At 39.3% G+C, this 410978-nt stretch overlaps 2 protein-coding genes, 2 long non-coding RNA genes and 1 pseudogene across 10 annotated transcripts; 2 read left to right on the top strand and 3 right to left on the bottom strand.

The window, feature by feature from the left end:
- Positions 1 to 14608: 14608 nt before the first annotated feature.
- On the bottom strand, positions 14609 to 311035 carry LOC135236071 (opioid-binding protein/cell adhesion molecule-like). 4 transcript variants are annotated; one of them, XM_064302241.1, is made up of 8 exons: positions 310745 to 311035; positions 152234 to 152318; positions 77418 to 77653; positions 52962 to 53087; positions 24735 to 24869; positions 24214 to 24334; positions 23118 to 23269; positions 14609 to 19030 (listed from the first exon to the last, which is right to left on the bottom strand). In XM_064302241.1, exons 1-8 carry the CDS (start codon positions 310803 to 310805, stop codon positions 18933 to 18935), a joined length of 1014 nt encoding a protein of 337 aa, XP_064158311.1. In that variant the 5' UTR covers positions 310806 to 311035; the 3' UTR covers positions 14609 to 18932. The 4 variants fall into 4 exon arrangements, 3 of the variants coding, with proteins under 3 accessions (XP_064158311.1, XP_064158310.1, XP_064158312.1); XR_010324505.1 differs by lacking the exon at positions 310745 to 311035 and adding an exon at positions 19792 to 19891 and having other exon boundaries at positions 18845 to 19030; positions 152234 to 152998; XM_064302240.1 differs by lacking the exon at positions 310745 to 311035 and having other exon boundaries at positions 152234 to 152999.
- On the bottom strand, positions 184087 to 184800 carry LOC135236954 (uncharacterized). The gene is made up of 2 exons (XR_010324718.1): positions 184569 to 184800; positions 184087 to 184479 (listed from the first exon to the last, which is right to left on the bottom strand). It is a non-coding gene; the product is annotated as an uncharacterized LOC135236954 (long non-coding RNA).
- Positions 296964 to 298649, top strand: LOC135236669 (uncharacterized; annotated as a pseudogene).
- A 41754-nt stretch (positions 311036 to 352789) lies between the features above and the next one.
- On the bottom strand, positions 352790 to 410700 carry LOC135236090 (homeobox protein PKNOX2-like). 4 transcript variants are annotated; one of them, XM_064302273.1, is made up of 12 exons: positions 410634 to 410700; positions 391944 to 392048; positions 370013 to 370120; positions 368887 to 369023; positions 365386 to 365557; positions 364095 to 364280; positions 359785 to 359920; positions 358757 to 358854; positions 355957 to 356076; positions 355439 to 355515; positions 354215 to 354393; positions 352790 to 353205 (listed from the first exon to the last, which is right to left on the bottom strand). In XM_064302273.1, the coding sequence occupies exons 3-12, from the start codon at positions 370097 to 370099 to the stop codon at positions 353006 to 353008; spliced, it is 1392 nt and encodes a 463-aa protein (XP_064158343.1). In that variant the 5' UTR covers positions 370100 to 370120; positions 391944 to 392048; positions 410634 to 410700; the 3' UTR covers positions 352790 to 353005. The 4 variants fall into 4 exon arrangements, with proteins under 4 accessions (XP_064158343.1, XP_064158344.1, XP_064158346.1 ...); XM_064302274.1 differs by lacking the exon at positions 410634 to 410700 and adding an exon at positions 396773 to 396940; XM_064302276.1 differs by lacking the exons at positions 391944 to 392048; positions 410634 to 410700 and adding an exon at positions 371181 to 371269.
- On the top strand, positions 398684 to 399878 carry LOC135236613 (uncharacterized). The gene is made up of 2 exons (XR_010324629.1): positions 398684 to 399447; positions 399720 to 399878. It is a non-coding gene; the product is annotated as an uncharacterized LOC135236613 (long non-coding RNA).
- Positions 410701 to 410978: the final 278 nt, after the last annotated feature.

Genomic DNA, 410978 nt, shown 5'->3' with positions numbered 1-410978 from the left:
AGCTAGAGATCATGTTCAGCTGCTAATTAGTGAATCAGGTGTGCCAAATTAGGATTGAAATGAAAACCTACAGGATGGTATGTCTTCATGAAAGAGAGTTGCTCTCCAGTCTTTGATGGTCAGAATTTGTTATACCTAGGCTTTCCAGTTAGTGGCTGAAGATTGGGTTAAGTTTTCTATTGGTCCATTGCAGAATGGCTGGCCATGTAGCATAGCAGTGTGCTTTATTTTGCATAACCACGTGGCAGCCATGAATGAATGAAAGTGGGTTTGCAGATATTTACGATGAAAAATCTATTTACTGTCAGAGAAGCGGATTGGTCTCGGCTGCGCCGGCTGGTGGAGAGAGCACACGCACCTGGGTTGCATTAGCTAATCAGCCCAGGTGCTTAAAGGTGTGCTGCACTCCACAGTTTGAGGCTGAGACTGGGAGCTGACACAGAGAGCGGGTTTATGATTTTCGTTTTGTTTTACTTCTGTTTCTTTTATCGTGGCAGGGAAAAGTGAACCGCCACTGAAAAGTAGGAGGAGCTGATCTTCTGGAAAGCAGGCCAGCTACAGAGTGGGGAACTGAAATAGTTGTTACTCGGTTTTGCTTTCTTTTGTCTTTGTTATTTTAATTTATTGTTTTAGTTTATTGTTTTCACCCGGAACCCTGTGAGGGGGAAGGGTGAAGATGGTAGTTCATTTTATTTTGTGTTTGTGTGGGTGCGCTTTCTCTCTCCACGCGGCAACCAACGATGTTCCCCAGCACTGCCGCACACACTAGATGAGAAAAGTAATCCACCACTGAGAAATGGGAGGTGAAAATCTGGCTATCTACACGTGGGGAACTGAATAGTTTGCCATCTACACGTGGGGAACTGAATAGTTTGCCATCTACACGTGGGGAACTGAATAGTTTGCCATCTACACGTGGGGAACTGAATAGTTTGCCATCTACACGTGGGGAACTAAAAAGTTTCCGCTCTGTTTTACTTTCTTTTGTCTTTGTTATTTTAGCTTATTGTTTTAGTTTATTGTTTTTGCCTTGAACCTGTGAGGGGAAGGGTGAAGGTGTCTGTTTATTTGACTTCACGTTTTTGTGTGGGTGCGCTCTCTCTCCATGCAGCAACCAGCGGTGTTCCCCGGCACTGCTGCATCTCCCTCCCAGGGGTGTCACGCTGGCATAGCCATGTGACATGGACACACAGAAAAACACATGACAGTACAGTCTTGCATCCGAAAAGTTAAGAAATGCAAAGACCAGAATTGTGTGTTTGTTCATTCGGGATTGGAAATAATATTTATTCAAACTATTGTGAAATGAATAAATACAAAAGTGTTTCAAGTCAGTCATGCTAAAAATCTATTTTGCTGGAAAATCAGAAATACTAAAGACTATATTGTCTCATCTCCAAAATGTTATTTATTTTTAAATGTTACATTTATTACACTCGGATCCAAAAGGTGAAAAAATAAATAAAATTATTTTATTAGAAATCATATCCAGTGTGTTTAGTATGAGGAAAAATCTTTCTTAAATCCTAAATGAGTCTTTTTTTTTTCCATTCACATGCCTGAGAAATAATGTTTAGTAAACAAAAGGTAAAATGAATGTGAAGACCTATGAAAAATGCAGTGGCTGGAGATCAGCAAAATACATGACAAAAACCTTTTCATTTCAGTCAAATGTCCAAAAAGTGAAATAGAAAATGTTTAAAATATCGTTTTTCAATGGCGATAGATGAGAAATCATATTTATTCAACAACCATGGTGAAGTAAATGAATGACAATGTGTTTCAAGCCATTTATGAGACATACATCTGGGGGAAAAAAAAAGTAAGATTGCATTTTTACATGCAGCGTGGAAAAATTCAGAAATTATGACTTCAGACTGTCTGTTTATTTATAAACTGTCTGTTTGTTTATCTACATCAGATGTGAATCAAGGATTTCCTGCAATAATGTGGCACCTGCTCATTACCATTAACAGACCATAACATTTCCGGGCAGAATATAATCAAGTTGATTGATAGCCTCATTCATATTACCAGAATAGCACATTAGTCCTGTTGCACATTGAAGTTAACCCATTGCTAATATTCCGGGAAATTCTGCTTTCTTACCAAGTAGTAGTCTTACCTTCTTCTTAGGAGGATGCTATTGATTGGATAATGTGTGTAACTAACAGAATTATCGACCAATAGAAACACGCTTTCCACACACCCCTTTCTTTTGACACGCCAGTCTGCAGATACTTCCGACTCCTTAATTGCACAACCCCCAGCGGCAGCATTGCCAGATTCAAAGAAAAACTGCTTCATTTCTTAATTTGAATGAAAAGATGAAATGAGATGCCACACTCTAGCTAGTTTGTTTAACATGAGTAGTCTAAATTAAAACAGAAATTACTTCCATGCTTTTTTAATCATTTTGATCAGAACGTCAAAACATTATTTTTTAGCTCATTCCATCATGCTAATCTCAATATTTCATACCCTTTCTGTTGTAAGTGTCATAATCGAATTATGAATGACATACTTTTATAAGTGTAGTGTATGTGGATACCCCTTCTAATTACTGGTTTTGACTATTTTAGTGACACCCATTGCTAACGGGTTCATAAAATCAAGCATACAGCCATGCGATCTCCATTGACAAACATTGGCAGTCGAATGGGTCGTACTGAAAACCACGGTAACTTTCAACATAACACTGTCATAGGATTCCTCAGATTTATGCCTTGCTAGAGCTGCCCCAATGAAATGTAAGCACTGTTATTGTATAGTGGAGACAACAGCACAGCCACAAAGCGGTAGGCCACGAGAGCTTCACAGAACAGGACCACCAAGTGCTAAAGCATGTAACACGTAAAACTCATCTGTCCTCGGTTGCAACACTCACTTCAGAGTTCCAAACTTCGGGAAACAACATCAGCACAAGAACTGTTCGCCAAGAGCTTCATGAGATGGGTTCCCATGGCCGAGTAGCCGTACACAAGTCTAAAATCACCATGCACAAGGCCGTGTCGACTGGAGTGGTGTAAACTCACCGCCATTGGACTCTGCGGCAGTGAAAACACATTCTCTGGAGTGATGAATCACGCTTCACTGTCTGGCAGTCTGATGCATGAATCTGGGTTAGGCAGAATGCATAGTGCCAACTGTACTGGCCTGAATAGTGCCAATTGTAAAGTTTGTTGGAGGAAGAATAATGGTCTGGGGCTGTTTTTCATGATTTGGGCTAGGCTCCTTAGTTCCAGTGAAGGGAAATCTTAATGCTACAGCATACAATGACATACTAGAGAATTGTGCATTTCCAACTTTATGGCAACAGTTTGGGGAAGGCTCTTTCCTGTTTCAGCATGACGATGCCCCATGCACAAAGCAAGGTCCATAAAGAAATGGTTTGATGAGTTTGGTGGGAAAGAACTTGCCTAGCCTGTACAGAGCCCTGACCTCTACCCATCAAACACCTTTGGGATGAATTGGAATGCCTACTGCAAGCCAGGCCTAATCGCCCAATCAGTGATCAACCTCACTAATGCTCTTGTGGCTGAATGGAAGCAAATCCCCACAGTTGTGTTCCAAAATCAACTGGAAAGCCTTCCCAAAAGAGAGGGAGGCTGTTACAGCACCAAAGAATGATCCAAATCCATATTAATACCCATGGTTTTGGAATGAGATGTTCCAACAACTACACATGAGTGTGAGTCCGAGTGTCCACATACTTCTGGTATAAATTGGTTTAACTGGAACATTTGTAAATATGTGTAAAAATGAAAGAAAATGCAATGATCCTAAACTTGTGGTTTTTTACTCTGGAGGGAGAATTAATCTTTTTTGAACTACTATGTTGGGTGAAAAATGAATGAACCTTGTTAATTTAAGCCATGTATGGTACAGTACTAGCTTTAAGAGCAGTGCCTAGTGCAGTCAAACATTTCCCTGCTTTTTACAGCAATGACCGTTTTTACACATCTTGTGAAGGGGGGAGGGGGGAGGTGGGAGGGGGGTGGGTGGGGCGTGGCTAAATGTTATCTTTATTTTCTGACCGTTTATGTTTAAGCTTCACTTCAAACAGCATTCTCTCTCAACTGGGTTTCAAATAAAATAACACAAAAGACTGCAAATGGGTAATGTCTTGATGATGAAAAGTATGATTTTCACCATGTGGTGTTAATTCATTTGCTTGCTAATATTGGCTGTCCTGGCACTCTAGTAACAGACAGGAACACTGTGCAGACTGAAAAGCATGAATTAAAAAATCCAGTGTTTTAATGTATTGTGTTAAGTATTATTCACACCAGCCACCATCTTTAACAGCTCTTTACATTCCTATGGCTGGGTTGTGGAGACATTGCATTGCTTGTCTCTCTGTGTGGAAATATCCTGCTAATATCTCTTCATTTTGTGACAGAAAATTATTATTATTATTTTGGAAATCTGATCAAAGGCAATACAGCTGAAAAGGTAGGAGAGCTGGGATTTTGTGTGAAGCTCATATAATAACTGATCATACACTACAAATGTCAAAAGATCTCAAAGTACATAAATGCATTCTGAAATCCGGCTATAATCATTGGAGTAGTACAATGGCTCACTGACAGCACTGGACTGATGCCAGAAGAGTATGGTATCTGTATGAATCATGCCTATTAATGCCCTTTTACTGTTTCTCTCTTCCATTATTAAAATGCGTTTTGAGAGAAATATTAAAGCATTACAGGAAGGATTAAGACAAAGGAAAAATACCCCATCTGTGATGATAATAATGGGTGATTACAAGCCAGATTGTATTAAAACGATAATTAATCACCATCCCACTCTGTGCTGAGCTGCTGAAGAGATGTCCTTTTCCCAATCTGTTCTTGTCCTGCAGATAATCTGTGAATTTCTCCGAAAGGTTTCATAGTACAAAAAATATCTTGAAGTATCTCTTCTTGAAGAGTACTGTGAGTATTGTGAAATATGTTGTGAGTTCATACCATCTTTGATCCTTGGAACTCGGTACACTATAACTGTGTGCATTTATATAGACAGGGCATATACATTGAGTAGATTAAGTTCTGATTATTTTGCGGGAAATGATAAAATATTGCATACAATACTGAAAAAATATCATTCTAATCGACACAATCAATACAACTTTGGCAGCTTGATTAGTGGTTACACTGGGGGAAGGCAGCTTCCAAAGTTTATCTTTCTGAAACTGCCACCAAATTTTCATGACGTAAGTATCTTTGTGTAATCTCAAGATGTGCCCTGGAGGCTTAGTGGAGTAAATGCATGACCATAAAGGTCTAGGAAATGGTAGGTATTGTCGGATTGCCAAGGGACAATGTGCAAGGGACTAGCCCAAAGCACATTGTGTCCCACAGTATTATATTGAATCCTGCCTGGATTAGTTCTGATTGTAGCCAGTAGCTCATAATTTGGCTGTGATGTCACCCAGGGAAATGTTGTTTTATTTGGCAAGATATTCCTCACCTATTCTGTTGGATCAGGCACCTGCAGCCTGCCTGATTTGCAGTCCCCAGGCACTCTTTAGTTATGCATGTATGCATCAGATGTCTGATACAGTGCACATAAACACATAAACTATGCTTTAAACATAAAATGTTTGTCTGTCTGACATTCGCAGACAGTAAGCAACTTCCCGTTTTTCTGTTGGTTAGCCACGGTGTACCTGCTTTCCTCTTTTCACGAGTCCATTATCCCCACTCCAGCGGGCACAGCGATGTATCGACTGGAACGCGGCGGTTTTTTTTTTTTTTCTTTCTCCGAGCGCTCGCCGAAATTGTCGAGCCTGTGATCTTTTAACGCGCGTCGGAGGGGGACACAAATCCGCTCGTCGTGCTCGTTACCTCCTGACGGGGCCTCTGCTCGCGGGCTCTCCGCGGCGCCTTGTCTGTCGCGGCGGCCCGTCCGGCGGGCCATCGATCGGCGCGGCCCGTGAAGCTGACCTCCGCCGCTCGGCGGCCGTCTGTTCTTTTCCGTGCGCGGGGGCAGGGTGCTCCGCGGCGCCACAGCGCCTTGCCACTTTCCTTTTCACCGCTTCCAGCCCGCCGCTTTTGACTTCTCTCCTTTTTTTTTTTCTCACTAAGGAAGGCCTGTAATTCTTCTCAGATAAATGTATTTTTGCTTTATTATTTCATATTTCAGAAGAGATTTATAAATGACGCTTTGCATAACTCTGTACCTGTCATCGCCTCTTTGTGCAATTCCGAAACGATGCCCTCGCACCCGCTGCCAAGCAACAGCTTACCACCCGCTGAGCACGGGAGCCAGCCTTTAAAGTCTTAGTGTGTCCTTGTGTGCATGGAGTGGGAGGTCAGCATCCACACAAGGGCAATTTGTGTGAATGTACACACAACGCAGTCTGTAACACAAATTTGTGATACAATTTTTTTCTTGCTTTGACTGTGTGCTCCAGCAGACTGTCAACTTTAATTTGAGGGTATTTACATCCATAGCATGTGATCAGTATAGAAATTGCTGCTCTCTTTAAACATCGTTCATATTGCATGCATACTGCATGCATGTTTTATACAGCCTGTATACATATATATACTGAAGCAACATGCAACCTTTATATTACTATTCCCTAAAAACTATACTACACTGCTGCCTTCAGATACATGTACGCACTCGCATGCACCAACATGTGTGCACGCACACACACACACACACACAACACCTTTATCAAGGGTGAGATACAGAGACCATACTTACAATACCCATTTATGTAGTTGGATTTTTAAATATTGTGTTCAGCTCTACAGTAGTGGTTAAAACCTGTACAAGTGTATAATTGTAGTTTCTGCCTCATGTTATTTTGAATTAACAGTGGTTTCTATATTGGTGGTATCTGATCAGTTTTCCAGAGTGAGATTGCTGATTGGAGCTGAAGCCCTGTGTTGTTAAATTATGATTTGTCATCAGTAGGCCTTGCCTTGCAATTCTGTGGGTCAGTAGCAATGTTATTTGCAGCCCAAATATTAATGAATATTCAAAATATTCCGAGAGGGATCAGCAGCTGCCTGCATGCAGTTCCTTAACATACCGACCCATACATTCCATATTACTCACTATATTACTTACATCTGCTTCCTGCCATGCTGTGCCAAAAAAGGAGAGCAAAAAAAAAAGGAAATCTAGTGGTAAGCAGAAAATACTTGAGGTAAATATTCACATTCTAGAAATTGTGAATCATCTGCCATGAGTGAAAACTAGAATGCTGGATGTTAAAAGTGTGGTTATATAACAGTAGGCTCCAAACAGTCACAGAATGCACTCAAGTAACTTTTCTTCTCAAGTGAAGTTTCTTCTTTTTGTAGGGCATGAAATGTATTTTGCACTATGTTCCCACTGCGCATCTTTGTCAGTTGATAAAGACGTGCGTGATGGAAATGTTATCCTCGGCTGCACAATAAAACATCAAATTACAGTAGTGTGAGGTTTTCTTTCACGTTGTCTACTTTTACTCTGTTTTCATCAAACCTGTAATTATCTTGAATGTGCATCCAGGCTGCTTTGTTCTTTGCATAAAATAGGCAACCAATTACTTCTGTTATTCGTCGCAATAACGATTAAACCATTAGCTTGCAGGATTGCAGTTCCAAAATATATCTGGTGTCAACACTGCGAGGGGGGGACTGGTCTGTTTACTTATGACCTACTTCTCTAACGAAAACTTGCAGTTTGAGCTTTTTTTCACCTCAGGACTTCCTGGCTACAGAATAAATGAGGATTAATAAGCGATGATGAAAATTAATGACAACTCAGAAACAATTCCTGATGCACTTGAATAATTTAAATGCAAAATATAAATCATTAATAGCATGTTATTATTTGAGTTGGTATAGATTTCACACAATTTCTTACTCATACCATTGTTCAAAACTCTGAATTATTTCAGCCGAAGAAATTGTAAACATCATTGATTTAATAAACTACACCAATTATAAGTGGCTTATTTGCCACCTTGAATATGGGATATCGGTACAATCCTTGCATTAGCTAATGTGAGAACTGAACTCCCAAGCTAATGCCAGCACACTATAGTATGGTACAGTTTGCTAGCATGATTGGTTGCCTAATTAATGCCTAAGTTGAGCAGGGCAAACTCATTGACTTATAGACAAAGATCAGTAGCATAAACTCTGAGGTGGGCTCACAGAAGCTAAGGGAAGTGGAATTAGGGAATCATATCCGAGGAAATTAAATATTGTGATCAAACATGTTTCAAAATCGATGCATGGAAGAGCGACAGATTTATGGGGCAATGGATCTCCTTTTGGGTCCTGTAGAAACAGGACTGATTACATTTAAGAAAGTACTGTATATGCTTAGGAGGAGCACTACAGTAAACCACTTTCTGTTGGAAGCAAATTACCAGTAAATGTCACAAAAGCACTTTCTCACAAATAGGTGCGGATGTTTGAACTAAAATGGAAGGATTGGACTCAGAGACTTGGGAATTATTCAATACTAGACATGATATATGCAATTTAAAGTGGGCCCCACAGGCATCAGTGAGTGACTTAACTGTATCTATGAATACTATATCATGATCAACCTATATTCAAATAAAATTTGCCTGGTGGCAACCTATATATTAGCTATACATTGAATGTTAAATCACTGCACATCTCCCTGAAGCACACTTGTTTCTACAAATCATTTAAATTATTTCTTGAATATTCAGCTATACAATTAATAATTAATAATTAGCTTGAATAATAGGTATACCCATAAATTGTATACATTTTTTTTCCAAACAGATATGTCATCAATACAGTGCAGTCTGTAAGTATTTGGACAGTGACACAGTTTTTGTTTTGTCTCTGTGTCCCACCACATTGGGTTTTAAATTAAACAATATGACATTGTGAGGTTAGAGTGCAGTGTGTGAGCTTTAATTTGAGGGTGGGTGGAAGGTCAGTGTAGGAATTAGGGCCATTTTTATACATAAAAAAAGTAATTGGACAAATTAAGATAATATGAAATAGAGTTGTCATACATATGAGAGTGAAAGTGCTTTGCATTCGATAACTGTCTCTGATGTCATCATGAGACAGTGGGTATCTTCCCTGGTGATAATCTGCCAGGTCTGTACTGCAGCCATCCTCACTTCCTGTTTGTTTCTGGGGCGTGTTCAGTTGGATGCGGGGCAAGTATATTCCACTTTTTGGCCCTGAAAAACTCCTTGGTTGCTTTAGCAGTTTGTTTGGGGTCATTCTCCGGCTGCAAGGTGAAGTGCTGTCAAATGAATTCTGGAGCATTTTCTTGGATCTGAGCAGATAAGAATTTTCTGTACACTGTCCTGCTGCAGTAGCATCCCTCATCATGAAGACATGACCCGTTACAGTGATCAGCATACAGTATACGGCAATCTACTCCACATGTTAAGCAATTAGTGTAACCTGTTTACATGTGACAAGCCTGATACAGTACTATACTCCGGGTTTGCATCAGTACACCTCCACCATATGCCTACAATTTTTAAAATGTACTTTTTAGCAAACCTGGTCATTCTTATCTTGAGGTTTGCATCATTGCAGTCAGGTTATGCTGCTGTAGTCTCTTTACTTCAGTCTCTGACACATCGATGCCTATTTCCTGGAGAGTGTCCTTGATGAGTTCCACAGTTGAAAAGGGGTTTTTTTTCTTCTTCACAATGTAATGTTATTTTTCAGTCATTCACGACAGTAGTGTTCTGTGGGCGACAAGGTTGTGTGCTATTGTGTGCTGAGCTCACCAGTGCATTGTTGCTTCTTAACAGTGCATCATGCAGTTGACATTGACGCACCCAATGTTCTGGCTATGTCTCTGATCGATACGTTTTTTTCTACAGTACCTCATAATGGGCTGCTTTACTGGGCACTTCTTTGGTTTTTGTGCTGAGAGACAACAGCAACAGACTCCAAATGCAAATTCCACCCCTAGAATCAGCTCTAAAAATTGTTAGCATTCTTGTGCATGAACTAATAATGCAATTGTCTAGTTACTTGGTCCCACACAATGGAGGGAGGGGGGGGGGGGTCAGGGATTTAGAGATGCTGTTCCTTTCTTTCTCCACACTTTACTCTTTCCATTACTTTGATACCAATCAATACTCATCTCATCTGTCCGTCTCATCTTTTTTAAAATTTTGTTTACTGATCTCCAGTTTTTTAAATTTATTTTTTTATAAACTCTATTATTAAAGCTTACCAGTGGTTTGCATTTTGCTGTGAACCCTCTGCTTATGGCAGTCTTTGACATGTCTATGCCTACAATTTTTAAAATGTACTTTTTAGCAAACCTGGTCATTCTTATCTTGAGGTTTGCATCATTGCAGTCAACCCTCCGAGGTTATGCTGCTGTAGTCTCTTTACTTCAGTCTCTGACACATCGATGCCTATTTCCTGGAGAGTGTCCTTGATGAGTTCCACAGTTGAAAAGGGTTTTTTTTTCTTCTTCACAATGTAATGTTATTTTTCAGTCATTCACAACAGTAGTGTTCTGTGGGCGACAAGGTTGTGTGCTATTGTGTGCTGAGCTCACCAGTGCATTGTTGCTTCTTAACAGGGCAGCATGCAGTTGACATTGACGCACCCAATGTTCTGGCTATGTCTCTGATCGATACGTTTTTTTTCTACAGTACCTCATAATGGGCTGCTTTACTGGGCACTTCTTTGGTTTTTGTGCTGAGAGTCAACAGCAACAGACTCCAAATGCAAATTCCACCCCGAGAATCAGCTCTAAAAATTGTTAGCATTCTTGTGCATGAACTAATAATGCAATTGTCTAGTTACTTGGTCCCACACAATGGAGGGGAGAGTGGAGGGGGGGGACTATGTATAAAAAGGACTGGAATTCCTTCATTGTTCACCTGATATAGATGCAAACACTGTCAAATTAAAGGTGACTAAACTTTAACCTCATATTAATTGTTTCATTTAAAATCCAATATACTGGAGTACAGAGCCAAAACAACACACAATGTATGCACTGCTCTGCACAGCGCAGTGTGTGTGTGTGTGTGTGCACGTGCGTTGTTGGTTTCTGTCAAAGGATGCTAAGGAAATAATCCAGCTGTCAGATTTTAATCTTGCAAATTTAATAATGAATAATACATTGCTACATTTACCAGGCTGTAATTTTTCTTTTTTTACCATGTCAAACCGCTAGGTAATGAACTGACAAATTATTTTCTATGAAGTGGAAAGATCCAGTTTCCAGCACATATTTTGTACAGTACATCCATTGCAGCTATAAGAGGCCACATTTTTCCTTGAGGAGCAAAATGAAGACTTGATGAATTACTGTGAAGATTTCTGGCCTGAAAGCCAAAGCTGCGTGTGAATTTTACAATGCTCAACATGTTCACATCAGCAAGCAGGGACACAATGTCAGGGTTGTGGCATTTTGGTAGGAGATTCTTTTTTAGAGGACACACAGTTACATGATTAATGAGGCGACCATCCGCTTTCTGCTTGCACCTCTTGCAAGTCTTTGTTTAAGGCCAAGGAAATGCCTTTTTGCACCTAAAGCCCTGGGATTGAATCACACTGCTTTAGATACAGCATGTTCAGCATAACAAGGAAAGTGACATCATACCAAAATGAAAGCTAATTACTTTTAACACATTTACCCTGGAAGAACATTTTTTTCCAATGCCAAAACTCGCAGTTATTTATTTAAATTCAAGGGGAAAAAATATATTTATTATTATTATTATTATTATTATTATTATTATTATTATTATTGCTGTTGTTGTAGTTGATGTTGTTTCTAGCAGACTGATCTGCTAGAGAGTGAGAGTGGCTGGAATAGCTTGCATTTCATATTGAACCCTGTTGCACAGACAGATAAATAAACATTGGTTTAATGAAACAAATCCAGTCAAGTGCCTTGCTCAAGCGTTCCCCGCACAGGGCCCCCCTTGGGTTTCAAGCCAGCAACCTCAGAGCCTCCCACTGGGTTCATCAAGCTAAAATAACACACTGGCTGGATTGATTACTCCTCATGGTCCTGAATCAAACCTTGATGGTGGCAATGCCAACAGTAGCCCCGGGTCCCAAAGGTAACGCATGGTTGACTGTTTATTTGGCAGGCTTTGGTTGGCACAAGTCTTCCCGATTCATTGGGCAGTTGTGACCCTGCTGGTCATTCAGGTGCCTGATGTCTGTCAGCACCAGCTGAATCAGAAGTGCAGTCATCCGAGGTTCAGCCGATGGACTGCAGAGTGAAGAGCAGCACCAGCTGGCTGCAGGCACTTCAGAGGACACAGACACTAGTTTATGATTGGGTACGTAGGATTGGGCAGGTGGTGTGAAGTTTGATTACATTAGCTGTTTTTTTTTTTTCTTTTCTCAAGGCTGTCTCATCTATTCACTGGTTAACCAATGGGGCCAACTGTTTGAGAGAGGGTTCAAGTTGACTGCTTGCAGAGTACTAAAGTCAACGGTTGTAAGGACATTGTTGTCTCAGGGTTATGTTCAGGATTACAAAGTGGAGAAGGGTGTGGCTGTATTACAGATTTTAATTTAATATTTGTCAAAATAGTTATTTTTTTATTTTAAGGAAGTCTCAGTTACTTCCGCAGTTAAGCTGCAGTGCATTCTCCTCAAGCAAATGCATTAATCCATCCATTATCTAACCTACTTATCCTGGTCAAAATCAGGCAGAATTCTCTGTCTGTTTGCTAAAAGTAGTGAGGGAAATGTACTTGAGAATACAGTGCATCCTCGTTTTTTTCCTGTTACATTTTTTTTTAACAAGTGTGAAACGATGAGACAGAAACATGAAATGCTGAAGGACAAAACATCCCAACAGCTGGGGTATTTGAGATATTTGCATGCTCTGATCCCCTACTGTCATTTTCCACCTGACAATCAACTCTTGCAACTGATCGGATACAAGGTGGGAACAGTGCACTGGACCCAGCACCAGCAATGCAATTTAGACAATGGCTGTGATTAGTGAGCCATTTTATTGTAGGGTAGAAACATTACACAGCTGAAAAATTAAGCTTTACTTTTAGGTATTCTGGTCTTGTGGTCACTGAGGTGGCATTTATTTTTGATAAAATGTAACATTTTTGTACCTTAAAGTATCTCATAAATTTGAATACAGCCTAGGACCATAATGACCACAAAATAACCAGGTGCACCAGTAACAAGATTGAAGCCTGCAGCAGCAGTTGACCAGCAGCTTAGAGGTTTAGAGGTTGAGGTCTTGCTAGCCTGCTATCACAGGGTATTTAACTGTTGCCAGAAGTAACCAATAGCCCGTATATATAAAACATTAAAGAAAGTGATTTTCGACTTTTATACAGATATAAGTCATTATTATTCATTCATTGACATTCATAGATTCCTAAATGGAAATGAACGTGTGTCATTGACAAGGTTGAAAAATAAAGGCTAGCCACTCAAGGAACATTGGACTTACGCACTCATCATCATTTTTAGTCCAGGTAACCATTCACTTGATTTCGGGGTCTTGCCCTCCAGAACAGAAATTGGCCACCTGTGATCTAACATCTACCAATTACGTGCTCATCTAAGGTAGTTTGGTGCTTTTTGTCTCCATAATTGGTCTGAAGTAAAGGTTATTCTCTCACTTGCTTTAGTTTTGCATTTCACGATCCACTTTACTTTCCCCTTATAAAACTTAAAGAAACACAAAATAAATAAATAAATAAATAAGTTTCACCTGAATGTGAGATGGCCACCAAAATAGATGGCCCAAGACCATTTGTCATAGTTTCACATTGCTCACAGAAGAAATGGTCAATGGCAATGATTTTGTAGGAACGTTTATTTGTGATGTGGGGGATGAAATATATGTCCTAAATTGCATTCCGGAAATGAAAGTAAACATGTTTATTTGCTGAAAATTCAGCTCTGTTTATAAACAATGTGATTTAATGATCAACAGAGGTTCAAGGAACGGTTTATACTCACAAAGTAATTTTCAATTTACCATAATATGAATTTGAACCAGTTATTTTGCACTTCCCCATATGGTTAACATAGAACAAAAATGAGTAACCTTAATTTAGCATAATGCCCATTTCCATGTGGCATTTTGCCAGAAACTCAGATTAGATATTCTAAAGCTGAATAAATTCATGCTAATTCCCAGCTGTATGACATTAACACCCATCCAGTACTAATGGAAATTTGTATGTAGTTATTTATCTTTTAACAGTTGCAAGTAGAAGTTTAAATTAATTTAAATGAATTTGTTTATTGTAAGTGTTGCACCGCCCCCCAAATCCGCCCTCTCCCCACGGACAAAAAACACACACACAAACAAAAAAACATTTAGTTAGAAACATATGTTCTTAGTGCATTATTTGTGAGAACGTAATGTAATTTTTGCCTATAGTTTTTGAAGCTTACCTCTTCAAACTGTAGACAACATGTATCTGAAACATCAATTACACGTTACCAAATATTTTTATGACATATATATTTGCAAAAACAATATGTCATACTATGGACAAAAAATGTATTACTCAACTGCCTGAATAAAACAAAAATATGTTTTGTATTTTTTTATTAATTCCTTTTTCTTTTTTTTTAAGAAAACAGAAACTTTTTTGGAATAGAATTTACACATCCACAAATACAAAACAAACTATAATTTTTATTTACATGAATGTTTTGTTTTCCATGTTTAAACTTTGTGTATCAGTGTTGGTACTTAGCTTGGTATGCAGTAGGTCACCATTTGCAGACTAGCTTTTAATGCAGACATGGTACACTCCTTAGCATGACACAGACATTTACATATAAACACTCTTGTAAGACCTAACTGCATTTTCCCTTGTTATAACAGAAATAAACAATTTTAAGCACTAATGTTTTGCAGTTTTACAATTAATATAAAGGTGGCAGATCAAATGTTACATTCACATAGTAATGTTACATAAACTGTACAGTATGAGGTTTTGCATCACACAATATAGACCTGTCAGTTTATGCAATTCAAGAAAATTAAAAAATATACGATGCTTCCTCCTGAAATGTAAGCAAAGTTCAGTTAAATGGGTGTGATTGTTGTAAAATACAAAATTATTGGGACAGTGACACAATAACTCCACATTACAGCACATTGGATTTTAAATAAAACAATGAGTATTAGGCTAAAGTGCAAACTGTCATCTTTAATTTGAGTGTATTTCCATCCATATCAGGTAATCCATGTAGGAATTACAGGTCCTTTCATACATAGCACCCCCCATCCCACCCTCCATTTTAGGGGAGCACATGTAATTGGACAAATGGTCATAATATGAACAATTAAAGTCATCATATTTAGTTGCAAATACTTTCAATTTGGTTACTGCCTGAAGTCCCCATTTCTTCCTTGTTCATGATCTGCCAAGCCTGTACTGCAGCAATATTCAGTTCCTGTTTCTGTGGTGTTTTTCCTTCAGTCTAGTCTTCAGTGAAGTGAAACGCATGGTAAGTTGGACTCAGGATAGGTGACTTGGCCCGGTCAAGAATATTCCATGTTTTGGCCCTGAAAAAAACTCTTTGGTTGCTTTAATAGTAAGTAGTAAATGTGGGGTCATTGTCCTGCTGAAAGGTGAGGCACCATCCACAGAGTTTTGATGAATATGGTTTGAGCAGATGTTTCCATGCACTTCAGAATCCATCCTGCTGCTGCTGTCAGCAGTCACATTATCATGCCCAAGCCATTACACTACCTCCAGCACATTTCAGAGATGAGCAGTCTGTGAAAAATGAGAAGAATCATGAGCAGTTCCTTTCTTTCTTCACACTTTCCTCTTTCCATCACTTTGGTACAGGGTAATTCTCATCTCCCCTGTCCATAACACTTTGTTCCAGAATTCTCCAATTTTTATTAATGTGTGTTTTTTTTTTTTGTTTTTTTTTTTTTTAGTAGACTTGAACCTGGCCATTCTGTTATTGAGGCTTATCAGTGGTTTGCATCTTGTGGTGAATCCTCTGCTTAAGGTTGTTCTTGACACATGTATGCCTACATCCTGGAGGGTGGTCTTGATGTATTTGACAGTTGAAAAGGGTTTTCCACTACAGTGCCCTTGGCTATTCCTGAACTCACCAGCGTGTGCTTGTTTCCGAAAAAAAAATGTATGAAACCGTTGATTTTGACACAGCCAAAGTTTAGGCTATGTTTAGCTTCATGTTGGTCTACTTTACTGGCATTGACTCTTACTTGGTCCACATGTTGTCCTACTTGAACAACAGACCTAGAATCAACTCTAGACTCTGTTAATTTTGTTGTGCATGAATTAATAATGCACACAGCTGGCCAAGAAACAGCTGAGCAGCCAATTGTCCAATTAATTTTGCTCCCCTAAAATGGGGTGCAATGTATAAAAAGGGCTATAATTTCTATACGGCTCACTCAATATGGATGCAAATACCCTCAAAATACAGCTGACCATCTGCACTTTAAACTTATATTCATTGTTTTATTTCAAATAGAATGTGTTGTACTACAGAGCCAAAACAACAAAATTGTGTCACCGTTCCAATAATTTTGCATTTAACTGTATCAAAAGGACATAGGTTTATTTAATACATACATGTGATTCAAAAATGAAACCTGTATGCACAACTGCAACCATCTTATAGTTAATACTTTTGGTCTCCATTTAGACAATACAGAGTAAACCAGGGAATGGTGATTTTGTACATGTTGTTCCCAAAGATTCTTCCCCTCTTAACATTTTTTTTAATAAAATAAAAAAAATAATGTTTTCTGTCCATTATTGTAGGAACATAAATTAATAAACAAAGATAATGACACATTTTTTTAAATCATTCTGAATCCAAGACAGCAGAACAGCCAGATTTTGCACCTCAAAGTGTTCCTTGCAAAATATACCATGGTCTTGTAATACTGGTGGAATAAAGAATGCCCATTTGTAGTACTCTTGAGATTTTGAAGAAAAGCAGTCCTTTATATACACAGGTGTTTACTGTACAATAAACGGATAACCAGTGTATATTTTTATTTATCAAAAACATATATTCAGCTACAGAGGGGAACCTACTACTAAGTTATATTGATCTCAACCATGCTATATTTATTTTTGCTGTATTATAATATGTTAAATGCAACACTGTCAGGTGATAGGGGGTGCTTTCCTGGCTGGAACCATGTGTATTGTCTAGTGTCATTTTTTACTTAGAGATCACTTCCAGTCAGACTACAATAAATGTGTAACACTGCATTTATCTTAAGATTCATAAGATTGAGACTCTGGGTCTTGTATGAGACAACTCAATAATTAAAATGAATAAACAATTAAAACACACATATGAATGTATTTTTATCAATGAAGGGTATTTTTCCAAACCATGTATCAATCTATTGAATGTTCTCTCATCATTGACACCTTCAAGAAGGGACACTAAAAAAAATCACAGCACTTTTTTTATTTACCACCGATTTTTTGCCTATTACATAAAATGAACATATAGAAAGTATGATTTTTATCATTCTAAATGCACATTTAATTTATATGTATGGATGTAACAACAGAATGCCTGGTATCTAATCTGGAACCATCCATCTGTGTGAGGAAATAGTATACCTCATTTCTGTTAGATAGCCATTCTGCAGATACAGTGCATATAGTAGTAAATGCAACCAATATGTGGCCCGAATTTACCTTCCGTGTCCCTTAAAATGCCTTGTCGCTCTTGTTTAAGTAAATTTGCGTACCCCTGTATAATGTCTGACGCTTCCTGGGACCAAATGTAAAATCGAGGTGGTGACTTGCTCCTCGGGGTCTGTGAGCATCATTGAAAGTCCCCCCAATTCAATATCGAAGAGATGAAGGATTCACGTTCGTGTTTTCAGTGGCAATTTAATGTCTTCCCATGGGTGGTAAACCTCATTATTTCCTGCCTGTTATAATACTGTGAGATAGAAATCAGTACCCAGGGAAGTGGATGTTTAGGGCTGTCTAGAAAGGCATGGATACTTCAGTCAAATACAAGCACTAGACCTTTAGCTCACTTTTCCATACATCATGTATACAAAATATTAAGACACCATAAGCTACCATTAGATCGACATTACATTCCAGACACATTTCAATTCCTTCCATTGCGTTCCTTACAATAGCATTTCGACAATTATGCATTCAAATAAAATATAAATAAATGTTGACAAATTATGATGTTTGTACAATCTGAATTAGTTAGCTATCAATTGTGCTCAGAATTATTAGCTACCCTGTGTAGCGAGGAAATCCACGTATGACTCCCTGCTCCTCTTCAGTTAAAATCTTCATTGTGTTTTATAACATTATTTTTTCATTTGCTTTTTTCTTTTTTATGATGCATGTGAAGTACTAATCTCTTGCAGTCAATATTCAGTATTTTTAAACACATCATTATTGGATCACATTAAAATAACAGAACAGACTAGTTGAGTCAACTATATGTCAGTTTCTTGTGATGTTTACTACTCAGCTATACTGTACCTCAGGCAGACCAAAATGTCTGATGATTAAATCTAAATTTTTTTATTTTTTATTTGGGTGTTGATTTTTTTAAGGACTCGTTTTATCATAGACAGTTGTTTTTGTTTTTACAGTATTTCTTAAATATGACATTACAGAGCTAAACCCGGTAGGAATAAAACAGTGACCTCAGTTTATACATCCACACTGTAGATTAGACCAAAAGTAAAAGGCATCAGCCAAAATCTATTTTACACATCCCTCAAGTTTTTACACACAAAAAGAAAACAGGATAAACACTAGATGCATTACACCACTCGTCCCTGGTCCCTCCCACCTTCCAGCTTCCGCTCACATACACCTCCATTTAAAAAATAAAAATGCAAACGCTCCGTATTGTTTTGTTGGATTTCCTGTTCTTGGACAAAACGAAAAGTCTGTTGTGCTGTGATGCCGTGGGAAATCGGATGTGGGTACAGCTGCATCAAAACTTGCAAAGGTAGAGCAAAGTCACAGTCCAGAGCAGGTGCAGTGAGCGCCGGGACTGGGACGCCCTGTTGACATCGTGCACCGCTCCTGGTCCTGCGGGTTTCCAAAGAGAGAGCCATTAATCCTCGCGGACGCACGCCAGGCAGCAGATTCCCCGTAAATAAGCATTATTGCTTCATGACGTGCTTTGGCTTGAGAGAAGCGGGACTTGGAACAAACAGTGCTACAAGCGGCCCACTTAGGCCCATCATGAGTCTAACTAGAGTGCACTGATATTGCCTTTGACGACGAATAATTTATCTGAGGATTTTTTTTTTTTCATACACCAAACAAAGACACTCAGGGATTAAAGAAACTTTAAATCGAATGCATGATTATATATGTGTATAAATACATTGAGCTCCATAATGTTTGGGACAAAGATTTTTTTTAGTTTTTCTTGATTTGGTTCTGTACTCCACAATTTTAAATGTGTAATCAAACAACTGACGTGGTTAAAGTGTACATTCTCAGCTTTTATTAAAGGGTATTTTATACATTTTGGTTTCACCATGTATAAATTACAGCACTTTTTGTACATGGTTCCCCAATTTCAGGGCACTATAATGTTTGGGAAAAATGGCTTCACAGGTGTTTCTGAGTAGTGTTCAATTGCTTCCTTACTGCAGGTATATGACAGCTTTCCGTATATAGTCTTTATTTCAGTATATAGGCTTTTGATTGTCTTCGATATATGTTATTGCCGTTTGTCAACATGAGCACTAGGGTTGTGCCATTGAAAGCCAAGGAAGCCATTATGAGGTTGAGAAAAAAGAAAAAAACAGTCAGTGACATAGGCCAAACCTTAGACTTACCAAAATCAACTGTTTGGAACATCATTAAGAAGAATGAAAGCACTGGTGAGCTCAATAATTGCCTGGTATGCCAAGGAAGACCTCTACAGTTGATGTCCAGCTGCAAAAACAGGACGGCCAGGTTACAGTTTGCTAAGAAGTAACTAAAATAGCCTGCAGAGTTCTGGAAAAAAGGTCTTATGGACAGATGAGACCAAGATTCACTTGTATCACAGTGATGGCAAGAGAAAAGTGTGGTGGCCCCCCACCCCCTGATCTGTGAAACATGGTGGTGGGGATGTTATGGTTGTGCATGTATGGGTGCCACAGGTACTGGCTCACTCGTCTGCATTGATGATGTAACTGCTGATAGCAGCAGCAGAATTAATTCTGAAGTGTACAGAAGCATCTTATCAGCTCAAGTTCAACCAAATGCCCCTAGACTCATTGGATGGCGCATCATCCTAAATGAAGACAATAATCCCAAACATATTGCTGTAGTAAGAAACATGTTTTTCAAAGTCAAAAACTGGAAAACCCTTGACTGGCCAAGTCATTTGCGCAATCGGAATTCAATTGAATTTGTGTTTCATACGTTAAAGAGAAAACTTAAGCCAACTAGTCCCGAAACAAGCAGGAGCTGAAGATGGCTACAGTACAGGCCTGGCAGACCATATCGAGAGAAGATACTCAGCACTTGGTGATGTCAATAGGTCACAGAATTAGAGCAGCTATTACATGCACAGGATATACAACAAAGTACTGCACATGACAACATAACATTAATATGTCCCAAACATTGCGGTTCTCTGAAATGGGGGGTCTATGTATTAAAAAGTGCTGTCATGTCTACATGGTGAAACCAAATATATAAATATACCCTTAATAAAAACTGAGAATGTGTACTTTAACCATTAACATTTTTGATTGCAAATCTAAAATTGTGGAGTCAAATAATAAAAAATAAAAAAAAGTCTTTGTCACAAACATTATGGAGCTCACTGTACACACACATATATAGATATCCCCAATAAAGCATGCAAAAAAAGTTAACTTTATCTGTCTCTGTAACAATAATGTTTACTGGACTGTAATCTAATTTTGATTGGCTTAGAATCACAAGCAATTACATTTGTCAAGGGTTCATTTAACAACATTTGACATGCATTCTATTAGAGCCACATCGCAATTCAGTGTTATCACTTCCATTAGATGGAGCCGGCCCCTAATTACAGTACGTACATTTGTTGCTAAGTTACTTGTCGCAAAGGCACAATGGCAATCACACAGAGATTTCCCTGCGTTTCCATTCTGCCTAAATTGCAGCACAGCAGTCGGGTATTTTGTATGATTTTTCTCCCTCAACTCCCATTGCTGCATTGTGGGCATATAGGTAGTGAGGGCTAGATTATAAATTTTCACATCAGTTGGTCAGAATTATAAGAGAACCGCAAATGATGTGGTTGAGTATCCCACTGCCATACGTAGGTTGCAAAGTTGAGCATTCAAAACCCCTCGCTCTCCCGTCCCCTAGGGCTCCCTCTCCCCTCGGTCTGCAAAGGTGAGAAGTACATTTCTCCTGGCCATTGGGTTTCATTAGGAATAATCAGGACTAATCCCCAATACTAATTTGAATAGTGCAGTTCCATTAATTTCCATAAATACATTGCACTTTGCTTTGATATCTGTCCAGAGTGAGTGGGAAGACTGGGCTTCCGGGGTCACCAACTTGCTGTGGGGCCGAGGAGATGAGCAGCTAAAGAACCTCGAGCACATGGAACCCCTTAGGTCTGCAGTTTGTGGCAGCCTTCCACTGCAAAGCCATGTAAGAAGCCACTGGTGCCTTAGTTGAAAAAGGTCTGTCTCCGGAAAGCTGCAGTCAGTCGGTTGCACCCCGTACTTCGACATTGATGTTGCACCTGAAGATTTGGACAACCAGATGGTTAAAAGGCGGCTGGAAGAAGTGGGGGCCATGGGAACTCGGCTCTGGTCCCTGCCATTTTCCGAACTGCTGGAAAGTCCCTCAACAGGGAGGGACGGTGCTCTGCATAACCCGCCGTTGTTGGGGTAGCAGGAGAGCCAGAAGGTTCCAAGTGACCTTCCAGAAGCATCTTCCGGAAGCATCTCCTGGTCGCTACCATGGAGTGAGAGTCCTTCACCGTCATCCACAGACTTATCAGCGAGGGTCAGGAGTGCCCCTTCCAAAGAGACCGTGCCAGCCAAAGCTCTGTTTTTGCGGGGGTTAGGCCTGTCCTCTTGAGAGTGCGTGGCATAAGGCTCCAGGAAGTCTGCCCAGCTGGCATCTTCACAGTGCACTCCTGCCTGGTCCAGCAACTCTTGTGCACCCAGAACACTGCAGTGCTGGTAACCTTAGTTAAACCCGGAGAGCATGATCCTCTCCAAGGCACATAACTCAAGCAGTGTGAGGATCCGTATCCTCCAGTGCTGCGTCGCACCCTTGGCACTGCTTCATTGGAAAAACTGAAAAAATAAGTGCCATCTTCTCGAGAGGGCCTTGTGTTGGAAAAAAGGTCCTCTCATTGTGGCACATTCTACACACAGATGATCACTGCGGCGTGGTGGACACAAGCAGTCTCCAGCTAGGCAGCTAACCCTATGCCGAATATTTGAGAAGATTGTGGGCTGGGATATCGCTTTTATAGCCATTGTATGCTAATTTGGCCACAAAGGGCATCTTCGCTTTGATTAGCCATCAATATAGCCTTGTGTAGATCTTTTTCAGTCTCGAGATTGTTTGAAATCCCATTCCCATATGTACAACACAAATCACGATAAAGTCAATGCTTGTCATGGCAAGAATCCAGCGAAAAAAATCCATAGTCATGTGTGGCAAGGTGAGTGCCACCGCTCGTGTATAAAGAGAGACAGAGAGACGAGTTTGTATGATGAACTTCTTTTTATTTATAGCCGAACACACGGATTTTCGCTTTTCCCGTTTACATGGGTTTTTAAAGTACAACTCCGTAGTGCCGCACGTCCTCCGTCAGCAGCCACCCCGTCTATCTCGGAGAACGCCTTTTTAAGCACCCAGGCTCACTGTCAAAGTAATCAGCACATCGTTAAACAATTGCACATTTAAAGAGCGGTGCTGATTAGCAATCTCTAACAGCTGTGGGGCAGAGTCCGAGAGCTGCCCCGCCCACTCTCTCTCTGCAGCCAACGCACAAACCACGCCCCCCCTACCACATCATGTTTCTGTTAAGGAATAAAATCTGCCTATGTGCATTAACTCACCATGTGGATATAATTTAGCTCTTTATTCAGTAGTATCATTACACTAGAAGTATTATAGTCATGAAGTGCATTCTATTAGAAAGTATTCTTACCATACAATATTATGCTTGCATTTGTGTGCCCCATAGTGTTAAGGGCAACACAGGTGTAGTTTCCATAATCCTCTTCAGACACGTTGAAGAAGACGAGCTTGGATTGTTTGCCTTTGGTTTCAATTTTTACTCCATTAAGTCCGTTGAAAAGCCTGTGGTGAAGAGTCAGTTGCTTAGACACATGTGCAAATACTCATTGCGAAGTTGCCATGGATACCCACCCAGACAAATATTTGGCAACTTGCTAACACAGATTCTGCCACCCCTAAATTCTGTATAAAAATGTTTAACTGATTGCAGTCATTACTTCAATATCCAGGAGTGCAATATTCTTGCCAAATAAAGAAAGCAGAAGACAAGCATTCAATACCAAGCAAAATGATGTGTCTTCATGAAGTGCAAGAAAAATAATTATTTATTTAAATTTGTGTTTAACTGCCTGACATCTGCTTTGGGAATGTAGTGTGTCATTCACTCGAGGGAACCATTCTTTTAGCTTCAATCCATATCCTTTAAATCAGAGTATTTTATATCCACAGGGCAGGCAGTAATCCAGCAAAACCCAGTCGTTCATTGACAGATTTATCTTTGATTGTGCCTGGGAGAATCCAGTCAATTGATAATTTCGTCTAAATCCAGATAAACTTTTAGAATGCCAATGGTTAAGACATTGTCTTCACAATGTTGCTTTGAATATTAAACTCAGTGCTACACTAAGAACATAACAATACCTTCATTCTCTTCATTTAAAAAAAGCAAGCACAGCGCTCTCTTTAATATGTGTAACTGCACTGCCTGGTGGGGCAAGGTTTCAGTAAACATTTTTAAACAGTTAACAGTTAACATTTTTATTTAGTGATCTTAGTTGTTAGGGTAATGACTTATGTACAGAATGCTGAACTGTGGTAGCGCACACTGATACCAACATCAACATCAACAAATAATGCAATTCTCAATTATAGGAAACCGATGAGGCCTTTGTAGCACATAGTTCAACAAAACTTTTAACTGTGTATAGATCTAACTGTAAATAAATACAGAACATGCCACCATCACTCTGAAACTGAAGCTCTCCCCTAAATGGATATCTACCTACCTGCGGTCTTCTTTGTACCACTCAAAATCTGCGATGGGCACAGCCGATGCCTCGCACTGCAGAATGCCCTTGTGACCAACGGGGGCACCAGTGCTCCTGGCGTTCAAAATGTAGGGAGGATCTACAAGAGACAGTTCAGAGTGAAACAGTTCAGAGATTAAATATGTGTGTGTGTTTGCGTGAGAGAGAAAGTGCGTGCATGTGTGTGCATGTTTGTGTTTATGTATAAATATCTGTTTTTTACTCAATTGTTTGAAAAAGAGGTCAACTGCATATTGGACTGGGATGGAGATTACTAGATCTGGTACGGTTATTGAGAACAGGTTCCCCAATGGCCCAAAGATATCATGAAAGTGAAGCAACAAACCCCTTTATGGGTTGGGCTACCAAAGTTCTGTCAATCACTTAATGATCAGTTCAAAGTAAAGGAAAGCTTGTGTCCAGGACTGTGTCCAGTACTTTGGAGATGAGCTTGAATGAATCTGGATGGGCAGTGGCAGTGCGGCTTGAGCCTTGCTCACAGTTGACGGTGACGTTCACTGTCCTCACGTCAGGGGCTGAGACATCGTTGTTCGCGATACACTCGTACGCGCCTGACTGGTCTTTGGTGATCGCTGTGATCTCAATGTATTCGCCTTCGGTCATCACTTTATGGCCTGGAAATGGGAGAACAGAATTTAATTAGACAGTATAAACATATATTTAAAAGAAATACTACAGTTGTATTATGGTCGAATGAAAACAAAACATTCTCACAGTTTACGTTTACAGCAAAGAAAAGTTAGTTGGTGTCTGGTTATTAGGAGTGTTGCCAAGCTTGCTACCTCCTTCCTATATTCCTGTGAAAAAGCCAAAAACAAATTCCAGTCACTGGGCAAGTCCAGGCTGAATTATTCTTAATGAAACCAAATCTATGGTGCTTAAACATCATAAAGTCACAAAATGGACCAAGCCACTGACACCATACTCCACCCATCAACAGCTAATGCGTTATCTTTTAGGCCTGTTTACACAATCACTGAAGAATATATTGCCCGTTTTAGTCAATTTATAGCGTGAAATCAAGAACAAAGGTTTTTGACAAAGAGACCGTTATACTGTATCACTTAATCATGTAGAAAATGAGAAAGGTATAGGGCATTATGCCCTGAAATTAAGATGTCTATTCCTTTGATCTGAGCATTCAAGTCATTGTGAATGACAACTGACAGCCCTCTCCCTCAAAACAGACTGAGAGCAAAGATGAATTCAATGTGTAAGCCTCATGCAGTCCTGTAAAGGTTCTACCAGGTGGTGAATTCCATTGGCAGTAGCTACATTGCTATGAAGGTGCATTATTTATTTAATAAGTCAAAGGGTAGGCTTTGCCTCCCATGAGAATCAATGTGAGGCATACGTATGCTCACCCAATGTTTGAGCAATTCCTATTCATTATAACAGAATAAATGCACAAAACAAAAAAAACAAAAAACATTTTGGAAACAAATTTAAATTAAATCACAAAACATATGCAGCTGTTCAGCGCCAAACACGTTTTAATTCATATATTAAACAAAAAAATGTACTTCTCCGGTGAAATCTTTTTGTTTAATTTCTTTATTTTTTACTCTTTTTACAAACCAAGGATATAAATTATTCTGTGGCCACTGTGTGTTTCATATGTATAACATACAGGATTGACTGATGCAGCAGTACTTTAGGTCTCTTGGCAGTGTGCAGGTGAAAGCCAGGGCTGTTTTTGCTGTTGAATGATCAGAGGTCTTGCTATGTTTCTTTGAAGCCTGCAGCCGTCCCACTTGGAAGGCGTTCGAGTCAGGAAAGATGCGTTCTGTTTTAATGGCCACTCAGAGAGAATCACCATTTTTTTAAACTCTCACTCATAAAGAAGAGAGATGGAGCTTAGCTTAACACTCCAGTGCTGAATCTGAATAACTGGCCAGACATGTTCATCAAAGTTTGCTCACTCAGACTGGATATCTAGCCATTTTTTTTTTCTGGAACAGGGAAATGTAAAATGTACAGAAATATATAAAAGCATATGTGAGTAGAGCAATCAAATTTCAGTTAATCCATTTTTAATAAAGTTTTTATCAACTCTCTGAATTATCCAACTCTCCCTCAAAGTCGTCCACTGGAGGGAGAGGAATTGGACAACATGGTGTATAATAAAACTCACTTCATGATGTGTTATAATAAAAAGGAAAAATCCATGGTAAAGGAAAAAATATTGAATCCATGGCTATATATTTCTTTCAGAATGTAGAGACTATGTGTGTTTGCATGCATTTATATGTATGCATGCATGCCTGCCATAGACTACATTTATAAAGGAATTAGTATTATCACTTCCTCATGATGAAAAACATGTTTTCAATGTACAAAAATGCTGGGGCAGCTCTGGTAGTTCAGAAATTTGACGAACTGACTCGTTGGAAAGGTGGCATCCTATGACAGTGCCACATTTGAAGTCATTGAGCTCTTCAGCACGACCCATTCTACAGCCAATGTTTATCAATAGAGATTGCAAGGCTGCCCTGCACCTCCTCCCTCCTGCTGGAATGCCACTCCAGTGATCCTGCAGCCCTCTCAACAGGAGCATGCCTCCCTGACAGCGTTCCCTCATTAAAAAGTTCTCTGCCTTGTTTTGAGTTATCAGTTTTTCCCTTTAGGTCATACGCCTAATTGATTCACCTGTTTGCAATGGGTGTAGCTGAAATAGGCAAAACGACTAATTGGAAGGGGTGTCCACATACTTTTGGAAATGTAGTGTATCTCATTCCAAGCTTGGTCATCATGTGCCTTCTCTTAAATGTGAAGTTGTAATTTTAGTGCTGGTTGGGAAGTGCAAAAAAAAAAAATCTCAAATGTGACATATATAGCATTAATTTAAATGTAACCTATTTCTGTATTTCTTCATGCAATAGTGTTAATTAGTCAAAAAACTATCACATTTCCATTTTTTTTTTGGTGCCCTAACAAATTACCAGTCACCAAAGGCCAAATTGAGCTTGCCCTAAAGAAATACATAATTCCAAGCTTGGCCTTCATTCAGGAATGTTTTCTCTCTTACGGTATAATTAATTTTACCAGCGTTTCTTTTGAAATATGCATAAATGTTTAAGATAATGAGAACTGCATACATCGACTGAGGTTTTTGAAATCTAAGCAGCAACTGCAGAGTTCTTTTAAGGAACTGTTTGCTCATCAATTAGTTATCACACCATATGTGTTCTCTATAATTCCCTTTAATTTCATTTGCAGTACTAGGAATAGAAGGGAGAATAAAAGATTAAACAAGGATTTAATTTGCGGGGGGAAAAACAGTTTGACAACCCTCTGGAAAGCCAAGACAGCATTGTTATTGAGTATTCTGAGAGCTGTCTGTAGTAGGGTCACATGTTTTGATTAAATTCCAGCAACGCTATAAAAAAAGGATTGATTGGCTAAAAGACAAAGGGTTGGAGGTTGTCCCGACTGTGGTTACGATCTTAAAAAAGGGGAGAAAATCAATCTTTGAGTGTGGAGATTAGGCAAGCCTGGTGATGAATGAGCGAGCTGTGCATCTTGGCAGAGTCGTGTAGTTCCGGGCGGAGGGGCCTGGCATTTGTGATATGGCCCTTTCCAGTCTCACTGCCCCGTCAGCGGTCCCAGTGGGAAATTCTAACTTGACGCCAAGTTTTCAGTACTTACTGTTCCGTCAAGGCCAATGGACCAGAACACAGTCAGAACACTGCCACAGCAAAGGCTTATTACACACACGCATTAACTACAGAATAATACCAATAACAGGAACTGGATAAAATGAGAGGTTTCTGTGTGAGAGGCTTTTTAGCAGCAGTGCAAAATACCAAAATACCTACTGCATGTAATACTGCAGCCATGATGACCGATTCTTTACATCTGTTGCCCCGCATACTCCTCACTTCCTGAGATTTCAGCATTCATCTACAAATTTGACTTACAAATAAATATATTAAATATTTAAAAAAACACAGGCATATGACAGTAGTGGTTTATGAATACTCACATGGAAAGACAACTTTATGGGTCTAAAGCTGTGATATATGAGGCACAGTAAGTAGGTACACTTATAGACAACATATTCTGCCTACCTATCTTTGTCACCCCTTGTCTGCAGCATAATTTGGAACGAATGCCACTCTGTACCATGCCAGACCTTAAGAAGCAAAACTACTTCCATACGACAGAATTTGGTTGGCCCTTTTTGGCAACAATTTGCCTTTTTATTGCACAAACCACAAAATCTTGAGTCACAAAAATACACAAACATGCACTAGCAGCATATATTAAAATGGAGAGTCAATGGGTGACATGACAGTGACTTTGTCCATATTTTTCTACAGTCCCTGCTTTGTCAGGTAGATGTCATTCAACAAAATTTTCCTTCTGTTTTGTTTTGGGAAAAAAAAAAAAAAACACGTAGAAACTATGGTCCCCTCTTGGCAGATATAGAGTAACATTAGTAAGTAACATCGACGTGTGTGTGTGTGTGTGTGCGTTGTCTTTTTCCACAGAACTGCCTATGACTGACTCAGGACTGGCAATTTTGTATAATCTTTTCCTGAGGATGTTTGGAACGTTAAGCCAAACTACAGTAGACATTGTAATAAATGGCCAAAAATCGATGTCTAAAACAAAATCTGTCAAGTATGACCCAGATTTGCCTCAATGTAATGCATCTCTCTTAGAAGTAATCAAAGGATGCCTAAACAACAAGACATTCGTACATTGCTAATCCGGTCGATTTCCAAGCAATAACCACCAAGACCATGCACATAATTATTAAAGGTCAACACATTATGAGCAGCATTGATAGCTATCACAAAACATGTTGAAATCTCACTTCTTCTGACTAAAGTGTGAAACTGCAAGAATTGGGAGTATGGGTATGGCTCAAATCAAAGTAATATAGACAATGACTCAACAAAATTGCAATAAAATGTTATCAAGACACAGCAACCCAACTTCAGAAAACACATATTCATGCCATTTCACGCAACATATTGTTTTAACAGGCTTATTTTTGCCACCCAAGCATTATATCACAGTAAGAGGCTATTCTGGGTTGTTAAAGATATACTTTAACGTGTTATGTGTTTCTCTGTTGTTAAAACATAATGTATTATTGTGACCTCTGTTTGATACCATTATTTAATTTCTCTGAATCAACAGGCAGGATATTTATAACACAGTACAATAATCTTGCCCAACAAAATGTCTGTCAAACATGAATGAAGCACCAACTATATTGAAATGCAAATCAATGACTAGAGCAGCCTTTGTGCAGAAAATGCACACATTCATTGTCTACATGAGTAGTTATTTCTATTCTGGCACAATAGTGTATCAAATCTGCCCCTGATTTCATTCAACGGTAGCCACACAGTTTAATGCGAAGATTTTCAGGCCTTCCTAATTGCACATTAAAGAATGACCAGGAGAGTGAAAGAGTGAACAGGACACACCATTGCATCGTATCACTTGCCACACAAAAAAAAAAAACACAAAATAAACAGCATGAACGGCTAATGTTCCTGCTGTCTAGATTACCTTCGAGCACGATGAATGCCACACAGCGCTGATTTTGTGTATGAAGATTGGAAATGGAAAAAAAATAAATAAACAACATTTGGACCCGAAGCAATTACATCCAATGGACCCCATAACAAGCCAATAATCTGGTTGTTATTACGAGGCCGTCTATCCATGCGCAGATCTGCGAGAGAGATGATTAGAATGGAGGCAGTGCGACTGGGGAAATTTGTCAGAAGAAATACATAAATAATAGAGCCATTTCCTACACTGGAAGCCCAGGAGATAAGCCACAGCTGTTACATTTTCAGAGATAAGGATGTGTGTGTGTGTCGGCAAACAGCAGTTGTCCGTGTAACACCTTGGCAAGGGACAGGTGTGCATCCATCCTGTTTGTACAAAGGTGACAAAGACACAGGTGGAGAGACACCTGATGTTATTTGTTCAGGTGCGTGTCAAAGGGACAGACAATCAAACTCGATTCTAAGGCCCCTTTGTTTTAAAGTAAATCTACAGTTACATCTATTATCAAAGACAATTCTTTTTGTCAGCATTTGTGCTGACATGCATGGTTTTATTTTCTAGTGTGTGTGTGTGTGTGTGTGTGTGTGTAAATCCAGAGCTGCGGGTCTGATCTACTAAAGAAATAGTTGCAGCATGAAATGTTTCTATGACTGGTCCTAATTACTGAATCAAAGAAATGAAATGCTCTGATTTGCAATTTTGCAGTGGGAGGCACACACCCATAAGAGTATCCAAAAAAATATGCCACACTGACATGTCCAGTTTACAAAACATCAAAGAATGGATACAAAGCAACCAGGAATAAACAGCAAGGCAACACAAGACATAGAATTTTTTTTTTTTTTACAGATCAGGAAATAAAGGTACTGTAAGAGTCAAGGAGGTACTGCATCACAATATCATTTCACAGCAGAGGAATATGCAACATCAACAGATATAATCATAAAACAATCAGGAATAAAAAACTGTCTTTGATTTAAAGAAGGGATGGCATGATGTTAGTTGGTGTACAGAAAAACAGTCCTACAATGTAGCATGGGCAAAAGACACAGGTGGTGGTCCAGCTTAGGAAAGAACATCAAACACCTATAGAACAACAGATGGTACCATCTCTGCTAAATGGGTCCTGTGGGTGGAAGATGACTGAACTTGTGAAGGAAGAAGGCCGAAGAGTGCCTGAAGGTAAATCTCTACTCACAATTCAGTCAATACTTGTACAAGAGAAACTGAGTTTTAATACTAACCGCTAGCTGATGACATGTCCTCCAGTAGTGTGATTATTGTGTGGCTGTGTGAACAGTTGATACAGGTACCACAATGTGCAACTACACCGTATTTATTTGCTTCTTGAACTTTCACATCCATCACTATGCACGTAGCTTGTGTTTGGTATATTATACATCTGAGCTGTCAAACCAATTTGGGTTAAGTACGAGGGTACAAAAGCGGGTTCCTACTCTGTATTTAACTGAAAGAGTGTAGCTAATTCTTGGATGAAATACCCTCCCTCTCCTGTCTTATTCTGTGTTGCCTTTGTGTCTTCTCTTGGCTCTGATGACTGTTGCCATGTTTGGAAGAGAGAACTCCTTATTAACATACCTTTTATAGAACACGGTCTAAGCTTTATTGGTGCTCACCAAATTACTGCCTGCTTTCAAGACTCCTTAAAATTCACAGGCAAAACAGTAAGACACAATTAAAGCATGCTTTTGTAAATTAGATGGATGACTTAATTTACCTAATTTACAGAATGTACACCCTGTTCTATCACACACCACAGGTATGCATATGCATGACCCTATTTAACAACTTATCAAGAGGAAAGTCACAGAATGATGAAATCCCCACAAATTAATAATCCTAATAGTGATTTTGAGCCAACAAAGATAATGCAATCTTTTCATGACTGTTACTTGCATTCAAAAGGCAGTTGCAATGTTTTCATTAATCAGGATCAGGGTGGGTATTTCAAGAAGCAGGATTACTGAGTTAGCTGGATAACTGCACTGAGTAAACCCCAGATTCAGTTCCATATTTGGGAGGGTCCGGGTTTCCTCTGTGCATCTAAGTCAGTAATACTGCTTTGTGAAACTGGGCCAAGGACTCAATTAATACCTCAACATTTAATTCAAAATGAATTAAAATGTTATTTTTCTCTTTCACAAGAGTTTTGGGACTCACTCAGCTTGCAAAACATTTTAATGAAAAAAATTAACTACATAGACAACAGTCAGAACCTTCTTCACAATTCAGGTGCTCAAGAGGTGCACAAATACAAATGTAACAACCTTGGATGCATGTAGTCTGTATGAACATGCCATGGATATGCTTAAAGAACTGCTTTCATATGATGCAGAGATTTATCAATATATAAAACATAATATATTTATATTTTCAAGAGCAATACTACGCCTTACTACACTATGCTATACTGTAGCCTATGCATTGTTGCTATGTTGCCTTAGTACTTGCTGGCTAATAAAGTCACTGTGTTTGAGTCTGAGTCTCCACAAACCTCTGTACCGCATCCCACAGTGTAATCATCCTCCCAGAGTCAGATGAGTGAGCTCAGCCTGGGGAAACATGCTGTTCACCCATTTCTGCTCACTTCCTTTATATTCCATTTTTCTGACACTCTGTTTTAGGCAGAACAGAAATGGTATTTGCTCATTTGTCACGTCTGTGTCTTGCGCAGTCACCACCAACTGTGATTGGAGAAACCTGGCAGCCTGCATTGCCATTCTTTACAGTCTGATGATCTGTCATTTAAAACCAGAGGACGTCAGTTCATTCACGGTGACATTTAAGCTACTTAAGTACCTATTTTAAAGACAGAAAACTGCATTTGTATCCAGAAAAAAAAAAAATTCATTTCAAATGTCTGCATAACAAATTATTGTATAATGCACAACAACTATTAATTAGCTACTATATTCAACCAAACACATGCTGGTCAGTGTTAAATCTGATACATTGCATTCAAACAGAGTGCATTTCATCATTCTTTGACTCATATAAACTCTGTTGGAGTTAATGCAACTCTGAAGATTTTACGGTGTATATACTGTAAGGGTGTAAGCCATCAAACAAAACCTTTCTTTCTTTCTTTCTTTCTTTTCCAATTCAGTCAAACAAACCATGAGGATTTGCCTGATGCAATATATGCCTCAGTGTGTTGCCGAAATACTTCATATTGTAATGTCGGACATGCGTGTGTAACTGCCAATCAGGATGAAAGAGATCAGATCCCATGAGAGTTTAGAGGCTGTCTGGCTCTTTTCTTTTTAAACTTTTCATTCAAACTGATTACATCATCAGCTGCTGAACCAATGGACGCGACTTAAAACAGAATTTCCCAAAATAATCAGGCAATCGGGCAGACACACACTTAGCTGGTTATCATTTGGGGAGGGGTCCTGCAATGTCTAATTTGTTAGATTGTGTCACATATACATACTTAGCAAAATGTACAAATGAGCAGCTGTTGACTCCAGAGCTTTTGGGCACTTTCTAGGCCATCATTGTAAATTAGATCCCAATGTTGATTGACATGACTGGTAAAATAAAGGTTAAATTAAAATAAAGAAATACACTTTCCATCCATTCCATCCATCCATTATCTATGCCCTCTTATTCCTGGTCAGGGTCACAGGAAAAAAAATAACAATAAATTGTACATCATGTAAATGTAATTTGGAAGACATGTTAGGATGGCGTTGCACTAGACATGTTTTGATATTCTCTAATGTCACTGAAATAATTTCAGAGGTTTTTCTATACTTAAATCCTTCTGATCATTTGTGGTTCTGTTCAAAAGACATATTACACTCCACACAGGAAGTAGCCCCCCCCCCCCCCCCAAGGCTAATTGAACCATTAAGATGTGTCTGTAATGTCCTAACCACTGTCTCCTCCAATCATAGCCATGTCCTGCCTGGAGAGGCTGTAAAAAAAAACATGGTTGCCATGGAAATAGACCCAGGTGAGGCTAATGGAAGAAAAGATGAAGTGAAATTCCTCTACCTGCTTTGTCCGTGCCTCTCCATGGACAGTACGTACCTGCTGCTTATTTTTCAGCAGAGAGCATTTAACCAACAACCAACAGGACAATGCATGCTAGATGGCTGCTGAAATCAGTTGTTCCAATTGAATAAAATATTTATGCTGCATTGCACACAAAAGTATAATATATTTTTGTTTTTAAAAGTATTGTATGGAAGTTGATTTGTACTAAGCGTGAAAAATGGCATATATGCAAATATGAAACTGTGATTCCAAATGGCATTCCTTTTACAGTATGCGCTCATTTATATTTCTCTGCAAATGGGTCTGGTTGAGATGAGTAATAACCGCATATGTATAATTGTACACTGTAAATGATTTCTGTCGTTTTCACAGCAATATTACCAAGGGGAAAATCATTAGATGGTTTATTACTCCCTTAGTACTTTTCCTTACTTTAAATCCTTACTACCTGTATAAAGCACGTAGCTGTAGATCTGCAAAGAATTCTATCAAAATTATTTAAAAAAATAAATAAATAAATTACATCAACTTGCGTAGTGTGTAGATACAGTGAAATGTAAAGAAATGCAGGTTAGGCTAATTGGACACTAAATTGTCCGTAGGTGTGAGTGAATGGTGTATGTGTCCTGTGATGGTTTGGCGACCTGTCCAGGGTGTATTCCTGCCTCCCACAAAATGCATCCTGGGATAGGCTCCAATAGTGAATAGTGATTATTTGTCCAGAAATCTGGGAATAATTTATTTGGAGGTAAATACAAAGAAATAAAGGAAAAAATCAATAAATCATATTTCAAAATACAATCCAAAAGAGAGAACACACTCTAAAGCTCCTCTAGCAACATTCCACATTTTGCAGTTAGATAGTTTGGAAAGCAACCTGCCCGCTAATTGCCATGGCTGGAAGCTCACCCCTTGTTCCGTGGGACTGATACAAAAAGAACGCCCTCGCGCTGAAACGACGAATACGTTCCAGTGCAGTCTGTGCAATTTGCTGTGCAGCGGTGAGTGACAGCTTCTGTTCCGCTAGCGCAATCGATCCCTCCGACAACAAAAGAGCAGAGAGGGCTTTGCCTCCTAACGCGAGGGAAATCTGCTGGTGGAACCGGGAATCCAGGCAGTGTGGACCTACCCCTGAGGGGTATATTCACCTTAATAATTTCCATGTTTGTCCAGGCTGCTTACACGTCAAGACTCAAACAATAACCATAACTAGTGCAATCTGTAAATATCCATGACTGTATAATTCTATACTATCTATAGCTTTTAGTTTTTTATAGTTATTATTTTTAATGCTCTGTGCTCAGGGCTCGGGATCTCTATGATCTCAGTTAGACTCCCATAAATAAATAAAGAATGATTACATTTCATTAATCAAATAATACATAAAAGCATGTAACTTTTTTAAGTGCTTTCCTTAACTTGGATCTTTGATTTTATTTTTCCCCCTCGTCCACGCCTGACAAACGATTTTCTTTTATTTTTGTGTTTTTGAGTCTTTCGTCAAAGTGGCAGTCAAATCTGTCATTATGTAGGGTGTAAGGTTTGATTGACCCTGTCATTATCCCTGTGCGACCCGGTTTCTTGTCAGGCAAGCTAGAGATGCCATTTTTATCAAATGTAAGTTTAGAACAACATTTCCCAGTTCCTTAGGCCTATACTACATTTTAGCAACATATTTGGAGTGAAATATTTTTAACTGTTACACAAAATATGTCTAGAGTGCACACAACAATTATAAGAATAAAAGTTCAATGTGTGTTTGTTATGTTACCAGCACAACCAAACTATATATTTCAGTATTTCATAATAACCTTTTCTGCAACCACTTGCGAAAATGTTGCATTTTTCCAATGTTCAGAAATTTACACAAAAACATAAAAATGTCTATTTTACAATATAGAGAGTCTCTCTCCTGAGAGTCTATTTTTAAACATATTTAAACGTAACAGTATAATTCTACTGCTTTTGTGCCGATGAAAACGTCATAATTACAATTAAGTGTGTGTTTCTTATTTATTACTCAAGTGGATGCTAAATTTGGAGTGCCAAAGAGACACCTGGAGGATTACAACTGAAACCTAGTTGGACGACGTGCTGGAGACAAACTCTTAATGCCCCACTTATCAGTGCACTAATGTAAAAAATATATAAGACATGGGATGACAACCACTGTTACTGAGTTTTGTGTGCAGCAATAATTTTCGTCACTGGATCAGTGTAAATATATAAATATCAGATTCCATGTTATAATGTGAACCACAGCTCAACACTCAAAGGAAATATATGTGCTTCACCTCACAGGTTGCTCTTAACCACCCTCCCATCCCAGAAGCACTCGGGAATATCTCTATTGACCTCGCGTTTATTTGCCCTTTCACCAGAGCGGCTGCCACGGCGACGGCTGCCGTGTGAAGAGCAACGGGTCCCCCCCCACCCCCCAAACATGATGAATGAACTCCCATTAAGGGAAAGAGAGGGATAGCAACGTTTACATAACACGATCACTGTCTTTATTTTACCGTGTCGTTCCCGGGACTGTCAGAGACGGGAGAGGAGGCCAGAGGTGTGTTGTTTTACACGACGGCATCGCCTTACCGCACGCAGCCATGGCCCGATTCTCAAGATGGCCGTTCCCAGCAGTCACTGTGCTCGTACCAAACCGCCTCCGCCGTTCGCCTCAGAGATTCGAGGGTTCGCGCTCCACATTATTTGGATGTCTAACATATTACAGGCTCAGGCCTTGGGGGTGAACTTCAACTCTCACAACAGTTCTATTTTTTTCAGCTGGAAAATGGGAACAAAGGGAAAACACTGTGTGTGGGAAGAATAGAGACGCCACACCGATTTGCAGGAATGAATAAAGAGAATATGGTCGGTTAGGTGTGATACAACATACTTTAGAGGAGCCAAACACATTTTCAGCATTGTAAGCAGCAGCTGAACATGATTTGCAGACTCTGAATGGCAGACAGTACTTTAAGAGGGAAGGCTGTTGCAGTCTGACAAAAGAATCCCATTCACCGTGTCTTAATGGAGTGTGTGAAGTCCGCAGAACATACAAATCTGTCATCACAATAATGGCAGCAGTGCCTTTTTGATTTCCCAGAGCACATTTAACATTACTAGAATGTATACATATTTTGTCAATTGCACAGCAGTCGGGCAATTCAGACAGCATAAATATTAGTACAAGTAGTATGTACTGGAATATATAACATGGCATACAGCATACCTACTACGAGCTTCAGCTTACCATGTTTAATGCACTTTCTGTAAGTCACTTTGACTAAAAAATTGAAAATTGCAACCTGCTTGTGAAAAGCTAATGACAATAAAACCAGAAAGTGTGTCTCACTTTTGAGTGATAGTTCACTTGCGTTTAACAAGGCGGATCGGCTAGATTTTCCGATCAAGGTTCTTTGAAAAATCTCGTTTGGCTCACAAAAGCCTGCAAATGGCAAGGGGCTAGTGTGAAAACTCAGAACAACTATGAAAATCGTTGTTTCCATGGCTGCGACCAAATTTCCGCTAAAACAATTGTTTTCATGTAATTAAGCTTACTTTATAGCTTTCATATTTCAAGCAGGCCATTGTTCATTCACTCAATTGGTAGTTGTTGTTATGAAACATTACGTTCATTACGTTCAAAGCACATTTCCTGACCTTTTGACAAATCCCACTGAATTTGTGTGTCATTACCCAAACTATCGGACAGTATGCCGTAACTATCAATTTCCTGTCAGAAGCTAACACGTTGAGAACACCCATGAAGCACTGGCAGACTACATCCGCTAGCTCTCCACTATTGAATTAAGTTAGAAAAAACTGAATAGGTTCAGCTTATGTAATAAGTATGTGTGAAGAGAGAACAGGTCTTGAAAAAAATTGTACAGCTAATCTTTCATGAAAATTCTATGAAAGAAACCTGCATATATTGGTGGAACCAGACTATTACTGAAATTCTATGGAATGAACTCTCTAAAATTATTATAATGCCCATATTTGCCATGAACAAATGACATTTTAAAAAGTTATACATTTATGCATAACTATCACTTCATAGAGCTGCTCAAATCCTCAGGAGAGCTCGGATGAAGAACAGGTCACCACAGTTATCCCATTCGATGACATCTATCAGCAGAGGAAGTCCCTGGGTCCCTTCTCTATTTGTGCTCCAATCTGTAAAACCCTGATGAAAATGAAAACAAATCACTTAACGTCTATCTTCATTCAAGCCCAAGTCAACATTGAGGCATTTCCAGTGTAATTATGGAGTCGCTTTGATTGTTTGCTGCCAATCAATTATTCTAATTAAATTTCTTACCCGAGCAGTTTTGAGAGTGATTACCGATTTATTGGCTGTCTGCCTGAGGCCATTGTTTTGGGTTTTGGCAGACGTGCACAAAGGTTGCACCCACAGAGTCATGGGGGGCCCCCAAACATGAGTGCAGTCCCATCACGTCGTTCCACAAGTGTTTGCACAAAGCCTAGATTACTACTGGGAGATTATGATGTCATTAAATACATACATATTTGGGCAAAAGGCATTCCAGATCACCTTAGACTCAATTGTTTCAAAGATGACATTTATTTACAAATAAGAAAAGCTAGCCAGAGGTTATGCACTGTAAGTCTGATTATCTGCACAGATTATATATATTAGGTCAACCAGGTTACAGTTCGCTAAGAAGTAATTAAAAGAGACTGCAAAGTTCTTGTAAAAAAAAAAGTCTAGAGGACAGATGAGACCAAGTTTCACTTGTATGAGAGTGATGACAGCCAAAAGGAAATGCCCAAAATCCAAAGCACCCCCCTCATCGGTGAAACATGGTGATGGGGGTGGTATGGTTTGAATGGTTGCCACAGGTTAGCTTGTCTTAATTTATGTTCTCACTACTGATATCAGAAACAGAATGAATTCTGAAGTGTACAAAGGCATCTTATCTGCTCAAGTTCAACTAAATGTCTCCAAACACACTGCTGGAATTACAGGCCTGGCAGGGCATAACCAGAGAATTATCTAACTGGAGCTCAGGCAATCAAGCTATTGTCAGCTAGGCTATGTCTGTACATAACCAAATCTGGTACACTAAAAAAGGTGAACAGCAATATCATAGACATATGCTTCTAGGTTGGCCCTGGCAGAATGTTGCCACCAGAGTCTGCTGGCAACAGAAGGTAGGTAAACTTCTGCTACATTTATATTCTCATGTATGCAGACCTGTGTCGAAAGTTATGGTCCGAAAGTTATCCACCTGTAAATATTGTACCCAATCAGAATTGGGCATTCAACAAAGCTGTGTAATATTGGAAAATAATGCAATTCTGGGGTGGTTATCCGACTTTCGTGTCAATGCTGACAAGGCTGAGACAAGGCACTTTTTAATGAAGGGGTAGTGGAACTCTTGCTCAGGGAACTGAATGCTTAAACAGCTGAGATATGCAGTGAGCCAGTTGACCTTCATCCAAGTAGAGAGAGTCTTTAGCCACTGAGCAAAATGGAGTGATATCAGGTTCAGCCTTCAAGGTTTGTTTGTTTATTTATTTATTTAGTCAATGCAACACACATTTTAACTGTGTACCCCTGTAACCTCTTGAGGACAAACGCATAAACCACACTAAGTCAACACATGCAGAAAATATTCACAGCGATTTCGTTAGCTCAAAATTGCTTGAACTCAACAGTTGATTCCTTCCACAATCTTTCTTTATTTTTTACTGTGGAGCTTGAACTGTGGTTGAGAGACCCCATTTTTAATGGGATGGAAATGTTTGTATTTTTTTTAGGTTACATTCTTCATATCATTGCACAAAGCCAGGGGTACAATATTGTTCTGACTATTTTGAGTGTGTGGTTTTCTGAATAATACCAATGCAGTTTGCTTAGTGCACAAAGAGATAAATGACTTTTTAAAATGTATACTAATCAAAATGGATACATTGTGTAAGTAATTTGAAACTGATAGGCCTATTTCACAAGATGGCGACCAAAACCGGATGTAGGGATACTTTGTTTCCAGTTACCGTTGCTACGGACGCAAGTCCATTTCTGTGTGTTCTCACAGTCCTAATACACAATATACACAAGCTAAATACAAATTATACAGAAACAATGAAAGAGACGCGAACATATCTCACAAATATGCTGCAAGAGTACATTAAGACATGCAGCTATTAAATGCATTTGGCATTAAAATAATTGCATGATTCACACGTGATGGTAATTAAGATATTCTGTCAGAAGTGAAACGTACTTCTATGATTAGTTGAGGTCTAGCGCTGGTCCTTCCCTGATAGCGTGCTAACTCAACAAGATTATAAACACGTCAAGAGTGATCAACACAAGCAAGAGCATACGTCTGGTTTGTTGACAGCACTAAAAGAAACACTTTCCCTGACGTGTTCCTTTCTGACATCTTCAAAGTGACAGAATATAACACCAGCAGCACTGAGGTAAAGATTATTTTTGCTTTTAATTGGAGGGAAATGCCAATTATCCCAGATGTAATTGACATTTTTTTCCCCGTTCTCCATTTGCATGCTGCAGTTTAAATTAATCAGCCAAGCAATTAAAAATAAATCTTTTTAACTTTTTTCCCTTCATGATTGTGGGAGGTTTTGGCCTCCAGTTGTTTGAATACAAGTATTTTAATAATAATCAGAAAATCATTCAATGTTTCCTTTTCTTGGCACGTCATTAGCCAGCTCACTCCTGCTGCTGACTGACAGCTGACTCATCTGTTTGAAAGAGGAACAATGATGCCTGTCAGTGCCCTATAACTAACAGGGATATTGAGGAATTACAATGCCAGGCCAAGTTTATGACAAATGCTACAGTACAGCCCATCCAAATGCTCATGAGTCTACACCAAGGTCCAGTCAAACTTGCAATCGAACGTTTAAAAAAAATGAAATACGGATCAATACATTCAAAGTTTACTCATTGCCTTCTCTCACTGACCTCAGAGCACTACACAAGCAACCACTGGAGTCGCTTTGTAGGGTACTTCCCCGATCCACAGGGTCATGTGGGGTGTGTTGTTATCTAATCAGGTGATATGATTTGCCATCTTTCTGTCCACTCATCCATTCATCATCAACTCCTGTTCTGAATCCAAGAGCAGTTCCTGAGCTGTGAAATACTGTGTGTGCGTGCGTGTGTGTGTGTGTGTGTGTGTGTGTGTGTGAGAGAGAGAGAGAGAGAGAGAGCTAATCTTAAATCTCCTAATCAATTGCACAACTGGAAGTGCATGTTTTAACAGCTAATTTTACTCCCACGCTATCATTATACATAGACACAAAAATGCATTAGCATGTACACACAGACCCAGGCGCACATGCGTGCACACACAGCAGAACTCACCAGATACATTACACGTGATGCAATTATACGTTCTGAAATGAAAAACATCTGAAGCGCCCGAGCACTAAACATAGCAAGTTTTTTCACAAACATCCTCCGACTTGTCACGTGAGGCCATGATACAAAGAAAAGTTGTGCTAATTGCCCTGCATGGTTCAACAGGAGAATACATTTCGCAAACCTCTGAGACACAGCAGAGGTGTTGATTGGATTCATTCGAGTCAATATTTGTGTTTAAATAGTTCCAACTCAATCAATTAATACATGAATACCAATGAGAAAACAAAACAAAGATAATCTTTTGCAAATATGCATTTATTTCAAATAAGAAACAAACTTATGCAAAAAAGTAAAATGCAAATAAAAGTATTGTTGAACGTTATCACAAATGAATAAAAAAATTTAAATGGGAAAATATGGAATTTATTAATCTCTGTATAGCTCAAGCATTTTCTATTCTTTAATTTGAATTAATATCTAATAATTTTGTCTTTAAAAGCATAATATGCAGGATTCTTACATGTTAAAACATTATAAAATAACTATGCTAAGGCATATCTATGATGCACTGTCAATCTCAGTCTTTACACACTTTAGCTGTATTTGTGCACCTTTTTATCAGTATTTGTTACTCTAAAATGTGTCTGGGACGTTTCTGGGCATAGCTGTGTGGGGAGGGGTGGGCGTGGCTACAGAGCCTGTGGTTTGGGATCAGATTCCAATTAAGTGTTAGTTGCTAGTCAGCTGATGCAATGGCAGATGCTAAGAAGCCTAGATACAGTGAAGCAAAAAGACAAACCGACTGGGTGCATTCAAAAATTCAAAAAAGAGTCAACCTTGGAATTACTTTTCTTCGGTGTCAACTGCAATTTATCAAGAGGATGAAAAGCGATGCGAAGCTGGCCTTATTTTCAGTTGGACCTGTAAGGAACGTTACATTTTGCAGGTTTCCTTATGCAGCTAGATGCCCGAGCTTGGGTACCTTTAAAAAAAAAAATCAAATTCTGTTCTTCTATCAAGATGTCTTCCTCCCCTATGGGAACTGCTGTTACTGTTTATCGTTGCAATTTAGCTAGTTTGGTAATTCACCTGCATTTATTTCAATCTGGGGAAATGAATTTGATACAGCTAATGTTATGTATTGCCAACTTCACTAACAAAGTTGCTAATAACTTCGAAAAGACTACGGGTAACTTCATGAAAACGTAATTTACTTTACAAGTATAGTAGCTGGCTATGATCTGCTAATGTTACTTATTTCACACACCATTCAATGTTTAAATCCCAATTCTAACTAAATGTCCAGGGGGGGGGGGGGGGGTTTGTACTTCAGGAAGCCTAGAATAGCTAAATACCAATTGAGCTAATACAAATTGCATTGCAAAGCTGCACCGTATGACGTTCCCATACCCTAAGGGGTACACTCAGGGATCATTATAACACTGACCAATTACTGTTACCATCTATATGGAATCATTCATGTTGCTAAAAATGATATTTTCAATATCCCAGTCCACCTCACCAATTCGCTTGACATTTTGCGTGTAGCGCTCGAGGGTGTGTCCTCAACGGAGGTGTGGGTGGCGTTGAGGACGAAGGAGGTGTGAGTGGGGTTTACAAACACAGAGTCTACAAGGGCTGCATAATCCTACAAATTATACCTTTCAGGAAGATTTAATTCAAGCAGGCAGTAGTAGATTAGCATAGACCTTATTTAGAATCCAAATACTAAAACAGGAATACAGTCGGGAGTTTCCATTGTGAAACAGTACCCCCAACACTAACTTCATGAATCTACATATACAGGAGGTGAAAGTGGTGCTTCAGACCTCAAATGCAAAGCACACATCGTTTTGCTGTAGGCTTGATTTGTTTTGTTTTGATAGAAAAAGCATCATATAGATTACCCGATTATCTATTTGCCAGTGTGGTCTTTAAGCACATTATTTTAAATGGTGTTCAGCCTAAAAAGCAGGTACTGCTGACATTAATTAACCTGGTCCCATTCTTCAGAGTACTGTAACAGTACTGAAATTGGCCATTGAAGTTGATTGTTTGTACAGTGGCTGAAGCATAACTTATGAATAAATATAGTGGAATGCGTGCCAGCTATGTGCTGTATTTCCAAGATGAACTCTTAATAGGTTTAATAATAAGACAATAGGAGCTGGCGAGGCAATGGGACAGTGCCAATCCTTTTTCCAATTAAAATTGTTTATGAAAACAGAACAGCTTTATGGAAAAAACCCCAAAAAACTTTATATTATTTTTTCACAAAAAGATTGATTTTATGTTTTCAAAATCCTTTTGGCAAGATTTTAAAACAGATGAGCCGGTTCTGAGGTAGAGGTGGTGGGGTCTTGCAGAATTTTAAGGCTGTATAGAACACTGGTTTCAAACTTCTTTATTATCATTGAATGTCATTGAATTGCAAAGGCCGTAGAAGTATGACGTAACACAGAGAAAAACCTTTGCCCTTATGTGGATTTTTGGATCAAAGGAGAATTTCTCTGTGGACAAAATGAATGTGTTTTACATAATCATTCCTCTCACAGTCTGTGATTTAAACTGGCATTTGAAACTTGGATGTTTTATCCTCGAACATTTATCTCTTAAATGGCATCCCATAAATTTCGATGCTGCTTTTCAACTGAAATAATTATTTCGTTAACACTGCTGTGCATGTTATTGGCTATACATCACAGTTAGTGGCGACATGACAAGCCTTTTCAAGCTAGTAACAGCTAACGCTAGCCAGAAAAGAAATTTAAAGAAACTATACTCGGCTTACCATAGGAAATTACCTAACAAGAACAGCAACAATATCAAAAACAGCAATAACAAAGATCTTTACAATGAGTTTAAAATGTATAATTTATTGCACTATAATGGGTAACAGCAAACAGTTTGCTATCGTGAATAGCAAATATAATTGTGGGACGGCTCATCATGGGTGGGCTAACCACTTGAAATCGCACCACTTCTATTTAGAGCTTAAAAATGACACGGATTTTGGGAGGGGGCAACTTCTTATTCAAGGCAAAGTGTGACAGTTTGCAGACCTGCATTGCTTAGTGCATTTTTAAACTCCAGATCATGTTCATGGAAACAGCTTGAGATGATGCATACTTTCTGACAAGGCATATTATCCAGTTGGATGTATCTACAAGGGTAGATCGTGGCAGTAAAGGGATGCACATGGTCAGCACTGTTGACACAAGGCACGGTGAAAGTGACTTTGGACGTGCAGGCTATTTACGTTAAGGAGTGCCATGTAATGACCTGGTGGAAAACCAAATAAGAGTGCCACATTACAAAAAGTGTTAGACCGGGCTTGCTTCAGTGAAGTTCAAAGCACTCTCATTGGAGGAAGAGAAGTTAAAAAGCTTTCATTCAATTACCATATTGATGAGAAACTTTAAACCAGTCTAATGCCAAAGCATTTTGGCCACATCAGCCTTCATCAGGGCATGACTAGCAGTTCACATGGGGTGGTCTTTATAAGTCTGACAATGAGGTAATAAATTAACCACTAGGCAGAAGCCCCCTAGTGGTCTGCATGCCAGCATGCTCAGATTGCTCAACTCAGACAGTGAGTCATCACCCCTTCAACCAAACTGTGAGTGGAAACAACACACCTTGTGTTTTAGCTTTATTAGTAGACGATACACTACAACGATGCAAGATACAAAGTTTCTATGTGCCACCATTGTCACACAGGTCGTCCATTTAACAAGCACCCCCTCCCTGCAGTTTCAACTGCAACTATACCGCCCCAAACACACTGGGCAATGGCATCCATCTGGTAGTTCGCAAAAATATTATTTCACCGGCAAAAATTTGTATTCCGTCATAGCAATGAAATAAAGCCAACAATACCTGAAGATATGCCAATACAGCGGTATAAAATGCAGCTCACTGAGCAGCGGAATACACAACAGGAATTTCTGTGGCATTACGCCATGTCATATCTACTATCAACATCTGCAACTAAAAATGGAAACGTTTTCAATCTTACCATTGCTTTTACATGTAAAGATGTCCCTTTCAAGATTCAGTGGTCATTTGTTGTCTTGAACAATCCGTTTGAGAAATAAACATGCAAATAGAAATTGGAGGTAGGTATTTACAAAGGCCATGCGCAAAACCCCTTTACATTTTACACTGCTGTAACACCTATCAGCCAGTTCTGATTTGATTGATTTTATTACAAAGAGTGAGAAGTCTGCATATTTGTGGGAGTGTGTTTTTTTTTTCAGCATAGCATTGTGCATTCTACCATAACATTAATATACAAGCACTCGTTGTGGCATAATTGTTTGTTTTTTTAAGTTGGTTTTTGGACGATTTTACTAATTTTGCCAACTCATCAGCATGGTTATAGAAAATTCTTTGGGAAGTGGGTCAGAAAACAGGAATCATGAAGTCTAGCTAGGATATATATAAAAATATACTGTATGTATTACTGTTTGTTACTGTGGCATTCAGTCCACCGGAGAGGCGGATTGGTCTCAGCTGAGCCGGCTGGTGGAGAGAGCACACGCACCTGGGCTGCGTTAGCTAATCGCCCCAGGTGCTTAAAAGTGTGCTGCTCTCCACAGTTTGGGGCCGAGACCGGGAGCTCACACCGAGAATGTGTTTCTTTATTTGAGTTGCGTTTAATTTCAGTTCTGTTTATTGAAAAGTAGGAGGAGCAGGCCAGCTACTGAGCGGGGAACTTAAAGTGTTGTCGCTCTGTTTTACTTTCTTTTGTCTTTGTTATTTTAGCTTGTTGTTTTAGTTTATTGTTTTTTCCTGGAATCCGTGAGGGGGAAGGGTGAAGGTGTCAGTTTCTTTGATTTCATGTTTTGTGTGGGTGCGCTCTCTCTCCATGCGGCAACCAATGGTGTTCCCCGGCACTGCCGCATCTCCCTCCCAGGGGTGTCACGCTCACGTGTGATACCGTAGAAGCGCACATGTTGATTACAGTGTATTATTACAATAAAAGTTTGTAATTGAGTATAAGAAAATAACGGTACATAAAAAGCAAAGACCACTACTACTGCTATTCAATGGGACATGCTCAACAAAAACTGAGAACATTTTAGTACCTTACCTTGATACAATTCTCAACATCAGCCAGTACACAGAATTTTCATTGTATCCTCTTAAATAAAAAGTGCATTTAAAATGTATTTTAAAAATACTTAAACTTGAACTTTATCTTCATAGTTCTTTTCATATTTCTTATCATGATTGACATAGTATGAATAGTATAATTGACACATAACATCTGAAATGTTAATAAAATCATGTTCATGTGGACTGCCACTCTGAAAACAAAACACAAATACAATCTAATTAACATTTAATCCAGTATTGACTGCCAAAGGCAACAAACCACAGTGCTTGTGTTCTCCGAATGGAAGTACTTCCTATCAGCTTTGTATTTCCTACCACCACATACCAGTTGGCATGGTTAGTGAAACCTGCGCTCCCAAAGACAAGAAACGGGGATTGCTTTGATGGTTCATGTGGAATTAAATATTCATGTGGTTGACTTTATACACAACATTTAGCCTAAATTAGCCATAACATGCATATGTTAGTATAAAGCACACGCTTTATACTAACATATGTATCATACTGTAGCTGTACTAGAATGTTTAGCGCTTCTGCAAACATTAAGATAATGTAAAAACAGCATATCATACTACAGATCATTTCTCCACCAGAGTTCACTTTTACTTTGGTTATTATGGCTATTTCCATTTTTTTTTTTAATCAATAGAGATGGTGTTTCACATTGCATATACATTCACATTCATTTGCTCTGAGCCTTGCATGGATTCTCTCTGCGTACGTCGATCTTGTTGTTCTGCTAACCCCCTCCGCAAGACCCATGTCATAATGTCATGATTTCATCTGAACTTTGCCAATGGCCTCCCTGCCTCATTAATTAAGACGTGTGACCTTTGTAAAAACAATGACTAATCAATAGCGGCTCAGTCTCACCAGAACTCTAATTACACGCAGCAGCAATTATAATGACGGAAGCAAGCCAACTTAACTCAGAATTCGCCAATACATTACTGAGAAGTTCTCCACAAACTAAGACATTTAAAACACATTGTAAACTGAGACACTTCTTTTTTTTTCCCTTGCAAGCTGCAGCAAGAGCAGGAACACATTCTATTTAAAAGCAGGCATGTACTTCATGATATGATTTCAATAAGCAGAGATCCTGTTCTGCACTTGATGACAAAAATGAATAAATAAAATACTGCAGTACACACAGTATACAGTAGCTAAAGTAATATAATAGTTGGATCCATTTAGGATCAAAAGATAGAGGCATTCAAGGACATATCTGGCATCCCAGTGGCCCTCCGAGGACAGCTAAATACTTAATGAAGACAGGAAAAAAACAGTTGTTCCTGCAATTGGATACAGTTCCTGCCGTGTGGAAGTCTTTCCTCTTTCCCCTTGATGTGCTAAGCCTGGAGCGTCTGGACTGTATCTCATCCTTATCTGCCTGCTCTGCTCATGACCTAGCATCATACGCCAGCACGAATACCTCCTCCTCAAAACCACCCCCACTTAGTTCCCTCATAAGCTGCTTCCATATCGAGAAGCCCCATTATCCTTCCGGAGAAAGTTCTCCATGGTGCAGATTTTGTTCTGTAAGTTCCTTCAGTAAAAATAGAATGCAGACAGAGAGGGGTATACTCAAACACACACACACACACACACACACACACACACACACACACACACACATTAATAACCAAAATGAACATATAAAAAATTGTTCTGAATATTAATTTAAAAATGATTCATGTGTATTTATTTATTCAGCTGCTTAGGATGAAGTAGCATTTTTGGAAATGAAAGTTATGAAGCATCACAAGGATACTTGAAATGCTTCATATGGAGGAAAATATGAAGGTGGACTTAAGAGTACATTTTCCAAGATTGTAATGGCATGTATGAAAAATTAATTAATAGTCTGATTAAGACTTAAATATTTTCAGTTAATCTGGGACCCGTTGGAGTGCACAGGGTCGGACGCTATGGCGATGCCTAGAAAGGGTCAGCCTGCGCACTTCCTCCTTTGGCACCCTGTCTGAAATCATTTACAGGCAAATTAACAGACATTAAAGGAGAAAGGCGGAATCATAATTCAGTCTCACAATATGCTACCACTTCCCCCCCCCCCCCCCCCCAGATGTCTAACGATGGATTACGGTATCGACATGTAACTGGATAACATTAAGCCCTAATGCACTCACACCCTGTGCTTAGGCTCCCGTCATCCCATACACCCCAGGGGATGCTGGGAAGTTGCTGACATTGTTTGCAGGAGGATGACTTCACTGGTGCACCACTGTGCCTGGCTGCTAATCAACCCCCTTCCACCACACAGGACTTATTTCAACGTCTTTTCAATTATGGGCTAAGGCCGCTAAGCAATTGATAGCCTCTAATTGCTTATTGTAAATGCTGTGTATGTATAAAAAATGAGATGAGAGTCTGGGTTCAGATGGGGTCAGAACACTGCATGTGCCATGTCTTCCTTCATTAAGCATTGCGTGAATGTTTTGTAAAGATATTAAATCATGAATAATTAAGGCGTGCCTAGCTTTGTTTAGGCTAAGTGTGACCCATATAACAAAATTAAATAAATGCAGTTAAAATATAGCACCTGCAGCAAGGTGGCAGCTGTAGTTTGAGGGACACGTAAAGATAAATTAGGAACATTTAAAATGTAGTCAAGCCTCATCCTGAATAACTTTAAATGAAACACTAATGAGCTGCAGCAAAGTGGCTTTTTGTGCGTCAACACACACACTATATGGCTTTCTTACTCCAGCATCTGACCAGGCAAACCCCCAAGTGAGCTAATCACATCGAGTGGAATCATACTCCACCATAACAAACACCCCCCAACCCCAGCACCCGCCCCCTTCACAACACTGCACACACGCACACACACACACACACACACACGTTCACAGTTTACAGACCTACATGCCAGGGAAAACTTACGCAGATCACAATTTCCCCCCCTTTACATTATTAATGATCAAAGTATAATTAGCCAAGTTGTCGATGATTTATCACGACAACCACTCGCCGTACATTCCCTTTTGCCAACTGTGGCTAGAAAAATGGGTGCTTTGACTTTGCTGGAAGGAACAGTGACACCTCATGTAAGCTAAGCTTTCTGCTTCACCCCCTGTTCCACTCAGTGCAATTTGGTAAACAGGAAGTCAGACTGAGTAAACAATAAATGGAACAAGCTCCATCATATTCGGTCTCACACACACACACACACACACACACACACAAACACACGCACACTTGCAAATGGTTACTCTATGAATTGTTGTGCAGTTCACTGGATTAGACATACAGTCCCTAAACAACGTCCAAAAATATTGGTTGGGTTCAAGAAGGCCAAAGTAAAATATATCACTAAATTAACACTATGGGAAATTACATAATGATCTGTGTTTAGACATGCATAATCAAGCCTTTCACTTTTTTTTTTTTTTTGGGCAAGAGAAAGAGTTGTTTCATATTATAGAAATGATGGACACATACTCCAGGTGAACACACTCATTTGAAAGTCAAGTAATTATTTGATATTTACAAGGACAAAAATCTGAAATATCAATATCACTAAAGGAACAGCAAAACAGATACACGAAACAGATACAGGACTTACAATTGAAGAAGGGTCACATTTTTTAGATTGAGTGAGAGCTTGGGGTTCAATACTGTTGAAAATGACTTAACAGTCTCGTGGGTCCACAAAAATATTTGCTTCTGACAGCTCATATGTGACTATATGAGAAACCAAAAAATATATATATTTAAAAAAATCTTAGAAATTGGTTGCCAGCACATTCTCAGGCATTAGCAATCCGTTCAATCATATTCTATTGTTCTCTCAAATCAACGATAACATCCACCCCGCTGGTTAACCAGCTAATGCTCGCTTAATAGTTAGACTTTAATAGGCATATATTCATTGACAAAGAAGAGAAGTGGAGACTGCAGAAGGAATTTTTTATCGGAATCCAAACATTTAATGTCCATTATAAAATCTATCTGCCTAGCCAAGGTGCATATTAATGTTTTTTTTGTTTTTTTCCCCCTCAACTACATAGCCATCCATCATGAGTTTTACAATCATGGTTAATTGTGAGGGAGACAAGCGTATTCATTTCTGGCTGCTCCTCGCACAGTTTTCTGGCTGGAGCAGAGGGGGCCTGACAGATTTCTTTAAAATCCTAAACAGCATAAGAGCTAAAAAAAAAAAAGTTTGCGTTTCAACTGCATTTAAACCACAGACACGATGAATTCCACCAACCCTGTTTGTTTTGTCTGGCAATATGCCACTGTATTATAAACAGTTAGATTTCTCATTTTGTTCATATTGGTCTGTCCACAGGCAAAGACCATAATGGTTTGTTGTAAACATACACCTTTTATGCATGTACGTTTCATTTATTCATTTATTTATTTGCTGAGATATAAGGGAATCGTGAAATTATTTAGTGGTTTATGCTTTATCATTGATATGATTTAAGAAGTGAAAGGGGAAATGAATGGATTACCAGTAAGTGCTTACAGACAGCATATGTGCAGTGAATCTGTGAAGTCCACCACTCCCAATGACTGGAGCCTCTGTGTCACCCTGAGGACAACCTGTCCTTCACACCCCCTCAGTAAACTGGGCCTGAACATTCTACCTCAGAAAGAAAAAGGAATCAGACTACTCCTCGCAATCAGCTTGTCAGCTCCTGCATCCTGCTCTCAGTCCTCGTACTGTTAGGTCTGAATCACTGCAACTCCCTGCTGGCTGCTCTCCTTACCTCAACCACAAGAGTAGTTTAGCTCATTTAGAAAAGTGTAGCCCCAGCTTGTAAAACCGCTGCCTGTAACGTTTCAGTGAATTTCACCTGCTGAGTCCATTTTATGGTTTAGATTGTATTGCATAAGGTCATATTGCACAGCTAGGGTTCCTGGATTTGGGTCCCATTCTGGAATAAAGGAATCAAAGCACACGCAGGCAGGCAGGCACGCACACATGCACAAATAATGCAAAAACATGAATATACTGTATATGCATGGTTGCCATTATTTCCAATAATCCTTTTGTTTCACTGGAGGTCTGAACCGTGTGTAATCCCCACCCACCCCCAAAACACACACACACATGTCTACACCCGCACACACACACACACCTTTATTCCACCGTGACCAAGTGCCATCACACAGCCGTGTTCTCAAAAAATATCAGACAGAAATATCGCAGAAAGCGGGATTCTGCTCCTGTCCAGGGAGGGATAATAGCCTGATTGCCACTCATCAACAGCTTTGCCAAGCCAGCTTCAGTCTCCTCAGCCTTTGGTACAGCAGGGCTGTCAATCACACCATCACAATACAAAATTACAGCGTGCACAGATCCCCAACTGCCTCACTGAGAAAAACATCCACAGCTGACAACCTGTGCAAAAAAGAAAGCTGGTCCGTTGCATGAGGAATATAGAAGAATATGAAGAATAGAACTGCATGCTTTAGGACTTTCACTGAGCTACTTTATAAATAGTAGTATTTATTGGTTTTGATCAACTGACAGGTGTGGTAATGACAGTAGGCTGATGCAAAATGGAAATGGTCAAATAGACATGTTAATAGACGCATCAAAAAATCAAAATGATCTACTGCAGCAGCTACGTTCAAAACTCAAACACTAACGAATGCTCATGTCAGTAACAAATGCAATAAAAATCAGTTTTGGTTCACTAGTACCCTGTCCAAAGCAATTTTCAGATAACCTTCTTTACTTGCAATGTCCTTCATTAATGCTCTCATAAAAATGTCAGTTGAGATAATGCACTATACCCGTACTGCCAGAAGCATTAGCAGACAAATCATAGCTTCTGCCTGCTGTCCACCTGTCGCAAGAGTGATTTCATCACGTACTATTGGCAAAACTATTGGCCCATATCAATCTAGAATTTCAGCGATAACAGTTAAATGAAAATGCACTCTCTGGGTCCTCGACAACCGTTGAAATGGAAAGCCACACGTTTCCACACGTCCAAGTTTACTCCTTTCCAATGAAAACTTTCCTTCAGGCCGACCTAATTTAATTAGATCGACGTGTGATTTTAACCAGACATGGGATCTATTTTTCCCATTGCTGCGTGTTTCAGCTAGGCATTTCACATTCAAAACACTCCCCGTTTCGAATCAGGAGGCGCTCCTGGGGACAGCCGAGGCTGCATTTGAAGACCCCGATAACATTAATAATCCTCTCCGCAGATCTAGAATGCCCGTGGCACACGACTCCACGCAGCAGTCTGAGCACATCCACCGACTAACAAACCACACGGCGGCACCCAATGCTCTGAGCGCAAACTCTACAAATCCCATTTTTATTCCAAAAGCCAACAACATGAAGGAAAACGCACACAGAAAATACACCCCCCCCCCCTCAAAACTACTAACAATCCACATGCTGGGCACTTGCTATAAGACTCTTCAAAAATCAAATTTAAATTCTCAAATCCCCACCAGCTTTGTACTCTTCAGCTTTGCAACAATGATTCGTTCAATGGTACGTTCTTTGCAACCGTCCCATTGTTTTCTATTGACTTGGCTTTTCAGCAGTGCTTTTGGTTCTTGTGTTCAGCCTCATCTTAGAAAGAGCACAGTTTGTGCTCAAAATGACGGTATGAATTCAAAGAAAGACGAAGGCTCCTCTCCGGAACAGGCAATGTCTTACCCCTGTGTGAATGGTGTTTCCATATGACGGTGGGCTCCGGCCTCCCGATGGCCAGGCACATGAGGGTGACGTTGCTGCCCTCGTTCACGGTGATGTCAGCAGACACGTTAGAAATCTTGGCTGGAACTGCGGAGGGAAAAAAAGACGCACAAATGTGAATGTGCATGTTGTGCTTTGGGTGATGAAACAGATCTAAAAATGTTTAAATGTTATTTTTACATGTGGTGCAAACTTGTAATGTGAATGTAGTGCAGTAGACCTATTTATTTATTTATTTATCTATCTTATTTTGGTCTGGACTCAAAATTCAGCAAAACATAAAAAGGTAACTCTAGTTTCCTTTTGCTCTTCAAAATTTAGAATGAAACAAACCACAGATAGATTACAACTGTTCTCTTAAATATATGGTAACAAGTCAATAAAATGTCATTCTAATTACTTATTTTAGTTTTGGGATTCATTTGTTTCTTTCAGTGTTTGTCTAAATAAGAAAGGGCAGTACTCAATTCCACAATAGTTACACTTCTTTACGAAACTGGGTTAGGAACAGTATGGGGAATATCTGCGGTGCTGTGATTGGTTCATCACTAAGAAGCTACTGAATGTAGAGCTTTGGGAATTCCCTCAACTAGATCTGAGCTACCTAAGGGGAAATCATAAATATGGGATATGGGCAGGGACTCAACCTCTGTTAGTGCAACAAAAAACAAAAACACAGCGCAAACAAATGCCCAGAGGAAATCTTACTTTTATGTATATAGTCCGCTAAGTACTGAGACGTGAAAAGATTTTGACACATATCTTCTCATGCTTAATTGAAGAAAGAACATAAAGCATTCAGTAATTCCAATTCTTACATTATGAAACACAATAATTCCTTTAAATAATAATAATAAAAATAATAACAATAATCATACACTTCTGGAGATCCTGTAGAACATCTAAAAGGCACAGGGGTAGTGACTAAGCTTCTTGCTGAAAGAACTAATCACCCACCTCACTGTGAGAACATAGTGTGAAAACATGTTTTACATGATTAAAATGTCACTCTAAAAGTGATATTATATTTGTTTTCATTTGATTAAAACACTATGTAGTGCCTCATTCAGATCAGACGATGACATCGATACTTGCCAGTCCACATGATACTGTAATACTATAGGACAAGCACATGACGGTGTGCTTTTCCGTGTGAATGTTTGCCAAGGACAAGGTATATCAACACAACACGCCCACCCACAGAATTACAGCTGCATCTGTTTATCCAGGACGGAACGCTTCCCTCAAAGGAGACGAAGGGAAGGCCTCATTCCCGTTTTTGAGATATGGCCCAGAAATTCAAAGCTCCTCCTTTGAGTGAGAACATCACAGATTTATAATTTCAGTAAAGTCTGGAAATGTAAGAGATGTGAGGCCTTTCAACTGAACACAGTGAAGGACTTGGCTGGTAATTGATTCTGGAGGATTTCTGAGGCCTGCGTTAGAGGAGAGCCTCTTCTGTGCTCTGTGGGTTTCATTGATTTATCATGAATCATTTGGCCCCCAGTAACCTCTGATTGGGACCAGACTCAAACCTGTGAAAGGAATGTGTGATTAACTCAAGCTTCTTTGTAAATATGTAAAGCCATTGAATTGTTGTACAGGATTTTGGTTGCCGTATGTGCATACTTGTGGAACATATTCTGCCTCTGAAGACACTCTTGCACTTTTCAACTTGAAACACATTCATATTTCATTGATCTATATTTTGCGTCATGTGGAACCCATATTCATTTCTCTCTTCTGTTTATTTTTTATTTATTTATTTTAAATTTTTTTTAATTTGGCCCCTGTTGCCAGCTAGGGAGAGTGAAGACAATCCAATCTCCTCTGAAACGTGTCTGCCAGTCAGATGCCTCTTTTCACACTGTAGCTGCAAGCCACGCAAACCCAGACCATAGGTGGAGGAGACCCATTCATACCACAAAGAGAGCTAGCCACAGGCGCCTGGACGAGCAGCGGTAGTCACTTGAGTAATGTGCTAACAATGCGACATATCCCTTCCAACTGTATCCCTCCCAAATCTCTGAGCAATGCAAAGCCAATTATGTGCCAGTCCCATGGAGCTGCTGGCCACGGTCGGCACTGGCACGAACCAGATTCGATTCGAGAGCATGGCGCTCACTCATGTGCCGCAAGTGGCGCTTTTATGGAGTAGGGTACCTGGCACCCCCATATTCATTTTTAATTGGATCGAAACTGAACTGAATGGCAACAATTTTAAACTCGTTGCATCCTGCTATTTAGTGAATAGAACAATACAAATATCAATTTCTTAAAGCATTGGATCTAAAATAGTGCGGGCCACTTTGAGGTGAGTTAGATGGAGGCACTTAATGTCCCAATCAACCAGTGAGGGTCACTAGTGTTCAATGATCTGCTGTCATTCCAGCCAACCAAAGCCCTTCCATCTGTGGGCAGTGCTGGAACCAATCGTATGTTTTTCTACAGGGCTTCCAGTCCATCCACACTCTAGAATACGGATGAGCCAGTAAGCAGTGCCTATACCCCTGACTTCCTGAAGTTTGTTGGGTTTTTATAAATGCAGCAGGATTTACAGTTAACGGGTGGGTAAATTCATCTGCCTCACTGCCATTTCTGACATATTGCCATTTTACCTTTTTACATCTGATATTTATTTAGCAGATGCTTTTATCCAGGGCGACTTATGAAGCTTACACTGTTTACACCAATCCATTTAATCCATTCATGCAGCTCGATATTTTCTGAAGCTATTTAGGTTACCTTGCTCAAGGGTACAGCAACACCTGTTCCACCTGGGAATTTATACAACAGCCCCAGTTCCTATTATGATACACGGACACCCCTGTCTAGTAAGTGTTGGAGCACGCCAGCAATATTTATAATTTTGGTAAGCACTGTGCATAAAGTTTTTACACAACTGCCTTAGTGGGTAAGCAATTATAGTAACAGTCGGAGAGCAGAAAACATTTTAAATGAAGAAAAGCAAATAAAAACTTGCACAGTACAAGCACTCTAGTTAAAGGTAGCAAGCCTTTGACTTGACCTCGTAAGGTTAACACATTTTCTTCCTTTTGACTTTTATTAATTTTTTGCAAGAGATATTAACAATTGGGTAATTGTGTTGGAATTCACAAACTCAGCATCAAGGTTTTATTATTCTATATATTGTATATGTTCACTTTTTATTTCACACGCATTCTGATTTCATAATGTTTCAGTAGGTCATTAATAATATAGCCTACCGTGCATTGCCAAGCTGACAAATGAAAACTCCATTAATTGTGTGCATTGATTCAGAAAAAACCAGGACAAAATAGACCAAAGAACATGACAATAAATCCAAGACTCATTAAAGACCTTGTTTAAAAAGAAAACACTAGCCAGCAGTAATGTGATATATCCATGCTGCTATAAAATCTCCTTCTCATTAAGACTTATGCATAAAAGGGAATTAAACCCACGCAGACTGAGTGTATGAGTCAGTTTTCTGTATGAAGCAATGCCAACCCATATTATTTCATGGGATAATAATAGAATATAGTAGCTTACAAAACCACTACCCGTAAGTTAATATTTAACACCCACCAAATAGAATATTGAACATACATCAAAGCTATCTGCATATATGCAAAAAGAAATTGCAGAAATGTGCTCTTGCACAGTTTCTCAACCTGAATAACAACATTCTGTAATGAATTTATGAAAAGAACAGGTACATTATGCAGGAGAGCCTAGCCAGGAATCACAAAGGTACAGAGTTCATTTATTTATTTATTTATTTATTCCCTTGCACTGCCTGTAACATTGGGTAGTCAGTGATTCTTGGTAAATCACTATTGACTACCATGCCGGACTCTATACAGTGAGGGACGGCGCAGGAGCCTGACGCTGCCTGAGATGCCAGGTCAGGGAAAAGTCCATTATTAATTCAGCTGTATTTCTGCATTCCTGACAAATTCCTTATAATTTTTATCCTCATTATCAGTCTAATTTCTCACCATCAATCTACAGTATTCTGAATAAAAACATTGACATGACAACTGAATGGCAATGACATTTAGATAAGGAACATGTTCTTATTTTAAATGTGTTTTCCATATTTTGCATATTTTTTTTCCCCTTTCAAAATTATGAATCAGGTGTTTGTAAAATAAAAATAGCAGGAAAAAGCACAGAGAAAATCATATTGTAGTTAAATATAATCTGGTCGTTTGGAAAAGAAAATAAGCTGTCCTTTCCCTGGAACTCTGATGAAGGTAAACATGAAGAAAAACATATGGCGCCACTGGAGGAAAGTGATGACACTATCAAGTAACAGACCATGCAGAAAAGGGTGACCCGCAACAGTGGGGGCCTGAGGTGATTATGTTCCTATAAAAGATTCCAATTACACATTTTATAAGGACAGTAATAGCTACACACAACATAAAATGAGTACGTTTAAAAGTATGTTTATAACATCTGATCTCAGTTAATAAAACCTGACAAAAAAGGTCTTAAGATTTATGTTCCACTTTCTTTTAAGGCTTGTTAGGGTATTGTAGATAATGAAAAAGAAATGAATAATTAAATAGAGAATACATGGAGATAGAAAAACTAAGTTACAGTGAATTGAGTTAAATGTATTGATGAGCATCCAGTCAGGATGCATCACAGCATGTTAAGGAGGAGGTCCACTCCAGGACTTTCACAATGAACATAACAAATCATTAGCTGCAAGCATTGTGTATTCAGATCAATTGTGACTGATGTCATCAAGTATGACCAAATAAATTATGATTATGCGTTTGTCAATGAGAGTTGCCAGGATTTGCTGGAATTGTCTACCACCAATGCCCCCATCCACATTTGATTCCCAAAATATTTTGATGATTACTGAAGAGATTTCAGATTTGTTTTGATTCAGATTATAATGAACATGAAATCATTTTGAAAATATAACAGCAAAGCAAGTGAATATAGACCCATGTGTTAAGAAGCACTAAAGAAGAACTCATCCTTATTGTGGTGGACCACACAATGCACTACTATTAATGTTAACAAAAGAGTGTACACGGGACATGGTAATCAATGCAATTAATATCAAATCAATTCCTATCCAACGTTGATTAGGAAATGTGCATTTCAGCACAGAGTATTGACTCTTAGGTGGTTAACCCATGTGTCAGTACCTCTGTGAAATGTAGCTTTCTTCTTCTTCCCCAGAGGGTCTGAAAACTGCGAGTAGAGTCTCAGGATGAAACACAATCACTGCAGACTAAATGTAGCCTTCACAGTCATTAGCGAAACAGAAAGGAGAAAAAGGTACAAATTCAGTTGGAATGCTTACTTCTTGAATCGATCATTTCAGGAAATAGTGAATTTGGCTATAGATTTGTCTACTTCATGCATTTGTTTATCGATCTCAGTTAGCACAGCTAGTTCAATTACATTGCTGCTCACATGTTATCGTTATGTTATATATAATATGATCAATATTGCAAACTTAATGGCTGCCTAGGGCTGTTCTCTCAGTAGAACTTCGTTTAAGGATCTCTGTTGTGATTTCAAGGTAGCTTTGACTGTGCTTTGTTTTTTTAAAGAAAATGCCCCTATTTAAAAAAATTAAACCTAAAGTGACTTTAGCATTGTACCCAGAGCACCATATCAAGATTGTTATGTACGAGCGAAATGTAAGACACCATTGTATGAAGAGCGAACAGAACGTAAAGAGCATAGAGAAACTGTGAGCCAAAAAGCGTATTTTAATATTTTAGACCAAACATTAGACCAAATAGAACAGGCTGCACTTGAGAAGACTCGTGAATGTCGCAGAATGTCACGCGGTCCCTCAGAGACCCAGCCGGAGCCCCCCAGCTGAGAACTGACTCGCCTCTGACAATGATATATCATTATATCTCAGTCCACCTGCATATAGATTTATTGGCTGAATTTAATATAATTGCATGGCTGTTACTGTACCTTCCGGGGAGGCTCGGGTAAATAGTACACTTAAGGGAAACATGCTCACGTGGTTGTGCTGTTTTAAGAAAATAAAAAAAGGACTGATTTCGTCTGTCTCACTTACACAGTATACTACATTCAAAGAAAATGGAAATAAGAAGGAAATAGGAACATACCTTCATTATGGGGCAGAATTAACCAGCTTCCTCTCATTACCAGCAGCAAGCTAGGCAGTCACCAAGATATTTGTTTGAATAATTGTGTTTACTTTAAGTATTCTATGTGTTTTTTATTTTATTTCATTCCCCAATAAGTTGATGCTTACGTTGTGACTTTTGTGCCAGAGGAAGAAAAGCTATTTCTGAAGCTGTTTTCTTGTTATCCAGCTTTCATTTTATCCAGCTGCTGGCATTACTGCAAAACCTTCATGCAATGAAATCATGGATGCTGAAATATAAGTTTAAAAGTCCTTACATAAACCAGTGTTGTCTTGTTTTATGCGATCATATTTAAGCGTATCAGTTTATGCCTGTGACATTTCTCTCTACCGGCCTGATGATACGTTTCATAAAGTTACGCAGAGTGAAATCTCCAGCATCCTCACAGTGTCATTAAGCACAGTGGGGTGCATGCGTTCCCAAGGCAACAGAGAATAAGGGGAGGTAAGAGTTGCATTGTGAGGTTTGATGTGTGCATTGTCTGTCTTCATGTCTGTAATCCCTTTCACCTTTCACCACTTTTCAGAAAATGTGGAAAAGTTGCAATGTTGTGATGAAAATAATGAAGAAGAGGGAGAGGTAAAGAAACATGTTCTGCAATGGAAAGCGCTTGGGGGGAATTTTACTCCTGTGCAGATATATGTCAAAATAGCCCACACACTGTATGTCAAAATAGCTCATTTAATTTGACTGACATTTTTAATTTGGTCTTGTCATAGTTTGAATAGACACATGCACACACACACGCACACAGACACAGACGCAGACACACACACACACACACACACACTGTTCTTATTTCTTGCTGTTCTTATTTCAATGGAATTACAGCATAAAACCTACTGAAGTAAAAACTCCTATATTCCTGGCAAAATGCATCTCATTAGTGCGATGATGCAGGAAATGATGAGAAAATACAGGAACTTTTATTTGAGGCTTATTAAGTTCCATAATTAACTTATTTTTATAAACGAATAAATCAATTATTAAACATAACCAGAGGGCCCATCTTCCTTACAGCCAGTGCATGTGTGGGCCTTTCATAATGTGGGATACAAGCGTTGGTCACAAATGAAATGAAGAACAAATAATGCCTCAGTGGCATAGCACAATCTCCATAGGGGCTGAAAGTCGTATAAAAATCAAAAGAGAATCTTTGTTAAAACACTGGCTTTCACACCTAATTCTCAATGCAATGATGATATGATCTGATATCAAATACTGACTGCTAGTGTTGAAGGTGGCCGGCAGCCTTGCAGGGTAACACACTTATGGCCAAGTCAATGGTGCTGTCCCTGTCCATTCAAGACAGAGTGGCTCCTCCGACTGAGCAGGAATTGTGTCTGTGCCAACCTGTGGCCCCCTGCGCATTAAGCAATCTCTGATGCAATGGCAGAGCGGCCCAGCTGGTGGACTGCAGAGAGAAAAGGAAGTAGCATCTGGCGAAATGTGCTTTGGAGTAGAGTGTGTACTTGGCTACGCTGTCTCAAATAATTACTTTGCAGTGATTGGACAGGCTTGTGAATATAGCAGGGCATTGCAAACTGGGAGTACTGTTAGGGGGGAAAAAAGCTAAAAAGAAGTTGGTAGATAATAAATAAATAAATGAGCAAATAAGTATCTAAATAAATGAATAAATAAATTATTTTTAAGTCCTCCACGCATGATTACCGGCAGTATTTTGTACTCATACAGACAATACAGACAGTGAAGGCTTTAATATAATATGCGCTCTGTGTAAAGAGTGATCCAAGTGTTAATACTGCAACATCAGCAATATTACAGCATTGCCAACAGAGGCAGAAGCTCAGTAATGAAGCAGATCCTAATTCGTTAAACAAGCTAATCTTCCCTGGGCCTGTTCTCCCATTTCTACACTGTTAGTGCCTCTGAATATTTCAAACGGCTCATTACTTGCGTTTGGAATGTGGTGGGTAGCTGCTCCTCAATCCCATAATGAGCCCCTCAGCTTAATGCTGTTTTTTTTTTCTTTCTTTCTTTCTTTTGCCTCTAATCTGAAAAACACAGTCGCACATGATTACACTTGAGGAAACAGAATATGACTAATCCAGAATTCCATTTATAGCCGTTTGTAATGAAATTGAAAAACCCGTAGTACTCCCCTGCCTCCAAACGCCAATAAGGAAAAAATGATAATGAATATAGAAAGACGGGCACACACGTGTAACCTGTCCAAACGAGAATGCCTAAAGAAGCTACATAATATTTTTATGAATATACCCCACACAAACCTGTAGAGGACACGGAAAATCCATTCCACAGTCACACTGCTCAAAGCATAAACAACAGAAACAGACCATGGCTCCACCTCTACTTTCAAATAAAGTACTTCTTGGAATGGTCAACATATTTGCCTTTATATGTATAAATGTTTTGCCTTTTTTTTAAGATTCCACTATTATGGACAGTTTCAATTCTGTGCCAGACATATTGGCATGTATATTGAGTGTAGCATGGAAAATATTGAAGACTATTGTGCTTGCCTTTGAAAGGACATGGTGTATGCAGTACATTACATCACATATAGATGTGATTAACGAGGAGTGGGAAGGAGAACCGAACGTAAGTGATGTAAATGACATGAAACAGGATAGGTAATTACAAGAGAATGATCTCAATGTTCCCAAAACGAAACGACGACAAGCCGCAGGAAGGATAATTGAAAGGAGACGATACCCCGATGTTCAACACATAAAACACGAGGAATGAAAAAATAATAATAATCCAAAGGGAATAATACTGTAATGTTCCGTAGCGAAACGACTAGGAGTGGAATAGGAAATGATGGTGTAGCATTGCCAAAGATAAACAGTGATATGTGCAAAGGGGAAACAAATGGGAATTATACTGCATCATCCCCAGAGTAAACAGCACAGGAGCAGGGAGGGAATTGATGGAGAAATACTGCTGTATCATTCCTGGAGGTAAACGGCAAGGACGAGGGAGGATCATGGAAGGGGAACGAGCCGGTATCATTCTCAAAGCCAAACAGGGGGGAGCAGGGGGGCAAATCAAAGGTGAATAATACTGTGTCATTCACAGAGATAAAAGCAAAAAGCAGCAAATAAAATTTGAAGGGCAAATTATAATCAAAATAATTGAGCAACATTCCCATTTGCAAACATCAAGGAGAGGGATAGGGAATCAAAAGGACAGTGAATTTATTTTCGGACTCGAAGTAGAAAACCCACGAAATCACCTTGATCTAACACTTTTGTTTTGTGCAACACCTGATTTACCGTTAAGAAGGATGCCTAACACATTTTGAGCCCATAAAGCTAGGTCTTGATAGACATCCAGTAATAGACTTTTTAGTAGCTGCATCTGCTAATGTGTTTTCTACACTACTTAAAACTGTTGAGATTAAATGACCCAACACTTTAAGATGGCTCTGTTATTGCACAGTCTGTGATGTATTGAACACAATACCGGCAATGACGGTTGAATAGGATTCAATAATGAGATTGCTTTTATGTCAGAAAAAATGTACTGAAGAATTTTAGTACTCTAGAAAAGCTTCCAAAGACTTTCCCCTTAGACTACAAAACAACAGCAAAAGATAACAGACAAAGATAAATCAAGTTCCATCTAATACAGTAAATGGAAGCTAGTCATATCCGGTGTGAAATTTAACCATTAACTGAACACAGACCATGTGATTTGAACTAACTGAGCCCTGACCAATCTGGGCTTTCAATGTTCCAAAAGATTTCATTTAGGTGATGTCATTCTACTGTGTCCAGGTATGCAACAGCCAGCCTTTTTAATTTACAGTAATTTGAACCCCGGGAATAATCAACGAAACAAATAAGTAAAACATGTAGTGAAATGTTACTTATACATTGTAAAGCCAAATACACTCTACTCAAAAGCAATAAAATCGATCCTATTAACTGGACAAATTGCTATTATGTCAAAGCAAGTAATCATGTTTAACTGCCTAATCAAAATGTGATTTCTACTCACAACACATTTTATTTGGTTCTTTTCACATTTTTTAAAGATGTAGCTACTTGTTAAAACAATCAAAAAAATTCTGTGAACACATTGCACTAAAGTATTTAATACAGTTCACTTGAAAAAGTTGCAGTGTCAACCATTTTTTTCCTTCATAATAGCCACTGACATTATTCTTATTCTCAACACTACATTTCCAAAAGTATGTGGACACTTAATTAATGGTTTCAGTTATTTTAGCCACACGCATTGCTAACAGGTGCATAAAATCAAGCATACAGCCATGCAATCTCCATTAACAAACATCGGTTGTTGAATGGGTAGTACTGAAGAGCTCAGTGACTTTCAACATGGCACCATTATAGTGTGCCCCTTTCCAACAAGGCAGTTTGTAAAATTCCCACCCTGCTAGAGCTGCCCCAGTCAACTGTAAGTGCTGTTATTGTTGAGTGGAAATGTATATGAGCATATAACAGCTCAGCCAGAAAGCGGTAGGCCACACAAGCTCACAGAACGGGACCGCCGAGTGCTGAAGCGTGGACCGTGTAAAGATCATCTGTCCTGGGTTGCAACACTCACTGCAGAGTTCCAAACTACCTCTGGATACAACGTGACCACAAGAACTATTAGTCAAGTGCTTCATGAAATGGGTTTCCATGGCCGAGCAGCCGCTCACAAGCCTAAGATCACCATGCGCAACGTGCAAGTGTTGGCTGGAGTGGTGTAAAGCACCGCCATTGGACTTTGAAGCAGTGGAAACGTGTTCTCTGGAGTGATGAATCACGCTTCGCTATCTGGCAGTCTGACTCATGAATGTGGGTTTGGCGGGATGCATAGTGCCAACTGTACTGGCCCAAATAGTGAGTTAATCTTAATGCTACAGCATACAATGACATTCTTCTGTGGAAACAGTTTGGAGAAGGCCCTTTCCTGTTTCAGCATGACAATGCCCTCATGCACAAAAAAAAAGTCCATAAAGAAATGGTTTTCTGAGTGTGCTGGGGAAGAAGGACTTCCCTGCACAGAGCCCTGGCCTCTACCCCATCAAACACCTTTACTGTAGGATGAATTGGAATGCCGACTGCGATCCAGGCCTTACATCCAACCTCAGTGGCCAACCTCACTAATGCTTGTGGGTGAATGGAAGCAAATCCCTGCAGCCATATTCCAAAATCTACTGGAAAGCCTTCCCAGAAGAGTAGAGGCTGTTAGAGTAGCAAAGGGGAGTCCAACTCCATATTAATGCCCATGGTTTTGGAATGAGATGTTTAACGAGTACATATGGGTATGCTGTTGAGGTGCCCAGAAACTTTTGTAAATGTAGTGCATTACATATCATATGCCATTATAACAAAATATACTATGTACAAACATTCGTAGATTAGCTATTCAGAACAATGGCTAAAACTTAACTTTCCCTTGTTAATCTAATTTACTTCTACTAAGTGTTCAGATAGATTTTAAGCAAGACAAAACATGTTATATATAGTAAGTTCCCGATGTAATTTATTTAAGTGAAAACATCTACACATTACAGATACAAACTCTATAATATTATTTTTAAGTAAATTAAAAGACTAAATTTAAGTGAACTCTAAGTAAATGATTTTTAAAATGCTCTATTTACTTAAATTACACTCAACCTCATTAAAAAAGAAGGCAAATGTATTCAAATTTACTGGTTACAGACAATGTTGCTGGTCTGGCACTTCAGTGAAGAGAAATGGTGTTTGAGCAATACACTACAGAGTGATGCAAAAACTGAATTCAAAAATTTCAGCCACTCTCGGAAAGCGATGGAAGTTAAAATGTATTTATTATAAAATGTGTTAAAATATCAACGCTTTTCGGCTGGGAGCCTTCTTCAGGGTGATATTGCAAGAGACAAAAACAGTGATTTACATACACACCTGCGGGAGCACTCAATTACAAAGTTGATCAATAGGCTAGCAAGTGACAAGTAGTAGTCAATGTGTGGAATAGCCTGCCAGGTCACGTAGTAGAGGCAGAAACTCTGGGGATTTTCAAGACCAGGCTTGTGTAAGATACTGTCTGGTCTGTAGGTAATCAGAGAACTAGGTACAATTTAGTCAGGAAAATTGCAAGTATTGTTTGGCTGAATGGCCTGTTCTTGTCATTATGTTATGTTACGTGACACTACATGGCCAAAAGTACGTGGACACCTGACATCCAACATCTCATCCAAAATTATGTGCATTATATGGATTTGGTTCACCCTTTGCTGCTGTAACCACCTCCATTCTTCTGGGAATGATTTATACTAGATTCTGCAGGGATTTGTTTCCATTCAGCCAGAAGAGCATTAGTGAGGTCAATCACTGATTGGACAATTAGGCCTGGCTCGCATTTGGCTTTCCAGTTTATCCCAGAGGTGTTGGATGGGGTTGAGGTCAGGGCTCTGTGCAGGCCAGTCAAGTTCTTCCACACCGTTCTTGATATAACCCTTTCTATATAGACCTCGCTGTTTGCTCAGAGGCATTGTCATGCTGAAACAAGAAATGGCCTTCCCCAAACGTCTAGGATATGACTGCAAGCTGTAGCATTAAGATTTGTCTTCACTGGAACTAAACAGCCTAGCCCAAAGCATGAAAAGCAGCCCCAGACGAAGGGGTGTCCAGATACTTTTGGATATATAACATATGCGATGTTGAGTAACAACAGCAACCATTTATCAGCTGTAAAGTAGCTGAGTGCAATTGAAGTAATTAGGTAACAACTGAAATAGACTATGACTTAATCTCATTAGGAAAACAAAAGGTTCATTAAAATAAGGTGACAAACAGAATCATATAAAATAAATCTTTAAGACTAAGCTCTTCATTCATACCTTGTGGGTGGAGACAGATGACAATGTCTTCCCCTCTAGTACCTAGCGTAACTAAGTCAATTCCTATGAAAGAACATAGAGATGGGATCTTTGGCCTCTTTAAAATGTCTGGCTAAATGCTTCTGTGTTCTGTAATGTGTTATTTTGAAGGATGCTCAGTCTCCTCAATGTGCACTTTATCACAAGGATATCTGTCCATCCATCCATCCGTCATCTTTACCTGCTTATCTTGGTCAGGGTCACAAGGGATGCCCAGCATGCATCGGGTGATAGGCAGGAACACACCCTGGACAGGTCACCAATCAGGACCACAGGGAGAACTGATCACGTATAAAACATTTTTAGTTTTACACGTGAAAAAACGATTAATTGTCATTCTTTTTCCATTAGCTGCACATTTAAACCATTCAGTGGTACTCTTAAATGGACAACTAATGCAATTACCACATTTAAAATTACCTACAGCAGTGTAACCAGTGAGAGTTACAGAGATAATTTGCTCACTGTTGGTGGACAGGCGTTTACCACTCTCTTGCCTTTTTAAAATTTGCAAGTGGTTTGTCTTTAAAAAATTCTCTAACAATTGATCACTCTGCAATACATGCCCATGTTTAAAAACAATATTTTAAATGCTTTTTGTCTTAGTTGTATAAGTCATTTGTTCCAATTTCATTTCTACTGCATGTAGCCATTCTGTTTTATATTGCTAGCTATCTAGCTATGAATTTGGCCAGTGGGTAGCACTTTTGCACGTTTGCCTCACATTAAGAAGGTCCTGGGTTTGAATGTCTGTGTGGAGTTGGCATTTTTTTTCTCTGTTTCCTCAGTCTGAAAACATGCAGGTTAGGTTTTAATTGCAGAGTCTAACTGGGAAGTGGAGTGACAGGTCCTGGAATGTGAAAGAGTACTGGAATCTGTTCGTTTATTGGAAGAAAGGAGAGTGCCTTCCTTGCTAACCTTAATGTTTGAAATGAACGGTTTCAGTGCTGTAGTTCATAATGAACTTCAACCCTTCACTATTATTAAGTGTATACAAAAATAATGAGTCGATAAGGACAATGAAAAACTTTCAGGTCAAAACAGTACAAATGTTTTATGTTCAACATAACATGACATCTCGTGTTGTAATGATGTGCTTGTATAATGTTAAATGAGCATACGATACAGAATGTATGTTTTAGAACTATAAGTGGGCAAATAGTCATTTGAACATGAAAAATGAGTATATGCATTCTGCTATTATATCTGAGTACAAACACCCAAATATGTGTTAGGTGTGTGATGTAGATTTTATTAATTGAATTTAACTAAATTATGTTACATTAACATTAAGAGTTTAACTGGTATGAATTCAAAAATTGAAACTTGTTGACTTAACATTTTTTTTTTTAACTGTTAACCCGGCAACGGATGATTATTTGTGTCAATTGACCATAGTTTTTTATGTTAATTTGGCAGTCTGGAACATTTGTATAGAGTATACATTAAAGGGTTCTGTCATGGGTGGATAAGCATTTACAGTGTAATTGAGATCTACATCAGCATTGTTCTGTTGCAGTAATGGCTCAAATATTATTTCATTACCCTGTTAGACCAGAGTAATTTCAGTAATATATACTGTTAAAGCCATTTCAGTGTGCTCTGTTTTGGTCTGAAATAAAAATAGAGCACTAATTCCATGATTACAGAACAAGAAAGCTTGACTTAAATGTATGAAGTGCCATCAGTATAAGCCCTTAAAAGTCCTTTCCAACATTAAAGTAAACAAATCCATTTTTATCTTTTTAGAATGTGGTCAACAGACAGCCATTAAGGAGACAGCCACACAATTCTTAAAAAGTGAAACTGCTCAGTAATTACAGGCCACTACAAGCAGCACTCAGCACACAGATCCTGGGAGGTACTCTGATGGCCTAGCTTTTGTAATCTTGGATTGTATTTTTTTTTGTTTTTTTACACTGAGTGCACCATTGATTTTTCGTTACTGAATCTCTGAAAGATATACTGCATATACACTATTTGTCTCAATGCTGTGAGAATGATTTGCACTATACATCACTCCAATCCAGATTAATAACTGTTGACGATATGGCTGTTACAAAGCATAAAATCGCCAAGTAAATTGCACTCCACAGGCGGCACTTGAAGAGTCTGTCCACCTTTGCAGACAGAATTTGTGAAGAAAAAAACGTGAAACAAAATTCATGTCAAATGTTGACTGAATTCTACTTATCGACCTTTCACTGTAAACAATCATTAAAGGCAAACTCTTCAGGTTTTTTACCTTGAAAATATTATAAAATAACCATGCTAATGCATATCCAGCAGGGAACCCAGCACCAGGCTATTGGCCTTTAGCCCCCCCTGAACCCATCCCTCCCTGAAAGTGGCTTGATTATGTTATGCTCTTCCCCCCTATAATACCGCATATTTGGCACATTTGGCAAATAAAAACAGCCTATAAAACGACAGTGGCACATTAGCGCTTTGTTTCTGGAAGTTGGATGTGTGGCCACAGAGCCTATGGCTTAGGATCAGATTTCAGTGGAGTGCATTGTTACTACCTAGCTGCTGCTGCAATGGTACAGGCGAAGCCCATGTACCTTAAAATAAAAAGACAAGGGCTCAAAAACGATATTCACCTTAGAATTTATTTTCTTTGGTGGCATCAGCTGAAGTTTGCAGAGGATGAAAAGTGATACTTGTTTTTTATTGGACCTGTAAGTATTGCAATGTTACCCCTAGCTATCCTGTTAGCTACACCTCGTGCTAGGTAGCACACGGTCCAAAATTGGGTGCTCAGGGTGAGTGGGTGGCAATAGAAGATGGAGGAGGAGTGGAGGAAAATCCTGCATAGTATGCCTTTACAATATTTAAGAAAATATTTTATGTGCTCATACATTTTAATACACCTTTTAACTGGGATCAAAAAACAAAAAAAAAAAAACGAATTAGTGTTTCCCCCCCCCTCTGGCTCATGCTTATTACCTGCTTCTTAACATTCTGGGGGTGTCTGCAGCCAACCATATCCTTTTTATTAGCTTTAGTACCCAGATGTCCATTTTCAGCATTTACCATGTGTGAGTCATTGCTCCTATCAGTAATGAGTCAAACACCACTTTGTATGTAATGCGTTTTCACAGAATGCACACTCAAGCAAGATCGTTGCTGGCGATGTAAGAATTGAAACCAGATCACGAGGCCCATCCATGCACTACACATGCCTTAACGAGATGAGCAACCTCACCTAATATTCTTTTATAAAACATCGCCTAATATTCTTTTCCTTCTGAACCTAGACATAAATCTAAAATCCTTTCATTGCATCTCTGACAGATAAAGTTAAATGAGTGAAGATAAAAAGGAAACCTTTGTTCCCCTTTGTACCCAAAATATCAAAGTATAACTTTGCAAATGCATTTAATATGGAAAATAATATATCAAAAGACCCCGACTCTGTGAAATCAAAATCATAATGTTAGTACTATGGTATAAATATTTTATTATTCTGTTTTTATTCTATTTAATTAGTTTACAATTAACACGAATATTTACATAAGATTTTAATTTTACCAATAAGCAGAAATAGAATATCCAGCTCATTATACCAAATATTGTCACCATATCAGTATTGCATAGGGTGTAAAAGCAAAATATAGCTGTGCATGGAAGAAAACAGCCACTTTTGATGGTGCTAACATCAACTTCAACTCCAAATTAATTTCCCTATTAATACATTAGGAGAGGTAAGTATACTTTTTTTTATCATGGCCTAATTAATATAGTCAGTACTAAAAATAAAAATAAAATGTGATTTCATATTGGTAACACTTGCATAAATTCATGTGCGATCAGTATTACCAATTAAACAATGCTTTGTATATAAATGCTTCAATGGGTAATTACAATGCACAAATTATACCTTTCATATCATGATATACGTATATAACAGACATTATTTCTTTATTAATTGTATATCATATATGCACATTACAATTCTAGGTCTTATACTAAGATGTGTGTTCACCCTGACTTCCTGTCTTCCCCCCCCCCCCCCCCCCCCCCAATGAGACCAGCCCTTGCTTGCCAGCCTGACACACTGACAAGGTTACAGCTCTAGCACCCTGGGCACTGACCACTAAACTCCTTGTCCACCACACAGCATCCCGCCCCCCCTGGAAACACAATAATGTTGTTTTAATATCTGGATATTCGTGAGTGTTTTTCAGAATGCAGCATTGTCTTGTGGAATATATGTGACACTACGGCCACAGTTAAAAATGTAAGCATGTACATCGGTTAACTCATACAGTACAGAAAATTTGTTAGATACATTTTTTTTCATGTCATAGTTTAGTTTTTTTCCCTCTTTCCCCTCACCCTGTCAGTTAAGACACTCAATACAACATGCCTATCCCATACCTAGCATCCAGTTTCAGATTACCACTGAGTGAAATATGATGTAATGTTGACTTATGTCGTCATTATATTATTCATTCTGGTATAGCATCCTGCAGTACTCTTATGATACATAATCCCTCCCCTTTCTTTTGCTTCGGTTCCAAATATTCTTCAGCAACCTTGAATTACACAGCGTGTTTACAGCATGCTAGTTATTCGATCACTGTGCGGAATACCTTTGACCATGATTCGCACATCACCTTGTGATTGCCCACTTAACCTCATTAGCAAGATTACTAATTATGCATATGGATATTTGAAAATATGCTGCACAGTGCTGTCACTGTTAGGTCAAAAGACATTTCTCAAGGTAATAAAAGTAATGAATAGCATTGTTTTTGGGGGTCCATTTTATGTGGGGGAAAGGTACCTTTCTATAATTGAGATATTTATCCCATGTGTCTTGCCATGACAGAAGTCACAATGGTTAAGAACATCTGAAAATAAATATCACCATAAAATTAATTGGTTTGAAATGTATACTACCAAATATAATTAGTAGATTCTATTATACCAATGCCTCGGTAATGCTATGCAAATCAAATTATATTTGTTTGACGTCAAATTTTCTGCTTTTATTAAATTTAATTGACATTATTCATAACTGTTTCTACAGTAAATGCACAGTATCTTTCTTTGGAAAGGCATTGTGTGGGAGGCATTCTCACAGTCACAGACCAAAATTTGTTTGACTAAACACTGCAGTGCTGAAATGACCTTTATTTGTCTGCTTGCGTTGGCCTGGATAACATAATGCCTTGTTTGCTGAACCGAAGATTACTGGGCTGGTGGAAAACTGCAGGTTTCAAATTTCTGTCAAGGGCCCTGATGCTTTTCTATTGGTTATATGAGCCCTTTCAAATGCCTCTTGATCAATAGGAAAGAATGATGTATTTGAGTATAATGTTTGATAGGTGGTGTGGATGGGGGCATTGTGATGGTTTTGCCGTTTCAGTTGACATAATCCTGATCCAAAATTCATCGATTGCTAATACTACACATTTCAGCCATGACATTTCCTCAAAGACAGGGGTAAAAGAGGTTCACCAGCTGAGCACAGCGATGGATTTCCAGCTTCTAGACAAACAATATGCTTGCCATTTAAAAACACAACAGGACCGCGACATGGTACAAACAGACCTCCATGATGAACTCAATATTCCTATTTCACTATGCTGAACCAGGTCACGGAAAATGACTACGCCACTGACATGTGGCAGTCATTATCAGTGTCACTGCAAAACAGACTTGATAGTTAGCAAACTAATAAAGGCTAGAGGACACTGCATTTGAATGGTGCACTTAATAAAATAGGTATTTGAAGTCTCATCAGTGAATTAACTGTCAAATAACAATTGCGTGCTTACACGGGCAGTCAAGGCATGCAATTTTTAGACAAAGAAGAGCATGTTGCCAAATGAATTTTGAATATCATTTTTAATGAATGCTAAATATCTTTTCAAAACACGCCAAGTTATCTTAAGCATTGATTTGCACAGAAAAAATAAACCACCACACCACATTGGAAAGGTAACAATTGGGAACTCATCCTTGCCAAAAAATAAAATAATAAACTGACAAAATTCTTAGCTCTCCATACTGTATAACTTCATTTATTACACTGTAATGTATGATACATTACATTATCTGCTTTCCATTAAGAGAAAATTGTTAACTTCTTTTTTGAGGCTTTCCATGTCTTCAAAGACCAGAGTATTACACTGTAAAAACACCTCTACAAATTGTAGAATAGTGAGGACAGATAATTAAATAATGTACATTTTTAACAATCTTCACAAGTAGGCACCAAGAAATGCAGGAGATATAAATAGGAGGTATTGGTGCACAAGGGACAGTATGTACTTACAAGTATGTACTGTAGCTAACACGTTTTGTTGGAGTTATAAACCACTGGTCGTAGCTATAACCCAAGAGAGACAGTGCGTCTCAGCACACGTATCTTTACAGGCAGGCCTTTGCTCTCTTTAGGCCTGTGCCCTGAGAGACAGTGCCTTGCACACGTCTCTCCGGTGGAGCAGCAAAGAAAGAATAAGTGAAACAGAGATGCGAGGGCTCATTTCATAGGACAGAAAGTGATGTATTGCACCCAGTCACCATGACCAGTTTCTCCAACCATGATCATGTGATCGTGACGTCAGTCTGACCTGTTGATGCAAAATGGTGCCCAGCCCTTACAGTGCACTCTTGTAAGAAAGGGTTCCAAAAGGTTCCTCTGCTTCTCCATCGAGGAACCCTATCTAGTACAAGGTTTCTTTGTTTCTCACTTTTCACATCTACCATAGAGGGTTTCATAAAGATCTAAAAACGGTTCCCCTATGAAAACAAGCAAAAACCCTTTTAGAACCCCTTTTTTAAAGAGTGTAGCTACATGACTCTGGATTTCCAACATTCAAAACGGTGGCTTAACTGTTGAAGAAGGAAACATTCCCATTCCAATTTCATTAATCATGTAAGGAGTAATAATGAGGAGGCATGACCATGAACAGCACTGTGACAGTACTTGTACTACCCTTTTATATGTCGCCAAGATTCATATATAGCACCAGAAACATCCCAGTGCTAACCAGAACCGCCTGTACTTAGGAAGCTAAGAAGACAAAACGAGATGGCCACCAGGTTCATCTATAGAATATATTCTACCAAGCCTTTGTGAAAGTCACTCTGACCACGGTTACATAAGTCAGCCATAAAGTTAATGGCGAAATTTCACGCAGGGACTTCACTTCTGTGAAAGCAACAAGAAAAGTGATATCCGTCTACAGCTGACCATAAACTAGGCCAAATATATCTCCATGATGTTTCAACCTGATATTAACCAAGCCTTTTTGACTGCTTTCTGCCTCTGGCCTTATTATATATCTTCTTGACCTTTTCTGATACAAACAACAGAGTTATTGGCTATAATAATTCAGCCAAATGTCAATGGTTTAAAACACATACCCTATTTGAGCAAAGCATTGGGAATGCATATAGTCACCTTTAAGATTATTGGCACCATGATCAAAGATGTGCAAAAAAACGCAGTATAAAATAAACAACACAGCTATTGAGCTATATTTTATAGCTTTTATACAGTGACATAATGGGAAGGGTAACAAAAAACAGATTTTCTAAATTATTATTCCATTTATTTAATGCTAAAAGTTATCAAACATATCACCATGTGAAAAAGTAATTCCCCCCTTGGTTATTCAATCAACAATTGATCATTAGATTCAGCCTACTGAACACAGCCAGGCTTGCCTGTTGAATCTAAAGCTCACTCATATTGTACCTCGCTATCAGAGTGAAGTAGTCATTACAAAGTTTTTATGAGGACACTATGCCACAGTCAAAATAAATTCCAGGAGAGGTGAGAAAAAAGAGGTTGAAATATATTAAACAGGAAAGGTTTCCAAAGCCATTTCTATGGCACTGGGACTTCACTGAACAACAATGAGAGCCATTGTTTGCAAATGGAGAACACTTGGAATAGTGGCAACATATCCAGGAAGTCACGAAATATCCCAGATCATCCAAAGAACTGTAGACCTCTCTAGCCTCAGCTAAGGTCTGTGTTCATGGGCAATAATTGGATTAATGGGAGAGTAGCAAGTTTGAAACTACTGCTAACCAAGAGAAACATCAATGCACGTCTCACACTTGCAAAAAAAAGCATCTGGATGCTCCCCAAGCCTTGTAATAATAATGTTCTATGGATATATGAGTCAAAAGTGGAACTTTTTTTGGATTACACATGTCCCATTAAGACTAGAATAAAGTAGATACAGCATTAATATAATACGAGTGTGATGGTGTGGGGATTCTTTGTTGCCTCAGGAACAGGACGACTTGCCATGACTGAAAGAACCATGAATTCTGCTCTGTACAGAAGGAGAACGAGAATGTCCGGTTATCTGTCTCTGAGCTGAAGCGTAATTGGCTTATTCAGCAAGAAATGATCCCAAACACAAAAGCAAGTCCACATCTGAATGGCTGAAAAGAAACATAATTCAAGTTTTGAAGTGGCCTAGTCCTTGAACCTAACTGTGATGCTGTGGTAGGGCCTGAAATGCAGTTAAAGCAATCCTGCAAAGAAGAGTAGGCCAAAATTCCACCACAGTGATGTGAAAGACAGATATCAAATTATAGTATGTGTTTGGGTGCAGTTATTTCTGCTGACGGTTTAAGGGGGTAATTACTTTTTCACATGTGTGACATGGGTGTTGATAACTTTCATCATTAAAGAAATAGAATGGTAATTAAAAAATGTGTTTTGTGTTTACTCAGGTTCCCTTTGTCTAATATTACATAGTGTTAAAAGATCTGAAACCATTCAGTCTGACAAATGTGCCATAATAGAGGAAATCAGGAAGGGGGCAAACATTATTCCAAGGCACTACCAAATCCTTCGGCATATACAGTATACTGCCTGTTCTTACAAAAAAGCTTAAAGTTAGCAATTTTCTCTCTTTTGTTTATTTCCTTTTCTCAGTAGCAAATTTTTTGACAGCTACACTTTCTTTGAGACTCATAGCATTGAGTTGTATTCTCACAGTGGAATGATTGACAGAAACTGTGGATTTCTTCAGATCTGAAGCAGGAGTGGAGCTTGAATTTTGTCCTATTTCTCAAAGATAAAATATTTAAGCACTGTCATTGTGATGGGGTAGTTTTGGCGGTCTACCAGTTCTCGCACAGTTGTTAGGAGTCATATTTTCTCTATCTTTTAATAATCTTTTGAACTCCAGTTGTGGAAACTACTTTATATCCTTTATCCATGTACATGACAAAGAAATCTGCAATACAGCTAAGGTGTGTTTGGATAGTTGTTTGTTAGTATGTTAGGGTTTCATCTTTGACCCTTTTGGTAACAACCTTTGTTGGGAGGACACAGCTGTAACTTGTTTGTTGATTGAAAGGATGGAAAACATAAAGTGACACAAATACTGATAGATTTAGGTAGTAGTGGAGACTGTTCTGTAATTTTCTGTTCAATATGTTTTTTTTTCATTATTGTCTGACATTTTTTAAAAATTAATTTATTTTCCACAGAATGGCTTATTTGACTGGAAATTGAATAAACAAATGGGTGGTCTCTGACTTTTTCTCAATACTGTATATTTTTGGCAAACAAAATAATTATATGTTTAAAATATGTATTAACTTCATGAGAATGAAATAATATAATTTTCATATATTTTTAATATAAAACTATTTTTTACCTGGTCTGTTTATTTTATATTGTCAAGGGTGCCAATGATTTTGGAGGTGACTATATAACTGATAGACGTGCTACCCTCTAGTATTGGTAAATATTTAATTTCCCTTTGCATATGAATTCTGGAGATGTTTCTGCAACAAATAAGATTAATTCAACAGAAGGCTGATGAATTATCAAAATCATCTATATTTAATTTCATCATTAATGTAAATCACATTAATTCTGAGCTGCACACTTTATTCTACACTGTATGAATTTGGATATAAAATTGTTATCCTGATTAATCTACATGCTCAATATATTCCATTAGTGTCTCTAAATTCCCATTAGTTTATTTTTCCTCAATTCTATTTCCTTTTTAGGTGTATAATTCCCATTCATGAACTGACACCTCATTCAAGGAAATTAATCCCATCTCACATTTACCTTCTTAATTAGATTTAGTGAATGAACACTGTGACAAGGTTTTGAGTGCCTGATATAAAAAAAGACTTTTCCAATTGCACCCAGCCAATAAAGAAATAATCATCTGAACTTTTTTTTCAAGTAGCTTACTTTTTTGATGATGTGCCATTTGTAGGGTAAAACATAAGAGTACCGAGAAAATGTTTTCACTCCTTGCATTCCTTGTAAAATATGACACTGTATGTACTTGCAGTTACATTTTCACCATAATTTCCATTCAAAATATGAACAAAGAAGTGATAAACGAAGAATATAAATCAAGGAGACTCAACAGCTGTGACACCTTAATTTCATCGTTACCACAAATGTCATTTTTATTTCATTTTATTGTTTTCGTCTTACTACAAGTTTTCCCTGGTTGTCATGTCTACTAATGATCATTCTCTGTGGTTTAATTTTTACTACTTACGAAACTCTTACTATTTATTTTTGGTGTTGTTGCTCTCATAAAGGGCACAAATGTGAATGTAGTCCTTTTGTAGTCTGCCCCAGAGTATTGGAAATTGATTCCACTGTGAATTATATTCTGTTGCCATTTGAAGTCCCAGTACTGATGACTGATTTGGCATTCTGCTGAAGGAACTGATGGGCCATCATGACTCCAAATCAATATCTATAAAGGGTCCAAATGAAAGCAACATTCAATTCCAATGTCAGTATTTAGTCTTGTGTCTACAGAGGTTTGTACCTAAATTGCTAAAAATGAGAAATGCATTTTGAGAATAAGAAAAAACTAACAAAAAACTATAATAAAATGATTGAAAATAATAAAAACAAACATTTACTCAATATATAGTTTATTACTATTATTGTCAGAACGCCCTTGAAGCGCACGTTCTCAGCTTTTATTAAAGGGTAATTCTACCCATGTTGGTTTCATTCTTGTAGGCATTACAGCTACTTTCCTCAACTCTTTGGGCAGTGCTTCATTCTATGGCAAGACAATCATCCCAAACATACTACTAGAGCAAAAAAAGGAGTTTTTGAATGCCAAAAACTTGAAAATTCTTGTCTGGCTAAGTTATGCCCCTGATCGAAACTTGCACTTCATATGCTGAAGAGAAAAACGTAAGGCAACTCGCCCCTGCAACAAGTAGGAGCTGAAAATGGCTGCAATACAGGCCTGACAGAGCATAGCCATAGTAAATACGATTTATAGGACAGCTAATATGTAATCGTATTGCAGAGCCCTTTGAAAATGAGGCCATGGTCTCAATGGGGTTTCCCTGGTTAAATATGAGTAAGAAGACGTGAGTCCGCTCGATGAGCAAGTACATTAAGGCAGGAGAAGGTACCTTGCACAATGAGATGGACTCTGGAGGATTTGGGCTTCCTGTTGGTCAGGATGGAGCACACGTACGGCCCCTCGTCCTGCACGTCCACGTTCTGGATCTTTATGCTGTACTCCGTGACGGCTGTGTTGTCGAGCAGGACCACGCGCGGGTCCAAGGTCCATTTGTCGCTTCCGGCGAACAGTATGGTGGTGCGGTTCAGCCAGGCCACGCGGGAGACTTTGCTGTCTGTGATGCACCTGCAAGTACACGGAATAGCTTGTCACACACGTGTGGGCGTCAGCGTAATTCAGAGAGGCCACTACTACCAACACTGTGCCTGCATAGTACCAGCCAGTCCTGTTTATATTGATTCTAGATGGTGCTGCTTCAGACAGTACTGTGTAGAGGTTCAAGGAGCCTTGGTGTCCAAGTGCTGTGTACGGACATTTCCTGACAGTCATTTTGAATGCTCACTGTGATGTGTTGCCCACTATCTCATGAAGGATGAAACACAACATATAGTTAATCTCCCCTCTATTGTAAATAATGCATGTCAACATAACTCATATTTTAAGATAAGCTATCCAATGTTAATATTAGATAAAAATTCAAAACATCATTCATTCTTTAAGCTGATGGCTACTTTAGGTTGCAAGCTGTTGGCATTCTTGTGCAGTTTTGGGTTTCTCATTGGGTTTCAAATTTTCTGAGTTTCAGAAAATTCCATGCAGATGCTGTGTTACTATCTTCATTTGTAGTTTTCAATCGAATGGACTTGCAATAAGAACTATTCTTATTCTCTAATATTCTCCAATACCATTATGATTTTATGTGAATAGAAATCAGACACAAATGAACAACTGAGCACAAAAACAGAAAGAATACAATAAAAATGTGAAGCGCAACACAAATCATATTAAACAGGCACAACATACTGAATACATGCATATTATGTTGAAACAAATATGCATTCTGTCTATGGTGTCATCCACACAGATGTGAATTTAACATATCCTTACAGACCATATTTCTGTATGAGCTGCAATTTTTTGTAACTTTTGAAAAGTGCATTAATTCCACAACCAGAACAATGTGTAAGTCCTATGTTAGCTTTGAGAAAAATGTGACAGCCCATGGTTCGCTAAATATGTTTTTAGTTGGACTAACTGATGAAAAGCATATCTGTGTAAACATAAAAAATGCACATTGCAGAGAGAGAGAGAGAGAGAGAGAGAGAGAGAGATTAAAGACTAAAAACCTGTTCATTGTAGGTTGTATCAAAACTTTAATAACGTAGAGGGAGACGTGCTACGTGGGTCTCACAGCACAGCTACTCCGCTTTCCCTCCTGAGGCCTAGTTCGCCAACAGACACATACTTTTCCATTTCAGGTTCCCATGAGAAAGGCTGGTCAAATTAGATATTTCAGCGCTCATAGTTTCAGCCAGCTTTGTATCTCGTACTTTAACAGTCTTGTTGGGCCGTTGTTGCTCCTCCATATAAAAATAATATTGATCCTCGGTGAGGCTTATTGGAGGTTACTTCAATGCGTCACACTGAGAACTCCGCGATTCTACTTAATGAAGAAATGGCGAGGCAAAACATTCACAGAGATTGTAAAACTTTTAAATCAGCTCATAGGAGCCAATGCATTATTTTCTCCAAAAAATGATCATTATTTTTTTTTTTTTTGCAAATTCATATTAATAATTGATGCAGACTGCTTGTGAGGGTCACACATGATTATGGCAGAAAAGCTTCCGCAAAACCAATTTAAAAAAAATAAAATAAAATATGCTAAGGTGATGAATTATTCATACAACACATTTATTCAGGTGCAAGCTGCAGAAGGCAGACATAGTGCTGAGACTTTATTATATTGTACCATTAAGCTTGTCAGATACCAGGAAATGAAATTAGGCTAAACAGCATAAATCTGTGGTTCCCCATTTTTTCCAAGAAGTAAAATACTGTTTACATTTACACACAGTTCACATATATGTGTGTATAATTATACGTTTGCTGCAACAGTTGACATTACTGCTGAAAGCATTGAAATGAATGCTGACTGATGTAAATGATTACGCTATTGTACATTCACGTGCTCTGATCTGTTAATTTTACACACGGGAATGCAAGTAGTTCTGAATCCTTTGACAGTATGTTGCAAAAATAAATAAGAAATAACTGAACTAATCAATATGTAAATCTAATGAATTAATGCAATTTCTATAATTACCTACATATAATTTACACTAAGTATACAATATAGTGCACACATTGTTGGAAGCAGTACATTAATGTCAGTTTTTGTGGAATATATGTTTAATTATAGCTGGAATTATCCGGAATTTATAGTTTTAATTATCCTGAATGTTTATAACACTCTTTATAACAGTGGTATATCAAGGTCATAGGTTCAATAAACATTTCTCCACATCGTTTGACTTAAATTAAGCGTTTAAATATATACATTTTAGGATTCAGGTTTAGAAATAACCAAAATGAACTTAAAATTAACTCAAAGTGCTAAGTAAAACATGATCCATGTTGATTTAATCCATAAGCATTATAATAATGCCAAGATGTTGCCAGGACAAGGTACAGTTTAAAAATTACAGGATCTTTGAGAGGCACTTACAGGACCAAAAAAGATCAGTTTCATCTTTAGTTTCTGAGAATGTGCTATCCAAATAGCCACAAATATTCTTCCAGAAAAATATTTTCATACTTTACAGAAAATCTCAGGGTAATCTGACACAACAGGGTCACGTTGCGTCCAAATTCACATATCACATAAATTCATGGGTGGGATATCCTCTGTCTTATGAAAACATTCATTTTTTGTTTCGAGTCTCTCAAAATGACAGAGAGTCCAGAATTACCCACCATAAACTAAACTCCTTTGAGTTAGAGATTTACAGTCTCACATTCCAAAGGTTGATAATAAGCCTGGGAGTGGACAGGAGGTGGCATCAGTGTTTTTGCCTTGCTAAATCAGAGAAATGGGTGATTGACACTTGTCTACAGAGCACAAGGGACAAATTAAGTCACAAGGTCTGTTAGTGTGTGCACAACTCATCACACTGTGCTTGCTGATTTATATTTAATTGTAAGCCAAAGAACAAATGTTGACTGCATCTAGGCCTATATTTTCATAATGAATACAGAATTGATTTTGTACCACTGCTGTTCGTAGCACAGTGCTTTGACTTTCACCTACATGGTGAGCCATGTTGGCAACCAATTCACTTGATAACTAATTTGGTAAACCCTGGAAGTAATATGGCTTGCCTTCCATCAAGTGTGAAACTACCTGGTCACCGGCACTTTTACCCCCATCTACTACATCAAACTAGAATATACATTTAATACATTTTCAGCATAAAAAGCATTTCAAAAATTGAAATGAGAACATAATCACCTGCTTGTTCTGTTATAAATGTATAGGGGAAATGCATTTTAAATCTGTCGAGCTGATTTAAATGATGCGAGCTGAATGGAACATGAACATTTTTTAACATCTGAAATTTAACTCATGCCCTGCAATGGTAGCCATTGTGTATGTTTAGTGTTGTCCCTCATTGAACAGAGGAAAGTATAATATAAAAAATCTATAAAAACTTAAGCCGATTGGAAGGCCTCAGCCTGAGGGGATTAAACATTGTGGAGGAAGGCGTAGCGTGCTTCCTCTGGCACAGATCTGTCACCATTGATTTTTAAGTCTGTCTCTCGGTCTTCCCTCAGTACACAAGCTGCACTAATACACATAACTAATTTAAGAACAACTCCAAAATCAGAAATGTGGATAGAGGTCACTGCACTCAATGACAATGTGTGTGTTTGCCCTGTTTGCCCACTATAGTGGACCAAAACTCTCTCTTGTTGACTTCAACCAATGCTGCCAGTGGGGTTACTGACTGGCCAGACCAGTGTCTGTGAAACTGAACAGGCACCCATATTTTTCCTATGATTCTCATCTCTGCACCGTGGATACTCATCTCATTGAGGTGCGCTCCATATGATGAGCAGTCTCTCTCTACCATCAAGCCAACTTCACCTGACTGCTCTGCCCCACTGAATAAAGCATTCCCTGCATTCTGCTGAATATCATACTTATTTAAGTAATCTTTCATGGCCACAGTAGATAGATGGACACACACACACACATATAGATTCATACATGCTGAACACCAGCAGTAGCTGAAACCACAATCGGAATCGCAAACCCCCCTCCCCCTTCCATGTTTCCATCACATACGTTTGGTAATAATTAAACATTTTTATACTAGTCAGTATAATCTATCTTATACTGGTCAATTGTACTGCTCTTAATTGTGGGGAAAAGTAATGTTTTTTCTACATTTTCCCCAACACTCTGTTAAAGCCGATTCTGTTTATCTTTGCAGGGGAATTTATCAGTGCAATGCTTACATCCATCCATTCACTGCTGCTGTAAAATATCTGTTACAATAAAATATGCTATCAGTAATGATTGATCCAACTTTTAGTGTCAGAATGGCAAATCGGTGTCTGTGAAACTCTCCGCTTGGAGACTACCCACCCGTGTACTGTAGGCTCTCTCTCCAGACACCCTACACTCAAGCCCAATGCAGTGAATCTTATCACTAAGCATCCCCATATTATTTTGTTAAGGTATTGATTTCTGAGACCGCTCTAGCAGTACCACCATTTTTAACCTATCTCATCACATTTCTTATCAGGAAATACAATGAGCTAATTGTCAAAGATATTTCACCTACAGTATGTCATCTGGACTCAGAAGAGTTGGCAGGAAATCAAGATATCCACCAGCTGCCTCACTCGTTATAATATAATCATCATTTACAAGGTTCATTACTAAATAATTCAGTAACCTAACTGAATAAAATTCCTATCTGGACCTACATCAAATAGCATGCTATCCATATCCATCTGCAGTATTTATCTGTTGCCACCATTTCTGGGGGGAAGGTGCTTAAACAGGTTGTATCACAGAAAAACAAAGCTAGACTTGAACTGGAAGTGGTGATGGCCTAGATTACACAAGTCAGCTTTTTCTTGTCTAAACTAATTGCAACGTTCACAAATACATTTGCCGTATCTATTTAATAACATATTAACTGCACATACGCAGTTAATTGAAGTGGACAGATAATACCATCTGTCCACTTTCTGAAAACACACACATTGTAATACATAAGATTAATGACAATTACACATTTTCCCTTGAATAAAAATAGAATAGCACTGAAATATCCTCTGATTTTCAGATAAATTTACTCAGTGCAAGTATGTTTTGCAGTAGGTCACTGACCAAAGAATACAGCCTACTGAGAATATAACTGTACGGCTGTACACTTGGGAGACGCCTGGTAGTTGACATGAATCACCGTATTACTGAACTTATGGAGAGCAAGGTTGCAACACAACTAGCTGCTGAAGATATGAGTGCCTGCTAAAGCAAAGGCAGGACCACAGAAAATGATCTGCGCGTAGAGGAAATAAACACGGCTTTGGCTTGCAATGCAACAACAAAGGACATGGAGAATCAGCAGCATTGCCTTGTTTAACTGTGATGGGAAAGGGATAAATGGTTAAATTACAAAGGCATATTCAGATGGGTGTTCTGAGGGCGGACATATTCTAGCAACAATAATGAGTAAAACAGGATAATAATAATAATAATAATAATAATAATAATAATAATAATAATAAATGATGTTGATATAGGATACATTTTCTTGAGTTCGCTTCATCGTAAAAAGCGGACTGCTATACAGTAGCTATGCCTAATATAAAGGTCAAACAGGAGCTGAACGAGCACTTTTACCACGGCTGTGTCCTGCCACTTCAAATTCCTTACTGTAGTCAACTATTGACATAGGCCAGACTCAGACTAGTGAGGCCTGGTTTATACCATTAGACGCTGCTGAGTGCCGACTGAGCTCCTCAAAGCCACACAACAATGAGATGCTTTCCCCATTTAGTGAAATATAAATGATTTATGATGAAAAATTGTGAAAATGATATCTTACCGCATGCTAAACATTGTACAAGTATGACACCAATGTCACTTTTTTTTATTTAACTTAATACATACCTCCCTTTACAAACAGACACAATGTAAGTGGCTGCTGGTTACAGTAGTGTTTCTACTTAAATGATTTTCACTGTTTTAAATAATAATTTATCATCAGCCATTTACAATGGAATCCGTTCAACACTATTCTGCACAGCCGATTCTTCACGCCAGTGTTCAAACCTCTAAGTGGCAGTCAGGACCAATACATCTTTCATTTCTGCTTTTATACTTTAGAAATTAACTTATAATCTACTTAAGAAATTACAGAATTACAGCCTGATCATTTTTCAGATTTGTGGAGACATTGCAACAGAACAGAAGAAATAATCAACCATTTCTGTAACTGTGTCCAAAGTGACACAATTGCAGAAATGGTCGATTACATAATGTGTATACTTTCACTGAGAATAAATGAAATCCAAATTCAATTTCATGCCTTCCCTAATAGCATGTAACTGCATTTACTCTTAATTTAAGCCTTATTCCATTCCAAGGTGTTGACAGTTTGGGAATGGAATGTTCTCAGTTCTCTATTAAAACTTAATTTAATTACCATCACTCTGGACTAATTAGTCAATTATATGTAAGAAAGATACCTTACTGTGCATACTGTGTTGCAAAACTGAACAAGAAAACACTTGTTTTAACAAGCACAATTGCCAGTAAAGTTAGAATCTCGGCTTTGGGGCTTTTCTGTGTGGAGTTTGCATGTTCTCCCTGTGTTCGTGTGGGTTTCCTCCAAGTACTGTGGTTTTCTCCCACCGTCCAAAGACATGCATGTAAGGCTAATTGGAGACTCAAAATTTCCCATAGGTATGAGTGTGTGAGTGAATGGTGTGTGTGCCCTTTGATAGATTGGCGGCCTGTCCAGGGTGTATTCCTGCCTCTCGTCCAATGCGCTCGGGGATAGGCTCCAGCACCCCCGCGACCCTGCTCAGGATAAGCGGGTATAGGTAATATATGGATGGATGGAATTGGCAGTACACTAGCAAAGTGAACAGTGTGAAAGCCAAAACCCTTTCAAAGGGTATAATTGATCTGGGTGTACAATACATTTTTATTTTTAAAGGAGAACCAATAGTCCTCCTTTTACTTTATTCAAAGAGTAACAGATAGAGATGGGGTCGCAAGATCATGGCCGTGGCAGGGGATCAAACCCCCAATGGGGTACCGGGATTGGTATATGACCTGAGAGTCTGCCAGCCTACTGACTGCACCACACGGGGGGGGGGGGGGGCGGACAAATTGTTCTGTTCCGAGTTAAAGGGACTTGGACACGCAATGTATCTCTTTTAAACTTGAATAAATGTTCTTGAATAAACGCTGAAAATGAATGTGTGCAAGACAATATTCCACAAGACTCTTTAATCAGACGATCAATGACCATAGCTCCAGTGTGAATGGCCTGAAAGAGTTTAATAACTGAGCAGTATGCTGAAAGAGAACTGTAGGGGACAGGACAGAAGGCAGCAGCAATCAGACTGCCTGCAATCAGAGCATGAGGCTATAGCATATTAAGAGGACAGCTCTGGCTGCTTTAGATGAAGATGAGTGTTTGCCCTTGACATCTCTGAGGAGCACAGCTAGCACACACACACACCACACATGCACACACAGTCCTACACACACACACACACACATGTAAGCACACAAGCACATGCATGCACACACACGCACACACTGGCACACACACAGGAACACACAAACGCGCACACACACACTCACACATGCACACACAGATGCACACACACACAGACACTCATGCGCAGACACATGCACACAGAGACATGCACACATACACACACACAAATGCACACACACAGACACTCATGCGCACACACACGCACACATGCACACATACATGCACACATGCACACACACAGACACTCATGCACACACACACGCACACATACATGCACACACACACACACGCACACATGCACACACATGCGCCATTGAGCTCCGGTTCAGGGCAGCAGTCGCAGATCACCGTGAGTTGACGTGATCCGTGGGCGATAAAGGTACAGTGAGGTCCGATCGTAGGCGGATTGATCACCAAGGCTCTGAGTGCACAACTTGGCGTTCAGCCTCCAACCTGACATCCAGATATATATATAGCGTAGCATAAAGATTTGAGAGGACAGTTTCCTGCATTGTTTGTGAACTGTGAGAGTCAAATCAGCATGACAACTGATGGAACGCTTTTCTGTACAGTTTGTGAGCTGTGAGAATTAAATCAGCAATGCCTTAGTAGTTTCCAATATATACATATCCATTGGGGGGATATTCTGTAGCAGTTAGTGGGGGAAATACAGTAGGTAGAAATTCAATGGTATCCTATGGGAGGATGTTCCTACGTGGTGTAAAAAAATTGTGGTGTAAGACGAGAGTGGCGGTAAAACTGGGGGTGGTATAGCACATGGGTAGTGCTGTATGTAATTATGACTTTTACATTTTAGCAGTTAGAGTAAAGATCCTTTCTAGGTGCTACTGTGCCATGATTTTCTTTTTTCTTTAGCTGTTAAGCACTGTGTCAAACACAAGTGTTAACAGGAATGTGAATTCTTCTTGCTTCTCCTCAGCGACGATTGGAAATATAATAGGGAGCCTGTTTTATCAAAGCAACATCCCCTGCCAGTGTGGGAGAGAACAGACAACTGCACATTGTCATCTGAAGTGCTCGCTGACAGCCTTCACACCATCCAGTCATTTTTCAGAGCTTATAATGTATTTATTTTTTTGGTCTCTCTGCACAGTCACTCTGATCTGTGGCTCCTTCCCCTGTAAACGTAATAATGTTTACACGATATGTGCGCTACCAAACAAATGCTACCAATTACGTTTACAAACGTAAAAAGTAATGTTTACACGATATGCCTGTTACCAAACGAATGCTACCAATGCTATCAATACTGCAGCTTCCCAGTTCTGTCACTGCCATCCACTCAGTCATTAGACTTGTTGCTATAGCAGCTGGTATAGACGAAGAGCATGTGCAGCAGACTTCAAGAGGACATGTAATGTAAGGAGAACAATTTAACATTGTGAAACCCCCCTCCCTCTCTCAGCAAAGCCACATCCAATTATGTACTGGATTCTGGGGTTAGTGCATTGTCAAAATTTGATATAAGAGCACGTAGTGACTTCACACACTGTGGCCCAGCAGCTTTATAATGACTGCTGGGTATGACTGTAGGACATATGTAATTTGCACATCTTTTAGTGAAATCCATCCATCCATTATCTACACCCGCTTATCCTGAGCAGGGTCGCGGGGGGAGCTGGAGTCTATCCCAGCGTGCATTGGGCGAGAGGCTATACACCCTGGACAGGCTGCCAATCTATCACCTGCTTGAAGAGTCTTTGGTTTTTATTTGAGCTTTGATGTGGATGACAAGACACAAACATATGAGTTAATTCTGCATGCGAGCTGTGCAAGTAACTTTTTTCAATCATTAAAAGAGTCAATGGAGAAGTTTACAAACCAAACTCACAAACCTCATATTGGTTTATTTAATAAACAAAACAGTAACATGTTTTAAGTAATTTGATTTTGAATTTCAAATGAAGAAAGTCTCAAAAATCATCTCTTTGCAGCTTTCCTGCCAAATAAGCTTTAACGGCAAATAAATCTTGTGGCGTTATGTTAATTTGCATCATCCATAATTTAATCTCTTGCGTCAATATAACATATGAGCATCTCAATATTTTTATGAGAGGCGATCAGTCTTTGTCAGACGGTTTCCCTATTGTAACGCTGAAAGTATGGTAAATGTTTCCCTTTGCAGTGACTGTCCGTTTGTCCTCCTCCTCTTTAAATTGGTCCGGATCCCTTTCTCAGTGTGTGCTGAAAATATCCCGTAGAAACGAATTATAGCCAAAAAACACTTGAGTCCAAACTGAATTGTTTTGATTTATGCAACCAAACATAATCCATTTCTAATTAAAATGTATATTACTGTTTTGATGTTCTGCCATGAGGTAAGTATTTGTAAACAGACTGGGGAATACACCTGTGGTGATGGCTTGGTTATATCACCGATGACAGATGTACAGTATGCTGAAATATTTCTATATTTCACCTCACCAGGAAAATGTTGATTGTGGGTCTTTTAGAGCAGTTTTTTAAAGTACAAATGTTTCCTTTTTTATCTATACATGTAAATGCACACTCTCTCTCACACACACACACACACAGACGCGCACGCACACACACACGCACGCAAAACTGTAAGTAGGCTTAATATAAAAAACTAAAAATGCATACAACACATCAACACATTGTGGGAATCAGCAAAATATTGTATGGTAATTTTGCAAAAAATAGTAAAAGTTTCATATAGTTTCAAATGTGTTCATTTGCACTTATCCAGTGCGGCGAACTTAATCTCATGAAATTTCAGAAGCGACTGCAAATGGCGTTATGATGTGATGAGTCCATTTGCACCACTTTACAACCTGGCTAACATTTTTCAACAACAGTAACAACAAAACAGACTGCAAAACTAAAAAAATTAATCTTTTGATATTGTTTTGTGGTAAAGTTATTTTGTTCTGCCTTTTAGTGTAATGTATCACGTATCCGCATTGCCTCTGGTTGTGCTATTTTTTTTATGACTTCACATTCTGATATATTTAAATAGCTGTTTTTAAAATCAAATCAGTGCAAAGTGTGTGCGCCAGCTACCAGTCACTCATATGGAGTAGTCATAAAAGCAGTAACCGCTCTCCAAAGATTGGCTCATAAATGTTGGTTCTGTATTGAGCAAATGCCGCTTTCATCTTCCCACCACTTCCTTGCAGATAGTTTAAAGATGAAGGAGTGCCTCACAGTGAAATACCCCATACTGGGTGCTGGGATCCGCAGCATCTTGCCAACGCAACATTCTAATGAAGATTTTGTCAAAAGGACTGCCACTGCTGGGTAACTCATACCTTGCAACTATGAAAACAGAGAGATAGCTGACTATGTCCTTGTCCTTTTGTTTCAAATGAAGGTGGAATTATTTATTTATTTATATATTTATTTATGTATTTATTTATTTATTTATCTATCTATTTATTTTTTGGAACAAAGAGAGACTGGATTCCTGGACTCTTAAATTTATGAAGAAGAAGAAGACAAAAAAGAATCTTGCAAGCCAAAATTATTAACACTATTTTGGTTGAATTTGGCCCAGGTTAATTGCATGTATTAACTGTTAGAAGAGTGGTGGTAGTGGAGGGGAGGGGGTGCTACCATAGGTCCTCTCATATGCCATGCCATCGGTACAAGCAGAACAATGATGATGACAAGTCTAGCAGTTGGAATGACCTTAACATGTGAAGGACCCTTGATTAGCAGAGAGAACAGGCTCCATAAAACGGCCTAATAATATGAAGAAGTGTTAAACGAAACTTAATGAGATGGAAAATAAAGGGAATCCTTTTTGAGATTTCAGAGGAGCCCACGCAGTGTTTCCTTCATTTTACATGATTATTCTGAGGGAATATACAGTATTTGACTTCAAGAAGAATTTGTGTAAATTGTGTATGTTAACTGTTGGCCACATATGTGGAAATCCTGCATTTCAGGTAATGAATCTGAACAGAAGCAGTTTGGGGTGGGGGTGGGGATGGGGTGGGTTAAATTGGGCGGGAGCGGGGAAGGGGGGGGGATCAGCAAGCAACTGGACTGGATCAGCAAGCAACTGGACACGTGACAGTATGGAAATATGAATCAATCAGTCACAGGGAGGAGTACTATAATAGTATATTAATGCTGCTACTTTACCATCATTTTAAAATTGCCAAATGGGATTAAGAATTGTAGATTGGTGGGACAGGAATTTTCCTACATGACATTTTTCAGTGTGCTCTGGAATTAAAATGTTCTGGTACAATTAATAGCATAATGATAATAATTTCTGAGAATAATAAATAATCTAACTTGAATATTATAAAAATGATTTGTTTTAGATGGGATCAAACTATCACTCACAAAATGTGCTGCAGCTGGCTGTGATATGAGCTTTCTTGACCTGGTGATGTTCAGTTAAAATAAGTCTACAATAAAATTGGTTGAGCTGTTATATATCACTCCTATGCTATAACCCAATAAATAACAATTTAAAAAATAAATCATAAAGGCAACCTTCATGAATCATAAAGGAGGGCAGCACACAAATTCAAACAACGCAAAAGGCAGCGAAAAAACCTCCGTTGCTGTAGAGGAATCAAATCGAAATCAAAATGTGACACTTTTTCAGGGCCGCGTCAAAAGCTCTCGAAATAGAGACGGTGAGGGGCGAAGAAAAGTTGCAGCGAACCCTAAAGCAGGCACCTGACAGGTGCTTCGCTCAACAAAACCCCTTCCAGAACTTCTTTTAAACGTGCTCCAGAAAGCAGAGAGCACAAAGAAGACGTGCGAGAGCGACGGGATTGAGACGGCGGCTTCGACAGCGTTTTGCGCTCGCGGCGAGCTGAGCGTCCCAGATATTTTGATCCTGTCTGTCGGCTCGTCTAATGATTTTCATAGACTGCTGAACTTGTACTCTTGCCAGGAATCATTATTTTGATATTCAAAGCATTTGCGACATTAACAGTTTTTTTCCCCCCCGCCTTTCCAGTGTTCCCTTACGCGTTCAGAATGCACGATGATGAATGAGGAAGTGCAATGCAGTTTATAGTACAAAAGACTGCATCTCCCTAAAAAATAATACAATAAAGAAATTTGTTCTAAAGGACTTTCATCCCAAAATGGAAAATATGTAATTCATGTTTGCCAATACACAAACTGTTATTTAATTATAAATTCCACTTCACTTTAAAATGTACCACTGTTTGTTGTTAAAATGTTGTGCATGTCTGCATTACTGAGAAACAGCTAGTGCATTTTATACATAACTAACACCTAGAAGAGGAAATGCAGTTAAATTCCTTCAATGACTTGAACTACATAGACCTCTGCACTACAATGCAATTGAACGTATTGTTTGTGAACAATAAAATAAATAAATAAAAATACTTTATTGCTACATTCTTGTTCTCACTTGGCTCTGCTTAAAGATGTGTTTATATACAGAACCCATTATCTTTATATGTTCTTGTAGCATTCGGTCCGCCAGAGAAGCGGATTGATCTTGGCTGCGCCGGCTGGTGGAGAGAGCACACGCACCTGGGCTGAGTTAGCTAATCAGCCCAGGTGCTTAAAGGTGTGCTGCTCTCCACAGTTTGGGGCCGAGACCGGGAGCCCACACCGAGAGCGTGTTTCTTTATTTGAGGTGCATTTAATTTCAGTTTTCTTTCTTTTAACGTGACGGGAACAAGTGAACCGGCACTACAGAGTGGGGAACTGAAACAGTTGTCGCTCTGTTTTACTTTCTTTTGTCTTTGTTATTTTAGCTTGTTGTTTTAGTTTATTGTTTTTGCCTGGAACCCGTGAGGGGGAAGGGTGAAGATGGCATTTATTTTATTTTGTGTTTGTGTGGGTGCGCTTTCTCTCTCATCGGGGCTCCCCGGAACTGCCGCATCTCCCTCCCAGGGGTGTCACGCTGGCGTGTGACAGTTCTCTTGTAAAAAAAGTTACCAGGTGGATAGGGTATGAGAGCACATGGTTGGAACCAGGGATGTTCTCAAATAAATCAACAATACTCTACTGCACAGACAATCACTTATAAAACAATCCCTGTCTTTGACCATCCCATCTAGCATAAGAAAACTTTCCTCACTAGCCATTTGCTAGAGGGAGTACATCAATTCATAAAAAACAGGCGAAACTTTCATCAAACCCTTGCTCTCAGATGATGAACATGAGTTAATACTTAAGACTTAAGACACTTTACTGAAAAATAGCTGAATTTGTCATGCCGTACGCCCATTACATATATAATCGCAGCATTACCCCTCAAGGATACGTTACTTCGAAACTGTGGTTCAAGATACGTCTTCGGTTTAGCCGTGGTTTCGTTTTTTTCCCCCCTCCAACTGAAGCCTAACCCTGCATGTCATTTGCATTGATGGGGCCTGACCGAGTGTGGCTGACGGTCGAGCTCGCGGGCGGCCCGGTTGACAGCCATGGCTCCGCGGCCCGTGTGAAGGCTCCTGCCGGGAGAGCAAACCTCTTCTTTCAGAGACGCTGCCAGGTTTTCTGCCCCTCTGCCAATCTCCCTCCCCGTTTCAGAGGCACCACCCTGGTGCCCCTCCACTCTGCTGAATTCCGTTCGCTTCTCAAATCATTTCCACTGCTAACTTTTAGCCTCCCTCCCCACTTTTCTCCTTCCGTATGAATTTTGAAACTAAATGCAGACTCCAAGCCCAGCGCAGTGGGAGCATGATAATAACAGCACTGAATGTGGTCAAAGTTTCATTTGTTACATGCTTTTTTTCCATCAGGAATTGTGTGGATGCAACTTTACTGGAACAACATCAAATAAAAAACCTTATTAGTTTATTTTAAATCTATAAGCGTGGCAAAATATTGATTTCACGTTTATTAAATCAGCTACTAAAGAAAATGTTCACGCCTGTGTCTTACAATATCAAAACAGCTCCATATGTAAACTGCAAGACAAAGGTGGAGACCCTCACGTAGTGACAAAAAGTGGATTAAGAATCTTAAACAGAGGCTTGTGAGTCTGTCAATACAGCTTTGATTGCATTTGGTTGGATAAATGTAATTTTCTAAAGATATAGGAATTCATCATTTCAAATCAACTGAGAGAAGAGACTTTCACACATTTTTGAAGTTGACAAGGCCTTTTTATCATCCTTCAGATTACAAAGTTGTTGCTGTTAATTCATTTTAATGTATGGTCAGTGCAAATAAATAAATACATTTATTTTTTTATTGCTTTTCCAATGTCGATATGATGGAGAATATCATAAAATTTTTGAGTCAGAGTTTTACCAATCTTGTCACCCTGGTCCATTTATTGATAATCGGCAGTATTTTTAATAATGGAAATGGTAATGATAATGTGTTGACTCAAACTGTGAAGAGCAAAAAATATACTTTGTTTGCATAGAGTCAGCAAAGAAACAAGCAGGACTGACACTAACTTCTGTATTGTCCCTCAAAAGAAGTGAATTTATATTCATGGAGCATTCAAATGAGTGACGTTACTGGCTTGCAACAGTCACCCACCTTCATTCATAACGGTTCTCTTGGCATGATGCAACATGAGGTCAAGACGTCATTTTATTTTCAGGAACCTTTCATTCGTGGGTATTGTTTCATTTCGTGAAAATATGGCCTCGCATACAAGGAGTGAGCTTTCATTGCCACGTGCATATCCAGTGAGTGCCATAATGTTCAAAGACATTATGGCACTCACTGTATATTTGTCGATTTGGCTGTGTACTACACAATTTTTTATTTGTTATCAAGCAATTTAAATGCGGTTAAAGTGCAGATTCTCAGCTGTTTTATTTTTTATACATTTTTGTTTCAAATAGGACATGGAGAAATTCCAGCAGTTTTTATAAATAGTCCCCCCTCTCAGTGCAACGTTTTGGACAAATGTTTTCTCAGGTGTTTCTGATTAGTCTGGTGTGCTCAACTGCTTCCTTAGTGCAGGTATAAGAGACCTTTCAGTATCTAGCCTTGATTCTAGGCTTTTTATTGACTTTGGAGTATGCTCTTGGCATTTGTCAACATGAGGACCAGAGCTGTGCCAAAGGAAGACAAGGAAGCCATTATGAGGCTGGGAAAAAAGTAGGCCAAAACTTAGGCTAACCAAAATGAACTATTTGGAACAACAATAAGAAGAAATCTTAACCGAAAAGATGCAACTTTTTTTTGCTGTTCACAATGTTCTAGAAGCATTCAAAGTGCATGCATACATATGTAGTTTCCTTCTGGGCAGATGGTATATGTTTTCTTTATAGGATTCATTATAGTTCGCCGTACAAGTGATGACTAATTGCCATTTTCAACATAAGCACATTATGATACGCACCAACGAACAACTCACGACAGTGTATGTTAATGTTTAACGCCGCTTCCATTCTGACGGTTTCACACAGTCGCACGTCTGTAATCCTTATCTCATCATAACTGCTTCATAAATGTGTTTTTATCATTTGCATTTCTCACAAATAAGCAAAGGCTTTTAAGCCGATTTTCCTCCGCTCAAACAATGCAGGGAAGGCTCTCTTTGCCTTTTTCCTGGACAGCTTGTCTGTGAATGGCTAACACCCACAAAACAGAGCATTGACAAGTCTAGCAGCGCAGGATTTTAATGTTTCAACAGTTTTTTTTTTTCTCTTCTTCTTCATCATCTATTGCAATGGAAATGAGTCTGAGAGACCTAATTTCTTGCTCCAGTACTTCAGGGGTTCATTAATCATTTAGGCAGTGCTGGAGTTGTGTCTGGAGTGTAATTACCCTTCGCACAGAAGGTGTGTATGATGTGGAACTCAAAAGACAACAACGGCGACGCTCTTCAGCGGAAATTTAAGTGCTCCTCCCGCGCACTTGAATAATTGCTCAAAGTTTTCGGCCAAATCTTTTCAATTCTTCTGCACCGCGTGTCGCTTTGTGTACCCAGTGAGAAAAATGATTTGGAATCAGAATGCGAACATGCACTTGTTAACACTTAAATGGCCAAGAATTAGATACAATTACAATAGTATCAGTTAAGCTGTATTTTCAAACAGGACACACACGCACACACCTACAATAACACATATATTAGTTTTACTTAATATTCATGTTAGACATGACTTTCTGTACATTGCACTACAAACTATCTGTAATTTTGCTACATAGAATAAATGAACTGAATAAAGTCCCTTATGACTAAATCTGTTTTTACATTTTGGTCAAACTTTATTGCATGAAACTGCCTGTACAGATGGCAAGCAGCACACTGTGTTGTGATTTCACGTCAGTTACGATATCTGTACTTTTCCTTGTTTAAACCTACTATCCAACACATGCATACTTCCCCACACAAATTAATGTTTCAAGAGAAACTTCTCCTTCATGCAAGCGAGGAATCAAACAGGATGAACACATATTTCTGACAAATCATTTTAAAGTATGATCTTTAGATGTAAAGGGCCAGAGTTTGAATGGTTCCAGATAACTCTCATCTTAGACCCTGTAGCTGCATTCTAATCCCAAAGAAAGACAATAGTCGACACCTGGTGTATAAAAAAATAAAAAATAAAATAAACAAGTGAGGTACTGAGGTGGCAGTATGTAAACTGCTGAGCTGGACAATTTGCAATTTGGGTGACATTCTACTCACGCCAAATTGCTTTTCACTGCATGACTTCCTCCAATATGAAACTGAATTTTTCAGACACTTCAAGGCTGAGTTTCTGAAGTTGACTAATTATAGTCGCATTTCCCAAAAGGGAGGTTGCGTAAAAGTAAATAAAAATAGTGCAAAGTCCCATTCTTTATATGTTATATGTTGCGGAAATGTTCACAGTTGTTTGCATACAGTATTTTGATCAGCAACAATATCACATACAGTCCAATGATATCCTCATATTCAGTTATAAAGCTGTAGTGATTCTATTAATGAATGCGCCAAATCATGTGCTGTAAATCACAGCCTCAGTTTAGTGGATTAAGCCATTCTTATTAATGACTGCACACAGTGTCTGTTCAGGTTACAGCGTGTCACCAAAGCGCAAGCTGTGCGTGTCCTCCATATTTGTAGGAAATTCCCGGCCCTTGAGGACAGGCCCAGAATGCTGCTAAAAGCACAGAGACAGCTTTGTGAAATGAGAGAGGAGAGAGACACCAGGCAGTGACCGCTGTCACTGCTTCTGCAAAGCGATGGACTCCATTTATATAGCGCTTTTATCCAAAGCGCTTTACAATTGATGCCTTTCATTCGCCAGAGCAGTTAGGGGTTAGGGGTTAGGTGTCTTGCTCAAGGACACTTCGACATGCCCAGGGCGGGGTTTGAACCGGCAACCCTCTGACTGCCAGACAATCAGTCTTACCTCCTGAGCTATGTCGCCCCACGATCACTGGGTCAGTCTGGCCACAGCGCTGAAAGACACCATCTCCCTGGCCATGGAAGTCGGGGGATTTCCCCCAATCAGCTTTGCTCTTTCGGCGTGGCCGTGTTGTGGAATGCTGATTGCTTGTTACCGTGATGTTGTAGCAAATGGACGCCATGCTGTCAAATCAATTACTAGCAACCTGTAATTTATCAAATTATTGCCATTGCCTCGAGCTGCATATACATAACCCACACATTTCCGGAACATCTGGCAATCCCCCCTCTCAGCTATAGTTACAAAACAGACGGTTTGCTTCAGTGGATGTCAGCAACATGCTGCAGTATATTTGGCCTCTTCTCCAAACCAATAAAATGCGGCAAATCCTCATTCGAATACGAAGGAACATGTGTAATTATATTAATAATTAATTAACTGTAAAGTGTAATTAACAATAAATATGTGCACTGCCCACAATACATTGTGCCAGTGTGTTGATATAGCACAAGAGCTCGCATAATTCTTTGGAGGATAAGCCGTCCTGCTGTTGGTTGGCCCACTGCAGTTTGAAAAACACTGACGCTGCGACAGAAATGAAACTTTCAGCTATGAAAATAAAATTGAACTCATTTGATTTTGCTTTAATTTGCAGACAAAATGAAGATCCTTCTGGCAGCAGAGGTACTTGAGGCTATTGGCAGGATGTTGGGAAGGAATAACAAGCCTTTCCTTTTTTTTAAGACTCTTGGCACCCAGTGTGGGGCTGAGTATCTTCAATTCCCTCCCCAGTTTGAAATGGCCAATTGTCTGCAACCGTAGCCGTAGAGGAAGAACTTTCATATTAAGGTTTAGCATGTGGTCCACAGGCACCCGTTCATTACATTACAAGCATTTAGCAGACACTCTTATCCAGAGCGACATACACAACTTTTTTTTTTTTTTTTTACATAGCATTTACATCCATTTATACAGCTGGATATATAATGAAGCAATGCACGTTAAGTACCTTGCTCAAGGGTACAACAACAGTGTCCTACTGTACCTGGAAATTGAACCTGTGACCTGTAGCTTACAAGACCAGTCCTTTACCCATTATACTATTATTATACTACACTGATGTTCGACCAGAGGGGGTTCGCTTCATAGCGATGAAAGCGGATCCCTAACTGAATAAATGTTCCTATACCCTGGGTGATGTGACAGCCAATTTAGTGTCACTCTATGGAGCCTCGCAGTCAGTACTGGCACAGTCCAGATTCTACCTGTGGCCACTGCAGCTTTACCCTTTTTGAACCATTTTAGAATAAGACTGCTTCAGCTGCATGAACCCCGACCAAATAGTACCGTGCATGTTAAAGGAAGTAATTAGGCAAATCAGGAAAAGTGACAGCATTAACATTTACGTACAATATTTGATTCACCAATGTACACAAATTATCCTTAACTTTTAATGTATTTCATGCATTCCATCCGTGGCTAATTCTACATAATATAAAAAGGATGCTTCATTTAAAAAAAACTGATGTTGCAGTATGGTTGTGAAATGTGGCAGTAATATGTTATTCCTTCCTAGTAATGTTCTCACTGACTGTCAATAATGATCGCATCAAACCAAAAAAACTGGCCAAAATAGATACACTGGCATCATGAACAGCAAAATCTTGTAGCACTCCATACGGTGCGATGAGAAAAAAAAAAAAAAACACATACACAACTTAATATCCAAGGTGATGAATGCACAAGGACTACATGATTCAGCTGTGAAGCAGTAATCGTGGCCGAAGTGTGGCAACTATAACAAATGTTAAATAAAGCAAGAAGTTGCCCTTTCCTTTTTCTAATGCGTGTGATCTTGGAATCTTTAATGGAAACTGTGACAGCCTTCACGTATAAATTTCAGAGACCAGATTCCAAGTGCAAGAGTCAGTCAGGAGTTTATTTCTTGACTGCCAAACGGTAGAAAGCCAAACACAGCCATTGTGATGAGGATTGATGCCTAGCACAAGCGAATGTTGGTCTAGTGGGCCAATGGGACTCATTTCTGCATCAGAGCAGTTGATTTTCTTTAGAAGACCTTTTGCTATAAACTTATAAACAGTTGGAGACTGTTAGAGGGAAAACGTTAATAGTTACCCCACAGGTAGTGAGGCGAAAGGTCAGAAGGAGGCTTATTTTCCAGTTGAACCCCAAATGACAGAAGGCTCAAAATAAGGTAAAACACATTTCTGTGTCCAAAACCTGCAGCGAGAAATCTAAATGAACAGGACTTTTGGCAGAATTTCTCACACATTTGTCCTTGACTTACAGGTATTATTTTTTAAGGACAAATTATGATTCAATCCTGGTCTGAGATCCAATGCACCTAAGACTATGGATTGTGTGGTGTAAGGATTTCTGATTATATAAATCAACCCTGATGGATGATACTGTAAGTACAGCTTGGTCTTCATGCCACAAGTTAGTTTATTATTTGTTCGTTAATTACTTTACCTTAATAGAAGGAAATAGAACACCACCAAAATTGTGTTTTAAACCTGAGATACATGCTGCATTCTCAACCAAACAGGCAATCCAAAATCAATGTTGATTTAGTATCGCTGTCAACCAAATAAGATATTGAAAGATGCATTAAACAAACTTATGTAGCTCCAATGGAGCTCCAAAACAATGAAGACACAAATGAAATATCAATGTTAATCCAATGGCATGTTTTCAACCACATGCAACACTCCCCAGCCAAACAAAATATCAATGTTGATCCGATGTTATCTTTTCAACCACAAATTTCATCGACAAACCCAACCTGAAATTAATGTTACAGCCATACTCAATGCTTACAAATCAAGTAAAAAATTAGCACTGGATTGACCAGTCGCTGACGACAATGCTGAACAAGGGCACATACCTGGTACAGCCTGATGTTGGACAAAGGGTCACTAATGCATTACAGTGCTCATTTAGTAGATGCTCTTATCCATAGCAACTTACAATAAAAATAAATAAACAAATAAATAAAAAGGTTTTTGCTAACATATAAATATAATACGTACTAAAAACCATTCACATTGTTCTGCCATGGACTCCCTGAGATAGACTTCCTTGCCTCAGTCTGATAGAGTCTTCACCCAGACTCGATCAGACAAAGACAATACACATGCACACGCACAGGCACACACACCCCCCTTGTGATCTCTGCAATCTAATACACCGTAACTGCACATCAAGTCTCCATGTGACTCATTCCAATTATTCCTCGTTACACAACTGAAAAGGTAATCAACTGCCAACAGGGTTTGTGAGAATTTATGCAGTTAGACTGGGGAAAACGCACATACTAAAACAGTGAATAATACCTCCAGCACACAACACAAATCGGACAAATGCGGTTTCAGGCTTCTTACAGCATGCAGCAGTTTCACATGAACTTCACAGCGGCTCATCTGTTACTTTATCGAACATAACAATAGACTGCATTGACCTTCCATTTTACTGGGCCTTCAGACAAACATTGCCTTTGTGCATTTCTTTTTCTTATAATTTGAGGTATATGCTTTGAGAGAAAAAAAACAGCAACATCTTCACAAGTTTGCACTTCACTGGATGAAATTCATTTTTTCAAAATCACTGCGGCTTTTGTTGACAAAGTTTACTTTGATCTAAATGTGCTTTCGTTTTCAGGTTTTTCTGCTGAGTTTTGAGTTACCTGAATAGGTGACCACTTTTCTTTTGATAAGGATATATCAAAAGAAACGTATACAGTATCTGTTTGTGTTACCAAATGAAAAAGCTCATTCATCATTGCTGTCAATTCTGCAGCCTGTCACTTCTTTTCACTCTGCTGTCCCCAGTCTGAGCTGGACAGCCATTGTGCAGTTGACGCAGTCAGATTGCATGGACCTATTTATCACAGGAGCGACTCAAAAGGAAAACTGTAGTGGCTGGAACCCTCCTTCCGTCTCCACGACAGCCAACTCATATTCATAGTCAGATTTGATCCTGACTGAACCAAAGTCTCGTACTTTAGCTGGACATGCATGCACTACTAAATAATCAACGGCACGTATTTCCCAACAATGACCTCTCTCCTCACCCCACCCTCCCCTCCCCCGCTTCACCATCCACAGTTGATTTCATATTCTTCTTTGACCAATGGCATCAGTTACTCCTTCTCCTCACCCCCTCCTGTACCTGTCTCCCCACCTGCTAACTCTCCCACATCCTATTCTCCTCCTGAAACCTCTCTAAATCTGAAACTCTCCAACTCCTAACATCCCACTACTCTACTTCCCATTCACTTGACCCCATTCCATTCCTGGTCATTCTATCCATTTCTGACGGCTTCATTCCTTTCATCTGCTCTGTTATCAACTGCTCTCTTTCAACCAGCACTACACTTAAGAGGGCCTCTGTCACTCCCCTCCTTAGAAAACCCTCTCTGAACCTAACAGATGAACGCAATTACCAACCTGTCTCTCTCCTCTCATTTTTATCTAAAAGGCTCAAGCATTCAGACTGCTGCCAACTGTCTCTCCATCGCCAACGGAATAACCTCCCTGACCTCAAACAAACGGGTTTCTAGTCTGGCCACTCCGATGTGACTGCTGCTCTCCTTGCAGTCACAGAGGTTCTTTGTTCAACAAGTGTTCAATCACTTAACTCCATCCTCACACTCCTAGACTGGATACCTACCATCGCCAGATCCTTCTTGCACCCTTGCAGAGATTGGCATCGCTGGCTCCGCCCCCCCACATGGTTTGATTCATATCTCACTGACCAATCCTACCCCGCAACCTGGAGGGGATCTGTCACACCACCCCCTCTCCTTGTTTTGTCCTCTCCTTTTCTCTCTGTATACAAAGTCACCGGCTCTACTTATCTCATCTCATAGCATGTCAGATCAATGTGATGAAGCTCAACTCTGGACTGTGAGCTTCTCTGAGCATATTGCGGTAACCACCCAGTTCTGTAGATTCTGCCCTGTACATCAGGAAAATCAGCCCCTTCCTTACCAAAGAGGCTGCACAGCTACTTGTTCAAGCCCTTTAATCTCCTGTCTCAACGAATGTAAGTCCTTGCTGGCTAGCTTAGCGGCCTGTGCCATCTACAAGTGGTCCAGAATGCTGCTGCCCGCCTGGTCCTGTATCTGCCAGAACTTGCACACGCCGTGCCACTTTCTGACACAAAATTTGGCGTCTGGTTCCGGCTCGTACTCAATTCAAATCTCAAAACTTTCGCACAGCTGCACACGGTACTGGCCTTTCCAGTCTTCATACCAATGACAACACCAGACACTCCAACCAGGCCTCTCCGTCCAGCACCCTCCTGCCAGCTGGCTCAACCATTCCTTTGAGCGCCCAGCAGCTGCTGCTCGAGGCCCCATATTTTCTCTGCCCTCATCCCCCGATGGTGAAACGGCCTTCCCAAATCGGTCAGGAAGGCAGATTCATTGGCTGTTTTCCCACAATATTTCAAAACTAACCTCTTCAAATTCAATCTCCGTGTTTCTATTTAACTCAATAAAATAAAAAACATAAGTTTCCATGAAACCTTAAAAAGTACGAATAATAAATAAAAATAAAAATAAACCTAACTATACCTAACTACCTTCATCTTTAGGCCCGTGCCTTGATGATGGTACCTCTAGTGTTCTCTTACCATGTAAGATGCATTTTTATCTTTTTTTTAAGTCGCTGTGACTAAAAAGCGTATGCTAAATGACTGAATTGTAAATTATCAGTTATGCCAGTCACTTTTGTTATGACCCATAATTTCGATGTAATTTATAATTTATAGCATATCTGTCATCCAATAAAAAGTTATGGACCATTACTTTCTTCAAGCCTAATAAATATGGCTTTTAAGGCAACGGTCCCTTTTTAAACCCACTTAAAATGCAAGGAAATGCTGTTCCTGAAAGTAAGTAAAAGTAAAGGTGCACTATTTGCTTTTGCAAATAAATTAATTAATGAAATCAACTTCCTGAATTCAGCCTCCATTGCGGTCAAGGTAACTTGACATTTTTGTGGCTCTTTCCTCTGTGAGATCCTGGAACTCCATACAAACACAGCGCCAAGCTGTTTACGGGTAGAAACAGTGCCATGTGAACATTGCTGCATGAAGTAACAACCACCAGAGCCTTACGACTTTTGATTTCAGTCTCCTCTGCCTTTTTGCAAGAGCTATCAGTTCCACTGCACAAAATCTGTCTGTCTTCTTCAAAAGACTCATTTAAAATTGTGGGTCAGAGTGCTCATTCAGGCAGATTCATGAAAGATACATTTTCACCATAAATTGCTTCTGACTCGCAGTCAAACTGGTAAAACGAATTTACTAAACGGCAAAATTACTCAAATATAGATTTCAGCTGTAAATAGCATAAGACTTACAAGATGATATCAACACTATTTATGCAGGAAGGAAAACAAAATGTATGCCTGTATTTGATGCAGGCATGACAACCAGGTTAGTAGCCGGTAAATGATACTTATACCTCCTTACCAAAAATCGTCAAGATGTGGAGCAGTAACAAATGTGGCACAATTCCGTGACCCACTCCTAGGTCTTATTTCTTTCCAAAACTGACGGATTGAATTAGTTACAAGGCTCCATGCTGTGACATTCTGAGATATTTAATTGCTCCAGGAAATCCGCACAGTGTATATGGCTTAATCACTAAACAGTGACACAAAATATATCTGAATTACACATCTATCCAGACTGAGAAACTACGCTTGATGGGGCCACACTTGTCTTGAATGCGCAGATGAACAGATTGCTGTTGTGAACAGCATCGTATTCTTTCAAAGTACAGGACAGCAAAAGGAGGAAAGCTTTTCCAAATTGAACATTGCAGTAGATATTCCAGGAGAAGAAAGGGATGCACCCTATTCACAAAAGGAGATCCCGAAGAAGCACCCAGAGCAAATGCCCAGCATCCCTAAAGTAGCTATAATAAATAAAGGAGCTATAATATGGAAATACACTGCTGAACCTTCCAATGATGTCCAGAATTACTTTAAAGCACTACAGCAGAAGAAAGAAGAAGGAAGAAAGAAAAAAGAGTTCTGCCCACTGATCATACATGTTGTCTGCACTGACTGAAGCTGTAAATCTAGTGGAATTACTAAATTAAAATATGCTGTTTGTATTTATTATACAGCTTATATAAATGCAAGCTATATAATAAATACAAGGACATGTTTATTTTTATATGTATCCATTTATGATAACTAAAACCATATAAATAATTTAATGTTCAGGTGTTTATGTTACTGTCTGCACATTTATCTAAAAAAAATATAAGTCTACATATTATATTACTCAATTTGCTCAAAATAGTCCATGGCATCTTTGAGCATCCTACTGTACCTCATATTACAGCTACAGACATCATTGACTGTCCGTGCGTACTTGCACTTATACCACTTTCTGGCTAAAGCGTTCCTCCCCTATTCCCCACCTCTCAAAAACCAGCACCCTCCACACGACCACAACACTGGTGAGCTCTACTGGGAACCGTACTTCCATGATTAACATCAGCGCTTGACAACCGGTTCTACAAAGCAACCGCCCGACAGATGAGATGTACTGAATTATAAATTAGAATGTGCCCGAGAGTGCACTGGTGTTGCGCCACCGACTCTGCCCTTGGCAGTCCTTATATCAAATCCTGCCCCGCTTGCAGCCCCCGAAGTAATGAAATGGAGTTTGAGTCGTGCGCTCGTTCACTCGACGGCAAACACCAGACTGAAACCGGTAAGAATATTGCTGCCGTTTGTTCTGTTTCGCAGCCGCACGTTCGTCTTTTCTACATTTTTCTGCGGCCGGTACGAGGAGCCGGTGTCGTCTGTGAAACAAAGAAACGTATTGATGTCAGCCGCAAGGTTACCTGTGACATAGATGGAGCAAGAAAAAAAAAACACCATGCCATACACTCTGCTCACGAAACCATCAATTATATTGAAAGATGTCAAAAAATAGACTTGCTCTGAAGGTCATGTTATCTTTGACAGAAAACGCCACACGTATGCTTATCGTATGAGAAAGGCAATCTGCATTACTTGTTTGCTGGGGCAAAGGTTATGTCTAAATTTTGATTCATTTACGTGTGTATCAGCATAAATTAAATATAAATACACTCCATTTACTGTATACAGTGAGATCACACATTCAATAATGTAACTAGTTTGACTATTTACATCACTGGGATGCATGTTTTACTTCACACAGAGGATAGGTTACTTTGAACAACTATCAGAACAAGCATTGTCCAATTATAGGCTAACTACTTTGAACGCCCATTATTCTCAGTTGTAGTAAAAGCTTAAAAGAGTCATTAATTTCGGGGGAAGAAATCGAATTATCAGTTTGAAAGATTTAAAAAGTTGCAATGTTATGTATTTGATATCTAAATACACTATTTATATTGTGTTATTTTCATGTTTGATGCTCATTGCTGGAGAGTTCTGTGCCCTGTTCTTTGAAGATGAATTAACCCTCCTTTATTTTGTTTGTGATACTGAACTGGGAATGCAAGCAATGTAATTTAAGAATAAAAGAAGACAAGCATCTGATGTAACTTTACACTTGCGCAGCATGAATATCATAGTTATGCAAATACAATGCAAAAGAAAGAACTTATTCAGAACTGGGTGTAGGTGTCTGCATGCTGAACGGCAGAACAACTCAAACAGGCTGTAATGAGCACTGATATACGCACTTTCAAACGACGACTGAAGACTCACCTCTTCAGGCTGCACCTCTCCCCATCCCTCCCTTCCCCCCTGTAAATGACTAAACTTAGGGTTGTAACTAGGCAGCTGTTTCGTAGGTGACTTAGTTAATGCACCTGTCTTAACGACTACTTGTATTTTTTTTTTTTTTTCCATAGATTGCGTTGTTGCCGTTCTCGTTGTTAGTGTTAATCAGTTTAACCATCAGGGTCCAAGTTGAACTATGCGGTTGTTCCCTGCACTTGGACCGGTACTTCTCTCTAGGGGTTTCGTCATACTTGTTCCTGGTTATGGTTATACACTTTGTTGTACGTCGCTCTGGATAAGAGCGTCTGCCAAATGCCTGTAATGTAATGTAATGTAATGTAATGTAATGTAATATACACACAGATACCTACAGTTGTCTGGTGGTTGTTGAGAGGCTTGCATTCAAGGTTTTATCCCTCAGAGATCCCAAAAAAATGTATCATTTCCCTTTTATTCCCCAATTGGTAATTTTCAGTGTAGGGCCTTACAGTGTCCCCAAACAATTTGGGAGAGTACCACCCAGAACACTCATTCTCTAAAGTGTCTGCTGCCAGTGGCTTCTTGCCTTTGCTAGCGGTGATGCCAGTACAAACTGTACACCTGGTGCAGGTAGATCACAGGCTCCAGACTGAACAAACGACTCGCTACGGAATCACGATGCAGCATAATCCCTGCTGAAGCAAACCTTTCCTCTTTGGTTGAACCTTTGGTCAGATACCCCATCCAGTCAGTTCAGCGCACTAAACATGTATCCTGCACTAAGTGCCTTGATTTAGCTACATAAGCCATACCTACTGCATGCCTATATTTTTATATTATGCATACTTTCCATTCTGATATAATGTCTGACAGGTTTTGACATAGGAAGTGCAGTTGGTGTGAAATAGAATCAGGTGTCATTGTGGTACTGACAAATTTGCTATGGGTATTTCCCATGCAGAAGGCTGATTCCCGGGGGGGAAAAAAAACGGGGGGGGGGGGGGGTGTAAACAGGGGGGACTTGTGTGCGCACTTCCTAAGGGCAATGACACAATCAACCATCCCAAACTAAGCCAGGGTCTTAAAATTGATTTGGTGTTATATTCCCTAAGCAGGTAGGACTGCAATCCTCTTCTTCCATTACCAGGGCTTAGCAGACTGGACAAGGAATTATGCGGCAATCTCAGGAACACGGCAGCATATAAATTAAGAGTGCTGTCTCCAGGTCCCTCACAAGCAGATTTACATACTGAGTATAACTCTATTTAAAGTGAACCATTGGTGTTTGTGAGAAAAGGCCTTTTGGATGGGTTCTTTTATATATTATGTGTAGTGCAACTTTATCAGCATTGAAATAAAACCTTTTCTTTGCTTCCATTAGCAAATCAACAACTTTTCTTTTAAAAGTGCAAGTTCAAATGTTTTAAATTCAGCAAATTGATTATATTGAAATGGATTATAATTAAGGTAAATGGATCAAATAAAGAAAAAGGTACAATAAAGGTAAATGCACTAAAAAGTAAATGTACAAACTGAAATTCTTATCACGTTCACTTGATAATGAGAAAGTGAATGTCTGCAAACTCTCGTTGCAATGTGTTGAAACGATAATAAATTGATTGGGCTTTCATAAAAGCAATTTTACATTCTGTCAATGTTCCCATTGCAGCTTGACATTGCAGAAAGGTTGTCTTGAGTTCTGTACCATTGTCACAATGTGATCAACAGTTATATAATAAGACCTTCACACAACAGTAGTGTTGAAGTATGGCTATGTATTTGAGGTTATCAAACAATTGCAATAATATGGTGGTATAATACAATGAAAGCTCTAGAAAGTATTAACATGCTACTAGATTTTACATTCTGTTTTTCTGTGGAATCTCAATGCAAGGAGATGTGTGAACCTTGTGTGTTCTTTCATCCTTCACACTTATTGCAAGTCGAGCGACATGCACTGCAATTGAATCAGGTGAGTGCTGATGTACTGGAGAATAAGGGACACGGCAAGGGAAGGTGGCCTATGCAGTTTTTAATCTGGTTGGTTTCAATGTCAAACTACCCCAGTGTAATACATTATTAATAAAATAAATAAGGAGAAAAGCATTGTAGCTGTCATTATTGCTGAAATAAGTGCCGCAAGCTTTGGATGCTATCCAGAATTATTAAGAGAAAGCCTAAAATACTGCAATGACACCGACAGTGACAGAGGATGGCGGTGAGTATGGGGGGTGGGGGGGTGGGTGGCAGTATGTTTTATGGAAAAGTAATTTGACTACATATTTGAGAGCAAAAATAACAAATTTCACTCTTCCATTACAATACTTTCGGAGGGCACTGTATATAAACGGGGCCTCAATGTTTCTCAACCTGGCTCCAGTTTCTGCCTACTGAATCAGTACCCTCTCCTCAGATTAGCAATATTAAGAAATGTATTTTCCCATGTCGCAGCCTAGCTGTCACACCATGGAGACATTCACTGTCCAGTGACTTTTGCTCCCCTAAAATGAGGGGTTTACCATTACCATTGTTTCAGATTACATCAAGGTGCTTCCCAGCTAAAGAGTATGCTTGGAACAACCTCTGTCTCAGTGAAGGTTGTGCAATAAAAGGGAGGTCAATTTGGCGTTTTTTTTGTGTGTGCCGAGTGTGGAAGTGGGAAATCACCACTGACAGACAGTGTTATTTTTGGTTCGCAGTAGATAAACAGGAACACTCTGCCCACTGGCAAAGGATAATAAGTCAATCCAGCCTGGGGGCACTTCCTGTCATGTGACATGATGGGGTCTGACATCGCTTCAGGATCGGTGTAGCAGTGGGGATGAAAGGAGGCAAAGGGAAATGCATTTGAGCATCAGCTACAGAGAACACAACAGGCCGTCTCGAGGACAGCGATGGGAGGTGCTCAAGATCAACTGCAATCCATTGTGCTGTTATGTGCATTCTGTTGTTCTAAATGTTACCATACACACAATTGCAGTGTATTATGATGAGTACTTCTGTACTGTAAAGAATACACACCAGATTTAGGGAGAGTAATATATAAAAGGTACTGTACGACTGTGTGCCTTGTACAACCTGTCGTGTGTATGTCCAGTAACAAGTACTTTAGAGATAACCAAGTGTTATTCGTAATTGTCATCATTGAAGAACATTTTACTACATGATTAAAGAACATAATGATGTTTCATGTGAGTGTAAACAAAAGAAAAGAATTTCCAAACCCACTGATAAATTGGCAACTCTTATTGAATACGGGCAATTTTTTAATTCTCTAATGTGGGTGAGTGGATGCTCATTAATGTTTCAATGCCTGGACAGGTTTTTCAAGGTTCAAATACAAGAAAAATCCAAAAAATTCCATAGGCTTGCAGAATCTGATAGCTGTGACATTTGAGAAATGGCATGTGATGTCCTTTTCATATTTCAAAGTAAAAGAAAGAAAAATTTTTTATATATATTCCAATAAAAGAACATTAACACAATAACACAAGAGGTCCACAAATGTCCTTCAGAACATCTTTGACTGGTAAAAGATGATAAATCTTAACCTTTTTTAAGCAACTAAGTGCTTTAGACTCACTTTGAACGAGCACAGCCTTTATATGACAAATGGCAGCTTCTTAATCTTGGTGGGTATACATCAATCACGCATTTCACTGCAACAGTATCACTGTCCATGCCTGTCAAATTCCAGAGTAAATGAAGTATAGCCATACAAAAAGGTAGCATAGACACAACTGACACTAAGTTCTGTTTTACTCCAGAAACTGTAGCTCTTTGTCTTCTCTTTCAGGTGTTTATTTTTTTTAATGTGATTTGTTTGGACCTGTTGCAAACTTTATTTTAGTCTAGATTCTTCCAAAAGTTATGATATTACTTCGTGCCAATAAGACAGCAGAGGGACACTATTTTTTTACTTGATTTTTATGGCTGTTCATCCTCTGAACAGATTTTGACTTCTCAATGTGATATATATAATTGTAATGTAATCCATTAGGCACATTGTTCTGTCAACAAACCAGCACAGTCTTAAAATCTTTTTGTTACTTCTAATCTATCCAAATTAGATGCTGGTAAAGCATAATTGCTCTTCATTTTCCAGCCACTTCATATTCCTAATTTTACCACATACTCTGCGAAGCACTCAGACAATTCCTTTGTCAACGAAACAACAGTATTTCAAATTAGAGTGGTTGACTGACTGACTATAAGTATTTGGCACTGTTCTCCTGAAAATAGCAAGACATGCTTGATAAGATTCACACTTTCAAGTTTATAAATGCTGACATTACGGGATGTTATCATCACACACATGAACACAAACAGCACAATATACCCTCCCCGCTATTCAAAACATAATTTTCATATAGGCTCAGAATTACAATCTTACATTCCTCAATGTAAGAACAACCTAGATTAAATCAAAAGTGAGGGTGTGTGTCTTTCAAAGCCAAGGGTTTGAGAGTCATTTCGGTTGCCTCTACCGTCTAGCATTTGCATCATACACATTTGATACTGGCACCATACGTTTTTATTTATTTATTTATTTGTTTGTTTGTTTGTTTCAATCTGCCACTGAAAAACATCTCCCTAATCAGGGCAAGCGGCATTTTCTGTGGCGAGTGGCGAAGGATGTGGATCAGCTGTCAGAACTGTGCTAATGCCCTCGGCGGCAGCGCGTTAAGAGCTCTTCAACTGAAAGCTCCTCACGGACCGTTCCTTCATCACCCACAATCCACCTTTCAAAACGGCTAAATATATTTTAAGCAATCCCCTGTCGCAGTTCTGCACTTAGTAAACGACCTTTACGTCAAACAACATTGGCTGTTTATCTGATCTCTGTGAGCAGACAGAATTAAGGGTCGGGCTATATTCAAATCACATTTTCACTACAGTTACTTCTATATTCTGGTCACTTGCTTACATATCAATGTCTGCATTCTTCTATTTTATGCAAAATTTGGGTATTTTTAGTTGTACCAACATTTGTCCTAAGCTCTGCCTTCTAAATAAATACAAGAGAGACTTTTACTCTTCACAAAACACACAGACACTGATGTTTACTTGTGAATAAACAGTAAGGACCAATGCACACATGCAATTATCATACTTACAAGTTTTACCATGTGTAGATATATGGTCATACATACTACATTTGTGAGTACTTCACTGTCAATGCAAGCTATGACAAAAAGACCTTGTCAGTTTAAAGTGCAAATACCACATGCCAATCAACATCTGAAACAAACTATTGTAGAATGCATTTAGATTTTTTGACCTGTCACAGTTCCGTAAAATGTTGACGTTAGATTTGACTTGAATGACAACCAGGTATGTGAATAACAGTTGTACCCTAAATTTTGATCGTTTATTAGGGCATATACATTATAAATACAAGAATATTTGAAAGGGCATGATTTATAAACCAGTTTTGACTCAGTTTCTTCCCCCCTCATGAAAAATTTTGTATCAATACTGATATAAAACACCAATTAAAAATTCAAATGTCTGTAATAACAGCCAAGCTCTCGAGATTGTATTCTTTCCAAGAAGTTTGGCAAATAATCAGAATAAACAAGTGTCACTCATATTGAGGCCATTTTACCTAACAAAGATCACTTTATTTAAGATGAGGATCCAAGGGGTGGACAACTTCATTAAATTGCCCTGAACTATACCATAGTATTTGGTTGAAAAGGCCTACTGCTCTTCAGTCTCAAAGGCTGCATTTCCCTCTGTCTCATGTCTCACAAGTTACAATGTTGTCCTTTTTGGGATTATAAACACACGCACACACACACGCACAAAGTAAATTGCCTGAATTAAAATGGAAATGTTTAGTTTGCTAATAACTATGGCATGGATTCACTGGGCTTCTCTTTTTCCGACCTTTTCCAAGCCATTTCCTTCAATATTGAAGCTGTTGAGCATGGATTAAGTACCTCTTGACGATTTAATTAAAATTTCCTTCGTTTCCCTCCCTAATCATAAAAGGAAATTACCTGCACTTTGGCTGGTGTATTTTGATTCGGGTCTTACATTAATCTTAAAAACTACCCACCTGCATTATAAATATCCTTAATGACACACTCCCCTTCACAGGAAAAAAAAAAAAAACAGTAATCTGGCCACGCAGATTGTTTTACAACAACATAAAGAGACTGGGGTGGTTCCAAACCGGAGAGAAAAAATGGGCAATCTGGCAACTCATCACAACACACCCGACCCAGCTCCTGGCCCAGGGTCCCTTGTGCTATCATATCTGGACTACCGCAATTCCCAGCTGTCGACCATCCTTCAAACGGCACTAGGCCACTTCAGCTAATTATCTGAAGTGGCCCGGTGAATCGGCTCCACTGGTGTCCAACCTCACAAAATATGTCCGTGCCTGCCCCCTTCTTCTCTCCCCATTGAGGTCAAATTAAAGACCTTGATGCTTTTGCTGCCGGGTAAAGCTCCAGAGTCAGTCATCTAACCGACACACACTGTACACACACAAGCTCTGAGCGAGGAAACCTCCGGTCGCTTTGCAATTTCCTGAGACGGAGAAAGCTACACGACACCACCGGTACCATCACAGCTGCAGAATCAACAGGATATTACTACCAATAACCGAATACACCCCTGTTCGAACTTACTGTATTTACTCTAACTATCCAAACTTCTCCTTTTCCGCAAGCGAAATTTCACTGCAGTAGCAGTGCTCTTAGAAGGAGGAATTTTCAGTACTCTTTACACCCTTGATGTTGGCTCATTCACTTTCTATCAAGACTTATGGTAAGAAAAAAATAAAAATGAATTAATTTAAAAACATATTGGGGGAAAAAAATCTCTCTCATCATTATTCCTCAATATGCAATTGTTTCACCCCCTCCTCAGGGTTGCTTTCATGCATTTCAGTGGTTTAAAAAAATCATATGACACATTGCTTTAACCCCCATGGATGTTGTACCAAGCTGAACCAAGCAGACAGTGATCCAAGTAGACTACCCCCTGGCTGTTAACGGAAATGCACTTTCACCAAATAACAGCCAGTGCTTGGCTCCACTTTGCCCGTTTTGTGCTGAGTCTAAGAATGAAAGGCCAAATGGCAAACGACAAGAAATATCTCATAATATTCTACTGCACCAGGGGACGTGGGAAAGAAACAACAAAGAAAAATACCACTCTCGCACAAGACAACAAGGGTTGCAATATATATACGATTGCACTAGAAAGATGAAATTTATGTTACACATGGAATGTAAGGACATGGCGACAAGTACAGGCTTTATTTCAGTTTACTCCTTTCGTAATTTAGCATTAGGTATTGCATTGCTAATAGTTTTGCATGGATAACTGCACAGCATTTCTCTAATGTTATGGTTATGGATAGCATGCACCTGTGGAGCAGGCTCCCCATTTTATTGTGCATTGTGATGATCCAATTTTGAAGTGGGTGTGATAAGCATAATGCACACATGCCACACAATTTCCTGTCTGTAGTTGACAACTTACTGTCTCAAAATGATGTGATGGTAAAAGCACTGTGATGTTCCAAGCACTGACACATTTGGTATTTTGAATTTATATTATTGTAAATTATTTTTGGAACAACAGATGGAAATGAGCTTTCAGCTAAATCTGGTGCAATATATTTATTGTGCACAGTCCTGTCAAATAAATAAATGAGTAAATAAATAAAACTTTAAAAGTTACATTTTAATGTAATTAAAGAAATAAGATATTCATGTTACTTCCAAAAAAGAAAGAAAGCTATTGGCCAAGAAAAGTGCTGGAAGGATACATGTTATGTATTTCAAGTTAAACATGTGATACAAGGCATTGTATCAGTGAATAAGTGTTATGATTACCCAGCTCAATTTTAACTTCTAGCACTGTATAAAAAACTAGAGAACAAATGCATCAGTCAATGTGTCAAACAATGCATTAAAACGCGTGCTTTATTGTACACAAGTAGATTCTGCTGTTTTTGTTTCATTATACTGCTACATCAGAAACTCATTCCCACAGTAACACATTGATTTTATATTGAGCCTAACACTATACAAAAGGGGATGCATTTCCATTTTATATTTTGTAACAAGTGCCACTAGTTTCTGTTTAATGCTCGCCTATATATCAATGATAATAACAGAAAATATATGTTTTATAATAATAAAAACTTGCTACAGCATAACTGTGAAAGCTACTTCCAGGTTCTGGCCTTGTTCAGGTGACTGCTCAGTCAATCAATCAATCAATCAATCAATCAAATTTTATTTATATAGCACTTTTCATACAATAAAATGTAACACCAAGTGCTTCACATAAAGAAAACATGAGAAAAACTCAAATAGAATACAAGATTAAACAACAGAATGTATGTGCTGGCAGAATTAAACTGGACTGAGGAAACACCAGAGTCCAGAGCTCTGAGGTTCTGCTGTACACAAACACATTTACATCTCCTGCATGAAACCATGTGCAGTGTGTTTGATTTCCGAAGGGTGAAAACCTACCAACCAGGTCAGATTCCAAGATCCAAGGGAACGCTGCAAATTAAAATTTGTGATTTTGTTTTTCAGTTGAACTGCCTGACTAAATAAAGGTGAATAACAATTGGAATACAAACGACAAAAAAACCTGGGAACATTATTCAATGATTCTTGACGAACAATGTCGTTTTCTATTATATATACAAATATACCAATACGTACAGCCATGCAATCACCATTGACTAACATTGGCAGTACAAAAGGTCATACTGAAGAGCTCAGTGACATACAACGTGGCAGTGCCACTGGATGCCACCTTTCCAACAAGTCAGTTCATCAAAACTCTGCCCTGCTAGAGCTGCCCAAGTCAACTGTAAGTGCTGTTATTTTGTGGAAACGTATATGAGTAACAACAGCTCAGCTGCGAAGCGGTAGGCCACACAGGCTCACAGAATGGGACTGCTGAGGCGTGTAGCGTGTAAGAATCAGTTTGAGTTCGAAACGACCTCTGAAAACAACGTGAGCCCAAAAACTGTTTGTCAAGAGCTTCGTGAAATGGGTTTCCATGGCCTAACAGCCGTACGCAAGCCTAAGATCACCATGCGCAATGTCAAGCATCGACTGGAGTGGTTTAAATCACGCCACTATTGCACTCTATTGGAGCAGTGGAAACGTATTCTCTGGAGCGACGAATCACGCTTCACTATCTGGCAGTCTGACGGACAAATCTGGGTTATTTTATTTATTTATTTATTTTTTTTGGATACCAAAGACAGATTTACAAACTGCAACATTACTTATATAAAAGGAAGGCAAATATGTACACCACTTACACAAGAGGCAATGCAGAACATGATAAAGACAGAAACTTTTTTGGTTCAGAAGTAAAATGAGTTTTCTACTAATCTAATATTTCCAACATTACCAAGATAATTTTTTTCTGAAAAATGGAACTATACTGAAAATCAAGGCTTTCTCAAAGGCGTTACTTCTGCAAAGTTTTTCAGTCAATACACATGATTTAAATTTCCTATCCTCTTTCTCTCTGTTGGAAATAAAGCAGAACCATATCTCAGCTTATGCAATAGCATGCAGCAAATTGTGCACATCCATCTTTGACAGTGTCTTTTTGATCACAGCAGTTCTGAGAATTCAGTAAAGCTAGAAAAGATAATGGAAAGCTAAATGCAACAGGTCTGCGCAAAAAATAAACTCATCTGTGACTCATTCTCTACTGTTTGTTTCTTCTTTCCAATATCCCATAATGCATCATCAGTAAATAAATCTAATGCCGTTGTTATAATTTGCACAGCATACGTTAAAATGCAGCTGTGTTACTGACACCATGTATGTTTGCCGCACTAAGCACACATTTTACATGCTGTCTGTACGCACAGTCAGCATAATTTCCCACAGATACCATCAACCCAGCTGAAAACACCTCATCAGACATTTACTGTTATACCTCATCGTCCATAAATGCAATCTTGAGTACTATTGCAATACTAATCCACTCACATCCCTACCACTACCACAGCTCATGGAAAACCATTCACCTCTCCTTTCTAGAAACAATCTGAATGTTGAGGCAGGCTTCTGTCTTTCGGCATAACGTGCCACATTAAGATGGTGGTACACAAAAAGTAGGGTTTTCTTTGCTGTTTTCTTTCAAAGGACAACATGCTTGGAGACAATTAGAGTGGAAAACATTGCGTACCTGCAGTGTTATTGTTACCATGAGGCTGACCCCCCCCCCCCCCACAGGCAAGGAGACATGATCACCTGAACTCCCCCACGTGTTAATGAAATTATATCTTCAGAAACCCCCATTTCAACACGACTATGTTATGACCTGGGTTAAATCCTCTGTACTGTACATCCTTCATTGGAAATTAATTTGTAAAAAGATTCTATCCCGAATTACATAGATGTCAGTCACCCGGGAACACTTCATGATTATTGTCAAGCTTAAATACATTTCAGTTGCATAGGACACAGCCAAAGAAGTTTCATTATCATGCTCTCAGGCCAGAAGAGCATGAAAGCCCATCATTTTGTTCCTTTTCAGAGGCCCCAGAACCAGGCTTTGTCACTTTCTTCTTTGTGTGTTTTCTCGCTCTTTCAATATGAAAGCATTTCCTCTATTCACTCATTGAGCTTAGTCATTGGTCATAGCCTTTAGATGTGGCCATTAATTTTTTGTGCCCATCATCTTCAGACATGTCTGCGACTGCTGCCTAATATTCACACACCAATTACTTCAATTCATACGGAATTTCACTTACTTAGATGTAGACAGGCATATCCGCCAGCACTTTCCATAAATAAATAAATGGGCGCACCTTGTGAAAATTGATTTTGTACACCTTTTGGCACAGTCTGTAGGTGAGCATATGCCCACCAAATGCTTTTTGACATCAGTAGATGCTCACAGCAGTCCCTTATTCACCATACACTTGCAAACATCCACAGTTATGATTTATTCATTCATTCATTCATTTGTTTATTTGTTTCCAAAAATGTCCCTCTCACTCAGTCGATCCCTCTTTGCAATAGCTGAGCAGAAGCTTTTTTGTATGTACCTCTCACTTTTGGCTCATCAAAGACAGAACTTGATGAGAAGTGGATATTAGTCTTAAAATAAATTAGTCCCTGGCTCTTGTGAACATGGCCCTTGCTTAACATAGTGTCTGCACAGAATTTCATAACATTTTACTTCAGTCCTCGATTTCATTACAGTTCGTCCGATTGAATCCAGATCAGTTAAGGACATGCCACGGTCTCTGATGCACTCTTGGCTCAACTCTTCAGCTTGTCACCCATATGGAGTTTTACTGACTTTTAATTACCTTAAAGGCAAATTATGTTAATTACCTTGAAAGAAAATCATGTTAATCACCTTAAAGGGAAATTATGTTAATTATCTTAAAGGCAAATTATGTTTATTACCCTAAAGCCAATTAACATGATTTCAAAATATGTAATAACAGTATAGCATTGTGCTCACTGCTGATGCAATTCCAAGCTTGAATTTGTTGGGGGTTTTTTTATGCTCCCTGAAATTTTCAGTCAAATATGTTGGTGCCTTTATATCTATAAATTAATAAAACCAAGAGTTTATTGCATTTTTGCTACAGTACACAACCTACTCTAATATAGATTTAGAGGGTGTTAACAGAATATTATGATACTTACTTACTAATATTTTATTTCACTGAATCGGGATAAAGATTTATTTTAAAAAAGGGCTGCAAACATGCTGCCAATTTGAGCTCAGTGTCTGTAGCAGACTCCTTTCTGGCCAACAACACCACTCGTTCCCTTATCAGCACTCAGGGTAATAAACGGCAGTAAAATAAAAGGAGCCTCTCACTCTCTCTTATTGTCTCAATCACTCAATTTCTCATTACACACATCACAAAACATATTTTCCTATACTTTCTATGGTTACTTGGTCTTATTTATTTTTACATCAAAAAATCATATACCCTATTAACTTTCAGAACAGCACCTCAGATCACAGAATAAACCATTCAGAAAAAAAAAAGTTTTAAATGTCCATATGTAATGAACTTACATTGCATTCACTTTCGGTGTATCCATTACTTGTGTCTTTATGGGTCTTTTGTCGATGTAACTGTTTCTGTAATCCAAAATGTGTCTGCTCATATTCAAGCTGAATATGTTAGCCAGGTCTAGTGCTATTTTCAACTCAATCCAACAAGTGTCCACTTAGAACATGGCTAGCATATCTGACCACCCAATGCTCTCTTTACTACAGTAGTATTTTGTTCAGAAGTCGCTTGGTTATCTGAACAGCCATACAGTAGGTTTACCTTTAAGTCATTCAAGTTACAGAACAAATGTTTTTTTGCAGTTGTGGGAAACAAGTTGGGGTGAGCTGTGTATGATTTTTTTGGCTCTGGTTGAAGTGAATTTTGTTAAATAAACAGTAGAGTTGCATTTTTATGCACATTATGTGTACGCCATGAAAAATATTTCCTAAATGTTGATGCATAGTCTTGATGGCACACATACTATAATAAAGTTATAATCTCTCTGCTGTGTGTTGCCACAGTGTTGTAAAGCTTTATTTAATAGTAGTGCAAACCAGGAGTAACTAGTCATTTTAAATGCTAGGGGTTAAGCGTTAAAGTCAACAGTGTTGTTCAGCTAATACTTCAGCTAAATGACACAAATTATTGCTGATACCATACAATCAATAGCTATCAAATTACTCATCTGGTGATCTAACATTACAAGTCGACAGACAAACCAGTACCATGCTGTTTTATTCCACTGAAATCTACATAAAACCTTAGCCTACGTCACAGCCTGTGTGGTGAAAAAGTGAACGTTTAAGGTGGTGGGTGAGGTGGCTGGCTGGCTTACTCAGTTAATATGCTTGCACTGTGTCTAATCCAGCAGCCCAAAAAATGAATATTATAAATTCTATTTTTTACACTGTGATGTAGAAGGGTAACAGACTGCTATATGCTCTTTAACTACAGTATAAATCCATTGAACACACGTACACACACAAACACACACACACCCTGAGCAGACAGGGCTTTCCTTAGGGTATCTGAATATATTAGCATAGTTAATCAGTGCTTAATGAATTTAATAACAGTACATTAAATTTTAAATAACACAACCCTCTTCCATATGTGGCAACGGAATTGTGTTCATTGCTTTCTTGTTTTTATTCCTATGCTTGTGGCAAACAGAAAAAAAGAAAAAAACTGGTAAAAAATTATACATGAAGCATACTAATACTGCACATTTAATGAGACGCTACATTCATAAAACACTTTCAGAACTGTATACAAATCTTCTCAGTGTAATTACACTGGTATTTTACACCATTTTACCTTTTTGTAAAGCGCTCATCATCAACAGACCTGGAATGAGGAATTCTCGGTCATTAAGGAACCAACGAGACAAAAATGGATTTTATAATTATTTTTTAAAGGCCCACTCTATTTTGAGGCTTGATTCAGCCGTTTCCTCCATCATACCCAAACATTTACTTTTCAGTTTGCCCTGCCTGACTGAATATGTTGATGAATAGGATGACAGAAAGTGTTGAGAGTTGTGATCCTTCATAGTGAATAAAATTGCTTCTGTTTTGAGCATAGCGGCACATGGTAAACAGGCCACATAACCCATGCCTGTGAACAAACAGAGCATAATCTACGTTGCAAGATTAAAACATATATGTTTGTGTTCCATTGCAAACTGTCAGGTTGGAGACTGACATGGGGTTTGAGTTATTTCATGGTACATGCAACCTGACTCCACAGGAATTACGTCTCACGGTGCTATTCATACAGGAGTAGGAGAGAGGGAGAGGGAGGGAGGGAGGGAGGGAGAGAGAGAGAGAGAGCACTAGTTTTGAAATAGCGGAGTAGAGAAAAAAGTGGAAAGTGCACCATTAGCCAACTGTTCTTTAATGACTCGTACATATTTATAAACACCGTGAGTATGTCCAACATCAGATTTTTTTCAGGTCCCAGCTTTGAGACACTGTTGTAACCCTGCCGAATGTTACATGAGACATGAACAAAACACTCCGAAGACATCCGTCCAAATCTGATTAGTGCAGAAGAAATATACAATTTGCTCTTCGTATCAATTAAAACAAAGATTTGTGTAGGTTTCCTGTGTAATGTGGCTAAGCAGCAATATGAAATAGGAAAAGCAACACTGCCGATGAGAGGAATATCAATGGTTTAATTCTCAAGCATTCATTCATGGCATGACCTTGGGCCCTGTCATTTCTGCCAGTGACACTTCACTGTCAATGTCATCAAAAGGTTTAGATGGATACGACAACAAGCAAATGCTATGATTGATTATAGTCATTCTTACCAAAGCTGAAAGGGGTATTTTGAGACTCTGTGTGTGTGTGTGCGTGTATGTGCGTGTGTGTGTTCGTGTGCATGCGTGTCCATGTGTGTTTAAATGAAAAATTGTTGAGACTGAATGTGTGTAAGGTTTGAGTATATGCCCTTTCGTTGTGGTTTAAGCTGCTTCATCATAAAAGTCATCAAAGGCCAGCAGTACTTTCATGTGTGGGAAGGCATTTAAAATCTTTGAAGTATGTCCGCTACTGATAATGCGTGCTTTCATTAGGATGCCGAGGTCTGGGCGAGAGCGTGGAAAGCACCAGGAGCAGGGCAATAAACTCCCCAGGAAGTACACGGTGTTCACCTTTTCCCCTTGTTTAAATGACAATATAGATCAATTAAACATTCTTTGTTTACTTTTTTATTGGCATCCATCTCTGCAAAGTGTGATCTCCTAACCCTTCATGATGTTTGCACATAAATGCACTAAATAACTCCTTGATGGTATTTGTTTTATAGGCTTATGGAATAAAATAAGGTTATTTTTAAAAGCCTCAAATCATTAATGTGCTATGATGTAGGTGAGCAGTGGAGTAGTTCAGGAGCTGTGGAGACTGTAGTAATTGGGTGTGGTGTTCTAGGAGCAGGTAAGCAGTGCAGAGGTTCCAGGGCAGGTGTAGGTGATGTGTAGGGGGTGTGATGTTGTCAGTCACTCGAACACTGGTTGATGACTCAGATGAAAGGGGATCTACAGCAGGGGAGAGTGGCCGAACGGTGAGGGGTTCGAAAGGTTCAGCCCTGGGATCCAGAATAAATTCCGCCTCTGCTGGCGACTGCCCTACGCTTGTCGTCGACCTCTGAGTCAGTTCCACTTGGTTCTGCCTGCCCCTGTTTTGGTGGGTTAGGTTTGTCTTTTCCTGTTTGACATTCTTTTTATGTTCTGTTTATGGCATACTAGGCTGGTGGTGATCGATGATACATCGAGGGATTGGCAATCATTTGTGATACTTATACATTTCTTGTCTAGGTGATATAACACTGAATTAACTCTAAATTTACTCTGAAATTGCAAAGGGGAGACTTTACACCCATCCAAAATTAATCTAATGTTCATCTGTTTAGATTCTGTGCATCTCAGTTTGTTTCCTGATGTGCGTGGTGCATAGTGTACACTAAAGGTGAGTATACACACTTGAGTACTTGTATAATGTGATCTGCAAGTGCTCGAAAATCAAAGAAACTATCGAGTGGGTGAACATATGCTAAGAAAATATGCTAATTCAAAATATACACATCCTTTCATAAAGGATCAAAAGCTATCCACATGGACTGAAAGTAGGCAGGCTGGATGGTTTTGAGAGGTCCAAGGCATGGTTGTCTGACACAAGTCATTGACAGCCAATGGCCTGCAGGCTTTTTATGTGTTTCAACACTTTAATGACTGAAAGAAAACCACACAACCAAGTACTTCAGCCCTCCAGAATTTGAGTTTGACACCCCTGGACTGAGGCCTCGGGCTATAGCAAAGTTCATATTACACTGTGGAATTTCAGCAATAAAAGAATAAACTGCTGAATGCTCAGAAAGTTATTTTACTAAACATTTTGACAAAATGAAAGAAACTGATGGAGTATTTGACATTAGAAACAGGAGTGTTTGAGATATACAGCATACAGCTGGTGTTCCAGCCAACTGCCAACTTTCAAAATGGCCATATACACTTAAACAACAGCATGTAAAAAAAGTCTGAGGTGCTTCAACCCCTTTCTTCAGCTGAAGAAAATATGTCTAGCACTAGCTTTCTACTAGGTTTCAGTCTAAATGGTTATAGGAAAATGTCATGATTTAAAGTAGAAAACATATTAAATAATGTCACATTTATGTTTTAAGTTTTGCTGATATTAAACCGAAGACGTGGATGGAAAAATACCAGCACTTATTTTACTGTAAGAGTTAAGGTATTTGTGCACATCGTTTTCAGATATTCAAGTATGCATGTAGTCAGGGTAGTTGTACTGCAAAATAATCACAATAATTTTGAGCCCTGTGAAGGTTTAGGGTTGAGTTATGAGAACAATCACAAAATATGTAGGCTTAATCTATCATTTGTTGTGATCATTGATCATCGATAGTTTATTTGATCAGAAGCTTTGAAAATTGACTGAATATATATATAAAAAATGCCTGTACTCCATCTTAAAAAAAAAAAAAAAAACATACCTTCTCACCATAATCGAATTACCGTGTCTGTTAAAAATGGCTTGAAAATGCGAGCTTAAGAGCAATAAATTAATATGCTCTGTAATTCTACAAACTACAGCCAAATAATTATGCAAATGTTTCCATCATCAGCATATTTATACAACCCTGTACCTCTGCCCTCCCGTTCAAATGAGAACATATTGCTTCACCACACAAAACTGAGTAAATAAACAAGAACTGCTTCGCTGAGACTGAGAGATATAGGGTTATGACAATTCAAGATTTTCAAAAACCCTCTTGTAAAGCAATCAACACACTGTGGTACCCTAGCAATCTAAATTAGTCATTCATTTGCCATGGGCGGTCCATTCTTATCCACGAAGGACTGGAGAGGGTGCAAGCTTTTGGGCTCATTCCAATTGCTTATTTTCACTCCTTGTATCCCTTCCTTGCATCTTTCCCTTGCTCCTTAGCCCCACCCAAAAAAAGGACATGAGAAAGGGGACAAGGGACTTATTCCAATCTCGTACTTTATCCACCCTCGTCTCCTCGCCTGACCCTGAAATCGTAAAGGTCCGCCATCTTCAAGGACATTCCAATGGGGCCATGTTTACACCACAGATTTAGATGCCCTGATTTTTTTGCCTATATCCTACTTTTTTGACCGACTGTTTACATCTACTTTTAAAAGTGACCCATGTCCAATACCTGTGCTCACACTGTTTACACTTGATATACACGGTACAAAAGTAAACATCCATGCCGCCACAGCCATATCGCAATGGACAATTACAATGGACACAAAACAAGACAGAAATAATAATTCAAGCTATTACTTTAGTCTATACATACATGTAGGGGCGACATAGCTCAGGAGGTAAGAGCGGTTGTCTGGCAGTCGGACGGTTGCCGGTTCGATCCCCCGCCCTGAGCATGTCGAAGTGTCCCTGAGCAAGACACCTAACCCCTAATTGCTCCCAATGAGCTGATTGGTACCTTGCATGGCAGCCTTTCACCATTGGTGTGTGAGTGTGTGTGAATGGGTGAATGAGAGGCATCAATTGTAAAGCGCTTTGGATAAAAGCACTAGATAAATGCAGTCCATTTACCATTTATCATACACAACATACTTAAAAGGCACAAAACCTTGGTATTTACCACAACACTCAGGCTTAATTCTCCATTTAACTTCTTTTAACATTTACCATTACCAGCGGAGAGTGGTTGTGTATGTGGTATACATTACTCGTCATTCAAATGCGAAAAAAGTATGAGAATATCACATTTTGAATGAAGTACAAATCACAATAACCAAGAAATTCCAAGCTGTGCATTTAGATGACAATCGCATTAGCAGATATCCAAATTTATTTCCACAAATAAATGTGGCCCAAAACATATCTGCAAATATCTGGTTCCATGTGCTTTTTGCCTGTTTGCACTTTCATAATACATATCCGATATGTGCCACGTGTGGGCAAAAAATCGAAATTGGGTCTCTTTTACCAGGCGGTGTAAACATAGTCTAATTGACGTGGCTTCAAAATGACACTTGACTGAATAAGGATGCTCTATTCACCTAATACATGTTTCATCAATTCCACTGTCATTGCATTCCTTTCCTCCCTTTTCCTTTCATCCTCTGATGGGTGGAGCTAAGGAGCAAGGAAAGGACATGAGGAATGGATCCAAAACTTATGCAAAGGATGCACTTGTGTATCCTCGCTGAAGCATGCTCTAGCTCCCCGCTACTCCCTCCTCCAAGGAGCATTTAACAGATTGTCCTTACAGGTTACGGACCTCAATCAATTTCTGGATCAGGTGAGGACTGAGGAGACGAGGATGGATAAAATAAGCAATTGGAATGAGCCCTTTGTTTCAGCCCAGCACAAGGGCACCTGGTTCAAATGGCTAATTATGGTTCTCAATCAAGGCCTTGATTAGTTGAATAAGGAATTTTAGTGCTGGCTTTAAAAAATAAAAAAAAGCCATCAGCTGCCCCGGCCCTTTTGGATAGGACTGGTTAAGAGACTCGCACCCTTGTGTCAACAAGCTTTTCAATTGGTCCTTAATTGTATAATTGATTGTGTGCCTTTGACAGCGTACTGCTGATTACTGCAATCAGAGTGCCTGCAGTGGCACGTGAGGATAAGGACTAATAAACAGGTTAATTGCTTCCCAGGTCACATGCTCTTGGCCCTATGCATAACGCATGATGTTCAATTTCTCCACTAGTGACCAAGGAGTTGTGCCCACCATGGCGATAGCTTTATGATGTACATTTAAGCACATTTTCACACTTTTTCATTACTTAAGTCAAATATGCATAGATCAAAAAGACATGTGTTATTTAAATGAGGTTAAATACTGTACCACCTCTTAAGTATCTGATGTAATTGCATGTGCTGTTACATTACTATCACATCCTCTTCTCTCTACGGTAAACATTTCAGTTTTATTCCGATGGAGTCTTACAATGGTATATACATTCAGCTTCACACTGTATTCTCCTATTCAGGAAAATTCAGCTCTGCAAAATATGAAGCAACCTTTGAAGATATTTTTGTCTGAAAGTGATTGTAAAAGGCAGCGAGGCGTGGGGATGAGTGTAGCAGTGAGAGCAGCACAGTCCCCCTAATCCTCACATTATAGCAATCCTGTCATGTAATCATCAGTATCCACACTGAGCCTATCCTGGAGATATAAGGTTATTTGATCTGTCCCAAACCTGACACTTGAGAACAAGCAGCATGTTCCAGGATGAATGCACCTAACTGACTTTTCAATGGCTAAGGATAATTTCAAAGGTCATAGGCAATTAGGCTGCCTTTTAAACTGTTGTAATCCCAGTTGCCGGTAGCAATGAGAGAGAACAACGTCCGATTTCCATTTTAATTAACATTATATTGGTATACTTTTTCAACAGAATAGAAATAAACTGGTTAATCCAATTTCAAACTTCCAGACCCAGAAAACCTAGGTTTTCAGCATTGTTGCTTTTTAGTGTTATGGCTTTGGATGTTTATAAGAAACCAAATCTCAAACAGGTTTCACGGACCATGCACATATGCGCCCAAAGCAAATCTATGTGAGGTGGCTCCAGACTGTAGCCTTGATTTAATCAAACTTTTGCCTCAGCTCACAACCAAAGGGACTTTTTGCAGCAATTTGATGAGTTTAGAAGATTTTACTCGCCAAACTGTGTTTTTGAAGAAACCAAAGTGGATCATAAGAACATTCTGATTTGAATTAATATGATCAATGTAAAATGAGCCATGCTTCCCACATACAGTCCCAAACCAAACAGTCCACAAATGGTCACAGCTCACGGTGAACAGACATATTTCTGAGCCAATAGGAGGTCATTTTAATAATGTACTTCTTAAGGTGGAAAGGGTGCTTTGGCAGTGTATAACCAGTCATAGTATCACCCAGCTCAGGAGGGATTTCATCTGGCAGGACATCCATGTTACACCATGCAGCCACTCCCTCTGGTCAATCAAGTGACATCACATTAGTGTGCATACCTGTTTTCACATACAAATGGAACATTCCTGCAAAGGAGGACTGCAAAAAATAAGGGTAAACTTTAACCAAAGGAAAAGCTTTGGATGTATGTAATCTCTACTCTTTCACCCCATGGCAGGGACAACGCATTATTGATTGTGAAATGCATTTACAGTACAATTGCTGCTTTAACCAACAATTTCACGAACAACAATTTAACCAACAATATTTGTACCAAATGAACATTCATCATCATCATTGTATAAATACTACAAAAATAGAATGTGAACCTTTTCAGTTCTGTCCAACAAACTAGAAAATAACCCTGACTATGAAATTCAGAACTATCATAACTTTCGTGCCTAATTGTTTTTATTTATTTATTAATTTTATTTTAGCAGTCATATCCTGCTAATGATTCTGATGCACAATGTATATTGTGTAGTGTTAATCACTGACATTTAATACTGCAGGTTCTACAAAACACTGCAATATTAAGATTTTGACTAGGGTAACTATTTACCAGCATGTGTGACTTTCTTCTCTGTTTAACTTGAAGCATGCGCCATTTGCCAACAGTTCATCCAACTGTCAGTGCGTTCTTTAATGACTTGTACATATTTATAAACACCATGACTATGTCCAACATAAAAAAGTTTATCAGGTCCCTGCTTTGAGACACTGTTGTAACGCATGTTACATGAGACATAAATAAAACACTCTCCCACTCAGCAGACATCCTTCCAAATATGATGCTTTCAGTCTGGAGTTAAATAATGGTGCCTCAGGCAATATTCACTGGTACAGGTCAGGGGGGAAAAAAACACTCTTAACACACTTTAAAGGCACCACCAAAATGTAATTCTAAGCAAGGCTTCTGTGCCTCAACTTGTCAGACTATACACCCTCGCAGAATCACAGATTTTTGAAATCTGTTGATCTTTTTTTATGGCCAGAGAGTCAATATGCTTTTACTGTGGAACTTCAATAGCTGGGAATTATTTTGTAGATAATTATTTCTAGGGTGACATTTTTGTTGGCTGTCCGAGACAAAAGAAACTCAGTAAACATTAATGTAACCTCGATTTTCAGCGCTGTACCACATTACTCTCACACCGGCCATGCACTTTAATGCACATCCTTATCTATCATGAAGAAAGTATGGAACTGCGATGGCAATTTATAATATTTGACCATTAGCAAGTAGCAGGTATAATGTACACATTTTATATTATCCTTATGGGAACCAATTATGCCAGCAGTAGTTTTAAAATGAACTCACACACCCCTTTCCGGCAGCATATAAAACCAGCATGCTGTGTTGTTTTAGAGAGGCTGTAAAACTCAGCGAAGGAAAATTAAACCGTTGAAGCGGCTCACCGCCATTAAAATGTGAACGGCGAGCTGCAGAGAAACTCAAAAGCAATAACAGTGCATGCGTAAGTGCAACACTGTGTGCTCTTAAAAGCTATTATTTACCATCTCATCACTTGTTTAAAATCTAATTCACTTATTCAAATCCAAGAGACACTGAGCATTGTGAGGAATGTGAGAGGAGAACTTGACTTACACAGAAGGACGTGGGGACACTGTATCGTAGCAGTTAAGAAAATGAGCTTGAAACTCGGACGACTCGATGTACTTAACTCAATTACCACAGTAAACTACCCACCTATACAGCAAATTGATAATGTGGGGGGGGGGGAGGGGTGAAATGTAAATGGCTTCAATGTAGATTCCAGATAATGGTTTCTGATAAACAAATACCAGCCCGGATTCAATGAACCATTTAACATCTCAATTAAGTTCAAGTGTTGGCTTTTACTTCACAAATACAGTTTAGCACGGTCAGCCTTCAACACCACCTATTTAAATGGAGCATGTGAAGGAAATTTATGTCTGCTTTTACCTACAGTATAAGAGAAATTTTAACAAACATTTTTACTGAATCCAGGCCGATGTAATGTAACTCTTCTGGACTGCTGTGACACTTCGCTGGCTTGCTTACCGACCTCTACCATCAGGCCAGTACACCTGGTCCAAAATGCTGCTGTGCACCTGTACTACCACTTAGCAAAATTCACACGTCACACCCTTTGTAAATAGCCCTCCTTGACCTGTAGTGGTTGCCCACATTCAATTAATTTCTCTCACATTGGCATATCAAGCTGCACATGGTACTGGCCTTTCCAGACTTCATACCAATGACTACGCCATACACTCCAACCAGGCCTCTCCGTCCAGCACCCTCCTGCCAGCTGGCTCAACCATCCCTTTCAGCTCCCAGCAGCTGTTCCTCGAGGCCCCACATTTTCTTTTCCCTCCACCACCGATGGTGGAGCGGCCTTCCCCAAATCGGTCAGGAACGCAGATTCTCATATCCAGACCAGATACAAATTATTTAGACCCATATGTTATGTGATAATCCCATATGGTATTTAATAGTCATATCACACATGCATGCACACATGCACACACATAGCACATCCATTATGTATACAGCACACATCACTATTTTACCAAAGTGAAATATCATTTCACTAATAATACAACACATGTTTACTAATCAAATGCTCTGTTGAGAGACTCTGTACTCTGTACAGAAATAAAAATTGAATTGAGGGAAATTGTACTTTTTGTGTGAAGAAATAAAATACCAAAGATTTTATGCACAAGGCACATACTGTACATTGCTGGAAATGTAAGGACAGATATACACTGATTGCAGTAATTAGACACTAAATAGTTCATTTACAGTATCAAACATGTATACATGCAATACAGTGCTTGATTCTGTTGGAAAAACAAATGGCTATTACAGAGAAGCTCGAAAGGTCGATGTTATTCACTGTACTCTGGGAACAATAGGATCATTTTGAGTCCAATTTTCCTCTGACAGTTTAACACCATTTGGGTTTTTATTTATTTATATTTTTATTCCAATTTGTCCTATACACGGGAATGCAACTATATTGTAAATGTATACTGTAAATGTAGAACACAAATAGACTAAAATAAAAGGGTGTTCTTATTCATTATTACCACATATAAAAAGGCTGACAAAACTAGATTGTGTTGCAGATATAAAAACAATGCAGCTCACATCTAATACAGGTAAGGTTACTTCTTTCCATTTACAATTTGTGCAGATATAACATCTCTCCCTCAAACACACACACACACACATTACTCTCATAATCATATACTGTAAAGTCCCATGGTTCCTATCTACTGACTGATACATGTAAACTAAGTGCATATAACACACTTGATTTTTGCACACTACACACAATTTATAACACCTATTTGCACAGCTTACAAAAAGACCTATTTATAGCACTGAATATTTTCTAATGTAATCAATGTTAGGCCCTAACCCAATTGTACAGCACCACCTGAATGTCCATTCAGGAGTTTGTGCCTGTAACCTGCTGGTCACAAGTCCATTCCCACAGATATAATTTTCCAGGGTGACCTGAGTGACCCTCCGTAATAACTCATTTCAGTTCTGAAAAGTACGAGCAGTTAAGAAAGGAAATCCATTTAGACTGTCCTGCTTCCAGGGCCCGATTTGCAAACCTTGCTCACAGATTTGGAAAGACATTCTTACTCCAGGAGAGAAGCCATTGACTTTTAAAAAAAATGTACCTCATACAATAACTTCTGGAACCTTCACATATTTTTTGGAAGGCTGCTCACCAAATCATGGGAAATGGAAAATGATTTATATTTACAAGAATCCATCACTTCACAAATGCATCCAGAAAGGAGTGGTCCCATACCACCTTTAGTTTATTCTCATTTTGACTTCCTTCACTTATGATGGAGGCATGACCATGCTACAAACTACAATGCTTTGACTCCATAGAAAATCACTGTATGGCTGATTAACAAACATTTCCAAGGACGTTCAGGAGTTGACTATTGTCACTTCATCTCCAGATCGTTGGATCGAAGTTTCACAGCCATGTCACCATTACATTACATTACATTATAGGCATTTAGCAGACGCTCTTATCCAGAGCGACGTACAACAAGTCACCACCAATGTCCTTGTTAATACACACTCAAATAACACAGCATGAAGCTCATCCAAGCTTTCTCAAGGCCCTGCTCCACCCAACACAAAGCACGACTCTCCATGAATACAAAAGTAAGGCAATTCTACTTTGTGCATTAAATGCCCTAAATATGAATTCTCACTCCAAGTTTCGGTCACTGATGTGTGTTTCTTGTGCGCATTGCATCAAAACAAATTTATCTACCATGAACTTGAGTGCTATTTGTCATTCAGTGAGTTGACAGCGTTAGTTTTGTTCCAATGGTGGGATTAAGTCCGCTGGGATTCCATTACGTTCAATGCTTTCAGGTCCGCATTGAAGTGCTGTGAAAGGTGCTAGTACAAACCACCGTAAAAGTGTTTCAATTAAGCAGCGTACCGCCACATTTGTTTGTAGCCTATGCAAACACAAGTGATCTAACCATTCAGGCATTCAGAGTTTTTTTTCCCCCTGAATATTCAATGCAGCTATTGATGCAAGAGGAAAAAGTGCATTTAAATGAGGAAGGGGGCAATGAACTTTGTTTGTTAGGGTCCTGGCCTGCCTTCATTTACCACTTTCTGCACGCTTCCCCGAATGCTAATTCAGTCCTTGTGCTGCATCTGTTTCCCGGTGCGGTGATAGAGGACAAAGTTATTCCCTCCAACTGCGGTTATCCGCTCTGGCTAGGCGAAACAGTCGAGAGGATGCCTTCCCGGAGAACTGCTATTATTGTCCGACCTTCATAGACCCTTCCCATCTCGGCCATCCGGACCTGACACATTTACAGGCTGTTTTTTTATCATTCCATTTCAAAGCTCATATTCTTACTGCGGAACGGTATGCTTTTTCAATATCTTTAAAGAGTCGAGGTTCAGGGCCGCTGAGCGGATCATCTTGTAAAAGGCAGTGTGCTAGTGCAGAGGTGGGACCAGCAGTCTGGGCCAGTGCTGACTGGCATCTACACAGTGCAGTGCAAATGTGGGGGTTGGGAGGACTGCATTCGGGCCGGGAGGACAGAGGCAGAGCACGCTAGCTTCCACTGGTCGACCGGGCACTCATGACCTTATTGTACAAAAACAGCAGGAGTGAATATAAAGATTTTTTTCCCCCATTCATTGATGAATTCATTTATTTGTGTACATGGCTGCGTCATAAGTCATATTTCATTGTTTAATACATATTTAGCTTCTAGCTCATGTGTGCTGTTGCTACAAAATCCACACTTGTACATTGATTTCCAAAACGTTGTGTCAAGGTACATGTACGACAAGGTCAGGCATTTATGGAGTCAAAGTGCTACGGGTGTTCACAGTTCCACAAACTGTATATTTTGAGCATGGTTTCATTAAATCCACAAGGAATGTCAGCGTGATTTCTATTCAAGGTGAACAAATAAACAATGCATTCTATTCTTTCATTCCCTGTTCACCAATTCAGCTGTTATGCAAAGCAAATTAAGCTCTCTTGTCCATCAACAATTATTTTTTGAATGGCTTTTCAGCAGACTGGTTAATTTATTGCAGTGAACCACTATGAGGTTTTTAAAAAATAATAACAGTACATCATCCCTATGGAATATTTCCACACACTCTGTGTGATGATTGTTTGTTTCATTGTGACCAAACAGATTGTCTGCTTATTTTCCTTTAATGCCACTGCACCAAGGTCATAAGTGAACTTGTGGAAAATCTTATTATTATTTTTTTTTTTTTTTGGAATTGAAACTAGCACAAAGATGGAAGGTTAAATGTGTTTGCACTTAAATTGCATTCATACTGGTAATAGTGGCCTCTCATGCTAATTTAACTAATTCAGGTTAATTTATTTGGCAAGTTTGAGAAAAGGGCAAGAGAGCAAGCAGTGATCTTTTGTTTGGGATATACTCAAGATTCTAAACCATTACTATACAGCACGTACATCTCAAAAAAGGTTAAGAGCCAAGATTAACCATACTATGTCTGAACTTACTCATAAATCCCTGAAGATTTAAGTGATTGGATATCTAGCCTTTCCACATGGGTACTTCATGCGATACAATTAATGTATGAATTAATGAATGAATGTGCCACAACAATTGAACACATATATCTGCATAAAAATAATCAAATAATAAATAAAAAAAATGTATTTTTACCCAGTGTGCAGTGTGAACGAGGAAGCATACCCCATTGGCCCTTGTCTTTGGAAAGGGAAGAAAAAAGTGATCTAGACTACATGGAATTTGATTGTCTAGGAACACCAATTTCCCATTCGATATATCTGAAGTCTCTCGGGAGGGCAAATCACACGTTAAATTGATACACCTCTGGTTCCACCTCAGAGGTAGGTAAAGCCAGTGTGAAATTTGATAATTATCCATGGTTATATTTTTAGGGACAGTATAAGGAATAGCCTTTTTTTACAGGACAAGAGGTTTTGAAATGTGTCCTGATTTTGCAACAGACCCTATGCACATGTTATGGTAAAACACAGTCTAGATGGTTACAGATGTGTTATAGTTTAACACTGCTAAGCTAGATCCTTACTTCAAGATAAGTAACACTTCAATTAGTTTGTATAGCACATCCATAAATTTATATTATTTAGAGGTCACTTTTAGATAAAATGTAGGGCTGCCATATTTACCATTGATTTACAGAAAAAGTGGTTCAGTCAAAAAACTTTTGAAGTGACATTGAAAAAAGTCAGGTAGGCAAACAAAATTTGAGTCCTTTTACAAATAAGACCTTGAGTATGAGAAAAGATTTTCAGACAAAGCTTTTGAAAAAAAAAACTGTGAAAACAAGATGGCTATGTCTTAATTGACCAAGCTTTTCATGAGACAGAAGAGCAAGAGGCCTCAAATTTGACTCAAATCTTTTTACCGTGCCACATGAATTCAGGTGGTTGGAGGATCTTGTGCAACCAAATCAATGTGATTACCAGTTGCAAATGTGCCTTGCTTCAAGACTTTCATATTGCCTGGAAGTTAAGATTATAAGTAACATAATTAGTCAAAGTAAATTAGCAACAATATTGTATTTGTGTCAAGAGTACTTTGCAGTAGGGATGGTGCCGAATACAAACACCATATTCTGCAACATTTGAATAATGCGTTCTCTCTGAATGTTTTCTCCTCCCGAATCTGGCCAATATTAAACAGATTCAGATCTTTTCTTCCTACCTCTTTGATGCCATTCACTGATGAGTCAGCACCGTTTCTCAATTAGACACGAACACACACACACACACACACACTCACACACACACACACACACACACTCACACTTACCTGCAGAGAGACAGCAAGTGAGAGTTTCCCTTAACACTAGATAGGCCAGAGTGACACCATTGGGCTTTCTATAAAATTTAAATCATTCCAATGCTGTCGATGCTATATCCTCCTCCTTCCACAACTTTCCTAAATATTTGGGCTTAAAATAACTGCACTTTTAAAATTTGTTAAAGACATAAATAAATCAACTCAGTAGCTATAGGCAGTTTGCGTCATTTTCTTCACAAAACCCCCGCCAGACAATAAACAACAGCAGGTGCTTTTACCCAGGTGCGAACGTGTCGCTGTCTACTCCGGCACGCCAATCAGCAATTGAATGCACGGTGCTTTCCAATAAAACTATCGAAAACTAATTTTGCACATATAATCACACAAAATTAATTCACTGCAATTCATAAAGCCTTTAAGGTGGGGATGAATAATTGTGGATGCTGTAGCCATGGAATGATAGGCTTACAGCTCCAGAGCGATAACGCCTCTGACATATTGTCAGGTTTTCACTGAAACTGAGACTTTGAACAAACTGAATAGAATAGCTACACGGCAACTGCATGAAATATAACCAATTGGTGTGTGTGCAGTCCCAGCAAACCACCAAAGCTGTGCGTTCCCTGTTGAATTCATATTTGAGAGCAACAGTACATAGCCTACGTAAAAGAGCACTCAGAGGATAAAGGGAGGGAGAAATGTGTTGAATAACCGAAGAAATTACTTTTTTAAAATTGCCCTTTGTATTTCTTGAACTACTTTTCCATTTTGTGTTTTGTAATGCACATTTTAGCACTTTTCTCTGTTTCCCTAATATGCCTTGATACATTTTTCCCTTAGCCTATATGACAAAGCCGCTATAGTTTAGAAATACAAACATTGAAATTGATTCCGCTGCATCCTTTATTTCAAGAAAATAGTTTTGCTATATATGGTTTCGTAATGTTCATGAAATTAGGTCCCCGGTGGTGCAGAAATCGATGTTTTAGCTGCCCCAATAGTTTGCAGAGCATGGAAAAGTACTACCTCCCGAGCAGTAGAGAGGAGCCATGTCCCAGGAACCAAAATTGGCCCTTGTTCCTCCGGTAGAAACGGGCCTTTATTTCATGAGTTCCCCCAAAGTTCCTGAGTTCTGAGTTCAGTTCCTGCAATAGATAAGTGGCTAACGTGTCACAAATAGTGCTGGTTGAGTATCGATCATAACCATTACCCAGAATTTATGATACAGAGGAAAACTTATATCAGAAGAGAAGCAGCTCAAAAAAAGTTTAACAAGCCAGAGAGTGGAAAGGAGAGGAGCAGAAAGAGAAGGAAAATGCTATTTTAAATGATATATATTGACATGGGTCAGTATGATTTTGCTGCTGACTGTCCTGAGGGGACCTGCTGTCACTGCCAGTGCCTGGTACAGTAAGCAGGAAATGGGAAGAGTTACTGCTTCTCACCTTCCAAGGCCGATCGCGGCATCATCAGCCCCTGTGCTTACTGTCCATCCTGGCACGATGCCTCAAGACCTGCCAATGTCACGGTTTTGCATACACGCACTATGGTGAGCATGTTGAAAAGCTGAATTAGCCTACGGACTATATAATCTTCACCCCAACTGGCCAAGTTGATCTTCTGTTGAGGCTTGATGTGAGCCAAAATAAACCAAACTGAAATGTGAGGACACTGTAACACAGCGACATTGGCAGGTCTTGAGGCACCATGCCAGGGTGAACTTCAGAGGACAGGAAGCACAGGGGCTGATGAATCTGCGATCGGCCTTGAAAGGGGAGAAGCAGTAACTCTTTGTGCCTTCCCATTTCCTGCTTACTGTACCAGGCACTATGGAGGAGGCAAACAACTTACCTTGGCTTGGAAACTGGCCTGACCCTGCATTTACTGGTTTTTCATAATTACAAAAGTTATGAAATATCATTATTATAAAAAGTTTCCTTAATTCTTCTGCCTCTTTGACCTTTTTTTAGTGGAGGTTAGTCTGCTGCCCTCAACTTCCTAAGACGACAGGCCTGCTGGTGCATCAACAATCCCAGGTTGATTTATATTTTGGGGGAGGCAGGATAGCATAATCTTAGGGAACAGGACTTATAACCCAGATGGTGCAGGTTCAATTACCAGGAAGGGTACTGTTGTACCCTTGAGGAAGGCGCACGGAGCTTGACCTGAATTCCTTCAGTAAATATCCAGCTGTACAAACAGATTGTGTATATTTTTTAAATGTCAACTATCATTCTGGATACAAATGTAATGGCATAATTAAATACAGAAGCAGCAAGTACATTATAATACAGAAGTATTTTAATATGAGCCTGGGACAGTGTTAAAGTCTGTGGAAGTCACAAACTCCATCATGGTGTCATCCCATCTCCTCTTACCAGCATCTCATCTCCTGCTGCCACTTTAAATTGGCTCCAAATTAGGACGAAGGTGGTGATGAAGAGCTGTGACACACAGTTTGGGAATGGTTTTTCAGCAAAAACTGAAGCAAAGTGTTCATTTGAACGCCTTCCTTTGTGCTCATTTGTTAATTCCAGCAGTTCTGCAGGTGTGCTTTTTAAGAATTCCATTATTGCGCAGTGACCAGAGGCACTATGGATATTAATCTGCTCAATGTATCTTTTCTAAATATCCGTAAATTTCAAGGTTATTTATAGCACAGCCTTACTCCTTAAAAAAAGTGAGTATCCAAGAAGTTGTATATCCAAGTTGGTGAAGCCAAAAAGTTCACAAAGTAATCTTTAGTGGAAAGAAAAACCAACAAAAAGGGATTTGACAATCGTTCAACATGACACAGGGGGCTAGGGGTGGCCAATTGAGCACATATCACCAGGCTACACCTGGTTACAAGAAAATAACCTTATTGTGTCCTTCTATTTAAGTGTTGCTTTCTCAGGAATCTGCAGAGAAGCAGATTAATTTGAACATTCTATCAAAATGGTTTATCAATATGCTACATGGCTGCTGCAGAAATTAATATTTAAGATTTACATTTTTTTCCTTTAATGTGATGCGTTTTATGTTCTGAACAAATAATATTACCGTTACAACATAAACAACAACTCAGTCTGTGATAAAGGCAACTTATTTTTTTCTTCATATTCATCAGAGGTGGTGACAGGAGGTCACAGCCCAGAGAATAAAATGATGAAAAAGTTTTTATAACAAATTAGTTGAGATTATTTCAAAGATAGATATATATATATATATTTTTACAGACATTTCAGTATATGTAAGACGGCAAAGGAATACAATATATTAGATCATAATTTTCGTTATTGTGAACTTGCAATATCTCACGACACTGTTTGTGGAACATGAATCAATAAACATTCCTCTCAAACTTACAAATGTTATTTTCTTCCCCAACACAGCTAAAATGTTTGTAAAAGCAATGTATGTGTAGTGAATATCAGTATAAAGGTCACTGCACTGTACTCACCTTTGTGTTGAATGTAAATTGGACAGGAAAATCAAGGCAAAAAATTATACTGGTGATTAATTTCAGTGAAAAATATAGAAGATCAATTTCATAACACATAATTACTTTGTTCTACAAACATTTATCAACTAGAAGAACCAAAATGCTTGCTGTAAATATTTGTCAAAAAATTGATTTTATGGGCAAAATCAATGATATCATTACTAATGCAAGTAATTAAACTAATTATCATTCACAAGATTCTTTCAGATTGTTAGCTTAGCACAATTATACAAAGTTCAATTTCACATTGTAGCGTTTGATCTGCCAGAGAAGCAGATTGGTCTCAGCTGCGCCGGCTGGTGGAGAGCACACGCACCTGGGTTGCGTTTGCTAATCAGCCCAGGTGCTTAAAGGTGTGCTGCTCTCCACAGTTCGGGCCCGAGACCAGGAGCTCAAACTGAGAGTGTGGTTGTGATTTTCGGTGCGTTTTAGTTTTGGAGTTTTGTTTGAAGAGAGGAAAGAAAAAGAAAGTAAATCGCTACAGAAAAGTTGGAGGCGCTGGCGCTGACTGGAAAGTGGGCCAGCTACGGGCGGGGCACGGGAAAGTGGTCGCGCCGTTTTACTTTTGTCTGTTATTTTAGCTTGTTGTATTAGTTTGTTTTTGCCTAAAACCCGTGAGGGGGATGTGTGAAGATGGGTGTTTATTTTATTTCATGTTTGTGTGGGTGCGCTCTCTCTCGCTTTCTCCATGCGGCAACCAACGGTGTTTCCCGGCACTGCCACATCTTCCTCCCTGGGGTGTCCAATAAAAAATTGTTTCTAGTCCTATACCCAAGAATTATGCATATCTTGTGCATTAAAACTGGTTGGCACCTGCTTCTTGGCATGTGAAGTTCATCCTGTGAGCTACCATTTCTAAATGGCTTCATGGCGGCTCACTAATTTGGACATGTATCCTATCCAATTACACAAAGAAGAGATGTTAATAGAATAATTGTGAACATGTTCTCAATTAGCGCATCCAGCTCATCAGAGTCACAGCGTATCTCAATACTCTGTTGCCTTGCAGTCATCTCTTACGTTCATGCTACATTCTACTGAAGCTACACCAATCACATTAAATTAAGACCTAAGACTGTATATGAACTTCATTCTATCAAAATTTGTCAATAACATTCTTAATCTTTTAGAGTTTAAATTGTTTTTCTTTTTTGTTCGTTTTTGTTCTTCCCAGTTTGGTGAGTTCTGCAGTTTCCAATACCAGCTTGCCAATGGTTGTTGATGGTTAAGAATCCAGCCCAAATTTAAGAACAAATGTTGAGTCAAAATTCCTGTATATGGCCATGAGTCTGATTTTTTTGTGATATCATTTTAAAAAGCCCCCCTCTTTGAGAGCTGCAAATTTAACAGTGAGACTGGAGGACTATAGCCAATAAGGCAGGTTCATTGCCATCTCTTGATTTCTAAGCACCCGCTGAGGTGGCATTGGATTTGGAATGTGCAGGTAGATTGAAAGTGTGAAAATCACAAGTACAAAACATCAAGGATGTATCACTGTCCGTGGTGTAGTAAATTCCTAGAACAGTTAATTATTGCAAATAAAAGGAGACAAAATATTTCCAATAATCTCCACTGGTCTTTTGACTGAACCGAGAGCATACCACACCAGTTGACAGACAAGTACAGTGAGCTTAAGGCACAATTCCCATCACAGTGAACATATAGTTGTACAGTTCATGTGGAATTCCACACGGACACATTGGAATATGTTGTGAATTTCAAATATATTTCTCTTAGAAAATTGTTAACTGTAACTCTAGGTTCCCTAGTAGTGGTGGGTCTGCTCTGCACTTTCCTGCTTGTGTTACCATTGTGGGTTTGTTCTGTAACACTATGCATATCTCCCCTCGATTAGGACACCTGAGAAACAAATAAACAAACACCATAAATAAACCTGTGAACACCTGTAATGGTTTAATAGCCTTCTTCATGCAATTATACGTCAACACAGAATTTAGGTGCTTTCAAAAGCATAGTGGCAGGGATTTTACAGGAATAAACCTGTAACAATATAAAAACTGTCCAACAAAATTTATATTCTCCCTCAAGACAAGTGAGTTAAGATAAATGTGTTGCACACTCTTCAGAGAATGCCTCAATGCCAACATTGAAGGCGAATGTAGCAGCTTGCCTGTAGACTAACATCTAACTGAAAATATTTTCATTTTCTCTTGAGATTTTTTTTATTTATTGATGGAAGTCTACAAGCTCAAGGTTTATAATTATTACAAGCAGACACGCAATGGATATTATCTTCTAAGGACAGATTAAAATTCTTTGAGACTAATTTATGAACTGAGGACATTTCCAGTAGAGAAATTCTGTTAAAAAAAAAAAACCTCACAGAATATGTGACAACGAAATTAGAAAAAAAAGAACTTTCCGTACTCCAGTAACTCTAACCTGCGTAGATGACATTACGCATAAAATAAGGGCCTTTCCCATCTACAACAGCAGTTTGCCACCTGAGATTTTAACTTCCAACTTCTGAGTTATAAGCCTAATTTCTTCACAACACTACAGTGCAACCCTCTTGCTAAATATTGCATTATCTAATGCACTTCAAAATCCTTTTTGAGCTCCGACTGCAAGTCTGGTTCTCTACCTCCCTCTTTGCTTTGGTTCCATATGAAAGGCTTAGGGTCTTATCCTGAATTCCCACCAGCTATGTGCAGCACTCAACAGCAGCTGGAGTGTGATTGGCTCTCGTGATTTATGCAGAGAATAGTAACGCCTGGGGGCACAAAGACTGTTACATGCCAGGGAGTGGGGAGCTTACAAAGGCTACTGCTGGGAGGTCACTGAAGCCTCATCTCTTAATGATTCATGTCCCTGTGATTTGCTTATGATTATCAAAAGCACTGAAGTCACAGGTGTACCTGATGCTAAAGCAGTTCTGAGACCCAATACGACATTGTGCATTGTCCCCTTAATGAATGCAAAGGCTAGTGAATTAGCACCTCAAATTAAAGGCTCATTTAAAGTGTGTGACTTCATAAAGCTTAAAGTATTTAATTATTTTGACAATTGTGAACACCCTTTGCACTGGGATTATGTTCATCACAAGTATGGAGCCTATCCCAGCATGCAGTGGGTGAGAGGCAGGAATACACCCAGGAGGGGTTGCCAAGCCATTGCAGTGCCCACACACTCACACCTACAGATAATTTAGAGTCTCCTATTTGCCAACAGCATTTCTTCAGACTGTGGGGAAAGAAATTGGAGTTCCTGGCGGAAACAAGGAGAACATGGACACTCCATACAGAAAGGTCCTTGGTTGGGTTTTAAACTCCATACCTTCTTGTTCTGAAGCAACAGTGCTATTCGCTGCAACGCTGTTCCACCCTTGGGCCAACTAATACATATTTTATATAATTATATAATTAAAGTGCTATAATTAAGTAATTAAAAATCAGTGGTGTCCCAGTCACTGAAATGAAACCACCCAGAAAATGAAGAGTTAAAATTCAATGCATTTTCAACAGCTTTAATTGACTGTACTGAAACAAAAACCACCATAGTGGGTCTCCAGGACCAAGGAAATCACTGCTTTAGACCACAGGTAAAATGGCAAGTTTAGATTAGCAGAATATGGTCTGCTTTGATCATCAAACAATCGTATGGGCTTCTTATACAGGTATGTATAATGCATTTCATGAACAGGCCATATGATCCATGTTCAAACTATATCTTCACCAGGCTGTACTTTTTTTCACAGCCATTTAACTGTTGAAAATGGTTTGCATTCTGTTTTTTTCAAAATTATGCAGGCTTTTTAAAAATATTTCATACATGGTCAGTTAAATGACAAAGTATAGCCTTAAGACAAGCATATCAACGGGGGAGAAGCCAAACAAAGAAGAAAAAAAGGCAAGGTAAATTACAATCCAGAAAATCAATTGCATTGACAGTGACAAGAGTTAAATTTTTTTTTTTTTAATCATTCATTTTCTCTAATATGGTTTTAAAACATTTCCATATTTCCATATTCATTTACATCCGAATTAATGAGATAAGTGTTAATCTCGCAATGTAATAGAATTGGACAGATTCCCTTAAAATTCTTGGTCTTCTGTCAATAGAATTTGTGGAAATAATTTACTAGAGGATGCGCATCAATATGCAAGCACCCTGCCAATTCAGAATTCTGTACAATCTGCAATTATATTGGCACAGCCAGCAGTCTTTTCAGAAGGTTCTGAGATTTACCAACATGAGCAAAGTGGAGAACGGTTTAAACACTTCAAAAGACGGCTGAGGGCCATACTTCACTTAAGCCAGCAGTTAACTAAGTCTCGGTCTTATGTGAACAAACTTCACCTATATCTATGATGGACCCTGTGCCCCTCCCACCAACCCCACCCCCACCCCCAAATAGATCTCATAGCACGGACATCTCAATACCACTAGTCTTTACACTCATGTCATACTGGCAGTTACATGACCAAGCAAACTTATAAGTGGTTTATGCTTGCCTGTATTCAGCAATACCACAGCATGGTTGGGGGTTGTGTCACGCTTGCATACAATGAGAGCAAACAGCACCTGCCCACTGATGTTAATCTCAAACTGATGCTTTTTATTGGCTAGTTAGCATAACAATGTTTCAACCACACTGGTCTGCAATATTTAAAATGAAGATCGCTCTAGTATACATTAGTGGTGACAGGATGTGATTCAGCGAACGCAGTGTGATATACAAAGACCGGTCTCCCAGAAAGTGCAAACTAGTGAATATTCAATAATCCTCTTTGCATATACTCAAGTTTAGATCTAACACTGAAACAGGCTGACTGGAAAATGGTGTGTTTATTGGACGATGAAAAATCAGTGTTTAACAATGCAGCAAAGACAGTTGTTTTGCCATTTATTTTACTGCCTCAAAGTGGTAAAAATAGACCTATTCATAGCACAGGGATGCAAAGGAGAGAGAAACAAACATTAAGGATATGATTTGGCACTGCAGTATTTCTAATAATGTTGATCTGGTCTAGAAAAGGGTCCGCATGTTTTACCGCAACTTTTGTCAAGGTTGTTTTGGGGAAGATACACAGCTCTATTTTCAATAAATTGGGACAGCTCCCTTCAGTTGTAAATTATATAACACCATTCTCTTGGGACCTCATAAAATAAGACATCAGAGAAATGTAAAAAAATATCCTAACAGATGTTTTGATGCCAAAACAATGAAAATCGGTATAGATGGCTTGACAGCGCGCTAAGTAAAGTTCTTGACAGTTATAGCATCTCTTCATTTATTTTTTTGGAGAAGGAAATATGCATTGCCATCATCCATGAATTCAAGTACACAATGTAAAATGAGAATGACACATAAATTCAAGATCTTGTCTCTGGAATCTGAGTAATGTGGTACTGAAACAATAAAGACACATACTGTAAATGTGTTTGTCATACTCCTGTTCATTATTTTTCTCCTGATAAGCATACACTGAAGCATATGTCTTCTTTGCTTCTTGGCACACATTACCCTGCTTATCGTATTGTGTGTGGTGTGGTGTGTTTGTGTGTGTGAGAGAGATAGAGAGAGAGAGTGAGTAGGTGTATGTGTGTTTTATTTATTTGTTTATTTATTAATACTGAACAACATTTGTTTTTTCAATGCCATGCCTGCGTCTGCCTATCCCTCCCACAATAAGTTTCTGAAATCACAGTTCTATTTAGCTATCGACTTAATGCGAAATAATTTAGTGGGCATGCACTCCACAAACTGAAAACTAAGCTGTTTATTCCTGAGGCAGAGAGCTCTGTAGCAGTTCTGTAACATTTTAGGAGGGTCAAGAGGACTTTCCATGATTAGGGAGCTATCTGCTAGTTTTTACCAAGCATATCATCCAGTGTGCGTTAATGAGATTTTTTTTTTAAATGCATATAAAGTACATATATTAACTGCTTCAAACTAAAGGAATTAAAAAAATCTGCTAAGCTGTCATTCAAATCTGTACCTCCATAGGCAGCTAATGGGGCATTCATTCAACAGCCTAACTGCTGCTGTGAAAGTGTAGCCATTACAACATTGCAGATGTCATATGATGTATTCAAATGGAAATTACATAAGCATTGGGTACCACAACCTGGTCAAATCAATGCATCCAACCTCATTTCTCTTAACGTACGTGTGTCACCTATTTGTGAAGAGGGAAACCATCACAAATGATATTTTGTGAAGAAAATGGGGGCAGTGTAGTATAATGGGTAAGGAGCTGGTCTTGTAACCTAAAGATCCCAGGTTCGATTCCCGGGTAGAACATTGTTGTTCAACCCTTCAGCAAGATACTTAACCTGCATTGCTTCAGTATATATCCAGCCATATAAATGGATGCTATGTAAAGTTGCGTAAGTCGCTCTGGATAAATGCCTGTAATGTAATGTAAAATAACTACTTCCTTCTGTATTTAGAAAGATACACGAATGCATATGGTTCATCGGTCCAAAATTCCAGGGATAACTGGGAAAGTGAGTGTCCAGTCCTCAACATTAGACCATCCAATCTGACATCACTGTTTCAGCCTCTGAATGAATCAAAGGCAGGTCCCTGATGGATATTTACACATCAGATGCAATATTCTTCAAATGCATTACTCTGGGAATTTAAGCACTGAAAGACTTGCATACAGAAGAACTATGACAATTTTATTTGAAAAGAAAATGCATTACGTCTAGATATTTTAGCATTTTATTTTAAGCGAATCCAAGTCAAGAACATCAGAGCGTGTCTGGGATGATTAAGGATGATTTGTGTTATAATGTGAGCAATCCGTTTTGTTAACAGATGGCTTTAAACATCGGAAATGAGGAGAATTTGGAGTGGAGCAAAGACCAGATTCTAAACAACTCAGTGTTGCTTAAACACACGCAAAAGCAAGTCTGATTAGCTCATGTTTTTTGACCTTTGGTGTCCGTAAATAAAAGCAAACCCACATCTTTTACTACACTGTGTAGCCTGGACAGGCATTCACAAGGAAAGCAACAGAACTGAAAGGAACTTGCAAACCTTAATTCCTAATTCAATTTCCCTTTCTGCAGTCAAAATCAGCACTGGGCCTCAGGAAAACCGGTGAGGCCCAGTGCATTCTCACCCTGCTATTCCCTCTTTCAAGGTGAGAGGCCAAGCTGGTGAAATGCCACTTCCTTTCTGGTTCTTCAGAAAACAAGGACTGAAGTCACTACTTTTCTTCTTTTTTTCCCATTAGTTCTTTGCGAGGGGGAATCACAATGTCATCCCTGATTTATTTATTCATTTTTATTTAACCAGGGTAGTCACGCTGAGATTGACGTCTCTTTTGCAAGTGAGCCCTAGAGCCTACAGCACATGTCTTTGAATTGTGGGAGGAAAGCAGAGTACCTGGAGGAAACCCACACAAACACAGGCATGTTAGCTCAATTCAGAGAGGAACTAGGCCAGCCAGGATTTGAACCAAGAGATGTGTTTTTGCAAGGCAACAGTGCTAACCTTGCTAACGATTCTAAATATTGTAGAATGATAAAGGATAAGATTTAATTCTGTGAAACTCCTACAATAAGAATACTGTAATCCACAACATTTTTTGTATACATTAACATCTTACACAGAGAAAGAAACTGAAGCTATTGGACAAACAGTGTGTCTTGCAGTAAGAAAATGCTCCTTATGATAGAATGCCATAGAACGCTCGGTTTAAATATATGGTATTCCAATGAAGAATCAATAAAATTGTTTTTTGGTTTAAAATGTCTGACACTTCTCATGCAAGGAGAAAGCGCTTTCCTGAATTGGTGCTTTGTATTGATGAACCTAATGTGTTTAATGCTCTTTTCAACAGCCCCTGTCTGCCTAATGGAAATGGTCATCATTATCTTTTGATGAGACACTCGCTCTCTATGTGCTAAACTGACAGCGACAGAAAGTGTTCTTCAACGTGTAATTATACACCGTTTTGTTTATCCGTACTCTTACTGCCATCTCCAGCAGAGACAGGAAGGACACACCTGGACAGTCGGAAGCATTCAGCTTTGGATGTGCTTCAATTTGCGAAGCTCTTTGCAAACATCTTTGTCAGAAAATCCAACATAAAAATAACTAGCTTGTCTATTAGTTAACTTCACTTTAATTTATTACACACACACATGCACACCCACCTGCAATTATTGTCACCCTTGATAAAGATGACAAAAAAAGGTTCTATAAAATAACCAATGCATGTTTGAGATGTGTCAATGATATTATTTCATACTAATGCAATTGTTCAGCATGAACAGTTTTTTTTTCTAACAAGCAATCATTTTATTTCCCAGAAAGATATATATTTCTCTTTTTCTGCATGCTACTTATGCACTTAGCTAGTCTTCTTCTTATCTCATACGTTCCCCATATTGAAAAGCAAAACAAAACATTGAGCCTGCAGCCTGAACAAAGCAGGACACCATGCCAGCTTTCTTCTTTTTGGCCAAGCTATCAGGAGAGTCACATTGCAAATGTCCACTTCTGCGCATAGCCAGATTATTCTCAATGCCTTTCCAAATGTCCTTGAATGAAAATCTATCCATATTTCACATTCTTATCAACTCTGAGTTACAGATATTATTTCTGTTATTATATATTTTTGTAAATTATAGTGACTGCCAAGGTGTCATGCAAGAACCAAAAAAATGTAGGCCAATTCTTTCTCACATGAATTCTCATGGTTACGTACAAATCATGCAACAGTCAGATGGGATCTGCTGTCTAGTATTACAAACCTGGCATCTCTCATTTCTTCTTAACTTTTAGAGTTTGTCAAACTGCTTAATATTCCAAGAGTGTCTATGTAAGTTCAATGCAAATATTCTGAGAGTTATAAATGGTTCAGATAAGCAATGCCAGAGCTTAATCCGAAGGCTCTTTCAATGGTAGAGAACCTCTCAAACACTATTCCATTAGATTATACAGATTTGACAATCTGTACCAAAGGACGCTGCCTAGGGAATACAATTGTCTGGAGCAGCAATTGAATTTTGGGATTATAAACACATGAAACTCCTTATACACATGAGATGCAGGACTGTTACCATCAAAACATTCTGTATCTGGGAAATTATGTTCAGTATTTCTCATGCTTTGTGGATTCATAAAAATATTATACTGTATATTCTCTGGGCACTTAAATTAATTTAGGTCATTTAAAAAAAAAGCTTTCCAGAATTAGGAAGATGTTCATGAACAGATTTTTTATTTTCTTTCCCCAATGAGAAAAAGAAATTTAATAGCAGTGAAACTGCTGCTGGTTTCAAACCATTGCTCTTACCATCCGCACTGTACTGTATGAGATATGTTTAGCTCACCTAGCTAAAGGCTGAATGTCTTCAGCCAAGGGAAACGGTCACACTCTCACTAAACAAGTAATGCCCTTCTCTGTAGCAGATGTTCACATAACTGATGTTTCCTAAATCTGCCACAAAAACAATTATCCCTTAAAATGAAAATTCCATTATAATAACATTTCATTATAATTTAGAATATCAAAAGATTAATTTTCCAAATCATTAGACTCACTATTACATTGCATGCAATATTCTACTTGCCAATTGAATGACACTGTAGAATGGTGCTTTGTTATTTCTTGCAATTAACTGGTGCTGGTACCAAACCCACTTTCAATGCTGAAAAAACAGAAAATGCAAGGCTCTTCAACACCCAGAGCTACAGCAGCAAAGTAGCTTAACTTGTTTTTTACACACAAAAACCTATAATGTGTCCCACTGTGGGCTAGAGTAATATCATTGAGTCACATCAGCGAGAACTATTAAAACTGTGCAAGGCACAGGAACGGTACTTGAAAGTGATATGTGCTAAACATTTTTATGACACAATACATTTTAAACAACTGAAACCATTTTGTGAGTGTCGAAAACATCAACAGGAGAGTTAAATTTCATTATAAACGCATAGACTGTTTTAGTCTTCGATTCCTAACTGTCTGTGGAGCACCATGCACTGAGCAGCACAGATTTTCTGTCAGGGTACACAATGTCCAGAGTTGAGAAGCTATTTTGTCAGGTTGCCATGAGTGTGACGGGAATCTAATAGTTTGACACAAACACGTGTAAATAGCTGTGCTGAGCCAAATATCAATGTAATGCCACAGGAAATGAATACTGCCTGTCTTTACCAATCCAGACCCATTCAGCACAAACCGCTCCACTTGGACCAGGTTTGGCTGCTCTCTACGTCAGGGATAACCATATCTAGCCCACGAAGCCTGCAATACTACTGGGTTTCCTTTCTACCTGATAGTTGCATTGATCAGATCAGTTACATTATTTAGCTAGCTTGGTAATTCACCTGCATTTATTTCAATCAGGGGAACTGGCTTCAATACAACATGCATGCTATCTAGCCGCGTGTAGCCAACTTCATTAACAAAGCTAACACAGCTTCAAATTAATGGTTTAGTAAACAGTATTTTCATAAGTTGTAGTACTTCCATTGAATTATAGAAAATGATGTGAAATTAATATTTCCTAATCTTTCAATGGATTATTTCTAACTCTGTATCTCAGAAATATAACAATGTAATACTAGATTACATTTTATTTGGCAGATGAAGAAGCTAATAGTTGGATAGACCACGGACAACTTAATGAAAAGGTCATTCACCTTACAAGTGTACGGTATTGGTTAGCTATGTCAGACCTACAGGTATGGCCTGCTAATGTCACTTATTCCACGCAGGATTCTGTGTTTACATCCCAATTCTAATGTCCGGAATAGCTACTGAACAAGGAAAAACACAAAATGGCTGCAACAGTTACCATAAAGTAGCTACTATATGATTTTCCCACACGCTAAGGAGTGCACTCGGTGTAAAGATTGTTATAACACTGTCTAATTACTGTTACCATCTATATGGAATTATTCATGTGGCTGAAACTGCTATTTGCAATATCTCAGACCACCTCACCTCTTCGCTTGACATTTTGCCTGTAGTGCTCGAGGGCGTGTCCTCAGCGGAGATGTGGGTGGGGCCGACATAGTATACTGTACCTTTAATGCTGCTCCTGCAGGGGTGACCACTACCTTGAGCAATGCATACATACAGTATGGGGGGCAACTGACCTCACTCTGGGGCTCTATAATGGCAGGACTCTGTGGCACTTAAGACTGTTAACATCCCTTGTGCTCTCTGGCTCTGTGCACTTAACTTAAGCGAGAATGTCATTTGTGGTCCATGTTATTAGCCCCTTGTAAATTGCAAAATCAATTTTAACACAATATCACACTAATTACAATTTAGAAACCGTATTAATGTTTGTCTTAATGATTTTTGGAGGATTTTTCACCTGTGGGTTCGGTCTATGGAAACAGATTAAATGCCATTGGTCACAGTAGACAGTTAGGTGATCAAGAGCTAATACATTTTGGAATTAGAAAATATAAGATTCACAAAGAATAACTATAATAAACCATGCAGGACTTCAGGTTTTCCTGGGGCAACAAAACTGAAACAAAATACAATAGTTAGCCCACACCTTCTAAGTCACTTAGACAGTCTCTAAAGGCATAGTCCACAAGCCTACAGTCACTCAGTTCTACATTGGACCTAAAAAGTTGCTGTATTCCCAAATGAACATGCAAAAAAGACTTTATTATTGTGAGGATCAAATTGTGTAATAGCAGATGTCAAAACAGAGGTCTGTTTGGTCAGTGCTACATTTCTGCACTGCATTTCAAATTAGGTTTAAAAAGAATTGTGAAAAAACATAACCACCGTGGTTCAGCCATTCCTGGATCACAAACCCAGATAAATAACAGCCTACATATAATCATTTATAGAAAAACTAATCTCATTGTTAGTACCAATAAGCCACACATGGCAGAACCTTTCATTTATATGACCACAATAACATGAAACCAGAGAGCCTATTGTTTATTGTGGCATCTGCAAAACTATAACTGGGCTAGGCCATGATGGATTGTGATTGCATGTGTTTCCTGTTTGGAGTGCACATAATCAGCATTGTAATCTGAAATAGAGCAAAATTGATTTCATCAATGAAAAAGGAACACAGTGGACAATTTATTTTTTTCCACAGACAAAATGAATTATTTGTATTCGCTAAATGCAGATGGATTGAATCTATGTTTCCAATTGACATTTTTGCTGTGCAGTTTGAACATTTCATGAAAAAAAAAAAAAAAAACTCTGAAATGTGTGTAGTGCTAAGGTATGATTTGTCTCACATTCCACTCTTTAAATTACATAGCATACTCTACTTTAAAAAGATCTAACTCAATCTCGTGCCATCCACATGAGGCAATATAATGAAGAATCAAGATTTTCAGCATGGATATTATTGTGTCCATTTATTGTACCAAAGTCAGAGGCTAATTTTCAGCCTCAGCAGTTTGAACAATATGTTAAAACAATTATAAAACGGAGTCGCACAATATCTTTGCATGTGTTTGTGTGTATTATGCATTGAAAAACATGCTGATGTTGTTAGATCCCCCATAATACATACTGTAATGTAATTAATGTGTATTTGTGACATAGTGGTGAGTATGACCTCAGTGCTGGGTGGTGTCTAGATAGAGAAGAGGACAAATAACTACTTGAAGTTCCTAACACCCATTCATTCCCTTGTGGAAAGTAGTCCTGACCCTTGAGGAGGATGTCAATGGGTCTGAGGTTATTTTCCTGCAATCTGATTGATTCTAGCTATGCTTTACCAGCTTACATATTACAGGTCAGTGGCTGACTTAAATCACTACCACTAATTTGAGCCCCACCTACAGGACACCACGATCTTTCAGAAGTAGTAATTCAGTAGTGATTTATCTAATCCAGGGTAGTGCAAGGAGGTGGAATTGTTTGCTGTGCATTATTAATTTAACAATTTAGCTAGCCTGGTATTTTGCATATTGACATCTTATCTACATTTTGTTGTAAGCTCATAAATTACAACTGCATACTCATGTGTCCCCACATTGACACAAAAAAACACAAAACTAAACTTAACAGAGGGTCTGAAGAGAAACCCAATGAGAGAAATGAACAAACACACCGAACGGTAAGAGACACATTGCTTCTATTTATTTAGCCTCTGTGTTAGGTTTGGCCCCGCTGCCCTTTCGGTGTGCTGCAGCCAGCCGACAGGATATCACGGGGGAAGTGAGGTAGGGTGCAGGCCTAGCGAGGCGGAACAGTTTTTTGACCTCGCTCACCCTGGCTCACTTTATCGGATGCACACTATTTCAGGTTTTTACATCTGTTTAATTATTTATTTCGCCAAGTTTTTGATTGTGAGGCTTTTACGTTTGCAGGACAGTATTTTTGTTGTTAGATTAAGAGGAAATATATCCTTGTTTTGTTGCAGTCGTAACAGATTTCCTTATGTGTTGATGTGCCGTGAAAACGGAGACTGTGTGGTGCGGAGTGTGGGTGAAATTCCGTCACTAACTTGGACTGCAGCAACGAAGATTCACTGAAAGGAAGCCACTGCACCAACCATGTCCATCAACATCTCTCCTCCTAGGGATTGCAGGCTGTGTCTTTACAAAACCAATAACAAACAATAAACTCCCTGGCTGTTTACCAGTCAACCTCAGGTGTACCTGTAGGTAAGTCTGCTACTGTCTATGATACTGATACGCAGGCTTTGGGAGACACCAGAGATAATACAAGACATGAAAGACTGTATCCACATGTTGGTGCCAAACAGGAAGTAAACTAGCCAGGTATAGTTAAAGAGCTGCTTAGTTCTGGTCTGGCAACAATCTGTGAATATGCTGCAGTCTGTTCGAACCCCCTCATTAACACTGGAAGAGAGCAGGAACCTCTGTAAACTGCCAGAATCCAGGAGAAGCCCTCTCCGCTCCTCCATCATCCCTCCGGACGTCACAGTATTATGTGGCAAACGCACACGCATGCGCACACGCACGCACACATGTATACACACGCATGCATGCAGACACACGCACGCACACACAAACAACAGTGGCTGAAAAAATTATTGGTGCCCTTGAAAAATATGACCAAAAAGAGGCTGTAAAAAGTGGAAATTATATTCTTTCATGCTAATACAATTACTCTGGGGGGGGGGGGGTAGGTAATAATAGTTAACTGGTCAGAAAATTATTCTTTTGCAATAGTCATCTCAATCTCCAAATTTTAAGAATATGATCACTAATTTCATAAACCACTGCAGAAAACCATTCATTAGTTTTATCCTGTAAACTGAGGATGCACAAAGTACTAAAAACAATGGTGCCAATAATCTTCACACCTGTCTTTTGTGGAAATAAAATGATTACTTGCCCATTTTGGTAGCATATAATTTATCATTTGTGAGCAAACAATATAGCTCAATACCTGAGTTTATTTTATAAAGCCTTTTATTTATTTATTTTTTTGTTGGTTATTTTTATCAAGGGTGCCAATCATTTTGGAGGTCTTCATATTGTGTTGTAATGGAAGTCAACAGAAGGGGTGTTAATGGACTGATTGTCATTTCTACCAACAGAGTTGAGGTTTCTATTAAGCAAACAGAGTGAAGGATTGCTGGCAAGCACAGAGCACCTAGCAGGCATGACTGACAGGTAGCCGACAGACTTGGAAGGAAAAGAAGGTAAAAGATAAGGATTTAAAATGACAGCGCACTAAACTCGGGGCATGTTTTAGAAGGCTTTTGTGACAGGTACGGGCATGGTTCATTTACATATGACCTCAGGACCAATGTAACTGTCGATCTGAGGGGAAACGGTGCCCAGGGGCTTCTGCTTCCTGTGCAGTCTTTCCTGTTCTTCACTGGTACTTAAACTGGGCCTTAGCATCCCTTCGATATACACTGTTTTGTAAATATTTTGACAACATTGAGTATAATAATGAGTATTCTGTGGTGAGCTGGATTTCAATATAAGACCTTTATTTCTCTAATCCTTAAGACAAAGACATTCAATTGAAACTGCTACATCATGTCAAATGAAAGTTCATCGGAAGAAATTCAGTAGATGTGTGCTACCATCACATAATTTCCTGCAAATGTTTCTTGTCTGCTCAGGCTGTTCGTCATTTCATAGAGATTCTCATGGGTAAAATAAAATTTAAAAAATGGAAAAATGCTTTCTGCTTTTATGCCAGGGAATGTCAAGGACAGGAAACATCCATGCAAAACAGGGCCAAGCAATTTCCCCAAGCGCAAAGTAAACCACACTCTAGCAGTACCTCTATATTTCAGAATGCCTCCAAACCAATTAAAATTATGTGCCTTCTTAAAACTAAGGATATAGACAAAGCACGTATAAGAAAACAGAAAAATTACTTAAATCAACACACCAAAATGGACAATATGTACTGCATTGAGTTAAAAATACTTTTTTTTGTTTGTTTGTTTTTTTTGTGAGTGCTTGGGGAGAGGTTGCCAGGTGTGGTTCAGCAATCCTCAGATTTAAAATGTTTATATTTCAAAATATAGACATATAAAATAAATAAATAAATCAAATCTGCTGCCAGCTCACTTGCAACTTCAGTCATGTGTGCTGAAAACATCTGGGCATAATACTGCTAGAATTATTTAATCAATTCAGTTAAGTTATTTAAGTTCTCAAGATATATAACACAACACCAATTGGTAGGCTATGAATACACAGAGCTCCACACTGCACATCATCTAATATCATTTCACTGGATGACCAGTCGTATTAGCCAAACTATCACAGACTCATTTAATCAAATCTCTGCATGAGCAATCCCCATAAATCCAGATGGCAAACAGATATAAATGAGGTGGGCACCTGTTTCAGTGTGTAAACTACACCCGCAAAACCCCTCCCTAGCTGCTCAAGCCTCCATTGCATTTGATAAGAGATATCTCACACTTAGGTGGCTATCCCTTCTAACGAAACAGCAGGCAAGGCTGCAGATATTACACATCCCGACAGCTGAAAACCCGTTTTATCTGCTGTCCTCACGTGATCCCATTTCCACGAATTCAGTGATGGATGGCGCTCAAGAGAAGAATTATCTCCCGGATGATGTGACACACTTGACTCTAAAAGTGGTCCGAATCGTGCTGTTGATGCAACATAAAATAACTGTCGTGCAAATTTGGCTCGTGTACAGGCTACATATTTAACGCAGCTTTCATTCTGATGGCAATATGAAAACCCCTCCTCCTGACATTGACTATAATAAGTACTTTTCTTTACGTTCGTGTTTCCATTTTGATTAGTGCTAATAATAATAATAATAATAATACATTTTTGCTGGTTTCCCTACATGTTTATTCCTTTAATGTAGCGTCAATGTACGGAGTTACGCAAACGCACTGCAAGCTGTCTCCTGATCTATCGTACAGAATGCATATAGCATGAGGCAGGCTGAACTTAACTGAATGATTCAGTGGCGTCCATGCATTTAAATAGGCAAGTGAACACGCGGAACGCGATCCGGATTTTCTGCTGCAAACGAAAGTCATGTTCTTTAATGGTTGAATATCCTCTCAGCAGTCGCACTGACCAGAAATCCCCGGAGGGGCCACCACAAACCGCTCTTTTTCTCAAGAAAGTGTCCCGCGTGTCTAGTGTTTGAACAGAACGTGCCCATAAAATTCACGTTATCAGATTTCCCTTAAGGACCGAATAAACGCGCTATCAAACTTCTTTTCGGTCTACCATCGCACCACTATGCGTAGGCTACCTGTACCACATGCTGGCGATGGGGAGCGTACACAGACCAAGCAGATGTTTCCCGGAGGAACGTGAAAATACGACCTAGTGTTAATTTCATATAACAACTATAATCTTTGCCCATCCCATGAAGTTTGGTTGCATTTTTATTTCGTGTTTCTCTTCCCGCAGTTCAACCATTTACTTTTGACTCTAAAAAGCATCCAAACAATAAGTAAGTCATGCTGGAGAGATCTTTATCACAACTCTCAACAAAGCGTGAAACAGACCATCACCTCTTTTCGAGAGGAACTTTTGACAAAAAAAAAAGCCAGTTAATGGATAGTCTACATGTCGACGCATTTCGCCACATCGGTCTACAGTGGTTTAAAGATGTTCTGTCTGCAGATGGCTTTGTCACTCATTGAATACTTCGAACGAAGATGAAAGATGAAACCAGAATAAAGGTAGTTGTACATATAACATGGCTATCAAATTACAGATTATATTTATTCGCACAGACAAGTATTTGAGCTGTCTAATATTATGAACACAACAAAGGACTCTGCGTAGGCGAATCGTGAATATAAAATAACCTACTTTAAAACAGCGCTTTCCCCTTGTCTGACGGTGACGTTGTCCATGGGTTTTGAGAAAGACGATTCTCCACTCCGAGCGGGCACTCCTGCAGGTACAAGAAACAGCAGTCTTAGGGCCATCACTACGAGGCATTTCCAGGACACCACGAAATAATCACAAAAGCCCATCTTCTATCGCTATGCCACTTCCAGCAAAGACTAATAAAAACGGATACTCCTTTTTTTCCTGGAATATGTAAAAGTTGATGTCTTTCAAAAATGAACTCAAGATAAGTTGTTCAATAGATTGTGTTGTTCCTCCTTTATTTGCTGCGTCAAATAAATGGAATAAGAGACGTGTCGTAAAAATGATAAATTCCAACAGAAATCACGATCACCCGTGGAACCTTTTTTATTTTTTTTTAGGAACGAAGCGTCCATTTGCTAAAACAAGATGCAGAGAAAATCACGTTGTTCCACGCGCGTAAGATAGGATGAGGCGGACAGTCTTCACTGATCTGCGAATGTTATTTGTAATAACCCATGGAACAGCTCGCAGACACAAACAAGCAAGTCCTAATATGCGCACTTTACACAGCAACGGCTTGCCTCGTCACGCAAACCCCTGTGTTAATGGGAAAAAATGTAGACTTTTCTTGGGTCTTAAGAATAGTTCTATATTATTTTGTAATCAGCCAGTAAAGCCAGAGCGATTAAAATATTCTGCTGTGCGTGTCTTCCCTCTGCGCTCGCTGAGTGGCAGTATGCAGTGCAGAGCTGTCTCGCGCAGGTTATGAGACAGACCTACACCTCACTGCATTCCCAGCTGTTCCTCGCGCTCCAAACATCACACAAAACGGGCGTCACGGGAGTAGACATCTAGCGCGCGCGCACACACATACACACACACACCTGGCAATTTAAATGCCCGCCAGTGCTGCTGCCTTGGGTTTTGGAGCGATGCTCCTACAAACCACGGTCTGACATTGAGAATAAAAAGACAAATTCCTGTACAGTGGAGTCTATCCAGTACTCTGTCCTGATAACATATTCCCGGCATCAAGGTGTGAAAAAAAAAAGTATTTTATAAATTCATTATCTGTGAAATCGTCCTTTATCTAATTTCCACATAAGGCATCTTGTTCTGCTGACAAGTGAACTTGAAATAACTTTATGAATCTTTTTAAATGTAAAAACCTAAATCAAACCCCCATGACTCTTCTTGGGCTCTAAATAGATTAATGTTTGGATTCCATTAACATTTGTCCTTAGCTTCAATGCTATTACATTACATTACAGGCATTTAGCAGACGCTCTTACACAACTTTGTATCCATTTATACAGCTGGATATATACTGAAGCAATTTTGGTTAAGTACCTTGCTCAAGGGTACAACGGCAGTGTCCTTACCCGAGAATCGAACCTACGACCTTTCGGTTATAAGCCCAATTCCTTACCCACTGTGCTACTCTCCGTCTTGACTTAGAAATAACACAAGTGTTACCTTTCTATAATTTTCTATAATTTTTTTTATTTTATTTATTTTTTTTTACTTAGGCTATTTAATAAATAACCAAACTGTGAAGAAAAGAAGTCCCACTTTCTATACAGTAAACTGTCCAGTGTTAATTAAACTCTAGCAGTGTTAATTCAAAGCCAGCTAGCTGAATTTGGTAACAGTCACTACCAACTTGAGCCTTACTAACATTTTTAGCCTACATTTATCGTATTAGCTACGACACCTCCTGACAAGCAGGATATAACTCTCTAAAATATAAAAAATATTTTGGAAAATATTTCAGAAGGAAACAAATATGCAAAACATAAATATGTACATGACTAGAGTTAATTTCAACAAAAACAGGTTTAGATTCCACATGTCTGACAACTGAAAACATATTGACTTTGGTTGCCTACAAGAGGAAGGTTTGTTGCAAAATGGTGATCAGTGTGATTATGAGGTCACATGTAAACACCCCATGCAGGACTGCAAGTCCCACGTTTTGTAATCAAAAGCTAGGTACGTAAGTGTACACAGCCAAGGCAAATACCACCGCACCCCCTTCCGGAAGGGCTCCTCAGACCAGTTTGTGGAAGTAAAACCTGTCGGAATCAGCAGTGTTAGACAGATTTGGACAAGTCTGAGTGGCACTGCAGACAGTCGCAATTTATCCGGTAGTCTAAAGACAGTCTGCTACCTGACTATTGGAGACAAAGTTTAAATCACAGAAAAATATTCCAGGCAATGTCACATAGAAATTTACTGGCAACATCCCTGGATGGTTATCATCTAGTCATGACAAACACCATGGAAGATGCATGTAAAATGCTTTTTAAATGTATCTTATGAAAGTACTGGCAGAAAGTAAATGGCAGATTTCTTAACTTTTACCAGAGAAATAACATAAACAATTTCCATAATTCAATTAAAAAATTAATCTGGAATAAGAACATTTTTATCAAGTTCTCAGGTCGTTCCTGCACTGTGAATTCAAGATGACATTCTGATGTTTATTTTTAAAAATGTTTTAATGCTTTACAGCATATTCCTACAATAAGATGCTTTTGAGTTTATTCCAGGAGCCCAACCCTGGGATCAGTTGATTTATTCTTGTAATGTCTATAGAGAGATGATTAAGTTAAACTGTTACACTGAATTTTGTGTTAAACCTTCATTGATGAATAGAAAGCCACTTATGCTCAAGTACTTGTTCAATTCATTCATATTTCACATGTTCATAAAATATCTATGTTCATTCATTCTTTGGTAATTTGTCTTGTACAACCATGAGCAATAATGTCGGGTTGAAATTTACAGTTGAAACATTTAGAGTTGATTTAATGTATGTGGGTGTTTGTGCTCTAATGATAAATGGCATCCAACGATCAAAGACATGCATTAGAATGACATGAAACTTTTACTACTCTAAATGCTTATGTATATAAAGTTTTGAGTACTTACTGAGTGAAAAATATATGAATGCCTTTGAAATGTTTTAGTACAGTGAAATTTCATATTTACATATCACAGTTCGGCGAACATGGCCTTGATATTTTAAGCACTGTGCATTGTATTGTTGCTACTATTTGTTTACTGTAAAAAATTGTCCTGAAATTTGCCATTTTATGTCCTGCTATTTGCCATTGTATGTATATGGGAACAGAATAACTACAACCTTGTTTCTCTGGCTGGAGAATATATACAAATACCATATTCGGCAACACTCGAATAATGCGCTCTCTCCTAATGTTTTCTTCTTACAAATATGGCCAGTATTATTCATATGCGGATCTTTTCTTCCCACCTCTGCCATTCACTCAGAAGTCAGCACCAAGTTACGCAATTAGACACCCACATCTGCAGAGAGACAGCGAGTGACAGTTTTCCTTAACACTCGATGGGCCAGAGAGAAGCCATGTGGCTTTGTGGACTTTAAATTTCAAGTTAGTCCAACACCATAAATGCTATAGCCTATCCTCCTCCTTCTATGACTTTCCTAAATATTTAGGCTTTAAATAACTGTTTTTAAATTTGTAAAAAAAAATATTGGCTATCAAAACTAATTTCGCACATATAATCACATGAAATTCGGTCGCTGCAAAAGAGAGATAAAGCCACCGACATATTTTCAGGTTTTTACTGAAACTGAGACAGAATAAACTGAACAGAATAGCTACATGACAACTGCGTAAAATATAACCGATTTGTGTGTGTGCGGTCTCAGCAAACCACCAAAGCTGCGTGTTGTCTGGAATTGATAAGAGGAGAGTGACGGTGCACTAGTGGGCTATGTAAAAGCTCACTCCCAGGAGAAGCGAGGGAGGAATGTGCTGAATGACTTTTAAAAAATTTTGCCATTTTACCATTTTGAGTTTTGTCATGCATATTTTCGCGCTTTTCTCAGTGTTCCTGTAAAATACCTCAATACATTTCCCCTTAGCCTATATAACAAAACTGCTATAATTTATAAACTCTAACAAAATGGATTCAGATGTGTCCTTTATTTCAAGAAAATAGTTTTGCAATATATGGTTTCATAATCTTTATGAATTAGGTCGCTGCTGGTGCAGAAATGGATTTTGCAAAGCTGGATATGTCTGACGCCATTAGCCATTAGGGTAGTGGTAGTGCATAGAAAGAAACTCGAGTTAAAACATTACTGACACAGGATGTTGGCTAATGACACACCCAGCACTGGCTCATGTGGCTCTAAAATATCTGACCTGCCACTCCCACTCTCCCCTCTCCCCCCTTCCCCCTTCCCCATCACTCTAGAGTGCTCCCAGCTCATGTGCAGGAGCTTGTTTTTACCAAATACAACTTGGGGAATGTTAAGTAAAGAATAATAGCTGAAGATGTATACCACCCAGGGAAGATTTTTGATGTTTTCTTTAATGTACCTAAGCTTATGCAAATCAAACATACAGGTAAAGTGAGGCTTCAACAAAGAGGGAAGAAAAAGTGTCAATAAACAGAAAACATCAAAACATTTCAGCCTCACATTCTGTAGTTTCTTATTTCATTCGGGGTTCATTACCTACATTAGTTCGTAATGAAATAACTATATTTGTAATTATGAAAGCACCAGGTAGTGGTGGTGATAGGGTTCACACAGTTCATACTGTGTAGTTCAGAGTAAGGATGAGTAACTTTGTTTTGATTTATAAAAACTTTTATAAAAGCTTGATTTATAAAAAGATGTATAAAAGCTTGATTTGACTGTTTGTGACAGTGTTTCTGTATATTGTTTTTGTTGTATTATTAATCTGTAAAATAAAAAATCTATTTGGAAGATTTGATTGTTTGTTTACCTCCGTGTTATAAAAGCCTGTTCTGGCTATATACCATGTAGGTCTTTGTTTGTTAAATACAGCTTTAAAAAGCAAATTACCTGTTAAACTAAAACTATGACTTTTTAATGCTTGAATATCTCATCAATAGCAGTTCCTGTGATTATAATGGTAAAAATCTGGGATTTTTTGCATTTAATATAGCCTCAGTGTTAAACACCACCCACTTCTGGTTTATGCCACACCCACTTCTGCTTTTTAAACTACATACAGATACAAAGAATGTTGTCGGTTGAACAAATACAAATACAAATAGTGGCATCTCCCTATGTGGACACCACTTCTAATTAGTGGTTTTGGTTATTTCAGCCCCACCCATTGCTAAAAGTTGCATAAAATAAAGAATATATTCATGCAATCTCCATTGACAAACATTGGCAGTAGAATACTGAAGAGCTCAGTGACTTTCAACGTGCCACTGTCATAGCATGCCACCTTTCCAACTAGTCAATTCGTCAAATTTCTGCCCTGCTAGGGCTGCCCCAGTAAACTGTAAGTGTTGTTGTTATGAAGTAGAAATGTATAGGAGCAACAACAGCTCAGCCGCACAAGTTCACACAAAGGGACCACTGAGTGCTGAAGTGTATAGCTCGTAAATATAATCTATCCTGGGTTGCAATACTCACTACAAACTACCTCTGGAAACAACATCAGCACAAGAAATGTTCATAAAACCGGTTTCCATGGCCGAGAAGCCATACACAAGCCTAAGATGACCGTGCGCAAATCCAAGTGTCGGCTGGAGTGGTGTAAAACACTCTGCCATTGGACTCTGGAGGAGTGGAAAAACATTCTCTGGAGTGATGAATCACGCTTCACCAACTGGCAGTCTGACAGACAAATCTGGGTTTGAAGGAATGCATAGTACCAACTGTACTGGCCTGAATAGTGCTAACTGTAATGTTTGGTAGAGGAGGAATAATGGCCTGGGGCTGTTTTTCACGGTTTTGGCTAGGCCCCTTAGTTCCAGTGAAGGGAAATCGCAATGCCACAGCATAAAATGACATTCAAGAGAATTGTACATTTCCGACTTTATAGCAACAGTCTGGGGAAGGCCCATTCCTGTTTCAGCATGACGATGCCCCTGTTCACAAAGTGAGGTGCATAAAGAAATGCTTTGCTGAGTTTGGTGGTGAAGAACTTGACTGGCCTGCACAGAGCCCTGACCTCTACCCCATCCAACACCTTTGGGATGAATTGGAATGCCCACTGCGAGCCAGGCCTTACGCCCGACATCAGTGCCCAACCTCACTAGTGCTCGTGTGGCTGTATGGAAGCAAATCCCTGCAGCCATGTTCCAAAATCTACTGGAAAGCCTTCCCAAATGATTGGAGACTGTTGCAGCAGCAAAGGGGGGGTCCAACTCCATATTAATGGCCATCATTTTGGATGAGATGTTCAACAAGTACATATGAGTATGAGTTCAGGTGTCCACATACTCTTGGAAATGTAGTGTACTGTATATGAACATGAATTCATGAATATGGCAATGATGATTAAAAATGCATTTTCTTTTAATCATCTCATATCAATAATATTTTTTCCTAGCTGCACGATTTACACAGAATTTACATCAAAATAAAATGATTTTATCAAAAGAAGTTTTTGTTCAGAGATGTTTTATCCTTGTTTCTCAGTCTGTGCTTTGAATGGCTTTCAGAATGGACAAGCCTTCCCCCATTTTTCAATTTATTGATTAAAACACCACAACTGCTTAAATAAATGCATTCAACTGACATTTAAAATTATTGTTTTCTATGACACAATAATTATCTTACACACCATCCAATTGCTTATGATGAAAGACACATTAATAGGCTGGGGAAACTTCAATAATAAAATTTGCAATGTACTCTTGGTTCTCTTGGACTCTTAGCAATGTAGTTGAAAGAAAAACAAGAGTACCAACTGTTTTTGTGCTTTTCCATGGTTTTTATCTAACTTGTATTAGATTAAACAAGATTATATATAAATTTACACGATATACTCTTGATAATCTATAAGTATAACTTGCTGCTTGTTGGCTAATATTTTGAAGTTTCATGGTGAAAAGTCGTTTGATGGGTTCCTCTCACAAACTGAACGTGATGTACAGTTGGTGTATTATTTAAATAATCTTATAATGACACAAGACACAACATTCTACAGACCAAACTAGTTATTTCCCAGTTGCCCAACATGCATACGTATGGCAAGAAATGGTGGTTGTCATACGCTGTGTACTAAAGCATTGATTTTAGGTGCAGCGACACAGGCCTTGGTCCCACTGGGTGGGGCATGCCAGGAGAGGGAGGGTTTCATTTTGGAGGGTTTACTCTGTCGCACTGCAGAAAAGAAACTCATCTGGCCAACTGGGTGCCCACAGTACACCTGCGCCATCTGCACATTAAATGCACTCCCCTGCCCCAATGACTGCACAGCTCTGCTGGTCAGCTCGAGAGTGAAAATAAGCAAGAGAAGAGTGCACGCTGCTTGATGGAGAGTATTTCAGTGATAGCATGGGCATACAAATACGATTGCGTCAGCCAAACAAAGAATTTTTTAAATGAGGTTAAAAATTTAAAGAAATTATGTATGGAATCATAACAATCCATATTTGCCAGTACACCATATGGTTGTGGTATTTTTGGTGAACTGATTCATAGAAGAAATTCATAGATATTACCTGGCCAGCTAATGGTTTACAGAATTGTGCATATACAGTCAGCTGAAGTCTTTTCAGTAACCAAGATATTATAATGCAAATCATCAGATAAAAAACAGACCTAATATCTCTCAGAAATACAGACATGATCTTAAAATACATTTACAAATAGTTAAAAAATCATCCTTCTTGAACAGAATGTTTTTTTAGTAAAACACAGGAAAAATTTTGGTTTCCAATATTGTGAATAAGGCTGAAAAAAATTGTAATCAAAATGCACAAGCTAAACACAAACAACAAGAATGTCCTTAAATAAACAAACCAACGGAATGCTCAGGTCATCTACTCCTGGGGGAAGGTATGGTAATAGCACCTGAATTAATGATCCTTAAAGTTAATTTATTTCTTAATTACTGCAAAGGATGTCATTCCAATCATCTGGGGCCGGGAAAGAATTTACAGGTATATCTGGAAGGTTCAGGTCCTTGAAAAAGACGAAGGTAAACACGATAAGAATGTAAATCCACGGAGCGTATAATTTTTATCGTCCTCCCAACCTTCAGCGCTTTGTTACTTATGAGGGGCATATTTATGGCCTGGCATTGATTACTGGGAACTGTGCGGATGGCATTTTCTATCGCTCGGTGTACAGCTGAATTAGCCAAGTTACGTTCCACCGGGCTTTCAAGGCAACAACAGACACGCAGCTATTACCGCATATTTTTTAACAAATACCCGGAATATTTTCTCCTGCATTCCCTTGTTGGATAAATAACCACGAGTCGACTGGCTTGGCCCCAGAAAGCCTGTAATAAATGCATGCGCTGTGTATTAAGTAAAGGGTTAAGTATCCTGCATAATCGGTCATGCACCACAGAGGACCCTGTAATCATTTCTCCATCTTGGCTGACCAATACATGCAAATGCAATTTTTTTTTTTTTTTTTTACCTTCACAAATAGTTCAGCAAGCCCAGCAATTACTGTGATGAATTAGAAAAATTGGGTAAAAAAAAAAAAAAAACAGCATTAAATTATTAATGGGCGCTAATTAGGATCCCAAAAAAATGGTTATACAGTATGTGGGATTTCTTTCTCTCGTTCTGTCAGACGGGTACATGGGACGGCCCCAGCCGCTGTGCGACGAGAGGGCTCCGTGGCTATCCTCATTTCCATCCGACATCCCCCCATGATGACATGATTTAGAAACGAGAGGCTCGGGGAGAGGGCCTTGTCTTCCGAGGCCTCCAAAGCCCTTAACCGAACGCCCCGGCTTCCGGGTTCTGCCGGTCCGCTTCTCAACACCGTGTTATGTATTTAAGAAAAGACAAGGGATGTTGCTGTTTATCAGTTTATGGGGTGTCTGTGCTGTATTACGGCACAGTGAAAGCATATATTAAAGTTTGCATTGCATTAGTATATGGTTGCGTGATGTAAACTGCTAAGCTTTTTTTTCTTTGAGTGAGTCAGTGTGTTATTTAATAATGGATAGCAAGCATATTTTTAAAAAAGCATGACTAATTCTTTCCAAAAGTTGAAAAATGTAAAAAAATAAGAAAAGTTCAGTCTAAAAAATGTCCAATATTTATAATAGTTGGTATAACTACAGAGTGTGTACACTGACACACCACCAGAGACATCAGTCTCTGCATCCATCCATCCATTTCATCCGCATATTCCTAGTCAGGGTCACAGGAGGGCTGTAGCCTCTCATACCATGCACTGGGCGAGAGGCAGGAGTGCTCCCTGAATAGGTCACCAATCCATCGCAGGGTGCTCAAACCACCCACACGCACCTAGGGGCAGTGTAGACTCTCCAATTAGTCTAACATGCATGCCTTTGGACTGTGGGAGGAAAATGGAGTACCCAGAGGAAGCACATGCAGACACAGGGAGAACATTCTAACTCCACTCCACACTGCTGGATTTCAACCCAGGACCTTTTTGCTATCCACTACATCACATCACATATACCACCCCCGGTCCATGCATAAATTACAAATTCCAAAATTTCACAGGAGAAAAAAACTTAAAATGAGTCTGTCCCATATGTCAACAAAGGGGTAACACACTGTTGTACCTGTAGCAGCATTCCATAATTTAATAGCAGGTATGCATCGTGCAAAAGCATGCAGACGCACTGCCGGCTCGGTGGGGGTTCATTTTGTGCCCCGAGGCATCTCCTCAGTCTCGGGCTGTTTGACCCATGTGGTTGTTTATTCAGCACACCGCATTGTCAGCTTATGCCGTTATTGGAAACCGAGTGGAGAAAAGACTCCTATTACATTTTCATAAATACTACATTGACTGCCTCTCTCATAGACTGCAGTCACAATGGCCAGAGGTGGACAACCAATAAAATAACTTAAAATAAACGGAATTGTTGTGTTTGTGTGCTGAGCTCCTGCAGGAAGAAGTAGGTGAGCAGTGTGGTAAATGGTATTGGGGTGGAGGTGTGTGGGGCGGTGGGGGAGGGTGGGGGGGGGGAGTGGGGGGGGAGACACAGCAGTTGACACTCATTTATAATCAGGCACCATTAGAGGCACGACGCAGGCTTTGTTTGATTAATCCAGTGGACTTAGATAACTTAACCCAGGGGAAGATTAGACATGCACCATCGTTATTTCCACTGCGCCGAGACAATGAGCCTTCCCAGGAAATGTGAAATTGCCGCCCTAAAAAGGATAACCTTGGAAAACCTGGAAGTGTGTATTATTTTGCACACTGAAGGATTTCCTACTGTTGAATATATCATTTGCTGTTTCAGCAAAATGTGATGTTGACGTTGAGTTCATTTCACAAGTTGACAGGAAATCACCCTAAACTGTAAAATGACTCTGGAATTTTTATTTTATTTTTTCTAACATAAGATTCTATTTTAAACATTATCTCTCTCCCCCAACCAACGATTGGATTAGATTTTCCTTTTCACCCAATTTTTAAGAACAAAAAACATTCAAATGCCAATAACATCACTGCAGTATCAGTTGGGAAGAATAGAGACTGGCATACATGTCATCCAAATTTTCTTGTGCCAGTTGGTCCTTCTTTCCAATTTGCAGTCCACCTGCTGAATAAAAAGCCTCCATCGCTTGGCTGTTCTGTGGAGAGGTGTGCACCGGCCCATAGCACTCCAAGTCCCAGAAGCACAGCCGCAGTCAGTATTGCATTCTGGTCCAGAGGGAACATTTTCACCCAAAGGATGAGTCATTTTGACTGACTGGCCTTTTTAAACAAAAATGAGTGGACCAGCAGGACAGAAAAAAAATGCCCATGTTTGCTACCATCCAGGCAGGCCTTTACGAGTTTTTCTTTAAATGTTCAGCCTCTGATGAAGACAGCTTTAACCATTATTCTCTTAATTACTTAATATTTTCAATCTGCATGCAAAATAACTAACTAGCAAAGGTAACAATAATAAAAGAAAAACTGCTACTCAGTTAGATGATAAGGGAAACTTGGACATAATGAATAAAAGATCAGTGAGTCAGTTGGTCATTTCTGATTTATAAAGCGTTTGGCAGTTTGTCAGTCATCATCATGTTGTTTATGTAGAGACACCATGTTATTGCCACAGCCCCGACCCCCTCCCACACATTTACAAATGGCGATGACACAATGAATGAAATGTGCAATAAAATTGGCCTTTAAGTCCCGAGTCCTCAGCAGCCCCTCATCCTCCCCCTCCCACTCCCCCTCCTCCTGCCCTACACACACATATTAAAAAAGTTATTGCTTGGTTGCGCCTGTATAAGGACTTATTGTCATCACTTGGATAACATTCTTGTCAAATGCACTCCTGCCTCCTATCCCAGAGGACAAACAGAGGAACAAGCATGAGAGATATGTCTTGCATGAGATCCAGCCACTTGTGATGATCTGATAATGGCAGATCGCCCTCCCGGTGACCTTTAAATCCCAGCAGTCAAGAGGCTCTCGCGATAAGCATATAAATAAATTATCATTCTCGCTGATTATTCACTCGCCTCACTGTGACAAGCTGGTTGTTCTCAAAGCCCCAAACAGCTTCACCAAACAAAATGAATACATGTACGATACAATATTAGATTTGCACATACGGTTAAAGTGCATATCCTCAGCTTTTATTAAAGGGTATTTCAATACATTTTGGTTTCACCATGAAGAAACAACAGCACTTTTTCTACACAGCCTCCCATTTCAGGATTGCATAATGTTTGGGACATATGGTTTCACATGTGTTTATGAATTGTCAGGAGTGTTAAATATGTTCCTTAGTACAAGTATGAGAGCTTTTAGTATCCAGTATTCTTTGGTCATCAACTGTAGAGGCCTTCCTTGCTCTCTTTATTCCAATGTTCCAATGTAAGACACACTTACTGTACAGTATGATATCTCCGGCTGTTATTTGCGTAATCCTCCCTTAAATGCATATACATTAAGGAGAGATATCTACATTGCGACAACTCATGTAGATGACACGTATACTGTGCTTCTAGCCACATGTGCCTGTTACATAAGACACAGGTTTCTGGGGCAGAATGCGTCATAGCCGCACCTGAATCTAGTCACAAAAGGCTAAGTACATCTGGACCTAACAGGCCTTGGATAGTGAGGACAGAGACAACTTTGCTGAAAATGTCTATTGAGACCCCATGTATTATATCAGGCAGTACATCCTGGCCACATTAGGATAAAAGACATGTTTTACCATGAATATTTGGATAAAATACATGTTGTACCATGAACAAACAGCCTTCAGAAAATTGGAGGTGCTGCAGATCTCTTAGCAGATTAGATAACCCAAAAAAAATACCATCCACAAGTTTCTAACCTCCAGCATTCAGAAAACTCATTTCACAATGTTTTTCTCTTCCCATTGAGAGTTTAAATATCATTGTACTATCAGGATGTTCATATATGCCTTGGGCAAATATTGTCAAATTAACTAAAGTTAAGCTATTAACTTTTTTAAAGAATTAAACCAGAATATAATCTATTAACTATAAACTTTCATAAAGTTGATGTTGAGATCAATCACAGGAATATGCAGGTCGTTTTAAATTAATATTTAGGTTTTTTTTTGGCCTCAAATTAATTTGTTTTTTTCCATTTTTTTCTCTTCAGATCTGCGCAGTTATTTCATCCTCTCAAATCGAGTCATTCTTATTCCGGGTTTTCTCTTGCTCTGTCTCGAAAGATTTATTTGCCGCGATACAGCAGCGTTTGTGGAAGTTCATTCCTTCGGTCCCGTGATTGACCTTTTGCCGATGAACGTCGTGGATCCTGAGAGATTAATTCGGCTGTCCTTATCACCCTCCACTCTGGCATTTCCTTTAATAAAAGCCAAGCCATGCGGAGAACTCGCCTCCCACCATTGCTGCTCACTGGCCTGCCAAACCCTGGCTGTCTCTCTCTTTCTCGAAGCTGAGCCAAAATGAATAGAAAAACACATCGAAGCAACACCTTTAAAGCGGTTATCAAAAGGTCAGATTCCCAGTATGCAGTATGAAGTCATTCCTCCCCTGCTCTGTGGTTTGATCCCCCTCTCTTTGGAGCATGTACAGCTCCTGTATTGCGTTGACCTGAACCTTTGACCAGAGATGGTGCCAGCACCCCTGCTTCCCCAGCAAGATCAGGTGGCTCTCCATTTGAGTTAGCTATTTGATGTTCTACACAACTACAGGTACCAGCCTGACAAAGAGCGAATTAGTAACCTATGAAATGGAAATGAAAAATACAAACTTCGCATGAACAGTGTATTATTTGCTTCTGTTAAATAATCTAATCACCAGTGAGTGTCTTTTTAATGGAAGCAAGTACGTGATTAGTGTGATAAGTACGTGATAAGTACCAAAAGGCAAACGTGCTGTACTTATTTTATAGAGCACTTTCTGTGTTATCTGGACATGCCATTCAAATGCACTGCAACACATTAGATATGTGGAGAATTAAAGCATTAAATAGAAAACCAGCAGAGAAAATATATAAATAAAAAGCCTTATCACAAAACAGGAATGGAAGTTTCCTATATAATTATGAAAGTTCTCAATTATCACTGTGCATTGCATTAAGAAGAGAGAAAACAAAATCAAAGTGTAGATTTAGTGGAAGGTTAAATGTAGAAAGTTTACTCGTTTCAGCCAGACTCCTTTTGCCAATTAAAGTTTTACCTGTCAATCACAGAGCGGTATTGTGTGAAGAACATCTAAAGGCAGAAATTGAATGGGAAAAGATAATATCCACCAGAAGCTGCTGAAAGGGAGAGAAAAAATGAGCACAGAGCTGACCCATTTTATTCCGGTTCCTTAAATGACTTTCCAAAGGCCAATATATTCGGCAAAACGAAAGAGTGCATCATCATCTATCGGGCATATAATAAGCCTTTTGTGCGCCTGTATTAAACTGAGTGTATTTGTATATGAATAAGCTGGTCAGATGTTTCATATTGACAGTTATAAAGAAGTCTCTGAAGAAAAAAGAAAAAATTGGCTCCTGATAAAGGGATTGCAATTTCCATGCTCCTATAATAAACAAGAAAAGCAGTGTGCTGAGGTAATTTCATAACGCTACATTATTTACATGTTCGGCAGATGCGCTGATCAGGGCTTGTTTTCTCAGCATCGTATTCATTTATTCAGCTGGCTATTTGTTCAAGCGTGCCAGGTCTATGTGCTTTGCGGTATTTGCTGTAAATAATTTCTCTGGTTTGCCTATGTTGATTGCAAATATGACTCTATGGCCTGCGTGTAATAAAAATCCGACCCTGACCTCTGATGATGTGTTACCACAAACACTGGAAGCTCACCCCCCTTCAAGGCATGAAGTCATTTTTGTTTTGCTAGAGTTAAAAAGGTAAAAAGGAAACAAAATAGCAGAAAGCATGACCCATGTCCTTTTCAAGCTCCAACATAAGCCAAAGCTAAAATGCAGGTTTTGTGTCAAATGGATTTTGTTCCTGTCATTTTATAATATTAGCCTATGTGTACATGCCTTGAAAATGTAAAAGCATAGCTTTCTGGCTTGCAAAATCAGGCCTATGGTGTCACAAATGAAAAAGGTACAAAGAGAAAAAACCTTCAAGGCCAAAAACTTCACCAAAAATATTATCATTTCTACATTTCCACAATCTATACACTACGCAAAAATTGCAAAGAAAATATACAATTTTGAGGCAGCCTAATTCTCATTCCAAGAATGAAATGTCTATCAAAAATTGCATTGCATTAATCTTAGTTTCCTAGGAATACGTCCTGTATTTCTTTCCCAGGATAGTTGATTCTGTGTTTATGTTCACATACTACAGTACATTTACACCAATAACAAGATAACCATGTCGCAAATGAGGTGTGCTTTATTTAATTGACACATGTTTAAATGAACTCTGAAGGGCCTTCTTAGCCTGTTTGTCCTTGTAAATAGAAATGGGACTAATAGATTGGCAAAGAACCAGTGTAAGTGTTCACTTTTCCCTTTTCCCTATTTAACATGGAATACATTTTTAAAATGTAATTTTGCTCAGTCTCAGTAGTGTATATATATATATATATATATATATATATAAAAAATATATATAAGAACAAGCAGATGCATTGTGTCCAATTTTAAATAAATCAATTTCATTTTGATGACAGTAGTGGCATTTTTAAAATGTAAGTGCATGCTATTTGAATTGCACTTATAGATTTTTGCAGTTATGTTTTCTTGTGCTCTCTGTAAAATACAGTGTAGGGGAAAGTATGCATATATCAGTTAGCCTAGCATTATTTAGCATTGCTGAGTGATTGGTGCTGTGTACACTGTCAGGCTGCCCGTCCATTTGTCATCTCTTTGTCCTTGTGCCTCTGAAAGCAAAACACTTTGCAGTCTTGCTGACTGGGAAAATGTTTGGTGAAAAATTGATGCTGGGTGGTTGAGTTCTAGAAAAGAAACCGAGGGAACTTTATCTCCAGTGATACTGCCATGAGCATACAACTTATTCTCAGTGGAGTCAAGTCTAAGAGTCTTTTCGCTGGACTATCAACATTCAGCAAAAATGGCATTGCCATCTAGTGCCAAAACTTGCCACATGGTTGCACGAACACAGAGGAGTCCTAACACTGTGACCAACATTCTTTTTTCCCTGTTCTGTCTATATACATTTAAAATATGACTTCAAGAGTGTAGGAAAAAAGTATGCACTCAAACTCTACAAGTTTATTGGCATGGCAATTTGCAAGCCTCTGCAATGGGGGTGGGGGGGGACTTTTTAACCCAACTTTTCAGGCAAGATGTGTAAGGAACATTGCTTTTGTGAATGTTCCGATAAAAGCATCTGCTTAGCAAGTAAATACTGAAAAATAATGTTCAATGCAACCACCTGAATACATATGCAATACAGATCGGATTACAATCCATATATACACAGCCTCAGCATTCTGTCTGACTGAATTTCATTGACTTAAATGCACTTATATGAATCATTAATATGTATTGCTCAACACTGATGTGATTACACTGTTTTACATTTAATGTTTCATAAGGAAAAAAGTAAAAGGTTTTCTGGGACCTGCGATTGAGGTGAGGACTAGGCCTGCTGTGCCTTATCACTGATGGTGTCATCAGTGGGGGCATCATTGTTCAAGGCACTGTCAAGCGGTTCTCAGCGCTGTAATCTGACACTAAAAGCTACAGCTTTCTGCAAATTTTGTTTGGATTATTTGCTTAACACCTTTATCCAGGATACCTAACACAGTTTATATGTTAGCTGGGTGTTTTACTGTTGAGTATATTGCTCAAAGGTACAATGACAGTGGGTAAGAAATACAGTTAATTCATCATTGCACTACACTACCACCCAATGCACGTTTTAAAATGTATAAATGACAGCATGCTTGCAAATATTTTGTAAAATATTTGTGTTCCCACAGTAAGTGTGCAAAGTAACAAACATTGGGTCTATATATCCATCAATACGGAGATTATTTAGCTTTGTTCAATATTTTGGATACACTAAAATGTTTCAAATCCTGACATTTGACCCTTTTGAAGTGATTTATTGTATTTTAAAGTTGCACTGGGCATGGGATTCTGCCAAATACATACATAATATTTTAAGAGTAGTTTAAGGATTGTGAATCTTCATTTCACCAAATCTTTCTCAGGCTTCATTTTTTTTCCTGCAGTTGCTTCTGACATTATCAAACTGGCATTAGCTGATCTTCAGAAGGAGAGTTGATTATAGAAGAGGAACAGATGAAGACAAATTGTTCAATTAAGCTTCCCTCCTCCAGTCTCACTCTCTGACAAAGAGTGATACCTAGCGAGCCCTCAGAGATGTTGCCAAGGGGGGACTTTTCAGGTTTGAAACATTTTCAGTGAATGCTAAAAATAACTAAGAGAGAGCCTGCTAATGGCATTGCAGCTGAGGTCATTTTCATGCCGGAGAATAACTCTGAGTACCGTACAATAGTATCCCCAAACAATTAGTCAACAGAAAACCATTAGTATATTTTTTCTAATGTGAAATAGACACAAAAAAAGCAATCCAATACCCCGTCACAGTGATGTACACATTGTCATCCTTCAAACGAGATATTAAAAGAAAGTCCTGACTTGGTGAACGTTAGAGATCCCAACATACTTTTTGAAAGAGTAGCGGCATTAACCCCAGGGTCCCGGCCATATTCCCATAAAACCTTAGCTGTCTGCACCTGGCCACCAAATCATCCTCTGCATCTGATTGGCTGCAAATTCCCAGATCATAACTGGAAAAGAGAATTACATTTTCATCTGACAATCCTGATGAACTGAACAATAAATAAATAAATACAAGTATGTCTTATCCAAATGCTGTTGGCTTGCAATGTGTTGGAATTTCACAGATTCCTAGCATTTAACAATACTATGTAAATGAAAAGATAGTTGTCTTATTGTCAGTATTCCATACATGTCCTGGTGATAATTAATTAAATCATTCATTCATTCATCCATTATTACAGAGTGTAATATTATGAGAAGATATTTGCACTAGGCTGAAAAGATCACAAATAAGTCTGCTGTGCACCACTGAACTGATGAGCGCCATCATATATGACACCATCATCGATCACTGGCCCTATGACTGCCACACTTTACTAAGCACCATCACACCGTCTCTAGGGTGTTGGTCTAGTCAAACAGTACGTATCAGGGGAAAAATGTCACCGTTGAACTCTCTCTTGTCATCAAGGACGGCTTTTACTTTTGCCTAAGCCCATCTCGCCGGTCTGTACGCTGCCTGGCTTTAAATCAAACAGGACACCCACAGTCCTGTTGCGACCAGACCACTTCTGTGTTAATTACATTTCTCACTGTGACATTTATGGTAAGTCTCAGCCTAAATGACTCGTTCTCCAGCTGAGGTTGGACATGTACGCGCCTGTACAGATCCGTGTAATGATTTCGGTGGTGGATTATCCCATTCTTTTCATGTATCTCTTAACAGCTTGCCAATGACATGCTTAATGTTTATTGTACCTAACCAAAGTTTGGTCTCCAGAATATAATAACTAGTAAGCTTGAGGTGCCATCACTTTCAAAGCAGTTAATTTAACTGAGCATCTCATCGTAGGTATTTTGTTTGTTTTTTTTCTCTCTGTCTGTATCTCTTCTTTTGTAGGTACTGCAGGTTGCGTGATAGATTTCTGCACTGTTCAATGTGCTGTTCAGACATACACTACATGGCCACAAGTATGTGGACACCTGATATACAACATCTCATCTAAAATAATGGGCATTAATATGGGGTGGGTCCCTTTGCTGCTATAACAACCTCCACTCTTCTGGGAAGGCTTTATACTAGACGTTGGAGCATTGCTGGAGGGATTTGCTTTCACTCAGCCAAAAGAGCATTAGTGAGGTCTGGCAGTGATTGAGCAATTAGGCCTGGCACGCAGTTGGCTTTCCAACTGATCCCAAAGGTGTTGGATGGGGTTGAGGTCAGGGCTCTGTTCAGGCCAGTCAAGTTCTTCCACACCATTCTCGAAAAACCATTTCAATATGAATGACAGTGCCCAGGGGCATTGATATGTTGTGAAACAGACAAGGGCCTTCCCCAAACTGTAGGGGATGCACAGAATCATCTAGAAGGTGATTTTATGCTGTAGCATTAAGATTTGCCTACCCTGGAACAAGGTGGCCTAGCCCAAACCATGAACAGCCCCAAACCAAGGGGTGTCCATATTCTTTGGCTTATCAGTGCTTTCAGATCAAAAGCAGACAAGGATTAAAGCATTCACACCCAGCGATCATTGACTCAGGATAAGGTCAGTTGATCACCACATCATCTATTCCCCTGAGCTGAGATCTCCAGTCTGATAGGCATCCTTATGTTCACAGACATGAATGCAAGTCCGGTTCGACAGGAAGTGGATCCCCTCCATGTCTAAGCTTCTGAAATGTGTTTAGAGTTTTGCCATTAAGCAACCTAGAGCAAACACTGTTTTTATTGTTATATACAATTGAATACACCAGGTTATTGAATTATTAATTGAATTCATCCATATTTTCAACACCCTGGAAACCACCCTAAGGCTCTAGGACCCTGTTTTCAGCACATTCCATGTCTTTTAAATGCAGGCATGGCACTGTAGAAAATGAGCACAGGCAGTTTGCCCTCGTATCCTGTCCTTCATCCTTCATCCCTTCCAATCTAAATGCACAGTGACTTGGGAAGACTAAGGCCAACTGGTGAGCTCAGCAATTCCCAAAATGAACTCACTAAATGTGTTGAAAACAATAATAACATAAATAAATGCACATGAGTGTACATTTATTTGTAAACCAAAGGGCACATTTTGATTAAATCCAAGCCTAAGGCGAGAAAATCATTAAAGATTGAACACAGAATGATTGAACTGAGAGAGAAATCACCGTAGAGGTCATGTTACAGGGTGGAGGTTTTGTGGTTTCAGCTTGAACCATTTAATCAGATGAGAGGTTGTTTATTTCTTTCAGTGCGTATGTGAAGTCTTATTAACCCTCGCTGTTTTGCTCTCCCCACCCTCACTCAGTGGATGTGCAGAATTAATCTCTCAGCTCCAGGATGTATTCCCTTGTTGAACTGCATAAAACCAGTCTCTCTTCTGCAAGTCTCCAAGGCAACACAGACCCTTCCTTTGGAAAAACACTTTAAGGAATGGTGTATGTTAACAGCTGAAGATAATAAATTCAGAGAAAGAGAGATAGAGAGAATGAGATAGAAATAAAATTAAAGAGATCAAGGTACCACTTCACCCATGGAGCCAGCACCCTGGAGCACACCACCAGCTACACTTACACTGGGTCTGGTGATTTGTGCTTCAGGGAGTTTCAACAGGGCAATAAATGCATCCAGGGACAAAACATTCTGGGCCTACTAAGCCATTAAAAAACAATTTCCAAATTCAATCTCCCAATACAGATTTGGCTAAAAATATTTGACTGCATTATCCAACTCATCCTCCTTTATTCCCTGGTCAAAGTAAAATCGAATGTGCTCATCCATCATATCATATGCTATCCTCCAGTCTGTCACTTGGATGGTAGAGGTTATTTTGGGATGGCGAGAAAACAACAATGAATGATTATGAGAAAATAACTTTCTTTACATCAAGATCACAAGATAATAATTTGAGATTTCAAGACAATGGGACTAATATATATTGCATGGCTTCTATAGACTTCTGTGGAATAGAGTAGAACTATAGGTGGGTAACTGAATTGTTAAATTTTCATAGCAACTATAATTTCTAGCAGGGAGGTGTTCTGAACTTAATGCACTGTGGAGTTTAAATGCTCTCCCATTAGCTAGCTTTGTAGAATGAAAGAAAGGAACTTGTTTAATCTTTAATATATTGTGACTGCATGCATGCGCTTTTATTTCATTATAAAGAGCATGCCACTGATGCATGTGTACTTATTTATTACAGAGAGGAAAAAAATCTATTAACTCTGGGGAAAGAAACTAAATCTACTGAGCAGTGATTCACTACCCCGAGGAAGTGCAATATGTGGCCTTACTAATTAATACTTGTTATAAATTGTAATAGGCTTGAAATATTAGCCAATTAAAATATATAGTGCATGCAGAAAGACCGCAGCGACTAACTTTAAAAAGTAATGAATTTCTATCGGATTGTCGGAGTTATTTTTGCTTGTACTCGCGAACTTGCACTTTGTGCTTGAATGATTCGCCTTGGCAGTGTCTGACGCTGCGGTAATATTTTACCTGAGCTTTTAAAATGACTTTTCCCCTGTAAGTGGCTCTGAGGTTCAGGCAACCTGAAAACTGGTAAGTGAATTGATGAAATGAGATTTGTTCATTTATGGCCCATCTGTGGCCTTGGGTATTTGAAAAACAAACACACAAGGAAAGAATTGAGAATCTCTCTTGCCCAGAACAGCATTTATCTTGCAAATGTCAAAGATGGTTTTATATACTCCATGTCCAAGATTGCACCATGCAGCTATTCAAATTAATTTTACTGACCATAAATGCTGCTAGAGTAATTATTAGAAAACAGGTGGCTACATTTCTTATTACTGTATTGTAAATATGTTTACAGATTTGTGTTCTCATTCTGTTGTTCAAATACAGTCGAACCACAGAGATTGGAGCATCAGCATTGCAGACTGACCAGTCAACCGAACAGTACATGAGCACAGAAGTACCATACATGACTCCTAATCAAACAATACAGATTATCTTTGTTAATATATATAATGTGAAAAAGTGAGAATTAAACAGAAATAAGAAACACTTTTCATTTAATTAAAAATGACATACAGACCATTCTTGTTCATAACTCTCCACAAGTGACTATTTTGGTTCCTTTTTAAACTTTTTAAACAGTGTTATGAGAGCATATTCTCCTCATTTGGTAAAAAATAAATGAGTTATATATAATATGAACAGATTGTAGCAATTAAACATGACTTATTTGTGATTGATATTAAGTAATTAAATGATGTTGGACTTGAAAGTCCTTATGTCAACAACAACAAATAAAAAGAAATAGAAATATATAAATATAAAACATGGATCAAATCAAACTTGAAAATATAATAAAGGTAGCCTGTTGCAAGATTAACAAACAAGAAACTACAGTTAAGAAACATGACAAGGAGAACAGAGAATAACTTAAATAAATATATAAATAGGAAAATATTTGATTTGATTTTTTTTTTTTTTTTTTGATATTCGGCAAGTGTGTGTTTCATTAATGGTGTATTTGAAAGTATACAAAAATAACTTGAACAACTCGAAAATTCGAAAGCGTGATTCATTTTGATGTACTGACTCGAATGTACAGATTCATTTTAATGACTCAAACTTCCCAACACTAATCCACAGGGGTGGACTGGGAAATCAGCCTGGGCGTTTACATTAGTACAGCCCCAATGTTTGTCCAAATTAACACACCTAAATAATAAAGCAGTCCGAGCATGACAGCCACAATCTCAAACTGTCTGTGTTCCACTCAATACAGCTGTCTACTGCACAGGTTTTGTGTTGCAATATGTTTAGCCTTACTCAAATCAAAACATAAACTTCAAATAGATTGTGGTCTCCCTTGATTGTATTCCGAATAATAAAAATGTAAATGGAACACCAATTTGCACACAATCTCCCATTTACAACTCTGTTGTGCTCAGTAGCGTTGTCTGGCTGTCACACCTCTTATGTTTTCCACATTGGTCCCTGCAAAATCTGTGCCCTCCATCCTCTTCCTGCCTGTCTGTGCCTCAAGCTTCACCTGATTTAATGTGTATTAAACAAAACAACAGCAATCGCTTGGACACTTGACAAATGCTAAGATATTTAGAAAATAGTAGAGAATATATATGCTATTCAATTTACCAATGCAGGCTAATGCAATCAGGAAATCATAATTACTGCTGGACATATTGCGCACTTGCAAATAATGCCCTGTTTGACTTTTAACTTGGTGTCCAGGTGCACTGCTGCACCTGTTGCATCTCCCTTGTTGGATGACCTTGCAACAGCTGCCTCCATCCTTCCCCTGTTTGTCTCCTCTGCAGGTTCGCCTGCTTTCCCATTTAAAACACCAAACAATTGCATTGTTACATTGAATAAATATTAAGCAATTGGTAAAATACACAAAACTTGAAGCAATTAGATATTTAAATTCTTAAAGCCTGGGGCCAAAAATGTCAAGCTGCTTCTTTCCCAGTGAATAAAATTGCAAGGCTACTCATACTTTAGATAAGCCCACATGAATTACGATTGTTTAAAATACTATAAAACTTAACAATAATAACCAGGTTTGCAATTAAAGCTGGGGCATAGTACAATCATAGGCGCAGGAACCACTGGAAGCTCAAAACTGTGACTCTTCCACCATTGAAGAACAAGATGTCCTGATGCTTCAGACAAGTCCAGTTTCACTCTTAATAGTCCATTATCTCTGAATCGAAAGAAACTGCTTCCAGATGTCGCACACAAACAGATGCAACTTCAGTGAGCACAGGTTCGGTTGTCACTGCCCTGCAAAGCTCCATCAGTCTCACTGACAACGGAAATGCTACAATTTGTTTGTAAATTTGTTTGTAAATCAGTTTGTATCCAGTAAAACTATATGTTGCTTGGCAAGCTGTAAGACTGTAAGATCTTTGTTTTTTAAATAGCAAGTCAACTATGAAGAGAAGACACCAGCTAGTAATCTTTTGCATTAAAACTAGACTGAGCTTTCTTCATACAGCATCTACAGAATGCACTGTAAACTTTCCATTCACTATAATGTGACATACAAAGTAGATTGTTAAATTTTAACTAGCTAGCTGGCTAATTCTGCTATGGAGCCTCACTACCTAACGCTGTGTGGTTAAAGAAAACGTTAAACAAACAATAGCTAGCTAGCTAGTTAGCTTGCTTTTGCATAAACCCAATTAGCAGCAAATGAGACTCATTTTGGGCTAAAGCCCACCTAATATAAAAAACAAAAAATGTCAAAATTTAATCTCAAAGCCTGTAGTAGAGTTTAATAGTGGGCCATTATTGACAACTCTACTTGTGAACATGAACTAATTATTGCCCTGCTGCTCTTAAATTACTGCCCCCAGCTATTTGTCTAAGTGTTACATACTGATGGCAACTTGACGTAAGATTGTTGTACAACATGAAATCCTATTTAGCATGATGCTGCACCTGTTCTCCCGATTATGGACAGCTCTGGCTCCACATATTCCTCCCTATCCCCATCACCACCAGCAGCAGCCTGTCACAGCCTGTGACTGAAGACATATATAATTTGGCAGCATCTGCATACAGTGCTTTTAGCTTTTTTTCCTCATGCTTTCTCTGCACTTTTCCTTTTTTCTCCAGAAAACACCTTAACAACACAAGACCGGTATAGACTGGAAAAACAAAAATTTGGTGATTGTGACTAATCACATTCAGAGAAAATGTTGAGCAAGTTCAATTATAGAGGGGAGAGGAGGGTTCACATCTGGAATGTGGTGTGAGAGGACAGAGAGAGACCATAAAATGTTGCACCATGAAATGAACTGAATTTAATGTTGGCCTGCCAGTTAATGTTGGCAGTAACAAAACAAACAAAAAAATAATATTAATAAATAAAACAGACCAGCCCACGCAGATCTAAACAGACCGGCCCACCGGGAAATATTCCTGCACTTTCCGATGGCCAGATCGCACTTGTCTATCCATCAATAGCTTCAATGATAAAATGCAGATCTGTAACCTAATGGTCTGTGCGTACAAATCTGTTTGCACCGGCCGCCATGAATAATAGACAGACTCAGTGAACTGGTGCTGCTCCTGCTTTGCTACCGGCGCGGGCACATTTGTTTCCGTTGTTTATAAATACCCGTAGTCAGTCACACGGACTCCTTCAGACACACAGAGATTAATATGTGCTCTAACCCTGAAACGATTGAACTGGAGATGATGACAAATGTCACACTGGAAAGGACATGCAGTCCCCCGATCATTCACTGTCACAAAGTTTGCCCGGAGCTGCAGAGAGGTCCGGTCGCTTGCAGGAAGGAGATGTCCTGGTGTAGGAGATCATCATTTACATTGCTGGCCCAGCCAAGACATTGCTGCCCTTTTGCCATTTTCTTTTTACAGTAAAGCTCTAAATTAGCCCTATAGCATATGGATAATACAAATATACCTGCTCCCAAAATGATTTTTTTAAAAAGCTGTTAAACGATAATCTGTTTAACTACCACCACATCTGATATAAGACCTTTGAAGGCTTGTGGCATTCACTTCCACTGGTATGTTTCCAGACGTTGCCAACTTATGCAACTTGGTATTGTAGTACAGTTGGCACAATGAGCAATTGACTCAGCTCCTCAACACATGGAACTCATTCCACTCTTTTTTTTGTTTGTTTGGAAGTTGGGAGGGGGAAATCACATTATCTGTAGTCATATTTTTAGATGCTTTCTCATCATACTTTGCTCCTTCATATACATTCCAACAGATATTTCCGAGGAGGACAGTGAAAACAGCTTTGACTCCTCAGCACAGGGCACGTGTAATGAAGGTCCCATTGTATATGTCTGAGCAAACTCCCAACGGTAACCTTTCAGAAGAAACCAGCATTATGCCTGTAGTCAAAAGGGTTCACGAACAGTAACCATTTTATTTTGGGTATGTAATTTTCAGGCTTGTGTTTAAAAAAGGGGGCAATGCAGAAGGAGTTAAAGTAGACCATAGTATTTATTTACGTTGACAAATTACAGTGACTAAAACAGAATAACCAGAGCAATTAATAATATGCTTTTGCTGCAGCACTAAGAAACTGCGACTGTGACCAACTTTGGTCTAAAGGGCACATTATCAGTAGCTCAATACTATCAACCAGTTGTAATATTTAAGACAATGAACACTGTGTGTTTGTGCCCATTGAACCTTAAATAACCTAATGACATTTTTCATTAAGTCTGCCACTCAATTAAATGCACGTGGTTCCTTTTTTCCTTTGCAAAAAAAGAGAAAGGTTGGGCTAGTTCAGCAGACAATGAAATAAATTCACTGGAGTGTGTCTATGAAGAATACACTACTTACATTCATTTGAAAGTCAAAGTTAAGAACACATTTTGATTGAATCCAGGGTACTGGCTTTAACAAAAGAATTTGGGATTAGAGAATTCTTGTCAGATTTGAAGTTTTTCATATTCCACTCCAGTTTTGGTTAGCTAATGGTATTCTAGACACAAAATATATCATGGAATTAGATGCTGTCATACTATTCAAATGATCCTCTCGAAGGTAATGGGTTTCTTAGTTGGGCAGTCAAGGATTATTTTTGAATGTTAAACCGAGACTTGCATTGACTATGATTGCAGTGCATGTCTTGATCTATTGAGGAATTTCAATAGCTTATTAATGCTCTCAAAAAGCACCAATGGGAATATTGAATAAAACTCTTTAATCGTGTTGTTTTATTATGAACACAGAAAATATCCATTCTTTCAGAGGTTTTCTTCACTTAGTTTGTAATCTCATACACTATACCTCCTGCTGATTTGCTCTATTATTGTGTATTTGACTCACTGAATGGCTTTTGATCTTCAGACAACATATAATTTTAGACAAAAGGAAACTGAGTATACACAAAAACATGTTTAAATGATTATTTAATTTAATAAAAAAAGTTACCCACACATGGAATCAGGAAGGGGGGGGGGGATATTTTGTCAAGGCACTGTATGTATTCAGTTTTAATATATTGAAATGTATATTATATACTTCAATATATACAATACATATTTTGACATATAAAGCATATGGCAGTTGTTAAACATATTTATTATCTTTCAACAAATACAGTGCTCCCACATTATACTGGCAGTAAAAAAACCAAGGGCTAAAGGTGGTGATAAGTGGAGGTGGCACTAAATTAAAGGTGAGGTGGGGGAACGCCTTGCATGCGTAATAATGGTGCACGACTTTGAAAAATAAACTTTTACTGCTCCTTAAAACTCTAATGCATTATTTTTTTTTTTTTTAAACACACACACACATTAATGTTCTGCAATAGTTCTGATATAGCACGTTAGGAAAAAGCTTGTACATGAGGAACTGCTGGCAGTAGGCGAGGATGGAGGTATACCAGAGGACGATATAGTGTGGGAACACTGTAATAGTCTTGTATCGCTGCTTGGAAACTCAATAACTATCTCAGGAGAATAACTTTAGTCAATCACATAAAACATTCACATGAATCTAACTTTTGGTCAAGGACCAATCTGCTTAATGATTAATAAAGTACATTGCTGCAATGATAGCAGTACACCATAGGTAATAAAACATGTGTGTGTGTGTGTAGGGGGGGGGGGGGGGGGTTGTCTGAAATAGCAGTTCCTCCTGATAACTTTTGATCTAATTTGACCTTTAAATTACAACTTGACTGGCCTGTATAGAGCATTAACAATGACTGTGATGGCACTGCTGAGAGAAATGCAAAGGGAATTTAATATTTTAAGTCTGCTTAAGTTATCATCAGCTTTTTGGCACACACTGGCTCATGGCAGGGACTGCAGAGCAAAGACTACATTTCATCATTTTTATTTTGAAAATGAATTTGCTTGTTTTGATTATATATTCATCATAACAGATACTGCAAAAGCAGACATGGAGCATGATATATTGAACTAGTACCTTGTTTACCAATACTCAAAATACAAAATACACAACACTCACTTATATTTAATGGCAGTTTATTTTATAATTTCCCTCGACGGCTGAAAGTGTGTATCCCCTTCACATACACGCAGCTCATCAGCTACATTTCCGTAAATATTATAATTCACTATAAATCCCCAAGCACTGTCCGCATTTCTCCCTTAAAATTTGCTGCATGTGACCAGTTCTTTAATCCTCTTATCAGCCATTTGCATGCTCCAGCTATCTGCACCCCTGGCTTTTCTACATGCAAATGTTCACTTGTGAAATTTAACATTTGGTCTTGTATTTACTGTAGATATTGTTACTGAGAATCTATTGAGCAGGCTGAGATTTAGAACTTTGCACAAGGCTGTATTATGTGAACTACTGCTGAGCATATGTTGGTACAAGAGGCGGTTCAAAAGTTGCTTAGTGTATATACAGTGAGCTCCATAATGTTTGGGACAAAGACATTTTTTTCTGTTCTTGATTTGCCTCTTAGATTTGTAATTAAACAATTCCCATGTGGTTAAAGTGCAGATTCACCGCTTTAGTTTGTATATACTTTAGTTACACAATGTAGTAATTACAGCAGTTTTTATGCATAAAAGCCTGTGTGCGACTGTGTGCGAATTGTGGACTGTGTGGTTTGTGGGGAGAGGAACATTGGAACTTGTTACAGTAACGTTAGGCGTTTTGCTATTCGTAATATTCAACTTAAACATATCCATGATCACCTAGAAGCCATACATCAGTAATGTCACGTGACGAAACGGTGACACAAATCAGAGTTGCTCTAAATGTAGCTTTCGTGTGTGCTCCCAGGTTATTTAACCACAGCATCTATACTGTGACTGGCTTCACATACAACTTGTATGTTTACCGAGTCTTATCCTTTCTGTGCACACAGAAGTGTGTTCATTTTCAGGTCTGTGCCCCGATGGGAATTTGTAAACTATCAATTGCACCAAGGACTTTTGGGAGAACAAATCATATGTACAAGTTTCAGTTGACACCTGCGTTGGGCCTGTGGAAACTGAATGAAATCAGTATTTAAGATACGTTGTTGCTTTATGGACACATCTGGACCGAGGGTTCGCTTATTCCATCGCACCGCCAGACAACCCAGAGAAAGCTGTTATTTGCAAGGAACTGTCAACTCTTACAAAAAAGTTATTTAGAAAAATATGCCGAAAGTATGCCGTTTCTGAACTAAATCACTGAGAGGGTAGACTACTTAAAGTGCACTTTCTTTTCACTTTCCAGAAGTAAATGGCTTTAAAATAAAGTATATCACTTATGGAAGCAGATGTTAGAATAAATGGTATAGGCTAATATTCCAGGCAGTAGCTTACTTTAGATATAGTTAAAATGTGCTGAATTTATGTTTTATAAAATAGCGCACTTAAAACATACAAAAATGTATACTTTTAGAAATAAACTTGATGTACTTAAGCCTATAGTCCACTTTAAAAACAAAAAGTTTATGCACTGCTTTTGTGTAATGGGACACTTGAAGGGAGACTGGTATAAGGCCATGTTAGTGATTGACCTTAGATTTCTGTCAAGAAGACCAGAAATATTACATAAATGTAATATATCATGCCATGGAAATCTGTATTGTTCATTATCTCCTTAGTTATCTAAAGTGTGGGTGTGATCACAGAAGATTCTTTCTGGAGCCTGCCTCTGTCTCTGCAATATAAGAAGAAACACCGTATTTATGAGGGAAAAATTGGTTGTGCAAGAGGTATGTAGTCATCAGTTTTATTTCCGATTCCCAACAGAATCAATTTGATGAAACGTGTTTTGATGAGATTGCGATCTGTAAGAAAATTTGAAAATCACTTTCGTGAAACGAGCCCCTGATTGTTTTGGTGGCTAGTTGGCTTCAGTTTTCTCTTCAGCATAAGAACCACACGTTCAGTTGGATTCACTTTGGGTGAATGACTTAACCAGTCAAGAATTTTCAATTTTTTGTCTTTTAGAAACGCTTTGTTGCTTTAGCAGTATGTTTTGGATCATCGTCTTGCTGTAGGATGAAGTTCCATCCAATAAGTTTGAGAGGCATTTGGTTGAACCTGAGCAGATAAGATGCTTCTGTACACTTCAGAATTCATTCTGCTGCTATCAGCAGTTACATCATCAATGAAGACGAGTGAGCCAGTACCTGTGGCAGCCATACATGCCCAAACCATAACAGCACCACCACCATGTTTCACAAATGAGACAGAGTGCTTTGGATCTTGGGCAGTTCCTTTTGGACTCCTTACTTTGGTCTTGCCACCACGCTAAGTGAATCTTGGTCTCAATTGTGCACAAGACCATTTTCCAGAACTCTGCAGGCTCTTTGGGGTACTTCTCAGCAATGGGTAACCTGGCCATCCTGTTTTTGCAGCTAACTAGTGGTTTGCATCTTGCAGTGTAGCCTCTGTTTGTGAACTATTTTGTGGAAAGTACTCACTGACACATCCACATCTGTTTCTGATCTGATGACAGGTTTTTAAAGGTTTTTCTTCATTATGGTGAGAATGTTTCAGTGATATATATATATATATATATATATCAATGGTAACTTTATGCATATACTGTGGAGAGATACGTTTATTTGTATCTTTAAACAGCTGCGCTACAAATAGAAAAAACGAAACATTTTTGTAACAATTTTGAAACATCTTTTGCCTGAAGGCCACAAGAAATAACGTCATTCAGAGAAGATATTTCTGCACATCTGTCAGTGATAATAATAGAGCATTCATTGATGCTGAGGCTCTTTTAAATCAAGGATATTCTGTGAAGTAAATGGTCAAATCTACAGTGTCCCTCAAGGTACACAAAGAGAACTGCCCTTGAGGGCACAAGGTTTAAAGGTGTTCTTGGAGTGTATCCGATTCAAACTGTGCCCTTTGGGAAATAAAAATCGGTAATGATTTTCTGCAGTAAGTTCAGTGTGTGACAAAACATTTCTAGGAATCCATTGGGTTTGTCAAAAGCATATTTCACCTGCTGTCTCTCGTACCAAAAATGCAGTAACCAACAATGAACTGAATTATTAAATAAATAAATGCACCCAATGGCTAAAAATCTCAAAAATACATATCTTTTATAAAGAGTTTTTTGTTTTTTTTTTAAAGAAAATTTTCAGGTTTTAATCTGAATGAACAATCTGCATTCAATGGACTGAAATCAGTCACTTTAAATCTTGTTTGAATATGAAAGCAAATAATGTACATTTATTATTGGCATAATTAGATCATATTTTGCAACCTGTGGTCATAATTGTAGCTGTAATGTGTGCCGTATGATTGTTTTGCATTGTACAGTCTCTTCAGAATGAAAAATTACAGTTTCTGAGAAGCTTCAATGAATCTTTGGAGGATCACACGATCTGGGCAGTTTCCCTTCTCCCGACTGTTTGACTATAGCAACAATTAGACACAGTCAAGTTAAAAGGGTAAGCATAGGAATATTTTTTATTGCCTTGCAGCTAACCGGATACTGTAGCCAGAAAACATGTTGTCACTCCCTCTACCTAAACAGGAGTGACAAGATAGTTTGTATGTTATTACTTGTAGAGTGCCACAAATGATTCATGTATTTATTTGCGTTACTATTTATAATGCTAATAGCAATGATCTCTCGCTGCTTGACTGCTTGTTTATTTACTGCTTCTTGTTGATATTATGATAATATCCATAGATTATGCACAGACTATTTTTCTGATTTATGTTTCTGATTTAGGTCCCCAAATATATCCATTTTATTTTGTCAGTGAGCTACATCCACATAATCAACTGATCTCCAGGGAACAAACCATAGAATTTCAACTGAGTGGTTCAACAAAATTCCAGATTGCCTGGTTCATTAAAAGTAGTTAATCTGAGACAGGACATGTGGGAAAACTCTGCACCCTGGAAGAGCTTGCACCACCGTTCCCTCAATTTTTTGTTTGTTTTGATTTATCATTTACCAGTTCTGTGGCAGAAGAAAATGACTTATTTGTTCAGATTTGTCTCATAGTGTGTGCGGTTATTTTGAAATGCTTAGCCGTGTTGCTATGATGGTGGTGCAAAGAAACTGAAATTCAGCAATGAGCAATAAGGGGAGTGGCTCTCACAAGAGACCTTGAGGGAGAGTTTTATCATTCTTCCTTCTTCTGGAGATTAAAGACTTCAGAACATAGAGTCTAATAGCTGAGCTTTAAGCAATGCATTAAACGAAATGGTAGAGTCATGTGAGCTGAATTACTTATTGTTCAGCACGCAAGAGCTGTACAAGGGAGGGCGAGAAAAAGACAGAATCAGATTGTCAGTGAAGGAGTGAGACTTAAGGATTCATCTCCTGCTTTCCGTGTCCCTGTCTCAACCATAAATAGCAGTGGGAGAAGTCGAGATTATAATGGCTTGAAAGAGAATCCCTGAAACAATCAGATCTCTGTAGTCTTATCTTGTCACTACTTCTGCTGTGGTGCAGGCACGCTTAGCCGAAGATGGCTGAGAATGAGATGTAGAGATACGGAGACACACACACACAGCATGCAGTTTGAGAGCACGTTGCACAGTCTGCGTGAACATTTTCCTCAGCTTCTCAGTGTCACTGTAACCTCCTCAAAATCACAAGCATTGAAAAAACATTCTGATTAATCAAGATTAATTAAGATTATGTCACTTAATGTGCTATTAACAGTTTGCTGTATGTTGACATAGAGATGTTTAAAAAAAAATGTAATCCATTATGCTGTTGGGGTGAAAAAATGTAAATTTATTTTGTAGAATTGTTCCAATATATCAAACAGAGGCATGTTTCCTAGTTTTTTTTTTACTGATGAAACAGTATCTTTTCACTCTCAAGTCAAAATAAGAAGCCCCAACACAAATCTCGTCTGATCATTGAGACAGAGTTGGCCTGCTACCGTCCACGAAATAAACCAAGCTGGTTTATTTCCCTTCGACAGCAAGTACAGACTTTTCCTCCAATATCTCCCTTGCGGCCAGACCCAAGTGGAAGATTTGTGCACATTCCAAGTCACCTTGACTGGAACCCATCACGACCACGACTTTAAAGAAGAAGTTTCTCAAGAGTACCTGTGCACCTGCCACAAACCTTGGACCAGCTGACGAGCTGATGCATCACCTAACGGAATATTATTGCCGTTAAGTATTTAAAGACATTTTATTTAACACTGACAGCAAAAAATAGGATAGTGTAAAAACTTGTAATACCTGATTGGGTCATTTTACCGCTGTTTGTTGTTGTTTTTTGTTTCGTTGTGCGTAATGTTGGAATAGCAAATTCAATGACCTTAGTTGTTTTAATTGCCAAAATTTATGTAAAACATTTATGAGACTGATTAAACAAAACTAAGCACGTAATACAGAGTGGGGTGTCATTAACCCATAACATGAATTAACCTTCGTCAAGTGATAGTACTGTTAACCTCTATCATTTCCTCTGATTAAGAATCGTATATCATTACTCATTATGCAAATTATTGTTTTCAATCAGCCTATTCACATATACATTATCATAGCTAATAAATATATTTCCTTCATTTCCAAACCATTGCCGTGTCTATATTATTCCATTAATTTGGGCTCTACTGACGTACAGAACTCTGGTTGTTGAATCCAATTCTCCTGAATAAACCTTACCAAACGTCGCTACATATGTTTATACGTATGCCTGTCTTTCACATGTTTTCTTCCTCTATAGCAGGAGTGTCAAACACCGGTCCTGGAGGGCTGCAGTGTGTCTGCAGGTATTTGTGGTTTCCTTTCAATCAGCAACCAATTAAGCCCTTGAGAACAAGGCGTGTGGACTCTTTAGCCAATCAATGACTTAAATTATTCACTCATGCTGAAATGCACTGAAAGCCAGCAGGCACTGTGGCCCTCCTGGACTGTTGTACGACACCTTTGCTCTATAGATACTCCTAAATATAATTTTGCCTTTGTCTGACATCCTAGTTCACTCACTTGTATATCTGAAGCTTATAATGATGACTGAAAGGTGTGAACACATCTCGGGCTTTTGGCAGCACGGAAAATGCACTTTGGGAAATGCACTTTGACAGGCATGCTGCGTCCTGAGCAGCACTCTCTGATAATATTAATTACAGGAAGCCAAAAAATAAAATCAATAAATGAAAAAGAAACCGATGCGATATAGCTGAAGGTTGAGGACTACCTAAAGAAGAATAATATACTTGTTTGTTTTTTAGTTTTGACTTTGCCTTTTCTCCTCTGTCTAACACATAGCCTGTTTCCACTATTGTCAGATATAAAAATTCAGATTTTAAGGACTACACATCTAAATTAAATTCATTCAGTTAATTATTGGTCCTCATGTTTAAATGGAAGCATTACTTTCTTTGTTAACAACCACAGTTTTAAAAATAAATGATGACCCAAAACTGTGAGGTGGTGGCACCTCTCACTCTGATTTCTGTGGGTTAATTGACCCTGACGAGGGGCAGGTGTGTGAGTGCTATGGTGAGGTGATGGCACCTCACAGGCATTTGCTCTGAGTTAACTGTTCCTGATGAGGGTCAGGTGTGGGAGGCCTATATCTAGCCCCTGATTTCTGGGATTCAGCACAGACTCATTGTTTGTCATGCTCTTGGTGTGTAGGGGTGTAAGAATCGGCAGAAGTTACCGCATTGATCCTATCTGCCAGATTTGATCACCATTTAGTTTCTTATCGAGCTGATTATCTCTTTGTGCTGTGGAGGGCATTTTGCCCTCGTCTCTTTAGTTTTCCTTTTGTTTTCTACCTGCCAGGCTACGAGTGTCCTTTTTCTTTTGTAAATAACTCCACTCTGTTTTTCTAGTGGGGTTTTTCTTTCTGGGTAGCTACGCTGCGGCGGTGTTTCATTTCTTTTAGTTTTCTGAGCCCACTGACAAGTTTCAGTGAGTGGAGGGAGCGATTTATTTAGCTCTTATTTGGTATTTCCTCTGTCCCTTTCTCTCGCTCGGCGATTTTGTGGTTACCCCTCGGGGTTAACTTTTAGATCCTCCTCGGTCCAATTGCGTCCCACCTTCCCCAACTGACACAAAGTTTGGAAAGGGAAAAATAATTAATGTATGTCAAAGGTGTTTCCACTGTGCAAATAATGCAGTGTAATACAGTACTAATGGCACTCCAGTGACTAGACACCCTGTTTAACAGAAAACATAGTTTCATGCTTCTATGGGTATATATATATGCAGAACATTATCAACTTGCTCTTAAGGAAAACCGCCAATGTGCTAGCTAGAGTTTACAAACACTTCTGTATATCGCACTGAATAATCGCCACTGATTTATTCAAAGTTCTCGTAGCAATTCTGCTTCAGCCTTCCCACAACCCCCTGGGGTTAAGTTACAAAGTGAACAGCATAATCTCCCAATGAAATCGCAGCTCACTTGCTGTACTGAAACCATAGTATCAAGTCATTATTTAGGCGATATGCTCTCGTTTTGCAACGGCACTGTTTTGTAAGATGGAAAAAAATCATGTGCACCAAAATGACATTATTATTATTATTAATTATATTGCATTACCCAAAATGTGGCCATTTGTATTTTACAAGTCACAAGTCAGATGCAAATCAAAGTTCTTTGATCAGTTGCAATAAAAAAAAATGTCGATTCACAGGTTTCTTTTCATTTGTAATTTAAAAAAATATATATTTAGTGCAAAAGTGTTTATGCAAATTTTTCTTAAATCTTTCAAATGGGGTGGGTGTACTCTTTGAAGAGAGTCTGTCAGGTGCGGAGATGTTAGCTGAGTGCGCTTGCTGTCGCAGCTGTTTACAGCTGATGGACTGTCAAATGGGACGGAACAGCCGAGGCATTTGTCCAGGGAGTAGCGTACGCTGACGCCGGAGCTCCTCAGGCTGCCACCCGTGTGTCTCCGCGGGCGACGCCGTAGACATGGCGACACCGGGCCTCGCCCCTCCCCCCTCCCCCTCCCCCTCCCGAGCCCCATAAGACGCGGCGGAGAGCTGAGATGCAATTTTCATCCAGCTTATCAGATTGGAGAGAGAGCATCTGGTGTGTGAACATCCAAACTTCCCGTTCTTGTCAGTGCAAACTCGTCAATGTGCCGTTGAAAGTATGTCTGCTAACGAGGTGTTTACACAGAATGGATTCATTCTACATTTTTTTTTAAACTCCAGAAAACTATCTTCATTCAATGGTAATTACCACTTTTGCTAAACGCAATATTAGAGAGCCAAATGACATTCAAACCAAGTTGCAACATTGAAATGCTATTACTGTATAAAGTATGTTGATATTTAATTTTAAGTGATTTTAAAAATGCATATAGCTCACAAAGCTATCATAATTTAAATGAAATACTATGTTCAGTTTACTCAATCAAAATTTAATGTGGTAGTTTAGGACTCCAGATGGGTCTATCTATAAACACCATGCAAATTGACCCTTGGTAAAATACCTGCATCTGAACCATTCTCTAGAGCATACTGTTTTCGTACTGCCAATGGTAGGCCAACTGAAGTGATCAATAGCAGTGTCAATGCCACTGACCAGGCCGCAGACATGGATGAGAACATCAATGATGGACTGCTCGATCGCAGCCTGCAAATAGTATGGGTTCAGACAGCCCTGAGGCTTAAAAAGCAGGCTGACTCCAAATTTACTGCTGAGGGGGTCAAAGTCCATAAATTATTTTGGCGAGGCAGATAAAATACACACCAGGTGGCAACCCTGAAATCAGCAGAACTTCACAAATGATTGATAAGGACTTCAACTGCCTGCAAAATGCAATTTTATAACGCAAGGGCTTTTGACAGCAAGCAGACTGTGACCGCACATCACACGTATCCATTACTCGAAAAACAGTTATTTATTTATTTATCTTTTTGGTAGGATTTTGTATTCCGAGTGATACTTTGGTTTTATACGTTTGATTCTGTTTTCAGCCCAGAGATAAAATATGGATCCATTGCACACCTACAATAAAATATGTCCGTTTCACATAACTATGAGCATGGTCTGTTTGATGTCATTTATCAGGCTAATTACCTTCAAGGGAAGAACATTTATCAGTTAATTGTTGCTCCCAAAATATCAGTACATATCTTCCAAATTAATTATGGTGCTGTTTGAGAACTAACTTTTGAATGTGAACTGCAATTATACTGACCACATGAGTACAATGACAACACCTGTGTACTATTATTATTCCAAATACAAAAATACGACTAAAATACTGATACCAGCTTTGGTACCTCAATATCAATAGAAAATCAGTGTCACGGTAAACAACTGTAACGAAGAATTTCACACAAAAATTAAATGTAAACTTAACATTTCTTTTCAAAAATGTTCATTAACAAAACATGTGATACACAAAATGTGAAAGTTACTCGAGGCCAGGCTAGCCTATCTTGCTCTCTATATATTCAGTTTGTAAACTTAGCTGATAATTAGCCTTACATGACAAATACGTTCATGCATCAGCCCTTGCTGATGTAAATACTCAGTAAATATTGGAGAAAACATGTTTATTTCTGTAGTGCAGTCTGTTTTATATATCGTTCAATAAGAACTCATCTCGATCATAGTTAATATGCTTTCTTTGTACAATACTGTGAACATGTCAAACTATAATGTCATGTTGGCCTATAAATAATTTGTGGTTAATTTTTGGTAAACACCGCATCAAGCCTACTAGGTTGGACACATTATCTCCCTTGGGAGGACAATCTTTAAAGCGATTGTTGGAATGCGTGCTGTAATGTTGGCAGGTTTGCCTTTTGTCATTGTACTTTTCTAGTACTGGTATAACACGGAACCATACAATATTCTGCACATCCAGCCAATTTCTGCACTAGGTTAAAATTAAGTGCTTTTGGAACGTTACTATTAATTTCAAGCTTGAGTGTACCTGTTGAGTGTAACTTGAAGTCTTGGTAGAAGTCTTTGAGACTGGTACTACACTTAATATTATGGTGCAATGGTGATGACTGTCCTTCAGGACATGCATCTGGCAAAAATAAAAAAAAATCATTCACACCCAACTATAAAAGTGAAGTGTGGAAATATTTCATGGATGAACCTTGCCTGATGCAGTTTTTAAAAATGTAGATTAAAGACACAAGGCTGAGTGGTGCTGAAGAGTGAGTTTGGAAATGTGAGTTGGCAGCCTCATCCTTAATCTGACTTTATACTAAAGCCCATTATCAGAGTTTTAGGTGGAATACAGAGAGACAGAGGGGCTTCTCATTTCCCAGCACACAACCAGAATGGATTTCTCAGCACTGTGATCAATCAGGAGAGGGCACTGTCATCGATGCCGCGTAAAAAAAGACTGCCGAATTCAGGATGATTTGATTTACAGCATTAATGCAAAATGGAATTAAGTGCCACTTTGAAGTACAAGAATTGGCATTTTGGAAAAAATATATAGACTTAAACAGACACAGATTTTTGGGATACACAGCTATTTTTCAATATGTTTTCCTCACCAGGTGGAAATCTGTTTTGTACCTCTTATCATAGCTGTGGTACCTTCCCCTCATACAGGGAACTCTGAAGCATGCGCAATTCTACAATGCAGTCACATTTGAACGAGTGACTTTCTTCCAGATTCGAGAGTACTACATTGCTATACTTGGTAGGCTGTGGGCAACAGCTGTGTATTAGGAAGGACCTAATGTAATGTAGTGCAAACCTGGCTGACATAACCCCAGCCTACCCCTGCTGGAACAAAGCCGGCTATACGAACTATGGGGCCACAACCCCCCTGGTACAGGTTGCTCTTTTATATCAGAAAGAAATTTGGCGAAGAGACATCAGAAAGTCTGAGTATTATTTTTTCCAAAACTTTTCTGTTAAGATTTTCACGTTGTGAATAACACAGTACATGTTTGGATCATATGATGAACATGATGGATCAACTATTCTCCTGAAAAACCACAGATCTAAACAAGGTGGTCAAATATTAAGATGTTGCCTAACTAATTGGACACATTTACAAAGTCAATGTTACTGCTTGATGCATAGATGGTTAGCTGACTTAACTAATCAGATATAAGGTCCCACACTGAGAGGTCCTGGAATCTTCATTCTAAAATGTGCATTGATTTGAAAGTCTTCCTTCAAGCCTTAAGATTAGTTTGTACTTTTCCAATTAAGTTCACCGTTCAGGCATTTTGTCTTTGCTATTGTATTCTGTACAAGAGTTCTGGCCAATAAACATATCCTGCAGAGGGCTCATTATAACTGAATGGATGTGTACATTTATTTAGCCACTTCCCTCAGCCACCCGCTCCTGTTGGACTTCTTTGCTCTTAACAAGCGCCCCTCCCCCATCCCCCAACCTCAAAACATTTGCTTCAGTGTTAATTTTCTCAGTTAACTAAATTGTATTAGTGCAGGACAAAAAAGGCATGACAAAACATGACATTCTTATGACTGCAGATTTCAAGAGGCAGAGAAACACTACAGCGCAGAATAAAAATAAAAGAGAAGGCGGTGCTGTTTGTAGCATGGTTCTGATTGAGTTTACTCTTTCACCTAAAGAGCCTGCATGCCTCCAAGTAAGGGGTTTGAAGGAATGAACAGATCCTGTGCTGTCTGGTGTGACAAGTCATTATTGAACCACTGCTCCCCCCAATATTAAGTACCACTGAACATTATTTCCCTTCTTCAGTGAAGAGCCCAGACTCATGATCTTGTAGAAGGAGATTATTGTCACACTGGAGTGGTTTGAGAATCGTGCAACATATGGGCTCACTTCCCATCCCACGGAAGCGTTTAACATCAGGACATTTCCCTAGCATGTTGGAAGAGGATCGGGTGTCTTCAGGCTCTAAAGAAAATAATTGGTCCAAGTAGCATTTTTTCAGGGATGAGTCAATATCTCTGAGACAAATATGCAGTTGAAATAGCTGATGAGCCAAACGTCCTAAAAACATGATGTTTGCTAGCACAGCATGGAAAACTGGAGTTTCTGGAATATATCTGACCTGTTAAATTTCAATGAAATTTGGGGTTTGTCAGTCATGAGCGGTAGTTTCCCCACGTGTATTTTCAGGAACTTCTGCACACTTCTGGGCCACGTCTGTGACCAGAGATTTCTGTTCACGGATATTCCTAATGAATTCATGAACTTTGCCCGCACTGAAATTTCACGACGTGTCCTGAGCTGTGGTCGACCATGTCTGGGTCATTTATGCCAAGTGCCTGGGCAAGAACACCTCCGTGCACAAAATTATGTCCGTTTCCAAAACCGACGTTGACGCATGCCACACACCACAGGGAATGTGTTAATTTTAATGCACCTTCTCATGAACTGTAGTCCGTCAACATTCTGTTTCATGTCTTTGATAGAGTGAAATTAGAGAGCAAATTTTGATAGATGGTGTATATATGCATGTCTTCCTCCATGATCCCTTTGGATGATGCCTCTAAAAGCATGCAAATTACTGGATGGTTGAATAAATTACACTCTTGTGGCACTCCATATGTTTTCAAAGCAGAACCTGAGGTTCGGGGATGTGAGAGAAGGACTCATTTGCTTTCAGAACCTGCTCTGAAGTTCTTTTTGTTCAGCAACGCTAAGCAGCTCTGGTTGGGTTTTAGCTGATGTAGAACTTACAAGATTATGTTCCCCAAAAATACCTGAGAAATAATTGAATTGCACTCGGTGCCAGCTTGTTGATCCCTTCAAGAAATGCGTGTGCTACAACAGGAAAAAATAGACTCCTCTTTGCTCATTTTGATAAACACAATCTGTATCGAATTTAATGAGATTCGTTATCTGCGTCTCTCCTGTGTGCTCCTCCACGGGCCCTCCCTCAGGTGAGAATCCCAGGCGATTTAGACGGTCTTTCAACAGAATGTCAGACATTGCTCTTTTACACTCAACTTCATTATTAATTTTTTTTTCCTCAAGATGAAAGGATATTCAAAGCGTTGCATTTGGACCTTAGTGAGGCTTTATCTACTGTTGGCACCTTTTTCAAATGCCCTCACTGTACAGACTAAGCAACTCCAGCATTTTTTGATATTCCAATAAAATATGTTCTTTGAATGTCAAGTGAAAAACAGATTCCAGTTGCGTTAAAAGCATATTTGCATTTATTTTCTTAAATATATATGTCCCCACTTTTGATATACAGTAGGATTGAACTGATCTAAAGCTGACATACTTTTTGTGAACCGCATGTGAAATTTGCACTGAAAAAGCTGGTAGTTGTGGGATTACAGCTTGTAGAGAAAAATGGCGATTAAGCTGGTCTTCAGACTCCATAATGTGACTCATCTGTCCATCAACACATTTCCTGCAACTTCTTTTTGTGTACTAAGCTGAACCCAGCCTGCTGAGAATTGTGGGAATTTTCAGAAGTTGTGAGGTAATTTAAATGGTCAGAAAAAGGCTATTACATTGTAGGCCTTTAAATAATTATTATGGACTACTTTGAAGTCAAAGAACCACCAGCATCACTCAGCTTCATGTCCTCAGCTCATCTTGTAATTCTGAAAAATGTTAATTCATAAAGTAAAACTGAATACTCACTGGACCAAATTAAGCTAAAAATAGGAGGAACTGCCCTCTTCAGTGCCTCAGCTGTTGATTGGGAGTCTGGGACAGTGCATTGAGCTTAGTGAGAGAAAGATCACATCACTTTGACTTCCTAAAACAGAACACCCAAGTATAGCCAATATTGGATATATCTTAGCTCACACAAATAAAAGATGTATTCCAAAGCAGTGCTGCCCAATGTTTCCTAAATCATTTAAAGTAACCTGGCCCTGATATTTACCATCTGAAGAGAATGTGGTCATTCAAACTGTCACATCTTATTATAACAACTGCCTATCTGCTGTACTGTTAACGGTGCGATTTAATCATTTGGCTAACTCCAGTTAATAGACTAGACATGTTGGCTATATAATTTTATTAATAGGCATTATATAGTTTACCTTTGAGCAACTGTTGCTAGCTGTATCTGTCTATGGTATTGACTGCAAGTGTCACAAAGTTTAATCCACCACAGACAGTTTTCCAAATTTTTGGAAACTTCGGCTTGGGGGAATGGAATAAAAATAACACCCCTCCCCCATCTAAACATTCACAATAATGCAAGTTTTTCAAGTTCCCCAACAGCAGCTTTTAACCACCTACAGAAGCTTTGTAACTTGTTTCTAGCTAGATAAAAAAATTTTCTGCTGTCAGCTAGACTATACTGTTGTGGACAGTGTCGGAGTTAGATGTCGGAGGAAGTAGTACATTGCAACCGTTTCTATGCAGGGATTGGTGGACTGCACTGTTAATCACTCATTTGCTAAAGGTCAGTTGACTGGCTTCAGGTAGAATACCAACCGGAATAAGCAGAGGTGGAACAAACTGCCCCAACAAATGTAAATGATCAGCTGAAAGATGAAGATAAAAATATAGCTGCCCAATATAACTAAATAACCATTTTTTACAGCACAATAACATGAGAAATAACTCAACACTGGCAACACTGCTCCACAGGCACGTCGCAGCACATGTACATAACCAGCGACATGGACTTAAAAACAAAAGGTCCTGGAAGTTAAATAACATTTGCTCAATTCATCGCGAATGGCATTAAAAAAACGTTTTCGGGATTTTAAAAGTGGATTCGAAACGCACATTTCTTAACATTCTCGGTTTTTGGAAATTTGGAACCAGTTCCAATTCGGTATAGGCTCCCCATACCCAACTCTTGTTCCCAGACAACTTGGCTATCTCTCAGAGAACTTTAGGCAGTTTTCAGAGCATGTAGGCAGGTCTGAGAGAATGAAGATTGCCCTTCAGGGCCACCATAGAGAGGCATTAGTCAATGGAAGAGCATGTGCACGCTTCCACACTGCCTTCCACAGGTACACCAGTGATATAATATGCTATCACCCAGCTGATAAATATTCTACAATCTGTATGACTGATTAGTTATACCTCCAGGCAGGACAACATGCGGCATTTCAGTTGGTTTCATAATATGGAATCATCATGCACAGGCACTTCTGCCCTCCGTGCAACCCTGAGGGCAAAGTCAACAGTGAAAACCTGTTTGTTTATTTCTTTATTTATGTACTGCCAGATTGTCAGTGATCAGAGCCACACCATGTTGGAGTACGGCTGCTAGGTTCTGCTTAATGTACTGTATTCTCTTGCATGCTTCTTTCCTCCATGCCAAACAGCATGTCACACATTGGTGGACTAGCATGTGTGGTTGTGTATAGGTAATGTAGCCACTAATAACCAAACATTTTGATCCTGTCATTAGATAACCATCGATGACTCCAAATGCTCAGAATATATGGTGGGGGATTTTTCAGAATGCAGGTGTTGGCTGCTGATTGGTCAAATGTTGATCGTGAAATGTGTGGCTCTACTGAAACAAAAATGACTGCAGATGAAGGCCGTCATACCATTGATTGCGGCACAACTAACAATTTTCCACGGTTAGCCTTGAATGGTGATTGCCACCCTCTATTTCCAGCAATTTCAAACATTGAATCAAAGCAGTCTTTTTCACAGGGCTTGTGATATGTTTGACATTATTTTGACTGGGATATTTCAGTTGAGAAATCTAATTTTCCAAATCTCAAATGTGACTTGCAGTAGTTCTGGAAGAGAAAATGTTAATCTGATAAAGCCTGCTGAAGACATCTTGCTACTTTCTGTAAAAATGCTGAATGGGGAGAAGAAGAAAAAACTCGTGAAAAATATCTTGTTTGGAATGCTGCCGTATGCTACATTGTTTATTTGTTATTTGTTTTGTCTTTGTTTTGAGCATTGTCAGCAGCCAGAAATCAAAATTATAGGTGACCTAATTGGAGAGAGAGATGTATTTTATATGAAATATTGCAAATGGTCTATCACGTTCATGCTATAGCCTGTCTAAGAGTCTTATTAGCTCAGAGATAGAAGAAACTGTGTGTGTACCCTTTTTCCTTTCTTGCATCATAATGTTGCACAGCTACATAGCTGCAAACTGTGACCCTTACCAGCTGTGCCACACCATATGGGTTTCATAATCCCACTGAGCCAGGGAACCAAGGTAAGATCAAGGTAAATAATCACACTCTCTTGAACCTGCAGGAGCATTATCGCATTCTGTAGTGGATGTTTACGTGCAGTGCCCGCTGAAATGTCTAAATTACAATACAATCTGATCTGATCTTGTCAGATTTTGATGCCTCTAGTCTAGACATACTTTGACCAGTCAGCACATTTACCTGGTGATAGTTTGACAGGTGCATTGTTGATTGGTTGCAAGTTATGTTTTTTTCAACACTAATGTTGGGTAGGGAGAAAGGGAAATTCAAATACTTTTTTTGTATACATGTTGTTTTTTTTTTTTTTTAATGTTCTCATATGCCTGCACATAACTAAACAGAATCTCCTGTTGAAGACAAACTGTCTCTTATCTTTCTGTTTTGCTCTATATCCTATTGTCAGATAATGTAAGTAAACATGTTTTGATAGATTCCATATGTGGCAATAGAGGGTTTGGATGGATAGAGAGGTAGATAGGGGAGCTGGATGGGAGGTGGTGTTGAGGTGTTGCATACCTCTTCAACCTTGTTCAGTTGGCATGCCTCATCTACACCCAACACTGTGTAAGACACATTTATGTATGAATTTAGTTATGTGTCTAAAAATAGAACATTTGTGATGTATTTAATTTATACATTTCAATATCAGACGGTTAAATACAGTTTAAGTTGATTAAACATGTTACTTTCATTCTTGTGCCCTCTTGAGGGTGTCTACTGTTAGCCTATTACTCACTAGGAGATATCTCACATACATACAGAACAATAAAGGAACAACAAAGTCAGCTCTTGCAAGTGAGAATGGATGAGGCTAGCATGCGTCTGCATCTTTAATACCCATAGCTGGCTCTGGTATAACTAATTAAGTTTTCCACTAAATATAATATTTATTGTGGGGGCGGGAGGGGGTAGGGGCTGGGGAGCAAATGTGTCCCTCCCAATGTCAAACTCACTCCTACACCCCTGAGTGTGTCCATACAATAACAACAGTAGAAACTACCTGCAAACAATAAAACCTGTCATCCACTGGGTTTGTGGGTGCATTACTTATAATTTCTTTGTTATCCGGCCTTGCATATTTAATTCATCAGAAAATGTAATAATTGGCTTTGTGATGGAAAAAAAACATAGTTTACATTTAACCTATGCAATCACACAATTTCAATTGAGATGTAGAAACATCTAGGATAAATGACTGAAAAGTCTATATTTCTGAAGCTGTATTGGCTGTTTAGGCACTGTATCAAGTGGCAATATAAATGGCATGTTAGTTCAAAGACTATAGAATAAAGACTAGTCCAAGAATTGTGGCTAAATGTTTTATTTCCAAGAAAGTCCAATCAATCGTGGATTTGTGGGACGTATTGCTGGATGTACAGTTTTTTTGAGCAATGCTGACAGACAACTTTTATTTTTTCCCTAATTTTTTTCAGATATCCCTGTATGTCTTCTGCTGACTTGCACTCATAGTTTCAAACTATTCCCCCAGATCAGCTGTTAAAATCCTACACATGTACACAGAAAAAAAATCCCCCTACATTTTGGTATAAGCTGTATTTAAGAATTCCAGCAAGCATCCGGCACTTTTTCTAGGACACCCTACCAGCGTGCAGTCAATTTGCATCAACGTGTGCAATTACATTTTGGCAAGGCTGGAGCGGCACCCACAGAGGAAATTAAATGGCTTATCCAAATAGCATTTCCATTTCCACTTTTGGCAGCTCGGTGTTACAAAGGTAAATAAAACATATTGTCAAACTGAATAAAGCATTTCCATTTGAATATTGGCACAACATTTGTAGTCACAAGAAGGAAATGTAATTCATATACCAAATTAGCATTTTTATTTGCATTATGGCACCGAGAAATGAAATGAAATGAAATGTTAAATGAATAATTGCATTTTCGTTTACGTTTTGGCATACAAGATGCATACTCAGAAGATTTTGCCAGTCTGAAAGGACACATTTTCAATTAAATTTGGCACAATGTATGCACACAATGAGTAAATGAAATGGCAAAGTGTACCACTACCATTAACATTTACATTTTGGCAGGTTTATGCATCCATAAATAAGGACCATGCCTATCTGCATGTTATCAAAATAACATATGCCTTTTTTCCAGTTCACTTGTTGTTTGCTGTCCCTCAGATTTGATATCGCGCCAATATAAAAAATGTCAGGTGCTTTATTGAGCCTGCAGGTATAGTGATGAGAATGAGAGTATTCAAATGAAATCCAGTCCTAATTTTTTTCCATCCATCCATTATTTATGCCCGCTTGTCCTGGTCAGGGTCACAGGGGTTGCTGGAACCTATCCCAGCGTGCATTGGGCGAGAGGCAGGAATAGAGCCTGAACAGGTCACTAATCTATACACTCACACACTCACACTACACACCCTAACCTGCACTGTGGGTGGAAACCGGAGTACCCGGTGGAAACCCACACAGACATGTCGAGAACACAGAAATTCAAACCCAGGACCTCCTTGCTGTGAGGCTACAGGGCTACCCGCTGCACCACCTCCTCAGGCAAGGTACATTGTACATGGTAAGGCGGTCTACGGAAGCGTGCCAAAAGGAGAACAGGATCTGTATACAGTGCTGACTGGGAGTGATAGGGAGACAGTGCTCGGGTGCAAAACATGCTACTGGATCGGCATTATGTAAAACTTAGGTTCTCCATAAACAGTGTAGTCATATTTTGTGTTGTTGGAAAGCTGACGTCATGGGGAAAGAGTTTTGGTGTCTTTGGTGGTGGGGTGATCTTGATACCTGTGGGTCAGCGCCCAGCCAGATACAAAGGTTAACCCGGTGGAGTATGCTTGCAGAGAGAGCCCAAGTAGGATCATTATTGTATCATTAATGTTTGTTAATGTTGTGTCTTCATTTGATGACTTGGTGTTTTGCTTTGTTCTTTGAATATATAAGGGGAAAGTATTATTGTCATTACACATACTGAAAAATAAACTGCATTCACTTTAACCTGGCATTTATTTTTGACTGTTACTGCTGCACACCTAGCAGTTTCATGGTCCTAACATAAGCATATAACTCTGTAGTCACTCGCCTATACACTAGTGCCGTAGCAAGATACTGTACACAATTGTATCTATGCAGGCTGCACATGTCCGCATCTACTAGCATGAGGCATGTCTGCATCTACTAGCTGCGACTGATAGCAATTCATATTGTTCCACACTACTGGTAGACAGCAGTCTCCTCTGTCTATGCATAACTGTTAGTACAGAGGACAGGTTAAAATGCTATTTTGGAGTCAGATAATCAAGATAACATTAAATTAATCCTGTTCCAATTGCACCAGGTAGGACTACAAGCTTTCCTTCGCCACTCGGATACTTCCACTGTTTAGTTTTCGGTTGGGCTTCTTCCTGTTGGTGACCTTGACACACCATTTGGTGTATCTGAGAAGTTTCTTGCAACATGAAATATATAAATCAATAAACAAATCCAATAAGAGAACCTCATCGAATGAAAGAGAATTGAATACAGTAATTTTTATGAGAGAAAAGTATTTCTTGTCATTGATATAGCTGTTAAGTGCTCAAGGGCTTGTCAGATGAACTTTCTGTAGTTTAACTATATGCCTCGAGTGAACATATTGTGGTGCTGTAACATGGTACGCCAGAATCAAACCAGAAGCGTGTAAGTTTTGGTCCCAGATGGACCATGGTACTATACCTCCAAATAAAGGTTTCAGGAAAGTAAATAGTTACTGCGATGTAAAAGTCTGTCTGTGAGTCTATGTATCCTCGAGCCTTTACCACCACTTGAAAGGCCTTCGGCAGGTCATGTGTCCAAAAGATGAAATTTTGGTCTAAGGGAGCTGTGTAAAAGGCAAAAAAAAGTGCAGCAAAGTCTAGCTTTCTGTGACATGCCCCCATTCCCTTTGAAAGACACAAAACGCTTCCTCAAGGCTATGCACAGACTCTGATTGAGGTTGTATGTCACCTGGGAAGCCAAGCGGAGCAGTTCCACATTCTCTGCAGGAGAGCGCTCCCTTGCTCTCTCTAGCTGGGAGTTCCGAGCCTTGTCATGCAAAATTAATCCTGGAGAGAGGGCCCCGGTGGAGGAGAAATGAGCAGAAATGCACTGTGAAAGATTACTGAACACTGGGTCAGTTCGCAATGCTGCGTTTCACTGCAGTGGCACACGTGCTGGAACCCGGAGCATTTGCTTACCACACACACTAAGGCTAAGCAAGGCAGAAACCGACCAGAAAGCAGCCTTTCACCAATCAAATGTTTATTTCAGAAATGTAGAATAGGCTAAAATAGAAATTTTGAGAACTGAGGATATTACATTTGCATCCTAAGGATGATATGGTTTAGCATATGGAGTAAGAGGTCATATGCAATGCAAAAAAAAAAGCTTATAATCTACATTTGATGGAGACGTCTAGTCTCACATTTGAATGTCTAACTCCAGATCTCAATCCAAATGTAATCATCAGTAACCCCTTGTGTGTACCCTTGTATTACATGCAGTCTAAATAGACGAACTAGAGCTGACGTGGCTACTCTGCAGGCAAAATGAGTTTGAAAAGTGAGCACAATTAGCAAAGCCAGTTTTCTTTTCTGTGGCCTGAACCATCCTATCGTATCTGTGCAGCCGAGCAGTTCCATGACGTGGAAGAAGAGATTCATTTTAATAAGAGCCAATAAGCAAAGGGTAAGAGAATAATGGGAATAAAGGAGTCCGATGGGGGATGAAGCAGAAACGAATCTAATTAAGAGCTCTTTGTGCACACCCGCGTCTGATTCCTCTGCTCAATGCTCTCTTAATCATTTTTCCAAAAGTATCACTCAATCTGTATCCAGAGGATTTAACCTTATTTTCCCCATGAAAGGAGTACAGCAGAATGGATATATCCTTCTGAAAAAAAATCTTAATATCTGGAGGGCTTTCCTTTTGCCATCTGCTTCGCTTCTCTCCCGCAGGCACTGTGACATCCCGTGAATCGAGACAAATGCACAATAAAGGGGACTGTCTGATGTGCCTTACTTTATCTATTCTGACCACTTTTTCTTGTCATTTTCTCTTTCTTCCATCCCTCTTTCTTCCATGTGCTGCAACAGTCCTCAGCCCTGCATGGTTGGACATCTCTGAATCATTAGTCTGGAGGCCTGGGCCACGGCTAGATGGAGAGACCACCACATCCCTCTTATGTGCACTTTTGGTTGGAAAACCCCCACCTGTAGTCTACAACAGGCCACTAAAAGCCAGTCCCTCCAGCCATCAATGAGAGATGTTTGCTTACAAGCTTTCATTTATTTCTGTTCCACTGTTTGTGCTCTCGCTGTTTTCCAGAGGCTTCTCTTGACCGCCTTTTTCCTGGGGTCAGGGAATAAATTTCTGGGGGTTTTTTCCTCCCTCTCCAAATTGGTTCTGTATTTTCTGGTGTTGCTATAACCCCAGGAACCCATGCTCAGCCTAGCACTTTGTGACCAATGCAATTTGTAGTGCTTTAGCAAATCAGTTTTTTTTTTTTTTTTGATCAGCACCATGTAGAATGCAATGCCTTTCCAGTCAGGTGATGGCTGAAAATAGCTTATAAATACTGGCAGGTGTTAGAGTAGTGGAATGGGAACATGCAGGGGTGTAGGAAGCTGGGGGAACGGGGGGACATGGACCCTCCAATATTAGAAACAGTTAAACTTGTCCCCACAATAATTGTACCAAAAAAAAAAAGTTCCTTTTTTTGTACTTTTATGAAAGGCAAGCTGCGGGAGCGTAGTCAACAAGTCCACCCGATACAGCAAATATTACTCCATTTGATGGAGCCCAATCTTTAAAAAAATCACCAAATTCAAATTGTGCAGTAGGTACCAACTAAACGGAAGGCTCCGTAGGTTGCAATCAGATTACTGAATAGCAACAGTATCAGCCTTTAAACATCACCCCATTCAAATCATGCACCGTGAGACTTTGCAAGGAAGTTTGCAGTATGAAAGTAACGTGAATACTAAGCTATTGATAAACTCATTCACTTCTTTATTAGATAGTTATACATATGGCCTGCTAACGTTACTTATTCTACACACAAATCTGGGTTTACATCCCAGTTCTAACTAAATGTCCATGGGAGTATTTCAGGAAGCAGGATTGCTGAGTTAGCTGGATAACTGCGCGCAGTAAAACCCAGAACAGCTCTTTTTCATTCCATGTTCCATATTTAAGGGGGTTCCAAGTTTTACTCAGTGCAGTTATCCAGCTAACTCCGTAATCCTACTTTGTGAAACATGGTATAGAATAGCTAAATACCAAACGAGGAAAAACTAAAATATAGCTGCACCGGCACTGCAGAGTAGCTTCTGTACAATGTTCCCACGGGGTAAGGGGTGCACTCAGTGTAAAGATCATTATAACACTGCCTAATTACTGTTACCATCCATACAGATATGGAATCAGTCATGCTGAAAAAAATGCTATTTTCAGTATCTCTGACCACCTCACCTCTTCGCTTGACATTTCACTTGAAGCGCTCAAGGGTGTGTCCTCAACGGAGGTGTGGGTGGGGTTGAAGACGAATGAGGTGTGAGTGGGGTTTGCAAACACTAAGTAGTATTTTGGGTCTACAAGGGCTGCAAAATCCTACATAGTATACCTTTAAACTGGCACAACGCATCGTATTACTATGTTTGACACACACATACTCGTTGCATATTTATATGTTACGTGGAACAGCATTTTGGTGGGGTGGAAGTGAAAACGTGTAGTTGAGCTTTTTGTGGGTGGGGAGAAATGGGAATTCAAAGACTTTTTTGTACATGTGTTATGTTTTTGAAATGTTTTCATTCGCCTGCACATAATTGAAAAGAATTTCCTTTTGACAAACTGTCATATTTTTCTGTCTTTCTCTGTCATATTCTCAGATAATATGTATAAATACATTTTTATAGATTTGATAGATTGCATATGTGCCAAGTAGAGGGTTTGAATGGGTAGAGAGGTGGAGGGAGGTGGTGTTGAGGTTTAGAGTAGCTCAACCTTGTTCAGTTGGCATGGCTCATCTGCACCCCACATTTATTGCACATTTGTTATTTATGCATTTAGTTGTGTAAAAGCAGAACATTTGTGATGTCATTTTAAATGTGTGAATTAAAGACATGCTTTCATTCTCATGCCAGCTTGAGGGTATCTACTGTTACCCTATTACTGACTAGGGGATATCTTGCATACATACAGAACAATAAAGCCAGCTGTTGCTGGTCTGGCTCTGGTAATACCAATTAACTTTTACACTAACTACAATATTTATTGTGGAGGCAGGCGGGGGTAGGGGCTGGAGAGCAAATGTGTCCCCCACCCCCACCCCAATGTCAAATTCACTCCTATGCTGCTGAGAACATGCCATCGGGGTCATCTGTGGTGAATTCAGAATAGTTTGGATAGTTGATACATTTTTTAAATATTTTTTTATTTTTTTTATGTTTACGATTGGCCCAGACATTTTTTTGTGTGCAGTGAAGGATATTTTAGATGTTCACAGAAGTCTCTGACAGCCTGCTTGCTTAACAATGCATTAGGGGCATTGCATGCATTTTTTTCATATTTATAACACTATAATTTTATAGTGTTATAAATATAATTCAGTTTTATATTCTACCAGTACTTATTTTTCAGTTCAGAGCTCTTCACTACAATGGACCATTGTATTAACGTTGATATAGGAAGTCACACCAAAATTTCCTTGAGTGCAGATAGCATGGCCATAAGAAATAATTCCAATCGGAAATAAAATTTGGTAATATACGCACATACAACCTCATAACATCACTGTACACCCAGCCAAAGTATATTTTCTGCTTAATATCACTAACCCCTAAATTACTGTACCTGCTACTGTAAAGCCAGCAGGTCATTGAAAATTCTTCAATGGGATAATTCACTTTCTGCAACAGCGGGGCCAGCCCTATAAACGCGAATGTCTGTGAGTCACTGAGTAATGAAGTTACAACATTGGTCGGCTGAGTTATGACGTTACACCAATACACGGTCCAGCCATATATTAGGTTTTGACCTGATCTTGTTCAAAATACTACTTCAAATTTAGTGTTTGTTTTTAGGTAAAGGTAAGTTCTGATTTCAATTACCTTTATTTAATCAGGGAAGGCCAGTTGAGAACAGAGCTCTCTTTTACAATGGAGGCCTGACTACACAGTAGGGCAGTGAAAGCCGTAATAAATCAATTAAAAGACATAATTAATTACAAAAATTGTCTAAGAAAATGATAAATGACAATAATTAAAAAGAAATAATAATAATTACAAGAATAACAATAAGAAGACTAACAATACAAACAACAATAACCTTTGGTTTTCGGTGGAAAGTTTTCCTCTTGCACAGTGTTAGGCTTGCTGTTCCCAGCAGGGGCTGAATTACATTGCACATGAGAAGTCTGCTACCTAGGTGAGAACAGCTCTCCAGTGGACTGCTAACTACCTGGCAGTGCACGCTGCCCATTGTGTCTGTCCGATATAGCAACTGATGCTGAAACCGAGGCTGATCTTTTAAAACCATTTAATCTGCCTCACATCTGGCATTCTTCGGATCACATGACAAGTGTTTTTTTTACAAAGAAAATATAAGTAAGCGATGGAAACCAAATTCACATTTACATCACTTGTCCACAAAATAGGAGGTTTATTAAGTAGTTTTTTTTCATTTTCACCTTACTTCCAGAATATGGGGAGATCACTTATAAGTGTGTGAAATGAGCATCCAAAATATCTGCAATAATAAGCATCCAAAATATCTGCATCGCTAGAACTGCCTGAGATTGAAGGTCTCCCGGTGGTTCGAGCAGGACGGGACAGGATAAACAGCCTGTGGCACCCAGGGTGCGCTTTACGAGCTGGACTGTGGAGCGGAACCGCACGACCACTTCAGCCGAGCATCGCTGCACACCCTCCCACAGGAAAAAACACAACCTCCTCAGCCAGATGCCTCCAGTCAAGTAGGGTGGCCAACCCTTGCTGGGTGCCCATTTGGCCACCTGTTTAAATTAAAGGCGTCGTCTGCATCCGAGTCACTTGTCTGGCGCACGTCAGCTCGAAGAAACTGCCGACTGCAGGCAAAGCACGTTGTGCAGTACGCCTGCGATGACGCTGAACATACTACGTGTGCAGTAATGACTGTAACCGTGTGACACATCCACATACAACAGTAACATCTCATTTTCCTGACATGTAATATTAGCTCCTGTGTCACTTCTATTCCCTCTACAAAAAAGCATAAGGGGACAGATGAAAATAAAAGCAGCCATTTTACAGGCCTATTTGCCAAACAGTAAAAACCAAACAGGTCCTGCTGTGTGATAGCCAAATAAAAGTCTGAATGGATCTACAGATGGTGGCATTGAACTACTCCTGCTGGGTGTGATTGCACAGATGCTACCCACTTTGATCCTTCTCTGAAGACAAAGAGCTTCAAAAACATCAACTATCATTAAAGGTGGACCTAGACTTGCCACTTGCATGCCTACATCGACATGTCAATGAATAAATAAATAAATGAGTGAGGCAGTCTCTCTGTGACAGGACTATTCATGCTTTGCAAAGTCCTTTTTGTGTTGGGGAAAGAAGCTTGTTTTATCACTGATGTGCTATTGCGATATTTTCCAGCAGTGGACTTTCCTTTTCGCTAAGGTTTTTAATTAATCAATAAAGTACATAATGGGGTTTGATGCATCAGATATTATCTTTCTGATTGAAATATGTTGTCTACAGTTTGTTGTCCTTTTAAAAGATACAGAAAAAAGTCATGAATAAATAAAATATTTGGTGCATTTTGTGACCTTAGAGAAGGAATTCCAATTAGGATCTAACAAATTACTTGGGTTTAATTCTTTAAGTTAATGACTTTGTTTTTAGTCCTGGATTATTACAAAATGTGTTGAAGAAAGACCACTACTTTTTATCTTTTAATTAGTACAAAAACACCTCAGATAGCACATTACCCTCAAAAAATGCATACTCAATTAGTTTCCAGAGACATGATTATTCAATTATTGGCTCAGTCGAATCTAAGCTTGTGTCAAACGATTCCACAAACACACAACAATTAAGAAAAGTGATAATTCCAGACCCAATCACAGATGTGAAGATGCTGGCCATTGGTTATTCTGTACAGCTGAATTTAACTATGAGTATGCAATGATACAGATCGCAAGGAGAACACAGCTGAGCGTGGAAATTGCAGTCATGTAAGCTAGTATCTGACACCAAAATAGTGTTTCTTTGCCAGGAGCAGGTGGTGTGATTTTTGCGTTTGTACATGCCTGTTGCTTAATTCTCCTGTTGTGTCAAGGCTAGTTGGCATGGAGACGTGAGTCATCGGCCGCCGGGAGACAGCCCTGAACCGAGCGCCCGCCCCTGATATTCACGCTCGGAGAGCAGAGACTTTGCCCCCGCCGAAATGACAGCTCTCCAGATTGGGGGAGAGATTCCGGCGCATCGCAACGGGCTCGAGCATCAGTTCAGGAGAGCGAGCGAGCAAGCGTACGGCCGGGAGATAAGTCACATGCCTCCTCGATTCTGTCACGAGTGCCCGTTTCCTTCTTCCTCGTTCCCATCGCTCGGAGAAGCCGCCTTCAGCCTTAATGAGTCAGCTTGACGGCCCGGGCGTGCCGTGACCGGGGCGATCACAGCTACGGCACTACGGACGGTGCACTTCCTGGACCGCGGCTCTATTGAGGCTCCGCAGTATAAACGCTGGAGCCAGGGATTTAATTTGGTCCTGATGGCGTGTCACACAGCCCAAACACAGTCCTTTGTTATTTTAACAGTATGACCAGTGCTTTCATGCTTCATAGTGCAGCGCAGTCCTTTTTCCTCTAAAAAAAAAATAATACTCTACATAAAAGTGAGGATCGGAGCAGCGTTGGAGATGTAATTTGTCCACCAGCAGGGGCCTATTGTTTTTTTGGCCCGCTCCTCATTCTGTGCTCTCAGAACAGAGAACGCTGTGTAACACAGCAGTGTCCCTGAAATAACAAAGGTCAGGTGCGCCGACGCCAGAGCCCCTGATTTTTATTCACTGCTAAAGTAGTGATATTACTCACACGGACAGCCCTGCACTTCCCTCTGCCCAGAGATTCGCGGAATTATCCACGGGGACATATTTATTTATTTCTCATTGTGCTTTTTGTGTGATATCAAAGCATTTTATCCATATTGAGACACATTAATATTCAAAGAACAGATATATATATATATATATATTCGATGAGTAACAAATGAAAGGAAAAACCTGAATAAATGAGTGGAGAAACAAAGACAGCAGCGGCTTCCATACAGGTGTACAACATGATACAATTAAGCAATCAACATCCTATCATGCTCTGTGGCATGTATAAAAATGCTGAGCTGGCCCAGTTGACCACAATTTTGGATCAAGATGGCAAGAGGAAAAGTGACTTTGATAGAGGGTTCATTATTGGGGCTCGGATGGCAGGAGCTTCAGTCACAAAGACTGCTGAACTGGCTAGTGTTAGTGTGATGTCACACTACTCAATAGTCAAAATCAAAATCTGCATTTAGATATATGGGAAAGACATCAGTAAATAGGGTCAGAAATTGTGGTTGAAGGAGCACATTCCATGACCGTGATGCTCATACATTAGTGCGATATGTAAGGAACTCTTCCTCTACATAATAGAGTGGGATATCATAGAGTTGCAGTGCAGTTGCATAAACAAAAACAAATGCACATTAGAGAATTTGGTAGTGCAAAAACCATAGGCACTGGCCTCTAGAGATGTTTAAAAAAGTGATATGATCAGATGGGTCACACAGTGGGTGAGTGCATGTGTGGCATACACCAAGAAAATGGTACAGGTCTAAATTCTTGACCCCTACGATCAGGGTGGCTCTGTTAAGCTGTGAGGAGCTTTGTCCTGGCCTGGTTTGGGTCCACTTGTCCCCTTAGAGGGAAGGGTCACTGCAAATCAATACAAAGTTATTCTGAGTGATCGCCTTTATCCGAAAATGAAACACTTCTATACTGATGGGAGTGGTCTCTTCAAGGATGACAATTTTTCTTATTTTGCTCTTCTTTCCCTTTTGCTCTGTATGTGTCTGTGAGTAGGTATTTGTGATGTGGATTCAAATTCTTTAATTATTGTCTTGTGTAATAAAGGAGATCAAAAAAGTCCAAGTCTCCCACCCCTACCCCCCCGTCTCTCCCCAGCAATTTGGCAGAACCGTGAAATAGCATCAGAACACTTATTTTTCAATGTTATGAAGGTCAACAGGAAAGCTATAGATTCACAATCCTGGTTCCAGGTACAGCAGCAAATTAAAACGTGCATTTTTGGATTATTTGTCTTTCTTATTAATTTGTCAGTGGAAATTCCTTTCAGGTAACATCTTAAATAAATAAAGAATTCTTCAGAGCTGAGGCTCGAGTAAATGGAGCACTAAGTCCATTCTCGTAAGCACACTCATGAACTGCATAATCTCCTTGACCTTCTGGTACAGGGGGTTGTTTGTAGTCATACTCTCACAGGGAATAATCCCAGGTTCTCTGTTACACTTCAACTGCATTATGGTTTAGCAGGTTTAATAATATCAAATTCAATACCCGCCTAAAACTAGGCCAAAAGGACATTCTTTTCATTCACTGCTGTGGCTCCTAGGCTTCTGGTGGAAGATGTGGACAATAATATTAAATAAATGAATATATTAATAAACAAACAACAGATTTTTTTAAATTTGTGCCAGAACTGTGCCCCAGGCCCCACTGATTATATGAGCACTATAGCACAGCATTGTAAAGGTGTAGTGTTGCAAACCTCACACAGCGTAATGGCTGGTAAAGTTCAAAGCTCGGCACGCCACTGTTCCAGCTGCCCACTTTGCGAAATGTCTTGCTGGAAATTTGTCAAGTTCCTTGGATTCACGTTGTTCATTTCGGAGACATTACTATATTTAGTTGTTTAAATATGCTATGAATACAGTGGATGTGATGATGTGCATGTGGATTAATACAAATGCAATGTATGATGATACACAATGAGCTGACTGGTTAAAGATGCACTGGCTTTGGAAACTGGTGTGCATATATGAACATGACACGAAGATATGATCATTGTTGCATTTCAAGATGATTGTTTTCTCTTTTTTTCTATTTAAACATTGGCAAATGTTCCTAGTTTAACTCCACCTGATTTGGCATACTGCAATTACTGTTGACCGTGAATCTCATTCTGTGGCCTTATAGAGCTGTCAGTCATCTTGTACTATATGTGACAGAAACAAGATTACAGTACGGACTCATAGCCAGTTGTTTTGTTGAACTATTTAAAGCTAACAATGAGAGCTGAGGAATGGTTAGGTAAGTTAACTAAGTTAACTGGGGGCATAAAACTCCAGCTTGCTTGTCAGCACTTTACTGCTGGAAGTCATGCCAGAAGTAACTGAACTGCAATAACGGAATGTGGAAGTAGGGCATCCAATCTTGTGCAAAAGAGCCCATTTCCTGAACACAAAAAATAAATGGATTAAAAAGCAAACATGCTTTGAGTTGAGTCCCTGAAACGCTTCCCTAAGTATCCCAAAACTCTAAACTGCGTCCTCTCAGGAGGCCTGTCTCTCAGCGCCCGGCCCCCGGAGGAGCAGGCCGCAGTGTACGCTTCGCCAGGGAGAGAAAGTAGCCCGGAGCCGCTCGGTCTCTCGGCCTCCTCGCTCCGGCGCGAGCAGGGCTTTCAAAACGAAGAACGTTTCCAGCGCGGGGGAAGGTCTCGGGGCAGCCGGCCGCTCGCCGCTCTTCTCATTAGATGTGCATGGATGTGTCTCCTTTCATAATAATCGAACAAAGGCGGCGATTCACATCTGAACGGTTTTTAATATTAATCAGGAGCAGGTGAAGGCATTGTCTGTTTCCGAGTCACCGGCTCCCTTTCATTGTGTATGACCATCCAGCACCCCGACCTTTTTTGATCCCTCGCGCAATTATAAACAGCCTGTCATGTTTTATGAAATTTCTGATCTGCTGCAGTCATCTGAAGGAGTGTGTGAAAGAGCACCTGTAAACCTCATTATTATTGACTCAGTGAACCAATTAACTTCCATTTTAAATGTAGTATATGGTGACGGTTCTCTGCCCCTTGTTCCTGTGTTGTTTATTTGTCCTTCTGAGCTCTTTAGATGATGTTTGTTTATTATTGCAAAAAAACAGAATTACTTGCTTGATTCAATAAACACATGATAATTTATACCATGATTACTCATACTAATTATTTTAAGGGTATGACTTCACACCACTCAGAAGTGATTGTTATATGGACATTTTGGGAACATATTTGTATATTAATTTATTCCTCCTGAATTTTTTTTTCTTTTTTCTGAGCTATCCACGCATCTATAATTGCAATACAAATACATTGCAACACATAATAGCAATACATGTTCCATGATACCCTTTCATAACATGAGTAATTAATATGCAGACTGGTCATTTGTTCAACTGAATCTGTCCAATTTATAATCAATGCATTTATACATCTAGATTAAGATGCAATGGTGGCTACAGGTGCTATGCCATGTTATTGACTGAAGATGTATGGATTGCATGTTCAGGCCGTTGTAGGAACAAGGTGCATTTAAGGTTTCCATCTTTTTTTATACAGCAATAAAAGAGTATGTACAGTTCTGTTACATTACAATTTGCAGAGAATATCCCAATAGGCCCAGCCTGGTGTCCTCTCCCATTGTTCCTGCTGCACACAAACACTGACAGATGATGCGTGCTGTTGCTTACAGGTCTGTGTGATGCCTGATACACTAGCGGAGCCTGTATTTTGTCTTTGTTAGGCTTCCTGTTGACATGCCTTCAAATCATGCAGTTCCAGAAGCAAGCCTTCCAACAGAGGCCAAATATTAGTCAGATACGTGCAATTCATGACAGAATAATTCACCACGGAAAATATAAACCAGAAAATACAAGTGAGTGCAAAATAGAAAGTTGACACATGTGAACAGCCACTGCAGCTGGTGAGTTTTTTTTATTTATTTATTGTTTTACTTCCCTTTCTTAATACTGTCAATCCACACAAGCTCAGACCTTCAAATACAGGTGGTAACCATGGAAACCAATGGTTTTTTTTTTTTTGCAACCTTTTCTCCTGATCTGTCAAGAAGTGGAAGTTTTAATAATAGAGAGCATATCTGACTTTTGACATTTGATTTTGTTTTTTTAGCATCTTTAAAAACGTTTATAGAGTAAATATAAAATGCAATGCTATTTACAGAAAACAAAATAGCACTGTGAAAAATATAAAAAGTGACTAATCTTTAGATATTAAGGACTACAAAGTATTGTATATCTGTATGCAAATTGTACACCTTCAGATCTTAGTGCCTTATTAAGCAGAAAATGTGGGCACATTTCTGTGCGTGTGTGTATTTTATTTTTAAAATCTATTTTGTGTGAAGAAATTTATGGATGAAATACACAAAGAAATATACAAAACAAAAAGCTCAGTGGAATGATGAAAGCTCGCAGACAACTTATAGATGCAGGGTGTGCCATCTACTTTTTTATTTTTTTGCTTTTTGACCAAATATTTTCTTTTCTGCCATTCATGGAATGCCTTTTGTGTATTGAATGGCATCCTGTGCATGGTTGGATGATGCTGCAAAGTTTTCAATGATTTAATGGCCAGATGAATAAAACATCACTCGCAGGGTCTGTCCTGATGTTTTGATTAGCTGATAAATGGTTTGCTCTCTCTGTTGTGTAAAGCAGAGAAATGGATAAAATTCAAGAGCTCTGCTCTCCTAAAACTGACACACTTCTTACTGGGGATTTAGAAAAGGACCTCCAAGGATTTATTTGGTTATTTATTTTATTTTTTTGTCAGTGGTGTTTAGCATATCACATGCCTTGGGCAAGAGCAGTCTTTTTCCACAGCATTGTATCCCGCAGATGAAACTCAGAATGATGCTTCCTTCATGAGTGTCCAAAGCCAGTAGACTCTGATGCATAGTTAGGGGGCATTGGCATTATACAGGATAGATATTTTAAGAAGTCTCAGTTTATTCCAATATGTGATAAATCCAAAGTCAGTCTAAGCAGTGACTGCTTGGGTAATCAATGTGGGAAGGTAATACAGGGGATTATGCAGCCAATCAGGTGTTGGAAGGATTAGAAGACTAGATGTAGAAAGCAGATTAATAGGACTTGGACCAGCGGTTAACACTCTTCTTCGGGGGGGGGGGGGGGGGGGGGGGGGGGTGTATTGAATCTTTTAGAACCACAGAACACACAGGGTGTCAGTGTAACATCTCATCAGTATGAACAACATCTCACCAAAATAGAAATCAGCCACAAATGATGGGGTTTTAGACACTTCATTTTGATAGAGAAAATATTAGATTAGCTTCCACTCAACACCATATCCATTCACAGCACTACAGTTGATATTTGTGTTTCATGTGAAAATCCTCTTCATGCTGCCTTGATTTAGATTTAAAAAAATCAGACTAGACCAGACTAATTTCAAGTTTGTTTAATTTTCCCAGGATTCCAAATTGGGGCAGCCTACAATTGGGCCTTGGCTCGCTCTAGTTAAGCCTGGTCTCCCTCTAACTTCCATGACTCTGGCCTTTGGTATTCCTTGCTCAATTACCCCACTGCAGCATTTGGGATGGTTTTCCATTGGCACACACCAGGCCAGTCAATGCGCACTTGTCAAACACTGGCAAATTAGGGTGTGTCCAAATCAATTTTGGTAATTTTGTGACACTGGCTTTAGCACAATTACTGCACAGTTCTAAAAGAGGCTAAATTAACTGTGGCTGTAGTGGGTGGGGTTTGGTTGCATTATTGCACATCAGATCACACACTTACATTCCCTTTAAAAATCGGGTGCTAGCACCACAGCCAACAGATAATTTTATCCTGGCCAAAGAGCAAGCCCATGATGAGAGGCTCCATTACAAGCCTCACTAAGAACCATTACTCATGATATGAGAACAACGGTTTTTCATTTTTTATTTCTGGATCTAACAACACACATTTTCCATTTATATGCCAGCGCTTCCTTGTTTCTTTCCTGTACATTTTTGTTTAATACCTCTATTTAAAATAAATAAACAAAACTCACCACGTTAACGGAGTTATATTAATTTCAGATATTCACTGAGAAGATGAATGTACTGTACACTCACTAGAGAAACAACTCCGCAGCCAACCCTACTACTCTCTCGTGCATTATTATTATCATTATTTTTTTTTTTGCATCCATTTATAAGTAAACATCCATTTATACAGCTGGATGTATACTGAAGCAGTACAGGTTAAGTACCTTGCTCAAGGGTACATCGGTGTTGTCCATGCTGGGAATTAAACCAAGCTTACAAGCCCAGCTCCTTAACCATCATATACTATGTTACCGCCGCTGTGCTGTTAGAATACAGTATGCCACAAAGAATGCACTGACTTTGAGAGTTATATTGTATATCACCCAACCAGTCTAAACCGCTGAAATACATTTTCTTAAAATTCCAAAGGGTTCACTCGATCACTGACCTATATGGAGCACTAAACATGACAAAATGAAATATATGTTTATGTATTTATTTATTTAATTATTTAACTAACTAAATAAATAAATTGGTCTACAATTAAATTAATACTTTTCTAAATAATTTAGCTGCCACCTCATGATTGTCCTTTTCACAATAACATGATTGTATTTTATATCATAATAACATGTTGTATTTCCAAATTGATTTTCTAATTTCAAATCAGAATTTTCCGAATGACTGATTTCCGAATGGCGTTTTAATTTCCGAACTCCGTTCTTCAATTCCATATTTATTTATTTAATTATTTTATATCATTTTGGCACGCTTAGTCCCCTGTAGCTTAATCCTTGACCTAGCCCAGCCAAACATAAAGTTGGCAGTGTGTTCTGGACTCAATGTGTGGAGTAAGTAACCATGATTTTAATGGGGCGACATAGCTCAGGAGGTAAGACCGATTGTCTGGCAGTCGGAGGGTTGCTGGTTCAAACCCTGCCCTGGGCATGTCGAAGTGTCCTTGAGCAAGACACCTAACCCCTAACTGCTCTGGCGAATGAGAGGCATCAATTGTAAAGCGCTTTGGATAAAAGCGCTATATAAATGCAGTCCATTTAATGGATAACCACTGACACTGACACAGCCTGTACTGTCGCATCATACAGTGTCCCATTATGTACTCCATTTGACTGCAGTAACAGTTAAAATAAATGAACATAAGATACAGTGCTCCTACATGTATTTAACAAACACGTAACCTACACTACTTGACAGGTGCAGAGTCTCCCACGTTCCTTCTGTCTCTCATTGTGTCTTCCATTGTGACTCCATACAGGTGCAATGCCTAAATAGCAGACATTGGACTGCTTAACTGAAAACAACTTGCATATCAAATAGTCAAGTGTACATAAACAAAATATTTCGTGCATATGTGTTATGTCTTCATTATGTGTGGCGCATTCACAATGCCGCCAAAATAGCACAGTGCAGCAGCGTTTGCATCTAAACTTGGTCTTGGTGGGTTTAAAATGCAAACGCGTTATTCTCTACCAAAGCTGCGCAGTGCTGAACGTTCCTATGTCACACGCCTCCCATTGTGGCACCCAACAGGTTTACTGCAGAGAGGGCAGACCGCAAAACTACCAAACCTGGCTCAGGTGCAAGCATTCCGTTCCATATTCCAAAACTAGCAACTGCACTTGCAGCCAGGCGCGTTTGCACTTACGAAAATAGAGCCTGTCCAGTTATTTAAGGTATACAGCTACAGTGGATTTCTTTCCAAGGACATGCAATTAGCTTTACAGTAACTCATCCAAAAGAGGAAGGACAAAAAAGGAAAGAAGAAAAAATAGTGTGTGTGTGTGTGTGTCGGGGGGGATGTATCATATTGTTTTGCTTGTTTTTCACCTTGGAGGGGAAACATATCCTCAGGGATCTGTGGCTGAACCTTAAAATCCGGTCTACTGTAACTGAATAGATTTTTTCCCCTCTTATTCCTGAAAATAAATGATAATCTGCGGCTGACGTCTCTTTTGATGTCATACAGCCACACAGGAGGTGGATAATTCCTGTTTGTATAGTTGCTGGAGACACGGTGATGCACAAAGTCTCCCAGTATCAACCAGAGGGCTGAAATAAGCATTTGCATGATTTACAGTCAGTGCTGTATAGGTATCAGTGATTGATTTTCAAAATAACCACAATGAGGTCAGTGATCTAGAGTTATCCTCAACCCCCATGTTCAGTAAGGGTCTAATGTGACATGTAATTAAATATGCTTCTTCCTCTGATATCTGATTTACACCATTGTTTCATGATACATTTGGCTACTACATAGTGCACAGTGTTCAGTGGCACCAGTTTATATTTAGTACATAAACATTTTGTACTCTCTCTTTCTCTATATATACATATATATATGTACAGTATGTGTGTGTGGTAAGACAATAAATGCCTCAACACATTAGCACAACGAGTCATTACTTTTTTTCATCCTGATGATAACAGTACCACTCTGCCCCCTAGTGGAGGTCTGATTACTGCAACAGTGAAGAATCAAAAACTGAATTGGAGCAATAGTGACAGGAACACAGTGCACTCTTCAGTTATATGGCCCAAATAATGTGTAGACATTCCAATTGCAACACCAGAGAGAGGAGAAAAGACTGAATAAATAACTGAAACAAACCATGGTTTGGTCTCAGCTGAATGTCAGATTTTTAATATGCTGAATTTTCATAAATGGTGACCTTATCCAGGGAAGCTTACTGTACATAGTGCATATAAATTTGTACAATTGTATGCTATTTGGTGAATTATCCCAGGCCGTGGTCTGCCAGCAGGTCTATAGAACTGGGGACCCACAGTAGCTTGTTCACAAAGTGGCTGAATGATTTATGAATGTGCAAACTGACAAAAAGGGGAAGGGGAAGAAGTTTGAGACATTTTGTTGAAAGGATCATCAGTGTTGTACATGATCATCAGGGAAGATCGACGAGCTCAGTTAGGTACATTCAACACAATGAGCGATGCAGTCCTGTCTGACTGACCACGCTGAAGCATGAAACCCAAAACCAGGTCGCGGTGCGATCGTCATGTTACGGCACGTTTCTTCATAACAGAATATCCGCTTCTGTGACATACATCTTGGCTCAGAAGTATCAGTGCTGCACAAGGCCTCTGCTCCATAAAAGGCCAGATGCCCATAACTGCGGAGGACCATTACCTCCACACAGTTCATGAGGAACCGGCCAATTATCACGCTTTGGCGCTTCGGGGGCCGTCGCCGCGGCAGCCGTTCATCGACCACACCCACCCACCCAGCCGGGCAAAACCCTGCCGCTGACCGCCGTTAAAGTGTTTTTCAAACTTCTGCCAGCAGGTTAAAAAAATAATGCGAGATATTTATGGAAGGAAGGAATGCTTATCTATAATTAATGCTCAGAGTCAATCAGTGCACATCTGTTCCAATTACGTCGAAGGTTTATGAACCTGCGGATCACCACAAACAACATCTGTTGGAGACAGACCACTGCTTGACAACAGCTTGGATTTAAATCACAAATAAATGCAGAAGACTTTTCGCTCCCAGTGTTTGTTAGTGATCACACAATAGCAATTTCCTGACCAGTTATGGAAAAGGAGAGGGTACTACTGTCATAGCCATTTGTATCATAGTATCTATGTCATTTTTAGTGTGTGTGTACACTATTTAGATGGGCACACCCGTATCCAGTGGTGAACCTAGATCAATGAATCTTCATTTTCTACAGGTACAGTAACCTGTGGTGCAACACTCATCTGAGGCAACCAATAACCTGGAGTTACAGCCACTGATTACATCCAATGATAGACGGGTAGGATCCCTGTGCATCAGCAAGGAATGAAGAGGTATGAATCTGTTCAAACAAACAGGAAGTCAGTCCACTTAACATAATAATGTAATTCTAGCACTGCACAGTATGACAGTTTTAACAAGGGATGTATACTGACAAGATGGTGAATATTATGTTTTATTATATTATAGTTACATTAATACATTACTATTACATTATATACACAATACAGGCCAAAAGTATAAGGCCACCTGTAGTATTTTTAAAAACTTTAAGCCAAAGGAGGCTATTTTGAAGAAAGGCGTATCTAAGATTATTTTTCAGTAATTCTCATCTTTTGTGTTATTGTTGGTAGAAATTGAAAAAAAAATGCTCACACTTTGGTTTTTTATTCAATACATGCACATATATTAACTGAATTCTTCTCTACCTATGGTATAAAAGAACATAGGTAGCCTAATACTTTTAGCGTGTATTATTTCTATATATATATATATATATATATATATGCATGCGCGCTCTGGCAGTGCTGTGAACACACAACAGAACTAAGAGGCAGGCCAGGAAGCCTCCTTGCAGACAGCTGCCCTGATTGGTTGTTAAGATTGGGAAAATTTGGGGTGGCTGATTTCAGAGCCTGGGGAAGTCAGAGAGACCAGTTTTTTTTTTTTTTTTTTTTTTTCTCAGAGCTTAGATCTTCTGGGACGTGAAGGAAATTTAACCAAATATGAAAAAGTGTTCTGCAACAAACTTACATAATGCACCTTCAATGACAGACTCTTTTCTTTCATTTGAACAGCATCAAGTCATTTTGTTGCTTTGAACGGGATCACTGACATTGTATGAGCTTCCCTGGTTTTATTTTGTTTAATAAAACTTCAACATACTGTTGTCATTATTTCTTAGTTGTAGCATAGTGTGTTTAAGCAATTTAGTTACATGTTTAATGGGATATTTAACCTGCCCAAAATAAATGTTTCAACATTGTTTCATTTTAATTCTGACATGAGAAAATTTAAAAAAATCCAAAAGAATGAATTTCTCTTATGTGATTCATTTCAACTCAATTTTTTTTGAAAAAAGAGAGGCTCTGCTGGCCAGAGGGAAGTGCATGTGGGGTTCTCACAGAAGGGGGCAGCAGAGTGTAATTTTTCCTCATAAGAACAGCTCCCACCATTCTACATTGTACTTGTCTCACCACGTTGCATTTCGGGGTGATTCACTAAAATAAGATGAATGCACCAGCTCTGTGATTTGAAGATAACATTAGTATTTGGGGAAAATAAAGCCCTAAAACCAGCTAATATTGGGCTGGTATCATCACAGAAGCCATTCACTTATTTTTATGGATCAAGTGACTCTCTTGTCGTATTCTAACAGCATGCAACATAAAACGTGTAAGACCCTAACAGGGACCCATTTTGGGGATTTTTCAGAAAACATATTTTGACAGTTTCTTTCACGATGGCATACGTGCTACTCAAATAACAACATATAAATACCTAACTTGTCAGAAAATGATGGTTCTTTTCTTTAACACGATTTATTATTCGCTTCCCTCTTCCTGTATAATCACTCTAGTTGCTGAGGGAGGTGACACTTTCTGCTTGCAATGTATTCACCGGCGTTCCACGCACAAACAATAAAACAAAACTGGCACCTGGGCTCACTGACAGGTCATTTGACTTTGTTTATGAGCATTTGTCCCTGCACCTAACGCTGCACTAAAGTCAATTGGGTCATTATAAAAAAATCTGACCTCATTGAAGGTATTATTACAAATTTCTGTTACAATGAAAAATCGCTGTGAAATGTTTTACATGTTGTTCTGTTATTATGTATTCATGCTTTCATATATTTAGGTGTTCTAAAATGTTAAGCCTCCAGCGTCCTGAAGAACATAGAATTATACAGCAATTTCAGGAGCAAAATGTCACTAAAAAAAGAAAAGAAAAAAAATGGGGCTCGCTATCTTATTCAAAATAACTCCGGAAGGTTTTTTTTATTGGTAAAATGAAATGAGGTTTTGCGCAAAAACGGTCTACCCAAAACCCAAGCTAGTGTTTTGCTACCACGAGGAATAAAGCATTTTGGTTTAGTTTTATGAATGTATGTTTTTTAATTACGGAGAAAAAAAGAGACGTGAGCCTGGTCGGTTCGAGTCCCCAACTGCAATGGAATTTGAAGCCTCAGGGCCTCTGGTTTAAAACTGAGACGTTTTAGCGCCTGTAGGCCACTCTCAAATCTATATATTTAGTTAAATGTCACATCTCATGACAATATGAGTAAATGCATTTTACTGAAAAAATAACACTAAATACTGGTTCATGTCGCTAAAGGAAAAACAAGAACCAAAAGTCGCACCAACGATGATGCCTTTCCGATCCTTGTACTTTTTGGCAAATCGTTTTCCATTCAATAACAGAAATTGAAAAACAAGAATCAACTGGTCATTCATGTTGCTGACTGATTTTATCATAAAATTACAGAAACGGAAATGGTCGTTAATTTGTGACATAACCCATAGCTAATTAATAGACGGTATGCACATGACGTCACAGTAGGTGGAAGTCACTGCGGTTACACCCACTGAGTCGCAGAAAGACTAATGAGTGGCAGCGTTAGCGTTCAGCTTGAATGCCGTGAAAACACAAAAAAACACTAATTAATAGACGGTATGCACATGACGTCACAGTAGGTGGAAGTCACTGCGGTTACACCCACTGAGTCGCAGAAAGACTAATGAGTGGCAGCGTTAGCGTTCAGCTTGAATGCCGTGAAAACACAAAAAAAACACTAATTAATAGACGGTATGCACATGACGTCACAGTAGGTGGAAGTCACTGCGGTTACACCCACTGAGTCACAGAAAGACTAATGAGTGGCAGCGTTAGCGTTCAGCTTGAATGCCGTGAAAACACAAAAAAACACATCTAAAATGGGAAAGAGTTGTTGTGCGATTGATTGTACAACTAGATTCAACAAGAAATCAGAGCTATCTTTTCATACACAGATCCTTTCCCCCAATGATAGAAATTACATACCGATCGAATCAGCTAATTTTTAGCTCTGTATTTAATTCTCACCAGTGCTCTTTCTTCTTAATGATGTTCCGAACTGTTCATTTTGGTTGGCCTAAGGTTTGGCCTATGACTCTTACTGTTTTTTTTTTTTCTTTTTTCTTTTTTTCTTATTTATAAGCCTAATAATGGCTTCCTTGACTTTCCTTGGCATGACTCTGGTCCTCATGTTAACAAACGGCAATAACAGACACCAGAGGCAAAAAGAAACCTAGAGTCAAAACACTAGATACTGCAGGCTCACTGAACACATCTGAATAATCAGAAACACCTGTAAAACTATTTTCCCCAAGAATTATGGTGCCCTGAAATGGGGGGAGGGGGGGTTGGGGTGGCACTATGTATAAAATGCTGTAATTTCTACATAGTGAAACCAATATGTATAAAAATACCCTTTAATAAAATCCCATCTGCACTTTAACCACACGTGAATTGTTTGAAAACAAATCTAAAACTGACTAAACAAAACTCCATAATGTTTGGGGCTTTGTCCCAAACATTATGGAGCTCACTATAGGTACCTCTTGTGTTGTTGTGTTCTGAGGGCAAAGATTTTAGGTTCTAAAAATGAATAAATATTAAGTGCAGGAAATGAGTAAAACCTTGAGTGAGGCAATATCCTCTATAGTGGAGAGTCTATTCACTATACTGCACCTAGAACAGAGGACAGTGATCTGGACACTGTAATGACTTAAAATTAACATTTATTTAGTCATGTATATATTTACTTATATATTTATTTATTTTTGCAACAAAACCACCTTACTTTAGATATCCCACAATGCATTAAACTCAATTCCCGATCAGCATGACAGCCACCGGATTCAATGACTGCAATCCATTCTTCTCCTTCTACTGCAGCCATTATAAAGTAGTTTTTACCTCTCCTTACTGAGTAAAAACCCCCCATTTATGTTATTGCTGTGGGTCTGGAAATCTCCACTGTAAAAGAGCCCCTGGGGCTAGGGATTTTCTGTTGGTTTCAGAGCTCCTAGAGGTCCATTAAAAGGCTCTTACCATGACAGCGTAGCGACGGCTGAGGGATGCTGAGATAGCTGCGCTGTGCCTTACCCCTCAGCGAAACCCGCTCCATAAAAACCACAGCGAACGCTAAATGCAATAGCACAATCAGAGAACTTAAGTCTCTGAATAAAAGACTTGTATAACTTACTTTTGTATGCTTCAGAGTGGAATGGCATTTCTCAACCAATAAAAACACAAGTGAGAAGCTCTATTTGTTATTTATCATAACAATAATTATATAAAATCATTATAATTTTATTTAACTGTGTGTATAACTGTTATTATATACACACTGTTATTATATGTAGTACACACTGGTTCAGACTGCTGAGAGTTAAGGAAACAAAAAACTCCACAGTAATGTTGATACTGAAAATACTGGGAGAAAAGAAATGCTGGGAACCAAGATACAGGAATGGGGTTTGTTTCACAGATGGTATCTCTCTGTAAGCATTGGGTTTGCGGACTGGCGTTTTATATTAATAAAAGCATTGTGACAGAAAGTAAATGGAGTTTGTTACTGTAGGTGACAGCGTGAGGTGACCTTATCAAACAGTCATAAACTGAAAATGGGATGCGGGAATCAAGATATCAGCCCAGACATACGGCCGCAGCTGCTGCACTCTCTCTGCAAGGAAACCAAAATGCTTTGTTGCAATAAAAAGTCTCTCATAAAAATAAAAAAAAATAATCAGAAGCCTTGTGGGTTGTGCTTGGGCACCGTTATTTTTATTTAATCGGCCGGTCATAAGCTACACCAGCAACACAACAGTCTCTCGAGTGGAGACCAATATCGAGGGTTTCTATCGTGGTTCAAATTCAAGGATATTGAAATACTTCCTAAAGAAAACCTGGGTATTCACATGCATTTATGATAGCGTGTTTGGCTGTATGCTTATCTATATGTTATTAGTCTGCCAGTCCTATTACATTAGTAGTGGGGTAGAATGGAAGGCTTGGGATGTTTTAGAGGGGTTAACTATGCTAATGGAAATGTAACAATATTAACTGCAAAATAAATAAATATATAAGCAAAAATACAATACAGTGACGTATGGAAGAGGAAAAATGGGGTGCTTCTAAATCCAAACTTTATCTTTCCATTTATTTATTAATGACAGGTCCAGGCTATTTCCCTGCCTCTCACCCAATGCACCCGGAATAAGTGGGTTAGATAATGGAAGTATGGGTAGATGGATTTCCAGGGTTTTAAGTACTGGAATAGCAAGTGCCCAGCTGCTGATCATAAAGAATAGCCATGTATGCATGCTACTCTCCGAGTGTAGCATTAAGTTATATTACACAAACACTTCATTATTTCAAATTAATGTCATATTCATTTCATAGACATATACCCACACTATATTTTGAGAACATATTTCCAATGAAATAAATAAAAGGCACAGGCTATTAATACGCAATTGAAAGGTATTTTGCACTTGGGTGGTTCACAAAACAAAAACAACATATATTCAAATCCTGGGCACTGGTAACCCATCAGCAAATCAGTTCAGTTGCCCAAACTGGTGATGAAATAAGCAATACAGCTGAAATAAGTGAACAACAGCACGGCAGGACCCAATACGTAAAATCTCAATCACCCAAGCATGAGCTGTGAACCTCGCTTGAGAACAACATGCTAATGCACGCAGTAAAATGTTCAGTGTTAAATCAATTCTTACAGAGTGCATACAGTTCCAGTTGTACTCGTGTACTCTGTTAGAGCTGAATTATCACTGGACATTTTACTGTGCAATATTCACAGGGTTTGAATCTACATGTTGTATTTTGTGTTTTTGACGAAAGGAGAAAAACACAAGGAGAAAGATCTACAAAAGAATCTGCCAATTCTGTGTAGTGTGCTCAAAACTGTTAGAGATAAATAACGACTTCACTGTTCTTCCTTTTGATATTCAGCACTTTGATTACATAAAATAAACTGAGCCGGTAAGCAGCCAAGGGGGGTACAGGCAGTAAATGTTAAATTGCTGGTAAATGATGGTCTGACGGAAATGTCAGGTCTGATATACAGGGTCTGCAATGAACACCTGCAACCCAGTCAAATGTGAGAACACTTCACTTGCAGTGGGAAAACGCCGGTTTCAGGCACCACTTGTGAGGTAAGGTGAGGTATTTTAGCTGCGGAGTGAAGCACCACTGTAAGTGGTAAGTGACTGGTGTGGCCTCACATTAGTAGCTAGATTACCTGTTCTCAGCCACTATCACCACCCTCCCTTCCCTCTGCACATCCATAGGCTTGACAGTTGCAGAAAATAGGACATCAGATTAGTCTATCCTTGACTAGCCAGGACGATTCTCGATTGTTGACATTATAAAATCATGACATGTACAGTATAAATCTCACCAATGTTCTATGACTACATCTGCCCACAAAATGCTACTGAAAATGAGCAAGCAATGAGGATTCTTAATGGACAACAAAGAAGAAAGTCAAAATTCTGTTTAAATCATTTAATGCCATTGGAAATCATGACATACTAACTTAGTGTGGGTGTGCCACTGAGAAATGCTAGGCTTTTGATGAGATAGCCAAGTGCTTTTTTGCTGGCAAACATTTTGAAAATGGACAGCAAAAAAAAAAAAAAACAGCTTGTGAGATAATGTTATGGAAGCTATAGTAAACTATGTTGTCTCCAAGCTAGCAGCAATACATTGCATTTTCACCATCTTTTGCATCCATACAGAAAGCATATCAGTGCTATTGTAAAACAAGGTGAGATCAATTTTCTATATTGATGGCGTTATTGTGTTTGGCATCAAAAATATTTAACGGTGTAATGCCTCAATATTGAGCTTGTTAAAACAGCAATTTTGAAATATATTCTGCCCAAAGTCCTGGATTACGGGTCAACTGAAAGCACTGATTCAAAGCCACTTAACTCCGAATTCAAACAACAGGGTTTTCCACAAGGAACTGTATAGTTTAGTAGTTACAGTCAAATAAAAAAAAAAGTAGAAGAAAAAAACAGCATTAAGACCCATGGAAATGTCAGCCTTGGTTTCCAACTTGGAAAGTGGCCAGATCTGTCATGGTTCCCAGAGGCCAGATAACGTCTGTGTGTCTGGTTGTTTAGCTTGTTCAGTCGTTAGTTTTTCTATTATTGTTTTATTGGTTGATGAGTTTTCCCCACCTGTTTTGTCATTAGTCATTAGTCTCACCTGATTGTGCTCTGTATTTAAGTTTGCTGTGTTTGTTGCCTTTGCTCGGTTTGCATTGCTTTCTTAAGAATCCTGACCCTTGTTTCTTGCCTCCTGCATTTCATAGTTCTTGGGCTTGTTTTCTTTGTTCCCAATGTTAGTATCTCTGGTTTTTTTCCTGTTACTTTTGTAATTTTTTTTAATTTTTTTTTTTTTTTTTTAGTTTTTTCTTTCTGTTTACTTGTTGGCTTATTCCCTGTTGTGAGTCATTCTCTGCACCTGAGTCCACCTTGCTCCATGGTATCACAAAATGTTTTAATATGACTCAGAGTATGTGCTGGACCAGAATACCCTTTTCTTTTCCATTTTAAAAAAGAAATAGTTTTATTTATTATTTTTTATATTATTGTTTATTTCTAATGGATGAGATGTTCTGTGTAATTTATAAAGAGAAGTCTGAGTGAGATGTCAAGTTTCTTTAAAACTGGCTGTCACTGAAGACTTTTGACCCACTGTCGCAAATTTAAATCTTACATTATGTAAATTGCTTTTTTCGGGTCTGCATTCCAATGAGACCTGCAATAAGTGGCGTGGCAGTGATACTTTGATCAAGGTGCAAGTTGACAAGGAACTTTCTGCAGGGCTAAATTTGAGACTGGAGAGGCAAGATACCACTGGCCTTTGATGAGATTTTGCAAAATGGGGAAACACAGCAGAATCTTTTCTTTGATGGAAATTGCAGGTTCACCAGTAAGACTCATTCTGGGGAAAACTTATTTTCTCATTTCATATTTCCCAACTATTGTTGCTGTGATTGTATATTCCCAGGAAAGCCACAGCCCTGGTACTGCATTTCTGACAGTGCTGTGAGAGAACTCCACTGAAAGTGAACCCTTTTAGTGAAGTAAAATACATTTTATCTTGGTTCTGTGTCTGTTTTTGTAACGACTATTAACCTGTCTGAAGGTATTTTACAAAATTACTTCAGTAGACCATCTGCATACTTCACAGTGCAGGTGATGCCATTTTATAATACCTGTTCTATAAAGTATATACCCATATTATTTATAGCATCATACCCTCCTTCCATCCAAAAATATCCCTGCCCAGATATTTGGATTCAATCAGCATAGCTGCCATACATACAATGTGAATACAAGAATGCCTCCCACCGAACACACACCATTTTTCTAGTTCATTTCGGTGATTACCGAACGCACCAAACTGTGTGCTGAAGAAGGAAATAGTGTGTATTTATCTGCCATTCAAGGTTGAGAGACAAAATGGCGGCCTACAGAACATATTCTAGGTCAAGCTCTATCTACAGCAAAAGTGTGAAATTTCATGTTTACTTCATTTCGCTCATTTTGAAGTGAGGAAGAGTCCCCCACCCCCCACCAACACACAGACAGGTGCCAGTGCAGGAGCTGTCAACATGTTGCCAGGCCATGTAGTAGATAGATGAAGGGACCCTCGGGGTGTTCAAGAGCAGCCCTGACACAGTGCTTGGTAGTCTCCAGACACCAGGTGCACCGAAAAGCCTGGATGTGCTCAATGACCTGTCCTCATCATCAATCATTCTTCTTTTCTTAAATTTTTTATGTGCGTGCATTATTTATAATATTTTCGCACCGCAAAGTGTCCCAGCTCAGCCAGCCTCAATGGCGAACTGACTGTGGGTATCTGTGCGGTGGAGTTGGCATGAGCAGGTTTCAGATGAACATGCTGAAGAGGGTGTTTCAATCTATCGCCCGTTGCCTAGGGGCAAGTTGGTTGTTAGTACTTCAATTCCAAAACTTATGAACAAGTGAAGGGATGCCGTGCACCTGGATTTGGCCCCTCCACAGGTCTGAAAACAATCTCCACTTCTAATCATTGGCTTTTGTCAGGAGGCTGAATTGGGGCAGAATGTGATATGGGTTTAAAATTGGAATCTGCAAAGTTCCAGACAGAGAGCGTGGACTAATCAAAGCAGGAAAGTTCTCTTGTGTCTTTTCGGTTTCTTTCCAACATCTCACACGATATTGTTTTTCCGCAAGCCAAACTAAGGTGCATGTTTGTCTTTGAATTGTGGTTTAATCAAAATGTTATTCAGTACAAAAAATAAAATAAAATAAAATAAAAAATGAAATGGATAAATAAAATACAATAGTGTAAGAGGCAGGGTGTAGTGTATGATATTATCATATTTATTTTTGATTACCAACAAAATTACTACTTAAAAGTTTTTATGAAGGAACAACCAGAGAAATAAAGTTGTGAAATGGCCATAAAAGTGAACTCATAAATAAGAATAAAAAGAAATCGTAATGTTCCCAGTGTAATAATACTACTCTGTCTGGGAAAAGACCCCCAAAGAGCTGTGAGCAGGGATGCAGAGTGCAGTGTTTCCTTGAAAGAAAAATGAACTGGAGCAGTGCAGTTAAAGGATGTCATATAGCATCACAAAATTTCCTGTTATAGCTATTTTCATTATGGACATGCTGAGGTACCCAAAGGAATAAACCCATTATTCAAATCAGGCCTATGACAAATCTGTATTAAAATATTTAGATGAAACTAAATATAAGTGATAATTTAGGCCTTTCTGCATACATTAGAATACAATAACAGTGCTTTACATTGACAGATAGTCAAGTAGAATTATTTTATTCTATAGTTTAGAGTTTATAAATCAACATTAATTTGTTAAACTTACAATAAATAATGCATTTATTCACAATATACATTTTAAAAATTATTATTGTTTATTATTGAATAAAGGCCAGTGATGGCCTCATTACATTCTGAAATTACAGTACAATGTAAAACAGGGCTGCCCAACCATGATTTGGCCCACCTGATTCCACTAATTAGCAGCTCTCTCTAGCTGTTGAATGAAGTGTGCTTTGTTAGGGTTGAACTGAAAACCAGCAGAATGATAGATCTCCAGGAACAGGGTTAGGTAGCCCATGTCTGTACCTTGGCACTTCTGAAAGCATTTTTTTTTTTTTTTTTTAAGAGAAATGTTCTTTTATTTATACATATTGTAAATGGCACTCTATTCTCTCCATTCATGATGGTTCATAAGTGCTGAGTTCATATGATTGAATGCAGCTCCTAAGTGTACAGTGACTTCATCAATATTCTGTTCCATTCTCCCAAGGTTCATGCATTTTGTGTTTTCTTTCCTCAGTAAAACGACCCCAGACAATGCATTGCTCCCTGCACCATTTTGCTTCAGCAGCTACCAGCAAGATCTTACTTTCAAGATACTTTAATTGCAATGTAGACTTCAAACCAGTGGCTAAATTAATAGAAAACTACTGAATTTAAAAATGGACTTAGTAGGGTAGACCGGTTGTTTGTAACGATACAGCGTTGTTCAGTGAGCAGGGAAACAATGAAAACCGCAATGGCCAGACACTGATCTCATGGCATTCAGATCCTTTTTGAAGCCTTAGCTAAGTGTAGCTGGTATGTAAATACGTGCATGAATCACGTGCGCCGTTGATCAATGATATAAACTATGAACAGGGTCAGCATCGTTGCTTGTAGAAGTCAGTCAGATCTGGGTTGTATGAATGTTTGTCCTTTACTCAGACTCACAGTTAACTGTGAGTGCTAGTTGATTTCTTCACAAACACAATGTGACAAGTTCAGTTATTGCAACATGCTTGCTTTGCAAAAAAATAAGATGAAGCTATGCAGGCATACACCTACTGTATATCACATACATTGGCTGACTGGCATGTAATTCTTAAATGAGTCATGAATGGATAAAATTCCCAATGCTGAAGAACATCATGAATCTCCAGATGTCTGTAAAATATATGGAGTACGTAGATGCAATCCACATCAAATGTATCATATGATTTATGTCCAGCCCTATGCAACTTCCTTCAGCACTGTTTTGTTGCTGTGAACAAGAGTGAGTTTTTACCCTGCAAAGGGCCTTGTCGACTTCTTAAAGCTGTTTATCCTGTCGACAGAATAATTCCACCACTCAAAGGCCACAATATGTGTGTTCTTACCTGCAATGAGAGAAGGAAGTGAAGGATTAGTTGCACATTATTCAGTTAATCATTTAATAGCACGTTCTGCATAATTATATGGTTAATAATTAACAGATACATCATTTAATTTGTGAACTGTACGCACGCAACTGAAAAACTTAGTTGTCTTATTTTAGCTTCATTGCATCAGCCAGGCATTTTCCCAGTAGATGTCAGTGTTTCTCTAAGAGAATAAGAAGGCATGACTAAGTTCTGGATTTGATCATAATTTTGTCCTTGACTGACTTACAAACAAAGGCCTGTGTTTTTCTTCACAGACGAAGTTTGGCATGTTATTAGGTGATAGTCGAGCTCGCAAAGTTAAGAGAACACATCGATTGAATCCAAGCCTCAATCTACTCTCTCAGTAAAAAAAAGAAATTGTGTGCATAAACCCTTAGCCTTGAACTCGGTGCAAGCCTACACCATACTAATAAATAAGCTTTACTGCGCCGCATGCCTACATTTTACAATGCGCATGCTTCTGAAAGCCCTTTACATGAATCACACAGTAGCTATTTCAGTGAGGTAGTGCTCATTGATCACCCACTCGGCCTCCTTAATTAGCGTTAGAAGTGCTCTCCGTGCCTCGCAGAAAAACCCATTCTTCTGCGGGTTACACGCACAATCATGCAAGAGCAAGGTTGTGTTCCTTCTCTGGCAAATGATAAGACTGTTGCCTTTCTATCTTTCTGCATGACATTTGGTTTGTTACTTTGAAAACACCATGGAACACATGTTCTTAAGTTAGTGAGTTAAGTGAGTTAAACTAAAACTAAAAATATAACTGTACAGTAACACTGTATTTGACAAAACACTGACATAAGAGTGACTAACGGCTGTCTCAAGCACATACTGTATCATATAACATGCAGTACCATAGTAATCATAGTACCATTTTATGAAGATGGTGTCCGAAAACAATGTTGATGTATATTATATATCATGCAGTTGCTTATGCGTGCATGTGAATTGATTTGCCAGTTTGCAGAGTCCAACATGATATATAATATAAGCCATGCACTATTATTACTAGTACAGTAAGGTCCTCAATTCACCATAATGGCCCTTTCTGTTAAAAAAGAAATGTTTCTCAGTTGTAACAAAATAGAGACTTTATTTGTGTGCATGGTTTACAAATATCCGAACCTGATGGGTGCTGCTTTATGAAACTGCGATCTTTTCTCTGTCACGGTTGCAAAACGCAAGCACCCAGCACCCAGCCAGGAAAATCACTATCATTTGGCCAACTTGGCAGCTGTACATAGTACCAAGCCTGCCATGGAAGATACTCTTATTACAAGGTTCAGAGTGTCTGAGACCCATTATGGCTGAAAGTGGCAGGAAAGCCAGCTAATTACTTGTGTATAAGTAAATGACTGTAATCACCAATGGTTCTATACAGTGAGACCATTATTGCAAGCCTGTGCTCAGTCAAGTCTTAGAAGTCATGACTAGCATTTCCTGCAGATGCTTTGTAAATACAGTTTTCCCATTTGCAAGACTACTTGCTTGGGTATAAATGGTTTTGAAAAAAAAAGGAAAGATGGAGACATATACCCATTCCTTTGACTAGGGTAAAGGACACATATGCCCAGAGAATTTCAAAGAACCTAACGGGTAAAGCCTTTCATTTTGAGCTCCTGTACTATGGAAGGGAACCGAGCAGTCTCATTATATTAGTCTAGATTAGAAATGTGCCTTAAAGTGAAGCCTGAGGAAGCCAGAGAAATGTGTAGACAGTACATTATGCGGCAATAAACTTTACTTGCAGTCACCTGACAAGAGCTGTGACCCCATTTTCATGGGTAGGCTCTTGAGGGATGGATAGGCTTTGTGCCTTTCTGTCTGTAGATTCTCTGCCTCTGTCCTAGTAGTGGGGTCATAAGTTGTCATTTCCACTCTATATCTTTGTCTTCTTCTCCCAGCTCCCTTCTTTTTCCGTCTCCGCCCGATGGGGCAGCTTCCCCAAGTCCCGTGACATCCCTGAGCCTGGTGTGACCCCACTCCACCCCACCCCAGGACTGCCACCTCCAATATGCTTCTTACAACCAGTTCAGATCTCAGCAGTTGGACTGGAAATCGATTTGACCACGTCTCTGTGAACCCAGACCCTGAGTCAGCCAGAGGAGGAGAGGGTCCCTCTTCTGAGTCTAGTTCCTCCTGAGGTTTTTTTCTTCCTACCTGCCAATAGAGAGTTTCTCCCTGCCACTGGCACTTTTTGGCTTGCTTTGTGGGAGTTTAAGCTGGACTGTATTGTGAAGTGTATTGCGATAAATTATTTGTAAAGTGTGTTATTTAAATACATTTCATTTAATTTGATATGACATCTGTTCTTACCCCAGTTTTCAGTAACAACTGATCCCCCCCCTCCCCCCCGCCCTTCAGCTTCACATAACACAAGCCAGTGACACTGTCAGAATGAATCAGGGGCTCTTTGTCATTTGGGGACCCACATCCAGACTGAAAATGAAAGGAAAAAAACACTTGTCATGGGGGGGACACAGGGGGTATGAGTGAAGAGCTTTCAAAAACCCTCAGAGCTGCCATCACCAGTCACTTCGTAACCATTTTTAAAATGAGATTTTCTCCTTTTCTCGCAGTCATTGCAGCCAACTTGTATTTGTAAGCTCATATCAATACTTCAACATCCTCTGGAAATTTGGGAATATTCAGAAACAACATCTGATGCAAGACACTGCTTCTTTTGCTTCTCTTGCACTCACCCAGATGAGCTGCTCAGCCAACACGCCAGAGGAGTCCACTTCATGTGCCGTTTGTACAGACAGACTGCATGTCCATGATCTACCATCTGAGGAGTCAATCTCACACAGCACTGGCATGGATTTTGATATCAGCCTTATGACTCTGGAAAGCCTGGTTTAGGAGTCGTGCCAGTGGACAGCTGCACCAGAAGCCTTTTCTTGTGAGAACCAGCAGAGGTGGAGACAGAAGGGACCTTCTCCTCATCTCTGGCTATTAGGTTTTGCTGTTCTGTCCCATAGCCTGGGAAACAAACAGGACCTTGGACCACAGGACTGGAGTGCTGCACATTAGCACTAGAAAGGCCAGATTTGACGCTATTGGGTGTTTCCATTTTAAAATGCTAATGCTAAATGCAATACCATCCATCTTCCACGGCTTTTTCTAAATAGCTGGGTTTAAAATAACTGCGTTGTTCGAATTGTAAAACCAACTCATTAAAGAAATACAGGCATTTTGTGCCATTTTCTTCACAAAACCCTCCTGCCAGACAATGGATGGGTTGCTCTCCCCTCCGACATGTTATTCAGCAACTGAACGACCGGCGCTTTGATAAGAACTGCCGGGTCGAGTGCTATCAAAACTAATTCTGCACATATAATCACACGTAATTAATTCACTGCAATTGTTTGATGAAGATGGTTTACTTTGATAATTGCCTTTAGCATGGGGATCAATAATTGTGGCCATTGTAGTCCTAGAAATAATAGGTTTATAACTCCGTGGAGATAACACCTGACACGTTTTGTGTTTCACTGAAACGGTGACTTCAGAAACTCTGAATAGGCAACAGGATGGCAAAATCACATAAGTGAATGGCACCAGAGGAAGCACTGGAGTTACTGATGAATGACTTCCTCACACACTTGGCATGCGCGCTGCGTGAAAATGATATGAAGTCGAAGACAGAAGCAGCAGCCGCCAGAGCAGCCACGGTCACAGCATCACCTCGCACACCCATCACTCCTGGGAAGAAAACACAGTGCCAGGTCGGCAAATGCAGCTGGAATAAGGCTAAAGACAACTGCGTGAAATCAATTTGTGTGTGGTAAGAGGAGAGACAGTACATACTGTATGTAAAAGCTCAATCGCGGGGGCAAGGGAGGAGCGAGTGGAATTTGTTATGACTGAAGAAATAACATTTTTTAATATTACACTTTGAATTTATTTAACTACGATCTCCATTTTGTGTGTTGCTTGTTTTGCACATTTTAGAGCTTTTCTCATGACAAAACACTGACATAAGAGTGACATGTCTAACGGCTGTCTCAAGCACATACTGTATCACATAACATACAGTACCATAGTAATCATAGTACCATTTTATGAAGATGGTGTCCGAAAACAATGTTGATGTTTGCTTGTCATGTATCATGTTGGACTCTGCAAACTGGCAAATCAATTCACATACACGCATAAGCAACTGCATGATATATAATATAAGCCTGTAACACACCTTGGTGCATTTTCCCTTACCCGTATAACAAAATCAATATAAATTATAAATAAAAATGTTGAAATTGACACAGTTGTGTCCTTTATTTCAAGAAAACAGTTTTGCGACACAATGTTTCATAATCTTTATGAAATTAGGTTGCAGTGGGTGCTGAAATCAATGCAGTAATGCTGGATGAGCCTAATAAAATAAAAAAACACTGCCTTTCTAGCGTTAAGGCACGCTTACCCTGGGTTGTTCTGTAATCAGCTCAGCTGCTGCCCACTGCTTTCGGCAGGTCCTTCATAAGACTTTCTCCCGTTTCTATTTTTGACTGCACCAATAAAGGGAAATTAAATGGCACTTGGCCAATTCAAACATCCATTTTATTTTAATTTTTTTCCATTGACCATGCTGGGCACACCCACTGCTGTGTCAGAAGGGGGAAGTTTATTTAGTCTATAATTCTATTTGAAACGTTCTTGTGTCCACACTGAATTTACTGGCTCTGTTTAAAATGTAATTACTTCTACTTAAGTTATTGAATTTCAAAATCAGAGACTGCACTTAATCTCATTTGCAACCAAGCCTCATCTGAACATTTCTTGAATAACTGATCTCTGAATTCTTCAGTGGCTCTTAATATATTTAAAGGCTCTCCAACACGTTTTTCATGATGTACTTGAATGAGTCACACTGAGTCAATCTGGCTAAAGACAGAACTATAAATACACTAGATGTTATAACATGCCTAAAATAAAAGTAAATTAATGGATAAAAAGGATTAATTAAATGTAATACTCGATAAATGAATACACCACCGTATGGATTATTGATCAAGCAAATGACAGGTTTGAACCCTGATGCAACGTGTACACTAGCAACCTGGGGAACTGCGATGCTCCCTGCTCTACCAGGTGATCCCAGTGGCCAAATTTTAATTCACATTCAACGGAATTGGCATTGCCCTACATTTGCCAGTGTCACCCAGAAATACAATAAAATGTGTTTCATTGTTCTATTATGCAACTTCACTTGAAACTTCTTACTGATTTCAGATGGACCCAACATGCAGCTATAGAGATGATGTCAATTTACTGTGATCCCACCTTTTTTGTCTCGGTTTGTCTTTAGTACCAGCTATATGGCATCAGAGATTTAAACTGAACAGAACTTGAGAATTAGCCCTGAATTGCCACTTGCCAGTCCTACGTCTGGTTTTGACCTGACCCAGGGAAGCCTTATTGTTGAAGCCTGAAATGGTTGCAGATGCATGTGTTCTCTGTTGAAGAGGGACACATTACTTTTGTGCAAATTCATCCTACTGTACTTTATCTACTGGAGACAATCAGACCTGGAGACCTCAGCTTTTCTCTGTGAGCCTTGCTTTTCCCCATGATGACCAGTGTTCACCAAACTATTAGAATGTATGTGTATCTGTAAACACGGCCTTCCTTAGCAGATATTACCCAGCTTGCAATGATGGATGACAGACTAACAGACCCATTCATTTGAGGTTGAGTATCATTATCCATTTAAAAAGATATCCCATGTTTTGTGTCTGAAACAATGCTATATTGATCCTACCAGGCCCAATGTCATGATGTCACCCCCCAGTATTGCGCAACTGCTCCCAGGACGCATATGATGATACGATAAGGATGCATAAGTCTATCTACGATGGACAAACGTATTGTTTTGTTTAATTTAAAAACAAATCGCAAAATGTATTGAATTCCTGAAAGTGATGGAAAGTAGGACGATTAAATATGTAGTAAAAAAAAAAGAAGGAAAAATCAGCAGATGGCCCTTCGCAGATTGATAGGGAGTGATTTGTTTGGAGTGAAGCCGCTCTTGCGTTGCTCATAAATCATCTGTCGATGATTATCAGCGCTTAGACTCCGCAAAGCACCAATAAGGAGGCAGCGTGTGTCTCGCATAGAGGTTACGGGGCAAAATGTTTACAGAGCCAGGCGGGACTGCGATTCATCTCCTATAGTGCTGCTCCGACTACTGAATGGGGAGAAAGGAGACTTTCGGTTTAATTAGAATGTTAAATCTCCCCCCTCCACCCCAAATAAAAACAGACTCCAACCTGCTGCATCTTTTATGGGGATATGTGGAGTAATTTAATGCAGACTCAAATACATAAGTCAGCTGTGGTGTGAAGCATAGGACACGGGATAGAGTCAAGTGCATCGTGATGAAAAAGAAGCATTGCCAATATTTTACATCAGTCAAAATATCATTATAATAGAGTGACCATGCATATTTAGAAAATCCTTTCATTAAGCACTCAGAATAATATAATAGTTTCCTTTTGAGTGTGGGTCTGCTATTCAAATCTAAAACCTTCTTTCATTTGTTTTGACTTATCCAGACAACGGCAATGTTGTTGTATGCTGAGACCGCTCTCGGCCCGATGTAGGACGTTGTCGTGGCAACGGCCGAGCAACAGCCGAACGCAGTACAGATTGACTTCTCTTTTCTTTTCTTTTTTTTCCCTTCTTCACGGCGACGCTTCGGAGAAATGCGTCTCATGTAAATGGCAGCGCGCCACCAAACACTCGGGTCGGAGACGCGTGTATCCGTTCGCCGAAATAAACGTCTGGCCTCTTCCATTATCTGTGTGACGGATGTGTGCGGCAGCGACTCCGAGGCGACGGTATCACGCCCGGGCATCAAACCGGGAGCTTGTGGGGATGACTGCGCCATCTGCGCTCCAACACTGCCACCTGCTGGACTTGGCGTCGCTGCGGCACACAGGGCCACAGATAGGGGGTTTACTGGCTAATTATCACGAGCAGGCCTGTCAGTCAACAAATGTGAACTGATAATTTGCGTTGCGTTGCTGGGCATAATTGATCAGAATTGAATTATGATTAGATTTTTTTTTTGTTCCGGAATGTTCATTATTTATGCAACAGGCTCAGAAAATGGGTTGCATAAATAGATAAGAATTAAGGTCAATGTTTTTTTGTTTTTTTTTTGGAGTTACAAACATTTGAAACAGTTGTTCAATTTTCAAAGGCATTTTAAGTTATAAAGCAAATGCCATCTTTTCCCTTCACAAACACAAGCACAGTATGGGAGAACAAGTTTGATACCAAAAAGAGTTGAGAATAACAAAAAGAAAAAAGAAAAAACTTAGTTGACTAAATCTAGGTCAACCTTGTATGTGTGTGCGTGTGTGAGGGGGGGGTGCTGTGGGGGGTGGGGGTGAAAAACAAAATTTTAATTCAAAGTACCTGTATTTCTGGTTCTCTCTTTGATATTTAAAAAAAAATTATGAATGCACTATGTGAACTAAAACAAAAGGAACCATAAAACAACATAATGAGTCCATTGCATTATTTTACCATTTGCTTGAGGAATGTATAAACACAGATTATAACCCCAATTAAATTTCTTAACACATTCACAGAATAAATCTATCTTTGGTACTATTTGTCCTCATTTTTTAAAGAAATAAATTAAGTGTGATCTTAAAAATTACATTACAGTAGGGTTAAATTCAGTCCACTGTGTCCACACCCATGAAGTATCTATGCACAATTGAGTACAATCTTGACATTTATGGATTTTTAAGCTATAAAAGCTATTCCTTGTGTACAGTGTGCAACAAATTTCTTTATGATTGGAATAAAAAAAATCTGAAATCAATAATAGCTTCACAGATATAGCAGGTGTCGCCCTATAGAGTGAAAGGTAAGAAAGGTTGGGATGAGTACAATAAGCAGGTTTAATTTGAACAGACAGCACTTCCATTTTGTAGTGTTCCACTTTTACCATCTCTAAATGCAACTTTCTTCTACAGTAATTCCAGCCACAGCCTCAAGGACATGACCCAAGGCCAATGTCCCGTAACTCTCTGATAGGATGGGAGTCCGAACAAAAGAAGGACAACAACATTCTATTGAGGACGGTAATGTCGGTGTGGAAATTGTTTGCACAAAGTGAGTCACACTGAATTACTATCAGTCCTTGCATTGCATTGTTTGCTCTATTGACTTTGACCTTGAAAGCAGCCCTGTCGCTCTCTGTACGTCCACACCAGGGTACACCTGAAAGGGACTTCAGCCTTCTCATTAATAAACCAACCGTGTGTGTGTGTGTGTGTGTGTGTTGTGGGAAAACTCTCTTTTCCAAATGCTAGTGACCTATATTCTGCATAAAGTACATCTCTTTGGATTATACCTGGTTTATCCCTGGAGTCCGTCATAATGCATTATGTTATTTTCTCTCAAAAAAGTATCTGTTAAGTGCCTCCACCTCCCATATGTTTTTAATGAGCTCCAAAAATAGTACATTTTGGGAAGGAAAACTTTGAAAGGTGTGTCATGATGCGTGCCTGACTAGAACTGACATCTGTGAGATTCCTCCGGTCCCACAGCAGCGATGGGGTGAAGGGTGCGGATATTGTGAAGACCTGCAATACAAATGTCTAAATGCAGTTTACTGGGATAGAAGGATATTGCCAGGGGGCACTATTTCACACTGTGGGGCATTTTATTGCCTCTGCTCAGATGGACGTGAGTTGAAATGTAAGAGCCTGTCATTTCAAACATGCACGGTTGCTTTCTTCGGACCAAAGACCAGAGGCAACCAAATGCACCCCTTTTGAATTTTAGAGTTCATTCATGCTAATTCCGAAACTGTAGTTACAATGGTAATTGCTGTAGGGACAATACAAATACTAAGGCCCGTACTATGCATTCCCTTGAGGATTACAAATCTGCACTGGCACTTGAGCACCAATGTATAACTCCATGTCCGTCCTTGTCTTCCCACTGATGGCATTAGTATTGTAACTGTAGTTCAACCATGATTCCAAATCTGTTGTGGCTTTCTCTTAAATCTCTTTTTGGGAACGATTTTTAGCTTCACATTAACATGCAGGCACCTGTATAGCCCAGACCTTAGCTTCTCAGATTGTTAAGGGTGGAGTTATTCTTCAAGCTCTACCCCTGATCACTGCAAACACACAGCTTGTGGGCGCAAGTCCTAGCTGTTGATTGGGCTTAGAGACTGATCTCCAGAATACCATTAGAGAATGTCTGCAATCAAGAGACTATATCAAATGTAAATGAAAGATGTTCTTCATTTTTTACACATTTATTTAGAATAGCTTTTTGTTGTGTGGTTATCAGTTCTTGGAGCTCATAGAAAATTTGTGTCATTCAGAGTTGATTGTCATTTATAGATCAGTGGGATTAATTTTTGCAGCTGCAAGAACAAACATTTAAACTACACTCGGCTTCCAAGATTGAATGCTTGTCATTACCAGTGACCTAATCTACTGAAGAAAAAAATGGAAATCCCACAGTGTCTCTGCTCGTCGATATCTTTGCCAGTTTGGACCCTGATAACAAAGCACTGTTGATTTAAACCAACAAAAAGTCTTAAGTGATGAGCTGTTCTAACACCTCTCATATGCCAAATACAGCTTGGGATGTGAAAAATGATGCTTACGATGGTCTGAATAGTGATACATTTCTGATATACGTATAAAAACATGCTAATATTTTGCATTTAGAAGATTCAGTACATACAGAGATGAAGTACAATTGGCATTTCCATCGAATTTATATAATCTACAACATAGCACAGCAGAATCCTCAGGTTAATCCTCAAATAAAATCTTTCCTTGATTTTGGCTTACAATTAAAGTGTTAATTTGCCTTGACAAACTAGTGAAATATGCCACACTGTGGTTATAGTAAATAAATAAATGGCATTTGACAACCTCATTACCTCAAGGCAGGCTTCCCTGCAACAACGGCTGCAAAAACCCAAAGCTCTGTGCGGCACATGAATCGTATGATGCCTGGTCAAGAAGAACATTTGCAATATGTGGTGCATTAAAGTCGATCACTGTGCAAATTAGAACCAGCTGGACTATTGATCCAGCAATTTAATGCATCCAAAGCTAAAATTACTCACAAGATCAGAGGCAGTTATTACAATGCAAATCAATATGACGAACAAGTAAACGTCTGTGCCGTGAAATTTAGCACTACCCAGAAGATACAGGAACACTGTACACACGACACATCACATAACATTGTTCTGAGGCTAGCGAGACATTGTGTTATATTTGAGAAGATGTATGTATGCATTGTGGCCAAGCAGAACACCTCAGCCACTGTGCTTTAAGCATTGCAGATATGTCTATCCACTGGCGGACTCTGGGGGGCCCCAGAGCCTCTGAGCGACCGCTCCCCCTGGTGCCCCCAAGGTTGAAAAAGCGTTGCTAAAGGGCCCTCTAGAGTGGCAAAAACGAGAGGAAGTTCCCTATTGGCTGCCCTTCACATGGGGGAAAAAATGATTGTGTGACCCTTCATGCAATAAATTTTAACGATATGCCCTCTAGAGAAAGAAAATTCAATGAGTGCCCTTCTAGCGGAGAAAACGTGATGCAGTGCCCTATAAGGTGCCCTTACAATGGTCTAAACTTCATGTTCCCTATGGGTGCCCTTCCAATGGAAAAGGGTGCCGTTATGAAGTGCCCTCTATGCCACCCCTACATGACAGTGTCCCAAAGGGTGCCCTTTCCAGTAGAGAAAATGGGATGCAATGCTGTATAGGGTACTCCTACAGGTGAGAAAACATCATGAAGTGCCCATTTAGGTGTTCCTCTAATGGAGAAGTGCCACTCCAGTGGATGAAATGTGATGCAGTGTTGTAAAGGGTGTCCCTACATGTGTGAGAATGTGGGGTTTCCTAATGGATGCCCCTCCAGTGGAGAAAATGGGTTGTGATGCCATATAGGTGCCCTTACAGTGGGATAAACTTGAGGTAACCTACAGGTGCCTTTCTGATGAAAAAAACTCATGAAGTGCCCTCTTAGATGCCCTTCCAAGTGAGAAAACACGATGCATCATAGCTTTTTGCGCGCTGGTGGGGCCCCATGTTGTGCAGTAGGTGCCCTTTATATTTTTTCACCCCTGCCCATCAAACAGCCTGAGTCCACCACTGTGTCTGTCATTCAGTGTTTCGGTAGAGAAAAGTATACAGAAGATGCTGAGTATTGTGGAGGAAAACCTCCTCTTAGGTTTGATGGGTGAGTCGGCGATGTAAGAAAAAAGACTAGAACTATGATTTCTTCTAATAATCTTTCATTTTCTTCATATCTTTCATGGGCCTATGGGAGGTCTCCAGTACCATAAAGACACACAGACAGCTCTCCGAATTATGTTCTACATCCTTTTTTATACTATCAAATCTCCTTCTACCATGATGCATCTTCCTTCTAAAACAACCAATCCCAGCCTAGGTCACACTTATGTTTCACCAGCTGGTTTAACAATAACTATTATATAATTTTCAATTTCAATAAATGACATATTTCACCACACCCTTACAGAGGTATGTATATGTTTGACTTGAATAACAAGTATTTGTTCTCATGATTAACAATTGTTTAATCTTCCGGTTCCAAAGTACGTGCACTTTAAATGCATTCAATACATGCTGTAATCCACATGAAATATTTAACTCATATACAAACACACCAGCACGTTCTAACAGAAAATGTGTATATTATTACTGTGGCTATTATTAATTTGATTTTCATTTATTCATTTTAATAGAATATAATCTATATAATAACTAGATCTAGCAAAACAGTTCTTTCTAGGTCGGTGTGTCCTCTCTCTTCTCTTGCAACTCAAAGGTCTTCTGCACAAGACTGTTTCCCAACATAAGTTAGTTCCAAAATTCCAATAAGTAAATGTTTACAATTTTCCTCCTGCAGTTGGGGTCCAAAGATTCTCTAGATCGTACGCATCAGTCTTTCCTTAGTTACAACTTTGTAGACATAACACAGAACACCTGCTGTTCTTCATCGATCTTCACATAATCACATACATTTAACTGTATTCTTGATCAATACAATCTTTAATGAGCAGAAATTTAATAACATTAAAAGCCTATAGGAGAAGCATACTTCCACAGTATGCCACCTTCAACTACTTCCTACACCCACTGTTTGCTAAAGTCTGTATGTTAGATATTACAGGCTATCCTATGGTTTTGTTTGTTTTTGTTTTTTTTTTGTTTTTTTTGTGTCTTGTGATACATTTAATAAACATAAGATGTTTGTGTTAAAATGTATGGAATGACTGTGAGACTTGCTCCTGAAGTGCCATACTAATGTACATATTTTGAAGTAAAATGTGGATTATCGATGGAACATTTTCTAAATCCCCATCATTGTAAATTCAACACAGCTTCACAAAAGTTGACGCTATATATCAACTCTTCTGAATAGTATCAGAAATACCACTCCAAATCCGAAACATTTATAAAAGCACAAACAAGCCCATGCATCAAAAGCTGCCAGTAATGTAATTGATACATACTGATCAGCACTGTTCAGCTTGAAAACCACACACTGAATTTGTTCAGATCCTACCATATCTATTGTCTGGAGTGGGTGCAGAAAAGTTTAGGTAATTGCTCATTTTCTTTATAATTCACTGTTCAATGCTTACTGCCAAGTTATCTGGGGTTCACAGCTAACATAAAAAAGGAGGAAAAACATCTTTAAATGATTTTTCTTTCCAAAAAGAAGCTGTTGGAAGGCTGTCATTTTTATCATATCAGTGAGGAGTCATGATGTTCCATTTCAGATTAATTACTTTGTTCAATATTCAATCTGTCTTCCCTCTTTTACACGAGGTAGAGAGTTTGAGAGAAAGAGACATGCTCTTATTATACTCTAATTGTTGTTCTGTTACTGACGTTACTGCCTGATATTCAAATTATATCTTTTTTCATTTTTGTACATGGCAGGTTAATTGTGCAAATTTGCTTTTCACTGTCAGCCTGTTGGAAACAGACTATGACAATTAATTATACTCTAATACTCTTGATATGGGATGCCCTTATTTATTTTTGTACTTTTTTTTTTTTGGGGGGGGGGGGCGGCTGTTAAATGGGTCATGGATTATAATATAGAGCCCTGATTGCAGTTATCACACTCCAATGACATTAAGTTTTAGCAGCAATGGCAAGCAACTGGCAATGTGATTTCAGAGAGGATCACTTAAATTACCTACATGGGATACTCTTCATTACCGTGTGTGGTACATGTCCCTATTATCTTAATGAATAACAGAACAGCCTGATAGGCAGACTGTTCCTTGTCGTAGAATTCACCCAACCGTGGGTGTTTTGTATCACATTACTACTGTTGCTACTACTACATATTCCAGATAAGTAATTACTTTCCTGCACGCCTTATGCTTAGACATTGTAAATGAAAAGAACCTTTTAACACAGAGAAACAAAAACTAAATTCGAACTTCTGCTGAAATCAGTTCCACAGGGAGGAACTTTTTCAGAAATTTCAACTCTGTGCTGTGAACCCCAAAGATCCCACATTACAAGGCTAACACGATTCAACTCCTCTTGATCAGTTCCTCAAATGTTTCTGCAGTTCAAGAATGTACACCCCTGAATGCAAAGGGAGTTTTGAAATAAGGGTTTTTATTCTTCTCAAACCCGAGCACCGTAAGCACAATATAATACCGTTTAATTTACCTGCCGTAATTTAAAGGAGTTATAGCATTTTCTGCTCTGCATGGTGACAAACATGCTGACAGACATCTGCAGGCCTGTGGCACTCTGGCTACATCTGTAGACAACAGCTGTCCTCGTGCCTGCGTTATCATTTTGAATTTGATTTATTCAGAATACAGTTTTGTCACTGCATTTTCCTTATGAAGCTTGTCTCCCACGAGCTGGTATTTGGTTTCAGTACCCATGGTCCAACTCTCACGAGCATTTATTACTCAAGCTTTACATTGCCTGTCAATCAAACAGCTATTTGTGAATCCAACATTGAGAGGCATCCAATGTACAGTAGTCAGTCTTCTTCATGAACTACAGATGAAACTAAAACCAGCAAACACAAGTAGTCCCAGATCTGAGTTTGATAAACCCTTTTCTAAACACTGTTAAACCTCCATTTTACACCTGGATAAATATATTTTGTAATCTTGTGCAAAGCACGTCTCGAATTCTTGAGCAGTAGGCGAAGGGGCATCGAATCGTACCTGTTAAACAGGCTCAGTTCTATCCATAATAAGCCACAGAGCATCCGCAGTCATTGAGTTACATTTATTAGATCCCCGGCAGCACGGATGCTCGTAGATCTCCCTTTAATTGAGTGTGCTTCTCCAAGACACACAGCGCATTAATACCTTTACCTCTTCTTCAGCTCGTTCAGAACTGAATTTTACTACAGCATAGCCGCCTGCTTCAGTCACACTTTAATTTATAGTCCTTTACTGTTTAGTGGTCTTAACTAAGAGGTCTCTTAACATTGCTGGAAGCAATGGACATTTGTGACAACAGTGAGGGATTTGCCAGTGAGGTCACTTCAGCAAATGTAGTGGTAGTGCTGTGCCTCTGATTTCCATCACTGTCACGGTCTGACTTAAACACGCATTGGGCTTGCACTGTAATCAGCTAAGCATGACGATGCCTAATTCTACCCAAATCAGGTACAAGATGGCTGATGTGGAAGGATGCACCACAAACTTTACGGTACTTTGATTTTCGATTTCTATGGTATTCGACTGGAATGCACTTGCATCTGTGGGTGAGCCTGAGACTGTAGATAAGCCTGTTTACACACCCTGCCAGGGTTGAATATAGATATCCCCCCTTTAAAATGGGGGGGGGGGGGGGGACTATGTATAAAAAGGTCTGTAATTCCAACACGGATCACCTGAGATGGATATACAGTATATATCCTTAGATTAAAGCTGACCATCTGCACGTTAAATTCATATTCAATGCATGAAGCTGAGGCCATTTTTCTAACACGGAAAACAGCATCCGGGCACTGCCTTGCAACTCTACCACGGCACAGCACAACACAAGAACTGTACAACATCCTGAACAGGAATGGAAGCAAGTGAAGTCTATTGCTTTTTTTCGTTTTCTTTTAAAAAATTTATTCAACTATTTGAAGACATTTCCCGCTGACAGCGGCTTTCATTCTTCTCCCCCGCAGCCCTGGCGGGGTTAATGGAGCCCCCGCCCGCATCATGGTGCCACTGCCACTCATAAGCCCAGGAGATGACAGAACTGATGCCCCTTTAGAAAGCGTCCCCCCGCCCATACCGGAACACCAGCACCCTGCTTTGAACCAAGCTGTCTGCAACTGACACATTTTTTAAAAAGGCTGCAGCCGATTTTGTGCCTGAAGAGACTAGCGTGTCCCAAAAACAGACTTTGAGCTATAATGCGCGCATATCTCCCAGTCAATGTAGGATGCGATAATTTCCGGAACTTCTGTTAAACTCCAGCGCATGGGAAATCACCAATACGAGCCATCTCACTTCTGCACAATATTTACTCTGACAGCGGTGGCGTTTAAATTCCGTAACTTTTTTCTTGCTTGATTAACATCCGTGAAAGGTGATGTCTTTCAGATAATTGGATGTAAAGCAGACAGTTTGCTGGTGTAATCAAAAAATGAATCCAACACAATTCATCTTCTGAAGTGAATCTAAGATATATGGGATGGTTTTGGTAGGAGATCACACCTGAATCTTGACTTTGTGTGATTCGTCAGTCCTTATTGCAAGATCAAGTGTTATCATCAAACTGGTTTCATTGCGTAAGGAACAGGTCTTGTAACCTAAAGGTCACAGGTTCGATTCCCGGGTAGGACACTGCCGTTGTAACCTTGAGCAAATACTTAATCTGCATCGATTCAGTATATATCCAGCTGTATAAATGGGTGCAATGTGAATGCAATTTTAAAAGTTATGTAAGTCGCTCTGGATAAGAGCGGCTGCTAAATGCCTGTAATGTTATTACAAATATATTGCAAATGAATTAGTCACTTAAAAATGGCCCAAAGAGAAAGTAATGTTTCAGCTGACCGTGGCTGACACCCCCTTGTTCAAGATTTATGTGTCATGATGCGATGGAAAAATTGCAACGGAACACGTTGTTGCCCGTTACAGTCGACAGTATTAGTGTGTCTGTTTCTTGAGAAAATGTACTCACTTTGAAGTCTTTTGTATAAAAGAAAAGAAAAAAAAACCCATGAACCTTCTCTGGAGAATATAATTTTGTTTGTTAATGAATAATTCAGTTCCTCAATTATCTGCCCCCGATTTCCATGCAGTGTTAGCGGTCAAGATGCAGAACGTATCTGGTAACATTTTAACAGACTAAATTCCAAGTAAATCCAATTTATAGGCTGTGAGAGTAACTACTATCGCATGGCATCCTTATTATAAGTAATGCAAACAGGAGAGGATTCAATAAAATCAATATTTAGAGTTAGCAGTAAAATAACAGTGTACTTTTGGTCTTCACACATTATTTTTTGTTAAAAGTTAAGGAAAAAGTGCAAGAGAAATGACCACAGGCGCACGCACAAATTTGTAATATTTTAATAACAAGGATAGCATCAGAAAATTATAGTTTCACTACAGTAGTCATGTGATTTCAGAAGTGATTTGTTTCCAAGATATGTACATAGAAATGATTAAACTAAAAATTGAGTGAACCTCAGTGCAAAATATCCATTTTAGGGTAATGATCCTTGACATTGAATTTTATAGCAGAGTGAAACTAAAATTAAAAATGCTGTTGCTCATTTAAAAACTGAACCAGTAAAAAGGGAGACTGCAGACTGATTTCTGCAGATGTGCATTGTGATTTAAATAGTCTCTTCTGACCAAAACCTGTATATGAAAGCATATTCATGAAGAACAACACTGCAGGAACAATACATCTTGAATATCGGTCTTTTTTTAAAGTGCGAACCATCAGTGTGTTCATTTATGAGTACCATTTTGTCCCAAGTCCATTATGTATTCAATTGCATCGACAATCCCTTTCTTTACCAGCCCACTTTGATTCCACAGGCCACCACCTGAAATCAGAATTGAGTTTCCAGTTTACCTACTAGGGTAAGTAAAGGTAAAATAAACAAAGACCTAATTACAGCCACCTGGATCAGCCAGGCTCGGTATAGGCTACGGTGTCCTTACTGAACACTGGATGTTGGCTCTGTGTGCGCATGCAGGATAAACCCGTTTCCTAGTCTGCCAACCCCGCGGGATTCACGGATACAGAGCCTCTGACTTCATTGCATTTGCCAGCTTTCCAGCGATGCGGACAGGAGTGAGTTGTCACACTGCAATTTCAGCGCGGATCAGAAATTAGTCAAGCGTGGCACGCGCGCGAGGTTGCTGGAATTCTTTACTTTCGAGCGCGGAAATAAAGAGCCTAACTTCGCATCGCCGAACGAGCATCTGTTTAGCAGTGCAGGGGTGAAATGGCAGGCCTGACACGTTTCAAAATTAAGATTATGGAATTACAAACAGTGGCAAAATAGAATATACGTTAATCGTTTGTGGTGTAGTTGTGTTGTCCATTTTTCATCCGCCATTATTACTGAAACACTGGGGGCTTTGTGGGTCATAACAGTATATTTTTAGTTCTGCGCTACAGTGACCTGTATCTGGGCCTTTATGCTATCTGTCCATTCAGGCTCAAACTGGTATGCGACCTTTCATTTTTCTCCAGCAAATGAAATGAAATGTGAGAGGTTTGCCAATGCATCTGCCACTGGCTAAAAGGAACATCCTGAGGATGTACAAATGGCTACGATTTAAAATGCAGAGTGTGTTCGGGCCGGCGGCTGTAATCGCATGGTCGCCTTTGAATTCCACCCAGTCCCCCCCAACCCCAGTCCAAGCCAAGAGCCCCAGAGAGGTGACACGGTAAGCGCAGATAACCTGGAGAGGAACCAGCTCCTGCTAATCCCACTTCCAGAGGCTCGCACCTTCCCACAGGTGGGTGTGGGGGTCTCGACTTACCGCCACGGGCTGAATAAGCCGGGCTCCCAGTCCTCTCGCTCCACATCACCTTAATTATACAGTCAGTGGTGGAGGGTTGGAGATTCACACTTAAGGTTAGAGATAATAAAAAGAAAGAGGTCGTTCAACCTGTTTTTCCCCTCTTTCACTTTTCCCTACTGCTCTTCGTATGGCGTGGCTAATTTACTGATATTCAGTAAAAATGGCCAACGCAGCCAGGCACTTGGCAGGTGAGATCAGACCTAATCAGCAGAAGATAGTGTGCAGTGAATGCGCAAGTATGCTGATCTGGCTTCGTTGATGTACTTCCATCGTGATTTCTCAGGGTGTCTCTCGAGCAGTTGTTGATAACAGCTCATCTTTCCCTCCACAAATACAGCTCGCCAGATGTAAGCCAACCCAGGTGCTGATAAGGAGCTCAAGCGATAAAGAAAATAATGCTAAGAGCCAAGCCCTTACTGTCTATCCTTTTGAGACTCTACATGTGCACTTCAAAATGTTTATGACAAAAGAAAACTCATCCGACCCAAACAAAGCAATGCTGAAATGAACAGCACTCTTGAACTGCAGTGCTTTTAGCAAAAATGCATGTGCTTTATTAATCAGAGGGACTGAGAGAATAGCTTGTTCTTTGTATCGTTTTATTTCACCCACCCAAAGGGAAGGCAATGTGATCAAAGCACAGGAGGCAGGCCGCTCAGCTAAAGAGTCCTAACTGGAGCCACTCGTAAATAAGAGCCTGTTGTAAAAGGGAGTGAAGTACTGGGAACAAAAAAAACAAGGCAAGCCATGTCTGGCTTTCTTTCTTTTTAATATCTCCGATGACAGAACAGATGGTCATGTTGTGAAGGCTACGTGACAAGGGAACGCTGTTGTTCTGTTCACAGGCTGCAGACAGAGCGAAGGCACTAATGCGAAAACTGGAGAGGGATTTCTCATTCCTCTAACTGCCTTCCGGAGCCAAGCGGCTGGCTCTGCTTCAGTGCTAAAATGCCACAGCAAGGTGGGGGGGGGGGGGGAGCCAGTGGCTTCCATCACAAATGGTGCTAAGCATCGTTACCTCGCCTACACAGAACCCAAGGACAGGGTTTGGGTGGGTGTTTTATGCATGCATCACACACCTGGGTAAGGGTAAGCTAGTCTCATACACGCATTTTCATAGGATTTACATTAAAATGCTCGTTTTCTCAAGATGCATTATCACTGGTGGCTGCTGAGCAGAAAATTGAGGAGGCGGAACACGTACCCTTAAACTAATTGTCCTTGATTAACAATACAACAATTAATTCACAAAATAATAAAAACTCAGATATATCCATTCTCCTTAGGCTGTTAGGTGAGTAATCAAATTATTAATATTTGCAGCACAAAATTGTAGATATTTTAATGGAAATTATTTAAAATTGAACATGTGTACTCTTTGTTCTCAGCACTCACATTTGGAAATACTCATGGCCAAGATCTGCACTACACAGATTTAATAATTCAAGTGACTTTGAAGTTGTGTTGAAAGCTAACGCGGTAGTTAACAGAGGTGTATCTATCGTTAACTGTTTATCTACCATCGTTAACTTTTAATTGTGATTAAAACGGATTTTCCTCAATTTAATTTACCACTTAATCTCCCTAACATGATGTGAAGAAATAAGCTGTGTGCTTACCTGCCAATGGATTAATCAGATCATTGGCACACTTGTTAACCTGTTTACAATCATTTTATTTGATTGAGACAAATAATCAGTTTAAGGGTAAGTGTTCTGCCTCCTCAATTTTCAGCTAAGCAGCTGCCACTGATCATTAACCACACACACACACACACAACTTTTAAGCCTGAACACTAATATAACTCTAAAATAACAAGCCAACAGCACCATATGGCACAATAGAAAATAATGTAGTGTTTCCTGCAGGAAAGCTGCTGGTGAAGGTACGCACACACTGGTATGCCACACAGCTTATTTCCTTCTGTACTTTGTGTATGTATTTGTGTATACAGGTTTAAAAAGAAGTTAGTGCCATGTCAGTATCGGTATAATGGGTATTCATTAAAGATAATGTTTGGTGATGGAGAATAAATGACCTCCTGCAATGCAGCCAGTAAACATTATTAACTACCTGAGCAAACGCTGTACGTCTGGGATTCTGTGCTATCCAACGCAAAGGAAATTACTGCCAGATTCAAAATTTCAGCCCACAAAAAATACTACTGTGGCTCTCAGTTTGAGATGAGCAAACAACTTCCTTCATGTGTTGCAAATCCATTTGAGTTTCACTGGGTTTTATGAGACATGAAAACACAGCTTCACTTCCACAGCAACTTTGACATTCTTAAGATTCTTACTCAAACTTAAAGTTTCTGCTCAGAGAACAAAAGAGAGTGAGGGCAAGAGAGAGAGAGAGAGAGTATGAAAACAAGAGACAGAGTAAAAGTAGAATCTTACTGTTGTTTCATTGAAATTCAGTGTGTTGCTTTTAAAACCACTGCATGCATTTGCATATTATGCTAATTTAAAGGATGTGAACAAGGAAAGAACATATAGTCACCAGAATCCCCGATGATAAAAAGCTCCAGTCAGTCTAACTGCTAGAGATACAACAAGCATTGGCTGAAGCCTGTAAAAGTGAACCTGGCCTACATTCATACGACAAGAATCCTGCTAAAAGCCAATTCAGGACCAAAAACTTCCTCAACACAGGCATATATTTTATGAAGGTACTTACATCAGCTTTCAATGGGGAGAAAGACCAATTGAGTCAACCTGACTCATGTTTTTTAGCAACACATGAAATGCTGCAAACGGAACACTGTGATAATGTCAAACTTTCTCCAAAATAATGAGAAAATGATTCAGATTATGCTCGTCTCCATTACCATTTCAGAAAACTGAAAACTGCATTTCACATAAACAACCACGATAAAATTACCATAAATCATCATGCTTGATTTCGAGTCTGGCTCAACTTCAAGGCAATGATCTCATTTGATTTTTATTACAGGTCATAATCAAGTACAAAAAATGTCAGTTTTTTCTTTAACTGTTTCCATAATTCATAAGTATTATGTATCTATCAGGGCTCTACAGCTTTCCTTTTTAAAGGAGCATTTGCTTTTGAAAATCGATGTGTGCTAACTAGAAAAATTATTTATAAGCACATCTACTAATTTGGTGGTGTTAGGGTGCTCCTAAATTTTTCAACTTATAAGCACATGTGCTCCTTGGAAAAAGCTTTATTGCAGAACCAGAAATGAGTCACTGCATACGATGGCCCATTTGGCTAAATGAATACAGTGATGCTGGTGCAATGTACCGAGACACTCGGATGTGTGTCGAGATTGGAACACGTTTGCAGGGTTTTTCCAGCATAGAGAAATCTTTGAAGTGCGCCAAAGCGCAATTTTGCAAGCGCCAAAGCAGAAAAAAGGAAAATCAAATAAATAATTTTCTGACTCATTATAATTGTTTATTTGGCAGCACAATGCAACCGTTTGATAATCAGAGAAAAGCAGAGAGAGAGAGAAAGATATATTAATATTCTACTGTATCGTTATTATTTTACTCTGCATATGTATTTTAATTGATTTCTGAGGCTTTGGAAATATTTACATATGTATTTCCTGCCAATAGAGCAACTTGAATTTGAATTTTTGTGGGGGAGAGCAAAACAGCACACTCACGGGCTCTGTAGGCGGGGCTATCACACTCACAGGCTCTGTGGGCGGTGCTAACACACTCACGGGCTCTGTGGGCGGTGCTAACACACGCATGCGCTCTGTGGGCGGGGATGTCACACTCACGGGGTCTGTGGGCGGGACTATCACACTCACAGGCTCTGTGGGCGAGGCTATCACACTCATGGGCTCTGTGGGCAGGGCTATCAACTCAGGTCTGTGGGGGGACTATCACTCCCCGGCTCTGTGGGCGGGACTATCACTCTCACGGGCTCTGTGGGCGAGGCTATCACATGCACAGTTTCCATTGCCACCCACTAATCAGAGCTGCAAAGGTATGTGCCAGGAGAAAGAGAAGGCAGATCCCCTTGTGTTCTTTAATTAATGATGACAGTATTTATAATATTTTAATCCTTATCATTAGGAAACATGTTCTATCAATATCAGTCGGATGTCGCAACAGCTTTTTTGCCCAGAAATGTTATTTCTGTCACATTAGTCTAAAAAAAAAAGACTCCAGAGCTTTTTTTTTTCTGAAAAACACAGCTTGGTGACAGTTATGATTTAAATAGGCATATCTCACCAAGCATATCTTGGAGTAGGAGGACAAAATTAATCACTAGAAAGCTGAGATTCTCCTATCTGCGGTCATATATAAAACCCAAAATTGTTTCAGGGTCAAAATGACTCAAAATGATGGGGTACAATGGAGAAATATTATGGACACCATACGTTATCCAAAATATTAGCTGGGCAGCATTTTTAAGCAATGGTATGACTGGCAAAATTGCTAAGTCTAGCCCATGTTATTGGTTGGATTATTCACATCTTGCTATGTAGCTCTCAGTTTGATTCCATATACAGTTCCACTGTATAGTCCCACTATATATTATCGAGATTGCGTTATTGTATCTGATAGAGTGGTTAAGAATTTTATTTATGAGAGATGTTGAAGATACTAAGAAACCAACTGCACAGGCACAACACAGCAAGCTTGAAATTATCCAATTAACTTTATTGGCAGCTTTATTATATTCTGTATGAGCTGTGTCTGTCACTTTGGATAAGGTTAATAAAATTACAATGCAGTGTTATTTAAACACTCAATCCGGCAAGCAGTAAATGAACAGAAAGCACTCCACGCTGCCAGTTTGTCACAGAAAAGAAGGTAAAGCTTCAGAGTCCCATGGGTCAAGGTAAACCAGTTTCATAATCATCAAATGACCATACAGTACATGGCACAAAACATAGCAGTAAGGCTGAGTTTTTCAGATTTCAATTCAGAGACAAATCAGTTCAATACAATTCAATATTCAAGTTAATCTGTCCTCACAGGGGCAATTAAGAGTACTATAACAGCAGTATTAGTAGTAGATGGTATTTTTAAAAAGTGGAATCGTTGTATTTTTAAAGAGTTTTTCAAAAATAAAATGCTTTGTGAATTGGAAAAAATACATAGGCAACTCAGAAGAACATATCACAGAAAGACATACTGTATTTACAGTATATTGACATTTTTGTTAAAACAAAAACAGGCATTTTGATATGCTTGTATTTCTTACAGCTCCACCTGTAACCTACAAGCACTCATAATTCCAAAAGGATATTAGTCTTAGATGTATAACTGACAAAATGAGCAATATTCTGGTTCAGTGGGAGCTTAGGTAAGCCCTTATTTATTTGTTATAATAATTATGTCCTTGTTTGAAATAGGTTTATCCCTGTGTATAACTAGCCAACAGTGAAATGATAACCTCATTATCATTTGACATTTGCAGGATGAGACCTCTTTGCACAGTACCACATGTCTGTGACTGTGAATAGTTACCAAATATATGTAAAATTGCCTTCCCCTGCCTATGGTATAACACAAACCTCATAACAACTAATATATTCAAACCTTATATGGTGATCTTTTGATCTTAGAAGCATTGTAAAATTACAATTACAATTGTATTTGCCAGCTAGCTGAAACATTCAGAATTCAGACAATTTCAACCATTGTACATATTATTATTATTATTTTCTTTTCTTTTCTTTTCAGAATTTAGGTGGTACAGCTTCAAAAAAAAAACATTTCTTTGTTTTCCGTTTTGATTTGTAAATGTTGCATTGCACATGCATATCTTCAAATACAAAACAGAAGCAGGCACTTTAAAATCTAAGAGGGGTGAGGGGTAAATATGTGTGAGAATGAGTGTGTGTGTGTGTGTGTGTGTGTGTGTGTGTGTTTGCTCATTTATGGATCATTGAAATCCTCTCATTAATAAACAAAACAGTGTCCTTCTTGTTAAGAGAGCTGACAGGGAATTGTCCTTGAGTATTTGGATGAGTAGGCAAACTGATCCCTTTCTTACTGAAGTTTATAATTCATTATCTAGCAGGTGCATTGTCATTATCCAGCAGGTGCAATTAATACCACAAGGCTCATCCCAGGAATTTAATAATACAAAAAGATTCTCCTCCACAAAGGAAATGCAATGACTGTCTCTATGATTCAATCACACATTGTGGCCAAATAATCTACATCTACAAGCACCTCCGCTCATCAGTCATAGGCACATAATGCTCTGCCGCTGTTGCCTAGCGCAGTCGAATACAATTTCTGTTGCCATTTCTGGAGCTGCTGTAACTGTATTGAACCTTTTCTCCCCACATTAAGAAACGTTAAGACTCCGACCTTTTAAAATAGTAGACATCCAAACTAATTATCTCAGAGCTGGAATTCTGAAGATTCAAGTATTCAAACATTGTTTTTGTTTATGGCTTGTTTGCCAGATGGTGACTTGAGCAGAATTTGTGCACTTATTTACTTCTGTAAATACTGAGATGTACAAAGGTTCCCTAACCAAATATGATGGTGGATGGGTATTGCACATAATTATTTCTGGACTCTGCTCTCAGACAGGTGCTCACAAATATTTAAAAGGATTTACACATTCTAACGCTAAGTCAATACTGTGCCGGTAAGCTGTGTTCAGCCATCAGAATATGTGGTCTGTCCTTGTGGCAAAGCTGGTCAAATCTGATTGCGGGGAATCAAGTCCTTGGATCCCTGCATTATCAATCAATCAATGCGCGTTTTTGTATTTCAACTATTGAATATGAATTTTTTTGTTTAACCGCAACTACAACTTTGATCCTCCTTTGTCCTCAACAAATAAACTGCATTATTGAACGAATGTATTTTTCAATTATTTTTTCGGATTCAACTCCAGTCTCTGTGGAATTCCTGGTGGATATTTCCAGTGTTCCGAAAGCGTAACCCACTGAATCTATCTGCAGGGGCCGTTAGTGTGGGCTGAAAAGGGCCTGGGATTTCAGCATTGTTCTAACGTCGCCCACTCTTTCATTCTTCGATGCCATCGCCCTCCACTGTTTCGACTAACGGCCTACATGCATCTGACACAAATTCCTGTGTATTTATGTATATTACTGTACTGTGTTTGTACTTCAGCATTTCAAAACGGGTCCGCCCATACCTTTGAACATAACGGTACGTACACATTATAGACTGGTACTGGACCGTTTTATCTTCCCCCAGCTTTCCATACTTCAGTTACAATATTTAAATCTGATGTTTAAAAGTTATGTTTTTTTTTTATATGGCACTTTACAAAAAAAATCCGTATTCATTTGCTGTTATTTTTTGGAACTCCAAGCAAAGTAGAAGGCAGAAAAAAAAAAAAAATTTTTTTTTTTTTTTTTTTTTTGCAAGTAAGGGTTAATGTATATTATATATTTATATAGTTAATAAGAATATTTATCGATCAGTATGCCCACTGAAGCCATAGTAGTAGCCCAGTTAACTAACTTACTGTAACTATTCCACATATGACTTTGAAATATGGAGTACAAAATATGTTTCTAAATTTTACAAGCCACAAGCTCCCTTTAGAAGACTTGCAGTCCTGGAAAAGAAGAACCTACTGACCTTCCTCCTGACCACCGCAGAGCAATGGGGCTTAGACTGTGCCTACAGTATACTACACTACTGTATGTCAGAACTACATCTCCATCTAAAATAAATAAATATTTAATTACACCTTTTAAGGTAACAGAAGCCAACAGCCAGCACCCAAACTGGTTGCAGCATAACGCTGCCTGTAGACATTTCAAAGCTAATTACATTGTAGGCAAGAACCAGCACTGCGTAGCCTATAATGTGTTTGTGTTTACATTGGTATAATCTAGGCTAGATTTCTTACTGATGACAGAAATACTGATGAAAACTTGCTATAGTGACTAGTATGTTGACATTTCGTGTGGCATACTGCTCATTTTCAAATACTGCAGTAATGTAAAGCATAAAAGAAATAAACAAATTTATTTCAGAATAATTGTCATATGTAGATCTCATCTGCCCTGCTACTATGTTTTTAAGATATAGGCCTACTATGTGAGCTTTAACTACAAAGGAATATATTGAGCAATGTGCTGGATGCCACATAAGACACAGGATGTTGGGAAATGTGAAATCTTCCCCCAAAATAGCTTTGTCTTTAAATGTCGTTCCTAGATTATCATGGCAATAAATTATACTGCATGTACCTAGAGACCCCACCAGCTAAAAAAAAAAAAAAAAAAGCCATTAAGCAGATAATTCCTTGGTTGAGACATCATTAACCTTGGCTGGTTGTTTTTCTTTTAAGCCAAGAGCGGCAGGTTTGCTTCAAAAACTGTTTCAGGCAACTTACAAACTTTTTCTTTCCAAATTGTATTACTGCTCCCTGTGCTAAAATAACACCCTCAAAAGCTAAATGCAATCAACAAAACAAATAAGCAATTAGTTCCCAAATGTATAATTTAACCACAAATAACAACATCAGTTAATAAACTGTTTAAAATGAATATTATTTCGAGACAAACAGCTGTCAGATCCAAGCTGCTCTAAGCATTCATTCAAGTGAAAGCATGTTGAAATCTAACTACAAAATTGCTCTCTTAAGATAAATCAGTACCTATAAATGGCGGCATTGCGGCATTTTCACTACTTTATAACATAACATGATTTATATTCTGCACTGTCAGGTTTCTATTTATCTATCACTTGTTTTGCAATTGTAGACAAGCCATTTTTTTATTTTCTTAAATTGTTTTTTTAAAAGGTCCAATGGTCCTTCGAAGCCATTAAACAGCTGCTACAAAATAAAGCACTCAGTCAACCTCTCAAGGTAAATGTGCTCATTTGCATTTTGATGTGGCCTAGGTTGCCAGTTATTTAAACAGAGAACTATTGAATTAAAGTTCTGTTCAGTGTATGCTGTGAATAATTCCCCGGTTTTGTTTGACCATTATTTATTTATGTAATTATTCCACATAAAACGACAACATATCATTAGACTGAGTGATCATCCTAATTTATTCTGAGGAAAGTTTTATATGGTGCCTTTCACTTTAGCAACAGATTGCATTGCCTAATATTTAATATACACCAGAGAAATGGTTCATTTCAATTGTCTCCCATGCTTAACACTGTGAGACCCAGTGTTGCAAAAATGTTCAGCTGTTACACAGAGAGTGTCTAGAGCACACAGCTTAGGCCCCTCAGATTCCCTTGGTCTCTCATAACATCTGGATTTTCCACCATTTTGGATGTCAAATGTGTGTAGTACATGTTACTAATCAATTTAAGTAAAGCAAAACGATGTAAGTCTTACTTTGAGACCACTTTGACCATGTTGCAAAAATGCAAAATTGGGACTGTGGTAATACAGCCATGTGTGTATTAGCAGACAATAGGCTCACTATTACAGTACAGTACATTATGTAAGAACTGTATGTCCAGTAATGTTTTCTGAAGAAAAACATGTTTTTAACGTACAAAAATGCAAAGTTACTCACACATACAAGGCACTGTCTATAAGTCCTTAAAACTTGAAAAATCTAGGCATGCCATTAGAAGTATACATCCATCCATACCCAGGTATCCTGGGCAGAGTCGCGGGGTGCTGGAGCCTATCCCAGCGTGCACTGGGCGAGAGGCAGGAATATTCTCTGGACGGGCCACCAATCTATCGCAGGGCACACACACCATTCACTCAGTCATACCTATCGGCAATTTAGAGTCTCCAGTTAACCTACCTGCATGTCTTTGGTCTTTGGACCCAGGTGGACACGGAAAGAACTCCACACAGAAACGCCCCAAGCGAGCCCACAACCTTCTTGATGTGAGGCGACAGTGCTACCCACTGTACTGATATCAAATTAGGCCAAGTTAGGAGAAACAATATTGCCTATCTTAGCTAACATAAATTAAACAAGGCGTATTCCAAAGCAATGCTGCTATCAAATGTTTCCTAAATTATTTTTAGTAACTTGACCCTGTGTTCTCATCTTACCATCCAAACATTGTGTCACACCAAAGTATCACAAAAATTGCCTCATTGAAGACATGATTTAAATTAATGTTTTAAACACCTTATGAACACTTACATTCCAGAAAGGATATGTTTATGCTTGCTTGTCAAGCTGATTTTACAAACTTTACATGTTATTGTACATTTGCGATTATAAATTACTGTACTGCATTCTTGCATGCAAGGCAGTGTAGAAAATCCAGAAGACAAAATGAAGACATTGCAAATATTGTAGTGCAGAATATACAAAAATAGCAACAAATGTGATGTTTGCCTCTGTTATACAGAGCAGAAAAACTGCTTCCTTCTTTATCAAACCAAATAGGGAGACATGGACAGATATGAAGACAATGTGATTATTTAAGAAGTCAAAAAAATAAAATAAGAATTAAAGTTCAACATGTGTTTATTACATTATCATCACAACTAAACCGCAAAGTTTTAGTTTTAAAAGTAGCATAACTGACTGAGTATTCTTACTAGGAAGCACAATGACCATTTCTACTACCACTCAAGCCCAATGTTGCATTTTTCCAATGAAATGCATAAATTTACACCAAAACATAAATGTTTCTCATCAGAGGCCTCCTACAAGGGTAAAACGTAAGAGTAAAAAATATCTATATTTTTGCATCAATATCTGGGTCTCAGTGTTACTGCAAAATTTATGATGCAATTAATTTTTGTTTGCCTTATTGACTTTTACAAGCTGCCATTCTGTCAGAGAAAAATCTATGTGTACTGTTAACTCCCGCAGTCTTCCTCTATACAAGACACGTGTACGAAATGGCACTACATTTATTTGAAATACAAACATGTGAATTTGTATGTGTAAATAATCCTAGTTAATAAGGCACTGTACTCTCTATCTGTGAAGAAGCTCTGAAATGAAAAGATGAAGTCGGAATCAATATACATCTGTGGTTCATCGGAAATCTGCCTGCACAATACCACAGTAACCAAAATACTTGGCTTAGGCTGTGCCTCTGCGAGGAGCAATTATTTACCCAGAGAAAATAAAACAGTTGATGCCATGAATCATTAAAACAAAAGAATAGCACACCATGTTATTGCCAGACTGCCAGACATCCTGTTCTCTGTCTGCTCTTGCCTCCTGTGAGGCTCTGTGTAACAGCACAGCACACACTGCTTCTTGAGACCTGTGAGTTTGTGCTCTGTTCTGACTCATAAGCTGTGTCACACTGCATAACCTGTGAGATGGTGTTGCGTTCTCAAAACTAAACCCTGCTTCATAAGACTGGTGAATACAGTCAGCGTTGCTTCGGTCTGAACTGTCTTACTGTCAACAGCTTTTCGAATATGTACGGGGTAGACGGGAGACAAAAGTATATTGTTCTTTGTGTGTCGTTCACACAACTCTGCAGAGCAACGCTGATGCACAGGCCTGTCCAAGACTTCACATTCCAAAACCAAATCCACCCGAAGAAAGACTGATCTCAGTGAATGATTTATGGGCTTAAAAAAGCACAGCTCTTCAGATTCCAGACCTGGAGCGCATTGGAAGATCATTCGAGATTATTCTTGCATGACTTCCTGTCTAGGTGTAACTCAAGAGAACACCCAATGCCTCCTAAGAAGCAACCCCGGTGCTAGCCCTAGAGCAGCCAGTCCTTGTTATGGCGAGCCGACGGTTCACAGGGAATCCATAACCAGGAGCTCTCAGGCCCTCAGTTCATCTTTATTTTGTACTGTGTACAAATAGTACAAACAGTACCACTAGCACTGAAAAATAAATAGCTGAACAAAAATTGAGAAAATGACTCCCTGACTCAATGAAAGATTATCCAGCTGCCAGTGCAGAATAACAACTTTAATCACTAATACACAATAGTCAATGCCAGCACCGTTTAGGATGTCTGATTTTACACCAAAAAAAAAATAAATTAAATTAAAAATTCAAAAAAGGTTGTGTCATGCATCTTGGTTCCCCATTGCCCAGTGGAAATGAACCAAGACACCAAGAGACAACGTACTGGGCAGCTCATTCAGCTAAGGCACCACACTGTGGTTCATAACATAACATTATGACAAGAACAGGCCATTCAGCCCAACAATGCTCGCCATTTTCCAAAATAAATTGTACCTAGTGCTCTGTTTACCTACAGAGCTCGATAGTATCTAACATCGTATCACGCCTGGTCTTGAAAATCCCCAGAGTTTCTCTCTCTACTACGTGACCTGGCAGGCTATTCCACACATTGACCAAAAATGATTTCTAATGTCAGTGAGGAATTTACCTTTTGCTAATTCTCATTTATATGTCCCCTTGTTCTACTAATAGAACTCAACCTGAAGAATCTCTTGTAGTGCACTTTGAGGCTTTCAAATTCATAAAGTGGACTAATAATAAAATCACCCCTAAGTCTCCTTTTACAAAGCTTGAAGAGATTAAGCATCCTATGAGTCTTTCCTCATATATTTAATCTTTTTATACCAGAACCTCTCTTGTAGTAAGGTCCCCAGAACAGCACACAATACTCCAACTGTGGTCTAACAAATGTATTGTATAAGATACATAAACTTCCTTGGATTTATACTCAACACCTTTGGCTATATATTGCAGCATCCTGTTGGCCTTTTTTATTGCTATAGCACAACGCCTAGAACCCGAAAGGCTATGTTCAATTATTATTCTCAAGTTTTTTTTTTTCCAAATTGAGCACAGTCCAATTGTGTTCCTCCCATGAAGTTAACCTGCCTTATGTTTATACTTCCCACATTAAAAACCTTACATTTAGCCATACTGAATTCCATTTGCCAAGCTTCTGCTTCTGGATTTTACTTTAAACTTCTTGGATTACCTTAGTAGATTCCAAACTATTAGCTGGGCCTGCCAGGTTTGTATCATCAGCAAATTTAACTAATGTACTTTCAATGATATGAATGAGGAAGAGCAGTGGTCCCAGCACTTGGCTCTGGCGATTTCTTGTGATGGGTGTGCGAGGTGATGCTGCGATCGAGGCTGCTTTGGCGGCTGCTGCTTCTGTTTTCGACTAGTAATTTTCACGCTGCTTGCATGTCAGTTCTGTGAGGAAGTTATTAATCAGTAATTTCAATGCTTCCTCTGGTTTTGGTTCTGGACCCGGCAAAGTGATTGTATGAAAGCATTAGTGATTCATTTTCTGAATAGCGTTCCGGAGGAGAGAGCAACCTGTTCACACCTAGGTATCAGCACCTGTTACCTATTGTCTGGCAGGGGGGTTTTGTGAATTGTGTATTTATTTAAATATTCTAACAAGGCAGTTATTTTAAGCCAAGTTATTTAGGAAAAGTTGTGGAAGGAGGGTATTGCATTTGCCATCTTGAAGTAATTTGCATTTTAAAGTCCAAATACCAAATGGCGTCAGCTCTGGTCTTTCTAGTTTTAAACTGCTATAGTTACCATCTGATCTCTTTGACCCCAATGGATATCTAAATTGTTGCTAAGTTCTGCGTTTGCACCCTACTGTTACCCAACTATCTCTCCCTGCCTGCTCTGGAGTCTCCCCCCTTCCCACCTATGGCATGCACACCTGTTTCTCAAAGGACATGCTACTCAGTTCCTGGAACTAACAGCCAAAGCCGGAGAGGAAAAATAACTTTTGACTATCTAACATTATGCATTCAATTAATAACATGAAAACGAACTACCTGGTCCAGAATCAATTGGGTTATAATCAACTAACTTAACTTTTACTAAATAGCAGTAACTGAAGGAACCCTTGTACTAGGTGATTCTTAATTTGTATCTCAGGACAAAATACAAGCTAAATTTATCCATAATCAGATTGTAATAAACTACAGCTAACATTAGCATGTAACAATAAAGGCAAACTAATATAACTGCATATATCTTTTACTCTCGGGAGGACGAAGAACCACGAAAAAAAGCTCCCATCAGCTAGAAGATGGCTGAATTACCTAACTGGCTAGTTTGCTTGCCAAGTGCTTAATGGAAGAAAAAAGTGGAAAAACCGTCTTACCTTACATGTAATGTGGGTTTTAAAAACACTAAATAATACCAAATACACACTAGAAAGCACAAATACGAACCTGTAACGATCTTTTCCACCAGACTCCTTACACTCTCTCCACCGCAAACAGGAAGTGCGTATCAGACATAAGCAATCGCGCAAGAGCAGCCGAGCAGCGGTGGAAGAGCAGTTAACAAGCCCTACCGTGTCGGACCATGCCAGTGCAGACTGAGGCCACTAGCTCCACAGGGTGGCATGCAATTGCCGATTGCGTTGCCCAGGGTATGGGACGGTTCATTCAGACCATGGACTGCATGGTAAAGCCACATTTTACATTACATTACAGGCATTTAGCAGACGCTCTTATCCAGAGTGACGTACAACAAGTGCATCAGTTCAAGGTGCAGAGGTGCAAAAGAAACACACTAGAGTGAAGTAAAGATCGTAGTGCCAGAAGTGACCACATAGACATATAAAAGGTTTTCCTCTGACTCCGCTCTCTACAAGGTTAACTGTAGTTTGTGGTGTGAAGAAAAGCACTGTGTGTTTAAGAGAAGAATCGCGGATGTCTACACTCCCAAATGGGCAGTGGGGTATGAGCATGAACGCGGCTGGGGTGTATTTATTTATTTATTTATTACAGATCACAGTATACCTGCATTTTCCAAAATTAAAAATGTTATAGTAATGTCCAGATGAAACAAATGATTGAGGGAATTTAGGACACAGATATGAGGACTGTAAAATGCCTGTTGCTCATGGCTGTCTGCACATATCCTAGTGCTGAATATATTTAGCTTTTTATTTACATAAGTATAAATAACTGCACTACCGTAGAGTTGTGCTCTGTTGTGCCGATGAAAAGGAGATACACTAATATTTGGCTGCCTCCTCCCCTCTCTGTCTGTCTGAAGTTTGAACAGATCAAAGAATGTGGTGATTTGCCTTCTACTTTCTGAACTTTCTGAACATAATAAGAATATGACAAAACACAGTTATTCACGCAGCAATTAAAAAACTAGGTCATTCAGTCATGTAGAATAATTGAGCAAATATCATATTATGAATATGCAGCCTTCATTCAAACAGCAAAGCTATTTTTTAATGATTTGGTTGGTATTTAATGAACCTAATTTGCACTATAATTCTGCTTATAGAATTACATTACTGTAAGTGTCAGCATTTCAATATTAACAAAATTAGCTGAATATTCAGACAGCATAGCATTAATTATGAACTTTCACATGAATCAGTTCATAATTCTGAACAAGATGAGTGAATGGGATGCAAAGGGAAGCTGTTACATTATCGGTAATCACCCCCTAAAATTGTAGCAGGAAACAGACAGGTGGTATTTACACAGACAGCATTATTTTTGTGGTTGTCTGCTCATTCATCAATAGCCATCATACAGTTAAACCTCACCGGCTTCCTTGGAAACAGTACACACACACACACAGTAGCTACTGACAGTGATCTATTTATCTTTGCACCAGTCAAAGTTGTCAGTCAGCTGAAGACTTTCAGTCTGTGGGCACTGTTAGTTACAACTTAAATCAACGGTAAATAATTTTCCTTGATCAGTCAACTGTACAGCGGAGTTAAGGTGTCAGATTTTCCCCTTGGGAATGACTGATGAACGCCCCATACACATGCTTCTACTTTGTTTCTTTAACTCATGGTTAGATAGTGTCACCTGGAAATAAATATTAGCAGTAGTTGGCAGGTTGTTGCATGAATCTTCTAAATTAATGAGCAGTTTTCTGTTGTGATCTTTCCCATTTGAAGCTTCTATAAAAGCTGTTAGGAGTCATGTTTCTTGTTGACATTCGGTGTGTGAACGCTGGTATTGTAACACCTAATATTTCTTTGTGAGTTAAGTGGTTTAACTGTAAGCCGTGATAATTGCTCTTTTGAGCACCAGCAAGTTCTAGCACGGCAGAAATGAAGCGTTTTGTGAAGCGTTTTGACAAGTCAACTGGAATGGCAAACAGGCGAAGATTAAAGCCATATTCAAAAATGCAATGTGCTAATGAGGGAGAAAAAAAACAGTTTTTTTCACAAGCTGTTCAGTGCTGAAACACTGCATCATTTACAGAAGATGAAGAATATCTGGAGCTGTAGCAGAAGAGTTTTCATTTTGCCCAACCACAGACACTCATGGTCACATGTAATGGCAGTGTGATACCTGTGCAGAAAAAGCTGGACAGCTAGCTGTTCAGGGTTTCTCCTGTTCTGGGTTTTAAAAAATCATTTTTTACAAAAAGAATGTCACATGATATATTTACTCTTTTTGTGCAAATCTTTGTTTTTTATCTCCTTGGCATTTATACACACTCAAGTCTCTAAATAAAAAAAAAACATTCTCTGTTTCAATATAATACCAACAAACAGAAATTCTACAAACTAACAAAAAATTAGTACAAAGGAACAAAATATAAAAGCTACAGTAAATCCATGCAAACAACTTCAATTAGTTTCAAGATTTAAAAAAAAAAAAAAAAAAAAAAAAAGGTAGCCGTTAAACCAGCCCAATGGATACATTTCAGCTTTTGATTTAACTGTCCAAAAGCTAAAGCTACGCAGAAACAATATTCAATATTACATGGATCCCAGTTTAAATCACCGCACCAATTAAAGTAGCAATTGGTGCTGCGCCATGTGAGGTAACTGGCCTTTCACTTGACAATATTTTTAGCGATTTCACAGACTTAGGAGTCGTCGTAAAATCCTGCTGGTCTTGCCTCAGTCAGTGTGCACCCCTGTCACGACAATTAGTGTGAGATTGTATTAAGATGGCTCCAACTGAGTTTGTAAAGGTCTCTCTCATCTTGACTTTTACAACAAAATCAAACATTTAATATTATGTAAGTCTTTAGTCTTCGTTCAGAAGGTTTGCAATGGTCAATGTCGCTATTTATAATCCCACAACAGCCAATAGGGCTGTCTTGTGTGAAGCTGCATGATTCCCAGTTTTTGCAGAACTAGCCGAGTAATCATGTGAAAACCAGAGCGTTCCAATTACCCAATCTAGCTACCCATCTACTCCATACTGTCATAAATTGTAGCAAAGACATTAACAGATGATTTTGAAGGGCATGATGAGATCATGAAGATCATCAAAAATGATGACACCATTGTTTTAATAGTTTTATCCATTCCAAATAACGTTTTTTCCACAAAATTGTATTTATGCTACCTAGTGGTAGCTGAATCAGTGGATCACTGTAGGATATGACTATAGCTCTAACGAGGAAATGATCATAATGTGATATTTTCCTTAATGCTACAGACTAGTTTAGTATGTCATTATGTCGTCATAATTTTGAATTAGCAAAAAGAAGGACAAAGAAATAAGAACAAAAATCCTCAAAGAATCCTCAATTCAATAGTGGTAAGCAATCCCTGGGTTGACAGAAATAGTTGAACGCAAATGCTCAGCAGCCAGTAAGAAGTTATGACACTCTCGCTGGGATGAACCTTCTTGCCACAATGTTTACTTGGCCCCACCCATCTAAGCCTAACTGCTTCCTCTTTGCCATATTTCTTGCAACTTTAGTGTCTATTTTACTTACACTACAGGCTAAAAGGTATTAGGCTACCTGTGGTTTTTTTAAAAAACCTAAGGTAGATAAGATTTCAGTCAGTTTAACTTCTCATGCATCTTCTCAGATACTTCATCCAAGAGCCTCCTCCCAAATGAAAGAGTTATGCATATTTTGTGTTTTATTCTGTTCAGTCTAATCTGTATCATCTTTAGTTTTCATCTGCCATTTTCTCAATGTTGTAAAACCTGCCTTGCCCTTTGGTGAACGTGTCTGGCGGAGAGAAAGGAGACATAATTAGGCCAACGTATCCTGTCTCTGTGGAAAACGTAGGACTGGCAATAAAGTGTGAAAGGAAGAAGCAGCACTTGCTGAGGAAGGGAAGAATAATGGAAGCCAGATTCTTTCCCACTGTCCGTCACTGTTTCCACTCTCACGTGGTCACAACTGGGCCTGGCTCCAGCAACTTTACTTCTTAATTTGATTCTGTCACAGCTCAGTGGAGGTTGTAATCATATTGACTTGTAATGGATATGTGATAAAATGACAGCTTTTGTTTTAGCATTGTTAGTCATATTTAAAATTTGAGAGGGCAAATTACGGGGCCAGCAGACAACCCACCCACCCCCTCCAATTAGCCAGGCCAGGTCCCCAAAAAGCTTGGACTTTATGAAACGGCACTTGAATTCAGTGGGTCATGGGATCAGCTAAGACACTGAGACGCAGTGTTTTCAGTAACTCTAGCGTAGCGCTGTTAAAAAGTATTTGCCTGCTTACTGATTCAAAACAGACAAAGGGAACCCACGTGAACACACATTTTTAAAATTACTTATTGTGAAAAATTTAACTGCTTGCACCACCTTCAACAGCAATAACTGCAACCAAACCAAACACTACCTATAATCTGATACCAGTCTTTTACATTGTGGCGGATTGTTAGCCCATTCCTCTTTGCAGAACTACTTTAATTCAGACAAATCTGAATGGATCTAATTTTTATTTTTTTTTTTAATTAATTGAGTAACTAAGGGGGCAATTACCTTTTCACGTGGGTGATATGAGTGTTAACTTTTTTCATTAAATTAAATCGTTTTAAAAATGTGTGTTCTCACCTTCCCTTTTTTCTAATATTACATCTTGTCTAAAAATATAACCATTCAGTGAGACAAAATTTGCAATAATAGAGTAAATCAGGTTGGGGAAATTTCACGGCACTGTATATGTAAGACATACTGTCTCATGTCACGGTTGAGGAGGGTGGGACGCAATTGCGGACCGAGGGGATCTAAAAGTTAACCCTGAGGGATAACCACCAAATCGCAGAGCGATAGGGAAGGGGAAAAACCCAATAATAAAGAGCGAAGTAATCGCTCTCTCCACTCACTGAAACTTGTCAGCGGGCTCAGAAAACTAAAAGAAATGAAACACCGCCACAGCGTAGCTGCCCAAAAAGAAAACCCCCACTAGAAAAACAGAGTGGGGTCACTTACAAAAGAAAAAGGATATTCGCAGCCTGGCGGGTAGAAAACAAAAAGAAAACTAAAGAGACGAGGGCAAAATGTCCTCCACAGCGCAGAGAGATAACCAACTCGAGAAGGAACTAAACGGTGATCAAATCAGGCAGATAGGATCAACACGGTAACTTCTGCCGATTCTCACACCCCTACACCCTAAGAGTCTGACAAACAATGAGTCTGCGCTATACCCCAGAAATCAGGGGCTACATATAGGCCTCCTACACCTGACCCTCATCAGGGACAATTAGCTCAGACAAATACCTGTGAGGTGCTATCACCTCACCATAGTACTCACACACCTGCCCCTCGTCAGGGTCAATTAACCCACAGAAATCAGAGAGAGAGGTGCCACCACCTCACAGTCTCATACTTGATAAAAGAAGTGATACTTTGCACAGCCACATTCTGGAGAGAAATCATTTTTCTCCAGTTTGCTGTTTGACGGAAAAAAATGGCCAGGCACAGTGCGCCAAAGCTGACTTGTCCAGACACTACATGCCTATGCCATTACTGCCCTAGGAAGGATGGTGTGAAGCTGATTCTGCCAAAGATTGATTCCAGGGAGAACTACAGTGCAGAGGCCCAGGACTGATGCTTCGGGAACAGATGTCTGTGGCATTAAACTCATCCCCTGGTGGTGTGTTGGAATCTCAGTGACACACATGCCAGAGCACAAGTGCTGAGGAAAGCACAGCTGAGGCTGATCGAATGTTACACTCCCAGCTGGCCACAAACAGCAGGGTTATAGGACCCTGCCCAGTCTTGCTTTGCCTGATTATCCTTTGCACAGTGCAATCTATCAGTTGTATATGTTTGTTGGGTAATGCTTCATCCAAGATAAATATACAGCCGATGATGATCCGCCATGCATTTTCACAATTAACACCACATCTAACACCATATTAAGCCTAGTCTTGAAAATCCCCAGAGTTTCTGCCTCTGCTATTGTGATCCGGCAGGCTGTTCCACACATTGACTACTCTCTGTGTGGAAACAATCTTTCTAATGTCTGTACGGAATTTACCTTTTGCTCATTTCCATTTATGCCCCCTCGTTCTACTAACAGAACTCAACCTGAGTGTAGGCTATACTTGCTCTTTAGCTAGAAAGAGCGCCATGTCTGAACAGCAGTCACCAGTCACTGCTTTTGCGCTATGCTCCACCAGATGTGATGCAGGGCTGAGGAGGGCCTCTGCATCAGGCGGTACACAGGAACTCAAAAATGTAGGTTGGCTTGCTGCCTTTTTTTTTTGTCCTCAAACAACAAAATCTAGGAATCTTCAAACCGAAATTAATGAAGTAATCAAAAGTACTCCACAGGGGACAAGGGCAGGCAAAAAGAGTTAGACAGAAAACTTAAATGCAGGAGCAACAAAAAACCACTGGTCCAAAACTCTCCCCCTGGTCTGAGCAGGCCTTCTTTATACAAATGGTAACAAAGCTATGCATTTAAGTGGGTATCTAGTACTGCAGTATCATTAGTAAAGCTAATAGTTTATATAATATTCTGTAAAATAATAGCTACATTGATAATTGTCACAAGCTTAGGATTTTTTTATTAAAGACCATTGGGTGTTGAAAATGCATATGCGGAGCTATAAGTTTACTTTATAATGTTCCAAGTTGTATAAAAGATAACTGAATTCCTGAGGGCTGTATTGCACTCACATTTGATAAAATACCAACTCTTTGATTGGCCTCTTTGATGCAAAAAGAATTGAAATGTTTTTGTTTTTGTTTTGCAATTTTGGTAAACAAGGGACCTGGAATCCCAAACCCACCCCCCCCCCCCGCCCCGCCCTTAGACACACACACACACACACACACACAAACACATTCAGCATAATCGCTGGAGCACTGCATTATCCCAAACAGTGTTTGCCCTAACAATAGCAGTGCTGTATTATCCCAAACAGTGCTTGCCCTAACCATATCAGTGCTGTATCATCCCAAACAGTGCTTGCCCTAACCATAGCAGTGCTGTATCATCCCAAACAGTGCCCTAACCATAGCAGTGCTGTATCATCCCAAACAGTGCCCTAACCATAGCAGTGCTGTATCATCCCAAACAGTGCTTGCCCAACCATAGCAGTGCTGTATCATCCCAAACAGTGCCCTAACCATAGCAGTGCTGTATCATCCCAAACAGTGCTTGCCCTAACCATAGCAGTGCTGTATTATCACAAACAGTGCTTGCCCTAACCATAGCAGTGCTGTATCATCCCAAACAGTGTTTGCCCTAACCATAGCAGTGCTGTATCATCCCAAACAGTGCTTGCCCTAACCATAGCAGTGCTGTATCATCCCAAACAGTGCTTGCCCTAACCATAGCAGTGCTATAATATCACAAACAGTGCTTGCCCTAACCATAGCAGTGCTGTATTTTCACAGAGCACAATCCCTCTTCCGGGCCATGAAGGAAGATGCAGCTCATTAGCAATCTCTGCAGCTGTGGCTTTGTCTTGTTAGTGGGTCTGCATAATGGCATGTATCTCCCGCCTTTATGATGTATGCTGGACCTTCGGGCTCTTTGTTCAGGCAGCACCTGGGTGAATAAGCTTCCCACACGTTTTGTTATAAAGTTTAGCTGCAGTGGATGATCCTTCTTTGGGATTGTAACTCATCCGCCCGAGCCTTTCGTGCTTCGAAGTTCATAGGTTAATTCGAAGTAGCTCGCCTTTGTTTTGAATGTATCTCTGTTTAATCGCCCTCTGTGCACTCGTGTGCTGCCTAGCAGTCCAGCAGGGCCGTCTGAATAAACACTGCAGCAGAGTTGCATCTGTTCTCCATCTCCTTCCTTCTCTTTCCTAGTGTCCACACATGGCCCTCTGACAATGGATGGGGTTTTTCAGGTGACATTCAATGACAATGATACAAATGTGTACTCTGCAGTATGAACAGAATGCAAAGGCACTTTTTTTAATGCAATCTAATAGTTCATCGGGTAGTTCACAATTGATTCATGGATTTTACCTCGAAATGCTGCTGAAATACCCCTTGAAATTTATGGCCATGACTATATGAGAGACGGAAAATAAATGCCAGGAGCAGAAAATAAATGTTAAGTCAGAATGGATCAATATGGTATAATGCAAAATATGTTCTCGTATGAGCAAAGTCAAAATTAAGTCAGAATTATACATCTAACTAAAGTCAGAATAAGCTCATAAATTAGCAGACGATAACTTGCCTCCTATGAAATATAACTGAGGAAGCTATACTGCTAGCCTTAATTGCTTGTTTAATATACTTATAGTACAAATTGAATATCAAACCATGAAGCAATTCTCCAGAGAGGAACATGTAAGAGAGGAAAATATAATGAATGTTAATGCAGAAACCACTGCCACCTGTCAAATAATGACAGACAGCATATTTTGTTTAAAGAGAGGCCTTTTGCAAAGGTTCTTATCTGGTTTGTTGTAATTTGAGCTTATTATATGTATTTTTCCCCTGTGTAACATTATCTGAAGCTTAATTTTTTATTATGTAAGCTTAGTCTTTAATATATAAAATAAAAATGAAACAAAAATTATAGATATTTCATAAGGATTTTCAGAGGACGATGCAGATAAATGCTGAATATCCCCTTATCAGACTACACAATTAAACACAAACACAAACACAAACCAGAGACTAGTAAACCTGTTTGCCTGCATAGCTCTCCTATTTCTCTGTGACCCAGGGAGACCACATCATTGGGATTGTGCGGACCTCTCCTTTCTATAACAACATTAAAATCAGGCCATGATTTACTTTCATAAAATCATCCATGAGCATGGAACCAGTTCAACTTACTGCTTTTTTTTAAACCTAATAATTATAAGGTTGTACTTTGTGCCATTGCATGAAGACCGGTTTCCTGTGTTTTAACTGAGTATTCATTATATATTTATTCCCCAGCTGGAACCATCTATACAGCACAGTCACATTACTGTTATGGCTGTGTGGTGATATTGGTGGTCCAGTAAACAGCACTGATTTCCTAATTACTTCCCTGGCATACTCTTATAAGGGCTGCTCCCAGGATTGGAATCCTCATTTAATCAACATGCAGCAATCCATTTCCTTGTGTATTTTGAATGGATGAGAAAGGAGAATGGACAAGAGAGGGTTATGGATAAAGATGGGATCACAGTACAAAGAGTCACGGTGGGCAATCAAACCTGCAGCTGTTCAGGGGGGAAATGCATGTGGGCTGTCTGTGTGGGTTGTCTTACAGAGAGCACCACAGTCTCCACAATTTTTAAATGCGTTAGCACGATATTTCAACAACGATGCTGCCATAACTAAATTATTCTATAGGACTTCAACCTTGTGGAAGGTTGTATTTATATTTGCAAAATGTGAACTTTTCAATCAGCCATCCACGAATGCATAATTACACCAAGCAATTTGTGTTCTCTACAAAATCAGACTAATGACGGCCGTCCAGTGATTTGCATGCCTCCGGCTGCCCAGGCTGATGATGTTCGAATGAAACTACCCACGAGAGTCTGATTTCTGTCTGCGAAATTATAGAACTTTAAGGTCAGACCACTTAAAGTATAAGAGTGATGTTCGGATTAAAAAGCACATTGGGGAGGAAAACGTTGAATTTCAATTAACGGCAGTGGTGAGCCGAATGCAGAGTGTGCCTCACAAAATGATCAGGAGTGCTGCTGTGAAAAACCAGTGTGCCACTAGTCACTTATAAACCCCCTCGGTGGTACCCAAACATGGGTACAAGACCCTCACGGGTAAACTCCAGGGCACGTGCTCCGGTGACTACAACAACTGGTTCGCTGATTTGCTCAGCATTTATCTATCGCTCCTCACTGACTAATGGCTGGACCGTGTTTACTGCCCTACTCTTGGGTGCCGATTCGTGGATTCAGTGTGACAGAGACGAGGCACCTGCGTTAATTGAGACAACCGCTTGCCTGGCCTTCACATTGCATTTGTATTGATTTTCGTGTTTTATTCTTGGCTTCAATGCCAGTCGGCTCATTCTTCAGCTCTGTCTGCAGCCACTAATATTCACTCCACGCAGGCGGTGGGATCCAAAAAGACACGTGACAACTGTAGAAAAAGTTTAATATAAAACCAACTCTGAGTACATTATTCTGAGTATATTTTCTCCCTTTTCAGCTCGTATATAAAATGTATTAGGGTTGCATTAACACTGAGCTTTTTCAAGTGTAGCCATGCGCAGTTTTCTGTAAGAGTTGGCTCACTACTCTGAAGTCACCTAGTGGCTTTTGTGCTGCACACAACACTGCTGCTAGGGCAATATTTGAGTATGCCAGCTCTGACCAGCAAATCTACCAAAATAAAATGAATCCCTGTCAAATCCCTGTCCTCATTCAGTAGCAGTGCCAGTCAAGCCGGAATAACAACTTGCATTGCTTGGACATACAGTATAATGCTAATAAAGCTTGATTAGAATTAAACATAAGAATTATACATATATACACTATATACATGAATTTAAGTTGTGTTAGGGGGCTGCAGGGTGAATGACTTCACTGAACACTCGCAACTAGGGCAAAATATGCCATTTGCAAGAGTTAGTTGTTCACTCAAGGTGGGTAAAAACAAACCACCAGAGGCAAATGAAACAGTCATCCAGCATTACTGGCAAGATCGAGATGTGGCAGGGATTAAGGGATTCAATTTTCTACTGATTAACACCAAAATGAATGAATTCTTTGCTATTTAGTTAATGTAAATTAATTCTTACATGAACTTAGCATCCACTCTGTGTTCTTTATTAAAGTAAGTGTTTAACAATTCAAACAGCTACTAAGGGAAATTAAATCATTAACAAAATGCCGCAGGGTGTGAGAGAAAGTTAGCACAGTGCCACCATTCCAAGCAGAAGGGTGCTTACACGAGGTCTGTGAACCAATTTCTTGAACTGAACTGAATCAAGTGAGCCAGCCCAGCGATAACCGGTGCACACACTGTTTGCCATGTACTGGTACAAAATCATATGGGGAATTGATTGTGAACAGTGTATGTGTAAATGTATAGTATGTCACCTAGAATATATAAAATAGTAATATGTTATTGTCTTGTATTGTTTAAATGTACCTCAAAATTGGCCTTCATCAGTGGGTACAGTAAGACAGGTTTAACGAGGTAATGTATTTGAATGTACAAATTTTTCCATTCCTGTTTTATATATTGGCAAACGGTAAGTCATGGTGTTCACATCTGAGCTATTATTATGAATATTAATTATGATTATTATTACTGTGATCATGATAATGATGATTATTATTATTTTGGTCTGTATGTGTGTCAAATGCACATACATTTTTACGATGTTGGATTCACTCTGCATTATGATCATTGGTCAGTACATTTCTTCAATAAATTACTGATTCAGCCATATTAAACTTGCCTTTTGCTAACACCACTCCCAACAAGGCTGATTCTGACAACCTCAGAAGATAATATAACTTCACATTGGTCCAAAATAGCTTGTAAAAATGAATTAAAATTCTTGAGATTTAGGCAAAAATGTACATGTACAGAAAACAGCATCCAAGGAAGTGTAAACATGCAAAGACAATAGACTATATAAAGACTAGATACACTGTTCAAGCAAGAGCTGTCTACATATCAAAACATCAAAGCAATTTTAAGAAACATCAAAGAAACCTGAAAATATTTAATTTCCACCAGAACTTGGATCACATAGTTATGTGAGCATGTCTGTCTGTTTGCCTCCGTCCAGTTGTCTGTGTGCCTGCCTGTCTCTCTAATGCTAGAGACAGCCAGTCGATCTACATCTGGGAGCTGGATAACTGAAAACATTTGAATTAAACTTGCCGTTATGGTGGTTCATAGGCAAAGACATGAGACATTTGTTATGTTAATAACGTGCTGCACATAAGAAGTCATAGGCATGTACTCTTCTGAGTATGGCTTTGGTTCTTCAGTCAGTAATAGGGTTATTATAAATAGCTAGGCATGCACATAATTTTTATATTAATTTTAAATCATACTTTCACAATATAGTAACACAATGAATTGTACTGTGTAGTTTTTTTCTTAGAAGAACAGTAAGGTTCAACAAAATGCATAATTTTGAAAAGAACCCATCCTGTTATATGAATAAATAACCTTTTTCTCTATTCCCACTTTTCCTTTTGATGCCTGACAAGAGCAAATATATTTTGGTCCTCCTAACTACCTGTCCCTGAAGCTTACTCCAGGAAGACCAGCAGACAGTTAGACAAAGAAAACTAGTATTTTTTCTAGAGGAAGCAATTCACTGGCAATTCATAATGTGCAGAGCCCATTTTTCATATTTAGTTTATATAACAATTTGGTCATATGTTTCAGGACAAAAAAAAAAAAACCACACTGACTATAAAATAAGGAATCACTGATCTGATCACACTGAAGTAATGAAATACAAATATTTCCCAAATAATTATCTAATAATAATAGTAGTGCAGCCTTAATGAATTAAAATGTCATAAATTTAAGGTTATGATAAAAACAAGTTTTTTTTTTTTGTTTTTTTTACTTTTACCCCAGCAAAGTCTCATTACTTCCAGCGTTGCCCAGCAGAAAACATTCCTGATAAGAATGACACCATGGAGGCACATTGCACTGGAATTCTTCTGCTTCACGAATCACACCGCTCTTGTGTGCTGAAACTCTCCAGTGCCGGCTCACCCATGATCCTCTCCTCATAAAATACAAACTGACAGCCACAGACAGTACCGACCTGCTGAGTTCTGTGACTTCATAAGCTCATAGTCTGACCTTTTTCAACATGCAGTGTGCTACACAGAAAAAATGAGATTTGAGCATTTTACCATTTGTTGATGTTCACTGAAGTCTGTTTAAAAATGGTATTATAAAGAATCATTAACTGAATACCTTAATTTGACATGTTTTATATTATTCTACAAATGTATGTAACCTTTTGCTTTTATTTTCTTTTTAACCTTTTTTAATCACATTGTATTTATAACAAATGCATAATATTGTCATGTCATTTTACCAAAAGCTGAGTATACATTAGCTATTCATAATCTGACATTTATGCCGATAAATTAAGAAGCCAAGCTTTAGATGACTTTCAGTGATTGAGGTAGTCATTCTGAAACACAAATCACTTCTATGTGCAGATGGTTCAATTTTCACTATAAATTTAATGATGAATTGTATAGATGTATAGTCTGGTCTGGAAACAAATTCATATGTTTCTATCTTCTGAGCTTGAGTTCTACCATCGTCAAAATAAGCTCTCAACTGTTTTATGAAGAAAAATGTCACACTTGCATTTATTTATAAGTCAAGGTACATGAAAAACGTTGATTGAATCCAGTTCTGCAGCATGTTTGCATTTCAGTGATTAGAAGAACGTATATGTGGTCACTGCAAGACAGGAGAGGTAGAGACAGAGATGCACTTCCTGTTATATTGTGAAAAATATTCGCAGATAAGGGAAACATATTTTAATAAGATCCTAAATTCAACATCCCTAAACAATTTCCTCCTAACAAACGAAAAGCTGCGAGTTCTATTAGGAGAAGGAGCGACAGCCTCACTCGCAGCTAGATACGTTTTGCCTGTCACAGCCTGAGGACAGTGGGTGAGCATCCGGAAACTAATGTATGTGTGGTTGTATATATACATATTTGTTTGTATGTATATGTGTGCGTATGTATATGTGTGTGTGTGTGTGTATGTATGTACGTATATATATATGTACATGTATGTGTATATATATATGTATATGTGTATATGTATGTATATATATATATATATGTATGTGTGTGTATGTGTGCATGTATATAATATAATTAGTTTAATTCAGTTAATAGATAAGTATTATGTTCCTATCATTTGTGCTGTTATCATTGATGCTGCTTGTCTTCTTTTTCCTTTTGATTATATATTCTTACTTAGTTGATTGCTGTTGTCACTACGCTTTGGCAATATGTATTTTTAAATATGTCATGCCAATAAAGCATTTGAATTTGATTCCAGTAAGTAAAAAGTTATGCTGACAAGAAAGCAATCACAACCTTATACTATGCCTTCTTAAGTTAAACATATTTCATAAGAGTGCAGAACGAGAGAGACATTAAACCCCGCACAGGTATGAGAAATGACCTTCTCTAGTTTAATTTTCTTTTAACACCTTGTGTCTGCCCATTGGGAAAATTCACAGCACTGAAAAATTGAAACAGTTTGTCATTTACCTTTTCATATCATACAGTGCACTAAGCCTATAGGTACACGTACTGTATGTACACTGAGGACATGTGGATTATGAGTGTTTGGTATTCTGGTTGGTAGAAACTTCAAATGGCTAGTAAAGTGCTGTTTTATCACCATTTAATCACAATATTTAAAAAACGATCAGAATAAATTCATAATATATTCTCAAACGTGGAATGGCCAGTCATCTGCAACCACCAGCTCATACAGTGCGTGCGTGAGCCCCACTCCCGAATTGGGAGTGTGTACACATCCATGGTTCTTCTCCGAAACACATGGTGTTGCCTGCTGCTTCTTTTCATACCGCAGACTACCGCAAAGCATGCATAGAGCAGAGTCGGACGAAGACCTTTCCTATGCCACTTCGACTGCAATTTACCTGCGCCCAATCAACCAGGAGGGGTCATTAGATTGCAATGCATGTAGAACATTATCTGACTGAACCTTCTCATTTCCTGGGTGATGCAATCACGAATTGTGCATCACGCTAGGGATCTGCTGGCCACAATCGGTCAAAATTCAATCCAAGGCCGTGAGCCTTACCCATACACCACAGTGTGGTGCATTTTTGGTGGCAGTGTAGTATAATGGATAAGGAGCTGGTCTTGTAACCCAAAGGTCACAGGTTCGAGTCCCAGATGGGGGACTGCTGTTGTACCCTTGAGCAAGGTACTTAACCTGCATTGCTTCAGTATACATCCAGCTGTATAAATGGATGCAATGTAAATGCTATGTTAATAACTTGTGTAAGTCACTCTGGATAAGAGCATCTGCTAAATGCCTGTAATATAATATAATGCCTTAACCAAATGAGCCATACAGCAGCCCAATAAATATTAATGTGTTTATCTTCTACTTTTCTTTTCAGGGAAGATGGTGGCTCAGTTCAGCAAACATTCTTTCTTGCATCTTTGTGAATTTTGTGAATTTCAAGTTAAAATAAGAATGCTGCATGATACAAGGAGGTGGCTGTATATCCATATCTGAAGAGTTATTTTTACATTCCATTATTTCAAAGAGCCGAAGAACAAAACACATACCTACACACACACTCACTCATACACACACAACAAACAGCACTGTAAATAATCTCAGTATGCCCACAAACCAATCAGAAGAAGAACCCCTCCATAAATCTGCAAAGCATATAAAAAATTTTCTTTTTAAAAGTTAAACCGGATACTGTCGACCCTGCCTATTGAAATAGTTTGTAATTGACAAAATTTACCTCGGCAAACATAAACATATTATACAGCTCATGCTTACTCAAAAGCATGAGAGCAACCACCAAGGTAAGGAGGAAGGGGCAATAAAATACCAGCAGGTGCAAATTCATGCTTTTCATAATAACCATACATAGTATACTGCATAATATAGCATAGTATATTGCGTCACAGTTGATTTTATACTATAGTTCTTGAAATGATGCTGATACCACCTGCTGTGAGTTCCTGATTCCACTTGCTGCAATATCAGATGTCAGTCCTTATTGTTGTATATTCACTGTTAAAATGAATGCTAAGGTCTGGTATTTTAAGGACCTCAGGACCTCATAACATAGCTGCAATCACATCTAAAACAAAAGTCACCCTGTCTGGAAAATATTAAATCAGTCCAAATTAAATCTGTTGAAGTCCAACTTCATGTCTAAGCAGTGTTACATCAACATGGAAAGACAGAAGCATTTTAAATTAATATTGTGATTTCATACAGTGTATTTGGTTATTTTATTGTACTTATCAAATCCTGATTTTGACTCACAATGAAATGAATAATTTTGTTGGTTGTTCTCTTGGCAAGGTCAGTGACCCCCCAAAATGTATCAAATGTATCAATTTTTATATTATTGTAAACAAGTAAAACAATAATTTAATTGAGTATTGAAAACAAAAATCATTGAATATTTAGGACATAATGTGCCAGTTTGATAGACACCTCCCTTTATTCAGGATATATTTCTCTCACAATAGACAGAAGCTATGAAATATTCAAAAGTTGCCTGTAAGGGTAGATGGGCCCTCTATATCTCTGAAGCTGATACACAGAGTGATTTATAGATGTGTTAACGCTCTTTCTACACCCTATATAGACACTGGGGAGGAGTGGTAGAAGATTACAAAAGACGTGTCGCAACAAAATGTTTTCAGATGTGTAGAATGAGCAACACATTTCAGGGCCACCAGCATCTCTGCTTTTATACTGAAAGCACATACCAGAGGGGATTGACAGTGCAGGTGTTAACGACTGACTACTGAATGTCTTGTTGTTGTGCAATCACTTTTATGTTCTTTTATCTGGCTACTTCTGTAGGGCCTTTCTTTGTTCTGTACATAATGTTTTCTAAAGGTGTCGAGTGGGTTGCTTGCTACTGCAGAAATGTACCGTGGTTGGAATCTTAGATTTTTTTTTGCTTTTGTCCATTTCAATAGACATCTTCAAATAAATGGTACTTATTTTACATTTTGGTACAAAGCACTACTCTGTGGGCCTGTCATGGATATTTCTGTTAATGCATAGTGTATGACATATGAGACTGAAAAATGAAAAGATAAAGAAAAAGTGATTATGAAAAAAATAATGACGAAAAACAATCGTCGTGAACAAAAATGAAAACAAAACAAAAAGCAGGATAAAGCAATGATCCTGCTTTCATCCTGCATGGAAACAATGTAATAAGTCTAAAGTCTAAATTCTACATATTTTACTAGTTACTTCTTACAGCTCCTGTAGATTATGTTGTACTCTTTTGTAGTGACAAACATAAAAGTTTCAACATTCCATAGCTCACAGCCCATATCAGCTGCAGAATTTCATGCGTTGGCATGGAAAATCAATATGATGACAAAGCCGTCTGTAGAGTTTTCTTTCTTGTGAGCTTTTAATAAACTCTCCCCCATCTGGTGCAGGAATGATAGATTTGAGAAGACTTAGTGGGGGCATATGGTGCACTTCTAAAGCCTTACCAGAGGAGGTTTTGACGATATCCCCCCTCGCCATCTTTAATCACAGGTGCAGCTGACGGCACCTGCTTTCATTTTACATTTTGAATATCAACACTTTTTACACAATGGCTTCATTTCCATGAGGAAGACAGGTTAAAATAGACCTCTGGTGTCACCCTAAAGATGCTGCAGCAGTTCACACTGTTGTTATTTACATTTACGCAGTTGGAGGTTTAGGGACTTGAGGAGGAAACAGAAGGTTCTGAGTGAGACACTACTTGGTACTGCTTCCTTGAGCAAAGTGCATGAGCTTAACATAAAACATGAAATGGGTGCCTGTATGAATTGATTATTAAATTAATAAATGCATGCAAGTCATGACAAGGGGGCCTACACAGCCAAATACTGATGCAACAAAGTTTATGGCAGGTGATGTAGGAATTGGATCTGGAACATGATACTGAAAAATACAGTAACACAGGCTCCCAAAGAACTCAGCTGGTAAAGCTAGGTGGGGGATTGCTTTTTTGCCTTCGTTTTGGTTTGCCAGGGTTTTTTTTTTTTTTAGGTCAGCACTAAATTATTTCTTCCCAGTGAGAAGTGTCATTAATTAAATATGCAATGATAGTTCTGCAGATAACATAGCCAGAAGAACTCAAATATTTTTGACTGAGAAAAACAAAAGAATAAATGTAGCAGTCAATGCTACCTATAATATAGCAAAACTTTATTATTGTGCTCAGACTTAATTTGGGTGCCGAAATGTAAAAAAAAAAAAAAAAGTAATGAATCAAAGAAAAAATAAGGGTCCAAAAGATGCCACAAACACACTAACATTAAGTTTAGCATTAGCCTTCTCCACACTGAAGAAAGCTAATGCTGAAATGTTTGTCTTTGTCTTCTATTAAAACTTAAAGCTTCAAGTATGTTTGAGGAAACTTTTGTTGTGTGGAGCCTTATTTTTTCATTGATACCTATAATGTTGTGAATACCAATAAAATGTTAAAAGGGTTAGGTGAGATCATCTTTACATTTTTTATACAGTCCTTAGAAACTATAGAAATACACGAGGACTGGAAGCAAGGTAATATAATACCAATATATATATATAAAGGGGACTGTACTGATCCAGGGAACTACAGGCCTATTAGTTTAACTTGCATCACATGTAAAATACTGGAATCTATCATTAGAGACCAGTTAGAAATGTTTCTTGAAAATAACATCATCCTAAGGGAAGCCAGCATGGTTTTCGTAAGGGAAGGTCATGCCAGACAAACCATCTGGTATTCTATGAAGGAGCTAACAAGTGTCTTGGTTATTATAAGACGGTATTATATACTTAGATTTCCAAAAGGCATTTGATAAGGGACCACATGAGACACTTATTAGCTAAATAAATTTTATTTTGAGTCATTCATCCTTCTACTGTTACCCGAAGGATTTGTGATTTAAAGAAGGGCAATATCATTGGCTCACTCAGTGTGAACAGCAATTCTGTTAATCATACAATCTCACCTTGATCACCAGTGTGTAATGTGCATAAAGATTTGCTCTCCTCTGCTGACACATTCAATTCACCTCAGGCTCATAGCAGAATATACTCACACAGGCATATGTTCTTCAACAGTCTTGTAAGCACAAAGATCCCAGATAATATTGGACACATGTGACATTGTAATGTAACGTGATGCGATGGGAAGCTGCAACCTGGAAAAGATATGACCCTTAAAATGCATGGCTAGCATTTTGTTGGCATTTTTGGCAGAACTATAGTGGAACGGGGGAAGATCAGGAGACAGGGCATTGTTATGACTAGCAGAAGTAGCCATATGCTGTGAAATTATTACATTTCAAATAGGCACACAGTTGAACATGTTGACATATTGAGGGTTGGTGCTACTGCATATGCCATCTAGGTGCAGTTCTGAGAGCTGGGAAACAGAAGAGCAATAAACAGTGGATTCAAATTAGGCAAAATTCTGACACTGGCGACTGGACTGAACGGGACTGAACCTGATGAGAACTGACCTAACAACAGAACTGAAGTAATGAATGAGAGGGCGTCTCTTGGTTATGGTATAGCTGTTCATGAAAGGTTATGGTAAATATTGGGTACAGCAGGGGTGGTGAGATGTTGTTTTTTTTTTTTTTTTTTTGTATGTCAGAATTTATGTTTAAGCAAATCAAATCAGTAGTCATAATTCATATAATCAATAATTGTTTGAGATTAATTTCATTTTTATGTAGCAAAATGTCAATCCTTCTGGCATTTAAGTATTACTATTTAAAAAAGAACACCAACAAAAATGAGACCCTGAGAGAGTATCTGTTTAATAAAACACTGCCCTTCATCGAGTATATCTGTAAAATTTCCAATCATGTAAACTGACATTACATGTTACCCAGTGAAATACATGTATTCTCTGATGGACTCAAGTAAACTCTGAAAAAGATGAACTAACACAACATTTTGCTGTCATTCGTCAGTATAGAATAAAATATAAGATATTTAAAACAACGACATGTTCAACTTTGACATATATTTTACTTATCGGTCTGTATGCAGCTCTTTGAAATTAGTGGAAGAATAAAATAATAATAATGATAGATTTGGACAAAATTACTGTGTTTTACAACCTGGGCAGGCAATAAAGACTGGTGTTGGACAAGGTACATTAGTTATACCTTGACTCAAAAGTGATTTTGGATGTCTGGATAGAAGTCACGACAAAAATACTAGCATTTTTAGGTCAAAGTTAAACACAAATGTTCAGTGTATTCAAGCATAAATATCAAATTATCGCTTTTCAATCTTTCCCATTATAGAATTTCAGAGAGCCATCACTCTATTTCAACTGTGTGTGTGTTCACTGGAATGCCTGCTCCTCTCATTTGAAGTTAAGTACAGCTTTTTCCTCAGGGGACCCCTGGATCCATCGTACGACTTTGAGCAGAAATGATAAATTTGTCTTCTAGGCCTGAACATCAAGCATGCTTGCCTAATTCTCTCTGACTGCTGCAGGCACATGCTATTTTTTGCTCTTTGTTGGGAACTCTCAATATGGTGTAAAGACTATCAAGCTGTGAACCACATGTCAGAGATCGCAGGGCCTCTATTACAGCAGAAACATGAGACCTACCAGTGATAGAAAGCCTAGCAATCATAGGTGTCAAGCAAACCAGGTTGATGAGTAGATTTATAAGGCCCTTCATTGCATTTTGCTCCACACTTTCCTACATTTTCAATAATGCTATCCTGCATTTTTAGCTTTCTATGTTGTCTGATACAATGAAAGCTAGAAATGACTAATTGCAAGTACAATAGGGGAGAACCTGCCACTTCCTTTAATGTTTGATGTTATCGGGTGCCATCAAGTATCTGCTTGCTGACATTCACCCAGGAGCTAGGGATGGGGGTTCAAGGGGTATTGCTTTCATTTTAAAAAGTGCACATTTATTTTTGATTTTTGTCAAAACAATTGCATTTGTGGCACTTTATTTCTTCCAAAATTATGAATATAAACTAATCTGCGTTAGTATTGTAAATTGTACAAATGCCTTGCTTCATTTAAGCCAAGGATTGGCTTGTGCCTTAAGGGGTTAATTAGCTGGATGCTCTTTTTAATGATCCTTCTTAAAAGGAAGCTCTCCAATGCTCTTGTTTCACTGTCTGAAAAGTGTGCATGGCTGGAAGCTGAGAAGCACGTAAAGCCAGGACATGCTGCACCTCTGCATAACAAGGCTTTCACTCAGCATCTTTTCTCCAGTTACTGAGCACAGTGCTAATGTACCAAGTAGCCCTGTCTGACCAGCTCAGAAAAATAGACTATTACTGCAGAGGTTCCCAAACTACGGTATGGCATCCAAGGGCCTCCACAGAAAAACAAATAAACAAAAAATATATTCATATTTCATAAAGAACTTAATTTATATTTTGAACTTCAGTAAAACATGCCTGGTTTTCATGTCCTTGATATTGTTATGACCATTGTTATTAGGTTCCATATTTGTTGCACCATAAGTATCTGATAGCTATTCATAGTACATGAAATGCTGTTTTAGACATACAACTGATTCAGCTGGAAGCACAACTGATCTGTGTTAAGAGCAATATTGATGTTTTGCCACTTGGGATAATGAGTTATAATTGCATACAAATGTTTGCAATAGCTTTATGCACAGGGTAGTCAGAGGAAGCAAGTCATTAAAATGGAAATGTTCAGCAATGCATGCTAGGACCGATGGCTTTCTGGGAGAAAGCACTTGTTAATGGGTAAACAGCCCCTTAAAAAGGCAGTTATCAACATTTTTTTAAATTTCAAATGTTTTCATGGGAATGAGCAAAGTGCAGCATACATGCATTGCATTCATTGTTGAACTAGGCTTCAACATTTTTATTTTCACCTCTCTCCAAAAGAACTGCCTCTTTCATCAGTAAATGGCATGTTGGGAATGTTTATTACCCCCGGAATGCAACCCTTCTAAATTTAGGAAGGAAAAGGAACCAGGCTCCTGCTTAAGACACAGGGTGCATTCCAACCACTTATTTTTCCACCAGAAGGACCAGAGTTCTCCCAGCATCATCACACAGGCAAAGGACACTGCCCAACCACATCTCCAGTCATACCACAAAGGACAGATGACACCACTCCTACTGTCATCCAGTGGAACCCTCAACCCAGTCACCAGCTAACAGAAAGCTGGGTATTACAACCTCTAATCATCAAAGATGTGAGAGTATAGGGTAATTCTCTCTCATAAGTCTTCTCTTTGTCTTCAGTAGATAATTGTAATAAATGTTTTGTGTTACAAAATTGTGTTGTCCCTTTATTCTAATAAGTGGGCTGTAATGATACACAGGGACACTAGTGGACTCTGATTTTCTGATCACTGGACTGAGCCCTCTGCTGATTCACATCCTGGCAAGCTCTTGGTCAAACCAGGAAATAATATTACTGGTCAACCAAGGGATAATAAAGTGTCTGTCCCCTTTGTCCTATGACCTTGAATTGAACTCACTGACTGCTTGATCAATAGGCGCCCATTTCTGCAGGAACAATTCCTTACAGAAGGTAGGTGGGAACCTGATTTAGTACACATAAACACTAAAGTGATGGTAAATGTTTGATTGATGGCTCCAATATAGTAGGACCAATCAAATGTGTGGGCACCCTAAAACCATCTACCAAATCAGATTGAAGGAGTGCACATGGGAATCCATTGCATCATAAAATCTCAGAAAACTTCACTCTGACGGTAAAGACATTGCCAAAACTTAAGACACACCCTTGAGGACCTCAATGGACATTGCTGCACATCCTAACCCACATTTCGTCTGATCAAGACAGTTAGCTTGCCACTGTTCATAAAATAAACCAAGCTGATTTACTTCCCTTTGACAGTTGTTTTGAGGACAAGTATCTTCTCCCTTGCAGCACAGGCCGAAGTGCAGAACTGCACACGTGTACGTCACCTTGACTGGAACCCCGTCGTGACTTTAACTTTGGCGAAGAAGTCTCCTAGGAGTCCATGCACCTGCCGGGACCTCGGACATGCTCACAAGCTGACTTCACTTAATGGTGGGATTGCCCTTCCCCTTTTTACCATTGAATTGTTGAGTATCACAACAAAATGGCAGTAACAATGACCCCTGCTTGTGTTATGTCTGTAAACCCATCACATCTCATTTACCATTTGTAGCACAGCTGGCTTCTGACTCATAAGTAATTTGCATTACCTACTGTTCACTTTTAACTGTGTTCCAAGATCTTTATTCAGCGCCCACTGTACCACACCATCAATTTCACCAATTTGTTCCCCATGACATCGGTTTTCCAATATCACCAAACACGATTACACTCTTTATGGAAGACCCAAGGTTTTCTGGGAGCAGAGGCAGCAGAATTATTGCACCAGTGCTATTGAGGCAATAGCATTTACTCTTTATCAAATGTTGTTGCCTCCCTGTCAGCATCATAAACAGTCTGTTCTCCTTTGGGTGTCTGATATGGGGCATCCTTATGTAAACCACCCTGCACCAATACAAGATATAGGCACAAAAATGGATTGAAAAAATTATATATTATTTCACTAAGTTGGACTCTACAGATGTACTGGATTCTAGTTGGGTGCTGAGCTTCATTTGTTCCAAATAAAACTGACAAAACCTCACTACAAGGCCCTACTGATCAAATAAACACAAAGTAGAGGTATTGCTGGATTCCTCCTAAATTATTAAACATTTACTGTTAATGTGAAATTCATTAGTTGGTGTCCCACAAATAAAGGGTAACCTTGTCCACCACTGAGGCAGATAACTCAAGCAATAAAGATAAACTCAACGTTACTGTTGTATAATAGCTGCCCCATGTGAGTACAGTCAAGATTGAAATGGCCTGGTTGGTTAATAAATTAGGTTTAACTGAATAAAGGAGACATAACGGTCCTCACCATATCAAACTACATCCAGTTTGCTCTCTTGTGCCTTGCCTCCCCAGCCGAGCAGGGAGTATACTTGATAAGAAGGAGGTCTCGGCCGAAATCGAACCACTGCCAAACACAAGGCCGCATACAAACTGTGTATACTCATTGCGGCTTTACACTTTTTGGTCAGTGACACTCCACGCTAGTGGACAAGGCAGATTCAGATTCTGTGATTGTGATGGGGAAAAAATGGAATTGACAGTGATTGCTGCACCAAACACAGAAAACAACAATAGCTTGGTAAAGGAGCATGAACTTTGACTGATGGGCATCCATGACTTCAGAGCCGCTTTAGTTTATTTAGTGCTACAAAAAAGGAAAAGAAGAAAGCAGGCTTGGCGCAGTGTTCGGTTTAACCCTGTGGCATATGATGCATGAGCCTACACAGGTGTAGTTATTTTTTCACCGCCAACGGTATTTTGCAATTTCAATTATAATTAAAGTAAAAGTTAAAAATAAATAAATTTAAAAAGTGCATCTGCAGGGCTTCAACGTTAATGTGCTTATATTCATATTCATTTAATAACATTATATATCACACAAAACTCAATACCAGTTCTTCTCAATTAGGCTGTAGACGAGTAATAAAATAATTAATATTTACATTGCAAAATTACGCATATTTCATCGCTATTATTTAATTGACTTTCCTTTACCATTATTTGGATACATGTACTTAGGGGTGGGTGATATGACGATATTAGATCGTGAACGATTAAAATGTCTCCACGATCTGCCTTTCCAGAGAGATCAGGAGTATCGGGCTACTGTGAAACTGCACATTCCATCCGTTGCACTGACAACGCTCATACAAGGCATCCAATGTTGTTTTCTCAGCCAAACCTAAAATCAATTTTTTTAGTACATTTGCGATTTTTTTCTGTGCCGGCAAATAAGTCAGAGGTGGTCCAGCGCTAGCTTTTGGTTGCTAAGGGGACGTGTATCGACCACCCCATATAAATGAATGGAACTTGACATAAATTTGCTAGCATACTGTAGAAGTGTCCTATCTTCCGTATTTGAGATTAATATGAGAAAGTGTGGTCGCTATCAGCACGTCTAGGAATCCCTACATATTCACAGTTGTAAACCAAGCCGCAGGACGCAAAATAGCCGTTAGGAAAGCAGTTTGAAATTATTAAGCGACGTCTGTGCCATTGCTTCTCACGATGAGAATTCCGAGTGTGTTGCTTGTCTTAAAGTTGAGACTGTGAATAAGACTGTATTAACATAACTACATGTAGCCTATATGTATGAAGTTGGTTTTTTACATTTACATTTAGTTTATTAGGCTATGTATATTTTTTTTGCAGGACTTACATTTTAATAGGTAACGATGTCCAAGTCTCTCTAATAAATATGAAGTAAATACACTACCGGTTAAGGTGGTCGAACACGCCCTCCCCTCCTCGGGTGGTCGATAATAGGTGCTCTCATAGCTAGCTATATAGTTAGTACAGGTGTGCTGTGGGTCTGGACAGTTTCGTGCTTGTTTATTTGACAACATAGCAGTATGGCTGACGTCTGTGATATGGAACTGGGTTGGCTTTTCCAAAACCAACATGGCGCAAAACAATGCAATGTTTGCGAAGAAAATGTTCGCACATCGGATGGCAACACGACAAACCTTTTTAATCACCTCAAGAGAAAGCATTGTTGAATGTTAATACTTTGCAGAATTGCACTTGATTAAAATCTGGTACTTTGGCCCAAATTATTCTTGTAGGTTTTGTTCCCTTGAAAGGCAATATTTTCTTAAATAGGGATATTAGTTTGATTGCACTGTTCATTCACTTGCAAAATAGTCTTAAATACCAACATGAAAAAGAATTGTGATCATGCCTGAAAAAAATTGTGATTTGATATTTTTGCCATATCACCCACCCCTACATGTACTATTCGTTCTCTGCACTGACACATGGAGAATATTCATGGAAAAGATTTGCAATGCACAGATTTTGTACATCAAACAATACTGAAGTGCATGTTTTGTTAAAGATAGTCTTTAGGTTGTAGGTTGTACTTTCGTTAAGTGTAGGCTAGTGATTAAAACTGATTTGTCTACTCTCTTTCTCTCTCTCTCTCTCTCTCTCTCTCTTTCACACACACACACACACACACAGAGTTTACTTAGGTTGGATAGCTATAATAGTTCTGTTCAATAAAATGTATGTCCAAATATGTGTATGCACTTCAATTCTCCAATATTTTTATTACTTTTTTTGGGTTTTGGGGGGTTTTGGCCAGTGAAAATGCTGTGTCAAAAAAGTTAATGTCATCCATCTAAAGGATCCACAGCGGGAAAAAGAGATTGCACGAAGATTCAAGCTAAGTGCATGTATCTGAAGCCAGGAGCAGGCCCTGTGTACGTGTCGAGTGTAATAAGTGCTTATCAATGTCTCCTTCACTGTGCACAGATATGGACAACATGCCCACCCAAGACACTGCATCTTACTTTGTAAAAAAAACATGCCATACTATTCACCTGATGTGAACCGAGTAAAGTGCTTCTGAAATTCAGCATCAAATGTCAGGATCAAAAAACAAAAATTCTATCTTTGCATGTGCCTAATTATTCTTTTCATTCGGAGCACAATATGATTTCCCCATAATACATTATAGCACTAATCTGACATGGACAATACACTATAATTAACATTTGCATCCACATTAGTGTTAATATAATGGTGCCAAATTTAGCTAATTTCCATTGAATATCAAATAATTTTCGCGGTGTACACATTTCTAGAAACAGAGGGAGGGCAGATAATCGTTCATTGAAATAATGGACTCTGTATTCTACTTTGTTTTCATTTTAAATCAGGTTTCATTTTTAATGTGCCAGTTATATTGCAGTATTATGGACATTCCATTCTCATCACCCATTATTACATTGTATCCACATTCCATACATTTTTTAAGGAGGATGTTATTACTGAAGTAATGAAACTGTGCCTAGCTCAAGGGTACGACAGTACATCTGATTAGATTTGAACTAGCATCACTCTTGTCTCAAGTCTCGATCCTAATTCAGTATACAATTCAATATGTCTTAAAATGTATACATAAATTCATAATTTCACATACATGAATACAAACATTTATACATTTATGCTTTAAAAACAGTATCGCAACTACTGTTGTTACTGCTACTGAGAGGAAGAGGATTATGAGGAGGAAGAAGAATAAGAAGAATTATTGACATAGCTGCAAGCAGTGATCCCTGTGGTCTAGCCACAACACAGTCATTGACGTTGACTGATGACCCACATGTGAAAATAAAGTCTCTGAACAAGTTAAAAATTCTGCCAAAAATCAAAGTTGTACATCACGCCAAAGGAAATCAGAGAGCTGATTGGCTCCTGCCAACCATGCTTATTGAACCAGCAAGCTGTCTTTCACAGTTTTGTTAGTGACAGTTCTGAGGTGTAGGAAGGGAGAAACGAGGCCTGGCATGAGGACTATGAGTCATTATCATTTTTTAAGCACTGAATGTCTCAGAAATGATGGCTTCTGCTATCAACATAATTCAAGACAAATTTGGCCTTATTCAGAAATATGTACCATACAATTCAAAATAGCTTTTTGTCCAAGTTCCTCAAGTCCAAATTCAGCCATCTTTCAATTAGAAACTTCTCTCACGTAAATTTGTTGAGGACTGGCCTGTTGTATATCATACAAGAAAGCATGGAAAAGAAAAAAAAAATCAAAAGCAAAAAGCAGCTGCCTGCAAAAGAAAAACTTAAAACCTGATTTACCCATCAACTCCTTCACCTACATAATAGGATGAATGGTTTGGAGGGATTATTGGTTTGTAAGGGCCCGGATTTAGTTATCGGTTGTAAGGTGACATAATGGAAGGGCCCTATTTTAGAGATTTAGCATAATTTTAAAAGATAACACACTTGTAAAGGCAGAACTCATGCTGGTCTATTCTAGTCTATGCTGCGATAAACATTTTCAAAGGATAAAATGCTGATGCTTGTTCAGAGTAAGCAGTGTGCAGCTTAATACATTGTAAGCAGATCTCCCACTGCTGGAGTCGGCATGCGTCCCATTGTTAAGCGATCCTTATCTCAAATTAGAACAGGAGGCGCTGAGAGCTGATGTCTCTACCTATTGCAGTCAAAAGATTTTTCAGCACATCTCCAAGGGATGCCATCTTATTTCATTTAACGTTTTTATTTATATATTTTTGCAACAGTGGATATCTTTTCTCACCTCACAAAATATGTTTCTCCTAGCAGTCCATGGGAGTAATGGAAACCCTTTTTTGATGATGCAGACACCCTAAAACGGTACTTTTTTTTCATACATTTTAAAGAAAAAGATTTTCTTACCAGCTGTCAGCTGCTTGAGTAGCACTGCGAAACCTTGTGGTGCACTACACCGTGTATTGCACCAGACAATAAAAGACACCCCGCAGACAGAGCAGCGTGTAACCACGTACAGTACAAATGTACACAAATCATGCTGCATAGAATCACAAAACTAGAGAAAATGTAGGGCGCAATGATTTGTCCATTTTACTTTTACACTCTGACCATTAATACATTTACCTTTTGTTTATGCCATTGGCTGTATTTGTGCTTGCAGCTACAAAATATCCGTTGCTAAATTAGTAGTGGAGAAAGGAAAGTATCACGCCTCATGCAAGAAGTGACTGTCACAAAGAATGTTCTGGAATAGTTTACATGGTCTGCAGAACACTGATACATCAGGAAGGGCCAAAATGTGATGCGTGTGTATCTGCTGGACAGCAGGGAGGCTTTGTTACCCGCCATTACAAAGCTTCTGAAATTATGCCAATCAAGAATGAAGATACGTCACCCCAAGGCTGTCAACCTTGGAACTCAAGTTTTCCTCTTTGTCTTGCACAACACAAAGAAATCAAGTGCGCACACAAATACTTATTCTTATCAGGTCAAATGACATGTGTTCATGCACTTATACATAAAATCTCTACACAATGAGAAATAAATTCCCTTAGCAACAGATGTCATACAAACCTACACAGGGACAGAAGAGGAATACTCTTTTGTAATTATTTTTTATATAAACGATATTTTGCATATGAATTATGTGCAGTGCCGTGAACATACATTCTAGGCCTTATTTTTTACAGCCAGTCCAGTATACGGAATTTAGCAAAGCCCTTCGTTTAAAATATATAATTAACTTTTTGATAAACATTATTTTCTGATCACTTGGAGCATGCCATTGGTTTAACTGGCTAAGCAAATATGTTGGCTTTCAGACCGTTGGAAGAGACCACAAACGGCTGTTGACACTGGCATTTATTTGGTCCCAGTCATGCATGCTACAGGATGCTAACTCCCCATGCTCGCTGTGCTCAGACTTTATCCACGGGGCTGTGGTTCCTTGTCCTCTGAAAAGCTTCATGCTGCTACATTCTCTCTGACCTGAATGGCCTGCAGTGACCCACCCAGGGTTGTATAAGAAAGAGCAGCACACCCGTGCCAGTGTGTGCAAATACCTGCTGATCTATTTTGCCCAAGATCATTACGGAACCCTGGGCAAGGTCTGAACAACAGTATTTCATTTTGTGTTACAAAGGGCTATTTGTCTGTAAACCCTCATTTCTGTAATGTGGGATGGATGAAGAGCTGTTATATTTGTTTATAGACCACCGTCATAAAACCATACAATCCACAGTCCAAAACCCACAGCAGCATTTAACATTCTTTGGGGTATTGTCCTGTTTCAATACATCTTTGCATATCTTTGTGTTGGCAAGCAACCAAAACAAAGAGCCTAGAGAAAAATGTCATTTTATTTTCATTATGCTAGATTTACTAAATTGTTGTGGTTCTTATCCATTGCATTTTTAAGAGGATCCTATTATCTAGATATGGAGGTAGATTTGATTTTAAATGAACTTAAACTTGTTGGTGCAGTCCCTTAGTAGCCATGATACTGGCATCCTATTGTTCAACTCAGACATTCAGTGCTCCTACAACCAAACTATGAGTTGAAAACACAAATTGTGTTCTAGATTTATTAGTGGACGATTCAGGACAACTATGCGGAAGACGGAGTTTCTAAGCGCCACCGTGGTCGCCCTAGTTGTTCATTTGCCAAGCACCCCCTCCCTACAGTCTCATTTGCAACTACACCCTCCACCCACACTGGATAATAGTGTATGTGGGCATTCATAAAAACATGATTTCACTACTAAAAAATCGTATTCTGTCATAGCAACAAGATAAACCCGACAATAGCCCTAAGATATGCCAATACAGCAGTGAAAACGCTACTCACTGAATAACAAAATAAACTAGACAAAGTTTTAAAAAATGATACCATGTCATTCTACAGTCAATATTTAGGACTAAATATTGAATAAATACACAGCCTTACCATTGGTTTTACGTGTAGAGATGTCCCTTTTGAGACTGAGTGGAATAGCGTTTTATAGGTCAGCGTAACCGGAATTTTTCTTATCATCCATTCACTTACTCATTCACTCTGTGGTAGCAGTAAAAGACGCTGCACCAACGAACCGTTGTCAACGATTTTTCGTAATTTCTTGGAAAATACTAATATTATTGAGGACTTCTTGGCATAGCTAAGCCATATGTATGCTGATAGACCTATCTGACATCGTTTTCTGGAGCAAAACAGAAGCGGATTGAACTGTATCGTTGATTTACTGTCTCTGTCTCCATCTACTGAACAAATAAAATATAAACAGATAAAATTTCATCATTGCTATGTAAGTATTACTGCTCAAAATATTTCGGTTATACATGTTATTTTTTAAATTGAGTGTCTTTAAATAGGCTAGTGGTATTATATAATGTGGATATTTCACACTGTAATGTAAGCGTTAGTTAGTAGTGTAATAGTTTTTGTGATGCATGCAACAGTGATGACAAGTGTTGGAACACTGCCAAAACGTGGTGGACGGTTGAAAATTGTTTTCGTATTGTCCCATCCCCATACAAGAAAACATATGAGAGTACAGAGTATAGAAATACATTCAAGAGTTAATTATTACACATTTAGGTACTGTACAGCATTGTGCGACTATATTTTAGCATTATAATAATAGGTGTATACAATACCAGGATAATGGTTTGGAAGTGGATTGAATTTAGCAGTAAAATTTGACATGTGTTTTCCTAATGGTGGCCCCAAGTGTCTCCAAAACTTCTCAAAATGGCATCAAACATCTCCAAGTTTGAATATTGTGCATATCTTTTTCCCTAGCCATATCCCACTTCCAGAAACGAATTCTATTGCGGGTTCAAAAATATTCTTTATTTACCCATTCTCTCTTTTTGGAGAGAAAAGATGTATTTCAGTCAAAAGGTGTCCTTTTGTAGAGCTTCTATGTACAGAACGTGTTCATAATGGTTACTTATCACACACACTAAATTGATCAGAAATAATCAAAGCACTAGGTTTTACCCTGCGGTGTGCTCTGACCTACACCCAGCTGCCAGGCTGCTGTAAGTCAGGCTTGTTAGTGTTAAGTAGGCTGCTGTAATTTGAAGCAAACAGTGGCTGTTTGAAATGGTGGAGGCTCCCAGCACCCCTTTTTTTTAGTTATCAAAGCTTACAAAATAGTTTGTGGACAGTTATTGGATTATAAAATAGCATAATCATCAGTCTGGCGTGGCAATTTCTGCCCTCTTTTGGGGAAGGGGACTGCCTTGTTATTTCTTTTGTTATCTCTAGTTGTTTTACAGATCGAGATTGGGTTTTTTTGCATCAAAGTGAAAGGAATCTAAGGATTACAATGGTATGTGTGATATAGCGCTACACCTTGAATCAATGACTGAAAAGCAATAATTTAAGACAGTGTTATTGTCAGATGCTAGTGTCTAATTTCACAGCCATTGGGCTTTAAGGATTTAAATAAAAATATTGACTCAGTCGAGGTCACGCCTTTTATGGTTCCTTGTGTGGAAGAATGGTTCAATTAAATTTATAACAAACGTGGTGGCTTTCCCATGTCCAATTCATTTAAATTTTTCAGACAAACTTTAAAAATGTGTGCTGGTTGTTTAATTTTTTTGTTTGACTGAACTTAAGTTTTTTTTTTCCCCCCTAATCCCCAACAGACAACAAGTCATAGAACACACAAGCATTCATAATCCAAATTATTTGTCTGCCACTGAATATGCCCTTGTTGCTAAGTGACTGTGGTAACTCTGTATTGTGAAAAGGAAGAACATTCACTGAAGCACAGCTTATTACTTTCTTATTTTCATGTCATTGACTTGACAAAATAGTACCATGGTCCATGCAAAGTACAAGTTCATAGAATTATTGTTATTCTCATAGCACCAGACTTAGAGGGGGAAAAATCATATTAAAGTAATACTACGCTGGGGCGGCAGTGTAGTATAATGTGTAAGGAGCTGGTATGGTAACCTAAAGGTCACAGATTTGATTCCTGTCGTATCGAACCTGCAAGGGGACACTGCCGTTATACCCTTGAACAAGGCACTTAACCTGCATTGCTTCAATATACATCCAGCTGTATAAATGTATGTAATGTAAATGTAATGTAAAAAGTTACATGTAATGTGAAGTTGCAGTCGCTCTGCATAAGAGCGTCAGCTAAATGCCTGTGATGTAATGTAATGTCAACAGCAAGCCATGGTTTGCAGTCAAAAATACAAATGCATGCATTCTCTGTGTTCAGTAACAGGTGGTTTAGTAGTGGTAAGGAGCCAGTCAAAGCTCATCAAAAATACATTTTCATTCTTATGTTCAAAAAAGTACCAACATCTAATCTTATTATTCACGTGCACACCCAAAATTGTAATAAATAGTGCTTTGTACCCAAAGCTGTACACAAACTCATTACTTTTATACAGACACTTGAAGGGGTACAAACGGCTGATGAAAAATACCTAAGCTGCAGAGAGATCCAGATCCATTTCTCATGGAGCAATGGATTGTGGGATTGCATGCCATTTGGTTTACAGAATTGCTCTCCATTGGGAATGCTGAGTGTTGGAAAAACAATCATGAGCTCACTGTAAATCAGAAGCATGAAGTCACAACAGAATTTTATTTTTATTTTTTTGCCTCTGCGCTAAAACAAACTTGTGCAAGCTCGAACATCTTGGTTTCTGTGGCTCTGCTGGCTCAAACTTTGAATAATGTAGAATACAGTGCACATGGTGTTCAGTTTTAAAATGTTTAATGTGTTTTTAATGTGATTTCTGTAAACATTTAAAATATATAATATTTGGGACAGATATATATTTTTTTCTCCTTGATTTGGCTCTACTCCACAATTTTAGATTTGCAGTCAAACAAAAAATTTGGTTAAAGTGAACATTCTTAGCTTTTTATGTTATGGGATGCGTCATTTAATGAAAAGTGTACTCTCAAAATGCAATACATGCCGAATTGTCTTGTAAGGCCCACGGGAACAGGCATAGAGTGGAATTTCCTCTCTGACTGTCGTAAAGCAATTCGCCAGGTGCAGAGTCTGATATTGTCGGGACAGAGTGGCCCGTAAGACCTTGGCATCTGGTTTTGCGACAGTTAACAGGTGACACCTCTTTTCTATGGTCAAGCAATTCTAAAATTATCCCAACATCCTGGAGGTTTCAGATGGCAAGTGGTAGGGTCGCATGGTGGAAGTGGGGCAAGTTGCTCAGGACGGTTGAGGGACAGTCACAGTGCCCTCGCCTGGTGTCGCTGGGTAACTTGTCTCCCAACCTTCATAAGGAGAGAAATTTACTCACGCGCACTTTTTGTTGGGAAGTAAATCCCGATTTGGGTCGAGTGCATTGATACACTACACTATGCGGTCTTGATGCACTGTGGAGGGACATTGAGAGTTGACGGTTGGTTCATGTGAAAGATTGTGCAGTTGTTTCATGTTTTTCGGAGTTTTCATGACAATCACGAGAACAAATATTCATATTTGGTATGGTTTTTATGGTCTCTGTGCGAGTGATGCTCTGGTTTAGGTTTTAAAACCAGCAAACCTGTAGAAAATCTATTTTAATCAATTTGTAAGTAAACTGTATTTTTGGGACACTCCTCCTAGTAGCCTAAATCCATCTGTCTGATCCTGTCTGAACCAAATTCCAATCTTCCCCCTCCAAGTAAATTTATGGTTTTATGACCCTTTTGTGGCGACATCCACCTGCCTGCGCTGGGTTCTTATAGGAGAGGAACAGGGCCCTCTGGGAGTCTGCAATCAGACTTCCCACACAAGACTCTTTCTGTGTGTAGACTGCTGTCAGGTATGCTCATCTTTATCTTTGATTGTTAGACTATTTTCTAAATTCTGTAACAACAAATTGACTATTTTAAGTGTATAACCTACCTGACATTAAAACCGTTAATGACTTGATTTGTGTGGTCTTGGTCAATGTTTCGTTCTTGTAAAAGCCCTCTAAGTCGGTTTCCCCCAATTATGACTAGGGAACTGCCCGTTGGACTTGTTTGATCACCAAGTTTTCAGTTAAGGCGGGACCGTCAGCAGAACCAAGTTGATCCTGGGATGACCAATATTGGCCCTTTCGGAGTCCCTGAACCTTAATTAGGTTATACTCCCCATGAGGGAAATCTCACAACCGCTGTGTCGTCTGCAAACATCTAGTTAAATTGTCGTTACGGGCGTATCCGCGGTGCGTACCGGGTGAAACTGCGTTGACCCTCGGTGTAGAACTTCAGACGAACTGAGGTCCATTCTAAATCAAGCCTAAATTCTAATTTGGAACATAACTTATTAATGAATATGGAGTCAGATTATCACGAGGGTAAAACCTATTAACTGTTACGCTTTCTTGCTGTGGTCATGGATATATTTGATGTGTTGTTCCGCGCATTTGTGAATATTCTGATGCTCCCATTGGAATATTGACAGTCCGGCGACAGATCGGATATATCTCTGATGACAGCATAGCCCCGTTTACGAACGGAGAGTAACCTGAATGCTACTGATCCGTTTCGGGCCAGTTTTAAGCGGGATATGAAGCAGCGCCTTCATATCTAACCTGTGGCAACGGAACCAGTGCATTCTTAATTATAATTGTGCCCTGTTCTTACGAACAGAGGAAAATAACTAACATCTCCGGTTTTGAATCACACCAGCCAAGGGAGAACACGCGGTGCCTTCCCCTCCAGCTACAAACCCTCATTGGTCTAGCTGTGAGGTGTTTACAAGTGGTGACCCCGACGTGATATGGAGTATCTGGAGTGTTCCCTGAAGTTTCTGCTGGTGTTTTTCATCCCGGCGTGATACCCTTCACCGTGGGTATCTCGCATTTTCTTCTCTGGTTTCCCGATCCTTGGTGTGGTGAGTGACACAATTCTCATATATTAGCCTGTGCTAGGGAGAGTTTTTTAGTCACTGTGCAGGGGATCGACATATCCCAGACAGGCCTGGGACCGTAGAAACCAGGCATTTTCCATATTACTACCCTTCGGGGGAATTCATGAACAGGGAAAGAGAGATGCTTAGGTTGGCATGTTTTTAGGAAATGTGTTGTGATAATACGGCGGAATGCGTTCTAGAACAAACTAGCCTATAGCAGTAGATGGTTACGTATGTGTAAGGAAATGTAAACGTTTGTAGAAAGGAAGGGAGTTTTGGTGCAAGGCTTACTACTGTTTCTGCGCAGAGGCGCAGAAAACCTTGCTCAAACTTAGGAGAAAATGAGGCACTGGTGAAAAGCCAGTGAATTTTGAAGGTGAACAGTGAGAGTTTATAGCTGCCAGTAAGCGTGTGCAATCACAGAATGCACACGCGAAGAAGTTTGAACTTTGCTAGGGGGCTAACCCAGGAAAAGTGGCAAGCTTCTTATTATAATTAAATTAAATAATATTAAAATACTGCTGAATGCTGAATCAGGTGCATAACCTTGGCTTCGAAGTTCCAGCCCTGAAAGCAGAGTCTGTGCTGATCCTTAAACCCAGGTATGGCCCTGCGGCAGTACACGCATCTCAAGACCTCTGACAGTGCAGACTGCAGCTGCACCAAGTTTTGAAACTGTTCGTATCTGTCCGGAGAAAACCATACTTTAAGTCTCAGAGATCGAGGCCGGTACCAGTGTAGTCACTGAACCTCTGAGTACCGCGCCCGATGTAATGTCACAGGACCGCTGAGTGCCACGGCAAATGCAAGTCTCCATCCCTCTGAAAGTGTAGCCGCAGGCTACAACAAGGGTGGCGACCGTCTGGAATTTGCCACATGTGGGACTCATGTCTAAAGACCTCTGAGACTGGTGAAAAGGTATCAGGACACAGAATTTCTGAATTTCTGAGGTGCTGGAACCAAGGTCCTTGGCCTGTGTTATCTGTCTCAGTAACCAGTGGTATACTATTAATTAAATAAATAGGTGAAGATTTATAAAACAGTTGAGATAAGCCAGTGTAGAAGGTAAAGTTCCAACATGACTTATCACCAACCAAAAAATAGACTTTGGCCTATTATAAATAAAATAATCAATAGCCTAGAGCTAAATTAAATTATATAGGCATAGGTGTACCACCATTCACCTTTCTTTAGAAAGCTCGCTTTCAAAAAAGTGTAGTGAATTCTGGTGTACCCTATTGTTTTCATCTGGGTTTTTATTCTGTGTGTCTTAGCAGCACAAGGAGGAAATCAGAGGATTTAAACTAATAATATTAACTAATAATATATTAATTATTAACGCATGCCTGTGCACGCCATTTAGAAACTGTTAGAATTCACTAACCGACTTATTTGGGTGCCAATTAAATTAGCTAAGGCATGTTAGATACTAGAGATCTAATGGTATTTTTGTGTGAATTTCACCATAGCACAACATATACATATTAGAATCTTTGTCAAACCATTGATAAGCCAGTCAATGCCATAAATGAATATAATGTCATGAAACTTTAACTCAACTAATAAGGGCCAGTATCATCTGTGCCTGCAATGAAAATTATTTAAGGAAGAAGTCTTCCAAACTACATATCTCAAATAAATAAATAAATAAATAAGGAGAATAATCAATTACTCCTAAGTTTACATCAAGTTTGTCTTTTAACATTAAAATGTTGAAAGGGGTGTCATTTTTTGGCAAGGACTGGCTTACTGGTCTCACTTTATTCTACTTTTCTACATTTTCTCTCCTTAGATCTCCTCCTTCTTTTTCATTTACTGTTCCTCCTCCTCCTTTCTCCCTTCTCCCCATCTGTCTGTCTTGTTCTGTTTCCCCCCCTTCTCTGTCAGTTGTTGAATATTTAAGGAGCAGTAAACCTACACTCCCAAGACAGTGTCTGATTTTCTTTTTGTTTTTTCATCTTTTTATTTTTTGTCAGTTGTGGTTTAACCCCCAAATTATGCAGATAGTAACCATACCTAGATTTTCTCTTCTTTGCACAACTACAGGCAAAGAATTTCACACCTCATGGTTAGGGGGATTTGTAGGTCCTTTCTGGAAGAATGTTTTGGAAATATGTGAAATTTTCTTAATATTTATGGAATTTCTGTTAATGTTAATGGCAAGTTTCACATTCATTTTAAAATATATCTGTCACAGACTTCAGGATGCTACAACCCCCGAACACTACTTGTCTTATATGTCTTAAATTGTGCTTTTTGTGTTTTTCTGTATTTTTATACCATATGTTCATTATAATGGTTCTTTATTTTTATACTATCATTTTCAATAACCATCCACACAAAATGTATTGGGTTCTTTGTTTCTTTTCCTTTAATTCACCCAGAACAGGTGTACCCAAATTCCACTACCATACGCTCTATCGGCGTAGTAGTGAAGAATCAGGTTCTAAAATTAGATCACCTTACCGGGTATATCACTATGAGGGGCACAGAGACCATATTCACCACTCGCATGTGTTGTCATGAAAGCTCCAGCTATATCATCTGTACCTGTAACACCTTACAACCTTTTTCTCCCAATGATACCAAATTCATTAGTGTGCAGTCTTTGCATGGCCACGCTGACGCTATCCAGGTTTCCCACACACAATGGTGCGTCATCAGCGAGATGAACTCTTTCTCGTATGGAGGTCTGACCTGTCCAGCAAACCACACTTTCTGCTTGGAAGTGACGGAAGATTTGGCCATGGGTCAGATCAACATTCTAGGCCGAGTTCCACTGGAGGTGGACGTCTCCCCGTGGTGGGAGGACACATTCTACGAACAAGGAACGCGGGCCCTGACTGACCTAATGAGTTTGGTATAACAGATCATCCGTGACACCAATTATCACATCAACCAGGCTTAGGTGGAGGTGAATCTGGCCAAAAGAACGGCGGAGATCCTGGCCAGCTCCTCTACCCGGTCCGCCCAGGACACGTACACCTGGTGGGATTGGGTGTTCCGAGGGTGCGTCATCCCTAGCGCAGTCATCTTTACCATCACCCTGGTTCAATGCTGTTATTTTCGACACCTGATACACTCTCTGCGCACCTCCACTCATGCTGCATTGGTTCTCAGCCCCCTCCAGTTTCCAGCGAGGCCGGGCTTGAGACCATAAACACCGGACCTGGACTGCTGTCAAAGTTGGGCATTTTCAGTGACCCCTGGGACAGCGTTCTGTTTGTCCCACGGGGCCAGAGAGGGGAACTGTAAGGCCCACGGGAACAGGCATAGAGTGGAATTTCCTCTCTGACTGTCGTAAAGCAATTCGCCAGGTGCAGAGTCTGATATTGTCGGGACAGAGTGGCCCGTAAGACCTTGGCATCTGGTTTTGCGACAGTTAACAGGTGACACCTCTTTTCTATGGTCAAGCAATTCTAAAATTATCCCAACATCCTGGAGGTTTCAGATGGCAAGTGGTAGGGTCGCATGGTGGAAGTGGGGCAAGTTGCTCAGGACGGTTGAGGGACAGTCACAGTGCCCTCGCCTGGTGTCGCTGGGTAACTTGTCTCCCAACCTTCATAAGGAGAGAAATTTACTCACGCGCACTTTTTGTTGGGAAGTAAATCCCGATTTGGGTCGAGTGCATTGATACACTACACTATGCGGTCTTGATGCACTGTGGAGGGACATTGAGAGTTGACGGTTGGTTCATGTGAAAGATTGTGCAGTTGTTTCATGTTTTTCGGAGTTTTCATGACAATCACGAGAACAAATATTCATATTTGGTATGGTTTTTATGGTCTCTGTGCGAGTGATGCTCTGGTTTAGGTTTTAAAACCAGCAAACCTGTAGAAAATCTATTTTAATCAATTTGTAAGTAAACTGTATTTTTGGGACACTCCTCCTAGTAGCCTAAATCCATCTGTCTGATCCTGTCTGAACCAAATTCCAATCTTCCCCCTCCAAGTAAATTTATGGTTTTATGACCCTTTTGTGGCGACATCCACCTGCCTGCGCTGGGTTCTTATAGGAGGAACAGGGCCCTCTGGGAGTCTGCAATCAGACTTCCACACAAGACTCTTTCTGTGTGTAGACTGCTGTCAGGTATGCTCATCTTTATCTTTGATTGTTAGACTATTTTCTAAATTCTGTAACAACAAATTGACTATTTTAAGTGTATAACCTACCTGACATTAAAACCGTTAATGACTTGATTTGTGTGGTCTTGGTCAATGTTTCGTTCTTGTAAAAGCCCTCTAAGTCGGTTTCCCCCAATTATGACTAGGGAACTGCCCGTTGGACTTGTTTGATCACCAAGTTTTCAGTTAAGGCGGGACCGTCAGCAGAACCAAGTTGATCCTGGGATGACCAATATTGGCCCTTTCGGAGTCCCTGAACCTTAATTAGGTTATACTCCCCATGAGGGAAATCTCACAACCGCTGTGTCGTCTGCAAACATCTAGTTAAATTGTCGTTACGGGCGTATCCGCGGTGCGTACCGGGTGAAACTGCGTTGACCCTCGGTGTAGAACTTCAGACGAACTGAGGTCCATTCTAAATCAAGCCTAAATTCTAATTTGGAACATAACTTATTAATGAATATGGAGTCAGATTATCACGAGGGTAAAACCTATTAACTGTTACGCTTTCTTGCTGTGGTCATGGATATATTTGATGTGTTGTTCCGCGCATTTGTGAATATTCTGATGCTCCCATTGGAATATTGACAGTCCGGCGACAGATCGGATATATCTCTGATGACAGCATAGCCCCGTTTACGAACGGAGAGTAACCTGAATGCTACTGATCCGTTTCGGGCCAGTTTTAAGCGGGATATGAAGCAGCGCCTTCATATCTAACCTGTGGCAACGGAACCAGTGCATTCTTAATTATAATTGTGCCCTGTTCTTACGAACAGAGGAAAATAACTAACATCTCCGGTTTTGAATCACACCAGCCAAGGGAGAACACGCGGTGCCTTCCCCTCCAGCTACAAACCCTCATTGGTCTAGCTGTGAGGTGTTTACAGTCTAATTTTAAAACAGCGGCCCCATGGCTTCAAAATTCCATTGCTGTTGGGGACTGGAATCGACCAGGCTCATGTCCCCATTTTCACCCTAATAAAAAAAACACCCATTCATAAAACTAAAATCCTTTATACCATACTGTAGACACGATCTTGGAGAAAAAAATATATGTAAAAATATTGTTGTTTAGACTAGTTTTTCCGGTGACCAAGCCACCAGAAAACACGTACACTGGGGCAGCGGGTCATAGCTAGCTGTGGCTATTCGAGCTCCTGGGGATTCGGAATCCGGAGACGGCGCATGTCTCCTTTTCATCGTAATTACAAAAAAAACCCATTCGTAAACCTCAAATGCTTTATACCACACAGTAGATAAGACCCTGGCAAAGATATACATGTAAGAAGCTTGTTGTTAAAATTCCTGGTGACATAGCCACCAGAAGACATGTACACTGGCAGCAGGTTATAGCTGGCTATGGAATACTATTATATCTGCAGGGAATTCAGAATCCAGATGGTTGCACATATCTCCTTTTCACCGTAATTACGAAAAATACCCATTCGTAAAACTCAGATGCTTTATACCACAATGTAGCTAAGGTCTTGACAAAGAAATACATATAAAAACCTTATTGTTCAATCGAGGGTTAGCTGTCTAGACATGCCAGAAAACATTTTATAGGGCCTCTTCCCCGGCATAACTTGGACGAATCGGAATTGAACAATCGGAATGATGTCAAGACAGGGATTGGCTACATTTTGAATAACATTTCATTTCAGCAAAACAAAATCCCTTCTGGGGTTATTTTGAATAAGACAGGGAGCGCTGGCAGCTGTAACATTTTTAGGACATCTAAATATGTGAATGTATCAATAACAAATAACCAATTAACATTTGAAACATGTCACAATGAGTTTTTCTCTTAGTGAAATGAGTAATAATGCCTTCAGTGTGATTTGGTTTTTTATAATCACCCCACTCATTTTGGTGAAGCGTTAAGTGCAGGCACAAATGCTCATGAACAGAGTCAAATTTGCGTAGTAATTCCTGATTTCTAAAGTTCCTAAAGTAACATCGCTGAAATATCAGAGCAATTAAATCGTTTCAAAAATGCACTTATCTACTCCGATTTTGTATATTTCCTTGTTAAATTACCTGTTAAAGTGAGTCTAGATGGCAATTTTGTTTTATGTGTGTGCATGGAACTCCCATTGCGATTACATTGCAGGAAGAACGTTCAACCTCCTTACCAGTAAGTAATCCGTATTATGGTGTTACCCCTAAACCGTATATAAGGACAATACACTGGTCCTCGCAAAGATGCACATCTGGGTCAGCGTGTATGCAAACCACGTACATTAGATGCACTGAAATGGGAATATTGTTCATAATAAATGACAGTTGACGATAACCAAGGCAGTTAAAGGTAAACATTGTATTTTGCAAAGCAAGACAAATAAAGACAGCTATTCAATAAATACAATCTAACAAATTAAGACAAAGAAAAGGAACAAGAAAGAGATGATTGATGCATGCCTACATTACAACGTGCTTGTACAAGAAGACTATGGTACCAGGAGAACTGTCAAGCAGATTATCCTCCAACGATGGTACCAGGAGAACTGTTAAGCAGTTCTTGAATGTTTCATTGGACTTCCCTTAAATGCAATCCTGAGCAGCAAGTCTTCCACATTACACTGTTCCCTTTGTATGCCTAAATAAGGTCAGGACAGGAACACCCTCCGCATCACAAAGAGGCCCCCCTACTACTTTCCTCCAGGAATACTCTCCCTCCCCTGTACACACAGGGGAACCATTAAAAACCCTAGTGACAGTAAAAAGATATTTTGTATGATGGAACGTGACCTTATGCTTTTATCTGTCGCGACTTTTTTCTGTTTGCCACGAACGTTAGCTAACGTTACCTTACAATCTGAAAATTTAGTGCGCCGCAAACAAAAATGACTGCTGACTGGAAAGACTCAGAGAGAACAAAGGTTGCCCATTTCATCCTGAAATGTGAGCGAAAAGTAAAATCATCATATCGAGGGATGACTTCTTCGGCATATCGCTCAATTCTGCTGACCTTTTCATTAGGTGCGTCACACGACAATACAGAGTGTACTCGTATGATATCTGCAATGTCAGGACCACTATCAGTGAAGTCCTCTAATATCATGGAAGCCACTGCGAAAATGACTCTTTGTTTAGTCGCATCCATTTTTATTAAAAATGCGTTTGTGGCGAACTAAATGGAATGTCCATTTTAAATCGTTCAACATTTAACTATTCGCTGCAAACTTAGTTTTCCATGAACGTTTGTCATCTTGAACGCAAGTCTGGTTCCTATCCGACCCAATGGTCCCTCTGGATAAGAGTGTCTACGAAATGCTTATAATGTAATGTAATTATTTTGGCCTTTTGATTGGCCTTGAAGTCTGTTATTGGCGTTTGTCAACATGAGGACCAGAGTTGTGCCAATGAAAGTCAAGGAAGCCATTATAAGGCTGAGAAATAATTTTAAAAAACAGTCAAAGACATTGGCCAAGCCGTAGGCTTACCAATATCAACTGTTAAGAATGTCATTAAGAAGAAAGAGCACACTGGTGAGCTCTGAAATGACAGAGAATCCACATTCACCTCCATCAGTCCCTCCCCTGTCAACCTCTGCACATACTGTCTCTCAGCCCTCTCCCCCCCTGTAGAGGACTCTACTCTTCTCTGCTGTCTCTTCACCTCCTCTGACTCACTATGCCTCATCTCTACCCGGCCCGCTCATCCATCTCTGAAATGGCTCAATGTGCAGGTCGTAACCAAACTACAAGCTGCTGAAAGGAATTGGAAGAAAACCAAATCCTTGGAGAGAATGGTCAATCTTACTGCTGTTCTCGTGTATGCTTGCCTCTGCTTAGTCTACCATCTTTCACTCAGAAATTCAATCTTCTACTTCTAGCCCATGCAAATTATTCTTCATATTCTCTTCTCTCCTGTGATGACTTCCAAATCTTTTTCTCATTTTCTTCCTTTCAGTTGAAGCATAGCTACCTACATTAGAGATTAATTAAAAACAAAATGTGTAAATTAAGAGCACATCAAGGCAACATCACGGCCCTGCAGATTACTCTTGTACAACATCAGGAAGATTCAACCATACCTGACCACGCACTCCACCCAGCTACTTGTCCAGGCTATGGTGACCTCTCGTCTTGATTACTGCAACTCCCTCCTCGCAATCCTGCCAGACTGTGTCGTACAGCCACTACAGATGATCCAGAATACTGGATGGTCTTCAACTGGACTGAAATACTACTTGTCTTCAACCTTCCTAGGTTCCTTCATGTCACTCCCATGCCACTGGCTACCAGTCGCCGCCAGGATCAGGTTCAAAGTCCTGACACTCGCCTACAATGCAGCCAACAGGACAGCCCCCACCAACCTACAAGACATGATTCAATTCTACACGCCAGCTCGACCACTCCGCTCTGCAGCCGGGAGACTCGCACTCCCTGCCATTCGGGTGAATGGTTCTCACTCCTCCCTATCACGGAGCTTCTCCGCCCTGGCTCCCCAGGGGTGAAACAAACTCCCTGTTCCTCTACAAACCGCTCAGTCACTGCCCATCTTCTGCCGTAGTCTGAAGACGCATCTTTTCAGACTGTAAATGGACTAATTATCACTGCTCTGCAGGGCACTCCCAATCTAGGATCACTTATCACTTTTACTCTTCTTCCTTGTTCCTGTAGCACAGTGGTCTCAAACTCAGTGCCATGGAGGGCCGTGTGTATGCTGGTTTTTATTTCAGTCCCAGACCTTGATTATATCATTAGCTCAATAATTTGCTGAATTAGGACTGTAGGTCTGCACATAATGCATTATAAAGTGAAATGTGTTATTTGTGTTGTCTAAATAACAACCGTTGCTTATATTCTGTGCTTTAATGCAGGTAAATGCATATGGTTGCATGCGTAATTGAAATCAATTAAGGCAGCATTAATCGGTTGGAATTAAAACCTGCATACACAAGGCCCTCTGTGGCAATGAGTGTGAGACCACTGCTGTAGCACTTTCATGTTACACATGTACCTCCATCCAGCACTTATATTGCACTTGTAACGTTAACTTGATGTGGAGCTCGTTGCCATACCTCTTAGTTTAACTTAACATGACTTTCTGACCTAGTTTATGCTTCCTGTGTGAACTGGACTTATTGTGTTTATGGCTATGAATAACTGTACAAAATGAGTATTGTACCTTATCAGACCTGTGTTTTGTAGTTGTTCCAATGACCTTTGGCATGCACTTATTGTACGTCGCTTTGGCTAAAAGTGTCTGCCAAATGAATGTAATGTAATGTAAGTATTACATATGATTAAGCAAGGGCCTTATAGTGTAGAAAAGCCTGGAGAATCATTTGATCATGCTTGTTTGATCAGCAAAACCTCCCCTTGGTGGGCCTTAAGCAAGTACATTCCTCGGATGTTAAGATCAATATTCAATTTGGTCAATGCAAAAAGTCACATCAAAATATAGAAATTCTGCTTTGAAAAATGTAATAGCCAGTCATTATCTTCATTCGGTAACACACAGTTTGCCCATTGTTACATGCCCGTGCTTTAATTAATCCCCTGCTTGTGATCTGTGATTCTCTCTCTACCTGTGCTCTACCTTAACGAGCTGCTAATTACCTGATTGGCGTCACCTGCCTGTGGCCCTACAAAGCCTGCTGCAGCTGAATGGGAGAAGATTTTGGTGGACCAGTTTTGTGTGGCTGGACCTGAAGACTTGTGCTTTTTGTTCCGGTTATTTCTTTGTCTTATGTGCAGCGTTTAAACGATGAATATCCTTTTTCTTTTACGCACACGTTTTGGTTGGGTTTTAGGTCAGAGTGGGAAATCTGTGAAAGACTCGCCATTTCTTCTTTTCATCGGGAGAAAGATGACTATTTGTTGCAGATTAGGGTTAGTAGTATTCTGCAGGCCATGCCCCTCACAGAAAATACTCATTTTAGCAGGAGTAATTATTTCAATGCATGTAGTTATTTAAAAATAATAGAGGAATCCATCAACTGAGTTTGTGAATGTTGCATTATAAAGTATCCAGAAAATTCAGAGGCTGTAGAAACATTAAGCCATGTATACCAAAGCTATACCAAAGTGCAAAGAATTTTGCAATGAACAATAACCCTATCGTAGTATCAGCAGACCATTTCATTAAAAGCAGCTGAAATTAATAGTGGAACCATGGAAGCCATTTGTCAGTTAAACATATTACTGATTGCAAAAACAACGCCTTTTCTTTTGATAAGAACTTCTTTCCACTGAAATTAAGCAATCATGACTCGTCTCTTCATTTTCAGATTTTACTATGAAATCAGTCTTTGAAATCACTGAATTATTCAAAATAAATTTATCTCTTTAAAATACTCCTTGAAAACAAAATGCCTTTCTCAGACACAAGTCATAAATTACTCATGAGATGTGAGTATCTAGACATTTTATGCAGTACCCCTTTTGCTGAACAAGAGAAAAGAGTAAATAGAAATTCAAACATTTTTTCCCCCCCTTGCTATACTGCCTCATGGCATACTCTATAAAATATTTAACTAAAACACAAATAGTCTCAAAACTGCAACTTCTTGTATTTGCCTACTGCCTTAAAGTGAACTTGTCCTCCCATATCTGCAACATCGTTGGTTTGCTGACTGAGGGTAACACATTTCCCTGCAATACAATCAATTCACAATTTAACAAATGTATTCCATTGTATGCTTTTCTAGACACAGCAAGGGTGACCGAGTTTTCATTACAGAATTACAAACTGAAGAATGTACTATACACATCCTCTATTACTGGGTTTATTCCTGCTTCTGTTTTTTTTTTTTTTTGTAGTCTGCTTTCAAGTCCAGCACAGTTCACAGGCTCACAAGTAATTCCTGTCTAAAGCTTCAATAGAAAAACAAAACTTCTGTGTTAGCAAGATCTAATTTTAAATGAGGTTTACATTTCAAAGCCAGTAAAAGCTTTTCTAGAACAACACCAGGCTACCTTTGACATACAGACACACCTTTATTTGCTGGGAACATCTGTCTACCATTAGATAAAGCTTTAAATAAAGACAAATCATTTATATTCTTTGAACCATTGATGAATGTGGGGTTATTTGAGGCTCTGAGGCTTCACGTAAAACATGGCAGCTTTAATCCAACAATTCCCCCGTCTGCCGAAGTACAAAAAGGTTTATACGTGTGCTTTTAAGCAGGTCAGATCACAGAAAAGATGCCTGTTCTGAGTGCTGAATATTGACAGAGCTTGCCAATAAAAACTTTGGTTTTGGTCCACCTTATCCTCAGGCACAATTTTTTGTTTCTTTCACAGCTATATTTTTTGGTCAACATAATTTTACTGAGGGTCTTTTTTAAAAGCCTATCCTTGAAATGGCTGTTCTATGATTCATGATGTTGAGATCAAAGATGGTGGAGGTCGACAGGTGTGCTACATAAATGTTTAATCAGACGTATCAGGTTAAATTTATATTTGAAATATTTGGGCATATGGCTTGGAAGCATTGTAATTGTAATTTTATGTTTCTGCCATTTTGTTATCCCCATCTCTTCCCCAATGCCATTGCCACTTAGACATTTTTAACTTAGAAATTTATCTTTCAGGAGTTAGGTCCCTCCGTTATGTTAGAATCTGAACTCAGTTGTTCTGAATAAACCTGACCAAACTCACTACATGTATTGTTCAACGTCGTCCAGTAACCTTCGGTGAGGTGCGTGGGCAACTGCGGTTGTTATGAAATTGCCTGTCACAGTCACAAGAGCAGAATGCTGTTTAAAAGAATGAATCTTTTTTTTAATCAAAATGAATCAATGACTACCTGAGGAGCAGCACTGGGCAAGAGAGACCGGCTATAGGTTACTTTCTATCAAGTGCGTCAGAGCTCGGGAGCTGAATTTGAAGGAGATGCTGATACTTTTGTAGATAGTAGATGATGTGCTTTTCAAGGGGATTTGTGTTGGGTTCCTGATGGTGCCCGCAGCCTGTTATAGTTTGAATTGGGCTGCCACCTTGTGCCTTAGTAGTTATTATTTTTTTATATAGCAAAGTCACTGTGCTAAACTGTAAACCTTGACCATAAAACGAAAATATGGATAACCGTAACCCTCATGAGTTATTTAAATATTTCATATTTTAAGACTCCGGTCCACTGAGCTACTTACCACAAATGATGTGATAAATTGGGGACTCAAGCTCTCCTAACTTCTGTACGCACAGCTCACTCTCTGTTTGCCATTAGCTTTGTTAGCCAAATAACACTGATTTAATGGCGGCTGATAATCACCACTTGCCAGCTATTTAACAAAGATACTATTATAAAAGTAAACTTAAACACTTTGCCGTACATATTTATGCAAGCAAATAAACATCTTAATAAATAAAAATCTAATATTTTAATCAAATGTGACCGTATAATCAAAAAACATTTTTTTCTTTAGTTTTGGACCACCTTTGTACCTTTAGTGCAAAATACAAACTGTCAAATGTCCTGCGTTCCCAACACACAGCATTCCATGGGTAGTGAGAGCACTGGTATTGTAGATTGTTCCCAATCTTTGCACATTGCCCCCTGTAGCTTTTGAGAGTTAGAGGAGAGCGGAAGTGTCAAGGTTGTAACATTTGGATTTTATTGTAAGGTGATTGTTTGTAGCTAGCTAGAATGGTTAAACTTTACGCAGAGCATGGCTGTAGCAATACTTGCTACCTAGCTAGCTGGCAGGCTACTCCGAGCCCAGTAATGAGTTGGGAAATATAAATTAATAACATGTGCATTGTAATTGAGCCTGTGTGCCAAATTATGCTTCTTTTTTTGGCTTTTTACACTGATGTATTATGTAGGCCTAAGCAAGCTATTGGCCTAGCTAGTTGTGATGTTTCTTTCGTTGGCCATTTTGTGGCCATTTTAAAATTCACAAAACAATGCAGGTCTGTAAACTGTACAGCACACTGTGCCTTGAATAAAAAGTTTCCCCCCAAAATCTGTTTGCCTCCCTCCCCCTCACCTCAGGCAACTACCTGACATGGTAGTTCACAGCTTGGCTTTAATTACATAATAAATTAATTGATTAATTAACCATATTGATGTAATACTGTCTTACCACATCATCTGTACTGGAAAGCATGTGGCACCATCTGCATTGTGACCTGAAGAAGGTCACCAGTGTACGTAAGTGTAAGAAGGAACAAATCTCAGTGAGTCATAGATGATCAAGCATTCTACACACAAGGTCCCTTTATTGTACAAATGTTTCTTTCAGTATTGTATCTCTGCCAGTGACAGGCTCAACAACCAGCCATTCACTCAAACAACATACAAGGCATATTCAGAATGTTTCTGTACAGAATTCTAAAGCGTAGACTTATTCATCCAGATATAACCCCAACAATTGACTGTGGTTTTGTCATTTCTTTCAGTGTTTCCACTTGTTGATACTAGCGGTATTATTTTCTGGGTAAAAGCACAATCTGACTTTGGCCATACATTTCGCATCGCAGGCCTGGAGATGTTGAGAGACGTGGAAAATATACAATAGAAATTATTTTAATAATGAATAAATAGAATCAACCAAAAGAACACATTTCTTCAATTATTGTTACAGATATTCACACCCCTGTGTGTTGTGCTTTGTGCACTCTTCTTTTGCAAAGAAAACATTTCTGAGTTATGTATAATGTTATCAGATTAGAAAACACACTGGAACATATTCCACCAAACAAAACTTTCACAAACCTTCATATCTGTTAGTGGACTACCCTCTTCCATTCAAACAATACATTTGACATTTTGTTGCCAGCTAACCATATCTTGGTTGGTCTTGGTGTTTGCGTGAGATCTATGGCTCACTTAAAGATCAGTTTTTTTCAGAGGATCAGAGGTTGAGCTCCCTGGCAGAGGTAGCCCGGTTTCTGGCCAAAATGCGTACTTGGTGGAGTTTAGGCCAGTAGATGCAACAAAAAATTCCACAACTTCAAAAACCCTCCACCATCAACATCCTTCTACCAATGCCACACTCACTGTTCTTGTGTGGCCAAGAAGCTTAATTTTGGTCTCCTCTGACCATAATGCCTGATTTCAAGTGTTAAAGTGCCTTGTAGCAAAATCCAAAAATTTTCATGGAGGTAGTATCTGATGGAAGATTTGGAGACATTGTGTCCCCAATATTCAACCAAGTTTTGTAGACCTCCAGCTGTGGCCCTTGCATTTTTATTTCCTCTCAAACTGTCTCATTGTATGTGTTAGGTGTCCACACACTTTTGGACATGCAATGCAACAATTTGGAGCACAGTTCACAAATATTAAAGAAAAACTTTGCATATTGCAAAAGTAGTTTAAGAAAAAAGTTGATTGGGTCTAGGCAAAGGTATCTTAACAGTGTAAAACGGTAACACATGCACAAGCTTTAGTACAGATAGCCAGAATGACAGAACACCGATATGCCTAGAATTTGAGCATTACTGGAGACTGCATTCATCTCCCCTTTCAGCTTTATGGACAAACTGAAAACAAAACTGTCAGTGTCCCTTCCTCAGCCACTCTCAAAAAATATACTTATTTAAGAACAATTAAGGTTAGAATGAGATGCTGTGTCCTTTCTTCACTCCCAGCAAGTAAAGTTTGTTCAACATTTAATTGCAAGAGCACACTTGCTATTTGTCATACATCTACAGACTCTCTCACACATTATGATGTTACAGTATTGTAATTGAACGTTCAATATTCAACAGTTTTGTTTTTTTATGTTAGAAAGGTGGCTTGATTTACATAAAATTCACTGTGGGGAACAGCTACAGATTATTTAAATGGAATGTTCTCTATGGTAATCGACTTTTGTTGAGTGGCTGCAAAACAGACTGTGAAAAAATGAGGCAGACTAGTGTGGGTGTGTGGTAGCTTGGGTTACCCAACAATAATTAATTTAAATTACCACACACACACACACACAGGCGTGTGGGGAAATAGTGTCAAATGCAATCTATTAGCAGTCTAATGCCACTGGCAAGACTGTTTCTCAATCTACACATCTGTTGGGTAATGAATAAAATTGTATTTGTGTCCATAAATAAAATTTTTAAAAATCACAACAATATGATGAATGTATTTACTCAAGAAGCACTTTGTCTCTCATCCAATGCAAACTGTTAGAAGCCTTTTTTCCCCCTCGATAATAATATGAGTGGAGAACTTTAAAATCTGATCAAACTGAAATAGCTTACTCACGAAATCTGCATCTCCGTTCTTTATCAGTTTTTTCTGAAATACGTTGGCAAATGAGTGACTGTTTCCTGCTGGACTGTCTCGGATGCCTACATGGCTCCCCTGTAGAAGTGTGTGTGTGTTTTCTTGCTATTGGGGAAATCATCTTCAGGGAGCTTGTTTGTTTTTTTTGGGGTTTTTTTCTGCAGGCTCCTCATTTGCCTTTGCGCTCACCTGACGATCCTCAGACAATTATCCTAATTATTCCCAACCAGCTAAGCGGCAGTACTGGCACGTTGCCTTCCCCCACTCTGCCCCAGCGGCACCCCACGCCCGGCGTCGGCAAACACAAACTTTCAGGGCAAATTTGGCGTCTCTTTGCCCAGCACAAGGTGTTTTTTCAGGGGGAGGTGCTGGCTGACAGCGAGCAGCTCCTGCGCTTGTGGGAAGTTTTGTGAAACGATCCCCTGGAGGGGCAATCCCCACTGTCTGTACTGCTTTGCCACTGATACCCCAGATCAATAATCTCAGAAAATGTGTATGTATATATATATATTTTTTTTTTTCTGTCTGTATGTAGAACTGGCTGTGAATACTTGATAAAACAAAAGCGCACATCAAAGTGAAAATGCCCTCTTAGATCACTTAGAGTGCAAGCACAGTTTACTGAAGCATCTGTACCCTGTCTGACATGTAACACCTGGCATTTTAGGATAACAGTCTAAAAAGGAATCAGAGGAAAAAACATCAGAGAGAGAGAGAGAGAGAGAGGGGAGAGAGGGAGGGAGGGAGGCAAAGACAGTTACATTACCTGGAAATATGAGCAGAGCAAACACCCACGACAAGATGAGGAAGCAGACAGGATTATACATTCTTCAAGATGTTCAATTGAGGATTTTGTTTTTGTTGGATATTTCCCCCCTCTTTTTTTTTTCCAACAGGGATATAATGCTCTCCTATTTTTTCCTTTCTTTTATTTGATTAATGTAGTCTTGTTTTCCTCCCCTGGTGCTCTTCTCTGTGAAGGTGAGTTAAATCCACTGCAGGTTGAAGCAGAAGAGAGACTGAGTTCTCATTGATTATTCTACACTTACACTGACACAGGAATACGCAGCAATCTGGAGGCAAAAGACAGGCCCGCCCCCTTCACCTCGCCATTGGCTCACAGCCTCGTCTGTCAAACTGGGAACAGGCACTCTGCTGTTCAGTCTAGCTGTGCCACTTTGGGCAAGTGCTGCGATGAGACTAGACTGGCTGTAGGAAAATAACTGAAATGAAAGTAAATAATTTTCCTATTTCTGTACTGCAAAGCCACATAAAAGACCATTTAAGTTATTCAAATATTTTCTTTACTAGAATAATTTTGATTTAATGGACAATAAGTGGGACATTTGCATCTAAATAGGATGTAAATGTGTGTATTTTCAAGGATATAAGCCATACTCAAGTGTATAGGCTACAGCAGTCTCATCATGGCACAGCCTTACACTATGGGCTCTATATTCTGGAATCAATGTCGCAGGGTGCATGGGCAATGGCAATGGCGCGGCGTATGCGTGCACTGGGGCGTGGCCACTGAATTTAGGTGTTTTCGTGAATACAGGCGAGGAACGCACAGCTCGAAGCATGTGGCGCAGGTTCAAAAATAGGCTGGATTATGATGAGTATATTATCAGCGAATGTGTTGCAGTTGAATTCAATCATAGCCAATCAAATTACCTCTTTTCACTCCCTTTAATACGCACAAAACAGAGGTCTGCACGTGTCATGAATACCATATTGGTTTTTCATGGGAACATTTTTTAGAACAAATGTAGGAATTACATAAGAAAAGTTGCGTGAATTTGGCCCAATGTGTGCATGATCACAGCCTATTCAAAGGTTAATCCATGGTTTTCATGATCATATGCTGTCCAATTTGACTTTGATATAACTCCCACAGGAAAAATGCATACTTTGCATTTGTTCTTTTTTAAAAAATAATTTTGATTCCTGTATTTATTTATTAGGTAACGGGCATATCTCTAACTCAGTTACATTGACATCTGCTCTAGATAGCTAGCTCTTATCTGGCAAACAAAGGAGGTATATTGACTAGCATGTCTGAAGTGCATGTTTCTCTTGGACAATCTGTAATATTTTGTTTGAAGTTACCTTCTGTAATCAAGTTAGTTATTGATGGCGTAATCTCATATCAATGTTTCAGTGCCAGTGGAAAACGTAATACCTACATATTTTCATTTATTCAAACAAATTTATGCAAATGCACATTTGAATGCTTGATTATTCAAAATGTTTTTTATAATCTTATGCATAATATTGCTAGGTTAAATCATTTGTTAGCGGTTGTCTATTTTGTAATTTAAATATACAAATAAACCAGTTTCTGTATCAGCTATTTCAGTATATGGTGAACTCATAATATTATAATATTCTACACACTCAAAAAAAATCAGATTTACTTACAACCACTGTCCAGAATTTTTTTTTATGCGATACTATGAAGTATTGGCCAGTGAACTGATTCCAAGTTTAGTTCACAATTTTACAGTAGACATTATCTTGTGAAACAAATGCATTATTAGAGTGACAGAATGGCATACTGCCAATTTCTGTGGTCTATGCAAGGTATGCATTTTTCCTGTGGGATTTATATCAAAGTCAAATTGGACAGCATATGATCATGAAAACCATGGATTAACCTTTGAATAGGCTGTGATCATGCACACATTGGGCCAAATTCACGCAACTTTTCTTGTTCTAAAAAATGTTCCTATGAAAAACCAATATGGTATTCATGACACACACAAAACAGAGATCTGCACGTATCTCAGGTGTGTGATATGGTGAGTGCTTGCTGTTTAAGTTTTAAGTGCAATCCTGTCCATGTAATTAGCGTAAGGAAACTGCCATGAACAAATACAGATAAGAGAAAAAAAATTATGAATGTTCTTGTAAACATTTTTACACTCTGTTTACGATCAAATGTGATTGTACACGTTTCATGAATGAGACCCATTGCATGGGAAAGCCGTGAAATTAGCAACCCCCCCGATGCTGGGCTGCGATTTACGCTTTAGACCTGGTCTGAGCAGGTGAACATCTGGACCGGAAAATTGCAATGAGCTGCACCAGAATTGCAGTCCACATCAGCACATGATGAGTCAGGAAATTAACAAACAAGCTTGGGTTCGTCAAAATCCATGAGGAAAATACCACTTTGCCAGTGTGACGGCTCACAACACACCATGTGCTGGCCGTAAAATAGAACCCTAAAACTCTATTTCAATACAGCAAGGAATGAATCACTAGCTTATTTATGACTAGTTGACAAGAAACAAATATTTTAGACATTGAATGGAAGATATTAAATGATTAAATAAAATGATGAAATTAAAACATGAATTTTACCCAGAATGCCTGTGCCCTGCAAACTGAATACAAACTACATACACTACAGAAATGTAAATGAAATTATACTATTGTACTTATGTAGCCCTAGGATCAGCGGATTCCAAAGGATCCCATAACACTGAAGATCCGGCAGGCTATTGCACAGTAGGTATGATGTCTTTTTCAGCCCAAGTGTCTTTACTATGAAGTCAAATCCACCGCTGCTCTGTGAGGCCAAAAAACTCAGTTGTGTCTTATCTTACCATAACACCCGCTTCTAATCAAAGTTCAAGTGCCTCCAAATCATCTGTGTCTATTGCTTTCATGTCTGAACTTTGAAAGCATAGGCTGTTTGTTTTTTGAGAGGGGGGGGGGGGGTTAATTTTTTTTTAAACTTCAACAGCACATGATCTTGTTGCTGCCCTTTTTCTGCTTTTTTGGATCACTTTACATTTTTTGCTCTTATTTCAACCTTTCATTCTTTTTGCCCATTTCCCCCATTGCCCCTGGCTCCAAAAATACATTCACATTGTATTCCTCATATTGAACAACGCTTCCTCATACTCTGTTGCAAAGTGCATAAAAATATACTGTTTCGTTTATTTTTGTTGATTAATGTGTACATAAAATAGAGCATTTACGGTTGTAATAATTTATTTTCCACCAACGTTTTATTGTACAGAAAATTGCTTGTAAAGTTTTCTAACAAAGTTAATGTGAAACAAATATCAATCTATTGAACATTCAAAGTAAGCAATGCAATTGAACAAAATAATTTGCACATTCCCTAATAAGCATTCATGCATTCTGGCAACTCTTCACACCAATCAACCCCTTTGCATTTGCCATTGAATCCACCTGAAATAAGTAATGTGATCAGGAAGAAAGGAAACAAAGGGCATGTGGTTTGAAAAAACAAAAACTGAGTGGCCAGGTGGTAGTTCTATTAAAACAGAGGTCAGAGCAGTGAGGGGGGGTGGGCACCGGGGATACAAGCGGGGAAAGCCATCGATCGTCTGGAGCTGGATTGTGAGAGTTGCAGGAGAGGACTTGTTAAAAGGGATTTTGAATATCAACCACTGCAGCAGTGGGAGGTGGAGGCCACCGTCTAAGCATAAGGGAAAGACCAAGGAGGAAGCATTGAAGAGCGACTGGACAAACAAGGAAAACAATCTTTAAACAAACAACTGCGGATTACCATTTGCTGGTTTTGTGATGGACTAGACATAACAAGGACTGAGCAGATGGCAGCAATGAAAGACATGACAGTGATGGAGGAAACAAAGAGGGCTGAAGCAGAGGATTCCATAGAGCAGCCCTTCTTCTCAGCCGAGGACTGAGCCGAGCTGAGTACCGGACGAGCATGAGAGGACAATCAAAGGGGCACAAAGACCTTGTGTGGAGACAGCACGAAAGTGCCAGATTGGAGGAATGAACACACTGATGCTCAGGAACATTTTCGAGGGTCGATGCAGTGACGACTCCTAGCGAAGAAGTGGAGAGGATGCAGTTAAATGCTACTGCACAAGTTTGTGTGGTGGGAAGCATGAGAGAGAACACGAAATGAGAAATAACGGTAAATAAGACGTAGCAAACATGTCAGGGAACATAGAAGACATGAGCTATGATGGAGAAGCCTCCAGATGCTGTATACTGGTGAACCCCCAACCCTGATGCTGGAGAGCCACACGATGTGACAGTTTGCTTTGTTACTCAGGACTTCGTTTATCAATGAAAGCAATTTCTTACACAGATAAGTCATCTCATCTGATTTTATGGGTCTAAACTTTTCGCTGATTTTAGGTAGAAAACAAACAGTGGGGACACCTGCTGTACTGCCTTGTTGGTTGGAGGGGGAAGGGGAAGAAATATTTAAAGAAAAATGGGGTGTGCAAATGTGCTGTGGAGAGATGGGGAAAATGTTGACTATGAAAACGGAGATGAAAGTGCAAAAATTGAGGAAGGAAAGTCAAAGTCATGAAGAAAGTCAGTCTGTCGGCCAAGTGGCAGGTGAATAAAATACCGAGGAGGCAAAGAGGCAGTGTTCATGCTTTGAAACCGAAAGGAAGGTTAAGACTGAAGGGCAAGAGGGAGAATAAGCTGGAAGTCAGCCAAGAAGTAGAGAGGCAGCAACAGACCAGTTCAACCATGACACCCAGGGACACATGGAAAGAACACTGACATACACACTGTAGAGTGATGGTGTTGCTGAGAGAGAGAAGGTACAAACTGTAGGAACATGCACCAGACACTACATTTCCGAAAGTATGTGGACACCCCTTAAAAATGAGTGATTTTGCCTACTTCAGCCACACCCATTGATTTAAAAAGTGCATAAAATCAAGCATACAGCCATGCCATCTCCATTGAGAAACATTGGTAGTAGAATGGGTACTGAGCTCAGTGGCTTTCAATGTGGCACTGTCATAGGATGCCTATGTTACACCATTCCAACGAGTCAGTTCACCAAATTTCTGCCCTGCTTGAGCTGCCCCAGTCAACTAAGTGCTGTTGTTGTGAAGTGGAAATGTATAGGAGCAACAATAGCTCAGCTGCAAATCAATAAGCCACACAAGCTCACAGAGCGGGACCGCTGAGTGCTGAAGCGCGTAGTGCGTAAAAATGCTTGATCAGAACACTCAGAAGAGTTCCAAACTACCTCAGGAAACAACATTAGCACAAGAAATGTTTGTCAAGAGCTTCAGGAAATGGGTTTCCATAGTCGAGCAGCCGTACACAGGCCTAAGATCACCGCGCACAATGCCAAGCGTCGGCTAGAATGGGGTAAAGCACACCACCATTGGACTCTGTGGAAACCACGTTCTCTGGAGTGATCAAATACACTTCACGATCTGGAGGTCTGACAGACAAATCTGGGTTTGGTGGAATGCATAGTGCCAACTGTACTGGCCCAAATAGTGCCAACTGAAAAGTTGTGGAGGAGGTATAATGGTCTGGGGCTGTTCAATTCCAGCGACGGGAAATTTCAATGCTACAGCGTACAATGACATTCAAGAGAATTGTGCACTTCCAACTTTGTGGTTACAGTTTGGGGAAGGCTCTTTCCTGTTTCAGCATGACAATGTCCCTGTGCACAAAGCAAGGTCCATAAAGAAATGGTTTGCTGAGTTTGGTGGGGAAGAACTTGACTGGCCTGCACAGAGCCCTGACCTCTACCCCATCAAACACCTTTGGGATGAATTAGAATGCTGACTGCGAGTCGGGCCTTACACCCAACATCAATGCCAAACCTCACTAATGCCCTTGTGGCTGAATAGAAGCGAATACCTGCAGCCATGTTTCAAAATTTATAAGAGAGCCTTCCCAGAAGGGTGGAGGCTGTTACAGCTGCAAAAGGGGGTCCAACTCCATATTAATGCCCGTGGTTTTGGAATGAGATTTTCAGCTGGTACGTATGGGTGTGATGTTCAGGTGTCCACATACTTTTGGAGATGTAGTACATCTGGGTTAAACTTGATATAATTTGCTTAGATTGTAACAACATGAAGTATATCCATTTTTGCTATATTTTACAGCCCTGTCCAGAATTATGTTAATTATATATATACATATATATATATATACACACACACACACACACACACACACACTCCACACACTTTGGAAGCCCATCCTGCTTTTAAATAAATAATATATGATAGCAGTATAGACATCAAAATCAAAGACGAGAGTTTTGGAGTCTGGTTGTGACTATCAAATATATACAGATAGACAACCGTGTCCCATATCCCATGACTCCTTCAGAATTCAAGATCACCTCAGGTAAAGAGGGCAATCATTGTTTAGGCATCAAAGCTGAACTGAAATAGCTAGGCTTCCATTTCCAGTTTCACCAAAAGCACAATAAACAACCAAAATAACAAACTCTCGGTTTTCCTGTCTGTCAAATCTTTACAGAAAGTGGGTCACTATGGTAATTTCAATATTTGGAACACCTTATGTATGAAGGCACCTCCCTGTGCATTCTTTTTTCATTACAACAAACAGAATGCTTCAGAGAGTATATCTTTCACTATCCAATCAGCTTGAGACAAAAGTAGGTTAATTACCAAAGGCAATTAATGCCCAGAAGACCTTGTCAATTAATTTGGACAGTAGATTACATCAATCTTCTGTTAGTAGTTCTCAGGTTTCTGGATCATATTCTGAGCTGGCAGGGAGACGTACTGTCACCAGTGATGTGTGTCCTTATATGAATGATTTGATGGCTCATTTCTCTCAGTCACAGTACAATGGCAAGCAGAATGAGTGTATAATGTATATTTCACACTTTGCTGTACTTGTGCATTAATCAAAATGTAATAAGTTTCTGGCTCACCAGAAGAGGAGAAATCTTTCAACTGTTTTGGATGCAGAAGTCACCTCTGGTCAGTAGCAGTGTGTATGAAAATAGATTATATGGCTAGGTTTTCTTTTACAATACACTGCATCAACACTTTGTTAGTTACCTACAAATTTTAACAAAGATTGTTGTGGAGTGTATGGAGTTCGGCATTTTTAACCCCTTAAGTCGCACAAGCCCATATTCAGGCTGAAGCAGATTTATTTACATTCATTAGTCTGGTCACACAATACACCATTTATAAGAGTTACTGCCCATGGTTTTGTCTCTATAGACTATTTTACCATGCCAATGTTTTAGCGACAATGGTTCCTTATTTTGTAACGTGGGGCGGCAGAACAAGCAGTCCTAAACTTCTTTGTGTTTTGGAACACTACAGACAACAGAAATCATGATAAAGTCAATATGCTTGTCATGGCATGAATCCAACTAAATGAAATCCATAGTCATTTTAGTCAGTCATTTTCACTAAACATTGTGTAAATATTAACTGTCAAAGCCTTAGTTCATTGACAAGTTTGAAAGGCATAATCTTAACAACAGCATCCTCCAGTGGTTTGTCTGTTGTGTCAATTAAGCATATTATTATTTATGTTTGTTTTTAGTACATTTCATCATTACAGAAAAAAAGTTTAGCATTCAACAGAAATAAGGAAAATATCTAATACAGATTTATGTGCATACCTCAGTGGCAGCCCATCAAAAAGCTTTTTTCATCTCCTAGTCAAGTTAAAGCAATATTAAAAATATTGCTTATAATTGCTTAATATCTTTAAACAACTAAAATATATTTGTTTCAGGTTTTGTGTTTATTATTGTACAATAAATACAAACTATATTGCATATATCCTTCAGAGTTACATCCTACTAATACTGAATGTAATTTAAAAATGTAATTGGAGTTAAGTCTAAATATTTGACTTGCCATGTTTAGGTGAAGAGCAGACAAGGAGTTAATTTAAAGCACAATTAAATCTGTTCCACATTTGTATTCAACTCAAGGAGACATTAAAAATGACCTCCAGTGTGTAATTATAAACTTCTCACTATTTAGATGCATTCTAATTATAAAAATAATGGCTGCTTTAAGTGGAAATAAATTAAATTACTCGATTAAGGGCTGCCATTATGAAACGAGAACTGTGTCTTACATAAGAAATGATGAAGAAATTAATCCCCTTTGAATTGTTGTTTAGGAGTTCGTTGAAGGGAAAATAACAATGGCTAGTGCCCTTAGTAATGTGTTTAAGCTGCAGGATGATATACATTTTAGGTTGTATAGAGAGATTACAATGTGCTCATATTTGTGTGGGTGTGTGTGCGTGTGTCTCCACCTTGTAGCGCTGGAAAGGCTTGTATATTCCAATGATCCCAAGAGCAATACTGTCCAGAGCAATGCTCCTGGTGGGGTTTTCTCAGGGTGGTATGGTTAAACGGGTGGTCCCAGACAAAGAGCAACTCATGCCGTGTTGGGGTCAGACACTAGCCAATCTCATTACATCAGCCCTGGCAATCACCATCCTTCCCAGTGAAGGTGGGGGGTTAAAAAGGGCTGTGTACTAGCTTCGGTGATCTATTCCTTGCCCCTACAAATCTCTCACTCCCAATGATGCCACCCAGCTACAATTCAGTCTCGATAGTTTGCGGCTTGTTCAGTCTCATTGGCTGTAGGCTCTCACTAAGTGTTACATCTTTATCACCCATGAGCTGCAGTATGCAGATGACTGTGCCTTCCTCGCTCCACAGCTATGAAGAGATAATGACTTCTATGAAGAGAAGATGCATATAAGCATATAATAATGAAAATGTAGTTTTAAAAAATCTGTATGTGAATGCATAACTATTTCATTTATAATAGAATTTGAGTGATATATCATCTTGGTGGCCTTTTTTTTTTTACTTACAACAAACCAATAAGTCACATTACAAAGAAGTAAAAGCACGAAACAATTCTGATACTGTCAGTGTGTTTACATAAATAGACGAATTAGCCTGTTTCCTTCATGTATTATATTCTTATCTATTGTTGCTGTGATGTTCAGGGAAGAGAAAGATAAAAGGGATTTTAAAACACTGTACTACTGATGGCAGTGGCATTACACTCATGCTAGGGTTGTCCCATGGTAGGGTTGTGTCCACGGCCTCTCACTACTAAAGGTGGGCGTGAAGATGCCATTTCCTGACAAAGCAACGAGGAAATTTCAGATAAAAGAGCACAGGTTGTTACACATAATCAGTGGCTATTTGAGAGCTATATATACTGTAAGCACACAAAGATGATAAAGTTGTTTATTTGGGGAAAAATAACTGAAAAAGCACATAGTACAAAGCCAGCTTTTGAAAATCAAGATTTTCCCTATTCCCTATTTGTTTTCTAGGAGTCTTTTAAGGATGTTTGTCATTTCTCATTTTATTTTCCACTAAGCTGACGATTAGTCATTGTATGCACTGTCAACCCCACATTTCCAGTAAATATCGTCAAGCAGAGTATGCAGGTGATCTCAGAGTATGCAGCTGTGGTTTTAAGCAGCCACATTTCTGGCAGTTCTGCTTTGTGAATGTCCAATAAGCACCAGCTTATCAAGTAACCTTTTACCTTCAAAGGAAAACAAAAAAAAAAATCAATGTTGGGTCACAGGGGGTAGGTTATACATTTTTATCTTTCACACATAACAAAACATCTAGGATATGCTCCTTTATAATCAAACAAATCCACGTTTATGTTTTTTTTATACTACATTGGAAATAGAAAAGTGAAAATTAAACAAAATAAAGAAAAAAGGATATTCAAAAACCACATCTTTTATGAAGCAGAACAGAACTACAGAAATATATCAAAAAATGAAGTGAACACATTCAAATGTTTACCAATATTAAGTTTGTTTTTCACCAAGGATGATGACTGCTACAGTTGAAACCTGTCTACTGAGCTTGCATGGGTGCAACCAAGTTTTAGTATGTAGAGAGGATGGAGAGCCAAGTACTTTTGGTTTCCTTACTAATGGGCATTCAAATCGGAAGAGAGATCTTTTTAGATAATTTATAACTACAGATATTTTATTGTGGAGGGGGGGGTATCTGGCCAGTTATGGTTATTGAAGAGATTATCCCCCCTGAATGCCCAGCGATTATGACCTTGGTAAAAATGCAATTGGAATGATCACACACAGTGGTCCCCATGAATCAATTTTAAAGTGAGTGAAGATCCTCATTTCTTGTGGTATTTTCAAAAGAAAAATTATTTTAAAACTTCTACTTCCTCTGCCACAGGTCAGTCGGGACATTAAACTGAAAAGACACTGCTTAAGCATCTCTCAAACACGTGTCCATTATCACTGATATTCAAGAGGAGACTGATGAATCAACCTCTTCTCTGACTGCACCACTTGCTTTCCCAGCAGCACTTTTTCTGGTGCAGTCCCCCATGGTCTTTCTGTGGCCATCCTGCTTTATCTCATGGCCCGTGTTTTTCCTCCAGTGAAATTCAGAGAATGGCGTCCCTTTCTCCCTCTTTCTTTTCCCTGCTGGGGCCCGACTGTCCATCCATTCAGGGATGTCTGCTTCTTTTTCTTTCTGTTTTATCAGCTGTCTTGACACCTTCCCAGTATTAGCTCTGCCTTTTGAGACATGTACAGACAGATGCAAGACTTTTTCTCACCTTTTGCCATTTCTATTAAAGATCCTGTTATCTTACCAGTCAGTCAGATGCACATTACAGGTCAGTGTGATTTTTGAAGATCCATAAAGACATATTATTTGAAGGTACCCATCTCTTGTATTAGGTCTCTATGACATATTGTTGGTAATTAATGGACTCTACCTGTGTGCAGAAAAGAAACTGTCAGGCACTTAAGTGTGCTGCTAACATCTGTGACAGGCAGCCAATGTTATATTTAGCTCTCCACGCCTCTCTTAGCACCAGTGTGTCATCAAATATCTGCAACATGTGCCTGAAAAAAACAAGTGCATTACAAACATGGAGCTAAACCACAAGCATGCTTGAATTCCTAGTCCCCTAAAATCATACAGGAATGATTATAGCTTCATCTTCATATCTTCACATTCTCTTTGCTGAATGTTTTATTTATTTGTTTGTTTGTTTGCTTATTTATCTATTTACTAACTGATTAAATTTTTTAAATTTATTTTTTGCATTGTACTTTGTGCCCTTCATTTGTCCTCCAGAATGAATAGAAGTCTCAATAAGAGCAGAGCTACATTGATAGAAGATGTGACCTATTTGGCATCTGTACCTGAGTTCAATTCACTGAATTGTCGTAAGCGAGAGTTCCGGCCAGCAAGCATAATTCCAGCAACTAGCAAATCATTAAATATGCAGCACCAGATAATAATTATGATTAAAATAATAAATTATGTAGTGTCGGAGTAAATATTGTTTTGGAGCTTTTCCAAGTGTATGGAGAGGAACTACCGTGGGACAGTGTTGATCAGTGAGAGGTTTAAGAGGAAATATTGTTCAGCAGTTCTTTATTACCTCTAAACCAGCCATTACATTAGTAATACTGGGTACTGTAGAATGCTCCAATGGAATAACAAAAAAGGGTTTTGTGTCTTAACTGCTTTGGTACTCTAAAGCTAGAAGCTTTGCATTGCGTCACTGGAGCAGTGTGGTATAGTGGTTAAGGAGCTGATCTTGTAAATCAAAGTTCAGTGTCACCATTGTTGCTTGAAAAAAGGGAGAGTAGGGTGTCTAAATGAGTTTAACAAAGCAGTTAACCTGAGTTGGAACAAAATACAAAGCCTCCGAATTCCCTGGGGACATTGTACTATAGTTCAGATGGGAAGCATATTTAAGATCCATTTTCTTTTAAATTGATATCCCAACTACTATTTTATAGACCAGACGTAAAGCAGGAATACCTAATATATATTTCCACTGTAACATGCTATAATACAACATGCAATATATGAGAGATCTGAATCAATACACTGTGTATTCAGTGTAGTTGGATGATTTTTTAAAAATGTTTCTCATTCACCATACTGTAGTTCCACCTGATCATTCAATCATAACCTTCTTGAGAATTTTAAGCAAGCATATTGATCATTGTGTGATCTTTACATTTCTTAACAATAAATCGCAATATATCATATAAATGGGTTGGTCAGTTCAACAGATATTCTCACAACTTCAACAAGCACAGTGCCTCAAATTAACATACAAACCAAGTAATGACTGAGACCAGCTACAGTAAGGAAGAAGTAGAACCAATATCGTTCGAGATTGCCAGACAATGCAGACAGACACTCCGGAATTTTCCAGGGCTCTTCTAATCGCCATGACAATGACCATAATAAATGGCATTAATCCGAGTCGACAAACAATCACTTTTCTGCAGTGATGCCTGAACTCATCTCACCCCATGTGTTTTCATGAGACAGGATGTTGAGGATTTCAATAGGGGTGGTATCTGATGTTGAGAAAAACAAGAAGAGAATGAACTGAATTGAGACGTGTCTCTGCAGTTCTTCAAACAGTTTAGACACACAGAGCAAACATGGTTTTGACCAGGAGTGTTGACATCAGATAGGAGGCAGATGGAGAATGGAAAAGGAAAGATGAGGAAGATGGAGAAAGGAAACGGAACAGAGATGATCTTTTAAAATAGTTGTCTCTCAAAGTGATTTGGTTTATCTTACAGCCCAATTCCCACAACATTTTCATAGTATATTATAGTAAACTTGTTTGTCTTCAATACTGAATTGTTCTTTTATCACATATTTAGGATATCCAATCTAAAATATATTTCAATACAAGCACTTTCATGTTTGCTGGTGAGAGAATTCCTTTAGCACGGAGTGCATGGGGTGAAAATCAGACAACCTCCTCAATTACAGACACCGAGAAGAAAGTGCCTCATGTTTGCCCTTTAGATAATTGCAAGCTCAACTACAAATTGAAGGCTTTGATATCTCTAGCCTTGTAAAGTGTTTTTCTTCTTTCCACATGGCAGATATATTGAAAGGAACGGTCATCTGCTGCCAGACTGTTGATATTAGAAGAGAGGTGGTCCATCCAACATGTGACTCCCAAGATACAGTACAATACAAACTATTCCAGATGACAAATAACTACAATTCCTCTAACATGTAAAGTCTTATCCTGATTTTGTTTATTTATTTTTTGATAATGTTTATGGCATGTATATTTTTAATGTTTGGAATATGTTTAAAACATGACACGAAAAGGAGAACATGAATTAAATGGCGAACAGTCATAGGACCTTAGATCACCCATGGAATCTTCTTGAAGTCATTTGCAGATGGCATTTTATTTATTGCTTTGGCAAAAGCATTTGCTAATATGCATCCAAGCATGTGCACTAAAAAAAGCTAAGTTCTGTGTAACACTAATATGATTATACAATAGGTAGGTGACCAAATCATCAAAATGTGGTAATCATAGGTAGGAAAACAAACCATCACCACAGCTTTACCTTAAAGTAGCCCTGACTCTGCAGAGACTTTTTTTCTTTTTTGTGCATCGTGTCTAATCACATTTACCTGTTGTCCTCTTGTACAGAGCTTAGAGACCTGGGGTTGCAGGTGATTCTCAAAGAGAGACTCATCATTTCTCAGACAAATTCAGGGGGATGCTGATGACATTCAACCCTTGGAAAGGGTTATTTTCAGTCAAGCATGGCATGTGGGCATATCATTTTTGCAGGGACTTAAAAACTCAATTTACATCCAAGTAAGAAAATGCATATGCACTTCTGAGCCACAGGTATTATAATGACAAGTCTCATACCTTTCATAGCCGTCAGTAATTTGTCACGATCAAGCAGCAGATGGAAGACACCAGATGAAGCCGTGAAATTGTTTTAAAGCTAAGCATATTTACGCTTATTTTCAGGAGCAAGTGAGAGGGAATAACCAGTTAGAACGTCCTGTTCATGGTAGATGAAAATCATTTTCCAGTGTACAAAAATGTTACTCACACATACCAAGCACTGTCTATAAGTCATTAAAACGTGAAATCTGAACACAATGTGATTACCCACACTTTAGGTGTCACTACATTATGATAAGGCAACTTGGTTTCTGTGCCACTTTTCCCTTTATAGAGTAAAGGATCAAGTCATCAGGTGGGACCATATCACTGGCTATATGACAGTTAAAGTTGCCATAAAACTGCTAGATATATTATCTGCATGTGTAACACACTGCAACCTATAACTGTCAGTCAAAGACACCAAATTAATAAATGTACAAACTCTCCATGGTTTTGCTAATGCTATCCAGGTGTTGCAAATTCAGCGGTACATAAGTGAAATAAATGTCACTGACACTGAACTGGTCCAGCGACTGATTCAGGAAAGTGCATACCATCTGAATCAAGCTCAGGTGAAGGTCAACCTGGCCAAATAGATCTAACATGCGACTACACGCTCAGCCCAGTACACCTGTATACTTGGTGGGATTGGGTCTACAGAGGGTGTGTCATCGCCAGTCTGCTTGTCTTCACCATTACACTCATCCAGCCCTGCTACTTCAGGCATCTCATAGTCTCACTGCAATCAGAGTGATGACAGTTGCTACCCGATCAGCGCTTATGTAAACCTTAAGCTGGTGTCTCTGATGGTGCACAGTGAGCATGGACTTTTGGAACACAATTCAAAAGTTAAGAAGCCAGCACCCAGCTGTAGTACAAAGGTTAACCCAGTTTGATAGGCTTACAAAGATTGGACAAGCAGGATCAATAATGTAACTGACTCAAAAATCATGTTTAACCTTTCCTTTGTGCCTGCAAATGATCCGCCAGTAGAGTGGCTCTATACGAATCACTGTCTGTCTAAGTAGATGCGGACATGGTTTTGGTGTGGGTAGCCTACATAGATACAATTGTGTGTCTTGCTGTGGCACTAGTGTGTAGGCAAGTGACTACGGGTTGCAGATATCCTGAGTTCTATGTGTATGTTAGGACCTTAAAATGTGATTGATTATTTACCACTAAAGATAAAAGCACATGCCAAAAGAATAACCACTCAATATGCAGCCTTTTTACACAGAATCTTTGAATTGTTTTCTCAAAAATGTGACATCTAGTTACGATTCACATCTTTGAAACAAAGATACAAAGATATTTTTGCAATTGTGTCAGCCTACAGACGATAAGAAGCTTGAGCCCACGCCAAAGACCAACGTCAACCTCATTTTTTTTACTGGGATTAAAAACTCAGGTACAGTGATGTATATCAGGGAAAATAAACATGAAAAATAATTTCTCAGTTTTTGCATCTGCACATTCGGTGGCCTGTTTAGCCAGATAAAAACTACCTTAAAATGAATGGAGCTGCCAGGAACTAAGAACCACTGACTAAAATGAAACCGTAAAAACTCTAGCAGCAAAATTCTATGATTTATGAACACCATAGAGTTTTTCTCATGACAGTAAGTCACTGAAAACATTTGATATCTAGGGTTTATGAAGTTCCATTCTCTGACTAACAAATACATTCAGATTATTCTTTCTGAACGTATAAACATCACTTTTTGGAGAACATATCATGGATGTTTTAGAATTGAGTGACTAAGGTACTTTAAAGAATGCTTATTTCTGTTTGCAGTGAGGCAAATAATGTTATCTGCTTGGAAATGCAATTAGTGTTAAGTACTGCATATGCTGCATTAATTAAGAATGGCTAAATATCACCATTAATTATCAGCAACCCATGGATAGTTGAATAAGTACTCAATAGAAACGGCAAAATAGCAATGCTTTTTTATCAGCTTGCAATTTAACAACGATTCAATATGCAATTTAAAAAAGTGTAATTTTGGATTGGTATGAAACAAGTGCAGTTTAACATCATTTGGTGATGTGGAAATATATTTTTTTCATGAGACATGGAGACTTATTTACACAGTTAAATGATAAATATATGTAGAGGTCAGGCTTTTTTGTATTGGTTCTGGATTACACTAGTCTTATCTCCCCTTTGGTTTTATCCTCACAATAATAAGAAGCTAACTAAATTAGTTAGCATTTTGGCAAGAAACCTGGTCAAACTTCAGAGCCTGTTGCTAAACCTCAAGTTAAGTCCTTTAAAGGATTAAGATAAACCACAGAAAAAGTACATAAATGTGCTCCAAGACTCCTTATAAAAAAAGGAGGTAACCAGATTGTGTTGCATCCCAACTATGGAGCTTCTCCACCATAGCTCCCCAGTGGTGGAACCAACTCCCCATTCCTCTACGAACCACTTGGTCATTTCCCATCTTCTGCCGTTGTCTTAATACACATCTCTTCAGACTGTACCTGGACTAACTATCACTACAAGACATTGCAAGAGCCACCAGCCATGATAAATCACCTGTAGCAGGTCATATATTTGCGGTCTACCATCAGAACACCCTAAAATACATATGCGTTATTCCATACACATTTTACAGATGCCGCATTTTTTAAATTTTACCAGCCCAAACCTATGGTAAACATGGAAAAATGCTATTTGTCTCATTAATAAAAGTCTCGTCTATAAAAGTTCTGCAATTCCTTAGTGGCAAAAAGGCAAAAACATTCTTATGCTTCTTCTAGCTGTAAAGCGCAAACATTGAAGCTAAGGACTGTGAAAAAGAAATAAAAATAAAGAAGAGAGTGAGGCCGTCAGATGACTGAATCTTTGGCTGACCGGAGAGCTGGTACAGTGTGGGTGGACTGGGCACCAGAGACGCTGGGGGGGTAAGGGTGGGGGTAGGGTTTGGGGGGGGGGCATACAGCTCCATTGTGAAAACACCACTTCACAGTGGAGCATGTCAGCCTCTCCTCGACTGAGAGACATAATTAGGAGGTGTGTGGAAGGACATGTTCATTATATTCGAATATACAATTCCTGGCAGAGGCCATTGTGTCATTGTGCATTGTCGGAAAGAGAATAAACCCCAGAAACTAAACCAACCCACGTCACAATTAAGGTTCCTTTTATTTCCCTTCCTTTTCCATTTTATATAAATTATACATATTTTTTTAAACTACCTGCAGCATTGTGCACCCACATACCAAGCAGTGACAGAAGCCATCAAACCAAAACACCCAACTAATTCGCACTTCCTGCAATTACAGATTTCTTTTTTCTTGTTTTTATACTACTTGCAGCCTTGTTTATTTATTATTTTTAGATTTTTTTTGGTGACCATTTACAATACTGGACACACATAAGCATTTACTAATACTCAAACTTATGCGTAAATCATAATGAATTAATGCATAATTCATGATGAATTAATGAACAAACTAATGCTTAACACATCATTAATAATGAAGCAGCCACTGGAGTCATATATAAATAATTATTTTAAATGGTCAATGTTATGGATATTAACAATTAACGTATGGTATTAATGACTATTTATTCATGTATGCATTGATAGCAGTGTTATAGGGTTGGTGTTTGAGACACTGCCTGCAGTATCAGAAACCCCTGGCTTATCTTTAAATCAACGGGACTTTGCTCCCATGAGGTGCATTTATTAAAGGCACTTGTCAAAAGCATGCCCGGGCCCCATAGCCTAAGCATTGCAGAATCAAGGGTTACAGAATGTCATTGCGTCACTGATCTTTGCATGTGGGACAGGCGACACATCAGCGATTGCAGAAGCACAACTGCCAATTTGATAGTGGGATGGGGGAAAAAAATGATTAAAGTTGAGCACAAATACTTCTTGAGTTAGGCAATACACAATCCAGCAGCTACAAGTGAACCCATTGCAAAATATTGCCTTCTATGTGTTAACAATGTGACTCACCAAGAGTATTAGTAAGGGCAGTGCTGATCGACCTTAATACTTTGGGTGAACAGAAATGAGCAGAAAATCTTAGCTGTGAAAAGGCCAAGTGGACAATGAAATGTCATCTGTCCTACTAAATAGTAAGAGGAAAAACATTGGTCCAGAACCATCCAACATAAAAATAATGTCAGGGCTGAACAGAATGGTTCCGGCATTATTCTGTCAAAAAGCACTGCTGAATGACAGTCATTTCTGAACTATACTCGTGTTGGACAGTTCACAGAAGTCTGCCTCTTATCAAGCCCCACCAGAAAACAGACTGTTTACTGTGCTGACAGGGAGTCAGCAAGTGTGACTCAGAGACAGTGCTCAGTTTCAAAACATCTGATTGGATCAGCATTTGGGATTCAGGCCCATTGAAGGCAACTGCACTGTACACTTTGATATTCTTAACATCAATATTCTTCATCAATCTATTACTCCACACTCTTACCCTTGGGTAAATGTGAACAGAAGTTATAAGCTTGAATTTTCTCTCAACTTTGACTGATACAGAAGACAACTTTTCTTTTTAATCCCACAAAAATGGGTCATATATTCTTGGAACAGAAATAAGCACTTCCTTTGGCTTCCTGCATGTTTTGTACTTTCAAATATCACCCAATTCTAGTCTGTAGCTAGTTTAAGTACAGACTCGTAGAGATCAGAGAAATTAAAAATATAATGCTCCAGACCACCCCATTCAGCCAGTGTGTGAATACCGGAAATACAAAGCCAGGATTAGCCAGGGGTAATTAGCCATTAGAGGGGAACAGAATCAGAACTGAATAGCAGAAAAGCAGATCTTTGGCTTTCACCTTCATAATCCAGGGTAACTATTGGTCATAAGTAATATTAGTCAAGCATAATATGTAATGTAAGTGACAGGGAAGGCGAGGGCTTTTAAATTCCTCTGGAATCAGTTCAACTTAAAAATTTCACAAAATTATTGCATAATTTAAAATAGGGACCAAACCACAAATGTCTGTGTAGAGCCATGCAGTTTTGCTTCTGATCATTGTTTTTAAATGAAAGGTGAAAGGAACAGATTACAAATAACCAAATTACAATATTACAACATCAATATCAAAAAGCAATCTAAAGTCTGAACCTCTTGATAGAGACTAGAAACCAACCTCAATATTGCTCCTCCTCATCCAAATTTTTTTTTTAAATTAGTTTTCTGGGAAACAGAAAATTTTTCTCCTATGCAAATAGACCAATGTGATGGTTTGACCTGAAGTGTCACAGGAGTAAACATTCTTATTAGTGCTTCATAGCCTTGTGTTAGTTGTTATAAACTAGTTTATAATGTTTATGCATGCTTATGATAAGGGTAATGGCCCTTATTGAGAGCTAATTGTGGCATTGTCATTGGTCAGAAGAGTCAAATAGTGTTACCTGAAAATGTCAAAGACATCCATGATAGTAATAGTATAAGAATCAGTCTTTACTCTGCTACGCCCTCCAATGCGCTCCTGAATTGATTACCATAACATGAACACTAAAGTTTGTGGTAAACAAAGCCTTTTTTTTTTTTTTTTTTTTTGTTTTTTTTAATTGTGGAGAAATAGCCCAATTTGATATGCATGTGGGATGTTTAATAACAACCCCCATTTAAATGCATATAAATAAAGTTTTTTTTTTTTTTTTGCCTGTAATGATATTTGTTTTCTGGGGGTCTAGGATGTGCCAGAACCACCCTATTGTATTTCAGGACTTTCTAGTGTCATCTGTAAAATTAACCTTTTTTTCTGTTTTAGTTCATGATGCTAAGAGCCTTCCTACCATTTATCAAGAGCTTTGACTACCATGAATTCATTTTCATGCTCCTTTGATAGAAAAAGTAACATATAAAAAATGGCGACATTTTCCTGGTTACGTTTTCGTATGGGCACTGTTCAGTTATAAAGTTGAAGTCGGTCCTCCTATTAAACAACAGGCTGTCGCTTTCATCGTGTTGAATTTTGTTTTCCCCTTCTTCATTCTTGTGAGTGGGCTGAGTGTAGACTCTCTCTGGCTGTGTTTCCATAAGCTGCTCAGGGCATTTGTTTGAAAGATATTTAACTGTAAAAATTACTGCAGATGGATGAAAACAGAAAGCCAGCACTTGATAACGGCAGCTGAAGACAGAAGGAAAATTTAGCTTCCATATCATATAATCATAGAACAGATTATTTATTTATTTATTTATTTATTTATTTATTGCAGGTTGCTTGGAAGTCATTCAGGTATTTTTATTACTCTTGCCTGGTGGATGGGAAAAGCTTTCCAGACTATTCAAGATTTCCAAAATACCTTAATTCATTGTGTGTTTGAATCTCTGCTGTATATTTAATTTATTTTCAGTATAGTTCATCATACTAATATATGGCATAAAACATTGCCATTATTCTTCCATGGAGAAGAATGGCAATGAAATCAGACACAGTTGACATCTTTATCTTTTCACAGTTCAGTTTTCAACATATCAGTCGTAATGTCAGATCATATATGTCTCTAACTGAAATAGATAATGTAAGTAACTTTAATATGTTGTATAAATGATTATATTTACTGATGTTGTATGGAAAGTAAAGTTCAAAAGTGAAATACCACCAGAAACAAAACCTGTATGACTGCTGTGTTAGCATAATTCTCACAGAGCAAATTATCACAGCAGTGACTTGTGAAAACTAAAACGCCTTGTGGGGACTTTGTAAATAGGGAGCATTCAGAGTGTCCACAATATGATGTGCACAGTCTGCATTAATTATTAAGGACATACATTCATAAGGGGATTAACATTTATTTCAAAGCATAATTTATTTTCAGTCGTGACTTTGCTAGCATATTGATCCACTGCAATAAACAATCACTTTGGGTCTCTTTACTTCTCTGGGATAAAGCTATCCTTAATGTTCTTTTTATTTATTTATCTTTTTTATTTTTCCTATCATGGGAGAGGCAATCTAACCAGCACTTGAAAATAAACAGAACTGCATGAGCGCTCGATAAATCAGTTTTAGATTGATGAAAGGTCTTAGTTTAAAAGGCACCTTCAGCCAGTGTATTAGCTCCCAGAGCATAAACCCTCGAAACGAGACCATTAATAACGCGGACACACATCGGGGCTGAGGTGGGCTGTTTAACGCGGGCGGCCATGTGCATCGTGGCCCGGGCTACTGAACACACGCGAGGAAATGGGGCCGCGCTAAACAAATTTGTTCAGAAGGCCAAACCCCAGGGCCAGTCGTTTGCACACGACAAGTGCAGGACAGAAAAAAGTTCCTCCATGAGGGGAAAGAGAGGAGCACCAAGGCGGTAACGTCGAATGCCAGAAACTTTTGACCTGCTCTAAATTCCCAGTGAATTATAGGTGAATTTTATGATATTTTATTCAGCAAAAAACCAACCCGAACATGAACCTGAACATTACATTACAGGCATTTAGCAGAAGCTTTTATCCAGAGTGACTACCATAACTTTTCACATAGCATTTACATAGCATCCATTTACACAGCTGCATACAGTATATACTGAAGCCATGCAGGTTACGTACCCAAGGGTACAATGAAAATGAATAACCTGGAAATCGAACCTGCGACCTTTACATTGCAAGTCAAACAACACCTAAGGAATAGATGCTAAAATAGGCCTGACCCGACAAACCCAACATAAAGCATGGGGGCCTGTCGGGCTCAAGTTGGGTAGCAGACCTCTAGCTATAAGTAGTTCTCAGTGAAAGTAATGAATAGTGTTTTTAATGTTTGTGGATCTCATGAAGCAGCCAACACAGGTAGCTTTAGTGGCCTTATTCAAACAATTTGACCCCATCCCTACTCCACTTGGTTTCACTTTCACAAGTTTGTAAAATCAAGTGGGTTTTAAGAAAAGCAAAAACTATAAAATATATATTTTTAAACTATAACACTGCTTCAGTGCAAAGAAAGACACAAAGGCAAACTGACAGCTGTGGGTAATCACACTGTAAATCAGTAGTCCATTATTATCCTCAGTATGTAGATAATACTGCAATTGGAGGAAAAAACTAATAGAAATTCAATCAAGTCAATCAGGGCGACTTATGTATATAAAAAATACTGTAGGTCCATTACCTTGGACAGGACTAAGAGCAACGCTTTCAACTTTCCTAATTATTTGTTGAATACTCCTATTCCTGACCAGATGGGTGCACATCTCTAGTAAATCACAGAAGCTGAAGTTGATGCATTCTGGAATAGAAAATAGTATCCCACTGTGCTGAGGGATCATTTTACATTCTGGAATAGTAGACATATAGGTCTTTACTTGCTGTCATTTTATTATTATTGTTTTGTATTCTAACCATTTTGATACTGGTTTTTATCCTTATCCATGCATTAATTGAATGTGCCTTGAATTTCAAGTGAATAATGCACAAAAGAGAAAATTTAGAATCTGTTCCTTTGAGACAAGGGCAGATGTTCACAACCACGGGATATGATATAATGTGTAATGTCACCTTCTGCTTTGTTTCCTGCTTTGTTTCCTGCAGTGATATCTAATCATTTCTTATCACGACACAGGGTTCACACACTTTATAGGTTTCGCGTTGAGGTGAGATTGTATAATTTCCACATTCTAGACTCTAGGCAGATAGCGCTCGTGTTTACCTTTATAAGAAATTTAATGAAAACAAAGACCTTTTCATGCTTGTGTTGCCATATTTCATATTTTTTATGTTTATGTTGCCATATTCAATAAGTATGTTAATCCAGGGGTGGCACGGTGGGTCCGTGGGTAGCACTGTCACCTCACAGTGAGAAGGTCCTGGGTTCGAATCCCGGCCTGGACCTTTCTGTGTGAAGTTTGCATGTTCTTCCCGTGTCAGCGTGGGTTTCCTCCAGGTGCTTGTCCCACAGTTCAGAGACATGCTGGGTGGCTAACTGGAGACTCTGTATTGCCCATAGGTATGAGTTTGTGAGTGAACGGTGAGTGAATAGAGTGTGTGCCCTGCGATAGATTGGTGACCCTCCCAGGGTGTATTCCTGCCTCTCGTCCAATGCACCCCCCGCGAACCCTGCCCTGGATAAGTGGGTATAGATAATATATGGATGGATATTGTACACATTTTATTACAATGAGTGCAACTAATTTCAGAGAAATTTAATTATGGTTGTGAATTTGGATGCCAGAGTCCAAGTGATTAGTCAGAGTCCAGCCCCAGCTGATCAGTGCTAATTGAGCCTGGATACAGGTGTGGTGCAGCTGAAGAGGGGCTTTCCATGACTCATTGAGAAATGTTTAAATGAGTTACAGTCATACTTTCACACCGTGTATTGCTTTCCGCCTGTTGGCCTGGCTGCTCATTACAGGTCAAAGGCATTCATGAAACAGAATCCAAGAGGATAAGTATTCTCACACTGGATGAAAACAGTTTTTTGAGACCTTGTGCCTTCTTTATTCAGAGCACAGTTATTAAATTGTCTTGTGTGTCTTTTTATAACGCACCATTCTTGGCACTGAACTATTCTTTTTTCACCAGATTGGAATAAAGCACATTGGTGAGGTAAATCACAGCATTGAATAAACTACACAGTTTCATATATAAATGATTTCTGCTATTTTGACCAGTTGTTAGTTGGGAAACTTTATCTTTCCTCCAGAATGGTTTAGATTAGAATGTGTACATGCGAGAGTGTGCATACATGCGCATTTCTGTTTGCACATCTAAAAACATGAGACTAAAGACAACAGGTGAGGCAGTGCTTCAGCAAAAAAGAAAGAAAAAAAAACATTCATAACACACCCCACATATCTTTCTTTAATGTTGAATTATCACTACAATGACTATTTTCATTGTGGAGCTATAAGTGCCTTTAAAAACATGGTTCAAAAACATCCCTGGTATCATGCAAAACAGCGACAACCTCAGACTTTTAAAAAGAACTTCAGTATGTCAAGAATTCTGTCTGCTTCCCCAGGCAATGTACATCAATGGATGACTTTACAAAATCTGATTGGACAGTTATGGATTATGATGCATTTTTGAGCCCACCCATGAAGCAGTGCTTCACTAGTCTTTCCAATCATGCATGCTCTTATGCGTGCTCTTGTCCTGATGATTGACATAATACCTAACTATTCAGAACAGGAGTTCTGCAGTCCAGCAAGATAGCTACATTCATTTTCATCGCCAAGTTTCCATGTTGGGTAGTAAAGGCAAGTTTGTTACTGTTTTACAGAGACATTATTGGGATAGCGATTTGCAGAATTTTTATGGATGTGGCAAGTGATGATTTGTACATATTGTACATCATAAAAATTGTACTGGTGTTATAGTGTTAGCCTATGTTTTTCCTGCAAACCAAGATAACAGCCAGCTAATTGCTAACGTTCGTGATTTAACTAGCTAGCTAAAGTTAGCCTAAACTAGCTCACTTTTTTTGTTACATTATCTTTTGGCATTTTGTCTTGCTGCATTTGGAAGGAAATCTGAATCCGTAGATGTAAACATCCTGGATAGGATTCTGCGGGATTCTTTTCGGTCCTTAAAGACTGTGTGTGAAGGCAGAGGGGAGACTAGTATTAACCTGTACCAAAGTGACAGAAAGAGAAGCGTGGAGAAAGAAAAACTGGTCATGATCCAAAGCATACCACGATCTTTGAAATATGGTGGAGGTAGTGTTATGGCTTGGGCATGTACGGCTGCCACTGGAACTGGCTTGCTTGTTTTTACTGATATTGGGACTGCTGAAGGAAGCAGGATGAATTCTGAAGTAATCATTTCATTTATTCAGATCCAACTATAAATACCTCAAAATGAATTTGACAGTGCTTTACCGTGCAGCAGGAAAATTACCCAAGACACACTGCTAAAACAACCAAGGAGTCTGTCATGGCCTAACAGTGGAATGTTCATGACTGGCTAAGTCAGTCACCCAACCTAAATCTGACTGAACATGCATTTTGCTCACAGAAGACAAGACCGAAAGCAAAAAGCCCCCCGAAACAAACAGAAACTGAAGACGGCTGCAGTACAGGCCTGGCAGAGCATCACCACAGAAGATACCCAGTGTCTGTTGAAGTCTATGTGTCACTATGGCTATCTGAAGTTGTCGAAAACAAAGAATTTGTACTAAATATGACAACTTTATTTACTAGTATGTTCATTTGTCCAACTAATTTTGGTCCCCTAAAATGGAACTATGTAAAAAGGGCTGTAATTAGGATATGGATGTAAATATGCTTAAATGAAAGTGTGAACAGTCTGCACTGTAACCTCATATTCATTGCTTCTCTTCAAATTCAGTGTGCTGGAGTACAGAGCCAAAACAACAAAAATAGTGTCACGGTCCAAATACTTCCATTCAGTGGAGCTAAAAAGTACATGCACAGTGGCCAGCAGGAAAAAGATGCAGAAGCAATAATGGATCCAGTAACTGTTGCAAATACCGTAAGCTCTTAGCTATATTAGAGGCTATTCAACCCATCAAGGAGAGTATTTTACTGTGTGTGTGTGTGTTTGCATGTGTTGTACAGTGGTTGTGTAATATTCCATCTGAATTTGGTTAAGTTGCCTGCTCTCCATTGTCTGACCGTACAAAAACAAATTACTGTAACTTGCAAAGTGCAGAAAAGTAACTTTGAGTTTCCAGGTCATTTCTTTCATGAATACCTGCATTTTGGCTGAGTGGCTCGAAACATCACATGCATACAGACAGGTACACAATGTAGCATTGTACGCAGTAGCCTGGATTCAATCATTTGGTTGGGACTGCATTCATTCGCTCACAAATTCAGAACAGTGATGTAGAAAAGTCCCTGAGCATAAGGAGATATTAAAAAATGAGAAAATTGTAGAATCAGCAAGGGGAATCAGGTCACATACACACACTCAGACTCATTTGATGGAGTAAACAAGGTCCCTTGAAATGAATGAGACATACTTAAGGCCAACTGAATCATTTTTTGAATATGCTTTATAGACACGCTTATTGCAGGCAACGTGAAAATGCTTGTATCTGCAAGCCTATTTATTTGACTTTTTTTCAGTGGAATTCATACTGGAGCAAGTTACTTATCGGAACCACAGTAGTGACACACCGAGGGTTCATGTACAGATAAGGGTGATGCACGTAAATGCAATCTACTTCCACCCTGAATCTCAAAATTGCAAAAAAATCAGCTTCTCTCCTCATATCAATGTTAACATACATTTTGTGTTGTTTTTATCATATTTCGATCTATCTGAATGCATATGTATCCATGTGCATTTGTTACATTTTTCTGAGTAGCGACCTTGGGTAAGAGAGAGGCACTGTTCAAAAAATCATCTGGCCTCCAGCCCTATGAAAATCTACCATGTGCTTTCAGCCAGGGGAACGGCCTTCGTTAAAGAACGCATTAATTTGAGTTCACTCACCGGGATGAGTGGAGGCGGCCTACAGATAACATGCAGCATTATAATCTATGTTGAGACAGAAGTGGGACTGTTTCTTGGACCGTGTAATATGCAGCATTTTCATTAGCACGCTCGTTGCTGTCGGCATGCAAATGCAGATGCTTCTATCAGAGAGAGGGAAGAAGACCGACAAAGGGAGTAGACACAGAGGGACATTCTTTTTTTTAGCGTATTTTCAGCTGAAAAGAGTAACATAAAATATATTGCATAACTGAAAGACAACACTCAAAGGTCAACCCGTTTCACAGTTGAGTAAAATAATTCAATAGAGCGATGATGTTGCACACAGACCTCCCCGGAGGCCCGTCCACTTAAGGCGGCAGTCTGGGATGCGGCGGCACGCTTCGCTGTCTGGACGCCGACCGTACCGGAGAGAGCCGCGGGGGAAAGCACTAACTGGGCCAGAGTGGCGCCCGGGCAGAGAAGGTTCCGGGCTGCAGCCACTGCTCACCACCTCTGTGTGCAAGAGCGGCACAATAAAACCCAGTCCTTCTGCAAAACGACCACTCAGTCCCGAAGAAACAGTTATCATCTACACTCTCCCCAAAATAAGAGAGGATTTTCGGTAATTGGATGGGCTTACGGGAGAGACTGGGCACTCTAAATTGGAAAACAAGTAAAAACCAGGGGCTAAACAGTTGTTTAAAAAACCCATTGAATTCAAGGACATCCAGGTTAGAAAAGGAACTGCATCCCATAACTGTGAACAACAGGACTCTGGACCAACAGAGTACTCATTTGTGGATGTCACTCAGTGGATGCCATTCAGACAACAGATAATCCAGGGGGAAGAGCCTAATCTAAGAGTGTCATCTCACTTCATAATGGTGAATGAAAAGGCACAAATCTGAGCGAAAATGTGATGTTACACCATCACACCCAAGACATAAGTAAAATCCCAGTGCAATAACAAGGATAACTGCAGAATGTCTTTTCTTTTGTCTTATACAAAGGATAAACCTGGACTGCATGAAGCATAGTGTAGAGTACAGTCTATTTGGAGAATAATGCAAAAGTTTAATGTTAGAACACATTAATTCAATAAGTTAAACAGATCAACATATGAAAACATGAAAACGCTAAAAATCAAAATGCCACCATCAGTGCATCAAGATTTTGCATCTGCATACATTCTTTGCTCTGTTACTGATAATGTACAGGAAAGAACATGGTAGTCTATAATTCATTACATATTTTAATTAGTATTTTAATGCAGAGTCAGCAGTATAGCAAAGATAGTTACATATGTTAATAGTTACATACATTCTGAATTCTTCTTTTAATACGAATTACTTAAATTTTAGATTACTGTCCTTTCGTTAAATGGGATGGGACATTGCTATGGAATACCGGAATTTTGCATTGTACCTTTACCGTTACCGTACTTGTTACCATTCTGAAACCAATTTCATTCTAGTTCTAAGGAGTGAAGTGCTATAACCCTGGCTGCTCGAAGCCAATGGTGACATCTGCACCAATCTCTATCTCAGAGGAGAAGATTTCGAAAGAAGCCAAATCTGCCAGACTAACAAGTACAGTTATTAGAGTATGAACAGCCTTTCAAAGCCTGCGTATAGTATTTGTCATCGGCTTGTGGAAAAGAAAAAACATGTAGATGGCACAGGGTACTTATTGGGAAATTATGACACATGCTGTCATTTCCCAAAGAACATTCTGAAGAGTGTTGGATGGCCGCCAGAGTATTATTAGTTAATATACTGTGTAATTGGAGATATCATTCTCATTTTATCATATAAAGACAAAATCTTGACAATGTAATTTCGTAACCAGAATTTTATATATGTTGATCCTATTTCTTGATATATGATAAACTTAAGTGAAGAACACACTTCATTCATTAAAAGTAATGAACACACTTCATTCTTAAACTGTAATTTCTTGAATATTAATGTATTTACTATTATCCCATATACTTTAATGTAATGTATGCAAGTATATACAATGTGTTTTATGTATGGTCTTCCCAAACTTCTTAAAACACATCACTTTCTGAAACTTTCTGCTTGGCTGATTTTAAAATCTAAAATAAAAATGACACCTTTGTCAAAGCCATTGCAATCATGACGTTGTCAGCATGAAGTAATCCAGCTGGCTTTCAAAGCGAAGACCACAACATGGAGAGTCTCAACAGAGTTTCTATCACTTTTTGGCAAAAGGCAAAAATGTATGCAATGCAAATGGGGTTTAATTATGTATGGGAACTTTGAATTAATCATCTGTCCCCCAGTCTTCACTGAGACTGATGCAAGTTGGATATGTTGGAATGTGCCTTTGTCCATATATACAGTCTACAAAGAAAATTATATCCTCAGAGATGAGAGAATATGGATATTTGTTAAGAAATTTAATTACTGGACAACTCAACTGGTTAAAAAATAAATAAATCAGGTACTGTTCCAGAATATACCATTAATATGTCATTGGATTCAGACATTGTGACAAAGCCGGCCCGGACTTCTGAATAACACCAGTGTCACACTCCACAAAATATACTTGTGCACAGTGGGCAATGGTATTGGAACCTTGAAAGTCACCCCTATATGGAAGTAAGAAAGGCTTTTCTATAGGGTGAAGATCACTAAGTAACAGCAGGCTTCAGCCTTGCCCTCTAAGGGTAGGAGTGAGCCCAAACCATACCAGGAAAACACACCGCACACTAGACACGGAACCAGAAGAATGCTTATAATGTTGGAACACACTTGCACTTCCATTTTTGTTCACTAATTGTACCCTGTATGGCTCAAGACAGCAGAAATTTATTTGGGCTTTTGTAATGAGCTTGAAGTTATAAAATCCATTACCTCAGTACTCAGGAGGCCTAGGTTTATAGAGGCTGATGTATCCAAATCTCACAAAAATATTGCTCTTATTTCAATGCGCATTTCCTTAAATTAGTCAGGTGCTCTTTATTGGAGAATACAAATTTAGAATAACTGCACATTAGGGGGGAAAATAATTCTACCACTCTTGCGCGGTACTTCATACACATGATTTATGGACAATTAGACATTTCTAAAGTTCCAGAGTAAAATAATGAAAGTGGCCTGAACACAAAGTCAAAGTCTGCTGCATTAAACTCTCACCTCAAGTGCCTCAACTAAATGACAGTCTCTCAAATTTGTATTTTGATGTGGAAAATAACTAATGTCATTTGTTTTTTTGTTTTTTTAAAGTGGAAAAGTAATTTGCTTTAATATAAAAATATTGGGCATGGAGTACATTTGTTCACATTTTTAGGTATTACTGGGTTGGAGAGATGGAGTGAGCAGACTGAAGTATCACTGACTCCATTCAGCACTGTACTGGGATCGAAATACAACAGAGTCAAGCACAGAAATAAGTAGAAAGACCACAGGGCCTGACTCCTTGCAAACATTATGTTCTGTACACCATCCTTGCTCACACCGTAGATTTGCAGGCAACAGAGCTGCTTGTCAGTTTTGGTTTCTGAAGGTACAACACAACTTTGAAGACAGATCCATTCCCTGCCACTGTCTAGCAGCCAGTTCTCTTCAGGGGGTAACAGAGTTCAGAAACACGTGTGTAGGGGCTGCTAGATGGCTCATCTGGTTGACGCGTCCTCCTCATTCTAGTGCGCGGAGGAGCCCCTCGGTCAGGGAACGAATCCCGACTGCGCCACTGCCGACTGCGGCCGGTATCCCCGCAGGGCAGTGTGTGCATGGCGGTCCCGTCTCACAGGGTTAGGGAAGGTTCGGTCATCGGGGATCGGCGTCTCCTCACCCTCCCAGCTGGTCGATTGAGCGTCTGCAAGTCCCCCCCCAAGAAGCTGCACGTGATGCTTCTTCCTCTGACTCATCTGTGCAGGCCCAACTTGTGATGGAAAGTGACGCTTGCTTAACATCACATGCTTTGGAGGAGAGCATGTGCTTGTCTGCGCTCTCTGAAATCAATACCCCTGGGGCCTCAAGCTACGAGAGCTGATATGTGATTGGACATTCCAAATTCGGGGAGGGAGGAATAAAATACATGCGTGGAGGCAATCTGGAGATATTTCACTTTAAAACCACATTCAATTTAGTTCTATTGCAGAGTAAGGGAACTGTAATTGGATTTACAACCTGTTAAAAAAAACTCTTTTACTTCAGCTTTTCATTTATTTTAATTAAAGTTTCCTACCAGCATCGCAGACATTGCAGATGTAAGAAAGAAGAAGAAGAAAAAAAGAACAAATTCGTTAGACCTGTTTGGCTCTGAAAGATAATAGTAATTTCTGTTTCGCCTGCACAACCGACAGTGGAACTAATGCGAACGGTATAATTAGGAGCGAGGGGAAGAGACTGCGAGGTGACAACAATTTGACCAGGGTGACAAGATCACATACTTGGTTCTTGTACTCAGCCTGTCTATGTAATCAACACTCTCTCACTCTCTAATTAGACAGATAACAGGCACATCCTAATATCAAGGGCTTTTTAAAAAAATATTTATTTTTGTTCACTCCTCTGGAAATAGAATATCCTTGAATAATCTTGAATTCAGCAGAGGAATATTTGAGTGTAAAAGCTTAGATCGGGGACGTCAGAGACTGTGAATACAAATCAGCATAGCTAATATATTTTCAAGCCCCGGTTCGGAGTAAGAGCAATTTACGGCAGTTGGAAATATGCAGATGCATCACAATGTTTCCATAATGTGTCACAACTTACAAATTCCTTTTTTTAGCCATTAAAAAAGAAAAATGATCCTAAAAATCACAGGAATGAACTTGCCATAGTTATTTGATGAGCATCATAGGAATCTGTGTGCAATGGGATGTGATTCATACTTTAGGAAATTATATTTGAGTTTATTAATTATAATAAATATGTATGTATATATTTTGTCATGGGTAACCAGAGGTAGCAGAGTGTAATTATTTTGTTCCATGAAAACATTTTCAAAGAGAGCAAAAACATTGGAGCATTTAGACCATTATTTTAGAGCTTCATAATTTCTATTTAATTAGCCATTCATTTGTTTTGTTCCATTCATTCCATTACTTTACTCCCTCATTTTGAATGCCTAATCATGATTGTTAATTTTGTCACTACAACATTCTCTAGTATTTCAGGAGTGTGCTGTGCCAATCAGTTGCGGCTTTCATTTGAGAAAGACGTGTGAAAAAAGCACGTTTTAGCAGGCATCGCTGCGTCTTATATAACTGTCTGGGGCCTGACTGCAGCTTCTGCACTCAGTGCCCCGCAGCCAAAGGGAAAAAGAGAAATTATTTTATTTAATTTCATGAACTTCTCTGCAGTTTTTCAGTCATTCTCTGCAAGACTGAGGACTGCAAAACTGCTTTTGAAATGACATTTCTTCTTCGTCATCTTATAAAAACTAAAAAAACAAACATAAACACTTATCGTTTGTCAGCCGTTCAGATATTCACGCTTTTCGGATTTTTGAATATTCCCTCACGTTGTGTAACTGCGCCTGGACTGCAGACCTTGAAAAGTAGTTTCTGATAACAAGGTACAGTACCTGCCTGTTAATTAAACCATGCTGAAGAACAAGAGAAACACACAGAGAAAAGAAAGATGCAGAGAGATACATTGTGTGTGTGCGTACATGTGTGTGTGTATGAGAGAGAGAGATAGTTGACTCAGTTATTGATATTTCAAACTCATCTACTTTTAATAGTATGTCGATGTATTGTTTTGTGTGTTTTTTTCCTCCAGTGTTGGAATGGCTTCCAAAAATTAAAATAAATAAATATGAGTTATAATTTTCTATGTAATGAAAGCCTAAAGGGATTTGGATTGCACATATTTGTGCTAACCTAATGCCAACTCATTCATAATTAAGTACATGCATATCCTCTTAGGAAACATAATTTCAATAGTCCGGGTCATATTTGATCTGCCTATGCATTAATTCAATTCAGTTTTATTTGTAAGGCACTTTTTACAGAGAACTGTAACAAAGACGCTTTACAGATTAGCAAGGCATGAGAGCAAAAATAATAAACAGAGCCAACACCAGGCCTGAACCCCCAAATAGCAAGCACATGAGGTAAAAAAAAATAAATAAATAACTCAAACAGTCGTGAAAATGGAAAGAAATATCGAGATCCTCCACTGGCCGGCCTGGTATGAAGTAGCGGTAGAATGGAATGTAGCAGAAATGCTGTAAGGGATCTATCACAACAAATAAAATGGGTTAAGCAGGTCACAGTTGAGGTGATAGCCAACAGCAATAGTGACCATGGGGCTAGGGTCAGGGCTGGAGTGATCCCGTGGACTCAGGTTGTGGAAACAGTCTGGAGTGGTCTTTTAACTTGGGGCGAGGTAGGGGCAGGAGCCCCATGGAAAGAGAAACGAAGAATAAAAAACAGAGCAGATAAGGTTAGGCACTATAAAGATTGTCAACATACAGAGTACATGTATGTTTATGCAATGCCACTGTTATACTAAGTTCCCTAGTGTGTCAGCTCCGTAAAGGCCAGCTTGACACTTCAGGCTAATCTACCAAGCTTATTAAATTATTATTAATTAAAAGGGTACTGATGACCCTATGCATCCAAGGGTTAACTAAAGACAATATTGGAAATGATCTGAGAGTGCCTCTGATCACTAGTAGAAAGCAAATGCATCTTTAGGCTCACAGTGAGTATGTGTGTGTGTGTGTGGGTGTGTGTGTGTGTGTGTGTAATAAAACAAAAAACATTACGCAACGCAAAAGTAGTTTTTGAACTCCGCTTGCTTCTTTTGATCATGCTTGACTGCCTTACACAGGTTCATACCCAACACTAGCGTGTAAACCAGGCACTTCTAAGCCGCCTTTGGGCATGGCCCTGCATGAGACTCCATGCAGCTGTTCAGATTGTGCGTGTCGTGACTGCTAAATAGCGTTACTCGGTTACTAGATTTGTCTATGAGTTGTATCACGAATATCAGCTTTGTGATTAACAACATTAATTGTGTCAATTTTTATGACAAGGCATCCGTGTTGCTTTTCATGACTAGCCTCTTTATGCTACCAAATGCAACTAGTGATTTTATGACATTTACTTTCTTGCAATCACAGCCAATAACTCACAGTATGCTTTTTACAAGTCTCTCTGTGCAATGCTGTATAAAATGAACGTTCTTCCCACTCCACCGAAAGCCAAAGACCCTTCTCATTACAGCATTTATCCGACAATGAATAATAGTCGGAATGTCTGTCAGTGCTATGATATTAATTAGTGCTCCATAAATCTCAATATTAACAGGTCTACCTTTGCTCTGCCAAAGTCATAAAGCCAGAAAAAAATAAAAATGAACTTATTCAAGTAACAAAAGCTCTGGTAATTTCTGGAGGTCATGCTGATGGGTTATTGATTAAGATTAATGTCCTGCAGTTTTAGAATGAACCCTTAAACAATAACCTATTACATGGGGTAATTGATCATCAGAAAAATCTATTAAATTCCTCCCCCATGGCTGGAATTAATGACTTATAATAGTTATCAGGGATTTGAGTGCTGCAATTTATTAACTTGCACATGGAAGAGAATCCTTTTAGGGCATATAGTATATTATCATATGAACATTTTTGCTGAATTATGCATATCACTCAAAAAGAAACTTACAGAACATTTAGGGAAAGTTTAATGTGTTGAATATATATATTTACACACATTTTATACTTTTTTATTAAGTGAAATGACGGATGTAGTAGTAAGATGTTCGGCTGGCCACTGTGGAGTTGTTGATTCAAGCCCCTGGTGGGAATAGAGGGTGGGCATATAGGGATCCTGACTTGTATCTGGAGAGATGAAGTTAGGTCCCTACAAAAAGAACTCTGCTGTTGGGCCCTTGAGCAAGGCCCTTAACCCAACCAAGTGCTCCTGGGACTTTACCCGTTGTTTCTCTCTAACTCCCCACTTGCCACTGTTCTCTTTGGCTTTTCTCCCAGGACATCCTTCAAAAAGAGAAACATGTTCTCGATGGACCTTCCCTGGTTAAATAAAGGATTTTTGTTTTAAGCAATGCTGTCCTGTGACATCTAAAACCAGTGTTTGATCCCCTTGGTGTTAAATGACAATGTGCTGAAGATTATTAGATTTCTTTCCCCCGACAATAGCTTTGCAATGGCTTTACATCTCATTTTCATAAACCCTAAAAAGCCTTGCCATTTTATGTGAACTGTTTGATTTAGTTCTCTTTTTTTTCAACCTTCACTCACCCAAATAATGTTACTTAACAATAGTGGCAACACATGTCCATGTGTCTTATGTTGATAGTGCTTCAAGGATTGTAGCACTGTAGGAAGTATGACTTTTGTTTAATGCTTGAATTTTTCCATCAGTAATCATTAGAAGGCATGCCTGTAAGTGTCTATATTATCTCTCCTTTCATAGGTGTTCAGTTGTCCGGTCTGAAGTTCACATGTCTGAGATTATACTTCATGAAACAAAAAAAAAAACATGAGAAAACAAGGAGGGACGTTGTACTATACAGGTGTTTCAACTGTGAGGAATGCCCAACACTTTGTCAATCATTGCAGTAGCCTAAATGCTCACTACACTTCCTTTCTTTTCCATTGGACTGCTAGATCAGAGAGGATCTCACAGCATGGCTGTTGTTGCCTGAGGCCAAGCAGTGAATCTCGGTCTAAAACAGTATCCTGAGAAAACTCTGAACAGCATACACTCTCGCAAAGATAAGCACCCACCACAACACTGTTTGATCTCCAGCCTGGTGTGTTTAGCAAACAGCTGCGTATGGTAGTCATGACGTGCAGCTGATGTCATTGTGATGTGTGCATGTGGGGCAGAATAAAGAAGCATTATTTTATTATTTTTTATTTTTTTGTTAAAGCTCAAGATTAAGTTCCTGAAATCGTTGCAGAGCATTATTTGCTGTGATGGAAGTTTTTTTTTCTTCTTTTTTTTTTGCACCATGATAATGAAACAGATTGATGAACTGATCTATTACTTCAGTCTTTTTTTGCCTCATATACTTTTATAAAAGTCATTTTTCAGCACCCGGTATGGTGAGAAATGAACTACATAACACATTCGGTGTGGATCACATACTGGGCGTGTTAAGCTCTTTCCTAATTAGCAGGATGGGACACCAGTTTCACGGGCTACTTTAAAACAGGAGATTATTCATTTCCTGGGACTGATGCTCCAACAGCTTCAGTTCCTCGAGAAGTTCTGATCACTTCCAGAGGGAAGTACCACCTGAGCATGCATCAGTTTTCTATAAAATACCATGGTCCTCTCATATTGAACACTTTAAAACATCTTGCAAAAACTTGCACTTCATTGTCTGTTTTAAGAAATCGTTCCCAGAAGCCATTGCATCCATGGGTGAAACTAGCCTGTCATACATATTGGTGTGAGGCATGATGAGAGCACACCTCCACCACCCCCTCCCCACCCCACTTTGCACAAGCCAGACCCAAAAATCCAAAGGACATAGCTTAATAACAGGCATGCTGCCACTTGGTGGCTAGAGAGAGGGATCACAAGTAAGAATGCCTAGATTATGATTATATGCTAATAGGTGACTACTCTGTCTCATAATAATAAAATATATTAGTGGAATTAGGCTACCAGCAGATAACTACCAGCTCCCTTTTTTACTGCTACAGTACAGTAACAATACAATGTTCATCATGCAATGTTCTTCAAGAAACCGTGGGCTAGACGTAACTAGACGTATACTGGCAATAACACCAATTATTGACATATGACTAATACGACGAAGGATATATATAAATAGCATGCTTTTAATAAACTTCATAGTCATAATGAAAATGTGCCAAAACTATGAGAAAATTATTTTGAACAAATTGCAGCATAGACCCTGAACACGTCAGTGTTAGACTGGTATAATGCTGGACTGGCTAATTGCTAGAAAATTTAAACAGCATTTCAGCCCTGGAACTCAGAAATAACATGTAGCCTGAGTGTTTTGGTCATCTCAGAGAATAGTGTGTCACACTTAGAACAGCGTGAAGGAAAAGTGTGTCCATTTTAAAGTTATGATCTATTTCAATGTCAACTGTGATGTAAAAATATATGTATTCATTTTTAATGTAAAAACATGTTACTTGTGAACATTCATTAAACAATGTTTTTGTTGTTTTTGTTTTGTTAGGCCCTAAGTTAGTGTCGATGTTTGGGTTCTCAGGGGGCCCCCATGGCCATACATAAGGGTGTGCCACACATTACATTACAGGCATTTAGCAGAAGCTCTTATCCAGAGTGACTTACACAATTTTTTTATTTTTTTTATTTATTTATTTATTTTTTTAACATTGCATCCATTTTATTCAGCTGGATGCACACTGAAGCAATGCAGGTTAAGTAGCTTGCTCAAGGGTACAATGGTAGAGTCCTACCCTATGACCTTTCGGTTACAAGCCAAGTTCCTTACTCTTACTATGCTGCACTCAAACCCATAGAATTCCGCTTCTGATTGTTTGCATTGTTGAAACAAAATTCAAGTCTATTCTCATTGTTGTAACAGCTGTACACATACAATACATATGCATTTTTGTCCTTCTGCAATGCTATATAATTGAAACATACATACATTTCATTCATGCTGGGAATCTTCCTCAATGATGAGGAGCAATTATAAGCTCCACAGGGTTTCTCTCACTTACACATTCTATTTATATGTATTTCTAAGCCATTTAAATCCTTTTTTTAAAATAAAAAAAATCATTACATGTATAACAAGAAAATATTGAACTGAGAAAAATAGGTGTTGCTCTTTCTGAGCTTTATTAACAAATGAGAAATCTTTGTGACATCGGGTAATGATGTAACAAGAGATAAAAGTAATGTTTAAGCATAGTTATACAGTAAATCACAACGAATGAGTTTTTCATCTACTAAAGGTAACCTAATTGAAACAATGAGAACTGTTCAAGTGGAATTTATTACATTTACATCACAGAAATTTGGCATATGCTCTAATCCAGAGCAATTTAGCGTTAACATTGCATCCATTTATACAGCTGCACATATACCGAAGCATTGCAGGTTACGTATTTAGCTCAAGGGTACTACGGCAGTGTCCTACCCAGGATTCAAACATGAAACATTTGCACTATCTATAAGTAATTTGTTCAAACCAGCAAAATCTAGGCCTGCCATTAAAAGTATTGATATCAAAATGACGCCAAGTTACTGTACTACAAACAATATAGGCTATCTTGCCTCACCGAAATTAAAGAAGCTGTATTCCGAAGCATAGTTACCCAATGTTTCCTAAGTTTTTTGAAGTTTAAATGAATGACTTACAAACAGTGATTTGTATGTGTGAGTAACTTGGTATTTTTGTACATTGAAAATGTGTTTTTCATGAGATAATATCCACTCTGACAGAAGCGAACTGGCAGGGAAAAGCAGAGGAGGGGTGCTCGGCTGGTACATCAATGACAAGTGGTGTAGACCGCATACTATTCAGGAGGCAATATGCAGTCCTGACGTGAAACTGTTATAGCCAACCTGAGCCTCAGGCTATTCTACCTAGCTCGGGAGTTCGGGAATAGTATCATGTTCTCTTTGTTCCATCCGGTGGTAATGCATCCTGAGGTACTGCCCAAGTGGCAGACTGAGTTCATGAGCAATTGCAATGCATTCCAAATGCCTCTATTTTTATTATGGGTACCAAGAATTCATTTGAAACAGTTTATGGGCTGACAGAATATAAGCACAAAAATGGCCTCCTTTAGATTCAGTTATATAAAATCTAGCAGGGTTTTTTTCCCCCTCTTTCATAGTTTTTTTGTGCTTCGACTGGATAAAAAAGCTGGATAAAAGATGAATATGCTTTGCAAAATAATTAAAAAGTGGAGATTGGTCTGCTTACAAGCAACACTAGTTTCCAGTTTGAAGGACTTTCTATTCTGTGCACAACAATCATTGAGACTATGGACTGCCCTGTACCTCTTTTATGTTAAGCTGATGACATAATCAATATGAAAGATTTGTCAAACTTTTTCAAGCATTACTTTGCCTTGGACAATGAACATAACCACTGAAATTCTACCAGCGGTTTGTGACTAGGGATAATTGAAACCTGAAAATTGTTTACCACCAAATCTACATCTACTTTTTAAAACTTACTCAGCTGTAAATCCTAGTAATAGATGCTGCTGTTCAACAGAAATGACTAGAAAGTGTCAAATACAAATTGTATAGAAAACATTGCCTACACCTCTGAAATACGCCACTGACTATTGTTATATAAATACTATATAACAATAGTCAAATTGAAAAGGCACAAACTAAGGTACGAGTACATTTGCTCGTCCTGTAAATTTCATGGTTATCTGGACAGACCTGGCTGTGGTGAACAGATGCATTTCTTACCAGGGCTTCTATTTCCAGAGCAACACTACCTTCTTGTGGCAAACAAAGTAACTGTTTGCAGGATGTTGATGTGTAGTGGGAAAACTGTTGAAATAAACCTGAAAGCTTTTATGGTTTGCTTATACACATCAACAAAATTAAATGAGGCAAAAATATATTGACTCAAACAACTTTTTTTTAGTAAAAACATTAATATTCAAGTTTTAATTTATGCTGGGATTTCAGTCTGGTTTACAGGAGCACTGGGATGCAAAAATGTTTACAGGCCTGCAAATTGTGCCTACGCTTGTTTGCCACAATGAAGGAGAAAGAAAGTTCCCCAGCTGAAACAGTAGTAACTGGAGAAAAGTGCACCATGCCCCTACAGAGAAATGCTAATACACCACATAACTGATACCACTGAATATAATGAGGATGGTTTTAGAGGTCTGTTTAGTAATGTCATTTTTCCTCCACTTCTTAAATGCACTGCCTGGTTCCCTAGGGTACATGATACAATACTTTGAAATTGTTTTTCCAGACAGTGAATCCTTTCAATGGTGAATTTACATTTATTTTACCACTCTATTTCTTTTAACTATTTCTTTCCATTTTGTGTGGTGTGTTGTGTTGTGTTGCACATTTGAAAAATGAAGAGTCCAATGACATAGTAAAGAGCAACAATTCCAAACCTGAATTATGTTGGAATAGTGAACGTACAAAAAATATTTTAAATATGTTTTCGACAACTTTCATTGCTAAAGATACTACGAGTGAAAACCACTGGGTGAAAGTGTTCACAATTTGTTTCCAGACACTTGCAGCCCTTGGGGGACTGAATTTTGAGATCCCTGTTCTAAGACTGTTTATTATGCAATGGGAATCTGATTATTAGTTTTTAATCCATTTTTTTTTTCAGTCCTGGTCTGGAAGCTGGAAAGAGTCTGGACTTTTAAATAAAGTAATTAATTTTTAAATATTTAGATATTTTATATGTAGGTATTTTCAAAAAATGTATTGAGATTGTCAAGTGTCTCTACAGTCCTTGGGTTGCACATCATGTACAACTTTTCTGTATAACACCTGTCTGCACCTGCTGCGTGAGGGATGTGACTTGTCATTCTTGATTATATTCTGAGCTGCCTGCCCCATAGCTGGTTCTCTTCATTGGTGTGAGTTGCTGGTACTGCTACAGTGCAGTCCTTTACCATTTGTCTTAGTCTTGGTTTATTGAGTGCCCTTAAAAGACCAGGAGTATGGGATGGTTGTTCTTGAAGACACCTATTATGTTTTTATTTTTACAGATTATTTTTTAAAAAATCTGTTCCCACATGTATGTTTGTATAAATGTGTTTCTCGGATTTAAATTAGGTCAACAAACCCCTCACCTTGCATGGCTAGCCAGTAAATAAAAGTAATTCTCTTTGATTCTGTTCTATTGCATTGAAGAAGGAAAGCAAGCCAAGTATCCCACCCTGAAACCAAACGGGATGAGATTGCACAGATCTTTCGACCGGATCTGTTGAAGCACATAAAATTTAAGTCCTGTGCATCAGCAGCCAGGGTTTCCCAATCAGAATTTTACTTCAGATTTTACATGCATATCTGAGCTATGTAATGCTGTTGGTCTCATGGCAAATAAACGTAACGTTTTATAAAGGAATGCAAATCTCTCATTCTATCAAAAACAGAAATACATGATAGGTTTTGTGAGAAGCAGTGGGATAAGCCTCCATTAAAAATAAGAGCAGTTATATAACATTTAACTTATACAAAAATGTTAAATAAAAAACTTAATTAACTAATCATGGTCTTCAGTCAGGACAAAGTAGAATCAGGTGTTTACGTGCTGAGCCAAAACAACAACCTGCAACCACACTGGGCCTTTTCACATGAGACTGGGCACCCCTTGCTTCGTATGGATGCATTTTTCTTTTTTACTGCAGTGATACTCAATCCTGGTTCTGGGGAGCTACAGTGTCTGCTGGCTTTTGTTTTTTCCTCAAGATCAGCGACTGAGTCAGACTCGGTGACCTGAGTTAACAGTGCAATCAACTGCTTTAACTGATCAATCGCTGTGCTGCTGAAGTTCTGAGCTACAACGAAAGCCAGCAGACCTTGTAGCTCTCCAGGACCACTGGCTCAAATACATGCTTTTCATAGCATTTAAATGTTCACTCTCCTTCCGAACTCTGCCCATATTAGATCAACTAATTAATGTTATAAATATCTCAATTAGAAACTGAAGTGTACAATTAGCCACTTGACTGTCGCATTGGAGTGCCAATGGGGACCCTTGGAGGATAACAATTGAAATGCAACTTTAAATCCCTGCTGGTCACATTATGCAGTCTGACTTATCCATTAAATATAGAGGTACTGCTGTTGTAAATACCCTGTGTATTTGCTGTAAGTATTGCATATTTATGTTTCAAGGTCTTGCTTTCTTTTTTTTTGAATGACACACACATTTCTTCATTCTTTCATCTTTTTATAATTAAAAACATTCTATTGAAACACAATAGATTATGACAGTGTACAAATAAAATAAAAATGGAGTTTCCCTATTCATGACCTGCTTTGGATGGACACAATTGTGAAGTGAGTTGGGGAATAAAAGGACAATAGACATCACAACAAATAATTATAGTAAACATTCAAGAACTGGCTTCTTTCTTTCTAGTGAAAGAAAAAAATCAGATTTTGTTGGCAAAAAAAATAAATGGCAGAAGCTTTCCTTCACAGTTTGTAAATCCTTCTGGTAAATGGTGTGAAGTGTGTTCATTGTCCAACTGGAGGTTCCACTGAAAGATAATTTTTCCTTACAAAAAATTCACTCGGTCCACTTATCAGTCCTGAAGGGATCTGCCAATCACACACTGTTCATTGTGCATTTTCCTTTTTTTTTTTTTTTTTTTTGCAGCTGACAGAGGGCATTAGGTTCACTTTGAGAACTGTTGACGGCCTTCGTTATGACACCATGAGACATGAGCTAAACCAATCCCCGCTCAGCCAATCCCCTTTCGATCTCTACTTTTTAAAGTTGGAACCATTTACAGTTCATTAGGTTTGTCAGTATTGTGGTTTTGAAAGTGATGCATTAAAAAAAAAAAAAACATTTTCAACCAACCAACCAAAAAAATAAAATAAATCCTGTAAAAATAAATCTATAAAATAGATTGAACATACTAGCTATCCTCCAAACATTTGCAAGTGTTTAGCATTACTTGTTTACATTTACATACATTTTTCTGTCTCCTTTCACTTTTTCTCCTTTGATATTAAGGTTGAGCTACTGTAAATCGTGGGTATGGAAACACTGCTTTGTGGAACTGTGGTATCAGCACATCACTTTCAAATAAAGACAAATAACCTGAGAAGTTATACATGATTTCAATAAACTATAATTCACCTGTTGATTGAGAACTCAGCATAAAGTACAGGAGTATTTCAGTTGTTTAGCAAATCTAAAAAATGCGAGACAAGCAATCAATGCATGAACATTTCCCAGATGAGATCCTATTAGCTATAAAACAGTGTTTTTGTGCTTGGGTAAGTCAACTTCTTTTTTTTTTTTTTTTCCTCTTTTTTTTACCAATACATGATTTGTCTCAGTGGAATGGGGGCTGTCTGGGTGTCACGTCTTGTCAGCTTCTTACAGCTTCACCATGCTGCGTGTCCATTGACCTGGACTGTGCTTGCGTTCTGCCATCTTCTCATCCTCCTTATCCCCCTTATCACCACTACAAGCCTTCTCCGTGATCCAGGCCCATGTCTCTCACACCAGCTCTGTGTGGCCGCCCCCTTCCTCTCCCTCTTCCTCCATCTCCTCTTCCTCGTCCTCATCCTCTTCCTCATCTTCCTCCTCCTCTTCCGTCCCGTCCAGCGAGTCATCCGCTCCCCCCAGCATGGCCTGCCGCATGGCCAGGGTGGCGGAATCTGACGAGAGAGGCTGGAGGCCGTCCCCAGCCATGGATCCTGTGGGACAGTGGGATGCATGTCGGCCAATCAGATGCACAGCTCAAACTAAATTACGCAATCATTTTAGTTTTCAATTACCATGGTGATTTTATGTTTCCATTTTTTCCCTCCAGTTTTGATGGCATCTGAAATGTAGCCCTTTCCCATCGCTACAGTGTTCTCAGTCAATTCAATTTATTGTGCTATTGTTCTGATTAGCACGCTAAATTAAAAAGGGATGCAAAGCACTTAGAATGATCAACGCCTTTTATCTGACCTTACAGTGGAGTACATAGAGTTGGTTCGGAATAAGGCTATTTACACCTTTATAAAATAAGCAGTTGGACTGAAATATCAAATATGCTTTCCATATCACTCAGAAAATGAATGGTCTAAAGACCACAGCAGAACACCACCACTGTATGAGTGATTCATGTTGTGAGGAGGTAGTGTGACATGGAAACTTGGGGACTCCATTGCCTACTTTGCCACTTAATCAAAATTACCTTCACAGCTTTTCCATAAACTTGTACAAACCCATTGCATGGTCGACAGTAATGTTCCACCTATCCTGTGAACACATTCACTACTGGTGTAATGTCAAACAAACCACGGTATTGGGAATCTTTTATAATGATGCTGTTCCTTATGACATCATATATATAATTCAAATTTCTGCTTTGAGCATATGAGATACTAACATTTTTTTTATTTTGTACATTGTGTCATTCTGCACTTTACCACTATGACCCCTTTCAAGTTGATGTAATCTTATGATTTTTTTGTTACTACTGCTGTAACGTTTGACCAGTGTCTCTAGCCCCCAATGAGAAAGCACAGAGCAACTGGAGACAGGGTAAGGAAATGAGATGGCATCAAGGAGTGCAACTGAATTCCACAGGAGACAAAACCTGCTGTGTTTGTTCAGATGGCACAGTTCAGGTGACATTTCTTGATTTCCTGTCTGATTCTGGGTCTCGCTGGTGTCAGCAACGAAACAAGGAAGTTGAACAAGGAGGAGACTGACCGTCAGAGTTGTTGGCGGAGTTTGGGCCATGCTTCTGGGCGATGCCTGACATGATGGAGTCAGGCCAGAAGCGCTGGGTGGGCCGGTGCTGGGACTTCATCTTCTTGGCCTTGGGCGTGGGCTCGGGGTTACTGGCGTCCAGCATGGGCTGCAGGATCCGCCTGCGGGCATTAATGAACCTGCCCAGAGGGAGACGGGAAAGCAGTGCATTGTGGGTGCTCTACAACACTGGTCATACATCCTCACATCACTTTTAAATATTACATGTCACTTTATCAGTTTCTACATCTATTTAGATGTGATATTGCATATTTTAGTCTGTGTGTTGATCTACGATTACAGAGAATCTAACACCTGAGACTAAATAAAATAAAAGACAGAATTTGTCTAAAGCAGTTGTTCTCATGTTCTGTCTTTTATTGATAGCATGCACAGCTAATTCTGACATAATGGAGCTTAAGGCATTATATAATTTGTCTAAATATGGAAAGCGCATATAATGCAGTGCGAAAGTGATTTCCTCTGTTATTGCATATCTGTCACATTGAATGGCTTTCCGAATCTTTAACTTTAATCTTTAATCTTTAACTGCAGCCAAACACTACCTATAATTTGATATTAGTCTTTCACATCACTGTGGAGGACTTTTAGCCTACTCTTCTTTGCAGAACTGCTTTAATTCAGACAAATTGGTAGGTTATCCCTTTGTCCAATATTACATTTTGACAATTTGAAACCATTGTGTGACACATTCAGTAATATAGGAAATTAGGAAGGGGCAAATACTTTTTCATGCACTGTAATTGAGAAAAATTAACACCTTGTTAAAATTATGGGATTGCAATTGTGGTTGAAATATATGGAAACCAGCATACACGGGGGGCTCCAGGAACAAAGTTGAGAACCCACTGGTGTGAAGAATTATGACAATTTTACAACACCTCTAGAGGGCGCCAGATTACTGTGAAGGACAGAACAGTTTCAGGAACTGCTGCATTCTGGAAGGCTGTAAAAGTCCACGATATAGTTCTGTGAGAGGATGAAACTCGAGGAAGTGTTTTTACTATAAGCACTGACTCTTTTGAGGACAGACAAATATCTTTGACAAGTGCAAAATAGCAATAAAAGAAAATGTCAATCAAAGGGGAACAGTAATTCAAAGCCAGAAGGAGAGCCACACTATTTCTTGTCAGCATAATTTTACCATTTATAAAGGATTCTCACCAGTTGTTGACTTGTAGTAAGGTCAGGTTTGTTTGTCCTGCTATCTGTCTCTTCTCATCCTCTGTAGGGTATGGATGCTAAGGATGAAAGAGGAGAACTACTCAATTCAAATCTCAATTCCTCTGGCAACTGGAATCTAATTCAGTACCTCACATGAACCCAACAAAGACACCAAATAGTAATAAAACAGTTTATTTATCTCCTTCATAGTCTTCATTATTGAATAGCTTTCATTGTGGTCTGTCCAGGAGTCTAAATAGTGCACATACAGTTTTGGGGAATCAGTGTAGTATAATGGGTAAGGAGCTGGTCTTTTAACCTAAAGGTCACAGGTTCGATTCGGCCTGGACACTGACTCTTTATACTACAAGTACCTTGAGCATGGTACTTAACCTGCTTTGCTTCAGTATATAATACTATACAATGCAAATTCAATGTAAGTGCAGTGTAAGTCGCTCTGGATAAGAGCATCTGCTAAATGCCTGTAATGTAACCCCTGCATCCAGCCCACTGCTCACCATGAGGTGCTGGAAAAGCCAGGAGCGCATAATGTTGGTGGCCTGCTTCGGAAGCACCCCCCGCTTGTTCTTTGACTTCTTATCATCCCCTTCCAGGAGGGCGGCGAGGTCCAGGTTTACCTTGGGGGAAGAATATGGGGGAGTTTTGCGTTACCATAGAAACAGAGACCTCCCGTCACTACAGAAAGAAGGGGGATCAATCAGGCAACAACAACCACACCCTAACAACTCCTGCCTCAATCCACCCACACAAGAACCACATACAAAATATCCATATGCAAATTTTTCAAAACCATGCAAAATATTTTCAGTCTTTTGAATGAACTGATTTGACATTTAAGTTCTATTTATTTCCCGTAAATTGTTACTTTTAAATCACCTGCTTTTTCCTTCACAGCAAGTCTTCCCTGAGTGTTACTCAGAATGCATGCCGGATTGTTCTCCGTTGCTGTATTGTCATCCACACACTTTGAATGTGTTGAGTGCACGTTTTTTCAAGCTGGTGTTCTGAACACAGTAGGACAATTCTCCATTGTTACAAAACTCCTCTTGTCATTGAGTGTAAGCCAAGAACTTGCAAGAAGGTTCAGCGGGGGGGATTTAACATACAACCCAAACTTTAAAGTTAACTGAGCAATGAATAGCAGCCTGGTAGGTTTCAAAGGAGTCAGTCACAGTCACATGCCTTCAGAAGGAGCACAATTTGGGTGAGAGAGTCAAAGCCATTATGAGCGCAACACTGATGTGAATTATCTCAGTGGGAAACGCTTCAACAGCACCAATTAAACAGGCCAAGGAGGACGTATTTAAGGTCTTTTCAGAACCATCTGCGATACACTGCAACTCGAGTCTTCACCCTATCTAACACCGTCACCTAAAATTTATAAATAGGATAGTTTTGTGTGCTGTATTTTACCAAGATTACCAAGTATTAACAAGCTTTAGGTGCTAATCATTGCTAGTCAATGAGATCATTCACAAATCACAATTACTACTCATCTGGCAGGAACAAAATAATCAAAACGAGATAAATGCAACAGTTCCATTGATAGAATCTCCATTAAGTCAAAAATGTTTTAAAAGATTATAATCGCATGCACATCCATTAAATTGTGGTTAAGTGCAGAACAAACAAATTTGCAATCAAATCAAGAAAGAGACAGCACATTATTGTAATTCTCCAAGATGAATTTCATTTATTTGAGCATTGGCAAAATGGAAAATTTACATCAAAGATGGGGCCTGACAAAAATCTTTGATGATGAAACTTTATATGTGTATAAAAAATATACATACAGTCCACTGATACAATATCTAGAAGGTTTTTAGGTCTACGTCCAATCAATGTTTGTGCTTGACTTTGACTTTCTTTACACAGTTTGGCTAGTTAATTTAAATAATTGCTGAATAACTCAAATATTTACATTTTATTGTGGGTCTAAGTAAAGTACAAACTTTTATTGAATGCAACCCATCAATGAATAGTGTTATGAAAGTACAACAAGTAAATACAAACAAATGACCAAATAAAGGGTAGATAGGCTAAATAAATTAAAGAAATACATTTTAAAAGTCCAGAAAGTACAGGCTGGCTGATGACATTGAAATGTATTTTACTGCTAAGTACCAGTAAAACAGAGCTGGTTGCCATTACAGGCATGTGTCACATGGAAAACTCTCCTTCCCTACCCCCAACTCTAAGAACATGGGTTCCAGAACCAGGATAAATGAATTAGCAAAGCAGTGGGAGAATGTCATTTCCAAGCAGTTGTTCGGGATGTACAGTAGCTTTTTTTCTAGGATGCATGCGGTGGAATTGCTTGGTGGGATGCCAAGAAATCCAAGAAAGCCATCGCTGACTGTCAAACACAGGCTCATATGGTCAAATCCTTAACAAAGCCTTTGTGCTCCCCCCACCTTATCTTTATACCCTGGCTTTCTCATTTCTCAGGTATACATGTGAAAAATCAGATTTATCCGACATCTCTGGGATCTCTGTTTGAACACAAGTTGTTTTTTTTTTTTATTACTCAGGCAATTAAATAATCAATGTGTTTAGTATATACTGTTTTGTACAAATGAATATTCAGGCAATAATTGATGTTTTCTGTAATTGTTGTTTTTATTTTTTATTTTTCAAACCCCTTGTTACTGATGTCCAAATTGGGGGAGGGGTCAACAATTTACAGTAAATCCCAGCCCTGAATTACAAACCCAAGAGCGAATGTGTCAAATTTGCTTGCAAAATTCATAGTCTGTTTTAAAACCTGTCAAAGACATATATTATGCTGTATTATACCCCCTACATTATATTCTGCTGAATTACTTTTAATAATCCCTAGGCAAGGTTTTTTCTATTTTCTTTTTGGCTTCACCATTGAATATCCTGGTATACTGAGCACTACTCTTCCCCTTCGGTCCTGCAGTATAGCAAATCTGATTGCCAGAAGTCACAATTATAGACTACTATAAGCAGATAACATTTGACATCATTTATATATTGCACATTAATATATTAAATTGCATTACAGCTACGTACATTTTTCCCTATTAGTAAAAGTGACTTTAGGTGTTTAACCAGTCATATACTGAAGTGAATTACGCATGTTAGGCCAGGTAGGACCTTACAATCATAATTTCTCTTTCACTGCAGACTCTTTCACTGTTTCTCTGGCACAAGTGCAGCAACATCATAGAGTCAAAGGCAATATGTACTTTTTTTTCCCTGGTTTACGGCAGATTTATTCTTCGGAAGAGAAAGGTTTGCGCTGTGTATTTGGGGCAGGGCTCAAACCCTCACCTGTGCATTTTGGATCTGGATGGTTCCCTGGGGTAACGCCTGGGTCAAAACCTGCCCGTGTGATGTCACCATGGCAACAGGCTGATATAATGTCCCACCTGGATGAAAGACAGTCAGTAGAAGGGTAGTATCATAAGAAAATTATTCAATTCAATTCAAATTTATGTGTATGATGCTTTTTACAGAGAAGTGTCACAAAGACGCTTTACAGAGTAGCAAATTAATCTGGCTCACCTGAAAACAACAGTGCATGCTGAAATAAATCTAGCATGCTATTAAATAACATTAATGATTTTTATAAGGCTTCTCAATCGTATCTTTGTAGCTGTAGTGTTGTATAAAATCAAAATCCCCAGCTTCAGCTGTTCATATTGTAGCAGATGAGTCATTAAATTACTCATAAATTAATCATTAATACTCCATCATGTTGTGTTTTGCTGGATATTTATGAAATGATTACACTCACATCAGGGTTTAAAACTCAAGTGGCATCATAACCATTTCTTACAGGACCTGTACTATGGCCACATTTAAAAATGTAACTGTTCAGAATTTTCTATTTTGCGCTCTTTCAGTACCATGCTGCAATAGTGTGTGCTAGCTGTGTACCACCTAAAACGTTAGAAGTAAGCTTATGTAAATAATATACAACTTAATAGCTAAATCATGATCTCAAGAAACTAAGTTTATCATGGCAAAACAAAAAGATCATTGGCTGTTTAAATAAGAAACAGCTGGTGGATTGACTCTACTGTATCAACATGCTGCAGAATCAGAATTGTAATATTCTTTGCATGTTCTCATGTTCTAAGCCTAATGCAAATTTTAAAAATGCTTAACAGAAGGATGATTATGAAAACATTTTTGATGTATTTTTTTATTTACATTCCTATTGTAAGTCCATGCATCACTAAGCTTTTTCTCTATACAAGGAGTCCTCAAAACAGGACATGCTTGCCGTGAGAGAGAGACAAGGTGTCCACCTTTAGCAACTGCCCATCAGATACTCATTCTGAAGGCCAATTCACCTGATACTACTTGTGAGTTTATGGTGGTCATGGCAACGCTCCCTTGTTGTAAGGGACTGGTGGGTACCACAATGCCTGAGGGGTTGATGGAACTGGAGACTGTCGTCATGGAAGCAGATGAGGTTTGCAGCATGTCCTTTGAGGGATGAAGAGAAAAACAAACAGAATCAAGATAGGTGTAAAATGTATGCTTTTATGTACGGGACTTCATTAAGGTACTTCACTAAACAAAGATATGAATGTAATATGGATGGCTAAATAGGGATATAGGTGCACTTCACACACAGTCTGCTGGATGTTTTGTCTGCCAAAAGAAATGGCAAGCTGCTATTTCTCATCATCCAAAGAGTGTGCAACATTCAAGGGGTTATCCAAAGACAAAAAGCACTTCACCTCTCAATACTCGCATTGACACAGCTTAAGAAATCAAAATCTTTCTTAAAATTGAGGTGACATATTTTTGTCTTTAGATAACTTCCAGGGTGCCCTCCCTTCCATTCTGTTTTGGATTAAAGGAAATAGCTGCTTAGAATAAGGTCACTTTAGGGTACGTTCACTCTCACTGGACCATTACAGGAGGTGTTCGTTTTGAAGCTCAGCATTAAGCATGAACTCAGTGTCAGCAAGGTGAGGATTCATTAAAATATGTTTAATTTTCCAAACCAAGCAGTTTTAACTGTTAACACCCTCGTTTGACATCTCTGAATACCGAACACAAGTGCATCAACCGTTAAAACATGTCAGATCTATTTATTTGATTTAATTTGGTAATTATTATCAAAGATATCAATTATTAATTAAATCGCCGTTGATAGGCAGAGCAAACTGTTTGGATCAAACGTTATCAAATCAAATTTTAAAACCAGATTAAAATTAAGGAATTTATTAAATCATAACAAATATTCCCATGTAATCTAAAGACGAGGTCCTTAAAGCAAAGGTTACAGACATGGACAGTCACACAAGAAATGAATAAACAAAGATACCAAAACAAACAGTAGCTTACTTGTCCAAAAGTAATCCAAAATGTAAAAACTGAAAGACAGCAGAATATTCCAAAAAATCTAGAGATGAAATATAGAACACCAGACATAGATGCAGAATTCAGATGCCCGCTTCCAAGTTGCCCAAAAACTAATTTAACTAAAAAAAAAAGCCACATATTTTAACTGGTGAAAAAGAGGAGGGGGCAGGGGCATGGACACCCCCTCTGACACATACACACACACACACACACACACACGCAGACACAGGCTCATTTGGGACCTTATACAGAAATAAAGCATTTTATACCCTCAGAGAAAGGACTGCATAGAAATGACTTACAACTGCCCTACATCAGTATCAGTATAAGTATAAGCAATGCAAGAGGCTACTTTTCTATATATGCATTGCACCACACCACATTCAGTCTGGTGCAGACACGCACAATGAAAGAGGGACTGAGAAAAATAAGGAGGTCAGAGTCGGCTCCAGACGGCCTTGACTGCAGCGATGCTCAGGAATCATTTTCGCCAGGTCAGCGGGGTCATCGTGGCTTATTGCAGCTCTCAATCTGAGCACTGTCCCAGTCCAGAGGAGCCACTTTTAGGCATATCAACAGTACAAATCAGGATTTTGACAAGGACTGCCAGAAAAAAAAGAAAAAAAAAACAGTAATAACTGCTGGATTCCATTCACAACTGCTTCAGTCATTTACTATTACTTCTGGTACTCCGGTACAAACTATTTCCACTGATGGTTTTTTTTTCTAAATTTGATTCTTTAAGTGTTTCCCCGTTTTATCCAATTTTTTATTGCCTGCAAGCCAATGACTATACCACATGCTAAAGCAGGGACAGAGGTTTGAGGACAGGTATGGCATGTCTCACTGTTGACAGATGGCAACCTGCAAATTGCATGGTGAAGATGATACAGCACATTAATCTTTACACACTGTGTCTTACAGCTATTACTGCAGTAGATATTGCCACTATTTCTGCCACTAACTGCTACAGTAGCACTGCTGTTATTGCTACAGTAGTTGTAGGGTTTTTATAAAAATTGAGCCTTTCCTCTGCTTATTGCAACTACTGGTGCATTGACCTTGTCCAACGTGATTTGCGACCTGAAAAAGACATAATTGTTTGAAACATGTCTTTTACTGCAAGGTTCAATTCTGAGTGTTCTAACCACCAAACTTTTGCTCAAATTCCACTGCTGGACACAGGCTGTAAATGGCAGTTGGAAAAGGCTATACAGCACGACATGGGAGGCCAAAGCTGCACGGACTGTTTTGCAACCCCATTTTTGGGGAGTGAGACAATCTTTCAAAGAAATTACCCTCCAGGAATACCAGGCTGTGGACATACCAGGTGGAAGGGGAGGGTCCTACCCTGTTCATTAAACAGTGTCATTTATAGTATAGTACCTCTTACTAATATCATTTCCTCAACATTCCGGTTACGTGTTTTGGAAATAAAGTCTTGTTTCGTCCTTCCTGTGACATAATGCAAATCCTTACAGCATTTTTGAGAGCAATGTAACAGGGAGAGAGTAATTATTTTTGCACCATTAAAAAATGAAAATCTGCTTTTCATTTTTTAAATGTATTCCTTGTATACTCATCGCCTATACTACTATTTATTGACACTATTCAGTGCAACCATACAACGCATAATGAATAACCAGGAAAAGTAGGAAAAAATTAAAGCTTCATAACAATATGTCTATTACAATTATAATACATTATGCATATTATATGGCATAAAGAGCTCGTTGATGAATGAACCACAGCGGGTTATTAATAAGGGCCAATGGGAACAAGGGAAGGGCAAAGACAATTCCAGAAAACAAAAAAAACTGTTCCGTCGTAACCACAATCTCTTCAGACAAACTCAGACGTCTCAAGAAATTAGCCCCCGCTCCTCATTACCGCGTCTCACAGTAATTATTTTGGCTTTAAAAAAACAATTAAACATAAAAAAGACGGCAGGCTTTCCATCTCATTAGGCTCACGCATTGTGCGTGTGGGAAAAGTGTCAAAGGAGACGGACACGTCAATCTTCGGGGACCCACACCACTCCTCCAATGTCTCCTTTGTTCTTCGGCACTCTTTAGATTCATCCCCAATCTCATTTTCTCATTATCTCTTTCTCTGGAATTGAAAATAAGTCTCCGTCTCCCCCTTTTATTTTTAAGCGTGCATCATTTTGTGATGCGTCTCGATGGACAGATGTACCTGGTTACCTTGGAAACGTGCATAAAATTCCCCGAAGTTTTCATTTTCCTGCGCAACCTTTGATAAATAAATAAATAAATAAATAAATATCAAATCTCTGCTGTGTGCTGTGTGAATGCCAAGGGAATTCCAGACTTGCATACTGTATGAGTGTGCAGGAAGGAAACTTGGTTCCCTTATCAAAACAAATCCACTCATTTGCTTTCGAAGTCTGGCCCAATTGGATATAAGAGTTGGAGCAGGCTGGGCGGGGGTGCTAAGAGTAGGAATATCTTACTGTGGCAGGGCTCAGTTTGTGGGAGAGGTTCGGGGCAGTCTGAGGACCACGCCTACTGGTTAAGTAGGCACACGCACCTGGAGTGCGTCAGTAATTAATCCAGGTATTTAAAGTATGCTTTCTTCGCAGTAGGTGTCTGTGACCGAGAGAGAGAGGAATGTACCAGCACAGGAAAAGACTGGAAAGTGTTGTGCAGTTTCGTTATTTTGTATTTGATATTTTAGTTTTTTGTGTTGCTTTATTATTTTTATCCCGATCCCGTGAGGGTGAAGGGCAAAGCGGTTTTGTTTGTTTTGTAGAGACTGGAATCTCTCTCTCTCTAAAGTGCCAAATAATGACCAGAAAATCCCGGATTCTCCTATCTCCCTATGTCCAACTCTACTGTTCAGAAACGGGGTGTGTAGCGGTGTGTGACACTAACCAAGGAAGAGCATAAGCTTCACAGCTGTGTAAAAGACCTGCCATAGCATATATTATGAGGTCACAAAATGCTACAGGTAGTGTTCTTGTTTCACTATCAGGTAATACAAGCTTAGTAAAATAAATACTAATTGCGCACATTTATAAACGGTTACTATTGTCCACACAATTATTTCAAGCCAATACTCTTTCATAACTGTACAATACACACTGTATATGCATATACTCGTGGAATGTGGGGGGTGTTGTTTGTGTGTATTCTAAACAGAGAATGTTCAAAAGTTTTGTTTTTTTAAAATATATCAAAGTCTCAAGGGTGGGGAATTCACTCAATTCCCAGGACAATATGCGATTTGCTTGCAGTACCAAAACCAACCAGAGGAGTGCTCTCACCTGATGCAGGTTGAGGGACGTTTGCGATGGGGAGTAAGGTCCTCCCAGGTCATTCCTCAGCAGGTTATCGCTGTGCATCTTAGTCTTAAGGCAAGTGATGTATCGATTGCAGAAGTCTTTGCAGAGTTCGTTGACCTTCTCGAGCTCCAACAAGTGGATGCGGAGAACCTGGATGGCCTTCACCATCTGAGGAGAGAAAAGAGAGGCAAGTCCATTATAATGCCATAAGGGTCTCCACAGGGTCACCTGCTATCCGACAAGATTCCTTTAAAAACAGTGACTTCCAAACAGCAAAAACTTGAGCCTTAGGCATACAAATCTTAGAGTTATATGGCTTTATGAAAAATAAAATAGTGGATATTATTATATTCAAACAATAGATGCAATTGTTGTTAGAACTCATGTGTCAAATAACCTAAATGTCATTCTTTAAACTTAATGTGTCAAGTAACCATAAATATTTAAAAATACTGAAAGTGCATTTAAGACATTTTGTGAATACGTTTCCAGATAGTTTAAAACTCTTTTTACCCAACCCCACAGTGAGCTTTCAAAATCAGTACCCAAGGGCAGGGGAATGGCGGAAAACGTGCGTCTCCAAAGACAGGATAAATCTGGCAATTACTGCAGCTCATTTACTCCGGGCCAGAGGCCGTCCCTCTCGGTGCCCGGCCGCGCAGTATAACTGTCCTGGCAGAGACTTACAGCACAGCGCGCCAGGGCTTCCTGTACCCAGCGCCTCATAAAGCACACAGACACGCACTTCAACTGAATGAGCTCTCATTGGACCAGTGGCCCTGTAATGATGAGCGCGGCACAGATACGAGCCGCCCGCCTCCTGAATGGTAATCACAGCTGAGTATCACAAAAGGGAGAGCAAGGGGCTCGGGGAAAGGGAAGACAGAAGGAGAGTATGGTGCAGTTTCACGAAAAGGGATCATTGATTCAATTGTACCCTGAGGCGTCGATTCTCCTGTACAGTCACACAGACTTGCTACCGCAGCAATTTCTTGATTATGGTTTAGCATCTTGGGCTGCATAAGTAAGTGTCACACTGCTTTAACTCTGTTTGGGTCATTGGCTATTGTGCAAAAGAGGTGTGGAGTGATGCTCTCAGCCTCCATCAGCTGGGGGTGCTGTAATGGTAAGTGTGTGTGTGTGTGTGTGTGTGTGTGTGTGTGTGTGCGTGTGCGTGTGCCTGTGTGTGTGTGTGTGTGTGTGTGTGCTTGTGCTTGTGTGAGCATGCGCATACTCGTATTGATAAAAGACAAGGGTCAAAACACAAACTGACCAGGTTGTCCAGTTCAGGGTCCTCGCTGAAGAAAGGCTTGTGGTCCTGCTCCTGCTGGTGGACGAAGTTCTCGATGTCTACATCGAAGCTAGCGGAGGTTATGCACTCTGACCCCTGAGTGGCCTGCTCACACTTCTCAAACAGCAGTGCCAGCAGGGGAAACAGGGGGTGTCTGGGAAAGGTCAGGAGGTTGTCAACTCTTTTGCGTGACAAATTTAATAAATATTTAGCAAACTTTTTTTTTTTTGTGAGAACAATTGTTCATCAGTTAAATTTGATGTTTTACACTACAATTATAACAGACAGGTGCAGAACAATATCAGGGAACAGAGCAGACAATGAGAGTGCATGACTAAACATTCTGAATATGTTCGACATTTCTGCAAACTGCAAAATTCAAACCTCAAAAATCACAATGCACATTTCGAAGAAGAATCAATGTCCACATTAACAATTTATTTCATGCATTTTGATTTAATACAGATATTTATTAGAGTGCGTGTTAAAGAAAAACATGTTTGGCATGACAAAATAGGTGTTGTGAGCGCAGGTGATCTTAGAGTGCATGGGGGGAGGGCAGTGTGTCTGGAGAAGGAGAGGGAGGTCTGTTGTCTGGGGGCACAGGAGGCTGAGCAGGAGGCCAGGTCTCTGGCTGAACCCCACTACCCTCAGTAGCAGCCTTCCATAGCTCCATGTATTACACTCCAATCTAACTCATCCGGCTCTAATGCAGTTCCTTCCAGGGTATGTGTGAGGAATATTAAACAGGGTGGAATCCACAGACCCTCCATAAACATTCTGAGGACCAGTTACAGCTCACACACACACACACACACACACACACACACACACACAACCTGGCATAGGCTGTAAGGATCTTCAGGAAAACAGCAAATCTGGAAAGACGCTGTAATGTAATGTGATGCAATTCACACCTCTATAAAAAGTAACACTGGAAAGCCCTGGAAAGCACTGTCATGAAGAGCACTTATTCCCAAGGCCCGGATCTAGGGGCAGGGGGCATTACCTTCTTAATCCATTACCTTCCATTACCTTCTCTTCCTCAGCTATTTAGCTGAGGAAGAGAGCAAAGAGGAGTCCTAGTTACAACTACCATATCAAAATGCCTTATATAAACAAAAAGTGGATCTCAGAAGAGAAAAGAGAAACTGTACCAGGAAAGAAAGGTACCCAAGTTGCCAGGGTTGGATTGCTTTTTATAAAAGCAATCACCAAACTCGCAACTTAACCGTGTCACAAAGTGTCTGACTAACAACGCAGCAGTGCTAACCAGTAAACCTTGAACAACATATTTTGAATACGGATAACCGTAACCCACATGCGTTTCTTTAAGATGGATAGATAGCTAGTTCACATTTTTAGACCCAGATCTGCTGAGCCACTCGCCATGAATTAGGTACTAAATTGGGGGGCTCAAGCTCTCTTAACTCGTGTATTCACAGCTCATTCAAATTAATGTTCATTCAAAAGCACTTTCTTTTTGAATGCCACAATGCTGCCAATGGCTGTGTAAATATTATGATCAATAAACAACACAAATGTCAGACCAATATCTGCATTTATAGAACGCAGTGTATTTTCCCTCTGCATTTTCACTCTTCTTGTCTGTGCAAAAAATGCAGAATCTGATATTGAGTCTGATATTAACCTCTTAATGCACCACAGGGAAATATGGCAGGCAACAAGTCTGCCACAGGAACTCTAGGGTCAGTGCACTCAACACAGCCTCAGCCAGTCCAAATCCTGTTCTCTTTAGGCCTGTGATCCAGGCCTTTTATTAGGTCCAGTGGTTAGGTAATGGCCACAGCTGCAGTGATTACAGTGCAGCACCGCTGTGGCCATACCTGTGTGTGGACATAAATATTAAAGAAGTAGATTACATATAAGAATAGTAAAAGCAGTACTACTCAGTTATATTCTCATGTCATAAAATTCTTATCAGTATTTTCTACTATAATCAGTTTTTCAAGAGAACCTTATAAAGGGTGGAAAAAAATGAGTTTTAAATTGATAAGCACACCCAATTTGCATTTCTCTCAACTTTCAAAGTGCGAGGATTTTGTGTGGTGGCAATTGATGGAACTCTCTCTCCCCCAATTGAAAAGCATTTATCCTTTTAATTCTAATCTGCAGATTAAACTTTGAACTGAATGCAGACATTCACAATAGTCATCACAAAGAATTCCAGGTTCAAAACAAAACCTATTGAATAAAATTGAAAATGTATTGTTAAAAACTTCATTTCATGTTTTCTGCTGGATTGTGTCTAGTGCTGCACAGGATTTTGTGCTCATTGACACACAGAGACAGAGTGGCAGTGAGAGAGCGGGAGAGAGAGACGAAGGGAGGGAAGGAGAGAGAGAGAAAGAGGGGAGAGAGATTTCTTAACCCGCAGGCTCCCCCAGGCTGGCTGACTCTATCAAAGGGAGCCCTGACTCTCTGAGGAGCTCTGGGTCTCAGCCCCAGGCCTGGAAAGGCTTTGACAACACTAGGCCTCTGGGGGCATGCTGGGGAGTCACAGAACCCTACAGAGCAGGTGGGAGACTCAGCCAATCACAGGCAGGACTCAGCCAATCACAGGCAGGGATTAATTATTTAAAAAATGTTTCCTGTTTGCTTCAATTTGTTTTGATGGGCAGGCTCATTAAAAGGAATATTATATTCTCGTTCAAAAGCATGGCTTTCAGCTTCAGTTTGAAACATGGAGGTTAATTTCTTTAATCGATGCCATATGTATTTATAATTTTTGAGCAATGATTAATTTAAAAAAGGGGTGGGAATCGATTGCAGTATGAATTTAAAGTTCAGCCTCAGGGAGATGAATCAATGTCCCATCCTAGTTACCATAGTGGTCCTCGTTCTGGATCTGTGTTGTTTTTTAGTTGCAAAAATACTCAAAAAATACATTTTGGATTTATCATTTTTGGTTTTTTGAGGCAGCTTGTAAAGCAAATAAATAGGGTATTAGCTGCATATCCAGGTAAAGAACCATGCGCAGTGGCTTTGAAGCCATCCTCCTGTACTAAAGGAAGAGCTCAGTATAAAGGTTCGATAGACTAGAAATAAAGTGGCAAGAAATCCATCAAAATGCAGTGCACCATACCCTCCAGTAGGTACCGTAGAATGCCAAGTACAAAGACAGTAGGAATCACATCTTAAAACTGTTATGATCAATTGACAGAGGATACAAACCTCAAACTGTATGCCAATTATTTAATGGAACCATTATGTTACTACCACTGTCAGCTAAATTACTGGATTTTATTTGAAACAACATCTATGGAATAAAAACCCTTTATAAACTTAAAGAATTTAAAATTCATACAGTCATATCCAAAAAGACACTTTCACAGTTTTTGACTTCTCAGACAGACAACAGGAAGTAGTCAGGAAAAGTACAAGCTCATGCTTGCTGGAAGTCCAAACCAAACTGATGATCCATGGGGTGAGATGTGCAAGGTGTGGCAGTTATCTGCGTACCTGTAAACAGCTTGCTTGTCCGACTCCAGCTGGGCCTGAGGGTCAAGGGTCACACTGACTGGGGTGGCCCCTGCTGCCGAGGACGCCGGGATGTGGACCGGCTGGGCCTTGGAGTTTGGTTGAGTAGTGCCTGTCATCTAGGTAACACCAACACACCAAAAGAAATGTCACCCACTGTACGAGCCTTTTTTCTCTCTGCACAACACTGTACTTGCAGAACATTTTTTCCTTTCCTGGAGCCGGAAAGAAAGGATAAGATAAGTCGCACTCCTTATTGCGCCTCGTTTGAACACCTGCCGGAAAATGCCAGAAGGAAATTTATCTTTTGCAGAAGTTGGAATTCATCTCGCAGTCATGTGCCTGTATCAACACGTTCGCTTTATCCTGAAGATAGCGCCCCCACACACTAGCCCTCCCCTGTGTTCTCATGGGCTTAAAGCCAGACTGTCACCTTTATCGGATTTTGGCCTGATTTATTTTTTCCCCCAAATATTTCCTTTCACAGCTTCTTGCTCCCATTAAGAATTAAAGCTCTTTATTGAGGTATGTAAGTTCTTACACATAAAAGGTATCCTACAGCAGGCTGTAGTCTGTTTTAACTATATTTATATTTTTGAATAGAAAAAGAGAGATTTTTAATAGAAATTTCTGAATGTTTGCAGCACAAGTAAACAAGAATGATTCATTCATTGGTTCAAATAACATGGTAATATTCCAATTTATTTAAACTGGGCTTTTATGAGATTTATTTCCCAATCTTTTCTATATGTACCTTGCAGTGCACCAGGGGGCATTGTCATGCTGACACAGGAAAGGGCCTTCCCCTGTTGGGGAAGCACAGATCCTTCTAGAATGACAAATTATGCTGTAGCACTAAGATTAGCCATCACTGGAACTAAGGGGCCTAGCCCAAACCATGAAAAACAACCTCAGCCCCAGATACTTTTGGTCATATAGTGTATGTATACCCAACCTTACTACTACCTCTAAACATGAAAAGCCTTCCAGTAAACATCCATTAAGCTCCTCAATGCACTAATACTGGAACTTCTTTTTTTGTTTGTTTCTCACAGTTAAAGCTAGGATTGGTGTTAGCTATCCTGTTTTACTTGATGAGTGTTCGTACCTGTTGACTTTCTTGGTATGATGGCGGGGGGACACTCTGTGTGGCCATCATTGTTAGTGCAGGTGCTGGGGGCACATGTTGCATCATGGGATAGCTTCACATTGAGACCTTACAGAAAAAAAATGTAAGCAGTAAAATAGCTGGATTTAAACAAATTGAAGCCTATCCTTTTCTGAGTTTGATTACAGGCATATGCTGCAACACTGTATTTAAAAAAGCAAAGATAAGTTTGATTGGTAACACTCATTTTACAATGCCTCAATTATTAGTAAAATAACCCAATACAATTAAATGGAAAATATTTCAGAGAGGATGTTACCAAGTAGCCTATTTATAGTGGAAAATGATCAAGTACCTGATTAGTATTTGGCAAAATCACTGGGAAAGGAATGGCATATTTGTACCCTAACAGAATTACACATTTTTTACAAATTTTACTCAACCAGAGTATCTAAAATATATTGCCATGGTTTTGGCTGATACCACCATTCCTTTTCCTTCCTCCGCCTTTTCTTCAGTTATTACGGCCATTGGTTTTTTCATGCGCCTTTTCTTCAGTTATTACGGCCATTGAGTTCTCCATTTTGTTGATTGAATTATACACATTCAAATTTCTTTTTACAATTTGCACCTGTTGGTGTTCTATTTAAACCTCGAGCAAGCCGATAAGCTTTGCTTCAGTGTCACTTACGTTGCACGAGAGCCGGTAATCTATCAAGGTAAAAAGGTAAAAAGGTAAAAAGGTAAAAAGGTAAAAAGGTAAAAAGGTAAAAAGGTAAAAAGGTAAAAAGGTAAAAAGGTAAAAAGGTAAAAAGGTAAAAAGGTAAAAAGGTAAAAAGGTAAAAGGTAAGATACTGATGGGGCTATAAATTAGAGAGTTTGCTAATGGTTGTTGGTAGTAGTAACTGAACTCAGAATTCATCTTTAGGTGTTACTTCAGCTTCGGTTCGGTTGTATTCTTTGAGTTGCTCCGCTTTCTGCTCAGGCGTTTTGTTTTATTTTCATAAGTTCATACTCCTTAGCTTTAGTTTTTTTCAGTACGTGTTGTTTTGAAGCTCTTTGGGATTTTCCCTTAGGAGTATTGTTTTCCTTTCCGTTATTTTTCCGCTGTCCTTTTGTCGGGTTAGTAAAAGCAAAAGGGCCAGAGGTGCGGCCTGCATGGACTGACCTGTATAAACTGCCCTTGCCGTAAGTATGCAGGGTACTTGCAATGGAGAATTCTCCATGGGGTTCTGCCAGTCGGTGCATTTGTCTCTCTCGTGAACCTCACAGTGGGCAGGGGCTGCCCTTTCTGTGGTGCCAGAGGGACAATTTTCCACTGATTCACAGACTGTGTTAGGCTGGGTACATCATGAGCTCATTAAACCGTTAGTCACTGGGCTAATTAACATCCAGTTGAACAGGGGCTGGTCTCTAAGCTGGGGGTGGGCCAAGGACAGGGTCCCTGAGGGTGGACCTCTGCATAGGCAGTGTCAAAATAATCGCCTGACAATGAACATCCCTAAGGTGAGGTAATACAGACCCCCAATCTCACTGGTTCACTTGGCTCCCACCAGCTTATCTGCCCATGATGCCTACCAGACCTCCATTCCGCCAAGTCTGGTCCTTCCCTTCTGCATGCCTGTACTTCCAGGTCAAGCCTGCTGTCTGCTCTGGCTGTCCTGTCTGTATTGGCTGTCTGCATACAGTATACACACGATATACATTTACCACCCTGTCTGCAAACAATATAGTCTATACACCAACGTCTACTGCCTTGTCAACACAAGCTATGCTCAAGTTAATTTACCATCATGTCTATGTACAACATGCATCTCAAACAATTTACTGCCCTGCCTGCATAAAAAATGGAGTCAACATCTACCGCCCTGTGTACACGCACATGCTGTAAACACTGGATTCACTTAGCACAGCTACAGCACACTCATCAATTTCAGAAAGACAAACTACAAAACCACCGTTTAAGTTTGTGGTTTTAAATGATGCAATTATCTTCCAGCGTAAAATATCTGCTTACTGTTTTACTGGAAAGCAGAGCAGGGTAGGTTGGGTTTTTGGAACAATGATTTTCAAGGAGACTCAGACTGCTCTTTCTAAAACATTTCCTCGGCTCCCAGCAGAACCAGCCCCCCCCCCCCCCCCGAAACAATAACCATAAATATACACCCCCCAGAAAGTTACGATCTGTGTCTTACAGACGTTCAGCATCCTCTCGCACTCCCCTCACCGAGCATATTTCACAAGTCAGCAGAGTGAAGCTTTATCTCGTTAATGTTTATTGCTCCGCACTGTACAGGGCAGTGATTAGAAAAAGTTCCCTTGTAAATATGAAATGATGATTTATGCCTGCGCAGTACTGAATGAACCTACAGAATAGCAGGGGGCTGGACTCCCCCCGCCGACTCCATGGGGGTGGGGTGGAGGGCAACGGGGGGTAAATATGAAGCAATCTACCATGGTTTGTTTTTGTTTTTTTTCCAGGACAGTACTGAAGAGGATCCTGGAGAGCTCTTAACCTAGTGATGAGTGAGGCTTCATGATCACAACAACGCGTGGGGCCAATGCGTTCAAACAGGGAACTTGTACAACACTGGAAAACAACATTCTAAAACTGCATAAGCAATCGCATAAACCCTCTTAGCGCTTTGCTGTGCAGAGTGTGAAAGTATTTTGTTCATGAAGGTTCACTATCAGTTACACAGCTTGACCCCTGACCTGCAACCCCCCCAAGCCTTCACCTTTCACCTTTCACCTTTCAGCCAAAAAGGGACGCATCTCTGTGCTAAATGTGTATATAGCAAGCAAAGGGAATACACACATTGAAATGTAAGGAGTGTTCACACTCGGTCATCCAAAAAAGCGATGTAAAAAAAAAAAAAAATCATTCCGCGTTGGAAATTACAGTACAAAACAGCTGAAGGTGGTTTCACTGGTAACCAGTGAAATGTTATGTTTTAAACAACTTTGGATTGCATAGTAAGCAAATTCAACCGCTTGAATCAATATACCAGCGGTAAAATGATTTAAGTACCAGCTTGGTCACTGTAGCAGTCGGGCCGTAGGAGAAGCAGATTGGTCTCAGCTGGTGGAGAGAGCAAACGCACCTGGGTTGCGTTGGCTAATCAGCCCAGGTGCTTAAAGGTGTGCTGCTCTCCACAGTTCGGGGCCGAGACCGGAAGTGAGTTTCTTTATTTGAGTTTGATTTAATTTCATTTTTGTTTCTCACTTCCTATCAATGTATCAAACGGTTGGTTGTGACACACCTGTTGTTTTGGATATGTCTTTGATCGATTTTATTTGGATTTCTTGGCCTCATGATGGCCTGATTTATTGGCACTGAGGGTTAATTGGTCCTCATGTTGAGGGACAACAGCATCAGATTCAAAATGGAAATTCCACTCCTAGAATCATCTCTAGGCCATTTGTCGGCTTTCTTGTACATTCCTGTGCATTAACTAATTATGCAGAGACACAGCTGGCCAAGAAACAGCTGAGCAGTCAATTGTCCAATTTTTTTTGTTCCCCTAAAATGGGGGACTATGCATAAAAACATCCTACAATATGTATGAAAATACCCTCAAATTAAATCTGACAGTCTGCTCTTAGCCCTCATATACACTGTTTTATTTCAAATCTAATGTGCAAGAGTACAGAACCTAAAACAACAAAATTGTGTTTAAATGCACACTGCACTGTATATTTCAGGAAACCAAGAGGGTGTCTCCAAATTAGCTATTAATTCCCATTTTTCTATGAGTTTTGATCATCTAACTCCAACCCCTGTCTTGAGAAGTTGCAACTTTGTGGGCTCCACCGGTTGTCAGTGGAGGGAATAACATGCCTGGCAAGTGAGCACACCTGAGAATAATCAGGCAATTAGTGCACCTATATAAAGGGTCTGGTGGAGTGCACCAGTGTGGAGTGTTTAAACCTCTTTCTCCCACTGCATTTAAAAAGGCAGTTTTCACCTGGGTGTACTACTCTAAAATAAAGCCTTACAACTTTGTGGCAACACACAGCAGAGAGCTTATGGCATTATTTGAAGTGCACATGTGCCTCCAAGACTATGTATTAAAATTTATGAAATTTTAATTATTCATGGTATACACAACATTTACATAAAAATGCAACTGTACTGTTTATTTCACAAATTTCACTTGAGCTAGCATCAAAATTATTATATACTGTCAAAACATTTTTTTAAATTGTGTAGATAACTGAAAACAGTGAAATTTTGTAATGGTTTTTCCAAGATGTTGAAAAACCTCCCCAAATTGCACATTTTGTATATATGGTTTGGATAATGTTTTCAACACCACAAAACTGGCAGGAATTATAACTGAAAACTAATATTACTTCGTGTTGAACGTGTTTTGCTGCAAACGGTACTGCTGTGAACGTCAGCCATCTGTTTCAGAGAATTTGTCCATTACACGCTTTGCAAAAGAGAGAGAGATGGTTTGTACCTATGGCAGTGGTAGAGGCCGATTGTAGCTAGCATTTGCAAGTGTGTTGTTCTCATTCCCAATGGGCTAATCAATGGGAAATTATCTGATGTGAAATCGTAAACATCAAAAAAAAATTATCTGCGCTATTTGCACAAAAAGCTCAAGCAACTAGGTGAACTACTAGCCGAACTTGATAGGTCATGCTGAAAAGCTGTTGTACGAGTGGCGTACTAATAAAGATAACACAAAACGCACTTTTACTGTGAACTTAAATGCCCTCCAGTGGGGCCATAGCTTTGTCAAGGCCCCCATCTTCTAGCAAAACCTCCACTTTATAAACATGAAAATGAAGCCTCTAATTGCGATCCGCTTGTTTGAGCTCCTCTGTCCCAGCTCAAAACCTTTTTCTCCGATCTGCCATAATTTATAAATACATTTTAAAGCACAATGGCAAATTGTTAGGAGAACCAGCTGGCTTTTCGACCGCACACAGTCACTCACAATCTGCATGACGCAGAGTCCCCCCCGGCAGTGTGCAGTTAGATCACTGGACCCATTGACACCAATCAGGGCTCATTTCAAAGGATACAGTCTTGTTTGATTAGTTCTGCGACCTGATTGACTTAAAAGTAAACCCATTGCTGTTCATAAAAGCAAATGTCTGATCCAAAATACTATTGCACTAAAGACAGCATGGCATTGTCAGATAAACCTGCCATGTTCTAAATGGATTCTTGTTGGGTTGAGTTGAAAATAGCACCTGACCTAGCTAACGGCATTAGCTGGAATACGAGGAGAGGCATTTTGGATTCCAGGCACAAGTACATAGGCAAAGGAGCCAGTTTTGTATATTCTGAAAGTGAATGCAATTTCAAGTACATTACATATGAACATTTAAAACTTTTTTCTGAATGATTTATTTGGTGAACTGAGGTACTGTTCCAACAGCTGATAAGGTATACAACTTTTTCATGCAAAAAATAAATGAAACCAGGTAACCATAGAAAGGACAAAAAGTTTTATGATGTGGGTCACTGGCTGAACTACTGGAATTAAATTTCTGAAAGCATCCAAAATGACCACATAAAATGAAATAAAAAATATTCCAGATATCTTGATCCAAGTAGATGATATTTAAGTGCTTAGAAATATTTTTAAAAATTATCTAGTATTTCAAAATAAACTAAATGGAATAATTTTATTTGCACATGTATTTTCCTCATAAATATTGGACATTGGTGCATTTGAATGCCCTCAAAATATTTGAAATGATTATTTGACCCAGGTCTGAATGCAACCCAGACTGAGATGGTTCAATTAAATAGTTTTCTTTTGGAAAGGCTTCTAATTTTGTGACGTTATCCCCGTTACGATGGTCATGACCACCCCAGAATACTCAACACACTTAAGAATGATGCTTGCCTCAACCCAACAGGGGGCGCTGTTCACCCTGATCTGATCCCACGGCTTTGGAAGGCTACGGGGCACTCAAAAACTATCATCTATTTATGGATCACAGAGGTAATGGTGTCATCCGACACATCAACACCTGCGGCTCCACAATATTTCATTTTTAGACATCTGAGAAGTATGTGAAAGATGACACCACAGAGGTTTCTGGCAGTGAACGTGAAGAACAGAAACTACAGCAGATTCCGAGTATTACAAACTGGATAGTCCGTGCCTGTAATTAGTAAACTGATTGCTAACTGCGACTGTGTGCTTCCTCTGCATTGTTTTCCGTTGAAGGGCATCTTTAGCATAATCGGTCCTCATTTTAATTGCAAATCCATTGAGTAGGTTGGCAATCAAATGGAAAATTACACATTAATTGATGAAACTGGAGATTAAAGGATTCCAATTATTGTGCAGTATTTTGGGCAGCCCTTGAAGTGTCAGTCCCATAATAGGTGCATTACCAAATTCCGCAAATTAACAGACAAAAATCAGCAAATGCACTGACAGGTATGCTCTGAAACTGTATCACATGCAGGTGACAGCACAAAAGGGTGCCTGAAGGTATGCACATGTCCGTACACACACCCACACACACAAACACAATCACACACGCACGCACACACAAATGCACAAACCCAATCACACACACAGACACACGTACACACACATACGTACACAAACACAATCACACACAGAGAAGCACAGACACACACACACATGCAATCACACACAGATAAGCACACACACGCACATATAGACAAACATATTCACACATGCACAAGCTCACATGTACATAGCACAGACTGTAGAAAAAATATTATCTATGAAAAAGATCTACACTTTATCACTTGGTGGCCAATCAGGGCAAAGATGCGCTTTTGTGATCCAATTTGCCATTACTATTTTTAACACCCACCCATTGAGGTTGTGCTTCACGGCCTGGCCCCTGTTAGGTGTAAGCTCGTGAAGATGGGGTTGAGTGAGGCAGCTATGAACACTATCCAGCATTCTTTCTTCGAGAAACATTTTCAGCAAAGGAAAGACGGCCTGCAGAGCTTAAAGCTCGCTAATAACTCATAGAACAACGGGTACCTGCACCCTGGAGTTATACTTCCTTATTAGCTTTGCTTTAAGCTGCATATAGCAACCCAATCCCCCATGTCCCCTGATGCAGAACAACTGACCAGTGGAACTTATGGCCAATCAAGGGGGCTCTGTCTCAATTGTCAGCCATTTCCATAAGTGAAAAAGAGAGACAGGACAAACTGAGGGGCCACAACCACCCTCAGAGCTCGGTTCATGTACACTAGCTACCAAATACTGAACCCAGGAGATGGTCAATAAATATGAGTGCTTCTAGCCACAGTCAGCGGTGGTCCCTATATAAGAAAGTGTTCAAGCAACAGCTCATTTCTGGCTGGATTCTGAGCTCAACGGTGTCATTGCATCAAGCAGATAAAACCATAAAAAGGCACATGGAAAACTCCAAGACGCTGCTGTACAAATGTCCAGCACACCCCCTCAAAAATTGCCCAAGATGTTGCCAAGCCTCGAGCAGAGTGGGCACGGACCCCCGCCGGAGAGGGCAAGCCCTACTCTCATATGCAGTTAATCGCACCAGTGCACCAGTGGGAAAGCCTCTGTGATGTAACCACTTTCATTTTTTCAATGAATGTGATGTGTTGGTTAGTCTTAAAAGGGAAATTTAGATATGCAAATTAGGATTAAAGGAGTAAAGGAGGGTTAAATATTTATCTCAGGTGAACCCCGGAAGCTTGCTTCCCCCTGTGGTGAATGGCTGCCCCCCCCAAACACACACATACATACACACACACACACACACACACAGCTCTAATGTATAAGAGGATTCTCTGCAGCCACAAAAACACATGTAGTGCAGAGTGCAGAGAACACAGCTCAAATACAAATTCACAGAACTGGATATGCACTACATGTGTGGACAGAGAAACAGAAACATCATGTCACATCTGAAAAATGCTGGATTTCACCACCATGATATGATTTGAGTGTAAACAGAGCATTAGTTCCTGGGTAGGGGATAGAAACCTAGTGTTTGGGATCGGTGGGAGATTGATTCCGTTCATGCCAGGGGAATCTGCCCAACCTTTCCTCTTGAAAGGCTAATCTTGCCATCAATAACTCACAACACAACCCCTGACCACAATCGTTGGGGTGTCTGATAACGAGGGATAATTTATACAGTGCCTGAGGGATGATGTGTATTGATGTAATGGAGAGGCAAACACAGTTTCTCTCTCTCTCTCTCTCTTTCTGTCTCCCTCCCTCCGTCCCTCCATCTCTCTCTGTCTCTCTCTCTTGCTGTCTCTTTTACTCTCATACAAGCACACTCACTTGCTATTTCCCTCGCTCGCTCTCTCTCTTTTGCAATCTCTTTCTCCAACACACACACTCTCTCACACACACAGTCACTCTCTCTCGCTCTCTCTTGCTATCTCTCTCTCTCGCACATACACACTTCTGAATTAAAATGGCAGCTAATTAAAACATAAACATTTTTTGCTTTACAGCAGCACTTCACAACAGTAAGTGAGCGTACTCTACACACAGTGGTATGGGAGGACATGTAGCTAAATCAATACTCAACAGCACATCTGGGTCCAACGAAAATGGACAAATACATGTGTTTTAGCATGAGGTTTATTTTTAAAGGGCAATCAATCACATATTTATGTATTTTCAATTCACAAAATCCCACCAGTGCTTCACTGCAAGAGGAGCCAGATAATATATTACATTCTTCGATTCCAAAAAGAGCCCTGAATTCTTTTTATAGCAATGATGTTATTTTGCTTTGGTCTATACTCATTTTACACACAGAGCATGTGATTGAATTTTTCATTTGAATTTTTTTCCTGAGATAAACTTGTATCCGTTGCAACTTGCTGTACAAAACTCACTGCATTGTTTTCACAAAATTAACACCTTATCCAGCACAACTTATATTTTCAGCAACTTCGAGGCAGTTCAGATTCAGGTTGAATACTCTGATCAAGGCTACAGCAAACAACACCCTAACCTGGATTTGAAGAGGAACCCGTCCGGTCACAAGCCCCAGTTCTACAAAGACAGTTCCACACTTCCCCCACTCGTGGCTTGGTTCTTTATTTCCATACCATTTAAGTCTAATTCCACTGGGTGATTCGCCAAGGCCCTTGAACTTGGTTAAAGGGGCTCATTTATTTAAGCTTTTGGCAGGAAACGGGTCATCTGTAGGTTCAGCTCATAAATGTTGATTAAACTGCCAAACCTGAGCCCGGGGAAATGCTCCAGCGGGATAGCACATCGGCTTCGCAATTTACCTGCCCTGCTAATCCTCAACTTGAGAAGTTACATGAGCAACCAGTAAATGCAATGAATAATATTAAGGCGTGACTGCATTGTAGACGTGGAAGAGTGTGAATCCTAATGCTCCAATGCAAGAAATGGATGGAATGAATAAATAAATGGGACCTTCCTTCAGTATATGAGCAGGTGCAGGCTGGCTGAGCATGTGAGGTTCACTGTAGCATGCTCTGCAAGTGGATGCTGGGAAATGATGTTCCCAAAACAGGAAGATACCTCAGGCCATAACACCTTGGGGTCTGGACAACCTCCAGGGGCCCAAGAAAAGCAGGGAAAGGATCCAAGGGTCCCCTCAGAATTCCTTGAACAGTTCCTCAGTCCTTGAAAACTTAATGCATACCAGACGATTATAGGAAAATTCATGATAGAATTAGTGAAGAGGGCACATACTGGGATTCTGAGGAAATATGAAATTCACACAGAGTTTGGTGGTGAGCAGTGAGGCACGGGTGACCCTTCCCTTCTACCTCACTAACTATGCGTCACCCTGTGGCACTTCCTGCCAAAGTCCAAACTGGTGATGTCAGACACATCTGCAGTGTATGGCAAACCAATACACCTTGTTCAAGTGACTCTGCTGGGCACACGACTCAGGAGTCTTATACATCTCATTCCTGAGTCAAACAAATAAAAGGACTGGAAAACAATGTTGTATTTCCAGCTACTAAATCTGAACCTAAAGAGGCGATGGCGACATCATCGCTGCTTTCTTTGTAATTATGCAAATGACTTCACATATAACAGTTCTCCAGCCATATTGTTATTTTTAATCAGATTAAAGGCTTTATGAAGATAGAGGTTGTTCTGCTTTACTGTGAGGTGAAATTCATTATTCAGTAAAACCTGGTGGCTCTTATGCAAATAAGATTATTTACATAGCTAAAAGCGTTTATTGCAATTAGGATTTTTTAATGGGGGTGCACATGTGGCAAAGAGGGAAGGGAAATGAGAGTGCGTGTTTAACATACGCTTCCACGCGTCAAACTGCGCAAGCAAAAGACCAAAACATATGTGCAATGAAGCGGGACCAAAATTACAATCAAAAAGAAAATCGGCAATGAAACGTGCTTCCTTACAGCCCTCATTTTGAAACCTCTAGTTCAAAAATACACGTAAACGTTGAAGCATGTGATAGATGCATTGCTCTGGGTCTTTTACAGCAATTGTAACTCAAGGGAAGGTTTTAGTGCCTTATGTCTTGCTTGCTCTGAGCATTGATATATTGGCTTAAGTAACAGACATGAGGATTGTTTCCTGTTGTTGACTTGATTGGGCCAGATTTCTTCAGAATACATAAGATCAGAGTATTGAAGGCTGCCACTTCACTGACATTGGAAACCAGGAGGAGGAAATCTTGCCAGAGAGCTTTCTCGTTTAAAATGATGTGTATCGATACAAACAAAGCAATCCTTGCTCTGCCCTTTGAGTTCAGACTAAAATAGGCATTAAGGGGATCCTGCAGGGACAAAGGGTACCAGGCTCCAGAGGCACGTACCATGTGGAAGTGCCCACACACACACACACACAAGGCCAGTGATGAGGTGAAATTTACTTACAGCTCAGTGTTATGCCACGTAATGTTACGACTATTAGCAAGTTTTATGCCGTAGCTTCTTTAATGAAATCTGATAAAGATTTGGCTTCAAAGTCTTTATATAGTAATATAGTACGGCATATTATACGCAGCCACAGACAAACCACAAACCATCTAAAATTCAATTGAGCCATACAGTTTCTGCAGTGCATTAGCAGGTACATACCTAAACCTCTGAAGAGTCATAATTCGATAATGAAGAAAAGCCACTTTGGGAAAACGGACTGTGCTTGACGTGAAAGCCCTCCCCATTTCCAGCAGGGGGGAAAGAGGCTCACAGGTCCAGTGGCCAGAGCTCGCGTCCTGCCTCGGAGACATCCTATCCTGCACCAGAGGCCCAGGACACCTCATCCTGTCCCGCTAGCCCTGTCTCTGTCCCACAGTTCCAGCCCATCCCATCCCATCCCAGCCCGGCCAACACATCTGGAGCGCGTTAGGAAGCCGGAGGGTGGGGGGGACATTCGATCTCCCCCGCACACCCGGTCTGGATGGGTGGCCAGCAACAGCCCCTTTCAACAGCAGACGCAGCGCGCTGTGATTGATAGGGCCCCAGTCCTCCACACACTTACATTATATAACATTGCATAACATTACATGACATTACATTGCATGTTTTACAATGAATTAATATGCATACCTACACATATATACACAAAAAATGGATGCATGTGCAGTATAAAGTGTGTGCACATTGAAAAACCTGCATGCACTTGTAGATACTCTCAAATATCTGCATGCACTCCGTATGCACAAGGTTTTCAAAGAGCTGGTGATGAATATAGCTCAGCCAGTAATTTCCCGGATCATCCCATTCCTCAGATTCCCTCTCATGACCACATTCTCTATCGCTATCAACAGCACCTGCCGCCACCAGGTGTGCTTGGAAAGTGCTGTACAGGGGCCTCTGTGCACCAAATGATCGCCGCAGAGAATGCTTCGCTGAGCTCTGTGAGGTCCCTCAAAGCCCTCGGCAGTTAGTGCACGCGTCACGTGCGTTTGTCATCAGGCTAACGCTAACGGCAGCGTGCGCTCACGCTGAAAATAAAGTGTGTGTCCATAGGGTGCAGTACCTGCTTGTAGCAGGTGCGTTTGTCACCTGGCTGAAATTCTGACCGTAGTGTTCACTTGTTATTTGCGAAAGCTGCTTCCGTTGTTATTAGTGTGGCGGACTGTTAGATGCATTTTTTTTTTACTGTCTGGAACATGTGTGTTTGGCAGCTGCAGCAGAGTGAGTTTGTGTCTGTCTGTCTGTCCGTACCATGTGACATTCCGACCCACATTAGTCTGTCTATGGCAGAGGAGTCTGTTGATCCCCCACCCCCCACCCCCCTTAACAAAAAAAAGCTGGACAGTTTTTGTCTTCTTTTTAGAATAAAGCCTACTATAAAGACCTGAATTCCCTTTTTTTATGAATATACCAAAGTTAGTTATCTCTGTTTTGGACTGGGACAGACGGTGGCTTAATACGTTTTTTTTTTTTTTTCACTGAAGAGACAAATGAAAAGGCTCTGAACGAGGCTAAAGGTGCCACGGGAGGAGATCGCTGACATTTGCAGCAAACGGCGTCCAGAAGCCTCTCCAATTATCTCCGCTAGCCGCATCGACGGAGCCAGTTTAATTAAAGGGACTTCAGAGGGAGAGGAGAGAATGGAAGAGGGAGTGATTGAGGAGAGGGGCACAAAGCTGCACACCCGCACTACGGGCCGCTCTCCCTCTTTTTAATTCGTCTTCGAAAGGGGAAAGAGAGAGAGATAGACGCAGTAATAAAAAAAAAACGGGATCCTTGCCTCGTCGAGCGGCGCAATCCCCCCGTCAAAATTATTTCAGCGTTTTCATCATCGTCATCCACACTCTTTCATCAAAGAAAAAAAAATTAAGTAAATACAATAAAGGAGAGTAAATGGTTTTACATCCTGCCAAATCTCCCATAATCCTCTTGTGTTTTTCTTGAATCAGCCTCTGACGGTGACCTTTTTAGAGGAATCTTGTTTCCATGGAAACTCACCATGCACCCCCCTCTTTTTCTGCTTCTTCCACTCTACAAATACCTGCACAATTGTTTCACTGCAGTCATTTTGTTTTCATTTTGTGTCTCCTCCCCCCCCCCACCCACACACACACACACACACACACAAACATACACACATGCACATGACTTACTGCTGATGGCGCTACACACAGAACTATTCTGTCTATGAAGTTATCAACAACTCGCATATTTACATTTTTTTCAAAGTTCAACAATCTGGACTTTTCATCTCTCTGCACTTCCAGTGAGGTGTGAAATGGCTGTTCTCTGTTTCTTATCTGTATGTCATATATTTCTCTCGTACTTCTGCTTCTGGAATAGCAGCAGGATGTATTTCAGCAGATGTCCTTTTTAGTATTTTGTACTATATATGTGGATTATACGTGTGCGATTACATTTAATATACTAACTTTACAATGTTAATTTGCCACCCCCCCACCACCCCCCCCACATGTTAAACAATAAGCCCACTTTCCCACCCATTCTGCTCACTACTTCAGTGTAAATGTTGTCATTAAGTTGTTATCAGTCACTCTACAGTTCGTTATTTTTTTAAGTTTTATTTTATACATTAGCGACATAGTGTTGTTACATAATGTATATTCACACTAGCTTTAACCACTGGATCCTGGCAGAATGAAGGTTTTATAATAACTGAGGGATATAATTTCTACTTCCATAAAAACACATTGAAGCTCGAAAATGAAATTGAGTCATTTTTTTTTAGATCTAACAGGTTCTCTCCAGAGCAGCAAGGAGAGATCCTTTCAAAGGCCTCAAATCAGCACGATTGTTCTTGTGTTTGTTTTTGTGGTTGTTATATTCTGTTATGAATTGAGACTTAACATTTTGGCTGTAATACCATGTGGACCAAAACTGTTGTTTCTACTGAGATAAAATTCATCACCTGTAATGTAAAAATGCATTGTCATTTTTTATTTTGTTTTTTTGAATTTTGAATTAAGCAGATGGATTAACAAATAAGAGTTAGCATAAATCAGACTCTGGAACCTGGAGATATGAGGAGGCTTAAACATGGGAAAACCTCCATTTTCATCAGGCTAAAACCACTCTTTCCATTATCCCGTCTCCCGCCCCCCCACCCCCCGGTGCGTGTCCCCCAGTTTTTTGGCGTGCTGTTTTGGCGCACGCCACATTCCCCCCCACGCTGAGCACAGGGCGTCCCAGGGCGAGCCGGCGGGATTGTTTTCCAACAGGAGACCCCCCCCGCCGGTTACCGCAGCAACCGACATACCCCAGCCCTGTCCCCAGAGTGCGGAGTGTTTCGCTGGGCTCCAGGAGGAGTCCCCAGCAGCTGGAGCACAGCTGTTACCCCGGGTCCGGGCCCCGGGCCCGGTGAGCGACCTCCCTCCGTAAACACACACACACGCAGGGTGGGCGTTCGGCAAGCCCGCGGGGGTACGCCGTTTCAGGCGTTTCCATTTCGGCCGGGGAAACCCGGACGGGCCTCGCGCACTACGTTTAAATTCCCTGCCGAGCGTTCGGAAGGAAAAAAAGGAAGAAATCCCAACTGCCGGAAAATCAAACTGCTTCTGGCTCGCCTGACCGGTGTTCGAGCGCAGTGTGGTGGTTTAACATGTCGACACCTCCGCACAGCGGCTTCTCCCACATTCCAGGAGTCTGCAGATGTTTATTTTCATGTGGGATTGGACCCACAGTGTAGTGCTCTCCCCCCCCCTCCAATGCTCAAATGGACACACACACACACACACACACAATGATGCATTATGCCACATAGACCATATATCTGGTATCAGCTTATAACATTATCCAACGTGCTGCAAACAAAATATTTACTTAACAAAAATAAGTACTAATTTGAGTAAAGTAAAAATTAAAAAAATCAGTATAAAACATTTATGAAAGGGAAAAATAATAATCTGTTCATTTTACTGAACAACTGCAAGTAACTTCTTAATGCCAAAAGAACAACTCCATGGCAGCTAACCTCTGCCTGCTAGTGCAAACTCCATCTGTCCGCTACCATGGCAAGAAATGTTTCCTCTTTACGCACAAAGTTTAAGGGTATTTCACAGTCGTACCCATTTGGTTCAGTTTAAATAAGACGATTAGGCGCTGTAACTTCACAATGTTTTACAGCAGTTTCAGACCTGCGTTGTCCTGTTGTCAGCGTCATCAGAAGACTCTGGCAGCCGCGTGGATGAAAGGTCACTGAGCTGAGCAGGCAGGCGTCAAGATGGGCAACGGTCGGCAAAAATTCTCCTGAGGCCTAAATTCAGCCAGCTTTTGTCATCAACTTTGACTAATATAGAAATTAAAAGCGCTTCAGCGAGTTTGGAAATTGAATTAAATCACGAACAGTTTGCATAAAGATAACAATACTGTTCTTTGGATTTTAAATGTCAAATGTTTTTTATAGGCAATTATAAATAAAAAAAAAGTCATTATATGAATAAACTGCCATTCAAGCTTGACCAAAAACATAAATGAATGGTGTCGGAAATGGGGAAAGGGTGGGATTGTCCCTTGTTGATCTAGATGCTTTGAGACTGAAGATGTGCTATAGTAAAAAATATATATATTTTTTTTTTGCACATTGTTCTTTGTTTTTCTTTATTTCTCATTTATTTATTTTTTTTCAGCTGATCCTCCCACTTGAACTGGGGAAATTGAGCAGATCAGCATCAAGCAAATAGGAAAAGCAGCCGTGAAAAGCATTAATATGACCATGGCAAGAGACCATGCATGCATGAGACGCCATTTTATCCGCAGGCAAAAAATAATATCATAGTCATTTCAATTATCCCCAAGCAGTAATACCCTGGCACAGATTGCCCCAGACACACACATGCGCACACACACACACACACACACATGCGCACACACACATGCACACACACACACACACACAGACACACCACATATAATCTAATCAGCTCTAATGCAGTCGATACATGAATTCGCAAATAAGTCTGTATTGCTATCTGTTTTCTCTCAGCCAATGAGATATCAGCTTAGTAACCTGCCCAACTATTAAACTATAGGGTACTGCTTCCTCCTGCTTGCCTGCTCATAGTAGATGGGCAGACTAAAGCCTTTTGTAAATTAAACCAGGCAGTGTCATTCTTTCTGTTTTCAGTGTCTAAATCGAAAGACACTGGGGAGCCAAGGCATGATTTTGTGTCTTTTTCTGTTCTTGTTCAGAAAATGTAACCACTTCTCAATGGATCTGCAACTGTTATGAACAAACATTCTATGAATATTCCCTTTATTTCATATTCGTAAAGAAAATTTTGTTTTATATTTAATTCTATTCTACATACAAAGCAGTCTGAAAGTCAGATTTTCAGGGAGGGCCAATCACATACATAATATTCCCATTTACATCCCTTTCTATACATTTTATGTGTTTATTAACAATTTTCTGAAAACCATCAGACTAGCAAGTACCAAATCGAATTGGTGGTCTATTTGTGGTTTTTGGCTAATATCAATTAGCATTTGAAATGATAAAGGTCTATGAAATGCACGGTGACTGACAGTAAAGCGGTTTTGCAGCCCTTGTATTGTACTTGAGTACAGGCAGTAAAACCGAAACAGTCTGGTCTCTGTTCCCTCAGAGCTTCGGCATTTCCTCCTCTTCCTCTCCCGAGTCCCCCAGACACACCGAGCCCCGACTCCGCAGACTCCGAGGACTCCCCGTCCGGAGCGATGGGATTCACAGCAGCACGCTTCAGCCCCTCTGTCTCACGGAAGACCATGTGTCTCAAACCACAGAGGAGAGCAGTAAGACCGGCGGTAATCATGACCACGGCCTCACGCTCCTGTTCCCAGGAACTGTGTGCAGTACCAGTTAGGTCTTTTAATGCATATTTGCCCCTGTGGATTTACCACAATTACCTGTTTTTTATTTGTTTTTGTTTTTTTTATTGCTGTTGGGTAGGCTTTTATGAAAGCATTGATCAATGAATCAACAATCCCTACATTATTTGTGTGGCATCATTTACAATCTGGCTGTCACAGAATTTGGAAAAAGATGAAGCAGTTGTTTTTGTTTGTTTTTTTTTTTAAAGACTTGCCATCGTCAGCTTGTAATGTGTGACAGGTTCCCCAGCAGGTGTTAAGACCCGGTCTAGGTACAGACCGTAACAGGGTGAATGATAAGGTAAATGGGTAAGGGAACATGACTGCAATCTGACCAGTAACTTCGGTCCCTATCTGCCTATGCAAATCTAACCGAAAGCTGGCTAGCCTTCAAAGGGTACTGGGCAAAGGGCTTTGAACGCTGAACTTTGGACAGTTAACCGACAGTCTGAAACCAAAAGTCTGAATAGAGTACCCCCAACAGAGTGTTAAATCTCCACCCAGGGTACCTTAAAAAATAATAATGGAAAAATAACAAAACAAAATAACAAACTTGTGTCCCCATGGAAGGACCTGTAGTCCAGCTGGGAACACACTAACTAACCGGAGCACTATATGGTGAGCAGAGGTCAAAATGAAAGTCAAGGTCGAGAACAAGCGAATGGTCAAACACGAAATCCAATCACAAACAGAAGGTAGCAAGTATCAGAATCAAAGACATTCAGAAACCAGAATCAGGGGCAAAAAAGGCGGCAATTGAGTCAAAGGAACCGTCATACAAGATCTAATCAGCAAGCAAACCTGAAGGGATAAACGGGAATCGGAATCAAACAAAAATCGGGCTGAATACGCAAAGTCAAACAAAGCAATCACTAAACACAACACACCACCCATGAGTTTGAAGAGCTAGTCTCCGCTGGTAGGTGGCAAACAGCGGCGTTTTCAAGTCGAGCAACCGAAAACGGAAACGGCCAATCAGAAGACGAACCAGACAGACGAAACAACACAAACTACACAGGGTTAACACAGCCATATTTGAAATGTCTTATCAATTATGCTGGATAGGTTGGCTGCACAAAATTGTTCTGTTTGAGATACATGTCTAGGATACAACGCATCAATCACAACCATAATCACGAAATAAACAATAACTATAGGTAGTTATATATGTTGCTCAGCAGTATTTTATTTTTAAAAGACTCCTTGCACTTCACAATTAAAACTATTACAACTGCACACCATATTCATGCAATGTCATTTTCAGGACAAGTGGAAAAGTTTATTTTAGGCAGGCAGGCAGACAGGCAGACAGCCCAGAATCAGACGAAGAAGACAGACAACAAGCAGTAACAGACCAGACAGATCTATACAGAAGACCGACAACACAACAGACAAAGACTATACAACAACGACAGACCAGATCAGACAAGACAGCATTACAGACAAGACAGGAAAAATGTAAGCAGCAGGACAGGCAGACAGGCAGACAGACAGATCTTTCAGATTTAAGTTTGTGATTGAGAAATTGTCCTCACAACTAAAGCTTTGAACACAAATAACCAGGAGCTGAGGTTATTCAGTTGTAAAAAATCACATTTGGAGAGCTTTCTCCCTGGTTATCAAAAGGACCACACAGTTTAAAAGCTTTCCTACTCGACCTTGCAAGAACTCTTCTTTTTTTTTTGAAACCGAAAGTGATTTCTCTGAGAGCAGAGTTAATGGTTAGACACCATATTTTAACCGCGGCCAAATGGCGGTGGTGAATAAAAATTAAATAAATGTAAAAGGAAACCATGGAACACTATCAAGGCCCAAACATCCACTGGGTCTAAAACAAAAATTATATCTATAAGCAATATGCTTGGACATTCAGTTATGCTTACAAGCTTATGGGTTTTGTTAATTTCAAAGAAGGACTAACTCATGGTGCCTTAATATGTGAGATGCACAGAAAAATAGTTAAACATGGTTAAAAGTTGAGAACTGATTTTTATTATTTGGCATTACAACCTGTGGCATTACATATTTACACTTTTTTGTAAATGTAAGCTACATTCCATGTCTGGTCTTCAATATGTCATAAAAAAGATTTGTATAACACATTTAACAGCAACAGTGGCATGTATGAATAATGAAACTGACACAAATGTAAAGATGCATCTGGAACAACATTTGACAGTAGTATCCATAATTAAATTAAAAACTATACTTTTTCTGCTGGGAGGATACACATTTTCTAGTTTTTGTTTTAATGCCATGATATAAACAGACATGTACACTGCTATAACTGTAGCAAAAAGCAGACTGTCCTGTAGGTTGCTATTGGTTTCTTCCTTTCTTGTTGATGAGCAGGAGCGTCAGCCACCTAATAAAATCCCATTAGCTCCTAATGAAGTCAGGCCAATAGCCCCTCAGCCTCATTTAGAGTGATTGTCTGACGGCCATTAGCCAGGAGATAATTACCGGCAGACGGTGGGAGTAATTGGAAACGCTGGTGGGGACGCGTAAAAATACAAAAAAAAAACTAGCGGATGACTGCGCTAAATCAACATAATTAGAATTATATTTGGTAAAGACACACGAACGAGGAGATGTGGGTCTCTGGTTAAATGGTTTAGGGTACAGCGGAAGGTCAAATCCATTGAGCTCAGAGGCTAATTTTCTAAATTCTCTTTATAAAAAGGCAGAAGATGAGGTCCACTTAGAGCTCAATGGAGAACATATCACAGGATGAAAGCTGTGACAAGTATTTAATGAAAGCTTGCAAATGTTCCATAATTATGTGCTTAGAGGAGTTTTTACTGGGTTGACTCTAATACGCTGTATGGTATTACCAAACATCTAATTATGCAATGGAATCATGCACGGAATATTTAGTGGAGTAATGCAGGTTAAGTAACCTCTAAAGGGACAAGCAACCACTGCCAAATTCAGGACTCCATCCTAAAGCCTTCCAATTGCAACCCCATTTCAGTACACTATAAAACAAAAATAGCCTATATAGACATATTAATTTACTTTCCAATAGGAAAGCTTTAAAATGACACCATTATTATGTTAAACTTCATTATCATTGGCATGGGAATTACAAAACATCCTTTCAGAATGCTTACTGAGGTTAATAAACCTCCTTAATTGAAAACATTGTTGTTGAATACTTTCCTCCTTCATACTGTGGCATGATGAGAGAAATATTCTGTAACACATGTATCCTTATTTATGCACTAGAGGTATCTGACTTGATTTTTATTTGTTTTTTAAATCCATTTCTCCATGATGATTATGCTTAAAAATGATTAAAGAAACCAGAAACACAAACAAGACAATAGAGGGAGCATAATCACAGTCAAAACCAAGTTATTTAGCTTCTTCACAAATGATGTCGGCCAATATCCAGGAGAGGAGGAAAAAAAAGTATTTTAAAAAGATCTTACAGATGTTGGTTCTTTTTTTGGGGGGGGGGGGAGTGGAGGCAGGCAGGGACAGCCTGTCATCTCCCTTCACTCCCCACCTCTCTAAGCTGAAGGGCAGGAGGCAGAAACTGGATCGATGGCACTTCTGAGCTCAGAGAGGCCTGGCCACCTTTCCCAGAATCTCTTAGGGGATGTGGCAAGCAGCAATGGCCAGACAGGCCAGCAGGTATTGAGGGTTACTCGGTTTCAAAATTTGTTCTCAAAAGTTCCCCAGTATCATACTGTAATCGGCCACATTCTTCTCAACAAAGACAATGATCTCTTTGCCACAGTATTTTTTTCCCAGTATTTCACAAGTCTATTTTTGCAGAGGACTTTCAGCGCATTGTAACGCGCGCACACACACACACACACACACACACACTTGTCCACTGCAGATGGCCCCGCCAGCCCTGGTCAAATAGGGACTGACGGTGATCACAGTGACACGCACCAGGGCTTCAGAGTGACTGACATTGGCTGCGTTACAGAGGGCAGGAAACTGGAGTCATCACACGGAGGATGACGGAAGTGTCTAACATGGCTTATAAAAGATTTTATCTCTTTAATGCTGCCTTTCAAAGTCTTTAAAGGGGAGACAATGGGAATGCAGAGATCGGCTTAATACAACGTGCCATTCATTATTAGAGGCTAACGCACGAAATGGGAGGAGCTAAGGCTTCAGTGGAGTCTCGGCCTTCCTGCTCACTCCCTACAGAATGAAAACGTTTATTTGTCTAAAAAAAGATCCACAAACAATGGATTTGGCGGACGGCGGAGGGGGGTTCCCTAGCCGGGAGGAGATTTAATTAGTGGAATCTTGTTAGGGCTAACAAAATTATCCGTAAAACAATACTCAGTGGGGCCCCGGGGAGGACGAGGAGGGGGGAGGATAGAGAGGCGGTCGCTTGCACGCTTCCAGGTCAGGAAGGAGGTGGGGGTGGGGGGGGGATCGTCGTGGGGAAGGCTCAGGAACAGATTGGAGTGTCCAGCTGCCTTCACACTCAATTAAGGAAGCCTGTCTCTCTCTCTGCCCCCTACATTGTGGCTCTGTGCCCCTTCACCTTATTGGTCATTTCGCTGCCAGTGAGTGGTGCCCCTATGCGGTACCTCATTCCTCAACACTATGATCCCATCTGCATTTCCGCCAGCCACCCACCCCGTACCGCCCCACCACTGAGCCTTTCCACATATACACTGCCCTTACAAGCAGCCACAGAATACCGAAGACACACAATACCACAGCTGCAAGCAAATAATCAGGAAAGGTGGCCATTTTTCTTCCTTTTTGATTCTTCATCCAGACTGGTCTATCCTTTCCATTGTCTTCAAGACAGATATTAAAATAAAAAGCAGTTGTATGCTGGGTATTCCACATCATCGTTCACTATCCAGTCAGGTTTGATTCACCCATCAGTTCAATATGATAAGGTAGGACAGGAATATGGCGAATGATTAGTCCTAACTTAGAACAAATATTTCAGCGCAAATTGTGATATTATATGAGTGCAAAAACGTAGTTTAGAGACATTCACAATGCACAAGCCCAAGAATGAACAAAATGTCTCACCCACAAGGGGACAACATATTGACAGTGGTGAGGAGGCCCTCTGGATAATAACATTTTTTATATTGTGAATGGGATTATGTAAAAGCAATTCATTATCTGTCATGGATTATTTTTATACATCGAAACCAAAAATATGAAGTGATTACTTACGGTTAGTTCATTGTCAGCATAGAAGATTTTTGTGTTCAGCTTTCAGCCTTCTTCACACTATGCCTTCCCTCTCCTCAACCTTCACTCTCCTCAGCACAATCTCCTCTGTAAAAACAACAGATACAGTTCAGATAAGCTTTGTCCACCTAACCAGGCTAATCATAAAGCGCAGCGCCATTATTCATATTCAGAGGGAAATGAGAGGGAAGAGCAGAGAGAGGAGGCAACAATCACTATTTGTTTTGGGCACAGCCGGGGTTAATTGTGACTTCTTCCTGAATCCTTGGTGTACTTTCTATGACCTCAGAGAGTTTCCTGACTCACAGTTAAAGTAGTAATGCGATAGTGTCCTCTAACTCTAATAGTCTGTGTACGCAGTGCTGATACAGCTGAATAGGGTCTGTGTGTCCACAGGATGTGAAAGAGAGGGATAGGACGGAGGCCTTGCCGTCTATGGATACCACTGTCGGGGTCACGGCGAGAATGTGGGTGGCTTTTTGGGGGTTTCTCCAGTTTCTCCTCATTACAAAGAAAACATTTTATCCCCGTAATCCTTCTAGCAGCTACCCAAGCATGTATGGCCCTGCTATGCGCCCCCCCCCACCCCCCCCTCTTCTCCCGAGACAGACTTGCCCTTCCTGTTGATGTCAAAGTGAATTAGAACTAGCTCCCCCCGGGGGACAGGAGGGCTAATCGCTGTGTTGCTTCCAAACCACAGAGGAAGCATCAGCATTCCTGAAACCCTGGCCCACCACATTGCTCCGGCAGTTGGACCCACAAATTCCAAGCCCTCCACCAAGAGACTCACTCAAGAAGTCTTTATAATTCAATCACACGGTAGATTGAGAAAAGCTCCCACTCCATTTTATTTCTGGCTTGATAAAAGCATTATCAACACAGATATGTCAGAAGGCAATTCATATTGATGTATTCTCTAAGACACTGAGTGACGACCACTTGTTGCAGTCCTGCGTGTGTTAACAATGCCCTATACTTCATGTTACAAATATAAATATATGACAAACATAAATATGCCCATTACACGGTCAGCATACTACAGCCAGCTGGCTTTCTCATTTCCCTGGAGTAGTGTGATTCACCGGGTGACATTTGTCCATTAATTTTGACTTATGTGAACGGGGTCTGAAGAAGTCACAGCGTGTAGCCTAAAATCTTCCTGTTTTGATGCGAAGACTCTTCTGGAGGCAGGAAGCATAAAACATTCAATGGAATGTGTTTGAAATACCTTTGGCATATTGCAACCACAGCAAGAATAATCCCATTTATTATTAGCAATGACTGTAGCTGGAAACTTTTATCATTTCTACACAGGCCTCTCAGTGTTCAGATTACCTTGGTTCAAAGCCACACTACACTTTATTGAATCCGTATTAAAATCTTTAACCTCACCCAAGGGCATAATTCACAGGGGGGGGATAGGGAGGTTACAACCCCCCAATGTAACAAAACAGACCAAGTAACCCCCCTCCCCCCGACCCAATAATATAGCATGATGATGAGAAAAATAATTTCATAAAATAAATATGTGGATTTCATGATGTGATATACTGGTAAGGCTGAGTGTTTGTCACGGAAGTCGCTTGTGACACGGATTCTGTGACTTTCCCCATTTTTTATAATATTTTTTTTGTGCTTTTGATGATTTTTAAGCAATTTTGGATGGTAATTGTCAACCCTAACGTAGCCAACTGTGCCACTGTGTAGGCCCACGCATTTTAATAATAGCCTATTCCCAAATGCTGGGAGAAAGAAAGTGTGAGAATGTATACAGTTTCTGGAATGCACTGGGATCAAGATTCTCTTCCTTGTCTGTTGTTGCAATCAGTTGTTTGATGGCTCCTGTTAACAATGTAGATGCCCGGTGCTCCTTTCCCTCTTATGGTAACATCAGTCAACGACATCAGTCAAGACTCAAACCTCCCAATGACCCTATTGTACCAAAACAAACTTGAAAGAAACACTGATGTGCATGAGATCTATTCATTCTAATAAATTAGCCTTTTTTCAGTTTTTCATGATTTTCAACAACTTTGCCGTGATTGTTCCGAGACAATATTTTCTGTGAAGAACACCCAGCCTTACTGATCAGTAATTTGTAGTACCTGTAGAATTCATCAGAAATTATAATTTCACAGCTGTTCTTTTCTTCTTGGGAGCATGCCCCCAGACCCACCAAAGGGTTGCAGTTCTACGGGTCAATTTATTTAAGCCCCCCAATATTCTAACAAAAGTTACACCCTTCACCTCACCCCTTTATGAATAATTTGCAGTCATTTTGTAAGTTTTATGGGATTTGGCTTCAGTTGTAGCACAAATAAAAGCAAATGGGCTACTACTTTTCAGAAGAATGATCTAATGATCTATGCACAAGCTCCAATTCCTGTGATGTTAACTAAGGTCATGAAATAGGAGCACTGAGACTCATTTCCCACAATCCCTTGCCACACACACACACACACACACACACACACACACAAGCCATCCACCCCAGCTTCCTCATAGTACTGCAGTAAAACAGCCGCTTCCAGGTTTTGAATTTGTATTGCCATGACAACAGCAGGCTGATTCATATTCATAGCCTCTCTGTATAATAAAGCATGTGACATTATACTATAATTTAATTTCCATAACACGCAAGAGAGGAGCGTCAGGCTTCTGAGCCAGAATGCTGAGCTTAAAAGAGAGGGTGATTAATTTTCAATGAAAGGTAAAACTGGCAGGTTAGACCTCCTCGTGGGCAGGTAACTGCTGCAGTTAATCTTTGAAAGCCATGGTGCTTTGTCCACCAGTGGAGATATGAAAACAGAACATTGTATTTTGCTTCTTTCTAGTCAATTGAGAAGATAGAGAGCACGCTGTCTGAAAAAAAGAGAAAATAATGCTTCTGCTGGCACTGATACGCATACTCATAAGAATGTTATTTCTCCCTAAATCTGTCTGAATGTTCATGTACCTGTGACTTTAGACAGAGCGTATTAATACACAGCAGTGGGGGTCCCTAGCGAGTTATGAGAAGAAGTGCCGGCTCACTGAAACCTTCTCATCCTTGGAGAGCGCTAGAGCCTACTGAGGCTGCCATCCATAGTTCATGCACTAGAATAGTGCCTTAGCCGGATGAGCCACCCAGAAACCCTGAACAATACCATTTTCAAGCTGATAATATATACAGTGCAGGCCAAAAAAAAAGGCCAACCTTTAGTTTAAAAAAAAATTATTTAAAACTTTTGGTAGAGAATAATATATATGCACATTTATTGAATAACTAACAAGTACAATTTTTTTGAATTTCTACCAATAATAACACAAAAGAGATTTTATGAAAAAAGGAGTTTAGATAAAAGTAATCTTATGCATGACTTTGCTCAAAATAGACTCCTTTGCCTTTAATTACAATTTAATTAATTACTGGAAGTCTATCCAATCATTTGGCAAAGTGGGAGGTAGAAGGGTAGGAGGGAGGTGCACATATATACACATATACATACATAGAGAGGGAGAGAGAGAGAGAGAGACAAAAGCTCAACAAATTGTAATTTGTTTCATGGGCTGAATTGCGGGATATCGTTTCACATCTGTGCATGTGTGAACACACCCTATGGTTTGCACACATTTTGAGGGTCACTAAAACGACTGCTCAAAAATCAGTTTGCACATCAAAACTGATGAAACGTGAAAAAGCTCTTCAGAATTAGTGTTGCTAAATAAAAACTCACCCAAGTTTAAAGATTTATAATTTATATTAAATTATCAGATATATGAGGAACATATCATTCGTTTCCACACAATGTTACAGAAAGCAGGAGCAAAAATGCCAAACAATATTAAACATCAGATTGCTCAGCTTTACATATGTAGGCTGTTGTAGCATAGTGAAACAGCTGTACGTCTAAACTGGATAAAAACATGTAGTCATGTTTGCTCTATATCCAAAATATACAGCTGTCCCCTACTACACCAAGATAACGTGTTCCATCAAACTTCAATTCCCACAAGGGACAATATGACATTTATAAAGAGATGAAATTACTTTTTTTGTAATGAATTTTCCTATTAACACTTGATGGGAAAATAGTCTGGCCAGTCTGGTAGTTTTACTGGAACAATGTAACTATACACAGAGACATTTGTGGCCTCTGGCTCTCTGACCAGGGGACTGATCTTCCTCTGAGTCCTGAATAAACCTGACCAAACCTCGCTACACAGGTTCACTCAAGTTTCCGGAAACATGAGTTTCCATCAGGCTAAAATGAGTAAACAATCCATCAGCAATATCTGGTGCTATGGTGACAATCAGTCGTCTGTCAAAGGGGTCATTAACCTGGGTGAGAGCTATAAATGGCTTGTCCATTATCAAGAAGTTCAAAGTTACTTTGATGATAGCTTCTTAGCCAGGAAGAGGATGTGAAACAATCGTACTAGATTGTACTGGATGAGCGGAGAAAAATGTGGTTATGAAGACTAGCTTTCATGTCTACAGAAGCCACAACACAGAAAGGAAGCAGAAAACTCCTGAAAGACTTCAAGAATGATTCTGGTATCTTTCAAACCAATTGATCAAGAATGAAAAGGCCAAGGCAGGGCTGAGTGCAAATCTGTTCATCGTGGGGGCTTTATTTAGTGTCTTTTGTGACTTGGAAAGCAACTATAAGCTACACCATTGCTGCAACATTCTCTATTTATCATTTCACACTTCGCAGACAACCAAAGTGTGCAAACAGCCACGGTTTTCATTTCGCTTGACACCCATTGTTAAAATTACCAGCCTGCACACCAGAAGCTCGTTAGAGGTGCCTTTAAAATAAGCTCACCTGAGTTAGCTGAGTCCAAAAAGTATCTGCGGATAACATGCACAGATGGCTTCAGGAAAGCAACCCAAGTAGTTCTCGTGCTGTGACTTTTTTTGGTCTCCTGGAAGGCCAAATTACAGCTTATTTGTTGTTATGGCCAGAAATCTGCTTCAGCAGCCTGGTGAGAAGTAGAGACAGCAATGAGAAATGCAGCAAAACTCCAGTTGGAGCTCGGACATCTCCACATTTACAGCTTCTGTCCTACCTGAAACAACATTATCTTGATAAGACTATTGAACTGCTGGCTTGTTCAATATAGTCTTTCAGTATAATCCCAGTTTACATTATCATACACAGAATTAACAAATGTCCCCATAACACTATACTCATATAGAAGAGAGAGACACAAATGCATGCACAACACACTAGACAGTATGTATAATGTATGCATGTACACTATATAGCCAAAAGTATGTGGACACCTAACATCCAACAGCCCTTGACTGAATCCTTCTCCTTGCTCACATCTCCAGGTAGTGTGAGCTTGGGACTCTAGGGGTGAGATGCCCTAAGAGGGGAAAATCATGCCCTCCCTGTATTCGGCTCACAGCTCTTAACACCACATGGAGCGCTAAAGACACAGAGAATTCTAACATGCAGAAAGCACTTTTAGATTAGTTTCTGAGAACATTCCCACACAGAAACTCCTTGCATTGCATTTTCATTCTTCATCCTCTAATCAGTCCATACAGCATAACAGTAACACTGATTTACTAATCAAATCCTTGCAAGAGACTCTAGTGTTTGATTAGTGAATCAGTGTGTAACTGCGGTTGGAACAGCCTGCACCACACCGGCCCTTTCTGGATAAGATTGAGACCCGCTCTAAGACTATACAAAATCTGAATTAACAAAGGCGTCAAGTCCTGCAGAGGCGACGAGAAACTCCCCTCCCACAGTGCCCTGTAATTGGGTGGACCTTGTGCAGTCAACACTGTCCTCGGCAAACGGCCAATCACAAGCTTCACTAGAACTTCGGCGTCTTTTTTTACAGGAGTGCCGGTGTCTTTAAGAGATCATGAGCACAGACAGCCTGGCTGTGATCGACTGTATTAAATGTCTATAACAGTTTATAAATATCCTGGCAGTGGGACATCTACGCAGAGCGACGGCAGCGTGCCAGACTGTTAAACAGCCCGAGCCGGGCTCAGGAAGGAACGAGAATCAGGAGACAGGTGTGAGCGTGCTCCGCGGGGCTCGCTGACACGTCACTTTTCACCTCCGTTATCGCTCCAGCCTAACAGCCAGCTGATCGGAGGGACGTGTCATCCGTCAGGCAAAGGGGAGGAGAGAGGGGCTGCTTCTCCGCTGATGGGTCGGGCCATCACGCTGGAAGCTCTCGTCAAACTAGCACGGCCATAATTGCTCACTGTGTGTGCAAACGCATACAAACACATTCCAAACACACACATTCTTACATTCACTCACTCGTACACATGAACATACACACACACATACACACACACACACACACATATGCGTGTACCCTGATTTTTACAGCATTCGTTTTTCAAAGTTTACTTTGAAACATTAGGGGAGTGCATCCCCCCACAGGCGGTGAGGTAAAGCTGGAAATGTGGTGAGGCTCTGTCCCGGTGTGAAGATTCATGCCACTGAAGCGTTGCCACTGCCTCTGTTCTACCTGAACCACCCAAACGCCAGATGCTACCCACCCCAAAACACAGCCCAACATGGGGGGTTCTCACAGTATGGAAGGGTGGGTGAACCAGTGCAGCTCACCACCCATGTCCCTAACCTACCTACCTCCCTACTCCCTACAGCTACATCCTCACATGCACATAATGTGGTACTCTGGTAGCGCATCTGGCTAAAGAACATGCCTTTGGCACAGTGACATAGCGGTGAGAACAATGTTCCCTCTAAGCTGCGCGCGTGCGCAATCGCGCACTGCCCGCACATTCTCAGCGCACAAGAAAATCTATCCAGCGCATAAACAACATCAACATAACGTATTAATTCATATCTAATATTAGACCTAATCTAATCTAATTAATTCGCCCAATAATATTGTTTTTTTGTTTCTCACTCAGTGAGTGACAGGTGTCCAGCCAATGATACGATACGGTTCACTTACGGTACGAAGCCAATCATGGCATTGACGGTGCTTGCGTCTGGGCCCTGCCTATATGCGCCGTGCAGGTTAGCTAGCAGGTTAATAGATGCTAATACAAACCCCGCATCATGGCGAAACGAACAGGCAGCGACACATCCACTCAGCAAGCCACAGTAAAAAAGAAATGCAGTTCTTTTAAGATGGAATGGCTGTCGGAGTATGTGCAAATTGAAGAAAAAGCGGTGAAATTGGGTGAGATTTTTTCTTTTTCAAGTGAGAAAGGTCTACTCTGCAAAACATGCAGCGATGCCAAAGTAGCAAGTGAGTTTTCAGAGGGAAAAATGTGGACTGAATGGAAGCTGGACTATCTCAAGCGTCACGTTCAGCATAAAAGTCATTTAAAAGCTGTCGAAACTGTACGAAGACTCAAGATGGGACAGGGGATTGGTACATTATTGCGGGAGAGCGCAAAAGAGCGAGAGAAAAGGAACGAGCTGTCACACAAAACAAAATCGGACCCTGAACCATTGGAGAAGTGAGAAGGACAGACGTGAAAAATAAGGTAAAATTTAAGTCAGATTTGTGCATATTCTAGTGACGGTTATTAAGATTTTGTCTTTATGGATATTAATCATTAAATGTTGTTACTATTAGATCATTTATGGGTAGTAGAAATGCCAAGAAAAACTGTGTAATTAGATATTTTACAGACAAAGTGTTACAGGAATTTGCACTGTATCACAAGCTACAGCACAAGTCATTGTGCAAAATGTGAATGTTTTAATGTAAGCAAAATGTTATGTCTGAAAGGTGTATATGTCTCATATCTTCCAGAACAGGACCCTCAGCCAGGCAAAGCAGGACTCTTCCCATGGCCAAAGCAGGACTCTCACATACTGTATAACATCTACACATCCCATTTTTCAGATTTTTGTCTTTTTTTAAGTGGACCAAATTACTTATTTAAAAATAAAGCGTGCATATCTAATGTTGCTCACAGTAGTCCTCAGTTTGCTCAGGGAGCTTGTGTGTATGCCCAGATACATGAAAAATTAGAGGGAACATTGGGTGAGAATGTCATTTTGCCTGTAGAATATAGAAAGCCTTTGGTCCAAGAATGCACAGGCGATGCTTGTTATGTCCTACCACCTGTGGAGGCAGTGTCCCAGCGCCTGATTGAACCCAGAGGCACATTGCTATAACAAGGTTGTGCCTGTCATCCAGGTCCAATCACACAGGGGCCACTGGCACACCCCCCATGTTGAGTACACATAAAAGTAGCTATTCTACTGCAAAAAAATACTGCATCTTGTATCTGTTGAATATTTCCTCCGCCCATGTTTTCCCATGCTTCTTCTGTTACAGGCATCAGGTCCATCACCTCATCGCTATGGGGATTATTTTATCCCATTGGGTAATACCCATGGCATGGAGCCCGGTTCCAGGCATATTATTGGCCATACTTCCCATGCCCGTGAAGCTCCACCCCCATCCCTCCATAAACATTCAAAATTGGGCATTGTACAGGAAACGGGACGGTTATTCATCGCATGATTTTAGTTTTAGTCACAGTGCACTGGCACCACATTCAGAGGGACTGATACAGTTGGCAGGTGCTGACAGTAGAAGAGATAGACAGAGTGGAGTCTGAAATCGTTTACTGTTCCAAGGGGAACACAGCTGACAGTAATGAAACTTCGAGCAGAAGCTAAGCCTGCATGGCTTCAGCATGCCATAATGTCATATATTTTCCAGGTCATACATGCGGCTATTAATGCTATGCCATTCTCATTCATAACAAGTGGAAGTAAACTCTCGAAATGGACTACTTGCTGTTTGCAGTGGCTGAAATAAAAAGTGATTAAACAAAAAAATGTGATGACCATTTTGACTCAAATAACAACCTATATAATAGCTTTCAATAGCAACGTATAACTTATATGACCTGCATACCCGTGGTGGCAGTGTAATATATTGCTTCAGTATATATATCCAGCTGTATAAATGGATGCAATGTAAATGCTATGTAAAGGTTTTGTAAGTCGTTCTGGATAAGAGCATCTGCTAAATGCCTGCAATGTAATGTAATTTAATGTAATGCATACAGATACAGTGCTGTCTAAAACATTGACATGTTCATGAGAACATAAATTACTCAATTATTTATTTAGAAATTGACAAGCATAATCCCCAGTTAAGCAGGGGAAAATGAAGTGTGTTTTTCAAATGTTGCTATTCAAAAGAAAATTTAGATCAACTCAAACTTGATGACCAATAGAAATCATCCAAAACTTGCAAAATGTCAAACTGAAGCATTTATGTCCACGCATGAAAATGAAAATTCATATCCATGCATGAAAAATATGAAGGCATCAAATGTAGTCAGAGGTGGGAATAAAATGTATAATTAATGCATAAAACCAGAGATATTTTCAAATGGAACAATCATTGACTGCCTGTATGTGTCTGCCAAGCTGACTCATACACATTATATGTGGGGTGATTCTCCCATTAGAGCCCCATGTACCCAAGAACACGATTCAACAGAAGAAGCAAATTTACCATTAGTTTATGAGCCAATCAAATCCCAAGAATATGGCCTGCTTGTGCTGATAGTCCAATAAGATTCTGAGTCTGGCAATTGAGGCCAGCCCTCATTCTAGAAACAAGATAGAAATGGCTTGCTCTGTTTAATTAAGCAAATCTGAAATTATAACATTTATTATGCCCATTGAAATAACATTAAAAGCTTGACCTGTGTTAAAATAAAAAATAAAAAATAAAAAACTTTTTGAACTTCCTGAGTTTTTTCACCTCTTCCACAGAGAAGATTTGTTTTCAGTTCAGTTTACCCTAGAATATTGATAAACTTTTTCTGATGCTTAAATTGGAATTGGCCTGAAGCAAATGCTCAAAAATCCACGGAAATATGAGAAATCCCAAGTGACTGACAATCAGACAATAACATAATTTCATATTTCCGTCATAAGCCAAGGGTAGCCCTCATGAGAAGGTAAACGCAACAGCCCCGTAGACACAGTCTGATTATTCCCCACAGCAAGAAATATCTGTAGCTTCTTCAGTCAATCAAAATCAAATATACACTCTAATTAGGAATCTGATTAGATAGAAGAAAACAGAAAAAGAACTGCAGCAATGAATCTGATGCAATAAGATATTTTCACAGCTATATTAAGAACTGTGAACTGTTGACAGATGGCACTTAACCAGACCAGAGGATCACAAGAGTAGATTCCGTGCCGTGAGGTAAGCACAGCATTTTAAATTCAAATCCTCACACCATGGGGAAATGCCATTGTCCTGTTATGCGCCGCTTGCCCCAATTGAAATATGCATTAGCAGGATTCCATAGCATACTGTGGAGCAGGTCACCACAGTGAAACCCCACGAACAGCTGTGCTATTTTGTGCTCAGCATGATGTAGCTTGCAGTTCCAGTCCAGTAGCAATGGCACACAGATGCAAACCCCCTGCAGGTTCACTGAGGGCCCTGGGCCTACCAATGCGGGCAGGTTCACCACAAATACCTGCGTGGCTAGCTAGCTGCTGCTAATGATCCAAGATATAGACGTCCTCGTGACATCAATGCAAGCAGTGCCTGAGAATCGAATCTCCTCCACCAGGTAGATAAATTCAGAACAGGCTCCTCATTTAACATTACGGCTTCCTGGAACCAGCAATACTACGTACAGTGTACTAAAAATGAAATAAGGAGTTAGCAGTCACTCAACAGCAACACAGTCAGCAATAGGGGACAGCACAGGCAGAGTGCTAGGTCTTGTTGAGCACTAGGGTTGCCAGATTTAGAATTTGACAAAGCCAGACACCGTGCATGCACAACCATGTGTGCAAACACACATGAAAAGTTTGGGGTGGGTGCTGTTGGAAACGATCATAGACTGAGCAAATGGGGGGAGCAGGTGGGGTTTAAGGAGATAAAATACCATTTTCAATCATATATTGTCAAGCTTACCATCACTGTTGCCACAATATTACAATATTGATTGCCAACATAATAGTCGATTTAAAAGCAATTTAAAAATGAACATATAATATGATGTTGTACATTAATTTTATATTAAAGACAATATGTGTGACGATGGTGTTTTGACTGCGAACCGAGGGAATTCTGTTTTCCATCGAAAGGACAATTATCAATAGAAGGTCTGAGAATGCCTGACTAAGTAACCTCTAGCCTCGAGCCTGTGGATGTGTAAAACACATGTGGGCCATAAGAAAAGGCTACACACAAGCCATGTTTTGGTTTGTAAAGGCAAATCATTTTTCAGCTACGCCAGGTTAACTGAGCCACGGAACATTAGGATAATAAAGGGGAAGGCTCTGCATGAAGGCAAGCAGTGGGTTTTGTCAGTATCAGGGTGCTGGAAAGAGACAGCTAACTCTTTCTGTATATTTTTGCACGTGACATTCCTTGGATGGTTAGAGTGTGAACTGGGCCCCGCTCTGTTACTCTGTTACTGTTTACATTTTCACTGGAAGGGGATGGGGCCTGATACATTGAGAGCCATTCAGATGGACAGGAGTGGAAAGGAGAAGAAGAGGAGATTGTGGAACAGATGGATATTAATGGGAAGCAGCCATAGCATGCTATAAAAATAAGGCAATGAAAAATAACCACAGTTTGTAACAATGTGGACCTTAACTGATTTTGTATTGTACTCCATTCATAAACTTTTACACTGACTGTGTGTGTATGTGTTTGTGTGCGCGATTGTATGTGCATGCATGCATGTGTGTGTGCCTGTGTCTGTGCAAGTACTTAGAGCTTGGCTATCGTCACCACCTAAACACAATAAAATAAGAATAACAAGCATGATACTCCTTCACTCCAGCAATTGTTTCCACTTGGAAAACACTGAAGGACACAAGATGAAGAGTTCAGTGCATAAATGGTGTGGCAACTGATGACCACAACCAAAAATCAGAGCTTTCTGAACTATATAAATAACACTGTTTTCAACAGGGTTTGGACTATGCTGGGTTCTCATTAGTTACTTTATGCTTCATGCATTGATTAAAACCATTGATTACAATAATATAATCAATGTTGTTATTCCTGAGAATTAGGCCAATATTTTTTGTAGATTTGAAGCTTCATTGCAGACTTTTTTTTTTTTTTTTTAATGCTGTTGCACTGTAATTTCAGCCCAGAAAAAGGGGGAAATTGGCAAAGATCTTGACTCAAAAATTTCATGCATAAACTAAACACTGAAATGGAAGTTTAGAATGTTTCCTTCAGGGTGGGAAGAATTACCCATCAATGGTTAAAATAAAACAGAACCAATATAAACCATTTACAGGTCATTTTAAACTAACAAAACGACGATTTGGCGGAACAAGACTGGGTTCACGGGGTTGAGGTCAACGTGTTCTTTTCATAGAGCTTTCTTTAGCAGGACTTTAAATCATATCATATGTCACGGACAGAAAAAACTTTATAATCCCAGCAACAATTTACTGCCTTCCACTTACATGGGGAGATAACTGATCTATCCTGTATTGTACTTTTATTCAGAATAGAAAACCCAAAAACACAGAAACAACAAATTCACTGGAAACAAAATTCACATTTTACCTACACAGATGTGTAAAAAGTAATGATCTTACAATCCTGAAATGGCTCGACATTAAGGATACATTTGTGGCTATTAACTACTACTGCAGTGTTATACCACCTGGGCAGTTCTCTCAAGTATGGCATGCTAGGAAATTAAAAATGAAACATGCCAACTGAATTTTGTATCTCTGAAATAAATGGGATAAAATTAACCAGTAGATTATTCTTTTAACCCTATTTCAAAATGTAATAGTTTTTTATTTTATCTGCAATTGAGTTCAGGCTAAAATATCTTTCACACCACAAAGTTCAGCCTCAACAACATAATGATTTCTGTTTAGTGGGTTCCTATGTCTCTAAATGTAGCTGTATAAATTCAGAGCTATTATCAGCTTTCCACAAAAGAAACAGACAAAGAAAGAGGGGGTTTTTTTCTGCATTTTTCCTGGTCAATGTATACAGCATGAATAATGAAGACATTTTTAAAAATGTTATACTGGTAAAACGAGAGAATTGCAGCATCCCTAAAATTAGCATGTTTGGGTTAATGGACATGTACAATATTTTAGGGCATTCCAACGTTAGACCGCAAAAATATGGGAGGAGAGAATGGAAATATATACATATGACCTGCTATGTATTTATGTGATTTATCATGGCTGGTGGCCATTACACAATCGGAATTCCATCTGTTTTTAACATCTGCAAAAAAAAATGGGTGTTAACTTCTTTCCAAAACAAGATCAACACGGCCATTCATAAGAGGAGACATCGTCAACATGTTAGAGGATTTTCCTAATTTATTCAGAGAATATTTTGCCTGGCACTGTGAAATTTTACTTCAAACAGCTTTAACATTTCAGAAGTCTAGTCATTATCCATTTATATTACAAATGTTATCGAATCGGATACAATTAAAACCAAGGTCCGTATGACTGTTTCAGAGGTGAGGAATAACTGACAGTAAATGAAACGCCCTATAATGTGTGCGCACAGGTTTTTTCTGCACCTTCTAATATTAATTAAGGAAACACATTTGCCATGGCAACGTGAGACCAGCCACATAGCCACATGCAAAAACCAAATAGCTGACCATACCGACCAATCCGGTGAGTGCTCATTATAACAGCCTGTGACCAGGTGGCTGTTTCTTTTCCATTAACCACTTGGAGCATCAAGAAGATGAGGCTATGTCAACACACCAAGCGAATTAGCTGAACACATTTAACATTAAACACTGAACTCCATGAATCCATGGATCCTGACACCTCTCAAAAACCCAACTTCACTAGAGATGGAACAGCAATGTTGCTTTCCTGCCATATTAAGACGCATACTAAAAACCGACTGCGTTTAAGTGAACTCGCTGAGTCGGTGCTCATTTACATAAACAGTCTTAGTAAATAACCCGCTAAATTGAAATCATGCGGCGACGCATAATTTTGCGGCACTGACGGTAATTTGGGGCATGCTTAGTAAATATGGCCCTTAAACCTTTTTGCCAAGGCTCATGAGGATACATTTGTGAACATAAGTATGAAGAACTGAAGATCCGTTGTTTGTCCAATTCAAGATTTTAAGGTAGTCCGGCTACTCATTATTTTAAGTAGAGCCACCTTAAAAAAGATTTTTTACAGTGATGCTCTATTCAAAATTGCTTACAGCACCATTCACCCCGCACAAATGTACCTTTAAGTACCTGAATCGTTCGCCCAAAAGTATAAATCAAGCAATCGTGCTGAGCCTAACAGGTCCCCGATGGCAGAGTGAAGGCTAAGCCGAGGAAGAACTGCTGAGTGGGCGAAAGGCAGTTTGCTCCAGTAGCTGTTTCTACGCTGACCCACGAACAATGGCAGAACCCCCCACGCTCCTCGGAGAGTCACTGGGATCAGCAGGGCTTAGTGATCACACCTGACGGCAGCCCCGCACCACAGCTGTGTGCAGCCCACTCTAGCCTGGCCCAGCACAGCCCAACACAGCCCCCACACCGCGGCTGTATGCAGCCCACTCCAGCCTGGCCCAGCACAGCCCAACACAGCCCCCACACCGCGGCTGTGTGCAGCCCACTCCAGCCTGGCCCAGCACAGCCCAACACAGCCCCCACACCGCGGCTGTGTGCAGCCCACTCCAGCCTGGCCCAGCACAGCCCAACACAGCCCCCACACCGCGGCTGTGTGCAGCCCACTCCAGCCTGGCCCAGCACAGCCCAACACAGCCCCCACACCGCAGCTGTATGCAGCCCACTCCAGCCTGGCCCAGCACAGCCCAACACAGCCCCCACACCGCAGCTGTATGCAGCCCACTCCAGCCTGGCCCAGCACAGCCCAACACAGCCCCCACACCGCGGCTGTATGCAGCCCACTCCAGCCTGGCCCAGCTCAGCCCAACACAGCCACCCCAACACGGCAGTGTTCTGTAATGAGACCACAGAAAAACGCTCAAAACCCCCTGCTGACTTGGACCTCATGAATAATTCCGACTCAGTCCTTCACCCTGGGAGCAGAGTACGAATGTAACAATAACGGTTGTTAGAATGCCATTCTGTAAACCCCCTACAAATATCACAGCAGTTTTTCGACCGTGACTGCTGCACCAGCAACGGCAACCACAGAAGTGTCATTAAAATTGACGTAAAGATTTCAGCTCTAACAATGGCAGATAGTATAGTCCAAATATTAGATTTGTTTCAAGCCTTCATACATCTAAGACCCTACGCAAGATATTCAACAGACCAATAACATTTCCTCATATGGATTGAGTCCTTCATTGTGTAAGAAAGGACTACATCGCTTCATCAGGGAGTAACAAAAAACTGCCAGATTCATATAATTGCTCCCTTAAAATTGAATTTATCCAAATGGCAGAGAGGGGAAAGTGAAAATGCAAATCATGTACTTGCATTTTGTATATGCTGTTTAACCCCCAGGCAAGTTGTCCGCTGACAAATCATCAATTAAGGTCTCAGCTGGGCCTGAATTCCAATTGACACTGTCCTCTCTGTGACACAAAGCTATGTTTTTACAGCTGTAGCACACATGCATATATAATCGTTACGTAGTTGCCTGGGTATGCATATATACAGTACGTGTGTCAGAATTCTGAGTTATGGGAAATTTGTTAAAAAATGTTCTTGCCTTAAATTGCCTTGATTTCTGAATCCAGGCAAGGGGGTGAAAAGATAATGAGAGATTCACTTGAATGGAATACACATAGATTGTAAATGAATCCACATTGTAACAAAAAGGGGGGAATCGTTCATTTAAGCCTGAGAGGGATGAAGAGGACAGCTTTCATTTCCATACCTGAAATGCAATTAAGGCATTCCATTCTAGTAGTCAATATTAGTCTTTTTAAGAATTAATATTCAAATATTTCACACAGATATTAATCCTGGATATTCACAACTATTTGGTGTTCCGAGTCAGACCTACCTAACACATTTTCCAGGTTTGCTTACTATAGGGAAAAAGCAGATTTGGGTTTATCAAGACTGGACAATGTATACCATCCTGTTATTGGGACAGCACCACTCCCCAAGAGTAAAATGTGAATGATCGCTTCACATCATACAACTCTGAGACGGATAAGTAACTCATAATTACACTAACATGAACAAGGGTAAGCTTCAAGACAAACAAGTCAAAATAGTTTTCTCTGTAAGTGTATGCATGCCAGATGAAAGGCAGCATGCCAGATGAAATTACATTTGATTACATCAGACAAGCCACTGGGTAGATAGTGAATAGATAAATCATTTGCCTTCACTTCAGTGTCAATATTTAGCGGGAACGGCAAGTGATTGGTTGAATTCAATTTTTTATTTTCATTCTACAATCCAATTAACTAACCCATCTCACCACGTTTGAATCCAAACTGTTCACCACCAAACCCTTCACCACACCTGTCCTCATAGGCCTCCTCCTGCTGCTGATTTCTGACCCCATCGTCCCTCCATGTTAACACCTATTTTTAGACCTCTACTCACCATTGAAACAGTGCACTTCCGCTGAGATTCTCACACCTCATAGTCTGTTGCAGGACCCGCAGTTGGAATTAAGCAATCAGTAACTAGCTGGGACTGTGGTATGTAGATCTGGGATGGTAGCCGCTTCGTTGTATATTGATATACAATCTTTTAGTCACCTATAGTCTATGTTAATATCAAATATCTTTGTCAACCACATATTATTATTATTATTATTTATTTTATTTTTTTTAATTATTATTATTGTGGGGCCCAATTAAGAGAGGGGCAACATGCAGTAGCCTATAATTATTACATGTAGATTTTGCAACCATTCAATAAGGAAATCTTAACAATTCTGTACGCAGAAAATCAGCCATGTGTTTGCAAAACAGCATGCATAACCACATAAAGAGCAACTGTATTGGGATTTTAAAGAGCCTTTAATGCCTGCCTTAACCATTTACAATACACGGTTCTGCAAAAGCAACAGATAAGAACAGCAGTAAATTGCTACTGACAAAGCAAAGTCAATGACTTAATCAAGTAATCTGTCGTAAAAAAAAAGGGAATGCATAATAACATCAATTTGAATTAGCTGTGATATCTGCTAACAGTATAGTCAGGTGTAAATTAATATGGATAAAAGCCATAAATTAATCCAGCAGGATTGCACTGTAAATTAACCCAAACTCTCATTGTACTGTATGTAGTAGGCATGCCTCAACTTACTATTTAAAACTTGATAAATACATTTATTATTTTATTTTTTATATATAGCCTATAAAACACAACAGGTAAGGTATTGGTAACTGCTTTGGAATCCCTGAAAAGGCTCAACAACAAATTTACAAAAGGATAACTGTCATTGTATAATATGCAATGACCTCCATGAATGATGAGGGACCAAATTTGGGTTTTTTTTGGGGAGCTGTAAAAGCAATCAAATCATTGCACCTCGAGTGATGATACATTTATCCCGTATAATCCGTTGCACTCAAGTGCAATTGTTGGCTACATTCTTTGGCATTCAAATAAAAGCAAAAATTACCTCCAGTATACCAGTGGCAATTGAACTGGTTGAAACAGAAAAACAACTGAAAACTTCAACTGTTTTAAACTGTCACAATCCAGTTGCATTTGGAAAGAGAGGTCTGACATAATATTCCATTCGTCTTTGTGACAGTTCTCTCAAATGTCAAATAGTGCTTAATTACTCTAATTAAATTCATAACAATCAGGAGATTTTGCATCGAATTTGTATAAAAAAATACAAAAAAGAGGCTTAAATGGCACAAAATCTTACTTTCAAATATTATTTTACATATAGCCCAGACTACTTTCTTTTCACTTCGTAATCTGTCACTTATGTATGGTCCTTAAATAGTAGCCTACCCTTAAGGCACCGTGAATGTCCAAGACTGTTGTCTTTGAAATTATACGCAGCGACAGAAATCAACTTTATATAGACTACTAATGTGGAGAGTCCAAGTCAAAAAAGAAACATGGGCTAGTTCATAAATTGTAGATTGTTACACCGGTTTGATTATCGAGAAAATTCACAAATCGATGCATTTGACGAAATAACTTTCCTAATAAGGAGCTAACCAACGCTCAAAACAAAAAGCAGCGCATAAATCCAGTTATCGTAACGTTTTCTGAGTGCATCAGAGGAAATAGCTCTAATGTAAATTGTTATAAGTTATAGCCTGCAACCTCTATAGCGTAAAAATATTGTTCATTACTTTTACATGCATTAGAGATCGCCAGAAATCTACTATTCGTAGGACCAGTAGAAATATGTTAATAAAATAAAATATGCTGACAACAGTGTTGAATTAATGAAGAAACATGAAACGAATGTATTTCGTCTTCAATAAATAAATAAAAATCACTACAAAGGAATCAGTCATCTTGCCACCTTAGTAATCCAAATTTGCGTCGTAATTTCCTCTCTTGGTGGTTATGAAAATGCACCTCTTCAATTTCCCCTCTTCTATTCTCTCTCTCCCCCTCTCTCTCTCTCTCTCTCTCTCTCTCTCTCTCTCCCTCACTCTCCCTCTCTCTACACCTCTGGCCCTGTCTGTATGAATAATGTCCTGCCTTTTCCAACGAGACTGAAGAAAAAAGATGCCGTAGTGTTAGGCTAGTCGGTGCTGTGACATTGAAAATGAATGACTGCCTACCTGAATGCCAATCTTCATCAGACTGACACTGAGCTGACAACACAGCCTATACTTCCCAGCACAGCTAGTGACGTATACCATGTAAGACCCCTCCCTCCATCCACTTTTCTGCATGCTCAACTCCCCCTTCTGCCCTGACGGTTGCCACAATGTATGCAGTGCTTCCGTGGCCGTCGTCAGTCGATCCATCCGCGGAGTCCGCAAGCCCCCTGGCGGAGTGGTTAGTAATGCTCCGGTATCTTTTATCTTTTGCTGTATCTGATGAAGATATTCCTTACTTCGATTTTGACGAAGGCAGTGGACAGAAAAGTCACTGTACATCAATGAAATTGTATTCCCTCTCTT

This window comes from Anguilla rostrata, chromosome 12 (assembly GCF_018555375.3).
Source record: "Anguilla rostrata isolate EN2019 chromosome 12, ASM1855537v3, whole genome shotgun sequence".
NCBI lineage: Eukaryota > Metazoa > Chordata > Actinopteri > Anguilliformes > Anguillidae > Anguilla > Anguilla rostrata.
This window is presented reverse-complemented; position numbering and strand designations above follow the sequence as displayed.

Bases quoted from the DNA above. Each gene is read 5' to 3' on its own strand.
- LOC135236071 (XM_064302240.1), bottom strand. From the start codon at position 152,400: ATGGGCTTTTGTGATTATTTCGTGGTGTCCTGGAAATGCCTCGTAGTG. The intron at 53,088-77,417 runs GTACCTTCTCCT...TTCCCTCCGCAG, and splicing joins AGTCCATCTCATTGTGCAAG to TTCCAGCCAAGATTTCTAAC. The intron at 24,870-52,961 runs GTAAGACATTGC...TCCCATTTCCAG, and splicing joins GAAACACCATTCACACAGGG to GCCATAAAGTGATGACCGAA.
- LOC135236090 (XM_064302273.1), bottom strand. From the start codon at position 370,099: ATGATGCAACATGTGCCCCCAGCACCTGCACTAACAATGATGGCCACA. The intron at 358,855-359,784 runs GTGAATTGGCCT...TCTTTCATCCAG, and splicing joins AAACTCACAAGTAGTATCAG to GTGGGACATTATATCAGCCT. The intron at 356,077-358,756 runs GTGAGGGTTTGA...TCTTCCCCCAAG, and splicing joins TCCAGATCCAAAATGCACAG to GTAAACCTGGACCTCGCCGC.